Raw genomic sequence first — 576716 nt, 5'->3', positions numbered from 1 at the left:
CCCCAATCCCTCCCAGCATCAGAATCTTTTCCAATGAGTCAACTCTTTCCATGAGGTGGCCAAAGTACTGGAGTTTCAGCTTTAGCATCAGTCCTTCCAAAGAACACCCAGAACTGATCTCCTTTAGAATGGACTGGTTGGATCTCCTTGCAGTCCAAGGGACTCTCAAGAGTCTTCTCCAACACCACAGTTCAAAAGCATCAATTCTTCAGCGCTCAGCTTTCTTCACAGTCCAACTCTCACATCCATACATGACCACTGGAAAAACCATAGCCTTGACTAGATGGACCTTTGTTGGCAAAGTAATGTCTCTGCTTTTGAATATGCTATCTAGGTTGTAATTTCATGGCTGCAACCACCATCTGCAGTGATTTTTGGAGCCCCCGAAAATAAAGTCTGACACTGTTTCCACTGTTTCCCCATCTATTTCCCATGAAGTGATGGGACCAAATGCCATGATCTTAGTTTTCTGAATGTTGAGTTTTAAGCCAACTTTTTTTACTCTCCTCTTTCACTTTTTATCAAGAGGCTCTTTAGTTCCTCTTCACTTTCTGCCGTAAGGGTAGTGTCATCTGCATATCTGAGGTTATTGATATTTCTCCCAGCAATCTTGATTCCAGCATGTGCTTCATCCAGCCCAGCGTTTTTCATGATGCACTCTGCATATAAGTTAAATAAGCAAGGTGACAATATACAGCCTTGATGTACTCCTTTCCCAATTTGGAACCAGTCCATTGCTCCATGTCTGGTTCTAACTGTTGCTTCTTGACCTGCAAACAGATTTCTCAGGAGGCAAGTCAGGTGGTCTGGTATTCCCATCTCTTTCAAAATTTTTCACATTTTGTTGTGATCAACACAGTCAAAGGCTTTGGTGTAGTCAATAAAGCAGAAGTAGATGTTTTTCTGGAATTCTCTTGCTTTTTCAATGATTCAACAGATGTTGGCAATTTGATCTCTGGTTCCTGTGTCTTTTCTAAATCCAGCTTGAACATCTGGAAGTTCACCATTCATGTACTGTTGAAGCCTGGTTTGGAGAATTTTGAGCACTACTTTGCTAGAGTGTGCAATGACTGCAATTGTGCAGTAGTTTGAGCATTCTTTGGCATTGCCTTTCTTTGGGATTGGAATGAAAACTGACTTTTTCCAGTCCTGTGGCCACTGCTGAGTTTTCCAAATTTGCTGGCATATTGAGTGCAGCACTTTCACAGCATCATCTTTTAGGATTTGAAATAGCTCAACTGGAATTCCATTACCTCCACTAGCTTTGGTTGTAGTGATGCTTCCTAAGGCTCATTTGACTTCACATGCCAGGATGTCTGGCTCTAGGTGAGTGATCACACCATAGTGGTTGTCTGGGTCATGAAGATCTTTTTTATATAGTTCTTCTGTGTATTCTTGCCACGTCTTCTCAATATCTTCTGCTTCTGTTAGAGTCATACCATTTCTATCCTTTATTATGCCCATCTTTGCATGAAATATTCCCTTTGTATCTCTAATTATCTTGAAGAGATCTCTAGCCTTTCCCATTCTATTGTTTTCCTCTATTTCTTTACATTGATCACTGAGGAAGGCTTTCTTATCTCTCTGTGTTATTCTTTGGAATTCTGCATTGAAATGGGTTTATCTTTCCTTTTCTCCTTTGCCTTTTCTCTTCTTTTCTCAGCTACTTGTAAGGCCTCCTCAGACAACCATTTTGCCTTTTGTATTTCTTTTTCTTGGGGATGGTCTTGATCCCTGCCTCCTGTACAATGTCATGAACCTCTATCCATAGTCCTTCAGGCATTCTGTCTATCAGATCTAATCCCTTGAATCTATTTATCATTTCCACTGTATAATCATAAGTGATTTGATTTAGGTCATATCTGAATGGTCTAGTGGTTTTCCCTACTTTCTTCAAGTCTGAATTTGGCAATAAGGAGTTCATGATCTGAGCCACAGTCAGCTCCTGGTCTTGTTTTTGCTAACTGTATAGAGCATCTCCATTTTGGCTGCAAAGAATATAATCAATCTGATTTCAGTATTGACCATCTGGTGATGTCCATGTGTAGAGTCTTCTCGTGTGTTATTGGAAGAGGGTGTTTGCTATGACCAATATGTTCTTTTGCAAAACTGTTAGCCTTTGCACTGCTTCATTTTGGAGTCCAAGGCCAAGTTTGCCTGTTACTCCAGGTGTCTCTTGACTTCCTACTTTTGCATTCCAGTCCCCTATGATGAAAAGGTGTTTTCATCTTTTTTTTTTTTTTTTAATCTTTTTTGGGTGTTGGTTCTAGAAGGTCTTGTAGGTCTTCATAGAACCATTCAAATAATACTATTACTTAACTTGTATGACAACCTCACCCCTAAAATCAAGAGCTAGTGATCAGAAGGCTGATGACAACTGCCACAACAGAAAATAGTATTTCCTTATAAATTTCCCAGATTCAGACCAGTTCACAAGCTCAGAACCTACTGATCGAAAAGGATGCCAAGTCTCTTTAAGAAATAACTCTCCTAAAAAAAAAAAAGAAAAAGAAATAACTCTCCTATACTGCCAAAAGTATATATGATAATTATTTCCCTAATTTTTCCCCACAAGGGATTTGTGACTGTCTCAGGTTACTCAGGCTGCTATAACAAAATACCACAGATTGAGGGGCTTAAACAATAGAAATTTATTTCCTCACAATTCTGGAGACTGGAAAGTCCAAGATCAACTGCTAATCAATTCAGTTCCTTGTAAGTCTTCTTCCTGGCTTGTAGATACCTCTCTGATATCCTTTTTTTATAAGGGCACTAATCCCATCATTAAAATCCCACCCTCATGATCTAAACCTAATTATTTCCCAGAGGGCCCATCTCTAACCACACCTCTACACTGGAGGTTAGGGCTTTAACATATGAATTTTGAGAGGGCACAATCAGTCCATAGCTGTGGCCTTTTACCTAAATAACTCTGGCCTGAGGAGAAGGAAAGACCCAGCCTTTTTGGATACAGAGTATGAGCTGGCACTGATACCAAGGGACAGCAAGCAACATAAGTATCCCCTAGTTATGCTTGGGGCTCATGAGAGCCAGGTGGTAAATGGGGTTCTCCTGCAAGCAAGTGTGATGGATCCAAAGATCCACACTGGATCTTTAGTAGTTCCCTGGTCCCTAAGTGCGTAACTAGGATAGATACACTTAGCAGCTGGCAAGACCTTAACATTTACTCCCTATTAAATAAGAGCAATTATGGTGAGAAGGACCAACTAGAAGCCTCTAACACACCCACATTCTTGACCAATTTATTTCATCAGAAGTAAAACCACCTCCTGGGAAGAAATGTAGAGATCCACACCAATAGAAGGTTTTCTTCTTCATATCCTTCAGGGAGGATAAAAATCTCTTCGCTTTTATGTGGAATAAATAGCAGGACATATCACTGTCTTGCCCTGGGGTTATGTTAATTCTCCTGCTCTGTCACAATATAGTATTTAGTGACTTTGATTGTCTTGATATTCCATGGAACATCATGGTGGTCTATGGAATTGATGTATTGATGTATTAACGACATAATGCTAATATGTCATAACCTAGTGAGCAGATGTCCTAGAAGATGGGAGATAAAAAGTATGATTGAGGGCTTTTGATACTGATGAAGTTGTGTTTTTTTACTTTTTTTTGTTCCAGAATGAGTTAAATGTATAAAAAGTAAACAAACTAGTAAAAAATGAATCCCTCGGGCTACTATTATGGCCAAACTTATTTCTTCTATATCCTTGCCCACTTCTTTCATTCCATATGATTTTGAAGCTAACTGGTGAAGTTACTAGGGATCCAGTTGTCTGGAGCATGCCAGGCCATCTTCTGTAAGGTAAAGGCAAGTTGTTGTACCTTGTATCCTCTACCACTAATAAAAAGACATAATGCTTGGTGGGAATACTACTGTAACCCACTTAATGGGTATTTTGGGAGGCTCCCACTTTTGAGTGAAGCCCAGAGCAAGAGAGAGTGCTACAGAGTATCCAAGGTTCCCTGCCACTTGGACTATGTGACCCATCAGAATCAATGGTGCTAGACATGTTCATGGTGATAACGATGCTGGGCAGAGTCTCTGATAAGCCCTAATAAAATAATTTCAGTAAGATCTCTAGGATGCCAGAGCAAGGTCATGCCTTCTGCAGCAGAGAGCTATTTGCCTTTAGAAAAGCGGCTATTTGGCTATAGTAAAAACTGAGTACCTGGCAATGTGACATCAAGGGTCTATGCAACTAGAAATATCTAGTAAGAGCTGGGCATTATCAAATTCTATCAAGTCATAAGATTAAGCAGGCACATCAGCAATCCATCATATAATAGAAATGGTAGGGTCAGAATCAGGACTGAGCGGGTCCATACAGCTCATGTAATTTAATGAACAGTAGCTCTAACTCCATGACAGCTACACCTCAGCTCTACCAACATTTTTCCTCAACTCAAACCTATGGTTTTATGGGGGTTCTCTATAACCAACTGACAGAGGGAAGAAAATACTCAGCCCTGTCTCATAGATGCTATCAACCAAAAAACGGATTGTTTACTGCAACATAGCCCCACTTAGGAGTGGCCCTAAAGGACAATGGTGAAGGGAAATTTTCCAATGGTCCAGGTATAAGTAGGGTACTTGGGCATTCATTATGTATGACAGGCAAAGTGGTTTAAGGTATGGATTTACATATACTCATTGTCAAGTGGTACCTGTTGACTCTCACATACGTGTACAGCCTGGAAGTACAGGGGAGTTGACCAATGGAGCCAGAACTAGGTTTTTTTTTTTTTTTTTTAAGCCTCTTCATTCTCTATGGCTCTTTACTTCATTCTCTATGGCTCTTTAGAAGATCCCAGCAGGACTGAACTCCAATTATCCATAGAAATTAGGGTTGAGAAAAAGCTGAGGCAAGTGAAATGAATGAGGCACTTGCCTCCGGTGCAAAATTTAAGAGGGTGCCAGGAAATTCAATCATCAAATAACATTTTAACACAGCATTTTAAAAAATCAAAACCAGTATGAGACTCTAGGAGGAACAAAGCTCCAAATTTTAAGTAAAGATATGGTCAGTTATTATTGATGTTTTCTTTGCCCTCAGGCTCTAGAGTCTTAGCTCGGCACTGTCACTGATCCTGGTCACTACCAATGACCAGTTCAACTACACAGTCTTGTGTTGGCCTTACCTCCTTTCCTGTTCCCTCTCCCTGGTCCTTCATTCCTTTCCCTAGGATCACGACTATAAATAAATGATCTCCACATAAATTCTTATCTCAGGCTTTGATTTTTATTGGGGTTGAAGGGAGGATGAAATCTAAGCTAACTAAGACAATGACCGCAAGAAATACTGTTCAAAGAAGGATACTTTTGAAAGGAAAGGAAAACACTTAATAAAACAGTGCTGTCCTGGCACATCCAGACATAAGGTCTTATTACACATAAGGAAACAGGTTCCAAGTGGATAGAAAGCCAGCCAAGACTAGAGGTTATAAAAAATGGAGCAGAAATTCCTCCTACCTCTTAATCAGGGCCTGGATGCAAATGCATTTGTACAAAATCTCCAAGAGATGGGCCCTTCAGCCTGTCAATCCCTTCCACCTCAAGAACCCCAGGACTCCCATTGCAGTCCCAGACTCACTCACACAACAGCAGAGGGGCCTTAGGCCTGGACACTAGCAGACTGGTCCCTGCTCTGGCTACCCTGCCAAATCTGGGCAACAAACTAAACCTTTTCCTCCTCCCTTCCTGCATCCCTCTGTTCCCCGACTGGGAGCGGTCCCTTCTGCAAACCAGAGGCCTCTAGTCCAAGAAGCTTCTGCCAGCCATCCTCGAGGAAGAGCCCCGGGGAATCAAAATCAGAGCCCAGGAGAATCAAAATCAGAGCCCAGGAGTGGTGACAGCTGGGTCTCCATTACCGTGCTCTCACAAAGGGTCAAGCTCCGCGTAGAATCTTCTCCAGAGGCCCCAACAGGATCCTGGGACCACCCGGTAGTCCCTGCTCCCCACCTCCCCTCAGTCCAAGCGTGTCTCTGACGAACTGTGACCTCGATCATCTCTTCAGGGCGCTGAGCCTGTTTCCCCCTATTCAAGGTGAGGCTGCGGGCTGTCCGGAAGCCGCCAGCAGGTGACTGAATCTGGCAGCCTAGGATTGGGGGTTGGGAGCTCCGGGTCGGCGGGCGCGGGCGCGCTCCTGTCACCCCTGCGCCCGCAAAGGTTTCCCGGGAGCACGGGCTCCACGGACTCGCCCATCCGCGCCCGGCCCGAGGCTCCCTGAGCTCAGACCCCGAGTTGGAAGCGGCAGCGGAGAGATCCCAGCCCCGGACGAGGCCTGAGGCGACGGCGACAGGGAAATCCGACCTCTCAGAGCCCTTGCTCTGCGGCCTCGACTCTGCCCTTACACGCTGCCCAACCCGGCAGCCCGGGGCTGGGTGCTCAGCACTTAGGGGGCGCCGGGGCGAGCAGGGGCAAGGTAGGGGCGGCGCTGGAACTAGTCCTCTTTTTCCTAAAGCCCGCGGCCAGCTGACCTCCCAGCCGCCGCCGGGTGGCGGCGGGCGGGGGGCGGAGCACGGGCTGAGCCGCCCTGGAGCTCCACCCGACCCCGTCCCGCCCCGCCCCGGGCGGGTTGGCGGTGTGGTCCCGAGTTTCTGCTTCCAGAAATTGGCTTCCAGCTTTGCGTCCAGCGCCCAGCAACCTTCTAACGCCCGCAGCCCGTTTCCCAGGAAAGGCCCCGACCGCGTGCCCCGCCTTCCCTCAGCTTGCCGGGTCGGCGAGAACGTTTGGACGCCCACGCCCTGCACAGCGCGGCGCTGTTCTGGGAACGCGCTCTCATCACCCAACGTTGCCAACTGCAGAGCCGCGCTGAGCATGCGGGACTACGACGAAGTGACCGCCTTCCTGGGCAAGTGGGGGCCCTTCCAGCGCCTTATCTTCTTCCTGCTCAGCGCCAGCATCATCCCCAACGGCTTCAACGGTATGTCAGTCGTGTTTCTGGCAGGGACCCCAGAACATCACTGCCGGGTGCCGGACACCGCGAACCTGAGCAGCGCGTGGCGCAACCACAGTATCCCCGTGCGGCTGCAGGACGGCCGCGAGGTGCCCCAGAGCTGCCGGCGCTACCGACTCGCTACGATCGTCAACTTCTCGGCGCTCGGGCTGGAGCCGGGGCGCGATGTGAACCTGGAGCAGCTGGAGCAGGAGGGTTGCCTGGATGGCTGGGAATTTAGCCAGGACATCTACATGTCCACCATCGTCACCGAGGTGGGTGTGTGAGCGACCCTTAATCTGCATCAGTCCCCCTGGAGACATTCTAGCCGTCCCTGGCTCAGCGTCCCCAATTCCTCATCAGACCTGGCTAGCAGTCATCTGGGTTATACTTTTAACACAGGTGTGCAGCCCAAGAGGGCAGGACACGCTTAGGATCATTCCTGGTCAGTTTGTCTAGTAGGGAGGGCATGAAGAACTGAGTAGGGAGGCAGCCATCAACTGCCTTTTTCTCTGGCAGTTTCACAAGAGGAAGTTGTTTCCCAAGAGCCTAGATACTGTCAACCCCAGGCTCCCCAGATGTACAGACTGAGTCAAATTCCTGCAGGCATGAAGAGGGGTGTGGGGATGCTGCTGAGACCATGTGCAGACACAAAGAAGAGTCTTATTGCTGGGCAGGGCATGGTCAGGGCATGGGCAGATCTGGTCTGTTCCCTGATCACAGACTTCTGGAAGCATCAGGGGCTCTCCTGCTCTGCTATACAACTATGATAAGGCTTGGGTCCTTTCCTGAGGCTCTAATTTCTCCACAAAGGAGCAGGAGGCCTCCCGATACTGGTGGAGAACAGGGAACTGCTAAGTCATTGCAGTCGTGTCCGACTCTGTGCGACCCCATAGACAGCAGCCCACCAGGCTCCCCTGTCCCTGGGATTCTCCAGGCAAGAACACTGGAGTGGGTTGCCATTTCCTTCTCCAATGCATGAAAGTGAAAAGTGAAAGTGACGTTGCTCAGTCGTGTCTGACTCTTAGCAACCCCATGGACTGCAGCCCACCAGGCTCCTCCGTCCATGGGATTTTCCAGGCAAGAGTACTGGAGTGGGGTGCCATTGTCTTCTCTGAACAGGAAGCTAGAGGAGGTATAACCCTGGTCCCAAGGCACTCATGAAGGGACAGACTCACAGAAACAGTGTAAGCATAGAGCTCAGGGGCTTCTCTGGCTTTGATCCCCTAACTGGGGCTTGTAGTGCTTACCTGCCTTCTGCCCACAGTCCGATCCTGAGGCATCTAAAAGTAGGGGTCAGCTCATCCCAGTTCCTGGAAGTGCAGTCAGCATCTGGGCTAGAGCTGGCCCTACTAACTGCAGTCCTCCTCAACAGTTGGGTTGAGGAGGACTCTCTTTCTCTTTCCCCTTCCTTAATAGTCTGTTCACCTCAGGATGTGAGGGGTGGGTAGGTAGCTGCTGGTTTACAAGTCCATGGCTATCCCTGTTACACCTGGCCCAAGTGGGCCTCTGGGAAAATACATGGTTCTCCATCTGAGGATGCACATTACACACTCACAAACACACAACCGGATTTGCCTTTTTCAGCAGCTTTTCCCTTACTTGCTTTCTTTTGGGGTACTATAAAAAGTAGTATTTGAGTAAAATAAAAAGCAAAGGAGCACTAGTCATTGGGAGGAAGGAGGGAAGAAGCATGAAAGTGAGTAGGGTCGGTGATTCTCCCTAGAGAGGTGGTGGGACAGAGTTCTGGAGTCAGATGGGTGGACTGGTTCTGGCCCCACCCGTAAGCACTAGTCTTCAAATATTTGCATATTCATGGAAGTATTATTCACAAAAGGTAAAAGCAACTCAAATATCCAGCAACAGATGAATGGATAAATAAAATGTGGTATATGCACACAGTGGAATAGTATTCAGCCTTAAAAGAGGAAGGAAATTCTGACACATGCTACAACATGAATGAACCTTGAAGATATTATGCCAAATGAAATAAGCTAGTCACAAAAAAAGACAGAAACTGTTTGATTTCACTTATATACCATATGGAGAGTAGTCAAACTCATGGAAACAGAAAGTAGAATGGTAGTTGCCAGGGGCTGGGAGGGGAGGGAAATGGGGTGTTATTTAACAGATATAGAGTTTCATTTTGCAAGTTGAAAAGAGTTCTGGAGATTGATTGCACAATAATGTGAATATACGTAATACTACTGAACTGTACACTTAAAAATTGTTAAGGTGGTACATTTTATGTTGTGTGAATTTTATTACAGTTGTTAAAAATGAGGATCATAAGAACGCCCAGCTTATCTGAGTTGTTGAGAGGATTCAGTGAGATCATGTGCTATGCAACATCCCATAGCACCAGCAAATGGGCATCACGGGTGGGTGGATGAGGAGCGGTAAGGGCAGGACCTCGTCATCCCTGGCTGGGCATCATGGGCATTTGGGGAGCTGTTCTAAGGGCCAGGTTTCAGCCAGTACAATGGGTGATGAGACTTGCTGAGGGCAGAGCCCCTTTCCCAGGGTGGAATTCTAGGGCCAAAGAATAGGACACAGGTCTGAATCCACTGCTGGGGGAGAAACGCCCTCATCTCCCTGACAAGAGCAAGTTGGGGACCCTGAGCAAGTTCTCTGCACCTCTCTGGCCCCACACTGGCAGAGGGATCATCCTCAGATGGTCTCTGCTTTATACCTCTATATGAGATCTCCTGATGGGCATACCCTCTGGGACAGAGGAGCCCACCTGAACTGACCCCCTGACCCCTTCACAGGGAAGACAGGTTGGTCAGGGACCGAAGGAGGGCATGTCCATGCAAGTACTTTCCAGGGGATGCCAGGAGGCGGGAACCTGGTATCTGAGTTGGGACCTGTGTGAGTGCATCTGTCTGGGTATATAGGTGTATAAGGTAATTTCCTTCCTCAAGGACTGTTTGTGAAATGCAATCTATTTGTCCTGTTTAGAGCTAAGAATCACTTTAAAAAACAAAACTTTATTTTGAAATAATTTTCATTTAGAGAAAAGTTGTGAAAATAGTACAGAGAATGTGCTGATCTCCAGGGGGCCTAGATTCAGGAGCAGAGCCACTGGACAAACCTTAGGGGTGAGTCTGGCTCCTGGCCAGAGTCTAGGCATGGGCTGGCCTTTGCCTCAAACATGTCTTCTTCTCCCATGGAACATCATTAGGTAGACTTGACCCTCTTCAGTCCATGGGCTGAGAAAACTAGGCAGTCATCTCTGAACCAGGGCCCATACTCCAGAGGCCCTGGGCGGGGGTGGAGGGGGGGCTTGTTTGGTAAAGAGCAGCTTTCTGTGGCAGACCTCCAGTGACCTGAGGCAGGGCTGCTGCCCCACCATATCAATTGCTATCCTCTCCTTCAGCTGGAGGCATCCTCTAGGAACCCATGTGGGAGACCCAGGTTCGATCCCTGGGTTGGGAAGATCCCTTGGAGAAGGAAATGGCAACCCACTCCAGTACTCTTGCCTGGAAAATCCCATGGACGGAGGAGCCTGGTAGGCTACAGTCCATGGGGTTGCAAAGAGTCGGACATGACTGAGCGACTTCACTTTCACTTTTCCTGACCTTAACCATGATAGAATGTCCGACAAAGGGCCTGGGCCTCTGGAGGCACTAGCCTTGTGCTATCTTTCTTGGGACCTGGGATTAGGGTTTGAACAGAATAGGACACACTGATTCCCCACCCACAGCTCAAAGGTATAAAATAGGAACAAAGGAGCCTTATCCTTTGCTAACAGGGCACTAGGAGCAGTGAGAGAGGGAATGATGAGACCAGAATGAGCCCAGCATCTGACAATTACTTGGGACTCCATATGGCAGCTCAAAGGGATGTACCTCCTTTGGGGCCTCTGCCAAAGCTGAAGAGTTTGAGCATGAAGCAGGTTAGGCTGTTTTCTTCCCATCAGACTTACAGGCTGCCCTGGAATACCGCTGGCTAGTGTGAGACTGGCAACTTGGCTGTCAGGACAGCCTGAATATCAGACCTGCCCTCTGGCAGATTCCAAAGGGGATAAAGTGTGAACCTCAGCCTCCAGCCAACACCAACAGACTTTTATTTCCAGGCAGTGCTGCAGAAAGAGAACAAATACAGGAGACTGGGGGCTTTTTCCTAGCTGTGGCCTGAATTTGCTTCCCTGTTTATCAGCTGCCTCATGCCAAACAGTTTGTCTGTTGCCTGTAAGTTCTGTTCCTCTGACAAAGGCCACCAGGATCTCAGAATGTGCCTTCGTCCAGAGGCTGCTTCACCCAAGCCTCCTGCCAAGTTTCTGGATAAAGATTTTGTCCATCTCTCCTGGTGGGCAGCAGACCCCTCACACTCTGTCCAAGAGATAGGGTGGTATATTGACAAAAACAAGGCTTGGCAGAGCTGGTCAGAGGAGCTGTAGATGCCTTGGACCTGTGAAGGGACTGTAATTTCTTCTTTGTGACAGGCTGTATGTGTGTGCTAAGTTACTTCAGTCGTGTCTGACTCTTTGTGATCCTATGGACTGTAGCCTACCAGGCTCCTCTGTCCATGGGATTCTCCAGGCAAGAATACTGAAGTGGGTTGCCATGCCCTCCTTCAGGGGATCTTCCTGACCCAGGGATGGAACCCATGTCTCTTATGTCTCCTGCATTGGCAGGTGGGTTCTTCCAGGCTAATGCAGGCCTGCCTTGTTATCTGAAGCCTTGGTATAGTTTTAAGCATGTCTCTAGAGTCCAAAAAATAAATAAATAAATAAAATGGCAGAGCCATTTGAAGTAGAAAGAATAGAGCCTCTGGGGAAAGGCTCAGTTGACTCACATATCCCAACAATTGACACAGACAGTCCAAGGCTGGTGGCTCCTGCTCTGTGTTTACAGGACTGGAAACAGGACTGAGTGCCCCTTCTTCTTCCCTCAGGCCCCTCCATTCCCATCCCTACCATCCCACTTAAACTCCCTGGGTCTTTTGCTTTGGCTCTACCTCTGATAAACACAGAACTCTTCACCAATGCCTTTCCACCTGTGGGTGCTTCTTCTTTACATCTAATATAAGAGAAGAAAGATACTGAGATTTTTAAGAGTTAGCCTCCCATCTTCTGAGCTCCAAGTACAGAGGCTTAATTCCTGGTGAGTGTAGCCAGGAGATTGGGGGATCCCATCCTCCACTCAGTCCACACTCATGTAGTGGCACCTCTACTCTAGTGTCCACAGGCTGACAATATGGGGGCCCTGGGTGCCCTTATCCCAGTTTGTTGTAGAGTGGAGATTCCATGCCAAAAGAGGCAAGCCAAAAAGGATGCTACCACCTCCAACGAGTGTCTAACTCATAAGGCAGGGAGTGTCATTCAGAGGGTACTTTCCCTTATGCCAGCCTGGTGCAGGGGCTCAGATATTTTTCCCCAGGGGAGGAAGTAGTCCCCACAGGAAATAACTTCATTTCGCACAGGATGTACAGAAGTTGAAGCCTGAGAGTGTTCTTTAAAACAACAAAAATTGTGGTGGTAAACAATTATGAGGAGACTGGTAGCTCCATTAGAGCAACAAGCTAACCCATAGGGCGGCTAGGTTACCGGAGAGAACCAGAAAAAGAGACAGCTCAGAGCAACACTCCTGGAGTCGGAACAAACCTCACACACTTGCCTCAAAACTGCTCTTTCAAAGGGATTTGAATTTAATTGAACTAGTCTGTGGCATATTTTGTGCCCCAGTGCACAATAAAGGAATGATATAGCAATTGCTGGAGCCTGACAGCTAGGATGGATGGCATCACTGACTCAGTGGACATGAGTTTAAGCAAACTCAGGGAGATAGTGAAGGACAGGAGGCCTGGCATGCCGCAGTTCATGGGGTTGCAAAGAGTCGGACACGACTTAGTGACTGAACAACAGCTAGGTGTGATATCAGCAGAGGGAGACAGCTTAATAGAAAAAATGGGGAAAGAGACAGTCAAAAAGAGCCCTGCTAAATCCATTGTTCTCCCGGGGTGACTGCACACACGCCTAAAGCTGTGTCCTCTGAAGAGCAACACCAGAGGCTTCACACTGTAGGGGAAATAGTCTTTAATAAGAGTCCAGCCAAGTCATTAAACAAACAAAAAAGCAAACAAAAACAAGGACAGGTACCCCTGGTGTGTGTCGGGGTGAGAAGGGGTGCAGGGGAGAAAATTCAGTGCTCAGAGTTTCTACAATGTATTTTCTGAAATGTCCAGTTTTTAATCAAAAATTACAAGACATACAAAGAACCAGGAAAACATGACCCACACTCAGGAAAAAAGTAGGAAACAGAAATTGCCCAAAAGGGCCTAGATGTCAGATTTAACAAAAACCTCAAAGCAGCATTATAAGTATTTTCAAAGAACTAAAGGAATTCATGCTTAGAAAGTAAAAGAAAGTACAATGACAATGCCTCATCAAATATTGAATACCAATTAAGATTTAAAATGAAAGTTATATTAAAATAATCAAATGAAGTTTCTGTAATTGAAATAAACAGTAGCTGAAATTTTACAATTCACTAGAGAGCCTTACTCTAGTAACTTTGAACAGACAGAAGAAAGAATCAGCAAATTTGAAGATAGAGAAATAGAAATTATGTAATCCAAAAAACAGAAAAAAAGGAGTGAATAAAAATGAACACGTTCTTAGAGAAATGCAGAACATTGTTAACCAGACTAACGTGCATAAAGGGAACACTAGAAGGAGAAGAGAGAAATGAGCAGAAAAAAAGATAGTGACAGAAATAATGACTGAAAACTTGCCAAATATGATTAAAAACATTAATCTGCACAGTTCAGCAGCCTAATTCCAAGAAGAAACAAAAAGATTTTTGCACACAGACAAATCATGGTAAGATTACTTAAAATCAAACACCAAGGGAAATTTTTGAAAACAATAAGACAAATAGGACACATACAAGGGAACCCTAATAAGATTTGCATTTGACTTGTCATAAGAAAGAAAGGAGGGGACTTCCCAGGTAGTCCAGTGGTTAAGAATCTGCCTGCCAGTGCAGGGTCCATGGGCTTGATCCTTGGTCTGGGAAGATTCCACATGCTGAGGGGCAACTGAGGCCAAGCACCACAGCTACTGAAGCCCACACGCCCTAGAGCCTGCGCTCCACGAGAGAAGGACTACGAGAAGCCTGTGCAGCACAACTGGAGTAACCCCAGCTCGCGGCAACTACACAAAGCCCGTGCACAGCAAAAAAGACCCAGCGCTGCCGTAAGTAAATAAATTTTTAAAAAGAAACAAAGGAGGCCAAAAGCAGGGGGGTAACATATTTAAACTGCTAAAAGAAAAAGCACATCAACCAAAAATCTTATTAATGTAACGAGCAAAACTACCTTTTAAAACTAAAATAGATATTCTCTCTCTCACACACACACACACGTAAGAGAATTTTTGACTAGCAGTGCTACCTTACAAGAAATACTAAAGAAAGTTCTTCAGGAATAATTATTTTTCTAAAGCACAACTTATTCTCTGAAAACTACAAAGCATCTTTGAAAGAAATGAAGATCTAAATAAATGAAAAGATATCTCATGTTCTGTTCATGAAGCAGAAGGTAATATTGTCAAGATGGCAACTCCCCAAACTGATCTACAGATTCAACACAAAACATATTCAGTATCATTAGTCATTAGGAAAATCACAACCACAATCAAGTCAAAACCATAATGAAATACTTCTTAATACCTCCTGGGATGGTTAAAATTAAAAAGATATACAATACAAGTGTTGATAGGAATATGGAAAAATGGAAACATTTGTTCATTACTGTTGGGTTTATACAATGATGCAGCCACTTTAGAAATACCCAAGAGAAATGAGAACATGTATCCTTGCAATATCTTGTATAAAAAAGTTTATAACAGCTTTATTCATAATAGCCAAAAAGTAGAAACAACTCAAATGTCTACCAACTGGTAAATGGCTAAGTAAAAGGAGGTATATCCAAACAGTGGAATATTATTCAGCCATAAAAAGGAATAAAGTACTGATACTTAGTACTTGAATGAAGTATTGATACTTAGAACAACATGGATGAACCTTGAAAACATTATGCTGACTGAAAGAAGCCAGTCACAAAAGATTGCATATTGTATGATTCCACTTATATTAAATGCCCAGTGTAAACCCATCTAACATTGTTCAAAATAGAGTAGCACCTGTCAAGGGCCACTATCAAGTCTCTTTCAGACACCCAAGGACTGGAAAATTACTGAAAACAAGAAGTTACAGATTCTCAGAAAAAAACAAAACCAAAAAACAGCCTATTGAAGCACAGCTAGCCCAGATACAACTGTGGACCAGAAAAGAAAGAAACCCACCACCTCTTTCCTGCACCTTGTCCTTTGAACTCAATAAAAGACTCAGACCCCCACCATTAGGGGCCAGCAACCACTCTGTGCATCTGGCCCTTTCCTCCCTTGGAAAGGGAATAAAAACCCTCTTTTCTTCTCTTGTTAATATTTCTATGAATTCTTTCACAATCCGTGTTGGTTCACCCAACACCCAGAATAGGCAAATCCAAAGACACTGAGTGTATGTTAGTGATTGCCACAGGCTGGGAAAAGAGAATTGAAAGTGACTGCTAATGAGCATGGGTTTCTTTCAGGGGTGATGAAACTGTTCTGAAATTAGATAATACTGATGACTGCACAACTCTGTGAATATAGTAAATTATAAATGACTTATACACATATACACTGAATTTACACATAAGAAGAATGAATTTTATGGTATGTAAATTATATCTCAATAAAGCTCTTATCAATTCAGTTCAGTTGCTCAGTCGTGTCCGACTCTTTGCGACTCCATGAACCGCAGCACGCCAGGCCTCCCTGTCCATCACCAAATCCAGGAGTCCACCCAAACCCGTGTCCATCGAGTCGATGATGCCATCCAGCCATCTCATCCTCTGTTATCCCCTTCTCCTCCTGCCCTGTCTTTCCCAGCATCAGGGTCTTTTCCAATGAGTCAGCTCTTCGCATCAGGTGGCCAAAGTATTGGAGTTTCAGCCTTCACATCAGTCCTTCCAATGAACACCCAAGACTGATCTCCTTTAGGATGGACTGGTTGGGTCTCCTTGCAGTCCAAGGGACTCTCAAGAGTCTTCTACAACACCACAGTTCAAAAGCATCAATTCTTTGGCGCTCAGCTTTCTTCACAGTCCAACTCTCACATCCATACATGGCCACTGGAAAAACCATAGCCTTGACCAGACAGACCTTTGTTGGCAAAGTAATGTCTCTGCTTTTTAATATGCTGTCTAGGTTGGCCATGACTTTCCTTCCAAGGAGTAAGCATCTTTTAATTTCATTGCTGCAATTGCCATCTGCAGTGATTTTGAAGCCCAGAAAAATAAAGTCAGCCTCTGTTTCCACTCTTTCCCCATCTATCTGCCATGAAGTGATGGGCCCAGATGTCATGATCTTAGTTTTCTGAATGTTGAACTTTAAGCCAACTTTTTCATTCTCCTCTTTCACTTTCATCAAGAGGCTCTTTAGTTCTTCTTCACCTTCTGCCATAAGGGTGGTGTCATCTGCATATCTGAGGTTATTGATATTTCTCCCGGCAATCTTGACTCCAGCTTGTGCTTCCTCCAGCCCAGTATTTCTCATGATGTGCGCTGCATATAAGTTAAATAAGCAGGGTGACAATATACAGCCTTGACGTACTCTTTTTCCTATTTGGAACCAGTCTGTTGTTCCATGTCCAGTTCTAACTTGCTTCCTAACCTGCATATAGGTTTCTCAAGAGGCAGCTCAGGTGGTCTGGTATGCCAATCTCTTTCAGAATTTTCCACAGTTTATTGTGATCCACACAGTCAAAGGCTTTGGCATAGTCAATAAAGCAGAAATAGATGTTTTTCTGGAACTCTCTTGCTTTTTCATAAATGAAAATAATTAAATAGTAAGCTTTCCCCCACCACTCCATGGTCAGTAAATTTCTAGCTTTAAGTTTACAACTAAGTTATAAAGAAGACATTGTGGATGGAGGTATATACTATTATTAACTAACTACTACTTCCTCTTTTCCCCCACAGAATGAAAAATAAGAGAACACAGAAATCCTTTCTTAAATGAACTATTGCTAGTTTTTCATTCATAGTTGTCTCTGAGGTTGAAGTCCATTTATAAAGGGATTTTACACCTTGTGGTGAAAACTTTTCTGGTTTTTAGTCATTGAATAGAAAGTTCTCATTTCTACGAATCTCTTCTGCCTAGTCAGGTTTAAGTACAACCTGCTTTGCTTATTCATTAATGCTGTTTGTAAAAGGCATGAGATTAGTAGAAAGGGAACTACCCTTTAACGAGGTCTGTAATGTGTCCGACGCTGTCAGACACTGTACTTACGTTGCCCATCCAATGCTCACAACAGCTTTGGGAGGGAGTACCATTGTCACCTCTTTGAAGGTGAGAAAGCAGGCTAACAGGGGTGAATGAGTGGCCCAAAGTCACACAGTCAGAAATGGCAGAACCCAAGACAGCCTGTGCTCTTTGCTCAGCATCAAGCTGCCTTCCAGAGTTCTCAGTTCTATGTAGTCACAGGGATACTCTTATCTTTATGATCCTTTATGGCTTCGGTAAAGGCTAAAATTACTAGACTTTGGCTACTTGCAGAGTTCAAGGTTGAGGGTGATTTTCAAAGGACTGTGTGATACCACACATTTCCAAACTAGTTTTCCATTATTCCTAACTGTTCAACATTTGTTCACCGATGATTTGTTAAGCATCTGCCACATGCCTAGCCTTGTACACTTTAGTTAACTAAAATGATTATATGAATGTGTTCAGGTTTTAGAACTCTGTCTATCTGGAGGAGGTTGAACAGGTTGGGGGCGGGGTGCCTCTTTTCCTTTCCTGCTGGAGAACAAGGACATGGTGGCCGAGAACATCCCACCCCGGATGGCTGGGCTCATGCATGCACATGTGCACACCTGATCTGTCCTCTAAAGCAAGCTTGACCTTCAGGTTTGTGGAGGCAGTGACCATGTCTGCTTTGTGCCCCTTCAGAATCTGGCCCAGAGCAGGTGCTCAATGACTGTTGCATAAATGATTAAGCGGTTCCTTTTACCAGTCCACTAGAACCGGGGCTACTCACTTCATTGCTGTGTGCCTTCATTTGCTCATTTGTAAAATGGGGATAAAGGGAATACCTATTTTCAGGTGGGAACGTTGAGATCCCATGAACGATGCAAGGCACACAGTGAGCAATCGATACACTGTACTTGTCCTTTCTTCTATTACTGTTGAGGGCATGAGATGCATGTTCTTCTAGGTCAAGTGTCCTCATGTCACCTGTTACCTTGGGACCTGGTTTTTTGTTCTTTAAGGCTAAATGACCCAGTCAAATGGGGAATATTGGTCTAAGACCTGGAGGATGAGACAGACACAGTAATCCTAGGAGAGTATATCCTGTGCCTCAACCCTGCACAGTTTGGGACATTCCGCTCTTTGTCCAGAGTGCATGTGGGAGTGTGGATTATGTTTCAGAAATGGTAGCGTTTGACCTGAGGGCATAGCTCCAGGCCAGTGCCAGGCAGCCTCTCACCAGGCCGTCAGCCATTCGTCTCTAAGCAGACCCTGTGTATGTATGTTTGTGTGTGTACACACATGTGCAGAGACCCACAGGACACTTCTGTCTCATTAAGGAAAAGACCGTCTCCCACTGGTCCTGCCATGTCATTGTCAACAACAGGGAGTTCCCTGGAACCTGACAATTGAGGCCCCAAGATACACCCCTAGAACCCCAAGGGGCTGGGGCAGGCACGGCCTGGCCTTCTCAAGAATGGCCCCATGGAGAAAACGGTCCCCCTACAGGCTGGCAGCTGATTTATTGGAACACCAGTCCCGTGAGCTGAAGCCAATATTTTATCTGCCAATTTTGTATCCTGTTACCAGGCCTCTTGCAACTTTCAAAGAGACTCTTTGGGTACAGTGACTCCCCAAGAGGGAACCCAGCCTTGGAAACAACCATAAGTAGCATGAGGTCCAGCTGCCCTCCTCTACCAGACGTGAGCAGAGACAGCGCTCTCTACCAAAGACAGACAGCACCCCCACGGGCCTGGGGCGGTGCACGTGGCCAATTTCTGTGCTGCATGATGCTGACGGCTTCGGGGGCGCCTCTTCAGGCAGGGAAGGGGGACCTAAAACCTGGCCTCATGGCCTCCAGTAGGAGAGCAATGGGGAGCTGGCCTTCGCCTCACCTTTCCCAGAACCCAGTTCACAATTCCTTTCCTTGCTGCATTCCCCAAACAGACCAGGCTTGACCCACCATCAGGGCCAGCTTGATGGGCATCAATCCCTGCAGTCACCTAGGGCCCCACATTTATTTTTAATGCTCTGCTATTGACATCTTGAAATTCTTAATCATTTTGAACAAGGGGTCCTACATTTTCAGGTTACACTGAGCCTGAAAATTAGGGAGCCCGTTCTGTTTACTATTTTGCTCATGCAAGGCCTGACATCTGACAGCTGTCCTCTTTCCTTTCTGTCTCTTAAGTCCTATCTATGCTGCCCAAAGGCAACGTCCTGATAGGAAAATGTTTTTAAAACCACAAAGGAGAGCACATTATCTTGGGAAGAGCTTTTCTGCTTGGCTGCAGATGGAATGGTGATGGTTGATAATGGACACTTAATAGCCCCACCAAACCTGGGATTTTCTTAGTTCTGTTCAAGGTTAACGGCTGTGGTGGAGGTCTTCGGCCCCTAGTCTTGATGTCACATTCCTTGAAGAAGTGTAGGGGTGGTATGTAATAAACTCATTTTATCTGGCCTTTGGTGTTCTTGTCCAAAGCAGGACATGGGTACAAAATAAAGTTGTTATCTTGCTTGCCCATTTACTTGCTTTGACTTCAGGCAAACACTATTCTCAGAGACTAAGTTTAGTCTTCTGCAAAATGGGTTATGAACCACACCATGAGGCTTTCGGGCTTCAATCTGTGACTTTTAGAAGCTGGTGGCCATTAATTCAGGTACATGTCTCCCTTCTGACCCGTGGCCTGGCAGAGCACGTGAATCTGGCAGTACGGTTTTGGAGGGTTTGTGCCTTTTCCCCTGAAGCCCATTCAAGGTACCCCAGTTGAAGCAGCCTTCCTCTGGGTGTGGTTTCAGTCTTATCCTCAGCTGTGCCTGACGGTAGAGAGTTTCTGGTTCACGTTGTTTTTTCTTCTGCAGAGCTGTGCTCGGGCAGCCTGCCTGTGAGCAGCACTGTGAGCACAATGCGAGGCAGTCCCAGGAATCTTGCTGTTGTCTCCAGGATGGGGGTGTTCTCAAGGACATTATCCTTAGCATCACAGAGTGGCCCCTTCGTGGAAGGAAGTATAGAGGAGAGGCTTCTCCCCGGTCTCGGTACTCAGACAAACTGAGCTTTTGCAGAATGAGTTTATTACTCTGCACACTGTGATCCTGAGAGCCGAGCTGCTGGGATATTCAAAGCCAGATTTCAGGGCTTCCCTGGCAAGTTGACAGGCCTTTGGGCAGGACAGCCAGAGGTCAGTCTTACCCCTGGCTTGGTTATTTTTGTAACCCCTGCTCCTCTGAGATTTTCATTTGCCACGATTCCCTTAGCATTTTGTTGTACACATTTTTCTTGTATGTATCCTTATATCCACCTCTCTCTGCTGCAAATGGGGCATGATACAAATATGTGAATTCACTTTTAAATCTATGTCAGGGAAGTTGAAAGGATTAAGAAGCAAACTGCCTTAGGAATGTCATGGGTGCAGTACCACTGCTGAGTGGGGGGCTGGGATTGGGTGGGAGGCAGGGGTTTTTTCCTATAGACTTTATCATCTTACCACACACAGCAATCCCCTGATCTACTATCCCAAAATACTTATTGGTACCTGCTTCTTTTTTAATTCACAAAAGCTCACTGAACACATTTTGAAATTTTTGCAACCTCCCCTTGAGATTATGTTGAATTGACTTAAGTCAGGAGCTGGTAACAAACTCTAGCTGAAATGCTCATTTTGTGGGTCCACAAGCAGGGACTTGTTAGAGCTACAACAGCCCATGGGCCCTGGGGAGTGGGAGGGACCACACTTCTGGGAGGGCTGCATGGAAAGAAGGGTGGAGAAGTGTAGAGGGGAGATAAGAAGCACTGAAGAGGGGCGGGAACACCACCCCTAGCACAGTGGGGCTCCGGATCAAGCCCTACGCATGGCCTACGGTGTTATGCGGCCCAGGGAACACAGGGTTCTCTGGAGGATTCTGCTCAGAAAATATAATCACAGGTGTTTGGGGACCACTGGCATTTTTCAACAGGTAGAAGAAGCTTTTCTACCTGGATCAAGTGACCATGCCCACCACCCTGACCTGCAGGCACTTAGAACACTGTCCCTCCATGCCAGAGGGATGTGCTTCAGTAACTTCTGAAGCAGAAATGGCACCTCTGCTTCATACTGCTTCACAGTTGAGGGGTCGCCAGTCTAGCCATGCACAGCTCACTTCTCAGTACACAACGTAAGCAGGGCCAGAGGTATCACCCCTCCTTTCGGAAGGGGAGGGTGAGCCTCAGGCAGGACAGTGACTTGCCCCAGTGACTGACAGAGTCAGCAGTCAACCCCAGGGCTGTGAAGCCTATGCCCTTTGCACAATAGTGAGCCTGGCACCGGGACAGAGAGCCTGCCTGGCTGCCACGCTAATACGCCAGACACTGGAGCTGGGCAGGGGCCGGACCTGCTGGGGGGCTGGGCTCACACTTTGTGTTTTTCCCTGGCAGTGGAGTCTGGTGTGTGAGGAGGATTGGAAGACGCCCCTCACCACTTCCCTGTTCTTTGTAGGCGTGCTTCTCGGCTCCTTTGTGTCTGGGCAGCTGTCAGACAGGTAAGGACGATGGGAGGGAGGGAAGGTGATTGTCAGTACACTGCCTGTCCTGGGGTTGGACTGAATTTAGGGTATTTTCACCAGAGAAAGGGAGGCCCCATAGGCCACCAAGTTGAGTGACAGGAGCAACTATGACGTATCCTGTATCCTCTGTGCTCAGCCCCTTGTGGGGAACCACTGGAAAATGGGGCCCTTATATCACCAACTGTTAGTTGCTTAGTTGTGCCCAACTCTTTGCAACATCATGACTGTAGCCTGCCAGGCTCTTCTGTCCACAGAATTCTCCAGGCAAGCATACTAGGGTGGGTTGCCATTTCCTACTCCACTGGATCTTCCCGATCCAGGGATTGAACTAGGGTCTCCAACATTGTGGGCAGATTCTTCACCATCTGAGCTCCTCAAAAAAATACATTGCTACCTCACCAGGGCCTCCTCACCCCGCCCTCAGTTTTTTGTTGCCATGTGATCTATCCACAACCAGCCATTAGCCAGAGGCAAAGCCAGATGGTGAGTACCCCTCCTCAACTGTGCACCTGCCTCTGCTGTGGGTCATGCCCCTGGCTGGACACTGGGGCCGCAGAGCTGATCAAGGCTGCTTCGGGGCCTCCTGGAGTGCACTGTCAGGAGGAGACAGCATCGCAGCTTAGGTAGACGTGACCACACTGACCCCTGAATGTTCTGTAGGGACCAGAGCAGGAAGGTGGGAGTGCTGAATGGCAGTGTTGGGGAAGGCTTTCCAGAGGAATGGCTGTCCCTCCCTTAGTCGTGAAGCCCAATGGGACCCCCGACCCAAAAGCCTGAGATGACCTGAGTGTGGAAGATGAGATGGGAGGTGTTGTCCTGTGTTCCCTTTGAGCTACTGGACACTATCAGAAAATGACATTAAGACTTGAGCCAGCTATTGTGTCATTTATGGATGTTGCTGGAAGCTACTTTCCACAGGGCAGTGGTTCCCAATTTGGGATGCACAATAGAGTCACCTGGGAAATAATATCTTTAAGCCCTGATACCCATACTGCATCCAACTGTCTACATCCAGACAATAAGAATCTCAGAAGGCTGTCACAGTATTTTTTTTTAACTCTCTTGATTCCAAGCACATCCTAGGTTGGAGACCATTGACACAGAGGGACTCTTGGCTCTGGGTTGACAGAATTCTCATGTTACTGACATTCGATGTATCTTCAGTTTGTACTGTGCTCATGTTCCAGAAATGTGATGGCAGCTTCTACCTACGACTCATTCTAAAGAGCAAATTTCCACGTGGTCCTTACATAAGCTGCTCCATGATTTTGAGATATGCTGCCTCCACAGGAGGCTCAGAATCTCAGAAAGTTACCTCCTGGGCAGAAGGATGCCTGAGACCTCACCCAGGAAGAACCTGGGAGGATGTGATAGGAGAAAAGCCTGTCACGGTCCTGAGAAAAATAGTCTGCAGGGATGCCTGACTCGGGCCTTCTCCAAGCCCTGAGTACGGTGCTGCTCTGACCTGCACAGGCCACTTCTTGTGTTGTGCTGTGCTCTACAGATTTGGCAGAAAGACCATCCTCTTCGCAACCATGGCTGTGCAGACTGGCTTCAGCTTTCTGCAGGTTTTTTCCATCAACTGGGAGATGTTCACTGTGTTATTTGTCATCGTCGGCATGGGCCAGATCTCCAACTACGTGGTGGCCTTCATACTAGGTAGGAATGGCTTCTGACCTGCAGGGCCCTTGCTTCCAGTCCTCGGAGAGGCCTGGGAAGAGGGGGCTGCTGAAGAGGGCACAGGAAGCACTCTCACTCAGCGCAGAAGGAAGCACTGTAATTCATGGTCTGTGCTTCCAAAACACGATCAGCTTCGGGGACATATGTGCTGGGGAGGAGGCTGTGATCACAGGTTCTTTGACAGGTCACAGGCAAGGCAGGTACTCATAGGGAGCCAGCTCTTTGCTGGCCCTGAAATGTGACAGTGAGTAAGAGCCAACCGAGTGATAACTGAGACACATTTCAGGAGCACAGGGCTTGGGAGGGACACAGAGGAGGGATTCTTGAGGGAGAGACAGTCCGGGGATGTGTCTGATCTGGGCTATGAGGGCTCAAGACTTCTGCCTGGGCCACGGCTAAATGGTCTCCTGGCAGCTGGGCCTGGCCCATAGGGGGATTAAGGGTGGTCGGTGCGGCTGGTACACAGGTGGAGGAGGCACGTGCCAGACAGGAGTCCGGTGCCAGCTGTCCATCTTTGGGCAGATCTGGCTTCACCCCTAAGTCAAAGCCCACCCCCCAGAACATATCAGCTGCATACAGGACAAGCCTCACTGCTGGGAGCCGTCCTATCTCCTAGCAGCAGCCTTGCTTCTGGAGTATCAGGCCGCATGAGGGGGACTCACAAGCTAAAGGTCAGGAGGAGGCCCCCAGGGCCTTCAGCAGCTTTTCCCAGGAGGCAGCAGGGTAAGCTCCAGACGTGTTGATAAGGGTCATCTGCAGGAGTGAGAGTCCCCAGCAGGTTCTCTGAGGCCACCTCCTCAGGTGAGAGAAGCGGCAATGGGGCCACCTCTGGAACAATAGATACTCATTCCCATAACCTCTAGTATGATCATATTTCCTTGTTGGCGGTCCCAGTTTGTCCCTATTGCCACAGTGTAATTACCAACAGCATCCCTTTAATGTAAGTCTGATGATTCTTATCTCAGAAGTCTGAATCTAGTAAGATGATTCTGATAGGTTTTAAGATTCTGGATGACTCGTTGGCTTTCAAGATCCTGTGTTCTCTTTGTTGAGGATATGTACGCCCTGTCAGATTGCCAACTTGGAACTGTTCAAATTCTACTCCTTTAATCATTTGTGAAGCGCTCCTTGCCAAAGGCCTAGCCTTGGCATCTGAAGAAGGAGGTGGGGAGGGCATGCTGCAGTCACACGGCCCCAGCAGAACACCCTCTTCAGCAGGAGAGGACCTCTCTCCTTTCTGCAGGGGGAAGAGGGGAGGGGGAAGGATTCGTTCAGAGGACACAGACAGCTGCCAGCCAGTGGGGCTAGAAACTGGAGACTGGAAGAATTCAGGACAGAAGTTGCAACCTCCTAATGCCTGATGACCCCAAGGACACAGGGCTCCTGGACACAGCAGAGTTTGTTGTTCTCATGGTTTAAATCCCACAGACTCCATCTTCCTTTTGGTGAGCACCCCATACCTGGAAAGCCTGATGGGTAGCTTTGCTTGGGCCAGAACATACTAGAGACTAAACAGAGGAATCTGCCTGAAGTGAGCAGAGCACCTTTAAGCGAACCTAAAGAATCACCTGAAATGGAAGGGCACAAGGTTGTAGTGAAGCCAGAGAAGCCCTGTCCTTGGGATCAGAAGTCAGGCGGTGTCTGTGCCGTGCACGGCATTCCCCAGGGCCTGCTGAACGCCAGCCCTTAGACCTGCCTTTCCAGGGGCACAGGGTGCTTCTGAAGCCACAGAGCCTCCTCCCCCGTGTGAGTGGATGAGGCCGGGAGAGCCCATGCCAGGCTTCCTGCAGGGAAGTCTCTGCCCAGCTGACCCTGTCACTACAACCAACTTCTCTCCCTGCTCCTTATGCTGACACGAGTGGGAAGGCCAAGGGAAAAGTAAGAGCTGTAAGATCAGTCGGAGCTTAGATGTACAGCCAGCAGAGGGCGGGCACTGGGTGTAGCAGGCTCTCCATCAGCTGTGCAGGGTCTGGGAGCCTCCCTGGCTATAGTGTTACTCCACTGTGTTCTACAGGAAACTGCTGACATTTGTGTGCTGGTTTGAAACTCCTTGTCCTGGATTCTCAGGCCTGAACATTTCAGTGTCACTGAAAGTCAATCTGCCCCTTGGAGCAGCCAGAAAGAAGCCTTCGCGAGCGCCTGGAGTCGGGTGGGGATGCGAGACACAGAACCATCTCTGGCTTCTGGCAGCGCGGCAGCGCTCTCTGGTGTTCTAGAACTGAAATAGCCAAATTGTGCGTTTCATTTAACTAAAAGCAACCTAAGCTTTGGATCTGGTCTGAGTTCTGTCTGGCCTTCACCTTCACTTTTGCCCTCTGGCTCCAGGGAAGGGTTGGCAAGATGCTGTGGTGATAATCTGCCATTTTAGGAGTTCTCACATTAACTCAGGAAGCTGAATTACTCCCACTCTCCACACAGTACAAAAATGGATTCTCTCCTTGCTCTGCTTTTTAACAATTATAAAGCCTGCCAGAGTCACAGGAGACAAGAAAGGGGAAGAAAGGAACAGTGCTTCTTAAAGAAACAGAAAGTTCACCCGAAAGTGAAGAGGCTGCCAGAATGATGCTGGCTCAGCAGCAAGTGACCACTCAGGACCAAGGACACCGACCCCACCCACATTCCAGCTCTCCCCTCACAATCTCCCACTGTTTCCCAGAAGTAACACCCTTGAGCTGTCCAAAGCCTCTGGGTGAAACACGAGTGGCATCCTCCTTTATTTCTCGTAACTAGCTGCTTGAATTTATTTTGCCAAGTTAATTGTCTCCTGTCTTGAGTGATTCATTCATTCAGTATTTTCCCAGCACTCTTAACAATATTTGTTCCAACACGCTGAACTACTTAAAATGCTGCTTCCTCTGATATCTTCATGTTTTCTTCCTTTTGATGAGTACATAACTGATGGCCTCTTTCTTTGTAACTTTGGCTACCAGGAAGCTCAGGCTGTTATGCAGCCTTTATTAGCCACATAGTTTTTAAAAGTTTTAAAATTGAGTTTACATAGCATAATGTTAACTCTTTTCAGTTCCGTTCCGTTCAGTTCAGTCGCTCAGTCGTGTCTGACTCTTTGCGACCCCATGAATTGCAGCACGCCAGGCCTCCCTGTCCATCACCAACTCCAGGAGTTCACTCAGACTCACATCCATCAAGTCAGTGATGCCATCCAGCCATCTCATCCTCTGTCGTCCCCTTCTCCTCCTGCCCCCAATCCCTCCCAGCATCAGAGTCTTTTCCAATGAGTCAACTCTTCTCATGAGGTGGCCAAAGTACTGGAGTTTCAGCTTTGTGTATAAATTCAGTCGTTATTAGTATATTCACAAAGTCATACAATCATCGACGGTACCTAACTCCTCAACATTTCATCATTCACAAAAGAAACTTATCAGCAGTTAACCTCCCCATTCTCTTCTTTCCCCAGCTCCTGGCAACCACTAATCTACTTTCGGTCTGTATGGATCTGTCCATATTCTGAACGTTTCTGATAAACAAAATTTTACAACAGGTGGCCTTTGTGACTGACTCCTTCACTTAATGCTGCCAAGGTCGGTCTGTGCTGCAGAATGGCCCAGCACTCCACTGTGCGCAGATACCACGTTTTGGCCATCTCTTCATCAGGTGACAGACGTCTGGGTTGTTACCATTCTTTGACCAAGTTGAAGAACGTTGCTATCAGCATTTGAGTACAAGTCTTTTGTGGGTCCATGTTTTCAGGTCTCTTGGCTGTGTACCTAGGAGCGGACTTGCTAGATGACACGGGAATTTTAGGTCTTACCATTTAAGGAACTGTCAGACTATTTTCCAAAGCGATCTGTTGCACATTTTTGCTCTTTTCTCTAGGTCATGGCTTTTCACCTTTCTTTGTATTTTACTTTAATGTTACCCTTATTTTATTTTATTCAAATTAAAAGCTACTTCAAGGGAGAAATGGGATATAAATACATAAGATGCAGAGATTTGCTGGCAACCCTTGTTGCACTGCCCCAAGAGGGAAGAATTGGGGGACACAGGCAGGAGGTAGGACTCACTGCTGTCTGTCCTCCAAGGGCTCAAATCTGGTTGGCAGAGGCAGCTAAGACAGCTGTTACAGAGAATGTGGGCTGTGGGTCTAGGAGTGTGGGGGGAGCACAGATAAATTGTCTGCGTATATGCATAGACAAGAAAGGTCCCTTTTAACCAGAATGATCATGAACGTTTATAGAGAAGAAAGAGGACAAGGGAATATCTGCTATTTTGATGAGAATTCTGAGTATTTTCCAGGAGCAAAGAGAGGTTTTTGCTGTCTTCTGTTGGATCTCTTGGTCAAAGGCACTGTGTTTTCCAACATTCCCCTGACATCTGGTACATTTCAATTGTTTGACCAGGATAAAAGAGTTAACGATTCCTGAGTACCTGCCACATGCCAGACACCTGACAAGGCTCCTTACCTACATTAATCTCAGTCCTCATAATAATAACTCCATGAAGTAGGACTTATCAAAGTCACCCTAGTAGCCAATGAGCATCAAGGGGCCCAGCCCCTGCACATGGCTGGTAGAGGACCCTGGGTCCTACCCTATATCCTGGCAACTGCACCACAGTCATGTTTCTTGAGCTGGGGTCCGCAGACCTCTGCAGGTCATTCATGGAGGGGCAGATCCTGCCTCCAAGTGGAAGGGATCCAGTGGTTCCTGAGCCGACTACCATAGCAGGGCCCTGAGCAACATGACAGTAAGCCTGGCCCCCTCCGAGTCACTCACTCTCGGGGAGAGCGCTCAGATTCTGGAGGTGGTGACAGGCAGTGGGCAAACACTCCTGGCCAAGACATGCTTCTTTGGCTTAGAAGTCAGCGTCTCACTCACAAGTGATACTCAGAGGCCCAACCAGATCAAGACCAAGCAGGCTTTGTTCTAGGAGCAAACACCTAAGGGGTAAAGTCGGTCAGGACAAGGAGCCCCTAGTGAGCAGAGCCAGAAGTCACCAGTCACCTCTCTCACTGCCAGCAGAACACATGGAGTTTGTGACACCTGCTGGCAGTGAAAGGTCTGCAGGAAATAAGACTCCTCTTCCGGTGTCTCTGAGAGGACTGGTTGGCCTCTAGTTAGTTTGAAGACCAGTCCAAGTGGGTGCAATGCAAATCCTAACTTCTAAAATGCAGGTATGGCCCCACCCATCTCCCACACACGTCTCCACTAGAACTCAGTCGAAGGACAGCTTGACAGGGTGAAGGCTTTGCTCCCATGTAATTGTTTTTTTTGGACTGTATCCATAGATTAAACTGATCAGGCTTAACTCCTATCTGTCCCGCTTATTGCATATGTGTGAATTTAGGCAATTTGCTTCAACTCTTTAAGTCTCAGCTGATGATATGTAAAACAGAAGTAATATTAGTTGTTATATGATTGTTGTGAAGAGTCAAAGAGATAATATATGTAAACACTCAGTCTGGAACCTGGCTCAAAGTGCCTACTCAAAACAATACTAACTATGAAGATGATGATGATGATGCTCAAGGCAGGGTGATTTTCTAAAAGTCAGAGAGCAGGAAGTCGTGCTCCCAAGGAACTATTCAGATTTGTGCCCTCCCTGTAAGGGAGGTGATTTTCTAAAAGTCAGAGAGCAGGAAGTCGTGCTCCCAAGGAACTATTCAGATTTGTGCCCTCCCTGTAGCTCCACATAAGGGCAGAAGGGTAGATTAATGAAGCTTCTGTCCTCCATGGGTACTCTGCAAAGCTAGAGCAACTCTGTCCTGGCCTGAGACCCAAGCTTAAAGAGGAGCGTTATCCAGAAATTCAGTGGGGTAACTTCTTTCTCTTCTCTTATCAGGATCATGGAAGTGTGAGGGAGTTCCCTTGGCCTCTTGAGTCTACAAGATTCTCACTTGGTCCTGTGCACTCTCTCTCTTCCACAATCACATCCTCTGCTGCTTCACTTCTGAATCTCTGCTTAGGAATAAAGCACTATTCATTCCCATATCATGATAATTACAGCCAAAGTGTTTAGAAACCATGGCATGGTGAGTCTTCTTATGGAGTGACAGGAAGGTCATTAATGAGGTAAGAAAAGATCTGGGAACAACGCTCATGATCCTGAAAGAAGTCCAGCTCTATTCTTGGAAATGAGTTTAAAGGCTAAGAAATGCCTTGGGTGGTTAGAGCTATTGTCCGCAGTCCAAGATGTGAGAGATAAACAATCCTGGCCATTTCTATCAGTCTGGGTTTTAGAAGTGGCTGTTCAAAACAGAACCACTGAGACACATCTTCAGTTATGCTGAGTGAGGAAGAAGAGAGGTGAGGATAGGAGCACAAAGGAGGGGAGAAAGGGAAACCAGCAGAAATGGTCATTTTACTGCTTCTCTGGAATTAGTCCTTAATTCCTTAGCCTGTGCTCAGGGCATATAAACACATCTAAGAAACTCCTTCTTAAAACCCAAGCCTGAATAACCTTCAAATCATCTGTTTTGTATTTTCTGGGCTACTTTTCAGTAGTGGTGGGCAGATCTCAAACAAAAGATGGAGCTATTGCCATTGGCCACATCTCCACCCTGGGGCAGAGGACCAAGAGTGGACTCTGTGGAAAGGGCCTGAGTTTTGTGACAAAGAAGAAGCCTGTTCTCAGACTCCTTGTCTCAAATCAAGCACACTCCAAGAAGCAAGCAACATCTCTTGAAGAGCTGGGGCTGAGCCATCCACTGTGGCGCTGAGCAGAGCAGGAGCCTTTCCCAAAACAGGGCCAGATGCCAAGCATCTGGTGGTTTTGTGGTGTTCTGGGAAAGCTCTGTGAGTTCCCTCCATGTGCGGCTAGCTCCAGGGCTGCCGCCTGCCAGGCCAGAAGAGCAACTTCTTCTTGTCTTTCATTGGGCTATAAAGACTGTGTCTGCCTGGGGCTGATCCCTGGGCACAGTGTGGCCTCAGTGGAATTCAGCCCTGGGCACTGAGGCCCTGCTCTGTGGACCTCCAGAGCCAGCTGGATCCTCTTTATCATTTCTCAGGGCTCAAGGTTAGCTAAGGGTGTCCTAACACAGCTCAGTAACTGAACTCTCCGCTGTTTCCGAGAGACCCATATCTGCTTCTTTACAGTAGTGAATGGTGGGAGAGGCTGAATGCCGCATGAGCCACACACCCTCAGGAGAGTTCCCACGCCTCCTGGGACACCCTCACTGCTCCTCACCCTGGGGCTTTTATTTTGGAAATGTGGCATTCTCAGAAGAGGTTACCTCTTAGGGCTGAGCATGATATTCATGACATGAGGAGACATTTAAAAAAAAAATCTACAACTCCTTTAAAATCTCATGAAAACTCATCCTTCTATGAAGTGGTAAGTCTTGGGTCATGTCCCACCTTCCTCCACACTGACCACTCCTGCTCTGGGCCAGGAGGTAAATAACTCCTTCCTCTTCTAAGTGGTTATGTTTTAACTCTAACTGCCAGGTAATGATGCAAAAAAGCAAATATTAAAGTGAGTTAAAATGCTAATACTCCTCCCTTGTTTTGAACAGGAACAGAAATTCTTGGCAAGTCAGTTCGTATTATATTCTCTACGTTAGGAGTGTGCACATTTTTTGCAATTGGCTACATGCTGCTGCCACTGTTTGCTTACTTCATCAGAGACTGGCGGATGCTGCTGCTGGCGCTGACGGTGCCGGGGGTGCTGTGTGTCCCGCTGTGGTGGTGAGTGTGGCTCTGTCTCAGACAGCCCCCTACTGCGGGCCAGCAACCTGGAGCCCAGAGTATGGTGCTGACCTTGGCGTGGGCCTGCTGATCTCACTGGAGTAGGCTGAGGCCTCAAAGCCCAGAGACCGTTTCCCTTGTTGGGGGTAGGCATGTGTGCTGGGGTTTGATTCCCCACCATCCCACAAAGCACCATTCTCAGGAAACCCAGTCCCCCTTTGGCTCTCCCAACTCTTCTCTGTTAGTGGGTGGTTGCTGTTGTTTGTGGAGATGGTACTGTTGGGTTTTGTTATTTTTAGCTCTGCCCCTCTGCTCTTCTGGAGAAGGAAATGGCAACCCACTCCAGTGTTCTTGCCTGGAGAATCCCAGGGACGAGGGAGCCTGGTGGGCTGCCGTCTATGGGGTCGCACAGAGTCAGACACGACTGAAGCGACTTAGCAGCAGCAGCAGCAGCCCTGCTCTTCTGACACTTTTCTGTAGGAAATCTCTTTCTCCTTATGGCTTCAACTAATGTAACTTCCTCAAGCTTCCCTATCATGTAATGAGTAGCATCTAAGATGTGACTGTTTATCTGCTTTGTCTTGAAGAGCTAGAAAATCACATCTGTTTAATTAATTGTTAGAGAAAATATTCTCTTCACTCCTCCCACAACCCTTCAACCAAATTTTGACACGTTAATGTGGGAATAACAAAGTGTTGAGATGCTGACCCCAATTTTACTGAGTACAGCTATGGGGAAGACTTTATGTGAGAGAACAGAATGACAATAATGGAATAAGGTCCCAGCCATATGTTTTATTTAGGGGAGACTTCTCATTTCTTTGGTTTTTCCATATTTAAACAAGAGCAAAGGGGATTTTTCCCATTACTGAGTTCGGTACTCTCTCTCTCCCTCTCTCTCTCTCATTGATTAGTCTTGATTTAGTTTCATGATATCAAAATCAAATCTCCTAGCAGTGACTGGTTTTACTGAATTGCTTGACCTCTCTCTGCTTACAAACAATGAAAGTATTTTTGATCATGTGTGGGGGCTCACAGGTTAGACTAGCCCTCATGGTTGCCCTGTCCTATGGACATACTTAGGAAGTGTGCCTTAGGAAGTTTCCCAGAAGGACCTTCATCTTGCTGCAACTGTTAGGCAGCCATAGAGGCTGACAGTAGTACTTCTTGGCCTTGTTAGACCTGGTAGCTGTGGTTAGACCACTCCAAACTACTGTCCTTTTATGATCTCTAAGGCTGCTATGATTTACCAATGCAAATCCTTGGCATGAGTGTGCATGGGAAAAAGAAAGCACTTTTTTTTTCTTATTTCCCTAGAATTTGAGAAACAGCGTGTTAGATACTATTCTGATTTCCTGACCCAGTCTGAGAGTAGGGCAACTTTCTTGAATGAGAATCACCATCATCACCATCATCATCACATCACATCAGCATCACACCCTCTCTCCACAACACGCCCTGCTAACTGAATTTATTGTAAAAGGTGCTGGTGACCAGACAGTCTCTCAAGTCACAAGCCAAGATTATTCAGAGGTTACTTACTGCCTCTTCAGTTGAATGATTTTGGTAATCTGTGTTCATTGGTTCTAGTTGTCATTTCAGCATAAGAGACTAGTACTTTCAAAATATGTTATAGTCAACTGTAGTACTATATGATTCTATCAGAGAGAGAGAACAAAAATAGAAGGGCCCTGACTGTAAGAGATTAGTACGGATTTTAATTTGCGGGGCTTGGATCTTTGCCTCGGAACCAAATACCACAGCAAGGAACAACTCTGACAGGTCAGCCTCTTGGGTTTCTAGCACAGAAGGTCCATCCCACAAGGAGCTGCCTTACTCTTGCCCTGAGGAGAGTTGTTTCTATGTTGCCCATGGGCTGCTCCATGGGTGCTCCTGGCTGTGGGCACATTGTACCCAGGACAGGACTGCCCCAGACAGAGCACAGCCCGCGGCCAGGACAAATAAGCTGAGTGCTTGTCCTGAAAGTTTAACAGTCTTATCAGTTTTCTATAAAAATAAAAACAAAATAGCTCTCTTTTGAACATTTCGTCCTTGAGGGTGGGATTTCCTGAAGCAGTGCCCGTCCGTCGGGGTGGTCTGGGATGATGTGGCAACGGCTTCAGGCTACTGAGACCTCTGTTGCCTATTCAGTATGTGATATAGACTCTCCAGCAACACTCTTCCCCTGTTCAATTTCTACAGAGAGGCTGTAATGTAAACCTTATTTGGCCCTCCACTAACTTGAAATGATGAGCTAGACTTGATTATTTATGCACCAAAAAACCATGGCAATTCACAAGTTAAGATGGCAGCAACCCTAAGTACAGTGGGCTGAAAATTGGAGCAGGTGGTTTGGGGACTTTTTAATGTCCCCAGTTTCCTTTAAAAGGCTTGGCAGTAAGTGACCACAAGTATGAATGGAGTGTTGTAGGTGGGGGAGGAGCCCCTAGGTGCAACGTGGGGGAAGTTTTGCAATATCTAGCTGACTAAGCATTTGGAACTTGAGGCCAGTGATGGCCCTCAGAGCTGATAGTTAAGAAAGGTAGGGTATGTCTAAGAACAACTTGGTTGGGGAAAGATACCTCTCAGAAGTAGAAGTGCCCAAGCTGTAGAGTTCTTCATTAATACAGTTGCCTCTAGCCACCTGCAATGACATATTAAAATTAAGAAAGTGCAAGTGTTAGTCTCTCAGTCGTGTCCGACTCTTTGCCACTCCATGGACTATAGCCTGCCAGGCTCCTCTGTCCATGGAATTCTCCAGGCAAGAATACTGGAGTGGGTTGCCAGTCCCTTCTCCAGGGGATCAGACGTGGGTCTTCCACATTGCAGGAAGATTCTTTACCATATGAACCACCAGGGGCCACAAGTAAATATAAAATTGGATTCTTCAGTCACTCGAGTCACACCAACTCAATAACCACATTTGGTTAGTGGCTGCTGCATTGAACAGCACAGATACACAGCACCAGAGAAAGTTCCCTGGGACAGGACAGCTCTAATTACCAAGGGCCAGTGGCCTAACATCATCACAGTTGCTACAGGGACCAACCAAGTGTATATTCCAAAAAATGCCAAGTGGGTTCATTTTTCAACTCATGTGCTTGTGGTAGGCTGGGGACAGAAGGTGGGGGTTAGCTATTTGATATGTTGTGTTTTGCTCTGAGATAATTCCTGTTGAGGCTTTGCAGGGGCCTGTTAATTATAGGAAGACTATATCTGTACATGTAATTTCTTTTCTAGGACAGCTTAATACTGACAAATAGATAAGGAAAACAAGAGCCAGCAAAAGAATGGCTAAGCAATTCTGAGAAATAAAGATTAGGAAAGAATGATAAAAAATAAATAAAAATAGAAAAATTAGGAAAGAATAGAAGTCAGCCATGTCTGAGCATCAGTTAAAAATGTGGGTAGATTGTATAATAAAAAGTCAGTTTCTAACTAACACAACATTGTTAATCAACTATATTCCAATATAAAATAAAAAAATTTTTAATGTTTCTAGACAATAAAAAATAAAAACACCACATTGGCTATCTCCCTACAACTGATTTGGGTACTCAGTGAGCTGAGAATCTGTTGAAAGCCATGGGACATCCCACAGAGGTGTGTCAATGCACTCGCCTCCTCCTCTGACTGCCTAAGGAAAGGCCCGAGGAACACAGGTGCCTTCTTTTACCCAGGAAACTTGTGAGCATCACCAGCTGGGGCACCAGGAATTCCCCTAGGGATGGACACACTGAAAAGACACTAGACTCTGTTTCTGTAATGAGCCATGCTGGCTATGAAGTTTTGGGTGGTATTCTCCAGCTGCCCTGGTTTCAACATGCCCATAGTTAATGTTACTCCTTGTAGGCGGGCCCTGGCTTCAAGTACAACTAACGATTGGTCTTATGATTTGATCAGAACTTTCAAATGTGAAGGTACTTTTACTTATTCCTACAAATAACTGAGTTCTTATGAAGCCTCCCTCCTGATGTTCTTTAAAAAGACAAACTAGAATTTTACAAAATAAAAATCATTTGGGGGCAACTTAACAGTTGATAGCATCAAAACTTGCTACTGTGAAAAATTATGAAACATCCAAAATGAATTTTAGGTTTATTCCTGAATCTCCCCGATGGCTGATATCCCAGAGAAGATTTAAAGAAGCTGAAGATATTATCCAAAAAGCTGCAAAAATAAACAACGTAACTGCCCCAGTGGTAGTTTTTGATCCTGTGGAGGTAAGGATTTGCAAATGTTTTCTCTTGAGATCAGCTGTGCATTCTTGATTATGGAATTTAATTTGATTCAATAGATTTTTGAGTGCCTACTATGTACCAGGCACTGTTCAAGACCTTAGAGACAAAATGATGATGAAGTTCTGAGATAAAACCCATCTCAAAGGGCTGTGGACCAATTAAATATAATAATATATATAAATTGCTTAGCAAATAGCAGTGAAAGTGTTAGTTGCTCAGTCATGTCCGACTTTTTGCAACCCCACGGACTGCAGCCCACCAGGCTCCTCTGTCCATGGAATTCTCTAGGCAAGAATACTGGAGTGGGTAGCCATTCCTTTCTCCAGGGAGCATACAGCAAGTGTAGATTAAATATTAGTTCTTGCTCTGTACCACGGATGCAGCTACATACTGGTGATTTTTTAATATCTATATTAAGTGGGAAAAAAATGTGTTTGAGAGATATTCCACCCATGGGTTCCCCACTGTATTCTGAACCTTACCAAAGTCTGCTGGGGAAGCTGTACCTGTCTTTAGTCTTGCTATATCGTGTCTAGGACCCTAAGGCCTGAGAGCATAGGCTGGTGGATTCACACCTGCAGGAAGGAGGCCATGGGAAAAAGCAAATATTTAGTGGAGGCATACTCACTTCCTGACAGTCAGTAAGGACTCACCGTGTCCTTGGCCATACCTCGTGCCAACTCCCAGAGAAAACAAGAAAAATTAGACACATGAGGAGCATAGAATATAACCCAGAGTGTTAAGAGAATTAGATGGAAGATAAGTGATGAGGTGAGGAAGGAAGTCCCCAAGGAGCAAACAGTGTGAGCCAGCAAAGACAGCAAAGTGATTCAGGGCTGGTCCAAACCAGTGAGGACGCTTAAATGATAGGGCAAGGGCATTCATGGCCAGAAGGGTCAGGGACTGCTCAGGACACCCCAAGAAGACTATATACTTCTTAGTCTGTATGCTTGCCTCCACGCTCACATCTGTGCTTCTGGCCACCCCAGGACTTTGGATGGTGACGAGTGTGCCAGTACTCTATCCTTCTTGGCCTTTGGAACCTTTTACAGAAGCAGATACCTTGGTGATGGCTGGAGGTTTAATTACAGTGGCCATGAACCCAAGCTTTCAGAGAGCTGCCAAGAAAAATATGTCTTAATCCTTTGCTCTTCGGATCAAGAATTCCGTTCCCAGCCTTGGTCAATTTAACTGGATGCAAAAATAACATTGGGAGTGTCTAACACTTCTGGATCTCAGGGCTGTGCTGAATGTTTTTTGTTTTTGTTTTTTTTGATGTTTAATGGATAAATGGTCTGACTTCTGTTTTGAGGACCTTAGAGTCTAGTAGTAGAGATAAAGCTTATATGGATGAAAGCAATCATAAAACATTTCAGAGATACATAGTTATATAGACAAATGAGAACAAAGTCCAATGTCAAAACACATGCTTTCTTCCTGCCATGAGGCATACTGAACCTCAGCTGAACAAACCCGAGGAGGAAAAGGGAGCTTGTGCTTTCCTGAGGCCAAGTCATCTCTCCCTATTCACCTCCCAGGTAGGGTCCTCTGAAGGAGGATATATAGGGCCCTGTGCCAACAAATGCAAACTGCTCGGAATGGTAATAAAGAGCCCACCAGATGCCAGGCACATTGTTCAGCTCATCTGATGCTCATGCCAATCATTGCTAGTACATATTATTATAGGCCTTTTCACAGGAGGGCTAACAGGCACAGTTCTTCTTAGTTTAAAAGTTAAATTATTTGCCCAGGATTACACAGATAAACGTCTCACTCTGGTGCCTCATGTTAAGGGCAGTGGCATTAAGTTGGACAGGAAGAAAAACCATGTCATACCATCTTCAAACACAATCTTGGGCTTCTGTGGCTTCCTTTCTGAAGCACCTTCAGCCTTCTCATGGTGCCCGGTCCAAAGGCATTTCGGCGGCTCCATCCAAGCCAGAGATAAGCACTGGATACGGAAATGTTCTTGTCCTGAGGTTTCCGAATCTGGCTGCTTATCGCCACCACCCAAAGAGCTTTTAAAAATTACAGATTCCCAGGCCCTTGAGTCCTAGGAAAGATTCAGACTAAGCAAACCCAAGGTGGGACCTGGAAATCTGCATTTTCACAAGGACCCTGTGGAAGTGCCAATTGTCAGCATAGGCCTGATCCCCAGGTCCTGTCTGTGCTTGGTCCCATGCCCATAAAACTTTCAGAAGGACTGCTAGTCCCAGCAGTTTACGCAGGGACTTTCTTCCTTGTGATAATTGGGTAATACTGCCAGGGGCATGTTCTGGAGGTTTTCACTCCAGATAGTGCAGAAGCAGAAAGGTAACATGACTGTGAGTTGCATAAGGAGGTGCCTGATTGTTCTCGAAAAGAAAGATGCTAATATTTGGGAAGCAGCTACAAGGGCGGGTCTGGCACTCTTCCTTCCTTCATTGTGGAAATTCTTTCCTTGGCCTCTTACTGAATACACGCACAGAGTCACAGAGTTTAACTTTATCCTGAAGAGATTCTCCACCTCAGAGCCTTGTAGCTTTTTTAGTTTCAATTCCTTTTTTTTTAATTGAAGTATAGTTGATTTATAATATTGTATTAGTTTCAGGTGTACAAGACAGTGATTCAGTTATTCTTTCAGATTATTTTCCATTATAGGTTATGAAAAGATATTGAATATATTTCCCTATGCTGTATAGTAAATAATCCCTGTTGCTTATCTATTTTATGTATAGTGGTTTGTATCTGTTAATCCCATACATCTAGTTTATCCCTCCGACCCTCCTTCCTCTTGCCTTTGATAACCATGTTTGTTTTCTATGTCTGTGAATCTATTTCTGTTTTTTATATAGATTCATTTGCATTTGTATTACATACATAAATGACTTATAATATTTGTCTTTCTCCCTCTGACTTACTTCACTAAGTGAAATATTCTCCTGTTGCAAATGGCAATATTTCATTCTTTCTTACGACCAACATTCCATTGTGTATATACCATAGTATCTTGAGCCAATCATTTGTTGATGATTGTCACTTGGGTTGTTGTCTTGGCTAATGTCTTGGCTAATGTAAATAGTATAGTTTCAATTCTAATAAGCTTGATTATCTAGATTCCTAACACATGAAAAGTTAACTTCAGTAAATTAAAAGTAAAGGGAGGAAGCCCATTAACAGTAGTAAGAATACCACCAACCATTGACAGCTTACGTGTTTTCCTCAATGGTGCAATAATTAAAATAAGAGTTAAAATGTATGGGGTGTTAACAATGGTTCAAATACTATGTTAAGATTTATAGATATGACCTCACTTAAACTTCTCAATGCTTAATTATTAGACCCATTTTACAGAGAGATAAACTGAGGCTCACAGAGGATAAATAGTAACATTTTCAAGGTCCCCTGGTTAACCCAAGTGTGTTCTGACACTGAGACAAAAACAGGAAAAGTATAAAAAGCAGATATGAACCTCAAGGTAGTTTGGGGCTATATGGCCCTACCCACTCAAAAGGCCCTAAGGTTCAGTGTGATTAAGGTCACCCATGGTGATGCCCATGAGTCAAGGCAAATCTATGTTAGCAGTCAGGCTTTACATAAAGAGACAGTGAAGCCAATTTTTATATTTTAAAGGTTTCTGTCTAAAATGGGCCACAAACATTTTTAAATGTTAGAAGAAGCATCCTTTATTTAGATGCCCTTATTGTATGCAAGGGCTTCCCTGGTGGCTCAGAGGGTAAAGCGTCTGCCTGCAGTGAGGGAGACCTGGGTTCTATCCCTGCATTGGGAAGATGCCCTAGAGAAGGGAATGGCTACCCACTTCAGTATCCTGGCCTGGAGAATTCCATGGACTATATAGCAAATTCCAGACTTCTAAGCATATTCAAAGTGAAGTGAGTTACATGCATAAGAATATACTATCGTAGCCAAAGATACTTCCTCATCGTTTCTTAATCTCATAGTTGTGTACATTACTTTAGCAACAGGAGCAACTCCCCCTGAAGCAGCAGAAAGTTTTCATTTTGGACCTGTTTAGGACTCGGAACATTGCTACAATAACTATTATGTCTTTGCTGCTATGGTAAGTAATAACAGATCTGGAAATGTGACATATAGCATGTAAATATAGAGCTGATTTTCTTTTTTTTATTTTATTTTATTTTATTTAACTTTACAATATTGTATTCAAGGGACAGGGTCAAGGCCTGGGTCCTCCTGAGACAAAATTAAAATTTTAGAATCTAAGTTATTTGGAAAGCCCTTAACTTAATTTAAGGGCTTCCCTGATAGCTCAGTTGGTAAAACTGCATTGCTCTCGGCCTGCAATGGAGGAGACGCAGGTTCAAGTCCTGGATTGGGAAGATCCCCTGGAGAAGGGATAAGCTACCCACTCCAGTATTCTTGGACTTCCCTTGTGGCTCAGCTGGTAAAGAATCCACCTGCAATGCGGGAGACCTGGGTTTGATCCCTGGGTTGGGAAGATCCCCTGGAGAAGGGAAAGGCTACCCATTCAAGTATTCTGCCCTGGAGAATTCCATAAACTGTATAGTCCATGGGGTGGCAAAGAGTTGGACACAACTGAGCGACTTGCACTTTCAACTTAATTTATGGAACTAGATACTGAAAAAAATGTCAAAGAGAACTTTGACCCACATGGAAAGGGTCCCCTGCCCCTCCTAAAGTTACTGGAATTAAAACTAATGATATCCTGGATGCCCGAAGCTGAGATGCTAACTCACCTCCTGCTTCCAGAAGTTGTACAGGCAATTAATCAGTGAGCTTAGAATATGCTGAGTCCCCACTGCCTGACTTGGAGTTTTGACAAGCTTATTATTCTTGTGAATAGCAATTTACTGAGTGATTTTTAAGACACATAAATAATGAACTGACTTTGTAGGCAAGATTTAATAATATATCTGCCAAGAAATTAGGAAGAAGACAGAAAGGAAAGAACATGCCTACTCCATGATGGCAGCACAAAAAACGATGGTAATCAGAACTACCAGGCTCACGCTGCAGCTAGTCTAATTTTAGAGCCGCCTTGTATTAAATTAGAAGTCATCAATAACAGAGTTTATGCCCCTAAATTAAGCAAGTGTGTCCTGGACACGTGGCTTTCCGCACAATGGACCTACTTAGTTCTTAAATGTCAGCAGGTATCACTGATGCAAATGAATCTTGAGAAGGGGCACTCCTGGGCTAACAATAAAGTAGTCGTTAGTTTTATTCATGCTGCTCTTATTATCAAATGTGAAAATCACTAAGATCCTAGAGGAATAAAGTTTCATTTTTTGTTTTGTTTTGAATTAGCCCTTGTGCTATCCAACCTAGTAGCTGCTGCTAAGTCGTTTCAGTCTTGTCCGACTCTGTGCGACCCCATAGATGGCAGCCCACCAGGCTCCCCCGTCCCTGGGATTCTCCAGGCAAGAACACTGGAGTGGGTTGCCATTTCCTTCTCCAGTGCATGAAAGTGAAAAGTGAAAAGGAAGTCGCTCAGTCGTGTCCGACTCTTAGCGACCCCATGGACTACAGCCCACCAGGCTCCTCCATCCATGGGATTTTCCAGGCAAGAGTACTGGAGTGGGGTGCCATTGCCTTCTCCTCCAACCTAGTACAGTATGTGTAAAAAAGATCCAACAGTGTTCCTGAAAATATTTTTCAGATGTTCTCTGCTTTTCAGTCATGTTGATAATAAGCAAGTTTCTCCACAGAGGAGTCTGCATAGTGTTATATATAACTTAGTGTTTTTTCCACAGAAAAGCTTTTATGTGGAAGTTAACTATAATGGCGGGATATGCAATGTGCATTCTGTGATACCCTGAAGCATTATGAGACTCATTTTTTTCCCCTAAAGTGAGTTTTACTAAGTCAATTGGAATTTACTGTAAGTGGATCCCACAGTATTACCTATGTATCTTTTTCTTTTGGGGGGGAGGGGAAGAGAATGAAATATGGATTTTATGTTCACTGATGTGACAGTCTTTCTTCAAATAATATCTCTAAGGGGATGAGAATGTGTTGTACAAGCTATTCTACTGAAACCTGAAATTAGCTAGCTTAGGATAGGTAATTGTTGAATATTTGTATATTTAGACTTAGTGCTGTCCACTTTCGGCAACGATAAAAACATTTCACATCTCTGTTGTCCATTATAGTAGCCACTAGCTCCATGTGGCTACTAAGGAATTGAAGTGTGGCTAGTGCCAAAGTGAGGGGTGAAATTTTAAGTTTTACTTAACTTTACTTTTTACTTTTAAATAACCCTATGTGGCTAGTCACTACTTGTAAGGTACCAAGATATGGACAACTTCCTATCCATCGTGAAATTGTAAAGTGACTCAAGCCATCCTTTTGTCGTTTCTGTCTTTCGATTTCCAGGATGTTGACCTCAGTGGGTTACTTTGCTCTGTCTCTCAACACTCCTAATTTACATGGAGATCCCTACCTGAACTGTTTCTTCTCTGCTTTGATTGAAGTTCCAGCTTACATTGCAGCCTGGCTGCTACTTCGAACCCTACCCAGACGTTATGTCATAGCTGGAGTACTGTTCTTTGGAGGAAGTGTGCTTCTCTTAATTCAGTTGGTACCTGCAGGTAAGAAGCTATCCAGTATTAGCAACTTACCAGAAAAGATCCACACCTCGACCAGGCTAGTTATTAGTCGTGTGTGCTTAGTCGTTCAGTCGTGTCTGATTCTTTGCGACCCCATAGACTGTAGCCCACCAGGCTCCTCTGTCCATGGCAAGGATGGACAAGAATACTGGAGTGGGTGGCCATTCCCTTCTCCAGGGGGTCTTCCTGACCCAGGGATCAAACCTGGGTCTCCTGCATTGCAGGCATGTGCTTTACCATCAGAGTTACTGCTGCTGCTGCTGCTGCAAGTTGCTTCAGTCGTGTCTGACTCTGTGCGACCCCATAGACGGCAGCCCATCAGGCTCCCCCATCTCTGGGATTCTCCAGGCAAGAACACTGAGGGAAGCCCTAATTATTAGTCACTTCCCTATTTATGTAGCTTTTACATAATAAACCATTCATAAGTCAGTTACACAAGAGATAGCTAACTCTGTGATTTCCTTTGTTCAAAATTAGTCCCTTCAAACAGAAGGGTTAGTATCGGAGTCAGAAATCACCACCAGAAGAAGAGTAACGCTCCCAGTGCATCCCCTTCATAGAAGCTTTCACCTAATCCCTCAAACCTTTGAGGCATAAACCTGAGTGCTAATTTCTTGGTACTTTCAAACCTTCTCTCTGATTGATGTATATATACAAGTGTTAAGAGTTGGTAGTACATGCCAGTTCCAGTATAAATTCAGTGATTTTTATCGTCTGTAATCTTTAAGTAGTTAGAAAGCACATGAAAAGATACATGCTTCTCTTTTCCTCTTATGTCCAAGTTTCTCATATTGTTACAACATTAAGTCAACAGATTATTGATATATAGTATTATATATAGAAGTATATATCTCAAGAATAATAAGTAGGATAAAAGGATTGGTTCTTCTGTTCAAAGATTAAACTTAACTGCATTAACAAGCTAACAATTGACTATGAAACTGTTGTAATTAAAGTGTAGATAAGGTCACGGAATGCATAAATGATCTAGAATGACAGAAGAGTGAAGCTCAAAGCACCCTTCACTCTCCATCTTTTTCTACGTCCAATTAGTAAGCCTTTGAAGAAGAAGTGTAATTTGGGGAATATCTTTATATTAGAAAATATTTATATATGAAACATAAAACATTCGTATACAAGCAATAGGGACAAAACAAGCAACTGTTAAGAAAGTATTGTTTCTACAAGTACCTCTGTTTACACTGGGTGTCTTCTCCAGGTTACAACTTCTTGTCCATTGGTCTGGCCATGTTGGGAAAGTTTGGGGTCACGTCTGCCTTTGCCATGCTGTATGTCTTCACTGCAGAACTCTACCCAACCCTGGTCAGGAACATGGCAGTGGGGGTCGCCTCCATGGCCTCCAGAGTGGGCAGCATCATCGCTCCCTACTTTGTTTACCTAGGTGAGATGCATCTTATCAGTCTATCCTTTTTTTTTTAATATATCTGTAAGTAATAGACTTTCTGTTGTGAAAAATGCAAACAGCACAGCAAGTGCTAGACTCCTGTACAAGGTCACCTGTACTCTCTCAGTTCCTCAAATCACAGCTCTCAGAGAAACTAACACTAACCTTTGGTGAGTAGCCCTCCAGACATTTCGTTTTGTACAACACACACACACATTTTTAAATACACAAAATTATATCATAAATATTGTTTCATGACTTTTTTTAAACTTAACATTGTATCAGAATATCTTTCCTGATTGGTATATATATAGTTTTCATCTCTGCCTTTCATCTTCCCTATACTTTCATACCATGCTCATGTGGTCTAATTGTTATATATGTAGTTCTTTTATCTTCTATTTAGTTAGTACATAGACTTCTAATATATGTGTACACATAATTTATTTAACTAGGTTCATGGATGAATATTTAGACCATTTCCAAGTTTTTGTTATTGCAAATAACATTACAGTGAACATTCCCCCACACCCCCACAGCCTTTGTATATATGGATCAATGGATTGCTGGAGCAATTTAAAAATTTCATAGATATTGCCAAATTGACTTCTGAATACTATACCAGTTTACAATCCAACTATCAATATATGAGAGTGTCTGTTTCTCCACATCCTCACCAACAATGGGAATCATCCAATTTTTTAATTATTGATAATCTGTTGTGTGAAAAATGGATATCATTGTTGCTTTCATTTCTTTTTCAACTATGAATGAGGTTGAACATTTTTTCATGTATTTATTGACATTCTATTTATTTTTAAGATATCTGACTGTCCATGTCTTTTCCCATCTTTCTAATGGTTTATTCAACTTTACATTTTGAGGGGGGAGCTTTTTGTAATTGAAAAAATTAGCCCTCTATATATATATTATAAATATTTTTTCCTAGTTTATCATTTCCCTTTTGACTTCATGACTTTTTTTGCAGTGCAGGAACTTTAGCTTTTATGTGATCATATTTATTCATCAGAAGGGCTTTCATGAGATGTTCCATGTATGTAGGAGCTAGCACTTGAAGCCTAAACCTCGTAAGAACTTTACTGGTGAGAGATGGAGACACAGTTCCTTATTCTTCCTAGTTATTCATTGGTTACCTACTGGTTCAAACACACACAAATACATCCCCAAAGACATATGTGAATTCTCAGACAAGGTACACTCTAAAACCTTACAGAGAAAGAGAGACATTTTCCACACAGCTGCCCTGAATACTTGAGAAATACATTATTATGTAGAATGGTGTCTTTTCATCTTCCCTATACTTTCAAACCATGCTCATGTGGTCTAATGGGGGACCACTTACATAAGAAATGCAGGAGTCTGAGAAAGAGCTTTCTGTTCCACAGTAGCAGCTCCTGTTGGTGACAACAGAGGCCTTAGAGAAGCTTCAAGATTTATATTTTTTTTGTCAAATAAAATTCTTGGTTGTGTTATTCCTCTGTAATCTCTGTATGTAGAAGGGAAGCAAGATGAAGATCTATTATTCTCCTGTCCAAGTAACACCAGATAAAGAAGAGGTGGAGTGGTTCTTCCAATTACATATAAAACCAAGACATATAAATACTGCAGAAAGAAACCACAGTGCCTGACATTTATTGATTTAAATTGGATTGAATATATTACTTAGATTTTCTTTGAGAGTCTCACAGCTCTGTGGACCTAGCTTTCTACAGCAGCCTACTGGTCTGGGCAAGTGCAAAGGTCATATCAGTCATCACAGCCAGTACCTGTCCCTGCAACATCCTGGTCCACCTCTTTCCCTGTGGTGTCCTCCCATCCCCCATCTCCAGTGACTTTTACCTTAAGAGAACTTTGGTAGGCAAAGATTTCTATCAAAAGAACATCTATCACACCTGATTAAGTAGCAGCTTAGAGAATACCAGTTGACATGAAAGACTTTTTGATAATGCAAGATCAAGGGTGAATAATTATGGAAATTCAGAGGCAATGACATCTGCCAAACAGAAACTGTGTATTTTGCACACTTTTTTCTTCTGTAAGTATTCAGATTTAAAACTGTGTGCCACCATTACAAAGTGATTCTCAAGAGCATCTGGAGAGTCCCTCTATCTAACTGATGTCCTTACGTCCTGTGTCTTACAGGTGCTTACAACAGAGTTCTGCCCTACATCCTCATGGGTAGCCTGACGGTCCTGATCGGAATCATCACTCTTTTTTTCCCTGAAAGTTTTGGGAGAACTCTACCAGAGACCCTAGAGCAGATGCAGAAAGTGAAAGGGTAAGTGGAACTTTATTTTTTTTTATTATTATTATTTTTTTTTACTTTGCAATATTGTATTGGTTTTGCCATATATCAACATGCATCCGCCACGGGTGTACACATGTTCCCAATCCTAACCCCCTCCTCCCACCTGCCTCCCCATACCATCCCTCTGGGTCATCCCAAATTATATGTATAAAAAAAGAATAAACATGATAGAATAAATAGGAAGCTTCTGAAAAGGAAGAGTAACAGTGGAGAGTAGCACTATCAGATAATAAAGCATATTATTAAGCAACGGCAATTAAAACAGTATGATAACAGTATAGAAAAATAAATTACCGGGATGGGATAGGGTTCAAAATTAAACTGAATAAAATAAGAGAATTTGGTGTGAGATAATAAGTAGCACTTCAAAATCAGTGGGGAAAAGTTAGATTATTCAGTAAAAAGTGGTAGAATATTCAACTAGCCATTTTGGCTACATCAAAAGCTGAAATCCTACTTCAAAATATATCATGATAAATTCCAGGAAGATTAAAAATTGAGGCCTAAAAATATAAAGTCATAAATGCACCAGAAGAAAACATAAATATTTTATAACCTTAAAGAAGGCCTTTCTGAGCATGATATGAAAAACAAAAAGACATAAAGGAAAAGATCAACATATTTGATTAAGCAAGTTTAGATATTGTCAGTAGAGCAAAAGTGAAACCATAAATTAGAACAAAGGTCGACAAACCAGGGGGAAAATATTTGCAACACACCAGACAGAGTTAATAAACTTAAGATACAAGAAGCTCTTAGAGGTCAGTGGGAAAAAGACCAACAACTCAGTAAGAAAACTGGTAAAGGTCATGAACAAGCAGTTTATAGAAAAGAACATTTCAGGGGCAAATATATTTATGAAAAGGAAATACCTGTCCACATTAATAAAAAGAATTTTTAATGCAATATCATTTTTTGGCCTATGAGATTGTGTGAGAGTTTTCTTCTTGATATCAACCAATTCTGACACCAATGAAGTGTCCTGTAATGACATTCAATTATGACACTAATTACCCAGGACTAGTATCATCCTCTACAGGTTAAAGGCTCAGTCCCATAAGACAGCTTACTCTTCAGCTGCCAGTCACAAGTAAAGTAATGGGTCCCCAAGGTTATCCACATTTCTGGCTGTTGGGGAGGGGGAAATTTACTCCCTTACCCCTTTAAGTTCTTGTGGCTGAACTAATAATAAAATTGACACAAGTCAAGTCAAGAGCAGAAAAACACATTTGAATTCATGCATACAGAGATCTCTCAGAAAGAGGACTGCAGACATGGCCAAAGCAGGCAGCTTTTACACTTTTTAGACAAAGAAACAATAAAACTGAGAGGAATTGATAGGACAAAGAAACTTAGGTTTGAGTGCTTAATTGCTGTTGTTCAGTCGCCAAGTAGTGTCAGACTCTGCGACCCCATGGACTTCAGCAAGCCAGGCTTCCCTGTCCCTCACCATCTTCCAGAGTTTGCCGAAGACATGAACTTGGGTACTTAATTAGTAAGGAATTTAAATAAAGTGTGGGCCTGGGTGGTAATTTATAAAGAAGCAACAAGGTTTATTTATACAGATTTTTTGGTCCTGCCCTGAATTCTCCATCTCTGGTGATAAGGGTGTCCTTCTACCTCCGTATGTGGGGAGTGAGCATTTTCCAAGAGGGATTTATTTCCTGCTTTCGGGGGCACAGAGGAGGCCAGAGCTTCTTTCTGCATCAGCTCCTTCACAAGCAACTTGAATTCAAAATAATCAAAATGGGGACTTCCCTAGCAGTCCAGGGGTTAGGATTCAGTGCCTTCACTGCTGAGGGCCCAGGTTCAGTCCCTGGTTGGGGAACTAAGATCCCACATGCTGTGTGACCAAAAGCAAAAACAAAATCAAAAAGCAAAATAATCAACATGCTATTGTGGCATATTTGGGGGCAGCCTGCCCTGAGCTCCAACATGTCCAACGTGACTACAAAGTCTGGTGTTTCCACAACGCCCCTCCTCAAGTTCAGGAATTTGCTAGAATGATGCACAGAACTCAGGAAAACATTTTACTTACTATTACCCATTTGTTATAAGCAACACAAATGAACAGCCAGGGGAAAACGTGAGGTCCGGAAGGGCCCAGAGCACAGGAGTCTCTGTCCTGTGGAGTTGGGGAGCATCACCATCCTGGCACGTGGATATGTTTGCCAATTCAGACGCTCTCCAGACCCCAGTAAACGTTTAGGAGATTTTATGGAGGTTTTTCACCACATCGGCATCATCAATATTAATTTAACCTCAGCCCTTCTCCCTTCTCTGGGGGCTGGAGGGTGGGCTGAAAGTTCCAGGCTTCTAGTCAAGGCTTGATCTTTCTGGAAACCAGCCTCCATCGTGAAGCTATCTAGGGACTCACCAAGAGTCACCTCATTAGAATAAGAGGCAAGACATTCCTGTTACCCTTGTCACTCAGAAAATTACAAGGGATTTTAGGAGCTCTATTCAGAAACCAGGGACAAAAATCAAATATCTTTCTATGACAACACAGACTGGCAAACATTTAAAAGATCAGTGGTATGGTAGTAGAAGTTTAAGGTTCATTTATTTTTATTTATTTATTTTTGTCCGCACCGGGTCTCCGTGGCTGCAGGGTTTCTCTAGATGTGGCAAGCAAGGGCTCCTCTTCGCTGTGGCATGCAGGTTTCTCGTTGCAGTGGTTTCTCTTGTTGCGGAGCATGGCTCTAGGCACGCAGGCTTCAGGAGCTGGGGCTCGCAGGCTCTAGAGTGCTGGCTCAGCAGTGGTGGCTCTAGAACTTATTGGCGCTGCAGCACATGGGAGCTTCCCCAGCCAGGGGGTGAATCCATGTCCCCTGAATTGTTAGGGGGATTCTCAACCACCGGGCCACCAGGGAAGTCCAAGAGAAGTTTAGATTCTAGAGGGAAACTGCCTGGCTTCAAAACCCAAATCTACTGCAAACTTGGGCAATTCGCTTAGTTTTCACTAGACCTCAGTATTCCCATCTGTTATATGGGAATAGTTCATATGGCTTTTGTGATGTTATATAAGATAATGTGTTTTTTGTTGTTGTTGTTTACTTTTTTTTATTTTATTATTATTATTTTTTTTTTACTTTACAATATTGTATTGGTTTTGCAGTGCAGAGCCATGATAAAAATAAGTCCATATGTGAATGGGTGATCCAGACTGGATGTATATAGCAAAAGATGCCCAGTTTTGATAGGCTGTTTCTCCTAATGATGAAACTACTTCAATATCAACTTTACCTTACCAAGAACTTCATGCTTACCACTCTATTCTTTCCTCAGTGAAACTATAAAATTGTGAATACTAGTGCTAGCTATACTCATGAGGTTCTTTTTAAAGTAATTACTTGTTCATTGACTAGAGAAATGTTTTTCTGTGTCAATTTGGCATTTTTTTTTTCATTTAATTTTCTTTGGCATTTATCTTATTTTCAGGTTCAGATATGGGAAAAAAACAAAAGGTTCAATGGAGAAAGAAGAAAATTCCAAAGTTATAATAACTTCATTCTAATAAAATTCCCATCCTATTTGGTGAATTGAAAAACATCCATAAGCCTGTGAAGAAACTAAAGCTGTTCCTGATGAAAAGGACTGACTAGGAGAAAAAACACTAAAATGGACCTTGCTATTAAGAAATGCTTGCCGTATGGCAAACTCTGGACCAGACTTACAGATAACTCCTTATTTTTAAAAACAAACCATTTCTAGAGACTTTTCCTAATTAATTCGATGAATTGAGTTTGTCGGATTTTTAGAAAACGTGTTGGTCAAGGACTGGAAAACCCATATATAAAGATTAAACTCATTTCCAAATACAAAGACTATCCAAATTTTTTAAAAATTCATTGAATTAACTCAACTGTCAGGCTTGTGTGTGTGTGTGTGTGTGTGTGTGTGTGTATAAGTAAACCAGCTCATTCAAAATGACCAATTATATGCAGTATTCCTACCCAGCAAATTTTATACGCTCCTTTGAGAAGAATTGATGGCAGATACTAATAGCATTTACAAGTGAAATGTATCAAGAGATCAGACAGCCTGGCTCTATGGCCTGTCAGCATTCAAGAAGGAAACAAGGCAGCTCCTGGCTACAATTTCAGAGGCTATGGCTCACAGGCTATCGAGTGATTCACATTTGTTGTGCTGTTTGTGAGCACTTGACTAAGCTTTCTGTTCCCTAAGACTGGCTTAAGGGGCTTTTTTTTTTTTTTTAGGTTAAAAAAAAATCAGGAAAACCACAAACTAGTTAGATTGGTAGAGGTGGTTTGTGTGCCCCATAACGAAGAGAAATCAGCACCACAGAAAAAGACTATCCAAGCTAACTATCTGGAGATCCTTTTAAACCAGTTCTTTCCCTTAATACATACCTCCCTAAATACAATACGCAGTTGTAGCCTCTTTAACCACGGGTGCATTTGGTCAGCAATAGCGGAATCTCAGTTCCAGGAATGAGTAAGGTAAAAGCCACAAATGGGATAATGTATTGACATAAGCTCAGAAGATAAATGTCAGCTCTGTGTCTCACCACATTTGAGGCATGCTGAGATGATAACGTAGTGAACAGTTCCTCTCGAAGACCTGGGCCCCATACTCTCACCAGGAGCAGCTCCTTTCTGAGCAGCAAGAGACAAGCTGATGCTGCTGCTGCTGCTACTGCTAAGTCACTTCAGTCGTGTCCGACTCTGTGTGACCCCATAGACGGCAGCCACCAGGCTCCCCTGTCCCTGGGATTCTCCAGGCAAGAACACTGGACTGGGTTGCCATTTCCTTCTCCAATGCATGAAAGTGAAAAGTGAAAGTGAAGTCATTCAGTCGAGTCCGACTCTTAGCGACCCCGTGGACTGCAGCCTACCAGGCTCCTCTATCCATGGGATTTTCCAGGCAAAGTACTGGAGTGGGGTGCCATTGCCTTCTCCGAGAAACAAGCTACTAACCCTTTAACACTACCAGGGCAATGGTGTGCTTACAGTACAGGCAGCCTCTGGTTTTTAACATGCTGCTCGTTAGCATCATCTCCTAAAATTAATTATCCCCAAATATAAATATTCACTATCTAAATATTTTTCAAAGGAACCTCTGATGAAACATCTTGGTAAACAATCCTTATTGCTTCAAGACCCTTATCTTGAACTTTTCAGATTATCTCAGAAGTTTTTCTTTATATTGCCATATTTCTAACACATATTTATATCCCTACTGACACACTGATCCCACATGTGAGTGTTACCTTAAAACCCACTAGAATTCTTGAGATAGTTTACACTTTCTCACTGGGGACTCAGGTACACAGCTTCATCTACCCGGCACCTTTATCTCCCCCACTGGTGCGACCTGTCTGGATCGCCTTTCTACCTACCCTGCTGGATACTAGCTGTCTGTCATGCAAAGAGCAGGTCCTGCTGCCTTCCAGGAAATGCTCCTTCAACTTCCTTCCCACCAGCAATGGTGTTCACTCCTCTGTGCTCTTTTGGTACTTGTTTTTATACCTTGCCTCTGTTGGGTTCTTGTCTAGTTGCCCACACCCTTCCCCTACCCCACGTGTCTATAAGCCTCTGGGAGGCCAGGGACCTCACCTTGTTTATCTTTTTATCCCTACTGTAGTGCTTTCTAGCATGTAACAGGCATTTGATGATATTCCTTTCAATTAAAATACTTTGTAATGCTAGCTTGGTGAAAATGTTGTTTGAAACATAGACATTCAAATTTTTAAATGCTGAAGTATAAAACGCTCTTAAAGCTTTTTTTTTTTTTAATGTAAAAACGAAGGATATGATCATTGCCTTTTACTGCAATGATTATATGCAGATTATATGGGTGCTTTATAATTATGTTTTATAATTGTAAAAACATGACTTTTTAAAATCTATTTATAAAAAAGCAACAAGTACACAAATGCATTATCTCTTTGGTAGTTCAAAGCCCAAATAGATCAATACATGCCAAAATAGATGTATTCCTGATTTTTAAAAACAACTTTTAAAATTAGGCCTACAAGGCAATGACCTGAACTGGCTTATGAATATCAGTCTCAGACTGACAGCCAGTATTACACTGTATGTTAGAATGAAATATTGGAGACATCCCATTAACAGTAATTTTATGGATATGTGTTTTAGCACCTTTTCAACATTTTTGGGTTTTAGTAACTATAGTCATCGTATAAAATATAGGTAAAAAAAAACTATTAGAAAATAGGCAAAATTGTCAATATTACAAGGATTCTAAAGTCATATTCTATTTTATTTTTAAAATCCAAGAGAATTAACTAAAAATTCTAATATTTAGGAGTTTCAGCTTAAGTGGAGGCATATAAGAAGTGTTCCAAAATCAGTAACTATTTATGTACTAGAAATAATCAGCTAGAAAATATGCTAGAAAAAAACAAATTCCATTCTTAATAGTCATAAAAACATAAAATACCTACAAATAATCTCTAAACAAACATATAAAGTCTAAGTGAAAAAATTATTCCATTTTATTAAGAGTTGAGTAGAGACATGCTGTGTGTAAAATGAATGTTGTGGACCTACCATTCTTACCAAATTAACTCACTAAAATTAATATTTCAGTGACAGATTTTAGGAACTCAAAAAATAATTTTAAAGTGCATCTGAAAGAACAATAGGCAAGACTAAGAAATTTTAGGGAAAGAAGAGTTGTAAGGTAAAACATTCTTCAGATTTAAAAATACAAAGATAAATAGGAAGGCCAGAAACCGACCCAAATGTTTAAAAATTATAACATATGATAAAGTGCATTACAAATTATCAAGAAAAAGATAAACTATTCAAAACTAGTTCTGAGACAACAGACAAGCTGTGGGAAAAACAGCATCTTACCATAAAACACATACCAAATTAATTCTTGATGGATTAAAGATTCAAAAGTAATAAATAAGATGAAAGAAAATACAGGTGATTGTTTACTCTCAGGATGGATAAGGAATTAAAAATAAGGTAAAATAAACAGATTTTGCTATAAACTTTAAAAATTTTCTGTACACCAAAAATCTTAAAATTAACTCAAATTTGAAAAATGTTAACAAAAATATATTGGACAAAGTCCTTTCTGTTCATTCATCAATTTAAAAGCACCAGCTAATACTCTAGTTGAAGCAAATAGTAGGAAGGTTAAGTGCATCTTTGGAGACTGGTGTTCCTGGGCCTAGCGCAGGGTCTGTCATTTACTGGTTGGGTAGCCTTGAGCAAGTTATACAGGAACACCTCATTTTATTGTGCTTTGCTTTATTGTGCTTCACTGATACTGCATTTTTTTTTTACAAAGTTTTGTGCAACCTTACATTTTCAGATGATGGTTAGCATTTTTTAGCAATAAAGTATTTTTAAATTAAGGTTTGAACATTTTTTTAAGACACCATGCTATTACACACTTAACAGACTGTGGTATGGTGTAAACATAATTTTTATGTGCACTGGGAAACTAAAAGATTCATGTGGCTCACTTTATTGTGATATGATGGTGGTCTGGAACTGGACTTGCAGTATCTCTGAGATATGCTTGATATCTCTGATATTCTTGAGTTTTCCTAAATCTCAGCCTCTTCATCTCTGAAGGAAGCCAAGCAGTTCCATGGGGTGACTCTGAGGAGTACATGAGATAATGCACATATTTAGCCCCTTACCTAGCAAACTTAGATGTTTTCCTCTATCTCACATCTCACTGTACTCAACAGTTAATCATTATAATCAACTTCCTTGCCCCTTTCTTAATCCACCTTACTCTCCTGGGCAAACTGCAATCTGGTTAAATCCAGCCCCCCTCCTCCTTCCACCAGCACCTGCACAGCTAGACAGCGCTGGGGAAAAAAATATGCAAACATGCTGACTGGTTTCATTTAAAATTAATCATCAGTCATCAAGAGGAACTTTAATGCTGACTGACAGTCATGCTCCACTGCCCTGGTCCATTCTCTATCCTCAATGACCTTTGTCTTCGGAACTCTAATATCTCCTCCCCCATGCTCACCCTCAGCTGTGCCTTTTCTTCCTATTTCACTTAAGCTCTTATGTCTTAATCTACCAATCTAACTGCATTTGTATCCACACACTCCGTCTTTTCTATTGTTTGAGATAAATGGTCTCTGCTCCTAGCGGAGAATTCTCTCTCTCTCTCTCTCCCTCTGTACGCGTGTGTTTCTGTACCTGGTGCCCCCATCCCCTCCTTACCTACTCAAGGACATTGCTCCAGCAGTTAATTATCCTGTCTGCTCTATGATTGATCTATCAATCTTTTCTCTCCCTACTGGATCTTTATCATTCAGCATGCAAACGTTATTATTTCTACGATACTGAAAAAGCTCTCCCTTGACCCCACTTCTGCCTTCAACTACTGCCCCGTCTCTCCCTATCCCTTTACAGCATAACTTCTCAATAGATATAGATAGCTCTATATTTGCTACTTCCAGGTTTTTCCTTCCAGTTTTCTCTTGAGCCCACTACAATTAAGTTTTAGCCCCCACCTCTTCACCAGAGCAACCTTCAAGGTCCCCAATGGCCTATATGTTTCTGAACTGAATGGTCAATTCATAGTCCTTATCTTATCGCCCCTCTGAAGGGATCAGACAAACTGATTTCTCTCTCCGTGAAACGTTTTCTGGATATCACATTTGCTTGGTTTTCCTCTTGCTTTGTTGACTGTTCCTTCACCATTTCCTTCACTGGTCCTTTCTCATCTCCTCTACTGCTAAGCATTATTGCGCCCAGAACTTAGTCTTTGGTCTTCTTCCTTTTCTAAAAAACCAGTCTTACAGTTTTAAATACCACTTGTATATTAACAACCACCAAACACAGAGGGAACTTAACGTCAGGCTCACACACCAATTCTCTATCCTCACAGACGTCTAACGGGAATCTTAAACTCAACACGCCCGTTTATTTTGTACTCTTACTCTCCCCCACTTCCGTCCCAAATCTGCTTTTCCTGTTCTGTCTCATTGGTCTGTATATCTGTCTTTCTGCCAGTACCACAGTGTTTTCATTACTGTAGCTTCATTTTATTCTTCTCAATTTGGTTACTTTTTATTTCTTCTTCTTGCCTAATTACTATTATGGTCAAAACTCCCTACACAGTTCAGTTCAGTTTAGTCGCTCAGTCGTGTCTGACTCTCTGCAACCCCATGGACTGCAGCACACAAGGCCTCCCTGTCTTTTCTACCAACTCCCAGAGCTTGCTCGGGAGTCTCATGTCCATCCAGTCAGTGATGCCATCTGAACATCTCATCCTCTGTCGTCTGCTTCTTCTCCTGCCTTCAATCTTTCCCAGCATCAGGGTCTTTTCCGTGAGTCAGTTCTTCGCATCAGGTGTCCAAAGAATTGGAGCTTCAGTTTCAGCATCAAGTCATTCCAATAAATATTCAGGACTGATTTCCTTTAGGATTGATTGGTTTGATCTCCTTGCAGTCCAAGGGACTTTCAGGAGTCTTCTCCAACACCACAGTTCAAAAGCATCAATTCTTCGGGCACTCAGCTTTCTTTACGGTCCAACTCTCACATCCATACATGACCACTGGAAAAACCATAGCTTTAACGATTCAGACCGTTGTTGGCAAAGTAATGTCTCTACTTGTTACTATGCTGTCTAGGTTTCTCATAGCTTTTCTTCCAAAAAGCAAGCATCTTTTAATTTCATGGCTGCAGTCACCATCTGCCATGATTCTGGAACCCCAAGAAAATAAAGACTCTCACTGTTTTCATTGTTTCCCCATCTATTTGCCATGAAGTGATGGGACCGGATGCTGTGATCTTAGTTTTTTGAATGCTGAGTTTTAAGACCTAGAATCTAGCTTCTGTTAGCTTCCTAACTGGTCCCCCCTCCTTAATCCTGCTCCTGCTTTCCCTCAGTCTGTTCTTAGCATAGCAATATGAGTTATCTAAATCAGATCATATCTTGTTTCTGCTCAAAATCTTTCTGTAGATTTCCACCTCAGTCAGAGTTCTTAAAAGCTAAAGTCTTTACAGTAGTCTATAAGTAGGATGATCCCATGTCCCAGTTTTCCCAGGACACTTGCAGCTTCTATCTATAGAAGTGTAATACCTATTAATAGCCCTCCCCGGTGGCTCAGACAGTAAAGAATCTGCCTGCAATGCAAGAGACCCAGGCTTGATGCCTGGGTCAGGAAGATTCCCTGGAGAAGGAATGGCAACCCACTACAGTATTCTTACCTGGAAGATCCCATGGACAGAGGAGCCTGGTGGGCTACAGTCCATGGGGTTGCAAAGAGTCAAACACAACTGAGCGACTAACACTTTCACACACTTAGCAATACCTACTAATACCTCCCACCTTTCCCTCTAAAAATGTCCCAACTTGGATAATAAATTGTATATGGTCACGCAAATTGTAGGACCCTCCTCCATGTGTCCCCACTTCAGTTCCCCGACTTCATCTCCTATTACTCTCTCCTTTGCTGTCTTTATTCAGGTTACTCAGGCCTTGTTCTCCTTTGAACATGCTTCTTCATTTTACTGAAATATAGTTAATTTACAATGTTATGTTTAATCTCTGCTATACAGCAAAGTGACTCAGTTGTGTATATATACGCACCCTTTTTCATGTTCTTTTCCATTGTGGTTTCTCACAGGATACTGATTCTAGTTCCCTGTGCTGTACAGTAGGACCTTGTTGTTTATAACGTGTGCTTCTGCATATTCCCTCTTCTTGGGAATGCTCTTCCCAGGTATCTACGTGGCTGGGTCCCTATTTCCTTTATGTCTTTGCTCAAATGTCACCTGCCTAATCAATCCTTCCTTGAAGACCCTATTTAAAATTATAGCCTGTTCTCTCTTCACCTAAACTTATCTGTTCCTGCTTCATGTTTCTCCATATCACTCCCTGACATCCTAACTATTTACTTCTTCTTCACTTTGCATTCTTCTCTTTTCTCATGGAACTTACATCCCATGAGGAATACATTTGTCTCCTCAGCAGTTAAAATAGTGCTTAGCACATAGTTCAGTTCAGTTGCTCAGTCGTGTCCGACTCTGCAACCCCATGAATCCCAGCACGCCAGGCCTCCCTGTCCATCACCAACTCCCAGAGTTCACCCAGACTCATGTCCATCGAGTCGGTGATGCCATCCAGCCATCTCATCCTCTGTCATCCCCTTCTCCTCCTGCCCCCAATCCCTCCCAGCATCAGAGTCTTTTCCAATGAGTCAACTCTTTGCATGAGGTGGCCAAAGTACTGGAGTTTCAGCTTTAGCATCATTCCTTCCAAAGAGTAGTGCTCAATAAATGTTTGTGAATGCATGTGTTACTGTTATCATTATTATAGTTAAATGGATAAAAGAAATTATTAATTTTCAAAGAAGAAAACATTGGCTGGCCAATAAATATACCAAAAAAAAAAAAAAAAAGTGTGCTTGGGAATTCCCCACTGATCCAGTGGTCTTGTGGTTAGGATTCTGAGCTTTCACTGCCCAGGGGCCAGGTTCAATCCCTGATTGGGGAACTAAGATTTCATATGCCTTAAAGAAAAAAAAAAGGTGTTCCTGCTTCACAAGTGAAGTGACAATGTGATTCCATTTTCCATGTAACACTTTAACAAAGATTACAAAACGACTGTGTCAATATTGAGTATGATGAGATACACATTCATACTCTTCTGGTGGAAATGTAAACTGGTTTATTTTTTCTAGAAAGAAAATGGCAAAGTGTATCGAGTCTTAAAATGCCTGTTTTTTTTTATATAGTAACTCAACAACTAAGAAATAATCAGAGATACATGAAATATTTATGAACATAGATGTTTATCAAAGCATTATTTGCAATCTTAAAAAATTGAGTATGGCCTAATAAGGGACTTTCCTGGTGGCTCAGTGGTAAGGAATCGGCCTGCCAATGTGGGAGATATAGGTTCAGTCTCCGGGTTGGGAAGATCCCCTGAAGAAGGACATGGCAACCCATGCCAGTATTCTTGCCTGGGAAATCCCATGGATAGAGGAGCCTGGCAGGCTACAGTTCATGAGGTCGCAAGAGTGTCAGACACGATTTAGTGACTAAATAGCAACAACATGGCCTAGCAAAGGAGGTAAAAGACTTGTGCACTGAAAATATGAAGCACTGCTAAGAGAAGTTAGAAACAGACGGAAAGACATGCTGTGCATATGGACTGGAAGTCTCAGATACCAGTGAAATGTCCATACTAACCAAACTGATCTACAGATTCAATGTCATCATTATCATAATCTCAATGGCATTTTTGCAGAACTAGGAAAAAGAATCATCCTAAAATTCATGTGGAATCTTAAGGAACTCTGAAGAGCCAAAACAATTTTGAAACAGAAGAAAAGAATTATAGGCCTCTCACTTCCCATTTTCAAAAGTAATACTAAAGAGCAACAGCAATCAAGATAGTTTGATACTGGAATAAAGCAAGATACATGAACCAATGGAACAGAGTAGAGATACCAGAAACAAACTCTTGCACATACAGCCAAACGATTTTCACAAGCATGCCATGACCTCACAATGGTAAAAGGACAATCCCATCAACGTATTTTTTTAAAAAACTGTACATTCATGTGCAAAACAATGAAATTGGACCCATACCTTACATCATATATAAAAATGAGCTCAAAACAGACTTAACTGTAAGACCTAAAACTATAAACTCTGAGAAGAAAAGCTTCAGGACTTTGAATTTGTCAATGATTTCTTGGCTATGACATTGAAGCACTGGCAACAAAAGCAAAAACAGACAGACGGGATTGCATCATAATTTAAAACTTCCGAGTGTCAAAGGATACACCAGAACAAAAAGGCAACCTAGGAAATGAGGGCAAGTATTTGCAAATCATATATCTGCTAAAGGTTTAATACCTAGAATACAAAAAGAACTCATACAACTCAACAACAAAAAAGCAAATAACCTGATTTTAAAATGAGCAAAGGAACTAAACAGTTCCCCAAAGAAGATATGAAAATGGCAGGCGTTTGTAAGAAATGATGCTCAACATCACTCATCATTCAGTTCAGTTCAGTTCAGTCGCTCATTTGTGTCTGACTCTTCGCGACCCCATGGACAGCAGCCCGCCAGGCCTCCCTGTCCATCACCAATTCCCTGAGTTTACTCAAACTCATGTCCATCAAGTTGGTGATGCCTTCCAAACATCTCATCCACTGTCGTCCCCTTCGCCTCTTGCCTTCAATCTTTCCCAGCATCACGGTCTTTTCCAAATGAGTCAGTTCTTCGCATCAGGTGGCCAAAGTATTGGAGTTTCAGCTTCAAAATCAGTCCTTCCAATGGATATTCGGGACTAATTTCCTTTAGGATATCCTTGCAGTTCAAGGGACTCTAAAGAGTCTTCTCCAACACCACAGATCAAAAGCATCAATTTTTCAGTGCTCAGCTTTCTTTAATAGTCCAACTCTCACATCCATACATGACTACTGGAAAAACCATAGCCTTGACGAGACAGACCTTTGTTGGCAAAGTAATGTCTCTGCTTTTTAATATACTGTCTAGGTTAGTCATAACTTTGCTTCCAAGGAGTAAGCATCTTTTAATTTAACGGCTGCAGTCACCGTCTGCAGTGATTTTGGAGTCCCAAAAAATAAAGTCTGCCACTGTTTCCACTACTTCCCCATCTATTTGCCATGAAGTGATGGGACCAGATGACATGATCTTAGTTTTCTGAATGTTGAGTTTTAAGCCAACTTTTCACTCTCCTCTTTCACTTTTACCAAGAGGCTTTTTAGTTCCTCTTCACTTTCTGCCTTAAGAGTGGTGTCATCTGCATATATGAGGTTATTGATATTTCTCCTGGCAATCTTGATTCCAACTTGTGCTTTATCCAGCCCAGCATTTCTCATGATGTACTCTGCATATAAGTTAAATAAGCAGGGTGACAATATACAGCCTTGACATACTCCTTTTCCTATTTGGAACCAGTCTGTTGTTCCATGTCCAGTTCTAACTGTTGCTTCCCAACCTGCATACAGATTTCTCAAGAGGCAGGTCAGGTGGTCTGGTATTCCCATCTCTTTCAGAATTTTCCACAGTTTATTGCGATCTACACAGTCAAAGGCTTTGGCATAGTCAATAAAGCAGAAATAGATGTTTTTCTGGAACTCTCTTGCTTTTTCCATGATCCTACAGATGTTGGCAATTTTATCTCTGGTTCCTCTGCCTTTTCTAAAATCAGCTTGAACATCTGAAAGTTCACGGTTCATGTATTGCTGAAGCCTGGCTTGGAGAATTTTGAGCATTATTTTGCTAGCATGTGAGATGAGTGCAATTGTGCGGTAGTTTGAGCATTCTTTGCCATTGCCTTTCTTTGGGATTGGAATGGAAACTGACCTTTTCCAGTCCTGTGGCCACTGCTGAGTTTTCCAAACTTGCTGGCATATTGAGTGCAGCACTTTCACAGCATCATCTTTTAGGATTTGAAATAGCTCAACTGGAATTCCATCACCTCCACTAGCTTTGTTTGTAGTGATGCTTTCTAAGGCTCACTTGACTTCACATTCCAGGACGTCTGGTTCTAGGTGAGTGATCACACCATCGTGATCATCTGGGCTGTGAAAATCCCTTTGTATAGTTCCTCTGTATATTCTTGCCATCTCTTCTTAATATCTTCTGCTTCTGTTAGGTCCATACCATTTCTGTCCTTTATTGAGCCCATCTTTGCCTGAAATGTTGGTATCTCTAATTTTCTTGAAGAGATCTCTAGTCTTTCCCATTGTTTTCATCATTAAAGAAATGCAAATGGAAATTGAAACCATAATGAGATACTACCTCATATTCATTAGTATAGCCATTATCAACAGAACAGAAGAGACGTATGGGTAAGGATGTAGAGAAACTGGAATCCTTGTACACCACTGGTGAGAATGTATGATGGTACAGCCATTATGGAAAACAGAAATTTTCCATAACACACAGATTATAGAGTTTCCTCAAAAAATTAAAAAATAGAATTATCGTATCATCTATCAATCCCAATTCTGGGTATATATCTAAAATGATTCAAAGCAGGATCTCAAAGAGCTGTTTTGCACACCCATGTTCATCACAGCATTATTCACAATAGCAAAGAGCTGGAAGCAGCCCAAATGTCCATCTACAAATTAGTGGATAAAGATAATGTTGCTTATACATACAATGGAATATTATAAAGCCTTAAAAACAGATGAACCTCAAGATACTATGCTAAGTGAAATAAGCCAGTCACAAAAGGACAAATTCTGTATGATTCCACTCATAGGAAGTATCTAAAACAGTCAAAATCATAGAAATTAGAAAGACAGTTACCAAGTCAGGGGGAAAGAGAGAAAAATAGATGAAGAGGAATTAGTGCTTGGTACATTTTGGTTTTGCAAGATGAAAAAGTTCTAGAGATTTGTGCACAACAATGTAAATATATTTAGTACTACAGAGCTGTACTCATAAAAATAGGTAAGATGGTAAATTTAAATTTTTTTAATTACAATTTTTAAAACTCAGTATGGAAATAGTTAAATTAATAATGGTGTGTTTTTATGAAAAAATGCTATTCAGCCTTCAAAAATATTGTTTAAGAATTATTTTTAATAACATGATACAATACTTGTGATGTAGGGCAAGTATTTTTAAACATATACAGTAGTACTGACCAATTAATTAATTCATGAATGAATAAACTATGTTTAAAAAACATGAAAAAAATAACTTGAAGGAAATATCTCAAGGTATTAACAGTAGGTATCTTTGGATGGGGGATTATAGATGACTTCTATTTTAGTTTCTTTTCTGCAGTCTTCCATACTTTATAATTGCTTACAAATAACATATTTTTATAATCATATAGAAGTTAAAAAATTAAATTTTTATTTTTTACTTTCATTTTATTATTATCTTAATAAAGGTTTTTCTTTTTTAATTTCTATATGCTTATAAAGTACAAAGTCCTGGGGAGCAAAGATGAAAAACATAAAGAATATAAAACTGGAGCTCTCCATGGACACAGTCTAGCCAGATCATAAACTCCTTCCTTTTGGCCTCAGTAACTAGGCCAGTGCCCCAACCTGGACCTGAGCTCTGTGGAGTTGAAACCCAGGTCAAAGTCATTTTCTCCCATCCCAACTTGGCATTTTTATCTCTCCTCTCCCTCTGCTTAAGCAGCAGTCATCTCTACCCTGATTTAGATCAAGTCAAACTTGCTCTGCTGAGGTAAATTACCTTATCATGAGGTCATATTTAACAGACTGATGAATGGGTCATAAAAAATTATGAAGATCTGAACTATCACTCAGTGTCTCTGAGTTAGAACAAAAATGTCTGAAACCTGATTTTTAGAACCTTGAAACCAGCGCTGCAAATTTAATCCCTTTCATTGAATACTCTCATTCTGGCTCCCCTCTGGCTGCTCCCTGTCCCTACATAGCCCACCGTCTCCCGCTCCCACTGTCCCCTTCCCTGCCACTGTGTCCTCTGAAACCCTGCTCCACTGTGGATAGGCAGCTTTCCTCCATCAAGAAAATCCCTGGTTGCTCTCTCCACATCCTCGCCTTGACAGAGCTCCAGCTTCCCCTGAGCACTCCACTTCCTCATGCTCCTGTCTTTCATATGCAGGCTCTTTCTTTTCAACCTCCTGTGAACTTCAGAGCCTGGTAAGATCTCAGGACTCCCTTTGTTCTCCACCATAACTCCCTCACCTTCACATATATAAAGTGTTTCCTTCAAGGTTTATGCTCTGACCTTCTGTTTGCTGTTACCAACAACGTGCCAGTTGTTTATCCACATTCTGTGAGTTGTCTGGAATCCAACCTGAGGTACTGATGACTTTTGTGCTCAGGTAATGAGTAATCCTACACCACATCCTCATACTAACTTGATGTTTACAGTTCTTTACAGTTCTATAATCCCTCCCTGACAAGGACACACCCTGGGCCCCATCAGCAGTCACAACAACTCCACCTCATTCCAGGACCTTTTATTTTCTTCACAACTGTTCAGCTCTGACCTTGACATCCGTTCCTTTCCCTTCCAGTTTATACCTCATGATCCCTTCATTATACTCACACTGCTACCCAAGACATACTGTTTACCCATCTCGCAAAATCTAAGCCCAAGATAAATCAAAACCATTTTACTCTTCACTCTCAATCTGCTCCTGAATCAAGATGAAGAAGGGGAGGGGGGGTCACTGATGGACTGGAGGAACATGTGGGCTGGAAGAATAACAAGTGGGGCAAAAGTCCACCTGTGATTGAAACAGTAAATTTGTAGAGACACCAATTCACATAGTTGTGTGATCTTCTCTACTGTCCCAGGGTAGGAATGAAATACACAAAGGGCTGGATTGAGGGTTTTGCAGTACAGGAGAGGAGAATGACAAGACAGTGGAGGAACTGAGACTGAAGCAAAGTGAGCGAGTGAGAGTGAAAGTCGCTTGGTCATGTCCGACTCTTTGTGATCCCATGGACTATACAGTCCATGGAATTCTCTAGGCTAGAATACAGGAGTGGGTAGCCTTTCCCTTCTCCAGGGGATCCTCCCAACCCAGCGATCAAACCCAGGTCTCCCGCATTGCAGGCAGATTCTTTACCAACTAAGCTATCAGGGAAGCACTTTTGAAGCAAAGGACCATAATATCCAGGTAGAAGATGAAAGGGAGTAAAAATGTGACAACTTCTGTTGTTTCTAGTGTGCTGTGTCCATCAGGTTTTTTTCTTTTCTTTTTGGTGTATGAGAACCTGGCACAGTTTTAAGATCCAGAGTGTTCAAAAGAAGACCCTACAGATCAGCCTAACTAAGTTGTCAGGATTGGTTCCACCTTGCCTGGACCATTCACCACCAACAGAGATGTGACTATAGTGATATGAAACCTAAGGAGACTGAATGCAGTCAGTTGGTAAAGGGTGGGGGATAGATCTCATTTTTCAAAATAATATGATTAATAATTAATAGTGTAGACTTGAGGTAGACCAACCAGAGTTTTAATTTGGCCCTGCCACTTAACTAACTGTAATAACTAGGTGAACTACTCACTTTGATTTCTTTATCTGTAATGTGGGGACAATAAGAATATCTTAAGCAGTCACTGTAAGGACTAAATGATATCTTGGGCTATTGTTAGTATTATTATTGTAATAATACAATAGCAAAGAGGGTTGATACTTTTCCAGGAGTTTCTAATTTCTAACCAGGCATCTAGCTCAGAAGATTAAGATCTTCAATAAACTCATATTACTCAAATTTAACTCAGTCAAAACTTTCTGATATTTTCCTATGAAACCTGACTTCAGTATGACTGTATCCTATTAGGAGACCTATGTGTTCCTATGTATCTTCTCTTCTGGTTGGTCTCATATAGACCCATGGTTATGATCTTCAGACTCATATGTCCAACTATCTTCAAATTTTACACTTAAATATTAGTTTACTTTTATATTTAAAATAAAACTCTTTTGCACAGGCAACAAAATAAAATATAGATAAAATTGAACTCCATCAAAACTTAAAACTTCTTAACATAAAGGGATCTAATCAACAGAGTAAAAAGGTAACCCATAGAATGGGAGAAAATATTTGGGAACTCTACATCTTATAAGGGGTTAATACATAGAACATAAAAAGAACTCCTACATCACAATGACAAAAAAATCACCCAATTAAAACTGGCAAAGAATTTGTATAGACATTTCTTCAAAGAAAACACACAAATGACCAATAAGCATATGAAATGATGCTCAACATTACTAACCACCACAAATCACAATGAGATATCACTTTGTACCTTATTATTAATAGAATAGCTACTATTTTTAGAAAAGGGGAAAGTAACAAGTCAAGGAGGATCTTGTTGCACTGTTGATGGAAATGTAAAATGGCGCGGTCCCTATGGAAAACAGTATGGCAGTTCCTCCAAAAATTAAAAATAGAGTTACCATATAATCCAGAAACTCCATTCTGGATATACACTCAAAGAATTGAAAGCATGGACTTGAAGAGATATTTATACACCTATATTCACACAATACACGACAGCCAAAAGATGGAAGCAACCTAAATGTCCACTGACAGATGAATGGAAAAACAAACTATAGAATATCATACAAACAACGGAACATTATTCAGTCTTAAAAAGGAAGAAAATTCTGACACACGCTTTAGCACAGATGAACCTTGAGGACATTATGCTTACTGAAATGAGCAGTCACAAAGAACAAATACCATATGATTCCATGTAAATGAGGTATATAGAATGGCCAGATTCACAGAGACAGAAAGTAGAAAGGTGCTTACTAGGGGCTGAGAATCCCAGGGACGGGGGAGCCTGGTGGGAGGCCGTCTATGGGGTCACACAGAGTCGGACACGACTGAAGTGACTTAGCAGCAGCAGCAGCAGCAGGGGCTGAGGAAGGTGGGGAATGGGCAGTTATTGCTTAATGGACACAGAGTTTCAATTCTGCAAGATGGAAAGAGTTGGTGATGGTTGTAAAACATCATGAATATACTTAATGCCACTAAACTGCACACTTAGAGTCACGATGATAAATTTTACATTATGTGATAAAATTATCACAATAAAATTTTTAATTAAAGTAAATTCTTAATTTCACAAGTCTCCCACCCCACCCAATTTCCTCATTCCAAAAACTGGCACCAGGTTCAGTTCAGTTCAGTTCAGTCGCTCAGTCACGTCCAACTCTTTGCAACCCCATGAATCGCAGCACGCCAGGCCTCCCTGTCCATCACCAACTCCCGGAGTTCACTCAGACTCACGTCCATCGAGTCAGTGATGCCATCCAGCCATCTCATCCTCTGTCGACCCCTTCTCCTCTTGCCCCCAATCCCTCCCAGCATCAGAGTCTTTTCCAATGAGTCAACTCTTTGCATGAGGTGGCCAAAGTACTGGAGTTTCAGCTTTAGCATCATTCCTTCCAAAGAAATCCCAGGGCTGATCTCCTTCAGAATGGACTGGTTGGATCTCCTTGCAGTCCAAGGGACTCTCAAGAGTCTTCTCCAACACCACAGTTCAAAAGTATCAATTCCTTGGCACTCAGCCTTCTTCACAGTCCAACTCTCACATCCACACATGACCACAGGAAAAACCATAGCCTTGACTAGACGGACCTTTGTTGGCAAAGTAATGTCTCTGCTTTTGAATATGCTATCTAGGTTGGTCATAACTTTCCTTCCAAGGAGTAAGCGTCTTTTAATTTCATGGATGCAGTCACCATCTGCAGTGATTTGGGAGCCCAAAAAAACAGAGTCTGACACTGTTTCCACCGTTTCCCCATCTATTTCCCATGAAGTGATGGGACCGGATGCCATGATCTTTGTTTTCTAAATGTTGAGTTTTAAGCCAACTTTTTCACTCTCCACTTTCACTTTTATCAAGAGGCTTTTTAGTTCCTCTTCACTTTCTGATAAGGGTGGTGTCATCTGCATATCTGAGGTTATTGATATTTCTCCCGGCAAGCTTAATTCCAGCTTGTGTTTCTTCCAGTCCAGCGTTTCTCATGATGTACTCTGCGTATAAGTTAAGTAAGCAGGGTGACAATATACAGCCTTGATGTACTCCTTTTCCTATTTGGAACCAGTCTGTTGATCCATATCTAGTTCTAACTGTTGCTTCCTGACCTGCATACAGATTTCTCAAGAGGCAGGTCAGGTGGTCTGAGTCATTCTTAATTCCTCCTCTTGTGCCCATATCCAATAGTTAGTAAGTCACGTAACCTTTTGCTTCCAAATTGTATTCTGAATTCACCCACTTATCTCTTCCACAGATACCACTCCACTTCAGGCCATCCTCCACTCTTGCCTGTGATGCTCCAAAAGTTTCCTAACCAGTCGACCTGTTTTCATTCTTGTCTTCTATGGTCAGTTCTCCACATAGCAGCCAGAGTACTCTTTTTAGGATAGAAACCACACCTTATCCTTTCTCTGCTTAAAAATACTCTGATGGTTTCTCATTGCACCAAGTATAAAATTCAAACTCCTTGACACCGTCTACAAAGCACTAGATGGTCTGGCCTCTTGCCAATGTCTCTGACCATATGTCTCATCAGTACTCACTTTGATCACTATGTTCCAGTAACATAGGTTACTGGAACTTCCTATGCTGACCTTCCCTCTGTTGCTCAAACACCCTAAGTGCAGGTCCTTACCTCACAGCCTCTGCACTTGTTCCTCTGCTTGGAAAACTGTCTTCCAGTTCCTCACATGATAGACTCCTTCTCACCCCTGCGTCTCAGCTCAGATATCACCTTCTTAGAAAAATATTCACTCACCATTCAGTCTAAAGTAGCCACCCACTGACTGTCACTCTTTACACCCTTATGCTCTTTTATCTCTACTTGGCACTTAACCACTATTTGACATTCATACTTATTTTCACAAGTTTACAGTTGGTTTCACCATCCTCCAATTATCTCACTATCTGAGCTCCCTGAGAACAGTGTCTTTCTCAATTCCAGAACAAGGTTGGGCATATAACCTAATTTGCTGAATGAATGAAGAAGTAAATAACATTAACAATCCAATTTTCTTTCTATGTCCCAGATGCTCATAAAATCCTTTGGGGTAAATTTGTATTTCTAATATTAGCTGTCACCAAGGTCTCTTCCATCTAGTCTAGAATGTGCTAACCAGCCTTTAAAATGCAAGCAACCTATTTCACATCTCATTCTCTGTACGTGTACCTGAAGGGGAAAAGTTTATATTTCTACCCCCACTTTTGTGGCAGTGAAATTTTTAAACTCTCTTGTGTTTCTTGAAGCTAGATTGTGGGTTTTTGTATTGGAAACTACACTCATTAAAAAAAAAAGTCTGGATATCTGATACGTCCTTTGAAAACTGTTCAAAGTATTTGATTATATAATTTTTTTGTCTGCAGAATGTTTCAAGGTCCATTCTCTTCATGATTAGCTACCTATCTGTCCAGGACAAAATAGTCTAGCACAAATGTGATTTCTCTGGCCCTTCTATTTGTGAAACTCCAATATCCAACCACAGTTGGGCTCATGAACATAGACTTCTCTTTTTTTTTTCTTCCTGAGATGTGTCTGTAGTAGACACCTGGATAACACACAAAAGTGCTGATACCCACTGACAGCTGAAGTCCTGCATGCCAAGCTCAGCTGCAGCTGCTCTACTGTGCCCCAAATGCTGATATACATAGGTGATGACATGCCACTTGGGATGGTGTCTGATGATGTGGATAGAGTCCTGTTCCTTCACTCGAGTCACACTCTGGTGTTTTGAGGCCAAGGCAAACAATGTCTCACAGAGATCTTGGGCAAAAAATAGCTATTTAAAATTTTACTCATGGTCCCCTTTCTATAAAATCCATACACAGTCTAGGGGATCACCTGAAGAGGCTGGACAGACCTTCTGCATCCTCCTCTATTCTGATGCAGAAGCTCTAATATTCGTCTAAGCCTGGACCCTCTACTCTGTTTTTTCTCAAAGGAGTTCTTTAGAGCTTTCCTCTTCCTCAGGCAAGTAAGTACTGACTGCTTCATCCCACACAACCCACAGACACATCCAAAGGTGTTTCTTTAAAGTCAGTAATCAAAATAAAACCATTAGTTATGGCTAATATTTATCTCACACTTAATGGGTCCTAGGCGCTGAGTTAAGCACTGCCCGGAGTTAAGCACTATCATCTGGGAAATTGAGGCTTGGAAAGCTTTAAAAACTTGCTAAGCTAATACTTGAAGGAGTCAGCAGTTGAATACTGATCTTTATTCAGAGGTTATGCTTTTAACCAATACACTATGCTATCTCTTATCAGGGAAATAAATTATAAAGCTTATCTGTAAAATTCTATTCTGTCATTTAGAAGGTAAAACAAATCAAGGAGTTACAGATGTTTATTCTTCCGTATTTTAAGTCAACATATTGTTCAATAATCTATGTATTAGTTATATATTGCTGCATAACAAGTACCTCAAAATTTAGCAGCTTAAGACAATGAACTTTTATCTCTTACAATTGATGAGGCTCAGGAATCTGGGAGCTACCTTAGCTGGGTGGTGCTAGCTCACAGTTTCTCATGAGGTTGCAGTCAAGCTATTGGTTAGGGCTGCAGTCATCTAAAGATTCAACTGATGCTGAAGTTGCCCCTCACAAGCTCACTTATATCAGGTCAGAGTGCCTTGGTTCCTCATTGGCTGCTGGCAGGAGTCTTCATTCTTTGCCATCACTTGGGACAGTCAAAGGGCTGTTTACAACATGGCAGAAAGCTTGCTTCTCCCAAAGAAAAAGACAGACAGAGAAAAGGGTGGGAGGGGTATCTAGGAGGGAGATCACTTTAAAATGTAATCACTGAAGTGATGAAATATCACATGTGCTATATGCTGTTGGTCACAAAGACCAATCCTGGTACTAAGTGGGAGAAGCCTACACAAGAATATGAATACTGTCAACAACAACAACAAAAAATTAGAGGAGGCTATAAATAAGAATATAGTTTACCTGGGTCTTAAGAATTACAATTCAGGAGACACAGATTACGGTTACCCTGAAGGAGTGTTCCATGGAAGAGAAAGAGTCAGGGACTTATAAAGATAAAAAGGCATGGAAGTTGTTAAAAGTTGCCTGGCAAAAGGTGTAACTGACTCTGATGCAAGTCAGAAAGCAATTGCCTTTAAGGAACCATGAGCTGTTTTAGGGTAGGAGTCTGAAAAGTAGATAGCTTATTACAAGTTAAATCAGAGTAAGGGTCCCAAACCGATCACATGGACCACAGCCTTGCCTAATTCAATGAAACTATGAGCCATGCCATGTAGGGACACCCAAGATGGACGGGTCATGGTGGAGAGTTCTGACAAAGTGTGGTCCACTGGAGAAGGGAATGGCAAACTACTTCAGTATTCTTGCCTTGAGAACCCCATGAACAGTATGAAAAGGCAAAAAGATATGACACTGAAAGATGAACTTCCCAGGTCGGTAAGTGCCCAATATGCTACTGGAGAAGAGTGGAGACATAACTCCAGAAAGAATGAAGAGATGAAGCCAAAGCAAAAACAACACCTAGCTGTGGATGTGTCTGGTGATGAAAGTAAAGCCTGATGCTGCAAAGAACAATATTGCATAGGAACCTGGAGTGTTAGGTAAATTGCATGTGTCAAGGTATGTATCCATGAATCAAGGCAAATTGCAAGTGGTCAAACAGGAGACGGCAAGAGTGAACTTAGACATTTTAGGAATCAATGAACTAAAATGGACTGGAATGGGTGAATTTAACTCAGATGACCTTTATATCTACTACTGTGGGCGAGAATCCCTTAAAGAAATGGAGTAGCCCTCACAGTCAATAAGAGTCTGAATGCAGTACTTGGGCGCAATCTCAAAAACAAAAGAATGATCTCTGTCTGTTTCCAAGGCAAACCATTCAATATCACAGTAATCCAAATCTATGCTCCAACCAAGTAATGCTGAAGAAGCTGAGGTTGAACGGTTCTATGAAGACCTATGAGACCTTCTAGAACTAACACCCCAAAAAGATGTCCTTTTCATTATAGGGGACTGGAATGCAAAAGTAGGAAGCCAAGAGATACCTGGGGTAACAGGCAAATTTGGCCTTGGAATATGGAATGAAACAGGGCAAAGGCTAACGGAGTTTTGCCAAGAGAACACACTGGTCATAGCAAACACCCTCTTCCAACAACACAAGAAAAGACTGTACACATGGATATCACCAGATGGTCAATACCAAAATCAGATTGAGTATATTCTTTATAGCTGAAGATGGAAAAGCTCTACACAGTCAGCAAAAAAGAGACTGAAAGCTTACTGTGGCTCAGATCATGAACTCCTTATTGCCAAATTCAGACTTAAATTGGAAGAAAGTAGGGAAAACCACTAGACCATTCAGGTATGACCAAAATCAAATCCCTTATGATTATACACTGGAAGTGACAAATAGATTCAAAGGATTAGATCTGATAGAGTGCCTGAAGAACTATGGACAGAGGTTCGTGACATTGTACAGGAGGTAGTGATCAAGACCATCCTCAAGAAAAAGAAATGCAAAATAGCAAAATGGTTGTCTGAGTAGGCCTTAACAATAGTTGAGAAAATAAGAGAAGTTAAAGGCAAAGGAAAAAAGGAAAGATATACCCATCTGAATGCAGAGTTCCAAAGAATAGCACGGAGAGATAAGAAAGCCTTCCTGGGTGATCAATGCAAAGAAATAGAGGGAAACAAAAGAATGGGAAAGACTAGAGATCTCTTCAAGATAGTTAGAGATACCAAGGGAACATTTCATGCAAAGACGGGCACAATAAAGGACAGAAATGGCATGGCTCTAACAGAAGCAGAAGATATTAAGAAGAGGTGGCAAGAATACACAGAACTATACAAAAAAGATCTTCATGACCTAGATAACCATGATGGCGTGATCACTCACCTAGAGCCAGACACCCTGGAATGCAAAGTCAGGTGGGCCTTAGGAAGCATCACTACAAAGCTAGTGGAGGTGATGGAATTCCAGTTGAGCTATTTCAAATCCTAAAAGATGATGCTGTGAAAGTGCTGCACTCAATATGCCTGCAAATCTGGAAAACTCAGCAGTGGTCACAGGACTGGAAAAGGTCCATTTTCATTTCAATCCCAAAGAAAGGTAATGCAAAAGAATGTTCAAACTACTGCACAATTGCACTCATCTCACACACTAGCAAAGTAATGCTCAAAAACCTCCAAGCTAGGCTTCAACATACATGAACGGTGAACTTCCAGATGTTCAAGCTGGATTTAGAAAAGGCAGAGGAACCAGAGATCAAATTGCCAACATCTGCTGGATCATCGAAAAAGCAAGAGAATTCCAGAAAAACACCTACTTCTGTTTTATTGATTACACCAAAGCCATTGACTGTGTGGATCACAACAAACTGTGGAAAATTCTGAAAGAGATGGAAATACCAGACCACCTGACCTGCCTCCTGAGAAATCTGTATGCAGGTTACAAAGCAACAGTTAAAACAGGACACGGAACAGCAGACTGGTTCCACATTGGGAAAGGAGTACGTCAAGGCTGTATACTGTCACCATGCTTAATTAACTTACATGCACAGTACATCATGGGAAATGCCGGGCTGGATGAAGCACAAGCTGGAATCAAGATTGTGGGAGAAATATCAATAACCTCAGATATGTAGAAGAGACACCCTTAGGGCAGAAAGTGAAGGAGAACTAAAGAGCCTCTTGATGAAAGTGAAAGTGGAGAGTGAAAAAGTTGGCTTAAAACTCAACATTCAGAAAACAAAGATCATGGCATCCAGTCTCATCACTTCTTGGTAAATAGATGGGGAAACAATGGAAACAGTGAGAGACTTTATTTTGGGGGGGCTCCAAAATCACTGCAGATGGTGACTGCAGTCATGAAATTAAAAGATGCTTGCTCCTTGGAAGAAAAGTTATGAGCAACCTAGACAGCATATTAAAAAACAGAGACATTACTTTGCCAACAAAGGTCTGAATAGTCAAAGCTATGTTTTTTCCAGTAGTCATGTGTGGATGTGAGAGTTGGACCATAAAGAAAGCCGAGCACTGAAGAATTGATGCTTTTGAACTGTGGTGTTGGAGAAGACTCTTGAGAGTCCCTTGAACTGCAAGGAGATCCAAGCAGTCCATCCTGAAGGAGATCAGTCTTAAATATTCATTGGAAGGACTGATGCTGAAGCTGAAGCTGCAATACTTTGGCCACCTGATGTGAAGAACTGACACATTGGAAAGGACCTTGATGCTGGGAAAGATTGAAGGTAGGAGGAGAAGGGGATGACAGAGGATGAGATGGTTGGATGGCATCACTGACCCAACGGACACGAGTTTGAGCAAGTTGCAGGAGTTGGTGACGGACAGGGAAGCCTGGCATGCCACAGTCCATGGGGTCGCAAAGAGTCAGATACAACTGAGTGACTGAACTGAACTCAACTCAACTGAAGGGTCCCCAAATCAGCTTGAGTTTCTGGTAGGTGTTTTGGATGACTTCATCAGGTCAAACGGTCAGATTCCACTCAGATTAAGACGTTCATAAATCACACTTCTTTAATGGCCTCTGATTCAATTTATAAAGCTCTCTTAGCAATACTGACTCTGTTTTGATTTTTGTTTTGTAATAACACAGGACACAACAATCATTGTGTACTATCCTGGAGACCAACTACCACATCTGCTAACATTTTAATCCATTTAATATAGGGTTCTAATCCTGAATCTGCTATCTATCAGAAAAATCAGTTTTCTTTTCTTTTATTTATAAAGTAAGAACATCCTAATTCAGAATCTAAAGGAACTCAGGTAACTGATTCAGAGTTCAATCTCTTTTGAAAAGATGCAATTCAAATAATAATAACATTCAGAGAGTAATCCCTGCCCCACCAAGAACTGGAAGGCCCTGAGTTGCTCTTGGCTTTGTGCATTTGGATAAGCCATACACAAGAAATGGTTTTTCTTTTCAAGATCTGCAACGTCTTTGGTAGCCTATTGAATTGTTTCTAAACCCTTTCAGGTCTGTTTTCTGATGCCCAACTGATTATTTCTTAAATAAGACTTTTTCACCTCCTTTGGTCTGGACACAGGTCAGCATTTTTCTCACAGAAGCTTTCATTTATTTTGCAATATTAAAACAATTCTGAAAGTTGATTAAAAAAAGTTTATGTTCAAGAAGCATCGTTTTCCTTTCTGTTAGTTCCAGCAAAGGACTGTTACTTGAGATAAGATGCTGCTGCTAAGTCACTTCAGTCGAGTTCGACTCTGTGCGATCCCATAGACGGCAGCCCACCAGGCTCCCCTGTCCCTGGGGTTCTCCAGGCAAGAACACTGGAGTGGGTTGCCATTTCCTTCTCCAATGCAGGAAAGTGAAAAGTGAAAGTGAACTGACTCAGTCGTGTCCGACTCTTAGCGACCCCATGGACTACAGCCAACCAGGCTCCTCCATGAAAGGATTAAGTACATTTAATCCTAGCCAGGCATCTTCAGGAGGCAATAACAGTAGTAGGTTACCAGTCGGTGTAAACAAGCAAGACCTGTTTAGTAAGACTAAAACCTGTATTAAGAATTTGAGCCTAACTTTTAAAAAAATCCTTGCATTTTATGGAAATGTTTATTTCTTTGTGTAAAACATCCTGTCAAGGATAGCTTCTCCTCTATTTTTATTTTCAATGTAGAATCCATCACAATTGGTTTATCCAACAGGTTATATTTAAAAGTGCAAGTTTAGTTCTCTATCACTAAGCCACTATTATTACAAAAAGGAAAATGCCCCAATGTTAAATTTAACAACCCTAATTCTTAAAGGCCTTAGAACAGCTCTGTCCAATAAAATAGCCCACAAGCTACATGTGGCTACTGAGCTCTTAAAGTGTGGCTAATCCATACTGAAATGTGCTATAAAATTACACACTAGATTCTTATGATTTAGTATGAAAATTATAAAAATATAAGATCTTATGTAAAAATGTAAATTATTACAATAATTTCTATATTGATTACTGCCGGGAGCCGGCGAGAGACATTCCACTCGTGACAAAGGTCATGAGGAAGGAGGCTCGGCATACGCAAAGGCGGGATTGAGCCTCAGGAGTCCCCCCGGATATTCTCGAGCATCTACCCCCCAAAAAACCAGAGTCTGCCTACTTTATTGCTTTGTGCTCTCACCTCTGACTTTACTGGGGGCTGTCCCCTACCACCATCTCGCTCTCTCTGTCAAAGAGTTAACTTACAGCTCCAATTAATAAAGTTCCTGGGCAATTAGGAGTGTTTAAATCCAAACCCCTCAGATGGCTCTCTAACTCGCCTGACAAGTTTACCCGGACTCCTGCAGCCATGCATACGATTGTTTACAGTCTCCCAGCCTTGAGAGGCACGGGAAGCTTAAGATATTCAAATAGCTTAGAGCTTCTCAGAGAGTTAGAAACTGTCAGAATAAAACTAGTAAAAGATTTCATTGATGAGCCAATGCTTGCTGCCAAGTTTTCACATCCCCTGAACTGTATCCCTGAATATGTATTAATTAATAGTTGGTATGTACAAAAAATAAGTAGTGGCCTTGGTGTTAGTAACTTTAGACCCTTAAGGTAATAAATTCTTTCCTTTGTTGTAAACCCATTACACATCCGCCCTATAGGAATGCAATTTTATCTTCGGAAGATGGCGCCAAACCTTAAAATAATTACTCTTAGAGAAAATAAGTCTTTGTTGATAAGTCCTTGTCAAGAGTCATAAAATGTTAATAAGCCTTCTGGCCAGAAGATGATGTAAATCACCTAAACCATTTGTATATGATAAATTTGCAGGAAAGAAACCCTGGTTTTTGATAAGGATCAAAGACTGCTGACTTTGCATCCCCTATTATCCTCTATGTGTACCTTAGGGTATAAAAACCCCTGTTGAAAATAAAGCTACGGGCCTTGCTCACCAACGCTTGGTCTCCCCATGTCATTCTCCCCCTTAACTTCCGGCTGAGTCTCCATCTGGAGCGTGGATATCCTCTGCGACCATTTATTTGCCTGGGCTTCTAAGACCCACTCGAGAAGGTGTCTAAGGTGGGGCACCTTCCGCTATTCGAGAGGGCACCTGCGGCCTCCGTGGTCAGAGCTAACCTGGTGTCATGGGTTATATTGATTTTCCGCGTTAACCAAGCTACTCAGCTTCTTTTCTCCACTGAATTTTCCTACTGAGCTATCCTTATTCTATTACTCTTTATATCTTTGATAAATAAATAAATAAATAGGTCACCGAAGCCGTCTCTCCTTCGAATACCCTGGATCAGCCGGGGCTGGACCCCAGCAGATTACATGATGAAATATGGGTATATTGGATTAAATAAATGTTATTAAAGTTAATTTCACCCATTTCTTTTGACTTTATTATGGAGGTTTGCTCTACACAATACATTTGAATTTCATATGTCCCTGTGCACATTTTATTAGTTTAAAATTATTCATTGTTTGCGAGTTCTCTAGTGGTCCAAAGCTTAGGATTTCCAGCTTTCACTGCCGTAGCCAGAGGTTCAGTTCCCTGATCCGGAACTGAGATTCCACAGGCTTCACGGTTTGGTCAAAAAAAATTTCTTGTATATAAGAAATTCAAATTTTAACTGGGTGTCCTACACTTTTACCTGCTAGATCTGGTAACTTAATTAAAATGACTACTAGAAAACTTTAAATTACAAATGTAGCTACTTATTCTATCGGACAGCGAAGCTTTAGAATCACGTAGTTGCTTTTTTAAATTACCCTCCAACTCTTAACTCTGCAGAAATAACTGATCTGAGGAACATTTAATCCTAGACGGAGATCGTCAATAACACTGAAGTTAAAATTTTACATTTGCTTGAACAAGTTAAAGGACAACAAAAAGGGCTTGTTACAGACCACAGTGTGAAAAGCGCATGTGGATTAGAATTAGGTCCTTGTTCCCAGTCTCTCCATTGGGGTAGTTAACGGTTCCGGTTTCAAAATAATCACGGTCTCTTTTACAAAAATGGGCGGTGTCAAGGGCAGTATACTAACTACGAGACCCTGGGCTAGTCACCTACCCCTTTAGGCCTCTGTAAAGGGAGGGGTGGGGAGAAGGGACGTTGCAGTATTTTTAATACCTGAGCCTATCAGCCGGCTCGCCCACTCGGGCGCTCCCCGGGCTCTGCGCTGGGCCAGCGAGCTTGGCCTCAGACGCCGGCGAGGTCACAATTCTCGCGGCCTTCCTCCGCTCAGCCAGGGCTCCTTCGGCTGTAACCTCAGGGCTTGGCCTACAGAGGCCAGCGGAGACCGAGAGCGCCCGGGGGCAGGGACCAGCCGGAGCCCCAGGTGCGCCGGCGGCCCGAGCCCGCCCACCGCCGTCACGCGCGGTCCAGCTCCACCCCCGTCCGCGCCGCGCCACCGGCGGGCTGGGCGGGCTTGGCGGCTCAGGCTCAGAGCCCGCCCCGGCCTCGCGCACTATGTAAGGCCAGTCGCTTCGGCCGCGGCGGCGGCAGGAGCTTGCGAACCTGTTCAGTCAGCTGGCCGTCCCCAAGACCCTTGCTCGGTCGCATTGTGGGGATCCGCCGCGCAGGCGCGCAGGCTCGCCACGCTCCGCCCCCGCGCGCCGCCGCGTCCTCCGACCCCCGGCCGCGGGCCGCGCGCCGCGCGCCGGCAGCTGAAGGCAGCATGCAGGACTACGACGAAGTGACCGCCTTCCTAGGCGAGTGGGGGCCCTTTCAGCGCCTCATCTTCTTCCTGCTCAGCGCCAGCATCATCCCCAACGGCTTCAATGGCCTGTCGTCCGTGTTCTTTACGGCCACCCCGGAACACCACTGCCGGGTGCCGGACACCGCGAACCTGAGCAGCGCGTGGCGCAACCACAGTGTCCCCATGCGGCTGCAGGACGGCCGCGAGGTGCCTCAGAGCTGCCGCCGCTACCGACTCGCTATGATGGTCAACTTCTCGGAGCTCGGGCTGGAGCCGGGGCGCGATGTGGACCTAGAGCAGCTGGAGCAGGAGGGCTGCCTGGATGGCTGGGAGTTCAGCCAGGACATCTACCTGTCCACCATCGTCACCGAGGTGGGTACCAGCTCCGCGCCCAGGGCCTGAGACCTAGACGTAGGCAGGACCTTCACTGTCTTTAAAGTCGCGCACTCCACCCGCCAAGGTGCGTGCTGGCTACTGTCACTCCCTCGCCGCGGACTCACTACATACTGGTGATGGACATCCTCCAGCCAGGTGGCTCGGGAGCCCTTTTCGTGGTGACTTCCAGAGAGATCGTGGCCATCGCAGCACGGTTGTCAGTCTTGCCACCCCTCCTTGTTAGCTACCTTGGAGAGGAAGCCAAGAAGGACCTAGCAATTCCTTGTAAATACTCATTTACTTTCCCCATAAAAAGTCAAAGTCATTCCCCATAAAAAATTGTTTACTTTTTACTCATGGTCAGTTATCATTAGTCTTTTAGGATTCTGTGCATCTGAAGATCCATTTGGAGTGACTTCTTGACTTGGAATGTTTTAGGGTATTCTAAGGAAATGTCTTTAGCCAGATTTAGTTAAAGCATACAGCCTTAGTTCATCGGAAGCAGGGGGAAAACCTTTCTCATTCCCCAGCCCCTTGGATTTTCCTTTTGGGTGGCCTTTTCTATCCCCGGTGACCTTGTAATTATTAAAGCTGGATGTATGATGTGGTATTTATGGATGCATGCGGTTCTGCTTTGCATCTTACTCCAGCTCTGGCACTCTGACTCTGTGTAGTCTCAGCAAAACTGAGCAAGCAGGACATTAAAAAGAGCACTTCTGGAAAGACTCTCGGGTGCCCAGGTTCACTGTGTGTCAGGAACAGGGGTTTGAGGAGTAGGCAAGGCTTCTTGGAGAAGGAGGATTGTCGATGAGTCTGGGGTGTATAGCTCAACAGAGACAAAGTCTGGAACAGTAAGACACAGCCTGGCATAAGGTCAGGATTCACAGGGAAGAGGCTGAAGGGAATGGTCCATAGTTCCTGTTATGGCATCAAACCCTACTGGAGCCTCAAGGAGGCTTACATGGGTTCTGGAGACTGTGTGTGTATGTTGCTTCTGGGGGTTGTCACCCTTCAAGGTAGTCTGCGTGCTGCCGCAACAAACGTGTGTGTGTGTGTGTTGTTTTTTGTATATTTGGACATTTGATGTCCCCAGCATCTGTGCCTCCTTACTCCACATGTGTGTAGTAGGAGTGTGAGAAGAGCCCCACTGGGATCTCAGCGAGTGACAGCATTCCGGTGTCCTCAGGCACTGCTGCGTGAGAGGAGAGGCGCTGGTTGGAGGTAGTTGACTGTGATCTGTGGCCGAAGCGTGCACGGAGTATTAAAACTTACAGTCATCACAAATCCTCTATCCCAGCCTCCCGAGCGAGTCTGTCACCCTCCTGGAAGCCAGTGAGCATTGTGAAAGTAGAGGCTGTCCCTCAGATTGCAGGCAAAGACCACGGAGGGGAAGCCATACTCCATGACCTAGAAGTCCCTGCAAATTCTGCATCTGGCTGCCTGCGGAAGGAGAAGGCAGTGAAGTCAGGAGCAGCTCGTGGCATTTCTTAAGACTTTGCCCTAACCCCTATGTTTCTGGCTTACTCTAATCATTTGCTCTTTCTTTGCTGTCCCCATCCTGCCTTTGGATGAGAGCAGTGATGGCATTGATGAGCTCCCAAAGGCAGACTGTTCCAGAAGGGTCCTTGAGCTATGTTGCTACCAATATCAGCCTTTCCTTTTGTATATTTAGGCTGTTTCTTTAGCTGTCTGAACAGTTTCGAAAGAGCTCTGTGCCCTTTCACCTACTTCCAGGTTGTCAGTCTTTGCAGGGAGGCAAGATTAATACATTACTTAGCTCTTTGTTTGAGGATGCTGGTATGCCAGACTTTTAGGTTCAAGGCTGCTCATTCTCTTCTGGTGAACAGTCACTGTTGGAAGCTGTTACATTAACATTCTGATGGCTCCATTTTTCTAAGGCCCGTTTTCTTTCAATCGGACCTGCCCGGCTGACCACTGCAGCTAGTCCTGTGCCTGTTAAATGACTTCAAGCCCGCCCTCTGCCCCAAATCATGCCTAGAGGTATTTGTAAGTACACTGGTATGGAATTCCTATTCATGGTTTTCAGCAGAAGATGAAAACCCCCAGTTTCCTGTTTGATTTTTTTTTTCTTTGTGGAGTTGAGTGCACACAGAGTACTAAATTTTGTGGTGTACTTATATCTTGCAAGTCCTGACATTGATGCTGGTTGCAGATTGAGTACTCAGGAGCATTTTTGTTGAATGGATTAATGAATATTTTGAAATCTTCTCCACCGTGGGAGAACTGAAGAAGAAAAGGACAGGTTTAACTCATAGAAGAGAAACTCAGGGATGGTCAAAAAGCATTAAGTGGAATATTTCAAAGTAAATGTAACCCCCCACTCCAGAGACTGGGGCTTGTGCCCATGTGGATCTGCAACAAGGTGTTGGGATTGGCAGAAAGAAGGGGACACTGTTTATGAGGTGAAAGAGGTTGTTCTCCCATGTTTCTGGAATAGGTGGTTCATGAGCTTCTAGGCTGAACCCTTCTGTAGCCCTTCCGCCACCCCAGGGGTGTGGGGGCATCAGCCACTCCACTATGCAGTGGCGCTCCAATCCCTGAGTGTTTCTTGGCCCAGCGCTGCCTCCTTCTCTGGGAACATGGGTGATTTTCAGGCTGCCTGGGTCACCTGCTTTTTGGTGTTGCCATAACACAGCCTGTGGCTGTAGAGTTTTCCTTTGGAAATGTCTAGCTACTCCAGCACTCATGAGTTAGGGTCTCTTCAGCCAAAAATCCAGCAGTTCTCTGTGTCCCCTTTTCCTCTGCTTCCCAGAAGCCCCCTGCCCTGGCCCTTGGCAACACTCTTACTCACTCCCTGTTGTCCTGGAAAGCCTCTTTTTCTCGACCAGCTTTTCCATCAGCCTTATCTCGTAAGTGCATAGTCTTAGAAAATAGGAGAGCACCCACTGTTATCTCCGCATCCACCCAAAGAAAAAGCTGCATCAACTGGGGAGGCAGGCCCTGGGCTGACTAAAGGGGTGGGGAGACCAAAAAGACCTGGAGCCAGGGCCTCACTGCTCTGCCTTTCTGACTCCCCTCACTCTAGGGAAGTGCGGACCCTTTTCCCTGCCCCTGCAGCTCATGGCAAATCCCTGAGGGCCCCTGTGTACATACAGTCACAGCAGACCCATCTGACCATGAGCGGTCAGATTGAGACTCTAGCTAGCTGAGAACCAACACCCTGGGTCAAAGTTCTGACAGTGGACCCAGAGAAGGGATGAGGGAGAAAGGAAAATAATCTGTTCTTGAGAATGAAGTTCAGGGTTCATCTGGGCTTTGGGCAGCCAAGCCCAAGGACGAAACCCAAGGGATAGTATGGTTTGGAAGGTTAACAGTCCTTTATCCATCGAGTCACTCACTCACCTAGGTATCAAACAGGTACTGAGTCTCTCCGCTGCAGGGCTCTGCCAGGCTTTTAGAGGATGTGGTCGCAAATTGTTCTCCTTGCCCTGACAGCCTTGGGTCAAGGATTCACCATTAACTGCAACAGGAGGCAGGATGAAACGTGTGTAGGACTGCATGGCCTTCAGTAACAGATAGTGCTTACCAGTGTGTTTGACCACTGATTCGGTCAGGCTGGGTACATCTTAGGAAAGAGCTTCTGCCCTGTGGGCACAGGCTCTCTCACTTTTTTCTCCCAGTCAACTCACAGGTAAGAACATTTAGTCCCAGGGAACTACATCATCTCTGTACTTCCCATAACTGAGAAGTAGCACCAACTACATGCTGTGTTCAAGAGACACAGTTCTCTTTCTTTTTAAAAATTTAAACAGCTTTATTGAGGTATAAATTACATAAAACAAACTGTGCCTAACTAAAGTATGTAATTTAAAAAGCTTTATATATATAAGCTATCTCCAAGAAGCCATCACCGCTAGAAAGGCACATTTCTAACCAGGAAGGGTAGCAAGCCTAGGCCCTTTGCCAGGGTTACTCTCAGATTTTTTTTTTTTCCCCTAAGTTTGCTCCTGCTTTTATAGCTCACCCAGCTGAGGGGTAATGATGCTAGACTCATGACATAAATCTTAAACCTACACATTTAGTTCTAAGGTTAATACCTATTATCATCAGCTAATACAGTTCATCCTTCATACCAGGTGGCGTCTTCAGTGAGCTGATCTGTAGCTGCCTTAGTCATGGCTGCCAAGCCAGGAACTCAGTATAGAAATACTAGATTCCTTTTGCTGTAAAGACAGCAAACCTTGGGTCATAACCTGGACTCTATGGGCTTCTCATCCCACCCCTCCTTAGGGGGGTCAGGCCAAGTCCTAGAGCCCGCTGCAGTCCATCTGGTGGTTGCCAGGTGGGTGGGTTGGGCTGGCTGGGTGGAACCCAGTCCGTGCTTGCCCTTCTGTTCATTTGTTGAAACCTAGTCCCTTTCCTGACCCTATATACAGGCCCCTTGTGGCCAGTAGGAAGGAACTGCTAACCCTTGCTTGCTTTTGGAGGGCCCAGAGCCAGGCCATGAGGATTGTTAAGACATGTCGGTAGTAGATGGAGAGCCCAGTTACTTCAGGTAGTTACATGCTTGCCCAGAGTAAGGACACTGAACCAAGTGGAGGGGCTGAGGCTGCTGGAGCCGGAGAGATGCTCTGGGGATCCACTTGATGAGCACTTCAGTCACCTTATCTCCTACAGAGCATTGTTTGACCTAGTTTCAGGTAACATCTGGCCTTGCCAGTCGAGAAGCCCCTAGAAGCCTATACTGGGAGACCCGACATGAGGTGGGGGTTTAGAGGTGCCACTCCAGAACTCATTGAAAATGCCCCTCTGGACTTCTAGTCTGGCTCAGCTGTATCAGACCCCAGCTCTCATGAGAGACCTATTGAGAAGCAGCTAATGACTCTATTCAGTCTTTTTTAAAATCTCTGTCACTACAAAAGTAGTGCCTGCTAGCTGGGAATAGATCCCATCATATTCAGTTGTGACCATAACCATAATCTAACACCCAGAGGCTGGCACGCCCTCACCGAGTCCCTCAGCTCTAACTCCCTGCCACTCCTATTCTGACTTCAGCAGCTGTGTCTGGATGGCAGCTGCCCTAGGAGCACACACCCTCCTAGAAGGAAGATGGTATCTGGGTGCTGGCACCACTGAGACTGCAGAGATGAGAAGGCTGCCATTGCCTGAACCTTTGGGCCTTAGTGCTCCTTGCTTGTCCCCTGCTAGTCTGGGCTTCCTCTAGACTCAAGAGTTGGTGACCCCCAACTCTTCCCTGGAGTGGGGATCACCACCCATTCTCAGTCCATCCAAGGCACAGGCTTGCTCCAGAGTGGAGAGCTAGCTTGCGGCTGAGTGAGCCTTATCATCTTCTGCAGGGGTTCTTGATCCATCCTGCTGCTGCTGCTAAATCGCTTCAGTCGTGTCCAACTCTGTGCGACCCCATAGACGGCAGCCCACCAGGCTCCGCTGTCCCTGGGATTCTCCAGGCAAGAACACTGGAGTGGGTTGCCATTTCCTTCTTCAGTGCATGAAAGTGAAAAGTGAAAGTGAAGTCGCTCAGTCGTGTCCGATTCTTAGTGACCCCATGGACTGCAGCCTACCAGGCTCCTCCATCCATGGGATTTTCCAGGCAAGAGTACTGGAGTGGAGTGCCATTGCCTTCTCCGATCCATCCTGAGGGCTGCCCTTCTACCCATTCTGAGGTGCCTGGAGGCTTTCTGCATGCACTGCCCAGCAGGGCTGAGAAGCAGACTTGTTTTTCCCTCTGACCTTGACCTGGAAGAGATGCTTTCTTCTTGGAAGCCGTGTACTTCCCCAGGAGCCAACAGGATCCGTGGAGGGCAGGCATGCAGCCTGTCACCAGGCAAGCAAGGGGCTGAATTCCCTGGAAGGTGGCCTTCTTGGTTATTACAGAGTACCATCTCTCTGTTTTGGGAAACATTTTTCTGGGAACCAGCAAGCTTCCTATTTTGGTTTCTCATCCTTCTCTTGGCCCTTGTTAGGCTGGAGCAATCTCATGTGTGAGTGTTCAGTGCTTCCCTGGGCCCGCAGATCTCTTCCCATGCCAACTGTGGGTGAAACTCTACACCAGGTTCCGGGAACCAAGCACTGCAACCTGTTCCCACCCCCAGTCACTGTTTCATAAATGGGGAGATTAAGGCACGATGGGCTTGGGTAGCTAGTTAACAGAGTAGGAGCTACAACCCAGCTTCTTGGCTCCCAGCTCAGTGCTCTTGGCTGTACTCGGGCCTTATGTTGGCACAGCATCAGGGATACCAGCTCTAACTGTCAGCAGGAGCCAGGAGTCATTGGCCCAGAGTCAGGACCTGAGCAGAGCTGAAGGAACAGATCCAGAAGGTGCATACTAGGCCTTCTGGCTGCATCTCCTTGCTGGATACCCTGACCCTTGGAGCTGCAGAGCCCTGCTCCAGAACCACTCATATGCCATCCGTGCCAATGGCCTGGACCCCACTGAGAGGTTGCCTGCTCTACTCACAGTCCCAGCCTCAGCCCAGATCCTTAGAAGTGACCATGTGAAGCCTCGCCCTTCCTCTTTGGTTGGCATGTGGGCAGAGTACCTGCTCCCTGCCTGTCTCCCCTCCTGAAACTGATAACAAAACAATGAGGCTAAAAGCTATGAAAAACAAGATGGCCAGTCTCCCCATTGAGGGGAAACCTGTGCCATGCCTTGCTGCCCAGTGGGCTGTCACCTGCCTTAGTGAGCTCACACACCCTTGCGGTCATGTAAACAAAGCATGCAAGGATATGGGATGTTCTGATTTCATTTTCCAAGAAGCTGAACATTTAAAGCACTTTGAAAAAGAAGTAATACATCCTTCTCTCCTCTTTCAGTGGAACCTGGTGTGTGAGGACGACTGGAAGGCCCCGCTCACAATCTCCTTGTTTTTCGTGGGTGTGCTGATGGGCTCCTTCATTTCGGGGCAGCTCTCAGACAGGTAAGGTGGGTATCTGTCTCCTGCAGCTGCTGGGGCCCCCAGCATAGAGCCAGGTAGTATCCTCTCAGCCTGGGCTGTGTGTTTGAAAAGAGGGAAGGCACATCAATACTATAGACTCCATTCCAAGTAAGGAGAGTCAGAAGCCTCCTCTCACTGATGCTTGCTGAGCAAAGCAACCTCAGCTGAGTGTATCCATGATCCAGTTGACCAGGAAATATGCCTTGATTCACTTCTGTGGCTCCTGGCTGGCCTTCCCTAGGTAAGCATAACCCTTTGGTGTCTTCACACATTAGGAGAGGGAGACACCACACACAAGCACATGAGCTGTATTGTAGATCTTCAGTTCAGTTCAGTTCAGTCGCTCAGTCGTGTCTGACTCTTTGTGACCCCATGAACCACAGCACACCAGGCCTCCCTGTCCATCACCAACCCCTGGAGTCCACCCAAACCTATGTCCATTGAGTCGGTGATGCCACCCAACCATCTCATCCTCTGTCATCCCCTTCTCCTCCTGCCCTCAATCTTTCCCAGCATCAGGGTCTTTTCAAATGAGTCAGCTCTTCATATCAGGTGGCCAAAGTATGGGAGTTTCAGCTTCAACATCAGTCCTTCCAATGAACACCCAAGACTGATCTCCTTTAGGATGGACTGGTTGGATCTCCTTGCAGTCCAAGGGACTCTCAAGAGTCTTCTCCAACACCACAGTTCAAAAGCATCAATTCTTCAGCACTCAGCTTTCTTTATAGTCCAACTCTCACATCCATACATGACTACTGGAAAAACCATAGCCTTGGCTAGACTTAGGGCGTTCCATAGACAGTTGCCTCTGTGTTCCCAAAAACCATCACTCTTTCCTCAAGGTAAGAGGAGGTCTCACTAGCCGATGGCAGTGTGACGGGCAGAACTCTTATGCTCACAGGGCTGATTCCCTTTAGCTAACAGGCTTGTGGTTATCGTACTTCACAGCAATCAGGAAGTGTGCTGTTTCAACCCATAAGCAGGTGATTTGTATAATTCCAGGGCTCTTGACTCAAGGTCTGGGGCTTAGGGAGTTCATCTCCGCTGGAGATTACCTACAAAATTTTAGAGGTTGTATGCAAGCATTTTTCTGGAGAAAGTTCCAGAGTTACCACAATATTCACAGAGGGGTTTATGATACTGTGTCTTTTTATCTCAGGACTTCAGGGTCTGTGAGAGAAGCCTGTGGCAAGGAGAATAGCCTTCAGCAAGCTCCTTGGCCACACCGGATCACCCAGTGGAGAGGAGTCCCAGCATCCTCCCAGCAGGGGGAGTCTCTCATAGAGAGGTTCAAGCTGAGGATGTCGTCCTGCTTTGAGCACACAGCCATCGTACCCTGTAGCTTTCATGCAGAGGGATGTTCGGGCATATTGCATCTATGGATTAATATCTTTACCTGAGGAGTCTTTCCTCATAAGAAATATGTGCGTTTTTCACTAGATTTGTCTTTTCCAGTGTGTCATCTAGTGATTTTTGAAAGGGACAAATTCCCACAGTCACCTGTAAGTATTAAAGAGTTCAGTAGGCCGTGACCACTGACTGTTGATTCTAGATGAGCCTGAGAAACTTGCTCCTTTAGGGGAAAGGCCTTTGCTTCCCCAGACTCTTAACCTAGCAGCAAGTATCAGTTAGTTACTTACATTTATTTAACAAGCATAGAGGATCTGAGAATTCCTTGGTAGTCCAGTGGTTAGGACTCTGTGCTGTCATTCCCAAGCTCACAGGTTCAGTTCCTACTGAGGGCGGGGAACTAATATATCTCAACATTTACATACTTAAATACATATTTTAATGAAACTTTTTTTCCTGTTTATCCTTTATAAATACACTTAGAGCATAGCAGTATTTACTGAAGGTGAATATACACTTACTATATGACTCAGCTACCCCACCCAAGAGAACTCTTAACCTATAGCAAGCATCAGTTAGTTACTTACATTTACTTAATAAACACAGAGCATCTGAGAATTCCCCAGTGGTTAGGACTCTGCACTTTCATTGCCGAGGTCACAGGTTCAGTTCCTAGTTGGGGCAGGGAACTAAGATCCCATAAGCTGCACAGCACAAAGTAAATGAATAAATAGATAAATACATACATACATACGGAGCTTCTAATATGTGCCGTTCACTCTTACAAGTACTGTACAAATAAACAACAAATAATTTGATCTTTGTAACCCTATGATACAGGAAGTATTATTCTTTTCATTTTACAGATGGGAAAAATGAAGCCCAGAGGGATTAAATGACTTGCCCAGAGTCACACAGCTGGCAAGTGGCAGAGCTAGGATTAGGGCCCAGAGAGTCCTGATCCTGTTTCCTGTGAACTACCGTTCCAGGTGCCCACTCTTCTAGAACTTGCCTTCTAGCAAGGCAGAATGTATTAAACAACGAATTGAGGGAAGTACTTATTACCCTTTGTGATGGTAGGTGATACAGAGAAGTACAAGGTACTCAGAGAGGGTATGACAGAGGAGGCCTGAGATGATGAACCATGTGCTAGGGGTTGAAAAATGAGTAGGCATTAGCCAGCTAAAGGGCTAGAGAGAGGAAAGAGTGTTCTGTGCAGGAAAGCTGAGAGTGCTTAAGCCTAGACTCAAGAAAAGGCATGGTACACCGCAGGAGCTTGGAGACAGTGCTCTGGAGTGGTGTGGAGAGTGGAATAGAGACACCACAGTGAGGCAGGCTGAGTCCCAAGCAGAAGAGCAGCCGGGCTTAGCAGGTGACAGGAGTCTGGGCTTTCAGCACGTAGCAGGGTGGAGCTTTTGAGAGTGTGACATCATCAGCTTTGCATTTTTTAAAAAGTTTTTTGATAACTTGGTGGAGAAAGGATTGAAAGGAAGCAAGAGGGATGGCAGAAAGACCAAGTGAGAGGTTATCACAATAATTTATACAGGAAATGAAGGTGACTTGGACTAGGCTGAAGGCAGTAGACACGGAGAGGAGTGGAAGGAGGTAGAACCGACAGGGCTTAGCTCTGTGTGCACAGGAAGTGAGGGGAGGGAGACTCCTGGCCTGCACAACTGTGCAGGTGGTGATGCCCTTCCCAAAGACAAAGCCCTGTGGAAGAGGACAAAGTTTGTAGGAGAAGGTACTGAGTTCCATTTGAACATACTTAATTCAGGGTGACTATGAGACTTCGGGTCTCATAGGAGTAATTGAGTATGGAGTTGGATGTATGGATAGGGTGCTCCATGAGAGGTTTGGGCTAGAGAAACGCATTTGGGAATTGTCAGTTCACAGAACCCTCATCAAAGCCTGGAAAGTGGATGGGAACAGTGTAGAGTGAGAGGAGGGCATGCCGTGGACTGAGCTTAGAGGGCCTCCTGGAGCGGAAGTGGGAGTTCCTCCTCACAGGGTGGGGTGGCAGCTGAGACTCAGAGTAATTACCTTGATGTGAAAAACTAGGAGGAAGTACCCTAGTTTCAGAGTTGAAACCCAGTGCATTTCTCTAGTCAGCTGTGTCATAGAATAGATAGATCACTGTGGGTCAGCTTTGGAGCCTGATGACCACGTAACACCATGATGATCTGAGGAAAGTGTTCAAGTTTCAAAAGGTCTGCTCCCAAGGAAACAATAGAAACAAAGTTAGTGACTGTGTTGAAGACTACCTTATTCTTCAGAAGGGCTAGTACAGTGCTTCTCAAACCTTTAAAAAAATTTTTTTTTGCTAGCAGATGTCTTCTTTTAAGTAGGATCCTTTAAGTCCAGTAAATGAAATCGCCAAAAATGTGGCTGTTCTGGCTGTGGCACCTGCCTTCAGCTCCTTGTACCACCCAAGCTTGTCTGCACCCTGTTGGGCGGCCCCAGGGCTCTGCGGGGTGGACAGATTTCTCCTAAGTGAGCCAGGTCAAAAACCTTAGCCTAACAGATTGCCTTAGAGCAGTGCATTCATGCCCTCCAGTGTTGTCTGTGATATCAACAGTAACTTTTTATATAGGACTCCTTTCAGGAATATGAATAAGCCTAAAAGTCAAGAGCAATAACGTAATCCTGGGTTGCCAAAGCATTTTATCTGATGTCACTGAGTTACCTTTAAGTGCAGAATTATAAGGGAGGCACAACCCTAGGGAAGAAGTAGCTGATATTTTTATTTTTGTGGACATGTGTATGTTTAACCTTGTGTTGACAGATTTTAAAAGTGAGCCTTTCTTGCAAATCAAAACTACAGTGACAAGTATCACCTCATACCAGTCAGAAGGCCATCATTAAAAAGTCTACAAATAACAAATGCTGGGAAAGGGAAAAAAAAAAATGCTGGAGGGGGTGTGGAGAAAAGGGAACCCTCCTACGTTGTTGCTAGGAATGTAAGTTGATGCAGACACTGTGGAGAACAGTGTGGAGGTTTCTCAGAAAGCTAAAAATAGAACTACCACATGACCAACAATCCCACTCCTGGACAAAACCGTAATTCAAAAAGGTACGTACACCCCTGTATTCACAGTAGCACTGTTCACGATAGCAGAGACATGGAAACAACCTAAATGGTCATCGACAGGCGAAAGAATAAAGACGATGTGGCGCATCTGTACAATGGAATTCTACTCAGCCATAAAAAAAGAATGAGACAAATGCCATTTGCAGCATCGTGGATGAAACTAGATACTATCATATTAAATGACAAGTCAGAAAGGAAAGACAAATACCATACAATATCACTTATATGCGGAATCTAAAATATGACACAAGCGAGCCTGTCTACAAAACAGTAACAGACTCACAGAGAGAGCAAAGTCGTGGTCGCCAAGGGAGAGGGAGGTGGGAGTTTGCGGTTGGTAGATGCAAACTATTATGTTTTGAATGGATAAACAACAATATCCTATTGAATACCGTATAGCACAAGAAACTATATCCAATCTCCTGGGATAAACCGTAATGGAAAAGAAGAGGAAAAAAGAATGTCTGTATGTGTATAATTGAGTCACTTTGCTGTACAGCAGAAATTAGCCCAACATTGTAAACTGGCTATACTTCAATTTAGAAAAATAAAGAAAAAAAATGTTAGTGGCTGTCAGAGAATATAGCTGATTTTTATTTTCTTCTCTGTGCTTTTCTGTATTTTACAAATGTGCTGTGTACACATAAATATAATATCAAAGAATAAAAATAGACAAATGTTTCTTTTAAAAAGTGACTCTTTTGAGCCCCAAACCCAGATTGCCAAGGATTGTTGCAGTGGAAGGGCTCCCTGAGTTGTCCTCTTCACTACTCTCCAGGGAGCCCTTGGGAGGGGAGAGCAGGGTAGGGAGGCCCCACCCCTTGGTTGGCGTGCAGGGCGCTATTGTTCCGAACAATGCAGGGGAGTCTCCTTTTAGGCCAGGGTTGCTCGGCAGTGTTGACATTTTGCCCCAGAGACTGCTTTGTTGTGGGAGACTATCGTGGGTATTTTCAGATGTTCAAAACATCTCTGGCCTCTATTTACTAGATGCCAGTATCATCAAAAACAACAAACCCCTGTTGTAATGGGGAGAAGCACCAAACTCTACCATGGCTGAAGGCCTTGTGCACTGGCCCCCTGGCACCCTCAGCAGTCTCCTCCTGACCAGCTGCCCCTCGCGTGCATTCGTCTTGCCCCTCCAACCACAGTTGTACGTGCTCTTCTCATAGTCACAGCAAAACATTCCCGGACCCCCATCCCCATGCCACGGCCTTCCTTGACCACACAGGTGACCTCCTCAGGGTGTCTGGTTTACATTATTACACTGGTTCCTTGTGCCTTGCCTTCACATTGCCTATCAGAAGTAAATAAAAGATGTTATCATAGTATTAATGTTGACTTCCCCCACTGTACTGTATCATCAAAAGCTTGGTCACTCTCCCCTACCCCCTCTTGTCAACAACTACTTTACATTTGGGTCTGATCTTGGTGCCCCATCTTCAGGGAGACCTCCCCTGAATGCCCAAGTCCCCAGCCTCTACCTGTAGTCAGGATAGGTTCCTTCGTTGGGTCCCTTGTGGGTCAGGATGCTGATCCTTCAGCGCTCTTGTTTCACTGTGTGATCGTACATTGAGCAGAGTGATTAAAATATGATGACTGTCTGTCTCTACTACACACTATAAGCTCCTTGAGGGCAGAATCCATGTATTTTTTTCTTATTCAAATACATTTATAGTGACTAGTATATAATAGATGTTCAAATAAATATTCATTGAATGAAAATGGGTGTCTGCTAGCCCTGGCCAGACTCAAGCTGAATCTGCTAGGTTGAATGAACTAGGTTGACTTGTTCCTACTTGTTGTAGCACTGTCTTTGAAACCAAACAAATCCAAAAAACAACATTTAAAAAAATTTTAAATTGAACATAGATATAGAAAACCACACAGAACAAGTGAGGTTTAATGAATTATTCCAGGGAAATAACCATATAAATATCAAGTCAAGAAATAGAACTTTGCTGGCCACCAGGAAGCCCCACTCATCTGTCCCATCCCAAGGACAATAGCCTCCCTCACCTATCAGTAAACACTAGCCTGACTTATAATAATCACTTCCCTGTGGGTTTTTGGTAGTTTTATCATCCAAATGTGCATCCTTAAACACAAGTTTAGTCTTGCTCACTTAAAAATTTTTATATGTCTGTTAGTCTGCTTTAACCTAGGGGTTCTCCATCCTTTTCTTTGCCTGGGCTATTCTACTTGTAGAATTTCCCAGTCTGAATTTTGCTGAGGGTATACTTACAGTGCAATTGAACATATTGCTTTTTCCTCTGCATTTCTTGCAAATTGCAGCTAGATCCAGAGACTTCATCAGATTCAGCCCCTTTGGCAAGACTGTAGGAGTTATACAGTGTTCAAGTGTCTCTTTTTATGATGTTAGCAGTCATTGAAACATGATACTCCTATCTGTTCATTCACTGGAAGTCATAAAAGGATGATGTTCTAATGGTATCACTTTAGTTTCATTTAATAGTTGGAATACTTTTATGAAATGATACTTTCCCTCATCTGTTACTGGTTACTGTTCATATAGTTTACATAGAAAAGTCAGGACAAATGTCTTCCCCTTTATTTAAACAGTTTTCATCTATAATGAATTCTTTCTCCATTATCCTCCAAAGTAAACCAACTCTTGAAAAATATTAATTATGAATGTATAAACTTAAGTATAATGAGTGTGTTCAGTCCCTTGTGATCATTGTGTTAACTCTGGCACTACCTCTTGGGCAACGCCGGTGCCCAGGCTGTGCATTAGTAACAGCCTAGGGACCGAGAGACCAGGACGGCCCCCTCACCAAGTGCCCTGGCAACACTGTCTGCAGCCCCTCCCTGAATGACCCCGGGGAAAGCCCCCGCTTCGGGGGGCCCGTTCATGCTGCCTTCTCCCAGCTGGTTCTCTGTCACTCTCCTTTCCTTCCCAGGTTTGGTCGGAAGAACGTGCTGTTTGTGACGATGGGCATGCAGACAGGCTTCAGCTTCCTGCAGATCTTCTCGAAGAACTTTGAGATGTTTACCGTGCTGTTTTTCCTTGTAGGCATGGGCCAGATCTCCAACTATGTGGCAGCATTTGTCCTGGGTATGGCCATCAGTTTGGAGTTGAGTACTTGATTCTGTTTCACCATCATCCCACCACCCACTTTCTGGGGACAGCTGTGATGTCCCTTTGGGGAGGTGGTCTCTGGCAGTGCCAACCAGGGATCCTTGGTGGATCCAATTAGTAGGCATGGAAGCTGAGTCCTCCAAGTGCCCACCCAGCCTCTCGTCCCCAGCAGCAAGATAGCCTAACTGCTGATTTCCAGTTCTTCTCTGGCCCCCGACCTGTGGCACCTTGGTCTCATTAGTACTTGATGGCCATTTTGCTAGAATTCACCTAAACATCTTCTGTTAAAAATAGGGCCTGCCATTTCCCAGGGCTGGGGTAGCTAAGGAAAGAGGAAGGCATGACATGAGAAGCAAGGGCCATGATTGGCAGGCTCACCAGGGAAGAAAACTGCCTCTTCTGAAACGCATAGTGGCTAGTGAAATTGACTGGCAAGAATGAATTGAGGGACTTCTTGGAGGTCCAGTGGTTAAGACTTTGCCTTCCAATGCAGGGGGTCAGAGTTCAATTCCTGGTTGTGAAGCTAAGATGTCACATGCCTATGGGCAAAAAAAAAAAAAAACCCAAAACATAAAACAGAAGCAGTGTTGTAAAAAATTCAATAAAGACTTTAAAAATGGTCCACGTTTGTTTAAACATCTTTTTTAAAAAAGAATGAATTGATAGGGGTGGGCTTTAGTCACGAGACCTTCAGGGTTTTAATTCATAATCCACAGTGCAGGGCTTTGGCCTGCTCTCACTGAGAAGCTGCCAGTTTCACTGTTTGGAGGACTCTAACTCTAGCTTTTGGGTCATTAGGTTCCTTGGTTTGATCGTTGAAAGGATTGTTTGTTTCTCTTCACATTTAATAGAAAAAAAAATTTTTTAAGTGCAATAGCCCATGTGGCTATAATAGCAAAATTGCCTTCAATGAACCCTTCCTCAGTGAAGATTTAAATTTGAGGCCCCACATGGCATCTTTAGCATAGGGTTTCAGAAAGTGATGACAGTGTCAGGAGAGAACCCTGAGGTACCCGCAGCAAGTGGTCAGAATCCTGTCCCTCCCAAAGGCTTGGAAACTTTGAGATAATTCTTCCTGATCCCTTATCTGTATGTTGAAAATTACACAAAAGAAGATGAATAAGGAAATGACCAGAATTAAAATACTAACCTGACTCCTCCCTTGTTTTGAACAGGAACAGAAATTCTTGGCAAGTCAGTTCGTATTATATTCTCTACGTTAGGCGTGTGCATATTTTATGCGTTTGGCTACATGCTGCTGCCACTGTTTGCTTACTTCATCAGAGACTGGCGGATGCTGCTGCTGGCGCTGACGGTGCCGGGGGTGCTCTGTGCAGCGCTGTGGTGGTGAGTGTGCCCTGTGCCTGGTGGTACCCACTAGCAGGGTGTCTTCTGTCTGGCTTTCACTAGGGGGCAGCAGCAACCCACACATCCTAAGTTCTTTCAGAATGTTTTTCCATCCACAGAAAAGCCAAAAACAAAACAACTTCAGGAAATCAACAGACTTGTTCTCAGCCCTGTGCTGCGTTGATCGGAGTGTAGACAGAGGAAAAAGCAGTAACTGCGAGATGATAGTCTAGCATGACCTCCAGGAAGCTGTCAGACCGCAGGACAAGACAGCTGAGGCCCTGGCTCTGGTTGCGTGTTGCTACATCCTCGTGCCACAGAACTGAGAGAAGAAGGAGCACATTGTGAGTGAGAGTCCTCCAGGTAGCAGGATGGAGGAAGCCAGGCTCCATCTTAGCCTCCAAGATAGAGCTGGACAAGCAGAGAGGAGGCTATTCCATACTAAGAGAGAGAATGAAGCTGAGGCGGGAACCCCACTTTGCACGTAGGGATGGCGAGGTCCCTGGCCCATGTGGATGTGAGAACATTGCAGAGCACAGTGGGAGAAGAGACAGATGAGTCCTGGTTAGGACCCAAGGGCAGAGGCCAACTGGTGAGGTAGAAAATAAGGTCCACAAAGTCTCAGAACGCCCAAGTGCCTTATAGACAGTCAAGTGGAAAAATCAAGGAGGGAGGGATGACAATAAACTAGAGGCTGTCAGAGGTCAGTGCAAAAGCTTCTGGGGATGCCAGGAACAAGCAGGGGAGTACAGCAAGGTGAGGTGTGTTCCCCGGCCCCAGCTCAGCCCATGACAGAAGCCAGGCTGCAGGAACCCATGTTGTGCCTGTCTACTTAGTGTCCAGCAGGTGGCACCACCACTCCTCAGAAATGGGAAGTGGCCAGCCAGGGAGGAATCCCACCCATCAGGGTGTGTCGGCGCCTGTAAATTCTGTGTACTCCAGTGTAATCAGAGGCTCACACTTACTGGCTGCAGCACAGTGCATCTCTTGGCTTCTGGCTTGGAAGTATCAAACATTCCTCAAACCTCGCTCTGGTTCTGAAACCCCATTTCCCACCTCCACGTGTGCTCCACCTGGTCTGAGGGACAGAAGGCTCAGTGAGACTGCTTCTTGTACTTCCAGGTTCATCCCTGAGTCCCCCCGATGGCTCATCTCTCAGGGGCGATTTCAGGAGGCAGAGGTGATCATCCGTAGGGCTGCCAAAACCAATGGGATCATTGCACCTTCAACCATCTTTGACTCCAGTGAGGTGAGCGCTGTGCAGGGGCTGCTGGGAGGGTCCCGGTGACCACAATTTTAGGGCAGCATCACACAGCCCCGAAGCCCTCCCTTTACATAACAGCCCAGCCCTCTCCATGCCTAAGCCCCAGCTGATCCCAAGGCAGGTCCTGTTAAAATTCAGAAGTTGAGAAGGTGCCAGCTGCCTCAATTCCTTTACCTTCCCTGTGGATTTTAGATTTTCATACTTTGTATAAATCTTCTCTTTTAGGTGATCATACAGTTGAACCATTACTTTTCATAATAACTCTTTATGTGTAATAGGTCTTCCATGAAGTTGGCTTTCTGGAAAATCTTTGTTTCTTATACCTTGGCAGTTTCTAATTAAAAAAAAAAATGCACTGCCTAAAATATGAAACAAAAATAGATTTGGAGTTAAAACTGTCTTGTCTCCTTCCGCCTACCAATGGGGAGTGGTTGAGTATCGTCCTAGAGCCAGGTCCTTTTTGACATCCACCCTCCCCCAACCTCACACCTTTCTGCAAACCCTGTTCTCCCGTGCAGTGAGTAATTTCCTGGCTCTGCCTGATTCCTGGATCTTGTTTCTCTTTGCTGTTCTTTCTGTTTCCACCCTGTCTGTAACAAGCAGTTTTCCTCAGTCCCGTGGCTCCCAGAAGAGCTTAGACCTTGTCATTGTTGGCTGATGGGATTCTGGAGTGTGTCTCTTCTCTGACAAAGACGAGGGCCTGGCTGTGAGAAGAGCCAGCAGGCGCATATTGCTGTGTGCAAAGGCACGTTCAAGCCAGTCTGACTTCCGATGCAGAGTTCAGGGTTGGGAAAGAGAGACCAGTTACTAGAGGTGGCAAAGAAGCCACTGGCCACTGACAGCCCTGCCAGCCTCACAGTTAAGAAGTGGCCCAGCACTAGCTCCCACTCAGGATGTCCTAGAAAGGACTCGGTCAGAGTTCAGTAAGGGGTAGATGGCAGGGAAGGCTTCTGAGTGAGGTAGCCTTGGGAGCTTTGCAGAGGTCAGTCTGGTGAACCCATGAATCCACTGGCATTTTTATAGAAATGAGGCTATTTCAGGGGATCAGTTAGGTCAAAAGTTGACCTTTTGTTGAACTGCTAACTCAGGAAAAACAGACTCCAAAGCTGGGTTTGCTTAAGAAAGCAACATCAGTGTGTTTAGACGTGTGGTTTATTAATGTCCTTGGCCGTGCCAAATTTCATAGGAAGTTACACTGGGTGAAGCCAAGGTCAATTTTCCTGTTTTTCTATCTGAAATTTTTTTCCTTGGAAGTAGACCAGTAACTACATGGTAGGAGGACCAAAAAACATTAATTCTTTAAAAAATATCATATCAATAAACTACACAGCCAGTTTCTCTCTGACCCAGAGGGCTGGGAGCCAGGCTTGGGAAGGAATGCTCAGAGGCCTCCCTGGAATATGGCCATTGACAGGGTTCGGGGTGGTGCTCAGAGAGAGCAATCAGCTTAGGCCTCCTCCTTGGCTGCATTGTGTTACAGGCTGGTCACTTACTTTTATTCCTCTTTCTTGTTCACAAATTTGTTATCGACAAGGCCTGGTGAAGCCTTCTACAGCCCAAGACACAGCCTCTATACCTACTTTTCTTTTCAAGCAAGAAACACGAACCACTCCCCAAGTCAGAGACACAGAAAGCTAAGATGCCAGAGTTTCGATGTTCTGGGGTCTCTAAGTCTCCAACACTCTCTCCCTCCCATACCCTTGCCCTGTTGTCCGCAGCTACAAGACCTAAGCTCCAAGAAGCAGCAGTCCCACAGCATCCTGGATCTGATCCGAACCCGGAACATCCGGATGATCACCGTCATGTCCATAATTCTGTGGTGCGTAAGTGAGACCTACCTGGGGCCTCCAGACGCAGCTTCTGGCAGTAGCTCTCAGGCTTCACATTTGCAGACATGTCTCAGACCAGAATTGAAAGCCTATGTCATCAGAAAGTGGCACAGATGTGCCTTGCAATAAAGTGGGCGTGTCCTGGTTCTTAACGGAATCTCAGAACAGGACTACGAAAACTGTTGTGGGGGCTCTTGAGGAAGATACAGGGTCTTTGGGGATCCCTCCAGGCCGTAAGGTGAAGAGTTGCTCATGTTGGGGCCCTAGTTGAGTTGTTCCTGTCGACAGTGCATCAGTGCAGGAGGACTGGTGAGGGCTTTAAGAAGTTCTAAGTGAAGGCTCCACCGGTTACAGAGGCTGCTATGTACATTCCGGAAATGTGGAAGCAGGACGTCTTCCCTCTGGAATGTTTGGAGACTGTCCTGGAGGCAGAGCCATGGCCTGCATGTCCTCTTCAAGTTCCTTCTCACATGGCATCTCCCCAAGTGTGTCAGGCAGGGATTTGTGACTTATCAGAAAGAAGGAACACATCTGAGTGCCTAGAGAGTGTTTGCTCGGTGGCCAGACACTTGGGATTACAGGTGACTACCTGAGCCTGCAGTAGGGGAGGAAGGCAGGCTCCATCTCAGAATCCTTGTTGCTGGAGTCAACAAGCCTTGGCAGCCCGCTGGGTTGCTCCCTGGGGGGTACTGTGAGTCACTCATTTCCAAGGAATGGCCCGGGATCCCTCGGGGCAGCACACGCCCCTGAGTCGGCCTTGGACAAAGCCAACCTTCAGCCTGCGCCACAGACTTGCCAGCCTGCAGTGAGTCACCCGTCCTGAGGTTCACCCGGGCTCTCCGCCTGCTCTGGATTTCCCAGGGACTCCTGTATGAGCCCTCTTCCCTGATTATAGCGGCTGTGGCTTCAACCTGCAGATGAGTTAGAAAGAATCTGATTCATGTTGGTCTGGTTTGCCAAAAAGTGCTGACCGTCAACAGAAGGAATGTCTGCTGGAGACAGGCACTCAAATGGCCCACTGGGAGCTCCCTTTCCTCCTCACAAGTCTGGGGGGGTTAGGATCAACTGCTTCTGACCAGTCTCTTGGCTCATCGCCCCAAAGGGTCTGCCAGGGATCTTTCTCTAAATGTTTGACCAGTGAGTGTTCTTTATTTTATGTTATGTCACCAACCTTACCATACCCCACTTAATAGCTGCCTCTTTACTCATTCCTGAGCTCCTTCTGCAGTTGCTGGATCTGGGAGGTTCGGAGAGTAGGGAGGTAGGCTTTTGTGAGTGCTTCAGCTTAGGATTCCTGGGGGGCTCAGTGGTAAAGAATCTACCTGCCAGTGCAGAAGACGCAGGAGAAGAAGAAGACGCAGAAGACTGGTTCAATCCCTGGATCAGGAAGTTCCCCTGGAGGAGGGCATGGCAACCCATTCTAGTATTCTTGCCTGGAGAATCCCATGGACAGAGGAGCCTGGTGGGCTACAGTCCCTGGGGTCACAAAGAGTCAGACACTGCTGAGCACACACAGCTTAGGATTTGTAAAGTCAAAAGGCCTGTTGACAGGTTGTTGGGTCTTGGTTTTTTTTCCAACACAGGAAATCTGTCTGAATTATATGTCTTTGCTGGGACACTTTGGAATACTTTGAAAGTGCTCTGACTCAAAAGGTACCCTGGTCTGGGGGAAGTTATCTTTGTTTCTAAGAAGCAGGACTCAAGGTTAAATCTGCTACCCTCCTGGTGAGGATAGTTTTGAATTTCCTGCAGTAATGATATTTTAAAAGTCGCCCAGGTAGGGAGACACCTGGATGCTGCTTCTCCAGCTTTCCTCGGCACTCTGTTTCAGGCTGACCATATCAGTGGGCTACTTCGGGCTCTCCCTGGACACCCCTAACTTGCATGGGGACGTCTATTTGAACTGCTTCCTTTCGGCCGTGGTTGAAGTCCCAGCGTACGTGTTGGCCTGGCTGCTGCTGCGGCACCTGCCCCGTCGATACTCCATGGCCACCGCCCTCTTCCTAGGTGGCAGCGTTCTTCTCTTTGTGCAGCTCGTGCCCCCAGGTAGGTCCCATACGTGTCTGCGGTCTGAGATATCCACTGAGTCACTCAGTTTCTACGACTGTCTCACCCAATTAGTAAAGAGCATGAAGTGATGCCGTTAGAGCTTGCTTGCATATCTGTGTTCTCGTCCAACAAATCAGGAGAAAGTATCTCTTGGGACCAGACAGTCATCATGGCCTGGCTTTGGGGGCAGGAAGGACAGCAGCCATGTGGGGCTGGCAGTTGATGGTACTCTTCTACCCAAGTTAATGTGTGCGTGTTTGTTTTTGCAGAGTGAGGGGAAGAGAGCCATCCCTGTGTTTTTTCAACCTGGCCCTGTCTTTGTCATTTATTCATTCAATAAGCAGCTGCGCAGTGTTAACTGTGGGAGAGGCACTGTGCTTGGGGCTAACGAGCAGAAGTAAACTAGTTGGGCAGGGCCCCAGGTCTTCCTGGAGCTCACGTTCCAGTTGGGAAGACAGACAGTGAACAAGTAAATAAAATGCTTAGTATAGTACAGACAGTGTTACCTTTTATAATGACAATGAAGGACATTGGAGAGCTGGTTTATATAGAGTGGTCATAGACAGTGTCCCTGAAGAGGGGACAGTTGAGTAGCAACAGATGAAATGATGGAGAAACCCACGAAAAAGTCTAGAAGCAGAACATTTCAGGCCAAAAAAAAAAAAAAAGCAAAGGCCAAGACCCTGAGGAGGAATGAGCCTGGACTGTTTGGTAAGAGGTGAGGGGAGGGAAATGGGAGGGTCCGTCCACAGCACGGTTCTCACAGGCCAGCTGCAGGAGTTCATTTGTAAAACCTTCTTTGTATCCTCCAGAAGGGTGTGAGGTCTTTGAAAACTCACAAAACGGTTTACGGACCCTCATGTCCATGGTGGTACCCTGAGTTGTTATGGATCGGGGGACCTCTGGGTCCCTGGGGCTGGCAACACTGTGCATAGTGTGGCTGGGAGCCCAGGGGTGTATGTGGAGGCTCACACCGGAGCTCAGGGAGACCCGCAGGGTACTCGCAGCATCTCCTCATTGGCACAGCAAGCAGGGGAGATCAGAGGGTCATTCCTGAAGGTCTGCTGGTCTATGAAGTGTTGAGTAGAGTGAAAGTGTGAAGTGAGTTATGATTGAACTTCCCATTTATACACAAATCCTTAGCTAATTCCACAGTGCTGGCAGCATGAGGTTCCATGTCTTTAGTGACTTTGTGATTGGGGAGCAAGTTTCCTTTGGATTATCAAGGGGCTCACTCTGGTGGTCTCTAGGCTGAGGAGAAGAGTATGTCCTCACACAGCTGCCAGTCCCAGCGTCCTCTCAGTAAGCAACTTGGAGGGACATAAGTCCCTTATCCCACAATAGGAAGTTATAGAAACTTCCCTCCCCATCCCTTCCCAGAAAGAAAGGGAGAAAATATGTCTGTTTCAGGCAAAAAAAAAAAAAAACCACTCTCAGCAGCAGTGTACCTTGGGTTGTTGCCTCTTCCTACTGGCCTCCCTTTGCCTCTCCAGAGCTGTATTACTTGGCTACAGTCCTGGTGATGGTGGGTAAGTTTGGAGTCACAGCCGCCTTTTCCATGGTCTACGTGTACACGGCCGAGCTGTACCCCACAGTGGTCAGGAACATGGGCGTGGGAGTCAGCTCCACAGCGTCCCGCCTGGGCAGCATCCTGTCTCCCTACTTCGTTTACCTTGGTAAGTCCCTTGGGGCAGAGCACACACGGGAGGGTTGGGGTGGAAGCACTGATTGGCTGTAATGTGGGCTGGGACTGCTCAACAGGAAAACAAGTGTACACACAGCCAAGACTGGATCTATGCCTGGAGAAGGTTCCTATGGAGGTGCACTGTGGTGGAAGCACTCCTGTGGAAAACAACCTGTAGACAAGCTAGAAATTGACAAGAGCGGAGGGTTTTGTGCCTGTGTTAGCCTTCCTAGGCCTTCCGTCAGAGAACGTAATTCCCCAGTCCTAAGAACTTGCAGTGTGTTTGGGGAGCCAGTGTACTTAATTGGGGAAATCCCTTCTTGGAATTTAAAAGGAATAGGAATAGGGAGTTTAAAAGGAATAGGAAGGGAAAGATGTCCACTGAAGAGATCTGATGAACAGAGAACCTCTGTAACGTGAAGCACTCAACGCAGCAGTTCTACACTGTGCAAAGATCTGCGTTATGGCATTTTACGTGACAGGGCCCCAGTTTTATCTTTCTCAGAATTATTTCTTCACAGCAGCTTCAGTCCCCCTGCATATTCCTAGCTGACACATCTCTGGGGAGGGGTGGCCCCACCTTGGGAGCACTTTGTGAATATGCTGCAAAGATCTGACAAGCAGAAACACCTCCTGACCTGGCCTGAAGACAAATTGAGTGGGTTGTGACACATCTGGAGAGGTGGAGTTATTCCTGTCCCTAGATAAGTACCTCAAGTTCCTTGGAAACCCAGCATTAAGAAATAGGAATGGAGGGACTTCCCTGGTGGCCCAGTAGTTAAGACTCTGCAATTCCACTGCAGAGGGCGTGGGTTTGATCCCTGGTCAGGGAACTGAGATCCCGCGTGCCACAGGGTGTAGCCAAAAAAGAAAGGAAATACAAATAGAAATGGCCCAGCCCCATCTTTCCAGTCTACACCCTTCCCCACACCAAGGTACTGCTGGTTTGTGCCAACTCTGGGTTCTGTGACCTGCCTAGGTGGCACATTCCAATATGGCAGCTCAGACTGGGAGATGCCGAGGCTGAGAAGCCAGGTGATACCCATTAGAGTCCCAGGGACATGAAAGGAGGGGGAGAGACCACGTCTAAGCACCCCCAGCTTGGGACTCTGTCTGCTTCGCCACAGGTGCCTACGACCGCTTCCTGCCCTACATTCTCATGGGGAGTCTGACCATCCTGACAGCCATCCTCACCTTGTTCCTCCCAGAGACCTTCGGCACTCCACTCCCAGACACCATTGACCAGATGCTAAGGGTCAAAGGGTAAGGAGGCCTCCTTCTTCACAAAGTTAATGCGCCTGGCAGAGAGTTCCCCACGAACTCAGAAATGCCATGGACTAGTTTAGCCGTAAGAGGATCAGACGTGGCCAGGTGCTTACTGCCTGTTCTTTCTGGCTGGACCCAGACCACCAGGTCATCACTCACCTCTCCACAGCAACAGCAACTCTGGGATAGTACAGAGACAAGGAGAAACCTTTCAGAATCTGCTGTATGATTTTTTCCCCCCTTTAGTGAGATAACTTCAGCTATGGCAGTGGCGGGGGTGAGGTTTGTTTTGAGACTGGTAGATAATCTTTCTAAGATTTGTTACTAACTTTTGTTTGACTTGTCTTTATAGAATAAAATACAGGCAAACTCCAAGCCACACAAGGATGTTAAAGGATGGTGAAGAAAGCCCCACAGTCCTTAAAAGCACATCCTTCTAACACAGCCTCCAGTGAGAAAGTGAAGAGGAAAGACTGTCTTGTCAGAAGTGGCTTGTGCAGACACTGGTCCTTCAGTGGCAAAGGTCTTTGCTATTGATTCTATGGATTCCGTGTCTGCCTTGCTCGTGGATGGACATCCAAACTCAGCTGCTTATGGTCCTAGACACTACCTTTCTCCAGGGACTCTGGCTACTGACAGACAACTTTGGATAAATCCTAACCATTACAATGATGGACTTGGCACTTCCTAAGAAGTTAACCACTAACTGGAACCAGTAGGATTTGGAAAAAATAGGAGAGGCATTTGCTAAATTTACATTTTAATTTCAGACTACCTAAAAAGGCCTCTGATAGACCTGAAGGTCTAAGTCCTCCCCTCCCCAACCCCCACCCCACAAAACATGTTTTCCCCATTTCCCTCTAATGGTGCCCTTTAGAGGAAGAGAAGTAATTTCACAGGAAGTTTGATTTCTCATACTTTCTCAGATACAAAGGATATTGTTGCTTCCCCAGGGCAGGAGAACACAGGTCTGGGGAAATCTAGAAGAATTTAATATGGAGGAAACTGAGCAAATACAGAACACAGACAAGTGCGTTGACTTACGAGCACTTGGACCACTCCGAGTGGCTACTGGGTAGACTTGTTTACATCTGATCAAAGCACTGGGCTTGTCTGGGCCCACAAGAGATGCGTCACTGAAGCTACTATACTTGTTTTCCACTGCTGTGTGAGTCAGGTCTCCTAGCTACTATGGTCTCTGACGTATGGTTTGAAGGAAGTAAATCAGTGAGAGAGACAAGCAAACTTGTCTCTTCTCCCAAAACTATAATGTGGATTTTGATTGATTGTGTTTTGTTCGTTGTTTGTTTGTTGTTATGTCTTTTTTCTCCTTAAGTTATTTGCCCTTCAGAATAGACGTAGGAAAGGCTGGTTCCTCAGCCTCCTGGTTTTGTCTTTTGTTTCGTGGTTTGTTCTTTTCAACCCAGAATCACTCTGGCAATGTTTTGCAGTTGCCACCTCTGCAAGGCCTCACCAGCCTTAGCTATACTAGCACTTCTCTGAGTGCCAAAAATGATGTCATTGTGTGTGTTCCTTTTGTGATACTTAATCATGGGAAAAAATTACAAAGAAGAAAGTTAAGTTGTGCTCACGGTCTTTCAGAGTTGCTCACTTCAGTGGTTTAACACTGGGAGATACTCTGTGTTCAATGTAAAATTGTCTTCTCTTTTCTGAATATGTTACCATGGTACTCCTAGAGCATATGCTTCACCTGGTTTTAAAAAAAAAAAAAGTATTTTTGTGAAAGCTACTGAAGTGCCTTGGGAAATGAAGATGTTTTAATAAATGATTTTTTAAAATAATAACTGCCCACAAATTTTATTTTCAGTCTGGTAAGTCATACCACACCTTCACGTGACTTTTCTCTGTGTCAGCTTGAACTAATACTAACAGAAGTTTATAATTAGTCTCTAAAGCTAAGATTTAATCCCCATGTACTAGAGACCCTCGCTCTGTTGACTATGGACTCAGCCAGAATTCTTGCACAAATGTCTTAACTTGGGTTCCCCTGCAAGTGGAGCGTAAGACCAGCGCCTCTGTGCAGTTGTGTGTGTGTGTGTGTGCTCAGTTGCTCAGTCATGTCCAGCTCTTTGAAATTCTCCGGGCAAGAATACTGTAGTGGGTTGCCATTCCCTTCTGGGTATCTTCTGGACTCAGGGATTGAACCCAGGTCTCCTGCATTGTAGGCAGATTCTTTACCACAGGGAAGCCCATAGAAATACGAAAGACAGAGCAAAGGAAGTGGAGGAATAATTCAGATATTAAAAATAATAAGTTTTCTACCACAGATCAAAGTGAAAACAGGAGTGTACCCTGTAATATTTTCCTATTCTTGGCAAACAGTTCCTGCCTCCAGACTTCCCTAAACACTCTCCTAAATTCCAGAAGCCTAGTATTTGCCAAAGAGAATTAGTCTGCTTAACACCTAGAATAATGATGGTGAACATGTTGGGCAGAGGATCTTCTCTGTCAGGTGGTAAGTAGCACAAGAAATCTTTCTCCTGGGTGTTTGTCACTTAACTTATTTTCCTAAAGGACTTGTAAAATATTTATTTTAATTGGAGGCTAATTACTTTACAATATTGTAGTAGCTTTTGCCATACATTGACATGAATCAGCCATGAGTGTTCATGTGTTCCCCACCTAAAGGACTTTTTAAGGTGACAGAAAGAGGCATGATGCAATTCAGAACTAACAATACCTTATGTTGTGTGCCATTGCTATAAAAGCACTTTGGAAAAATACATCTATGTTTTCATTTGATTCTCATAAAAGTCTTATGAGATTGAAAAAAGATGCCCAGGATGACACATCAGAGGTTTCTCAGCAGAAATCATAGCTACCTGGAGTCTCAGGCAGACCCACCCCAGAAGGTCTCACTTTGGGAAGAAGGGGCCTCATTTTAAGCACTTCTCTAGTGGCTCAGAGGATAAAGCATCTGCCTGCAATGCGGGAGACCTGGGTTCGATTCCTGGGTCTGGAAGATCCCCTCGAGGAGGAAATGGCAACCCACTCCAGTATCCTTGCCTGGAGAATCCCATGGACGGAGGAGCTTGGTGGGCTACAGTCCACAGGGTCGCAAAGAGTCTGACAGGACTGAGCAACTTCACTTTCACTTTCTTTTCATTTCAAGCACAGGTGTGCAAGAGGCTGCCAGAGACATTGGGACATCATCTCTCTGCTGGACCAGCAAGAAAGCAACAGCCAAGAACCAAGAACCGGACTGATTCTTCACCCCAGGAGTCTCATATGAGAAACTCTTTTCATGGATGCGTAGAGAAGGTGTGGAAATACACCTTATACATCAAGGAGAGTTTGCTGAATGCATGCAGCGGTATCAGTATTTCCCAGGCTGATCTACTGAGCCTTCAGAACTATTTTATTCATAATCATGTAACCTTTGATTATGAGCAAAATAGTTCTGAAAAAAAAGAAAGAAATGTCATCTTAAAATTGCCTTCCCCTAGATGAAACAAAAACAGCATTAAAATGTAAAAACCTATGAGGTTTTTTTTTTTTCACCAAAATGAACCAAACAAGAAAGCAGCATAACTTAATACACTTTAGAAACTGGTGGAAGGAAATAAATAGAAGATTCTAATATTGCCCCTCAACTCTTCAGCCATACTATGAATAAAAAGTCATCAACATCTGAAATAGTCTCTACTTACTCCCACATCTGACAAATAGCAAACTGGGTGAAGGTCTCTACTTCTCTATTCAAAGATTTGTGGCAACTACCATAGAAAACAAATGGATGAAATGGAGAAGATGGACAACAAGGCTAATCACTGAAAAAAGTGAGACCTGCTTGGGACTTCCCTTGTGGTTCCAGGGCAGGGGACGTGGGTTTGACCCCTGGTTAGGAACTAAGATCCTGCATGTTGCCAGGCATGGTCAAAAAAAAAAAGAAGTGAGACCCGTTCTATGAGAAATGCTAAAGGGAGTCCTTCGGGCTGAAATGAAAGAACAACACTAACACAAAAACATGTGAAAGAATAAAGAATACAGATAAACTGGAACTAGCTAATAAGTATAAAAGACCGTGTTAATGAGAGTGAGGAAATCACTACCAATAAGAGAATACTATAAACAATCATATGCAAACAAATTAGATAAGCTAGATGAACTGGACAAATTCCTGCAAACACACAGATTATGAAAATTGTCTCAAGAAGAAATCGGAGCAGACTGAATTAATAAACAGCCTCCCAACAAAGAAAAGCCCAGGATCAGATGGTTTCACTGGTGAATCTACCAAGCATTTAAAGAATTAACACCAATCCTTCTCAACTTCTTCCCTAAAGCAGAAGACACTTCCTAATTCATTCTATGAGGCCAGCATTATTCTGAGACCAAATCCTGACAAAGGCATCAGAAGAAATCTATAGATCAATATCCCTTATGAAAATAGATGTAAAATATTCTACACAACACCAGCAAACCAAATTCTGCAGTATAATAAGAGGATTACATATTTGACCAAGTGGGATTTATCCCAGGAATACAGGGGTAGTTTAATGTACAAACATCAGTCAACGTAATACAGCACATTAATAGAATGAAGGTTTTCAAAAATGATGATATAAATTGATGCAGAAAATCATTTAACAGGGAATTCCCAGACTATCCAGTGGTTAGGGCTCCATGCTTCCACTGCAGGGGGCATAGGTTCAATCCCTGGTCAGGGAACTAAGATCCCACAAACTACACAGCTGAAAAAACCCCAAATCATTTGATAATATGCAACACCTTTTCTTGACACACAGACAAAAAAAGGACAAAACACTCAACAAACTAGAAATAAAACTCCCTCATAATGATAAATGACCTCTATAAAAACCCCATAGCTAATCCCATACTCACTGGTGAAACTGAAAGTTCATCCCCTAAGATCAGTAACACGACAAGGATGTTCATCTGGCCATTTCTGTTCAACACTGTGCAGGGAGTTCTGACCATAATAATAATTAGGCAAGAAGAAGAAATAAAACGTAGCCTAAGTGAGAAGAATAAAATGAAGCTACAGTATGGTTTTTCCAGTGGTCATGTATGGATGTGAGAATTGGACTGTGAAGAAATCTGAGCGCCGAAGAATTGATGCTTTTGAACTGTGGTGTTGGAGAAGACTCTTGAGAGTCCCTTGGACTGCAAGGAGATCCAACCAGTCCATTCTAAAGGAGATCAGTCCTGGATGTTCTTTGGAAGGAATGATGCTAAAGCTGAAACTCCAGTACTTTGGCTACCTCATTCGAAGAGTTGACTCATTGGAAAAGACTCTGATGCTGGAAGGGATTGGGGGCAGGAGGAGAAGGGGACGACAGAGGATGAGATGGCTGGATGGCATCACTGACTCGATGGACGTGAGTCTGGGTGAACTCCAGGAGTTGGTGATGGACAGGGAGGCCTGGAGTGCTGAGATTCATGGGGTCGCAAAGAGTCGGACATGACTGGGCGACTGAACTGACAGTAATGAAAACACTGTGGTACGGGCAGAAAGACAGATATATAGACCAATGAAACAGAATAGAGAGCCCCGAAACAAAGGTTCACATACATAGTCAAAGGATTTTTTTAAAAGATGGCAAGACCATTGAAAGGGGGAAGGACAGTCTTTTCAACAATGGTGCTTCCAAAACTGGATGTGTGTGTGTGTGTGTGTGTGTGTGTGTGTGGTGTGTGCTCAGTTGTGTCCAATTCTCTGCGACCTCATGGACTGTGTAGTCCACCAGGCCCCTCTGTCCATGGAATTTTCCAGGCAGGGATACTGGAGTGGGTTGTCATTTCCTACTTAGGGGATCTTCCCAACCCAGTGATTAAGCATGTGTCTCTTGCATCTCCTGCATTGGCCAGTAGGGTTAACTTAGTGAAGTGAAGTCGTTCAGTCATGTCAAACTCTTTGCTACCCCATGGACTGTAGCCTACCAGGCTTTTCCGCCCATGATATTTTCCAGGCAAGAGTACCAGAGTGGGTTACCATTTCCTTCTCCAGGGGATCTTCCCGACCCAGGGATTGAACCCAGGTCTCCTGCATTGACAGGTGGATTCTTTATCACTGAGTCAGCAGGGAAGCTTGACATTTGATGGTATGGGCAACAAAAGAATAGATAAGTTGGACTTCATCAAAATGAAAAACTTTTGTTGTATGTTGATTATATTTCAATCAAGTTGGGGAGGGTAAGTTTTGTGTATCGCCCAATATTTTGTCCTTGGTATATGAGATTACCAAGAGATAAAAAGGCAACCTACAGAATGGGAAAAAATGTTTGCAAATCATATATCTAATAAGGGGTTAATATCCAAAATATATAAGGAACTCCAACAACTCAACAACTAAAAAAAATTTTTAATGGGCAAAGGATTTGAGGAGACATTTCTTCAAACAAGATATACAAATGGCCAATAAGCACAAGAAAAGATCTGTTAGGCATGAAACATGTGTTAGCACATGAAAAGATTTGCATTAGGGAAATGCAAATCAAAACCACAATAAGATACCACTTCACACCCAATAGGATGCTGCTGCTGCTGCTAAGTCGCTTCAGTCGTGTCCAACTCTGTGCGACCCCATAAACAGCAGCCCACCAGGCTCCCCCATCCCTGGGATTCTCCAGGCAAGAACACTGGAGTGGGTTGCCATTTCCTTCTCCAATGCATGAAAGTGAAAAATGAAAGTGAAGTCGCTCAGTCGTGTCCGACTCTTAGCGACCCCATGGACTGCAGCCTACCAGGCTCCTCCGTCCATGGGATTTTCCAGGCAAGAGTCCTGGAGTGGGGTGCCATTGCCTTCTCCACACCCAATAGGATGGCTGTTATTAAAAACAAAACAGAAAATATTAAGCATTGGTGAGCAAGTGGGGAAACTGGAACCCTTGTGCATTGCTAGTGGGAATATAAAATAGTACAGCTACTATGGAAAACAACATGGCCATTGTTCAAAAAAAAAAAAACCCCAAACAGAATTACCATATGATCCAGAAACTCTACTTCTAGGTATGAAAGTGACAGTGAGAGTCGCTCAGTCACGTCCGACTCTTTGCAACCCTGTGGACTATACAGTCCACGGAATTTTCCAGGCCAGAATACTGGAGTAGGTAGGTGTTCCCTTCTCCAGAGGATCCTCCCAACCCAGGGATCGAACCCAGGTCTCCCATATTGCAGGTGGATTCTTTACCAGCTGAGCCACAAGGGAAGCCCACTTCTAGGTATAAGCCCAAACAAAATTGAGAGCACACAGTTAAACATATTTGTACAACTATGTTTATAGCAGCTTTATTTACAATAGACAAAAGGTGGAAACAACCCAAGTTTCCATTACCAGATGGGTGGATAAGCAAACTGTGGTATGTATACACAACATAATACTATTCAGCCTTAAGAAGGACTGGAATTATGAGACATGCTATAGCCTGGCTGAGCCATAGAAACACTGTTAAGTGAAATAGAGCAGGTACAAAAGGACAAATACTATATGAATTCATTATATTAGGCACCTAGAATAGTCAAATTAATAGAGACAAAACACAGAATAATGGTGACCATGGGCTGAGGAGGAAGAGGTAATGGAAAATACTGTTTAATGGGTAAATAGTTTCAGCTTGAGATGATAAAAACACCATCACCATTCTGGAGATGAATGGTGGTGTTGACTGCACAACAATTTGAAAGTACTTAATGCCACCGATTGTACACTCAAAAATGGTTAACATGGTAAATTTTATGTTACATATATTTTACCACAATAATTAATTTTAAAAGAATTGTTCAAGTATAATGGAAATAAACATTCTCAAATACAAAATTCAAGCAATAAAGTATCCATAAATCCTTTTTGAAGGAAATTATTTAAAAGTTAAATCCAGCCCATTGCTAAAGGAATCCACTTACAACTCATATTTTGTTGTTGTTCAGTCACTAAGTCATATCTGACTCTTTGCAACCCCATAGACTGCAGCACGCCGGTCCTTCCTTCCCTGTCCTTCCCTGTCCTTCCCTGTCTCCTGGAGTTTGTTCAAACTAATGTCGACTGAGGTGGTGATGCCATCCAACCATCTCATTCTCTGTCATCTCCTTCTCCTGCCCTCAATCTTCCCAGCATCAGGGACTTTTCCAATGAGTCGGCTCTCCACATCAGGTGGCCAAAATACTGGAGCTTCAGCTTCAGCATCAGCCCTTCCAATGAATCAGTTCGGTTCAGTTGCTCAGTCGTGTCTAAATCTTTGCAACCCCATGGACTGCAGCACACCGGGCTTCCCTGTCCATCACCAACTCCTGGAGCTTGCTCATTCATGTCCATTGAGTCGGTGATGCCATCCAACCATCTTGTCCTCTGTTGCCCCCTCTCCTCCCGCCTTCAATCTTTCCTAGCATCAGGGTCTTTTCCAATGAGTCAGTTCTTTGCAATAGGTGTCCAAAGCTGTTGGAGCTATTGGAGCTTAAGCTTCAGCATCAGTCCTTCCAGTGAATATTCAGGGTTGATTTCCTTTCGGATTGACTGGTGTGATCTCCTTACAGTCCAGGAGACTCTCAAGAGTCTTCTGCAGCACCACAATTTGAAAACATCAATTCTTCAGCACTCAGCCTTCTTTATGGTCCAACTCTCACATCTGTACATGACTACTAGAAAAACCATAGCTTTGACTATATGGACCTTTGTCAGCAAAATGATGTCTCTGCTTTTTAATACACTGTTTAGGTTTGTCATAGCTTTTCTTCCAAGCAGCAAGCGTATTTTAATTTCATGGCTGCAGTCACCACCCACAGTGATTTTGGAGCCCAAGAAAATAAAATCTGTGACGGTTTCCACTTTTTCCCCATCTCTTTGCCATGAAGTGATGGGAAGGGATGCTCTGATCATAGTTTTTTGAATGCTGAGTTTTAAGCCAGCTTTTTCACTCTCCTCTTTCACCTTCACCAACAGGCTCTTTAGTTCCTCTTCACTTTTTGTCATTAGAGTGGTATCATCTGCATATCTGAGGTTGTTGATATTGATTCTAGCCTGTGATTCATCCAGCCTGGCATTTCACATGATGTACTCTGCATATAATTTAGATAAGCAGGGTGACAATATACAGCCTTGACATATTCCCTTCCCAATTTTGAACCAGTCTGTTGTTTCATGTCCGGTTCAAACTTCTTGTTGCTTCTTGTCCTGCATACTGGTTTCTCAGGAGACAGGTAAAGTGGTTTGGCATTCTCATCTCTTTAGGAATTTCCCCCAGTTTACTATGATCCACATAGTCAAGGCTTTAGCGTATCAATGAAGCAGATGCTTTTCTGGAATTCCCTTGCTATCTCTACGATCCCACAGATGTTGGCAGTTTGATCTCTGGTTCCTTTGCCTTTTCTAATCCAGCTTGTAAATCTGGAATTTCTTGGTTCACATACTGCTGAAGCCTAGCTTGAAGGATTTTGAGCATTACCTTGCTAGTATGTGAAATGAGCTCAAGTAGACAGTAGTTTGAACCTTCTTTAACATTGCCTTTCTTTGGGATTGGAATGATAACTGACCTTTTCCAGTCCTGTGGTCACTGCTGAGTTTTCCAATTTGCTGGCATATTGAGTGCAGCACTTTCACAGCATCATCTTTTAGGATTTGAAATAGCTCAGCTGGAATTTCATCCCCTCCACTAGCTTTGTTCATAGAAATGCTTCCTAAGACTCACTTGACTTCACTCTCCAGGATGTCTGCACCTCATATAACAAAGAGCTAATTTACCTAGTAGAGAAAGATCTACTACAATAATAGAATAAAAAATAAGAAATCAACAACCCCAATGGAAAATTGCTCAAGAAATAAAAACAATCTGTATTGACATACAGATGACATTTACTTTTATTTTTTGGCTGTACTGGGTCTTCAATGCTGTCAGGCTTTTCTCTAGTTGCAGTGTCCATTGTGGTGGCCTCTCTTGTAGCAGAGCACTGGCTTGAGGGCACTGAGGCTTTGGTAATTGCAGCTCCCGGGCTCTAGAGCACAGGCTCAGTAGTTGTGGTTCATGGACTTCATTGCTCCGTGGCATGTGGGATCTTCCCGGATCTGCATTGGCAGGCAGATTCTTTACCACTGTGGCAGATGCTGAGTTACTCCAGTGTGTGCTAAGTTACTCCAGCTGCATCTGACTCTTTGCAACACTGTGGGCTATAGCCTGCCAGACTTTTCTGTCCATGAGATTCTCCAGGCAAGAATACTGGAGTGGGTTGCCATTTCTAGAGGGAATCTTCCCAACCCAGGAATCAAACTTAAGTCTCTCATGTCTTCCGCACTGGCAGACAGGTTCCTTACCTCTAGTGCCATTGGGAAGCCCCTAGAGATAACTTTACACCTATGAGAAGATTCTGTACCTCTCTCCTAGTAACAGAAGTACAAATGAAAACTATTCTGTCCATTCATCCTTCTGTCTGAATAAGTGCAAAACTAATAATATTTTCCTAATATTAGAAGCAATCTTTTTAGAGAGAAGGATTTGTGGAGCTTTTAACACATTTATTGTTGTATTTGCTACAGCATTTATATTTCTTATAACGAGCATGTACAAATTTTCAAGTAGTTTTAGTTAAAAAACAAAACTGGAAGTAAATGTGCAAGATGAAAATGAGGATGGATTATTTTCTTCTGTGTACTTTTCAGTATTTTTTGAATTCCTCCCACCCACTCCCAAGCTTCCACAAATTTTAATGTATTTCAACTACTGATAGGACACACTTTCAGTTTTACATTTCTTTTTGTCACTCCTGCCTTCATATATACATTGTCCTCCTTCCTCTCTGATTATCCTAATTCCACCCATGTTCAAGGTTTACTTTAAAGCACATCCTCTCCTGGGAGGCACTACAGCTACAGCTAAGTGTCCACACCAGAGCAGATATGTGGTCCCTGAGATCCAAAAGTAGGCCTCTCCACTTACTAGTTCTGTAAGTTTGAGCAACTCACTTAACCATTCTGAGACTCAGTTTCCCCAGTTTTTGAATAGGTGGTCAATTTATCCTATCTCATTAGGTTTTTATAAGGATTCAACTGGATCATGCATGTAAAGTAAGTAGCAGAACTAAATTTGTGCTGATAACAATATTGCTATTTCTCCTCCCTCCAGTGTAATTTTTGAGTCTACAAATAATCTTTATTTTCTGTTTGGTTTCATGAAGGGAATTATAACTACCTTTGGGAGAAAAAGACAAATCTTCTAACCCTAAAGTACTTAAGTAGTACATTCACTTTACATTTGGTTGTTTTTCAACAAATGCTTTTACTCATTCATTCCTTAATGAGGGACAGACCTCTCAGGAAAATATATTTCAAGAAATACATATACTTCACACAGACTTTTTTCTTTTTAGTCCAAGCAGACTAATGGTATCTGGGCTTCTCAAAAGCTAGGTAACAAAACATGTAAACTTATTTGTTGTCAGCCTCCACATTTCACAGTGAGATGGGTATGGCTTTTCTGGGGTCTGGGATTAGTGAAGGAATTGTTTTTCCTTTGAGAAAGTGCAGTAGTAGTCATGATTTGTGTTCAAGCCTGCTTCAGTAGGATAAGCCAGTGCTGGACCTAAAGAGCTCTGCCCTCTGACAGGTGATTCACTCCAACAGGCATTCTCAATGGCCAGGTCATCCTATGCCACCAAGCTCTCCAAGGGAAACTTGCTCAGGGAGAAAGATATCAGAGCAAGAGTGACTTTTGGTGTGCTAACTTATTTTTCGCACAGAATGAGAGAGATTTCCATCTGTACTGCCAAATATATGTCTTTCCCTTTGGGAACACTTATTAAAAAGACTTCTTTTTCCCAGAAAACCAGGGTCACCTATAGAAAAACAATTTACCTTAGATTGTTCAAGACTAATTGCTCACTTCTTTCTATTTTTTGATTCTTGCCTCCTCCTCAAGAAGTTTGAAAGATATTTTTGCTGTTGGTTGGTCAGATTTCTGTAGAGACCAATAGTTACAGGACTGAGTTCTAAATTGAGGTTTGGAGATTGTCCATGGAATAAACATTTTATAAAGAAGATACCAGCTCACACAGAGGACACAGCTGATAGTTTAATAGTAGAGTAAAATATATCTTATGAATGGAAAAGTGGAGAGAGAGGTCCCCTGCCCACTTGACACCTCACCGGACATGGGCAGAACCAAAGTCCTCCAAAATAGGGTCCTTTTCCAGACTCTCCAGCTCAGTGAAGGGCACTGTTGTATCAGTTTGAGTCCTCCTAGAGCAGATGGCAAGATGGAATTAAACGTGTGAGCTTAACGGGGAAAGTGCTCATGACGGGTTAAGAGGAGAGGGAGCGAGAAAAGGCAGAGAGACTCAGATGACGTGCAGGTATGTCACCTTATGAAAGAGGAGAACAAAGGAAGGAGGACTAGGTAGAAAGAGCCTCAGACTGCAAAGCAGTTCTGGGAAAGTGTTGGCTACACTTACGGGAAGTCCCAGAATACAGATTTGTTGTTGAAGTCCCACCTTGGGCAGAAATGGCCTGGCTCTGGAACCCGCCCTGTGATGGTTCACTGACTGCAATGAACCATCTGCATAGCAACCAGAGTGTGAGGCCTTGTGTGAACACTTCAGTGGATCTGAAGGTGCAGTGGTTGCAGGCTCACAGCTATGTTTATCGTAGAAGGGGGCTTTTTTTTTTTTTTAATTTATTTTTAATTGTGCTGGGTCTTTGTTGTTGAGAGGGCTTTTCTTTAGTTACAGAGGGCGGGGGCTACTCTCATTGCAGTGGCTTCTCTTTATGCGAAGCACAGGCTCTAGGGCACCCAGCTTCAGTAGCTGAGGCATGTGGGCTCAGTATATTTGTGGGTCCTGGATTCTAGAGCACAGGCTTAGTTGCTCTGCAGAATGTGGGATCTTCCTGGATCAGGGATCAAACCCATGTCTCTTGCACTGGCAAGCAGATTCCTTACCACTGAGCCACCAGGGAAGCCCTAGAAGGGGCTCTTGAAGAGAGAGCTGAATACTTACATGGCTGCCAGAATCATTTATTCAATTATGCAACCTGAGAATCATGCCTGGTGTCTCCTTCTCTCTTATCTCTGTGACCCAATCCATTGGTATATTCCTAGACCATTTTATCTACTAAACAGGTCTCACATCTGTCTATTGCTCTCCATCTCCTCTACCACTACCACCATCATCTTGCTCCCAACTGGTGACCATCTTTCAACCCATTCACCACACAGCAGACAATCTTTCCAAAACACAAGTCTGATGATATAACTCCTTGCTTAAACAACATCAGTGCTCATGGGATAAAGACCTAAGTCCTTAGCATGACCTTCAATGCTCTACTTGATATGGCTTCTGCCTTGCTCTCCAGCCTCCTGGGACTTGGGTTCTCCTAACTGCTCAGTTGACTCTTTGGGGTATCAGATAGATAATGGTTCAAATGCTCCAGGTTGGTTCTTTCCTGCCTTGGGACCTTTGCACATGCTTTCTTTCACTGATTATCTCTTCTCCAACCCCATCCCCCTTTACAGTTAACTAATCCTCATTCTTCCTCCCAGTTCAAACAACCCTTCATCTAAGCAAACTTCTCTGACTCTCTCCCTCCCCCTAGGGAAGTTCAAATCCTACTCATAGAATCAAATTCCCTTTGTAACATTTAGGACAGTGTTCTATAATTGACTGACCATTTGATTGTCTGACTACCTCACTAAACTGTGTTTCCTGAGGGCAGAGACTGTCTATTTTCACTCATTATTGAATCCCCAGGATTAGCAGAGTGGCTGCATTTTGTAGTTGCCACAAAACACTTTTTGAATGACTGAAGTATCTATAAGATTAAAAAAATTTTTTTTCACTTTTTATTTGAATCACACACCAGGTATTTTCTTTTCTAACCATCTATTTCCATTTATATTGTTCTCTAGCTACATATGGAGAAGGCAATGGCACCCCACTCCAGTACTCTTGCCTGGAAAATCCCATGGACGGAGGAGCCTGGTAGGCTTCAGTCCATGGAGTCGCAAAGAGTTGGACATGACTGAGCGACTTCACTTTCATGCATTGGAGAAGGAAATGGCAACCCACTCCAGTGTTCTTGCCTGGAGAATCCCAGGGACAGGGGAGCCTGGTGGGCTGCCGTCTATGGGGTTGCACAGAGTCGGACACGACTGAAGCGACTTAGCAGTAGCAGCTAGCTACACTGCATTATCTCCATCCCCACTTCCATTCATACTCTCTGACCATGATAAAATTTCTGAGCTCTCACCTTGGACTTAGATTTTTGGGTCTTCATTGATGAGCACTGCAGGCTTGGATAAAGTGCTTATTACAGAACTTGCTATTGCATAATATTTTATTCTAGATTTAGAAGGTCAGGGAGGGTAAGAAAATAAAGTGAGTTACCCCCAAAGAGTTGGAACACACAATTAGATTATAAGTCAAGTCAATCAGAGCAAAGATACGCTTCCATAAAAAGAAAGGAGGACTCCAGGACCTAAAAGGCCTACCAATACTGTTATTCAGTAGGGCCTTATTTTATCTAAAAAAGGAACATGTGCATCTGCGAAGGAGCAGCCCATGAAGCATAAATAAAATTTGAGGGTCAATCGGGCACCATCCCAAGGAGAAGGGCCAGCCAGGCCAGCAGGAATGAGTGCCCAGTCCTCCCAGCAGGTCATATGATCTTTCATGTGGAAGAAGACATAGGAGACTACCCAAGGCTGTTATCATCAAACATTTAAGGCAGATAATTCACTCTTCTGATTCTCTGTCAAGCTCTTGAACCCACTTTCTAATGATTAGGCTCCAAATTGCACACTTAGGAGAAGATAATGCATTCATTAGGAAAACTCCAGAGTCCAGTTCTCTGGACAGTTTTGCTTCTTACAGGAACAGTTAGGCTCCAGATTTTGGAATCAGATGACCTTTATTTGAACCCTGACTCTACCACTTATATACACCCTAACTATGGGATCTTGGGGATTTCCTTCATCTTTTTTCACCAAATGAAAAAAGATCACAAGGTACCACATGACTGTAGAGAGAATTAAATTAAATCATTTAATTATACATTATATTATATATAAGTATACATTATATTAATGTATAATGTAATGTATACATTACATCTATAGATGTAATGTACTTAACATAAGTGTCTAGCAAGTAGTTAATGAAATCAGTAAGTTTGCATTCTGATTTTATACTTTGCTGATTTTTAATCAAAGCTGGAACACTGAAAAGATGAAAGTTTTGATCCCACAAGGCCAAGGACCAAATCTAGACCTTGGGAAATCACCAAGACTCCAGGCTAGCCCTCACCTCCTGGCACCTCCCAGTTTCCATGGGTAACATCTATAAAAGGTAACCAGGATCTCTGAGTGTCTTTTCTTCTCTTTTCCCTGCCCCCTATCTCCCAGACATATTTCTTATGCAGAATAAGATTTAGGTCTACTTTGCTGTTACAGAGTCAAGAATCATTGCCCTTTAACAAGGGAGAGGCTCCGAGGCTGTTTTTGTTTTTTTTTTTTTTTTCTTTTTGCTTCATACTTCACACCAAAGGCAATGGCACCCCACTCCAGTACTCTTGCCTGGAAAATCCCATGGACGGAGGAGCCTGGTAGGCTCCAGTCCATGGGGTAACTAAGAGTCGGACATGACTGAACGACTTCACTTTCACTTTTCACTTTCATGCATTGGAGAGGGAAATGGCAACCCACTCCAGTGTTCTTGCCTGGAGAATCCCAGGGACAGGGGAGCCTGATGGGCTGCCGTCCATGGAGTCGCACAGAGTCGGACATGACTGAAGTGACTTAGCAGCAGCACACACCAAAAGCATCATCTTCTGGAGGCAGATGTATGTTTTTCTAAGGTCATCATTTGGCCTGCCCCACTTCCCCACATGCTGTTGAGGGAAACACTGCCAGGACACATAAAAAGCCACAACATCAGTCACAGATGAAGGCCTCCGTGCAGGGAACTGCCTAAATTACACACAGGCAAACCAAAGTGACTCTGGCAGATTAAGCAGTTTGTTTTGTTTTTCTGTTCCAGTTATCAGACCACTCTGTGACAAAAACACCAAAGAAACCCATGGTAAATTGTGTCTAGCGTATGGAGTCTTGACAGTGTTTTTTGGTTTCTATGGAAGTGCCTGCTGCTGCTGCTAAGTCGCTTCAGTCGTGTCCAATTCTGTGTGACCCCAAGACAGCAGCCCACCAGGCTCTGCCATCCCTGGGATTCTCCAGGCAAGAACACTGGACTGGGTTGCCATTTCCTTCTCCAATGCATGAAAGTGAAAAGTGAAAGTGAAGTCGCTCAGTCGTGTCCGACTCTTAGCGACCCCATGGACTGCAGCCCACCAGGTTCCTCCGACCATGGGATTTTCCAGGCAAGAGTGCTGGAGTGGGGTGCCATTGCCTTCTCCGTCATGGAAGTGCCTACAGAATTATTTTTCAGATGTTAGTGGCTGATGCTGGACAAAGCTGTAGAGACTTCTGTCAAACTTTGTAGCAGTGGCATAACTACAGGGGCTAATTGGCAGGCTCAGTGTGAGGTGCCCTCCAAAAAGACTGCAGTGTTCCCCCTCCCCCTCAGTTCTTCTAAGTCAAGATAACACGGTTCAAACTTTGAAAACGATCGCTTTTCAGCTGACCATTAGAGAATGTCTATCAAGCATCCAGAAAAACAACTTGATCGCTGCCCTCACAGAACCCACCTAGAGCCTAATAGAAAATACCAAGTATTTTCTCCCTTATATCATTTAATTCCCACAACCCTGAGGTAGGTATGGTTTTTATCCCCATCCTACAGGAGAATAAACTAAGGCTAAAAGGAGTACATATTTTGCTTCAAATCACACAGCCAAAAAGTGCCAGAATCTGTGCTTGACAGAACCTGGAATCTCTAAATCCTCGGGTATTGATGGGCACCACTTAGGCCAGGGGGTCCAAACCTTAAACTTGCGGTTTCAGTTTTCCTTATCAAACGAAGCGTCCCTCATTTCACAGACATCACTGACTTTTCGTTCTCCGCTGACCCAGGATGAAGAGCCTAGTCCCTCACGGTCAGGACCCGGCTGTCAGCCTTGCTGGAGCCCCCAGCTCGGCCGAGGGACCAGTGCGCATGTCTGGGCTGGGGAGCGCCGGACCCCTGGGGTCTGCGAGCGAAACCCGCCCCAGTTCCCTGAGCGCCTCCCACGGGGACCCCTCAGGGACGTGCTCCCGGCCACACAGGCCGGCACCCGCCTGCTCAGGGCAGAAACCCACGAAGCGCCGCGGGCAGTCAGGTTTCGGGCCCGCCTGCAGCCGCGAGGCCCCGGCGGGTGCTGAAACGAAAGGCAGATGAGGCAAGCAGCGCCAGGGGACCGAGGCGCCGCGGGCCGCGTAGCCGGGCGAGGGCACGCTGCGCCGCCGCGACGAGCGCCATGGGCTGGCTTATCGGCGTCTCAGGTGGACGCGGCTCCAGCCGGAACGCCGCCGGGACCGCCGTACGCAGACCCGAGGCCTGGGGCCCCCGCTCCTGGCTGCCGGCCCGCGCTCCGCGTTCTCCGCGCACTCGGGCCCGCCTCTCGGCCGTTTTCGCTTTCGCTTTCTTGCCGAGAGCGTTGAGGAAAATGAAAGTGGCAGTGTCCAGAGCCTGCGCGGCAGCCGTCGGGGCGAGGGGCGCACCGTGCGGGGCGGCCAGCCTGGAGCGGGCGAGCCGGAGCCTCAGCCCGCACCCGGCGAGGTAAGCGCAGCCCCTTTCGCGGTCGCCTCGCGGGCTCCTCCTTGCGGACCGCGCGGGCGGGACGCCAGGAGGCAGTTGGACGTGGCGGGCCCGGCTGGGGGTTCCTGCCGCGGGGTTGGGAGGGCTTGAGATGCGGCACCACTGGGGCTTTCGGGGCTCTGGTCCTCCAGGCCGGGCTGGAAGACCTGGGCGAGCCTCGGACTAACGTGCCAAGGATCCGGCAGCCTGAGGTCGAGGTGGGGCGGGTGCAAGCCAGGCCACCCCTCCCAGCACACATTTTCTTTTTTGTAAAATGCCGCCCCGACCCTCCCCCGTCCCGCCCCACCCCCACCCCCACAGAGTTTCGATGAAAATCAAAGTGGGAGGATGTATATAAAATGCTGAGAAGAGTGTCTCACCTGAGCCCAGCAGGGAGGAATTCATAGTTTACCCCTTATTACCTATCAAACTCCTCTGTTTCCGCACGCGGCCCCAAACCTCGCTTGTCTGGCCAAGTTTTTCATATCTGGTGCACTTGCACGCACTTGGCAAGCGTGCCCTGAACCGGGAAGCTTGCGACTAGTCTCTTTTCGTCGTAGGTATGGAGAGAAGCTAGGCCAGGATGCCACCCACTTCCCAAGGCTCTGTCCAGGTGAAAACAGGGGCTGACTCTAGAGGAGCCCCAATCCATGGCTGGCAGAAACGGTCAGGGATGCGTGCACGGAGGAAGTCAGTGCATCCCAGACAGGGACGCTTTCTGTGCAGAGTCCGCCAGCAGAAGGGTGAAAGATGAACGCCCAGATCTTGTATGCCCGCTCAGAATTGGACTCCTCCTCAAGGCTGTTGGGACAGTCTCTGCTTTTGGGTGCCCCCCATTCCCTGGCAAGACAAAATATATATGCAAAACCAGTTGTGTAGATGAGGGAAGACACTAAATGTTAGGAGTAAAGTGACTAAATCTGTAGGCACTTGATTTAACATTTGAGTGAAGATGGTTTCTGTAGGCAATACCAAGAACACCACCCCCATTTTAGTCAACTTTTGTCTAGTCTAATCACATGTATCTGATCATAACACCCATTACTGAAAGAAAACTTGAATAACCTTAATTTTGAAAACAGATATAGGTCCTTCCTAATTTTTAAAACATGGAGTTCCTCTTTTGTACTCTGCTTCAGGATGGTGGTGAGAATTCACCACCTTTTAGAAAATACCACCTTTATCATGAGCCAGAAAATCAGATTCTTTGATTTGTGCGATGTACTTTCAACAAGCTGTTCCTTTTCTTCGGAATTCCATAATGTCTCTCTCTCCTCTCTCTCTCCTGTTAACTAAATTTAAGCTGTAATGCATGGTTCTCTCCCTTTCCTCTTCTGTCTGTGGCTGGAGAGGGAGGGGGTTGTAGTAGACACCATCCACAGCATTTTCACCATGCCAGGTTCTTGCTTCCATGATGGTGAAAACTGAATGACTCCACTAAAGATCAGGCAAGCCTCTGTCTTCCCCACTGCCTTCTTTCCTCCTGGCTTTATTACTCATTGGTTTAGTATGCGATGAACTTCATTACATTTTTCAGAAGAAAATAAAGCGTGGGATTTTATTTTCCATAGGATGTCAGGACTTCAGAACTAAATTGCTCATATTCTTCAGTTAATGGTGCACACTATAATCCTTGGTCTGTTTAGAGTCATTTTGTTTTATTTTCTTTCCTCCTTTTATCTTCCATTTCTCAACACCCTCCCTCCCATGCTTGCATACTTGGGCAGGCATGGTGACACATTTGTTCTTACATCTTTCCTTATATCTTCTCAGAAAATGTGTGTCTTTGAAAGGTATGTCATGTTTTGCTCTTGTTGTACTTATCTGAACAAAAGCCATCATGCTATAAATCTCATACTGTTTCTCTCTTTTCTTTGGCCACACGTGTGGCTTGTGGGATTTTACTTCCCAAGAATCGAACCCAGACCCTTGGCAGTGAGAACGAGAAGTCCTAACCACTGGACTGCTATAATTCCCTCATACTGTTGATTTTTTTCCATGTTTTTAATTCAAACCATCTTGATATATGTGAGTCTAATTCATTAGTCCTGGCTGTTGTGTACTTTTCTATCAAGAGTGTACACCACAAGTTCTTAACCAGTCTCCTGGGAATAGACGTTAGGTGATCTTCATCTCCTTGCTTCCACAAACAGTGCGGCACCAGAAAGCCATGTGTTCTCCAGCAAGAACTTCTCTGAGACAGATAGATGGAGAGATAGATGCTAATTTTGGAATACGTGTATGATGTCATTTACTAAAAACTGCTGCTTTGTGCTGCAGAATGGCTTCATCAGTTTTCTCCCATCAGGAGTGCCTGTAGGCTCCCTTTTCCATCATCTGCCAGCACTTGCTGCTGCTGCTGCTGCTAAGTCGCTTCAGTCGTGTCCAACTCTGTGCGACCCCATGGACTGCAGCGCACCTGGCTCCCCATCCCTGGGATTCTCCAGGCAAGAACACTGGAGTGGGTTGCCATTTCCTTCTCCAATGCATGAAAGTGAAAAGTGAAAGTGAAGTCACTCAGTCGTGCCCGATTCTTCTCGACCCCTGGTCTGCAGCCTACCAGGCTCCTCCGTCCGTGGGATTTTCCAGGCAAGAGTACTGGAGTGGAATGCCATTGCCTTCTCCACTGCCAGCACTTACTATTATCTAATTTACTAACTTTTTTGTCAAACTAGTAGGTTGAAGCAGAACTCCATTTCTGTTTTAGTTGAGCATCACATCATAGTGTTCTGCCATTTGTGAATTGCCTGTTTGTCTCATTTACTCTTCCTTTAGGTTTCTGATATTTTTCTGTCTGGTTGTCATTTTGATCCTTAAATATAGGTATGCTCACTAAATTGTTAATCCTTCATGGAATGGCAATGTTATAAATCATCCCCTAGTCTGGTCACCCATCTGTTAACTTCATTTATGGTCTTCATTTATTATTAGCACCTTTATTAAGATATAATTTACATACTATAAAATCCACCCATTAAAAGGATACAGTTCAGTGGTTTATAATATATTTGCAGAGGGTGTAACTATCTCCATAATCTAATTTTAGAACATTTGTATTACTTCATTAGCAATCACTCTCCAGCAGCCCTTAATATTCCCCTCTCCAGCCCTAGACAAGCACTAATCTACTTTCTGCCTCTATATACTTGCCTTTTTCAGGCATTTTGTATAAATGAGATTGTACAATATGTGGTTTGTTGTGACTGGCTTTGTACACTTAGAGTAATCTTTTGGAGGTTTATCCACATTATAGCATGTGTCAGTAGTTTGTTCCTTTTTACTGCCCAGTACATTCCATCCTGTGGCTATACTGCATTTTGTTTATCCATTCATCAGTTGGTGGACATTTAGATTGTTTTTCCTTTCTGGCTATTATGAATAATGTTTCCGTGAACACCCACATACAAATTTTTGTGTAAGCATATATTTTCATTTCTCTTGGGTGTGCTGCTAAGTCGCTTCAGTCGTGTCCGACTCCGTGCAACCCCATAGACGGCAGCCCACCAGGCTCCCCGTCCCTGGGATTCTCCAGGCAAGAACACTGGAGCAGGTTGCCATTTCCTTCTCCAATGCATGAAAGTGAAAAGTGAAAGTGAAGTCGCTCAGCTGTGTCCGACTCTTAGCGACCCCATGGACTGCATGCATCCAATCAGGTTCCTCCATCCATGGGATTTTCCAGGCAAGAGTACTGGAGTGGGGTGCCATTGCCTTCTCCATCTCTTGGGTATATACCTATTAATAAAAGTGGAATTGCTGGATCATATGGTATGTCTGTGTTTAAACTTCCGGTTCATGCATGCAAAGTCACTTCAGTCGTGTCTGACTCTCTGTGACCCTATGGACTGTATAGCCTGCCAGGCTCTTCTGTCCATGGGATTCTCCAGGCAAGAATACTGGAGGGGGCTGCCATGCTGCCATACTTTTCCAAAGTAGCTGCAACATTTTACATTCTTACCAGCAGTGCATGAGTGTTTCAATTTGTTTGCATTCTCACCAACACTTGTGTATATTTTTTATTATAGCCATCCTAGCAGGTGTAAATTTCTAGCTTATTGTGGTTTTAATTTGCACTTCCTGGATGACTAATGATATTGAGCATCTTTTAATGTACTTATTAACCATTTGTATATCTTCTTTGGAATAATGTCTGTTCATGTCTGTTTGGAAAATTTGATTGTATTTTGTTACTGAGTTGTGTTATTTATATATCATTTCTTTTTTCTTATGACATCTGAAATCATCAAGGTGTCTTTGGCTCCATTCTTTCCTTCCTTCATTTCATTCAGTGACTTGGAATTCTGTATCCTATTAGGAGCCCTAAGCGTAGGTAAACATTTTCCTACAAATGCTAAAAATTAATTAAAATCTCCAATTTCATCCCAAGCATAAGCAACATTTTAGCATGTTTTTAATTCTCTTCTTCTCCCACAGGCACATGTGTGTGTCTGCCTGAGAATTATTGAAATAATCTGGAAGCCTCTGATTGTTATTAACTCTTCATGCTTCAAAATATATTTTTATTTTTCTATTTTAGAAGTCTTTTCTTAAGAATTGCATTAATTTGTAACATATTTGCAATTACCTATCACACCAAGATAGGAAGGCTTGACCATATATTTATTTTAGAGTTTTGATTGACAAACTGAAAATTTTTAGTGATTTGTGTCTCAACAGTAGTGCCTCTCTGGGTCTCTCTATTTCTCAGAAGTATTATGTGAATCCATGTTATTCTGATCCTTATTTGACCTTTGCCAGAACAAAAGCATTCTAAAATATTTGCAAATGCTAAAGTCACTTCCTCATATTTTACTGAGTTTACTTTAGCTTGGTTAAACCAAGTGCAATATCAGTTTTGCAATATCACTAGCTGAAGGTTTATATAATTGCCTTCCCCGAAGCGTCAGAAACTGGCCAGAGGAATATGAAAATAGCTTTGAAAATTCAGCTGCTGAATATCTTACACTACAAAGCTTAACATTTTTGTTTATGATAGTATTTGAGGGTGAAGTAAATCAGGCACTCTAATAGTAAAACTATGGTAAAACTAACTTGGATGGAGTTTATCAAAACCTTCTTAAAGCATCCATATGTTTTTATCCCAGTAATTCTACTTTCAGCATGTATCCTAAAACATGTTTGCCTTTGGGCTTTTTTCAGGTGGTACAGGGTAATTCTAGGTAGGGTGTATTTGCAGCATCACATAACACTGACTCCCATGGCGAGAAAGTTATTCCTCTGGTCGATTCCTTTCCAATCTTCTGATCAAGGGAAGGAGAAAAATCTCAGCTTGGGACTAGTATGTCTTTAACACCGTGTTAAGCCTTCCTAATCCCACTTGATATGAAAGGATGAGCAAAGGGATAGCAATATCAACTATATTTTCATGACACCATTGTGTTTTCCATTGTATTTATTCTTATGACTGTCTTCATTTATGACATTTAATGCTGGCTTTCCATTCACAGTAGTAAATAAGGTTTGCTTTTAAAACATTTATTTAAGGGTAGAAATGAATTGATTTAAAGAGGAATGTTAAGTACAGTATATATGACATTTAATTATGGGAAAATAATAGTGATGTATGGATGGCTGAAAGGTGTGAAACATGACCCTAAGAAATAATCTGAGCTTCAGACACAGATTTTAAGTGAGGAGGTTTTCTTATAGATGGGGCTGTTCCTCCCAGTCTGACTTCTGTTATCATGAAGTTAGAAACCAGTTAGTTGTCCAGCAATTAGGGATTAATTAAGAGATTTTGATACCATGGAAAAATAGTGATAGAATACTGCCAACTGTTAAAAGTATATTTAATGACATGGAAAAATTATATACTATTAGATAAAACAAAGCTGGTTGCAAAAGAAAACTGTGCACAGTATCCTAATATTGTTAGAAAGTGTATGTTTGTATATATGTCTGTGTGTGAGAATCTCAAAAATTATTGGAAGAAATATTTACAAATAAGTTACCTCTGAACCATTGGGACTACAGGAAATGTTTGTTTTTTTCCACTAATAAACATGTCACTTTTGTCAATAGAAAAAGTTTATACAAATAACTGTTTTAAAATGAACCCATTGGAACGTTCCCGGGACTGCCTGGAGTTCTGCCGTCTGCAGGCGCTCCTGCGTCCTTGTGTGAATGCTCCAAGCCTCCAGCCAGGTCTCTGGCCTGCAGAGCCACAGCAGGTTGGCAAGACTTCCTTGTCACCACTCAGTGTCCTCCTAGGTCCTTCTTCTTAGTGTGTCTGTATTTATACTTTTGGCGTAAAATAGAATATATCTAAAATTCCCTCTTCTCAATAGCCCTGTTAAGTTGGGCCAAATTAGAATCCCACTTTCTTAGCGGGTCTGAATCATTAGATAGGAATGGAGGAGATGGTGAGAGAGGGTCTCTTAGTTTCTCCTTTATTCTTTTTCTGTAACTTCTGCATTATTCTACTGACCATGAAATTTCTACACGTTGGGTAAAACCATGTTTGTGTTTCACCTGGGTTTAAGATATGTGTATTTAAATTTTAGATGCCTCCTTTCCAGGATTACAAAATCTCTCTTAGGAAGAAAAAACGGTTCACAGCAAGGCCTCATGTTTGGCCGGAACACTTGCTACTTTTTTCCTGGTAGAAATTCCTAGGTTGTTACTTCTTAGAGCATGTTCCTGGAAGTCCCTGGACTTCTTTGTGGGAAAGGGGTTGACAGGTCCCTGTCAAGTGAGCAAATGGTGTCTGTGTCTGGAGGTGGTCTTACCCCCCTGTGCAAACTTCCTCCTTCTGCAGAGGGTGGTGGGCTCTGCCTAGGGTGAGCTGGGCAGGTCCTGAGCCTAAAGAAAGCCTGCTTCAGCATTCCAGTAATGTCTGGAACTTGACTGGCCAATACCTCCCCTCCCGAGGTCCTTCTGTTCCCCTTCACCTCTCTGCCACTGCTGTGGTTCAGGCTCTCACATCTCTTGTCTGGGGGACACAGTGACCTCCAGCTGGTCCCTGCCTCCACTTCCCCTTACTTATAATCTGGATTTTACAGAAGCCAGTGTGTAGTAGTGTATTGTTGCTATAACAAATGAACACAAAATTAGTAGCTTTTAACAATCCAGATTTATTATATTACCATTGCAAAGTTTTCAGAAGTGCTCTTTTCCTTCTGGAGCTCCTGGAGGAGAACCATTCTGTTGACTTTTCCAGCTTCTGGAGGCTTCCTGCATTCCTTGGCTCATAGACCCTTCCTCCACCTCTAAAACTAACAAGTGTTTCTCACGCTGCAACACTCTGACACTCATCTTCTGAATCTCACTTTGCCTCCCTCTTACAGGGACACTTGTGATTACATTGGGTCCACCTGGATAATCTCCCCATCTCGAGATCCTTAATCACATCTCCAGTGCTCTTTTTGTCATTGTAAGGCAATATAGTCATAACTTCCGGGAATTTAGATATTGACTTCTTTGGCAGGACCATTATTCAGTCTACCACACAATGTAATCGTTTAAAAACACACACAGCCAACCATGTTACTCCTCTGCCTAAGGCCCTGGTGTGGTGCTCTCCTCAGAGGATAAGGACCTCCTGTGGCTGGAAGTGCCGTGCAAGGGCCACTCCCCTCCTCCCCTCCTTCTGCTTCCCATCTCCCCACTCTGCCTCTGGCCTGCTGTCTGTGATCCAGCCTTTGCACATGGTCTACTTTTTACCAAGGATGCTTCTCCTTCTCCCACTCCATCCCAGGTTCCTGAGCTCCCTAAGATGCTCTCACTGGGACCCGTGCCATTCTGCTATCACACCTACTACAGGTCAACATCTTCGCTTTTACTTAGGTGATCAGATGCTTCTCCCATGTGAGTAAGTAACCCCTACAGTCAGGGGTCATGTCTATTTTCGTTCCATCAGTGCATCTCAGTACGGAGTCTGCTTGTGGCAAATGGTTAGTAAGCACTTGGAAATGAATGAATAAACGAATGAATATTAGCAGCTTGGTCATCACCCTCTATCCCCTTTACCCTGCTTTTTTCTTCTGTACAACATTTATCACCTCCTCTATTGTGGCTTCCCTCCACCAGAATGGAAGCTCTTTGAGAGCAGGGACTTTCTCTTTTGCATTCATGCTGTTATTCCCAGGTCCTAGAGCAGCGTCTGCTCCATAACAGGCATTTGATAAATATTCAGGGGATGGATGATCTGGGGATGTTCAGAATTGGTCCCAGAGTTTTCTTATCTGACCCTTCTTTGAAATCAGGTATTACCAAGTTTTTCATTTTAGTTATTCAGCCTAACTCAATAATCAGGCAAATTGGCAGAGACCTCCTAAAACATTCACCCAATTTTTATGAGGATTAAATGAGCTAATAAATATAAGGCATTCAGAGCAGTGTCTGGCACATGGTGAGCCCCGTATAAGGGTTTGCTGATGTTGTTAAGATGTACTTGAGCCCTTGATTGTTTAGAATTTTTGCCATGTCTCAACTCTGTTGTGGGATCCCAGATGCAGAACTGAGTGAGCTCTTCTGTTTCTTGCACCTGGACAGGACCCAGGTGTTTCAGCCCAGGCAGGAGGGCTTCAGGTGGGTGATTTGAACCATAACTTGTGTTTTTTTCTGTTTTGCCTGCAGATGGCGGTAGGCCCTGGACTTCCCTGCACTGCAGGCAGTGATGAGGCTGGGCAGCAGAGAAACAAGAAAATGGACTCCCTCCTCCTGAAGACAAGAATGGCAGCTACCAGTCATGGGTGAGCTTCCAGCTTGACCAGAATTTTTCTCTTATCTGTTCCACATTATTTGCTGTTGTTGTTATACAGGATTGGTGTAGACCATACTTGTTTGATTTTGGGGTAGTTTGTTGATTTTCACAATTTGTTTATAAAAACAGAAAAGCAATAGCAGTGAAACCAGAAATATTACTGGAACGTTACTGAGGGAATCGAGGGCCAGGTGCTCATGCTCTGCACTGGGAGTGTGGCATCCCCTCACTTATGCTCCTTGGGCCTGTCCCTTTTGTCGTCCTAGGGGATGGTACCCACCCAGGCAGTCCCTTTAATTCAACAAGTGTGTGGTAAGCTGGAAATACGAGGTGTTCTTTGCATGGACATTGTGGTCCTTCTTGCAGTTGCTCACTGGGCAGACTGTTCCTGTGCTGCTGGAGAGACACCCCTGGCCAGCAAGGCCCAGGGCTTCTTTCTACTCACCCTGACCTTGTTGCCCCCAAGAGGGCTTCTTCCCCTGATCTCCCCACTGATCCCACATTGGGTAATTTCACAGCTCTAGTTTATTTGTCCTAAAACCACCATTAGTGTTGTAATCTGAGCAGTTTGAGTAGAGATTGTTTCTGTTCTATTTTAACCCCATTTGTGAGATTTGTCCTCAGCAGGCAGTAATTCTAAGTTTTCTATTTGGTAATAAGAATACTTTCTGTCCTTAATGCTAAGGACAACTACACCGCTTCTTGGCATTCTGATGGGGTCTAACAAAGGCCTTCCTTGATTTTCAGCATCTGCCTGGTATGCTGGTGTCCTTCCCTTAGCTACAATCCCTTTAGGGCCCTGCCCGACAAGAATTCTGGGACATCTTCCCTCTCAGTGTCACAAGTCCTTGGGAGGAACTTGACGTTCCCTCGACCCTCACCCCAATCTGTGCCAGCTTTGCCTCAAGCCTCTATGTGTTGGGCACTATGCCCCATGGTTTACATCTTATTCAGTCTCCTTGCAAACAAACAAAAAAAATAAGTGATACAATTCATTTGTTTCAAATATGGAAGCCAAGACTCAGAGATTAGGTTACTTTCAGAGCTAAAATGTAGCAAGCCATAGTGGCAGCCCAAGGTCTCCGAAGCTCTTGCCTGTTAGCAGAAACTTAGGCTGCGCCTTCCCTGATAGCTCAGTGATAAAGAATCTGCCTGCCAATGAAGGAGATGTGGGTTCCTTCCCTGATCTGGGACGATCCCATATGCAGCAGAGCAACTAAGGCCGTGCACCACAGCTACTGAGCTATGTGCCACAGCTACTGAAGCCCACGTGCCCTAGAGAGTAGCCCCTGCTCGCTGCAACTAGAGAAAAGCCCACACAGTGACGAAGACCCAGTACAGACCCCCAAAACATAAATAAAATTATTATTTTTCTAAAGTTAGACTGGCCACTTACAGGTAGAAGATGAATTCTATTTGCATACATGTATCTGTAATACACTTCTTTTTTCATATTTTATTTAACCTGAACTGTTGGCACACACTGGTAAAATTTGCCCTTATTACTGTTTGCCTTATGTGCATCATTATGTGTGCCAGTTGATGCAGGGTAGTCCAGTAGTTTATCTGAAGAACCTGTAACCTCCGTAAATTGGCAAGGTTTGATTTCAAAAATCTGAAGTCTTCCTCTGCCTCTGGGAGGTTTAGTGACCTGTTTGAGGAGGAACAAACTGGCAAACTCCAAGCGTAAATCTGTTTCAGCCTAGTTCTAGTAAAACTGACACAACCTCAGTTTAAATTGTTGTCAGGATCAGCTGTTTTATAAACCAGGTCACTAATAAGTACCTGCTGATATCTGAATGTTTTAAAATATTACAGTTAAAACTGTGGTCAGTGAAAGAAAAGCTGTCCTTTGTCCCCTGGGACTGCTTTAGGGCACTTATTCTCAGGCCACTCAGGACAAGGCACTAACTTGAGATTGTGGAGTAGTCCACAATCTCAAGTGGAGTGGAGTACTTTTTCTGTGTCCTCTTTTTAAAAAATTTTATCAAAGTATAGTTGATTTAAAATGTTGTGTTAGTTTCTTCTGTACAGCAAAATGGGTTATACATAGATATATCCAGTTATACGCATCTATATTATTTTCATCTTCTTTTCCATTATGGTTTATCATGGGATATTGAATATAGTTTCCTGTGCTATACAGCAGGCCCTTGTTATTTGTATATTCTGTATATATTAGTAATCGTTTGCATCTGCTAATCCCAACTCCCAGTCCTTCCCTCACTCATGCCCTCCCCCCTCGGCAGCCACAGTCTGTTCTCTGTATCTGTGAGTCTTTCTGTTGCGTAGATATGTTTATTTGTGTTGTATTTTAGATTCCACATACTGTATGTGGATATATCACATATCCACATATCCATATATTATTTGTCCTTCTCTTTCTGACTTATTTCACTTAGTACCATAATCTCTAGGTTTATCCATGTTGTTGCAAACAGCATTACTTTATTCTTTATGACTAATACTCCATTGTATAAACATGGTACATCTTCTTTGTCCATCCAAATGTCAATGGACAGCTAGGTCGTTTTCATGTCTTGGCTATTGTGAATGGTGCTGCTGTGAACATAGGGGTGCGTGTATTGTTTTGAATTACACTTTTATCTGTATATGTGCCAAGGAAAGGAACTGCTGGATCATGTGACAACTCTATTTTTAGTTTTTAGAGGAACCCGCATGCTATTTTCCTTAGTGTTTGCACTAATTTACATTCCCACCAACAGTGTCAGAAGGTTCCCTTTTCTCTATACCCTCTCCAGCATTTTATTTGTAGATATTTTTAATGATGGCCATTCTGACCAGTGTGAGATGGTACTTCATTGTAGTTTTGATTTATATTTGTCTAATAATTAGCAACGATGAGCATGCTTTTTTTGGAGAAATATCTATTTAGGACTTTTGCCCACTTTTCAGTTGGGTTGTTTGGGTTTTCTTTGTTATTGAGTTGTATGAGTTGTTTGTATATTTTGGAAATTAGGCTTTTGTTGGTCATGTCATTTGCAAATATTTTCTTCCAGTCCGTAGGTCATCTTTTTGTTTTGTCTGTTATTTCCTTTGCTGTGCAAAAACTTATGTTTGATTAGGATCCATTTGTTTATTTTTGCTTATTTCCATTGCCTTGGGAGACCGACCCAAGAAAACATTGGTAAGATTTATGTCAGACAGTGTTTTGCCTGTGTTCTTTTCGAGGAGTTTTATGGTGTGATGTCTTCTTTATGGTGTTGTGTCTTCTTTTTAAGAAACAGCTTTATTGAAATATATTTCTCATACTGTGCAATTCACCCATTTAAAATGTACAGTTTAGTGGTTTTTAGGATGTTCATGGAATTGTGCATTCATCACCAAAGTCAACTTAAAACATTTTTCATTACCCCTAAAAAAAACTCTGTACCCCTAATTATTGCCTCCCCAATCTCCCCATTTCCCCCAGCCCTGAAAACTATGAATCTACTTTCTGTCCCTATAGATTTGCCTATCCTGGATCATATGAATAAAACCATACAATATGGGGTCTTTTGCGTCTGGCTTCTTGCACTTCAGCTTTATGTTTTCAAGGTTCATCCACATTGTAGCATATGTCAGTATTCCATTCCTGTTCATTGCCGAATAATATTCCATTGTATAGGGATACCACATTTTATTTATTTGTTCATCATTTGATGGATGTTAGGGTTATTTCTATTTTGGGGCTATTACAAATAACGCTGCAGTGAGCATTTTTGTGTACAGGTTTTGTGTGGACTGTTTTGTGACTCTGTAAGTGTACTGACCAAGTTCTGTTTTTAAAAATATGATAAAGGAAAAGAACTAAGTTGACATTGTTTGAAATTTAAAGGGACAGTTTCTTCGTGTCGATGTAGATTTGCATTCAAAAAGATTATCTAATACCAGGTTAAAATCAAAAGATATCTTGATACTCTAATATATCTCTTGAGTTTTCTAAGTGGTATCTTTTAATATTCTTTAAAAAAACACAAGAAAGAAATATACATTGGTCCTTAGGTCTTACTTGAAACAATGTAGAATTAGTTTACCTGGGGAGTTATGCAAGTACTTTTTTCCAGATGTATTTAGTAGATGAGTGGGGGAAGCGGAGGCATGGGCCAGAGAGAGGAACAAGGCAGGAGGGAAATCTCAGGCGGTGTTGCTCAGCTTCCCCAGGGCCCACCCCTGTGGCCACAGGCGCTGGCCAAGTCATTCTTAGTGTGCCTATTGCTTGCTCTCTGGGTGTTATGCTTCACAGCTGAGTGCTTCTGTGTCCAGTTTCACTCTGCTTCTGACTCACAGCTTTGGTGTTGAGCTGTTGGTTTTTAGTAAAAGCAGATGTTAGAAAGAATATGCTGAAGGGTGAATCAGCCCCTAAGGGTCTTTGATAGACATGGTCCTAAAACACACTTCCTGTCTGTTTGTTGTGTGTTGTTTTTTTTTTTTTTTTTGAACACCAGTTAACAGTTTTCAGTTTAACTGTGTTTTCCTTCCTGAAATCTTGAAGTGAGACTAGTCCTTGTGATTTATTCAACACATTGTTTTTAGGGAGTTCTTTTACTTGTCAAGTCTGGGTTGAAGGTAGAGGTGGTTTTTTTTTTTCCCCCTTCCCTTGGGTAATAGAGGTAGTATTGGGGAGCATTTTAACTGAATTCTAACTTCAGATGAGTCAGCAAGAATTTTTATGTATTATTTAATGCCTGGTAAGGAGGAGGCATCATAAGAGAAGAGACAGTTGCCCTCAAGGATCCCACATTCTGGTTGGAGAGTCAAAACTTTGTTCCTATCTGTTAACATGCAATACTTACACCAGTGAGTGCCCAGAAAAGCCCATGTTGGGGAGACTTCGTGCTGCCTGCCCCTGGGCTTAGGTTGACTCTGGTAGGAGAGAAGAAAGTGGGTGGTGGCCCTAAGTGCGCAGGTATGAGAAGGAGCAGGAGTGTCGGAGGGAGTCAGAGGGACCATACCTGGTACACTGGGTTGACCGGATTTTGGTGATGGTGGGATTTGATGATCAAGCCAGGGAGTTTGACTTAATATCACGAAGAGTAGGAAGTAAAGACTTTTGAACAGGAAGACAAGCTTACTAAAGGGGGGACATTTATTTCCATTTTGCACCTGAGAAAAGCAGTGTTTTTCAAATGTTGTCTTTTCAAATGACTCTCCAAAATCACACGGCTGATGGAGGCTGGATCTGTCAGACCCCAGAGTTCACACACACACACTTGCGTTCACACTGGCCTGCGTTATCTGCGGAGCACAGACTGGTCTCCAGTTCATGAAGGCTTCCCCCAACTCTGACCTCATGTGACCCTCTGAATCTATACATGGCTGCATTTGTTTGTGTCACTCCCTGGGCTGACCTAGTCTAGGGGGGAAAGGAGACTTTGGGCAACTCACTTGCCAGCCTGTCTGAGGCCCTGGGAAAGCAGGGACAGGAACCTAGCCAGGCCTTCATGGTCTGCACAGCAACAGCCCAGACAAGTTCCAAGAGCTGCGAGACTGACAGGGGAATTTTGGAGGTACAGGCCCCCAGGCATGCCTTCCCTCCACAGTGGGAGCCACAAGGCTGATCAAGATCTGGGCAGGGCGACAGCACAGCTGCAACCACAACACAAGTTGACTCTTGCTGCTACCTTAATCCTCCAACGCAGGCCAGAGGATGTGAGGACGCGTGTTGACATTTTCCATTCATTCCTTTGTTTATTCCTTCATAAAGTATTCAGCAAATAGCTAAGGACCTTAAAGGTGTCAGTCTGTGAGCTTACAGCAGTGAACAAAACAACCTGCCTTCCTGGAGCTTGCAGTCTGATTCTGGAGACAGGCAATGCCTTTTTGTTGTTGTTGTTGGCTGTGCTGGGTGTTCATTGCTGTGCGGGCTTTGCTCTAGTTGCCGCAAGCGGAAGCTACACTCTAGTTGCAAGGGTTTCTCATTGCGGTGGCTTCTCTTGTTGTGGAGCACCACTCTGTGGTCGTGGGGGCTCAGTAGTTGCGGTTCGTGGGCTCTAGAGCACAGGCTCAGTAGTTGTGGCGCACAGGCTTAGTTGCTCCATGGCGTGTTGAGTCTTCCCAGACTAGGGATCAAACCCATGTCTCCTGCACTGGCTGGTGAATCCTTTACCACTGAGCCACCAGGGACGCTCAGACAGGCAATGGTTTATACAATGTTTGGGAGCAGTAGATGCTGTGAGGAAGAGTCAAGCAGGGAAAGGACTTAGAGTGAAAAGGTAGTCCAGGAACACTTCTTTAACGGGGGGGTCTTTGAGCAGAAGTCTAGGTGAAGTCAGGGAGCAAGCGAAGTGAATGTCTGTGTTCCAGGCAGAGGGAACAGTAAATTCATAGCCCTGAGTCGGGATTGTTTGCACAACAGGAAGGAGGCCAGTGCACAGAGAGCCCTCTCCTCCTGCCAGGGAGGAGAGGCAGCAGCAGGAGGAGGGGCTCGCCTCACAGGGCACTGAGGGAAGGTAGGATCTTGCTCTCCTCCCAGCTCTAAGGTGTGGTTGAAGCATTGTTCCTGGTTGGTTGGCCTCCGATCTCAGAATTCTGTTTAGACCCTTCCCTGGCAGTATTAGCCACTATTATTAGTTCTGTTGTCTGCAACTATGAGCCCTGATACAGAGCTTTGCCAGGAGAGGGAAGACCAACCACTGTCAGAACTCAATATTGACCAGCTTTGTCGTGAAATAAAATTTGCTTTTAAGGTTAGAAAGGGTGTACTTGAATATTATATTAAAATGTTTAAGTTTTGGTTGGAGGGGCTCTACCTTAACACAAATGGAAATCCTAGTTCTGTCTTCCTCTTAATCTCCCGGCGGAGGGCCTAAGTTGGTCAACTTTGCTTAACCTTTCTGTGTCATCCATAGAATTTGGCTCGTCGTGGCATTCTTGCCCACAGGGAAGGAAGAAGGAGAAAAAAATGACTTATTGAGGGTCTTTCCCGTCTTGGAGGTCTCTGATTCTGTGGACACATTCTGCAAAATGTGCTGCAGGGGACTAGGGTTATACCTTAAGTGATGTCCAGGGGGTTGTGATTTTTATTTATATTTTAAAGCCCCTCTTCCCTTTTTTTTTTTTTTGCTTTGAAACAATTTTACAGGTGTCCTTTATAAAGTAACTCTGTATGTCACAGTGGGGAACAGCTTAGAAAACACATGATCCTGAGAGCCAGAGCCACCCTTTCTAACTGTGTGGCTCTGGGCATGTCTCCTAACTTTCCTGTTCCTCCACAGTTTGCTGCAAATGGCAGGGAAAATAATAGCTACCTCAAAGGAGTCTCTGAAGATGAATGTGATGATGCATCCAGCATAGGGCCTGGCTCAGAGTAAAACCTCAGTGAACGTCAGCTGTGATGACAGTTAGACCAGGGAGGTTGAGTGACTTGCTTAAGGTCATGTGGAGAGTTAGGAGCAAAGCTGGAAATAGGAGCCATGGCTCATGGAGTCCCAGGCTAGTGCTTTCTCCCCAGGATTCACTTTGGTGTCCCAGAGAAAATGGTAATGTACAGGAACAGCTCTGAGTCTAATGCTCTGGCAGCTGGTACTGGCTGTTGTAGGGGATTGAAGCACAAGGCCTTCTCAACACACGGGGCCCTCAGCCTTGGGCCTTAGGAGCCCCTCATAGAAGGGCATCCATGGTAACAGATGCTGGGAGCCTCCTTTGTTTTCTGAGAGGCAGAACAGGGCTGGGGGCAGTGTGCTTCCAGTTCTCTTCCCCATCCCCCACCAGACCAAACCAGACCTGCACCACCCTTGCCCTCTCCCCAGGGCGACACAGACTAAACCTGGAGTGTGGGGGTCCTGCGCAAACACGCAGGGGGCAGGTGGGCACTCTAGAACTCTCTGTCCTGAGCAAAGCTGGGCCCTTACTCCTACAGCAGGACCCTGTACCTCAGGCCTGCAAAGTGGCTGTGGGAGGAGTCTCCTAAGACCCTCTGGGAAAAGCAGCCTGACTTGCCCTATGGGGGAGGGATGGCAGATGCCCTTTCCAGCTGCCCTGGTCACCCTGCGGCCCGAGGACTGCTCCCACTGGTCTGAGGTACACAGTTGTGGCCCTTGCTCCTAGAAAGGAATTTTAAGGTCTACCCAAGTGGGTTTTCCCAGGATATGCACAGCTCTTAAAATGTTGCTTCAGCTAGTGTAGCACAGTGGAGAAGCCCACAGTCAGTCAGGCCTGGGCTTGAATCCCAGGTGTGCTTCTTTGAGTGTGTGCACAGGTGAGTGGAGGTGTACTTGGGAAATTGTTCAGCTTCTTCACCTCTCACTGTCTACATCTGTAAAATGGGAACAAAGAGTGCCTACCTCACAGAGTTGCAGCTTGAATTAAATGAAATAACCTGCGTAAACTGCTTAGCGTGTACATGGCCCATGCTAGCTATTTTTATCATCATTGTCAAGCGCATGGGTAGGCTCCACTAGTCTGTGGGTGGAAACAGCTTTCTTGTGTGGTTCAGTCTGTTGTAGGCTGTACATGAGGAGCCTAGAATGACTGAGCCAAAGAGCTCAAACCTGTCTTTGCTGTACTGTTATTTGTAGTCATTTCTGTTATCCAAGGCGGGTAATTAAGTTTCTGCTAGTGTGTAATGCCATGCCATTTAATTCCCTGTTTCTCTTCTGTTTAGTTCATTGTTCTTGAAAGAAAAAATAGTTACACAGCTAAAATGTATTGAGTGTTTTATAACTAAAAGTTTTATGCATTATCTCTTTAATTCCCGTAATAACCAAATGAAGAACCAGAGGTTAAATGATGCCTAAGGCTACTCTGCTGTCATGCAGCAGGGCCAGGCCTCGAAGGTCCAGTTAGAGTCCAAGCTCAGCCCTGCACCGCCTCCCTAAACAGGGCAGTGGTTGACCTTGGTGGCGTTGAGGAGTCAGGAGTCTGGTCTGTCCCCCAGCCCCCTCCCTGTGTGTCACAGAGGGGAGAGTGAGAGTCTGTCCCTGAGAACACTGTGACTCTTCCTTTGGTAGCCATTTCAGGGTCTGCAGGGGCAGTGGCTTCTCTCTTAGTCCCCTTGTAGCGTCCCCTTGAGGCCAGTTGTCCATCCTTAAGGGTCATTCTGTCGAGGGTGTGCTCTGTCGTCAGGTGGACACGCTGACAGTGAGGGTGACCTTCCCCTGGCATGCTGAGGGTGGGACCTTCTGCCCCTCTGACCGCGGTGCTTGGCATCCAATGCAAATGTGGCCACTCTTCATGCCTGTCTGCCCTCCAGCCAAGTTGCTTGACCACAGCTGACTCCTTCCTCAGAGGTCTGTAGGACTCCTGGCTCTGTGAGCAGAGAAAGTGGCCTGTGGGCCCGCTGGATCTCTTGAGGAGATGAGAGGCCGTGTTTAGCGTGGCCTGCAGTCCCTGGGTTGACCCAGGTAGTGGTGGATCTGCTCCAGCCACAGCAGCCCTTCCAGGGCTACCCAAGGCGCCCTGAGGCCTGAGAGCCAGCGTCCACCCTGGGGGATTCTTCGTTCAGCAAGCACTTATTGAGCACCTATTTTGTGCCTCCAGAGCCCACGTGAAAGAGACATCAGGTGTCAGTTGGTGTAGGGCTGTGTCCAGCCCAGCGGGCAGGGCCACCGGTGGCCACCAGGGAGCACCACCGCTCTCAGAAGGACCTGAGGCTGGCAGAGGAGCCAGGTTGGCTGTGTTGCTGTTTATATGAGCAGCTTCCATGACAACCGGAAGATAATTACCTGAGGTCAAGCAAATCCTGGAGCAAGACTAGGGTGTCTGGATAGGGTGGGGACTGCACTGTGATTTGGAGACCCTTAAGTGACCAGAATCTTTTGGATGGTCTATTCAATATGTTTAACTAGTTTGTTAATTAATTAATGCCCCACTGTATTCCAGAAAGGATTCAGAGTGACTTTTCATTCAGCAGGTTTCTTAGAGGGAAGAAGGTATCCTCAGCTTGCTCTGAGCTAAATGTTAGGGTTTAGACCTCACAGGGGTCATTTACCAGCTCAGCTCCATGCTCCCAGGGCTGGCTCCCTGGAAAGCACAGCCTTTGCTGCCAAAACTGGTTTGCAGCATTTCTGTGCTCACCTCCTGGTTCCTTTGCAACAAGTGGCCCCGACGTCTTCCTGCCTTGAAGCAAACCACGTGACTTAAGAGAAGCAAATCTGACCTCAATTACCAGGTGCAAATATCAGTCACTGGGAGTAACCAGGAGGCCAGTGTCCCTGGTCGTTTCGGCCTCTGGCGTTAAACATTAAGAGTGCACTGTTCAGGATGTGATAAAGCCTGTCTCTCACAGTTTATGGTTTCCAGTAAACCAAAGGACTTCAAGGAAGGGCCAGGGGCAAGGGAGAGACTCAAGGTCTGGCCCGCCGCTGAGCTGGCAGAGCAATTTCTGCAGGAGCAGAGGGGCAGGAGGGAGGCTGCAGCTTCTCAAGGCTGTTTCTGTGGCAAAGCCAGAGAGACCTGCTGCCAAGCCACGTGAGGCAGGGCCAGCTGCTACACCCAGCCAGGCAGCTCCGTGCAGTCTCAGGGTGGTGATATGGGAAAGGAAGATTTCTGTTCTCAGTGTTCTGGACACTGTGCTTCCTTCCTGCTGGGTGCCAGCCCAGCTGGGAGCCCTGAGCATGTTCCTCTGTCAGTCTGAGCAGTGAGCATCTGGAGCCACTCTCACAGAAAGCTGGAGGAACATTCTCAGCATCTGGAGCCTGCAGATACATGGGCCAAGATTCCTCAGCCTCTGGTCACAAGGATGCTGTAAGCAGGCAGCATGTCCCACCTTAGCCTAGGAAGGAACCGAGGTCCCCCTCCCGGCCTCCAGGGCCATGAGGGAGACTCGTCTCAGTTTCTCTGGACCACCTACTCCAACAGCTAAGAGAGAAGATATACATCAAATTAAATCAAAATACAGCAATAGTTGCATGCATCATTCATTTGACAGATGTTTCATGAACACCCCACTAAATATCACATACTTTACCAGGTGCCAGGCATACAGTTATGAACAAGGTTCCTGCTCATGTGAACCTCAGAGTCTAGTGGTAGAGATAGAAAATAATTAAAATAAACACATAAATAAAGTGTCAACACAGTAAATGCTATATAGCAAATTCAAATAACTGATGTGGAATCAGGTGACTGAGTGACTGCTTTGGATCAGGGGTCAGAGGCAGCCTCTGAGGACGTGGCATTTAAGAGATTCCTGAAAAAGAAGACTGAGGAAAGAGCAGGCAAACAGTCATAAGGTTACCTGTCCTGACTGCTGTTGGTGCAGGAGAGGCAGGGTGACAGGAGGAGAGGAGGAATGCTCTAGAACATGTAATTAGGTTAATTTGTGACACGTGTATTTCTTAAACATTCTTTCATTCAATATCCTTTGTGTGCCAGGCATTCTGCTGAGTGATGATAAAACCAACATGAGTATAAGGTCCCTCAAGAGGTTTTCAGTCTGTTGGGAGAGTTAGGCCAGGAAACAGGACAGTGTAGTATGTACTGTGAGACGATCAAAGAGGGTTAGTGAGAGCATACGGAGGGCTTGCCAGCCCCTTTGGGTGTTGAGAGAAGCAGACAAGTTCAATAAGGCTTCCTTGAGGCAGTGACATCTGGGAGGGTCTTGGAGGATGAGGTGAGATTAGTCAGGTGAAGAAGACAGAGTGTATGTTCCAGGCAGAGAGGATGGTCTGTGCAAAGGCCTGGAGAGTCAGCACATGTGAGGAGGAGCAGATAGACAAGAATGTTCTGCTCTGTAGCCTATACCAGACACTCAAGAGTAGCTTGTAGAGTTAAGACAGATTCCTCAGGGGTCACGTCAGCAGCAGGCCAAGGCTTAAGGAAAGGATTCTGGGGTTCAAGAGCTCAGACCACTCTCTGGACCTCCCTGCCTACTGGGAGTCATCTCATGAGAGGACCAACTCACTCCAAGCAGACACTTCCCAAATCAAAATATAAGATTCCCTTGAACCAGGCACATAGATGCGAGCATGCATGAACATCCATGTGAACAAATTTGACTACTTCATTTTTGGAGGAAAGAGGGTACTGAGATAAAACCTATTAATCTATGGGTAAGAACAAGATTTGAATTTAGGGTAGGAATACTTCTTTGCATCCTTAGAAGTCTCACTAGGCTTTCTGGCAAGTCTCACCAGGCTGTAAAATTGCAAAGGCGCTGTTGTTACATCCCAGTAAGTGCTTAATTTGATCACAAACTAGGATAATCCCATGTCCACTTCAGCCTGATAGGGAACATACAGCTTTCTCCCATCCTTTCCTCCTACCTTCTCCCCTTATTTTGTTTCTCTCTCTCTTCCCCAGCCCCCAGAGCCCCTGGTTATCTTTTTTATGTACTCATTGTACCCTCAAAACCCTGTAATAGTGATAACAGCAGTTTATTACTTGTAAGACAGCTCAGTCATTCGTGACCTATTAAAATCCAGAAAGCAAGCAGTAAATTAAAAAGGCAGCCAGAAAGAGAGCAAGTGAGAGAGAGAGAGAGAGAACCAAAGTTCAGAATGAATTAACATTTATTAAGGACTTGTGGACTTACTATGTCCAAGGCCTTCTGCTAAGCTCATCACATTTTCTGTTTTGTTTAATCTTTCCAAAAGCTCTTCCCTTGTGCCTCCATATCTGTTCTCCACCATCTCCACCTGCTCTGTGGCGTGGAAGACTGACTTGTATGCACTGCATCACCATCTGCCTTGCCTCTGACTTCTGGATAGGTTTGGCTAATAGGGAGTACTGGCCAGAGATCGGTGGACACAGGAAAACTAGATCAAGAATTTATTCTCCTGGTTTGCCATCGATTCACTGCAGGCCAGTTGCATCCTCCACTGAATCCCACAACTCTAGTCAGACACCTGTTCAGACAGCAGCCTTCTCTGGGTTCATTTACCTCCTCCCTTCCTTCACATCTTCAGGCTAGAAGTAGTAACAGCTCCCCATTGTCGCCAGCCCTAAAGTGCTTCACTAACCGTTGTTGATTTCCTTAAACCCTTCCAGTGTGAGTGTGCCATCTGTTTCCTCCAGGACTCTGACGGTACGATAAACTTTTTGAGGGAAGCACAGTTCAGTTCAGTTGCTCAGTCATGTCCGATTCTTTGCGACCTCATGGACTGTAGCAGCCAGGCTTCCCAGTTCATCATCAACTCCCACAGCTTACTCAAACTCATGTCCGTTGAGTCGGTGATGTCATCCAACCATCAAGTCAGTGATGTCATCCAGCCAAGAGGGAAGCACAGTATTATCCCGTTGTAAGATAAGGAACCTGAGGTTAAGAGAAATTTAATAACTTGTTCAAGTGTTAACACACAGCGGGCAAATGGTAGAATTAGCACTCAATCCAGGTGTTCCTGATACATGTGACTAAACATACATATGTTCAGTCATATGTCACATTGCTTCCCAGGACTAAATACCACCTCCCCCAAACTCCACTAAATATCAGTTTGCTCTTGTATTTTGTTTCCCAATCCATAGCCATTTAAAAAGAGTAGAAATTATAAGTCAGTGCTAAAAGCAGGCTTTCAGTTAAATAGTGAGAAGTGATGGTGACAGTTTGAGATGGAGAAAAGGCATAATTGCTGTTAAAAATAGGCCTAAAAGCATAAGAAGCTTTCAGAGTCCACAGTTGGCTGTGTCTTCTCCACGTTTTGAGGGATGGTAGTGCTGACACTATAGTCCACTGGAGCCCAAAGTAAAACTTCTCAGTTGGCCAGAAGAGTTAAGCTGGGGTTGCCCAGTTCTCTCTCACGCTATTCCTTATTATAGTGGCCACTTTTCATGCTTGGTTTGTGACACTCCAAGCAAAGGGGCAGAGGTTCTTTTTAGTTCTGAAACTTCTGATTCAGTTTGCATGAGGATATTACTTTTTAAGGAACTTTCAAAAACACCTAAAATTTAATTGTAGCCATAGTTGAGTTAGAGAACCCCTGGGTATACAATTTTCTCCACCTCTGGTGTTTATAGAATCTGACATCATTTGGGTTTGGAGGGAGACTCTGGGGAGAAAGGCCAGGAGACACTCAGCAGGTGGAAGGGCCTTTACCTTGGGATTCTTATTGATGGGCAGCTGTATGGAAGTTGTTATAAAGACTGTCAGCTCCTGAGTGTCCTCTTGATGGCTTGTCTGGCCAACCCTTCAAGATCTTAGCATGAGAAGACTATAAGAAGGCTTCTTTACATTTATTTATTAGTAAAGTTGACCTTTTAAAAACACTTTACATTTGTATTTCTTTTGAGAATTCTTTTTCTTCTTTTCAGCCATATCATGAGGCATGTGGGATTTTAGTTCTCTTCACGTGTATGTTAGAAATTGCTAGTTGTTTTCCAATTTCCATCCCCACCCCCTTTCTTAGTAACCAATCCAATTTTTTAGCTGAGCCCTTTGCCACATGATTTAAAGTCTGTGTTTCCTTGAAGCTTGGTATGACCATGTGACCGAGCTCTGGCCAATGAGATGTAATCATTATGTGGGATTTCTAATAAGTTCCCTTAAAAGGAGAAGAGTGTACTGTTCTACCCACCCTCCCTTTCTCCATCCTACCTCCTTAATTGAGGGCGTGTTGACTAGAGCCCTAGCAACCGGCATGGGCTGAGAGCTGCACCCTAAGGATGGGGCAGAATGAGCAAGATGCCTGTCTCTCATGACTCCTGGAGTTACTATCCTAACCCTGAACTGACTGTGAACTTTTTTTTTAATGTAAGAGTGAAATAAACTTACATCTTGTTTAAGCCCCTATTGTTTTCTGTTATGTGTAATTGGACAAAATTCTAATCAATACAAAATGCTTGTTTTTGTCTGAGCCATTTTTTTTATTAGTGGGTTTTTTTTAACATATGAATGATATTTCTTCTCTGTAAATGTTGTGAATATTCACCCTGGTTTTGCTTGCCTTTTGATTTTGTGTTTTGTTTTTAAAGAATAGGTGTTTATTTTTAATATTGTAAAAAGTTAACAGACTTTTAAAATGCTGTTTGCATTTGTGTTTAAAGTCCTTCTCCATTCAGATCAGATAACATTCACCAATATTTTTTCTAGTTTGTTTTTTTTTTTTTTTTAACAGTTTCACTGTTTATATTTAGCATTTTAGTCCATTGGTAAGTGCTGCTGGTGAGTTGTGACTCTTCCATAGGTCATAAGTTTCTATCCCCAGCTACCCTCCTAGCTGTGGGGCAGAAGCCAGCATCACTTCTCATTTACACCACCTGGCTTGGCCCAAGCCTCTGCACTCAGGCCAGCACACTCAGCACACATCCCCTCTCCATCTCCTTCCTCCACCCGCTCCTCCTCTGCGGGTCATGTCCGTACTACCCAGGACAGCACTCTGGGCTTCTTCTGGACCTTCTGTCTTTGCCACCCTGCATTCAGCTCTATTCCCGATCATCTCTAATTCCTGTTTACCTAGACCAGGCTATTGACATTGACAGACCTCCCCAATATCCCAGAAGCTTTTTGTTATATTTTCCTCTGGATAAGAGATATGAAGAATGTTTATATATTTTTTCCCAGGAGGACATGGAGCTTTTTAAATTGCGATTTTGTTTTAAGAGAGATTATCTGTGTTTATCATCTTAAAAATTGGAAAATACAGAAAAGCACCAAAATCAGTAAAAATAAAAGCCTGATTCTCTCTCTCTTAATAGTACTTTGTAAAAACATAAAGTAAAAAAGTGAAAGCCCTCCACCCTGAGAAATAACCTTTATCAACAGTTGATGTATCTCCTTCCAGACTTACATATATAAGCACCTTAGAAGATATGTATATGCACACTTTTGTTCTTGAAAACTGGATCATGCAGTACATTTGTTCAGCAACAGGCTTTTTACAAATGGCAGTATAATGTAAACCTCTTTCTAAGACAGTACAGAGAGGCCTGCTACATTCTTTTTAAAGACTGCATAGTATATTATTTTATTGTGTGGATGTACCATTTTTTTTTTTTTTTTTTTTATTCTTCCAATTTTATTTTATTTTTAAACTTTACATAACTGCACTAGTTTTGCCAAATATCAAAATGAATCCACCACAGGTATACATGTGTTCCCCATCCCGAACCCTCCTCCCTCCTCCCTCCCCATACCATCCCTCTGGGCCGTCCCAGTGCACCAGCCCCAAGCATCCAGCATCGTGCATCGAACCTGGACTGGCAACTCGTTTCCTACATGATATTTTACATGTTTCATTGCCATTCTCCCAAATCTTCCCACCCTCTCCCTCTCCCACAGAGTCCATAAGACTGTTCTATACATCAGTGTCTCTTTTGCTGTCTCGTACACCGGGTTATTGTTACCATCTTTCTAAATTCCATATATATGCGTTAGTATACTGTATTTATGTTTTTCCTTCTGGCTTACTTCACTCTGTATAATAGGCTCCAGTTTCATCCACCTCATTAGAACTGATTCAAATGTATTCTTTTTAATGGCTGAGTAATACTCCATTGTGTATATGTACCACAGCTTTCTTATCCATTCATCTGCTGATGGACATCTAGGTTGCTTCCATGTCTTGGCTATTATAAACAGTGCTGCGATGAACATTGGGGTACACGTGTCTCTTTCCCTTCTGGTTTCCTCAGTGTGTATGCCCAGCAGTGGGGTTGCTGGATCATAAGGCAGTTCTATTTCCAGTTTTTTAAGGAATCTCCACACTGTTCTCCATAGTGGCTGTACTAGTTTGCATTCCCACCAACAGTGTAAGAGGGTTCCCTTTTCTCCACACCCTCTCCAGCATTTATTGCTTGTAGACTTTTGGATCGCAGCCATTCTGACTGGTGTGAAATGGTACCTCATAGTGGTTTTGATTTGCATTTCTCTGATAATGAGCGATGTTGAGCATCTTTTCATGTGTTTGTTGGCCATCTGTATGTCTTTTTTGGAGAAATGTCTATTTAGTTCTTTGGCCCATTTTTTGATTGGGTCGTTTATTTTTCTGGAGTTGAGCTGTAGGAGTTGCTTGTATATTTTTGAGATTAGTTGTTTGTCGGTTGCTTCATTTGCTATTATTTTCTCCCATTCTGAAGGCTGTCTTTTCACCTTGCTAATAGTTTCCTTTGATGTGCAGAAGCTTTTAAGGTTAATTAGGTCCCATTTGTTTATTTTTGCTTTTATTTCCAATATTCTGGGAGGTGGGTCATAGAGGATCCTGCTGTGATGTATGTCGGAGAGTGTTTTGCCTATGTTCTCCTCTAGGAGTTTTATAGTTTCTGGTCTTACGTTTAGATCTTTAATCCATTTTGAGTTTATTTTTGTGTATGGTGTTAGAAAGTGGTCCAGTTTCATTCTTTTACAAGTGGTTGACCAGATTTCCCAGCACCACTTGTTAAAGAGATTGTCTTTAATCCATTGTATATTCTTGCCTCCTTTGTCGAAGATAAGGTGTCCATATGTGCGTGGATTTATCTCTGGGCTTTCTATTTTATTCCATTGATCAATATTTCTGTCTTTGTGCCAGTACCATACTGTCTTGATAACTGTGGCTTTGTAGTAGAGCCTGAAGTCAGGTAGGTTGATTCCTCCAGTTGGATGTACCATTTTTATCTTCCTTCTTACAGATGAACATGGAGCTTTCTAATGTCATGCTAATGTATATAAGGCTACTATAAACATCCTCATCATTATATTTTCATGCATTTGTCCTAGCATTTCTGTCAGATTTCTAAAATTGGGATTGTTGAGTTAGAGTATATACATAGTAAATTATACACGCTGCCAGTTTCTTCATGTCAAAGTCTTGTACCCGTAAATGCACTGTCCTTTTAAATGGCCCTTTCACCACCACGTTCCCTCCCTACTGGTTCATTCCTCACTCTGTTGCTAGATAACATTTATAAAATTCATATTTGATCATGCTTCCCATATTTAAAAGACGTCAGTGGCTCCTCCTTGCCAACAAGTCAGAGTCCGGACACTGAAGATTCATCCAGGATCCTTCTCAGTTTGGATCCTCTGGGTAGCAGACACCAAGATGGAATTCAAAGTGCAGGAGATGACACGGGGGCTGGGGGATAATGCCTATGAAAGATAAGAGGAGGACTTCCCTGGTGGTCCAGTGGTTAAGAATCTGCCTGTCAACACAGGGTACATGGTTCCACCTCTGGTCTTGGAAGATTCCACATGCAGCTAAGCCCATGTGCCGCAACTACTGAGCTGGTGCCCTAGAGCCTGTGCTCTGCAGCAAGAGAAGCCACTGCAATGAGAAGCCCGCAGAGTGCAACTAGCGAATAGCCCCTGCTGACCACAACTAGAGAAAACCCACAGCAGCACTGAAGACCCAGTGTGGCCAAAATAAATAAATCAATTGAATTCTTTTAAATAAATAAAGGGCAGGCAGCAGGAGTCGGTCAGGAGAAGGCAGCCTCCAGAGGGGAGCCCAGCAGCCGAGGCCGACCTCCTGGGGAGGGAGAGGGGGAGGCAGCAGGGTTGAGCAGGAAGACCCTCTGGCCCTGACGCAGCTTTGAGAACCTCTCAGTCGGCTCACTGGGAAGCTCCAGCACAAAGATTGCCCGTTAGAGGAGTACCACTAGGAGCAGAAATGGACAGGCCCTAACACCCCTGCCACAATCTGCTCCTGGCTGGGAACTTCTAGGAGGCAGTGGGGCCTTGACTTGAATGGTTGGTATGGCAGATGCTGAAGCTGCAGGTGGTCACTCCACACAGCAGGTCCTCTGAATGGCACTTATCCACGGCTATCATAAACTGCAGCCTGCCTTTTATTTTCTCATTCCCTGCCCCCAGACCTCAGGCTCTGGTGCTGCTGGCCTAACTACATGATGTTCCCCATGCAACCAACTGTCCACTCTCTCCCCAAACCCTAAGCTTTGTTCTCTCAGTTCTTTCTGCTTGGAATGCCACTCCTTCCCAGCTTTACCCATCAAAGTCCTAGTATGTTTTCAAAGCCTAACTTAAATGTCACCTCTCTAGGTCACCTTCCCTGATCCCACCATGCAGAACTAGTTGCTCCTTGCGCCTGAGGTGCCATTTGTAGATTAGTGCTTCCCAGGTTGGATTATTCCTAACTACTCTTTTCTCAGATTCTTGTCCCCTCAAACTTTAAAACCTAGCTCAGTGTAGGTATACAATAAATGTTGACTGAACTGTTTTCCTGCTCCTCCCAAAATGCCCAGAGATTGCGTAACTCCAGCTCCTAGAATGGTAGGATGCAAAGTCAGTGGTCAATAAATGTTTGCAGAATTATCCGGGACCTCATGTGGGTGAGGCAAAGTGGGCTGAAGGATGCCGGGGAGAGGTTGTTTACTGTTGTTAGGGAACACTTGCTTTGGTACCAAGTCAGAGTTTTAAGACTAGAGCATGTCTTTGTCTGTTTATATTTTCCTCTGTGATTTGGAAAGACCCCAAAGGTTTTGTGTGTGTGTGTTTTTAAGTCATTATTTTATTGCCTCTGGTCAACAGATGGGAACTTTTGGGGGGCTTCCCTTTTTCAAACACATTTTTATGTGTTGGGATTTTGCATTTCTTCATCAGTCATTCTCTTTATGGATGTAAGAAGAGCCATTAGGGTACCTGGCGTGAGATCTCCAGTTATTTTCTAACTGAGTATATTTAGAGAGTGGAGGGAATTGGGAGGCCATAGAAATATTTTTCCTCTTCCTCTTTCCCACACCCACCAGTTAAAGAACTTCCCTGGGAAGGGACCTGTGGGAAGTGGCAGAGGGTTTTCAGGGTGGATATAGTAGGGCTGACATTAGGGCTTGGTGTGGGGGTAAGGGTGAGTGGAGAGAGCAGAGAGGAAGAGCTGCTGACCCCGACTCTTCAGCCTACTTTACGTGTCCCTTGGCCACTGTCCCTCAGCTGAAGGAGGTTAGGGCTGGGGTGGCCACACTCTCCCTCCTCTCTTCAACCTCTCCAAGCTGTGGGGCCTGAGGAGAAACACGAGGGTTTTCTGTCAAGGTGGGATGGTCCTGTGCCTCTGCATTCTGTCCAGGGTGTTCAGTGCAAGTGGAGGTAGGGTCCTGGACTGAGGCCTCAGCTGCTGGTGCTTGCTTGGCGGAGGTTAGGAATGCTTAGAGGCTTTATGTTATCAGAAAGCCCCTCCGAGGCTGAGGTTCATATCTCTAGGTTCACAGGCTCATCTTCATGGGCTGTGAACCCATTCTCTCCCCCTCAAGTGGTATTTAACTGTGTATTTGGTGGAGACATAGCTCTCATCAGATTCTTTTTTACTGAAAAAGTCTGTGATCCAAACAATACTCTAGCTCAAAGAAGAATAGCCTTTCTAATTTAAAACAACAACCAAAAAAAAGGAGATGTTTTTCTGTAAAGGCTGGATTCTAGTTGGATTGCCAACTAGGCAATCCCAGGGTGATTCTAGAAAGAAGCCCAGACTGTCACCTTCACACTGTGAATGTCCCTCAGGAACTTTGCATTTCCCCTGTAATCAAGGTTTGTGGTTTAGGGACCAGGACCTTATGGGTTCTGTTGGTAGAGATCCAGAGAGCTGAACCCCTGAGAGTTGTGCCAAGTAGTCTGATGTCCACCTCCAAGGAGACCAACCCAGAAACACAGCAGCCCCTGCAGGTGTGTGGAGGGGGACAAGGGAGCCATGTTGACTCTGGTGGGCACAGAATGTTTATGAGAATAGAGTGTTCCCAGACTTTTAAATGAATTCCAGCATAACCATGCTAAAATCCCCTAAAAACCTGAATTCTGGACAGATTCTGGTCTCCATATTAGGGAAACAGTTCTGATGCTGCAAAAGCACAGAACTTTAATATGACAGCGTCTGCAATTTTGACAACCCCCCCTACTTTTATTTTTTAAGTCTTGGCCACAATTATAAATAGGGAACCATATCTGTTGAGACTTCCCAGGAATTACATAAACAGTTTTGGGATGGTTATATTTTTACACGACAGTTTCTGAAAACACTGGGAAAAAATCCCACTTATTTAACAGCGTGATGCCTGAGCCAGCCCTGGGAGTCCCTGGGAGGCCTTGCTGCAGAATCACTTCCTCCTGGCCACAGCGGGGGCAGGGCCCTGGTGTGATCACGAAGCTCACTGACCAGGCAGAGAAGGACGAGCAGGGCATGGTGGGAGGGGCGAGGAGGCCTCAGATTGCTCCTCCTCAGGACAGCTGCTGTGTCTTATCACCAGCAGAGAGTAGGGAACCAGGATGCAGCAGCCATAACTTTTCTGAAGGTTTGCCCCTTTTGCGAAGGAGCATAAGCTTCAGGTGTGTTCCTCCCACTTGAGGACTGCTGTGATCATAGAAACAGGGTTCCTGGGCCCCTAAGTCACAGTGAGAACCTTCCCTTCTTTCAAAGGCCTTGGCAGCCTCAGTGGCCTTGGAGGTGTCTTGAACCTGAAGGACTGAGCTTCATCTGAGAAATTCCTATGTCTCTTTTGACAACGCCTGTCTTTCCTGTAGTAGCCTTCAAGAAGCCATCTAGACAGAAAAACCGATCTTCTGCATGGGTGGGAGTAGCTGAAAGGATAGCAGGAAGGCCTCTTGCCTCAGTGTCATCCTCTCCACCTCAGGTTTCAACTGTACTTCAATTTTGCCCTTTAGAAATACGCCTTCAGTTAAGCATTCTGCTTCCCGAGGTGTTGTTTTGAAAATCCAATTAGCTAAAGATGCATATAAGTCATTAGTGTAATTTCACTTTATACTGTAAACTAACTTCATCTTTAAATAGAGGGCTTGGTCCAGTCGTTCTCAGCATTTTTTAAGTCACACACCTCTTTCAGAACCTAAGGAAATAGATGGACCATTCCCTCAGGAAAACTCATGAACGTGCAGGATTTTGTATACCACTTGTGGATTTCAAGGAGCCCTTTAACCTTACCCTGGAGTTGCGAGTTCTTATGAGAGGTTGGTAAATGGGAGAAGGTAGTGGTGAGGGGTAGGAACTGGGACAAACAAGGAAGCTGGGTGCTGCTGCTGTGATCGCTTTGTGGTTTTCCCCAAGACCCATCATGTGAATACGTCAGAAATGAAGTCTGTCACCTGGCTAGTGCTTCTGTGGGTGGTGATGCTGGGGACTTGTGCACCACATCTCTGAGCTCCCAAGACCATGTATGTGTGTCTCTATGAAGCTGCATAAGGAGAAAACTACCCTGGGGATGCTGGACTGGCTTTCTGCTGGAGGAGCCTTGTGTCTCCTCCAGTGGGCCAAGGTCCTGTTGGCAAAGGTGATAGGGGCCACCAGCCTGCTACCACCACCCCCCAGCACAAGAGCTGGTGGCTTGGTCATTCTGGACTACGTGCTCATAACCTTGAGTCTGAGATCTCTTTTATTTTCTTTGGGGAAGTCAGCTTTACGAGGCAGCTTGTGATTCTCTGGGTATTGTTCAAACTGGGGGAAACATGGGGGAAGTTTTTGGATCTAGACTTCATCTGAAAGCCTCGCAGGGGATTTTGGAAGTGATGCAGCATAGTGAAACAAGCATGCAATCATTTGTAGTCCCATGCTTGTGATGTGAAGCTCTTTCTGTTTGTGGTGACTCGAGGAAGGGAGAATTCCCCCATTGCGAGCCAGCTGGACAAGTGTCAACACTGCTCTCTCTGCAGGTTCCAGCATGGAGGAGGAGGAGCAGGGCATGGACTAGGGGAAGCCGCCAGGGTTTGCAGAGCTGGACCTGGTTTAACACACATGAAAGGGGGTGGTCCTTCTCTTAAGCCAGTCAGCCAGGGTCCCCCTGCCCCCACAGAGCCATGCTCAGACCTAGCACAGCACCCTATCCAAACTGGACACCAACACCTGCTTGCTGAACTGATCAGAGGCTCACCTCTCACCTACATCACATCCTAGAGTGAAGCACAGGCTTTGCACGTCACACTCAAGTGGGCACACCCTCATGGACAAATGCAGTCTTTCTCCTACTCAGTCAGACTTTGTCCTTTCAATTCTTTGTATTTTTAAACATTAGCTTTTTGTGATTATTTCTGTGTTTACTGGATTTATTGACATTAAAATAAATATTTCTTTTTTATAAGAATTTATTTTTATTTTTATGTTTATTTATTTATTTTTGACTGTGCTGGACGTTTGTTGCTCCGTGGGCTTCACTGTAGTTCTGGTGAGTAGGGGCTACTTTCTCGTTGCAGTGCCTGGATTTCTCATTGCACTGGCTTCTCTTGTTATGGCTCCCAGGCTCTAGAGCACAGGCTTGGTGGTTGTGGCGCTTGACCTTACTTGCTCCTGGCATGTGGGATCCTCCCGGATCAGGGATCGAATCCATGTCTCCTGCATTGACAGGTGGATTCTTTACTACTGAGCCACTAGGAAAGCCCCTAAAATAAAGATTTCTTAAACTGTACAAAAAGCAATAGTCATCGATGAGAAAATAGATAAATTGAACTTTCATGGTCTTTGGTTCGTCAAAAGATACCATTAAACGAATGAAAAGGCAAACCACAGGCTGGTACTTTCAGTAACATACCTGACGGAGAACTTGTAGTCAGAATATACGAAGAATGCCTGTAGGTCAATAAGAAAAAGACAGGCAAGATCAGCAAAAGCCTTGAGCAAGAACATGTTTAAAGTGGATAGCTAAATAGTCACTTTGCAAGTTAGAACTTATAACACTGTATATCCAGCCTAAAGGACCAAAACCTTAAAGATTGATAACACCAAATATTGGCAAATCCTCATGTGTTGGTGGGCTTCCCTGGCGGCTCAGCTGGTAAAGAATCCGCCTGCAATGGGGGATACCTGGGTTTGATCCCTGAGTTGGGAAGATCCCCTGGAGAAGGGAAAGGCTACCACTCCAGTTCTGGCCTGGAGGATTCATGGACTATGCAGTCCACGGGGTCCCAGAGAGTCAGACACGACTGAGCGACTTTCACTTTCACGTGTTGGCGATAGGAGTATAAATTTGAGCGTTTGGAAATTTGGAAAACTATTTAGCAGGATCTACTAAAGCTGAGATTACACTCATTCCATAAACTCTCAGTTCCACTCCTAAGTATGTACTCAGTAGGAACGAGTGTGTATATCCTCCAGTGTTTATAGTGCTCTTATTCATCAACTGGAAACAGCCCAAGTGGCCGTCAGCAACAGAACGGATAAGTAAATTGTGTCATATGCATACAGTGGAATACACCACAGCAATTTGAAGAAGAACAAACTACATTGGCACATAGCAATACAGATGAATCTCAGGCGTGTTGAGTAAAAGAAGCCAGACACCAAAAAAGTACATATTGTATGATCCTGTGTTCCTGGAGAATAGGACCACACCTTTTATCTCTAAAAGTAAATATTTGTTGACAGAGTGAGTAAAGGAAGACGTGGCCTTTACTCTCGTTTTCAGAGTAACGTTTGGGTGTGTGTGTTAAGGTGAAATTAGTTCGGGATGCAGTTAACAAATGCTCAGTTTGCTGTAAAATGAAGCAGAAAATACATGCTAAAAAAAAAAGAAAAAGCAGAAATGAATCCATTTTACCTTAATGGGGAAGGGAATAACAAAGGGGCCGTGGGATTCAGGAAGAGGCATTCACCGATGCTCAGGGGACGAGGAGGGCTTCCTGAAAGGAACAGTATTGAGCAGAACTTTGGCAGGGGTTGAGATGACAACAAGCAGAGAAGGCCTGAGAAGGACACCCCAGGCTTAAGGAATGGCACATCCAGGCGGTTCTCAGGCTTTAGCACGTGTCAAAATCATCTGGAGGACTTTTGAAAACACAGGCAGCTGGGCCCCACCCAGAGATCTTGGTTCAGTAGCTCTGGAGTAGGACCTGAGAATTTGCATTTCCAACAATTTCCAGCTGATGCTGATGCTGCTGGTCGGGGAACCACACTTTGGGACCCACTGGCTGGTCCAGGTAATTGCATCTCACATGAGTCACATTCACTTGCTTAGGTAAGTGAAGTGCAAGATGGGAGGGTGTTTTTAGGCAGGTAAAGTGGGCCATAGCCTGGAGGCCTTTGGCAGTGTCTGAGCTTAGACCTAATCCTATAGACTTAATTTAGAGCCACGTGGATAGATGTGTGTCACATCTGATTTCCAGGGTGTCCCCCTACAGGATCTAGATACCTTCAGCCTTAAAGCTTAAGTCTTTAGCTTAAGGCTGTACAGTTGTGCCAGTGATAAAATGCATCCCGAGTTTGGCCTTGTAGAGACGAGCCCTGCACAAAGCACACCTTCAGAGGGCAGCACAGTTTACACTGATGGGCTGACAAGGATTGAAGAAAGGCATTAGTTTAAGTATGCAACATCAGGATTATTTGTAGCCATGTAACACATGCATGCAGGGGCTTCCCAAGTGGCTCAGTGGTAAAAAAAATCCACCTGCCAGTGCAGGAGCTGCAAGAGACATGGGTTCAATCCCCGGGTCGGGACAATCCCCTGAAGGAGAAAATGGCACCCTGCACCAGTATTCTTGCCTGGAGAATCCCATGGACAGAGAAGCCTGGTTGGCTACCGTCCATGGAGTTGCAAAGAGTTGGACACGGCTGAGCACGCAAAAACAACAACACATACCATGGGAATGGCAGGTGGAAAAAGAACCTACTGATCTGACCATTCAGGCCAAAGCAGCAGTTTTACTTTAAAGAAGAGATAATTGCTCTGAATGTTTCTTTCTCATGGCCCACAGCCCTCCCACATTCCTCAGGACAAGGATGTTACACCATACACCCCATACACCCATAAACCCCCAGAGGCCTGTGGTTTAGCTGGCCTGGGACAGGTTTCCGTCACCAGAGAGACACACAGAGTCAGGAGATTCCCCCCAGATGGTCTTTCTTTGGCTCGGGAAAGGAGTTAGTCACCTGGGTGGGATTTGGGGAGGGAGGCACACACCCTGAATAGCCCAGCTGAAGAGTCCCTGCCCCTCTCTGGGGCCATCCTGGTCAGGACACTGGACTAGCAGGACTGCCCTTTCCAGGATGACCCCGGCACAAAGAGCCAATGCCATCTGTCCTCCTCTATACTGGCTTCCAGTTATACCTCAGTAAGCTACAATTCAGTTGCTATTACCGAATTCCAAAGTATTCTACTGGGTGTGGTAGAGACACAGATGAATCAGCCACAGACCTGCCCTCCAGAAACTACAGTTTAATAAAGGGGAGAGGAGACAGAGGTTGTTCTTGGTCATTCAAAGCCCTCCTGCCTGGTCCCTTGTTTCCTCCCTCCACATCCCTGGTTTAGGTCTAACGGCTCCCTCTCCCTTAGTCACCACTGTTGGAGGCTGGGGGCTCTCACTCATTCAGTAGGATCCTGAGGTCACAGAGATGAGTAAATCAAGATGCTTGTGGTCTGATAGGGAGCTCATCCTGCACCACAGTTGAAGCCAGGCCATCCCTGAGCAGATACCCTGAAGCTGCCACCCCTGTTGCTGGGGCCAAGACCTTCAGCTCTGGGCTGGAGAAACCTGTCCCCTTACCAGCTGGGTTCCACACTGATAGATGTTGCCTGGAGTCCCCACCTTTGCATCAGCCTGTCCCAGGCCAGCTAAACCACAGGCCTCTGGGGGTTGCAGCTGTTGCATGCATGGTGATCCACAGGAGGATAAGAGGGGGCTCCGGTGACTGCTGGTGCCCTGACAACTCTCCAGCTCCCTGAAGACCCCACTCCTCTTGGAGTTCTGCTGGCCTTTTCCCTCAGGGGCCCTGGGAACCAGCTTGCTTCCTCCTTACCCCCACATTATTTGTAAGAGAGTCACCTAAAAGTGAGCAGGGGCCCAGAAACCAGAACTGGGTCTAGATCTTGCTCTGCCATTCCCTGTCTGTGCACCTAGGGCAAGGCACCTAACCTTTCTCAGCCTCAGTTTCCTCATCTGTAGAATGGGAACAACAGCCTTGCTTATTACTTGATACTGTTGTTCAGAGACACACAGGATACAGACAGAATTCTTGTCCTTAAACTGCCCTAAGCCTAACGGGGTAGTTGGACAAGCACACACAGTGTAATGTGTACCACACCAGAGGCATGTTTGGGATGCAGTAGTGAGCAGAGTAAAGGTAAACTAATTCTAGCAAGGGTGAACTGCAGAGCCTCACGGCAGCGCCGTGTGCAGAGCATGGTGGAAGCACCTCTCCAGGGCTTTGGCCGCTAGTGTTTCTTGAATACCTGACACTGTGTTAAGTATTTACCCGTGTTTTATTTTTTAATTCACAACAAACCAGTGAGGTGTTATCACCCCATTTTACAGATGAACAAACTGAGGCTCCAAAAGGAGCATATATTGACCTGGCATAGGATTTATTGAGCACCTACTACATGCTAAATTTTACAGATATAACAGTAAACAAGAGAGATCCAAGTCCCTCCCTCCTAGAGCTTACATTCTGCAGGTGAAGTCACTTGCTCAAGATGAGCATTCTGCAGGTGAAGTCACTTGCTCAAGATGAGGCTGAAATGTGCCAGAGTACAGATTCAAACCCAGGTCTGAGGACCTCCTGGGTTTGTGCTTTTCCCACTCACTCCAGAACTCACTGTGTCTGAGGACACTCCTCTCATGGGAGGCACAAACTGTCCCTGCCAGCTCCTCTGAGGAATTCAGGGATTCGGGACCAAGGCTGGATCAGGAGTAAAAGAGGAGCTATTTCTGTAGAACCCTGTCTTTCACAAGCACTCCCCAGCAGCCCTGCCCCAAAGAAAGACGGCCGGCCTGACCCCTCAGATATTTTCCCCAGGGAGAGGTGGACGGAGGAGCTTCCCCAAGGGGATTTCAAGGGAGGGGTGGTGCTGTCTATGCTCAGGTCAGAGAGAGACACCCCCTTCCTGGCTCCCGTGGGGAATCCCTTTGGATTTCACTTGGCCTGTGGGAGGGGCCTGTTATTTTCCTACTCCTCAGGTCCTCTAGGGAGGAAGTCGGGCCTGGGCTATGTCAGAGGATTAAATCAGGCTCTGGGGCTCTTGGGTGCAGGCCCCAGCCCCGCCCTCCCTCTGCCCTTGGCCTCAGGCTGCCTCTTGATGCCTGAGATCTGTGGCACTCCCACTGGGCAGTGACATTTTCTCTTAATCCAAGGAAACAATGAGAAATTTGCAAGCCTCTTCCACTGAAGAAAAAAGACACATATAGGATTACTCATTATAATATTTACTCATAGTAGCAGTCACCTGGAAATAATCTAAATGGCCAGTGTTTTGGAATTAAATAAAATATGATAAAAGTATGCCTTCAGTGAAATACTATGCAGCCATTAAGAATCAAATGGAGAATAAAATTATATGAGTGCTTATAATTTAGTCACAACTTATGACTAAAACAGTGTACACAAAACAGAATATACAACATGATCCCATTTTTTAAAAATGTGTATATATGTGCATAGAAAAATGTCTAGAAAGATGCACACCAAATGTGAACAGTAAAAATAAAAAGTGTGAGCAATAACGATCTCTGGGTAGTAGAATTGAAACTTCTGTTTTCAGTATTTCCAAATCTTTCAGTGAAAGAAATATGTGTGTTTTCTAATTATGGAGAGAAGAATCCCCACCATATGTATTAGAGAGAGAAGAGACTATCTCTTTTTGGACCTGTACTTAGCTGGTTCCAGTCCCTACCTAGCCTTGGGAGATTTGAAAGCTCAAGAGTAGTGTAGGATTGGTGACAGCTCAAGGAGAATGAGCTGCCCTCTATTCAGTTCAGTCGCTCAGTCATGTCTGACTTTTTGCATCCCCATGGACTGCAGCACGCCAGGCTTCCCTGGGTCTCATCTGAAATGTCGTCTGCCAGAAAGTCCTCCTAACCGCACACCCGGGCTGAAGGAGGCCCCTCCCACATTCTCTCTCCCTCCCTCACCCCATTTTATTGTCTTCATTGCACTTAACTATGTCTGCAGTGACCTGCTGCTCATCTGTTCTGGGCGGTTATTTGTCCTCTCCACCAGAAGGCAGGCTTTGTGAGAGCAGGACCCCTGCCATCTTGCTCCTCTGACTTCCCATCAGGAGAAGAGACCTGAGCAAAATCTTGGTTTATAAGAAGCAGACCAGGCTGTTCAGCAGCCCTCTAAAGTTGTGGGCATTGATCCTAAGGCTCCAGGTGACCTGGAGAAAATGGGATTAACATCTTGGGAGTCTAGAGACAAGCTGATTACTCTCTCTGGGGACCAGAACTGGTTGAAGCTCAGCAACATGGAGAACCTGGTCCAGCTTGGTAACAGCAGCTGCCAAATTGTTACCTGTGTTGTGGAAGTGCCAGCTTTATGCTTTACAGCTTATAAATGAGTGAAATAAAGCTAGAAGCAGTTTATCTGATCATCCCTTACCCCTTTGCTTCCAGAGCTCCTGAGGCTGCCAGCCCCATCTGTCCCCTAGCTCACAACTTGGGCTCCTCTCTTTCGAACCTGTTCCAGTCAGGTTCTCATCCCAACCATTTCGCTGACTCTGCCCTTGACTGAGATCGCCTGTGCTTCCAAGACACTAAATCCAGTTATTAATTCTCTGTCCTCATATGACTTGACCTATCACAGTGAATTGCTCCATCTCCTCAAAACCCTTTTTCCTGGTTTCCTTCCTATTGTACTTGCTACTCCTTCTCAGTCTCCTTTGCTGAGCAATTGAATGGAGCTTAGCCTTCATGAGGGCTTCCCTGGTGGCTCAGATGGTAAAGAATCCGCCTGCAATGAGGGAGACCTGGGTTCAATTCCTGGGTTGAGAAGATCCCCTGGAGGAGGGCATGGCAATCCACACCAGTATTCTTGTCTGGAGAATCCCCATGGACAGAGGAGCCTGGCGGGCTACAGTCCATGGGGTCACAAAGAGCTGGACACAACTGAGCAACTACATATACACACAGTCTTCATGAACTGAAGGCAGCTTGTATATTGACAGTTACCGCCTTGGTGACCTCCTCCTACTCCATGGCTTCATAAGAACTACAAGCTGAGCACTTGCAAATCTTCACTTCCAGTCCGGATCTCTCTCCCCTGAACTCCAGACACATATATCCACCTGCTTACTCACCTTTCCACTTGAGTGTCTAAAAGTCATCTCATGCTTAATAAAAACTGAGTTCCTTATCTCCCTGCCAGACATGCTCCATCATCAGGCTTCTGCATGCAAATAATGACTATTCCTTCTTCTCATTTGCTCAAGCCAAAATCTCAGCGTCCTCTTTGACTCCTTTATTTCATATTTCTCTTCTAAGTCCATCAACATATCCTGTTAGCTCTGCTTTCTAGTATCTGACTAGATCTCAATACCGGTCCCCCGCCCCATGCTACCTCTCCAGTCCAAGCCACCATTGTCTCTTCCAGGATTTCTGCAGTATCCTCCCAATTGGTTTGACCTGTGCTCCCCAGGTTACTCTCAACACAACATCCAGAGTGACCTTGTTAAAGTGTGAGACACATCGTGTCCCTTCTCTGTGTAAAACTTTCCAGCGGCCCCCATCTTGAGTCAAAGCTCAAGGTCAGTGCTTGATGAACTTCAGTGCTCTGCACACTCTGGAGCCTCTCACTGCCTCTCTGCTCCCCTCCCTTACTGCCTCGTCACTCACTCTTCCCGGGCCACACTCCCCTCCTCTCTGATCTTTACCATCTCAGACAGGCTCTTCCCTCCAGGCCTTTTCACGTGCTGTTGCCCCACCTGGGAAGCATATTCCCCTCTTATTCTCAGGGTGCATGTCCTCATTTTCTCAGGTCTTTGTTCACAAGTCATCTTCTCAGATGTCTGGGCTTCCCTGGGTGCGATATTTACAGGTTTAGCACTCCTTTCCACCTTCTGCTCCAACATTTGCTTCTACCATCTTTTACTTTGTTTTTCCTCCAGAGCAGTTAACTTTTCTGATTACTATTCAATTAATTAATTTGGTTGGTTGGTCTTCAAGTTCCACAGGAGCAGAGTTTTCATCTGTTTTGTCTCGTGCTATATTTCTAGAGCCCAAGGAGAGTACCTGGCATATGGTAGGTGCTCAGTAAATATTTGATGAATGGATATATGAATAAAAATGTATGGTGGGGACTTCCCCACCATACATGGTCCAGTGGTTAAGACTCCACACTTCCACTGCAGGGAACATGGGTTTAATCCCAGGTCAGGGAACTAAGATTCCATATAGCACATGACATGCCCACCCCCACCCACCCCCCACCCCCTGCAAAAAAAAAGTATGACAAAACCACTTACTGTTTATATAAGGCCTTGAGACGAAGGGGAAGAGGTTTCTGCCAGCAAAAGAGTGTTAATGAGCTGAAGGAGAAAGAACTGCCCTGGGCAGGAGAATACCCCTGTGTGGACGTCAGGGGCCTGTTTCTGCCTTGGGCCAGCATGCAGGCAACTCACAGCTGAGTTGCTGCAGATGAGCACTCATCACTTCCATTCAGGTTTACTTTGCCCCAAGGCTCCCCCTTAGTGCTCTCCCTTAATCACTTACTTTCCTTTTTACCTACAGGTGCCAGTTTGCAGCCTGTTGAAGGAAAACAACATCAAGGTAAAAGAACAATAAGACTGTGTCTAGTTTAAAACTTCTCAACTTAAAAGGCCTTGAAATGTATTCAATGAAGACCCAGAGGGCTGAAAGTGTTGGCAGCCAAATAAAACGAAGGTGCGGGAACTCGTGTTGACTTCTTGGTTAGAGTGAGAGCTGGGGACAGTGAGGAACAGCTAAGTGTTGAGGAATGGGTCAGCAGAGGTGGCTATCCAGTCTTCAGACCCAGGAAGACAGTGCTTCCCTTGGAAAAACCTGGCAGCCTCCCCCACGACAGACAGTCATGGGCCCACAGCCTGGTCCTCCTCCCCTGCTTCCCTCCCTCCAGGCCGCTCCTCTTCTTTGGTCTCTCTGGAGGTTCTACCCTGTCTGCTGAAGTCAGAGCAGGCCTTGGCAGAGTGTTTGGGCTTTTTGTATTTTTTTAAAGCAAGAATGATTTGGTTCTAAATCTAGAGGAATATATAGGATGCTTCCAGCATAGAGGGGTCTCTGTTTCTGTGTTAAATCACAGTCCAAATTTTAAAAAGTGAAAATATTCAGTAAATAACGAATGTGGGGGGAATGTGCAACGATGTGTACTGCTGACGTGATTGGAAAAGGGGCCACTTTTAAAAACATATCTAGCTTTTGTCCAAGCAGTTCTACCATCTGGAATTTATCCTCTGGAAATAAACACATTTTTGCAAAGGTGGATGAATAAAGATATTTATAACTGCATTGTTTATAATAGAAAAAAAGGAAACATTGGAAAGCCCAACAAAAAGGAGTTGGTTGTTTAAAATCTGGCATATCTACACAAAGACATCTCATGCATGCGGCGGCATCACCTAGGGGTGTATATAAATTAATAAGAACAATGTTTGCATATATTGCTAGGTTTAAAAAAAAAAAGTGTATGGTCAGGCCACTCAGAAGAGCTCTTCTCTTTTTTGTTTTGTTTTTTAAATATAATTTTATTTATTTATTTTTGGCTTTGCTGGCTCTTCATTGCTGCTCAGGCTTTTCTCTAGTTGCAGAGAGTGGGGTCTATTCTCCATTTGTGATGCAAGGGCTTCTCACTGTGGTGACTTCTCTTGTGGGACACGAGTTCCAGGGCACACAGGCTTCAGTAGCCGCGGCACATGGGCTCAGTAGTTGCGGCTCCCCAGCTCTAGAGCACAGGCTCAGTGGTTGTGGCACACAGGCTTAGTAGCTCATCGGCATGTGGGATCTTCCCGGATCAGACATTGAACCTATGTCTCCTGCATTGGCAGGTGGATTCTTTACCACTGAGCCACCAGGGAAGCCCTGAATGGCTGTTCTCTTGCTCTCAGTACATGCCCTGCTGGATCAGTGCCTGCTTCACCTACACCCTATTCACATGACTGACCTTCCTATTTACTTGCTTGCCACAGGCCCCAACTAGAGATTGTTCTTGTCCAAGAGGCAGTGAAGGGCGTGCCCCTCTGCTAGTTTCCCTGGTAACCGATGAGCCAACCTGCCATCTATTCCCCCTGTAACAGGCAGTCTCCCCTCCCCAGGAGCGAAGGCTGCCTCCTTGTCCTGCTCACCATCACATGGTGAGGTGTTGCTCCAGGACTTTGCTTTACACTTGTAAGATGAATCCTCCTATCCATTATGTCACTGATGTCTCTGTCACTAACTCCAGGCTCTTTTTTCAGTCTTGAAACTGGGTAAGTACAGGCCTTATAGGCCTGTGAAATGCAGCCCAACAGAGAGAAAAAGAAAAATCTTAACAAAACATGTAAGGAAAGTAGCTTTGTACTCAGCCTAGTGGGTTTAAATCGAGATCAGTCTCTTAACCCACATGAGAACTCAGGCAAGTGATGTGATCTCCCTAAGCCTCTGTCTCCTACCTATAACATGGGCATAGTAAGGCCTGCCTCACAGAGTTGTGAGGATTTAGTGGGATTAAAGCCTCTAAAGCCCCAGCTCAGAGTCCAACATGTACTGAGTGCCGGTGGTATTCAGATGAGACATGAACTCTTCCTGGGTACCTGTGAGGAAGCCTGGAAACATTCTGCAAGTTCATAGACAAATATTGATTTTATTTGGCCGGTTAGAATTATAGATGATTTTCAACATTTTAAAATTTTTCTGCAAGGAATACATGTTACTTATGTTGACTGAAAAAAAAAAAATATGCAGCCTAAATGAGAATTGTGTTTTATTCCATGAATTTTATGAGGACTTCAAGCCTAGGAGTCAGCCTTTCAGATAGCTCTGAGGGACTGTACTCAAAGAGGTAAGGTAAGGGAGGAGCCAGGATACAAAGGAGTTTTGCCAAAAAGAGCAAGTAATAAGAACATCCAAAAATTACTGTTAATTAAAGAAAACCAGACACCTCAAGTTAATGAATTTAGCGCTTTTCTGTGTATGGGAAGATGTAAGAGTTTGGGCTCATTGAAATCCTTCCTTTGATATGTACCTTAGCTGTCTAAGGTCAGTATTCTGGCCAGTATCTCAGGCTCACTGTTGGGAGTGGTGGTTAATGACTGATGGCTTGATGATCGTAGCATCCCTTGTTTGCTGATATGGCAGGCAATATTTTTCATCCACACTTATGTAATGATGATGTAATTTTTAAAAAGGAAGTAACAGTTGAAAAGGCTTAAAAGAGAAAACAAACTTCAGGCAGGCCAACTGAGCAGTCTCCAAGGCAAAGCTCCTGAGGATTGAGGTAGAAGGTAGTGGACAAGGGTAACAGGCAGTGGGTGAAGGAAAAGGATGGTTAGGCTTGAGGGCTGTTGCCCACTTAGATGTACCTCAGAGGTAAGGCTCCGGACTTCACAAGCACATTCCCCACTTTGCCACCCCGGCCACCACCACCAGCCAGGGAGCCTCTGGTAAGAGATATGGTGACCCATCAGATGATAATGGGTGTATATAGTCACCGTTGGCTGCTGAGACAACCTGACTCGTGCACCTGCAGGGAGGGATCTGTGGCTCCAGCCATGGGCTCAGCTCTTGCCCACCCTCAGAATCCACACTCAAGGGCAGGGTCTCCCAAGCAAATACAACCTGCTGGGAAAGGGATCTGGTGATGACTGCCCAAGGGCTGCTCTGCCGTCCCCTGTCCCCACCCCTACTCCCACCCACCAGCTGCTGGCCAGTGATATCAGGAGACTTCTTCCACATGAATGAGCTACGTGCTGCCCATGCCAGTTTATTGAGCATTCTTAGGGCATGGCTTGCCCACCTGGGTGAATTTTCCAAATAATTAAATTTAATCCCATCATACTGCAATTTGTTTATTGGATTCGTTTTTAATACATTTTTATTTTATCAAATTTATCAAAATAATGCACATACATGGTTTAAACAAAATAGAGGCTTATAATATTAATAAAAATCCTATCTCAATGTTTTTCTGCCCCACTCTATTCAGAGAATAGAGTTAACCTTTTATTATTTTCTGTTTCTATTTATGATGTTATTTCTTGATTTACCAGTTTTAGACCTCTGTGGACTTCTTGTGGTAGCTGAGAATTGAGCTCACCTACAAAACCACCTCCAGTTCTTCTTCCATTCTTCCAGTAAGACTAACAAGATTTTTGGTTAACTCGATACATAGTGAATGTAGACATTCTTTACTGCTGTGCTAAGTCATGTGTGATGTATCTGTCCTTGAGTTCTGGGGGGAAAAATTAATTCTTTGATAATTTTATCCCCTCTCTTTTACCTGTTGAACCTAATGGATTAATCATCTAATTTTCTTATGTTTTCTTTTTTATTTCCCCTCCATTTGCCTTTTGGAAATACTTTCTTGATTTTAAAATTTTTTGGCTTTTATATTTTTAATATACAAGTACTCATTCTTGTTTCGGATTGCTTCTTTTTCATAATATTACAGTCTTGTTTTATGAATACACTGTCTCCCATTTATTTCTCTGAAGGTATTACTTATTTTTCATTTGTCTGTTGGTTTTATTTTAATATTTTTCTATTCTCTAAATTGTCTTTGTTTCCCCCGGCTTCTTTTTATTTTCTCTCTCTTCCACATTGAAAGTTTTCCTCAAATACTAGAAATATCTATTGATATTTATGAGTAAAGCAATAAAAAGCTGAATTAAACTGTATTTGGGGAAAACTTGACTGGGGCATCACTCTAGGCAGCAAGCCAGTCTTTTCATTAACAAGCCTCTAAATGTAAGACTTGTCTCTCTAGAGCTGGCTTTCTCCACCTTGGCATGTTGACACTCGAGGCCAAATAATTTTTTATTGTAGGATGTTTAGTAGTATCACTGAGCTCTGCTCACCAGGTGCCACTAGTAACCCCCCTCCCAGAATTGTGATAACCAAAAATATCAATAAACCTCACCAAATGTTCTCTGGGGAGCAAAATTACCTCCTTAAGAACCATTGCTCTAGAGCTACACAGCCTCTCAAGAGAAGTATTCTAACTCCTGTTCCAATTACTGTTACTGCCTAACAACCCTCACCAATACTTAGCAGCATAAACAACAACCACTTTGCTGTGCTGCAAGTCAGGAATTGGGAAAAGGCATGGCTCTTCTCTGCTCGACAGCGTCTGAGATGGCTGAAAGTTGGAGCCAGCTGCAGCTGAAGGATCCACTTCCAAGATGGGTCTTCACTTGGCAGGGAAAGCTGGAAGACTGGGCGCAACAGGACTAGAGACCAGGCAGACGACACATGGCCTCCCCAGAGCGACAGCCTGGTAGTTGGACCTCTTGTGTTGTAGCTCAGGATTCTAGTGTAAATGTTCCTGACAGCAATATGGAAGCTGCAGGGCCTTTTATGGCCTGGCTTTGGAAGTCACATAACATCACTTCCCCTGTAATACAAGCCCACCCAGATTAAGGAAAGGAGAAGAGTCCTCCCTCTCAAAAATTTTTGTAGCCATGTTTTAAATTCACTATACTTTGTTACAGGACAATACACGCCTGGGCAAGGTGGGGTATGCAGACTTGCCATCATTCCTCCATTTACATCCTTGTGTTCATCTGCCTTCTCTTCTGCCAGGGTCTCTCCCATTTAGTGTCTTCAGTCTCCTGCTGTGTTGGACAGAGTATGACGTGTGATCTGGGAGGATTCCAAACAATTGCCCTGGTTTCTTTCCATATGCTCTTTGTACTTGACCCCCACCATCATAATACTTGGGCTCCCCAAGGTCTGAGCTCCCCCACGGTTCTGAGACAGGAGTGGCTTGCTTCATGTCAGTCTCCCACTCTGGGAGCCCTTAAGAGACTAACTTTTTCCATATCAGCCCTCCTTCATTCTTCCATCTGCTTCCCAGTTTCCCAGAGTTTGCTGAGATTTCTCATCCACTAATGTCTCTTTACCATTCTGTTTGCTCTTGAGCATATAAACCATTTTACTTCTTGTCTGGCATTTTTAGTGACACTTCAGGAGAGAAAGGAGGTAGAGACATGTGAATAACCTGATATGTTTAATGGTTATACTTCTTTTGAATGGATGTGTGTGTGTGTGTGTATGTGTGTGTGTGTGTGTGTGCGCTCAGTTGTGTCCAGCTCTCTGCAACCCTCTGCGAGGTTCCTCAGTCCATGGGATTTTCCAGGCAAGAATACTGGAGTGGGTTGCCATTTCCTTCTCCAGGGGATCTTCCCAACCCAGGGATCAAACCTGGGTCTGTTACATCTCCTGCATTGGCAGGTGGGTTCTTTACCACTATGCCACCTGGGAATCCCCTTGAGTGGATATATGGTATCTCTAAATTATGTTATAATCTTCCCTTCCCTGTTGGAGCTCTGTTAAGTAGTACAGTGACCACATTTAATGTGTTATTGATAATTTAGGATCTTCTTTATGAACATACATGTTTACTTCGGAATTATTAAACTAAGTAAAGCTATCTGTCCCCCTTCATGTTGAGGATGACCAAAATTCCTTAAACCTATTTCATGGACATCTCTATCTCTGACTGCCTCTTTTCCCATTTATATGTGGTGAGGGGGCCACATTACAGCACATCAACTTCTAATTTACTCCTTTTAAATGGCTACTAAACTAGATGACTATGCAGGATATGGACTTCCCTGGTGGATCAACAGAAAAGAATCTGCCTGCCAAGGCAGGAGATGCAAATTCAATCCTTGGGTCGGGAATATTCCCTGGAGGAAGGCATGGTAACCCACTCCAGTATTCTTGCCTGAAAAATCCCATGGACAGAGGAGCCTGGTGGGCTACAGTCCATGGGGTCACAAAGAATCAGACACAACTGAAGTAACTGAGGACGCACACATGCAGGGTGTCCCCCATGAGCCTGCCCCTACACATTTTCTACCCTTTCCCATACCTCCCAGTATTTGACCTTTGTGGATTGTACCAACCAGGCTTCGTGCCCTTGTGCTTCCAGTTGGGTTTGGCCAGATGAAGGCCCCTGCAGGAGATAAAGAGAGTAATGTTGGGGTATATTAGGGTACTTTATCCACCCCTCCCCTCTGCCAGCTCCCTCCCTTGCCAGGCCTCAGATCAAGTCTGTGTTCTTCTCCTTAAAGCCACTGCAACTCTCCACAGCCCTTCCCTGCAGCTCTCTCAGGATCCTAGAACAGTCCCACCTCCTCCTCCCTCCAAGCCATGGTCACAGCTCCCCATTGTCACTGGCTCCAAGGTGTTTCTCCTTCCCTCGATGCTGCTCAGCCCCTTGGAAACAGTCCCTCCTTAAGCTCTGCTCAGTTACCTGTGCAGTGTGTGTGTGTTTCCTACCGGGACCCTGCCCAGACAGAAACTTCTGATTTGCTTCTAAGACAAGAATGGTCCCTGCCTGAGCCCTGAAGCATCCGCTTTGAAATGTTCTGTGTCAGCTCCCTGACATCTCTGGGTTACTCAGGGGCTTTTGAAAATTCACTTCCTAGTTGTTAAGCAGAATAGATAGTAGAGGGTACGGGATTAGTGACGTCTTCATATGGGGAAATGTTACTGGAGTGTTTTGAAAAGGAAAATAAGCATGTAAATGGAAGGAAACCAGGAGAGAGAGTTTATGATGACTTTTAGAAATTATCATGACAGGCTGGAAAATATCAGGGGTTTTAGAAAAGGATTAAATCCCTTCCTGCTTAACAGATCCTTGCTGGGTCTTAAGGTAAAGTGGGTATTTGGGGGACATCCAGAGCAATTCTGAGTGGGATTCCCCCAGTGTGACATTAGAAGTCCCTCAGTTCAGACCTGCCAGGCCTCTGTGCTTCCCGGTCAGTAGCTTCTCTGATGCTTTTGCTCTGAGAAGTGTCATGTGCTTGGCTGTCCACTAGAGCCCAGTGAGGCTCATGGCCCTGTAGCAGCATCAGGGCTCACACCATACAGCAGCCTAGCTCTCCTGTGGCACCTCTGAGCTCAGCCCTCACAACTCACCTTCTGGAATGCTCTCTGGATTCTCTTACCTCCTCACCTGCTGTCCAGTCAACCCTTGGTGAGTTTATGCACCCCTTTCAAGCAAGAACTCTTCCTGGCCATCCATTTCTGAAAGCAGAAAAAGGAAATGTATCATAAATACTTCTCAAATATGATGACAGGAAGGGGTAGTGTCACTCTGGCTGGCCAAGGTTGCCACCGTGGCAGTTCACAGGCGGTGAGGTGGCACATGGGGGCTGATGTCCCAGCCAGGGGCAGCACAGGCACAGCCCTCAAGGTCCAACCTCCCCGACCTACACCAGCTGACTCCTGGACCCCTCAGCCCTCCTGGGCAGGAGGGAGAGCCTGGAGGCATTACCCTGTTTCACAGGAAGGAGCCCAAAGCCAGGAAAGTCGAGAGTTGCAGCTTCAGTAGAGATACATGCTTATACCCTGGCTTCCTTATTCATGATTCTCTTACTTCTAAAGACTTTTTTTTATTAATAAATAAAATTATTTTATTAATAATTTGAGGAGTGGGGACTGGACAGTTGGAGAAGGGTTTGTTATTTTCAGTGTGGCTACCCTCAAGTGATGTAGCCTTTTTCAGTTTACCTTAGTCTCTTTCAACCCACACGACTCTGTGTCCTTCAGCCAAGTGAGCCCAACCAAGGCCCCCAGCGTCCCACCCAACAGAGTTGCAAGAGGCCCCAGGCCCCATCCTGTTCATTCTTGTTCTGTAAACGTACCACTGGGAGACAGATATGTAGGAATGTGGCCAGAAGAGCCAGCCCCTGCCTGGAAAGTGGAGGACCCTGGAGAGCTGGGGGAGGTTTCTGGGGCCTCCCTGCACTCCTCCTATAGCCGAAGGTTCAAGGTCCATGCACTTCTGGGAGGGTGGATGGGCCCCAAGCAGGCATAACACTTGTGTAGTCTGTAAGCCCATGTCCTGTCTTGTCTTTTCCAAACTGCCCATAGTTTGCTTCCGTTCAGTTCAGTTGTTCAGTCATGTCCAACTCTTTTCGACCCCTTGGACTGCAGCACACCAGACTTCCCTGTCCATCACCAACTCCTGGAGCTTAGTCAAACTCATATCCATTGAGTCAGTGATATCATCCAGCCACCTCATCCTCTAGTCGCCTTCTCCTCCCACCTGCAATCTTTCCCAGCATCAGGGTCTTTTCCAATGAGTCAGCTCTTCTCATCAGGTGGAAAAGTATTGGAGTTTCAGCTTCAGCATCAGTCCTTCCAATGAATATTCAGGATTGATTTCCTTTAGGATAGACTGGTTGGATCTCCTTGCAGGCCAAGGGACTCTCAAGAGTCTCCTCCAACACTACAGTTCAAAAGCATCAATTCTTCGGCTCTCAGCTTTCTTTATAGTACAACTCTCACATCCATACATGACTACTGGAAAAACCATAGTTTGATTAGACGGCCCTTTGTTGGCCAAGTAATGTCTCTGCTTTTTAATATGCTGTCTAGGTTGGTCATAGCATATCTTCCAAGGAGCGACCATCTTTTTATTTCAAGGCTGCAGTCACCATCTGCAGTGATTTTGGAGCCCCCCAAAAATAAAGTCTATGTTTCCATTGTTTCCCCATCTATTTGCCATGATGTGATGGGACCAGATGCCATGATCTTTTAGTTTTCTGAATGTTGAGCTTTAAGCCAACTTTTTCACTCTCCTCTTTCACTTTCATCAAGAGGCTCTTTAGTTCTTCGCTTTCTGCCATCAGAGTGGTGTCATCTGCATATCTGAGGTTATTGATATTTTTCCCGGCAGTCTTGATTCCAGCTTGTGCTTCATCCAGCCCAGCTTAGGGTGTGCCAGAATTCAGCCATTGCTTGGGCGGCTGCCACTAACCACATGGAATAGAAGGAAAATTCTGAACCCAGGCACATGCACCAAGCCTGACGTGGTCCTCAGCAAGATGTCGCAAGTTGCTAATCTGGACGCAGAGGCCAGAGAGTTTGCTCGTCATCTAGAGCCCAGAGTGGGCTGTTACCCACAAACACAGACACCTTGAATGGAACGTACACACCCCGCCTTGCCTGAGGAGGGGCCAGGGCCCACTTGATTCCCATCATGCACCACTACAAACTGATGCAACCAGCTTTCAGCAGACCCTGCCAGGGAAGAAACACATTACGTAAGCATACTGCAATACTTCCTCTGCCCAGGCAGGAGGCTTCATCGCATCAACAAAGTTGGACTTCTCACCCCAGCATCTCACTCCACCAAGCTGGAAGTGCCTTTTATCAAGACCATTTACAGCCTCTTAGTAGATCTGCTTCTCCTAAGAAATTAAACCAATGGCTTTCAATCCTGGCTGCACATTACAGTTATCTAGAATATTGAAAGTACTGATGCCTCAGTACTTGAAAGTACTCATCCTCACCCCAAAGATACTGACTGAATTGATCTGGGCTTTTATAAAAAAAAAAAAAATTAAGTCTTTATTGACAGATAATATATATGCAAAAAAATAAGAAAACAAAAAAACATGAGTGTAAAGCTTGGTGAATTTTGACAAAGTGAATTTATCCTAAGCTGCTTCCAGATCAAGAAATATCATTTGCATCCCCTGGTGCCCCAAAGCATAAACACCATTCTCATTTCTAATGGTAGAAATATAGTTTTACCTGTTTCATGCTTTATATTATGTAAGTAGAATCAAATAGAATATATTCTTTTATATCTGCCTTTTTCTGCTCAACATTGTATTTGTGAGGTTCATCAAAGCTATTTTACAATTGTTTGTAGTTGTTGTAGCTAGTTCATTCTCATTGCTATAGGTTGTTCCACCATGTGGATATTCCTCTGCTTCTCTATATTTGACTATCTGGGTTGTAGTTGGCCATTTGGGGGTATTATGACTACTGCTGCTATGAGCCTTCATTGGTGTCTTCGAGCACATTTGCTTGCGTTTCTGTTGGGTCCATACTTGGACATGGAGTTGCTGGGCAAGTATGAAAATCAGTCTGTACAGCTTTATTACGTTATGCCAAATAATTTCCAAAGTGACTGCACCAATTTATACTTTCTCAGTGATGTGTGAGAGTTCTGGTTGCTCTACATCTTTGCCAGTGATTGGTGTTTTCTAACTTTTTCATGTTAGCCATTCTGGTGGGTGTGTGATGATATCAGAGTGTGGTTTTAATTTGCATTTCCTAAATCACGGCAGATGGTGATTGCAGCCATGAAATTAAAAGATGCTTCCTCCTTGGAAGGAAAGTTATGACCAACCTAGATAGCATATTGAAAAGCAGAGACGTTACTTTGCCAACAAAGGTCTGTCTAGTCAAGGCTATGGTTTTCCAGTGGTCATGTATGGATGTGAGAGTTGGACTGTGAAGAAAGCTGAGCACCAAAGAATTGATGCTTTTGAACTGTGGTGTTGGAGAAGACTTTTGAGAGTCCCTTGGACTGCAAGGAGATCCAACCAGTCCATTCTAAAGGAGATCAGTCCTGGGTGTTCTTTGGAAGGACTGATGCTAAAGCTGAAACTCCAATACTTTGGCCACCTCATGGGAAGAGTTGACTCATTGGAAAAGACTCTGATGCTGGGAGGGATTGGGGGCAGGAGGAGAAGGGGACGACAGAGGATGAGATGGCTGGATGGCATCACCGACTTGATGGACATGAGTTTGGGTGAACTCCAGGAGTTGGTGATGGACAGAGAGGCCTGGCGTGCTGCAATTCATGGGGTTGCAAAGAGTCAGACACGACTGAGCGACTGACCTGAACTGAATGACTCATGCAGTTGAGCACCTTTTCACACGTTAGCCATTAGATCCTCTCTTTGCAAAGTGCCTGTTGAAGTCTTTGGACATGAGTACTTTTAAGAAGTTCCTTAGGTGGCTCTAGTGTGCAGCCAAGGTTAAAAACCATTGAGCTAAACCACAGCTTCAAATCTGTTGTTCTGCTTCTCAGTGTTCTGCCTTTGAGCTTAGAGTATTTTAGATCTGAGGGACCTAATGGACATAGAGAAAGATGCCTGTTACCTGCCATGCCACAGTGAACCTCCCAGGAAAAAGCAAGAGATTGGAGCTAGAGTTCAGGCAGTTGAAAGTCTTTGGGAATGTGGTCTCCACTTCAGACGGGTTCAGGGAGGGCCTGTGGTGTCCACAGCTGCCACAGGCATTTCCTGACCACAAAAATCACCCCTTTCTGTCCCCGTGGAGCTCTAGGCAGTCATGTGGAGGAAGTGGAGGGGCCCTGTGCCAGGTACTTCCCAGTTTCCAGGCCAGCATGAATGGGACACAGCTGGTGTGGCATTGTGGTCAGGCTGAGGGCAATGGAGCATGCGCTTCATGTGAAGCTGAGGGAGGCCTGCTCCCAATTACACCTTGCCTTTTATTAAGTCCTCATTGCATCATCTGTGCTCTTCTCCTCCCCTGCTGCAGCCTCATCCAGGACTGCTGGACACTTCTCTGTGCTCCCCAACAGTGGATTAAGTGGCAATTGGTAACTCAGTGATAATGTCCTCCAAATTGGAAAGGAAGATGCAAAAAAATACAGATTATACACAGTCCTTCCCTCAGCCTGGAGCTCCGCAGGTGTCATCCCGTGAGGGCTCCGTGTTGGCACACGTGCCACTCATCTGGTAGAGGGCTCAGATGCTGGTGCCTGACTGGGTGTGCATACCCTGGTGGAGTTTACCACAGTGCCCAGAGCTGGCACCATGTGCCCTTGAAAAGAGCAGAGTCCACCTTCTGCTGACTGAAGTCCTGCCAGCTCTCTGATGTGAGATGAGGTCCATGGAGGCATATGGGCAAAGTTGACAGTTTGGAGCCTGGTGAGCACAGAGCCAACTATGGGCTCTTGGTTGTTCCATGTCCCCTGGATTCAGGCCCATCTTGGAAATTGCTCTGGACATAAAGCATTTCATGTCTCATAGTCCAAGTGCAGATGCTATGGTTCCCTTGATTGGCCCAAATGGTAGCCTGAACCAACCAGCAACCAGAGTGCTGTCTGAAGCTTGGAAGAGCACTTTCCCGGCAGTGTGTGAGAGCTCCAGTTGCTTCACATCCTTGTCAGCAACTTGCATTTCCTGTTTTCTTCATATTAACCATCCACGTATCATAAAGTGAGAGACCCCTCTCCTCCCATTGACCCTGCAGCCCTGTCTCTCCCATTTCACCCAGACTCCTATCCAGCAGTCAGGGCCTTCAGCTCTCTCAAACCTGGGTCTTCAAACTCTCCTTCTCCCCTGGCTCCTGGGGTGCAGTACTTGGCATGCTCCCATCTCTATCATCCCTGTGATGTTTCCCTCCACCCCCCTCCCCACGGAGTACAGCCGTGCTGTCTGCCTCTCATGGCCAAGATTCTGGAAGGAGACATCTCCTCTCCCCTCTTCCTTCTCCTCACCTGCTCATTTACTCAGCAAGTATTCATTTTATCCCTGTCTGCGCTGGGCAGAGCAGGTTCTGCCTGCTAGTCTTGTTCAACAGTGAACAAGACTACGTGGCCTTGCTCTCATGAAGCTTATAATCAAGTAGGGAAGAGAGGCATAAATCATTACCAAGTGCTAATGGAGGGGCTGCCACAGCACAACAGCACAGACCAGTTCCTTTCTGCCCTCACACACCTGCAAACGTCTGCTCTTCTTTTGGGGCACAGCTCACAAGCCACCTCATCTGTGCTGCCTTCTCCACACTGTACCTGAAGACAGTGTGGCCCACTGGGCCCACAGAAGCCTTGGGTATAACTACTTCCCACAGGGGTTGAAATCTGAGGGCAGAGACCAGACTACACTCACTTTAGTGCCTCCTCCTATCTGGCACAGAGCCCAGCACATCAGCAGTGCTCTAGATGAACGCACGTCTTGGCCAAGGCTGAGCCAAAGTGTGTGAACATCTTCAAGGCCTGAGGATCCACGTATTCCTTCTTCCTTTTTTTTTTAATAGCCTTTTGGTTCTTCGAATCATTGTAAAATTTGGTCACAACAGTGAATTTACTTAGCAATATTGAACTGTACATTTACAAATGGTTATGAATGTAAATTTTGTGTTATGTGTATTTTACCACAATTTAAAAAACCGTAGTGCAAAGATTAAGTATTGCAAAAAATGAGGAAAGGTCCATATTATTAAGAAATAAAGGACAAATGATTTGATTCAGGCAAAATTGGATTAAAAATAAATAGTTTGGGACTTCTCTGGTGGTCTAGTAGCCAAGACTCTGTGCTCCCAATGCAGGGGGCCCACGTTTGATCCCTGGTCAAGGAACTAGATCCCTCCTGCCACAACTAAAAATCTTGATCTCCATGCTGAAACTAAGCACAGCCAAATAAATAAATATTTTTTAAACTAATAATTAGTTTGGATTAGGGAAATGCAAATCAAAACCACAATGAGATACCACTTCACACCCTTTAGAATGACAATTATTAAAAAAAAAGAAAGAAAATAACAAGTGTCAGTGAAGGTGTAGAGAAATTAGAACCCCTATGGAAGGACTGATGGTGAAGCTGAAGCCCCAATACTTTGGCCACGATGCAAAGAACTGACTCATTGGAAAAGACCCTGACGCTGGGAAAGACTAAAGGTAGGAGGAGACAGGGACGACAGAGGATGAGACGGTTGGATGGCATCACCAACTCGATGGACATGAGTTTGAGCAAGCTCTGGGAGTTGGAGTTGGTGATGGACAGGGAAGCCTGGCATGCTGCAGTCCATGGGGTCGCAAAGTTGGACATAACTGAGTGACTGAACTGAACTGATGCCTTGCCACTGTGGAAATGGTACAGCCATTGTGAAAAATAGGATGGCAGTTCCTCAAAAAATGAAAAATAAACTTACCATATAATCCAGCAATTCTACCTCTGGTAGAATTAAAAAGAACTAAAACCAGAGTCTGAAAGAGACATTTGTATACCCATGTTCATGTTAGCCTGAAGGCGCAAACAGTTGACAAGCGTCCACTGACAGATGAATAGATAAAATGTGGTATATACACACATGGAATATTATTCAGTCTTAAAAAGGAATGAAATTCTGTCACACGCATGAGTGAAATTCCTGAAATTCATGCCGCATGGATAAACCTTGAAAACTAAAGCTATTTCACTTTCTAAAGTAGGAAGTGAAATAAACCAGACACAAAAGGGCAAATGTTGTATGATTCAACTTATATGAGGCACCTAAAATAGTCAAATTCATAGAGACAGGAAGGAGAATGGGGGTTACCAACCACCGGCAGTAGGAGAGAATGAGGAGTTAGTTTCCTGGGTTTGGAGTCTATGTTGAGGACGATGAAAAACTTCTGGAGTTGGATGGTAGTGATGGCTGCACCAGAATGTAAATGTACTTAATGTTATTGAATTGCACACTGAAAAATGGTTAAAACGGTAAATGTTATGTCATATGTATATTTGCCATTATAACGTAATTTGGGTACACTGTAGACATTTTAGAGACTATTGATAAGCTCAAACGGAAAAAATTCAAGTCATTCATAATCTTACCAGCTAGAGAAAGCCTGCTGTTAAAATTTCAGTGTGTATCTTCCCATTCCTTTCTCGTTCTCTCTCTCTAAAAAAAAAAAGTGAGTGTGTGTGTGTGTATCTTTGGAGACCACACTGGACCTATAGAAAGCCTCATCACGTGTCCCTCAATTGTCTTAATTGTTCCTGTTGATGCTGCTTGCTCCTTTCCAGACATTCAAAACGATGCTATCCCTGTTTTGTACAGCAATCGTTTGAACAATTTCTCACACTTCTTATAATTTCACCGCTTCTAGGGTTACTCTTCACTGAAAATGCCCATTTCTTCCATGGGTGTGAAATGTGGTTCAGAGCGGGCCTGGTAATATGTCTGAAGGGGTTGGAGAGAACGGCGAGTGCCTCTCCCACTTTCTCAGATACTGCAGGTCTTAGATGCGTGCTTCTGAGCACGTCAGCTTTCTTGGATGATGCAGTTGCTGTGGCTCCTGCAAAAGTCGCTGACAACTAAACGCTAAGCCTGTTGGGCCAGGCTGCACTTAGCCCAGATACACAGGCACTGCCTTGGGCGGGAAGGTCCTTGCTTCTTGGACCTGGTGCTGAGCCTCACATTATCGCTGCTGATTCTAGCTCCTAGATCCAGGTTCTGCAGCCAAGAGCCTGTAGCCCCAGGCCCCAGTGAGCAGATCCACCCTCTCTACTGTGAGGGAGTGCAGAGAGGAGTAGGGTCCCATAGACTCTACGCCTGCTGGGTCCTGGGAGAAGCAGCCACTTCCTCTCTTCCTCCCTTGAGAAGTGGGCCTTCTTCTTCACACCAGACACCACTCTGCCCTGCACAGCCCTGAGTCGGCAGGAATGAGCCCAGCTAAGAGATAAGGGTGCCTTCCACCACATGGGCTCCGTGGGCTTTGGGGGCTGCCTTCAGGCCTGGCCTCCAGAGCTGTGCCACAGCTGTAGCACCAGACCCTCGCATCTGGGCCCAGCTGCACCCTCCCCTCCCAGCTTTGCCACCTGGTCCAGGAGCCAGGACACAGCCAGCTTCACCAGCAGTGAGAGGTCAATCAAGAGGCCACCGTCACTCAGGTGACTAAAGTTCATGTCTGTGCCCAGCCTTCATTTGTTTCTAAATCCAGCCACAGACACGAGACTCTTCTCTCTTGGCTTTGAGGCCTCCACAAAAGGGTTTATTTAAGGTTTCAACCAAAACCTTTATAGCCCAGTCCTGAGAAGATTATCTTTTTATTGCAACTTTGATTAATGATTGATCAAAAAGTGATACTAGAAACACTGGAGAACAAATTTGCCCTAGAGATTAGCAAAGGCCTACATCTGCCGGGCTTGGGGACCTAACCACCTGCTTCCTCCATGGTCATACCAGGGCAAGGTACTTTGGAAGACCCACCCCACACACAGGTTTTCTCTCTCTCTCTCTGTTTCTGTCTGTCTCTCTCTCACACACACATAGGGGAAAATACAGATGTGTAAATGTTCTTAAATCCTTTCTGGAATTAGCAGGGACAGAACAAAAGGGCGTGAGGGCTTTTAATAGAATTTTTCTTTCTTTTGTTTCTATTAATGCCTATTTTAATGTCTACTACAAATTAGCATCTTAAAGGGAGATCTGGAGTGTGAGGAAGAAAGGAAGTTGTGTGAGGACCCACAACCTGGGCTTCCTCATATCTCCCCCTGAAAAGAACTGACATCTGAAACATGTCCAGTTCCAAGCAAGGAAGAGGCAGGGCATGTGGAACAAAGCTTCACACGCAGATGTGGGAAGAGCCTTGGGGAGTGATTGGGCTCTGCTCAGCTGAGGTCTGGCTGTTTTGATGGTCTCTGAGGCCGTGAGTCCTTGTAGGGTCCAGAGGCCACGTCAGAATCAGAAGGACCCAAATCTAGCACCTCAGAGACAGGGGAGCAGGGATCTGCATTTTAACAATCTCCCCTACCCAGGGTCTGCCCAGTCCCCACCTCTGTGAGCTCCGTGGAGCAGGGTACTGACAGGAACATATTTTTTTTTCCTTCTGCCTCTTGGCCCCTCTGGTGCCCTGGGGCATGAGGAGTGGAGAGCTGGCAGAATAGCTTCTACATGAAAACTGAAAAATGAAACTGGAAATCACACCCTCACAGCCCAAGGAAGTGGGTTTTCTTTTCCACAGGGAGAATCCCTGAGGGTAAAAGAAGCAGATGAGCGGGGAGAAGCATGTCTAGTGAAGGCCATAAAGTGTTTCTTAAGGAGCCTGCCAGTGGGCACACTGAGGCAGGGTTGCAATGGTGCCCTGCAGGCTGGGCGGTGCCAGCAAGGATGGCTCTGGGGGCTAGCTGGCCGGTTGCTGTCAGCCCTAGAGGGCTTCATCTCCTGCAGAAGCTAATTTCAGGCTTTATGTTGAACAGCTAATTTCAGAGGTACTTTAGGAAGAGCCCTGGCTCTCAGTTAATCTGAAAATGTTTCTCAGAATTGAAAGTTTCATACCAGCATTTCATCCCAGCAACTTCTTGCCCCACCAGGCTCTCCCACACGCACACACAGGCCTTTGATGAGGATTGAAGAGGTCTGAGTTTAGCTGAGGATCAAAGATCAAGCACCCTCATCTGCCCGCCCCTCTGGTCTCCCACACCACACACACCTGAGTTTGTGCTCACCCAGGCACAAAAGCTAAAAGAGCTTTCACAAAGACACCGCTTGAGGCAGCCTTGAAGATACTTCGCAGAGCAGCCTTCCTGGAAACAGATTTCCTGAAGGGCCTGGAATGCGGGGGAGAGGAGGCCAGTGGGATAGGGGCCAAGAACTGTCCCTACCCACTAACTCCACACCATCCTGGCTGCCCAGCCCCCCATCCCACAGACTCCTTCTTTGATTAGGACCTTGAGGGTGAATCCTCTCACAAGACACTGTGTTTTCCAGATATTTGTGTAATTACTTGCCTCATGTCTGTGTCCCTCACTGGAACTAAAGGCTCCTCAAGGCCTGGAACATGGCCTGTGTTATTTTCCGCTGAATCCTTGATCTTTTGCATAGTGTTTGACACTTGGCAGGGACACACAAAAATATACGTTCCATGAGTGAGGGCAGCCTGAAATGCCCAGCAGAAGGACGGTGCTCTAGCACACTGGCGTATCAGTGTCCACACCCACCCTGGCCCCTCAGAGCACCTTCAGCTGAGGAGGCGGTGGACAGATAGACGCCCCAGCTTGGCTGTCCACAGTCTCCAGGCCCGTGGATTGCTTTTACTGTCCCGGTGTGTACAGGAGAGGGCTTAGTGTTGGGTTCTTCTGTGTCTCATCCTCCATAGTCCCGGCTTTGCCTCCTTCACCTGACAGATAGGCGCATATACTCTTCCCAGCAAACCAGGACTTTGGCTCTCTGGGCTACCCCAAAAACAAAGGCCACTTTATGATTATTTTTATTTTTGGCTGCGAGGCATGTGAGATCTTTCCTCAACCAGGAATTGAACCCACATTCCCAGCAGTGGAAGAGTGGAATCTTAACCACTCTACCTCCAGGGAAGTCCCAAGAAAGGCCATGTTAGCATATAGGTCAGGAGGAGACAAGCTGGCGTTGGGTGTGGGGAGAGGGGGAAGTGTGACAGTGATTAAAAAAAATAAAAAAGAAGATGCCAGTGAATGGTCCTCCGGGAGAAGACGTGGACATGGAAGCAACTCTGATTTCAGGCCCCTTGTCTTTTATTCTTCTCAGCCTCCCTTTCTCATCCAGAAATAGGATGTGTTCTTTTGAATATGCCTCGAAGCCAACATAACAGAAGATAATAGGGATTACTTTGGAATTGGGCCATCTGGGATAAAATGTCAGCTGTGCATTTACAGACTACGGGACCTTGAGCCGGTCACTGAATCTATCTTTACCTCATTTTTCTGTCAAATGGGAACAATCATAGTGGATTCTGTGCACTAATTCATGTTCCTGACACTGATTGAGGGTTCAGTCATTGTTAGCTATTATTACCTTACCAAGGCTTGTGAGGATCCAACAAGATGACAAATGTGAGCACAGTTTCCAGACCCAAAGGTGCTGGGCAAATATGAGAAAAGAGGGGAATATGTTGGAAATACTGAAGGCACAGCTTCTCTCCCACATTTTTCTGGGGTGGGGCAACAGTTAGCTTATTTAATGTTAAGTTAGAAGATGCACCAAAGGAAGGTGACGAACTGAAACCGCCAACCGTTTGAGCTGTAGGCTGCACTGAAACGTGTGGCCGGTGCAGATGGTGAGGGCCTGGGCAGGCCCACTTCCTCCCTGCGTGCCACGGGTCTTCCTCATACCAGCCGCTTCCCAAGGCTACAGGAAGTGAGGCCAGGAACACTTCAGGGTGTGTGTGGGGAGGCTTGGGCCGGAGGTCGGCAGCTGCCAGGGTGAGAACAGAAGCCTTCCGGGTCCTTGGTGGGTCCCAGGGCCACCTGTGCAGTAGACCCTGCCCTTTCCCTGCCCGGGCCTGTCCAGAGTGGGTTTGTAGCAGACTCTCCACCCAGGCTCTTCTCTCTTGAGGTTGCAAGCCACTGTACACGAGACGTCCAGCCCAAGAGAGGCAGGCCAGAGAAGAGAGCTGAATCTTTTCACAAAGGAAATGCAGTTGTGGTTTTAAGATGTTCACTTCACATCTGTGGTTGGCGTTTCCCAGGGTTCTCAGAGGTGAATGCAGGGTCAGCCCGATGTTGTCAAATAAGGTTCACCAGTGACCCTAGCAACAGGCTTCGCTGCCCATTGGCTGCCACTGCTGCTGCTACCCAATGAGACTTCCTGCAGGCCAGCGCTGACGCTTCCTCTTGAGCAGGGATCCAGCTGCTACCTGTCAAATCACTGCCCTTTGAAGCAGCACAGATAGGTAGAGAGCTCGGGGCAAAGGTGCCAAGACAGTAGGACTTGCCTGGGTGCCCACATTTCAGAGTCCACTGGGCCAGCGTGCCACTGAGTCTCTGCACAGCATTGGTCTGCATCCTCAGCTTAATGGCCTGCTCCCAGCTTGCCAGGATGAGTTGTTTCCTCCCACTCCCGCCATCTCCTAGCTTGGAACTCCGTAGTTCCTATTTCATAGCTCTGTCCATTCCTCATTTGCACTAGGCACTCTGCTAAGCTCCTTCTACTCATTATCTCTTTCAGCTCTCTCAATAACCCGGTGAGTGAATTAGCCCCATTTTACAGATGAGGAAACTGAGGCTAGTAGAGGTAACTGGCCTGGTGTTGCACCAGTAAGTAGGACAGCCACAATTTAAACCCAATTTAAACAAATCCAGACCCCATGCTATTAACTGTCGTACTGTATTGCCAGTTGCTCAATGTCTCTGACTCAGTCCCTCCTTCTGTGGCATGAGATGCTAACACCTACCTCAAAGGTTTGGGGTGAGGATTACGTGGCATAACTTATGTGCAGGAACCTAGTGCAAAGTGGTGGCTTGTCCAGTGGCGCACCTTGGCACCTGTGAGCTTGGAGCCTGAGAGGTGTGCAGCCTGCACGTTCCTCTCCCACGAGTGTGCTGCTGAAACGCTGAGGTTTGTGGGCTGGACTTCTCTGTGGCCCTCATATTTGGTTTCCACTTCCTCATTCTCAGCCTCCTCCCACCCTCACCCAACTGTATCACTGAAGTAGGGAGGCGGGAGAGGAGTCTGCTGTGAGAGGCCCTGACCTATGGGTGCCAGAGAGGATAGGATGGCTGGGCTGAACAAGACAAGTTTGGAGGACAGGAGGTGGGCTGGTCAGATGCAAGGGCAGGAATCCTTCATTTCCTCTATGCCAGATAGAAACATTTTCAGAATTGAAAATACGTAAATGATCTGGTAACAATGAAAATACATGAACCCTATAACCCAGCAACCCCACTTCTCAGAATCTGCTCTAACCAGAGTCTCACCCGTGTGCAGCACAATAGTCACACAGCACCAGCAAGAGTCCAAATGCCCATCAGCACTAGAGAGTGCAAATAAACTGTGGAATATTCCTGCAGTGAAAATGAATGAACCACAGTGACCCATGATACTGTGATATTGGATGATAATACCACAATAATACTGTGGCTCTCATCAGCAATGTTTAAGTGAAACCGCAAAAGAATACACACAGTGTAATTCCTGTCATGGAAAGTTTAACAGCTGGCAAAACTAAATTGTATTGTTTGTTTAAGGATATGTGCAGGGAAGGTAAAACTATAAAAAGCACAGAAATTACCACAAAAGTCAGTGTAGTCATGACCACAGGGGAGGGTTGAGGTTGTGATTTGAGGGTGCTGGCATTATTTTATTTCTTGACCTGGCAGTGATACAGGTATTTGCTTTATATTTTGTACTTATTAAACTGAACATGCGCTTTGTGCATTTTTTTCTGCATAATTATTGTTTTGCAATTAAAAAAAAAAGTGTGTGTATGTCAGTTCTAGCACTAAACCATGCAGTGAATGGACAGGGCAGCAGAATGAGCTCTGCCCGACGTGAGCCTTTTTTTTTTTTTGAAACAGCATGCAGGAGTTCCACACTGTTTGCTGAAGCACAGCTGTTAACTGCAGATGAGGAGCCTTGGCAGGAATTGAAAATAAAGGCCATTGTGGAGTTTAGGATTGACAATGATATATTCAATGGATTGGACGATGATATGTCCTTTGACGAATCATGGCAGCCAGTGGTTGTGGAAACAGGGGCTGGATCACACCATGGTGAAGACCTGGCTGCACTTGAGGGGATCTGAATGGGCAGAAGGACACACTCAAAGACCATAGCCAGGACCCAGACTGCTTGGCCCCCATAGAGGGTTGATTCAGCCAGAGCTCCCATCCCAGGCTCCCCTCTTTAGGGACGTGTGTATTTGTTGATTATCCGCTGTATGCCTAACCCCTTCAGGATCCAGGAAGACAGCAAAGAGTCGAAGGCTACAGGATGCAGCTTTCCCGACTCGACCTCTGGGGGTGCTGGCATTTCCAAGGTGGCAAGCTTGTTTTATTTATCCTCATTTCCCTACCGTGAAGTAGGCAATGAATGACTGTTAATAAACCTTTATATAGAATATATGCTGTAGAGAGTAAAGTCTCATCAGGCTCCAGAGGTGCAGCCTGCCAAGCAGCCTGCTTCTCTGGCCCATCTCTAGCCATCCCAGCCAGCTACAGCAGACTTCCTCAGGAGGCCCCAGGGCTCTGGCCCAACAGCAGCCCATTGGGTATCAAAGATAGCCCTCCGTTGTTTTTTTTTTTATCTTTCCAACCTAAATATCACCAGTTTCCACAATCATTTGTCTTATAGCCCTCAGTATTCTGGTTATCCAGTCTGGAGAGGTAATAAAAATATCCAGACATGGTCTGAACAGGCAGAAACATGCCTGCAGATGGAAGATTTAAGTTTGTGTGCTTTGACAGTCAGTGTATCGAATCTGTGATGGTGACAGCAGCTGGCGTGGCCTCGGACATGGTCGGAAGGTTCATGGTTACTGCTGAGTGTCTTTCTTTCTTTGGTATTCTCATGGCCTTTGCATGACAACTTTTTGATGTAAAGCCCCAAGCTGTAACCCTTGTCACAGTGTCATATTTCTCCTCAAATCTTGTGGAGGTGATTGTTGGCTAAAGGTAGGCACTCCATAGATATTAGCTCCTATTATTTACTTTACTATTTTCTTTATTTGAATGGACAGACATAACTTCAGTGTCATTTACTGAGCATGCACTATACGCCAGGCTCTGCTAGGTGCTGGAATATAACAGTAAACAGAATAGACCTGTCCGTGGCTCCCTGAGAGCTCCCAGACACTTTGGGAAGACTTGTTGATTGAATGGTTGAATGTGCTGTGATCCACACCACCATCAGTGACATTCAGACATTCCTTGGGCGCTCTCTGCGGGTTCAGTTCAGAATGCATCCTCCTTGCCCTCCAGTGATAGACTGTGAGAGTTATTGAGGAAGATACCACTGTGGGAGTAAAAAAACTCTGAAGCTGAACTGTCTAGAGATCAAGTCCTAGCTCTGCCACAGACCCACTGTGGGACCATGGATGAGTTGACTTGACCTCTCTGAGCATCATTTATCTCCTCAGTGAAATGGAAATAACAATCCATCCCTCAGAGACAAAGATGATCAAATAGGGTCCCTGCATGCACAACTCCAGGGGGTGCCATTCACATTTTAGTCTCTGCAGCTGCTGGTGGCCTAGGATTAAATGAGACCACTTTTGCTGTGTGACCTGAAGTTAATGGTCAATAAATGGTAGCTATTGTTATGTACAAGTTAGGAGGGGAGTAGGGTTCACTGCAGGCTGGCAGGCTGCTTGGGATTTGACCAGGCTTTGTTCTTCAAGGAAGGGCAGGGCTCTGAGAAGCACAGACTGTGATGCAGACAATTGCCAGGAGGCAGCGACCCTCAGGCAGATCTGGTGGAAAGGAAGCTGGTGAGGGAGGTGGTAAGGAATTCTCTAGAAGAAGCCCACTGGAAGCTGGGTATGGAGCAGAGATGGATGTGACTAAGATGAATGCTTTAATTATTGAGCTGCAGAGAATCCTAGAGCATCTTGTCCAACATCCAGTCTCACTGGGCCAGCAGAGACCAGGGAAGGAAAGCAGTTGAATCTCTGAGGTTCTGCAGCGAGGACCAGAGTCAGGACTCCTGCCTTTGCAGCACCCAGCTCAGATGACTTCCAGTCCAGCATGTGGTTACACAAAAGGAAGTACCTGGCATTTTTCATACGTACATATATATATATATAATTTTTTTTCTAACTGTAAAAGTACTTATAGGTCATTGTTGAGCATTTTTAAGTTATAGCAATATAAAGAAGAACTTATAACTGCCTACAGTCCTACTAACCAAAGATATCACCATTAGTATTCTGATGCATTTCTTCTAGTAGGTGTCCCATGTATAAAATTATACATTATATGTTCATTAGATTGGAACTGTATTGTGTAGAGTTTCATGTTCCACCTTTTCTCTGTAAAATTGTGTTTCATGAGAAAGAAGGACCATTTTTTATGCAAAAGAAATTCTAGAAAACTACTTTGCTTAGGAGAAAAAAAAAAATGTGCAAAGCCCCAGTCTGCAGTGGTGGGAGGACATCCGGAGGTACAGGGTGGCTCCGTCTCACGTCCGGTCTGAGCTCTGAGGCAGCAGCACCAAGAAAGACGAGTCCTTCTCTCCTCTCCTGCCCAGGCTGCAGCCTCCTGCCTGCGGGCAGGCAGAGGTGATGAGTCTGCACTCAGCCTCCCTTCCCTGACACAGGATGTGTCACCTACTCCATACAGAAGCCTGTGGGGCTGCGATCGTTACTGCAGTTACTGCTCGTGAATGACAACAGCATCTCAGTCTGCGCAGCACAGCGTTTCCTCATGCATTGTCTTTCCCGAGACTCACACACACGGTCAGGCAGATGAGACAAAGGCTGTCTCACCCATTGTACAGATGAAGAGGCAGTCTCCTGAGAGGTTTAGCACCTTATTTGGGGCCACACAGCCACTAAGTAGCAAAGCAGGGATTTTATGAAGATCTGGCTGACTTTAAATCACTTTGGTGATTTTTTTTTTCTCTCTAGTCCTAGCTTGTCCTAAGCTAAACTGAAAGAAAATCCCTTTAGTGAGGCCAAAGACCGACAGAGCTGTGCGCGATATGGGTGGAAAGGACACAGAATACCGCCCTGGGAGTGTTAAGCCAAGTGCTGTCGGCTCTGGCTGGATCCGCTGGGTGGCCTGACCTCAGGGCAGCTCTTCAGGACAACTCAGAGCCAGCACTGTTGGAGGTTTGGGGAGTGGATTTAGGCAGGCAGCTGCTTCCTGTAGGCTAGTCCCACAAAGGCACCACTCTTCAGGCATCCTTCTTGACCCACCCAGTCATGGGGCGCATGCCCTGCCCTGGACTCCAGAATCACAGTGTCTCCCAGGACAGTCAGCTCCTTCCCAGAGAGGCTGTGGAACTCTGTGAGGGTAACTCTAACCGAGGGATTCTGAGCAGTTACATCCCTCAGGTGGTGTCCCAGTACTACTTCTTTAACAAATTACCATAAACTAAGTGGCTTAAAACAACATAAGTTTATTGTATTTCTGTAGGTCAGAAGTCCAAAATGGGTCTCGCTGAATTAAACTCGAGGTGTCAGCAGGGCTGCGTTCCTTTCTGGGGAGCTCTAGTAGAGAGTCGGCTTCCTTGCCCATTCTGGCTTTTAGAGACCACTTGCATTCCTTGCCTTGTAGCCCCTTCTTCCATCTTCAAAGCCAGCAATGGTTGGTCAAGTCTTTCACATAATGCTGTCTCCCTGATGCTGACTCTTCTGCCTCCTTCTTCATTTAAAGACGCTAGGACACTTGCAATTACATTAGACCCATCCAGATAATCCAGAATAATCTCTTTATTTCAAAGTGAGCTAATTAGCAACCATAATTCCCCATTGCCGTGTAACAGAACATATTCACAGGTTGCATGCATTAAGATGTGGACGTCTTGATTCCACCATGGACCATTATTCTGCCCACTCCTCTGGGTTCTCCAAAGGCCCTGTTCTGAGGCACAGAAAGCAGGCCAGACCAGACCACAGTCAGGATGTGCCCACCCTTATGAGGAGAGGTCCTTTATGCTTAGGTCCTCTCCCTCAGCTCAACCTGTCCTTGATTCCTCTTTTCCCATCCTCTGCTCCCAGTCTTAGGTAGAGAGGAGTTAGGTAGGAAGCGCCAGGGAGGGTGGACATGGAGGAGGGGAGGTGCAAGGCTGGATGCAGCAGGGCTGGAAGAAGCCCTGGGAGCTGAGCACCTCCCATGCAAAGACCCTTGGGCTTCTAAGGACTGGGGCCTGAGCCTTGTCGCAGAGCACTCAGGCGCTGAGGTCTAAGGGTAGGTCCAGGCCTGGAGGGGCAGGCAGCCAAGTATTGAAGCCCCTCTGCCTCAGCATCTCTGACTGCCCTTGACAGCCAGAGCTTACCCAGCCTCTTTCTTTCCTACTTGTCTGCCTTTACTCATTCCCTTTTACCACTCCTTCTCTGGGCCTCAGGCTGGAACTTTGTGGGGGCCTGAGGGAGCCATGGGCCCTGTGGAGCCTCTGTCCCTGGGCTGCCTGCTGAGGTCCCCAGGGATCTAAGACCCAGGAGGAGGGCTGCCCTCCAAGTAAGGTGACCAGTTTACCCCAGTTGACAGGACTTTCTCAGTTTTAGCACTGAAAATTCCCATATCCCGTGAAACTCATCTGTCCTGAGCACACTAGAATACTTAGTCATTCTGCCTCCAAGGCCCTTTGCCCCTACTAATCTACTCTAGATTACCTCAGCAGCCTGGATGGCTGGCCCTTTGGACTCTTTGATGCCAGCCTCTGCTTGGTGTCTGGGAGCAGAGATCTGGGGGCTGGTGAAGGCTCCAGTCCAGTGCTGGGGAAGCACAGATCCTGGCTTGCAGTGTTCCCAGCAGAGGCAGCAGTCCTGGACCCATGCCACGTACCTCCATGGGACAGAGCTCCTAAATATATGGACAGGGGACTGAAAAACTGGGCTTGCACCCGGTCTCCAGACATTTAACAGCCCGATTACTTTGGGGTGGTGGATTGCAGGTGGCTTTAATTAATGTTTCTGTTTACTCATCCGTATTTCTTAACTCTGTGCAATTAAACCATGTTCTTTTTTACTTGTGTACATTTTTAATAAAAGAAAGTAATTAATGACTCAGCCTTCCATCTCCAGCAGTCCCGCTGAGGGACACAGATGGGTTGTGCCGCATGTCGTGGGACACAGTGGCCCTTGTTCTGGGGCCTCTGGCCTCTGGCTGGTCATGGCCCATTCTGCCCAAGGCTGCCCTGCAGGGTCCGAGCTAGTCACCGCTCTGTGCCCTCCCTGTCTCTCCACCTGCTCCCTGCTCCCAGCCATGATTGTCCCCCAAGGAAGGACTCAGACAAGCCAGGTGCACTGTGGGTAGAGAACGGGAGCAGACGCTAACTGCAGGGCTTTGCTGGCCCAGCATTTTGCAGAAACGTTCTCAAGCGCCAGTCCTGCCTGAACAGAATCTCCTCCTGTGACAATATGGAGATGAGTTGCTTGCCTTGGTGGAGCTTCCAGTCTGCTCAGAGAGGTTGGGCACGTGGGGAAGTAACAGACAGAAAGGGAAGAGGCACTGGCTGGTGAGGTTTTGCCTGTGTGAACAGTCAGATCTGCGAGGGCCCCAAGACTGCATTGCATGTGTCTCAGTCTGGCCAGAGACCAAAACTGGGGTCCTCCTGAGTGTCCTGAGGAAGGCCCCTCAAGTGGGTGGCAGATGGTCTCCTAGGAGGAGAACTCAAGTGGCTTGCCAGTTCATGAAAGAAGTGTGGCGATGAACTGTTTTCAGATGCTGTTCTGAGTCCTAGAAGTTTGAACACCCTTCAGGCTCTCTCTGCCACACCCCTCCGCCTGGCAAGCTCAGCAGCAGCACTGGGAGGGGAGTTCCAAGTCCCCATCAGAGGCAACCACATTCCACCTCCCACAGGCAAGGGCAGCAGCCCCACCCCAGTTCACCATCGCCGTGGTATGGGCGACATGAAAGGACTTCTTGACTTCTCTCAGTTTTAAGGAAAGCAATTGCTCTTCTGGCATAATGACTCTCTCCCTCCCTATTCACTCTAGATCCCTGAAGACCAGCTCCACACAACCACACAACTTCCTCGTTCCATGAAGTCAGCTTTCTCAGAGAAGCCTGACACACAATTCCCTCCCCCCGATCCCCACCTGAGGACTCAGATGGCCTGGCCCACTTACTTTGCTCCTGAACTCTGATCCCAAGCATAGCCCTTCACCAGTCTGAGCAAAGGTGTGGCTGGAAATTTTTAACTGCTGTGCACCTGCCCTATAGCTCCAGGCTGATTTGGGATTGACAGTGTGAGGGAGAAGTTGCTAGTAGAACCACATACCCCACATCCCCTTGGCTGGTAAGGGAAAGGGGAGAGCAGAGACAGAGAAAGCCCCGGGCCAGTCAAAGGTAGACGGCTGGAAATGGAGATGAGCAGCGCCCAGGCTGTCTCTCAGCGGGGTCCGAAGGGCGGGGGAGGCCTTCCCTGAAGGAAGCTCTCCAGTGCATCTGAGAGCCCAGCTGATGTAGGGCTGCCAGAGGTGCTGGGTTTTCTCAGGGGTCACAAAGCCAGGATTAGACTCAAAACAGCCAGAGGGTGGCCCCAGCCTTATGTCTGAGAGTTAAGATGCACCATTGACAGGCTTGGCTCATACCCAGAGCCGGAGTCCAGATCTCTGAGGGCCCCCAAGGACTTAGCAAAGGCTCTGATTTACAACAGAACAAGAGAGACCTGGTTGCTTTGCTCAGACAGAAACGCAGCTGAAAAAGTCCTCTTGGATCCCTAGGGCTGAGCCAAGGCCTAGCAGGCTGGAGTTCCCTGGAGCTGGGAGATGGTTCACAGAGACTTGCAGGGTTGAGCCCTGCTCTGAGGCCAAGTTACAGGCCAGTCTGTGTTCCACCCTTGGGGGCCCCACCCACTGAACTGCAGGTGGCCTCCAGGGCATTTGCATCACTTCCCTTTAGAACCAAGTCAAGCCTCACCTCACTGGGCAAACCCCTCCCCCCCAACCCCGGGGCTGGTGGCCCACAGCCTCATTGCCTGGGGTGAGGGCAGAGAGCTGAAGAACGGGGTCCCACGCGGTGTCGGGGCAGCTGCAGCTTCTGCTGCCTTCCCTATGTCTACAAATGATTTTTGTGCATGAGATACTAGCTGCCCCAGGCAAGCTATCCCAGACACCTTCCCGAGGTCTCAGTTTCCTCCTCTGTGGGCAGCCTGACACTGTGGAACCAGTCTGGGCTCTGGGCAGACAGATGTAGGTTGGAGTCCAGGCCCCATGCTGATTAGCTGAATCATCCCGGACAAGCGCCTTGTGCCAGTTGAGCTTTGGTTTCCGTGTCTGTGAACAGGGGCTGCAGTGGGGTGCCAGAGCCATGATGCGTACAGGGAGCTTGGCAAGTACCGGGTACAAAGTGAGCACTCAGGGCATGTTGTCATTACCTAGCCAGACTCTGAGGTCCTTTATCAGTTCTGCTCCTCTCTGAGCTTGTGGAGCTGGATGAGGGATGTTGCAGTGGGCAAATGTCTGTCTCTCCGCTTGTACTCAGTCACCATGTCCTGGCCTCCTTGCCTCCAGTATCTTCCCAATTTAAATTAAACTCAGCATAGACTCCCTCAGCCTGCCTCACCGTTGACCTTACAGAAGTAGGGGGTTCTTCTACAACTCCCCACCCCTAGGAAATGGGCAGAAATGGGTCTCTTGGGAGCTGCCTAGAGCTGGAAAGACCATGTGGCCATGTGTACCCTCGTGCTGCCTTAGACTTGGCCTCCCAGGCGAGCCCTGGCTGACAAAGGCAAGCCTCACTCTGCCCTGTACTTTGACTCCTGGAAAAAGAAATCCATGAGCTCCTCATTCTCCCTGCAAGCCTCTGCCCCTTTGACTGGCACAAGTGGGAAAGGTGAGTGCAGAGTTCTGATGAATTTCAAATGTCATTGTCATGGGAGGGTTAGTTGTGCCCAGATTAAGACAGGGCACGACGTCTGACAGACAGAAGCTTCCTGGGTGCTCCAGCAGGGCTGCTGAGGAATCCCGTACCATGCTAACACAGGGATTTTTGGATGTGTGCAGACTATGTAGAAAAAGACCAAATGTTCCCAGAGAATGACAGACAGCCTGGGTGTGACTCAGCCCCACCAGCCTGGGGGCATCACTTCCAGGGGAAGGGACTCCACCTCCAACCAGGCACAGGACTTTTTCCAAGACTTCAGTTCTGTCTTTGGCAGTCCCCACCCAAGACTTCCAGAAAGATCTGAGAAAGCGCTTATCTTGCACACAGCGCACTGAGATACTGCACACTGGTATGTCAAGAAGGGATGATTGGCAGGTCTTCCCTAAAGGTCTTCTAGGAAGCTAGCATATTAGCCTCTAGCTTTCTTTCTGTTGCCAAGTGAGCAGAATGAGTAACAGCCCAATTAAAGTGACACCTTCAGAGTAAGGTGAGGAAATTCCTTTTACTAACCAGAAATGCCCTGGAACATCTGTAGACTTGGCAGTTCTGCCTGGTGTGCCTGAATCCTACTTTGCTGGTTTATCCCATTGGAAGGTGGTCCTTCATGACAACGATGTTATCACAACCCCAGCAAAGCAGATCTTTCTATAAAATCCTAGCCCCTCAGCCAAGAGCCTCTACCATCAGTGCTTCAACTGAAGTTCTTGGGAGTAAGCCACAAAAGCACTGGCAGGGTCTTCGAATGAATTTAAATTATTATTCCCAAATCTGACACAGATTATACTGATGTTGCTCCATTTCAGATACTATTTGGCTAATGAGTTAGTATCAGCTGCCATCTCAGGCGTGGTGGGGTGTGGTAAGATAGCTCACCATCCTGGAAAATCTGGCTCCATCTCACACTACCCCTCCAGGTCTGGCCCCTGGGACCCAGCTCCCTTGTGATGGGGAGGGGGATATTTTTGGGGTCCCTCCTGGACATTCCAAGGAGCTGGTTCCAGTTGTCTCAGATGCCTAGGGTATGAAGAGTTGGAGACCAGGACTCTAGAAACTCCATCTTGGCTCTAGAGATTGGGAGCTCATTGCATTGATGGAATTCCTTTCCCATTTTGGAAACTTATAAGTGATGAACTTTGTGTACTAAAACTTGAGAGATTTCCATACCTACCTGGACTTCAGCATATCCACTGCCTACTTAACTGTCAGGGATTAAGTCTGAGGTCCCTGCTGTTTGCTCTGGGTTGCATGCCTTCCCCGACATCCCTCCTAGGTCTGATCTACCTGGCTTCACACTACTTCCAGCCATCATTAGTTGGAAAAGCCACCCACTAGGCCTTGCCAAGCCCCCAGTTAGAAGCCACAGTAGGCTGGCCTCCCCAAATACTATTTTTCACAGTAAGGGCTGGGCCCTGGAAGAGCTGGGAAAGGCCTTATTCCTCTCCTTCTGTCGCCAGATGATGTTACTCTTGGAAAATCCAGGTGGATCTTCTGATGGGCAGGGCTTGAGACAAGTCTGTCTAGGCCTCCACAAGTAGAAGGCCCACCCAGCAGGAGGCCACCTGCCATTCAAGGAACAATACTTCCTAAGCTTTGCAGAGAACAGCTGACTGAACTTTTACCCATTTTCCAGTTTTTTCTTTATTTTCCCACTCAGCCTTCCCCCTCTCACACTCTTTCCACACAGCTCGGCCCAACAAGGGGTTTCTTGGACCAAGAATATGGAAGATGTGTCCACAGGGCTTGATTTTCCTGAGCAACCCCTTCACTGCCATGGCCTCATTCCCTGGAGGATACTAGTGATGCCTGCTGGCTTTCCTGGGCCAGCTTGCCTACTACTGGGTGCTCTTTAGCCCCAGAGCCAGCCTGCAGAGAGAAATGAGAAAAGCCCATTTCCAGACCTCTGACTCTTCACTCTGACTTGGTCCTTCATTGCCTTGTATCAGTGATTTCCAACCTGCAGATTTCAGAAACACTGTCCTGATTCTTCAGATTCTGTGTGTGTTAGCCTAGCCAGAACCCTGAAAAGATGTGGAATAAGGATGTCTGCTTCATGTAAGTTTATCCAAGGTTTTCCTAACACATTTGTGCATGGAGCTGTTTCATAGTACACTGCAGGGCTGATTTTCAGCACCAGTTTTTATTGGCTGTCAAAACAGTAAAATACTTTTGAACAGTCAGGTGAATAGTCCCAAGCCCCAGTCCCCAGTGTCCTCCAGCCACCCCAGCCCCTCCCCCTCAAATCTGCTCCCAATCCAGTATCTACCTGTACTATTCAATATGGTAGCCACTGGCCACGTGTGGCTTTTTGAATTTTAATTAATTAAATGAAACTTTAAAAACCCAGGGAAATCCCTGGTGTCCAGTGATTAGGACTCCAGACTTCCACTGCAGGGGGCATCCGTTCTATCCTGGGTCCAGGAACCAAGATCTTGCATGTGAGCAGCACAGCCAAAAAAAAAATTTTTAAATCCAGTTCCTCCATTGTACTGGTCACATTTCAAGTGTTTGATTTAGCACACGTGACTACACCACTACCTATTGTAGTGGACAGCGCAGACAGAGAACATTCCCATCACTGCAGAAAACAGACAGCAAGTTACGCTCAGCATGGAAGGCCTCAGGGATCTTTATGGGGCTGGGGTCTGTTCTGATGGTGACCATGCTGTGCCAACTGATACCTTTGTGAAGTAGCACCTGAGTACACTTGCATTTGAGTTTATAGCAAAACATTGGAGTTTATGGCACATTCGTCAGAAGAACTCAAAACCTAACACTCCTTGGGCCCCAGGCCCCAAGTCAACTCATAGCTCTACCTATACAGCCAAGGGCAATGACTGTATTTACATGAACATGTCCCTGTGGCACAACTGTCCTTTCTCCTGCCCTCTTCTCCATGACCACAGCTGAAAGGATTTCACAAAAGGTGTGTTACCACTCATCCCAAAGGTAAGCTCAGGCAGGATGCCAACAATGAATCCATCAGAATGTATCTATAAAAAGTAAAATCACCTATGATTTATCTCTAAATAAAAGGCCACAACCCTTATAAACAATACAATTTTTATAAAAAGACAAATGTACATATTTACATACATGTACATGTGTGGTCACACATGACTTAGTGGTCAGATGATACTTCCAATTTTAAATCACACCAAGGCGCTCACGCCTGCCTCCCTGGGCCTGCTGGGGGCTGCCGGGGCCTGCCTGAGGGGGCATGTGGTTGCAGGGCAAGGCACAGTATAAATAAATGCAAATGCCAAGAGCTTGGGAAAACGTTAGTGTACACCTCTGATCAGAAATGTGGCAAGGTCCACAAGAAAAAGTGCCAGGTTTTTTCACAAGCCCCTCAGCCTAGGCAGGGAGCAGGGCAGAGCTCCTCTGAGGCAGAGGGGGCACTGTCCCACAGGGACCCCATTCTTCCTTCACATTTCACTGGCGTTGGAACAGTCCCCAGGGCTCATCTAGGAAGGGAGGCGGTTACTTTGGGAACAGGATTCACTTAGTGCAATTGTCTCTTAGTGCAGAGCCAGCCCTGGAGGTGGTGCCGTTTTCTGAGGTCACTGGTCCGTTCTCTTGGGCCAGCTCAGGAATAGCAAAACCCTCTCCAGGCAGTGGGGCTCCAAGGGGAAAGCTGGAGGCTGACTCCTGTCTGAGACTGCCACCTGACACACCAGTCTCAGAACTCCATCTTCCCCAGAGGCAGGGCCAGCTTCACCCCACAAGATGAGTCCAGACCCTGCCCTGCCGGACTGCAAGAGGCCGCTGTCCCGAGTCGGAAAGACCCATCCTTGGTCAGCAGTGGGGTCACACTTCATCATATCAAGGGGCCGCAGCATTCCTGCTTCTTTGCACCACAGCCACCATGATGCCAGGCCCTGTCGCCTAAAGGAGTCAAAGGGGGTCAGGGGGCCCATCTATGGTGCGCAAGGAATGGCCTGGATGGAGGGCAGCCTGACTGGGGTGAGCAGGCTGTCCAACCAGCTGGGATCCATGTTCTTCATATCTGAAGATATCAGGCCAATATAACCTAGAAGATATAAAGAAGGTTGTGTGAGGACTGGGGGGTGAGGAGGCAGGTGTGTTCCCCAACCCCACCAACCCTCCAGCCCATTCCTGGAAGGCACAGACACAGCAGCTCCTGCTGTCGACCCCTCGGCAGCCTCATCTTAGGCAAACCTGAGGGCCTGGGAGCCACAGCCAGTCTGCAAGCTGTCTGTACCCAGATGGATTTAAGAAGGACGCTTCACCTCTGCTGCTATCTCGTCCTGCCCCCAAGTCTCCCCCACCACCTCCATGGGTTTCCCATCTTTGAGAAACCATATGGATCCAGGGTCTTCTTACCCCCAGGGCTGTCAACTTCTGGCTCCTCCTTGCAACTGAACTCTCCATAGACAGAGGTGGGCTGGGCCCCAGGTTCATTAAGCAGATACCCCTTCCCATCCACGCTTGTCTGCTGCCACCCTGTTTGCTCCAAGAGCTGGGGACAGATAAATAAGAAGCCATCAGGTCACTTCCAGTACAGACTCACCCTCTGGCCCTGCCCCCAGTGAGCCAAAGCTTCTCAGCCAGGATCAGGTCCTTGGCTATTTTTATATTCTCAGACGGATACATATGTGGAGTGCAGTTAGGATAAAGGCCTGGAGGTGAGGGTCTGCCCTGGGACCCTGGGCTAACATCCCCACATCTACCTTCTGGCATAGAATCTCCAAGATCTCCCTCTCTAAAGGGTAAGGACATATCAACTGGGAGGGTGGCTTACAGCAATGGTTAACATGCTAAGAAAAGATGCCTTGAAATTTCAGCTAGAGATAGGGAATTATGCCCATATCTCCATTTTCTGTGCTGAAGGAACACAGCCTGGGTACAGCTACTACAAAAACTTTTTTGTATTTATTTTAAAAACTGAAGCAGAAAAAAACCTGGAGAATAATTTGCTTAAAAAAAAAAAAAGCCATCATGTTATAGATCCCAAAGGGTGATTATTGAAACCTGATGTGCATTTCCCAAACTAACAGGACTGGGGCGTGTTGGGGCGGAGGACGCGGGCCAGGGACCCAGCACTGATGGGAGCTGAGTCAGAGCTATCTGAAGCCTGCTTTAGGACAGCATGTCAGAAACCCAGCCTCCCTCCTCCCCTCATTCCCACAGTGTTTCTTTCCCATCAGCCAAAAAGGTCAGTGGTCCCCAACCATATGGACGTGACACCTGTTGGACTATGCAAGCCAGCAGGTCACAACAGCAGCAGCAGCTGCCTACCCTCCAGTTTGGAAGCCCTCACTGAGAAGGAGCCACCTCTAAAGGGCACCAAAGGAGGAAGGAAGGGGCTTTTACCTTCATGATGTCCTCAGTTAATTTCCCTTCCTCGTCCTCATCTGTTGCAGCTGTGGATGGGGAACAGCAGCAAGGTTAGCTGAGGTCAGCCAGGCTCACCCTGAAGTGCTAGCCCACCCGGTCCCCCTGCCCCTTCCCACACGCGCACACACACACTGGCCTCCCAGCAGATGTCTGCCTGCCATGAAGATCACAGAGGAAAACGCTGTCCCGGTGACTCAGCCTCTTGAACCCTGAAGCCACACCTCTTCCCACCTCTTCCCTCTCCTCTCCAGCCCACCAGTCAGCTCAGTGCCAAGTGGAGTTCCAACCCCTCCTTGGACCCCAACAGGAAGGCCAGGCCCCAGAAGCACGAACCTTCAGAGGTGGAGGGCATGGGCGACACCTGAAAGTTGTACAGGTCGCTGGTGCTGTCTGGCACAATTTCCACCGGAATGGACCAGTTAGGGAGAGTGCTACTGACGCCACACGGTGACAGCGCTTCAGGACAACAGAAACCGAGGGTCAGAGCTGTGTGCTGTCTTAGTTTGCCAGGATACCCAGCACCCCCCGCCCCCACTCATAGCCTGCTCCAACAGGCCACCACCCACAAGCTCAGTGCCTGCTAGATCCAAGAGCAAGAGCCTTCCCACCAGTCTACACGGTCCCCTGACAGACCCAGCCCTCCTCACCTGGAGTGAGAGTCCGTTCGATGTCCAGGTCCTGCCCCATGTAGCTGCGAACTGTGTAGTTGCTGTGGTCATCAGGCAGGGTGGAGCTACTGAGTCCATCAGAGAAGGTATCGGGGCTGTATTCCCCATATGGCTGTAGAAGGAGAAAGACGCTTAGGCCCAGGCTTGCGGTGGCACTCTTTTCACTACCCACCCTGACCCTCAGGAGACCAAAGGCTAAGTGCTTAGGATCACACTCACCTTCTTCTTGGCCTTGCTCCTAGCGTCTCGGCTGGACTTGGACTTTCTCTCTGTGGGGCAGACAGGCTGTCAGCCCAGCCCTGGTAGAGGCAAGCATGCCGGCCCCAGCTGCCCTTCCTCCTCCTTCCCTCTCTCCCTGAGGGCTTCCCCAGGACCCAGAGCCCTTTGGGTACCTTTCCTCTGGCTCTTGGTGAGGGGTGGGAGCATCCGGTACACCCGCACAGCTGAACTGCCCTTGTTCCTGCTCTGGTCCTTCACCTCCTCAATATCTGGCAGCGAGTTCATGGCGCAGCGAAAGTTGGCCTTCCAGGTCTTGGGATCCGGCTCCTTTTCCCCTGCTTTGTATCGGCCTAGTGGGCAGGAAAGGTGGAGAGGATCATCAGGGCTCTAGGTGGGAATCCTCATTTGTGCCCTGGCTCGGAAGGACAAAGACAAGAGTACCCCTAAAGCTTGCATGCTGCCAGAGATCCACAATGATCAAACCAGCAGGTATTCCTGGATGACACTGGTGCAGGCCCTGGGCTTCTCAAATGCCCAGACTTGGGCATTTGATACACCCAGCAAGCCTCTGGGAAAGGCCTACCCAGAAGCACTAGAGAGCCCAAGCCCAAAGTGCTATCTTTGTCCCAGATCAAGGCAGTCTCTCTTTGGCTGTCAGCAGCCAGAATGAAGGGACTGGTGCTTGTCTGATAGTTCCAAACATGGGAGAGGACACAGAGTAGGCAACAAAGAATATTTGCTGATAGGTGGACTGAGTGGTCCAAGATGGGCCAAGAGCCCCTTCCTGGAAGGATAAAAGGAGGCTGCCAACCAGATGGGCCCATGACCATTAGTCAACATCAAGAAAAAGGAAGGCCTGGATCTTTTTCAGTGTCCATGCTTGCCACTGCTTTTGCCAGGAAGAACTTTAATTCAGCCACAAACTCCATGAAGCCATACTTTTAAAGATTTTGGCTTTATAAATTCCTTTGTGAACTTGCTGAAATGATGAACCTCTCCCCCAAAACAAAGACCTGCTCCCTGCCCACCCTGAATTATATACATCTCAGGGAACTCAGAGACCCCAGTGAAGATCCTCTGTGTTAACAGAAGTGCCTCCCTTTCTCTCTTTCCAGCTCCTCTTAAGCTAGAGTCCAGCACACTCACCTGTGTGAATGGCCCAGCTCCGAAACAGACAGGCATCCTTGTTGATGTCCCAGCCATGCTTCGCAGCGTGCTTCCATGGGATCTGGAAGATCATCTCCTCCTATACAGCACACAAGCACATGTACACACAAAGCTGTGTCAGCTCAGAGACCGCAGGTTTTTGGCCTTAATCTGCCCAGCCCCCCAGGTCTGGGAAAAGACTGACTTCCCTTTTTCACCCTGACATCTGGCTGGGGTTGACCCATCCCGACAATGGCCTAAACAGACTGGTCCATCCCTCTGGATCTCTGAGAAGAGGCTCTGGGTTCTGATGAGCTATGGCATCATCAGGTCAGCAAAGACCTCCTTCTGCTCATTACAGATGTGCTAGGACCCATACAGAGGACCCCTGGATGCTTCTCTCTGGCTTGTCGGCACCAACATGGAAGTGAGAACTCAGTCCATTATATGGGGCTTCTCAGAACAACTGTGAGCACTGGCTCCTACAAAGGGGGTTCTGGTCATATACCTGCAGGAGCCCAGGACCAGACTTGGATGATGACTACCTGTGTGACCCTGGCATTGACACTGTACTTCTTTATCCCTCACTAGTTTCCATGAAATGGGGGGAAAAAAAACCAACAACAACCCAGTAACAAATATAAAAGCTAAGGTCCCACTGTTCTCATTACTGGTGGTTCACAGTATGGATTTTTGAGTCAGGTTGCTCAGGTTCAAATGTGTGCTCTCATAATCTACCTCTCAGTGCCTGTTTCCTCATCTGAAAATGGAGATACTGGTAAAATCTTCCTCGCATGGCTACTTTGAGGATTAAATGACACAGTGTAAGTAACATACTTAACATGGTGCCATGCTCACTCCTAGTAAGTGAGCATAGTAAGCATTAGCTATTATTAGTAGTACTACTAAGCCTTCAGGGTCTGTTCTTTTTTGCAACAGCAAGAGACCTCTTGGGTCTAGACAACTGGTGCAAGGTTAATTCTTGGGTCACCTGCTGGGTCAGCCACCTCTTCCTGCCAGCAGTGCCCACTTCTCTGTCTCCTATCTGCCCAAGTGGAGCCCTCTAGAAGGCTGTGTGTGCCTGTAGAGGTCTCCCTCAGTACAGGCCAGAACTCTGGCTCTGCAGATGCTGGGAGAATCTTGCTGCTGGAAAACTGTCAGGTGGATGCCCCATGTATACCTCAAGAAGGGAGGTGGGCAGAAGGCAGCCAGTGGGGCCCTGCCTGGGCTGGGTCTTATACACTCCCTGCAGGATCCACTGGGAAATACATCTACCTACTCCCTATCACTTCCCTTTTTGAACTGCATCTGAAGCTTTGGACCCCTGAAGAACATAGGTTAAAACAGTGGCAGAAAAATCCAAAGAGTAACACTCACTTTATTAATCCAGATCAGCCCTGGGATTTGGTTGGAATTAATCTGCATCTCTAGCCAAGGTCTCATGCGCATCCGAGTGATGGGCATGTTGGCTGTGAAAAGAAGACAGAAGGCTCCTGTTTGGAGTCTGTTGAGCACTCCCTGGCCACTACCCAGCCCCACCCCAGGTCATTCAGTTACCCTCCCCTGCCCTCCTCTAGATACCAAGTACTACAATCATGCAGAAGGGGACTTTCTAATAAAACCTCCCTCCAAATCTTTTCAGCATCTTGAGCAACACACTCCTTCCCTCAGCCCCTCCTAGACAGTCTTGGGAGGAGACAGACATGCCAAGTGATACTTTCAAGATTTATGTTAAGGAAAAGAGAGAAAACACACAGATATCTAAATACTAGAACTTTTCTCCCCAAATTCAAATTATTTGGGAAGAGAGGGGCTTCTTTTGCTTGATGCCAAGAAATTTCCCTGTTTGAGTTGGTTGTCACTAGCCGTGCACCTTCCCTAATGGACAGTCACCCTGCATCCTCGTCACCACTACCCCCCAATCTATCTATGCCTCCCTGACAGCCACAGTGCCAAGGCCCGTACGCTAACAATTTCGCCCTGGTTGCCCTCCGTGGGCAAAGTGGCCCAAAGAACACCTGTGGCGCCTCTTCCCGCGGTCCCGGGAGGTCCTCCAACCACCCAGCGCAGCCGGCCCCAGCCCCGCCACCTGCAGAGATAGCCTGAAACCTGGGGGCTGGGCCTGAGCTGGAACCGCCGAAAAGCCGGCGCAGGGAGCAAAGGGCGCCCACGCGCTGATATACAGTCGAATCCCCCGCACAGCCCTTGGATGCGTGCAACCAACACAGAGGGCCACCCAGAGGCCGCCAGCGGCTTCGCGCACAGGTCTGCGACAGCGGCCAGGCACGGGCAACCTCGGCGGGGTGGGCGGTCCACGCCGCTACTCGCCCTCCCCGCGGAGCTGCTTGCGGCTCCTCCAGCGCCCTCCCGAGACCGCGCGGGGGCCCAGGCAACGCCGCGCGCCCGTCACTCTCCCGGCAAGGGTTTTCGTCCCCCACTTCCTGGTGCCCCGAGCGCGCCTTTGTCCGATGCCACCGTTGCCCCCTGCGGCGAAGGCGAGCTCACCTCGACAGCAAGCGCTACCCGACGGCAGCAACCGAGGATCCCGGCGAGGACTGCTTTTGCGGGCGCTAGGAGCGCGATTCAAGTGGGAACAGGGAGAAGGCAGAGGATGCCCAGGTCGCGGAGCCGCTGGTCACGGCTGGCCTTGACTTGGCACGGCTCTCGCTGGCCTCTACTAGCCCGACTTGGGCGCACGTCCTGCCTCGACGAAGGAGTGGCGCGCTCTGCCTGAACCGCGGCGCCGCGGAGAATCTAAACACTTAGCGGGATTCCCCCAGCCCGGGCCGGGCCCCGCCTCCTAAAGGGCCGAGAGGACGCCCATTGGCCAGCGCCGCCTCATCATTTCGGGGAAATCAGGCTGTTGTAGAGCTAGCGGCTAAGGGGAAGTACAGGGCGGCTGCCCCTCCCCACCCCCTCCGGCCTGGCGCCGCCGCCCCGGGGCGACCGCGGGCCCGCCCCGCCGGCCCCCACTCCACCCCCATACCAGTGCACCCGGGAGAAAGCGCTCCTGGAAAGTCGAACGCCCCCGGCCCGCAGTTGCTCCCCTCTCTCGGCGCTCACCCAGCCTGCTAGCTCCTGAGGCCATCTCCTTGCCCTTCTTTCCTGGGGATGCCCCGGGATCTCTGTCTTCCCAGCCCCGGTGAGGGGGTCAGCCCGGCACCTGCCGTCCTCTTCAGAGTGGACGCGAGGATTGAGTCCTTGAAAACCAACCTGCTTCCTCAAGCCCGTTAATGAGTGTCAAGCAGGGAGGGTTTCAGCCTTCAAACCTTCGAGGGGTGGCCCACCTCCGGGGGGTTCACCTTCCCCGGGGAAGTGAAGGAAAGCCTACCCTGCGTGGGGCTGCCAAGACGAGAAGAAATCCCAGTTTGGCAGCTGTAGTTTCCTCAACTCCAAAACAGTAGCCCTACTTTGCTGCTTTACCGTGACAGAGAGAGGATGTCTGTGAAACATCATGCCCTACTTGGGCAGCAGATGATGCGTGGTTTTCGAGGCCCCTGCCAGAGTCTGTGACCAGGGAGAGACCTCTTCCGCTTCTCCATCTACATCCTTGGGACTGCCCCACTGCTGGCCTTAGGGAAGGAGAGAACGGTTTCAGAGAAGCCAGGACTGCTGAGTTGGGGTGGGGGTGGGGTAGCCTTGGTTCCTCCTAGCACTCCTGCCTTAGGCCACCTCCACAGACTCCCTTGGCCCTCTCATGACAGTCTTCCCTGGCAGCACTGGTTTAGTTTCTGGGGCCTCAGGGCTTGGTCCAGAGAGATTCTGGGCAAATGGGGGTAGTTGCTTACGTTGATCAAGGCCATGGGTCTAGCTAAAGGGTTGGGGAGCCCAGGTCCCAGGTGCTTTGGGAATGATAGCTATCGAACTCCTGTGCTTACAACTAGACCTTGCCCTACTTGTACACCTACAGGCCGGGTTGAATGTTCATTTTTCTCTCCAGAGCTCTGGCCAGCAGGCTTCTTTCTTCATCTCCCCAAAGCTGCTGACTCAGAAGTAAATCTCTCTTCCAGGTCAGGTTGGTGTGTCTTTCCTGTCATCCCAGCTCTCCCTCCATAGCAGCACCCAGCTGCAGTGTTGCAGGCTATAAACAGACACGTGGATGCACCATTCACCTGTCAGTCACACTACAGCTTTCCTCCCACAGAGGAAATGGATGGGTTAATCCAATTCTGGTACACCAGAATCTGATGCTGTGACTAAGGCCACACTTGGTTCCCAGGAAACCAATAGGAATGGGTCAGAGCTGTCTCCCAGATACTGATGGGCGAGGGAGCTGAGAGGCAGAGAGACAGGAGAAACTGTGAGGAATGAGACTACCTGGGTGTTAAGCAGATGGAAGGTGCTGAGGCCCTGGAAGGGGGAGAAGGGTTGGGGTGCTTTAAATGACAGAAGGGAGTGGGAATGCACTATCAGAAACCAAGACCTTTCGAGCAAGAAGAGAAGAAAACAAGTGGCTCCTGAGTTGCTAAATCTGTTTTCTGTGCAGCAAATGAGTGCTTGTCCTACCCCTAGGAAACTGACATAGCTGCTGGAAAATGCAGAGTGACATTGACCTTGGGAAGGCAACAGGAGAGAGTAAAGTGTGCTTTAAAATAAAAATTTTAATTCATAGATAATCATCTGTATGTATACATCTATAATGAGCGTCTTTCTGTGTCATGAAACGTACTTCTGCAATATCATTTGTAATGGGTATATATTATTCTACCATAAGGATAAATAAAAATTTACCCAATTAATCCCCTATTGTAGGACATTTAGGTTATTTCCATTTTTTCATAATACAGACAGCACTGTGTAGCTAAATCTTTGCACACACCAATCATTTTTTTGTTAAGGAGAAATTCCCCAGTGTTAGTATTTACCAGTGAAATTGTCATTTTACATTTTTGAAGTGATCTTTGCCTTTTTTTTTTTTTAACTTTTAACTGTAGGGATTCTTTCATATTCTTGATGCTTATTATGATTGGGGGTGCTATACTCCAAATCAGTGAAATAAAAGCTAACCCCTGTTTAAGCATCTCACATTTTTATTGTAACTGTTCTTGATGAATCCAATTCTAAGATGCATCACACATTCCTTGGGAAGCTGGACAGATGCGTTTTGTCCTTTTTAGGTTTCTGTTAGTAATTCAGGGCTGGCCTTTCCACATTTCTGACTCCAAATACTCTTCTGTACTTCCAGCCATCCCCTTTGGGCAGGTGACCTCCAAAACCACACTGTGGCTGCCTTCTGGCTGCTCCCCTACAAACCTATCCACAGATTCCACACACAGCAAACAGAACTCTTGGCCTCCCCTTTCCACACTGCCCAGAGCAGATTTCTTCCTAGTTCCAGCTCCCTCTCTGATGAAGTCTTTCCCATCCTCCTCCCCTCTTGGCCTCACCTAGTCCTCTGGGTCTTTCTTCCGTACATCAAGTCCTGCTTTCACATTTGAGGATCAGACTCTTGTTGCCACAGCCTCCCCTTGGGACTGCCTCCCTTTCTGGCCTGCCCTCCAGGCACCTCTGCTCTAGGATTATTTCTGTAACTTTGATGATCTCCCTAACATTCAGGGTACACATGGGAGCTTTGTGAGTTCCCTTAGACTCCTCAGCCCCACATTCAATTCACTGCTGACTGTGGTCCCAAGCGTCGCATTCCAACCTTCTGTCCCACAACTCCCCTACCCTTGGACTATAGGGCCATGGAAAGAGAACACAGAATTTGAGTTGTGACGTTCCATTCTTGTGCTTTTTGCCACTTTGCTGTGTGACCTCAGGCAAGTTACTGTCCTCTGGATCTCAGTTTTCTCATCTGTAAAATAGAAGCACTCTCTGCACATCTGTCCTAATTGTTACAAAGATGAAAGAAATTATATAGACTATCAAACTCCTTTCTCAAGTGTAAGACATTAGTCAAATGACATGTATTCACAGTAATGCATGAACCTTTCACTGTATTTCCATTCTCTGAACACACTTTGTATTTTTCCCCTGTCTTTGCTCTTTCCATTCGCTCCTCATCCCTGACTTCCTAGGATACTTAGCATCACTCACCTTACCTGCTGCTCCCTCACTCCCCCCACTTCAATTTCAGTCTCTGTTTTAAGGCCCAGAGCAAATGCCTGGTCTTCTATGAAGCACCTCCAAAGCAGCCAACCAGAAATCCTTCCCCTCCTCAAAACCCCCTAGCCCTCAACTTTCGTGTTGTCTTTTCTCTTCTACTTATCACCTTCTGGGTGGTGACTTTCTGTAGAACAAAGTCTGCATTTGTTGTTTTGTTTTTTTTTTTAACCACCCGAACATTATGCAAGATCTTAGTTCCCAGGGATCAAACCCTTGCCCCCTGCAGTGGAAGTGCAGAGTCTTAACCACTGGACCACCAGGGAAGTCCCAAAGTCTGTGGTTTTTCTGCAAGAGACCTGAGGGTTTTCTGCAGGGTTCCTCACATTGCAGCTGGAGTTAGATCCGGAGCAGGGTCTCATTCAAGGATAGCTTCCATCTATACCGTCACTCGATAAGGGTACATTTATTGCAGTTGTTCTGTATTAGGGTCTGGAGTTTTCTGGGCTGCCAGATGAGGCTGACTGGCTGGCAGAACCAGCTTTGAGATGGCCTCTGCAATCAGGCTGCTGAAGGCAAGATCACTTCTCTGGAAACCTTTTCCTTGATGGACCAAATCATGCCCCCAGTCCCCTCCCTCAGGCTCTCCGAGGCTCTCAGTGTTCACCACCCCCGGTGGGTTCTAGTTAGTCCTAAAGTACAGGACCCAGCAAGGCTTTAAGTAGGTTTTTGAGAGTAATGCAGTCCTGAGCCCCTGTAGGGCCTGCTACCCAGAGAAGAGGGCACAGTCCCCAAAGCAGATGAAACCCAGCAGGTGTTTCACCCCCCAGGTCCAGAGGGAGGGCTATCTTAGATGCTAAAAGTCCATCCCAGCCATCATCTATTTTCACAGCAACTTGGAAGCAGGGCAGTCCTAAACTATGAAGTGCAGAACACAAAGTCAGGCATAAAATAATCTAAAAGCAACCCAAAGCTTTAAGATAGAATCTAGGCATCATCACCCTAGCTGAAATGAGCCTAATTGGAGATGAAGAAAGTCGTTTCTTAATTCATTCAACAAATATGAATGGCACTCCTGCTCTGGGTCAATTACAGGTTTGGCCCTGGGGATGTGCTCAGGCACGAGACTAGCCCCTCCCCTCTCACAACTCAGGCAAAAATGGTGTATGACACAGCAGAATAAACGTTGTGCTGTTATAAAAATCCTAAACGCAGAGTGGGAGGCTGCAGCTGACTGGGAAAGCACTAGGGGTCTGGCGATGTAAGAGTGGGCCGAGGATTGCTCCAGCACTCCGGGACCGGAACCCCGGAGGGGGAGCGGGTGTCAGTGTGGGCTGCCACTGATGCCCTCTGCAGTTTCATTTCTTATAAACACCGCGTTGGGAGGAAAGGCAGCCTCGGCACTCCAACCACCCCAAGGGGCCCCGAGGCGGGGCTGAAGCTCTGTGGCCACCCGGAGTGGGGCTGGATGGGACCAGCACCCTCCTCCACCCTTCCTACTCCCACTCCACCCCCGCCAATGGGTCTTGCACCACGGCCAGCGCCCCTGGCAGGCTTCTTGGCCTTGCTGGGGGCAACAGCACCCCTACTTCGTCCTGGGTAATCGAGTCCCGGTGTAGAGCCCCTCGCCCTAGGTGACCCAAGTTCGCCCTTCCCGGGGTCTGAGATGGGTGTGTTTTTGGAGGGGAGGGGGCGCAAGCTCTTCCGGCCAACTTCCACATTCCTGCTCAGCCCAGGCTGGGGGTGAGTTGGGGTGAGCGGCCGGCTCTGGGCTGGCCGGCTTCCTGGAAAGGGAGGGAGAGAAGGAGAAAAGCAAAGCCTCCAGTCCTCGCGGCCCGGGTGGCGGCCTGGGACCGCCCCTCCCCCTCCGCAGCTGGCTGCCCCGCCCGTGCCAGGCAGCTCACCTGCCGGCAGCCGGCCGGGGCACTTCCTCCTTCGCCCAGCCTCCCGCTGCGCGCCACAGGTTTGCAGCCAGCTTCTCAGCTACAGGCTGTGTGATCTCGGGCAAGTTGCCAAACTGCTCTGTGCCCGCCGCCCCCCCCCCCCAAACGATGAAGGGGTGCAGAGTCTTGGCACAGAGCTCTTTGAAAACGCCCCTGGCCTTCCTTCTTACCCCCCCTGCGCCCCTCCCCTGGTTTGGCAGACGCACAGTAGGCGCACACAAATGGCGCCCACCTCTACATTGTTGTAGGGGTGGCTGTGCTGCTTGCCACCCCTCGCTGGGCACTCCGCCATCGGATGTAACCTAAACGATCGGGTTAGAATTGCAGCTTTCCCGCGGGCGGTGCTGAGCCGCTGGGGACGATACCCTCAGGGGGTGGGCGCCGAGCGCAGCCCTGGCACTCAGAAGGGGCCCCCACCTCCGCCTCCGCCCCGTCGATCCGGGAGGGGCTGCTCCGGCCGCCCAGTTCTGACCCAGCCCCGGGCGCAGGCCCCAGTTGCCAGCTCCCGGCTGGCGCGGGGGGGCGGGGCCTGGGTTTCGGTTTCTTGCAAACTCGGCGGCGACAGGGAAATCGAGGAGTTTCCGGGAACCTCGCCGGGAGCGCAGAGGCTCGCGAGCTGCGGATGCGGGAGAAGGAGGGGGACGGGCGGGTGTCCAGTGTCGGGGGCCGGTGGCCCTCTGGAAGTTCCAGCGGGAGCCGGGGAAAACCAGCCTTGGAAAAGCCCCACCTGCATGCACCTGCCCCCAGCCTCCTCCCGGGTGGCGTTCGTTCCTAAGGGAGCGTGGTGCTGTGTGGATGCTGGCTATATTTGCATGTGAGGAGCGTATGCAGGCTGGAGGAGTCAGGAATGTGGAGGCCCCCCTCAAAGGGCCGAGGTCCCCAATTTTAACACTGGCTTGTTGTATTGTCTTCATAACTCTTATCATTGTCTTCATAGCACTTATCACTGCTGAAATTATCCTTTGTGTGCATGTGTTGGAGGATTCCTCCTACCTATCTTGAAGCCCCTTGAGGGTGTGGCCCTGCCTGCCTAGTCCAGCCTGCTAGGTCCTGAGAGCCTCCAATGGGCCTAACACAAGCAGGATGTCCGGTGAGTGCTTATTGAATGCATGAAGAAATGGAATGAATTAGAGGCATTTAGGGTGGCCCCTGTGGCCTTCTGAGCTGCTCCCAGGGGACCTCTGGGCCCCCAGCTGTTCTTGTGCCCTAACCTGGTCAGGTCAAGCTGATGCCCCCAGCTGAAGGAAGCCCCACTCTGTACGAGAGGCCTCAGCCTCCTTGGGAGGGAGTCCCCTGTGACTTCCAGAGAACTGCCTTCCAGATGGGGTGGCTGGGCAGTGAGCATACTGTCGTCATCACAGAGGAATGCTGGCTGTGGGGGTTGGCCACTTCCTTCCCTCCCCAGGGCTTGCAGCTCAGGCCAGGGATAATTGGGGGTTGGGCCTGTATCTGAGCCAAGGAGGCTGGGAGTTTGGGATGGTGCGGCAGAGTCTAACACCCTACCTTGACCTCTTCAGACCAAAGTCATGCCTGTGGTTAAGGTAGGCTATGCACACATATTTCTTAAATCCTTGCTTTGGAGCTCCTGCATAAAGATCTCCTTGCTTGTAGCCTTGAGAACATGGCTCTTGGAAAGACAAATCAAACAGGTAGAGCTCCCTGAGTCCAGAGAAGCTGAGGGTGGAGCAGTGAGCAGCAGTGGCCACTCTGAGGCACCCAGCTAGCTGGTGGAGGGGCAGACAGACCCTCAAGCATTCCTTGTCCAGTCCAGCATTGGTTTCCTCTGGCCCAGGCTCGGGAGCAGGGTGGCTGGCCTGGGAGAGGGCCAGGGAAACTCCAAATGCTGCAAGAGTGGCTCTTGTGCTATGAGCACAGTCCCTGGTGACCCTGGTGACTCAGTCTGGGAATCCCAACTCCAGGGCCTGCCATGAAAATAAGGGTTAAGACATTGAGGGGGTGCCCCTAAGGGGTCCAGAGACCATGGCAGCAATTGAGTGAGGCTCCAGACCAAATAAGGTCTTGTCTCCTCCTTCTCTCGTGGCCCAAGTCTGGACCCACTGTTGCTGGTCCTCTGCCTAGTCCAAACAGTCTCTTTGAGGCAGAGAACTCAACCCCAATCCCTGATCCTCTCCCATAAAGTGGACTTGGTGAAGGACCAGGTCTTCGAGTGTCTACGTCCGACTTCATTTGCTGTCTCATTTTGAAAACAGTAGATGTAGCTTAAGCTAGAAAATATCAACAAGAATATGTCTTTGTAGCTTGGATTCAGCAACTGCTGAGTTATAGGAATGTTCACAGAAGGAAAACAGGGCAAGAGACAGGAGAAAAGGGGGTTGGCCCAGCAGGTGCTCTGTCCTGTTCACTGCTGTAACCCCAGGATCCAGCCTTGCCTGAGCACAGCAGATACGCTATGAGCGAGGTGTGGCATGGATGGGGATAGATGGATGGATGATGGATTCGGATTGTCTTAGCAGTGTGCCCCCAGTGGGAAGGAAGAAGGGAGGGACATGGCTTTCCTGAGCATCACTGTGGTCATTTCTGTGCGGTTCTGTCATTCCAAGAGGATCTTTGCTCCCTCTCCAGTTGTCTTCACACGTGTGTCCTCTCCCAATCATGCAGAGAGACTGGGTATCCGGTGACATCGGCCAGCCAGCCACATAACGAGGGGAAGGGGATGTTAACATCAGGTAGGGTTTTTCTTCCTCTCCTAGAAGGTAGGTCCACAAAGGCCTCAATTTAGATAGAACCTCAGCTAAGTATGAGAGGTTCCAGTCCTTTCTCTGCATAAGTGAGTATCAAGAAAGTCTCTCTTGACTGACTGACTGGCAGGAGGGATGAAGGGTCAGCAGAGACCCACCTGCCTGGATAGTCCGGAGAAAGCATGACTGACTGCCCTCCAGCTTGGCAAGTGAGAGACTACAATGATCATGTCACCAGGTCAGATAGCCACTGTGATAGCTAACTCCTAGATTGCTGCTCTGAGAGTATTTCAGAGGACTCGGTCCACATTGGGGGTAAAATAGACCAGGGTTTGCTGAGAGAAGGAGCTCTTAGCCAGGAGGCCCCTGGTGACTCACCACTGCCAGGAAACAAAAGTTAGTGTCCTTTCCTCAAGAATTCTCAAGAATGTTGGAGAAGACATCCCACAGCCTCATGGGCTGGAGCACACGTGTATTCTTTGTTGCTAGTTGAGTGGTGACTCTAGAAGCCTGAAGACAGAGGGGCATCTGATGGGCACGCAATGTTTCTCAGGCCCATGCCCGTACCAGCCATACAGAGGCACTTGGAAGTGAGTCAGCACGGTCCCCACCGCTACCCTGGATATGAACTCTCTGGGGACAAAAGATGATGGGGTTATTACCCTCAGAGCCCCCTCCCTGGCACCCAGCTCATTCCTTACAAACAGCAGACAATTAGTAAGTGCACTTGATTGCAGAATGACAGATGTGTATCCTACCTGGAGTATGAGGCGAAGGAGCAGAGATGCTGGGATGTGGAGACAGAAGCGATTTATCTCAGCCAGAGTTCACAGCCACTCTGAGGAACTGGTATTCAAGGGCCTTGAAGGGTGATGAGTTAGCCATGGGAGAGCATGTTTAGATTGTAGGCATAGCCCAAGCAAAAGCCTGGAGGCTCCCAAGTGCAGGACAGATCCTGCTTGTGGTGTGGCCTTGTGGCCTTGTATGGCTGCTCCAGGAACTAAGGCTGGACCAGCCCACAGGACCCATACCACGAAGAGGCTTGAGTGCTCCTCAGAAGTATGGACTTGATCCTGGCTGTGCAGGGTGAAACTGAGAGTCTGATCTGTGCTTCAGAAATCTGTCTGTGGAGGAGACGCTCACGCAACCCTGTTCTTACATGACCATGAGAGTGAGTGCCTCCCCTTGAATGTCATACCGCAGGACCCTACTTGCATTGCCCTTGTCTGGGACCCTGCTGCAAACCGAGGCAGGGCAATGGATAGGAGGCAGCTCGGGTCGTTCCACGTGGATTGGGGCTCTGGCCACAAGGGATGGAGAGAAGCCAGCTTAGTTGACCGCAGTATCCGTGGATGGCCCGGATGTGAGATGGGTTGGAGTAGAACCCCTCCCAGGCCTTCCCAAGGTTCCCCATTCTGAGAGAAAAGTAGGGAGATTCCCCACTTTGCCTAAGGGGCTACTGCTTTGATCTCAGGTTGTGAGTCTGGGGAGCTGAGGGCATTGAGCTAAAGTGTAGGACAGGTGATTAAAATTCACACATTGTCCCAGGAATACCCAGGTCACTGGTGATCACAGCCAGAACCTTAAACAACATACCAGCACTGTTTGGCCCTGCCCTTTGGACACTGGGTGTGTGGGTACAACAGGCCAGGAAAGCTGAATAAGGGTGCCCCACTGCCGGATGCGGTGTTCTATAAATTCATCATCCCTCTGCTCTCTAGCAGGACCAGAGTCCACCCCCAAGTCCACCTGTGTTCCCAGGGCATCTGAGTTCTACTCACGAGCCCCAGCCCTCTGAAAGCGCTGACCCTGTGACCGCAGCGCCCCCTGCTGGATAGCACCCTTCTTGGAGTCTGCTGCTGCTGCTAAGTCACTTTCAGATCAGATCAGTCGCTCAGTCGTGTCCAACTCTTTGCGACCCCATGAATCGCAGCACTCCAGGCCTCCCTGTCCATCACCAACTCCCGGAGTTCACTCAGACTCACGTCCATCGAGTCAGTGATGCCATCCAGCCATCTCATCCTCTGTCGACCCCTTCTCCTCCTGCCCCCAATCCCTCCCAGCATCAGAGTCTTTTCCAACGAGTCAACTGTTTGCATGAGGTGGCCAGAGTACTGGAGTTTCAGCTTTAGCATCATTCCTTCCAAAGAAATCCTGGGGCTGATCTCCTTCAGAATTGACTGGTTGGATCTCCTTGCAGTCCAAGGGACTCTCAAGAGTCTTCTCCAACACCACAGTTCAAAAGCATCAATTCTTCAGCGCTCAGCCTTCTTCACAGTCCAACTCTCACATCCATACATGACCACAGGAAAAACCATAGCCTTGACTAGACGAACCTTTGTTGGCAAAGTAATGTCTCTGCTTTTGAATATGCTATCTAGGTTGGTCATAACTTTCCTTCCAGGGAGTAAGCGCCTTTTAATTTCATGGCTGCAGTCACCATCTGTAGTGATTTTGGAGCCCAGAAAAATAAAGTCTGACACTGTTTCCACTGTTTCTCCATCTATTTCCCAAAGTCACTTTCAGTTCAGTTCAGTCGATCAGTTGTTGTCCAACTCTGTGCGACCCCATAGATGGTAGCCCACCAGGCTCCCCCGTCCCTGGGATTCTCCAGGCAAGAACACTGGAGTGGGTTGCCATTTCCTTTTCCAATGCATGAAAGTAAAAAGTGAAAGTGAAGTCGATCACTGCTGCTGCTAAGTCGCTTTAGTCCTGTCCAACTCTGTGCAACCCCATGGACTACAGCCCACGAGGCTCCTCTGTCCATGGGATTCTCCAGGCAAAAGTACTGGAGTGGGGTGCTATTGCCTTCTCCATTCTTGGAGTCTAGGGAAGAAAAAAGGGTGCAGAGACAATGCTGGCTCAAAGGGTATGAGCAGGAATTATGGGTGGACTTTGGCTAAGGGAGATAAGCAGTTTCCACCTGGTAAACAGAGCACCTGTTTCCTGGTCAGTAGCCTTTAGCCGACTGCAAGAAAAGGAAGAGATGGGGTTTTCTATTTCTGCTTTATTGACTATGCCAAAGCCTTTGACTGTGTGGATCAAAATAAACTGTGGAAAATTCTGAAAGAGATGGGAGCACCAGACCACCTGACCTGCCTCTTGAGAAACCTATATGCAGATCAGGAAGCAACAGTTAGAACTGGACATGGAACAACAGACTGGTTCCAAATAGGAAAAGGAGTACGTCAAGGCTGTATATTGTCACCCTGCTTATTTAACTTATATGCAGAGTACATCATGAGAAACGCTGGCCTGGAAGAAGCACAAGCTGGAATCAAGATTGCCAGGAGAAATATCAGTAACCTCAGATGTGCAGATGACATCACTCTTATGGCAGAAAGCGAAGAGGAACTAAAAAGCCTCTTGATGAAACTGAAAAAAGAGAGTGAAAAGGTTGGCTTAAAGCTCAGCATTCAGAAAACTAAGATCATGGCATCTGGTCCCATTACTTCATGGGAAGTAGATGGGGAAATAGTGGAAACAGTGTCAGACTTTATTTTTCTGGGCTCCAAAATCACTGCAGATGGTGACTGCAGCCTTGAAATTAAAAGAAGTTTACTCTTTGGAAGGAAAGTTATGACCAACCTAGATAACATATTAAAAAGCAGAGACATTACTTTGCCAACAAAGGTCCATCTAGTCAAGGCTATGGTTTTTCCTGTGGTCATGTATGGATGTGAGAGTTGGACTGTGAAGAAAGCTGAGCACTGAAGAATTGATGCTTTTGAACTGTGGTGCTGGAGAAGACTCTTGAGAGTCCCTTGGACTGCAAGGAGATCTAACCAGTCCATTCTAAAGGAGATCGGTCCTGGGTGTTCATTGGAAGGACTGATGCTGAAGCTGAAACTCTAATACTTTGGCTACCTCATGCGAAGAGTTGACTCATTGGAAAAGACTCTGATGCCGGGAGGGATTGGGGACAAGAGGAGAAGGGGACGACAGAGGATGAGATGGCTGGATAGCATCACTGACTCAATGGACATGAGTTTGAGTGAACTCCGGGAGTTGGTGATGGACAAGGATGCCTGGCGTGCTGTGATTCATGGGGTCGCAAGAAGTCAGACACGACTGAGCGACTGAACTGAACTGAACTGAAGGTAACTTCTAGGGGAGGCAAGAGAACGAGGATCCTGTCTTCTCCCCAGGGTCATGGCCCAAGAAGGCCCGCAACCTAGGCTGAGCACACATCTCTTCAGGTGGGCTCAGGAACCCCATCAGGTTCTCCCAGAGCAACCCCTCTGATCCCTAGAGTGATTTGTCTTGGGACTGAGGGCCAAGGGTTAGGCCTGGGAGGGAACAGACAGTGCCGTAGGCACTCTAAAAAGAGGAAGAGTCATCCCCAGACAGAATTCCTGCCCAACCATCCAATCCTGGCTGAGAATGGAGACAAGGGCCTGTCACAGAGTCCATGAGCAGCTGCCTGGCTTCTCAGTTTCAAACCTTATCTGGACTCACTTCCCTCCTGAGCCCCAGGCCAGTGCCTGGGACTGGAGTCCCAGTCCAATTTGGAGTGCAGTGAGATGCCTAGTGGACAGAGGGGTGGGAGGACCCCACAGGCGCCACCTCCGCCCCCCATCTCTGAGCCAGGAAGTCCACAATTAGGGCTATACCTTGGGCAGCCACTTCCCAGAAGGTGACTTTCCCCAGTGAGTCGTGCCCTCCCGTGACCCTGGCATCTGGAGCCCCCACCTCTGGTAAGGAGCTGCTGGGAGTTTGTCTACATTGTGACTCTCATTAGAGTGAAGGCCGAGGCCTCACCTGGCTCCTTGGAGCCCAGGCAGCAGTCTTGACCCCCCAGGAAACTTGTTTCCCAGGCCGAGCCAGGGTGTCTGCTGCCCTCTCTGGGACTGGGCCCTGGAGGGGGCCTAGTGCTCAGGAGAGCAGCTGCTCTCCATGGCCCAGGCGTGGCCTTGGCAGCCATCCTGATTCAGTGGCTCGAGGTAAGCTCCTCACAGAGACTCCTCAGAGCATTCACCTACCAGGTTCTTGGGGAGAGATGAGCCCTAGAGGAGGGTCCTTGCAGAGAAGAGAATGATGCTGTGTGCTAAAGCTGCCTAGCACACCAGGTGCCATCTCACCCAGCAGTTGTTCATTGCTGTTGTTCAGTCACTAAGTTGTGTCAGACTCCTTGTGACCCCATGGACTGCAGCACGCCAGGCTTCCCTGTCCATCACTATCTTCCAGAATTTGCTCAGACTCATGTCCACTGAGTCGGTGATGCCATCCAACCATCTCATCTTCTGTCGTCCCCTTCTTCTCCTGCTCTTAGTCTTTCCCAGCATCGGGGTCTTTTCCAGTGAGTTAGCTCTTCACATCAGATGGCCAAAGTATCGGAGCTACAGCTTCAGCATCGGTCCTTCCAATGAATATTCAGGGATGATTTTCTTTAGGATTGACTGGTGAATCTCCTTGCAGTCCAAGGGACTGTCAAGAGTCTTCTCCAGCCTCACAATTCGAAAGCATCAGTTCTTCAATGCTTAGCCCTCTTTATGGTCCAACTGTCACATTTGTACATGACTACTGGAAAAACCATAGCTTTGACTAGATGGACCTTTATCAGCAAAGTAATGTCTCTGCTTTTTAATATGCTGTCTAGGTTTGTCATAGCCTTTCTTCCAAGGAGCAAGCATTTTTTAATTCCATGGCTCAGCCAGTAGGACTGGTGCCAAATGGCCTGAGAGAGAGTGGGGACCGTGGGAGCAGTGAGCTATCACCCATTCATGGGGGAGCTCACCCACCATGCTGAGGGTTGTGGAGTGGGAAAACTACCGTGCAGACTCCAGGAAGTGGAGGAGCAGAGTGAACAGTGGATTAGGTCAAAGGGTCTAATTTCCTTTGACAAGCACGCCTTGTGCAGGCCTTTGGGCTGTGCCTGCAAACTGCACCATTACCTTGTGTGCATTATGGGTGGGCCTAATAGCACCAGCAACCAAGGTAGAGGCCTCCCTTGGGTGGAAGCCCATACCAAAGCCAGTGATATGACAACTCTGTCATGAAACTCCCCACACATTTCTAGAGGGACTAATTTTCTCTCAAGCTTCTCTGCAATTTTTCTCTTGTCATTTTCCTAAATATGTGTCTTTTCTCTCCCTCCTCTAGCCCAGGGATGCTTTTTGATCACTGGTACCATGGGGGTGGATTACTTGACAAATTCAGACAGCAAACACTTGCTTTCTAGCCAAGTGACAGGCACAGAGGTAGGTGCTATGGGCACAGACATTCAACAAGAATTTATTGAGCCTGTACTATGTGCCAAGCATGGCTCTAGACACTAGGGATATCGAAATGAATGAGATCAAGTCCCTGCTCCCATGAAACATATTCTAGTGAAGACAGGCAACAACAAGGAAAGTGTCACACTGTGGTAACTATTCTGCAGAGAAATAAAATAGCTTGAGGTCAAGACAGTGTGGAGGTAGCAACTTTAGGTTTTGTGTTCAAAGAATATCTCTCTAAGGGGTTAATATTTTAACTTTCTAAATGACAGAGAGGGCAGCAATGTGCAAAACAGGGTGAAGAGCACCCCAGGCAGAAGGAATAGCTGGTGCAAAGGTCTTGGGAAGAGAACAAACTCAGTGTGTTTAAGGAAAAAGATTCTTGTGACTCCAGCATGGCGGCCAAGGGGAGAATGACAGAAAAAGCATCCTGTAAAATAGGCGAGGGTCAGATAGCGTGGGGCATTTGGGGCTTTAGCATTATGCCAAGGGAAGAGAGAGCCTTTTTATGATGTTATACATAGAGGAGAAATGATTCAGTGTGCATTTTTAAATGCTCAGTGACTGCTCAGTCCATTTGCAGATTGGACTGTGGTCCAATCCAAGTCTTTCTGCAAGTGTGAAGCAAGAAGACCATGGGGGGAGGCCAGAGGAGGAGGACGATCCAGGAGAGACGAGCAAGGGCGGTGGTGGGATCCATGGAAAGAACAAGGAGTGGGTCCAGGCAGAGTATGGAGGGAAAGCCAAACAGAGCTAAACAAAACACAGTGGCTGCAGAATGGGAGAAAATATTTGCAAATCATGTCTGATAAAGGACTTACATGTAGAATATAAGTCTAAGCAAAGAATGTTTAAAACTCAATAATAAGAAGACAATACATTTTCTAATGGTCAGATTTGAATGGCTGTTTTACATCTTCTTTGGTAAAATAAACATGCAAACTAAAACCACAATGAAATACCACCACACATCTACTGCTGCTAAATCACTTCAGTCGTGTCTGACTCTGTGCAACCCCATAGATGGCAGCCCACCAGGCTCCCCATCCCTGGGATTCTCCAGGCAAGAACACTGGAGTGGGTTGCCATTTCCTTCTCCAATGCATGAAAGTGAAAAGTGAAAGTGAAGTCGCTCAGTCATGTCCGACTCTTCGTGACCCCATGGACTGCATGCAGCCCACTAGGCTCCTCCATCCATGGGATTTTCCAGGCAAGAGGACTGGAGTGGGGTGCCATCACCTTCTCCAGACGTCTACTAGGAAGGCTAAATGGAAAAAGACTGTACCAAGTGTGAGCAGTGATATGGAACAAATGGAATGCTCTTAAGCTACTGACGGGAATGTAAAATGATACAACTACTTTGGAAAATGTTTTGGCGTTTTCCTAAAAAGTTAACATATACCTACCATATAACCTAAGCTTTCCATTCCTCGGTATGTTTGCAAAATAAATGAAAGTATGCGTCCACGCAGACTTGTACATGAATGCTTACGGCTGCTTACTTTGTAAAAGCCAGAAACTGGAAACAACAAAAATGGCCATTAATAAGAGAATTGATAAAAAGATAGTAAGATATCTATCCAGTGAAATACCACTTGGCAGAAAGAAGGAACGAACTAGGTAACATGGAGAGAACATTCTCCTCCCTGTCTCTCCCTGTAAACACAACATTAAAACCTGGACTGAAGGTGTGAAAGACTTTCAGGAGTAAATATCAGGGAGTCCCTGGCAGGCCAGAGGTTAAGACCTCACCTTCCAGTGCCGCGGTTGTGGTTTGAGCCCTGGGCCGGGAGCTTAGGTCCCACATGCCTTGGGGCCAAAAAGCGAAAACACGAAAAACAAGCAGTATTGTAACAAAGTCAATAAAGACTTTAAAAATGGTCCACATTAAAAAAAAAAAAAGTTTTTTAAAAAGTTGTAAGAAAAAAGAGTAAATATCAATAGCGGGTGAACTGGGGCAGAAAAACAGAATTTGGAGTACCATTGACATGGGGATGAGTTTCCTGTTTTCCCTCCAGTATTTCCTGGCTGGGCTCTCCAGGTGGTTCAGTGCTAAAGAATCTGCCAGCCAATGCAGGAGATGGCAGGTTGGATTCCTGGGTCAGGAAGATCCCCTGGAGAAGGAAATGGCAACTTACTCCAGTATTCTTGCCTGGAAGATACCATGGACAGAGGAGCCTGGTGGGCTACAGTCCATGGGGTTGCAAAGAGTTGGACACGACGTAGTAACTAAACAACAACATTCCCTGGCCAGACTCAATGCAGCCTGGAACTTTCAGGTGAAAGTGGGCAACTGGGCCATAGACAGTGAAAACTCTAGGAGAACCCTTCTAGTTTGGGTTTGAAGAATGGGAAAGGAACTCCTAATGTTCAGAGTGAGTGAAGAAACACCCCTTTAAAATTTTTTCTCTGGTCTTCATGCCCCAACCACCTAATATTCCTGCTACAGTGACATCTGAGGCATTAAGGCACCTAAAATTCCTAAGGAAGAGACACTTTCATTCTGATTGCAGGTGTATCAAGAGACTGGGACAAATCTAACTGCTCTCCTCTTTCACTCGCTCTGTTTCCCTTTTCTCCATCCTTTTGCCACTTAGCCCTGGGTGAGGGCACCATTGTAGGAAGTACACAAGAAAGCAAAGCAACTGAAGAACCAAAAGGAGAATCAAAAAGAGGAGCCCCAGAGAGCCCCAAAGTACCAAGGAAATTGTGGAGAAGGCCCTTGGGCAATTAATTCCATAAAATTGTTTATGAACTGTGCTCTCACCTGCAAGAAAAGCATGCATGGATTCAATGCTCAGCAGCACACCCAAGACTGGAGGACTAAAACTGAACCACCACCGCCTGTTCTCAGAATTACCACTAGAGGGTGCACGTACAGGACAAATCTAAACAGCACCGGAAAGGTTTTGAAAATGGATCTTGCCTTGAAACCACAATCCACAGAAGGCTAATCAAGATTGGTGGCTCAAGCCCAGCAGTCAATTGCCTGCTAAAATATACATCTCAACGTTCTCCATAGTATTCAAATAGGACCCGGACTCTCATAAAATTCAAATGTCCAGGACTTAAAATTATTTGGCATACAAAGATCCAGGAAAACCTGGACTTGCGTGGTAAAATATGACCAAAAGAGGCCAACAGTGAGATATTAAAATTAAGTGACAAAGACTTTAAACTGCTATAATGAAAATGCTCCAAAAGGTAAAGGCTAACACTCCTGAAATGAATGCAAGTCTTAACAGATAAATAAAAGATAAATAGAGAAACTAAAATTTTAGAACTTAAAAATATGAGCCAAAATCAGGTACTCGCTAGATAAGCTCAAGAGCAGAATAGCAATGACAGAGAAGTCAGTAAGTAAACTTGAAGGTAGACCAGTACAAATTATCCAATTTGGGTAACAGTGAGAAAAAGATTTTTTTAAAAAATGAAAACAGCCTCAAAGTCCCAGAAAGTCTATCATTGTAGTTCCATAAAGAGAGGAGAAAGAGTGCAATGAAGGCAAAAATAATGACTGAAAACTTCCAAAGTATGACAAATGACATAAACCTCTGGATTCAAACATCTCAGCAAGTCCCAAATAGGGTAAACCAAAGAAATTCATGCCTGTATGTATCATAATGAAACTGTTGAAAACTTAAGAATACATAACATTCCATATATGTGTATGTGTGTATTTCACTGTTCTTATTGTTCAGTTGTTCAGTTGTGTCCAATTCTTTATGACCCCATGAACTGCAGCACGCCAGGCTTCCCTGTTCTTCACCATCTCCCAGTGCTTACTCAAACTCATGTCCATTGAGTCAGTGATGCCATCCAAGGATCTCATCCTCTGTCATCCCCTTCTCCTCCTTCCCTGAATCTTTCCCAGCATCAGGGTCTAAGTCGGCTCTTCACATCAGGTGGCCAAAGTGTTGGAGTTTCAGCTTCAGCATCAGTCCTTCCAATGAATATTTAGGATTGACTGGTTTGATCTCCTTGCTGTCCAAGGGACTCTCAAGAGTCTTCTCCAACACCACAGGTCAAAAGCATCAATTCTTTAGTGCTCAGCCTTCTGCTTTTTAATATACTGTCTAGGTTTGTCATAACTTTTCTTCCAAGGAGTAAGCATCTTTTAATTTCATGGCTGCAGTCACTATCCGCAGTGTTATATGTTATGTATTTGTGTGTAAATACTTTAAAATATGTATATATTTTTATATATGTATATGCATACACACAGAGACATGTATCTGCCAGAAGAAAATATCTCATTGCGGAAACCCAAATGAAGAGGATCACATCTTTAAAGTATAAGAGCAAAAGAACCATCAACCAGAATTAGATACAATTCTGTATCCAATAAAAAAGAGTGAAGGTGAAATTTTCATATGAAGGAAATCTGAGAGACTTTCTTGACAGCAGACCTATTCTAAAATAATTTCCAGAATTTTTTCAGATAGAATGGAAATAGTACCAAAAGCGTACTTGGAGTATCAGGAATGAAGGAAGACCAACAGAATGGTAAAATATGGGTTAATTTAACATTCTACTCTTTTGCTCTTGAGTTCTTTAAAAAAAATGTATATTTAAAACAAAAATTGTGACATTTTCTGATGGTATGTTCAATGTAGGTATATGTAATATGTAAGAAAACTACAACAGAAAGAAGGGAGAATAAAGGAAGCTATATGATGGCTAGTTTTTCATTCTAAAATGGTAAAAAATATCTATCCTAAGCAAGCCTAAAAAAGGAAATATGTATCTTGTAATCCCTAGAGTAACTACTAAAAAAAGAGAGCGGTAGTTAAAAACACAACAGATGCATTTAACTGGAATGCTTAAAGAGATGTTCAAACAATCCAGACATACTCAGGACAAAGGGAACAGAGGGAGGGAAAACAGAAAATAAATAATAAAATCTCTAGGCATAAACCCAACCATATCAATAATTACAAAAAGTGTAAAGAGACTAGGACAGATGGCACAAAAGTGGCCTGTCCGTCACCTGGACATCTCCCTGTCCCTCACCAAACTGGCAAACCTGTCAGAACTGGCTTTATTGGAACTCTGGATACTTACCAAGATTTTACAGCAACTAGAAAAACGCCTGGGCTTCCCGATGGCTCAGTGGTAAAGAATCCACCTGCCATGCAGGAGCCTCAGGAGACTTGGGTTAGATCCCTGGGTCAGGAAGATCCCCTGGAGAAGGAAATGGCAACCCACTTCAGTATTTTTGCCTGGAAAATTCCAGACAGAGAGCCTGGTGGGCCACAGCCCATGGAGTTGCAGAGCTGGACACAACTGAATGACTAAGCAAGCAAGCAAGAGAAATACTTCATCAAGAAAAACAGAACAAAAACAAAATGCTGAATCCTGATAGGAGAATTTTGTGGTGTTTTAACTTACCAAGGCCCAGTCCTCTCTCCTCAGCCTGGTGAAGGCCTTGAAGACAGCAGCCTGAATTCTCAGTTCAGTTCTTAGTACCAGAGGGAGCAGAATGGGCTGGGTTCTGAAGGAATCGAGGTTGTTTGTTTTGATCTGTATTTTCAGCTACACAGGGAACATTCTCAAGGGTAAATCATATGGTAAGACATAAAACAAGTCTTAGTGAATTTAGGATTAAAATTATACCACGTATCTTTTTTCTTCCCCCACTGTGCCACGTGGCATGTGGAATCTTAGTTTTCTGACCCAACTGGAAATGGAATCTGTGTCCCCTGCAGTGGAATCGAGGAGTCTTAGCCACTAGACCACCAGGGAAGTCCCATACCAAGTATCTTTTGGATCACTCGGTTTAGTTAAGTCACTCAGTCGTGTCTGACTCTTTGCAACCCCATGAACCGTAGCACGCCAGGCCTCCCTGTCCATCACCAACTCCTGGAGTTTACCCAAACTCATGTCCATTGAGTCGGTGATGCCATCCAGCCATCTCATTCTCTGTAGTCACCTTCTCCTCCTGCCCTCAATCTTTCCCAGCATCAGGGTCTTTTCAAATGAGTCAGCTCTTCGCATCAGGTGGCCAAAGTATTGGAGTTTCAGCTTCAATGTCAGTCCTTCCAATGAACACCCAGGACTGATCTCCTTTAGGATGGACTAGTTGGATCTTCTTGCAGTCCAAGGGACTTTCAAGAGTCTTCTCCAACACCACAGTTCAAAAGCATCAATTATTCTGTGCTCAACTTTCTTTATAGTCCAACTCTTACATCCATACATGACTACCGGAAAAACCATAGCCTTGACTAGATGGACCTTTGTTGGCAAAGTAATGTCTCTGCTTTTTAATATGTTGTCTAGGTTGGTCATAACTTTCCTTCCAAGGAGTAAGCGTCTTTTAATTTCATGGCTGCAGTCACCATCTGCAGTGATTTTGGAGCCCCAAAATTAAAGTCTGACACTGTTTCCACTGTTTCCCCAACTATTTGCCATGAAGTGATGGGACCAGATGCCATGGTCTTAGTTTTCTAAATGTTGAGCTTTAAGCCAGCTTTTTCACTCTCCTCCTTCACTTTCATCAAGAGGCTTTTTAGTTCCTCTTTGCTTTCTGCCATAAGGGTGGTGTCATCTGCATATCTGAGGTTATTGATATTTCTCCCGGCAATCTTGATTCCAGCTTGTGCTTCTTCCAGGCCAGCGTTTCTCATGATCTACTCTGCATAAAAGTTAAATAAGCAGGATGACAATATACAGCCTTGACGCACTCCTTTTCCTGTTTGGAACCAGTCTGTTGTTCCATGTCCAGTTCTAACTGTTGCTTCCTGACCTGCATACAGGTTTCTCAAGAGACAGGTAAGATGGTTTGGTATTCCCATCCCTTTAAGAATTGTCCACAGTTTATTGTGATCCACACAGTCAAAGGCTTTGGCATAGTCAATAAAACAGAAATAGATGTTTTTCTGGAACTCTCTTATTTTCTCTATGATCCAGAGGATGTTGGCAATTTGATTTCTGCTTCCTCTGCCTTTTCTAAAAGCAGCTTGAACATCTGGAAGTTCAACGTTCACATATTGCTGAAGCCTGGCTTGGATAATTTTGAGCATTACTTTACTAGCGTGTGAGATGAGTGCAATTGTGCGGTAGTTTGAGCATTCTTTGGCATTGCCTTTCTTTGGGACTGGAATGAAAACTGACCTTTTCCAGTCCTGTGGCCACTGCTGAGTTTTCCAAATTTGCTGGCATATTGAGTGCAGCACTTTCACAGCATTATCTTTCAGGATTTGGAATAGCTCAACTGGAATTCCATCACCTCCACTAGCTTTGTTCGTAGTGATGCTTTCTAAGGCCCACTTGACTTCACATTCCAGGATGTCTGGCTCTAGGTGAGTGATCACACCATCGTGATTACCTGGGTCGTGAAGATTTTTTTTGTACAGTTCTTCTGTGTATTCTTGCCACCTCTTCTTAATATCTTCTGCTTCTGTTAGGTCCATACCATTTCTGTCCTTTATTGGGCCCATCTTTGCATGAAATGTTCCCTTTGTATCTCTAATTTTCTTGAAGAGATCTCTAGTCTTTCCCATTCTGTTGCTTTCCTCTATTTCTTTGCATTGATCGCTGAGGAAGGCTTTCTTATCTCTCCTTGCTATTTTTTGGAACTCTGCATTCAGATGGGTATATCTTTCCTTTTCTCCTTTGCTTTTCACTTCTCTTCTTTTTGCAGCTATTTGTAAGGCCTCCTCAGATAGACATTTTGCTTTTTTGCATTTCTTTTCCATGGGGATGGTCTTGATCCCTGTCTCCTGTACAATGTCACAAACCTCCGTCCATAGCTCATCAGGCACTCTGTCTATCAGATCTAGTCCCTAAAATCTATTTCTCACTTCCACTGTATAATCATAAGGGATTTGATTTAGGTCATACCTGAATGGTCTAGTGGTTTTCCCTACTTTCTTCAATTCAAGTCTGAATTTGCCAATAAGGAGTTCATGATCTGAGCCACGGTCAGCTCCCGGTTGTTTTTGCTGACTGTATAGAGTGTCTCCATCTTTGGCTGCAAAGGATATAATCAATCTGATTTTGGTGTTGACCATCTGGTGATGTCCATGCGTAGAGTCTCCTCTTGTGTTGTTGGAAGAGGGTGTTTGCTATGACCATTGTGTTCTCTTGGCAAAACTCTATTAGCCTTTGCCCTGCTTCATTCTGTATTCCAAGGCCAAATTTGCCTGTTACTGTAGGTGTTTCCTGACTTCCTACTTTTGCATTCCAGTCCCTGATAATCAAAAGGACATCTTTTTTGGGTGTTAGGTCTAAAAGGTCTTGTAGGTCTTCATAGAACCATTCAACTTCAGCTTCTTCTTTTTTTTTTTTTTTTTTTTACTTTTTACAATTCATTTATTTCTTTTTTTTTTCTTTTTTTAAATTTTATTTTATTTTTAAACTTTACATAATTCTATTCGTTTTGCCAAATATCAAAATGAATCCACCACAGGCATACATGTGTTCCCCATCCTGAACCCTCCTCCCTCCTCCCTCCACACACCATCCCTCTGGGTCGTCCCAGTGCACCAGCCCCAAGCATCCAGTATCGCGCATCGAACCTGGACTGGCAACTCGTTTCTTACATGATATTCTACATGTTTCAATGTCACTCTCCCAAATCTTCCCACCCTCTCCCTCTCCCACAGAGTCCATAAGACTGTTCTATACATCAGTGTCTCTTTTGCTGTCTCGTACACCAGGTTATTGTTACCATCTTTCTAAATTCCATATATATGCGTTAGTATACTGTATTTATGTTTTTCCTTCTGGCTTACTTCACTCTGTATAATAGGCTCCAGTTTCATCCACCTCATTAGAACTGATTCAAATGTATTCTTTTTAATGGCTGAGTAATACTCCATTGTGTATATGTACCATAGCTTTCTTATCCATTCATCTGCTGATGGACATCTAGGTTGCTTCCATGTCCTGGCTATTATAAACAGTGCTGCGATGAACATTGGGGTACACGTGTCTCTTTCCCTTCTGGTTTCCTCAGTGTGTATGCCCAGCAGTGGGATTGCTGGATCATAAGGCAGTTCTATTTCCAGTTTTTTAAGGAATCTCCACACTGTTCTCCATAGTGGCTGTACTGGTTTGCATTCCCACCAACAGTGTAAGAGGGTTCCCTTTTCTCCACACCCTCTCCAGCATTTATTATTTGTAGACTTTTGGATCACAGCCATTCTGACTGGTGTGAAATGGTACCTCATAGTGGTTTTGATTTGCATTTCTCTGATAATGAGTGATGTTGAGCATCTTTTCATGTGTTTGTTAGCCATCTGTATGTCTTCTTTGGAGAAATGTCTAGTTCTTTGGCCCATTTTTTGATTGGGTCATTTATTTTTCTGGAGTTGAGCTGTAGGAGTTGCTTGTATATTTTTGAGATTAGTTGTTTGTCAGTTGTTTCATTTGCTATTATTTTCTCCCATTCTGAAGGCTGTCTTTTCACCTTGCTAATAGTTTCCTTTGATGTGCAGAAGCTTTTAAGGTTAATTAGGTCCCATTTATTTATTTTTGCTTTTATTTCCAATATTCTGGGAGGTGGGTCATAGAGGATCCTGCTGTGATGTATGTCGGAGAGTGTTTTGCCTATGTTCTCCTCTAGGAGTTTTATAGTTTCTGGTCTTACGTTTAGATCTTTAATCCATTTTGAATTTATTTTTGTGTATGGTGTTAGAAAGTGGTCTAGTTTCATTCTTTTACAAGTGGTTGACCAGATTTCCCAGCAACACTTGTTAAAGAGACAACTTCAGCTTCTTCAGCATTACTGGTTGGGGCATAGGCTTGGATTACTGTGATATTGAATGGTTTGCCTTGGAAACAAACAGAGATCATTCTGTCATTTTTGAGATTGCATCCAAGTACTGCATTTCGGACTCTTGTTGGCCACGATGGCTACTTCATTTCTTCTAAGGGATTCCTGCCCACAGTAGTAGATATAATGGTCATCTGAGTTAAATTCACCCATTCCAGTCCATCTTAGTTCGCTGATTCCTAGAATGTCGATGTTCACTCTTGCCACCTCCTGTTTGTCCACTTCCAATTTGCCTTGATTCATGGACCTAACATTCCCAGTTCCTGTGCAATGTTGCTCTTTACTGCGTCGGACCTTGCTTCTATCACCAGTCCCATCCACAACGGGGTCTTGTTTTTGCTCTGGCTCCATCCCTTCATTCTTTCTGGAGTTGTTTCTCCACTGATCTCCAGTAGCATATTGGGCACCTCCGACCCGGGAGTTCCCCTTTCAATATCCTATCTTTTTTGCCTTTTCATACTGTTCATGGGGTTCTCAAGGCAGGAATACTGAAGTGGTTTGCCGTTGGACCACAGTGGTACAAAACTAGAAATCAACAACACAAGGAAAGCTGGAGACTACACGTGGTGGAAACCAAACAGCACACCCCTGAACAACCAAGAGAAATCAAAGAGAAATCAAAGAACACCTCAGAACAAATGAAAATAGAAACACAATTTACCCAAACCTATGGGATTCTGCAAAAGCTGTTCTAAGAGAGAATTTTATAGTGATAAATGCTTGTATGAAGAAATTAGAGGGACTTTGCTGGTAGTCAAGTCTTCCTTGGTGGCTCAGACAGTAAAGAATCTGCCTGCAATGCGGGAGACCCAGATTCAATCCTTGGGTCGAGAAGATTCCCTGGAGAAAGGAATGGCAACTCACTCTAGTGTTCCTGCCTGGAGAATCCCATGGACAGAGGAGCCATGGGGTCGCTGAGAGTCAGACACAACTGAGCGCCAAACTGTTAAGGATGCATCCCTGGTGGCCCAGTGGCTAAGACTCCATACTCCCGGTGCAGGAAGCCTGGGTTTGATCCCTGGTCAGGGAACTATTAATAGACCACACTTGCTGCAACTAAGGGTTCAAATGTTACAACTAAAGATCCTGCAGGCTGCAACTAAGACCTGGCACAGCCGAGTAAGTAAATAAATAAAAAAGAAAGAGAGAAAGTGCTCATTCAAAAAAGAAAGAAAGAAAAGAAATTAGAAACATTGTAAATGAAAGCTTAGCTTTTACCTCAAAAAACTGGGAAAAGAAGAGCAAATTAAAGCCTAAAGTTAGCAGAAGGAAAAAAATAATAGATCATAGTAGAAAATAAATGAAAATAATAGAAATAAATGAAATAGAGATCAGAAAAACAATAGTAAAGATCAGTGAAACTAAGAACTGCTTTTTAAAAAGATAAGCAAAATTGACAAATCTTTAGTGAGACTAGTAGGAAAAAAAAAAGAGGACTCAAATAAAATAAAAAATGAAAGACGAGAAACAATAGCTCACACTACAGAAACACATACAATCGTAAGAGACTATTATGAATAGCTGTATTACATCAATAAATTAGATAGCCTAGAAGAAAGGAATAATTTCCTAGAATCATACAACCTAGCAAGACTGAACCAGGGAGAACTAGCAAGTCTGAACAGGCCAATAAAGAGTAAGGAAGTTTAACCAGTAATCAAAAACCTCCCAATATAGAAATCTCGAGGGCAAGATGGCTTCACAGGATTATTCTACCAAACAACTAAAGAGGAACCCCAAGCCATCTCCAACTCTTCTCAAAAACTGAAGGAGAGGGAACACTCCCAAATTCATTTTACGAGGCCAGCATTACCCTGACACCAAAGCCACATAAGCACACCACAAGAAAAGAAAATTATAGACGAAAATCCCTGGTGAACATAGATGCAAACATTCTCAACAAAAATTAGCAAACTTAGTTGAAGAACTCACTATAAAGGCTATATACCATGGCCAAGTGAGATTTATCCCCAGGATACAAGGATGGTTCAACAAATGCAAGTCAATACATGTGATATCTCACATTCATAGAATGAAAGAAAGCATATGATCATCTCAATAGATGCAGAAAAGGCATCTGACAAACTTCAGCATCCCTTCATGATAAAAACCCTCAATTGGTTGGATGTAGAAGGGACATACCTAAATGTAATAAAGGCCATATACCACAAACCCACAACTAACATTATAATTGATAGAGAAAAATGGAAGGCTTTTCTGGTAAGATAAGGAACAAGATAAGGGTGCCCACTCTCACCACTCTTATTCAACATAGTATGCTAAGTTCTACCTAGAGCACTCAGGCAAAACAAAGAAATAAAAGGCATACAAATTAGAAAGGAAGAGGTAAAGTTATTGCTATTTACTGGTTATATGATCTTTTATATTGAAAACCTCAAAGACTCAACTTAAAAATATCCTTGATTTAATCAATGAATTTTGTAAAGTTGCAGGATATGAAATCAATGCACAGAAATAAGCTGCTTTTCTATACACTAAAACGTCTGCAAAAGAAAGTGTCTCATTCACAATAGCATCAAAACAATAAAATAACTGCTATTATGGCAATTATGTTGTAATATAACTGTACCAAATCAATACATCGTACACCTTAAATTTATACAGTATTGTGTTTCAAATATAACTCAATGAAAATAAAAAATTTAAAACTTACTATAATGCTACTGTAATCAAAAGATAACACATATCTTATTCAAACTTATACACATATATATTTGGAACAGAATTGACAGTACTAAAACAAATTCTTACATTTATAGTCAATTCATTTTTAGTAAAGTTGTCAGGACAATTCAATTGTATTTACAACAAATGGTGCTAGAACAGTTGATTATCTACATTCATGAAGAAGTTATATAATTACCTCACATAACTATTCAAAATGGGTCATAGACATAATTGTAAGAATTAAAGCTATAAAATGTTTAGAAGCAAACACAGGAGAATATCTTTAAGCAAAGAGCTCTGAGTTACACTACTAAAACCACAATCCACAAACGAAAAATTGACAAATTAGACCTCAAAATACAAAACTTTTGCTTTTCAAAGGACATCATCAAGAAAATGATAAGTTAAGCTTAAGATTTGAAAATATTTGAAATCCTATATTGGATAAGTGAAAGTGAAGTCTCTCAGTCGTGTCCGACTCTTTGCTACCCTGTGGACTGTAGCCCACCAGGCTCCTCTGTCCATGGGATTTTCCAGGCAAGACTACTGGACTGGGTTGCCATTTCCTCTCCAGGGGATCTTCCCAACCCAGGGATTGAACCCAGGTCTCCAGCATTGCAGGCAGATGCTTTAACCTCTGAGCCACCAGGGAAGGCAAAAGACATACCTAATGTATAAAGAACTCAGAAAGAGAAAACAAAGAAATGAGAGAACAGAAAATGAACAAAAAAAAAAAAGGAAGATTTAAGCCACAATATATCAGTAATTAGATGCAAATATTTCAGCATCATTAACTACTAGATAAATGCAAATTATAACTATGATGAGGTACCACTACACATCTATTAGAATAAAATAAAAATATTGGCAAGACCAAGTACTGGTGAGGAAATGGAGCAACTGGAATTCTCATACATTTCAGATGGAAATACAAAATGATACAGCCACTTTGGAAAAGAATTTGACAGTTTCTTATAAAGTTAAACAACATTTATTCTATGATCCAGCGATCCTCCTTCTAGGTACTTATCCTAGATAGATGAAGATGTATTACATGTCCACACAAACACCTGTGCACAAATGTTTATAGCCGTTTTATTTATAGCTGTCAAATACTGGAAGCAACTCAAATATGCACCGAGTGAATGGATAAACACACTCAGACACCCATGCAATGAAATACTACTCTTCAAAAAAAGAAAGGGAGGGAGGGAAGAAAGAAAAAGAAAGAAAAGAAAAAGAAGGAAGGAAAGAGAGAAATGAACCCACGATTTGGGTGAATTTCTTAGTCATCGTGCTGAGTAAAGGAAACTGATCTCAGAAGGCTACTGATTCCACTAAAATGATATTCTTGAAAAGATGAAACTATGTTGATGGAGATCAGATCATTAGTTCCCAGACATTCGGGGTGGAGATAGCATCAAGGAGTTTTCTGTTCTGTATTCTGATTCTGTGGTGTTGGTTACTCAAATCCATACCCATGTTAAAATTCATAGAGCTGTTCACCAAAAGGTTGGTTTTTTTTTTTTTTCCCGTGGGGGACTTTTTTGGTGGTCCAGTGGTTAGGAATCCGCCTTGCAAAGCAGGAGACACGGGTTCGATCCCTGGTCAGGGAACTAAGATCCCACATGTGGCGGAGGAACTAAGCTCTTACTGCTGCAGCCAGAGAGTCTACACACCACAAAAAAGATCCCACATGACACAGTAAGAATCCTGTGCACCGCAGCTGAGACCTGATGCAGCAGCAGCATTTTAAAAGTTTTTTGTTTTACTGTAAGTTAATTTAAATATAAATCTAAATAAATAAAAATAAACAAAGAATAAACTAGTTGACCCTGAACCACGCTGGGTTAGGGATCCGATTCCGCCATATAGCCAAAACATGAATATAGCTTGTCACTGCCCCCACACTTGACTACTAATATCCTACTGTTGCCTGGAAGCCTCACAGTTAACAGTTGATTAACACACACAACAGACACACACACACATATTTTTGTTTTTGTTTGGCTGCACCTGGAAGCTTGTGAGATCTTAGTTCCCCAATCAGGAATCAAACTCTTCCCCCTGCGGTAGAAACACAGAGTCCTAACTACTAGACCTCCAGGGAATTTCCTAACACATATTCTCTATATGTATTATGTAGTATATTCTTAGAATAAAGTAAGTTAGAGAAAAGTAATGTTACTAAGAAAATAGTAAGAAAGACAGAATACGTTTACAGCGAATATGCGTATTTATTTTTTAAAATCTTCATTAAGCGGATTTATTGCCAAGTTCAAACCCAGGCTGTTCAAAAGCCAGCCCTACTGATGTATACAGTCAGTCAGTTCAGTCACTCAGTCATGTCAATTCTTTGCGACACCATGGACTGCAGCACGCCAGGCTTCCCTGTCCCTCATCAACTCCCAGAGCTTACTCAAACTCATGTCTGTCAAGTCAGTGATGCCATCCAACCGTCTCATCCTCTGTCATCCCCTTTTCCCGCCTTCAATCTTTCCCAGTATCACGGTCTTTTCCAATGAGTCAGTTTTTCACATCAGGTGGCCAAAGTTGATGTATACAACAATATGATAAATCGCACAGTAATTCTGCCAAGTCAAAGAAGCCAGTCTGAGAATGATCCCATTTTTATAAAATTCTAGAAAATGCAAACTAATCTATAGTGACAGAAAGCAGATTCATGACTGCCTGGGGGAGGGAAGGCCAAAAAGAAAAAGTGGAGGAAAGGATTGCTAACTGGCACAATGAAACTTTTAGGGGTGATTGATCTGTTCAGTCTCTTGATTATGGTGATGGTTTCACAGATGCAAACATATTCCAAATTTATTAAATTGCCCAATTTAACTAAGTTCAGTTTCTCCTTTGTTAATGATACCTCAGTAAAGCCGTAGAATAAAATACATGGTTGCCCTCAAGGAGCACAGGTTCCGGTGTCCAGGAAATTGACAGTTCTGTGACCCAGAGTTACAGGAATAGAAACTGTGGGAGCCCAAAGCTGAAACACCCCCACCCACCCCAATCCCCACCCAACTCAGACATCCTCCTGCAGCTGGTTACCGCTAACACTTTAACTTTGCATCCACAGCCTGAGTGACAGAAAACACAGGCCAGCTCATGGTAAAGCTGAACACATGAGAAAACTTTTCCTCTTTTCAGATTGCTCTCCCAGCATGTATCTTTTGTCCTCATTCCATATCCCAAACATTCACAAGCTGTGTGACTTTGAGCTAGTTACTTGGACTCTCTAACCCTCACTTTCCTCACCTATGAAAGATGGGTAATTAAAGTGCCCACCTGGCAAAGTGAAAAAGACCAAGGCTATAAAGTAGAAACATATCCCTAACTGACTGGAGGATACATTTGGGAAAATCTTGCTTTATACATCATGAATACACACACATACACACACACACACACACATACATATATATAGTTACACCATGCATATAACTCTTTTGATGCAGAAAAAAAGAGAACTGCAACTCTGGGTTAGGACGGCACAGTCCTAAGGAAGGTTGGGTACCTTCTCATCCCACTTACTTCCTAGGGCTGGGAGTGCCCCATTTTGGTTATGGTTGGGGCCATGAGAGCCTCCGAGAGGTCACTGACAGCAGAGCTGGGAGTCCAGACACCTAGCTCAGTGTTCTGACAACAAGGGCAGATCTTGGGGACCGAGGCCAGGAGACGAACCAGAAAAATTGTCACTTGGGGGCTGGAGATGGGAAAGCAGGGGAGATGGTGAAGTGGGAAGCTATTGAGAAGGCAGGAGGGAACGAATGAGCCAGGCTCATCATACACATTCATTCCCTGCATCTGATCACTCTGCCATCAACACCTGTGGATTGCCAGCACTGTGCTGGGATCTGAGGGAGTAGGGCAGGCCCTTCCCCGCCACTGACACAAGCCTGAGGGGTGAGGAGAGAAAAAGGGATGCTTGGACACAATTTTAGTTCTGTCAGTGCATTTGCTGCTAGGCCATTGGCCATACTCACCCTTGTCCCCCGGATTTGTTCTCGCTGCCCACCGAGCCAATGTTTAGGGTGGAAATCAAGAAGCTGTGAGATAGGGAGTGGTCAAGAGAAGGACTTGAGATGGAAGATGGATCACCTCTACTTCCCCTTGGCCTTTCAGGTTCAAGGTCCACCTGACCTCTTCCCTTGACTGAACTCAGATAACTGCTGAGACTCAACTGGGTAGGCCCCCAGAAATATAATGGCCCCTTCGCAGAAGACAGAACTTGGTCCAAGGACTTGTCTCTGTCTCCATCTAGGGAGTGAGCCGATCCGCGTAAGGTTAGGGAAGGCTTTGCGGTAAGAGGTGGAACAGTGGGTTTTAGAATTAACATCTGTCAGCCACCAGAGGGCAGTGTTGGGTCATGTGAATACGCCAGGAAACTGTCCCTCAGCCAGGGAACAGTAAAGAGAGCTTGGTTTCCTTTAGCCCAGATTTCCGTGTCAGAATCAGACAGTTTAAATTTGTTTCCTGATGTCTAAAGCACCTTAAACTCTTAGGACCACTATATGTGCAGGGGCTTCAATGGCAGCCTTGCAGCCAGTCACCGTATCCGGTTTCAGTAGGAATTATTAGGGAAATACCCAAATCAGCCAGTAGAGGGAGCCAGGAGGCTGAGGTGGTGGGTCCCTGGGTGAAAAGAGCTGAAGTCCCCAAACCTCTAGGAAATCGCTCTGTATAACAAACGAACTGGAATTGGGTGAGTAGGGAAGGGGAGTTGGCAAGACGGCACGAGGTTGGAGACGAGGATCGTGAAAAAGGAGATGGAGAAGCGGAAAATCCACCACACGACTTCAAAGACCAAGAACACTAGTGCTCAGTTTGAGACTGCTTCTGTCATAGAGGTCTGGGTGGCTGATCAGCTTTGCTGTGTGAACAGGATTCAGTGGAAAGGGCTGCATGCTCGGAGCAGCACTCAGAGAGTATCTGGATAGACCACAAATTGCAGGAGCAGGGAGCCAATGATGATCATGCGAACACAAGCCCCTGGAACCTGCGGCTACCTTGGCAAAGACTGTGGGTGGGCAGATGGGAGCTGAAGCCTGCTCATCCAGGTCTCAGGAGCCAGACCAGACTAGCATTCACTCATCTCTGAGTTACAGGAGAGGGCTCCCGGGCCATGAAGCAGCTGGTGGGGAGATAGGGGGCAGGGACCTTAGGTCCACGGAAGAAGCCGCAGGGGTAGAAGAAGACAGAGATCAGGCTCCCACATGATGGGATTCTGCTCCCACCAGTCCATCCCACACCATTCCCCTGTATCACAGACCCAAATTCAAGCCACCGACAGTGGAGCAATAGACTCCTAACTGATTTCCTTGATTAAACAGTACCCTCATCTGTTTCTACACAGAAGCAAGAATTTCTTTTTTTTAAGAACATGTCAGATAATGTCCCTCTTCTGCTTGAAACATTCAGTGAGTTCCCACAGTAGAAGAAATGCTAAGTCTTCTCCATGGCCTGTACAGGCCCTCCCTCTCTCCCTAGCCTTGTCTTCAGACCCCCAACTAACATGCTCTGGTGTCTCTGCCTTCCTGCTGTTCCTCAGCCTCACCAAGTTCACGCCGCTTCAGGACTCTCCTGCTTGCTGCTCCTGCTGTTTGGCTGTGCCGTCCACAGAGCTGGCTCCTTTTCACCATTAGCACAGAGGCCTTCCCTGATACGTACGGTGGCCCTCACTCCCCACAACCTCCTCAGTCTTCCTCCGTCACATCAAGTACCCGGCCCTTACCACTCTCTGAAATGTCCTTTCCTTAACCACTGGCTTCCTCCACTATGATGTAAGCATGTTGAGGGCCAGGCCTTGCCTGTCATCTTCACAACTGATGCTTTGTGCCTGGCACAGGGAAGTGTTAGCCGTTCAGTTGTGTCCAACTCTTTGCAACCCCATGGACTCTAGCCATCCTGGCTTCTCTGTCCATGGAATTCTCCAGGCAAGAACACTGGAGTGGGTAGCCAGTCCCTTCTACAGGGAATCTTCCCAATCCAGGAATCGAACCCAGGTCTCCCAAATTGCAGGCAGATTCTTTACCATCTGAGCCACCAAGGAAGCCTGGCACATAGAGGTGCTCAGTAAATAGTTTTTGAACAAATCACTGTTCAGCCAACTCTATACAGTAAGTTTGATTATCACTGCCAATTTATAGAAAAGGAAACTGAGGCCTAGAAAGGTTGGTTAACTTGCCCAAAGAATGGGCAGTAGAATTTGAACTCAGGTAGCCTGACTTTCGGGCCTTCCAAGGTGGCACTAGTGGTAAAGAATCTGCGTGCCAGCGCAGGAAGACACGGGTTCAATCCCTGGGTCGGGAAGATTCCCTGGAGGATGGCATGGCAACCCACTCCAATATTCTTGCCTGGAGAATCCCATGGATAGAAGAACCTGGCGGGCTACAGTCTGTAGGGTCGCAAAGAATCAGACATGACTGAAGCGACTTAGCACATAGCCTGACTTTCACACTTACACCTTGACCTGGTGGATGTTTTCCTCCACCTTTGTCTAGCACTCACCACAGTTTAGTTGTTCGGTCTGCCTGTTGTCTGGCCCCTCTGCTGGTGTAATGGTGCTCGAGCAGGCCAGGGTCCTGCTCCCTGCCACGTCGCCAGTACTGAGAACAGTGTGGTGCATCATGCGTGCTCGGTGAGTGTTTTCTCACCAAGATGGATAGTCAACCATGTGACCAGACAAGGGAGGGATGGATGTGGAGGAATTGAGGGCACGGGTGGTGGCAGACGTCTTAGGCCCCAGCGGGAGGCCATGCCCAGAGCCCAGTGCCATCACTGTGGCACAAGTCTTCTCTGAGGGTAGGTGACGGACGTGACCTTGCTGGCTCTTACAACAAAGGTCATCAATCTTCAAACTGGGGGTCATTCCCCAATGAGGGGCCTCCACTTGGCCTTTGTTCCTGACCACAGCTGGGAGTCCAGCCTGTCCAACCCTGTCCAGCCTGATACCCAGGGTTCCGAATGGATTTGTATAAACAGCAGCCTGGCTTCCACTCATTACATCATGTCAGCACCTTTCTTAACTTCTGAGAAACAGGAAGCATCATGATGTGTGGTGGGGTTTGAAAGGACGATAAGAGACGTAATCACATTTCTCTGGTTTGGGCATGGAGGGCTGGGGTTCCTGTTTCCTCTGACTCTAACGCATCACCTTTTCCCTTAAACCAGAATTCTGGAGGATGAGGACTGTGTGGAAAATATGCTTTGGGAGGGGGGGAAGAGCAGAAGGGTAAAGAGCTTTAAAGTGATTATTATGAATGTGTCATACATATAAAATATAGTGCACATGGACAATTTAAAGTTTAACAAAATAAAAACCCGTGTGCCCACCACCCCATCCCCGTCGAATGTGTTTCTTCCACAGCGTCCCTCTCAGTCCCCACCAGAAGTAACCACTATCTTGATTTTCTGGTAATTATTTCTTTGCTGTTCTTTATAGTTTTATCACATATGTAAATAGCCTCAAATTATATATGATTATGTTTTGCTGGGTTTTGAACTTCTCATAATGGAATCGGTATTTAAAACTGGCTTTTACTGCTCAACAAAATGTTTTCAAATTCATCCATGCTGACCCATATAACTGTACATTTATTTACTGTATTTACTATAATCGGTGAGTGGATAAACCACAATTTATTTACATTTCCCCTCAACTTTTATATTAAAAAATGTTTTTTGTTCATTTTTTGCTTATTTTTGGGTGTGCTGGGTCTTTATTGGTCCCCGACGGCTTTCCCTAGTTGCGGCGAGTCGGAGGGCGGCATTCTCTCTATTGCAGTGCACAGGCTGCTTATGTCGAGGTGGCTCCTCTCGTTTCAGAGCACAGGCTCTTGGCATGTGGACTTCAGTATTTGTGATACACAGGCTTAGTTGCCCCCACAACTAAGATGTGGAATCTTCCCACATCAGGGGTCAAACCCATGTCCCTTGTATTAGCAGGCAGATTTTTTACCACTGGGCCACCAGGGAAGTCCCAAGTGTTCACTATTAAAAACAATGATGCAAAAAGGATTAGATAAATAATAAGGAAATCTGAATAAGGTATAGACTTTAATTAATAATAACATATCAGTATTGGTTCATCAATGTGACAAATGTACATTACTCACACGCGGGCTAAGTCGCTTCAGTTGTGTCCGACTCTTGGCAACCCTACGGACTGTAGCCTGCTAGGCTCCTCCTCCCGTGGGATTCTCCAGGCAAGAATACAGGAGTGGGTTGCCATGCCCTCCTCCAGGGGATCTTCCCAACCGAGGGATCGAACTCAGGTCTGTCACGTCTCCTGCATTGGCAGGCAGATTCTTTACCACTAGTGCCACCTGGGAAGCACTGCATTACTTATATACAATGTTAATAATAGGAGAAATTCAGTGTGGGGTACTCTGTACTCTCCTCACAAAATTTACAATTTTTTTTGTAAATCTAAAACTAAAATAAAAATTTATTTTTTAAAAAGCCAGTGCTGTTATGCACAAACTTATAGTTTCTGGTGTATACATGCAAGAATTTTTGTAGAATACACAGTAAATTGAATTTCTGGGTCCAAGAGTGCACCCATCTTCCATTTTACTAGGCACTACATTTCAAAAGTACCAGTTTACACTCTTGCTTACCCTTATACTTTACAACGTGTAAGAATTCCTTCTACTTCACACCCTGGGCAAGACTTGTAATATTTGACTTTTTCATTTTTGCCAGTCTGGTGGGTGTGAAATGTTATCTCATTGCGGTGTAATTTTGCATTTCCCTGACTACTAACAAGGTTGAACATCTCCTGATATGTTTATTGGCCATCTGAGTTTCCTGTTCTGAGAAGTGCTTATTCATGTCATTTACCTTCTTTTTGTAGTGGGTTATTTATCTTTTTCTTATTGATTATGAGGGCTTTGTTACATGGTCTAGAAATGAATCCTTTGTCTTTTATACATGATGCAAATATTTGTCCTAGATTGTGGCTTGTGTTTTCCCCCTCCTTATGGTACATTTGAGAAATGTCGACTGTATCCATCTTTCCTTTAATAATCTCTACTTTAGGGATTTATTTGCAAAATCTTTGTCTTGGTGCTGGAGAGCACCTGTGTGCCCCTTCAGATGCCCTCGCCACCCTTCTTTAGCCTGTGTCCTGGGAGGCATACCAGTGTGGACTCCGGAAATGATTCTTTGCTCAAAGGCCCCCCATTGGGTTTGGCTGGGAGTTCAGTCAAGGTAGGATACGTGTCCTCCCAGCTCCCATCTTGCAAGGTTGCTAAGCACTGTGCAACGCAATGGCTGTGTCCCTTGGCTGAGGGTCCTGGCTCCTACCAGTGACCCTCTCCACACAGCCCTCTGGAGCTCAAAGTTGTAGATACTATTCTCTCTCTCGTTGCAGCTCCTGTGATTAGTCTCAGGGGCTGCATTTTCCTTCACGGTTTTCCCACACCCTGTTCTCACTTTTGGCTTCCCAGGTGGCTCAGTGGTACAGAATCCACCTGCCAATACAGGAGACACAGGAGATGCAGGTTAGATCCCTGGGTCAGGAAGATCCCCTGGCAGAGGAAATGGCAACCCACTCCAATATTCTTGCCTGGGAAATCCCCTGGAAAGAGGAGCCTGGCGAGCTCCAGTCCACAGGGTCGAAAAGAGTCAGACACGACTTAAGCGACTAAACAACATTAGTTCCATTTTTAGTTTTCTAAGAACCTTCCATACTGTTCTCCACAGTGGCTCCACCAATCTACATTCTCACCAACAGTGTCACAGGTGTCCCTTTCCTCCAGACCCTCTCCAACATTTATTGTTTGCAGACTTTTTGAGGGTTTCCCTGATAGCTCCCCTGTAAAGCATCTGCCTGTAATGCAGGAGACCCCGGTTTGATTCCTGAGTCAGGAAGATCTGCTAGAGAAGGGATAGGCTACCCAGTCCAGTATCCTTGGGCTTCCCTTGTGGCTCAGCTGGTAAAGAATCTGCCCACCATGTGGGAGACCATGGGATTGATCCCTGGATCATGAAGATCCCCTGGAGAAGGGAAAGGCTACCCACTCCAGTATTCTGACCTGGAGAATTCCATGGACTGTATAGTTCATGCGGTTTTTGATGATGGTCATTCTGACTGGTGTGAGGTGATACCGCATTGTAGTTTTGGTTTGCATTTCTCTAGTAATTAGTGATGTTGAGCATCTTTTCATGGGCTTCTGCCATATGTATGTCTTCTTTGGAGAAATGTCTATTTAGATCTGCCCATTTCTTGGTTGTGGGTTTTGGTTTTTAAAAGACTGGTTTATTTTAAGTTAGTTCTTATTCTGAGAGTATAAATCTTCAAGGGTCCCAGCTGAAAACGGCAGTACTTACAGGAACAGTTCCTACCTGGTGGGCACGGAACTCCCATTTTCGTTCCCCTTACCCATGAGACTTCATAAAACTCTGCTTTATCCACAGCCCCTCAGCCATAGCTCTTCTGTTAGCATCTCTGTGGCTCAGATCCTCAATCTCTAGACCGATGGTTTGCTGTTCAGTTTCTGAGTCATGTCCGATCCTTTGCCACCTCATGAACTGCAGCACACTAGGCGCCTCTGTCCTTCACTCTCTCCATAGTTTGCTCAGATTCATGTCCATTGAGTCGACGATGCTATCTAACCATTTCATTCTCTGCTGCTTCCCTCTCCTTTGCCTTCAATCTTTTCCAGCATCAGGATCTTTTCTAATGAGTCAGCTCTTTCCATCAGGTGGCCAAAGTATTGGAGCTTCAGCTTTACTATCAGTCCTTCCAATAAATATTCAGGGTTGATTTCCTTTAGGATTGACTGGTTGGATCTCCTTGCAGTCCAAGGGACTTTCAGAGTCTTCTCTTGCACCACAATTTGAAAGCATCAATTCTTCAGCACTCAGCCTTCTTTATGGTCCAGTTCTCTCATCCATACGTGACTACTGGAAAAACCATAGCTTTGACTGTATGAAACTTTGTGGACAAAGTTATGTCTCTGCTTTTTAACATATTTTTTGGACACTTTCCTTTCAAGGAGCAAGTGTCTTTTTTTTTTTTTTTTTTTGCAGGTGTCTTTTAATTTCATGGCTGCAGGCACTGTCTACAGTGATTTTGGAGCCCAAGAAAATAAAATCTGTCTCTGTTTCCACTTTTTCCTCTTTTATTTGCCACGAAGTGATGGAACCAGATGCCTTGATCTTAGTTTTTTGACTGTTGAATTTCAAGCCAGCTTTTTCACTTTCCTCTTTCACCTTTGTCAAGAGGATCTTTAGTTCCTCTTCACTTTTTGCCATTAGAGTGGTATCACCTGCGTGTTTGAGTTGTTGATATTTCTCCTGGCAATCCTGATTCCAGCTTGTAAGTCATCCAACCCAGCAATTCGTATAATGTACTCTGCACATAAGTTAAATAAGCAGGGTGACAGTATACAGCCTTGATGTACTCCTTTCCCAATTTGAAACCAGTCCATTGTTCCATGTCTGGTTCTAACTGTTGCTTCTTGGCCTGCAAATAGGTTTCTCAGGAGACAGGTAAGGTGGTCTGGTACTCCCATCTCTTTAAGAATTTTCCACAGTTTGTTGTGATCCATACTGTCAAAGGCTTTAGCAGAGTCAATGAAGCAGATGTTTTTCTGGAACTCCTTTGCTTTCTCCATGATCCAACAAACGTAGGCCATTTGATCTCTTGTTCCGCTCCCTCCCAGGAGGCACTGGCAGTAAAGAATCTGCCTGCCAATGCAGGAGACATAAGAGACAGAGTTTCAATCCCTGGGTTGGGAAGATCCTTAGAGTAGGAAATGACAACCCACTCCAGGATTCTTGCCTGGAGAACCTGTGGTCAGAGGAGCCTGGTGGGCTATACTCCATAGAGTTGCAAAGAGTCAGACACAACTGAAGCGACTTAGCACACACATATTCTCTGCCTCTTTGAAACACAGCTTGTATATCTGGAAGCTCTCAGTTCACACACTGCTGAAGCCTAGCTGAAAGGATTTTGAGCATTACCTTGCTAGCATGTGAGATGAGCACAATTGTATGGTAGTTTGAACATTCTTTGGCATTGTCCTTTTTTGGGATTGGAATGAAAACTGACCTTTGCCAGTCCTGTGACCACTGCTGAATTTTCCAAATTTGCTGACATATTGAGTGCAGCACTTGAACAGCATCATCATTTAGGATTTTAAGTAATTCAGCTGGAATTTCATCACCTCTGCTAGCTTTGTTCATAGTAATGCTTCCTAAGGCCCTCTTGACTTCACACTCCAGGATATCTGGCTCTAGGTGAGTAACCACACTATCATGGTTATCCAGGTCATTAAGACCCCCTTTTTTGTATAGTTTTCCTGTGTATTCTTGTGACTTTCTCTTAATCTCTTCTGCTTCTGTTAGTTCTTTACTGTTTCTGTCCTTTATTGTGCCCATCTTTGCATGAAATGTTCCCTTGATATTTCCAATTTTCTTGAAAATATCTCTAATCTTTCCCATTCTGTTATTTTCCTCTATTTACTTCCATTGTTCATTTAAGAAGGCCTTCTTATCTCTCCTTGCTATTCTCTGGACCTCTGCATTCAGCTGAGTATGACCAATGCTTATTAGTCAGTAAATGCCTCAAGTTAAAAGCTATGCCATGACTGGCTCACTTCTAAGTTTCCCTCTCTCTGGGCTTTGCTATTTTAAGTCTTTATTGCCTTGTTGTGCTCTGATTTTTAAAAGAGATTTTAAAAACTATTTAACCAACTTTCCTAATTGTTTTTAGGGCTTCCTGGGTAGTTCAAACAGTAAAGAATCTGCCTGCAAAGCAGGAGATCTGGGTTCCATCCTTGGATTGGGAAGATTCCGCTGGAGAAGGGAATGGCTACCCACTCCAGTATTCTTGCCTGAGAATCCCGTGGACAGAGGAGCCTGGTGGGCTACAGCCAAAGGGCTAGTTTGTGAAAGCTGGTCTGCTTAAGCCTGAGGGATGACTGTACATTGAATGGCATTTGATAATCCATCTTTCTTGCTCTAAGAGCAACTGAATGTAATAGCCATCACAATAAATCCCTGAGAGTCAAAGATCAAGGGACCCTGACTGCCACTATGGCCTGGCTGCCAGTTGTAGAATGATGTCCACCTTGCCTCTGATGACCATGTACTCCCAAACTGACCACTGCCACTCCAGGGATCCCATCACGCCCATTGATATTAGGAAGCTCGTGTCAATGGCGGCATCCCCCACCTTCCACCCAGCTTACAGAGAACATCCACTACCAAGCTGTGTCATGATGCCTGTTTTCCTCACTAGTGTTAGTGAAGTTACTATTGCTGTGTTAGTGAAAGAGCATCCCCTGTGTTCCCTAGGCCCTAGAGTCTAGGGAACATAGAGCTTCAACACTACAGAAAGGAAGTTCTGGCTTCACTATTTCGTAGGCCATCATCGAGGTCAGGTTTCAGAGCGCCATTCCAGCAAACTGTCAGGATCGGCTCCAAGAGTTCTTGCCAAAACATTAAATCCTGAGTCACAGTGAGTAGCCCGCATTGTCAGTGAACTCAGCCCTGCTCAACTCTGTATTCTTCTAGACTGAGAGCCTTAGGTCCGCTGTGCTCTGAATTTGGACAGCGCATATTAGTGAGCTTCTGCGGGCCTGTTGCTTCCCTGCCAAGACTGAATGTCAGTTTTGAAGCCCTTGCCTTTCAGCTTCACACCTGCCTTCTATGCTCGGCTAGGACTGGGTTCCGCAGACCAACTTCTTCTTTGCCAGCTGTTTTTCTGTTAGAATCTGTTGATAGCGGGTGCTAGACAAGGAAGCTGGAGGAAGAAGGGACTTGCCTCTTCCTGTTTGTTTCCTAGTCCTTATTTTTGCTTCCTACTCGCATCTTTGATATTCGTATTCCTAACCCTGAGGTTAACCCTGGCTGTAGCAGTTTGTTCCGGTAGCAGCAAGTGATTACACTTTGCAGGTTTTCCAACATTCATAGAACCAACCTCGGCACAAACTCATCTCCCTTTGAGATCCCAGCACCAGCCACCTGGCACCCTCTCAGAGGTCTGGATCCCATCCCCAGAGACCCCTTTTCTCCCCTGGCTCAGAAATACTACCGTCAGTAGGGCAGTGCCCCTCCTCCAGGGGCCTGAGTTTCAGGCCCTCCAAGGTTCTAGGTTTTAATATTTCTACTCCTTCCATTCGACTCCCAGCCATAGGGGTGAGACCTGCTTCCAACAGCCGCTAGCTTCATGAAATACCTTCTTGTTCCCTTTTTGCGCTCCCTGTATTCAAATACCTGCTTAACAGTTATTAATATTCAATTCTATTAAAGTAACCAGTACACTTTCTGTCTTCTAATTGGGCCTTAAATTATACAGGCTATCTGAGATCTGACTCTGATTATTGGCCCTGAGACTGTAGGAGATAAGGGCCTCCTTTAAAGTTGCTATAGAATATTCTAGCAATTGGAGCATATCTTAGAGTGAAATTGGATTGTCCTGAACCCATCATTCATTCTCTTTTGGTAAGGTCAGGAGAGTACTCTGCAATCCTTGTAATTATTAACAACATGGTTCCCATAAGTTCCCGGCCACTTTAACTGCCATTGCCTTGTTCTCCATTTTCCCTTCACCCAAATTAGCCAGAGTTTAAAGCTTAAGACATTCCCAAGCCTCTACACATCAGAAGTTATTGCCAGTCCACGTATTCTCAGCAAAAAAAGCTCTTATTATTCTACAGAGGTGAGTGATCCAACTCCAAAATTCCATTCCAAGGATTCATCACACCTGATACCGATTGTCATGGCCCAGTTCTCCTCAGAAAGCAGAACGTGAGGCAAGGATTGGAGAGCTGACACTTTATTTGGCAGTTATAAGCCTAGGTTGGTGATGCTGAGGAGAACGGGGAAGTGAGGTAAGAAAGACGTGAAGGAAGATGATGTAATATACTGGCCACACCGTCTTTCCTAGAGACTAGGAAACCCTCATGATTCATATTCAAATCTACAATCTGCAATGTCTGTGATATAAACGGTGCTTCCTGCTGACTGTGCAGTTCACACCTACCTTCAGTGGTCCTACAGGTTTTCTTGCATGGTCCACACTTTCTAAGAAATACATTTAGTCATCACCATTGAGTGTGGTATTTGCTGTAAGCTTATCAGTTGAAAGACATTTCTTTCTATTTCAACCCTGCTGAAAGTAGTTACAATAAATGGATTTTAAATTTCAGTAATTGTTTTATTTCATCAATATAATGCAGTTTATCTCTTTGGTTAATGTGGTAAATTATATTAATGGATTTGTAATCTAGTTAATCTTGAATTCTTGAAATAAATTCAACTTAGTTTATTACACAATATATTTTTATACGTACTGGACATGAATTGATAACATTTGTTTACAGTTTTTGCATCCATGTTCATGAGTTTAGGATCATAATTTTCTATTCTTATACAATCCCCCTCAGATTTTACTACAGTATGTATTAGTTTCATAAAATGAGCTGTAAAGTATTCCATTTTATTTTCTGTAAAAGTTTATGTATGTTTGGAATTACATGTTGACTTGGAAATTTGTGGAGACTTACCAAGAGAACTCTCTGGCCTTTGTGTATTCTTTGTGGGAAGATTTTAGATGATTGATCAGATTTCTTTATTGGTTGTAGAACCCTTCTGGGTTCCTTTGCCTTCTGGCATCAGTTTTGGGAATTCCTGTCTGGAATAGGACACATGTTTGTATGCCCTCTCTTGCAGATGTAGATGGAATGTCACACTGTGAAATGAGGTCTGGCCTCTCGTGTGGCTGCTGATGACCAGGTGATGTGACTTGAAAGTACAGGGAGGGAAGCTCCGGTAGAGTAAACCTTGACTAATGGGGTATGGGAGAGAAAAGGGAGCCCAGCATATCAGCTCCCCTCTCCTTTGCCCTTTCTCTGGACTGTTCTAAGGTATTCTTTCTCCTTTCAATGCTTCTGCAGGATGTGATGGGCAGACATACTTGCTGAGACTTGATGTGTGTCTTCCTGCCTCCATGTGATGGTATGATTTCTAGAACTGAGGTGTGATTCTCCAAAGATAATGGAAAAAAGCAATTGTTTTGTTTTTTTGTTTTTTGGTGAAACCACGCAACATGCAGGATCTTAGTTCCCTGAACAAGGATCAGACCCATGCCCCTTGCAGTGGTTAACCATTGGACAGCCGGCAGCTATTGGTATGGCAGCACCCTGGGATGGAAGCGTCCTGAACACTGAGCCAACCCATGGAGGACAGCTGCTGTGCAGGGCTGTCCAGTTGACACCCACAGTGCAATTAAGAAAGAAACTCCCCTTGTCTCCCTCCGCTGGGATCCAGAGGTAATTTATTACTTTAGCATCCTCTAGATGATTCTGACTGATGCATATTCAGAGTTGTATAAGATGGATCTGAAAGACTGCAATATAAAAACAAGAGCTCTAAAATGGGAATTCTCTGGCTAGTCCAGGGGTTAAGACTGCACTTTCATTGCTGAGGGCCCAGGTCCCATTGCTGGTCAGGGAGCCAAAATCTGACAAGCTGTTCTGTAGAGATGCAGCCAAAAAAAATAAAATAAAAACAAGGTCTCTGATAGAGGAATGCCGAAAGTAATGCAGGGCATCTAATACTGCTGGGCTAGGCAGAGAGAGAATCAAAGATATTAGTGTAACTAATTAGTGTAATTAGCTAGTATTGGAGCCTGGCTGTGAGAGTGGAGATAGAGGGATGAATGAAAACATCCAAAGGATAATTGCAGGTTCCCTGCGTAGGAAAAGACAGACGTACTGAGACAGGGTGAGTAAAGGCACAGAGGTGAAAAAAGTCCCAGGTATGCTGGGAAGAGCTTGCGTTCCCTACAGAACTTCTTCCCAGTTTTCCACATAGAACATTTATTCATAGAACACATATGCCTTTCAAAATACAATACTATGTATATGTCCCCCAACCCTGATGCATTTTTAAACAGAGTGATGAGGCAGGGAGCTCAACAGAGAAAACCTTTAGGTTTATTCCCAATATAATTGGTAGCATATCGAAGTTCACAGAAAACAACTGGAAAGGCTCAGAATGTCAACTAAGGGGACATGTAGCACATTATTAGGATAAAGAAGCCATAGTAATGGTTTCATGATCAGGAAGTACAGTTTTAAATATTTTACAGTCTTATTTCACTACAATTTATTAAACAAACAAATACAGAAATATAAACCTTAAAATATTTTACAGCCTAATATGTCAGCTTGTTGGTTATACACAGGCATTTTACTGTGTTTTATGTTTTGGAAAATTGGTTGAGGATTTTGGATTAAGATGTAATGCATGAAAAGTTTTCCCATTTAAAATGATGGTAATGAGGCCTCTGTTCAGCATTTTCTTTCAAGCAATGTTTAATGAGAGATGCCTGTGTTTCTGAATGGTAGCGCTTGGAAGGGACAATGGTATGACCTGTAAAGAAAATGGACTTGAGAGCCAGAGGGTTTTGTTTGCAGCAGTGACATGTGGACATGAGTCTATTTTATCAACAGCCCTGACTTGGCAGGTGTGGGAAGAGCCTGAAGTAGGGAGCTGGTGATGGCTTAGTCTAGGTGACAGGTGAGGGCCTCAACTGAGGCACCGATGGAGACGGGGAATCAGAGAGACATTCCAGAAGCTGAATGGTTGATGGAAGGGCACAGAGGTTTAAAGTCAGGGAGTCTTCCAGAAGGATGATAGGAAGGTTCAGTTCAGTTCAGTCACTCAGTCGTATCCAACTCTTTGAGACCCCATGGACTGCAGCACGCCAGGCCTCCCTGTCCATTACCAGCTCCCGGAGTTTACCCAAACTCATGTCCATCGAGTCGGTGATGCCATCCAGCCATCTCATCCTCTGTCGTCCCCTTCTCCTCCTGCCCTCAATCCTTCCCAGCATCAGGGTCTTTACAAATGAGTCAGCTCTTCACATCAGGTGGCCAAAGTATTGGAGTTTCAGTTTCAATATCAGTCCTCCAATGAACACTCAGGACTGATCTCCTTTAGGATGGACTGGTTGGACCTCCTTGCAGTCCAAGGGACTCTCAAGAGTCTTCTCCAACACCACAGATCAAAAGCATCAATTCTTTGGCACTCAGCTTTCTTTAGAGTCCAACTCTCACATCCATACATGACTACTGGAAAAACCATAGCCTTCACTAGACAGACCTTTGTCGGCAAAGTAATGTCTCTGATTTTTAATATGCTGTCTAGGTTGGTCATAACTTTCCTTCCATGGAGTAAGTGTCTTTTAATTTCATGGCTGCAGTCACCATCTGCAGTGATTTTGGAGGCCCCCCCCCAAAATAAAGTCAGCCACTGTTTCCACCGTTTCCCCATCTATTTGCCATGAAGTGATGGGACCGGATGCCATAATCTTAGTTTTCTGAATGTTGAGCTTTAAGCCAACTTTTTCACTCTCTTCTTTCACTTTCATCAGGAGGCTCTTTAGCTCCTCTTCACTTTCTGCCATAAGGGTGGTGTCATCTGCATATCTGAAGTTATTGATATTTCTCCCAGCAATCTTGATTCCAGCTTGTGTTTCTTCCAGTGTTTCTCGTGATGTACTCTAAATATAAGTTAAATACGAAGGTAGTCATGATTGTATTAGCCAAGTAGGGAACCTCGAAGGAAAAGGACAAAGAAGGACAAGCAAGAGCAGCAGCAGTAGCTTTGAGGAGATGGGGATGGATGACAGAGAGGGGGCTTTGGTTTTAAACGCATTGTGTTAAGGTGTTCTCTGGGAAGGTTCCTCTGTGTCCCTCCAAAACTTAGCCTGATATCTCAATCTGGTGCCTCCCACTGGCCATTAACAGCAGCGTCACTAAGGCAGAGAGCAAATAGATGCTCTTTTATTGGAATAAGCTTTTGAGAGGGCAAACAAGACTCATGCAAGTCCTTCTGTAACCTGGAGCCTGCCAGGCCCTCTCCTCTGCTGTCCTAGGTTCTGGAGCTCCACAGTAGTCAGGCCTAGGTGAGGAAGTGGTTCATATAACTCGTAGGAGTCCCCCTATCCCTGACCAGGGCCCACCTGATTGGAATTGTTTTACAGACTTAGCTGGGGAATCATTGTTTCCACCTTAAAAATCCTTGGTAGGTGTAAGAAGTTCCATTTCTGTGAGTGCCATGCAACCCTTACAGCTTTTGGCTTCTCTGAGACTGGTAGATTGGTAAGAGTTGATGAGTAGGACTTTAGATAGGATATTCCAGCCTTAAATCCACAATAACTATATTGGACCTTGATAAAGAAGTGGGAAAATGACCGTTTTTTCTTGCCAAATTAATTTTATTTTTATTTTAAAAATTGAGGTACAGTTGATTTACAATATTATTTGTTTCAGGTCTACAATATACTGATTCAAAATTTGTATAGATTATACTCCACTTATATGATTATACAATATTTACTGTATTCCCTGTACTGTATAACATATCCTTGTAGCTTATTTATTTTATACATAGTACTTTGTGCCTCTTAATCATTACCTCAATATTGCCTCCCCTGCCGGCTCCTCTCCACTGGTAACCAGTTTGTTCTCTATATCCACGAGTCTGTTTCTTTTTTGTTACATTCACCTGTTTACTTTTTTAGATTCTGCATATAAGTGATAACACACAGTATTTGTCTTTCTTTGTCTGATTTAATTCACTAAGCATAATACCCTCCAGGTCCATCCATGTTACAAATGGCAAATTTTCATTCTTTTTATGGCTAAGTAGTATTCCATTAGATATATATAGAGAGAGAGTTATATACATATATCAGAGAAGGCAATGGCACCCCACTCCAGTACTCTTGCCTGGAAGGTCCCGTGGACGGAGGACCTGGTAGGCTGCAGTCCATGCTAAGGGTCGGACACGACTGAGCGACTTCACTTTCACTTTTCACTTTCATGCATTGGAGAAGGAAATGGCAACCCATTCCAGTGTTCTTGCCTGGAGAGTCCCAGTGGAGTCTGGTGGGCTGCTGTCTATGGGGTCGCACAGAGTTGGACACGACTGAAGTGACTTAGCAGCAGCAGCAGCAGCATATACATATATATGTATATATAAACTAATGTATATATATATATGTATAGTTTCCCTGTTTGACTCAGCAGTAAAGAATCTGTGATGTAGGAGACACAGGAGATACAGACTTGATCCCTGGGTCAGGAAGATCCCCTAGAGGAGGAAATGGCAGCCCACTCCAGTGTTCTTGCCTGGAGAATTCCATAGACAGAGAAGCCTAATGGGTTACAGTCCACGGGACCGCAAAGAACAGGACATGACTGAAGCAACTTAACACAGACACATACGTTTACAAGGGCAGGGAATTTTGTCCTGTTTATTCACTGATGAATCCTAGTTCCTAGAACAATCCTGGAACATATGGGAGCTCAATAAATATTTGCTGACTTGAGTTAAACTGACATTCAGTCTCTTCTCAAATTGAGTTTCCTGTTTCCTGTCAGTTTCGAGAGTACTCAGCGTGGTGCTGTGCTGACATCTCTTAATCAGCTCAGCCCCAGCTCTTGGAGCTTAGTGGGTGCACAGATTGGGAACCTAAGACACAGCAGAGTGCTGACCACCTTGCCTGAGTTTGCACTGGAAGGCAAATGCGTCTTCTTGCACAAAAGGACTTGCATTCTCCCACTGGGAGTCTGTGTGTGATGGCCCTGGCCCCTCTCCCACTCCCAGAAACAGCAGGAGTAGTTCTGTCACACAAGCAGTGGAGCACAACATGTGCAATCCACGCAGCTAATGCCAGGTTAAGGGCACCATCTGTAAGCCCCTCTAGAACATGTGTGCAGCACTCTCCCAGCTCACTGTACTGGACCTGTGATCAGTAAACGAAGGAAGGAATTAGTGGCATAATAAATGTTGTTACTGGGCCTCTCCTTCAGGTCTCAGGTTTTTGTTTTGTTTTGTTTTTAATTTATTTCTGGCTGTTCAGGCTTTTCTCTAGTTGCGGTGAGCGGGGGCTGTGCTCTTGTTATGGTTGGAGGGCTTCTCATTCCTGTGACTTGTTGCAGAGCATGGGCTGCAGGGCATGTGGGCTTCAGTAGTTGCGGCTCCCAGGCTCTAGATTACAGGTTCAGTAGCTGTGGCACATGGGCTTAGTTGTTCCGTGGCCTGTGGGATCTTCCCAGATCAGAGATCGAACCCCAGATTTCAGTTTTAAAGTACATCTTTAAAACACGTATTTTCTGAATCCTTCAGAAATTTCCTCAAGCAGAGGAACTTTCAAATATGGTACCGATAGTGGTAAACAGGCTGATTGGGTTGTTGTTCTGCCTAATGCTGTTCTTCCCTGGGAATATAGACGGTGGGCACCTCTAGAACAGTCTCCCCGTTATAACTGCCTACCAGTGCTTCTCTGCCCGTTGTTAGGCCACAATGTCAGGTGTGGTGAAAAACTCCCCAAGGTCCACAGTGCTCCGGGCTCCACAAAGAGCATTTCCAGCCCCTTCCCCACACTGGCAGTGCGACTGGTCTGCAACGTGCTTCTCATAGACTGGAAAGAGACCTAAATACAGATTCCTACAGTGCCCTCCTCTCCTAGCAAAGTGGTGAAACTCATTTGAATTCTCTGGCCAGCCCTCATAATCATTCATTCGTTCATTCACTCATTCATGCCTCACCTGCCATTTAGCCTGCACCATCCTAGTCTCTGGGCAGAGTGGAGCAGAAGCCAGGCTTCAGCCTCTGCCCGTGTCCCTGCTGCCTCCTTCCCCATTCAGTCCCACTGGGTCACATCCACCCACAGTACACCTAGCAACCTGCCACGTCTGCCACCCAGGAAATGGGAAAGACCTTCAAACTCAGCATGGTCTCACCCAGATTGTGCTCACTTCAGGAGTAAGACAAAGGCCAGCAACAAACTGAACTAGGGTTGTCTATTTTTGTTTTATTGAAACATAGCTTAAGGTGAAATAAATATTAATTTTCTAAGTTCTCAATTATTTCATAAATAATATTAAATTAACAGACATTTTACAAAATGTTATGTTAAATAAGATAGAAAGTATATATATATATATATATATGTATCTATTTTGCCTGGAGCAAACTGGTGGAAAATACTTCAGTGATTCTGACATCTGAAATACAACTTAAATTTTTTGTTTTTATGCACTTTCTGCCTGTGTGAGGTAAAACTGTTGTATGCCTAAAATATTTACTTTGCTTCTGAAGTTTAATTACACTGAATATTAAGGCTCCACCATTGGTTGGCCCTCATCCTTGTTGCATTAAAACCTCCTTCTCCTCCTCCAGAAACTTTCACTACAGTGAAAGAGGTAGATCTCAACTTTCCATTGTCCACTCTGTGTTAATCACACCAAGAAAAACTTGCAGGTAGTCTAGGAATTGTTTCACTCTCCATCTTTCTCCTCCACACTTCCTCTGTGAAAAGAACAGACAATAAGCATTGTAGGAAACTGTCAATCCCCATAAATGTAGGCAAAGCCAGACAAGTATACTTCAGTTTCCACTAAATGTTTTTAGCTTACTTTTTGGAGGTCTATGTATTCTTTTATTAAAGACAAGTTTTGGAATATTTTTTTCACAGCATCCCCTTGTGCAGTTTGATTCTTCAATGTGTCTATTCCCTGAAAGACTTCTTCAATGCACAGTTGGTGCTAAATGAGGAAGATTTAAAAACAATAAATGATCAAGACAAGGTATAAAAATTTGGTCCCAGAAGTTAGTTGTGTTGTTTACATGAGTTCCGTTCTCCAAAGAATGTTTTACTTGTTCCTTTTCCAGACCACTTCACAGTGAGATATAATTTCCAAAAGTAGATAAAATTTTTGTAATTAACTGAGGAGTTTTACAAATGATATAAATTAACTCCTTAACCAACTCTCACAGAGTCAGAGACGACTGAAGCGACTTAGCAGCAGCAATAAAATCATATATTTTACATTTTAATACAACCATGACTTACTTTAAATGTATGCTGCTGCTGCTGCTGCTAAGTCACTTCAGTCATGTCCGACTCTGTGCAACCCCAGAGACGGCAGCCCACCAGGCTCCGCTGTCCCTGGGATTCTCCAGGCAAGAACACTGGAGTGGGTTGCCATTTCCTTCTCCAATGCATGAAGTGAAAAGTGAAAGTGAAGTTGCTCAGTCGTGTCCGACTCTTCGCAACCCCATGGTCTGCAGCCTACCAGGCTCCTCCGTCCATGGGATTTTCCAGGCAAGAGTACTGGAGTGGGGTGCCATCACCTTCTCCGTTAAATGTATGCAATTCCTTTATATAATTATAATAATTTAAATATGTAGAAATGGCACACATATTAATATAGGGCATTCATTGTATGTTTTAATGTCTACTGATCATGATTCTAAAAGTATAACCCTAACTTGCTCACGTTTCAGAAGGACATAAAAGTGAGGAAAGTCATGGGTGGTCAGAGTGGAATGGAGACTAGGAGGCTCCTCTCACTGAATATGGGATTTTTGTAGAAAGAAGTGCTATTTACAATAGCCAATGTCCATTGACAGATGAATGAATAAAGAAGATGTGGTGTATATATACACACAATGGACTATTATTCAACTATCAAAGGAATGAAATAATGTCATTTTCAGCAACAGGGATGGACCTAGAAACTATCATACTAAGTGAAGTAAGTCAGACAGAGAAAGACAAATATCATATATCACTTATATGTCGAACCTAAAAAAGTGATACAAAGGAACTTATTTACAAAACAGAGTCACAGATATAGAAAACAAACTTATGGTTAGCAAAGGAGAAAGGTAGAAGGAAGGGATAGATTAGGAATTTGGGAGTAACATATACACACTACTCTATATAAAATAGATAAACAACGAGGACCTATTGAGTATCACCTATCACTCTATTTTATAATAACATATGGAAAGGAGGGAAAAGAATCTGAAAAACAATATATATAAAATAATGTATATGTAAACACACAGACATGTAACTGAATCACTTTGTATACCTGAAATTAACACAACATTGTAAATCATCTATACTTCAATTTTAAAAATAAATTAATTTTTAAAGTATAGCAAAAAAGACATTAAATACCAAAAAAAAAAAAGAATGCCTGACTCGAGGCTCTTTGAAATGTAGAACTGACATCACCAGAGGGCCTGATCCACTTATTTAATGGATTTTACTTGTTATAAAGACATTCCTATTATTTTTAAGTACATACTTTTGTATTTACACATATAAAAACAAAATGGAGAAAAGTAAATCATTCCAGTGATAACTTTGCTTTATAGCTTAAAATATGAAATTCACTTGTTCACTCAATCATTTATCAAATCATGATTTAACTTACATTTGTATGCTGAGGAGTAGGAATCATCAAGTTCTGAAAAGGAAAGGAAATACATTCATTTTAAAAGCACTCTAACACTCGTAACTTTTAGTAAAAATGCTTGCTAGTCGTATGGTTATCAATTATATTTGTATTAACTCTCTCATAATTTCATGACTAATGACAGATCTTTAAAAATTAGCCACCACAAATGATTACCTATATATTTTAAAGGCTGTAGGAATCAAAAAGAAAATTACCCCATCACCTATCAGCAGAGTTCGATGAGAGGAGAGCAGTGTCAAGGTCTCTGCCACCAGTCTATTCATGGTACTTTCTACAGCATTGGCACAAACATAAGCAGCTCCAAGAGCTACTAAAGTCAAATGCAGATGCATTCTCATGACTGAAACGTTCAGCGTTTGCCTTGGCAAAGAAAGTGCATAGTACAAGATTGCATACCCAACCAATTTATTCTCTCCCTTTGAGGAAATGAATAATTTCTAACAATCAGATAGAGAATGCTTAATAGTGGCATATCATGAAACTAAATATTTCCAATGCCTGTATCTTATAGTTTTACGTTTATCTTTTAATAATAATCAAAATCCCTATTTTTCCCCTTTAAAAACATTTCTTGTTACCAAAGAAAATCCTTAGACTGATATATCATTGCCCCACATTTGCATGTCTTGAAGTCAGAAGATTGAATTTCCTTTTAAAAGATGAGTATAAAAAGAAGTATAATGTAACCACTACATAGAATTTTATGCTGAAATATGTAAATACTGAGAAGTTATTTTCAAATCAAGTAAACTCTAATGCAGTTGTAAGAAAGAAATTGAAAATACTGGTGATTGAAGATGGTGATTAGAGACCATCAAAACTTAGCAGTCAGGTTGTGTTCACTGCACTCTTGATTAGGATCCTTTCTAGTGGCTCAGAGGTTGAAGCATCTACCTGCAATGTGGGAGACCTGGGTTCGATCCCTGGGTTGGGAAGATCCCCTGGAGAAGGAAATGGCAACCCACCCTAGTATTCTTGCCTGGAGAATCCCATGGATGGAGGAGCCTGGTGGGATACCGTCCACAGGGTCACAAAGAGTTGGACACAACTGAGCAACTTAACTTTCACTTTCTTTCTATTGCCAGTAATCAAAATCTAACTCAAACTGGTTGAAGCCAAATGAGGGACTTGTTATCTCATACAGTCAAATGATCCAGGGTGGAAGCTCCTTTACGTTGCTTGCCTCAGGGACTTTTGTCTCCATTCTCAGCCAGTGACCCATTCCTTGGGTCACTGTAGACCCAATATGATGTCCAAACTTTTAAATCTATATGTACCCTGTTCGTGAGCCACAGAGGAAAGCAAATTGTGTTTTTCTGATTGCTCAATTATAAGTTCTAGAATTCAGCCTTATTCACCCTTGATCCCATGTTCCCCCCTAAACTGTGGCCAGGGCTATGTGATATACTGATTAGCTCTCCATGTAGCTGGAGGTGGGCTTCATCCCACTTGAATTGCATAGCTGAGAAATCTAGGGTCCTAGGTAGTAGTAAGAGGGACCTAGATCCTAGGAAGGAAACCAAAAATACCCATCACATTCATATCCCACAAAGTGAGGGGAAATCCTTTCACACCCTGGGTAGGCCACATAATTCCGGGAGGGAGTAAAATGGGGCCCTCTTCTAGACTACATTCCTCCTTCTTCCCTGGCCTGAGCACACATAATGGAGGTGTAAGCCATGGCTTGTGATGGAGAATTTCAGTGAGCCTCCCAAAGTGGTTCCGTGTCGATGCCCTGTGTGTGTAGTCACACCTCTGAACAGATAGGGTAAAAGTAGTGTGGGAGTTCAGTGGCAGCCTTCACATCTGGTTTTGTTTGTGCTAAACTTTTGGACTCTGTTTGAACATTCGAAAAACCTTTTTTTTTTTTTGAGACTTCAGGAGTGAGGTAGTGAGGTAGGAATCACAATGGACTAGGTCATGGTGCCCTTAAAATGGTGCTCTCAAAACCAAAGCTGATTATAGCAGAGCCTTCTCTCCCCAGAAGATTTCACAGAGAGTTTGCTGTTTTTCCTTGACTTCTACGGGCTATGCCGAGAAAGTGTGGGCTTAGATGAAGGTTTCAGAGCACCTGCCATGTTACTTGTTATTTTAGTACCTTAAATACACAAAGTTCTGAGTTTTAAACTTCTCCCTGTTATAGAGTTGCACAGGGAATCTAGGTGGTGGAGGACTAAGATACCACTGTACTAGTATTCACTAAAGCAGGAGAAAAGCTCACCAACCACCATTTTTGGGGAGTCATGCTGGCTGGTTACAAAAATGAGTGAAATGGGCCAGGTGTGACCCAACACAGATGGTGGGGCTGCAGAAAACTGCAGCAGAGTGGTCTGTCTCCAGGTGGCAAGCGCTGCTCAGCTCCAGCTGACTGTTGCCATATGACATCCTTGGGCTTATGTTGCCAAATCATCCAATTTCTCAAAGAAGTCAGAAATCCTGAGTATCATGTACAATCTCCTGATTTTTAAATTTTGGCAATTCATAGTTTTCAAAACCATACAGGGTGCTGTTTCTCAGCCTCTGATCTATAGTATAACCATGGGTCCCTATTGGAGGGCAAGTTATTTAAAAATCCTCTTATTCAAAATTAGATACCTGAAAGCTTTTAAAAACTGTGGTAAAATGCATGTGACATAAAATGTGGCATCAACCATTTTAAAGTATATAGTTCATTAGTGTTAAGTACATTCATAATGTTGTACAACCCATTTCCAGAACACTTTTTTATCTTGCAAAGCTGAAACTCTGTACACATTAAACAACTCTCTTTTTCGCCGCTCCCTCCCAGCCCCTGGCAACCACGCTTCTACTTTCTGTCTCTGCAGATTTGACTGTTCTAGGTAACTCACATAAGTGGAATCATACAGTATTTGTCATTTACTGACTGGCTTATTTCACCTAGAATAGAGTCCTCAAGGTTCATCCATCTCATAGCATGTGGCAGAATTTCCTTCCTCTTTTTTTTTTTTTGATCATGCCACACCACCTGTGGGATTAGTTCCACAATCAGGGATTAAACTCAGGCCATGGCAGTATATATCACATTTTGTTTATCCATTCATTTATCAATGGACATTTATGGTTGCTTCCATCTTTTAGCTATTGTGAATAATGCCATTATGAACATGAATGTACAGTATTACATTTCTTATAATATTGTCATAAGTCATTAACTATTCCCCTGTTAGTCTGATCTCCCCAACCTGATTGCAAACTCTCTCTGAGCAGGGACGATAAAATAATGTATTTGAAAGAGGTTTATTAATGTAAAACTTCAAACAAAAGTTAATCATTTTAATCTCTTGTGCAGAATTCCAGGTAATTAAAATTTTTTATTTTATATTGAAGTATAGTCGATTAACAATGTTGGGATAGTTTCAGATGGATGGCAAAGGGACTCAGCCAAACATATACACATATCCACTCTCCCTCAAACCTCCCTGGCATTTGGCTGCCCCACAACATTGAGCAGAGTTCCTTGTGCTGTACAGTAGGACTTTGTTGGTTATCCATTTCAAAAAGAAATGATACAAATGAACTTATTTATGAAACAGAAACAGACTCACAGACTTAGCTAATGAATTTATGGTTGCCGGGGTTCAGTATTGGGGGGGCGGTGGGCAGAATGGAGGAAGAGAAGACAGGGAGTTTGGGACCAACGTGTACACTCTGCTCTATTTGAAATGGATAACCAAGTAATTTTTGTAGATATTCTAGCCTCAAGGAAATGGAGTATAATTCCCTTTCAGTGTGGGATACACTTAAGATAAGTGTAGGATACAATTCAAAGAGTGCAGTCTGGAAAGGGGATTACGAGAGGAGTAACTTTGCAATGGAGAAACCTGGCAAACTTCAGCTGGGTGATCAAGGTCAACATCAGCAGTCAAAGGTCATGTTGCTTGTGTGTTCCCTTAACATGATGTAATGAGAAGGGCATTTTATTTTTGTGGTCTTACTCCCCCCAAACTCAAAACCTCTATCTAACCATGAGAAAAATACTACACATACCCAAACTGAAGGAATAAATACCTGACCAGTACTCTTAAACTGTCAAGGTGATCAAAAACAAGTAAAGTCTGAAAACTGTCACAGCTCAGAGTAATTTAAAACAACATGATGACTAAATGCAATGTAGCATGCTGGATGAGGTCCCAGACAGACAAAGGATAAGGAAAAACTAAGAAAACCCTCTCAAAACGGTGGAGTCTGGTAATGTGCCGGTGTTGGTTACCCAGCTGTGACATAGCTACAATGATAACATGAACAAAAGAGGGAACTGGGTACAGAGTACCTCAGAACTCTCTTTATAATCGTGCAACTTTCCTGCAAATCTAAGGCTACATAAAATAAAAAGGTTATTAAAAATAACCTTGCAAGTTGAAAAGAAGTTAAGGATTGTTTATATTATTATTATTAGGTAAAAAGACTTTGTATCCTGTAAGTGTCATGCACTTGGGAACTCTTTACTTCACTAGATTGTAAACACCTTGAGAATAAGAGTTTTATTTAATTGATCTCTTTATCCTCATTGAGCAGCTTATTGTATACACTCAGTGTTTATTGAATAAACAATCAGACCCTTAGTTGTGTTTATTGCTACAGTCAATGGAGTTGCAAAGAGTCGGACACACTAAGCAACTAACACAACAAACATGGTTGTGTTAGATGAACACATTAATGTGAATACTGTAGAAACTGAAGGAGTCTGTTCCCTGGGGCTAAGAGCCTGATGACAGAAACTTTGGTAGGACTCCTGGAAAAAAGATAGAGCAAAATTGTAAGCTCATCGATAGAGAACAAGTCAATGTCAACTACCATGTCATTTACAAAAAACCCACGTTATTTTAGGAGACTAGAAAGAAATTAGCAATCAGTACACAGAATTTTAAAGAATTACTAATAATTTTATAGTCTAGAAGAAGGACTTTGTTGTTGAAAAGTTGTACTAGTAGGCAGCACCCATCCTGTTTTCCTAAAATCTTTATTAGTAAGAAAGGAAGTAAGTAAGTGTTAGTCACTCAGTGATGCCAGACTCTTTGCAACCCCATGTACTGCAGCCCACCAGGCTCCTCTGTCCATGAGATTTTCCAGGCAAGGATACTGGAGTGGGTTGCCATTTGCTTCTCCAGGGGACCTTCCCAACCCAGGGATTGAACCCAGGTCTCCTGCACTGCAGGCAGATTCTTTACCGACTGAGCTACAAGGGAAGCCCTTTGTCTCTATTAGTGGCTTCCAAATTGGCAACATGGTTTTTAAAAACTGATAAGGATAAGTGTTTTTTTTTTTTTTTTTAACTAACTGTATAGTCATTAAGGTCAAATGACTTTTCTATGAACTGATTCTAATCAATCAACAGAGCATGCTGCCACATTTTTTTTTTTGCAGTGACTAAATGTAAAATGATAGCATCTCTTTTTCTTGATTTTACTCTAACTCTCATCCTTTCAATCTCCAAGTATATCTTTTGAATAATTTTTAAATTAATGAATAACATCATAGAAAAATAAACACAGAACAACTTCCCCTTGGCATAGCAACTATCAGATTTTTGTTGACCACTTCCAGTCTTTACTAAGACAGCTTTACAGAGTTATAATCAATGACGTGGAATTTTATCTTTTTTTGCTTATTAATACTTCTCCTCCATGTAGTATTTTAAAGGTTACATGCCTATGTGCTCACTTGTGCTCAACTCTTTGTGACCCCATGGACTGCAGCCCACAAGGCTCTTCTGTCCATGAGATTTTCCAGGCAAGAATACTGGAGTGTGTTGCCATTTCCTTTCCAGGGGATCATCCCAAGCCAGGGATCAAACCCATATCTCCTGTGTCTCCTGCACTGGCAGGCAGATTATTTACCACTGAGCCACGGGAGAAGCCATTTTTAAAGTTAGATGGAATTGGTGTACCACAGTTTACCTCACCATTTGGGTTGTTGCTAGTATTCCACGATTACAAATAATGCTACTAAAAAGCTCTATGTATAATTTTTAAAAATATTTCCTTATGCTGAGAAACTTACATGCTCATTTTAATAGCTTTGTTACATTTTACCAGATAAACCCTGTAAAAATATTCAATGCACAAAAAATAAATCATATTTTTACAGTGTTGTACCATTAAAAAACAACTTTATTTATTTTTGGCTATGCTGGGTCTTCATGGCTGTGCAGCCTTTTTTGTCTAGTTACAGCGAGCAAGGGCTACTATAGTTGCAGTGCACGGGCTTCTCCTGCTGTGGAGCATGGGATCTAGGGTGCGCAGTCTTCAGAAGTTGTGGCTCCCCAGCTCTGGAGCACAGGTTCAATAGTTGTGGTGCATGGGCTTAGCTGTGTGTCATCTTTCTGGATGAGGGATTGAACCCATGTCTCCTGCATTGGCAGGTGGATTCTTTACCACTAAGCCACCAGGGAAGCCTATGTTTTACCATTTATAAAGCACTTTCACAAAATAACTTTGTTTAATCTTGATATCAGCTCTGTGGGATGGATTTCTTTCCCTCAAGGTTCTTTAGCACTAGAATATAATGAGAGAAATGAACCAAAAAGGAATGCTATGAAATGAACCAAAGAAGAAGTTCTAATAAAAAAGGTTGATAAATATGTTGGTAAACATAAATAATCCTGGTTTAGAAAATAGATTGGGTCTTTCAAGACAATATGGAAAAATATTCTAAACACTGATAATGTGGAAACTTAAGATGGAATTAAATTCAGTGGTTCTTATACTGTTTGAAAGGATACTTAAGATATTAACTTCAGATTTCAAAATAGGCAGGTGAAAAATTCAAGGATAGCTATTAAAAGAATCAAAATAGAATGTGCAACTTCAAAACCAGTAAAATAAAACAAGAGAATAATGAAAACTCCATCAATCCAGAAACCTAGAAAGGAGAAATAGAAGGAAAAAGCACAAAATATGAGAAATACAATCAAATTTATCAGGAATAACAGTTCACTTCATGCAAAATGACACTGCTCCATCAATTCAGTAGTGTCTGACTCTTTGCAACCCCATGGACTATAGCCCACCAGGGTCCTCTGTCCATGGGGTTCTCCAGGCAAGAATACTGGAGTGGGTTGCCTTCTCCAAAGGATATCCATCTCCAGGGGGTCTTCCCAGCCCAGAGATGGAACCTGCGTCTCTTGTGTTTCCTGCATATTCTTTACCCATTGAGCCACCTGAAGCCTAAAATGACATGAAAAGGGTTTAAAAATCAAAGGATAGAAAGACACATTGCGTGCGTGCATTTGTGCCCAGTTGTATCTCACTCTTTGCAACCCTATGGACTATAGCCTGCCAGACTCCTCTGTCCATGGAGTTTTCCAGGCAAGAATACTAGAGCAGGTTGCCATTTCCTCCTCCATGGGATCTTCCTGACCCAGGGGCCCAACCTGTTTCTCCTGCATTGGCAGGAGATTCTTTACCATTGAGCCACCTGGCAAGCCTCAGAAAGACACACTAGACAAATACTAATCAAAGGCAAGTTGATAGACCTTCCCTGGTAGTCAACTGGTTAAGAATCTGCCTGCCAACACAAGGGACACAGGTTTGGTAACTGGTCCAGGACGATTCCACATGTCTAAGGGTAACTAAGCCAGCATGCCCTAGAGCCGGTGCTCTGCAACAAGAGAAACCACCATAATGAGAAGCCCACACACCACAACTAGAGCAAACTCATCAGAACTCAAGAAACCCAGCGCAATGCACCAAAGACCCAGCACAGCCATAAATAAATAAATAGAATAAATACACAAATAAAAGCAAGCTGGTACACTGATATCAATATCAGAAAAAGACAAGGTTTTGTCAGAAAGTACTATAAAGAGATTTACTAATAGGTACACTAACAGGTATTTCACAGTATTTTATTTATAATGAAAATTTCCCTTTCATTGATTATAAGTGAAGCAACATTTTTAAGTAGTAGCTTACTGAGAACTGGGAACTTGACTGATCTGACTTTTTAGTCTTTTTAAAAATTAATCATTTTTATTGCACATCTTTCCACCCCTCCTCCTACAGTTGTTATCTTAGTTTTATAGATTCTATAGGTTCCTACCATTAGCAAAAGTGGGGTCTGGCTGCTCACTGCTCAAAAGCCAATAAAGAGGCCAGGTTGGTGGAAAAGGCGGCTTGCTTTATTTTGGATGCCAGCAACAGGAGCAGCAGAGGTGGAGGAAAGATGGATTTCTGTCCAAAAGCTGCCCCCTCCCCCTTCCCTCAATCAGGGGGCAAGCACTGTTATAGGCAGAGGGAGGGGCAACATGCAGAAACAGCACAGTCAGCTCTGGCATTCATGTTGAAATCGGTCACTGGTAGCCTGACGAGCATCATCTTGATTGTTTTGGATACAGTTAATCTTCAGTTCCATGGTCAGTTTTTCCCATTTCCTTGAGACTAATTCTTGGAATTGAGGCACCTTACGTCATGGCTATGGTCTGATCATCATGTAGTTAGCGTCTTCCACCTGGTGGAGGTTTCCATATTTGTGTAAGACAGCTCACAGGATATGGCTCAGAGTATTATCTACGGCCCTTGAGAAGAAATTGAAGGTCCTCAACTATGTTTAATGACCACATTATTATTTGGTCTCCTTTGTTGTTTTTCTTTGTTTCTGCCTGTTTTTACTTCTCTGATTATTTTTTTTGGCTAAAGTTTTCCACAGTCTTATAGAATCTACAAAACTCCTTATTTTAATGACACTAATCTGAGAGTCTGGGGCAATGTCTTGTAACACATTCTGCCTTCCAGATTTGCCTTTTTCATCCTCATGTTATTATTAATACTTCTTATAAACAGGAAGCTTAATCTAAAGGTGCTAAAGATTCAAGTTAAATTTTTTCTTAATCTAACTTCATAAAAGGTAATGTGGGCTACTTTATATTAAGACCACAGCAGGAGACATATAATGTCTGGTTGTCCAAATGTTCAATGCTATTGATATATCCATCGCCTCCAAAAGTTTCTTCTCATCTTATTTTCTATTATATATTTTTTTGTGATAAGAACAGTTAACACAAGATCTACCATCTAGGCAAATTTTTAAGTATACAATATAGTGTTGTTAAAAATACCCATGATGATGTACAGTATTCATCTTGCATAACAAAACCTCTTATTTTAAAGGTGTCTATTGCTTTCTTGTGGTGGTACTTACGATAGGGACAGAGTGAAGGGACAAAGTAGGTAATTAAATATCTAATCCCATTGCTGCTGCTAAGTCACTCCAGTCATGTCCGACTCTGTGTGACCCCACAGACGGCAGCCCAACAGGCTCCCCCGTCCCTGGGACCCTCCAGGCAAGAACACTGGAGTGGGTTGCCATTTCCTTCTCCAATGCATGAGAGCTAAAAGTGAAAGTGAAGTCGCTTAGTCGTGTCTGACTCCCAGCGACCCCATGGACTGCAGCCCACCAGGCTCCCCCATCCATGGGATTCTCCAGGCAAGAGCACTGGAGTGGGGTGCCATTGCTAATCCCACTAGGGGATGGTAAGTAGAAAAAAATATGTATGCTAATGATAGGTACGTAAGTTAATGATTACTCAAGAAAACAGGTTTGCTTAACCACAAAACCAAGCACATTTGCTTAGCAACAAAACCATGCAGCAGAAGCACGCGACGTGCCCCAAAACAATGAAATAATTGTGGCATGAGACCCACAAACTGCCCAGTGAGCTCAGAAAATTAAAGATTCCCTACAACATGCTCTCTGCACACACAGACAACAATAATTTGTGGAACTAGCTTGACCCAGTAGGGACAAGAAAACTCCCCTCCTCAATCTGGAGAAGGAACTGATGATGGAAGCATGACATCTGCTCAAGAGAGACAAAGAAGCCCTTCTTCCCTTCCGCATTTTTCCTTTGATTATAAAACTGTAGTCCAGTAAATTCTCAGGGTGCAGCATCACTCACTCGCCAGCATGTAAGCCTCACAAGTGTCCTATTCTAATAAATCACTTCTTATCACTTAGCTCTGGATGAATTCTTCTTTGTGCTGAGACATAAAGGACTATGGTACCAGAGCTCTTTAGAGCCCCCGCCCAAACAACACCAATTAGTTTTGCTTATAAAAGTGGATTTTCTTTACACATATTTGTGTAATTTTATAGTCTTATAACATGGGCTTCCCAGGTGGCTCAATAGTAAAGAATTTGCCTGCCAGTGCAGGAGTTTCAGGAGACATAGGTTTTGATCCATGGGTCTGGAAGATCCCCTGGAGAAGGAAATGGCAACCCACTCCAGTATTCTTGCCTGGAAAATTCCATGGAAACTGGAGCTTGGCAGGATACAGTTCATGGGATCACAAAGAGTGGGATACAACTGAGCAACTGAGTGGAAACACACAGAGTCTTATAACAGCTTTTGGTCTACAATAGTAGTTTACAATTTTTTGGTATTAAATTCCTGTCTGCACTTGTAGAAACTACTGAGGATCCAAAAGAGCTTTTATATGAGTTATAATTATTAATATTTACTCAATTAGGAGCTAAATCTGAGTTTTAAAAAAGTCACAAGAACATACATGCATACAGTCCATCAACCATCATTTCGATGGTGTCTCTGACATCACGTGATTACTAAAACACAGTACATTAATAGCCACTGAGAGTGCACTGCTGCTGCTGCTGCTAAGTTGCTTCAGTCGTGTCTGACTCTGTGCGACCCCATAGACGGCAGCCAACCAGGCTTCCCCGTCTCTGGGATTCTCCAGGCAAGAACACTGGAGTGGGTTGCCATTTCCTTCTCCAATGCATGAAAGTGAAAAGTGAAAGTGAAGTCGCTCAGTCGTGTCTGACTCTAGCGACCCCATGGACTGCAGCCTACCAGGCTCCTCCATCCATGGGACTCTCCAGACAAAAGTACGCAAATAACATCTTAGTTTTGTTAGAAAAACAGCTTTGACCAGAATGGACACCATACCCCCCATTCCACTCCAGGTGTCCCGAGACCACACGATCACACTTTGGGAATCCCTGGCCATCTCAAGTCTTCGCATCCCTTAGTGTTAGTGTCTCTCAGTGCTGCCTCTGAATAATTGTAAGGGATCTGATTTAGGTCATACCTGAATGGTCTAGTGGTTTTCCCTACTTTCTTCAATTTAAGTCCGAATTTGCCAATAAGGAGTTCATGATCTGAGCCACAGTCAGCTCCCGGTCTTGTTTCTGCTGACTGTATAGAGCTTCTCCAATGGCTGCAAATACAATCAATCTGATTTCAGTATTGACCATCTGTTGATGTATATGTGTCATGTCTTCTCCTGTGTTGTTGGAAGAGGGTGTTTGCTATGACCAGTGCAGTCTCTTAGCAGAACTCTGTTAGCCTTTGCCCTGCTTCATTTTGTAGTCCAAGGGTAAATTTGCCTTTTACTCCAGGTATCTCTCAACTTCCTACTTTTGCATTCCACTCCCCTATGATGAAAAGGACATCTTTTTTGGGGTGTTAGTTCTAGAAGGTCTTGTAGTTCTTCATAGAACTGTTCAACTACAGCTTCTTCAGCATTACTGGTTAGGGCTTAGCCTTGGATTACTATGATATTGAATGGTTTGTCTTGGAAATGGACAGAGACCATTCTGTCATTTTTGAGACTGCACCCAAGTACTGTACCTGTGACCCTTTTGTTGACTATGAGGGCTACTCCATTTCCTCTAAGGGATTCTTGCCCACAGTAGTAGATATAATGGTCATCCATTCCATTCACCCATTCTAGTCCATTTTAGTTCACTGATTCCTAAAATGTCGGGGTTTACTCTTGCCATCTCCTGTTTGACCACTTCCAATTTGCCTTGATTCATGGACCTAACATTTCAGGTTCCTCAGCAATATTGTTCTTCACAGCATCGGACTTTACTTCCATCACCAGTCACATCCACAACTGGGCACTGTTTTCACTTTGCTTCCATCTCTTCATTCTTTCTGGAATTATTGCTCCACTCTTCTCAGTAGCATATTGGGCTCTTACAAACCTGGGGAGTTCATCTTTCAGTGTCCTATCTTTTTACCTTTTCATACTGTTTATGGGGTTCTCAAGGCAAAAATATTGAAGTGGTTTGACATTCCCTTCTCCAGGGGACCACATTTTGTCAGAACTCTCCACCATGACCCGTCTGTCTTGGGTGGCCCTACATGGCATAGCTCATAGTTTCATTGAGTTACACAAGGCTGTAGTCCATGTGATCAGTTTGATTAGTTTTCTGTGATTGTGGTTTTCATTCTGTCTGCCCTCATGGATAAGGACAAGAGGCTTATGGAAGTGACAAATAGATTCAAGGGATTAGATCTGATAGAGTGCCTGAAGAACTATGGACAGAGGTTCGTGACATTGTACAGGACGCAGTGATCAAGACCATCCCCAAGAAAAAGAAATGCAAAAGGGCAAAATGGTTGTTTGAAGAGGCCTTACAAATAGCTGAGAAAAGAAGAGAAGCTAAAGGCAAAGGAGAAAAGGAAAGATATACCCATTTGAATGCAGACTTCCAAAGAATAGCAAGGAGAGATAAGAAAGTCTTCCTTAATGATCAATGCAAATAAATAGAGGAAACCAATATAATGGGAAAGACCAGAGATAGCAAGAAAATTAGACGTACCAAGGGAACATTTCATGCAAAGATGAGCACAATAATGAACAGAAATGGTATGGACCTAACAGAAGCAGAAGATATTAAGAAGAGGTAGCAAGAATACACAGAAGAACTATACAGAAAAGATCTTCATGACCCAGATAACTACAGTGGTGTGATCACTCACCTAGAGCCAGATATCCTGGAATGCAAAGTTAAGTGGGCCTTAGGAAGCAGCACGACAAACAAAGCCAGTGGAGGTGATGAAATTCCAGCTGAGCTATTTCAAATCCTAAAAGATGATGCTGTTAAAGCACTATACTCAATATGCCAGAAAATTTGGAAAACCCAGCAGTGGGCAGGACTGGCAAAGGTCAGTTTTCATTTCAATCCCAAAGAAAGGCAATGTCAAAGAATGTTCAAACTGCCACACAATTGCACTCATCTCACACTAGCTAGCAAAGTAATGCTAAAAATTCTCCAAGCCAGGCATCAACAGTACACAAACTGAATTTCTAGATGTTCAAGCTGGATTTAGAAAAGGCAGAGGAACCAGAGATCTAAGGGCTAACATCTATACGATCATCGAAAAAGCAAGAGAATTCCAGAAAAACATCTACTTCTGCTTTATTAACTATCCCAAAGCCTTTGACTATGTGGATCACAACAAAATGTGGAAAATTCTTCAAGAGATGGGAATACCAGACCACCTGACCTGCCTCCTGAGAAATCTGTGTGCAGGTCAAGAAGCAACAGTTAGAGCCAGACATGAAAAAACAGACTAGTTCCAAATCTGGAAAGAAGTATGTCAAGGCTGTATATTGTCACTCTGCTTATTTAACTTATATGCAGAGTACAGCATATGAAATGTCAGGCTGGATGAAGCTGAAGCTGGAATCAAGATTGCTGGGAGAAACATCAATAATTTCAGATACACAGATAACACCACCCTTATGGCAGAAAGCAAAGAAGAACTAAAGAGCCTCTTGATGAAAGTCAAAGAGGAGAGTGAAAAAGTTGTCTTAAAACTCAACATTAAAAAAACTAAGATCATGGCATCCGGTCGCATCACTTCATGGCAGATAGACGGGGAAACAATAGAAACAGTGAGAGACTATTTTGGGGGGCTCCAAAATCACTGCAGATGGTGACTGCAGGCTTGAAATTAAAGGACGCTTGCTCCTTGGAATCAAAACTATGATAAACACAGCATATTAAAAAGCAAAGATATTACTTGTCAACAAAGGTCCATCTAGTCAAAGTTACGGTTTCCCCAGTAGTCATGTATGGACGTGATAGTTGGACTATAAAGAAAGCTGAGCCCAAAGAATTGATGCTTTTGAACTGTGGTGTTGGAGAAGACTCTTGAGAGTCCCTTGGACTGCAAGATCAAACCAGTCAATCCTAAAGGAAATCAGTCCCGACTATTCATTGGAAGGACTGATGCTGAAGCTGAAACTCCAATAGTTCGGCCACCTAAGGCGAAGAACTGACTCATTAGAAACGACCTTGACGCTGGGAAAGATTGAGTGCAGGAGGAGAAGGGGACGACAGAGGATGAGATGGCTGGATGGCATCACCCACTCGGCGGACATGAGTTTGAGCAAGCTCCGGGAGTTGGTGATGGACAGGGAAGCCTGGCCTGCTGCAGTCCATGGGGTCGCAAAGAGTTAAACACGACTGAGCGACTGAACTGAACTGAGAGGCGCCTCACCCCTGCCCCTCCCCTCCCCGCCCTCTCGCCCCTCCTCCCTCGGTCCGCAGCTAGGAGACACAAGCCGCTTTCAAGACCTGGCACGCAAAGGCCTCAGATTGTAAACCTGCGCGCGCACCTAGCTTCCGGCTTCCCGGCGTGCCCCGCGCCTGCGGCGTAAACGCGCGCCGGCGCAGCAACCCACCTGACCCGCGGCGTAGCCAAGGCGGGAGTCTGTGAGTGCCTCGGTCTCGGGCTCTCTGGGCCTGGGGTGCTGCCCGCGTGTGTCGTGAGCAGCCCCGGGCTGGCCCCCACCCCCGCTCTCGTCCTGCAGCAGGGAAGAAAGCCACTGTGGGAGGGACGGTCCCACCTCGAGCCTTCCAAGACGCTGGAGCCCTTACGACCCGTTCTTGCTGTGCTCCGGCCTCGCTGCTAAACTTTGGTGGGCCCCGGGATCTAGACCCCAGCTGTTGAGAAACGAAACGTTTGCAAACATGTCCCGGATCGAAAAGATGAGCATTCAGGGCGTGCGGAGTTTTGGAATAGAGGATAAAGATAAACAAATTATCACTTTCTTCAGTCCCCTTACAATTTTGGTTGGACCCAATGGGGCGGGGAAAACGGTAAGTCCTCTAAGGAGCCGCCTTCAGTTTATGGGTCGCCACGTGTTACAAATCTGGAGTAGAATATCTGCAGAGTTCGGAACTCTAGGGTGAGAGGAGTCAATATGACTCAGCTCCTGGGGCCCCAGGGTACACCTGGGTCGTCAGCTGACTTCCGTGCCCGGGAGCATGGCTTGGTGTGGCCTTCAGGTGTCTGTCACCTGAGGCGCCGACCAGACTTTTGTCCACTGCTGTCCAGTGGACAAGGTTTTCTTGAGAATCCCGAGAGGCCGGGAGCTAACTGCGTGAGCTTACGGAGCTCACAGCCCCACAGGAACTTTTTTTTTTGTCTATATTCATGTTTTCTTAATTCTCTTTATTCTCATGGCATAGCATTCATTTCCTGGTAGTTGTCCCCGTTGGGGATTTTGTTGTTGTTGTTGTTATAAAATATAAATATAAATGTATGACTTTAAGAAAACCGACTATCCCTACTAAGCATAATGACTAGGTAAATAACAGTTTTAAAATGAAACATCCATTGGGGCTTGGTTAAATTGGGAAACCATTTTATTGTTGGGATGCTCTTACCTAGTTCAAATAAAGGTTAGAGCACAGCACATATACTGTGACTTTTTAAAACCCTGGAAATACTTAGAAATTTGAGTTGAGCCCTGGAATGGTATGCAATTATGAAAGAAGTGTAGCCAAGAAGCTCTCTGGTCTGAAAGGGTGGTTTGAGAAAAGCAAGGTGGTATCATTGTAACAGGGAGAAGAGGAAGTGGAAAGCATAGAGAAAGACAAGGTTTGGTGTTGAGTTAAATGCCAGACTTGTTTATTTATGTAGAAAGATTATTTACTGATGCTTTTTTATGTACCTAAGCACTATATTAAGTGGTACTGATGGAGAGGTTAGTATGTTTAGTGTTTATGAGCCCTAGCTGCTTGAATACAGGATTTTTTTTTTTTTTTTTTTTGCTTCTCCATTAATTGTGTGACTGGGCAAAAGTGACCTAAATGTTCTTTGCCTTAGTTTTCTCATTTATAAAATGGATGTTAAAAATAGTTTCTATGGCCTAGGGTTAATGTGAGAATTAAATGCTTAATGTATGTAAAAGTGGTTAGTACAGTACCTGTCACATAAGGTTGATACTAGCCACTTGTTTTGTTTCAACTTTAAAAAAAAATTCAGCTTTATTGGAGTATAATAGCATATACATTGTAGGCTATTTAAAGTATACATCATGGTGATTTGACAAACATGTGTTCCCCAAAAGGTTTCTCTTCTTCTAGTTAGTTAAAATATCTATCACCTTGAACCAGAAAGCTCAGCTTCTCTGTACAACGTTGCCAAATTAAATCCCGGAGACAGTTTTGGGTGAAGTAGAAAAGGGTAGCTTTATTGCTTTGCCACGGAAAGGGGGACACAGCGGGCTCATGCCCTCCAAACCATGTGTCCCCAACTGGGGAATATAGTGACAAGTTTTCTAGTAACAGCATGATTAGCTCCTGGCCGTTCTTCTGATGGTGAGGGAAGTAGGAGTCAACATCATCAACCCTCAGGTGTAATTACTCTGGGGTCTGCATGTCCTGGGCAGCATCCCACCTGGAGGGGTTTCGGTATTGCTGCTGCTGCTGCTTCTGCTAAGTCGCTTCAGTTGTGTCCGACTCTGTGCGACCCCATAGACGGTAGCCCACCAGGCTCCCCCATCCCTGGGATTCTCCAGGCAAGAACACTGGAGTGGGTTGCCATTTCTTTCTCCAATGCATGAAAGAAGTGAAAGTGAAGTCGCTCAGTCGTGTCCGACTCTTAGCGACCCCATGGACTGCAGCCCACCAGGCTCCTCCGTCCATGGGATTTTCCAGGCAAGAGTACTGGAGTGGGTTGCCAGGGCCTTCTCCGTCCGTATCTGCAGAGTAGCTCAAAGATATTGTGATAGTGTGTGTATCTGTTGGTAGGGAAACAGGACCTTACCCCAAGGCTGCTCTTGACTGTCTCTCTCTGGTCTCATCCCCTCCCTCCCCTAAATAACTTTATTGCATGAATCTGCCCTTTGGAACTCAGGGAACGTCATGGAGGGTGAATGAAGGCTGCTTCCTATAATCAAAGAAATGGGGAACACAGAAAGTCCTTGTGCCCAGGAGCCCCACAGGGCCCTGCAGGGTATCAGCCTCACTTTTTATCCTTTTATGTGTGTGTGTGAGAATATTTAAGTTTCACTCTCAATAAATCTCATTTATACAATATAGTATAATCAGCTATGGTGAGCTGTTTAAGCCAATGTTATTAAAAACAGTTTAATAAGAAATAGAAAATTTTCCTCCCAAAATAATAATTATTTTTTATTTCAGTATACCTTCTTAATTATATAGCTTTTCTATATTTATATGTCAGGTTTTATAACATCAAAATTTACCTAATCATGTATTTTATAGTCTTTTTTATAAACATTTATAATGAATTAACATTTTATGGTTAAATTCTGCAGTTTTCTAATAAGTAAATAATATAATTTTCTATTTCTTTAGACCATCATTGAATGTCTAAAATATATTTGTACTGGAGATTTTCCTCCTGGAACCAAAGGAAATACATTTGTTCATGATCCCAAGGTAATGATGCCAGTGAAATTTTTTTTTTTCTTTTGTTTTTTAATTTTATTGAAGTATAGTTGATTTGATTGTGTTAATATGTGTTAATTTCTGCATAGCAAAATGATTCAGTTATATACTTTTTCATATTCTTTTCCATCATGGTTTATTACAGGATATTGAATATAGCTTCCTGTGCTATAGAGTTGGACCCTGTTGTGTATCCATGCTAAATATAATAGTTTGCATCTGCTGACTCCAAACTCCCAGTCCACCCCTCCTCCTCCCCTCGTCTCCTTGACAACCACAAGTCTGTTCTCTGTGAGTCTGTTTCTGTTTTGTATGTGCGTGCTCAGTTATGTCCAACTCTGCAACCCCATGGACTGCAGCTTACCAGGCTCCTCTGTCCATGGGATTTTCCAGGCAAAAATACTGGGGTGGGTTGCTATTTCCTACTCCAGAAACATTTTTTTAATACAATTTTTATAATGATAAAAGTGATAGCTCATTGTAGAAAACTTGGCAGTGGAACAATATGAGATATGAAAGTCACTCATGTACAGTCAGTGAGTGATAGCCATTGTTGACATTTTCATGTGTTTCTTCTCCTTTACGTACTGTCTTAAGTAGCTGAAGTCATACTCTTAATTTTGTATTCTTAGCTTTTTTTCCATCTAACATTATCATCTAGTCCTGTGTTATTAAAAACTATATTAAATTCTTAGTCTGGGTGTTTGGTACATGGGTACTTTTTATTTTATTAATTTACTTACTTTAATTGGAGGCTAATTGCTTTACAATATTATAGTGGTTTTTGCCATACATTGACATGAGTCAGCCACGGCTGCACATGTGTTCCCCATCCAGAACCCCTCGCCCACCTCCCTCCCGATTCCATCCCCCAGAGTCATCCTAGTGAACCAGCCCTGAGCACCCTGTCTTATGCATTGAACCTGCACTGGCGATCTGCTTCACGTTTCAACACTACTCCCTCAAATCATCCCACCCTCGCCTTCTCCCTCAGAGTCCAAAAGATTGTTCTTCACATCTGTGTCTCTCATCTTGTGTTTCTCTTGCATATAGGGTCATCGTTACCATCTTTCTAAATTCCATGTGTATGGGTTAGTATACTATATTGGTGTTTTTCTTTCTGACTTACTTCACTCTGTATAATAGGTTCCAGTTTCATCCACCTCATTAGAACTGATTCAAATGCATTCTTTTTAATGGCTGAGTAATACTCTATTGTATATATGTACATAGGTGCTTTTTAAATCTTTGTACTTCTTTGTCTGAAATATTTTCTACTTAAAACACCTTTTATGAACATTTTTAATGATTGCATCATTTTCTTATATTTAGCCTTGCTTTTAGTTTTTCATTAAAATGTACCATGATGAAAGTCTGTGTATGAATCTTTGAATTATGGTGTTTTAACTATTAGTGTGTGTTTAGGACATAGACTTTTCTATATACATTTTGGTTTATAGTTTTTCCTTTTTTTTATTGCAGTATAGTTGATTCACAATATTGCATTAGTTTCAGGTATACAGAAAAGTGATTCAGTGATATGCGTGTATTTTTTGATTATTTTCCATTATAGCTTGTTACAAGATATACAATATTGTTGCCTGTGTTAAATCACTCTTGCTTATCTTATATATATTACTATGTATCTACTAATCCCAAACTCCTGATTTATCTCTCTTCCCGAAGTAGGTTTTACTTTGGCGTATGTGTAGTGAGGTCCTGTGCCTCTCATTACCCCTGCTTCCCAAGAGTTTGTTGTGTATTTCTTCCAGGCTTTTTTGTATGTTTATGGAAAAAAAACCTCTGTATACAAATACACTCACATAAATATTTTAGTACATTAATAGAATTTTATTTTGACTATTGTACAAATCAAGTATTTATTTTGTGATATTTTTGTTGCTGTTTTTTTAGTTGCTAAGTCATGTCCAACTCTTGTGGCCCCATGAACTGTAGTCCTCCAGGCTCCTCTGTCCATGGTATTTCCCAGAAGAATACTGGCGTGGGTTGCCTTCTCCCAGGGATCTTCCCAACCCAGGAAACAAACCAGTGTCTCCTGCGTTGGCAGATGGATTCTTTACCACTTCGCCACCTGCAGATACGTTAAGAGATATATGCTTTTGTTTCATTATTTTTCGGAGAAGGCAATGGCACCCCACTCCAGTACTCTTGCCTGGAAAATGCAATGGACGGAGGAGCCTGATGGGCTGCAGTCCATGGGGTCGTGAAGAGTTGGACACGACTGGGCGACTTCACTTTCACTTTCATTATTTTTAATTACTTAATAGTATTCAATTGAGTTTATATTCTCTAGCTTATTTAACTGATGCACTGTTGATAGTCTTTTAAATTGTTTCCACTTTTATATGGCTAAAGATAACTGATTATGAAAGTGATCTCGGGCAATCTTGGCCTGCAGTGGCTTGAAGCAGGATTTTGGCTCCCTGGCCAGAGACTGAAGTCAGGCTGCAATAGAGCACCGAATCCTAGACTCTAGACCATCAGGGCCAGTGGTCACTGACAAGGCCCTAGCCCATTGTTTTGTAGAAATTAATTTCCACAGAGACAGAAAGTCATGAAACATGTGAAGTGTTTATTTGAAAGAAAAAGAATATGTATGAATAGACTCACATGAGCAGCCTCAGAGAATCATGCCCTGGAGGTAGTTTGAATCACTTATATGGGACATTCCTTCCAGGTTTTCTCTGGCCAGTCATATTACTTTGCCTGGTTCTGAGCCTGTATTTGATTTAACTCAAGGTCCTCCCCTGTGTGAGCGCACATTTTTCAGCCAAGGTGGATTCTAGTGAAGAGGCCTATGGGCAGGTTGACATCATCTACCATGGGGTGGTTCCCCCATTTTTTTGGCCCCTTAGGAGCCTTTCTGTGCATGTGTTGTTGGGAATGTCTCCTTGACCTCAAGAATGAGAAATATGTGGTCTCTATCTGGGCAGGGCTCAGGTCCTCCTCACTTCTGCTGTTATTTTCGTCTTGGAGTATCTGTCCACAGGGGCAAACTCCAGCTGCTCAGGCCAGGGCACATCTATCTCCTGTCTCAAATCCCCCCTGAGAGATGTGAACCCCAAGAAATCTTTATTGGGAGGATAAAGGGTGAAGGTCTGTCTTTTGGGCTGGCATGGGGCTTGTAAGCCTAACAAGTTGGGGTCACAGAGCTCTCACCCTGTCTCAATAAAGGGCCCAGGATGACCTCTGTTGTTACACCAGCAGGATCTGTTCTGAGGAGTGGCTGGCATCTCCGCATCGCCATTGTCTTGATATGAAACAACTGTAATCTGGAAGAGACAAACTTAACAAGTAGATTAAAAAGGCAGGGGCCAAAAACCAATAAATGAACTATTATAACCAGGGCCCAAGCAGGAGTAAGAACCAGGTTATATATGGTAGCAATTTTGATCCTGGTCCATATAGAGTCATTACTGGGGTTACCCTGTCAGAAGGGATGGAGCCATTTGGCATGATCTTACATATTTTTGATGTCTGCTTCTATTAGCCCAGTGTGATTTGATGTGGGTGTTATAGACTCGGTTGGACAACCTGACATTAATAGACAAAACAGATCTCATTTCTTCTCAGGAAAATAAGCCTAAACCCAGTTTGGACCTAGTGCTTTGGGGAGACTTGTAACCAGGTAGCCAGTTGTCTAGTTTAATCTAACTAGGTTTTAACCTTTGATGTGGTATTAACACATAAATAATATAAGCTGTTGATCATCATACATGTCTCTTCTTTTTGTTATCTTGTAAAGCAATTTTAATATCTAAAAATGTAATAGTTATAAGAGGAGACTTTTAAAAAGTAAGGTTGTAGTTGCCAGCTGTTAGCAGACACTGTTTTGAGAATGGCTGGTGGCATCTCAAGACTGATACCGCTCAGAAAACTTAAGTTCTCAACAATATAAGGACTTGTCTGAAATCACACCCAGTACTAAGTGTCACTTAGTATTGCCTTGGATGTCTAAAGCATAGTTACTCCATTTTGACTTTTAATTGTGGTTTTCTCCGTAATAGTCAAAGCACATGGTGCCATTAATGATGTTAGTACCTCTCTAGGTATGAGAAGATGCAAGAATTTGGGCTCATAAAATCTCCTGAAAATATCTATCTGAAGGCCTGTTTTGTCAGTTTTTCCCAGAGCACAGAGTGAGTGCCTCATTACTGATCTCCACCCTGAACCTCTTTTAGGGAGTGTTAAAGGTCAGCAGCTGCAGCGGCTCATGATTTAATCCTTGCCACCAACCTACAGCGGTAGGTGGCAAGTGCCAGTCTCCAGTTGTCAGGGCCCCTTTATGGTCATAAATTTTATGGTCATAAAAAGGGCCCTTTCATAACCATTTCATCCCATGGTGCTTGGAATGCTCATTCCTGGGTCTGGTGAAATTTTGTTGCTAGGCTGCTCAGTGAGCTATTATTGGACTAGGCCTTACTAACAGTAGCCATAAATTTCTATACCACCTGTATTAATTACTAGGTTCTTACGGTCTAGGAAAAAATTCCCTCTTGTAGCTTCTTCTCATAAGAGTACCACTGTTATAGTCATTGACCTCATATAGAACTATATATTTTTGTTGGAGACTCAGTCACACAATGGTAAATGCAAGAAATGACAATCTTATAAAACAGGCAATGTAAAAAAATAATATAGCTAACAATATTATTACAGTCATAAGTAAGAACTTAAGAATTTGTATTAGGTACAACCCAGTATATCCCAGATTGTCTGACTTTGTTTTGTGCCAATCCTTATCTTTAAGGGAAATTATCCACAAGGCACTCAGCTTGGTTTCCTAGTGGTGGTGTTCAGTTGCTCAGTCGTGTCCGACTCTTTGCGACCCCATGAACTGCAGCATGCCAGGCTTCCCTGTCCTTCACCATCTCCCAGAGCTTGCTCAAACTCATGTCCATTGAGTCGGTGATGCCATCCAACCATCTTATCCTCTGTCGTCCCCTTCTCCTGCCTTCAGTCTTTCCCAGCATCAGGGTCTTTTCCAGTGAGTCAGTTCTTCGCATCAGGTGGCCAAAGTATTGGAGCTTCAGCATCAGTCCTTCCAATGAATATTCAGGACTAATTTCCTTTAGGATTGACTGGTTTGATCTCCTTGCAGTCCAAGGGACTCTCAAGAGTCTTCTCTAACACCACAGTTCAGAAGCATCAGTTCAGCACTTAGCTTTCTTTATGGTCCAACTCTCACATCCATACATGACTACTGGAAAAACCATAACTTTGACTATACAGACCTTTGTTGGCAAAGTAATGTCTCTGCTTTTTAATATGCTGAGTTTGTCATAGCTTTTCTTCCAAGGAGTAAGCATATTTCACGGCTGCAGTCACCATCTGCAGTGATTTTGGAGCCCAGGAAAATGAAGTCTGTCACTGTTTCCGTTGTTTCCCCATCTGTTTGCCATGAAGTGATGGGGCCAGATGCCATGATCTTAGTTTTTTGAATGCTGAGTTTTAAACCAGCTTTTTCACTCTCCTCTTCCGCTTTCATCAAGAGGTTCTTTAGTTCCTCTTTGCTTTCTGCCATAAGGGTAGTATCATCTGCATATCTGAGGTTATTGATATTTCTCCTGGCAATCTTGATACCAGCTTGTGTTTCATCCAGGCCTGCATTTCACATGATATACTCTGCATATAAGTTAAATAAGCAGGGTGACAATATACAGCCTTGAACTACTCTTTTCCAAGTTTTGAACCAGTTCATTGTTCCATGTCTGGTTCTAACTGTTGTTTCTTGACCTGCATACAGGTCTCTCAGGAGAGGTGATCTGGTATTCCCATTTCTTTAAGGAATTTTCCAGTTTGTTGTGATCCACACAAAGGCTTTAGTGTAGTCAGTGAAGCAGGAGTAGATGTTTTTCTGGAATTCTCTTGCTTTTTCTATGATCCAGCTGATTTGGCAGTTTGTCTCTGGTTCTTCTGCATTTTCTAAATCCAGCTTGAACATCTGGAAGTTCTTGGTTCATATACTGTTGGAAGCCTATCTTGGAGAATCTTGAGCATTACTTTGCTAGCGTGTGAAATGAGTGCAGTTGTGCCGCGTGTTGAACATTCTTTGGCATTGCCCTTCTTTGGGATTGGAATGAAAACTGACCTTTTCCAGTCCTGTGGCCACTGCTGAGTTTTCCAAATTTGCTGGCATATTGAATGCAACACTTTAACAGCATCATCTTTTAGAATCTGAAGTAGCTCAGCTGGAGTTCCATCACCTCCACTAGCTTTGTTTGTAGTGATGCTTCCTACAGCCCACTTGACTTTGCACTCCAGGATGTCTGGCTCTAGGTGAATGAGCACACCATCGTGGTTATCCAGGTCATTAAGATCTTTTCTGTATACTACTTTTGTGTACTCCTAGTGTTACTAATTATCCTTAGTATGATTTAATTGTTCCCAACAAAGGAATTAATTTTTCTTTAGAAATAGTAAATCATTTACTACATTTACTGAGCCTTTTCTACAATGACTATTTCACACCTTCTCTTAAACTTAAAATGTACTCTGTTCAATTGATGGATGATCTTGCCTTGTGTTTTCTTGAGAAAGTAGAAGGAATCAGATGGAAAGTCCTCATTTCCAATAATTAAATCTACCAAACTACCCTGCATATATATCTGTAGTGTTTTCACCTTTGTGATAGGGGTACATTGTTTATCATTTGTTTTAAGGTCAATTAAGTCCTCTTGGAACCTAGATCCAATATCAGTCACTTTTGTCAAGTCAGGCATTTTGCCTTTCAGCTGTCTTTGCTCCTGCATTCAGTTTCTCCCTCTTTAGGGTATCATTTACGTCAGCAGATAAACATGGTCAGGTTGCACCAGTCTACAAACAAACTCTCCCTTTACTCCAGTTCAGCCTCTGGCTACTACTCTTTGTTCTGTTTATACCAAAATTCTTAAGAGTTATGTGTACTCATTGTTTTCACTTTATTGCTTCCCCTTTTCTCCCCAGCCTACTCTGTTTAGATTTTCTTTTTTTCCCCCTCACTAAAACTGCTCTTGTAAGGTCACCAGTAATCTCCATATTGCCAGATAACTTTAAAAAAAAATTTTGTTTAGCTGTGCCAAATCTTTGTGGTGGCACGTGGGGGTCTTTGATCTTGTGGCATGTGGGATCTTCTCTTTTTTCAGTTGTGACATGCAGAATCTTTGTCTTTGTATCTTGTGGCATGTGGGTTCTAGTTTCCCGGCCAGGGTCTCCTGTGTTGGGAGCACAGAGTCTTAGTCACCGGACCACCAGGAAAGTTTCAAAACGGTTATTTTCTAGTTCTCAATACTTTCTCTGCAGATTTGATGTATTAATAATTGGTTTTCCTCTTTTTTTTTTAAAACATTGCTCTCTTGGCTTTCATGACACCATAATCTCATACCTCTTTTTTGATGGGCCATCCTTTAATCTCCTTTAATGAGTCTACTTTTGCCTGACTCTTCTTGGATGATATTCATTCTCACAGCTTTAAGTATTGGTTATGTTGCAGGAAGAGGGACCTCTTTCAGGGCCCAAGAGTGGGCTCTTGTCTAACACTCAGAAACGAATTGTCTGAGGAGACATGTGCTGAAAAAGCAAGTAACTTCATTGGGAAGGGGTACTCGGGCAAAGAGCAGCAGAGTAAGGGAACTCAGGAGAACTGCTCTGTCGTGTGACTCGTGGTCTCGGTTTTATGCTAATAGGGTTACTTTCCAGGTTATCTCTGGCCAATCATTCTGACTCAGGGTCCTTCCTGGTGCTGTTCTCATTGCTCGTCCAGGATAGATTCCAGTGAGAAGGATTCTGGGAGATTGGTAGGACACATGGATTAATGTCTCCTGTCTCCTTTTGATGTTTCGCAAATTCTTCCGGTTGGTGGTAGCTTGTTAGTTCCACATTCTTTACCAAGAACTCCTGTTGTAAGATAACCCGTGCAGATGGTTACTATAGGGCCTGGCCTTGACAGGCAGTTTGGGTCAGTGGTTCCCTGTACAGTTACATGCTGATGAATTCCCAAATATTGTATTTAGTCCTAACTTCTTTCCTAAACTATAGACATATATGTCCAGCTGTTTAAGTATTTAATGGGGATCTCCAATATAACATACTGAAAATAGAACTCTTGGTTCCCTGTTCCCCCATTCCTCTCACATTCTCAAGCCTGTTACTACCTCAGCATCAGCACCCTGCAGTTTAATAAATGATGTCATCTGCACCTTTGCTCATGCAGAAACCTGTTTGTCATTCTTTTAGTGATTCCTTTATCTCATCTTGTTTCTAATTCATAAGCAGTTCTTATGTACTCTTCTACAGTATGTCCAGAATATGTCCCTTCATTTCATCCCTACTGTTTTCCTGGTCCAAGCCACCACCTTCTTCCCTTTGAACTATTCTGATAGTCTGTAAACTTGTTTTCCTGACTCATTCTTTTCTTTTTCTGGCTGTGTCATGTGGGATCTTGGTTCCCCAACCAGGGATTGAACCTGTTCCTCCTGCAGTGGACATGTGAAGTCTTAACCACTGGACCACCAGGGAAGGCCCTCCTGCTTCATTATTGAAATTCTTTTCTATAGAAAAGAAGAATCTCTTTTCTAATAGCAACAAATTATCTCTAAATATTTATTCATTCATTTAACAGGGAGTGGGTCTTTTAAAGTCTGAGGAAAGAACACTCCCGTCAGTGTTAATACTAACTGCAGAGTCCGTGAGGTAGGATCATATTTGGTGTGTTCAAGGAATCACAAGGGGAGGAGCAAAATAATCAGGGGAAGACTAGTAGAAAATTAAGTTAGAATAGTTGAAGGGTCTAGATTCTGTAGGATTTGGGGTTCTAATTTAAATAGGAATCCATTAGAAGATTTAAGCAGGAAAAGGGCATAGTTTGTATTTTAAAGTGATCAGTCTAGCTGTGAGAGGACTGTCTATAAACGGCAAGGGTAGAAGGGTGAAGACTGATGAAGGGCATTTTGTGGTAATCCAGGTGAGGAATATTGGTGGCTTAATTAAGTGGTAATGGTAGGAAATATGACAAATGCTTGGATTTGGGATGTTTTAAAGGTAGAACCAGCCAATTAGCTATTGATTTGGGTAGTGGTGTATGAGAAAAATAGAAGCATCAAACAGAACTTAAAGTTTTTTGACTTTAGCAAGTAGATAAAATAGTAGTACTTAAAGTTTTTTGACTTTAGCAAATAGATAAAATAGTAGTAATGAGGAAAACTCTGGAAAAGGACGTTTGAGGGCCTCTGGTTTAAATGTATAAATTGGGATGGGAATTCCCAGGCAGTCCAGTGGTTAGGGCTTGGTGCTTTCATTGCCAGGGCCCACCACCCTGCTCCCTCCGCCCCGGGTTCAGTCCTTGGTCAGGGAATTAAGGTCCTGCAAACTGAGTGGTGCAGTTAAAAAAGAGGAAAAAAACAACCCACATGTAAATTGGGGTGTTTGTTATGTTTGTTAGATATCGAAAGGAGATGTCCGGTAGGTAAACAGAAGTATGTCTGAGGGGAGGTTTGAGTTAAAATTAGGAATCATTGATGCGTACACTTACATATGTATATAGGCTTCCCTGGTGGCTCAGAGGTTAAAGTGTCTGCCTCCAATGCGGGAGACCTGGGTTTGATCCCTGGGTCGGAAGACCCCCTGGAGGAGGAAATGGCAACATATGTATATAGTCAGTCTTAAAGCCTGATGGGATCTCCTAGGAAGTGAATATAGAGAAAACCCTAGCCTAAAGCATATTAGCATTTAGAAATAAGAAAGAGGAGGAGCCAGTGAAAGATGCTAAAAAAAAACCAAAACAACTAGTTAAGTAAGGAAAATAGAGAATGGTGTCTTAGAAGACAAAAGAATAGTGTCACAAGAAAGAGGAGTCATCAGCTGTGTCAGGTATGTGGATAGCTCAATCAAGAAGCAGATTTGACTATGTGAAGGTCATTGGTGGTCTTGATAAAACCAATTTTAGTAATCTGAGAAAACAGGAGGTAAGGAAGTAAAACGGGTAGAATTGTTTTATGAGTTTTGCTATAAGTGGAAAGAGATGGGGCAATAACTGAAAAGGTTTGCAGGATCAAGAAGAGTTTTTTTGGCTTTTGTTCCTGTTTTTTCTACATATGTGTGTATTTTCTGGATGTTTCCATGTTGATTGATGCTCTGGTATCTCTGCCAGTCTCATCTATCACCCACCCCCTTTCCAATTGCTTTCATCTTTTTAGAGCTGTTTTTCTCAGGTATCTGCTTATGTCCTGTCTGTGGTTCTTCTGGCTATGGTGGTTTAGCTCTCTTCACTTATTACCCGCTTTTCGGCTGCTCTCATTTTCCAGTTCTGAGCTCCCACCCACACTTGTTCATCAACTCTTCTCTCCTGAGTCACTCACACCTCCTACTGTGGGTGGAGCCATTCCCCTCACCTGAATTGCCCACATCCCCTCGGTTTTCCCAATATGCTATGTTCTTCTCAACATTTCAGTTTCTCTCCCCCTCTTATATCTTCAACTTCTCTTGTCTTTCTATTTCCCTGTTTTAATTTGACCCTGCACCTAATATTGTTTATCTTAAACAAATGCCTGGGTTCTTCTGGTTTTTCTCAGTAATTTTTCTTACCTGTGTTCAGTTGTTTCTATCTTTTTAGGTACTTTGATTTCCATGCTGCTCTATTTGCCTAACTTCACACCTTTCTCCTCTACTTCTTTCAAACTTTCAGCTACGTAAGTACATCTATTCTTCTTCTACCTAATTTGCATTTCTTCAGTTGACCTGGACCCTCAGAAGCTCATTTCTCTGTTGTCTGCATCTCATCAAGTTTGTTTTGCTTCTGGCTGATACTGTAAATTTTCTGGATGCTTGTTTCCTCAGCAGTTTCTTTATCCCATTTTGCGGTCATATATTGCGTTCCTAAAAGTGGGAGATACTAGAACATTTATAAATTGATAGGAATGACACTGGATAGAGGGGGAAATTGATCTAAGGGAGGGGACAATTATAGAGCAAAATCCTTGCGTAGGCAAGAAGAGATAAGATCCATTGCTCAACTGAAGGAGTTAACGAGAGTACACAATGTTTATCCATTGTAAAAGGATGGCAGGCAGAGTACATATGGTAAATTTAGTAGTGAGAGAATGAACCAATTCTCTTTTGATTGTTTCTATAGTCTCAGTGGAAAAAAGAAGTGAAATCATTAGCTGAGAGTGGGAGAAGGGGATGATTGAAGCTAGTAAAATTAAAAGGTAGTCTTTATTTCAGAGTAATTTGATTAGGGAAGTGTTAAAGCGTTATGTGACGGTGTCAAGGGGTCACTTGAGGTTTGTGGGTGAAAATTTATAGGGAGAGCAACCATTATGTTTGTGTGTTTTCAGTTTTCTTCAGCTGCTCAGTGGCAGACACTGAGTGAGTTGGAAAGTTGGATTTAATCAAGGTTGAGGGTTTGCCTGGTAAATAAAATGAAGGGATTAAGAGGCAAGGAATTTACTATATTCTTTTTTTTTCCAACTATGTCCTCAATAGATTTACTTATTTGATCAATCCCCTTATATGTAATGAATCTCCTATTGGTGCACCAGAACTCAAACACTCCATACTGGACCAACTCTACCCGCCATGTCCAAACCCTCTTCATCCTGCTTGGGCTGTAACTCCTCACGCTGGACCCTCATGTGGATGTTTTCCCATTCCGCCTGGGCTCTGACTTTCCATGCTAGGCTACCTCCCATTTTCCACCCATGAACACCTTGCTTACCTTTCTCAGCCACAAATACTCTTTACCTCGAGGCCTCTTGTAGGGTGGCTGTCTCTAATCTAGCATCTGAATTGTCCCCCCAGGCTCCCCCCTGCCCATGTGGATTCCCTCCTCAGTGTTGTCAGGCTCTGCATCCCCACAGTATGCCTTCCCCTAGAACAGACATCGTCCTTCTCCTGAGCTTGGTCATCCCTACTCACAGATGCCCTTTGAGCCTGCTTGAATTGACACCCTTGGACTTTGGAAACCCTGGGCCAAGCTGTCTGTCCATGTGTGTACCCTTGACAGCCTACTCAAGCTCATTCAGCCTGCTCCGTGCTGAGCTACCATGTCCCCCCACCCCAGCTAGCATGCACGTGTACCTTCTTCTGCCCCATCTAATGGTTTTACAACTAGATTGTTTGGAAAGAAAAGGGCTTATTATATTTTTTTGTTTTGGATAGAAATTCTTCTAAAGTGTAATATATGTTTCTCCGCCTTAATAAATTACTTAGTTTTACTGAGGAAGAGCCACCAGGGAAGCCCCTACTTTTTGAAGAGCATCAACAACAGCATTGTGCTTGAAATGCTACAAAGTACGCCTTCTTGACAGGTAGATGCCAGGAGAAAAAATATGTATTTGGCTAACCAGGCTATTTGTAACTAACCAGGCATATTGTAAACAATTTAACTCATTTTCTGGTACGTAGATGTGAAAAATCCTTTAACTGCCATGGATTAAAATCTCAGTAGTTACTTTCCTTGGCTTCCCTCCTAACTCAGTCAAGAATCCGCCTGCAATGCAGGAGACCCAGGTTCGATCCCTGGGTCGGGAAGATCCCTGGTGAAGGAAATGGCAACCCACTCCCGTATTCTTGCCTAGAGAATCCCAGGGATAAAGAAGCCTGGCAGGTTATGGTCCGTGGGGTTGCAGAGTCGGACACAAGTCAGCGACTAAAATAGCTACTTTCCTTGGGATGAAATGATAGGATCAAGTCCCTGGGCAAAGCTGAATATTAATCTTTTGCCACCTCCTCACTAAGATGTCTGTATCTAAATTTCTCCTGGATTACTCTCAGCTCCTTATCTTGCCTCAGTCCAGTCTGTTTACCCTGAAGACAAAATGATTCTTCTAAAATGCATTATCTACTGCATGGTTTTCCTTTAAAAATCATAAAACTCTTTAATGATTTTCCATTGCTTTAAGTCCAAAACTCTTTTAACATGTTTCAGAAAGCTTTTAATTGGTGAAACTATCTTCTGTCTCTACGTTCCTTTTCCCTTCTTTCTGCAGAAAACTTTCTGAAATTACTTTAGCCATTCAGTGTCTCAGATCTTTTCATCTGCTTACTTCTGCTTATCTTTGTCAGGTTTCTATTTAAATATTCATTTCTTTTGGGAAACCTTCCCAGTACTCTCCTAGGTAAGTTAGATGCCTCTCCTCTGTGCTCCCAGAGCATCTTGTACTTCTCTCATGATGCTTAACATTCCTTTTTCTACCCTTTTGTTTAACCCCTCTGTCTTCCATGCACCAAAGGAAAAAGTGTCATTTTTGAACCAAGACAACACATGAAAGCTGCTGCTGCTGCTGCTAAGTCGCTTCAGTTGTGTCTGACTCTGTGCAACCACAAAGACAGCAGCCCACCAGGCTCCCCCGTCCCTGGGAGTCTCCAAGGAAGAACACCGGAGTGGGTTGCCATTTCCTTCTCCAATGCATGAAAGCTAATGAATGCCTAATAAATATTTGTTAAACAGTTGATGAATATGAAAGTTAAATTTATGCTAAAAAGTCATTAAAAGATCAACAAAAGTTACTTACAGTTTTTTTAAAAAGGCAAAACCTGGAGTTTGTGATTTTGGTTGCAACAGAATAATGAGTATCATACTTGTGCTCCCAAGATGAACAACTATAAAACTGGAAAAAATATTTGAATCAACTCTTTCAGGCATTGGACAATAGATGCTGGGTTGTGATATCTAAGAAAAGAAAAATATATGTGGTGACTACACATTTATTCTAGCTTTCTACCTAGGGACACTTTGCAAACTTCAGTGCATAGAATTAGAATCCAACAGAGAGCAGTAGTCACTCGGCAGATGGAACAAAGAAGTTTGGGTTTGCTGAGGTGGTTGTAAATTGTGAGGCAAGGTTCAGGGGTGGGATTGCTGTGTAGAGATGGGACCCCAGAAATCTTCATAAGGAACCCATGAGTCTTTTGCCAGATACTAAGCTGCATGTGCTTTAGAATGAGATTCAGTGAGGACTAGCAGAGAACAGCTACTGGGGTTGAGAAGTGGGATTGTAAACTGAATAGAGATTCTAGCTTTCCTTCCAAGGAGCAAGTATCTCAATTTTGTGGCTGCAGGCACCTTCCATAGTGATGTTGGAGCTCAAGAAAATAATAAAATCTGTCACTACTTGAAGTTTTCCCCGCTTCTGTTTGCCATGAAGTGATGGGACCAGAAGCCATGATCTTAGTTTTCTGGATGTTAAGTTTTAGGCCAGCTTTTTCACTCTCCTCTTTGACTTTCATCAAGAGGCTCTTTAGTTCTTCTTTGCTTTCTGCCATTAGAGTGTTATCCTGTGTGTATCTGAGATTATTGATATTTCTCCTGGCAATCTTGATTCCAGCTTGTAATTCATCCAGCCTGGCATTTTGCATGATGTGCTCTGCATATAAGTTAAATAAGCAGGGTGACAATATACAGCCTTGACAAAATGTTTTCCCAATTTTGAACCAGTCTGTTGTTCCATGTCTAGTTCTGACTGTTGCTTCCTGACCCACATAGGTTTCTAAGGAGGCAGGTAAGGTGGTCTGGTATTCCCATCTCTTTAAGGAATTTTCCACAGTTTGTTGTGATCCACACAAATACTTCAGCATAGTCAATGAAGCAGAAGTAAATGTTTTTCTGCATTCCCTTACAAAAAGACCCCAATAAAAAAAAAGGAATACCAGTAGGTTGTTTTTTTCCTAAAGTATAGTTGATTGACATTTTTGTGTTACTTTCAGGTGTACAATGTAGCGATTCAGTATTTTTGCAGATTATACTGCATTATTGGTTTTTACAAGAAAATGGGTATAATTCCTTGTGCATTCTTGTTGCTGTTTTGTATGTAGTATCTTGTATCTGTTAATCCTTTATCCAAATTTATTCCTTTCCCCTCCTCTTTGGTATCCACAAGTTTGTTTTCTATATATCTATTTATGTTTTGCAAATACATTCATTTGTATTATTTTTTAGAGGGAATAACTATTTTTAAATATAATAATACAGATAAATTAAACATAAAAGGATGGAAAATGTACTAAAATATGCCAGCTAATAAAGAGAAAACTGAATTGGCTATATTAACATCAGACAGTATACTTTAGAACTAGTAATGCTATTGGGGTAAGAAGTGATGTTTCATGATGATAGAAGAATCAGATCATCAAGAGGATGCAACAGCTCTAGATTTGATCATATTTACTATCATTATTCTGAATTCTTTTTCAGGTAGTTTGCCTGTTTCCTCTTCATTTATTTGGACTTCTGTGTTTCTAGTTTCTTCCTTCATTTGTGTAGTATTTCTCTGCCTTTTCATTATTATTATTATTTTTTTTAACTTATTGTGTTTGAGGTCTCCTTTTCCCAGGCTTCAAGGTTGAATTCTTTCTTTTGGTTTCTGCCTTCCTAAAGGTTGGACCAGTGGTTTGTGTAAGCTTCTTATGGAGTGAGATTTGTGCTGAGTTTTTGTTTGTTTGTTTGTTTTTCCTCTGATGGGCAAGGCTGAGTGAGGTGGTAATCCTGTCTGCTAATGATTGGATTTGTATTTTTGTTTTGTTTGCTGTTTAGATGAGGCATCCTGCACAGGGTGCTATTGGTGGTTGGATGATGCTGGGTCTTGTATTCTAGTGGTTTCCTTTATGTGAATTCTCACTATTTGGGCTTCCCTATAGCTCAGATGGTCGGAGAAGGCAATGGCACCCCACTCCAGTACTCTTGCCTGGAAAATCCCATGGATGGAGGAGCCTGGTGGGCTGCAGTCCATGGGGTTGCAAAGAGTCAGACACGACTGAGCAGCTTCACTTTCACTTTTCACTTTTCACTTTTATACATTGGAGAAGGAAATGGCAACCCACTCCAGTGTTCTTGCCTGGAGAATCCCAGGGACGGGGGAGCCTGGTGGGCTGCTGTCTATGGGGTCGCACAGAGTCAGACACGACTGAAGTGACTTAGCATAGCTCAGATGGTAAAGGATCTGCCTGTAGTGCAGGAGACCCAGGTTTGATTCCTGGGCCAGGAAGATCCCCTGGAGAAGGGAATGGCAACCCACTCTAGTACTCTTGCCTGGAGAATCCCATGGACAAAGGAGCCTGGCAGGCTACAGTCCATGGGGTCACAAAGGGTTGGACAGGACTGAGTGACTAACACTAACACTACTAGGATTAGTTCTCTGGTAGTCTAGGGTCTTGGAGGCAGTGCTCCCACTCCAAAGGCTCAGGGCTTGATCTCTGCCAATGTACAGCAGCACCATCCTCACCCACAGCTCGTGCTCACAACATCCACTCCTGCTCCTGGTGAGTCTGCAGTGAGTCTACAGGGCTCGGCTAGGGCACACATTATTTTTAGTCACTCTAAAACATTCACAAATATGCTGAACTGTAAAACAAGTGTAAATAAATTGCAAAGGATTGAAGTCATACAGAATATATTTTCTGACCATGCTAGAATTAGACTAGAAGTCAATAAGAAAAAATCTCCAGATACTTGAAAATTAGACAGTACATTTCTCAATAACCCATGGGTCAAAAAAGGAATCATGAAAGTAATTTGAAAAATACTTTAAATAAAATGAAAGCATACCATATAAATATTTGTGGACTGCAGGTAAGTAATGGTTAAAGATTTATAGGATAACATGTTTATATTAGAAAAGAAAAAATGCCTAGAATTAATGACTTGAGCTTTTATCTTAAGAAACTTGAAAGACAAGAGCTAATTAAACTCTAAGTAAAAGAGAGAAATTAAATAAAGATAAGAGCAAAAGAATACAGAGACAATAGAATCAGTGAAAGCAGAATGTGGTTCTTTTCTTTTTTTAATCAATAAAATGAATAAACCTCTAAGCAAAGTGATAAATAAGCCACAAATTACCAATATTAGGAATGAAAGAGACAACATCACTGTGAATCCTACAGACATTATATAGGTAATAAGGGAATATTGCTAGGAGGTTTATGCCAGTAAATTCAGCAACTTAGATGAAATGAACAAATTCTCTTAAGAACATAAACTACCAAAGTTTACTCAAAAAATATACCTACTGAAGAAACTGAAAATCCTTACACCAAGAGTTTCAGGTTCTGATAATTTTACTGGTGAATTGTAAAAAAACATTTTAGGAAGAAATAGTGTCAATTCCACACGAACTGTTTTCAGAAAAGAGGCAAAGGAAATATGTCCCAACTCATTTTATGAAGGTGATATTACTGTGTTACCAAAAACTAGACAAAGGCATTACAAGAAAACTACAGATGAGTAACTCTCACAAATGCAGAGATCCATAACAAAATAATAGCAAGTCAAATTTAGCATTGTATACATAAAGATCATACACTATGACAGAGGTCCAGAATTTAGTAGTAGGAGGAGAACATCCACAAAATCCTGATTGGGAGTCAGAGCCCAAGAGAACAATGTGTTAGTCCATAGTGATATTTTAAAAATGAAAATCAAGGTGGCATTTGCAGGGAGGGTGGGTGCGGGGCAGGGTGTGAAGGATAAATCCCTTCCTTATAGTAGAATCTTAATAAATACAGGAGGAATAATGGAATTAGAAAACTATTCTTTAAAAAAAAAAAAAAGAAAACTATTCTTTGATAGCTATCACAGTAATAATTCATACAAGAAACATTAATAGAGGTGCTAAAACTGATGAAGGAAAAGCTTGATGAGATATGAGACATTTACACAGTTTCAATGTATCTGTTTCCCAAATATTGACAGCAAAGCAAAAAATAATATGATGGAGAAGCCTGGCAGATACCACCTTTACCAGGAGATAGAAGGTAACATTCTCAGTAATGATACAAATTGAAATAGTGCCCATCTGATAAGATGCAATGTAAAGAATATATCATCACTTCTGTGATACTGCTGTAGAAAAGTGAAGTTGCTCAGTCGTGTCCGACTCTTTGTGACCCCAAGGATAGTAGCCCGCCAGGCTCCTCAGTCCATGGAATTTTCCAGGCAAGAGTACTGGAGTGGGTTGCCATTTCCTTCTTCAGGGGAACCCAGGTCTCCCACATTGTGGGCAGATGCTTTACCATCTGAGCCACCAGGGAAGCCCAGTATTGCTGTAAAGAGGCATAATCTGATTCTAGTCCTGAAGACATATTAGAAAAATATAAATTTGGGGACACATTCTATAAAATAATGTTCTGTAATTTTTAAAATTATCAGTCATGAAAGTCAGGGAAAATCTGAGGAACTGTTCCAGATTGAAAGAAACATGACAACAATGTGTAATTCTGAATAATGCATAATGTGTAATTCTGAACTGGATCCTGTTATTGTAAAGGACATATTGGGACAGTTGACAAAATTGAATGGGAACTGAGGACCATATGGTAGTAATATATCATTCTCAATTTCCTGATTTTTACAGTAAAAAATGCCCTTGTTTCGTAGAAAATACTGGTGTTTGGATGTCAGATCAGCAATTCATTCTCAGGTGGTTTGAGTGGAAAAGTCATGATGTATATTGTATTTCCATTTTTCTCTAAGCTTGTGATTGTTTTTTAAAATATTAAAAACAAACACTTGGTTCTTAAAAAGATAAAATTCATTTATTTTAAAAATAATGTCAGTAGATAATATAGTTCTGGTAAATTGAACTGTACTTTTCCTCATGCATGTATTTTTTTAATTCACTTAAAATTTATTTAAATTTATGTATGTGGTTCCACTGGGTCTTAGTTGTGGCATGTGGGATTTTTTGTTGTTGTTGTTGCAACACTCATATTCTTAGTTGTGGCGTGTGATCTAGTTCCCTGACCAGGGATCAAACCTGAGCTCTCCACATTGGGAGTACAGAGTTTTAGCCAGTGGACCACTAGAGAAGTCCCTTAATTTACTTTTAAAACATTTTAATTTCATATTGAGGTATAGTCGATTTCCAATGTTGTGTTAGTTTCAGGTGTACAGCAAAATCATTCTCTTATACAATACATACGCCTTTTTTTCCCCCCAGATTCTTTTTCCCCCACATTCTTTTTTTCCCCCAGATTATTTTCCCTGATTATTCCTAATCAGTATTACAGAATGTTGACTAGAGGCTCTTATGATATTACAGCAGGTCCTTGCTGATTGTGTATTTCGTATATGTGTGTGTGTTAGTTGTTCAGTCGTGTCCAACTCTTTGCAACCCCACGAACTGTAGCCTGCCAGGCTTCTCTGTCCATGGAATTCTCCAGGCAAGAATACTGGAGTGCATTGCCATTCCCTTCTCCAGGGATCCCGACCCAGAGATCAAACCCTGGTCTCCTGCGTTGCAGGCAGATTCTTTACCATTTGACCTACAGGGAAGTCCTGTATTTTATATATAGTGAGAGTGATAATGAAGTCACTCAGTCGTGTCCGACTCTTTGCAACCCCACGGACAGTAGCCAACCAAGGTCCTCCGTCCATGGGATTGTCCAGGCAGGAATACTGGAGTGGGTTGCCATTTCCTTCTCCAGGGGATCTTCCCGTCCCAGGGATTGAACCCGGGTCTCCTGCATTGTAGGCAGAGGCTTTACCATCTGAGCCACCAGGGAAGGCCTAATTTTATATATAGTAGTATGTTAATCTCAACCTCATAATTATCCTCCACCCCTAGCCTTTCCCTGTTGGTAACTATAAGTTTGTTTTCGAAGTCTGTGAATCTTTCTGTTTTATAAATAAGATTTTTTTAGATTTCATATATAAGTGATATCATATTCCTCTTTGTCTCAGTATGATAATCTCTGGGTCCATCCATGTTGCTCCAAATGGCATTATTTCATTCTTTTTTTTTAATGGCTGATTAATACTCCATTGTATATATTACCACATCTTCCTTATTAGTTCTTCTGTTGATGGACATTTAGGTTTCTTCCATGTCATGGCTATTATAAATAGTGCTACAGTGAACATTGGGGTGTATGTATCCTTTTGAATCATGGTTTTCTCTGGGTATATGTCCAGGAATGGGATTGCTGTATAATATGGTAGTTCTATTTTTAGTTTTTTAAGGAACTTCAGTACTGTTCTCCATAGTGGCTGTACTAATTTAAATTCCCACCAACAGTGTAGGAGTTTTCCCTTTCCTCTTCACCTTCTCCAGCATTTATTGGTTGTAGACTTTTTGATGATGTCCATTCTGACCAGTGTGAGGTGATACATCCTTGTAGTTTTGATTTGCATTCTCTAATAATTAGCAATGTTGAGCATCTTTCATGGGCCTATTGGCCATCTGTATGTCTTTTTTGGAGAAATGTCTGTTTAGGTCTTCTGCCCATTTTTTGATGGGGTTGTTTTTTCTGTTGTTGAGTTGTATGAGTTGTTTGTATATTTTGGAAATTAGCCCTTGATCACATTGTTTGCAGATATTTTCTCCTATAGGTTGTCTTTTCATTTTGTTTATGGTTTCTTTTGCTATGCAAAAGCTTGTAAGTTTGACTAGGTCCCATTTGTTTATTTTTGCTTTTATTTCTATTGCCTTGGGAAACTGACCTAAGAAAACATTGGTATGATTTATGTCAGAGAATGTTTCTGCTAATGCTCTCTTCTAGAAGTCTTATGGTGTCATGTTTTATACTTAAGTCTTTAAGCCATTTTGAGTTTATTTTTGTGTATAGTGAGAATGTGTGTTCTAAGTTCATTGCTTTACATGTGGCTCTCCAATTTTGCCCACACCACTTGCTGAAGAGATAGTTTTTTTCTTGTTGTAAATTCTTGTCTTGTCAATTAATTGACCATAGTTGTGTGGATTTTTCTGTGCTGTCTTATTCCATTCCATTGATCCATGTCTGGTTTTGTGCCAATACCACACTGTTTTGATTATTGTAGTTTTGTTAGTGTTGTCTGATATCTAGGAGGGTTATGCCTCCTGGTTTGTTCTTCAGGATTGCTTTGGTGATACTAGTCTTTAATGGTTCCATATGAATTTTAGAATAACTTACTCTAGTTCTATGAAAAATGTCATGGGTAATTTGATAGGGATTGCCTTAAATCTGTAGATTGCTTTGGGTAGTATGAACACTTTAATAATAATAGTTCTTCCAAGCCAAGAGCTTGGGATAGCTTTCCATTTCTCTGCATCATCTTAAGTTTTCTTTTTTTTTTCTTAATATATATATTTTATTGAAGTATAGTTGACTTAATGTTTCAGATGCACAGTAAGGTGATTCAGTTATACATATACACAAATACTAGTTTTGAAATTATTTTCCATTATAGGTTATTAAAAGATCTTGACTATAGTTCCCTGTGCTGTCTAGTAAACCTTTGTTGCTTGTTGCATATCTGTTTTTTTAAATTGGAAATCTAGCATTCTAATTTGTAAGTCAAACAAGTGGAATAAAAATATCATAAAAGTTTTAGGTAGAGAAACATTCATAAGTTTTCTAAAATATATCTAATATATATTATTTATACATATATATACAAAAGCTTTTCTACTATGCTTGATAAAGTTTTGAGAAAGAACATCCAAAAAAAAAAAAGATGGAGAAATTGGAAAACATAAACTAAATGAGATAGGAGCACTGACTATGTAATAGAAAAAGTGAAACTAGATAAAAGTAAAAGATCATCGTATAGTCCGGTTGTGTTTAAATATGGTTGCATATTAGAAATATATCTGGAGCTCTGGCCAAAAAACCCCCAATATCTGGGCATTTGTATTTTTCAAAAAATTCAAAGATAATTCTGATATGCATCTGGATTTTAAAAAGTGATTACAGATTTTTCTGTTAAATGGTAGTTTTGGTGATACTGAATTCTATTATTTTCCTGTTGACCAATCATGATGCAGTGGTATTAAGGGAGTAATAGTTACATGATCACAATAGTAAAAGATATTTATCAGTTTTCACAGTCAATAGCCAGACCAAAAAAAAAAGATAATTACAGTGGCAAGCCATAATGGAAACATGATTAACCTAGCAATATAAACTAGTCACGTACAATTTGAGGGGTCACGCAGAGTGGTGTGGTAAGTGGACGTGCACACATGCACGTGTTTCCACCTGCCCAGCCAGTCTGTGTCTTTTGGTTGGTGCATTTAATCCATTTACATTTAAGGTAATTATCAATATTATGATCCTTTTACCGTGTTCTTGGGCTTTTCTGGTGGCTCAGAGATTAAAGTGTCTGCCTGCAATGTGGAAGACCCAGGTTTGATCCCTGGGTCGGAAAGATCCCCTGGAGAAGGAAATGGCAGCCCACTCCAATACTCTTGCCTGGAGAATCCCATGGACGGAGGAGCCTGGTGGGCTGCAGTCCATGGGGTCGCAAAGAGTCGGACACGACTGCGTGACTTCACTTCACCATGTTCTTAATTGTTTTAGGTTTATTTTCTGTAGGTCTTTTCCTGCTCTTGTTTTCCTGCCTAGAGAAGCTCCTTTTAACTTTTGCTTGTCTGGAAAGATTCTGATTTCTCCATCAAATCTGAATGAGAATCTTGCTGGGTGGAGTATTCTTGGTTGTAGGTTCTTTTCTTTCATGCCATTCCCTTCTAGCTTGTAGAGTTTCAGTTGAGAGTTCCCTGATAGGAGTTCCCTTGTATGTTTTTTGCAGTTTTTTCCTTGTTGCTTTTAATATTTTATTTTTGTCTTTAATTTTTGTCAGTTTGATTACTATGTACCTTGGTGTGTTCCTCCTTGGGTCTATCCTGCCTGAGGCTTTGCTTCTGGGACTTGGATGACTATTTCCTTGAAGTTTTCAGCTGTTATCTCTTCAAATATTTTCTCAGGTCCTTTCTGTCTCTCTTCTTCTGGAACCTCTATAATGCAAATGTTGAGGCACTTAATGTTGTCCCATAGGTCTCTTAGGCTGACTTCATTTCTTTTCATTCTTTTTTCTATATTCTTTTCTGTGGCAGTGATTTCCACCATTCTGTCCTGTAGGTCATTTATCTGTTCTTCTGCCTCAGTTATTCTGCTATTGATTCCTTCTAGTATATTATTCATCTGTGTTTGTTCTTTAGTTCTTGTAAGTCATTGGTAAACATTTCTTGCATCTTCTCCATTGTTTTCCCAAGATCCTAGGTCATCTTTACTATCATTCTGAATTCTTTTTCTGGAGGGTTGCCTGTCTCCACTTCATTCAGGTGTTTATCTGGGATTTTATCTTGTCCCTTCATCTGGGACATAACTTTCTGCTTTTTCATCCTGATATAATTTTCTGTAATGTGGTTTTTGCTTTAGCTGCTGTGGGGTCTGTGCTTTTTCCTGCTTCTTCTGTCAGTTTTCCGATGGAGGAGGCTGAGAGGCTTGTTTAAGCTTGCTATGGGAGGGACTGGTGGTAGAAAAAACTGGGTCTTGCCCTGGTGGGCAGGGCCTTGCTCAGTAAAGCTTTAATCCAGTTATCTGCTGATTGGTGGGGTTGCAGTCAAAGGTCCCTCATAGTTGTTTGGCCTGAGGCTACTCAGCCCTGGGGTCTGTGGGCTCTATGGTAGGGTTAATGGTGGCCTCTAAGAGGGCTTACGCCCAAGGGGTACCTTCTCGGACTGCTGCTGCCAGTGCCCCCTTCCCTGTGTGAGCCCTTGCCGACCCATGCCTCCACAGGAGACCCTCCAACACTAGTAGGTAGTTTCGGTTCAGTCTCTTGTGGGGAGACTGTGCTCCTTTCCTCTGGGTCTTGGTGGGCACAAGAGTTCGTGCTCTCTAAGACTGGAGTCTCTGTTTACCCTAGTCCTGTTGGAGTCTAGTAATCAAATCCCACTGGCTTTCAAAGTTAGATTCTCAGGGGATTCCCAGTCCCTTTGTCAGATCCCCAGGCTGTGAAGCCTGATGTGGAGTTCAGAACCTTCACAACAGTGGGAGAGCTTTGGTATTATTGTTCTTCAGTTTGTGGGTCACCCGCCCAGTAGGTATAGAATTTGATTTTATTGTGATTGCGGCCCTCCTGCCGTCTTACTGCAGCATCTTTGTCTTTGGCCGTGGGGTATCTTCTTTTGGTGGGCTCCGGCGACCTCCTGTCAGCGGTCATTCAGCAGATAGTTACAGTTTTGCTCTCTCTCGCAGGAGATGAGCACGCGTCCTTCTATTCCACCATCTTGACCGGAACCTCAGTTTTCTTTACTAATGTTTTATAGTCTTCAGTGTAGAAGTTTTTCACTTCTTTGATGAAGCTTATATCTAAGTATTTTATTTTTGAGATTGCAATTTTAAAAAGTATTTTCTTTTCCAGTTTTCTTTCTGAGATTTCATTGTTGGTGTAAAGAAATGCAGCTGATTTCTGTCTGTTAATCTTGTATCTTGCTACCTTGCTGGATTCTTTTTTTAGTTCTAGAAGCTTTTGTGTGAGTCTTTAGGGTTTTCTATGTTACTGTTATTGTTCAGTCATGTCCAACTCTTTGCAGCCTCATGGAGTGCAGCATGCCCGGCTCCCCTGTCCATCACTCTCTCTTGGAGTTTGTTCAGATTCATGGTCATTGAGTTGGTGATGCTATCTAACCATCTCATCCTCTGCCACCCCCTTCTCCTTTGGTTGTCAATCTCTCCCAGCATCAGGGTCTTTTCCAATGAGTCAGCTCTTTGCATCAGGGGACCAAAATATTGGAACCTCAAGCATCGGTCCTTCCAGTGACTATTCAGGGTTGATTTCCTTCAGGGTTTGATCTCCTTGCATTCCAAGAGAGTCTCAAGAGTCTTCTCCAGCCCCACAATTTGAAAGCATTAATTCTTAAGCACTTAGCCTTCTTTATGGTCCAACTCTCACATCCATACATGATTACTGGAAAAACCATAGCGTTGACTATATGGATCTTTGTCAGCAAAGTTACATCTCTGCTTTTAATACACTGTTTAGGTTTGTCATAGCTTTCCTTCCAAGGATCAAGCATCTTTTAATTTCATGGGTGCAGTCAACATCCACAATAATTTTGGAGCCTAGGAATAATAAAATCTGTCATTACTTCTGCTTTTTCCCCTTCTGTTTGTCATGAAGTGATGGAACCAGATGCCATGATCTTAGTTTTTTGGATGTTGAGTTTTAAGTCAGCTTTTTCACTCTCCTGTTTTACCCTTATCAAGAGGCTTTTTAGTTCTTCTTCACTTTCTGCCCTTAGAGTGGTATCATGTGTGTATCTGAGATTGTTGATATATCTCCTGGCAGTCTTGATTCCAGCTTGTGATTCATCCAGCCCTGTATTTGCCATGATGTACTACTCTGCATATAAGTTAAATAAGCAAGGTGACAATATACAGCCTTGTACTCCTTTCCCAATTTTGAACCAGTTCATTGTTCCATGTCTAGTTCTAACTGTTGCTTCTTGACCTGTGTACAGGTTTCTCAGACAGGTAAGGTGGTCTGGTATTCCTATCTCTTTAGGAATTTTCCATAGTTTGTTGTGATCCACACAGTCAAAAGCTTTAGTGTAGTCAATGAAGTAGGTGTTTTTCTGGAATTCCCTTGCTTTCTCTGTGACCCAGTATGACCCATGTTGGTGATCTGATCTCTGTGAGAGAGTCACTTCCTAGGCAGGTTGATAAGGAGTCTAGGGGTCCCCAAGGAGAGAGGGGTCTGGAATTCTCAAGGAGGAAGAAAGGACAAACTTTTTTTCTTTCTCCACATTCCTTAGGATTATATAACAATAATGTATCCTGCCTGAGGACAGTCTCTGGATTAAACCTTCTGGCTAATTCTGTTATCTTAAAATGTAAATTATGGGAGTAGGTCTGATGAGGTCTTTACAACCTCCAGACATTCTTTGGATTATATAACTTCATTGTTAACACTAGCAAGCAGGTGCTCTTTCTGCTCCCTTCTGATGCCTATGTCAGAAGCTTTCTCTGTCTCCTTTATACTTTAATAAAACTTTATTACACAAAAGCTCTGAGCGATCAAGCCTCGTGTCTGGCCCCGGATTGAATTCTTCTCCTCCGGGGGCCAAGAATCCTGGTGTCTTTGCGTGATTCAACAACAACCTTTCATCTGGTTTCTCTGCCTTTTCTAAATCCAGTTTGTATATCTGGAAGTTTTCAGTTGATGTACTGAGGAGTCCTAGCTTGAAGGATTTTGAGCATAACCTTTCCAGGATGGGAAAAGGTCAGTTTTTCATTCCAATCCCAAACAAGGGCAATGCCAAAGTGTTTTCTATATATAATATCATATCATCTGCATACAATGGCAGTTTTACCTCTTTCCTTCCAATTTGGATACTCCCCCCCCCCTTTATTTTTGTCTTACTGATAAGCCATGGCTAGGTTTTCCTCTACTGTATTGAATGAAAGAGATGAGAGTGAGCATCCTTGTTTCATTCCAGATGTTAGCAGGAAGACTTTCAACTTTTCACCACTGAGTATTATATTAACTGTGGATTTGTCACAAATAGCTTTTATTGTCTTGAGATGTGTTCCCTCTGTATCCAGTTTGGTAAGACTTTTTATCATGAATGGATGTTGCTTTTTGTCAGATGTTTTTCTCTGCATCTGTTGAGATGATCATGTGGTTTTTGTCTTTTCTTTTGTTTGTGTCTTCTATCACATTGATTGATTTGCTTTTGTTGAACCAATCTTATAAACTTAAGATGAATCCCACTTGATTGTGGTGTGTGATATTTTTTATGGGTTGTCGGATTCAGTTTGCTAATATTTTGTTGAGAATTTTTGCATCCATATAGAGGCAGCCCATCCCTGGGATTTTCCAGGCAAGAGTACTGGAGTAGGGTGCCATTGCCTTCTCCGAAACCAAAGACATTGGCCTGTAATTTTCTTTTTGATGGTGTCTTTGTCTGGTTTCTGTATCAGGGTTGAAAGTGTTTCCTGCTCTTCCATTTGTTGGAAGAGGATCAGTGTAAGTTCTTTATATGTTTGATAGAATTCTCCTGTGAAGCTGTCTGGTCCTGGACTTTTGTAGAATGCTTTTTCGTTTTAAAATAATTTTATTTGTTTTTGGTTGTGCTGGGTCTTTGTTGCTGCTTGGGCTTCTCTCTGGTTGCAGTGAGTGGAGGCTACTCTGGTTGCTGTGTGCAGGCTTCAGTAGCTGTGGCTCACTAGTTGTGGTGCTCAGCCGTAGTTGCTCCTCAGCGTGTGGCATCTTCCTGGGCCAAGGATCAAACCCGTCTCCTTTATTGGCAGGCAGATTCTTTACCTCTGAGCCACCAAGGAAGCTGTATAGAGTACTTTTTAATTACAGATTCTGTTTTGCTTCTAGTGATTGATCTATTTCTTCTTGATTCAATTTTAGTGGAGTATATGTTTCTAGAAACTTGTCCATTTCTTTTAGGTTGTCGAATTTGCTGCCATGTAATTGTTCATAGTATTCCCTTAGGTTTTTTTTGTATTTCTGCAATATCAGTTGTTACATCTCCTTTGACATTTCTTATTTTGTTGATTTGGATTCTCTATTCTTCCTGGTCAGGCTGGTCAGGCTGGCCAGAGGTTGTTAGTCTTGTCTATCCTTTCAAAGAACCAGGTCTTGGTTTTATTGAATTTTTTTTTTCTCATATTTAAAAAAAAAATTTGTATTTTACTCTTTTTCTTTCAGATTTTTATCATTTCCTTCTTTTGGCTGATTTTAGGTTTTCTTTTCCTTTTTTTTCCCCTGATTTCTTAAAGTGGTAGTTTAGGTTGTTTGTTTGAGATTTTTCTTGTTTTTGAGGAAGGAATGTATCACTATGGACTTCCCTCTAAGAACTACTTTTGCTGCATTCCAGAGATTTTGCATGGTTGTGTTTTCATTGTCATTTGTCTCAAGGTATTGTAAAATTCCCTTTATAATTTCGTCATTGACCCATTGGTTTTTTAGTAGCATGTTGTTTAATCTCCAGTAATTTTTTTTTTCTCATTTTTTTTTCTGTGGTTAATTTCTAGTCTCATGCTGTTGTGGTCAGAAAAGATGCTTGAGATAATTTCTGTACTCTTAAATTTGCTGAGGCTTGTTTTTTGTCGTAGTATGTGATCAATCCTAGAGAATGTTCAGTGTGCGCTTGAAAAGAATGTGTATTCTGGGATTTTTTTGGCTGTAATGTCCTGAAAATATCAATTATGTCTGTTTTATTGTATCACTTAGGATTTTTGTTTCCTTACTGAGTCTGTCTAGAAGATCCGTCCATTGATGTGAGTGTGGTGTTACAGTCTCTTATTATTGTATTCCTGTCAGTTTTTTCCCGTATGGGTGTTAGTATTTATTTTATGTATTTGGATGCTTGTATCTTAGGTGCATATATGTTGTGTAAAATCCTTTTCTTGTATTGATCCTTTTGTCATTGTATAGTATCTTTCTTTATCTTCTTTATGGCCCTTTTTTAAAAGGAATTGAATCACATGCATTTATTTCTTTTTGGATATGCTGGGTCTTCATTGCTGTGTGGGGGCTTTCTCTGTCTAAGGTGGGCAGCGGTTCCTCTCCAGTTGCGGTGTGTTGGCTTCTCATTCAGTGGTTCTCTTGTTGAAGAGCCTGGGCTCTAGAGCTACAGACTCAGTATGTGCAGTGCACATAGGCCTAATGGCCTTGCAGCCCGTGTGGTCTTCCCATTCCAGGGATCAAGCCCTTGTCCTCTGCATTGACATATGAGTGTTTAACCCATGGACTACAAGGGAAGTCCTGTGGCCTTTGTTTTAAATTCTGTCTTGTCTGATACAAGTATTGTAATCCCTGCTTTTTTGTCATTTCTGTTAGCATGAAATATCTTTTTCCATCCTCTCACTTTGAATCTGTGTGTGTTCTTTGCCCTGAAGTGGTTATCTTTAGGTATATTGTAGGCTCTTGTTTTTTTTAATCCAATCTGCCACTGTCTTTTGATTAGAGCATTTAGTCCATTGACACTTAAGGTAATTATTGATGCTGCTGCGTTGCTTCTGTCGTGTCCGACTCTGTGCGACCCCATAGACGGCAGCCCACCAGACTTCCCGTCCCTGGGATCCTCCAGGCAAGAACACTGGAGTGGGTTGCCATTTCCTTCTCCAGTGCGTGAAAGTGAAGTAGCTCAGTCATATCCGACTGTAGTGACCCCATGGACTGCAGCCTACCAGGCTCCTCCATCCATGGGATTTTCTAGGCAAAAGTACTGGAGTGGGGTGCCATTGCCCCCACTTATTGATAGATATGTATTTATTGCCATTTTAAACTGCATTTTCCTCTTGATTTTATATTTCTTTGTTCCTTTTTGTTTTTCCTGTTGTGCTTTGATTTTTTTTTTTTTTTTGTATTATACATATGTTCTTTTTGGTTTTTGTGAATCTATTTTATGTTTTTGATTGTGGATACTCTGTTTTTCAAGTATGTCAACCCCTTCCTTATGTATTTCTCTTAGACTGGTAGTCATATAGGCTGAAAGATATCCTAGGAGGAAAACTACATTTTCTTACTTTCCTCGTCCACATGTTATGATTTTGATGTCCCGTTCTACATCTTCATGTTCATCCTTTTGTTCTTCATTGTGTTATCATCACTTTAATAGAAGTTTAAAAAAATTTTTTATATGTGTAATGGTTTAAGTGATTTACTTTCCAGTTTTGATTTTCTCTTATAGATTCTTATTTTCTTTAAAGATTTGGAGAACATCTTCCAATATTTCCTTTAAGATAGGTTTAGTAGTGCTGTGTTCTTTTAGCTTATGCCTGTCTGAGAAATTCTTTATCTCTTCTTCTTTTCTAAATTATAATCTTGCTGGGTAGAGTATTCTAGGTTGTGAATTTTTCCCTTTCAAGACTTGGACTGTATCTTGCCACTCCCTTCTGGCCTGTTGTGTTTCTGTACAGGTGATAAACCTGCTGCTGCTGCTGCTAAGTCACTTCAGTCGTGTCCGACTCTGTGTGACCCCATAGACGGCAGCCTTATGAGGGCTGCTTATAATTAAATCTTTTTTTCTTTCTGCCTTAAGAATTTTCTCTTTAACTTTTGCCATTTTTATATATATATAGTCTTAGTGCAGATCTGTTTGGGTTTATCTTATTTGGGATCTCCTGTGCTTCTTGTTAGGGCTTCCCAGATGGCTCAGTGGGTAAGGAATCCACCTGCAATGCAAGAGTCAGAGGAGATGTGAGTTCATTCTCTGGGTTGGGAAGATCCCCTGGAGGAGAGCATGACCACCCACTCTGGTATTCTTGCCTTGAGAATCCCATGGACAGAGCAGGATATCTGTTTCCTTTTATAGGTTTGGGAAGTTTTCAGCCATGATTACTTCAGATAATTTTAGACCCCCTTCTGGTAGCCATCTTATTGGTGGACTTGCATGCCTTATACTATCCCATAGGTCTCTTATATTGCTTTAATTTTTTTCATTTGGCTTTCTATCTGCTGTCCTGATTGAGTGATTTCCGTTATTTTATCTTCCAGGGCACTTATTCATTATTCTGCATTGTTTATTCTGCTGTTCATTGGTTTTAGCTCAGCCTTCATCTCTGCAAATAAATTTTCTAATTGCTCTTGGTTCTCTGTAGTCCTTTATTTCTTTTTACAGTAGTCTGCATTTCTGTTGATAGCCTTTCTTAATTCCTTCAGTATTTTCATTACCTCCTTTTTGAAGTTGATGTTTATTAAAAGAGGTCTGTTTCATTGTTCTTTTGGGGGATTTCTCTTGGTCTTTTAATTGAGAATGGTTCTTCTGCGTATTCATTTTACTTATACTTTTCTCACTCAAGTTTAGGAAAACTAGTTATATACTGTGGCCTTGTAGGGCTGTTTATATGTGAGGTTGTCCCTTTGTAGCTTGTCTAGGATTAATACATTTGATATGAGGGCACTTGCTAGTATGGATGCCTAGAGCCTCTTTCTTCAGTGTGTACTGGTTTTTATCCCCTTGATGGGAGTGTACATATGCAGGAGCTTACTGCCCAATCCTGAGGTTTGCCGTGGTGGCCCAGGGGCACCCCTGGGGCAGGCGATGGGAACGGATGTGGCTCGTGACTATTCTGGAGTCTGTTCAGGCAGCAGTAGGAGCTTGTGACTGCTCTTGGGTTCTGGGAGGGAGGTGGTGGGGGCTTGCAACCATTCTTGATGTCTGGAATGGAAGTGGTGGGGGCTGAAGAGCACTAGAAGCCCACGCTGCAGGCAGTGTCCTGTCCGCTGCTAGTACGCACACTGGGGAAAGGGCTGTAATCCGGGTCCTACCCCTCTTCTCGTTGCACCCCCTAAACAATGGCAGCTAGCCTCTGAGGTTGCCCAGGCTTCCTTTGAGTTGAGCTCAGACTGGATTCCAGCCCCACGCTCCGGGATGTTTCTACAGGGCCAACCGCAGTTCTCTTTGGTTCTGATCTCTGAAGCCCGCCTGTCAGCACTCAGTCCCTGTCCGCACCAACAGAAGAGCATCTGAGGCTAGGGAGTGCAGGTTGGCAGCACCGACCATCTGCGGTTTTCCCTCTGGCCTGACTATACAAATGAGCTGCACATTCTTCTCTGAGACTCAGAAACTCCCCTTATGTCCTGGCCAATCTCCTGCCAGTGAGGGAGGTTCACAGGGTGCAGGAACCTTTCCTCTTTCATGGCTCCCTTCCACAGGTGCAGGTCCCATCCTGATTCCTTTCTCTTCTTTCTTTTTGTTCTGTTTTCCTACCTGGTTATGTGGAGATTTTCTTAACCTTTCAGAAGTCTGAGGTCTTTTGCCAGCTTTACAATAGATACTCTGTGAGAATCATTCTACATGTAGATTTATTTTTGATGTTTGTGGGAGAAGGTAAACTTCAAGTCCTACTATTCTTCCATCCTGATGGCTCCCCTGTATGTCTTTTTTGGAGAAATGTCTAGTTAGATTTTCTGTCCATTTTCTGATTGGGTTGTTTGTTGATAGTGAGCTGCATGAGCTGTTTGTATATTTTGGAAGTTAATCCCTTGTCAGTCACATTATTTGCAGATATTTTCTCCCATTCTGTGGGATGAATTTTCCTTTTGTTTATGGTTTCCTTTGCTCTGCAAAAGCTTTGAAGTTTAATTAGGTTCCATTTGTTTTTGTTTTGATTAGTCTAAGAGGTCGGAGAAGGTAATGGTACCCCACTCCAGTACTCTTGCCTGGAAAATCCTATGGACGGAGGACCCTGGTGGGCTGCAGTCCATGGGGTCACTAAGAGTTGGGCATGACTGAGCGACTTTACTTTCACTTTTCACTTTCATGCACTGGAGAAGGAAATGGCAACCCACTCCAGTATTCTTGCCTGGAGAAGCCCAGGGACAGAGGAGCCTAGTGGGCTGCTGTCTAGGGGGTCGCACAGAGTCGGACACGACTGAAGTGACTTAGCAGTCTAAGAGGTAGCCCTAAAAAGATACTGCTGCGATTTATGTCAAAGATTGTTCTGCAACAGTTTTCCTCAAAGAGTATTGTAGTATCCGATCATACAGTTAGGTCTTTGATCCATTTTGAGTTCATTTTTGTGTACGGTATTAGAGAATCTTCTAATCTCATTCTTTCACATGTCACACACTAATTTTCCCAGTACCACTTATTGAAGAGACTGCCTTTTCTCCATCATATATTCTTGCCTCCATTGTTGTAGGTCAGTTGACCATTGGTATGTGGGTTTATTTCTGATCTTTCTAGCCTGTTCACTTGATGTGTAAGTTTGTGTTTGTGTCATTATGTACTGTTTTGATTACTGTAGCTTTATAGTATAGTCTGAAGTCAGGGAGCTCTGTTTTTCTTTCTCAGTATTCTTTGGTTATTTGTGGTCTTGCTATATTTTGAATAGCATATAATAATCTCATTCATTTTTTAAAATTTTTGATAAGTAAAATTGCTTGAATATTTTCTTTTCAGAAGTAATATTCTGATACTTATTAACGTAGCATGATTTTCCTCTTTTTACCTTCAAAGGTTGCTCAAGAAACAGATGTTAGAGCCCAGATTCGTCTACAGTTTCGTGATGTCAATGGAGAAGTTGTGGCTGTGCAGAGATCTATGCTTTGTACTCAAAAAAGCAAAAAGACAGAATTTAAAACCTTGGAAGGAGTCATTACTAGAACAAAGTAGGTGTTTATTTTATATTTGAATGTCTGATCCTTTTTGTCTTTCGGTCTACAAACCTGTATGTTTTTATTCTACATTTTAAGTTTAAGGGAACTTATTATTTTTTTGCTTTTTAAAAGTATTTCAACATAACTGTGCTTACAGAAATACACTCATATGGGTTAATAGAATACACAATTTGGACCAAAGTCCTGGTACAAGGTTTGCTTGGAAAAGAAAAAAAAAAAGCACCAAAGGATTTGCAGTCTGGTTTTTTAATCTATTCAAAATGGAACTTATTAATTTTTTAACAGACTGTATCTTTAAACCTGTTTTAGTTTCTTAGCACAACTGAGCAGAAAGTAGAGTTTCATCCTGTCTCTACACCTGCACAGCCCTATCCACTATCATCATTTAATTTTTTATTTTATACTATTTATCAGTTAAACAGAGTGATCCCATTAAAGATTTAGTAATAATGGTCCATTCCTTTGAGTAAATTTATGGACAGTTGCTGAATTGAAGGTGCATAATCACTCAAATATAGATTGAATGAGTGAAAAGTGGTAGTAATCATGTCTATAGGGAAAGATGAGGTAAGCAGACAGGTAGGAAAGCATATTGTCCCTTTCAGCTGTTGTCATTCTGTTAAGGGCAGGTATCATCTTGTAATGGGTTTGGATGTTGGAATTAGGCTGCCCTGAGTTCAAAGCTTTATCCTTATTGAGCAAATTATTTATCATCTTATCCCTTTCATTTATTAATTTGTTAAACTAATTAAATAATCTGTTAACCAATAATGTGTAGCACCTATTATGTGCTAGAGAAGGTGGCTTTTAAACACACTCAGGTCTCTCCTACAAGCTCAGGTTTCGTTTTACTTCAATTATAGTCTGTCTTCATCTTCCCCTTTATGGTCAGGTTTTTTTTTCAGAAGTTATTGATACTCACTATCTCCATTTCTTCACTTCCTCCTGACTCCTTCTCTTCCCCCATTCTTGTATTGAAACAGCTACAACTGTCACAACCTCTGTATTAATTAGAATAATGCTATTGGGCTTCCCTGGTGGCTCAGAGGGTAGAGTCTGCCTGCAATGCAGGAGACCTGAGTTTGATCCCTGGGTCAGGAAGATCCCCTGGAGAAGGAAATGGCAGCCCACTCCAGTATTCTTGCCTGGAGAATCCCATGGACAGAGAGGCCTGGTGGACTACAGTCCATGGGATCACAAAGAGTCGGACATGACTGAGCGACTTCACTTCACTTCACTTTACCAGATAGACCTTGCAGTGAGTCTCTATTTTTTAATATGTAGAATATGGCTTCGTTATCACTGTAGATATCTTAGAAAGACGTTAGGGGTTGAAGTAAAGGACATAAAATGCTTAATGTGTCATTGGGACTTGTGTATTAGTTTTCTGTGATTGCTGCAACAAATCACAAACTTAATGGCTTAAAACAGTGCAAACTTATAGTTCTGTAGTTTAGCCAAATCGGATCTCACTGGCTTAAAATCAAAGTCTTATATGCATATGTCAAAAGTAAAAGCCATTGTACAGTTTTAATATGTGAAGTTTATTATGAGTAATTTGAAAATATTTTAAAATATTTAAAATTGTAATAAAATACACTTAACATCAGTTTCCAAAAATAAAGTCAGATGAGGAACAGTCCACTTAGCCATGTAAACTAACGCATTTAAAAATTCCAGGAATTAGAATATAACTATCCTGGAGGGTCTGTGTATAACTCAGTAAATGGTAGCTGTTAATCACTTCTTGAAAATTTTTTTCTAAACACAATATTTTTGCCTCTTTCTCTCCCTCACTCACATCCTACCCAGTCAGTTGTTTGGAGTTCCATAGGCTCTGTCTTAGATCCTCTCCTGTTTTTGCTCTACATTCTCATTCTTCTTCATTTTATTTGTACATATTTGTCAGGTGAGTGTGTATGCTCGGTTCTGTCTCATCACAACAAAGATTTGGAGTGACGGACATTAAAACCCCCGGCGCATCACAGCTCTCGGGTCTTGGACAGACTGTGTTATAGCTCTTAGACAAATCATTGTTACAGCTCTATTTTATTTAGAAAATAGCAAGAGAATCCTCAAGGTGTGAGGGCATGCCAACCCAAAGACATGAAGAGAAGAGAGTGGGGAAGCATGCCAGTGCGCAGGAGAGGGAGAGAGAGAGAGCGCCCTTTGGCCCCTCTTTTTATGTGTTTTTCCCTCCCCCTGGGTCTGCCCTATGCAAATTGGGCTAGCCAGGAGTGCTATTTGTTCTACCTGAAGTCCTCACTCTGGTCCTCTGACCTTTCTTTGACTTTCCTTTGTTCTATTTTCACGGGCTTTTCCCTTCCTTGTCTTTTAGCCACCGCCATTTTGGACTCCTGTTTCCTATTCTAACTACCTAACATATTCATATATATTTGTAGGTGACTCATACGTGAATGTCTCTAGAGTAGACCCCTGATTCCAGACCCATGTACCGAGCTGTCTCTTTCATTTTCTACCAGTTCTTCCAAAGAAACCTCAGTTTCAACGTATTCAAAACCAAGCTCATGATCCTTTCCCCCTTGGCTCCCTGTTAGAAAGCCGCCTACAACGTCCTGATCTGTCTTTGTCCATTCTGTCCCCCTACAAAACATTTTCAGTACATTCAGTGCAACATTTTCAGAATACATACAGAAATGACAGTAAAGACAGACATTACCTCTACTGACTGTATACAAGACAGAAGGTTTGAAGGAAAATGGTCAGTTTACCCTTCTGAAGAAAGGTACTGAGAAACCACTTGGAATCCAAGGCTAGGGATGCTCCTGGCCCCAGGTGTAATGAAATAGGGAACTTACTTAAAAGGCCCTGAGGCAATCCTGTTTTGACTGTTCTGTCCTTGTGACCCTAGAACTTAGATCTGTTGATTAGGAATCTTCCTAGGATTTATTTGGATGGGCATCACTAAGGTTTGCCTTTATACTCTTTTTATTGTGTCTTTTACTAAACAGTCCCTTATCTAACCGGCACAGTATCAATATTTTTTTAAGTACCTCTGCCTGTCTGCTGTGCATTAGCATGCTTTATTCTTTTGAGTCTCTTATTTTCCGTATTTAAAAATTTTGAGGATGGAAGATAGTTTATTTTCGTGTATGTATTGCCTATAAATGTTTTCCAACTACATAAAAAAAAATTCCAGCACCTGTTCCCTACCACCCTGTTTTACATACTTTTTCATTTCACTTTTACATACTGAAACATTTGAGAGTTGTACTTTTTAGTATTAGAAGGCCATCCACTGGGGATGGATGAGGGGGATTTTTTTGGCTTTTTTGTAAGTACAGGCACGAAGATTTAATTAAGTAACAGACTAGATACAGTTGAACGCCATTTTACATAAATTCTTGATTTTCCTTTTCTGCAGGCATGGTGAAAAGGTCAGTCTCAGCTCCAAATGTGCAGAAATTGACCGAGAGATGATAAGTTCTCTTGGGGTTTCCAAATCTGTGCTAAATAATGTCATTTTCTGTCACCAAGAAGAATCCAATTGGCCTTTAAGTGAAGGAAAGGCTTTGAAGCAAAAGTTTGATGAGATTTTTTCAGCAACAAGGTTTGTAACCTGTAATTAGATTTTGTAGTCCATTAAGTTATTGAGCCAGAATTGCAATTTGGATGCTTCTTTTTCTAAACAGAAAGTCAAGCAATCATACCACTTATCCAGTGGAAACCAGCGGGCATATTTCCTTTCAGTTTTCTTTCTTTTCATCGTTATTCACTTGGTTGACAGAATATATGTAACATTTGTACTTACTATTATGTCATAAGCATTTTCTGAGTTATTAAAAACTCTTTGTGAATGTTATCTTAATGACTGCATAATTTCCATTGTTTGAATATACTATAGTATGCTTACCAAGAAATTTGATTTTTATTTAATATCTTCAAAGGTACATAAAAGCCTTGGAAACACTTCGGCAGGTACGGCAGACACAAGGTCAGAAAGTAAAAGAATGTCAAACAGAACTAAAATATCTGAAGCAAAACAAAGAAAAAGCTTGTGAGATTCGTGATCAGATTACTAGTAAAGAAGCCCAGTTAACATCCTCGAGGGAAATTGTCAAATCCTATGAGAATGAACTTGATCCATTGAAGGTAATTTGATCTCTCGTATGCTGAGGAGAAGGTCACCATTTATCTATCTCTTACCCTAAAAGTACTTATTTTTCTGTGAATGGTGTGTGTATTTCTTGAAAAAATGATCAGAGACTGTATGTTATGGTTATGTCTTAGGTCTGTGTTAAGATAGTCCTAAAGTTGCCTGAAGATCTTGCATTTGAAGGTAAACAAATTTGTAGTATTGTATTAATGAGTCATGTCACTAGTTTTTAACAGTGTAATGACTCAACCTTACAGTTCTGTATTCTTCAGAAGATTATTTTTTTAATCATTTATTTACAGTTGCACTGAGGCTTTGTTGCTGCATGCAGGCTCGCTCTAGTTGCTGTGAGCAAGGGCTGCTTTTTGTTGCAGCGCACAGGCTTCTCACTGCGGTCACTTCTCTCGTTGTGAAGCACAGGCTGGAGGTGCATGGGCTTCAGTAGTTCAGCATGCAGGTTCAGTAGCTGGTGGCTGTGGGCTCCGGGGCGGGTAGGCTTCAGTGGTTCAGCGTGCAGGTTCAGTAGTTGGTGGCTGTGGGCTCTGGGGCGGGTAGGCTTCAGTAGCTGTGGCCGTGGGCTCGGTAGTTGCGCCTCTCAGGCCCTGGACCACAGGCTCTGTAGTGGTGGTGTGTGGGCTTAGTTGCTCTGTGGCATGTGGGATCTTCCCGGACCAGAGATTGAACATGTCCCCTGCATTGGCAGGTGAATTCCCAATCACTCTACCACCAAGGAAGTCCAAAAGAGATTATTTTTTAATTAACAGGTCTTTCTTTGCAGTTTTTATAATTTGTAGGATGTTCTCGACATTGTGCAAAATTTGAAATTGATGTGTAGCGTGTTGATATATTTACAAATGAGTTAGATTTCTAAATTCTGTGATTGGTAAGCAAGACTTTAACGGAATCCCATTCACTCGTTTCACAAGCATTCATTAAGTGTTTCCAGTGTGTCAGGGTATACTATGTTTGGAGCTACAGGTGCAGAGAGAACAACAGTAGTGTCCTTCCCATTTAAGGTATTACTGGTCTAAAAAAAAACAGTTTTTTTAATGGCTTTTTAAAGTAGCAGATAGAGGAAAGTTAAAAAAAATTTTTTTAATTATTTGGTTTTTTAAAACTCTTATAAATACTGGTATAGATATTTGAATTGTAATCTGAAAATAGCTTGGTTTTCTGTCCCAGTGCCTATTGACATGAATGCATCCTTTAGTGAGTATTTATTCTTTTGAGCATAACACTGTGCTAGGTACTCTTGAGGATTGTTGTTGTTGATCAGTCGCTAAGTCATGTCCAACTCTTTTGACCCCATAAACTGCAGCATGCCAGGCTTCTCTGTCCATCACTATCTCCCTGAGTTTGCTCAAGCTCATGTCCGTTGAGTCAGTGATACCATCTAGTCATCTCATCCTCTGTCACCCCCTTGTTCTCTTGTCCTCAATTTTCCCCAGCATCAGGGTTTTTTCCCATGAGTCAGATCTTTGCATCAGGTGGCCAAAGTATTGGAGCTTCAGTTTCAGCATCAGTCCTTCCAATGAATATTCAGGGTTGATTTCCTTTAGGATTGACTGATTTAATCTTCTTGCTGTTCAAAGGACTCTCAAGAGTCTTCTCCAGCACCACAGTTCGAAAGCATCCATTTTTCAGTGCTCAGCCTTCTTTATAGACCAACTCTCACAGACATACGTGACTACTGAAAAAAACGATAGCTTTGACTATACAGACCTTTGTTGGCAAAGTGATGTCTCTGCTTTAAAACACTGTCTAGGTTTGACATAGCTATTCTTCCAGGGAGCAAGTGTCTTTTAATTTTGTGGCTGCAGTCACCGTCCGTATTGATTTTGGAGCCCTGTTCTCTTGAGGATAGGGAAGCCAAAGACTTAGACTTTGTTTTTAATGATCTAGTAGTCTAGTTAGAGAAATAAAGAATATATTTTGAAAGATAGTTAGGATTACAAAGAAGTAAAATGAAGAGCTGTAGCAATGTGAATGATATAGTTTAAACATAGGTTAAGAGCTTGAAGATGGTGATTGTGGCACAATTGAGAAACGAAAAGAAAATAGATAAATTGGACTTCATCAAAACAAAAAACTTTTGTTCAGCAAACTATACCATCAACAATGCAAAAAGACCACACACAGAATGGGAGAAAATATTTACAAGTTACATATGTAACAAGGAACTTTTATCTGGAATATATAAAGAATCCTTCTTGTTGTTGTCTAGTCGTTAGGTTGTGTCTAACTCTTTTGCAGCCCTTTGGACTGTAGCCCACCAAGCTCCTCTGTCCATGATATTTCCTAGGCAAGAATACATTGGCAGGCAGACTTCACTGAGCCATTAGGGAAGCCCCAGCCAAGATAATGTTAATGCTGCCACAGCACAGTGAAAACGCTGATGGAAGCCGACAAGTTTCTGAGAAGTAGAAACTCCTCTTTTACAGTAACAGGGGTATTCCTGTTTATTGCCATTAAGAATTAATCCAGTTCTTCTTGTTAGACTGCTCAATATATTTTCTGAATAGTTTTTTCCCCACAATTGATATGAATGATCACATTCATGAAGGACTTTCTGTATGCCCAGTCACTGATCAGAATGCTTTAAAACATATTATACAAGCCCCGTGGTAACCCTGTGAAGTTTTTCAGACAAGAAAAACAGGTATTCATACTGGAAGTAAGGATTTAATTCCAGACCTCTCTGATTCCCAGACCCATACTTTTCTCCTTTGGTCAGATTTATCAAAATATAATTTACTTTTAATAAAATCCACACTTTTGAAATTACTATTTGATGAGTTTGGACAAATGCATACAGTAGCAGTATTACTGTATGCTACAGTAATACATACTAGTAGCAGTATTACTACTAGTACAGTCAATATATGGAAACTTTCCATCACCCCCAGAGGTTCTTTCAAGTCTGTTTGTAGTCAGTCTGCTACCTCCACTCCCAGCCTTTGGTAGTCACTAATTTGTTTTGTGTTTTGGCCTTTTCCAGAACGCCACATTCTGGAATGTGGCATAATGCACAGTGGAATCGTGCATTATGTAGCCTTTGTGTCTGACTATTAGCGTAATGCTTTAAAATCTATGTTGTTGCATGTTTGAGTAGTTCATTCCTTTTTATTGCTGAGGATATTCCATCTTAAGGATATATTGCAGTTTGTTCATCTGTTCTCTTGTTGGTGGACGTTACATTGTTAACAGCTTTTAGCTATTACAAATAAAACTACTGTAAACTTCTGTGTAGAGGTCTTTATTTGGAGATACGTTTTCATTTCTCTTGGGTAACTCCCTCAGAGTGGGTTGTTAGGTTATATATTAAGTGTGTGTTTTACCTTAGTTGCCAAACCATTTTTCAGAGTGTCACTTTGGTAGTCCCACAACAATGTTTAAGAGTGTAGTTGTGCTTCATCCTTATCAGCACTTAGTGTTACTGTTTTTTATTTTAGCCATTAAAATAAATGTCTGATTGCTGCTGTTGTTGTTCAGTCACTTAGTCCTGTCTGACTTTTTGCAACCCCACGGACTGCAGGATGACAGGCTTCCCTGTCCTTCACTATCTCCCATAGTTTGTTCACATGAATGTCCATTGAGTTGGTGATGCCATCCAACCATCTCATCCTCTGTTGCCCTCATCTCCTTTTGCCCTCAGCCTTTCCCAGCATCAGGGTCTTTTCCAGTGAGTCGGCTCTTCTCCAGTGAGTGGGCTCTTCTCAGGTGACCAAAGTATTGGAGCTTCAACTTCAGCATCAATCCTTCCAGTGAATATTCAGGGTTGATTTCCTTTAGAAGTGACTGATTTGATCTTGCTGTCCAAAGGACTTCAAGAGTCTTCTCTAGCACCACAGTTGAAAAGCATCAGTTCTTTGGTGCTCATCCTTCTGTATGGTCCAGCTCTCACATCCATACATGACTGCTGGAAAAACCATAGCTTTGACTATATGGACTTTATCAGCAGTGTCTCTGCTTTTTAATGTGCTGTGTTGATCATAGCTTTTCTTCCAAGGAGATTTTTACTTCATCAAAATTAACATTTTCTTATAGTTTTTGCTTTATGTTTCCTATCTAAGAAATCTTTGCCTGACCCAAGGTCACAAAAATTTTCTTCTTGAAGTTTTATAGTCTGAGTTCTTATATTTAAGTATATTTCAGGTTAATTTTTTAATACGGTATGAGGTGAGGTTGAGATTTTCTTCTTTACATAAATGTCCAGTCATTCCAGCTCCCAGAGGCTACAGTCTTAATTGTTATACCACCTTGCCTCCCAGTGTCATCTCCCATTTTTAAGTATGGGACTCTATACAAGTCCTCTGAGTCTCCTACTGTACTTGACATGTACAGGCACACTTTGCCTTATTGTGCTTTGTAGATAACTGCTTTTTTTTTTAATTGATTTTTTTGTAGTAACTCTATGTCAAGCAAGTGTGTTAGTGTCATTTTTCCAACAGCATTTGCTCATTTTGGAAGACAGCTGTGCTCACCACTGTATCACCAATGCCATTTGCTCACTTTGTGTCACATTTTGGTAATTCTTGCAATATTTCAAGCTTTTTCATTGTTGTATTATTATGGTATTTTGTAATCAATGATCTTTGGTGTTACTACTGTAATTGTTTTGGGGTGCCACAAACCACACCCATATAAGACAGCAAATTTTATTGTTGTACTTCATTAAATTTTTTTTTTTTTAAGACAGCACATTTAATCAATAAATGTTGTAGGTGTTGTTACTGCTCTACCAACTGTCGATTCCCCTTTCTCCCTCTTCTTCTGAGACACCCATTATTGAAATTAGACCAGTTATTAACCCTGTAAGGGCCTCTCACATCTTTTAAGAGACAGGAATAGTCATACATCCTCTCACTTTAAATCAAAAGCTAGAAATGATTAAGGTTGGTGAGGAAGGCATATCAAAAGCCATCATAGGCCAAAAGCTGGGTCTCATATGTCAAGTGGTTAGCCAGCTTGTGAATGCAAAGGCAGAAGTTCTTGAAGGAAATAAAAGTGTTACTCCAGTGAACTCATAAGATAAAAAAGTGAAACAGCATTATTGCTGATGTGGAGAGTTTAGTGGTCTGGATAGAAGATCAAACCAGCCACAACATTCCCTTAAGTGAAAGCCTCATCCAGAGCCAGGTCCTAACTCTCTCCAATTCTGTGAAGGCTGAGAGAGGTAAGGACGCTGCAGAAGAAAGGTTTGACAGTAGCCAGAGATTCTTAAGGTTTAAGGAAAGATGCTGTCTCCCAAGACTTCAGAGTGCAAGGTAAAGCAGCAAATGCTCATAGAGAAGCTACAAGTTATATAGAAGACATAGCTCAGACCATGAGTGAAGTTGGCTTCATTGTACAGTAGATTTTCACTGTGGATGAAACAGCCTTATACTGAAAGAAGATACCATCTAGGACTTTCATGGCTAGAGAGGAGAAGTCAATGCCTGGCCTCAAAGCTTCAAAGGTCAGGCTGACTGTTGTTAGGGACTAACATAGCATGTGAGTTTTAAGTGGAAGCCAGTACTCATTGACTATTCTGAAAATCTTAAGAGCCCTTAAAAATTATGCCAAATCTACTATGCCTGTGTTCTATAAATGGAGCAACCTGGATGACAGTGTATCTGTTCACAATGTGGTTCAGTGAATATTTTAAACCCATTGTTGAGATCTACTGCTCAGAAAAAAATGTATTTTTCAAAATTTCCATAATTTTGCTCATCAACCTTGTATCTGGTCAGCCAAGAGTGCTGATGGAGATGTACAATGAGATTTATGTTTTCATGTCTGCTAACATAGCACCCATTCTGTAGCTCATGGATCAAGGAGTCATTTTTCATTTTCATGTCTTTTTAAGAAATACATTTCATAAGGCTGTAGTTGCCCATAGACAGTAATTCCAGTGATGGCTCTGGGTAAATTGAAAACCTTCTGGAAAGGATTTACCATTCTAGATGCCATTAAGAATATTCATGATTCATGGGAACAGATCAAAATATGAACATTGTTTTCTTTTAAGACGTAATACTATTGCACACTTCTACATGGTAGTGTAAACAACTTCTATATGCACTGTGAAGCCAAAAGATTTGTGTGACTTAACTTTATTTCAATAATCACTTTATTGCAGTGGTCTGGAACTGAACCCACTTTGCCTGAGGTGTCATAATGATTAGAGGGGATATATAGCAGCACTTAGTAAAGGGTCTGCAATATAGCAAGTCTTCAATTGCTGATAGCTTTGACTGTTACTGATAATTGTTTTTAATCTCTCATTCAGCTAACATACTAAACACTTGTTACATGTGCTGGGGAAGCGTTGGTGAACAAAGTGAATGATGTTTCTATGATGATAACATTACCTACTAATACATAAATCATAAGATATGGTATTAGTGAAGTGAAAGTTGCTGAGTCATGTCCAATTCTTTTCGACCCCATGGACTACACAGTCCATGTCCTTCTCCAGGCCAGAATACTAGAATACTGGAGTTGGTAGCCGTTCCCTTCTCCAGGGGATCTTCCCAACCCAGGGATTGAACCTGGTCTCCTGCATTGCAGGCAAATGAAGTTGAGGATGTATTTTGGTACAGGTATGGAAGCTTACAGTTGATACCCATAATATGTTAGTTTAAAAGGTGTCTTAGAAGAGAAATGGGTCAGCCTTAGAATTGTAGAGGAAAACACCAGGAGAATATCCCCAGCATCATCCAAGGAGGGAATTTTCTGAGCCAGGTCACCCATATTCCTAGGAGTTGAGGCAGCCAGCTGTTGCTAGAAGCAGGCCCCTGAGATCATTTGTCACATTTCACTTGTGATGCAGCATGAGTTTCTAGTCCACTCAATAGTTCTAATTTCTTTTTTAATAAATAGCCTTTTAAGGATTAAGTTCTTAAAATGTGGTACTTTACATAATGTGACTCCAGTTACCCAGTGAGTGAATGACTTTTGTGAGAGGTGTTGAAGGTAGAGCATGGGCTTTGGAGTTAGAAGGGAGTTTATTTTCTTCTTTTCTTTATGAGCTATAAGGAGTTGCATGAGTTACTTAATGTCTAAAATCCTCAGTTTCTCTGTGCTCTCTTTATAGCAATGTGACTAAGTGACTGGCCCTGGGACATATTATTTATCTTCAGTTATTTGCAGTGTAAACTACAGTGAATTTTACTTATGTAGGGTGTTTATTTTCAGAATCGTCTAAAAGAAATTGAACAAAATCTCTCTAAAATAATGAGACTCGACAATGAAATTAAAGCTTTGGAAAGCCGAAAGAAGCAAATGGAAAAAGATAATAGTGAACTGGAACAGAAAATGGAAAAGGTTTGTGGTGGTGGAATTTTGTTCTACTTCAGAATTTTGAGACTATTGTAATGAACCTCATTTGATCCCATTTTGTCACTCATTTCCAAACTTAGAAATCTTGATGTTTGTGGTACTTCCATGTTTATGTTAAAAGGAAGGATATTGAATAAGCTCTGGTTCATATTTTGTACCTCAGTGTGATACCTTGTTATACTTTATTTTGGTTCTACACAGGTGTTTCAAGGGTCTGATGAGCAACTAAATGATTTATATCACAATCACCAGAGAACAGTAAGGGAGAAAGAAAGGAGATTGGTAGACTGTCAGCGTGAACTGGAAAAATTAAATAAAGAATCTAGGCTTCTCAATCAAGAAAAATCAGAACTACTTGTGGAACAGGGTAGGACAGTGTTTACTTGTTTTTTTCTGTATTATAATATTATGCATTTTCTGTATGAATGATGAATCTCTAGGGAAGTATGCCATGTGAAAAAAGTCAGTCTCAAAAGATTATATATCATATGTTTCCATTTTATGTGATTAGATTAATGATTGCCAGGGTTACCCAGTAGGAGGAAGAATGGGAGGAGGGTTAGCATGATGATGGTTTTATAATTGTATTTATCTATTTATTCATTTTTGGCTGTGCTGGGTCCTCATTGCTGCACAGGCTTTTCTGTGGTTGCAGAGAGTGGGGACTACTCTCTAGTCGTGGTGCCTGGGCTTCTCATTGAGGTGGCTTCTCTTATTGTAGAGCACAGGCTCCAGGACATGTGGGCTCAATCGTTGCAGTTCCCGGGCTCTAGAGAACCGGCCCAGTAGTTGTGGCACACAGGCTTAGTTGCTCCACAGCATATGGGGGTCTTCCCAGGTCAGGGATCAAACCCATGTCTCCTGCATTGGCAGGCTGATTCTCTACCACTGAGTCACTAGGGAAGCCCTGGTTATGGTTTTAAAACAAAGAAGAGGGTTCTTGTGGTATTTGAACTGTTCAATATCTTGACTGTCATGGTGAATGTAAGAACCAACACAGCTGATAAAATCATATAAACTTATACACAGAGATAAAATTTAAACTGGGGAAATAAAAGATTGATGGATTGTATTAGTCTCATTATCCTTATTGTGATATACTATAGTTTTTCAGAATTACTAAAATAGAACATTGTTTTTCAACTCAGCAACAGTTCTGACATCCGATGTGTAGGTTTTTCCACACCGAGCAATTTTCCAGTTATCAGTGGATACCAGGTGTCCTGTAATTTCATTCATTTCTGACATTCCTGGTCCGAAATTAGCACAGACCCCACAGATTAAGGGCTCAGTCCCATGAAACTGTCCCTCAATTTACTTCAGATGCCACTCCCCAAGTCCCAGGTTGTCTAGCATCTGTACTTCTGACCAACCAGCTGTATAAATCAGAGGTTTCCACAACTCCTTTCTCAGGTTCAGTAATTTTCTATAACTCTTCCTAGAACTCAGGGAAACACTATTACCAGGTTATTAAGAATAGAGCTCAGGAACAAACAGATGGAAGAGATGCATAGGGCAAGATACGTGAGAGGGACATTGAGCTTCCATGCCTTCTCCACATGTGCAACTTGCCTAGCACCTCAATGGAAGCTCTTAGGGTGTCATTGCTTAGGGTTTTTATAAGTTGCATTACGTAGGCCTGATGGATTAAGTCACTGGCCATTGGTGATTGAACTCAGACTTCAGCCCCTCCCCAGAAATGGGAGGGGTGGATATTGAAACTTTGGATTCCCTAATCACATAGTTGGTTCCTCTGATGACCACGTCCCATCCTCCAAGGGTCACCTCATTAGAATAAACTCAGGTAAAGTTGAAAAGGGCTTACAATGAATAACCAAAGATACTCTTCTCACCCCTCTCACTGGGAAATTCTAAGAGTTTTTGGAGCTGGCTCAGATGGGAAAGCGTCTGCCTGCAATGCGGGAGACCTGGGTTCAATCCCTGGGTTGGGAAGATCTCCTGGAGAAGAAAATGGCAACCCACTCCAGTACTCTTGCCTGGAGAATCCCACAGACGGAGGAGCCTCGTAGGCTACAGTCCATGGGGTCGCAAAGAGTCAGACACGACTGAGCGACTTCACTTCACTTCACTATCAGTAACCAAGGACAAAACCAAATATGGATTTCTTACTGTATCTCAATAATATAGTTACCATTGGGAAAACTGAGCAAAGGATATGAGATCTTGTTCTATTATTTTTTTTACAATTGCATGTAATGTACAATTATTTCAATTTTTTAAAAAGAATCAACTGATAAAAGAATTACTATGATTATGTTTTTTAAAGGCCGTCTACAACTACAAGCAGATCGTCATCAGGAACATATGCAAGCTAGAGATTCATTAATTCAGTCTCTGGCAACACAGCTAGAATTGGATGGCTTTGAGCTTGGACCATTCAGTGAAAGACAGATAAAAAATTTTCACAGGCTTGTGAGAGAGAGGCAGGAAAAGGAAGCAGAAACTGCCAGCCAACTGTTGGTAAATACTGTTATTTTCTTTTGTTTGTATCACATTGTCTAGTTGAATTGTTTTAATTTTTGAGCGGATCTTATTTTGTCATATTTTTGGATTAATGTTACCCATTAAAATTAGCTATGAGGTAAAATTAAAACCTTTATGGAAACAAATTTTGTAAACTTTATAATTGTAAAAGTACAAAGGAAATACAGACCTACGTTTCTTATTTGATTTTAGGTAAAAATTCTCTTTAATTTTGAAAAAGTTTGCTCATAGTTAATAATAATCATCTCTGAATGATCATCATTACATTTTTTATGTTTTTCTGTATTTTCCTCAAATTATATTGCTTTTTCATCAAAGAAGCTTTTCCTTAGTGGTGTTTTTTGTGAAAAATTAATGCTTATGCTTCTTGCTATGTATTTAGAATGACTTCGTACGAAAAGAGGCTCTGAAACAAAAACAAATAGATGAGATAAGGGATAAGAAAACTGGACTGGGAAGAATAATTGAGCTAAAGTCAGAAATCCTAACTAAGAAGCAGAATGAGCTGAAAAATGTGAAGTACGAACTACAGCAGTTGGAAGGCTCTTCAGACAGGATTCTTGAACTGGACCAGGAGCTCACAAAAGCTGTAAGATACTCTGTGTAATCCAATAATTTTAAGGTGTAAGATATTTGGAAGTACTTTATCTTTTGCTGGTCCTAAGATTATGGCATTTTAATAAAAATGTCAACCTTGTCTATCAGTCTCCTATAAAATGAATTTATTTGACTGTCTTAATCACCCATCTCTAATCCTGAAACCTGGTGTGCTGAAAATTAGAATCATCTAAGGAAAGTTTAAAAAAAATACTTAAGCTTACATCTTAAACCTTCCAAATAAAAGTCTCTTAAGAGTGGGATGTGGAAATGTGTGTTCAAAACAGAACTGGGTGATTCTTACGAGTACCTTAGTTGAGAACTACTTGTCTCAGTTTACAAAAAGTAGTATTTTCCCGCTAGGTTCCACACACTGTAGATATTATGATTAAATATTGATTAGATATATGATTATTGCCATGCTACCACTTTTTCTGTGGTAGAAACTTTCTTAGCCCACTTCTTCCTTCCGTGAATTTCCAAAATTTCTTCTCCATTCCTAATCTGTTCCCTTCCCCCGCGTCTCTGTTAGCAAAATAAGCATCCTAAAACTTGGTAAATCCCCCCTTTAGGTCCCATCTGGATAATTTAAATGTTTCTTTTTGCTCCCAAACTTAACAGTGGCGTATATTTTTGTCAGTTTAACCCTTGATCACAATATTGCTCTGTTGTGATGGAGAGATACTGGTCAGGGACCACATCACACTCTCTGTATGCTAGGCAATGTGCAGTGAGTTACATACTTCCTTGATAAATGCTTAATTATTGACTGAAGAGTCACTGAACTGTATACTTAGGCATATTTTTCTTGATTTTGCACTAATGTTCATTTTCACTCCTGTTGGACTCTTGTAGATTTATTTACTAAGTCTCTATTCTTATAGTAAGGTAACTTTGTAAGATATTTCTTAAAAAGTTTATTCCTTCTGTTTTTCTGTTGTTGAATAAAATCAAACTAATATCTTGACCATTCTGAGGAGTAGCTGATTTCTAATTTCTGCCATCATTTTAACCCAAAACGTATAAACCTGTTCATTTGTTTGAATTATCAATAAGGAACGTGAGCTAAGCAAGGCTGAGAAAAACAGCAATGTAGAAACTCTAAAAACAGAAGTAATAAGCCTTCAAAATGAGAAAGCAGACCTAGACAGGACCCTGCGTAAACTGGACCAGGAGATGGAGCAATTAAACCATCATACAGCAACACGTACCCAGATGGAGATGCTCACCAAAGACAAAGTATGACCTTTCTTTTTATTCTAATTATACTCTCTGGTGTTTAAAACAGTTTATCTTACATTCATAATTGTTATACTATGAAGTATTTAGTTGGTATTGGCTTTATATTTTAAGGGTTAAGTGAGCTTTATGCTCTATAAAATAAACTTTCAGGCTTAAAAACTGTACTCTAATTACAAAAAGTGTACAAAAGTGTTTACACAAACACACGTGTACATTTCTATTAATTTTTATCATATATCATACAGAAATTTTGATCTTCCCAAGTGACTCAGTGGTAAAAAATCTGCCTTCCAGTGCAGGAGGCCCAAGAGACTCAGGTTCGATCCCTGGGTCAGGAAGATCCCCTGGAGAAGGGAATGGCAGTCTATTCCAGTGTTCTTCCATGGAGACTTCCATGGACAGAGGAGCCTGGCGGGCTAAAGTCCATGGGGTTGCAAAGAGTCAGACGTGCCTGAGAGACTGAGCATACACGTACAGAAGTTTTAATTTTTGTGTCATCAGACCTGTTATTCTTTCCTCGAATACTGTAAGAAATTTTCAAGAGTTCCCTGGTGGCCAAGTATTACTGGTAGTTTCACTGCCATGGTCCAGGTTCAGTCCTTGGTGAGGCAACTGAGATATCCCACAAGCTGCATAGCACAGCCAGAATTAGAAATGATTTTTTTTTTCTTTTTCTCCTTGCATTTTCAGTTTTATTTTTAAGCCTAGAGCTGTAATCAATCTAAAATTTGGTTTTATTCTTTATGTAACGTGGAGATACTGAGTTTTATTTTTAAAAGATTTTTTTTTTCCCTTTAGGCTGACAAAGATGAACAAATCAGAAAAATAAAATATAGGCATAGTGATGAATTAACTTCGTTGTTAGGATATTTTCCCAACAAAAAACAGCTTGAAGACTGGCTTCATAGTAAATCAAAAGAAATTAATCAGACCAGGGACAGACTTGCCAAGTTGAAGTAAGTAGTTATAACATTTGAAGTTGTAGTAGAAGTCTCATGTCATGCTTTCATTTTTAACTGTTTTGAAATCATTTATTGTCATGAAATGGTATGTCTTATTGACTGAATTTGATTCTCCTCTATTTTACAAATTAAGTAAAATGGCAACAGTGATTTGAGCTTCTTGTTCCTTAAAAGTTTGCAGAACTAAGAGAAAGAATTAAAATATTCCTCTGTAAAAAGTGAGACTTGAAAATACAAAACTCCTAAAAGGTAATGTGGGGACAAGTTTCATTATGTTGAAATTGGCAATGATTTCTTGGTTATGACCCCAAAAGTACAGGCAGCAAAAGCAAAGCTAGACAGATGGGACTACATCATACTTAAAAACTGCTACACAACAGAGGGCAAAGGCAATCCACGTAATGGGAGAAAACATTTGCAAATGATATATCTGTTTAGGGTTGTTGTTCAGTCACTAAGTCATGTTCAACTCTTTGTAGTCTCATGAACTGCAGCATGCCAGGGTTCCCTGTCTTTCACTATCTCCCGAACTTTGCTAAAACTCATGTCCATGGAGTTGGTGATGCCATCCAACCATCTCATCCTCTGTTGCCCCCTCTTCCTGCCCTCAGTCTTTCCCTGCGTCAGGGTCTCTTCCAGTGAGTTGCTCTTTGCATCAGGTGGCCAGAGTATTGGAGCTTCAGTTTCAGCATCAGTCCTTCCAATGAATATTCAAGGTTGATTTCCTTTAGGACTGACTGGTTTGATCTCCTTGCTCTCCAAGGGACTCTCAAGAGTTTTCTCTAGCGCCACATTTCGAACGCATCAATTCTTCAGCACTCATCCTTCTTTATGGTCCAACTCTCACACCCATACATGACTGTTGGAAAAACTATGAAATGAAATGATGAAAGTCAGTCAGTTGTGTCCGAATCTTTGCGACCCCATGGACTAGCCTGCCAGGCTCCTCTGTCCTTGGAATTCTCCAGGCAGGAATACTGGAGTGGGTAGTCATTCCCTTCTCCAGGGGATCTTCTCAACCCATGAATTAAACTTGGGTCGCCTGTGTTGCAGGAAGACTGTTTACTATCTGAGCCACCAGGGAAAAACCAGTTTTGACTGTATGGACCTTTGTTGGCAAAGTCATGTCTCTGCTTTTTAATACGTTGTCTAGGTGACCATGCCATCGTGATTATCTGGATCATTAAGACCTGTTTTTGTAGTTCTTCTGTGTATTCTAGACACCTCTTCTGCTTCTGTTAGGACCTTGCTGTTTCTGTCCTTTATTATACCCACCTTTGCCTGAAATGTTCACTTGGTATCTCTGGTTTCCTTAAAGAGATCTGTAGTTTTTCCCATTCTGTTGTTTCCTTTTATATATTGCATTGTTCACCTAAGAAGGCTTTCTTATCTCTCCTTGATACTCTCTAGAACTCTGCATTCAATTGGAAATATCTTTCCCTTTCTCCTTTGCCTTTCTTTTCTCTTTTCTCAGCTATATGTAAGGCCTCTTCAGACAACCATTTTGCTTCCTTGCATTTCTTGTTTGCATTTCTTGTTCTTTGGGATAGTTTTGGTCACCACTAGTGTTAAAATCCCATGGACGGGGGAGCCTGGTAGGCTGCAGTCCATGGGGTCACAAAGAGTCGGACACGACTGAGTGACTTCACTTTCACTTTTCACTTTCATGAATTGGAGAAGGAGATGGCAACCCACTCCAGTGTTCTTGCTTGGAGAGTCCCAGGGACGGGGGAGCCTGGTGGACTGCCTGCCGTCTACGGGGTCGCACAGAGTCGGACACGACTGAAGTGACTTAGCAGTGTTACAAACCTCCATCCATAGTTCTTCAGGGACTCTGTCCACCAGATCTAATCTCTTGAATCTATTTATCATCTCCACTGTATAATCATAAGGGATTTGATTTAGGTCATACCTGAATTGTCTAGTGGTTTCCCTGCTTTCTGAATTTTGCAGTAAGGAGTTCATGATCTGAGTCACAGTCAGCTCCAGGTCTTGTTTTTGCTGACTGTATAGAGCTTCTCCATCTTCGGCTGCAAAGGATGTAATCAATCTGATTTCGGTATTGACCATCTGGTGATGTCCATGTGTATAGTCATCTCTTATGTTGTTGGAAGATGGTGTTTGCTATCACCAGTGCATTCTCTAGGCAAAACTCCATTATTTTTTGCCCTGCTTCATTTTGTACTCCAAGGCCAAACTTGCTTGTTACTCCAGGTGTCTCCTGACTTCCTAGTTTTGCATTCCAATCCCCTATGAAGAAAAGGACATCTTTTTTTTGGTTTTAGTTCTAGAAGGTCTTGTAGGTCTTCACAGAACTGTACGACTTCACCTTCTTCGGCATTAGAGGTTGGGCACAGACTTGGATTACAGTGATCTTGAATGGTTTGCCTTGAAAACAAACCGAGATCATTCTGTTGTTTTTGAGATTGCACCCGTGTACTGCACTGATGCAAAGAGCTGACTCATTGGAAAAGACCCTGATGCTGGGAAAGATTGAGGGCATGAGGAGAAGGGGGCGACAGAGGATAAGATGGTCGGATGGCATCACCAACTCAACAGACATGAGTGTGAGCAAACTCCAGGAGATGGTGAAGGACAGGGAAGCCTGGCATGCTGCAGTCCATGGAGTTGCAAAGAGTCAGATACGACTGAGCAACTGAACACCAACATCAACTGCATTTTGGACTCTCTTGTTGACTCTGAGGGCTGCTCCATCTCTTCTGAGGGATTCTTGCCCACAGTGGTAGATATAACAGTCATCTGAGTTAAATTTGCTCATTCCTGTCCATTTTAGTTCACTGTTTCCTAAAGTGTCGATGTTCACTCTTGCCATCTCCTGCTTGACCACGTCCAATTTACCTTGATTCATGGACCTAACATTCCAGGTTCTTATGCAATATTGTTCTTTACTGCATCAGACTTTACTTTTACCACCAGATACATCCACAACTGAGCGTCATTTCCACTTTGACCCAGCCTCTTCATTCTTTCTAGAGCTATTTCTTCACTATTTCCCAGTAGCGTATTGGACCCCTACCAACCTGATGGGCTCATCTTCCAGTGTCATATCTTTTTGCCTTTTCCATGAACAATATGAACAGTATGATTAGGGGTTAATATCCAGAATATATAAAGAACTCCTACAATTTGGTAATGAAAAAACAAATACTCAGATTAAAAAATGTCAAAGGACTTGAAGAGCAATTTCTCCAATAGATATACAACTAGCTAACAAGCATATAAAAAAATACTCAGAATCACTAATCATTAAGGAAATGCAAATCAAAACCATGGTGATATAGCACTCCACACCGGTTAGGATGACAGTTATCAAAACAATAGGAAATACAGTAGTGTGTTATAATTTATAATAGAAAATGAAAGAGCAATATGTATATAACAGAATCACTTTGCTGTGCAGCTAACACTAACATATTGTAAATCAACTATACTTCAATTAAATAAAATAAGTTTTTAAAAAACCCAGAAAACAAGTGTTGAGGATGTTGAGAAATTGGAACTCTGTGCACTATTAATGGGAATGTAAAATGGTGCAATTACTATAGAAAACCTTGGAGGTTCTTCAGAAATTAGGAAAAGAATAACCAGATGATTGAGCCGTTCCACTTGTGGATATATATTCAAATGAAAACATGATCTCAAGGAAGTATTTGTAGTCCATGTTCACTGCAGCATTATTCGCAATAGCCAACAGGTGGAAAACCTGAATGCTTATTGATGGATGAATAGATAAATAAAATTTGGTGTATGTATGATGGAATATTTATCTTTGTAAAAGAAGGAAATCCTCTGTGTGTTGATGAACTTTGAGGATATTAAGTGAAGTTAAGTGAAGTATACTAGTCACAAAAAAGTACTACATGGTTCCACTTAAATGAAGTATTCAAAGCTGTCAAACTCTTAGATACAGAAAGTATATATATTGGAGGTTCAAGTAGCCAGAGGATGAGGGCGGGGTGGGGTGGGGTGTGGTGTTGTTCATTGGGTGTAGAGTTTAGTTTTATAAGATGAAAAAGCTTTAGAGATCTGTTACACAAAAATGTGCATACAGTTAACACCACCATGCCATACAATTTAAAATGCGTAAGGTGTTAAATTTTGTTTTTTCCACAGTTTAAAAAAAGTGATCAATTTTTTTGAAATATCACCTTGAGTGGTGTTTAGATAGGAGGGTCAAAAATCCCACACATTTTTGAGGAAGATGGTGAATTTGGCCATGTTAAATTTGTATTTCTTGTGGAAATGTCTGTTAGGGAATAAGATATTAGAGTTTGAGGTTTAGTAGATTGGAAGTTGTTGCTTTGCAAATGATATTGGCGTCAGTAGTACATGTCAACTTGGAGTTATTCAAAGAGAAGAGAAAGAATTGTAGTCAAATCCTGGAAAACATCAACATTTAAACTGTAGGCAAGCAGAGGAAGAGGAGCAAGAGAACCAAATGCCCAGGGAGCGAGGGTGAGAGCAAGAGAGGAGTGTTGTCTGGTTTGCCTTGAGAAAATATTCTTCCAAGGAGGAGCCCACATGTATGTGGTGCTGTTAAAATAGTGATCTTAATGAGCAGTGCTCGATGGCTAGAATGGTGAAAGCATCATCTGCATGTTATTTTTTTTCCAAATTTTTACTGCAACTCACAATGGAAAGTATCAAGATGAGGCATGTGTGCACTCATGCATATTTATCTGAAACAGATTTCTTAAAATAGTACCAATACTAACTACGCTCAGTCCACTCCAATATATTCTACATAGTATGTTCAGTTTTTTAAAATATGCTGAATATGATACATTAAATTGATTACATGACTTACCTAATGTATCAAAACCTGGAAATCGAAAACCCCTGATTTGTATGGGCATGGAGGCTGGCTAGGATGATATTTAAGAGTTGGAGTGAAAATTAATTTTACTAGTGAGCAAAGTCTTTGATAAATGAGAGGGAATGAGTGATCAGGTTGTAAAAATTGGTTTGGCCAAGGTGTGTGTTCGGTTTTTCCTCTAAGGTGACTCTGGCAGCACTAGTTGTCTTTAACTTCATTCAGAGCAGTTTTGTTCGATTGTATTATGACAGCTGTCCCGTCAGCATGCTTTTTTTAAAATAAAGAAATAAAACGTCCCCAACTTGGTGAATTTTGTGTAGCCATTTTAGAATTGAAGATGAAAGAGAAAAGCAACATTTTCACATATTATGCTTTGTTACTTCAAGAAAAGTAAAAATGCGCCTGAAACACAAAGATTTGTGCCAAATATAGAGAAGGCACTCTGGTTGAAAGCAGTCCGTGTTATGCCATACGGCATGTAGCTGACATACTCAAAATATCCACATCGAGCTCTGAAAATCATTTGCACCAGCTTGGTTGTGTTAATCGATTTGATGTTTGGCTTCCACATAAATTGAGTGAAAAAAACCTTCTTGACCATATTTCCACATGCAGTTCTCTACTTAAACATAACAAAAAGTTCCATTTTTAAAAGAAATTGTGACAGGCAATGAAGAGTGGATACTGTACAATAATGTGGAATGGAAGAGATCGTGGGTCAAGGAAAGTGAACACCCACCAACCATACACCAAAGACCAGTCTTCATCCAAAGAAGTTGATATTGTGTATATGGTGGGATTGGAAGTGAGTCCTCTACTATTAACTCTTTCCAAAAAACCAAACAGTTCCAACAAGTACAGCTGCAAATTAGACCAACTGAAATTCTCTTAATGGAAAAAATTTCAGTTCTTTGGAAGACCATAAAAGGCACCTGGAACAACTAGTTCTTTGCTCAAAAAGATAAAGTTTTTGGAAGATGGAATTAAGAGTTGCCTAGAAAATGGCAGAAAGTAGTGGAACAAAACAGTGAATACATTGTTCAGTAAAGTTCTTGGTGAAAATGAAAAATGTCTTTTATTTTTACTTTAAAACCAAATGAACCTTTTGGTCAACTCACTGGATGACAGCAACAAAGAGGGAACAAAGGGAACATTTTTTGCTGGAGGAATGGAAGTACAGTTTTGAAAGGATTCACACAGAGTTAAGTGAATGCTCTCCTTTTTTCTAATCTCCCTCCAGTAGATCTGTGAAGCATGTTCTCCTTGCTAAGGTTCTTAATGCAAGATCTAAGACCATGATCCCCCTCAAACCAAGCAGAATTCGGTCTGTACACATTTTTCTGGGAGCCAGCGTCTGACCAGAGTGCGTCAGTGTACTGTAGGGCTAGAGTGCAGGCAGTAGTGGGCTGTTGCCATGACTTGTAAAAAAAAAAAAAAAGCACCTGGTCACAGCAGACTTTTGTAGTATTTTCTGGCAGAGTTTATCTTGTATCTGCCTTCACACTTTGAATTCATTTCTCATATTTTAAAATTGTAATCTATTTTCTTATTTTAGCAAGGAACTAGCTTCAGCTGAGCAAAATAAAAATCATATAAATACTGAGCTAAAAAGGAAGGAAGAGCAGTTGTCCAGCTATGAAGACAAATTGTTTGATGTCTGCGGCAGCCAGGATTTTGAAAGTGACTTGGACAGACTTAAAGAAGAAATTGAAAAATCGTCAAAACAACGAGGTAAGTTACGATCTTTACGTTATCAGGGCATTTTCATGTTTTTGAATTTTTGTTCACAGGTAGCTATTAAGGATGGGAGATTTAAAAACTTGCTGCTGGAGCCAGGTGGCTCAAGTTTCAGTTCTGGTTCTACAACCTACTTGCTTTATGACTTTGGACAGATTATTAAAACTTTTTATACTCCAGATTCATTACCTGAGGACATAATTGCCTCAGGATGTTGGGGAGGAGTAAATGAGATTATAGTGTCTGGCACGTAACACTCTCTATAAGTTTTGTTATACTTTTTGTGTTACCAGAAAATATATAAATCTGAATGTATTGCGCCCTTGAGAAGATTTAAATGTCAGAATTTTTATTTCTTTCATAGTGTGTTTATAAAGCAAGAAGACTATCATGTATTTACAGAAAAGGATAGAAATATATTAAAACCATATTTTATGTGCATCTCACTGAGAATATATATATATATATGTTTTTTAAATAGCCATGTTGGCCGGAGCTACAGCAGTTTATTCCCAATTCATTACTCAGCTGACGGATGAAAACCAGTCGTGTTGCCCTGTCTGTCAGAGAGGTTTTCAGACAGAAGCTGAATTACAAGAAGTCATCAGTGATTTGCAGTCCAAGCTGAGGCTTGCTCCAGATAAGCTCAAGTCGACAGAATCAGAGTTAAAGAAAAAAGAAAAGCGGCGTGATGAAATGCTGGGACTGGTGCCCATGAGGTGAGAATAGCAATTTCCCGTTACCGTGCCTGTATAGCAGCACTGTAACAGATAACCTGTCTACCTCCTAGCATAGGGTGGTATTCAGTAAGCAAGAGTTGAATGAATAGAGGTTAAAGTCGGGAATCTAAGCCGGAATGTTATTCTCGTGTTAATTTATGTGATAAGAAAGAATTGTTTTGTTTCAAAATAAGTTTGTTTCTTAAACTACTCACAGGATGGTGATACATTCTTTACTCTGTGTGAGTGTGTGTATGAGTTTCATTCCTGAGACTTGGGTTGAGGGCAGAAATTTTTAAATCTAAATTTTCAGACTATTTGCTGACGTGTCACTTTCTAAAACCAGCAGAAGAATTAAAGTACTGGAAAGCCCCCCCTTAAGAGACGAATTTTAAACTATACTTATGTTTTTCTCATTTCCAGAAAGAATGAATTATAGATGATTTCTATTGTTTATTTTTCCCTCTCTTCTATAAGAAATCCAGATGATGGTCTATTTATAAATAAAATCAAGTCAGAAAGTATGTGAAGATTGCCTTGGTATTTCCCAGAACATAGAGCACAAAAATGGTCACAGAGACCAATAAGACATGACCTTCATGGAGCTGATGATCTTTGTAAGGAAAAAAGCTCTCAGAATTAGATGTAGAAAGTTAGACTTGATAAAGAACTTAATTGGTTCAAACAAATGCATTAGTTAGGAAGAAAGAAGCCAGTGGACTACAGAATTTTGAGGGAAGGAAGACTGTAAAGCATAGAAAAATAGATTTGATTCATTTAAGAGAAGGAAAGGGGAGACGGAAATTAGACCAGTGTGTATAAAGGACAGGGAAGAGTGAGACATGTGCTGTAGTAGAAACATTATCTGGAGTTTGAGAACCTGTTTGTAGTGACTGATTCCCATAAGTAGGGAAGACAGAGCTGCATTATGTTCATTCCTAGTTACACCTCTGTCTTTTAGGTGATGGGGAGCCATCCTCAGGGATTTATTGAAAAATGTGTTTTAGGAAAATTAATCTAATGTTCAGTTCAAGTCAGTCGCCCAGTCATGTCCTACTCTTTGCATCCCCATAAATTGCAGCACGCCAGGCCTCCCTGTCCATCACCAACTCCTGGAGTTCACTCAAACTCACGTCCATTGAGTCGGTGATGCCATCCAACCATCTCATCCTGTCGTCCCCTTCTCCTCCTGCCCCCAATCCCTCCCAGCATCAGAGTCTTTTCCAATGAGTCAACTCTTTGCATGAGGTGGCCAAAGTATTGGAGTTTTCAGCTTTAGCATCAGTCCTTCCAAAAAGAACACCCAGGGCTGATCTCCTTTAGAATGGACTGGTTGGATCTCCTTGTAGTCCAAGGGATTCTCAAGAGTCTTCTCCAACACCACAGTTCAAAAGCATCAATTCTTAAGTGCTCAGCTTTCTTCACAGACCAACTCTCACATCCGTACATGACCACTGGAAAAACCATAGCCTTGACTAGATGGACCTTTGTTGGCAAAGTAATGTCTCTGCTTTTGAATATGCTATCTAGGTTGGCTATAACTTTCCTTCCAAGAAGTAAGTGTCTTTTCATTTCATGGCTGCAATCACCATCTACAATGATTTTGGAGCCCTCAAAAATAAAGTCTGCCACTGTTTCCACTGTTTCCCCATCTATTTCCTGTGACGTGATGGGACCAGATGCCATGATCTTCGTTTTCTGAATGTTGAGCTTTAAGCCAACTTTTTTACTCTCCTCTTTCACTTTCATCAAGAGGCTTTTTAGTTCCTTCACTTTCTGCCATAAGGGTGGTGTCATCTGCATATCTGAGGTTATTGATATTTCTCCCGGCAATCTTGATTCCAGCTTGTGCTTCTTCCAGCCCAGTGTTTCTCATGATCTACTCTGCATATAAGTTAAATAAGCAGGGTGACAATATACAGCCTTGACGTACTCCTTTTCCTATTTGGAACCAGTCTGTTGTTCCATGTCCAGTTCTAACTGTTACTTCCTGACCTGCATGTAGGCTTCTCAAGCGGCAGGTCAGGTGGTCTGGTATTCCCATCACTTTGAGAATTTTCCACAGTTTATTGTGATCCATGTAGTCAAAGGCTTTGGCATAGTCAGTAAAGCAGAAATAGATGTTTTTCTGGAACTCTCTTGCTTTTTCGATGATCCAGCAAATGTTGGCAATTTGATCTCTGGTTCCTCTGCCTTTTCTAAAACCAGCTTGAACATCTGGAAGTTCACGGTTCACATAATGCTGAAGCCTGGCTTTGAGAATTTTGAGCCTTACTTTACTAGCATGTGAGATGAGTGCAATTGTGCGGTAGTTTGAGCATTCTTTGGCATTGCCTTTCTTTGGGATTGGAATGAAAACTGACCTTTCCAGTCCTGTGGCCACCGCAGAGTTTTCCAAATTTGCTGGCATATTGAGTACAGCACTTTCACAGCATCATCTTTCAGGATTTGAAATAGCTCAACTGGAATTCCATCACCTCCACTAGCTTTGTTCTAGTGATGCTTTCTAAAGCATCTGGCTCTAGGTGAGTGAACACACTACTGTGATTATCTGGGTCATGAAGATCTTTTTTGTACAGTTCTTCTGTGTAGTCTTTACACCTCCTCTTAATATCTTCTGCTTCTGTTAGGTCCATACCATTTCTGTCCTTTATCGAGCCCATCTTTGCATGAAATGTTCTCTTGGTATCTCTGATTTTCTTGAAGAGATCCCTAGTCTTTCCCATTCTGTTGTTTTCCTCTATTTCTTTGCATTGATTGCTGAGGAAGGCTTTCTTATCTCTCCTTGCTATTCTTTGGAACTCTGCATTCAGATGCTTATATCTTTCCTTTTCTCCTTTGCTTTTCACTTCTCTTTTCACAGCTATTTGTAAAGCCTACATTGAATATATTAAAGTGAGAAAAACTCTAAAAGCAAAAAATAAGGACGATATGTTGACTTGGAAAACTGAAGAGGAGTGCGAGGAAAAGGAGAAGGAAAGATGCAAGAAGATGTGCTTTGTGGTAGCCAGCCTGTAAGATGGTCCCCAGCGATCCTTGCCTCCTGGCATTCACATTCTTGCATGGTTGTCCCTCATGTTCCAGGATGGGTTCCAGGATGTGTAACCAGTAAAATACAACAGAAGTGATCACATGTTCCTTCGAGGATCAGATTATAGAAGACACTGTAGCTTCCTGCTCTCCTTTTCTTTCTCTTGGATCTGGGGGAAGCCAGCTGCTGTGTTGTGAGCAGCCCTTTGGAGGGACCCACTTGGTGAGGACCTGAGGCTTTTGAACAACCACATGAGTGAATGTACCATTTGGAAGCAGATTCTCCAGCAGTAATACCTTCAGATGACTGCAACTCACAGCTTGACTGCACCTTCAGTAACGCACCCTGAGTCAAAAATACCCAGATAGTAGCTAATCCTCCTATCTGTGGGAAATAAGTGCTATTGTGTTTTAAGCTGCTAAGTTTTGGGGTGTTGCGTTATGTAGCGATAGATAACTAATATAATCATCAAGAATAAAAACCAGATCATTAGGGGCTACAGAGAGCATGTCGTATTGAGACAAAAGCAATAATTTGAGAATGAAATGGAATAAGGCAGGATCTTAAAAAGAAAGACATCAAGTGAAAGATAAAATTAGTAGTTGGTAGAAAGTACATGTAGTTCTGTGTTAAACTGATAAATTATGAAGAGCAGAAATCAACACTCAACACAGCTCCCCTTGTCAGAGTAAGGTATATATCTTAATCATTGTTGTGCCTCCATAATTCTTTGTGTTTTGTAAGTTTGGTAACTATTTGCTGAATGAATGAGAACTGTAGTAACTGTGTTTATAGCTGCATAACAAACCCCCCTCAGAACTTGGTACCTCACAACAATGATTTATTATGATCTTCCATGGTTCTGTGGGATAATTGGGCTTAACTAAGTAGTTCTTATTTGGAGTATTTTCATGCAATTGCAGTCAGATATTGGCTGCAGTCATTTCAAGGCTCTACTGGCCTGGACATTCAGTATAGTTCACTCATATGGCTGGTGATGATGCTGACTGTTGGCTGGGAGCTCATCTGAGGCTCTGCTGGCCTGGGCATTCAGATGGTTCACTCATACGGTTGGCAGTGATGCTGACTGTTGGCCACAGGCTTACCTGGGCTGTCACGCAGAATGCCTTCATGAGGCTTCCACCTGTGTCTTGGGCTTTTGGAAGCATAGTGGCTAGATTACCACAGAAAGTATTCTAAGAGCAAATGTGTTAAGGCCTGGGCCCAGAAACTGTCATAGTGTTACTTCTGCTGTTTTTTATTGGTCATGCTGCTGCTGCTGCTAAGTCGCTTCAGTCATATTCGACTCTGTGCGACCCCATAGACGGCAGCCCACCAGGCTCCCCCGTCCCTGGGATTCTCCAGGCAAGAACACTGGAGTGGGTTGCCATTTCCTTCTCCAATGCATGAAAGTGAAAAGTGAAAGTGAAGTCGCTCAGTCACGTCCGACTCTAGTGACCCCATGGACTGCAGCCTACCAGGCTCCTCCATCCAGGGGATTTTCTAAGCAAGAGTACTGGAGTGGGGTGCCACTGCCTTCTCCTTTATTGGTCATAGTGTTACTGCTATTTTTTTACAGAGACCACATCTATGTGTGTGTATGCAGATGTAAAAATGGGGTTAAAATTTAATGGATGCCTATAGTTCTCCACAAAGATGACCCAGTCAAGTGAATGCTTGATTGTCATTAGGCTTTTGTAACTTTGTCACTTTTTAGGTAGTGGGCACATAACTTAAGACAAACTTCTGGTCCATAACATCAAGAAATAATGTGAGCATGACTTATTCATAATCTGAATACGTTCATATTTATTCAGGAAAGTTTTTCATTGCTCTGATATAAAAGATTACAGGGCTTTTGTCACCACAGATTGGTTGATTGGCTTTTCTTGGTCATAGTGTGGACTTAAAAAATCATTAAGTAATAACAGTGTAATAGCTAATGCTTGAGTTTCTAGTTTATTACAAGATTCTCATTAGAAATCAGTTTAATTTATCATACTAATTTGATTTTGATTAAGAATTTAAAACTTTTCTGAAATAAGCTTAATAGCTTTTTATTTTTCAGATTAAATACAAGTGTTGTTGTTTCCGAGGTATTAACAAAAACAGGTTTGGGGCCAGTACCTGCCACGGGGGTGATAACTCATCAGCTAGAGTAGCAGTAGTAAAGTGGGTTCAACAGCTTTTGTACCATAAACCCATGTAGCATTTGACTGAGTGGTTTCCTTCCTTCCTTCCTCTTTTCTTCCATCCTTCATTTTTTTAATGTTTAAAGTTTTTTTTTTTTAAGTTTTAAACTTTTAAAACTTTTTATTCTGTAATTTTACACTTAAAGAAAATTTACAAAGATAGTACAGAGAGTTCACATATATCCTTCACTCTGTTTCTCCTGATGTTCACAATTTATGTTACCATAATATGGCTATCAAAATCAAGAAATTAACTTTGGTATAATTCTATTAAACTACAAACCACATTTGAGATTTAGCAGTCTTTCTGTTAATATCCCTTTTCTATTTCAGGATCCAACTTAGGATCTCCACATTGCATGTATTATGCTTGTTATTAATATTTGTCCTTAGGCTCTTGTGTGTCCTACCATAGTTCTTTGTCTTTCATGATCTTGACACTTCTGATGAGTATGGTCTGGTAATTTGTAAAATATCTTTCTATTTGTCAGACAGCATGGTAAAATTGTTGCTATGAAGATCTCTCAATAGGTAATAAAATCAGTGGACAAAGGTTTGAGGAAAAACAGAATGTTTACATTGTCTTCAGTGTACTTCTCCTAGATATTTATTGATTACATAGAGAAAAATAGTAACTTTACAGTGGATAAATCTGGCTGACACTGTCTTTTCTAAGTAAGAGTAACATACTGACATCATGTGCCCACTAAAGATGCCCTGAGAAGGATACAACATCACTTCTATGGTATTCTTGCCAAAAAATATGTAACCTCCATTTCCTTATGAAGAAACGTTACATTGCTTATTTTTAATTGTGTTTTCTGTGAAGGCAAAGCATAATTGATTTGAAGGAGAAGGAAATACCAGAATTAAGAAACAAACTGCAGAATGTGAACAGAGACATACAGCGCCTCAAGAATGACATAGAAGAACAGGAAACACTCTTGGGTGCAATTATACCAGAGGAAGAAAGTGCTAAAGTGTGTCTGACAGATGTTACAATTATGGAGAGGCTCCAGGTACAGTTACTGCAGTTTAACGCAGAATAAAACTTGTTTCATGGTGGTTTGAAAATGACGTGTGAGTGTTTCAGTAGCTAGTTTTCAGGTACAGATTGTGTTTAGAGTTCCGTATTCTGAATTTCAGGTAGTTTTAGGGAGTAACTGCTTAACTTACATTTCTGAGTTTAGTTCTTTTTATCTATAAGTTAGGAGAATTATGTTTATTTTTCTTTTTTAGTCTGCTTCCTTTAATTTGCATCCTCAGTTGGGTCTGACTCATTGTGGCCTCATGGACTGTAGCACACCAGGTTCCTCTCTCCATGGGAATTTTTTCAGGCAAGAATACTGGAGTGGATTGCCATTTCCTTCTCCACAGATCTTCCCGACCCAGGGATCAGACCCGCGTCTCTTGTTTCCTGCATTGGCAGGCAGATTCTTTACCACTGAGCCACCTGGGAAGGTGCCTTTATTTTCATCATTTAAATTAACTTAAGCATAAAATTAAGAGACTAGAGAGCTCTTCAAGAAAATTAGAGATACCAAGGGAACATTTCATGCAAAGATGGGCACAATAATGGACAGAAATGGTGTGGACCTAACAGAAGCAGAAGATATTAAGAAGAGGTGTCAAGAACACACAGAAGAAGTATACAAAAAACATCTTCATGACCCAGATAATGAAAATGGTATGATCACTCACCTAGAGCCAGACATCCTGGAATGTGAAGTCAAGTGGGCCTTAAAAAGCTTCACTAGGGACAAAGCTAGTGGAGGTGATGGAATTCCAGTTGAGCTATTTCGAATCCTAAAAGATGATTCTGTGAAAGTGCTGCATTTAATATGCCAACAAATTGGGAAAACTCAGCAGTGGCCACAGGACTGGGAAAGATCAGTTTTCATTCCAATCCCAAGGAAAGGCAATGCCAAAGAATGCTCAAACTACTGCACAATTGCACTCATCTCACCTGCTAGCAAAGTCATGCTCAAGATTCTCCAAGCCAGGCTTCAACAGTACCTGAACCCTGTACTTCAAGATGTTCAAGCTGGATTTAGAAAAGGCAAAGGAACCAGAGATCAAATTGCCAGCATCCGTTGGATCATCGAAAAAGCAAGAGAATTCCAGAAAAACATCTATTTCTGCTTTATTGATTACACCAAAGCCTTTGACTGTGTGGATCACAACAAACTGTGGAAAATTGTGAAAGAGATGGGAATACCAGACCATCTTACCTGCCTTCTGAGAAATCTGTATGCAGGTCAAGAAGCAACAGTTAGAATTGGCCATTGAACAATGGACTGGTTCCAAATTGGGAAAGGAGTACGTCAAGGTTGTATACTGTCACCCTGTTATTTAACTTATATGCAGATTACATCATGAGGAATTCCGGGCTCTGTGAAGCACAAGCTGGAATCAAGATTGCCAGGAGAAATATCAATAACCTCAGATAAGCATATGACACCACGCTTATGGCAGAAAGTGAAGAAGAACTAAAGAGCCTCTTGATGAAAGTGAAAGAGGAGAGGGAAAAAGCTGGCTTAAAACTCAACATACAAAAAACTAAGATCATGGCATCTGGTCCCATCACTTCATGGCTAATAGATGGAGAAGCAGTGAGAGACCTTATTTTCTTGGGCTCCAAAATCACTGCAGATGGTGACTGCAGCCTGAAATTAAAAGACGCTTGCTGCTTGGAAGAAAGGCTATGGCCGACCTAGACAGCATATTCAAAAGCAGAGATGTTACGTTGCTGACAAAGGTCTGTATAGTCAAAGCTGTAGTTTTTCCAGTAATCATGTATGAATGCAAGAGTTGAACTATAAAGAAAGCTGAGTGCCGAGGAACTGATGCTTTTGAACTGTGGTGTTGGAGAAGACTCTTGAGAGTCCCTTGGACTGCAAGGAGATCAAACCAGTCAATCTTAAAGGAAATCAGTCCTGAATATTTATTGGAAGGACTGATGCTGAAGCCAAAACTCCAGTACTTTGGCCACCTGATGTGAATAACTGACTCACTGGAAAAGACCCTGATGCTGGGGAAGATTGAAGGCAGGAGAAGAAGGGGACGACAGAGGATGAGATGATTGGATGGCATCACCGACTCAATGGACATGAGTTTGAGCAAGCTCCAGGTATTAGCGGTGGACAGGGAAGCCTGGCGTGCTGCAGTCCATGGAGTCGCAGAGTTGGATACGACTGAGCAACTGAACTGACTGACTGAAGCATAAAAATAATTTCATTTTTATTGTATTAAAATTTGTTAAAATTACGTCTGAGAACAGTTACAAATTAGATTTTTAAAATAATTAAAAGCAGTTAATTTTTAAAGATTTTGAATACTGATAATGTCATAAATTTCCTAAAGGAAATAACTTTTATTTATTCTTAAGATGGAACTAAAAGATGTTGAAAGAAAAATTGCACAGCAAGCAGCTAAACTCCAAGGACTAGATTTGGATCGAAGTGTTCAGCAAGTAAACCAGGAAAAACAAGAAAAACAACACAAATTAGATACAGGTAATAGAGTGTGTTTCTTTATAAAGACTTCAACATTCCAAGCATATGGTTTTTACCACTAATTTTATAACTATTATGTGGACAAGGAACAGTCTTCCAGTCAATGGTATAGTCACTTTCTTTTCTCAAAAGCATCACTTCTTTGTTTCCTTTCTGTCCAGAACAGACTTTGAATAATAGGAACTTTTAAATAATTAGTAATAGATGGAAAGTAAAAGTTGCTCAGTCATGTCCAGCTCTTTGTGACCACATGGACTATAGAGTCCATGGATTTCTCCAGGCCAGAATACTGGAGTGGGTAGCCTTTCCTTTCTCCAGGGGATCTTCCCAACCCAGCGATTGAACCCAGGTCTCCTGCATTGCAGGCGGATTCTTTACCAGCTGAGCCACAAGGAAACCCCAAATAATAGATAAGCTGTTCTCTTTCTCAGTCATACCTGTCCTGTGAGCTCACGCATGGCTGTTGGGGCAGCAGGCGGGTTTGGGAGCTGGATAAATTGTTCTGGCATTTTTCTTGCAGTGGGTGGAACCCACAGAAACTCAGCCTTTGTGAATGCCACAGACCTATAAACGGGAAAGATGTTACTTGTAGTATTTTCTGTGCCCTTCCACTAATCACTGTATGGATGTGTTCTCATGCAGTTTCTAGTAAGATAGAATTGAACCGTAAGCTTATACAGGACCAGCAGGAACAGATTCAACACCTAAAAAGCACAACAAATGAACTTAAATCAGAGAAACTTCAGATATCCACTAATTTACAACGTCGTCAGCAGCTAGAGGAACAGACTGTGGAATTATCCACTGAAGTTCAGTCCTTACACAGAGAAATAAAGGTAAAAGCATTCATATATATTTGTTTTTAAAATTAGTTCAGATATATGAAATGCTCTTTTTGGGACAATGGCCAAAATATGGTTATTGTGAGAATCAAATCAAAATGGTATACAGAACTTGTACTAATAGGAAAAGACTTCTGGGAGAAGATTTACTGGCCATAATAAGAAAGAACTGGCTGCCTGGTTAAGTAGTAAACTTCCTATTACTGGGGGTGGTCTGGTGGTGGCTGCTAACTCCATATAAGGATTCCTACTTGTACTGGAGATTTGTCTTATCTAAAAATCCCACATGGATGGCAGCTACTGCCTCTCAGACATAGCACTCTTTTTTGATTCCAGATGTAATTTCAGCGTACTTCCCACTACAATCAGCAGGCACTGAGTTGACACGTGGAATGGAACCTAATTGGCATCCCTCATCTAGTTTAATCAAACCTAAGTAAAAAGTGAAAGTGAGAGTCGCTTGGTCATGTCCGACTCTTGGCGATCCCACGGACTCTACAGTCCGTGGAATTCTCCAGGCCAGAATACTGGAGTAGGTAGCTCTTCCCTTCTCCAGGGTATCTTCCCAACCCAGGGATCGAAGCCAGATCTCCTGTGTTGCAGGTGGATTCTTTACCAGCTGAACCACCAGGGAAGCCCCCAATCAAACCTAAGACTCAGCCAATTAAATTTTTGAACAGTTTTATAAAAAATAGTCTTATCTAGGTTTATAACCATGCACATTCAGTAAGAACTAAGTATATTACTGAATCTGTTGTTACTATAAATGTTTCTTAAGTAGTTTTAGATTACAGAATATCAGAGGCTTAGAGGATCGTATAAATAGTAGTACTACCTTTTTTATTTTTTATAAAAAATAAACATTGTGACATGTAAACTATTGTATCTCATTTTGCATTCAGTGTATCATTTTGGTAAATGTGACAAAATTTCCTTCTTATAGAAAAAGAAGTTGAGACTTCCAGATATCCCATGATTTGTCCAAGTTCATACAGTTAGAAGGAGACAGAGTTAATTTACTGGTATATATCTTATGATATGTAAGACATTTGACTTCCTACCATACCTAACCACTTCCTAATATAAAATATACCACAACTGAACTAATTCTGAACAATTGTTTCTACCTTTATGAATTCACTTAGGTACTTCAGGATCTTTTGAGGATCAGGGTTTTGAACAATGGTTATATTATGCTATAGAGATGTTGCAAGGCCAAATGATGTGGTCTTCTGTTTAAAAGTTTTTTGAAAACCCCTTTCTTTCCAAAATAAGTCAGGACACATCTACATCAATGTACTAGTATGGTTTAAAATTACCATAAAATATCTACTTAGCTTCAGCAAGCTAAGCTTAATGTCAAAAGTTCCTTTATGATCATATTTCCATCTGTGAAAGAAAGAACTGAACTGAAAGAGCTTTCCTGTTCTTCAGTTACACAGAGCTGATATGGACCCCTACAAACTCAGGAAAATGTGTACCTGAAGCCACATGCTCATAACTGGAAGCACATAGCATAGATTAAGAATCAAGTCAGTGATCTAAAAAGAAATGATACAAATGAACTTACAAAACAGAAGGAGACTCACAGACTTAGAGAAAGAACGTATGGTTGCCGGGCTGGGGAGGGATGAGGGAAAGGGATAATTAGAGAGTTTGGGGTATACATGTACACACCACTGTATTTAAAATGGATTACCAGCAAGGACCTACTGTGTAGCACACAGAACTCTGCTCAGTGTTATATGGCAGCCTGGATAGGAGAGGAGTTTGGGGGAGAATGGATACATGTACATGTATGGCTCAGTCCCTTCCCTGTTCATCTGAAACTGTCACAGCATTGTTAATTGGCTATACCCCAAGACAAAATTAAAATTTTGAAAAGAAAAAAAGAAGTCAGTATAGCATATATACTTGCTGGACACAGTATAGCATAGTGGCTAAAAGAGTGACTCTGGAGTTGAATGAGATTTGAATCCTGGCTCCTTCGTTTACTGGTTTAGGGGACCCTGGACAAATCATTTCTGTGCTCATCTGAAATTTAGCATGAAAATAATGGTACTTTTCTCATAGGGTTGTTGAAAGGAGCAAATGAATGATTTAATCTTTTAAATGATTTTTAAAGCCTGGTACATAGAAAGTGGTTTTATTATAACTATGAAGTGTGAAATATGATAATGTAATGCTATTATATAAGGTCTTATATTTTTTATATCTTTAGGATGCTAAAGAGCAGCTAAGCCCTTTGGAAACAACACTGGAAAAATTTCAGCAGGAGAAAGAAGAATTAATCAACAAAAAGAATACAAGCCACAGAACAGCACAAGATAAAGTAAGATTTTGTTTATTATATATTTATCAAAAACATTTTTTTAATTATTATATTAAAAGCACCAAGTTGGACACTGGTATTTCACATGAAATTAAAAGCATGATAAAATGATATTTGTGACATAATCTTTTTTAAATAAGGATTAATTGTAAATTATTTTACTTTTTTGGTATTATTTTGCTTCTTGATGTAAACTATTAATAGAAGTTTGAGAATTGAGAGCTTTTAATCTAATCCCATAGGTAATAAAGGGAGGTCATAAAATTTGATTTGAGATAAAATGTGTCAGTGATGGAAACTGGAACCCAGCGTTTCTAACTTCCAAGCCCATGTTTCACTGTATGCTCCTGTTAAGTTTTTGTTACCTTAATATAAGATATTCCTTGGAAATAAATCTTCCTAAATGCCTACGCCCAATATTTAATAAACATTTTTCTACAGATAAATGAAATCAAAGAGAAGGTTAAAAATATTCACAGTTACATGAAAGACATTGAGAATTATATTCAAGATGGAAAAGATGACTATAAGAAGGTAATTAAAACTACTTAATTGAATATAATTTAAAATGATTTGTTTATATTTTTATTTCTTATACTTAAATTTTCTTTTTTGTAGCAAAAAGAAACTGAACTTAATAAAGTAATAGCTCAACTAAGTGAATGCGATAAACACAAAGAAAAGATTAATAAGGAAATGGGAATCATGAGACAAGATATTGATACACAGAAGGTAGGTCCTTTTTTTGCTGATGATTTATGGTGGTTTTTATACCAGTAACATTCTTATCTTTTTTATTTTTTACTCTTCAATACTTGCATTGAGTAGATATGAAAACAGTAGGGAAAAGCAATTCTTATGTATATATTTATATAAAAAATATGTTTCTCTTTTACGTTATTAAGAGACAAAGCAAATTTTCCTGTGGCATGATAAAAAGAGACATTTTCATTTGTAAAAGGAAATTTAAAAAAAGTATACTTGGTGTAACTTAAGTTATTGTGATTTTTTTGAGCATAACATTTTTTTTCTGATTGTATTCTTTTTTTTATTGAACTATATTTGGATTACAATGTTGTGTCAGTTACTGCTGTACAGTGACGTGACTCAGTTATGTATTACATACACACTCTTTTTCATATTCTTGTCCATTATGGTTTATCACAGGATATCGATGTAGTTCCCTGTGCTGTACAGTAGGCCTTTGTTGTTTATCCATTCTCTGTATACCAGTTTGCATCTGCTAATCCCAACTCCCAGTCCCCAGCCTCTCTCACATCCCTCCCCCTTGGCAACCACTAGTCTTTCTGTGTCCATGATTCTGTTTCATGTGTGTGCATGCATGCTCAATCATGTCTGATTCTTTGTGACCCCATGGAATGTAGCCCACCAGGCTCCTCTGTCCATGGGATTTCTCAGGCAAGAATACTGGAGTGGGTTACCATTTCCTTCTCCAGGGGATTTTCCTGACTCAGGGATTGAACCCGCGTCTCTTGCATCTCCTGTAGTGGCAGGCGGATTCTTTACCACTGTGCCACCATAGGTTCATTTGTATCATATTTTAGATTCTCTATATAAACGATATCATATGGTATTTGTCTTTGTTTTTCTGACTTCAGGTAGTGTAATCTTTAGTGGCATCCATGTTGCTGCAGATAGTTATTTTCATTCTTTTTAATGGCTGAGCAATACTCCATATGTATGTACACATCTTTATTCATCTGTCAGTGGACGTTTAGGTTACTTCCATGGCTTGGCTATTGTGAATAGTGCTGCTGTGAAGGTGGGGCTGCATGTATCTTTTTGAATTATAATTTCATCGGGATGTATGCCCACGAGTGGGATTGCTGGTTCATATGGTAATTGTTTTCAATTTTCTGAGGAACCTCCATACCATTTTTCCACAGTGGCTGCACCAATTTATAGTCCCACCAACAGTGTAGGAGGGTTCCCTGAGAAAAGCAATTCTAATAACATCGTGATTTCTTCTTTCCTTTTTTGTTTTCAGTAAGAGACTTCCTTGGTAAAAATTTAAACATAAAAACATAAAAGTCTCCCTCCCCTGCTGACAATTGTCAGTCTCACTTCTCTATGTTATTCTTAAATGTTGTAAGTAGACTATATTGTTTTTCATTTGATTCCTTTATTTGCTTTCTCTATTAAAGAAGTTGATTTCTACTGTATAATTAAAATCACATTGAGAAGAAAATTTTCAACATGTCTTATATGAACATAATGGTTAATATCCTTAAAAACTATACCATTTCTCTGTTCTTGCTGTTTTGAACAAAATTTGATGTTTGAATGCTTTAAACACTTGGTTATAAATAATGGTTAAAATCTCTTTAAAGATTAGCCATATCTACAGATTCTCTGGCCATAGTGCCAGGAATGTTAAATATGAGTATCAGTTCAGTTCAGTCGCTCAGTCGTGTCCGACTCTTTGTGACCCAATGAACCACAGCATGCCAGGCCTCCCTGTCCATTACCAACTCCCAGAGTTTACCCAAACTCATGTTCATTGAGTCGGTGATGCCATCCAACCATCTCATCCTCTGTCGTCCCCTTCTCCTCCTGCTCTCAATCTTTCCCAGCATCAGGGTCTTTTCAAATGAGTCAGACCTTCGCATCAGGTGGCCAAAGTATTGGAGTTTCAGCTTCAGCATCAGTCCTTCCCATATGAGTATCAGTCAGAGGTAAATCGAATCTCTGCTATCTAATAAATGCTATATAAATTCATGTTGCATATATAATAGTTACCATTAGCTTATTATGTGTGTTTTCTATTTAAGATCACAATCTATAAATAAAGTCCATACAACTATATAGAGATAATTAAGATAATACCAGTCCGTGACCCTTTTCAAGTTGATGGTCTAAATTTAGTAGATCTGACTACATTAGTTTACTTTTATAACCTACCTTGTTTTAGAAGTTGTTTACTAATTATTTACATAAAGCAATGCTAAGTAATAATGAGAAAATGAAACAGTGTAGAAATAAGGATAAGAAGAAGGCAGTGAAGCAGGAGAGTACTAAGTATATAAAATGTAGGCCATGAAATCTGATATGCTTGCTGAAGATCTCAGTAGTCACATGAAAAGAGAAAGTCATAATTAAGATTCACATTGTCTCAAAACTAAAAACAAACCAGTTTCTTGGACTGAGACCAGAGAAAAATGTCTCTGTAGGCATTCATGGAAAGAAAGGAAGACACTGTATAGATTAATGGAAACCAGGTCTTCAACAAACTTCATGAGGCCTTTTTTTTTTTTTACAGTGTGTTTCAGTACCTTTATTATCCCCTGAGGAAGGTTCTATAGAAGGTGGTATGCTTGGAGCCTAAAATAAACGTTAGAGTGTTTGGAGAGCAAAAGTTAGCTATCAGTTCATTTCAGTTCAGTCACCCACTCTTTGCAACCCCATGAATCGCAGCACGCCAGGCCTCCCTGTCCATCACCAACTCCCGGAGTTCACCCAAACCCACGTCCATCGAGTCGGTGATGCCATCCAGCCATCTCATCCTCTGTCGTCCCCTTCTCCTCCTGCCCCCAATCCCTCCCAGCATCAGAGTCTTTTCCAATGAGTCAACTCTTCACATGAGGTGGCCAAAGTATTGGAGTTAGCTATAGGCACCTATCAAAATCACATGGGTTTTCCCCACTCCTAAGTATATAACCAAGAACTTAAAATATATATTTGCAAGCTGCTGCCACTGCTGCTAAGTCACTTCAGTCATGTCTGACTCTATGCAACCCCATAGACAACAGCCCACCAGGCTCCCCCGTCCCTGGGATTCTCCAGGCAAGAACACTGGAGTGGGTTGCCTTCCCTCTCCAATGCATGAACGGAAAAGTGAAAGTGAAGTCGCTCAGTCGTGTCTGACTCTTAGCGACCCCATGGACTGCAGCCTACCAGGCTTCTCATCCATGGGATTTTCTAGGCGAGAGTACTAGAGTGGGTTGCCATTGCCCGCTCCAATATATTTGCATAAAATATGGAAAACAGCCCAAAGTGGTTATCACCTGATGAATGGATGAACAGAATGTGGTATATTCATATATATTTGCCAGGAATCTCCAGAGAAACAGAACCAATAAGAGACTGATAAATACAGATAAAGATATAGACAAAGATAGTTATCGTAAGGAATTAACTCAAGTGATTGTGGAGGCTGAGAATTCCCAAGATTTGTGGTTGGCAAGCTGGAGACCTAGGAGAGTTGATGGTGTAGTTCTGGCCTGAGAACTAGGAGAGCTAAAATATTCTCGATCCAAGAAGAGCCAAGGTTTCACCTTAAATATGAAGACAGGGAAAAAAAAAAACACCATCCCAGCTCATACAGTCAGGCAGGATGATTGTTCAGGTCTTTAGTTGACTGGATATGGCCCATCCACATTAGGAAGGGCAGTCTGCTTTATTCCGTCTACCAATTTAAATTTTAATCTCACCCAGAATCATAGACAGAATAATGTTTGACCAGTGTCTAGGCACCCTGTGGTGTCAAGTTAACATATAAAATTAACCGTCACGGAATATTAGTGAAGTCACTTAGTTGTGTCCAACTCTTTGTGACCCCATGGACTGTAGCCTACCAGGCTCCTTTGTCCATGGGATTTTCCAGGCAATAGTACTGGAGTGGATTGCCATTTCCTTCTCCAGGTTATCTTCCCGACCCAGGGATCGAACCCAGGTCTTCCGCATTGTAGACAGACGCTTTACCGTCTGAGCTACCAGGGAAGTCCTCATGGAATATTACTCAACCATTAAAAGTAAGGAAATAATAGATGCTCTAATCTGGACAAACCTTGAAAGCATTATGCTTGAATGAAAGAAGTCAGTCACAAAAGACCATATTGTATGATTCTATTAACATGAAATGTATAGAATAGGCAAATCATAGAGGCAGAAAACAGATTAGTGTTGCTTGGGAAGGAGAGAAAAGGGAATAGAGAGTGACTACTAATGGGTGTGGAGTTTGGGGGGGGCAATAAAATGTGCTGGAATTAGCACTTTATGAATACACCAAAACCACTGAATTGTACACTTTAAAGTGGCAAATTTTATGGTATATGAATTACACCTCAATTAAAAAAAATAAATCACCTGGGTTATTGAAAATACACATCTGTCTCCATTCCACATCAATAAATCAGAACCTCTGGGGCATGGGCAGAGGCATGTATTGTTAAAGGTCCTCAGGGGTTCCGATGTATCCCATTAACTATATATCAGTTCCTGAGTCAGAGCACTGTATAGCTTTCAGGAAATTGCTCTATAAGTGACATTTTCCCCAACTAGACTTTTGGTGAATTTTGGAATGTAGTTTATTCAGCATATGACTCTATCACAGGTACCTGTAATGCAGCTAATTTTCATGTTTCCTTTAGGTGGCAAACCGCATGCGTTAACTACTCTCTGAACTGAGTGATTGGGATTACTATCAAACAGTTGAAGAACCTAACAGCATATTTATGTACTTAAGCCCTGTTAATTTACTCCACAGAATTTAAAAATTTGGAAGTTTAATAATCTTCCTCATTTTTCAGATGAAGGAAACTGGAGGTGACCTGACTTGCCAAAGGTCATAAAAGTAACAGAGTCGAAGTTGACCCTACATCGTCAAATTGCTAGTATAATGGAAAAACAGTTTTATGACTGCATCTAGTTTTCTCTGATACTTTATCTCCTTCCTCTGATATTTTATATTTTGAAGACTGTAACTGGAATTTTTACTGCTTAAAGTACAGCACAGATTGGACCCAAAAAATATTTCACTAGCTTATTGAGCTAAGCACTGTATTTAGTACTTTTTATATACGATAACTATTTTAATATTCAAAGTAATTCTCTTGACAGGTGGTATTATTATCCCTATGTTACAAGTAAACTGAGGCTCAGAGAATTTAAACTAGTTTGCCCGAGTCATCCTGTTTGAAAGTTGCAATGCTGAGATCTGAGCCTAGGTATACCTGACTTCAAAGCCTATATACTCTTTAACTACTGTGCTGTATACTGTCTTCCTGAATGAAAAAGCAATCAGAAGCTGACCTGAAAGAAAGAAATCTCTAGCTTTCTGGTGACCATGCAGGCTAACAGACCAGGAACATTATTTCACGCAAAAAATCAGTCTCACCTAAGAATGTGATAGCCCTTCAGAGAATCCTTTCAGGTATTCATGAAAGCAAATTCCATTGTTCTGTTAGATAAAAGCAAGCAATGCCACATTCTTTTGTTCCTAATAAGGAAGAAGTATAAGCATAGTCCCCCATGGAAGAATCTTAGGGAGTCATAGCAGCTGTGGTGGTACATTAGGTTGCCTTGGCAACAAAAGGTAGTTTACAACTATATCATTTTCGTCGTCTCTAGCTTATAATGATGCCTTTAATAGATATGTATAATTTACATTATTAGTTCTAGGAAGACTGAAAGGAGCCTTAATGAAGTTAAAAAAAAAAAAAAAAAACACCAGCAAAACTCGGAATAGTGATTTATAGATGGGCAGGATTGGATGTGAACATTAAGCATGTGAGAGAAGTGGCTTCCCTTCTGATCTCCCACTTCCCAAAACCGTGGTGACTCTGGTGTCATTACTTTGGCAACAAAATGTTATCAAAGATCTGCCTCCTCCCCTCACCCCCACTTCCCTCCACACTGAGTTTTTTTCAGGTTGCTGTAGAAGGGTCTTCTTTGAAAAGGCCTGACTCCAAACTTAAGGTAAATTTTTTATATTCAGGCTCTTTTGGGCCAAGCCACCATTTTTTTGCAGGAAGACTTTTTCTCCCTAAGCTGCAAAGAGTCAACTTATAAATTGTATTCTGTTCATCTCTTGACAACATAGTCCATTATAATCACCAGGGAAACTACTGAAATAATTGTGGTGCTGCCACCAGATGATTTAATGGTTGCTTTTTAAGGACAAAACTACTCAACAAGAACAGCTAAATTTAAAGTTTTTCAGTTCCATTCAGTGGCCAGAAAAAAATGTCTTCAAGTATATAGACATACTATTTTTGTGAAATTTCTTACTGCCTTGTCAGCTTGAAGGTAAAGATCTTATCGGACATACAGTATATAATGGTCTTGGCACATGTTAGTAGACAAATACAACTAGGGAAAAAAAGTGGGGGAGTCTTCGATAGTAGTCTTGCTCTCTTGTATCTCTTAGATCAGTGGGCTCCATTTTGAGGTTCTTAGGAAAGATGATCCTATGGGGCCTAGGTATGAAATACTGAAGATCTAGTTGTAGCGTTTTCTCTCATCATTTAAATGTCTGTTTTGTGTGTATATGGGCCTTCCAGATTTGTCTAGGCCTGGAGGTCCCTTTACACTGGCTTCTCCCTCTACCGAGTTACACGTGAGTCTAAGGCAGAATTAGACTCATTAGACTCAGAATTCATAGCAGGTAACTGCCTGTTGCCAGTTACCTGCTATGAATCACATGTTGGTAACTTGATTGTTTTTGTTAATGAATTTAATATTTACATTTAGATACAAGAAAGGTGGCTACAGGATAACCTTACTTTAAGAAAAAGAAATGAAGAACTAAAAGAAGTTGAAGAAGAAAGAAAACAACATTTGAAGGAAATGGGTCAAATGCAGGTTTTACAAATGAAAAAGTACGTTTTTAAAAATATTTAGTTTAAATAAAGGTCCTTATTATTGACATGTGAAATATATTCAATGCATTTTTTTTTTTTTTTAAAGAATTTAAACCTGTGGCCGAAGTGTCCTTTCAAACTTGAAAGAAGGTGGGCACTTGCATACAAATATGTTTAATGGCTTTATAAACCAAATTACTGAAGAAGTAGTAACACAGAATTTATAGTCACATTGTAACTATGCAGTGATAGCCAGTATTAAAAATACCTAATTCACAGACTTTAGCAAGCCTGCTTCACAAGTTAATGATAGAAAGACTGTCTGGCCTCTGAACCCTGCCTGGGTCAGTGCTTACACATTCTGTAATTGCTAGTGGAGCTACAGCCAGTTCTTTGTCCTTGGTGACCCATTGTACATGGTCCCGGGTATAATTATGTGCCAGCCAGAGCCTTTGATTAATTAGATTCTTCTTTCATCTGGTTTTGTTGGTACTTACTATAGTTGCTATCTTCCTGCTACAGCAGAAAAGATTTTATTCTTGGTTTCTTTGCCTTAGGAATTCTGTAGGAAGCTGGTTGATGCTGAGGCATTAGTCTGGTGTTAAAGGTTGTACTAGCCAGAGTTTTTGGTCCCACCTCAGCTGGTTAGATATACTCATTCATTCAGCCATTCCTTATGGAATTTTCATTTTTCTTCTTGACTTCACAAAGAAATCTGGATCAAAGAATGCTTATGTTTTTCTGAAAGATATAATAAATTGAAATTTAATTTAGTTATTAAAACCTAACAAATATTTACTCCTGTGTTATTGTAAGTTCTCTTAGTTTGGCCATTTTCAATCTCATATATCAAGGAAATAAGACTTAACTAGAAGAGCTCTTTATCTTTCAGCCTGTTTGTTTTTTATGCATTAGGACACTGAGACCCAGAAAAAAAAGATAATAGGAAATTAGAATGAAAGCCAGGAACATGACCCAGATATCCTAGCTTCCAGGCTGCACTATTTAACATTGTAATGTTGGTGCTCTTGGTGCCAAGTTGGGCGGGGGGAAAGCTTATAGAAAAAGCCTTTAAATGAAACCGTATATTCCTTGCTACTAAAGACCAAAATCAGATATTTTTATAATTCCTTCTGTAATTGGCACATAAAAGTGCTTTTCACATTCATTCAGACTGCTAAGCACAACTGCTCTTTTTCAAACCTGTCTTCAACCAGGACACAACAGCAGTGTCAACAAAACAGAAATCAGGCCAGTTCTTTAAGTATATTCATAAACTTGAGAGGCGTGCTTGGCAAATAAGAGGACATTTAATAAGTAATTGTTGAATGAAAATTTTTAAAGCATATGTTAAAATCTGCATTACCTACCAAGTTATGATAAAAGTTTAAGTATTTTACTTTTTGATCAGTGTGATGCTTTTTATACTTATGTAAGAGAAATTTTGTTTTCATAGAGGAAAATAAACTATTAGTAGTATTACTGCATAAATTAATAGTTTGAGATAAAATTTTATTTTGTCTAACATACTGTGAACAAACTGATGAAACCTGTTAGTAACTGCTCAGAGTTGTGCACTTAGTTCACAATGAGAAGTTCGTAAACTTGCAATATTAATCGCCAGAAGTACTTTACTTAGGTTAATGTGTAAACATCAGGAACTTTTTCAGTGTTCACGTGTTATGAGAGTACTTTATTCAGCACACACAAATCAGCTATTTAGAAACCTGGATGCTTCAGAGACGTGAAAAGAAGAAAGTTTTCTGTGGTACTGAAGCCGTAAAGAAAAAGCAAGGGAAGACTGTATTCTGGCTGCAAAGAGGATGGTTTATTGATCTAGCTGAAGAAATCGGGCTTTTCTACTGTAGGCTGCTAAAATCTAAAAATGGTCCTCATTTGTTATTTTCCCTCCTAGTGAACATCAGAAGTTGGAAGAAAAAATAGACAATATAAAAAGAAATCACAGTTTGGCAATAGGACGACAGAAAGGTTATGAGGAAGAAATTATTCATTTTAAGAAAGAACTTCGAGAACCTCAATTTCGGGATGCTGAGGAAAAGTACAGGGAAATGATGATTATTATGAGAACAACAGAGCTTGTGAACAAGGATCTGGACATCTATTATAAGACCCTTGACCAGTAAGTACTGGGGATTTGGTTCCTACTGCAATCAGTATCAACTAGCATAATTTAGTCTTACCACTCCCTTTTAACTTTTTTAATGTATTTCATACCTAGCAGAGAATAGAAAAATATATGTATGTATGTTAAGTAAAGCATGCTTACTTAAATTACGAAATTAAGTTATAAGGCATATTAATATTAACGAGCATCATGATCCCACCCCCATACCCAATCTGAGAACTCTACCATTATCACTAACTACTGTCCACTGAGATGCTCCTCCTCATCTCAATCACTTGTCATCCCCACTCCCCGTAACTGCTGACACAGATTTTTCCTATCTCTGCCTTTAAAAAAATAATTTTGGAAAGTGTATCACTTTTTTAGCTTTTTTTAAAAAATGATTTTGTTTTGTTTTGCTTTTATTAAGTTGCTTATAGCTATGGTTTATGCATTTTCAGTGCTGTACAGAATTCTGTTGTGGAAATATACCGTAGTGTATCCATTTTCTGGTAGATGGAGTTTGGGTTGTTGCCAGGCCTTTGCTAATCTAACCCTTATTGCCAGGAGCATTTGTCGTGTTGTGGAGTAAAAATGAAGAGATTCTCTGGAGTACACGTGGGAGTAAAATTGCTGGGTTGCAGGGTATGCTCAGTTTCACAAAATAATGTTAAATTATTTTCCAAAGTAGTTTTAATGATTTATACCACTAACAGGATATAATAGTTACCTTTGATGTATATTGTGACATTGATTTTGCCGATTTTGTTTTTGCAGTTTAATGGGTTTTAAATGATAAATCATTATAGTCTTCATTTGTAAGTTCCTTGATTTAAAAAAAAAAATTTATTTCGGTTTTGCTGGGTCTTCATTACTGTGGGGCGTTTTTTTCTAGTTGTGGGGAGTGGAGGGCTACTCTCCAGTTGTGTTGTGCGGCTTCTCTCATTGCGTAGGCTTCTCTTGTTGTAGAGCACAGGCTTTAGGGTGTGTGGGCTTCAGGAGTTGCCATCCCTGTGCTCCAGAGCATAGGCTCAGTAATTGTGGCACACAGGCTCTCTAGTTGTGGCAGATGGGTTTTAGTTGCTCTACTGCTCTGGGATCTTCCTGGACCAGGGGTTGAACCTGTGTCTCCTGCACTGGCAGGCGGATTCTTTACCACTGAACCACGAGGAAAGCCTTGCTGTCCCTTGATTTCTAATGATGCTGAACATCTCTGATCATGTTTTTTCTTTGAAATATTTGTATTTTGTACCCATTTTTAATGTATTATTGATGGTCTTACAGATTTGCATGTGTTCTTTTATCTTTTCTGAATTTTAATTTTTTGTTATAGGTGTTATAATTATCAGGTTTTTTATATTTATCATTTTACTTTCTTATAGTGTCTTTTAATAAACAGATTTAATTCTTAGGTAGTTACATTTACTCATCTTTTTAGGTTAGCTCTTTTGTGTCTTTTTTAAAAAATCCTTCCCTATTCCTATATTTTCTTCTAAAAGTTTTAAAGTTTTGCTTTCACACTCAAATACATCTAAGTATCTAATTCTAAATTGAATTTTGTGTACAGTATAAGGTAGGAATCCAATTTCATTTTTTTCCTATGGATACCAGTTTCCTGGCTACTATACCATGTGTTGCATGGGTCATTTCTGGGTTTCATAATTCATTGGTCAATTTGTGCCGTTACCAAGATTGTCTTAATTACTATAACTTTACAGTATATTTTAGTGCATGGGAAAATTTTATTTTTTATTCAGTCTGTCCATCTTTGTCTTTTTTGGAATATAGTTGCTTTACAGTGTTGTGTTTGCTGTACAACAAAGTGAATCAACTCATTTTTGTCTTTTAACTAGTGAATTTAGTCCATTCATTTCATTGTGATTGATTACTTAGTTGTATTTATTTGGTTTTTTTCCTACTTCCCTGACTTCTATGGGATTGGTTTATTTTTCTTTATTCATCTTTTCCCCCTTCTTTGGGTTGTAAATAATATGCTTTAGTTATTATGTTTCCCTTTACTTTTTTTTAATATTCATATTCGACCTAAAAATCAAGTGTTTTTGATTCCCAAAGGGGTCCTAGAGCAACATTACCAGCATCACCTTGGAACTTACTAGAAATGAAAATTCTCAGTCTCCACTCCAGATCTGTTACATTAGAAATATTAGGGACAAGGCTTAGCACGCCGTGCTTTAACAAGCCTTCCAGGTGATTACAATGCACATCGAAGTTTAAGAACCATGGCTCTGATATGACTTGCTTTACGTTCTTCCAAAATGTTCATTTCTCCTATCTGCTGTGTTTCTATTGCCTGGTATTTTCATTTAACCTCATTTTTATATGTCAGATTAGAAAATAATTAATGTGGTTCATAGTCAGTGCTTATTCATAAATCCACATGTTTACCAATTTCTTACAAATCTCATTCCCTCCTTCTTTAGGTTCAGTTTCTTTCTTTTTTTGAAGTATATCCTTTAATAGTTTTTTCAGTGAAGAATTGTGAGTAGTAAATTCTTTTTCAGTCTGAAAATCTTTGCTCTCAATCTTGATACTTTAGGTGAGCACAGAGTTCTAGATTGAAAGGATGTTTTTTTCTTTCAGTACTTTGAAAATATTCCATTTCTTCTTGATCTCCATGATTGCTGTTGAGAAATCATTCTAATTATTCCTTTGGAAGTAACCTGCCTTTTTCTTCTGGTCCTTTTAAGAGTTTTCCCTTATCTCTTGTATTCTGCATTTTTTTGGAGTGTGTCTAGATGTAGGTTTACTAGTTCTATTTAAGAATTATGCCTATTGATCTGAGGATTGATACCTTTCATTAATTTTGGAAAATTCTCATGTATTCTCTCTTCAGATATTATCCTTTCCCCATTTCTTAACTATTTCTTACCTCCTTCATTTGTCATTGGACATAAATAAACCTTATTCTTTCCTCCACATTGCTTAATGCCTCTTGCATATACTGGTAATTCCCTGGGTAACACCCTGATGAAGACCTTCCAGTGCACAGATTCTTTAGCTGCTGCTTATACTGCCTGTTGAGGTGTCCAATTTTAATCTGCTTTTCATTTCAATATTTCAAGACATTTTTCAATTCTGTAAGTTTTATTTTACTCATTTTCAGAAATTTTTATTTTTCTTAATGTATTTTCTCCTTAGTGTTTTGATTCCTTCTCGTATGTCTTTTGGGCCTTCCCTGCTGGTGCAGAGGGTAAAGCGTCTGCCTGCAATGCGGGAGACCTGGGTTCAGTCCCTGGGTCAGGAAGATCCTCTGGAGAAGGAAATGGCAACCCACTCCAGTACTCTTGCCTGGAAAATCCCGTGCACGGAGGAGCGTAGGAGGCTACAGTCCATGGGGTCGCAAAGAGTCGGACTCATTTTAAATATAGATTATATTCTTTTTCACAGTCATTTTTTTATTTCACACTTTTAGGAGTCTATTTCTGCTGTATTCTGTGCTGACTCTAGCTCTAGGGAATTATTTCTTATGTTTCATGTAGTATTTAATTGTAAAGTCATCTTTAATGGTGACTTTTTTTCCTCTATGAAGCGCCCCTGTGACTTTTTTATGTGGATGTCCTTCCACTTGGTTGTTTTGTTATCTATTAGGCACTCTAGGGCTAACACTGGTCTGAATCTAGTTTTTATGTTAATGTTTCAATTTGGAAGTTCCTGAACTACACTGGTGGTATAATAAAGGACCTTAAACTCTTGGAAGGGATTTGCCAGGACTTTGAACTCTCAGATTACTAATTTTCCACTTTTTCACTGAAGTTACTATTCAAGAGTCTCAGCCTTTATGTTGGGAGTCACCTGTCTTTGCCTCACTTGGGCCCTATACCTCATCTTCTGTCCTAGGTGAGAATACCTAAACCCTGGGTTATGAAAATAATAACTAAATTCAGCTGCAGTTATCATATCACACACTGACCATTCTGGTTTTTAGTTCTCTGTTTCCACCACATAGAGAGTTGCCTTTCTTGTAAACTGAGCTATACTGTAAAATAATTTTTGTTCTAAATTTGTCTAGGATTTCTAAGTATTTTATCAAGAGAATGATCAGTTACCTTAGATTTTGTTTGTTACTGTTTTCTAAAAAGGAATATATCCTCCTCGATAGAATCTTCTATGTTTTAAGGCTTCTTCTGGAAAGAGCCTAGTGAACAGACCAGCCTCAGCGTTGGGAATCAGACCACAAGGCTCAGGAGGACAGGAACACCCCACTTTTCAGTATGAGGATTCTTCTAGTTCATGATGATAGCAAGGGTGGCCCCAGAATCACTTAGCTGTAACTCTGGCATGTACAGGTTTTGGAGAGTACTTAGTCTTTTAAGATAAGCGAAAACTGGAACTGAGCCAATTATGTTAGTCATTTTTAAAAATAAATACTAGTAAGGTTTTTGTTGGATTAAGTTCGGCTTCTGTAATGAAGGAACACATCTTTTGTCCTCGTTCTCAGTGAGCGAATAGGTTAACATTACAGTGCTCCTTGGGTTCAGAAAGGCTCATGGATATGTATGTCTGTACCAACTAGGAACTTTTGGTTTTAACATCTTCAAATATTGAAATCTCCCCTAGATTTTTAGGTCCAGCAGTTTAAGTTGTTGAGATTTCATGTTCTGAAATAAGAGCAAATGCAGGACATTATTAAAGAGTCCTTGCCTGGTAGACTATTACATATACAACATTTGTCTTTTTTTAAAAAAACTTCCATAATTCTTTTTAGTATATCCAGCTATAGGCACATATGCCTGTAGAAGGCTTATTACTTTTTGAATTCTTTAACAGCTGATGCTGTGTGTGTGGTAAACGTTCCAAACATTTGTTGAGTGCTAAGGAATAGGAAACCCAATCCTTACTGGCAAGTTTATTTGAAGAGACAAAAATCGAAACAGGTTTTTATCAGTAAAAATCTGTACAGAATAGGATAACTTAACTTGGTTTTGATGAAAAAATTAAGCTGAGTCTTAAACAGCAAGAACTGTTTGTATAAAAGTTGATAAATTGTACCTTTTCGAGGCCTGAAAAAAAATCCATAATTTGTTAAAAGTATTGTCTCTAGTCTCTAGAGATTATCTGAATGTGACTTGACATTTAGCAAATTATTTAAATACCCTGAGCTTCCGTTTTCTTATCTATAAAACAGGAATTTTTTTAAGTCCATTATAGCAGTCATTGTAGAGTCAAAATTAAAAGGGAAACTCACAGGCCATTTAGTCCGGCTCTCCTTGTCATGTTACAGTCTTTAATGTATATTGTTAAATTCTCTATTTCTTAAGGGCACTAAGGAACTTGACCAAGAAAGCGTAGGTTTTATCTAAAGCGTATGTTTCTATCTAAACGTGCTTTAAGACTAAATTTCTCAGGCAGGGGCTGTGCAGAGGAGATACTAATAGTAATTAAATATTTAATATGTGTTGCTCATTTGTTTCCAACTTTTTGCGACTGCAGCATGCCAGGCTTCCCTGTCCATCACCAGCTCCCAGAGCCTACTCAAACTCATGTCCATGGAGTTGGTGATGCCACCCAACCATCTCATCCTCTGTCGTTCCCTTCTCCTCCTGTCTTCAATCTTTCCCAGCATCAGGGTCTTTTCCAGCTAGTCAGTTCTTCGCATCAGGTGGCCAAAGTATTGGAGTTTCAGCTTCAACATCAGTCCTTCCAATGAATATTCAGGACTGATTTCCTTTAGGATAGACTGGTTGGATCTCCTTGCAGTCCAAGGGACTCTCAAGAGTCTTCTCCAGCACCACAATTCAAAAGCATCAATTCTTCGGCACTGAGCTTTCTTTATAGTCCATCTCTCACATCGATACCTGACTACTGGAAAAATCATAGCTTTGACTCTACAGATCTTTGTTGGCAAAGTAATGTCTCTGTTTTTTAATATGTCTGTTACAGCTTTTCTTCCAAGGAGCAAGCATCTTTTAATTTCATGGCTTCAGTCACCATCTGCAGTGATTTTGGAGCCCAAGAAAATAGTCTATCACTGTTGCCATTGTTTCCCCATCTATTTGCCATGGAGTGGTGGGACCAGATGCCATGATCTTTGTTTTTGGAATGTTGAGTTTTAAGCCAGCTTTTTCACTCTTCTCTTTCACCTTCATCAAGAGGCTCTTTAGTTCCTCTTCACTTTCTACCATATGGGTGGTGTCATCTGTGTTAGCCATAATTTAATTGAATTCTATCTCGACAAACTATGGAAAATTCTGAAAGAGATGGGAGTACCAGAACACCTTACCTCCTGAGAAATCTGTATGCAGGTCAAGAAGCAACAGTTAGAACCGGCCATGGAACAATGGACTGGTTCCAAATTGGGCAAGGAGTATGTCAAGGCTGTATATTATCACCCTGCTTATTTAACTTATATGCAGGTTATATCATGAGAAATTCTGGCTGGATGAAGCACAAGCTGGAATCAAGATTGTTGGGAGAAATATCAATAACCTCAGATATGCAGACGATACCACCCTTATGTCAGAAAGCCATCACTTCATGGCAAGTAGATGGGGAAACAGTGGAAACCATGACAGCCTTTATTTTCTTGGGTTCCAAAATCTCTGCAGATGGTGACTGCAGCCATGAACTTAAAAGACGCTTGCTCCTTGGAAGAAAAGCTCTTACCAACCTAGCCAGCATATTATAAAGCAGAGACAATACTTTGCTGACAAAGGTCCATATGGTCAAAGCTACAGTTTTTCCAGTAGTCAGTTTTGGATGGGAGAGTTGGACCATAAAGAAAGCTGAGCGCCAAAGAATTGATGGTTTTGAACAGTGGTATTAGAGGAGACTCTTCAGAGTCCCTTGAACTGCAAGGAGATCAAACCAGTCAATCCTAAAGGAAATCAGTCCTGACTATTCATTGGAAGGACTGATGCTGAAGCTGAATGAAGCTCCAATACTTTGGCCACCTGATGCAAAGAAATGACTCGTTGGAAAAGACCCTGATGCTGGGAAAGACTGAAGGCAAGAGAAGGGGATGACAGAGGATGCGATGGTTGGATGGCATCACCAACTTCTTGGACTTGAGTTTGAGCAAGCTCTGGGAGTTAGTGGTGGTGGACAGGGAAGCCTGGCATGCTACAGTCCATGGGGTTGCAAACATCAGTCACAACTGAGCGACTGAACTACTGGTATAGACCTGTAAAGAGCAAGTATTCATCAGAGAGATCAAGCAGACTGTCCAAAATTACCAAAATATTGGTAGCGATAAAATTAGATCTCAGAACTAAGGCCTTTCTATTCCCACTGTGCTGTGCTACCACCATCCATCCCCCCCTTTTTAACCTTTAAAAAACAAATATTTATATTAAAAATTTTCCTTTTACTTAACTCACACTTCTTGGTTAAGAGCCACAATAGTCAATTTATATATTTTATACCTCCTCAGCAAACTGTATATATGTATGTGCAAAATATATCTTGTCGTGTGCATTAGGACTTTGTTCAATTAAGATTTGAGTGCTTGTACATTTGGTAAGGTTTAGATGTTGTATACTAAGTATGTAGAGATGAAGAAACAGAAAGTTCAGAAATAAATCCGTAAATGGTGAAAATTAACCATGATGATGGGAATAACTGAGGGTCTACTTTAGGCCTTTTCTAAGGCAGGATCTATTTTGAGAATGTGACATTTAAGCTGGAATGTGATTCATGCAAGATATGCAGAAAGCGGAGACACAGGCATTCCAGATGGAGAGATAACTGATGCAGAGGCCCTAAGACCAATACAAACATGAGGTGTTCGAGGAATAGGAAGCAGGCAAGCGTGCCTGGCTACAGTGAGCAGGGGAATCAGGTCAGAGGGGAATGGTTCCCAGAGCATGCCATGCCTTGCAGCCTTGGTTAATAGTTCAGTTTTATTCTAAGTGTGATGAGAAGTCACTGGAGTGTTTGAAGCAGGGAGGTAGTATAACCTGATTCATAATTGGAAGAAATCACACTTGCTGTGTGGAGAATGGATTGTGGAGGCACCCAGGAGAGAGTGGTGGACTGGACTAGGATGGTAGCAGTGGAAATGGAGAGAAGTAGATGGGCTCAATTTTTGTTTTGGAAATAGAATTGACAGGTCTTGCTTCTGAACTGAATGTAGGGGAGGAAAGCGGGGGGGAAAGGAAGACTGATCCTACATATTTTTTCACAAGCAATAGGATGACCGACTCGATGGACGTGAGTTTGAGTGAACTCCGGGAGATGGTGATGGACAGGGAGGCCTGGCGTGCTGCGATTCATGGGGTCACAGAGTTGGACGTGACTGAACGACTGAACTGAACTGAGGATGTTGGGGGAGCAAATTCCCACTCCCTGAAATGGGCAGGATTGGGGAGGAGAAAGTGTTTTGGACACTTGAAGTTTGAGATGCACTTTAAGTAGAAATGTCAGGCAGGCAGTTGGATCTATAATTTAAAGTCTAGAGTTCAAGGGGAAGCTATACATTTAGGAATTATCAGGACTGATGCTGAAGCTCAAACTCCAATACTTTGGCCACCTCATGCAAAGAGTTGACTCATTGGAAAAGACCCTGATGCTGGGAGGGATTGGGGGCAGGAGGAGAAGGGGACGACAGAGGATGAGGTGGCTGGATGGCATCACCGACTCGATGGACATGAGTCTGAGTGAACTCCGGGAGATGGTGATGGACAGGGAGGCCTGGCGTGCTGCAATTCATGGGGTTGCAAAGAGTCGGACACGATTGAGCGACTGAACTGAACTGATGTAGTATTTAAAGCCATGGAATGAGATTACTAAGTGTGGAATAATTGTGGTTAGAGATGGGAAGGGTCCCAAAACTCATGTTTACTAACGGAGTGAAGAAGTAGCTGATGAAGAAAGAAAGAAAAAAAAAAGCATAGTAGCTTGAAAACCAAGGAAAGAAACTATTTCAGGAATCTAATGTTATTGAGAGATCAAATGAGATAAGGACCAAGAAGTAACCCTTGATTTGGATAAAATGGAGAATGTTCATGACTTTGAGGAACAAACTTAGTGGCATGGTTGGAACTGAAGCCTTAGAGTTGAGTGAGGAGACAGCAGATGGCAAGAGATGAAGACAGTGAGTACAGTAAACTCTTTATTAAAAAAAAAAAAAAACAACTTCGTTGTGAAGAGTAGCAGGAAAACGGGGTTAGGTATGTAGACTGCTTTTATCCTAAATCTTTTTTTTTTTTTTTAATCCTAAATCTTAAGTTTAGGTAATTCTGCTACAAAGTAGCTCTTCCTCTTAGTACACTGGCTTGCAGACCTGGGGTTTCATAGATGTTAACTGAATGGAAAACTGTACCTAGAAGCCCTCCAGCTAACCCTGCAAGACCCTGAGAGCACTGACAGCAGGAACAAAAATTCCCTCAGTGAGGCACCTGTTGATTGAAAAAAAAAAAATCCCTGTTCTGTTCTCTCTGGGGAGATAGAAATATGCCCTGTTTTTCCTGTAAAGTTGTAACTGCTCAGTAGGAGACCATGGTAGGTGGTCCACAGGCTGTATTGACCTGGGCCATGAATAATGAAGGAAGGGCATTTCAGTAGAGAAAAGAGCCTCAATCATGGAGGCATCACCCTGAGCAGAGGGCGGGCATATGTGGGAGCTGGTGGGGTTGGGGAGGTACAGGGGTGCTTCCCAGCAATTTAGGCTTGCCTCAGAAACAAAGGCAGGCTGTTTACTGAGTCCTGTTGTCTGGCAATTAGATGGATTCTTCTAAATGAGCAGAAAAGAAGTGGTACAGATTTCCCCAAAATTGAGTGTTTGTGGGCTTATGCTTGCAACTCTTCTTAAGGTTTATATTAGGAGCCTTAAATTTGCCTTCTCACCTAGAAGAAGAAAGCAAGGTCCAAAATTTCCCTCATTGTCTCACCTCTTAGAAGAAGCATGCAGTCGTCGTAATTGTGCATTCATCTATCTATTTAAGATAACACAGGAAATTAACAGTGCATTTTCAAGAAAAGCTGATTACCATCTGTTATTAGTAATCATCTAAAACCATCACTGATTGTCAGCATTACCAGTGGTCAGAGACACACTCGACAAGGGGAAAACATCCATTATTCAGAATTTACTGTCCCTTATCCACTCCCTTAAAAGAGCCATCAATTAAAATTAAGTGATTTTGGAATATATCATTCAAAGTACACTGTTCTGCCCTATCCCCAAAATGTTACACTATTTTCCCCCAAATGTGGAGTGTTGAATATTAAGTCATACTTCTTCTGAGACTCAGTGGAGACATGTAAGTTTTATATCCAGGGCAGCCAACTCTCGCTGAGTCTCTTCAGAACCCGGCTTCTTACACTCAATGAGGGCTTGATGCAGGACTCACCTCATGGCTATCATTCTCATTCTTATCTTAAATACAGCACGGTTTCACATCAGCCCCCATAGCATCAAACAAGTAGATTATAAAACCCAATGATAGCTAGTGGCATTTCACAATGACTTGCAGGTTTTTTAACCAAATATTTATCAACCACTGTAGCAATAGTGGTTGACCCATTACCTGAATTTTAAAAGCTGATATTTGGGAGTCTGGTCAAAGGAAATTACAGCAGTTCAATAATTTCAAGGGTTTTAGGAAATTAGTTTAATAGTCTTAAAGGTTTTATCTAGAAAAAGAAGACATTTTTCTTATAAATGTGCAGCTTAGGATTGGCAAGTTAGGGATTTTAAAGTGTGCTAAGTAATAAAACTCACTGCTAGTTTGGAACACAATACTCAGTAGAATGTGATACTCATCATATCATTTCCCTTATACTAGAGGGCTTCCGCTGGCCTATATGTAGGAAGACAGGAAGTTCTCATGGTGGTAACTACAGTAGGGAAGAGTATTCAATATAATAATGAACAACAAAATTGATCTTAGCCAGTTTTCTGGCAACCTGTATATCTCAGGAAGTGAAGCGAAGCAAAGTAAAAGGTGCTCAGTCGTGTCCAACTCTTTGCAACTCTGTGAACTGTAGCCACCAGGCTCTTTTGTCCATGGAATTCTCCGGGCAGAAATACCAGAGTGTGGAACTAATGAGTGAAGAAGCATATGAGAAATACATAAAATCTATTGAGAGAAAATGGAACCCCTAAATAAACTAGTTTGAAACAACTTAATCTAGCATAGTTGTCTTAAAATTAGGGGTGGATATGTATTTAAAAGCAACTTTTAGGAAAAGAAACCACTTGTAACAATGTTTCCTGAAGAAAATACCCCTTAACTTCCTAATAACTTCAGGTAAACACTGCATCTTTTTGACAGCACCCTATGATTTTTAGGCTAGGTGCCAGTTACAATATTCAAAATTCCTGAAATTATCTGTGGTAAAACTAGTTATAAAAATTATGTAATTCAAGGATAACACAGTTATCTTAAGCCTTATATAATTTTGTAACTTGCTTACAGCCATCCCTGGATTTGGGTCAGAATTATCTTCCCACTAGAAATAACTGGCAGGAGAGAAAAGTTTGTTTGTTGTATAGCATCCAGTAAAGAATATTACTATCTTAATTTTGCAATACACTGTGTTTGCTGGTGCTATTTTTACACAGTGAAGCAACAGCCTTGCAGGAGAATAAGAAACAATTTAATAATAAAATATTTCAACTTCTTAATTTAAAAAAAATACTGGAGTAGGTTGCCATTTCCTCCTCCATTTGGTACAATTTTATGTGCGAGGATGAGAATAGTATTGTTGGAAAAAGTCTTTGTAAGTATTATCTTTTCTCTGCTTTTATTAGGAAGGCTCGTCTTTGACCCCTTCAATATTTACTGAAATAGCTTGAGTTATGGGGAAATCCAGTTCAAAATTTGCCATTGTACATGCATTTCTGACTTTGAATAGCAAAATGGTAACTAACCTTCCTCGGTAGTTGGAGCCCTGGAGATGGCTTAAATATGAAAGGTGTAACATTTGAAAAGGTGTTTGTCTGGCAGGTTAGGTTTTAGTCTACCTGTTTTCTGACCACTCCATTTCAGGCATTCAGTTCTCTGCTAATGACCAAGTCCTGTGATGATTTTAAAAGTGGCCAGAGAGCAGCAGCAAAAACTCTGAACTACTGTCCTGGGGATGCCTAACATGCTTCACTTGTGACATTGAGAACCCATGTGTGCTTAGAAAGTAGACAGCTCCAAGGCTTGCAGAAGCTTTTTATTAAAGGCCCAAGAGTGGACACAGTTTGACAGCTTAGAACAAAAAGGAAAATCATCTAGAAACTGCTGGGGCAGAAGCCATAGTGCAAAGAGGTGCTGACGGACAGGACGGTCAGCTTGGCATTCAGAGTTGTGTGTGTGAAGAAGGAAGAGGGACATGTATGAAAACAGCTCTACAGAGTACATTAGTTCATACTCCTTTTTCTGTCTTTCTCAATAGATTATTTTTTGAGCAGTTTTAGGTTCACAGTAAAATTGAGCAGAAAATACAGAGATTTCCCATATACCTCTGTCTCCAGCCTTCCCTGACCATAGCCTATCCCACAGTCATCCCTGACCAGAGTGGTACATTTGATGAACATCATACTCACCAAAATCTGTAGTTCACATTTGGGTTCACTCATGGTGTTCTGCATTCTCTGCAATTAGACAAATGTTTAATGACATGTAACTAGCCATGTAGCCTGGCGTGCTGCAGTCCATGGGATCCCAAAGAGCTGGACGCGACTGAAGAACAACTGCCCGTACAGTATCATATGGAATAGTTTCACCTGTACGAGTCCTTTTGTCTTTTGGCCTCATTGTGCCCCCTTTCAAACAGTAAATATGCTAGGCCTTTGTCATCTCTGAGGGTCACATTGTAAGACTTTCATGGATCACTAGAATTTAAATACCACTAAAACCATCCTTTGTCCTCATAAAATGCAATAGATTGTTACTGAGATTTTCAAGACAATCTTTCAGATTACCAAGAATATTTCAATATAAGATTGATTTATAAATCACTGTTTTCTTAGAACTTTTCATTTTGGGAAATCATTTTTCACAAAACATACACATAACATGCGTCAGTATTATATGCATTTAACTGAGTGACAGGCACACTCCAGGCACAGGTGGGGCTGATGCAGCTAGCCCAATGACATCTACTTACAGTAGTTTCCAGCCCATGAAATTTATATCTTTGCCTAAGCAGAATCAGAGTTTACCAGATGTCATGGACCTTCAAGGTGATTCTTAAGTGTTAACTCCCTGTAACATACAAATGCTGTAATTTCTTCCTTTGTATATCATAATATTTGTACCACTTAACCCATTCAGCCTTGTATCATAGATATCTTTATTTCCTCTGTATCATTATTCTGCAAATTACAGAACATGGTTCAGATTGGGACTTGAAATTCCCTTGACAGGCTCTGATATTTATTCAGCAGTTCAGTAGAATTACACTGATGAGACCTTTTCATTGTCTTCACAGTGCTTTTGCATTATGTACACATTTGCTTTGTGTGAATAGTATCACATTGTAGATACTTTTTTTTCTCACTTTACCATGTGATGAAATTCATGTTTGTATAAGTAAATACACATTATTTTTAATGTCTGCATAATATTCTATAAGGTGGATGTTACCTACTTTATTTGACCACTGATAGACATATTGGAAGCCTTTAAATGTTTGCTACTGCAGATAGTGCTACAGTGTATGTCTTCTCACACTTGTGCAGATATATCAGAAAGATGGCTACTTAGAAATAAAGCTGCTGGGTCAGAGGGTATGTGCCTTCCAGAAGCACAAGGTCTGTTTCTACCAGTAGTGTATGAAAGTACCTACTTAAATGTATGACATTTCTTTATGTCTGCTTTACACATTATCAACTTTTAAAATTTTTGAGTCTTACACACAAAATGTTCTCACTTTACATTCCCCTGTTTAATAGTGAGGTTAAATGTCTTTTCATATGTTGGCTGTTTGTATTTCTTCTTCAGGAATTGTCCAGTCATATCTCTTTGCCAAGTTTTCTATTAGGTTGTCTTTTTCTAAGTGATTTGTGTTATTATTTTAAAATAGATTCTGGATATTAATCCCTTTCACATACAGCGCAAGGAGTTTTTCCTAGTTTGTCACTTGTCCATTAGCTTTCTTGATGGTATTATTTATTTGTAGCTTAGTGTTTAGGTCAATAAATTTTTGGAATTTTAATGTATGACTTCTCAATTACAAGGGCCTTCCCAATCCTAAGATTACAAAAATTTTTCTTTTAATAGTCTTACTTATTTTTAATCTTTTATTTGGACTTCATTTGAAATTTGATAAAAGATAGTGATATAATTTTAATTTTTCCCTCTTCTAAGCACTATTAAAACCTTTCCCATTGACTTGAAATGTCAGTTATAAAGTTCTGTATATAGTTGGTTTAATTTTTATTCTTGTCCTCCATGATTTTATTCAATCACATTATCTCTCATATATGAATTTTAGAGTCATCTTGTGGGTTTTATTTAAAAAATTATTTAATCTTGTTGGGAGTTTTGTTTGGATTGCATTTAATTTACAGATTACTTGAGGGAAAATGTTTTTAATATTGAATCTCCCATTGGAGTCCTGTAATGTATTTATTCAGGATGGTTTTGTTCTCTTGTAAAGTATTATAACTTTTTCATTTAGATTCTGTACCTTTTTTCTCCTGGTATTTCTTAGTTTTTATTGCCATCATGAATAGGACCCATTTGTCTATTATATTTCATATTGAATTCTGCCACAGTAATGTATGTTTATTTCTGACTACTTATCAGTCTTTAATAGTTTGTCAGTTGATTTGTTAGGTTTTCTGAGTGTATAGTTATATCATCTGCAGAAACGATAGCAAGTTCTTATTTTTGTTCCCCTCATTTAGTCTTCATTTCTCTTTATTGTCTTGCTCAGTTATTAGGGATCTCCAGGACATTATTTTAGAGTAGCAATAATAAAAGTTCTCTTTCTCTTGTTCTTAGCTTTAAGAGGAACACTTTTGTATATTTTAACAGTAAGTTTGATGCTTGCTGTGGGTATCTGATAGTCATCTTGTCTAATTAAGAAATTTTTCTATTTCTCTGTATTTAGTTTTTATCAAAACTCAGTATTATACTTTTTGACATCTGTTTAAATAATATTTTCTTGCAATCTTTTAATGAAGTGAATTATCTTAATTTTCTGTTGTACCATTCTTGGGTTCTTGAGATAAACACTATTTGGTTGTAATACACTGGTTTTAATATGCTCAGCCCTAAATTTGGTTTTATTTAGAATGTTTACATCTGTATTTGTAAGCAAAATAAGCCTATCCTTTTTTTTTTTTCTTATGTTTCTCCTTGCTATGTAGTATTTACATACTTCGGAACTAGGTGTACCTTGAAGATATGAAAACATTCACTTGTAAAACTGTCTGAGCCTGATGGCTTGAAAGATGGCATTTTGACTGCCTGTTCAAATAATTTTGATTATATTCAAGGGCTGTTAATATCCCATTTTTCTGATCTTGAGCACATTACTAATTTGATTAAATCTCAGTTTTCTCCCCAGCTTCTGTTTTATTTTATTGAGAAATAGTTAACATACATCACTGTATATGTTTAAGGTGTATGGCATGATGGTTTGATATACACATATTATGAAGATTACTAAAGTAGGTTTAGTTAATATCCATCATCTCGTGTAGATAAAAAGGAAAAAACATGTTGTGATGAGAACTCTTAGGCTTTACTCTCCTAGCTGTCTTATGTCATACAGCAGTATAGTTAACATATTGTATATTACAGACCTAGTACATATTTATAAGCGGAAATTAAATTCCACATGTAAGTGAGATCTTACAGTATTTGTCTTTTTCTGTCTGACTTCTTTTAACCTGCCTTCAGAGTCCATCCAACGTCGTTCCAAATGGTAGGACTTCTTTGTTTTTTTATGGCTGAATAATGTTCCATTATATGTGTAAATGTGTATGTGTATAGATATGATATGTATATGTGTATAAAGATATATATCTCACATCTTCTCTATCCGTTCATTCCATGATGGACATAGGTTGTTTCTGTCTTAGCTGTTGTGAACAGTGCTGCTGTGAATGGGGGAGGAGGGTGCAGATAACTTTTCAAGTTAGTGTTTTCCTTTCCTTTGGATACATTCCCCAAAGTGGAATTACTAGGCTATATGTTACTTGTAGTTTTAGTTTTTTAGGACTCTATACTGTTACCCACAGTGGCTGTACCAGTTTACAGTGTATGCTGGCAACAGTACACAAGGGTTTTCTTTTCTCCACGTCCATGCCATCATTTGTTAGGTTTTGTTGGTGATGGATATTCTAAGAGGTATGAGGTGCTCTTTCATTGTGGTGTTAATCTGCAGTTCCCTAATGACTGTCAGCATCTTTTTCATGGACCTTTTAGCTGCTAAAAGGTCATGGACCTTTCGTGTATGTTCTTTGGGAAAATGTCTATTAAGGTCCTTTGTCCAATTTTAAATTGAGGTTTTTTTTCCCCAGGTTGTATGAGTTCTTTATATATTTTGGATATTAACTCCTTATCAGATTCATGGCTTTCAAATATTCTTTCCCATCCCATAGGTTGTCTTTTTACTTTGTTTCTTTAGCTGTGCAGAAACTTTTTAGTTTAATGCAGACCCCCACTTTGTTGTTATTGTTTGTGCTTTAGCTATGATTTCCAAAAATCAATACCAAGACCTATGTCAAGGAACTTTCTTCTGGGAGTTTCATACTTTCAGGTTTTACATTTAAGCCTTTGATTCATTTAGAGTTCATTTTACGAGTGATTAAAATAGGGATCTGGTTTCATTCTTTTACATGTGAGTATCCCGTTTTCCCAACACCATACTGAAGAGACTGTCTTGTCTCCATTGAGTGTTTTTGGTTCCCTTGTCAAATATTAGTTTACTGTATGTGTCTGGGTTAATTTCTGGGCTGTCGATTATGTTCTGTTGGTCTATTTGTCTTTTTATGCCACTGCCATACTAGGTTTTTTTAAGTCTCTTTTTATATTGAAGTATCATGTGAAGAGTTGACTCATTGGAAAAGACTCTGATGCTGGGAGGGATTGGGGGCAAGAGGAGAAGGGGATGACAGAGGATGAGATGGCTGGATGGCATCACCGACTCGATGGACAGGGAGGCCTGACGTGCTGCAATTCATGGGGTTGCAAAGAGTCGGACACGACTGAGCGACTGATCTGATCTGATCTGATCTGATCAATATAGTTGATTTACACTGTCATGTTAGTTTCAGATGTACAGCACAGTGATTCAGTTATATATGTGTATATATTATTTTACAGATTTTTTCCTTATGGGTTATTACAAAATATTGAGTATAATTCCCTGTGCCAATACAGTACGTCCTTATTGGTTATCTGTTTTATGTATAGCAGTGTGTATATGTTAATCCCAACCTCCTAATTTATCCCCCTCCTCCCTTCTTCCCCTTTGCTAACTATAAGTGTTTTCTGTGTCTGTGGGTCTATTTCTGTTTTTTAAACGTTTATTTTAATCTTTTTTTTTTTTTTCAGATTCCACATATAAACAATATCATATGATCTTTGTCTTTCTTTGTCTGACTTATTTCACCTTAGCATGAAAATCTCTAGGTCATCCAGGTTGCTGCAAATGGATGGCATCATTTCATCCTTTTCATGACTGACTAATACTCCGTTATATACATGCACCACATCTTCTTTATCTGTTGATGGACATTTAGGTTGTTTCTGTGTCTTGGCTGTTGAAACAGTGCTGCAGTGAACATCAGGGTGCGTGTATCTTTTCAAGTTTTGTTTTCCCTGGATATATGCCCAGGAGTGGGATTGCTGGATCATATGATAATTCTATTTTTAGTTCTTAAAGGAAATTTCATACTGTCCTCCATAATGGTCATACCACTTTACATTCCCACCAACAATATAGGAGAGTTTGCTTTTCTCTGCACTCTCTCCTGCATTTATTGTTTGTAGACTTTTTGATGATGGCCATTCTGACTGGTTTGAGGTGATACCTTATTGTAGTTTTGATTTGCATTTCTTTGAGATGTTGAGGATCTTTTCATGTGTGTTTTGGTCATCTGTATATCTTGAGAAATGTCTAGATCTTCTGCCCATTTTTTGATGGGTTGTCTTTTTTGGGTTTTTTTGAGCTGTGTAAGCTGTTGGTATATTTTGGAGATTAATTCCTTGTTGGTTGCTTCTTTTGCAAAGATTTTCTCCCATTCTGTGGGTTGTCTTTTCAATTTATCATTTCCTTTGCTCTGCAAAAGCTTTTTAATTAGGTCCCTTTTGTTTGTTTTTAATTTTCATTACTCTAGGAGATAGATCCAAAAGGATACTGCTGCAATTTATTTTAAAGTGTGTTTTGCCTGTTTTTCCTCTAGGAATTACACAGTGTACAGTCTTATCTTTAGGTCTTCAACCAATTTCGAGTTTACTTTTGTGTGTGGTGTTAGAGAATGTCCTGATTTCATTCTTTTACATGTAGCTGTCCATCTTTCCCAGCACCACTTATTGCAGAGACTCTTCTCCATTGTATATTCTTGCCTCCTTTGTCATAGATTAATTGTCTATGGGAGTACAATACTGTTTTAATTACTATAGCTTTAGTATAACTTGGAATCAGGAAATACAGTACCATTGCTTTGTTGTTTTCTCAGGTTTGTTTGGCTATTTGGGTCTTTTGTAGTTCCATGTAAGTTTCAAGAGTGTTTTTTCTATTTCTATAAAAACTACCATTGGAATTTTGATAAGAATTGCATTGTATTACATACATGGCTTTGAGAAGTATTAACATAATTAATCCTTCCAATCATGAACATAGAGATTACCTTTCCATTTCTTTTTTTCATTTTGGCCATGTTGCCTGGCTTGTAGGATCTTAATTCCCTGACCAGGGATCAAACCCATGTAGTTACTGTAATCATTGCATAGTGGGGCTATAAACTCCATATTAACAGAGAGAGAAGATACAAAGTGGGATTCCCATGTGGCTCAGTGGTAGAAGAATCCGCCTGTCAATGCAGGAGACGCTGGTTTGATCCCTGAGTTGGGAAGAGCCCCTGGAGTAGGAAATGGCAACCCACTCCAGTATCCATGCCTGGTGAATCCCACGGACAAAGGAGCCTAGCAAGCTACATACAGTCCATGGAGCCACAGAGTCAGACATGAGTGAGCAACTGAGCGTGCATGCAAGATACAAAGTGAATGGTCCAACTACTGTTGACATCAGCTCTGTCTGCCACACTCATTGGTCAGTGTGAGGACTGGAGTTTTTTCTCTCAGCAGACCTACACATGGGTGAGGATGCGCCACCTCTGATGTCTCAGGGAGCCATGGTGTAGACCATACGTATGCATCTTGGACATGTGTGCCCCACCTGGAGCTTGTTCTCCATGTTGAGAGTGCTTATTTATGTTAATTATGGACGATTTTTAACTTGAATGGAAAGATGACGTTTTTTAAAAGTCATTTGAAGAATCAAGATCATAACGTATAAAGCTAAGGATCACATGATTCATCTCAAGAACATTCTCTGAGGTTTTTTGGTTTTAAACAAATACTTAGAAGTTGTGTCTCTGTCCTTTTGAAAGAAGTATAAAATCTGAGATAAATATATAAAAGTAGAAAATAGAGACTTGTTGCATTCTCATCAACGGGCAGAATATGGTTTTTTTCCGGGCTTTATACTTAAAAATCCTTCATCTGATATTTAAAATGTATTTATGTTGAGTCATTTCTTTCTCTTTTGCTGGTAAACCAGAAGATCATGAAATGATTCTGCAGAGGCAGTAGCATTACGTTCAGTTTCTTTTTTTGTATATATCAGATAAGAGACTTGCAAATGGAAGTATGTCCGCCTCACATCCTTTGTATGGTGATGGCAGTGATGTTTGCCTTTTTGTGACTGTTGCAACATTTATTAATTCATAAACCCACTTCCAAAGAACCTAAGGGCTTTTTGGCGAAAGGTGACTATAGTAAAAACGATGTTAGATTTTGACAGGCTACTTTTGTTTTTACACATTTCTTTTCTTTTTCGTATTTCAAAACTACTAGTATTTCAAGAGTGTTGTGGGGGGTAGAGGGATGCACAAAAGTTAATGCACATATTTGGAGTTAGGATTTTTGAATCTTTAGGAAGGGAAAATAAAATTTTGAAGTTCAGGTCAGCTTAAGTCTCTATATCCTCCTCTCTGAACCAGCACTTCTGGTTGGTAAAAAGCTCACAGATCTGAGACAAAAGCAGCTTCAGAGGTTGACTTCGGTAAACTGTAATAAAATAGAAGAGGGAAAAAAAGGCAGCAGTTCCAGAGATTCACCTGTTTTCCCGTGGATTAAGGGACCCTGTACACCTTCTATCCCCTCTTTAACTCACTGTCATCCGTTCAGCAGAGCTTCGTATATAACCAGTTGGTATCAGTAGAAAGAGCGCTTCCGTTAAACCTAAGGAGAAGTCTCATAAAAAACTCTTTTCAGAAGTTTTCACAGTACTTAAGCATTTAAGGGAATGTTTGTCTTATCATGGAGCTTCCCTGGTGACTCAGATGGTAAAATTTGCCTGCAATGCAGGAGACCAGGGTTTGATCTAGAGAGTGAAAGTGGAGAAGGATAAGGACCCTGGAGTGCTGGAATTATATATGCCTGACAGTTTGCAATACTAGCCAATAGCAAGGTTTTGGTTGTATTTATTTTTTTCTAGCTCTTACTATATTCTGCTGATGCTAAGTTGCTTCAGTCGTGTCCGACTCTGTGTGACCCCATAGACGGCAGCCCACCAGGCTTCCCCGTTCTTGGGATTCTCCAGGCAAGAACACTGGAGTGGGTTGCCATTTCCTTCTCCAGTGCATGAAAGTGAAAAGTGAAAGTGAAGTCGCTCAGTCATGTTCGACTCTTCGCGACCCCATGGACTGCAGCCCACCAGGCTCCTCCATCCATGGGATTTTCTAGGCAAAAGTACTGGAGTGGGGTGCCATTGCCTTCTCCATACTGTATTCTACTTTTATTATTAATATGGGGGAAGTTATCTCATTGTTATGATGTTACTTACTATATATATTATTAAACATTTTGTATATTTTTAATATATACTGTTAAATATATTGGTCTTCCCTGGTGGCTCAGATGGTAAAGAATGTGCCCGCCATGCAGAAGACCCAGGTTCGATCCCTGGGTTGGAAAGATCCCCTGGAGGAGGAAATGGGCAACCCACTCCAGTTAAATATTATGTTACCTTTACCAGTGGATTCTTTTTCCAGAGCAATAATGAAATTTCACAGTATGAAAATGGAAGAAATCAACAAAATTATTCGTGACCTTTGGCGAAGTACCTATCGTGGACAAGGTAATTAACATGGTGTAACATGAATGCTCTTTCTAAAGCCCTGTGTCAAGCTCTTGCTTCATATGACCTCTCATCATGCCAGTATTGCCTCTAGATTTTCTAAGAATTCTTATCTTGACAATATCTTTTAGAAAGAAAAAAATGCAAAGTTTTCTATTCCAAAGCCTGACAGGACTTACAAATTTGGCTATGGTACACATTATATTTAGCTGATGACATAATAGGTTCTGTTGAAGTGCAGATAGGGATAAGCTGAAATGAGATAAGAAGAAGAAGAACACCATTAGGAGGAAATTCTTAATAGGGGAACTAAGAAAAGGGCACAGCTGAGAGCAACGGTTGGTTGGGTATCTGGCTGCTTCTGACCAGGGATTCTCATAACCAGGGAAAAGTTTCCAAACCACCCAGTGTTTCCCCTGGGAATGTCAGCCTCGCATGTTGCTTATAACGTTCTTTGATAAGGTTTGCAAATGACAAAAGGCTGCAGAGTATAGGTTCCTAAAATCTTCTTCTTTCTGTATCAGATATTGAGTACATAGAAATTCGATCAGATGCCGATGAAAATGTATCAGCTTCTGATAAAAGGAGGAATTACAACTACCGAGTGGTGATGCTAAAGGGAGACACAGCCTTGGATATGAGAGGGCGTTGCAGCGCCGGACAAAAGGCAGGTATTTTCACGAACGTAAAACCACTTGTACACAGAAAATTGACGGAGAAATGATTGTCAGTGCAGAGGAAGCACCCAAGGTGCCCTTGAATGGTGGGAAGCTCCTTATAGCATCATTGCTGCCACATGAAGTGAACCAGGCTCAGTTACTCTCATTATACTCTCAATTCTAACCAGCATTTCCTGCAACATTATGTAAAGTAGGCTTTTAGAAGGGCCTGAAACAGTCTCACAGGATAGCCTAAATGTAGAGCAAAAAGCTGAAGGCCATTCATTGTTTCATGGCATTCCTTATGAGAATAAGGTTGTTTGATCATCACTTATAGACCCACACTAATTTATGTGCCACCAAGAGAGAAAAAATTCAACAGTAATTCTAAGCTGCATCTTGATTTCAGAGAAGTCAAAGGATAAGGAACGGTATGTTTTACAGTCAGTGACATACAGTATTAGCAAACCAGACCCTAGATTGAGCCACATGAGGCATTACAGTAACTAAGAGTCTCTCGCCATAGGACTGAGTCCCCACCACCACTCCCCAGCCTAGCCTTGGGGCCTGGGGACCGTGTGAAAGCGGGCCTGCCAGAGTCAAAGGCTGTGAAAGCCACAGGTGGGGGCAGAGGCCCCCACCACCACAGGGACTCAGTGCTGGGCCAGGCCACCTGGCTCTGCAGGGAGCTCTGAGGAAGCCGAGGTTGGATGCATAGAGGACTCGTATCAACAAGTTGGGAAGTAGGACCTGCATCCTTGGGAACGGCGCTGGGTTCTTTCACTGTGCACTGGTTTGTCCCCAAAATGTTATCGATTTTTGATCTTCCTCCTTTGCAGATTAGAAGAATATTATCAATATTACCTCTGGACCCCTGATTCTTAACAAAATTTTATAATTCTGTAAATGGATGCTCATATCATCTGAGTCATTCACATAAAAAAGTTTGCAGTTTTTTAAAGACACTCTATACATGTATTTTTGTCATCAACCCAGATAGCTGATACCAATTTATAAGGCATCTGCAGATTATTATCTTAATCAGATTGCAAAAATGACAAATTTGTGATCTATAATCAATATCCCTTGAGTTTGAAACATGTCTATTTGGATTAAAAATATTTTCTGAACAAAAGCGGATTTCCTGTAGCTACTATAAATTACAAAAATTAGTGCTAGCATTTCCTTGATGTTGAGTGACAGGACAGACAGATGCTGTGTAAAAGTGGGCCAGGAGCTCCATTCCGACTCCACTCTGAATGGGTGATGGTGGCAGCAGGAGAGCAGGGCTGGCCTGTGGCCCTGGCATCTTCAATCTGCCAGCCTGCCCTGTGCATCAGAGAAAAGTTCTGAAGTGCTCTGAGATCACTCACTCACTCACTGACGCACCTCTGTTCACAAGTCTGGGGGTGGAGGGGACATCACAGCCCCCACAGAAGTCGTGCGTCTTCCTGGACTCGTCCCTCCCTCTTGGTTCTGTGGCCCTTGTGCCCGCAGAGGGCTTCAGTGGCGGTCTCAGCGTTAGGTTTGTTATCCACAAAAGTTCCTCATAGTTTTGGTTGCTTGGATTTCCCACAGTCAAGCTTAAATAGAACCATACTTGTGTACTCATAGCTTTCCTCTCCCTCCCTCTCAGAATCATACACACAGACATTTAAGTTCGGGTTAGAGCAATGGTGCCACTTCGGTTCCACAGAACAGAGAGAGTGAAAGAGTCTCCAAGGGAAAAGGTGTCTGTGAGGCTCTGGAAAACGTGTTATATCCAAGTTTTCTAACATCATCAGGACAATAGCCAGATTATGAATTTTTAAGGTTGTTCATCTTGTACCACTATTAAAATTGTCAGTAACATTAGATAAGTGCTAACTGCATTTCTGATGCAGGTCTCTAATTGGAAGCTTTGTTATAGCTGATGTGAGGTGTGGCCTGGCATTTTAATGATGTACACCTGAGGTCAGTGATCCTGTGAGATTGCCCCACCTTTCCCTTCAAAAGCCAGTGTGCCAGTCTGCCTGTTTTCCTCAGGTGAATGAGAAACGTGTGCAGTGCAGCTGAGTTCTGGCACCCTTTTTCCAGGTATTAGCCTCACTCATCATTCGCCTAGCCCTGGCTGAAACATTCTGCTTAAACTGTGGCATCCTTGCTTTGGACGAGCCAACGACAAATCTTGACCGAGAAAACATTGAATCTCTTGCACATGCTCTGGTTGAGTAAGTATCTCAAATTTGGGGCCAAGTTATGATTGTTTTTAAAGGAAGATTAAGAGAATTCTATGGTGAAAATAGAATCCTCTGTAGGTGTGTCCTCCTTGGGGAAACTGGTTTTACCAGACCTTAGGCTTTACCTTGATAGTAATTTTTCAGATGCTTAAAAAAAGAACTACCTGGTGAACACATGCCCCAGACACATCCTACATCTCCCCTAGAGTGTTCACAGTGAGGGTTTCCTGGCTTGGTTTGGTTTTCCTGTAAACCCACCAGAGGGGCCCATGTGTCTCAGACAGGAGTTAGCGTGCTCCACTAAAGCATTCTAGGTGGTGACAGTGGGTTTTAAACTCTCTTCCCCAGCTGCTCACATGTGTCAGCGTCTATGAGGAATGACGGCTCTTACTCAAAAAGTGTATTAGTGGTGTGGTGAGGTAGGCTCCAGACTGCAGACACGCTTATCACAGCTCACCGCTGGGGTGGTGCAGGTCTGGGGGTAGAGAGCCCTTGCTTCTGCACGGTCCAGCAGAAGACGGGCAGTCTGCATGAGATAGAGAAGCTCTTCTGGGGGCTCTTCACTCCAGACAGACTCTTCCTAGCAGAGAGAACGTCTCCTGTGATAGGAGACTTGAGTGGCCCCAGAGCCAGCTGTCTCCAGCCATCTCTCTCAGTAGTCCCGTGTGACCCACAAGTAAGGGTTGGTGCTTGTGAAACCTAAGTGCATCCAGCTCCAGGCAAGGGATAAATAAGCGGTTAGTTAAAAGAAAAAGTCTTAAGTCTCAGACTCATAACTAGTTACCTCAGCATATAGATAACAAGCAGAAACGTTCTCAGTACGCCCACTCAGGCCCCCTGTGTCATACCAGTGATGCATCTAGTGACTGGTGGTGGCAGAGTTCTAAGTAGACCCAGCTCCTGAGAAGGCAGTGGGGCTCACAGTGTTATTCCCCTTGCCTGTAGGCTTTTTTAATAGTTTTCTTCCAGAGAAAACTAATATCAGGTCAAGAAAACCCCAGGAATAAGTCAGACTCCTAAAGTTGAGTGGCACAGATTATTAAAGAAAGTGCAATAAAACATTTCTACCTGCTTTAAGAATAAAACTAGTTCATCATGTATTCTCACCAGTCTTTAAGCCAGACCTCAGCGAAGAGTCAGGCCACGCATCCCCACTGTCTAGCGAGGAGATGAGACTGCAACCTGGCTGACCTGAAGGCCTGGATCCACCCACCCCTCCCCCCTGCCACTTCCTGCAGGGCTGTCAGGGGCCCTGATACTCACACGACACAGGAAAAGCCTGGTCATCACACACAGCACACACTTTGTGTCTGACAGGGTTCTCAGTGGCTTTTGCAAATAAAGAAGAGAGTTATGTATGTTCTTTAGTAATAAAATGTTATATTGTTTCAGGATAATAAAAAGTCGCTCACAACAGCGGAACTTCCAGCTTCTGGTAATCACTCATGATGAAGATTTTGTGGAGCTCCTAGGGCGTTCTGAATATGTGGAGAAATTCTACAGGATTAAGAAGAACATTGAGCAGTGCTCACAGATTGTGACATGCAGTGTTAGTTCCCTAGGATCTTATGTTCATTAAAAACATTCAAGACTTACATACTTTAGAAACACTGATCCTCTGGCAACTGCTTATTTGTGGTATTGAGACAATATGAAAATGTTCTTTCAAATGAGCCTTGTGTCTAGCGTTTTTAATGTCTAAGAGGTTCAAAAATCATTAAAAGTGTTTCACATGAAATTTGGGCTGATTCTCTGAACTTCATTCCTCTCCAGGCAGCATCTGACAAGCCTCAAGAGCAGCGAAGATATGCTCAGCTTCCCTGCTCCCCTCCCTAGCACTAATGAAGGAGTCTATAGGGCCTGAAGCTTCTTACTAAATGTTCACTTCCCAAAGCATTAGTGAGAAGTAGTTTCTCTGCCTGGAAACTACAGTTTGGGCATTAAAAAAAAAAAAAGTCAGTGTTAAGATTTACCTCTAAATTTAGTTTGTTGGATGTGGTTTTAAAAACTGAGTTATCAATATTAATATCTGAAGATGAAAGATGATTATTAATAGCTGGCTCTGCTCTTTATAAATCGAGGTAAGTGACCTCTTCCTCTTGGGACCTCAGTTTCTCCAACTAAAATTTGCAGTAGTCAAATGGGGGCTTCAAAGTTTGAAAGGAATCTTAATTTAATTTCCGTGCCCACTCTATTCCCTCCCCACATATCCCTACCAGGTAGTCCCCAAACCTGGGCTGTCTGAAGACAGGACATTCCCCACTGTGCACCATCCATTTCTGGAAAGCTCTGCCCAAGAGCAAGGCCGCCTCCTCACTGGGGACCTGACCTGCCTTCTTGCAGGAGCTCTAACTTTCTCATATGTCTGTGCTGTTTCATCAGCTTAGCCTTACCGTGTGTCCCGACTGCTCTCCCAGTGTGCAGCTCTGGTGGGGACAGGAAGCAGGGCTTGCTCTGAGTTCACACTTGCTCCTGACGGGATCCGAGCAACCCTGGAAAAGCCGTCCCCGTTTTCATTCCAGATGTTCTTTCTAATACAAGCCCAGTCATACCCTTTCCCTGGAACTACGAGCTGACAACTTGAAGCCTGTCACAAGCAGGCCACGAAAGTGCTACCGAATCACGCACTCTGAAGTAGACTTTCAGAGTCTGTCAGTCACATGGCACAGTCACTTCTGTGCCATCTGCAGCTCTAATGAGCATATGGTACAGACAGCCTTTTTCAACACAAGTCTAGAAAAGAAGCCCTAAGGTTTTCAGCATCTGTGATAGGCTGGATAATGGCCTCTGAAGATACTGAGGTTCTAATCTCAGGGACCTGTGAATGTTACCTAGTAATATGGCAAAGGGACTTTGCAAATATGATTAAAATTAAGGATCTTGAGATGGGGAAATGATCCTGGTGGGCTGAATGTAATTACAAGTATCCTAGTAAGGAGCGGGCAGAGAGTGGGTGGCAGAAGAGAAGGTCCTGACTGTATTGAGACATGCAGAGACTGGAGTGATGCACTTTGAAGGTGGAGGACCAGCTATAAACCAAGAAATATGGGCAACCACAGAAGCTGAAAAAAGGCAAACACATTCTCTCAGAACCTCCAAAAGGAACCATCCCTGCTGACACCTCACTTTCAGTCCAGTAAACTGATTTTTGGACTTATGGCCTTCAGAGTTATGTAAGAGAATAATACTTGTTTTAAGCTGCTAATTTTGTGCTAATTTGGTACAGCAGCAACAGGAACTAATACAGTATCCACTGTATAGAACCAATTTCTGTGCATCTGATGGTGATTATATACTACCTTGAGAAAACTGAAAAAGGTTTCAGTTTTCAGATGAAAAACTCATTTTCTGTTCTGTGGTTCACAGAAAGAACCTTGTCTGAGGAAGTCTGGTCTGGATCCTCGCTTAATCCCTGGAGGAAAGGGCCGAGCAGAACCTCCACTCCAGCCACCTGCTGCTTGTCCACTATGTGCAGTCATCCCAGTTAGCTTTGAAAAACTAGAATCGAGAGAAATGCAAATCAGAACCACAATGAGGTACCATCTCACGCCAGTCAGAATGGCTGCGATCCAAAAGTCTACAAGCAATAAATGCTGGAGAGGGTGTGGAGAAAAGGGAAGCCTCTTACACTGTTGGTGGGAATGCAAACTAGTACAGCCACTATAGAGAACAGTGTGGAGATTCCTTAAAAAACTGGAAATAGAACTGCCTTATGACCCAGCAATCCCACTGCTGGGCATACACACTGAGGAAACCAGAAGGGAAAGAGACACATGTACCCCAGTGTTCATCGCAGCACTGTTTATAATAGCCAGGACATGGAAGCAACCTAGATGTCCATCAGCAGATGAATGGATAAGAAAGCTGTGGTACATATACACAATGGAGTATTACTCGCCCATTAAAAAAAATACATTTGAATCAGTTCTAATGAGGTGGATGAAACTGGAGCCTGTTATACAGAGTGAAGTAACCCAGAAAAACACCAATACAGTATACTAACACATATACATGGAATTTAGAAAGATGCTAACAATAACCCTGTATACGAGACAGCAAGAGAGACACTGATGTAAAGAACAGTCTTTTGGACTCTGTGAGAGAATGCGAGGGTGGGATGATTTGGGAGAATAGCACTGAAACATGTATTTTACCATATGTGAAACAGCTCGCCAGTCCGGGTTTGATGCATGAGATGGTACTCAGGGCTGGTGCACTGGGATGACCCTGAGTGATGGGAGCGGGGAGGGGGGTTCAGGATGGGGACACATGTACACCCTGGCTGATTCATGTCATCGTATGACAAAAACCACTACAATATTGTAAAGTAATTAGCCTCTAATTAAATAGATTAAAAAAAAGCTAAAATTACTATATTAGCCAGGCTAGCATGATATCAAGAGTGGTACCATGAGGAAAGAACAGCAGACCAATCCTCACTCAGAGGACACATCCAAGAATTCATAAATTAAGAAAGAACAAAGCAATTCCAGTCATCTTTTAAAATAAACATATGTAATAACCAAGGTATCTTTATCCCAAGAATGTAAGGATATTTCAGAGGATAACTCTGTCACAAATCATTACCACAATAAAGCCAAAGGGGAAAAATTGTGATAAGATACCCAACATTGACCATTATTTGATAAAATTCAATACCTCCTAGCTTTAGTAAACTCAGTTTTGCAAAGAATAAAAGAATATTTTCTTAGTGTAATTTGAGTTAGTCATCTTAATAGTAAAAGATGAAATATTTTCCATTAAATGAAAATACCAGGTAACTTCCATCAACATATTTTTGAAAGCTCTAGTCACTGAAACAAATAAAAAGGCAACACAAGATAAATACAGCCAATGAAACAAAGTTACTTACAAATTAAAACAGGACTCCCAGTTTCGAGTCTGGTTTTTTCTGAGGATGTGACTTCCCTCACAGCCCTTTTGAGTGACTTTCTCTCCTATTTCCCTCATGTCACTGGGCTTGGAGGTCGCGTAGGTGCCCTTTTTAAGCTTTTCACCGCTGCTTCTACATTATTCTCCACCCCTTACCCCCTAAACAAACACACACACTTGAAGATGAATGGACATCACAATATGGAAGTGAAGAATATGAGCCAGACTAGCTTTAGGACCTTGGGCAAGTCATTTGTCCTCTTTTGCTCCTGTTTCCTAATATGTAAAAGTAGCTGAAATGGTGCCTATCTTGTGGTGGTGGTATGAGTTTTAAGCGACTTAAAACTGCTTAGAACTCCCTGGCACATAAGTAAGTGTGTATGTATTTGAAAGAACCATCACCTCATTGGTTTACTCTTTCTTGTTGCAGTTATCTTTAGGCCCCAGCCCCACTTAGCAACAATTTTAGCTCTCAGTTGAGAATTATTCTCCAAACTTAATTTCATGACCATTGGTGATTTCAGAATCCAAATGATGGTCTAACACATTTAGACTTCTCAGCTCCTTGCTGTTTCCTCCGTGAGGGATACTCCACAGTTTTAGCCAGAGTCCAGCCCTTTAACAACAATAACCACAACTCTCCATATTTCCATTTTAAGCATCTACAGTAACCTCTGGTATCTTTTCAGTTCACTCCTGGGATCTCCAACTCCAGCAATTCTTTAAGCCCACCAAGATTTCTTTTTCTGCTATCCATAAAACATTTATTAGCAAGCATGCACAAACAAGAGAGGTCACACGAAACCGGTTGTTCATGAAGCTCAATGAAGTCCCAGCTGTGTCCTTGCCAGCATTCTTAACAAGGACCGTGCTGGAAAGGTGCACCAGAAGCCCACCAGGATTTCAGTCCATTGATTCTACCACTTTTTCGGTTCTTCACTTCCCTCATGCCCGTAATTTCATGGTCTTTAAATTCCATGGTCCATCCTAGTATCACTGTCTTGCATAAAAACTCAACTTTCTTTTCCCTCTTCCGTCCACAAGTTTTTCTCACGGTACCTAACCCTGGCAAAACAGGGCTCTCCCTTACCCTGCACGTGCAGTTTCTTCTGCTGGCTCTGTATTTCCCTGACCTTTTGGTGCTGCCCTGCTTTAGAGCTCACTCTTCATCTGCATCTCTTTTCTTATACTGACTTATTTGGTGACATCATCCAGTTGCACAGCTTTAAAATTATCTTAGTTTGAGCTCTCCCAGAAGTAAAACCTGAAACAGTGATTCAAGCAAAGTTAACAGTAGGAGATCAGTTCAGTCGCTCAGTCATGTTCAACTCTGCAACCCCATGGACTGCCGCACTCCAGGCTTCCCTGTCCATCACCAACTCCCAGAGCTTGCTCAAACTCAAGTCCATCTAGTCAGTGATGCCATCCAACCATCTCATCTTCTGTCATCCCCTTCTCCTCCTGCCTTCAATCTTTCCCAGCATCAGGGTCATTTCCAATGAGTCAGTTCTTTGCATCAGGTAGCCAAAGTACTGGAGCTTCAGCTTCAACATCAGTCCTTCCAGTGAATATTCAGGACTGATTTCCTTTAAGACTAACTGGTTTGATGATCTTGCAGTCCAAGGACTCAAAAGTCTTCAACACCACAGTTCAAAAGCATCAGTTCTTCGGCACTCAGCTTTATAGTCCAACAGAAGGAGATGGGGAATCACAATATATAGTGAGGAGAAAGCATCCAACGAATAGTGTGTTCTTAAACCAGCTACCATAGTAGGCAATTTGGGGTTTAATCCCACAGACAGAGTGGGAAATTTGGCAAAGTGTGCACCTCAGAATTATCCCAACCCAGGAGCAAGACAGCTAGGGTATTTATATACCAACTCCCAAGAATCACTAGCTGAGGGCTATTTCAGGGCCTGTTAAGCTACTGGCTTTCCATATGCATCTTCCACAGAGCTGCCTTCCACAGTTTAAAAAAAAGGGGGGTGAGAAAAAAGCTTTCTGACAGAGATACAGAGAACAGCAGCATCTGGAAGCGGGCCAGAGCACACTGGGTGCTGCTGGCACAGAGGGCGGGCGCTGGCTGCCCCTCTGATAGTCTTGTGGAGCTGAATCCTGAGATCTGCCTCCAGTCCAAAGTGGTCTAAACTCCTGACTCAGACATGACTACACAGCTGAACAACAACTGGATATCTGGTTGCACCTGGATGGACATCTAATAGACATCTGAAACTTAACATGGCCCAGTCCTTCCCTGAGAACCTGCAGCTCCCATAGCTTTGGAGGAATGACCACTCCAGTCTTGCAACTACTTAGGAAAAAATCTTGACATCTTCCCTTTTCTGTTTATCTCATCTCACATTCAACCCATCAGAGCTTAATACTATGGACTCAACTTTAATATTATATCCAGAATCTGACCATGCCTCACCATCTAAACCACCACTGCTCTGGTCCAAGCCATCATCACCGTCTAAGCCAAATAATCAGGAGTCACCTAGCTGTTCTTGCTGATTTGGGCCCTCTTCTCACAGTTTGTTAACACAGCAGTCAGTCAGTCATCTTTTTAAAAGTAAATGCATTTCTCACTGGAGTATGGGTTAGCAATTCTGAAACCACTTTACATACGAAAATAAATACATACACATTTGTAGATAATTGAGTTTCTCACTATTAGAGAAAGATGTTTGCATATCAAGAAAGGGGAAGGTTATAAAAAGAACCCTATAGTGCTGCATTGAATCCGAAGTATTGAAAGGTTGTTGTTGAATCACGCGAATACACCGGGATTCTTGGCCCCCGGAGGAGAAGAATTCAATCCGGGGCCAGAGACGAGGCTTGATCGCTCGGAGCTTTTGTGTAGTACAGTTTTATTAAAGTATAAAGGAGATAGAGAAAGCTTCTGACACAGGCATCAGAAGGGGGCAGAAAGAGTACCCGCTTGCTAGTGTTAATAATGAGGTTATATAATCCAAAGAATGTCTGGAGGTTGTAAAGACCTCCTCCGACCTACTCCCATAATTTACATCTTAAGATAACACTGTCCTCAGGCAAGATACATCCTTGTAAAGACCAGGTATACTCCCATAATTAACATTTTAAAATAACAGAAGGTTGAATCCAAAGACTGTCCTTAGGCAGGATACATTATTGGTATATAATCCTAAGGAATGTGGAGAAAGAAAAAAAGTTTGTCCTTTTTTCCTCCTTGAGAATTCCAGACCCCTCTCTCTTTGGGGACCCTTAGACACCCTATCAACCTGCCTAGGAACTGACTCTCTCAGTATCAGTATAAATGTATGGTTTTAGTAAAAGAGTTCTGTTTTCTTCAGGGATGGAAGGGGAAACTGGGAAGAAAGTAGGGAGAATAATGGAAAGTAAGGTCTGCCAAAACTCTGCTCCTCCATAAAACCAATGAAAACCCTATCAAAAACTGTCAAACTTTTTCAGAATTTTGGAAATTAAGGCTTGCAACAAGCCAAGGATTGTTTGTTCAAGGAAAACAGCTGAATTTCAGGCAGAAAAGCCAGTGGCATTTTAACTTGCCCTAAACCCACTCCCCTCGCCCTGTCTTTGTGGTAGCTTTGAAGATCAAAAGCCCCATAACTTCAGTACCTGTGAAAGCAGCAACAACCGGAAACAGCAGAATAGATACGGAGTTCCCCAAAATCTTCAGCTGAACAGAAGTGCCAGTGTTTGACCTGTCTGGCAGCTTACTGAAAATCTCCACTCTTTATTCAGTCTGACTCCAGCTCATTCTGCAAACATCCCTGCCTGCTGTAGTCACCAGTGATGATTGGCTGACATTGCAGCTGCCAAGGCAGCATTACTAATTGGGACCAACAAGAGAGTAACCAAAAAACGTAAAGGACACGTCTGTGGGGCTTCAACAAGCTTGAACATAATTCCTAGGAGTCTAGAAGTTCATGTGTATGTCAGAACTTTGTGCATATTCAGGAAAGACCTAAGAAGACCCTAAGCTCTGACCTCTGATTGACCTTGAGACTACTTATACAAGAAGCGAAGGCAGTGGGACTTCCTTCATGGTCCAGTAGCCAAGGCTTCACACTCCCAATGCAAAGAGGCCTGGGTTCGATCCCTGGTCAGGGAACTAGATCCCACATGCTGCAGGGAAGACTGAAGATTCCATGTGCTGAAGCTAAGACTTGAAGCAGCCAACCAAATTTTTAACAATTTTGTAAGATACATGTATTTTACAAAAAAGAAGTGAAGGTGAGGTTGTTGTTGTTTAGTTGCTCAGTCATGTCCCACTCTTTTGTGACCCCATGGACTATAGCCCGCTAGGCTCCTCCATCCATGGGATTTCCCAAGCAAGAATACTGACCCAGTTGTAATTTACCTTCTGCAGCACTGAAGACATGACTGAACAAACCGTCTCATACAGACAAAGCCCTCCAACAAAAGCTTGGAAATTTATTAGTTCAAGGCATTAAAAGAAATCTCTGTCAAAGCATCAATATACCACTAAGCTAAGACTTCTGTGACCACACATGAGAAAGAATACAGCTTTAAAGAAAAGTAAAGTCACTAATGTACTAATTAAAGTCAGTGATTAAAAGTCACTATTTAAAGTCCAGAATTCCAGAAAAACATCTACTTCTGCTTTATTGATTACACCAAAGCTTTTGGCTGTGTAGATCACAACAAACTGGAAAATTCTTCAAGAGATGAGAATACCAGACCATCTTACCTGCCTCCTGAGAAATCTGTATGCAGGTCAAGAAGCAACAGTTAGAACCGGCCATGGAACAATGGACTGGTTCCACACTGGGAAAGGAGTACGTCAAGGCTGTACACTGTCACCCTGCTTGTTTAACTTATATGCAGATTACTTCATGAGAAATTCCAGGCTGGATGAAGAACAAGCTGGAATCAAGACTGCCAGAAGAAATATCAATAACATCAGATAAGCATATGACACCACCCTTAAGGCAGAAGGTGAAGAAGAACTAAAGAGCCTCTGATGAAAGTGAAAGAGGAATGTGAAAAAGTTGGCTTAAAACTCAACATTCAAAAAACTAAGATCATGGCATCTGGTCCCATCACTTCATGGCAAATAGATGGGGAAACAATGGAAATAGTAACAGACTTTATTTTGGGGGCTCCAAAATCACTGCAGATGGGGACTGCAGCCATGAAATTAAAAGATGCTTGCTCCTTGGAAGGAAAGTTATGACCAACCTAGACAGCATATTAAAAGGTAGAGACATTACTTTGCCAACAAAGGTCCATCTAATCAAAGCTATGGTTTTTCCAGTGGTCATGTATGGATGTGAGAGTTGGACTCTAAAGAAAGCTGAGTGCTGAAGAACTGATGCTTTTGAACTATGGTGTTGGAGCAGACTCTTGAGAGTCCTCTGGACTGCAAGGAGATCCAACCAGTTCATCCTAAAGGAAATCAGTCCTGAATATTCATTGAAGGACTGATGCCAAAGCTGAAACTTCAATACTTTGGCCGCCTGATGCAAAGAACTGACTATTGGAAAAGACTCTGATGCTGGGAAAGATTGAAGGTGGGAGGATGAGACAGACAGAGGATGAGATGGTTGGATGGCATCCCCGACTCGATGGACATGAGTTTGAGCAGGCTCCAGGTGACGGACAGGGAGGCCTGGTGTGCTGTGCAGTCCATGGGGTCACAAAGAGTCGGACATGCCTGGGCGGCTGAACTGAACTGATAGTCACTAAACTTTACTTTTTGTGGAAAGTCACTAAACAAACAGTAACAATTACAAACCCTGGGGATTAAGGTAAACTGATTTTCAGAATCAATACATTATATTTGTTTAAATATCCAATAGGAAATTATAAGACATGGTAAGAAACAGGAATATAGGGGCCCATACACAAGAAAAAAAACAATCAATAGAAACTGTGCCTCAGGAAGCCCAGATAAAGACTTTAAATCAGCGTTATAAATATGTTCAAGGAACTAAAGAAAACCATGTCTAAAGAACTGAAGGAGGGACTTCGCTGGTGGTCCAGTGGCTAAGACTCCACACTCCCAAGGCAGGTGGCTCACATTTAATCCCTGGTCGGGAAACTAGATCCTGTATATGCTGGAACTAAGACCCAGCACAGCCAAATAAATAACTCTTTTTTAAAGAATTAAAGTAAAGTATGAGAATGAGATTTTCAGAGGGCACGCTGGGCAAGTGTGGCGAGTCTTGCTTGCCACTAGTCTACTTGGCTAGTGGGCCCTGTGCTTTCCCACGCTTTGGTCCTCTTAAGAACTAAAGACTTTCTTTTTTTTACTAGGAGGGAAAGACTGCTGACTTCAGAATCAGCCGGAACTTCAGCAGCTCGAACTCTGTACCAGACGGCGTGGCCCATCGGCTGGAGCAGCACTGCTACTGGAGCGTTTTCTTGAGAGCGTCCACTCGCACGTCCCAGACACGGGCGGGCAGGGCCCACAGGAGTGGCTGCGCAACGCCGGGGCAGCGAGGGCCGGGAGGAGCTACCCCACGCCCAAGGGCAGGCGCGGAGGCCGTGAAGAGATACCCCATGTCCAAGGTCAGGAGCAGAGGCCGGGAGGAGCTACCCCACGTCCAAGGGCAGGCGCGGAGGCCGGGAGGAGATACCCCTTGCCCAAGGTCAGGAGCGGCGCCCGAGAGGAGCTACCCCACGTCCAAGGTAAGAAGCAGCAGCTGTGCTTTGCTGGAGCAGCCATGAAGAGATACCCCAAGTCCAAGGTAAGAGAAACCCCAGTAGGCACTGAAAGGGCATCAGATGGCAGACAGACTGAAACCACAGTCACAGAAAACTAGCCAATCTGATCACATGGACGATAGCCTTGTCTAACTCAATGAAACTAAGCTATGCCGTGTAGGGCCACCCAAGATGGACGAGTGGAGAGTTCTGACAAAATGTGGTCCACTGGACAAGGGAATGGCAAACCACTTCAGTATTCCTGGCTTGAGAACCCCATGAACAGTATTAAAAGGCAAAAAGATAGGATACTGAAAGAGGAACTCCCCAGGTCAGTAGGTGCCCAATATGTTACTGGAGATCAGTGGAGAAATAACTCCAGAAAGAATGAAGGGATGGAGCCAAAGCAAAAACACCACCCAGTTGTGGATGTGACTGGTGACAGAGGCAAGGTCCGATGCTGTAAAGAGCAATATTGCATAGGAACCTGGAATGTTAGGTCCATAAATCAAGGCAAATTGGAAGTGGTCAAACAGGAGATGGCAAGAGTGAATGTCAACATTCTAGGAATCAGTGAACTAACATGGACTGGAATGGGTGAATTTAACTCAGATGACCATTATATCTACTACAGTGGGCGAGAATCCCTTAGAAGAAATGGAGTAGCCATCATGGTCAACAAAAGAGTCCAAAATGCAGTACTTGGGTGCAATCTCAAAAACGACAGAATGATCTCTGTTTCCAAGGCAAACCATTCAATACCACGGTAATCCAAGTCTATGCCCCAACCAATAACGCTGAAGAAGCTGAAGTTGAACGGTTCTATGAAAACCTACAAGACCTTTTATAACACCCAAAAAAGATGGCCTTTTCATTATAGGGGACTGGAATGCAAAAGTAGGAAGTCAAGAAACACCTGGAGTAACAGGCAAATTTGGCCTTGGAGTACAGAATGAAGCAGGGCAAAGGCTAATAGAATTTTGCCAAGAGAACACACTGGTCATAGTAAACACCCTATTCCAACAACACAAGAGAAGACTCTACACATGGACATCACCAGATGGCCAACACCAAAATCAGATTGATTATATTCTTTGCAGCCAAAGATGGAGACACTCTATACAGTCAGCAAAAATAAGACTGGGAGCTGACTGTGGCTCAGATCATGAACTCCTTATTGCCAAATTCAGACTTGAATTGAAGAAAGTAGGGAAACCACTAGACCATTCAGGTATGACCTAAATCAAATCCCTTATGATTATACAGTGGAAGTGAGAAATAGATTTAAGGGACTAGATCTGATAGACAGAGTGCCTGATAAGCTATGGACAGAGGTTCGTGACATTGTACAGGAGACAGGAAGCAAGACCATCCCTAAGAAAAAGAAATGCAAAAAAGCAAAATGGCTGTCTGAAGAGGCTTTACAAATAGCTATGAAAAGAAGAGAAGTGAAAAGCAAAGGAGAAAAGGAAAGATATACCCATTTGAATGCAGACTTCCAAAGAATAGCACGGAGAGATAAGAAAGCCTTCCTCAGTGATCAGAGCAAAGAAATAGAAGAAAACAACAGAATGGGAAAGACTAGAGATCTCTTCAAGAAAATTAGAGATACCAAGAGAACATTTCATGCAAAGATGGGCCTGATAAAGGACAGAAATGGTATGGACCTAACAAGCAGAAGATATTAAGAAGAGGTGGCAAGCATACAAAGAAGAACTGTACAAAAAAGATCTTTACGACCCAGATAATCACGATGGTGTGATCACTGACCTAGAGCCAGACATCCTGGAATGTGAAGTCAAGTGGGTCTTAAGAAGCATCACTACAAACAAAGCTAGTGGAGGTGACGGAATTCCAGTTGAGCTATTTCAAATCCTGAAAGATGATGCTGTGAAAGTGCTGTACTCAATATGTCAGCAAATTTGGAAAACTCAGCAGTGGCCACAGGACTGGAAAAGGTCAGTTTTCATTGCAATCCCAAAGAAAGGCAATGCCAAAGAATGCTCAAACTACCGCACAATTGCAGGTCAAGAAGCAACAGTTAGAACTGGACATGGAACAACAGACTGGTTCCAAATAGGAAAAGGAGTACGTCAAGGCTGTATATTGTCACCTTTCTTATTTAACTTATATACAGAGTACATCATGAGAAACGCTGGGTTGGATGAGGCACAAGCTGGAATCAAGATTGCCAGGAGAAATATCAATAACCTCAGATATGAAGATGACATCACCCTTATGGCAGAAAGTGAAGAAGAACTAAAGAGCCTCTTGATAAAGTGAAAGAGGAGAGTGAAAAAATTGGCTTAAAGCTCAACATTCAGAAAACTAAGATTATGGCATCTGGCCCCATCATTTCATGGCAAATAGATGGGGAAACAGTGGAAACAGCAGCTGACTTTATTTTTGGGGGGCTCCAAAATCACTGCAGATGGTGGCTACAGCCATGAAATTAAAAGATACTTGCTCCTTGGAAGGTAAGTTATGACCAACCTAGACAGCATATTAAAAAGCAGAGACATTACTTTGCCAACAAAGGTCCGTCTAGTCAAGGCTATGGTTTTTCCAGTAGTCATGTATGGATGTGAGAGTTGGACTCTAAAGAAAGCTGAGCACCAAAGAATTGATGCTTTTGAACTGATGCTGGAGAATTGGTGCTGGAGAACACTCTTGAGAGTCCCCTGGACTACAAGGAGATCCAACCAGTCCATCCTAAAGGAAATCAGTCCTGGATATTCATTGGAAGGACTGATGTTGAAGCTGAAACTCCAATACTTTGGCCACCTGATGCGAAGAGCTGACTCACTGGAAAAGACCCTGATGCTGGGAAAGATTGAGGGTATGAGGAGAAGGGGATGACAGAGGATGAGATGGTTGGATGGCATCACCAACTCAATGGACATGAGTTTGGGTAAACTCCGGGAGTTGGTGATGGACAGGGAGGCCTGGCGTGCTGCAGTCCATGGGGTCGCAAAGAATCGGACACAACTGAGCGACTGATAAACTAATGAGAATGATGTCTCACCAAATGGAGACTGCTACTAAGGAAGTAAAATTCGTTTTAAAAGAACCAAATAGAAATTATGGAATTCAAAAATATAATAACTGAAATAAAAATACACTACAGGAGCTAAATGGCAGATTTAAACTGACAGAACAATAGTGAACTGGAAAACAGCTCAACTGAGATTATCTAGTTTGAGCAACAGAAAACAAATGAAGAAAAATGAACAGAAAATTCGAGACCTATGAGACACTGTCAAGCATACTAACATAGCAAGCCCACCAAGCTTAACAGGAATCCCAGAAGGAGCACAGAGAAAGGAGCAGAAAGATCACTGGAAGAACTGGTGGCCAGAAAGTTCTGAACTTTTATGATAATCATTAATCATCATGTCCAGGAAACTGAACAAACTCCAAGAAGAATAAACTCAAAGACCCAACAGCTAACATCATAATAGTGAAAAGCTAAAAGCTTTTCCTCTAAGATGAGGCACAAAACAAGGGTAACCACTCTTGCTGATTTTTTTCAACATAATATTGGAAGTCCAAATCTAATAGGAAAAAGTGAAACTGTCACTATCTGCAGATCGTATAATAATAGAAAACACTAAACACCACTTAAAAAACTTAGAACTAATCAATCAGTTAACTGCAGGATACAAAAGCAGTAAACAAAAATCTGTGCCGTTCTTATATACTAATAAGGAACCAGGGCTTCCCTGATGGCTCAGTTGGTAAAGAATCCGCCTGCAATGCAGGAGACCCCAGTTCAATTCCTAGGTCAGGAAGATTTGCTGGAGAAGGGACAGGCTACTCACTCCAGTATTCTTGGATTTCCTTTGTGGCTCAGACGGTAAAGAATCCACTTGCAATGTGCGAGACCTGGGTTCGATCCCTGGGTTGGGAAGATACCCTGGAGAAGAGAAAGGCTACCCACTCCAGTACTCTAGCCTGGAGAATTCCATGGACTGTATAGGAACTATCAGAGAAACTAAAACAATCCAATTTACAATTGCAGTAAAAAGGAATAAAATGACCAGGAATAAATTTAACCAAGGAGATGTAAGATCTTTACAGTGAAAACTATAAGACACTGGCAAAACAAAAGTGAAGCTGATACAAGTAAATGCAGCAGTATTCCATGTTCACGAACTGGAAGAATTAATACTGTTAAAATACTACCCAAAGCAACCTGCAGATTCAATGTATTCCCTATCAAGATTCCAAAGGCATTTTTCATAGCAAAAGAACTAACAATCCGAAAATTTGTATGGAACCATGAAAAACTCTTAATTGTCAGAGCAGTCTTTAGAAAGAATAAGGCTGGAAGCATCATGTACCCCCTAATCTCAAAATGTATTACAAAGCTATAGTAATCAAAACAGCAGTATGGTATTGACAGAAACAGACGTATCAAGGGACTTCACCAGTGGTCCAGTGGCTAAGACTACACACTTCCGACACAGGAGACGTGGGTTTGATCCCTGGCGGGGGAACTGGGATCCCACATGCCACGTGGCATGGCCAAAAACAAAAAAGATGCATCAATCAATGGGACAGAATAGACATCCCAGAAACAAATCCACACATATATGGTCAGTTAATTTATGACAGAAGCGCCAAGCATATAAAATGGGGAAAGGACGGTCTCTTCAGTAAATGGTACTGGGAAAACAGTACAGCAACATTCAGAAAAGTGAAGCTGGACTCTATTACATCATACAAAAAATGACCCCAAAATGGATTAAAGACTTGAACGTAAGACCTGAAACCAAAAACTCCTAGAAGAAAACATGGGCAGTAAGTTCTTTGATGTCAGTCTTGGGAATTTGGATTTTTTGGATTTGACACCAAAAGTGAAAGCAACAAAAGTAAAAATCAGTAAGTGGGGCTACATCAAACTAAAAAGCTTCCGCACAGCAAAGGAAACCATCAACACAACGAGAAGGCAGCCTAGTAAATGTGAGAAAGTATTTGCAAATCATGTATCTGACCAGGGGTTAATATCCAAAATATACAAAGAACACATAAGACTTAATAGCAGTGAAACAATCTAATTTTAAAAATGGACAGATAATCTAAAAAGATATTTTTCCAAAGAACAGATGCCCAAAAGGATCATGAAAAGGTCCCTAATAGCCATCAGGGAAGCCCTTCATTAACCAACAGGGAAATGCAAATCAAAAGCACAATGAGATATCACTGATACCTGTTAGAATGACTGTTATTAAAAAGACAAGAAGAAACAAGTGTTGGCAAGGATATAGAGAAAGGGGAGCCCTTGAGTACTGTTGGTGGGAATGTGAACTGGTGCAGCCACTGGGAAACAGTATGGCAGTTCCTTTAAAAATTAAAAATAGGACTACTGTGTGATCCAGCAATTCCACTCCTAGGTATTTTATCTGAAGAAAACAAAAACACTAACTTGAAAAGATATATGTACCCCCACTGTTCACTGTTCATTGTATTTATAATAAAGACATTTATTTATTTAGGGAAACCTAAATCTCCATCAACAGATAAACAGATAAAGAAAATGTGGGGTGTGTTTGTGTGTAATTCAGCCATAAAAAAGATGGAAATCTTGCTACTGCAACAACATGGATGGATCTTGAGGGCATTATGCTAAGTGAAATAAGTCAGAGACAAATACCGATCTGACTTACATATGAAATCTTAAAATATGAAAACAGGCACTTCACTGGTTGCCCAGTGGTTAAGAATCTGCCTTCCAGTGCAGGGGATATGGGTTCAGTCCTGGTCAGGAACTAAGATCCCACATGCTGTGGGGCAACCAAGCCCACATACCACAACAGGAGAGCACCCTTCAACTACTGAGCCACACACTGGAGACGGAGTGCCACAACCAGAGAAGCCCACATGTCACAAGAGCCAGCACAGCCAAAAAATGTTTAATAGAATATAAGAGTTTATTTAAAAAAAAAACAACAAAAATTAATTCATAGATAAAAAGACCTGATTTCAGCTTGACAAAGGTAGAGGATGGAGGTGTGTGTGAAATGGGTGAAGGAGAGTCTAAGATAAAAAGTTCCAGTTGTAAAATAAGTCATGAGGATGTAAGATACAGCATAGCCACTATACTTAATAATACTGTATTGCATATTTGAAAGTTATTAAAAGACTAGATCTTAAAGGTTCTTGTCATAAGAAAAAAAAAACTGTAACTATATATGGTGACAGATTTTAACTAGACTTACTGTGGTGATCATTTTGCAAAATACACAACTTTTGAATCATTATGTTGTACACCTGAAACAATGTTATATGTCAATTATACCTCAAAAAAAAAAAACCCCTCAAGAGATCTAAGCTTAGATGCATTATAGCCAGTGTCAAAAAACAAAAGACAGAATCTTGGAAAGAGAAGAGAAAGCAGTGAAGAAGCCTCAGTAAAATTAACAGTTGACTTCTCCTTGGAACAGTGGGAACCAAAAGTCATACTGGGATGACATACTAAAATGGCTGAATGAAAAAGACTGTAACCAAGCATTCTATATCCAGTAAAACTATCCTTCAAAAACACAAGGAAATAAGGCATTTTTAGATAAACAAAAACTAAGATCATTTGTCTCCATCAGACTTGGCCCTGCAATACTAAGAGAATCCTTCAGACTGAAATGAACTAAAACTAGACTTAAATCCACATGGAAAAATAGCTTCAGTAAAGGTAAATACACAGGTAATATACAAGTATAAATGTACTTTGGTTTATAATTCAGTTTTCCTATTTGATTTTAAAAAACTAAAAGAATAAATTTAGATACTGTGCTGATGGACTTATACTGTATAAAGATGTAATTTATATGACAATAATCGTACAGGGGAAAGGGGAAGGACTGAGCTATACAGAAGCTACTGAAATAGAAATTAAGTTGGTATTCATCTAAACTAAAATGCTAATTTACAACCCCCAGGCAGCCACTAAGAAAATAATTCAAAAAACCTATAGCAGAAGAAAAAAAGGAACTTCAGTGTACTTGAATTTATCTACCTAACACAAAAGAAAACAGTTAAGGAAGACTAAGAAAAACAATAAAAGCATGAGACAAAAAACAAATATCAAAATGAAAGACATAAATCATATATTAGCAGTCATTACACTAAATGGACTAATGACTCCAATCGGAAAGCAAAGGTTAGCAGAATGAGTTTTTAAAAAATAACTATATGCTGTCTATAAGAGACATGCTTTGCTAATGCTAAGTCACTTCAGTCATGTCTGACTCTGTGCGAACCCATAGACGGCAGCCCACCAGGCTCCCCCGTCCCTGGGATTCTCCAGGCAAGAACACTGGAGTGGGTTGCCATTTCCTTCTCCAATGCATGAAAGTGAAAAGTGAAAGTGAAGTTGCTCAGTGGTGTCCGACTCTTAGCGACCCCATGGACTGCAGCCCACGAGGCTCCTCCATCCATGGGATTTTCCAGGCAAGAGTACTGGAGTGGGGCGCCATTGCCTTATCCGTAAGAGACATGCTTTAGATGTTTTATATAAATAGGTTGAAAATAAAAGATGGAAAAAGAAATTCCACACAAACAGTACTCAAAAGAAAAAAATAGATTTTTAAAAAATATTTTTTATGTAAACCATTTTTTAAGTCTTCACTGAACTTGCCACAACATTGCTTCTGTCCCATATTTTGGTTTCTTGGCTGTGAAGCATATGAGATCCTAGCTCCCCAACCAAGGATCAAACCCACATGAAAACAAAGTTGTAACCACTGGACTGCCAGGGAAGTTTCAGGAAAAATAGATTTTAACATAAAAATTACTACTAAATACAGAGAGGGGCATTCTATAATGATGAAAAGTAAATCCATCAGGAAAAGGCAAAGTGTTAGTCACTCAGTCATGTCTGACTCTTGGCAACCCCATGGACTACAGCCCTCCAGACTCCTCTGGTCCATGGAATTCACCGAGCAATAATACTGGAGTGGGTAGCCATTCCCTTCTCCAGGGGATCTTCCTGACCCAGGGATCAAACCTGCATCTCCTGCATTGCAGGCAGATTCTTCACCATCTGAGCCACCAGGGAAGCCCTAATCCATCAGGAAGACACAGCAATTACAAACATATATGCAGGTAACAATAGATACATGAATGGAAAATGTATGAATAAAAACTGACAGAATTAAAGTAAAAAGTAGACCATTTCAACAGTAAGAGTTAGAGCCTTCATTAACCCACTTTCAGTAATGGATAGAAATAGAAGATCAACAAGGAAACAGAAGACTTGAACACCACGATAAACAAACTAAACAGACCCCTATAGAATACTCCATCCTACAAAAGCAAGATACACATTCTTCTCAAGTGATGCAGAACATTCCCCAGAATACATCATATTTTATGCCATAAAACAGGTCTCAATAAGTTTGAAAAGATTGGGATTGTAAAAAATATGTTCTCCTACCACAGTGGAGATTAGAAATCATAAAGACATTTGGGAAAGTCAAAATATGTGGAAATTAAAAGACACGCTATTAAATAATTAATAGATCAAAGAAGAAATTGCAAGGGAAAAGACAAAAGATTTTGAGATGAATGAAAATGAAAACACAACACCCAAATTTATGGGAGACAGTGAAAACAGTGCTTAGAGGTAAATTTATAGCTGTAAATGCTTACATTTCAAAAGAAAAAACTGATCTCAAATCAGTGACCTAACCTTCCTACTACACACTGAATGTTTGTATCCCTCAAAACTCGTATGTTAAAACTTAATTACCAGTATGATGGTATTTGGAGGTGGTGCGTTTGGAAGATTATTAGATCATGAGGGTGGAGCCCTAGTGAATCGGATTAGTGCCCTTATATAAAAGATCCTAGAGTGCTTCCCTTGCTCCTTCCACCATGTGAGGATACGGCAAGAGGATGGCCATGTATGAACCAGAAAGCTGGCCCTCACCACGTACCAAATCTGCCAATTCCCTGTCCTTGGACATCCCAGCCTCCACAATTTTGAGAAATAAGCTATTCTTGTTTAAGTCACTCACTAATGTTAAAAATACCAGTCTATGGTATTTTTTTTTTAATTTTATTTTATTTTTAAACTTTACATAATTGTATTAGTTTTGCCAAATATCAAAATGAATCCACCACAGGTATACATGTGTTCCCCATCCTGAACCCTCCTCCCTCCTCCCTCCCCATACCATCCCTCTGGGTCGTCCCAGTGCACTAGCCCCAAGCATCCAGTATCGTGCATCGAACCTGGACTGGCAACTCGTTTCTTACATGATATTTTACATGTTACAATGTCATTCTCCCAAATCTTCCCACCCTCTCCCTCTCCCACAGAGTCCATAAGACTATTCTATACATCAGTGTCTCTTTTGCTGTCTCGTACACGGGGTTATTGTTACCATCTTTCTAAATTCCATATATATGCGTTAGAATACTGTATTTATGTTTTTCCTTCTGGCTTACTTCACTCTGTATAATAGGCTCCAGTTTCATCCACCTCATTAGAACTGATTCAAATGTATTCTTTTTAATGGCTGAGTAATACTCCATTGTGTATATGTACCACAGCTTTCTTATCCATTCATCTGCTGATGGACATCTAGGTTGCTTCCATGTCTTGGCTATTATAAACAGTGCTGCGATGAACATTGGGGTACACGTGTCTCTTTCCCTTCTGGTTTCCTCAGTGTGTATGCCCAGCAGTGGGGTTGCTGGATCATAAGGCAGTTCTATTTCCAGTTTTTTAAGGAATCTCCACACTGTTCTCCATAGTGGCTGTACTAGTTTGCATTCCCACCAACAGTGTAAGAGGGTTCCCTTTTCTCCACACCCTCTCCAGCATTTATTATTTGTAGACTTTTGGATCGCAGCCATTCTGACTGGTGTGAAATGGTACCTCATAGTGGTTTTGATTTGCATTTCTCTGATAATGAGTGATGTTGAGCATCTTTTCATGTGTTTGTTAGCCATCTGTATGTCTTTTTTGGAGAAATGTCTATTTAGTTCTTTGGCCCATTTTTTGATTGGGTCGTTTATTTTTCTGGAGTTGAGCTGTAGGAGTTGCTTGTATATTTTTGAGATTAGTTGTTTGTCGGTTGCTTCATTTGCTATTATTTTCTCCCATTCTGAAGGCTGTCTTTTCACCTTGCTAATAGTTTCCTTTGATGTGCAGAAGCTTTTAAGGTTAATTAGGTCCCATTTGTTTATTTTTGTTTTTATTTCCAATATTCTGGGAGGTGGGTCATAGAGGATCCTGCTGTGATGTATGTCGGAGAGTGTTTTGCCTATGTTCTCCTCTAGGAGTTTTATAGTTTCTGGTCTTACGTTTAGATCTTTAATCCATTTTGAGTTTATTTTTGTGTATGGTGTTAGAAAGTGGTCCAGTTTCATTCTTTTACAAGTGGTTGACCAGATTTCCCAGCACCACTTGTTAAAGAGATTGTCTTTAATCCATTGTATATTCTTGCCTCCTTTGTCGAAGATAAGGTGTCCATATGTGCGTGGATTTATCTCTGGGCTTTCTATTTTATTCCATTGATCAATATTTCTGTCTTTGTGCCAGTACCATACTGTCTTGATAACTGTGGCTTTGTAGTAGAGCCTGAAGTCAGGTAGGTTGATTCCTCCAGTTCCATTCTTCTTTCTCAAGATCGCTTTGGCTATTCGAGGTTTTTTGTATTTCCATACAAATTGTGAAATTATTTGTTCTAGCTCTGTGAAGAATACTGTTGGTAGCTTGATAGGGATTGCGTTGAATCTATAAATTGCTTTGGGTAGTATACTCATTTTCACTATATTGATTCTTCCAATCCATGAACATGGTATATTTCTCCATCTATTAGAGCTCAAACTCTTCCAGAAAATTGCAGAGGAAGGTAAACTTCCAAACTCATTCTATGAGGCCACCAGCACCCTAATACCAAAACCTGACAAAGATCCCACAAAAAAAGAAAACTACAGGCCAATATCACTGATGAACATAGATGCAAAAATCCTTAACAAAATTCTAGCAATCAGAATCCAACAACACATTAAAAAGATCATACACCATGATCAAGTGGGCTTTATCCCAGGGATGCAAGGATTCTTCAATATCCGCAAATCAATCAATGTAATACACCACATTAACAAATTGAAAAATAAAAACCATATGATTATCTCAATAGATGCAGAGAAAGCCTTTGACAAAATTCAACATCCATTTATGATAAAAACCCTCCAGAAAGCAGGAATAGAAGGAACATACCTCAACATAATAAAAGCTATATATGACAAACCCACTGCAAACATTATCCTCAATGGTGAAAAATTGAAAGCATTTCCTCTAAAGTCAGGAACAAGACAAGGGTGCCCACTTTCACCATTACTATTCAACATAGTTTTGGAAGTTTTGGCCACAGCAATCAGAGCAGAAAAAGAAATAAAAGGAATCCAAATTGGAAAAGAAGAAGTAAAACTCTCACTATTTGCAGATGACATGATCCTCTACATAGAAAACCCTAAAGAGTCCACCAGAAAATTACTAGAAATAATCAATGACTACAGTAAAGTTGCAGGATATAAAATCAACACACAGAAATCCCTTGCATTCCTATACACTAATAATGAGAAAACAGAAAGAGAAATTAAGGAAACAATTCCATTCACCATTGCAACAGAAAGAATAAAATACTTAGGAATATATCTATATAAAGAAACTAAACACCTATATATAGAAAACTATGGTATTTTTTTTAACAGCAGCCCAAATCAGTTAAGATAGAAATAAGTACCAAGAGTAGGATGCTTATATAACAACCCATAGAATATAAAAATGGCCAATAAGCACATAAAAAGATATTCAACATCACTAATCTTTAGAGAAATGCAAAGCTACAATGAGGTATCACTTCACATCCATTAGGATGGCTATCAAAAAAGTAGAAAATGTATTAATGAAGATGTGGAGAAACAAACACTTGGGCAGTATTTATACAAATGTAAAATGATGTAGCCACTACAACAGTTCCCCAAAATTAAAAGCAGAATTATCATATGATCCAGCAATTTCACTTCAGGATCCATATCCAAATGAACTGAAGTCATGAGGTCATACTGATAGAAAGTACTTAACTAGATAAATGAAAAGAGGAACAAGGGACAGCTCTTCTTTATAGCAGAATTACAAATGACAATTGCAGAAGGAAAGAGGGAAATAGAAAAACCACCATTAGGCAAATACCACAGGAAAAATTATTTCAAACAAGATCCTGACTCACTAGAAAAGACCCTGATGCTGGGAAAGACTGAAGGCAGGAGGAGAAGGGGATGAAGTGGCTGGATGACATCCCTGGTTGAATGGATATGAGTTTGAGCAAACTCTGGGAAGTAGTCAAGGACAAGGAAGCCCGGCATGCTGCAGTCCATGGGGGTCGTAAAGAGCCAGACACAACTGAGCAACTGAACGACAACAACCCAATGACTGATGGGTGCTAATATTAGTGGACACAAATTTGAAGAAAAATAATTTATACAGTCTCAAACTATCTCAATATATTTATTAACTAAGAAGAGAAAGTAACTTTATAGTGGAAAAACCTGGTAGAAACCAGTTTAACCAAGTGATCAAGGTCAACACCACCATAATAAGACATACTGGCATTATGAACTCCATGACATGTACTTAAGAAGGACACACTTTCATTTCTGTGATATTCTTGCTAGAAATGTATAACTTATTTCAGTTTTGAGAAAACATCAAGAGTGGTATTGAGGAACATTTGACAGAATAACTGATCAATACTGAAGTGTCAAGATTATGAAAGACAAGAAAAACTAAAGACCTGTTACAGACACAGAAGACTAAGAACTAATACTAAATGCAATATGGGCTCCTGGGTTACATCTTGGAACAGGAAAAGAACATTAGAGAACACTGTTGAAATTAGAATAAGGTCTGTAGTTTCTTGATAATAGTAAACCAATGTTAATTTTTGTTACAGCTGCACTATGATTATTCTGTACAGTATGACACACACATACATTGTTGTGTGACTTATATGCTTAAAACATGCCTTCCACACTAGGCTGAATATTTACAAAGGCAAAGATTTCATTTTTAGTTTAGGAGTGAGGTACTCCTCATATACACATACACCCATAGAATGACTACAGTGATGCTGGATGCTGAGATTATGGGGAACTTTTCTTTCTTTGCAACCTGCATTTTACACAGTATTTTGTGTATTTTCTAAAATACAGAATATTGATATTGGAGAATGCTCTTCATATATTTTGGCTGAAAAAAAGAATGCAAAAATTATATAATCCCATTTTTGTAACAAAATATAAATGTGCACAGAAAAAGGACTGCTAATAGATACTGAGGTGTTATCACTGCCAGGTCAAAAAGGTGCAGGGTTAGTGTCTCCTACTCATTGCTTGTGTCCTTGCTAAATTCTCTATTTTAAAAACATATATTCCAAATAAAAACTGTGGAACGAACACCTAAAACTCCCACCTGATAATCCAGTAAGCTGACAGTAACTGAATTTTTAAAAGGTTTAAACCCACGAAAATGGGAGAAAGTAACAACAACAGCATTTTGAAGGTATAAACCAAACTGAAGCAGACACACTACTTGGCTGACCCCAAAATACTGAATCCTAAACCAACCACAGAGAAGATGAGACCTACTCTGATGTATGGATTCCTCAGATGCTCAGAAACAGACAGAATACCAAGTACCTCTGGACAGGGAGTGGTGAAAATAAGTCAGAACTTGGTTAAAGAAACAGTTAAATTCCCATTTCCACTCCTCAAAGTTGAGTGATGCCACACCAACATTTTTCTGTGGAGAGGGTATCTAAACCAAGAAACACTAGGCACAGCTGAGTGTGCCCTAGCTCTGCTGAAATCAGGGCATTAAGTGAAAAATTAACAGATGCTGGGACCTCCTTAACAGATGCTGGAACCTTAAATCTTTAAACAAAGTTTTAAGTTTGGCTTAAAACTCAACATCCAGAAAACTAAGATCATGCCATCCAGTTCCATCACTTCTTGGCAAATAGATGGGAAAACAATGGAAACAGTGACAGACTATTAACTTGGGCTTCAAAGTCACTGCAGATGGTGACTGCGGTCATGAAATTAAAAGACGCTTACTCCTTGGAAGAAAAGCTATGGCCAACCTAGACAGCATATTAAAAAGCAGAGACATTACTTTGCTAACAAAGGTCCATCTAGTCAAAGCTATGGTTTTTCCGGTAGTCATGTATGCACGTGAGAGTTGGACTCTAAAGAAAGCTGAGCACCAAAGAATTGATGCTTTTGAACTGTGGTGTTGGAGAAGACTCTTGAGAGTCCCTTGGACTGCAAGGAGATCAAACCAATCAATCCTAAAGGAAATCAGTCCTGAATATTCATTGGAAGGACTAATGCTGAAGCTGAAACTTCAATACTTTGGCCACCTAATGCGAAGAACTGACTCACTGGAAAAGACCCTGATGCTGGGAAAGATTGAAGGCAAGAGGAAAAGGGGATGACAGAGGATGAAATGGTTGGATGGCATCACTGACTCAATGGACATGAGTTTGAGCAAGCTCCATGAGTTGGTAATGGACAGGGAAGCCTGGCGTGCTGCAGTCCATGGGGTCGCAAAGAGTTGGACTCAATTGAGTGACTGAACTGGGACCCCCCAGGTGCAGCCCTCTACCCACCCTTGGCTGCCAAAATGCTGTCAGCCAAGCTGGAGACATGGTGAATTTTCCTGGGGAAGCTGCCCCACCTCCCACAAAATGACCTTAAGAAGCTGGTATGGGAGGGCCCCCAATGAAACAAGCCAACAGCCCTCTAGTGAACACTGCCACCACCAGCACACATACATACACACACACACACACACTGAAGGCTTTAAATCTGCTCTTAGACCTCCACTCTTATTAAATATGATCAGGGAATTCCATAACATGAAAGGAAAAAATCAAAACACACTTAAAAAACATGGAGGAAATAGAGACTATGTATGGAGAAAGAAACTTTAAAAAAAATACAATTATCAGTAAACATTTCAGACTGCTAAGAAAAGACAGTCATCAATGAAAATAAGAACTTAGTGCTATTAGACATATACATATTCAGAGAAGAGTATAACACCCTTGGCATGGAAGATAATGTTATGGAAATACCCTAGAGAAGAGAAAATTTTGAATAAAAAAATAAGAGAAAGATAAAATTAGAGTACCAGTCCAAGAGGTATATCATCAAAACTTGTAGATTCAATAAGAAAGAAGAGAGATAATAGAATTATAAAGCATTTTAAAATATCCTAATCTAAGTTTGAATATAGAAATATATTCTTATAAAAAGTGAGAAAAAGCAAGGTGCAAAGGTTTTGTAGGATGCTACCTCTTGTGTACAAACAAGAGAAAAATAAAACCATATATTAATAGTTGCTTATATTTATGTAAATGCAGGATACACCAAAAAACTAATAAAAACTAGTTATTTGTGGGGCCTTAGGAAGTACTGGTGCCATAAAGCTAGTGAAGGTGATAGAATTCCAGCAGAGCTATTTAAAATCCTAAAAGATGATGCTATTAAAGTACTCCACTCAATATGTCAGCAAATTCGGAAAATCCAGCAGTGGCCACAGGACTGGCAAAGGTCAAAGTGAAAGTTGCTCAGTCATGTCCATGTGACCGCATGGACTATACGGTCCATGGAATTCTCCAGGCCAGAATACTGGAATGGGTAGCTATTCCCTTCTCCAGGGGATCTTCCTGACCCAGGAATCAAACCGGGGTCTACTGCATTGCAGGCAGAGTCTTTACCAGCTGGGACACCAGGGAAGCCCCAGAGAAGGTCAATCCTTACCCCAATTTCCAAGAAGGGCAGTACTAAAGAATGTCCAAACCACTGGACTGTTGCACTCCTCTCCTATGATAGTAAGGTTATGCTTAAAATCCTTAAGCTAGGCTTCAGCATTACATGAACCAAGAACATCCAGGTGTTCGAGCTGGATTTAGAAAAGGCAGAGGAACCAGAGATCAAATTGCCAGCATTCAATGGATCATGGAGAAAGCAAGGGAATTCCAGAAAAACATCTACCTCTGTCCCATTGACTATGCTAAAGCCTTTGTCTTTGTGGATCATAACAAACTATGGAAAACTCTTACAGAGATGGTAATACCAGACCATCCTGTCTGTCTCCTGAGAAACCTGTATGTGGGTCAAGAACATGGACCCGCATTGTCAGTATGGAACAACCGACTGGTTCAAGATTGAGAAAGGAGTATGATAAGTCTGTTTACTGTCACCCTATTTATTTAACTTGTACACAGACCACATCATGTGAAATGCTGGGCTGGATGAGTTACAAGCTGGAATCAAGATTGCTGGGAGAAATATCAACAACCTTAGATATGTGGATGATACCACTCTAATGGCAGAAAGCAAAGAGGAACTAAATAACCTCTTGATGAGGGTGATGGAGGAGAATGAAAAAGCCGGCTTAAAACTCAATATTAAAAAAACTAAGACCATGGCATCTGGTTCCATCACTTCATGGCAAATAGAAGGGGAAAAGGTGGAAGCAGTGACGGATTTCCTCTTCTTGGGCTCTAAAATCACAGCAGATGGTGACTGCAGCCATGAAATTAGAAGGTGACTGGTTCTTGGCAGGAAAACGTTGACAAACCTAGACAGTGTGTTAAAAAGCAGACATCAATTTGTCTGCTAGTCAAGGCTATAGTCTTTCCAGCGGTCATATATGGATGTGAGAGCTGGACCATAAAGAAGGCAGAGTGTTAAGGAATTGATGCTTTGAACTGTGGTGGTGGTGAAGACTCCTGAGAGTCCCTTGGACAACAAAGAGATCAAACCAGTCAATCTTAAAGGAAATCAACCCTGAATATTCATTGGAAGGACTGATATTGAAGCTGAAGCTCCAATCTTTTGGCTACCTGATGCAAAGAGCCAACTCACTGGAAAAGACCCTGATCCTGGGTAAGACTGAAGGCAGAAGGAGAAGAGGGCAACAGAGGATGAGATGGTTGGATGGCATCACCAATTCAATGGACATGAATTTGGGCAAACTCTGGGAGATGGTGAGGGACAGGGAAGCCTGGCGTGCTGCAGTCCATGGGGTTGCAAAACGTTGAACACAACTAAGCGACTGAACAACAACAACAAAATTTGTGGGGGAGTTTGAGGCAGTTCATTTAATTTTTTCATATATTTCATTTTGACTTTGAGCCATGTGAATGGAATACCTATTCAAAGTTACTGGGTTAATCAAAACTCATTTGGGTTTTTCTATAACATTAAAGTCTAATCTGCTGGAGTTTTATCAGAGCCTAACTGGTTTAACAGAAGAGAAATTCCCATCTCCAGCTGGCTCTAGGCATTCTGTCCCACTGAAGGGTGAGAGGACTGACAGGCACATGTGAAGTTCCAGAGGGACAGGCTCACTAAAAGACTAAGAGGCACTACTCTCAGGACTACAGAAAACCACCCAGCCCCGTACATACACAACTGAGCATCACATCACTAAAGGCATATTCACAGCAGTTCTTTTTATCTTTTTTATCTTATAAAAAAATTATAAGACATACTAAAGGCAAAAAAACACAGAAGAGACAGCAAGCAAGAGAACTGGACTCAGATATGGCAGGGATGTTGTGATTATCAGATCAGGAATTTAAAACAATTATGATTAAGATGCTAAAGCCTTTAATGGATAAAATAGACAAGATGCAAGAATGGATGGGCAATGTAAGCAAAGAAATGGAAATTCCATGAATGAACCCAAAAAATGCTAGAGATAAAAAAACAATACGAAAAATGCCTTTGTTTTGCTTATTAGTAGACTGGACACAGCTGAGGAAAAAATCTCTGAACTTGAGGATAGCTCAGTGGCAACCACCAAAAACTGAAAAAAGCAAAGAGAATAAAAGAGAGAAAAAAGAACAAAATATCCAAGAACTGTGAGACAAATACTAAAGGTGAAGCATATGTATAATCAGAATTTCAGAAGAAGAAAAGAAGGAACAGGAAAAATATTTGAAACAATAATGAAGGAAAAATTCTCCTAAATTAATGTCAGACACCAAACCATAATTTCAGAAAGCTCCGAGTACACAGAGCAGGATAAATGCCCCATCCCAAACTCCTCTCTCCAAATACCCTAGGCATATCATTTTCAAAATACAGAAAGTCAAAGATTAAAACCACTATTCACAGTAAGCAAGATAGGAAAACAATATAAATGTCCATTGACAGATGAATGGATAAAGTTGTGGTACATATATACAATGGAATACAACTCAGCCATAAAAGAAAGAATGAAATAATGTCATTTGCAGCAACATGGATGCAACTAGAGATGATCATACTATGTGAACTCAGAAAGACAAACACCATATGATCTCACTTATATATGGGATATAAAATATAACTGATGAGTTGCTGGAAGCTCACTATGGTCAAATCTGAGAGACTAAAAACTCTAGGGGGCCCAGTCATGGGGAGCACACACAAAGGAACCTATCTATGAACAGAAACAGAATCACAGACCTAGAGAACACACTGGTGGTTGCCAAGGTTGGGGGTGGGAGAGGGATGGAGTGGGAGTTAGGGATTAGCAGATACAAACTGGTATATATAGAATGGATGAACAGCAAGGTCCTACTGTGTACAGCACAGGGAACTATATTCAATATACATGATAAACCATAATGGAAAAGAATATGAAAATATATATATACACATATATGTTTAACTAAGTCACTTTGCTGAATACAAGTAATTAATACAACACCGTAAATTAACTATTGTTATTTAGTCACTAAGTTGTGTCCAACTCTTTCACAACCCCATGGACTGTAGCCTGCCAGGCTCCTCTGTCCATGGGATTTCCCAGGCAAGAATACTAGAGTGGGTTGCTATTTCCTCCTCCAGGGAATCTTCCTGACCCAAGGGTGAAGCCCACATCTCCTGCATTGGCAAGTGGATTCTTTACCACTGAGCCATCTGGGAAGCCCCAAATCAACTATACTTCAATAAAAAAAAGAGAAAAAACTCTAAAAGAAGCTGGGGGTGGGGGAAGGATGCCTTACCTATAAAAGAATAAAGATAAGAATTACACCTCTTTCTCTTCAGAAATCAGGCAAGCAAGCAAAGAGTAAAGTGAAATATTTTAAATGCTACAAGAAAAAAAATCCCACCAACCTAAATTCTGTACCTTGCAAAATTATCCTTCAGAATTGAAGGATAAATTAAAACTTTCTCAAGTGAAAACTAAGGTAATCTACTGCTAGTAGACTAAACTTGTATGAAATGATAAAAGAAATCTTTAGTGAGAAGGAAAATGATAAAACTCAGATCTACATAAAGAAAGAGAGCATCAGAGAAGGAATAAGTGAAGATAAAATAAAAACACTTATTTTTCTTACTCATAATTGATCTGATAACAATTTCTTCAAATTAATAGCAACAATGTATTTGATTATATACGGTTATAGATAAACACACACACATACACACTCCATATCCATGAGTTCTGCATCCATGAATACAGAGGGCTGACTGTAAGGGACTTCAGCATCTGTAAATTTTGGTATCTAGAGAAGGTCCTAGAACCAATCCCCTGTATTGATGGATACTGATGGATAACGGTATACATACATAAGCATACAGGCTTATATATATGTGAAATGAATGACAACAGTGAAACGAGATGGAAGAGAGGAATCAGGATTATTTTGTTATTTGCTATCACACTCCCCAGGAAGTGGTATAGTGTTATTTGAAGTGAACTTGGAGTAATTGTAAATATATACTGCCAACTCTAGGGCAACCACTAAAAAAGTTTAAAAGTATAACTAATTTACTAATAAAGGAGAGAAAATTGAACCATCTGAAATGCTTAATTAATTAAAAACCACAAAAGGCAGGAAAAAAGTGAAAGGCAAAAATAGCAACAAAAAGCAAGGGCAAAACCTAGAAAACAGTAACAATTATGATAGATTAATTCAACTATAATTCAACGACAATTAATTCAACTCTATCAATAATCATGCTTCCCTTGTAGCTCAGCTGGTAAAGAATCTGCCTGCTATGCCAGAGACCTGGGTTTGATCCCTGGGTTGGGAAGATCCCCTGGAGAAGGGAAAGGCTACCCACTCCAGTATTCTGGCCTGGAGAATTCCATGGACTGTATAGTCCATGGGGTTGCAAAGAGTCAGACACAACTGAGTGACTTTCACTTCACACGCATATCAATAATCACTTTGAACATCAATGCCGTAAATGCACCAAATATTTCAGAGTAGGTCAAGAAACAGGGCCTAACTATAAATCCATTTTAAATATAAAGATACATATAGAATAAAAGTATACTGATGGAGAAAAATGTATTATGACAACACTAACCAAAAGAAAGGAATGGCTTTATTAATAATATATTAATTTCAGAGCAGACTTCAGAAAAAGGAAAGTTACCATGGATAAAAAGAGGCATTACATAATGATGAAGGAGTCAATTGTCTAAGAAGACATATCAATCCTTAATGTGTATGCCTCTAACAACAGAGTATCGAAGTGCATGGGGTGAAAACTGTTAGCACTACAAAAAGAAATAGATGAATCCAGTATTATAACTAGGAGTCGTCAATACCCATCTATCAGAAATAGAAACATTCAACAAGTAACACTTCAATAAGGACATTCAACAGCACCATCATATATAAAAACATCTATATACTACTTCATCCAACAACAGCAGAATGCATGTTCTTCTCAAACTCACAGAGGAAGTTCACCAAGACAGACCACCATTTCAGGCCATAAAATCCCTTAACAAATTTAGAATAGAAAGCATACAATGCCTACTCTTCTTAAACTACAATCAAATTAAAAGTCAGTAACAGAAAGAAAGCTGGAAAACTCCCCAAAAATATGGAGACTAAACAAAATACATCTTAATAATATATGGGGTTAAAGAAGAAATCTCAAGAGAATGTTTTGAAATAAAAATTAAAACATAACATCAAATTTTGTAGGATGTAGTGAAAGCAATGCTTAGTGTATTTATAGCATTGAAAATATACATTAGAAAAGAAGGGAAAGATCTAAAATCAATCATCTAAGCTTTTACCTTAGGAAACTAGAAAAAGAGCAGATTAAATCCAGAGTAAGCAGAAGAAAAGAAATATTAAGAATTAGAACAGAAATCTATGAAATTGAAAACAGGAAATCAATAGAGAAAAATCAATAAAATCAAAAGTTGTTTCTCTGAAAAGATCAATAAAACTAATAAGCCTCTAGTCAGGCAAACCAAGGAAAAAGAGACAACTCAAATTACTAATAACAGAAAAAGACAGACATCACTATAGATTCTATGGACATTAAAAGGATAATAAAGGAACAATAGGAACAATTCTATGGCCACAAATTTGATAACCTAGATGAAATAAACCAATTCCTTAAAAGACATAATTTGCCTAAATTCATACAAGAAACAGGCAATCTGAATAGGCCTATATCTATCAAAGAAATTGAATAATATTAATAACCTTCCAAAACAGATAACACCAGACCCACATGGGTTCACCAGTGAATTTGACCAAACATTAAGGAGGAAATGTAGAAATTCTCTTCAATAACTTTCAGAATATGGAAGCAGAATACTTCCTAACTCATCCTCTGAGGCCAGCATTACCATAACAAAAAAAAAAAACAGACAAAAATATTAGACGAAAAGAAAAGTACAGGTCAATATCTGTCATAAACATAGATGCAAAAATTCTCAACAAAATATTAGCAAACTAAATTTAAAATGTATACAAAGAATTATACAGTACCACCAAGTGGGATTTATCCCAGATATGGCAGGCTGGTTCAATATTTTAAAAAATCAATTAATATAATCCATCACATCAACAGACTAAAGAAGAAAAATCACATGATCATAGTAATATATACAGAAAAAGCATTTTACAAAATCCATCACCAATTCATGATAAAAAAACTCTCAGTAAACTAAGAATAGAAAGGAGCTTCCCTTGATAACGAATGTCTACAAAAACCTATACTTAACATCATACATCATGGTGAGAAATGCAGCTTTCTCACAAAGATCAGAAACAAGGCAAGGATACCTCCACTGCTTTCAACATCATACTAGAAGTCCTTGCTAAAGTAATAAGACCAAAAAAAGGAAATAAAAAAGAAAATAGATTAGGAATAAAGAAAGAAAACTTTGTCAATGACATGATCATCTAAGTATAAAATTCAAAAAAATCAATAGGAACTTCTGAAACAAATAAGTGATTATAGCAGGCTTGCATGACACAAGTTTAATACACGAAAGTCGATCACCAACAATGAACTAGTAGAATTTGAAATACTTTCACATTAGTTCCCCCAAAATGAACTACTTAAGTATAAATTTAACAAAATATGTATGAGATCTATAAGAGGGAAACTACGAAATTCTGATGAGAGAGATGAAAGAACTAAATAAATGGAGAGAGAGCACTCTAATGACAGAAAGCAAAGAGGAACTAAAAAGCTTCCTGATGAGGGTAAAGGAGGAGAGTGAAAAAGATGGCTTAAAACTCAGTATTAAAAAAATTACGACCATGGCATTCAATCCCATCACTTCATGGCAAATAGAAGAGGAAAAGGTGGAAGCAGTGACAGATTTCCTCTTCTTGGGCTCTAAAAATCACTGTGTATGGTGACTGCAGCCATGAAATTAGAAGACAATTGCTTCTTGGCAGGAAAGCTTTGACAAACCTAGACAGTGTGTTAAAAAGCAAAGATATCACTTTGCCAACTAAGATCTGTACAGTCAAGGTTATGGTCTTTCCAGTAGTCATATACAGGTGTGACAGCTAGACCATAAAGAAGGCCGAGTGCCAAAGAAATGATGCTTTCAAGACTCTTGAGAGTCCCTTGCACAGCAAGAAGATCAAACCAGTCAATCTTAAAGGAAATCAACCCTGAATACTCATTGGAAGGACTGATGCTGAAGTGCCAATACTTTGGCCACCTGATTCGAAGAGCTGACTCATTGGAAAAGACTCTCATGCTGGGCAAGACAGAAGGCAGGAGAAGAAGGCAACAGAGGATGAGATGGTTGGATGGCATCACTGATTCAATGAACATGAACTTGAGCAAACTGGGAGATGGTGAAGGACAGGGAAACCTGGGGTGCTGCCGTCTATACAGTCACAGAGTCAGACAGGACTTGGCAACTGAACAACAACAAAAAGTCCATGTTTATGGATAGGAAGACTCAATATTGTCAAAATGTCAGTTCTTCCCAACTTGATCTATAGATTCAAGCAATCCCAATCAAAATCCAACAGGTTATTTTGCAGATATCAACAAACTGATTATAAAGTTTATATGGAGAGGCAAAAGCTCCAGAATATTGAAGGAGAAGAACAAAGTTGGAAGACTGACACTACCCAACATCAGAACTTACTGTAAGGCTATAATAATTAAGACAATGTGGTACTAGCAAAAGAATAAAATAGATCAATGGAACAAAACAGAAAGCCCATAAACAGACATGTAAATACAGTTAACTGATCTTTGGTAGAGGAGCAAGGGAATTCAGTGGAGCAAAGAAAATCTTTTCAATGAACAATGCTGGTACTGGACATCTGCAAGTGAAATATATATAGATATAGATACACACACACACACACACACACACACACACATATGGATCACAGACCTGAATGTAAAATACAAATTTATAAAACTTCTAGAAGAGGAGAAAACATATGACTTTGGGTTTGGTGATGACTTTCTACATGCAACACCAGAGTCATGCAGAGGCAGAAGCCATAAAAAAAATGAACTGAACTTCATTAAAATTAAAAATTTCTTCTGTGCAAAAGATGACTGTCAAGAGAATGAAGACAAGCCACAGACTAGGAAAATATATCTGCAAAAGATGTCAGATACAACAACCCACGCACCTACTGACACCTTATTTTTGACAAAGAAGGCAAGAGGCAAGAATATACGATGGGGCAAAGATAGTTTCTTCAATAAGTGATGCTAGGAAAACTGGACAGCTGTGTGTAAAAGAATGAAATTAGAACACTTCCTAACACCATACACAGAGATAAACTCAAAATGGATTAAAGACCTAAATGTAAGACCAGAAACTATAAAACTCTTAGAGGAAAACATAGACAGACTACTTTATGACATGTATCACAGGAAGATCCTCTATGGCCCACATCCTAGAGTGGAAATAAAAACAAAAATAAGCAAGCAGGACCTAATTAAACTTACAGGCTTTTGCACAGCAAAGGAAACTATAAACAAAGTGAAAAGACAACCCTCACAATGGGAGAAAATAATAGCAAATGAAACAACTGACAAAGGATTAATTTCCAAAGTATACAAGTAGTTCATGCAACTCAATACCAGAAAAACAAACAACCCAATCAAAAAGTGGGCAAAAGACCTAAACAGACATTTCTCCAAAGAAGACATGCAGATGGCTAATAAATATATGAAAAGATGCTCAACATCACTCATTATTCAGTTCAGCCGCTCAGTCGTGTCCGACTCTTTGCGACCCCATGAATCGCAGCACGCCAGGCCTCCCTGTCCATCACCAACTCCCGGAGTTCACTCAGACTCACGTCCATCGAGTCAGTGATGCCATCCAGCCATCTCAGCCTCTATCGTCCCCTTCTCCTCCTGCCCCCAATCCCTCCCAGCATCAGTCTTTTCCAATGAGTCAACTCTTCGCATGAGGTGGCCAAAACAGTATAGAGATTCCTTAAACAACGAGGAATAAAACTACTATATGACTCAACAATCCCACTACTGGGCATACCCTTGGAAAACCATAACTGAAAGACATATGTACCCCAGTATTCACTGCAGCACTATTTATAATAGCTAGGAGATGGAAGCAAGCTAGATGTCCATTGACAGAATGGATAAAGAAGCCATGGCACATATATACAATGAAATATTACTCAGCCATAAGAAGGAATGCATTTGAGTCAGTGCTAATGAGATGAATGGACCTAGAGCCTATTATACAAAGTGAAGTAAGTCAGAAAGAGAAAAATGAGCACTGTATATTAACACACATAAATGGAATCTAGAAAGATAGTACTGAGGAACCTATTTGCAGAGCAAAAATGGAGACACGGACATAGAGAACAGACTTACGGACATGGGAAGGCAGGGAGAAGAGGATGGGACGAATGGCGAGAGTAGCAGGGAAACACACTCAATACCATATGTAAAATAGACAGCCAGTGGGAATTTGCTGTATGACTCATGGAACTCAAACTAGGGGTCTGAGACAACCTGGAAGGGTGGGATGAGGGGAAGAGGGGCGGGAGGTTCAAGAGGGAGGGGATATATATACACCTATAACTGATTCATGCTGATGTATGGCAGAAACCAACACAATATTATAAAGCAATTAACCTTCAATTAAAAAAAAAAAGACATCAGACACAAAAAACTCTTGAAAGTCAACACAGGAAAATGAACAACCCAATTTTAAAAAGAGGTCAATGCTTTAATAGGCACTTCACCCATATAGCAAGCAAGCCTGTGAAAAGGGTTCCACATCATATGCCATCAGGAAAATGCAAATTAAAACAGGGAGATACCACTACATTTTAATTCGCTGATTCCTAAAATGGTGATGTTCACTCTTGCCATCTCCTGTTTGACCACTTCCAATTTGCCTTCATTCATGGACCTAACATTCCAGGTTCCTATGCAATATTGCTCTTTACAGCATCAGACCATGCTTCCATTACCAGTCACATCCACAACTGGGTATTGTTTTTGCTTTGGCTCCGTCTCTTCATTCTTTCTGGAGTTATTTCCCCACTGTCTCCAGTAGTATATTGGGCACCTACTGACCTGGGGAGTTCCTCTTTCAGTATCCTATCTTTTTGCCTTTTCATACTGTTCATGGGGTTCTCAAGGCAAGAATACTGAAGTGTTTGCCATTCCCTTCTCCAGTGGACTATATTTTGACTCTCCACCATGACCTGACCATCTTGGGTGGCCCTACACGGCATGGCTCATAGTTTCATTGTGTTGGAATAACTTCAGATATGCAGATGACCCTTATGGCAGAAAGTGAAGAACAACTAAAGAGCCTCTTGATGAAAGTGAAAGAGGAGAGTGAAAAAGTTGGCTTAAAGCTCAACATTCAGAAAACTAAGATCATGGCATCCGGTCCCATCACTTCATGGCAAATAGATGGGGAAACAGTGTAAACAGTAACAGATTTTATTTTCTTGGGCTCAAAAATCACTGCAGATGGTGACTGCAGCCATGAAATTAAAAGATGCTTGCTTCTTGGAAGAAAAGTTATGACCAACCTAGACACATATTAAAAAGCAGAGACATTACTTTGCCAACAAAGGTCCATCTAATCAAGGCTATAGTTTTTCCAGTAGTCATGTGTGGATGTGAGAGTTGGATTCTAAAGAAAGCTGAGTGCTGAAGAACTGATGCTTTTGAACTGTGGTGTTGGAGAAGACTCTTGAGAGTCCCTTGGACTGCAAGGAGATCCAACCAGTTCATCCTAAAGGAGATCAGTCTTGAGTGTTCGTTGGAAGGACTGCTGTTGAGTATTCATTGGAAGGAGTGATGTTGAAGCTGAAACTCCAATACTTTGGCCACCAGATGCGAAGAGCTGACTCATTGGAAAAGACCTTGATGCTGGGAAAGATTGAAGGCAGGAGGAGAAGGGGACAACAGAGAATGAGATTGTTGGATGGCATCACCAACTCAATGGACATGATTTTGGGTAAACTCTAGGAGTTGGTGATGGACAGGGAGGCCTGGCGTGCTGCAGTCCATGGGGTCATGAAGAGTCGGACACGACTGAGCAACTGAACTGAACTGAACCATTACATACCCATAAGAATGGTCAGTATCCAAAACACTGATACCACCAAATTTTCATGAGGATGTGAAGCAATGGGAATTCTCATTTACTGCTGGTGGCAATGTAAAATGGTACAGCCACTTTGGAAGACACTCTGACAGTTTCCTACAAAATTAAACATACTCTTACCATATGATCCAGTAACTTCATTCCTTTGTACTTACGCAAATAAATTGAAAACTTGTGTCCACACAAAAGTCTGCAGGTGGATGTTTATAGCAGTTTTATTCATATTTAGCCAAACTTGATGCAACCAAGATATCCTTCTGTAGATAAATGGATAAATAAACTTGGTACATCCAGACACAGAATATTACTCCATGCTAAAAGGAAATGAGCTGTCAAGCCATGAAAAGACTTGGAGGATATTACTAGGTGAAGGAAGACAATCTGAAAAGGCTATATATTGTATGATTCCAACTATATGATTCTGGAAAAGGCAAAACTATAGAAACAGTAGAGAGATCAGTGGTAGCCAGGGGTTAGAGTGAAGATAGGGTGACTAGTGCAATTAAACTACTATCTGTGTGTGTGGCAGTGAGTATACATTATACATTTGTTTAAACCCATAGAATGTACAACACAAAGAGTGAACCCTAAAGTAAACTACGGACTCTGTGTGATAATGATGTGTTCCTGTAGGTTCATCAATTGTAATGAACGTACTCTGATGGAGGATGTTGGTGACATACGTGTGAGATTAAGGAGTATACAGAAACTTTCTATACTTTCTACTCAATTTTGCCAAGAATCTAAAACTGTTCTAAAAAATAAAATTATTTTTTAAAACAGCAATGGCTTTACAATAATTTTAAAAAGTAAAATAATAAAAGGTTTAAAATTTCTTATCAGAATGGCCATCATCAAGAAGTCTACAAATAATAAATGCTGGAGAGGGTGTGGAGAAAAGGGAGCCCTTCTACACTGTTGGTGGGAATGTAAATTGGTGCAGCCACTATGGAAAACTAAAAATAGAGTCATCAGATGGTCCAGCAATCCCACTCCTGGGCATACATCCAGAAAAGACAAAAGCTAATTTGAAAAGACACATGCACCCCAATGTGCATAGCAGCACTATTTACAATAGCCAGGACATGAAAGCAACCTAAGTGTCCATGGACAGGGAATGGATAAAGAAGATGTGGTACATATATACAATGGAATACTACTGGGCCATTAAAAAGAATGAAATAATGCCATTTGTCGAAACATAGACAGACCTAGAGATTATCACACTAAGTGAAGTAAGTCAGAGAAATACAAATATTATGACATCACTTAAATGTGGAATCTAAAAAACAGTACAAATGAGTTATTTACAAAACAGAAACAGACCCACAGACACAGAAAACAAACTTATGGTTACCTAAGTGGAAGGATAGGGAAGGATAAATTAGGAGTATGGAATTAGCAGATACACATTGCTATACATAAATTAGATAACCAACAAGGATTTACTGTATAGCACAGAGAACTATATTCAATATCTTTAAATATAGAATAATGGAAAAGATTTTAAGCAGGTTATATGTACAACCAAATCACATCTGAAACTAACCAAATATGGTAAATCAACTATATCAATTTTTAAAAAAAATTTTAAAGAAAGAAAATTTCCTAAAACTTAGTGACATGTTTGTTTGAAAGAGCCCACTATATCTGGCATCACAGATGAAAACAGAGCCACATCAAGAAACATCATTGTAAAATTTGGAGCATGGGAACCAAGAAATTTTCCTACAAATTTCCAGAAGGAGAGTTAGAAAAGATCTGGATTCAAAATGTTATTGGACTTCTGAACAGCAATATTGGAAGCTAAGAGACAATAGCACAGGTATTCAAAATTCTAAAGGAAAATTACTTTTCTGAAATTCTGTGGTTTTTTTGGATGTGTTCCTCCCAAGAAAGAGGAAGACCAGGGAAACAAGGAATAGGAGAGCCACAAAGGAAACAGGAGAAGGGAATTCCCATTGCAAATGGCAGTGTCCACGTCAGGGCAGGTCAGCAGGCTCTAGAGGAGACTTTCTTGGGAAGATGAAATTGTGAGAATAACTGATTTACCCAAATCTTTTGCAAGGAGATTTATTTAAGTGGCTGAGAATTTAAGATTAAATCACTGAGAGGGACATTATGCAAACTAAGCAAATGGACAAAGACTATTATTATTAGAAAAAAAAGTTTTGAGAGAAAATTAATCTTAATGATATGCTTTAGCAGAGAATATATTAGCATAATTATGTAAACGAGAAAACTTCTGACCAACCCAAATTATGATCTATGTATCCTGGTATAATGAGAAAAAAAAAAGGAATGATGCAATGGAAGAAGGATGGCAAGGAGGAGAAAGAATTAAATATTCACTGTAAACCACAGATAATACCTGCATCTAAAAACCAAGAAATCTAGAAACATGGAGGAGGGAAACACCAAAAGAAATAGTTAAGGTCACGATTCCTCTGGAGGCCAACGATGCGGCGGGGAATTGCTTGTCAGAACTGGCGGCTCTGAGACTTTTATCCCACTTGCATGCTAACCAGTCAGCCTGCCATGGTTTCATGGAGGCTGGCAGAAGACAAGACTCCCAGATCAGAGACAAAGAACAGTTTATTAGACGAAGCGCAAGTATTAGAGTATTATCTTTTTTTTTTTTAATGTGTACTATGTTTAAGATCTTTATTGAATTTGTTACAACATTGCTTCTGGTTTATGTTCTGGTTTTTTGGCCACAAGGCATGTGCACCCCCTGCATTGGAAGGCAGAGTGTTACCCACTGGACCACCAGGGAAGTTCCTAGAGTATTATCTTTTTTAGGTTACCTGAACCCCAGTTCTCACAGAGTAATGTCAAGAGAGCCATATGGTACCTGTACACACAGTGAGTTGCATTACAAGATAAGAAGCCTGAGCTTAGACAACCTGAATTGCTAATAATGGATATTTAAGCCTGCCTGCTTTTTGCTTCAGAAGATGCTATCTCTTCCAAGCTTGTTAGCTATGCAAACACTTCTAAAAAGATTGCAGGGAACAAAGTAGGGCACTCAGTGCCTCACTCACCAGATGTGCAGACCAATGGGGAAATTCTCCAAAGTGCCATTTTTCGCAATAAACCTCCTCAAATTGTTTGATTAAAAAAATTACATGTACATATAACTTTCATAAAAAAGAAAATCTATTAAGTTAGGAGTTTTACATTATTAAAACAACTTGCCTAACCCTTATTCCTACTAACGCAGAACCAAAATTGGGGGGTGGGAGTGGAGATTGTTAAAGGAAGTTTTTCAAAACTTCGCGCAGGGTAGGCAACCCCATCAGTCCCATCTGTGGCGAGAGCAGGGCAGTGAGGCTCGTGAGCCTGCCCTTTCCTGGCCACGGATCTGGGCTGGCTCCTACACACCCTGAGCGCGGGGTTCTGCTCCTGTAAGAGCCGACCTGGCGGCCCAACGCAGTGGCTGGTGGAGAGTTGCAAGCCGCCTGTGTCAAGTGCCCGGAGCAGCACTTCTGTAGTTGTGTTTATTGCAACGATTTGGGATGTGAACCGAGCGCTGCTGAAAACAAAACAGCATCACGGTCCGACTGACTGACCAGCAGGGGCTCGCCGGGGGCTGAGGGCCAGCCAGCTCAGGAGGGGCGGGCAGCTCGATTGTGTCCCCACAAGATCCCCTGCCCCGGGGACACAGGCGCCATCCCCTAGCTGGTGCGCACAGGCACCCTGACCCAGCCTGGCGCTCAGTCCGCTTGCTCCCACCCTTGCCACTCTCTCGTCGGGCCTCCAACACGCGTGGACCAGGGCCGGGGTCAGGAGTGGGTGCTTCGCGGCTCCGCGGAGAAGCAAGTCTGCACTCCTACCCCTCCCTCCTTCACCGGCCGACATCTGCAGCCAGAGGGGACCCAAGCTACGCGGATCCCGTTTATCAGCCCCATCTCCCATTACATAAGGCGGCGCCTATCTCCGGGGCATCGCTGCGACCGCGGGCCTTCTCCCACGCGCGGGGGCGCCCCTGCCCACCGCTCCCCGCTTGGTTGTGCTGTTCGTAGGGGGGAGGGGGCATTCCACTCATCCTGGAGCAGGCCATGGTGGTTCCCCACTCCTTCCCCCAACACAGAGACCCCCCCCCCCCCCTCCGCCAAGAGATGCTATTGACCCTGTTCTGCAGAGGAAGAAACTGAGGTCTCACAAGCAGGTGGCAGCACTCCAGGCATGCGCGAGCCACAAAATGCAGGGCCTGGCTTCCAGGCCTTAGGGTCTGCAGTTATGCCGGGAAGCCTGGGGCTGGGAGAGAAGAGAGGGTGAGAACCATGTTACCAGTGAGAGGAGAGGGTGGGTGAGGCTGGGCTTTCTCTTCTGAGCAGGAGCGGTAGCCCCAGTGTCCCTTAGAAGACACTTGTGAGGAGGTTAAGCCCCACTGGCATAGGACAGAGAGGCAGCCAGAGCAGACAGAGAGGGGGCCTAGTGGGGGAGGCACAGGCTTAGGGGAGGAAATGGGTGAAGCAGCAAGCTTGACATCAGCACCCGATAGGCAAATACTGGGGCCTCGGTTGGCCAAGTTTCTGAAGGACTTCTAGAGAAATGAGGGGAGAACAGGGAAGTGGCTCCCTTCCAGTGTCCCTTCAGGGGGTGGGCTGCCCACAGGGGACCCCGGAGTGGGGGCAGGCCCAGGAGTCACCCTCCACAGCCTTCAGTCTGCAAGGGAAACTTGATGACTCAGAGAGCACAGGATGGTCTCACAGATAATGATGCAGAGAGGGGGTCGCCCCAGGTCTCAGTGGCAGTGGGGACAGCTACTCTCCAGGGCGAAGGCTGGGTCCACCTCTTGCCAGCGCTGCCCTCTGAAGGTTTCCCAGCAAGATGAACCCACAGTGAAGGCTGGGTGTGGCACTCAGTGTTCAGGCTGCACATACTGAGAGTTATCAGCAAAACAACCTTCCAAAGGAAAGCTCCTGCAAGGATCCCTGAATCTGACTGGATCTTTCAATGGAGACCTGGGAATCTGAAATTCCACAGTCCTTCCCACACTGGGGCAACAGGGAACCAGATGGGTTAAAAGACATGAACATCACTCTTCTTTTATCCTGTTTGAATTTTGTATCCAGAGCAAGCATTGTTTTGGTAATGTAACAGAACTGTTCAATGAAAAAATAATCCCTCCAGATTCCCACATCTGATAGACTGTGATCAGAGCACTGTCTCTCCAGCATTTCTGGTGACCCAAAGGGATCTGCGGACAGGAGCTGGGTGAGCACTCGCTAAAAGTGCTGGAGTTCCAGCTGGCATAGTTGACATCGGGCTGCCCTCGGGGTCCTCTCATTCACCCCTGCAGTAAGTTCATCCAGATCTCGAAACTGCCCTAGACCCTTCTCAGTAATAAGTCCACAAGAAATCAAATTCTTTCCTTTATGCGACACTGGATTTTCCACAAAGTAAAATTAAGATGAGTAAAGATGTGGTTTGTAGATAGTGCCCGACAAAGCAGAGACCAGGGTGTGAGGCGTCACCACTTGGGCCTATAAAAGCTGCCACAAGTGCCTAAGGCCACAAGACACGCAGCTTAGGCCAGCCTATGCGTCTGCTCCTCAATTTCTTCCTGTGCTGTTCTAGGCTCCATGGCGCTCTTATTGACCGCGGTCATTGTTCTTATCTGCTTTGGTGGCCTCACCTCCCCAAGCCCTGTGCCTTCTGCTACAGCCCTCAAGGAGCTCATTGAAGAGCTGGTTAATATCACCCAGAACCAGAAGGTGAGTGCCTGTGGGCCAGGGTCCCAGCTCTGAGGGTGCAGGGGTGAGGGGGTCTCAAGGAAGAAGCCCTGAGGACTGCAAGGTGAGTCTGGCTTTGAGGGAGAGGAGCCAGGGGTGAAGTGCAGCAGTATGGATGGACCCATGAAGGAATATGGCAGAGCCCCCAGCGACCACCTGCTCCCCTGGCCTGGCCCTGCCTGCCATGGTCAGCTCCTGCTCAGTGGTTTTGGAACAGAGGAAAGAAGAGAAGAGCTGGCACCCTCCTAGAACTATTTTGGCATTTGCCAACTAGATCTGAACACCATAATGGAGCCATTATTCACAGCATCTTAGTTAAGCCCATTCTTATGGAAGCATCCATGAGTGGGGTCAGCTCCTCTCCCCAGTGGTGACGGCCCACACTTTCTGAGCACTATAATGTGCCAGGCCCATTTCTGGGGCTTTACATCTTATAACATCGCTGCCAACCACCTCAAGAGACAGGTACGATACCCCATTTTATTGACATCAGTGAGGTTAAATGACAAAAGTCAGATTCAAGCCAGTACTGGGTGACACCAGAGTGCCCATGCTCTGAACTGCAGCATCCCCAATTCAGAAGGCAAGCTGTTTCTAGACTAGACTCCCATCACCTCCCATCAGACTGGCCTGGCCACCCTGCCCTGGGCCTTCCCTGCAGGCCCCCTGTCAGCCAGTGTCACCTGCCCTCCCACTATGGCTCTGGCAAGCTTCACACAAGGCTGTCCCTTACTGGTTGTGGCACTCAGTATTTCTCTCTCAGTTCTAAGCCCCTGGACAGTGGGTCTCCGCTACTGTGCAGAGTGGAAAATGAAGCTCGGGAACACTGAAGGTCCCAGGTCTGCAGTCCTGGGAATGCCTGTGGGGCCTGATCCCTGTGGAGGCCTGGCCTGAGACCCTGCCAGCACTCAGCTCGCTGTCCTTTGCTCCCTCAGGTGCCGCTGTGCAATGGCAGCATGGTGTGGAGCCTCAACCTGACGAGCAGCATGGTGAGGACCCCCCAACACTGCGGGGACACGTCCAGGGCTGCAGCCCTCTGAGGTCGTGTCTGAGCCTCACTCACACAACTGGGGGGTTCCAAGCAAGCTTTAAGAGCCACTCTCTGCCCCCTCATAATCTGGTCTCCCCCACCACCCAGACCTGTCTCCGCCGGGCCGCTCAGTTCCCCTCCTCCTACAGACTCACTGAACGTGCTGCCTGACTCCCTGGTGTTTCCCCCCACCCCCCACAGTACTGTGCAGCCCTGGACTCCCTGATCAGCATCTCCAACTGCAGTGTCATCCAAAGGACCAAGAGGATGCTGAATGCACTCTGTCCTCACAAGCCCTCAGCTAAGGTAAGGCCCCCCTGTCCTTTGACCTGGCACCCACTTCTGCCAGCCCTGGGCTCACCCTGGGAGCCCCAGAGCATCTGAGACATGTGTCCACAAAGGGGTGGGCCCACTGTGGAAGCAGAGACATGGCTTTGGGATTTCCAAAACATGGGCTTGGGGGCTCCCAACTCCTACCTGAGCTTCATTCAGTCCCACATCTGTAAAATGTGGGTGAGAGCAGTACCCACCTCATGGGGGCTTTTGTGAAGAATGAACCAGCTGGTGAGTGGAAAGCCCCTGATGGATGCTGATCGTCCTCACTCTGGCGTCCCACCAACATGCTGGCCTCTTTGCCTTGCAGCAGGTTTCCAGTGAGTACGTCCGAGACACCAAAATTGAAGTGGCCCAGTTCTTAAAAGACCTGCTCAGACATTCAAGGATCGTTTTTCGCAATGAAAGATTCAACTGAAACATGAAAAGCTAGCATTATTATCTGCAGAGGCAGATCCTGACCATCTAAGTTGCAGATTTATTTTTCTTTCAGATGTCAGAAATTTCTTGGGGAGACTAAAGGAGGGTTAGGGAGGGGGGATAAGATGTCCTTAGCTTAGACTTGAGCCTGCGCTGCCTTCCTTGAGCCTAGCCAACTTCAGCTGCCCTGTGTCTTGATATCTGGGACTCAGCCCAGCAGGTCTCCTCCATCCAGGAATCCGAGCTCGGTGGACAAGGGTGGACCTTGCCCCACATGACCTCCCCTCCTCAGAACAAAGTGTAGTGTTTATTAGACACCTGGTGGAGGAGACACCTGCTTTACACAGGGGCAACTGAGGCAGAGAGCAGCCCAGGCACATTCCTTCTTGGCCTTATTTATTATTGTGTGTTATTTAAACAAGTGTTTTTGTCTGTACTGGGGTTAGGAGGGACTGTTACTGCCAGAACTTGGAGCCAAGGGCTTGGAGACTTGGGGCTCCAGCACTAAAGCAGTGGGCATTAGGAATCCCTGGCAGTAAGTACTGTATGCAAACTTCTGCTACCTCACTAGGGTCCTGGGGCCAAGGCAAGGGACAGGAGAGAGAGCCAGAGTAGCCACTCTTGTCTGATAGCCAGCAGTGGGCCCTCAGCCAAATAATTTATTATTTTTCCTAGTATTTAAAGTTAAGTATTAAAATATGTTATCAAAGAGTTAATAATATATAGAAGTCTAGAACACTGCATATGGTGTGTGTGGACTGAGGGGGGGTCACTGAAGAAACTGTTTCATTGACTTTGTCAAGCTGAAAGCTAAAATAAAAATGATGACAAGAGACCTGATGGTGTTTGCATTTTATTTTGGCCTTTTGGGGATACTGGCCTGTGTTCTTAAAACTCTGAGCAGCTCTCCGGGAAGCAGGCCAGCTGGAGGAGGGGGCCTAGGATAGAGTGGAGGGGGAGTAAGGGACGAGACCTAGGCTGAAAGAAAAGAAGCAGACCCCTTGGGGAGAGGAGACCTGGCCAGGAGGAAGTTCCCCGCCACCACCACCCACAGGGAGGCGGAGGAAACATGGGCCAGGGTGTCGGGGTTCAAAGAGGATGTCTGGAGCAGGCAGAGACCTCGGAAGTGGTCTTATGACCACAGCTCTTGATGGGTGGCCAGCCTGTGTCTGGCACCACCCACTCGCCTTCTGGTATCACCCTATGATGTTCAGGGAAGAGCAGGTGGCTTACCAAAGGTCCCACAGCTGGCAGGAGCAATGCCAGGGTGTGAACCCCAAACTTACTCCAACTCCATAGCTCACACATTTAACTACCCTGCCTTCCTCTGTCTAAATGCCATCTGGCCTGAATCCACGACCTTTATGATATTGTCACCAGCTTGTGCGGGCCCTTCCCCTGATGGGTAATTCAGTAATTAAGAGTAAGTAATGAATTACCCGTCAGGGGAGGGGCCCACACAAGCTGGTGACAATATCATAAAGGTCGTGGATTCAGGCCACTTACTCTCTGGGGGCAGCCCACTCAACGTCTGGACACCTCTTGGCGTGAGACAGTGCACACTCACTACCTCTGTGAACAAAGCACCACTGACTTGTGGCCCCTGGACTGTGGAGTGACCGGGGTGGAGAGCCAAGGTCAGACTGCTCCCCTAAGCAGGTCTGTTTGCTTCTCCTTCAGTCAAGGCCAGCACATGGAAGGCAGGAAGCAGCCGGCCACAGCAAGCCACAGCTAATGGGCATACCCATCAGCCATGGTTTCCACTGTGTATCTTTGGAAGCACAGGATGCTTCTTGCAATAGGTGGTGGGTCATCAGAGACCAGTCTCAGATGCTGAGTGGAAGGCAGGCACACTTCCTGCGGAGCCCAGAACCCTGTGGGAACATCTACAGTGATGCTCACAAGTCAGTGGAGACAGTCACTCAGGAGCAGTGAGAGTTTATGCCGTGCGTGATTCAGGCAACAGAGACCATGGCAGGACCTGTCCAGGGTGCAGATGACCACAGTGCACTGCTTCGGGGACCACTCTCAAATAGAGTGAACCCCTCATCTGCACCCAGACAGAGGTGAGGGAGGAAGCCACAGTCAACTGTGCAGGGACCTGGGGATGCTCAGCCCAGAGAGGGAAGACCTGGGAGTGGCACAGGAGCTGAGTATCTCATGGGCTGTCCAAGGTGGGAACTGACAGTCTCTGCGCCCAGGAGGTCTCAGTACCTGTCAAGAGCCACCACATTTGCGGAGGACTGCCTGAGGCCTGCACCTCCCCAGCCTGGGACAGTGATGACCAAGACACCACACATACTCAAAGCTTAGCAGCAGAAATAAGTCTTTAAAGAACGGGGTGCAAACCATGGAGTTGCAAAGAGTCGGACACAACTGAGCAATGGAACAACAAAACAACGGCGTCTGGAGGAGGGTGCTCTACCCTGGGGCGGGGGTGGGGGGCGGGTAGTGCAAACGTCAGAGTGGGAGTAGGCGTGAGATCTCTGCCACCCTCCTTCATCCAGAAATTTGAAGATTTTAAAGTCAAAAGAGTATTATTTATGGAAGATTGACCTTTTTAATGCTACACATTTATTTAAAAGTTGAAAGTTTAAAAAAGACTAAACATATTGGCAAGGATATGGAAGAACTGGAAGCCCCAAACTCTTCTGGTAGGAATACAAATACATCACAGTATGTGCTGATAGCAGCCTACTCTTGGCAACCCCATGGACTTTAACCCACCAGGCTCTTCTGTCCATAGAATTTTCCAGGCAAGAACACTGGAGCAGGTTGCCATTTCCTTCTCCAGTGTAATTTTTTTTCTTTTTCTTTTTTAACACAATACTTAGTGATCCATTCTCTGGTGGCATCACCTTTGACCCACATCATCCCTGCTCAAGCAGGGCATTGTACTGTCTGTCCAAGATAAAAAGACTTCCAGTGAAAATTCCACGTGAATTTTTCGAGAGCAAAGGCTGGAACAGAGGCTGACATAGGGGAGGACCCCTTAGGGTTTCCCACACCACATAACTCAGGAGGGCCCGGCTGTGGGATGCACAGTCCCGACAGGCCTGCCTGGACCCCACCACTAGGGGTCCACAGTGCGCCACATCCTCAACCGCCGCAGCTCCCTGCCTGCACCTCCTAGAAGGGCCTGTGGTCTCCAGGGGTGCGTGGTGAGCCGGAGGGGGCTGGGGGCTTCCAGGGATGACAGACTTCACAGAGCCACAGAATCAAGTCTCTGCTGCGGGCAACAGGAAGGTGGGCCAGTCAGGAATGAGATAAGGAAGAAAGAGGAAATAAAAGGTATGTGTCAGCTCTTGTGGCTGGGAGCATTACCACCTGGGGACTGACCCGCTGGGTACTTGCTGGAAGTTTTCTCTAACCATGTGGTCTCACATCTTTCATGCACAAGGTAAACCCCAAGCAGGGCCCAGAGACAAGGGGCATCGGAAGAGATAGAATGCTTGGTGAGTGGGAGGGAGATGCAGTGGTGGGGCCCAGGGTGGGGAGCCCCTTGGCACCCCAGGAACCCCAGGCCTGGGAGGTTTCACTAGAAGAGGGGCTGGGACTCAAGTGAGAAGTGAGACACACACTCGGGTTTCCAGTGAACTTGGTGCCAAACACCTCTGTTTGCTGCTCAGATGAGGTGTCAGGAAACATTCCGAGTCACCTGGGGGTTTCTCTGAGGCTGGCCGTCTGAGCTGCTCAGGACCCAGGGGGACAAGGGCCTGCATCTTGTCTCCTTGTGACCAAGAAGCTTGAAGGCTGGGGTTTATCGAATCCATCAGCTTATCACTTTTTCATTATGATCAATGGGGAAGTGCCCTCTGCTCTTGATCTGAATTTGCTGGTCAGTTTGAACAAACTCAAAACCCACTCCTCCCCTGAGCTGACTCCCTTCTAAGAAGACCTGGACAAGTCCAGGCTGACTGTGTCCAGCCAGGGCGGCCTGGCCTGGCATACACAGGCCAGGGAGCCAGCCTTTCCAGAGGTCCAAGCTGGTGTCAGAACTGTTGGCTGTATCACCCCTCCCACACACGCTGCCCACTCCTACTCTGAAAAATAAAAGTCAAAAAGCCTCATTATCTTCACTCATTTCTCGGCTCCACCCAAAAGCAACAGAGCACAGGGTTTGCAACAAACTTTCCCAGATCAAGTGATTTCTCAGCAGCAAGGGAAGGCCCCATGACGAAGCCATTTGAAATCCCAGAAGCAATTTTCTACTTACGACCTCACTTTCTGTTGCGTTCTCTCCCTTCCCCTCCTGAGTGTCTTCTCTTGTGGAAAGTGATTCTCTCAAAGCATCGTTCAGAAACGCCCCCAGCCCGCGCTGCCTGGGCAGATGCTGCTGTGTGGTCACCAGTGACGCAGACGCCAAAATTAAATATAGCAACTCTCATCAGCTCCGCTCTCTGCATCACTTAGACCAGCGTGGGGGCCCTAGGGCTTCTTCCTGAAACCTACGAGGGTGGAAAGGCCTGAGCTGGCTGTAGCGACCCCTGTAGAGCTGAGCTGATGGCCTCTGGTGGGCCAGAGGGCCCTGGGCCAGAAGGGGTTATGGTACTAGAAAAGCAGTTTCTCATTCATTGCCTTTTCTTTCTTCTAATCTGTCTTCCCACATTTTCTATGAATAATGAGCATACGTTCATTTCCCACTGGGGGACAAAGACAAATATAATTAGAAAAATAAAGCAACAGAACATGGAATTGATGCCACGTCCATGAAGGAGCTGATCAAAACTGGGGCTGGGAAGGGCCAGCAGTGCACATGAAAGGCAGAGCCCAGGACCCCTCCACTCAGGTCCAACTGCTCCCTAGGGTCAGCTGACTCGAGAGAGGAGGGGGCCTTCTGTAGGGGCCGAGACGCAGGAGGTCCTACACTATTCCCCACATAGGCTGGATCTTCTTGAATCAATCAGATCCTATACTGCCAAACAGAGAGGAAGATGTCCTATTCTTGGGAATCTTCACCTAGCCCAACCTGCCTGGAGGTGGGGCCAAGGGGATCAGAGCAGGAAGAGAGAGGAAAGGGTGGGTTGCCAGTCCAGCTCTGAGACTGAGGTGCCCTGGGGGCAGAGGGACAGCTCCTGCAGGACAGCTCTCTAGTTGCAGAGAGTGGGGGCAACTCTTGGTTGAGATGCGTGGGCTACTCACTGTGGTGGCTTCTCTTGTTGCTGAGCGCAGGCTCTCGGCACACGGGCTTCAGTAATTGAGCCGTGTGCCTAGAGCTGGCTTCAGTAATTCAGCCGGCTTCCCTCTCTTTCAGAAGGGACTGCTTTAGCACCTGCTTGGCAAAGACCAAGTCCACAGCCTGCCTCCCTCCTTTCCTTGTCCCCTTGTCAGGGGTCCTCCTGGGTCTATACCCAGAACCCCATCCCCCTTACCTTCTTCAAGGGTTCAGGGCAATGACTTCAGCATCCAAACAGCCCTGGTTTCAAGTCCCAGCTGTGCCCTTGACTTCCCCTATTGTGACTTAGGCAGTGTTTCAGCTGCCCCTCTGTGAAATGGAGCTCCATTCATTCAAAGATCTCCTGAGGCCTTTATTAGGTGCTAGACACTTTTCTAGGAGCTGGGGACTCATGGTGAAAAAAACAAGGTTACTTCTACTGGGGGGACAGGATGCACAAACAAGAGAACACAGGACATGCAGGGGGCAGTGAGTGTTGTAGGGGACAAAAGAGTAGTTAGGGGGCAAGCAGGGGCTACCATGTTGTGAGGGGAGGTCAGAGTCAGATACACACTGATACATACTTATTTGTATATATCATTTACATATTATATTACATATGATATAGTCAGTATAAATACATGTATATTATATAGTACATAATTGTATATGTTAAATATATATTTAATTTTTCTATCCATAAAAAGTTTAAAAATCTTTTACTATAGAAAATTTTCAAATATATACAAAAGTAACTCTCAGATATCCATTGCCCAACTTCAACACTTAGCAACTCATGGGCTTCTCTGGTGGTCCGGTGGTTAAGCATCCCCCTTGCAACACAGGGGACACCAGTTCGATCCCTGGTCTGGGAGGACCCCACATGCAGTGGAGCAACTAAGCCTGTGCACCAGAACTACTGAGCCTGCTCTCTAGAGCCCACAAGCCACAACTACTGAGTCCACACACTCAATTACTGAAGCCCGTGTGCCTAGAGCCTGCGCTCAGCAACAAGAGAAGCCACCACAGTGAGTAGCCCACGCGTCTCAACCAAGAGTTGACCCCACTCTCTGCAACTAGAGAAGGCAGCATGCAGCAACGAAGACCCACGAAGGTAATTAAATAAATAAACCTTAGGGAAAAAAAGTTATCAACTCATCTATCTCTGCCCTGCCTGTCCCACTTCTGAGCCAGCACATCATTCAATGCTGACTGCAGTCTGAAGGCTTTGGTGGCAAACTGGGTGTAGGGCACAGCAGGTGTGCACCAGGGTATGAGCACCCTGGGGGCGGTAAGAGTCTGCCTGCAATGTGGGAGACCTGGCTTCCATCCCTAGGTGGGCAAGATCCCCTGGAGAAGGGAATGGCCTGGAGAATCCCATGGACTGAGGAGCATGGCAGGCTACAGTCCATGGGGTCACACAGACTCGGAGATGGCTGAGCAACTCACACACATGCATAACCACACATGCGCACACACACAACCACCCTGAAGAATGGAATTGCCGTTTACAAAGGAGGCCTGTGCTCAAGTGGCCCCATTAAAAAAATAACTACTGATCATGTGTTGTCCCCCATCCCTTGCAGCTAATACCCCAACATAGCTCACCTTCCAGAATGTACCCACGCTGCTGTTTCCATTTCATGAGCCCACACACTCCAGAAGCCACCTCCATGATGTCACTGATTATCTCCCATCACTAAATCTAGCAGAAGCCCTTCTGCCCTGTCTCACCTGGCCCTGAGGAACACGCGACACCGCTGACCTCTCACTTGTCCTCCGAGGCCCTCATGCCTGGGTTCCCTTTAGGGTGCTTGGTTGCCTAACTTCTCTTCTTCCTTCCCTCCCTCCAGAGTCACTGAAGTGCCACAGTCATTTCTAGTTCCCTCTCTTCCGTTTCTGCCCCACCCTGGCAGGACTGTTCCCTTGGCATCCCCTCACTCTCTGTCTACCATGCAGCCCCTCCTCAGGTCAGAGCTGCAGACCCAGCGGCAGGGGCCTCAGTCCACGGCCACCTCCCACCCACCCTCCCTCCCTCAATGGCCATCTCTGCAAACAGTGGTTCCCCAAGCTAGAATCCTGGGGTCCTCTTCCTCTTCCCCATATTCAGCCAATTCTAAGTGCTATTAATAGTAATGATGATGATGATAACAATGATAAAGGTTACAATGCTAGCTGGCATCTATGGGTTTCCCACATAGAAGGCACACCAAACACTTTATTACCTCAGATAATCTTCCCGGTTTGACAGAGAAGCCTGGACAGGGTCACCCTTTCCCAAGGTCACCCAGAGAATAAGTGACAGAGCTGAGACTTGGGTCCCGCTGAGTCCAGAATATTCTATTGCTGCTGAGTAACCCCAGACCCACAGCACTCACTGTCTCACCCTCCACGCTGGCTCCCTCCCTCACGATGACTGCAGTGTTCTAACTGGCTCCCCCGCCCGCCCCGCCCGCTGCCGCTGCCTTGGTAGGCCTCTCACTGCTACCCCTGCCCTAGCACCCTCCCCCACTCCAGTCCCCTATGTATTCCAGTCTCTACTAAGCATCACCCCCTTGGAAGAGTATCACCTGTCTCCAGGAAGAAGCCCATGGGGAGCTGGAAGGGCTTTTGTGGGTGTTGTCCGGCACAGCTGACAGAAGAGGAGCAGGGCTTGGGGTGGGATGAGCCATGAGGATGGTGGGAGAGGCAGGAATCACCAGCCAGGGTCCAGAGAGAGACAGGGCTACTCTGCTCACCCTCCATGCCTTTCCCCTGAATGTTCACAACTACAGATCTCAGACACCCCTGAAGTTAGTGAGAGTCTGGGTGTAACTGCTCTCCTAGAGAGAGGTGGGGGGTGGGTATGTGCAGACACCATTTTCCATTCCCTTGGACTAGGGGTGGGGAGGTAAGGGTCCCCCTGGAGGATTTTGTGGGTGCTAGGAGGCAGTGGAGGCTGCAGCCCTAGGATCCCTGGATGGCAGCCCGAGGATGTTCTTGGGCTCCCAGCCTGTAATGGCAGCCTCACGGGTAGTGGTCCTCCCTGCGGGCCATCTCTTTAGAGTTCTGAACTCAGCCTGGAGCCCTCCCTCTAACCTCCCAACATTTTTATAATACCTACCTTCCTGCATTCAAGCTTTCTGCATAAGGTGCCACTGCAGTATTCGTTTCCTGTAATGCATCCAGATAAATAATCCTAAGGGCCACAGTGGAGCAGCTAGGAGTGACTCTCCAAACAGGAATGGAGCCTCAAAGGAGGAGACGCATCCAAGAGGGACATGGGTAGGGAAGTGACCACTGGCGAAACCTCCACTGGTGCTGTTCGGACTCAAGTTTGCCTAACAGGTAAAAGTACCACAGTTGTCCAGATGACCAAAGATATGGTTAACGTTAACTAACGGCACTCACTAGGCGCTGGGTACTAATCTGACTACTTCAAAAACATTAACTTAGTTATTCCTCAGAAGAACCTCAGAGACAAGTTCCACTATGATCCCCACCAGACAGAGGAGGCTGAGGGGCATGCCTAAGCCCACACAGCAAGAAAGCAGAGCAGCCAGGACCAACAGGACCAGAGTTGACCCACTATGTGTTCTGGGGGCCTCCAGAACAGCCACCCTTCATGGAGTTGATTTCGGGTGGCCTCGGCCTGCAGCGGCTTGAAGCAGGGCTTCGGCTCCCCACCAGAGACTGAGGCCAGGTCGCAGGGTAAGAGCACAGAGTCCTAGGCACTAAACCAGGTTACTGACAAGGCCCTGGCATTCGACTTTGCAGAAAAAGAACTCCCACAAAGACACAAAGTAGTGAAACAAGTAAAGTACTTATTAGGAGGAAAACAGAGTACAGCACACACAGGTGGGCTCAGAGAGAGAGTCGCCGAGCTGTGCCCTTGTGGCAGTTTGAATTATTTTTATGGGGCATTTCTTCCAGGTTTTCTTTGGCCAATTATTTTGATTTGCCTGGGTCACAGTCCATATTTGGCATATCTCAGGGCCCTCCCATGAGTGTGTACGCATCTCTTAGCCAAGATGGATTTGACCAAAGAGGCCTATGGGTAGCCTGAGCATCACTCCCCTTTTGACCTCCAAGGAGCCTTTCTGCCCATGTGTAGTTTGGGAGCTCTCCTGACTCCGAGAGTAATAAATATGTGGCCTGGGCAGGACCCAGCCTCCTCTTTCAATTGCCCTGCTATTCTCATTGAGGAATTTCCGTCCATAGGAGATGAATGTCCTATCATTCTTCCACGGAAGCAGGGCCCATCTACCTCCTGCCGCAGGGTTGCAGTACTGCCTGCTGCCAACAGCTCTCTTAAGGGTCAGGGCAGCTCCTAAAATAACCACTAAATTAACCCCTTTCAAAATGACATACAGATGACCATTCCTTACTCTAGATATGCTGACCCAGAAACCAAGGCTCATCTTAAATACATTATAAACTTAGGCCAGGTCCAGAAGGCTATATAAGAATATGGCAGAAGAGTAATAAAGCCCTTTTCAGATGACAGTCCCAGTTACCCTGCTGTAAAACCTGGAGATTGGGCACTTTTAAAGACCTGGAAAAATGAGTTCCCAGGTGACCAGCGACTCCCAAAATGGAAGGGTCTTTACCAAGTCCTGCTGAGCACCTCTACGGTAGTCAAACTCCAGGGGGTCACCAACCGGGTTCATCCATCCAGGATCAAACCTGTCTCCACTGATACATTACAGGAACCTCAAGGCCCACATTCCAGCCATCCCTGTGAATCCACCCCGCCCTCCAAGTCTCTACAGGATCCAGAGGACCCCGAAGAGCCTGAAAGTTCCAGGCAGATGAGTGAGCCACTACAAGACTTGAAGCTACTATTCAAAAAGGATAAAAAATACTTCTGAGACCCTAGGCTAAGTGCCCATAGCTACTATCTGACTGACTGACCCTGACTGGTGCTACTATGAAACTACTAACTGCCTTAGCATCTCTACGCCTATTTCCCTTAACCTATAGGACGGACATACAACTCTCTACTTCACATTGCACAAACTCACGCTTCCTCCACTTGGTTGACTGCTGGATTTGTTTACGCCGAGTTAAGTTCATCATGGGCCATGGCAACCTGTCTATCCCATGAGGAATTTTAGCCAAGTTCCTGATGGAAATTGGTTCTACCAGAGACCCAAGGCTTGAAGCAGTAATGTACAGGATTAGAACTGTTCATTTTCCTACTAAAGAAAATTCTAATGCCTCTTCCCTAATCCTCCCCTTATCAACAGAAGAACATGAAATCAAACTGGGAGGATGAAGAACTGGCATTAAAGCACCCCAGCACTTTATAAAGGATCCTCCTAAGTCAGAATTCCAGCAACCTATTTGTCTCAAATTCTAACTCGCAACCTGAACAAAGGAAGAAGGATCCACCTTACAGGAACAGGTATTGGGATGGACGTGGATGGAACACATTGAGTATATGATTGGAAAACATTTCCATAACAATAGAAATGGATGTTGCTCCGTCGCTAAGTTGTGTCCAACTGCTTGTGACCCCATGGACTGCAGCGTGCCTTGCTTCCCTGTTCTTCATTATCTCTCAGAGTCTGCTTGAACTCATGTCCATTGATTCAGTGATGCCATCCAACCATCTCATTCTCTGTTGCCCCCTTCTCTTGCCCTCAATCTTTCCCAGCTTCAGGGTCTTTTCCAATGAGTTGGCTAGGTCCAGTTAGATGGCTAGGTCTTAAATTCTTAAGCCCATTAGTTAGTCTGCTGAGCCCTGCCAGCAAACATATGCCAAATAGATAAGAAACCATGGGCCACTAATTGCCTACACAATAACTCCATGTCCACACAGTGTATGCTAGGAGCCTTGATTACTCCTTTCTCAATCCACTCCTTAAATGAATCCAAGCAATGGGCAAGTTCATTAAACTGTTTACTCAACTAACTCGAGATTTACCTGTTGGTATCCCAGATGGACATGCCTATCTCTTTGGGTACACCTCATTACCATGGTGGGGAGTACACCCCCACCAACATGTTCTTCAAAACTTTTCTCTTACTGCTACAGCTAATTCTCTTACTAGTTTACAGAAGTCTCTAGATTCGCTGGTCAAGGTGGTACCTGACAACTGTCTGGCCCTGGATTATCTGTTGACCGTTTGTGCAGCTGTTGACACTTCTTGTTGTACATACGTTAACACTCCTTCCCAGGTAGAGATTGACATGGAAAAAATTTGACAGCAAGCTACCTGGCTTCAACAGACAATTCACCACCAATCCACCCAATCAATATGGGTGGGGAAATTGAAAATGGTTTCTCTAACTTGTTTTCCTGGATCCCACAAGGTATTAAAAACTTTCTGAGAGGAGGTTTCCATTCTCTTATAACCCTCTCTTTTCTCAGACATCTGCACTAAGACCTTTCAGTCCAAGAATGAGGTCTGGGACCAATAGGTTCAGATCTTCTATTATAGAAATAGAAATAGATACTAAATTTTAAAGCCTGAAAATAACAAAGATATGCTGACCTTGTACAACCAGATTCCCACCTGTGCTTGAGCCTCTGATTATAACAGTCTTTTACTGACCTTAAGCCCTTGCTTCTCTAATCTATTTAGAGGCAGGAAGATGGGCACCAGCCCCTCACTTGGGTACACTGACGTGAGATTCATCCCCCATGGGCCAAAACTCCAAGATGAGAATAGCAGGACAACTGAGAGAGGAGGCTAGGCCCTTCCAAAAACACTTTTCTCACTCGAAGTCAGGAGACCTCCCCAACTACACATCAGCAGAAAGCCTCCTTGGAGGTCAGAAGAGGAGTGATGCTAACTGATGCCAGACTACCCACAGGCCTCTTTGGATAACTGGTGTGTGTGCACAGGTGGGAAGATCCTGAGATATGCCAAATATGGACTCTGAACCAGACAAATCAAAATGATTGGCCAAAGAAAACCTGAAAGAAATGCCCCATAAAAGGAATTCAAACCATCTCTGACAGGGATAGGTCAATTATGCAAGTAGCTGTAGAAGTCCCAGTAGGGGACTGTAGATAGAGGGAAACCTAAGAAACTTTGGGAGACTACTGTAAGTTAATGATCTATTGGAATGTCATTGAATGAAGCAGGCTTGCTTAACTGTAAAGCCTGCTTATAAAAAGTATGAGATATGCCTCAGGCCATTAAGTGAAAGAAAAATGTTACCCTCTCTTTACTGATTCAAATAAACGCTATGGAAATCCTAGTTTGACCTCACAGGGTCAGATATTTTCCTGCCTGATATGAAGGAGAAGCTAGCAATTTAAGCCTCACATCTACTCAAAGAAGACTATCTTTTCCCTTCCCCCACTTTCCTTTGACTATAAAATTTATTCCTGGGTTGGGAAGATTCCCTGGAGGAAAAAAACGCCAACTCATTCCAGTATTCTTTCCTGAAAAATCCCATGAACAGAAGAGCCTGGCAGGCTACAGTCCAAAGGGCTGCACAGAGTTGGACTGGACTGAGCATTAAGCACACACATAAAATTGTAGCTCACTTAATCCTCAGGGCATAGCTCCCTCGCCTGCCCTCTTGCATCTCTTACAAGCATCCTATATTAATAAATCTACTTCTTGCCTATCACTTTGCCTCTAGTTAAATTCTTTATGCACTAAGACACAAAGAACCTGAGCTTTATTAAGTCCAGAAACCAGGTGTGTGATCTTCATTGGAAGATTGTGGGTTGTGGCCAGGTTCGAGTCCCAGTCATGTGGATTCAAGTCCCAAACTGGATTTGGCTGGGCTAGAGTTCCAGCACATAGGTTCAAGTACCAATCTGAGGTAAATGATTTTACCACAAGGGCAAGACTCAGCGACTCTCTCTTGAGACCGCCTGTGTGTCTATCTGCACATACTATACTTCTTTTCCTCCTAATAAGTACTTGACTTGTTTCACTACTTTCCATCTCTGTGGGAATTCTTTTTCTGAAAAGCCAAATGGCCAGGGCCTTGTCACTGACCACTGGGTCTAGCGGCTAGGATTTGATGCTTTCACTGCCAAGACTGGACCTCAGTCTGGTGGGAAACCGAAGCTTGGCTCCAAGCTGCTGCAAGCTGATGCCATCTGAGATCATATTTGGTGCCGAAACCTAGGAATTCAGGAAGTCAAGGTAACCTGCAAGCTTCGCCCAGTTTTGGCTTGAGGCAACTAACTTTCACTCTTGCTTTCTTTCTCTCGCTCTCGACTTTGTTTTCTTTTTGAGACCTGCAAGGCATAACCTCTGTCCACTCACAGCATTAATGGCTCCCCCAACACTGGGGGAGGCAGACAGATTCCCCAGCCTGTGCAGATTCAAATGCTGCCCTTTGGAACATGGCACTCCAGTGCTGCCCCACCTGCCTCACCATCCTGCCCCATAGCTCCCGCAGGCTGGGAAAGCTTCCCTTGTCTCACATGGCTAGGTGCTGGCTGCTGTCTCTGACATGCAGGTCCCCACCTTCCCAGCTTCTGAACACCCAGCCACATGCATAGCTGCCATGGTTCCACCCTGCAGGCAGGGTGACCATTTTTAACTGCCACTGTTTGAGGGGACTTTCTGGTCACTCCTGATAGTCTAGAGAGTTTATCCTTTTTTCTCTGGCCTCATCCAACCACTGAAACAGCAAAGAAGAAACTGTATTCTGCTTCTGAGCTATGGATACTAAATTATATTCCTTTTCTGACTCACATCTTTAATCCCAGAACCCCAAGCCCAAAGTTTGGCCCTCAGCAAAGGTTAAAAAAACAAACAACTGTTCAATATGTAGACAGCTTTTCTATTGCCTCCCACACATGCTGGGATTCTGGTGAACTCTCCTCCTCTCCAGCTCTGCCTCAAACCTCAAGGCTTTAGAGGTGTGCTCTACACCCCTCGAACCTTTTCTTAAAAAAGGACTACCATTTTACTCCAAATGATAGCTAATCTGGATTTGAAGTCTCTATCTATTCTAGAAGGAAGTCTGCCCTTCTCATTAACTCCCCCTATTTGTGTAGCAAAAAATAAACATACCCTAGAAAAAAAACACAAATAATCAAACTTTATAATGTCTAAAACTCATATACACACTTTTCCAAAGAAGATATATGAATGGCCAACAAGTTTAGGAAAAGGTATTCAACAACACTGGTCATCAGGGAAATCAAATCAAAACCACAAATACCTCACACCTATTAGAACAGCATCAAGACAAGAACATTGCCAAGGATGTGGAGAAAAGGGAACCCTCATGCTCTGTTGGTGGGAACGCAAACTGGCAAAGCCATTATGAAAAACAGTTATATAGGTTCCTCAAGAAACTAAAAGATAAGAACTACCACATAATCTAGCAATTTCACTTCTGGGAATGTATCCAAAGGAAACAAAATCATTAACTCAAAAAGATACCTGCCTTCCCATATTCAAAGCAGCATTATTACAACAGCTAAGGCATAGAAACATCCTGTGTTCATCACGGACAAATGACTTTTAAAAGTTGCAGTACATATACAATGGAATATTATTCACCCAAAGAAAGGAAATCCTGCCATGTATGATAACAGAGATAGATGCTGAAGTGAAAACTCAAATGCTATATAATCTCACTATGAATCTAAAAACAAAAAACTCAAAGAAAAAGGGATCAGATTTTTAGTTACCATAGGTGGGGGGAGGAGGGGTGGGGAATTGGATGAAGGGAATCAAAAAGTAAAAACTAGGGACTTCCCTGGTGGTCCAGTGGCTAAGACTCCAAGTTCCCACGCAAGGGGCATGGCTTCTATTCCTGGTCAGGGAACTAGATCCCACATGCCAAAACTAACACCCAGAGAAGCCCAAAGAAAGAAAGAAAGAAAAAAAAAAATTTTTTTTAAAGGTACAAACTTTCAGCTGTAAATAAGAACTAGGGATATAGCATAAAACATGATGACTATAGTTAATACTCTAGTATGGAATATTTGAAAGTTGTTGAGAGTATAAATCCTAAGAGTTCTCATCATGAGGGAAAATATTTTTTCTTTTTTTATATCTATATGAGAGAACTGATGTTAACTAAACTTACTGTAATCATTTCACAATATATTGATATATATAATTTAAATCATTATGTTATACAGTGACATGTCAATTGTATCTCAATAAAACTGGGAGAAAAAAGATGTATTATAAAAAAAAAAAAAAAAAAAAACTTACCCAGAGAAGTTTGACCTTTGTCCTGGCTCTTGGGAGGTGACCTCTAAAACCTTTGAATAAAGAATTTGACAGGTCTTTGTCACCAGTTCCTGGAGGTAGGCTGTAAATCCTTGGGATCTTCCAAGTTACAGGAGTGTCTTTGCTATTTGTGGCAGAACCTGACAGTTCATGCTAATAAGGCCACTCAAGATGGAGACCAGTAACACTATTAACCTGTTGAGTCATCAGCCCATCCTCCAGGGAGGAGGCTGGAGGATGAGGTCAACCAAGTGGCCATGGATTCAATCAGTCACGTCTACTGAATGACACCCCAGTAAAGCTGGACACCAAAGCTCTGATTAGCTGCCTTGGTTGGCACGATCTGTGTGGAGTCACACATCAAAGTGCTGCGGAAGCGATGCGTTCTGACTCCAGGGAGAGAACAGAGGAGGCTTCGTATCTGCAACACTCCTAGACCTCAATCTCCAGGTCTCTTCTTTTGGCTGAGTCTGACTGGTATCCTTTTGCTGTAATAAAACTATAACCTTACATATAGTGCTTCTCTGATTTCTGTGAGTCATTCTAGCAAATTATGAATCCGAGAGGATAGTGGGGACTCAACTTTGCAGCCAGTTGGACAAAGTGAAGGTGGAATGGGGACCCCTGAATGATCAGCCAGTGATGAAGTGAGGACAGCACTGTGGAGGCGGTGCCCTTAACCTGGAAGCCTGGCCCGACTTCATGCAGTTGCTGTCAGACGTCACTGCGCTGAGCCCGGCAAATTCACTGCACAGTCCCAATGGAAGGATCCTAAATATGGTCCAAGGACCTTCCTGTTACAATTGTCCAGATTCTTTCATGGACTACAAGTCACCACAAATAAAAGCCAAAGTTCAGGAATGACCTTAGCAGTCATCATTTCTGTATGACCTTCCAGAGGAAATCATTGGAGAGGAAGGTGAGAAACCAACAGAAAGGAAGCAGAGAGGAAAGAGAAGGGCTCAGGGAGGAATAACCAGTGGTGTGCTGGGACGCAGGCATCTGAGTCAGTGGTAGGGGTGTGCAGCACCCACAGGAATTACAGTGAGGTGCCAGGGCAAGTGGTAGCACCTCGATATCACTCTTTTCCCCTAATTAGCTGAGGTTGTATTTCAAATCCATTTTCAAAGTGATCATTCCTTTTTTAAAAATTATTTATTTTTTTGCCGCACAGTAGACTGAGTGACTTCACTTTCACTTTTCACTTTCATGCATTGGAGAAGGAAATGGCAACTCCAGTGTTCTTGCCTGGAGAATCCTAGGGACAGAGGAGCCTGGTGGGAGGCCGCCTATGGGGTCGCACAGAGTCGGACACGACTGAAACGACTTAGCAGTAGCAGTAGCAGCATGTGGGATCTTAGTTCCCCAATCAGGGATTGAACCCACGTTCTCTGCAGTGGAAGTGCAGAGCCTTAACCACTGGACTGCCAGGAAAGTCCCTCAAAGGAGTCATTCCTGAAACCTCGGGATAGGCATACTTTGCCTAGAGCCTCCTTATTGTTAAAGACCTATGGACCTGACATGGTCCTAATGAAGCTCCACCATGTATTACATGTCCTTGGCCAAAATCCTAAATGTGGAAGAAAGGCATGTTTAAGTGCTACAACAGGAGAGAATCTGTGCCCGTTACTTTCCTTCTACCCAGAGAAAAGAACCACAGATCAGCTTTTCCACAAAAGGAGAGTTTCCCAGATGCCACCCATACTTGGAAGAAGCCAAGGTGAAATACTAATCAAGTCAAACTTTCTTGATATTACTCTATCTTTCCCCAGGAGGGCTGCACTAAAACAAACTCGGACACCTGTGGCCTCTTCCTTCTATGCAAAGTAAAAAGCCAGCAGCAACCCCAAGCTGATAAGATTAATCTAAAGAGAAAATTATGGTGTAATTTCCTATGCTGATACTTTGTAGTTAATTTTAAAAAAAGGTTTCATTTTCCTACTGGTCTGATTTCACAGGAACATTTTACCTGTTTTTGTGAGGCATTTTTTCTCCTGGAAGAGAGGTGCTGATTGGCCCCAAATGACTGACAACCTGGTGTAATGAAAATTTCCAATGTAAACTTATTTTCCCTCAGTTTCAGCAATTTTAAAATCTATATATAGAGATATCTTTATCAGAATTGCATTGTTAGCGTCTCCTGGTAAACTAATTGTCTCACATTGTCAGTGCAAATAGAGATACTATTAATGGGTCTCACCTCCCAGCTGATCCCAGTGCTGGTCTGCTTACTGGTATGTACCAGTCACTTCGTCCATGGACACAAGTGTGATATTACCTTAGCAGAGATCATCAAAACGCTGAACATCCTCACAACGAGAAAGGTGAGTAAGCTATCTGGCACCATCTCTCCAGATGTTCTGGTGATGCTGTGCCTATTTCTTAGACTGTGAAAAGAACACAACAGCTCCTAGAGACTTGGTGGTTGGTGGTAGGATGGTGAGCACTGTGGAGATTTTCCTCCTGGTGTTTTTGTTTTTTGTTTTTTCCCCCTGAGGGACTGTAGGAAGTTTTCTTAGTTTGAGAGGGTCAGAGCTGTTCAGCATGGCTTACCCTGTGCAGTTGAACGTAACTCACTCTCGTGTTCTCTTGTTCCTGCCTGGGCCAAGAATTCATGCATGGAGCTGCCTGTAGCAGACGTCTTTGCTGCCCCAAAGGTAAGAGCCGTCTTGGGTCTACTTTGGCAGATGGGTGACTTGGTGAAGAGAGCCAATCACAAGTGTTTAAACAAATTTAACAGAAAGCAAACAGGCTCAACCTAACTATAATGTATGAAATATTTTCAAAGACTGAGAATTCTGATCTTTATTCTCAAATGCATTTTAGTGTTTCTAGTTTCACTTGACTTAGAAGATATATAGTAGAAAGCTTGGGTTTTATAGTCATAATTTAGACCTCAATCAAGGAAAAGCTCTTTAAGATTTTACCCAACCCAGGTCTAGTACCTGGAATATAGGAGGCACTCAATTAATGCTGCTGAAGGAGAGAATTTTTCTGGCCCATACATTTCTGAAAAACCAAATACTCTCACAAAAACAGATATTGAGATTACAGGTTGAGAGAGCTTTCATTTTGTCTAAGAGACTTCCTATGGCAACAGAAAATGTATTGCCAGAGCCCCTCCTCTTCCGCAGCCTGGTCACCTAACAGCCCACTAGCTCCGGGCACGGCTGTCTGGAGACCCTCAGCTTTCTCTGTCCTGCAAACTCCCCTCTGGCCAGTCCAGAACCATCCTGTCAGACAGGGGCCAACATATCCCTGCCTCCGGCTGCTCCTGCCAGGGCATCTCACCTTTCCTCCTCCTGCGCCTCACCCCCGCCCCCCGATCTTCAGTGGGAGGAGATAGATTTGACAGCTGATAGTGCATTTTCTCTGACAAACACATGACTACAGCCATATCAATAGCTTTCAGCACATCAGTTCCTGTTTTCATGGAAACACACAACTGAGAATGAAAAACCCAAAGCTTCAATTTACCAGTGGTCTCCTAACCACCTGCTTTCCATGTATACCAGAGGGTAACTTGGCCAGGGCCAGAGCGTAGGCCTGTCCTGCTCGTGAGCAAAACTATTCTTTGGGCCTTTATCCAGACTATCTCATTTTTCATTAAAGATTATTCCAGGAGTCGGAAATATAATAATTATATAATAGCATATAATATAAACATATGTACTGTATAATACATATTGTATAATTTTATCCTTCAGAATCTCATCCTGTATCAGACATCCTGTAACAGCAGGTTGGAAGGATTTCATATATATGTATATATAAAATTTCATATCTAGTGTATAATACTTTATATATTTCATTTATTAATATTTTATGTATATATCTTATATATAATGCTTTATCTATCTTAATATTTTATATATAGAGAAATAAAATAGCCAAGAGTCACTGAGTCATGCTCTGGGTTCTCCAGTGGGTGGCTCACTGCTGAGAGGGTGCTATCAAAGCCAAGGGCAAGGCCCAGCAGAAGCACCGTGAGGCTGGAAGGGAGACAGCTGGTGGCTTTAGCCCCAGCTCTGCTATTAACTGTGTGGCCTTTGACAAGCCTCTACACCTCTCTGTGCCTCAGTTTCTACATCTGAAGATATGAAAGCAATTTTGAAAGTTGGTTGGAATCCAACTCTTGAGTTAGTGGAAAATGTTACTATGTAACTCTTGATTAAAGGCAAAAACTGGTTGTAGAGAAGCAATCATTCTAAGAGAGAGGGGCCAGGGGTTTGAAATCATCAACTCTCCATGACTGTGAGCCCAGGGCAACCCCACTCTGGGCTGCTCTAGAAGACAGCCAATCCTCTCCCCAGCCAAGGTGCAGGTCAGTTCCCACTACCTTCCTTCACTCTTACCTATCTCATGCCTTCCTGAACTGCTTTCTATTCCTCCTGGATTAACAATCTCGTTTTTCCATTCTCTTTTCCTCAAAGACTCAGCACTGCTTACTTACCTTTCAAGATACTTCAGAACAAAGAAAGGTTGTTATTTTCAAAACCCACAAGGGTGCTATATGGGAGGAAAAGTTACTTTCTTGTGTTCTCAAGAATATCTTTCCAAAATCGAGCATATTAATTTTAGTGCTTTTAGAGATCCAGAGGTCCATTATGCTCAAGTTAGGTGACATCCTGCTCTTGGCAGATGCTGGAACAACGTGCTTATCTAAATGCTGGGTTCCGCAGGCAGTGTTTCCAGTGTCTCTGAAGTAAGGTGAGCGAGGTAGAAAGCAAGCAAGCTGGCAGGTCTAGGAAGGACTTCTTTGGTGGACTATTAGTTGGAGGCATTTTCTACTACCAAAAGGTGCAAAAGTTTATAATTTTTCAGAGAGCTCTATGCCAAACATCAAGTCTTTTTTCAAAAGTGAAAGCAGAGGACTTTTTCCACATATAGCACTGGCTGATTAAATTTGTGCATAAGTGGAGATAATGGATACAATACATATAGGACAGATCTGTCTGTCCCAAAGAGAAGCTAGTCAAGACCCTAGTTAGAACTCTGGCCGAAACCCTGCACAGACATCTCCCGAATGGTGTGCCACCACTGTCACACTCCCAGGAGGGGCAGGCTTCTTTCTGGCAGGAAACCAGGTCTCCCTTTGAGCCTCTTTCCTGAGCAGTTCTAAACTGCAGAGTCCACATGGCTCCTCAAAGTGTGGCCCCTGAACTACCAAAGATATACTCAAGGCCGTGAAAGCTGGATACACAGATGAAAAAGCAGGCAGTCCAGAGTGTCATCCTATTGCTACAATCCCAATGGAACTAAAACATTAAGGCCTTTAACTAAAACTGCCTTTAGAATTTCTTCTCTTAAAGGTTTTCCATTTGATTCAAACTCTTTTCTATACTTATCCTAATCATCTTTAGAAATCGTTTGAAAGTTCTTTAGAAGATGTTTTCTCAAAACCGAGGCAGTGTTAAGTTCTAAGTCCCTAGTCAAAGTAGCCAAAGTTTTAGAAAAGTCTCATTAGATTCTGATGGAAAAATAAGCAAAGGATCTCTTCTCCTTTTGACATTCTTGAACCTCACTGTTCTGTCCCCAACAACACAGGCATCTGCCTCCAACTGCATACACAGCTGGTGTCTGTCTTCTCGGCCTCATCACCTCTGTTCACCCACAACGCTCCACAGAGATATGGTGATTTATGGGAGGTTTCTTGACTCCCAGAGCCCAGAGACACTGGTGCTACTCTTAAACTTTCAATTAGAGTCGGGACCCAGGAGAGTTCACGGCTCTTCATTATATACACGTCCTTCTAAAGGCCCTGACCACGGGCCATCAAGCTCCACAGTGCAAAGAGGAAGCTTTTGTAGTCTGGGATTCTGGTGCCTCGGTCTGGGTCAAGGTTTTCCTAGAAAAACCCTAAAAAAATCAACAGCACTCCTGGAACTCAGCCTGAAAAAATGAGAGATAAATTCAAAGATCTATACAGATGACTTGCTGCTCCTGTACTGCTATAAGTAAAAACAATGCAAAGGTAGGGGATTGATCAGCTGTGGCACAAATATGCCCTACGTTCCTCCACAGCTCTCAATCTCATGTTCTAAAATACTACTGAATGATTTAAGGAATTGCTAGTACTATATGTTAAGCGTAAAGAGGTTAGAAAAGAATATCACTAGTCGGTCCCTATTGAAGAAAAAAAAAGTATTAAAAAGAATCTGGACATATAGTTACCAAAATTGTAATAGTAGTTCTCTCTGGCTGATGGTTAATGAAAAAAAATCCATTTTTGTTGACTGCATATAACCTTTATAGTAAACAGCCTTGATAATCAGAAAAAATATGGGAGAACTAAAAAAGCTGTTTGGACAGAGCTCCTCATATAAATCCCCTGGAGATCCTGTGAACGCAGATTGATTTAGTGGGTCCAGAGGGAGGCCTGAGATTCTGCATCTCAACAGGTTCCCAGGTGATGTCCTTGCTGCTGCTTCACGAACCTCACTTTGAGTGGCAAGGGATGAGAACAGGTCCTGGCAGAGGCTGAAGACAGGTTTATCTGAGTTGGATTGGGCTCAAGCTTAAGACACACCATCCAGGCTCCATGACTCTGTCCTACAGGAGAATGAGAGGACACATCAGGCCTGACCCGGCCGAGACATATTCCCTCTTCCAGGTTCATAAAAAAAGAAGAACCATGTGGCCAGACCCACATCAGAGCTGCCAGCATTCCAAAGAGGTTCTGACCCTGCACATTCAAGGCCAAAGGCCCCTTAGAGAAACTCTGTCCAAGGCCCAGCACTCTTCTCAGAAGCTGCCCCTCATCTTCCCAGGCCCACCTCCTGGGGCACCTGGCCCTGATCCAGGAACTCACCTCCAGCTGTGTGGGGACGTGTCTGTCTCCTCACACTGCTACCTTTCAGGAGGAGGGCTAAATGGGAGAGTGCTGAGGCTAAAGCAGCACTGTCCAGGCTAAAGGATGGACACTCATTTTCTTAGTAAGCATGTGGGATTTCCAGAGAAACCTAGATTCAAAAACTATAAATTACAGAAGTTAAGAGCAGACTCTGATTATGAGCTCATGTACCTAAGATTCCCTCCACAGACAGAACAGCTTGCGTGGGGTAAAGAAATAGACATGGGCTATAGACAGGTAACCCTGCATTCAAACCCCACTCTCTCATTAACTTAGTTGAGTGACTTGCTTCAGGTACCCTTTCGATAAAACCCTCCAATGGAAAAGACATTGGGAGGTTTCGGTAAAAGCCTACTGCATTTGCAAGTAACTGGGAGAGGCTGTTTACTGTGCAGCCTCCATTCACACGGCAGGAATACCTGAATAGCTGGACCACAGGTGAGCAAACTCACCTTCTCCACTTGTCCCCCTGGAAAGAAGAAATCAAAAGGAAATCTCTCTCTCCAGTGTTCAAAATCGAGCTGGCCAATGGCTATCTGTAGCATTTCTCTTTCTAGAACACAACTGAGAAGGAAACCTTCTGCAGGGTTGGAATTGAGCTTAGGCGTATCTACAGGAGCCACACGTGCTTGAACAAATTCCTGGGCGGACTTGACAGGAATCTCAACAGCTTGGCAAGCAAGGTAAGCTGTGCTATGGCAACAGCCTGCCTTCCAATGGATGGCAGTACTACTTCTTAAAATATTCCTCCTTATGACTAGCAGTACACTTTTAATCAGCTTGTTCATTCATTTGACAAATTCTATTTGTTGAGACTCTGTGCGTGTTGCTTATAGGTACTGTTCTAGGCACTGGGGATACATTTCCTGCTCTCACAGAATGTTGTAATGGGTCAGTGAGAAAAGCAAACAAGCATACAGCATGATGTCTAGTAGTGATAAGTGCTATGAAGAAAAATAAAGGGGTAAAGAGCATAGGGGTCAAGAGGGAGAGGGCTGATATAGTAGCTGGCGACATCATCTAAGCAGCTATTTGAATTAAGCAAGAGAGTTGGCCACATCACTAACTTGGAAGGAACATTCCAGGCAGAGGGAACAGCTGTACAAAGGCCCTAAGGTAGAAATGAACTTCATGTGTTCAAAGATCAACAGGAGGGCCAGTGTGGCTGGATCTGAGTAAGTGAGGGGCTTTTAGGAGGAGACCACACAGGGCCTATGGATTCTGCCCCACGCATGGTGGGAAACTCCCACAGGGTTCTGAGCAGGGCAGAGACTACCACCTGATTTATGTGATTTTAAATGATCATTCTGGCTTCTGTGTGGTAAACAGACTGAGTAGGGGTAAGCACAGAAGTAAGATGGCTTGTTGGGAAGCTACCACAGTACTCCAGCTGCAGATGATGGTGGGTGTTGCAGAGTAAGAGTGGCAGACATTGTTGGATTTTGGCTATGATCAAAAATCGAGCCAGAAGGACTTGCTGACAGATCTATGGTGCGGGGTAATGGAAAGAGTAGAAGATGGCCTCCTGGTTCCTAACCTGGGCCCCTTGGTGGATGGTTGGTGCTGTTTACAGATATGGAAGACTAGGGGTGATCAAGGCTAGAGGCTGTGAAGATACTGACAGGACTGTTGAAAAAGTCTGAAGCTTAAGGGAGATGTCAGAACTTATGGTATTAAGTGAAGAGTTCTCAGAAAGATCTTTAAGTCACAGACCTGAATGACACAGAGAAAGGACAAGATCCAAGGACTGAGCCAGAGGCACTCATATAGGAGTCAGGAAGAGGAGGGGCCAGCAAAAGAGACCGAGTAGTAGCCAGTGAAGTAGAAGGAAATCAAAGAGTGTGCGGTATCCCAGAAGGCAAGTGAGGAAACTCTTTTAAGGAGGAGGGAGTGTGTCAAATGTACCGAAAGGTCAAGTAAGATGAACACTAAGAATGGTCATTGAACTCGGCGTGATGGAGGTTACTGATGGTGCTGACACAGATCGAGATGTGGGAATGAAAGTCTGAGGAGAGTGGGTTCCATAGAGACCAGGTGTGGGGAGGAGTGAAAAGAAAGGGGTACTGAGTATGAAAAACTGCTTTAGGGTATTTTTCTATTGGATTGCAGAGAAACGGAACAATAGCTGAAGGCAGGTATGAAGTGAAGGAAGTTCTTTTAGATGAGGTCTATACGGAGCATGTCAATACACCTAGTGGGAATGACCTAGTAAGAGGGGAGAACTGATGATGTAGGAAAAGTGGCAGAGCCAAGAGCGGATGTTACCTAATGCCAAGTAGAGGAACTGGGGACGTTCATCCTCTCTCTGGGCACGCTGCTTTATTTATAAGGTCACAGAACAGGGAGCAGATATTACACTCATTGTCTCTTTTGACCCTCCTAATGATCTTTAGTAGGCACTATTGTTGCCATTTTATACAAGGAGGAAACTGAAACTTTTATAAACTAAGTAGTTTGTCTTAAGCAATGCAATTAATAAATTGGTAGAGCTGAGATTCAAACTGAAGCAGTGGCCAGGTGGTAGGCAGCAGGAATCCTTCCCAACTGAAGTGCGGCCAACCTGTTATGTTGCTGTTTAATGGGCAGGATGGCAAATGGACTGAACCTGTCTCTCAGTAGTCCAGGTGGCCACACAAAAGGCCCAAGACGGCAGTGGGCAGGTCTGAGCCTCCACATCCCTGTTATGCCCCTGCGCAGCACCTAGCTGTGACACATCTGTCCAGGGATGGCCACACCCTGAAGGTAGACAGTTACGGATTTACAGTGGCCATTTCTGGAATGTAAGTAGCATGCACGAAAAACAGCTAAACCCTGTTAGCCTAGCAGCAGAGTCAAGCCAGACTGGCAGCCTTGGTTTGATCACCGTTCAAGTGGCAAGTGCAAGCGCAGGCTGACCTGGGTAGACTGGCACAAGCAAGATTCAAATACTTAGCAATGCAAACTAATGAAATATTTTTTTTGTAGACCTGTTCTGTGAATGAAGCCAAGACGAGCACAAGTACGCTGAAAGACCTCTTGGAAAGGCTAAAGACGATTATGAAGGAGAAATACTCCAAGTGTTGAAGCTGAATATTTTAATTTATGAGTTTTTTATAGCCTTATTTTAAACATATTTATATATTTATAACTCATCATAAAATAAAATATATGTAGAGTCTGATGCATTATGTCACTTTAATGGCATGGGCTATATTTCCTTGCCAACTGTTGGGAAAACCAATTTACTGAAGAGACCAAACTTGAGAGGAAAGTAGTGTTTCCTTTTTGACTTGATGTGAGAGTCAAAAAGGAAACACTACTTTCCTCTCAAGTTTTCTCACTGGGGACATAACGCATGGTATGATTAAAGAATACAAGGCCACACAAGATGTAAATGATAATTAAAAGAGCTTGCAGGTTAAGTCCACAAGTCACACTGATTATTGAAAAATTCTGAATTGAAAAGGTGTCAACTGGATGCTTAGAACGTTCTTCTCCTATTGGCACAAGGGTTGTTATATTTAGTCCACGAGCATGGGGGTGGCGGGAATAATTCTAGCACACTACACGGCACTACAGTAAACAAGAGTTAAAGTCCTAATCATGTAAATTCTTTTGATTCTCAAGTCTTAGAACCAACCAATAGACAAAACATGGAAGACTTAATTATGCTTACAGAACAGACTGTAAATGCTATCAAACTGACAACATAAAAATAAGCTGAAAATGATTAAGAGGTAAAGAGCAAAAGAAGAGAAAGAGAGGTGGAGGCACAAATACCCCCCACTCAGGGAGAGGTTAGCAATATTGTCAAAGGTTGATGGAACATGAACAAGTCAAATATTTATTCAAAATTGCAAAAGTAACAGAAGAGGTAAAAATAGCTTACTATAAAAATTTGAAAAGGGTAGTATAAATAAGGCAGACTCTCATTTTTCAATGGAGGAACCAACACAAAATATCATGAGTTGATGAACATTATAGGTGGAGAAGGGTACGTGAAGTTTGGTTGCATTACTCTGCTTTTACATGTTTGAAAGTTTTTACATGAAAAGTCTGTGTGTGGGGGGGACAATAGTGAGTAAATCAAGAAATCCTTGGAATTATAATGGTAACCACCAGAGAAACTAAAAAAAGGTGGGGAAGGTGGATTGTTGAGGATGGGACTTGGAATAAGGAACAGTGAAAGGGCAGGAGATTCTTGGCTTTCTACTTGAAGTCTGTGTGTCTGACCATGTGCACAAGTAAGAAAATGCTTTTAAAAGTTTACAAGTTAGAGGACTTCCCTGGCAGTCCAATGGTTAAGATCCTGCACTGCCAACGCACGGAGTTTGAGTTTGGTCAGGGTACTAAGATCCCACATGCCGTGAGGTGCAGCCAGAAGATTAAAACAAATTAAATAAAAGTTTAAAAGTTAAAGCACTAAAATTAAAAAGACAGTAACAAACATTGGTGCAGATGTGAAAAAACTGAACTACCACACATTGCTGGTATGATCGGAAAATGGTACAGCCATTCTGGAAAACAGTACGGCAATTCTTCAAAAGATTAAACATAGCTACCATATACTCCAGTAATTCTAATCCTAGGCATCTACACCAAGAGAATTGAAAACATGCCCACACACAAATCTCTACACAAATGTTCACAGCAGCATTATTCATTTATAGCAAAAAAGTAGAAACACCACAACTGTCAATCAACTGATGAATGGATAAACGAAATATGGTATAGCCATACAAATATTACTTGGCAGTAAAAAGAAAAGTATTGGCATATGCTACGATATGGATGAAGCCTGGAAACACTATGCTAATTCAAAGGAGCCAGACACAAATGCCACATATGGTATGATTTCATTTATAAGAAATGCCCAGAAGAGGCAAGTCCACAGAGGCAAAAAGTAAGAATACTGGTTGCTAGAGGCTGAGGGGATGAAGGAAGATGGAATGACTGCTAACAGACACAGGCTTTCTTCTGAGAGTAATGAAAATGCTTTGGTATTAGATAGTCATAATGGCTGTACAACTCTGTGAAACTACTAAAACCCACTAAATTATATACTTAAAAGGATGAATTTTACAGTATGTGACACATCTCAATAAAGTTGCTATTTTAAGCAATTAAAGGGCAAAAACCAAATGTCAAGTCATTGAAATTTGCCTTTAAAGACATGTCTGCAAGAATATGGATCTAGTAACAGTGAATGAGCATTCTCTTTTCATTCTTGCTCACACACATATGACAAAAATTAATACTAGTACTAAAATTATACCAAAACATGTAACATCTTTTTAACCCTTTCAAAATAAGGGAACAAATCAAAAGCTTAAAGTCTCACCCTGACCACAGCCAGTTTCACCCTGCCCACATAAAATACCAGCATGCCAAGGGCAACAAGTAACTAACAGAGTCATGGAGCCTTCTAAGGCCACAATGAAAACTTTTAATTCATTTGCATTCAATGGCTAATGTGAGTTGTAGTCTGCCACAGGATATGACTTGTGGGTTATAGTTTGTGTATGAGGCCAGGATGGTAAAAAGAAAGGCAGTCGGAACAAAGAGTTAGAACAGGCCACGGAAGGGTCGCACGTAGGCTCCAGGCACATCTGTCTGTCATGGATGGAAATATCCAACAGTAAGCGCTGGGGTTTACCAAGGGAGTGAGAGAACATGAACCGGAGAGGACACACGTAAGAAGGGCAAGCAGAGAAACGTCAGGATTAAGTGAAAGTTGAGATGTAATCGCTTCAGCACGCTCACTTAGGAAACTTAGCTACAGCCCACACCTACTCCATGGGACGTGCGTCTTGTCCACACATGGAATGTGTGACACTGACGGCACAGGCTGATCCTATCTCCGCCTTCTAACTATGAGCACAGTCTCTCTCCAACTGGCATCTGTAGATAGTAAATACTTACTAAATAAGCAAGTCAAAGAAACAGCAGGTTGCTCAATCTATAGCTGAATGATCTTCACTGAAATGCAAGTTAGAAATGCCAGCCACTGATAAAAGTGCACCAAGGGCTCTCGCTAGTCGCCAGTGCCCTGACTTTCTCCCACCCTTCTCGGCAGGTCCTCTTGGTCAGCTTCTTAGGGTGCCCAAATCACCTGAGAATGCAGAATTTCAGGGCAAAGCGCAGGGCACAGTTTTCTCATGGCCTGGCCTCTCAGCATACAAGGTTAGCCTTGCAATTCCTACTACCTTCCATTGAGGGCAAAGCAAGTACTTTGCCTAGTCTTGGAGCTGATTTCCTGGTTCAAGTGATTAGTGCAACTGGAGCTCCATTCCCAGGTGGAGTTTTCAAACCTCCTAGTTAGCTGCCTTTGCCCTTGAACACTCAAGAAATTTTCTCCTCAGCTCTAGTGTTTCTTTTGATCCATCCTTCATGTCAACTTCTTCCTTGTTCAATGTTCAGTCTCTAGGCTGTCTCTTCCTTGCTTGCTTCCTATTAGCCAGCATTAAACCAAACACAAACATGTTCAGATGTTTTAGGTGGTGACTGCATACCTGGGTACCTGTTAGCAACATCAGTAAAGAAAAGTAAAGATACATAGGTTCCCTCAGCCTAGGGGCCGGTCTTGAGGGCAAGACAGCCAGCAAGGAGAGGAGGAGGTTGGTTCCTCTGGCCCATGACTGTCCCAGCCTCCAAGGCACAGGTGAGTACATCATCTGCTCTCCCAGCTCCTCCGAATCTAATCCTTCACAATCTTTTCAGCAGTTGTTTTTCTAAAACACAAATAATGTGAGTCACCCCCTTAAGATCCTTCTGTGGCTTCTCATTGCTTAAAGAAAACTCTTCGACAACTGGATCCTGGCTTGTCTCTTTCCTCTTCAGGATCATCAGTCCCTACCTCTTTTGCCTTACTTCAAGCAGGCCACCAATGCACATGATACTCACATTACTCCTTCTGCCTGGAATGCCTTGCCACACCCATTCCACTGCTTTAACACCTTGAACAGCACTTCTCCTGGGATGAACCTTTTCTGACTCTCCAGTCAGATAGACATGTGCTAGGCACTGGGTCAGCTGCTAGGGAGGAATGCTGTGCCTGGTAGCTCACCATTCACCCTCCTTCAGTATAGCCCTTGACATGTCATTCTCCACTCATATGGCCATGAGCCATGCATGGGTCCACAGTAAATGCAGAAGACACCTGGTGATTGAGCGGCATAACCCATGATGGAATAGAAATCAAGGTCAACATAATATTTCTGTAACGACTCTAGCAGTTTAGGTTGGGTTAGGCAATATCCTCTTGTTAAGATTGGTATCAACTCTGAGAAATATTTTATTCAGTTGTAAAGTCCCAGTTAAATTCCTTTGTAAAGCTGGAGAAATAAAGTCTTTGATTAAAAACTAAAATTTCCCCAGGCCTCTAAAGAGGGGTGGGGGAGGGGAGCAGGTGTAGAAGAATGTCTGATCTGTCATATTCTTTAGTCAGAGCCATAAACGTGTTTGGGTAAGACAAAGTGATGTTCTGATAACATTGATAAAAGTAACTTTAAGATTGGGTCACAGGAAGCCCAAGATAAATGCAGAGAGGAAACAGGTTCTTTTTGAAGTAGCCTCTTCATAATCATTTTCCCACACATGTGTTCAACTTCCGAAGGAGGACTGAATACTTGATTTGCTTTGCAAATGAAACAGCTTAAGAATGAGACATTCAGATAATCTTATAGCTTGTTTAGAAGGCTCACTTTAAGTTTAGGCTGCAGCTTCAGAACTGTGTTAACAGTTCCTGTAGCCACATGCGAACTGAGGTACCTTAGGCTGGTACTTGGGATTTTTATTTTGCTCTGTTTTTAGTATTTGAATTTAAAACAGACTCTCAAGGGTCTTCATAGGAAGGTGGGATGAACAATGACCTCAGCAGCATCCTGACAACACAAGCAGCAACAGGCTCCCTGAGGGTGTGCCTCAGTGGTGTTGCTCGGTCAAAGTGAGTATCATAGCTCCAGAATTCAACTGGGGAGGAGGGGCAGCGAGTGCGACGGTGCACTACTGATTCTCTTGCTTACACTATGGCAGGCCTCTAATCTTACTTTCATATTCTACACATGTGTAGCAGTTTTACACCAACAAGCAGTTGGGAAGAGCGAGAGAGCAAGATCTAAAATGGCCAGAGGAGTCCCCTTCTCTATACAAAAAGCACATTTTTGTATAGAGAAATCCTTTGAAACTTGCCGACAAATCAAAACTTCGTAATGTCCACTGTGAACTTCTTGTGGCTGCCTAATAATCAATAAGTGTTTGTGAAAAGAATGCATCATTAACAATAATTCAAGCAATATTATGGCTTGAGATATTTTGAGCAAATTAAGTTTTTGAAAGAGATGATGATACTGTCACCACTAAGATATGTCTTTTATCTCTTAGTGAGATACATTTTCCATATAGACTTGTTTCTGTTCTCAAATACCTAATGACAAGAATAATAAAACTTAGATTAAATTTTTTTTGGTGAAAATAAATTTTTATCAATGAGAAGCATTTTTAAAAACATCTCTCCCAGGTTTCTGTATCAGGATGACTTCTGTTTAAAGGCCCACAACATTAAGAGTTTCTGGTGCAAAACTACACAGGCTTCTCTTAACCTCATGAAATTGAGATGTCAAGCACAAAGAACCTGCTTATTAATTACTAAGATCAAGGTGGATGCAAACACAAAAACAGTTGAGTAAAGCAGCAGACCACAATTACAGGCATTAGGCTAAAGATTTTTATTTCTTACTTAAGCGTGCTGTATGTATACATACAATATTAATATATACAACTTGAACAAATACAATTTATACATAAAATACAGTTAAAGTGTGGCTTTTGAAATTAATGCAACAAACTCATCATACAATTTGTAATTCTGGCCAGTATACAGTATTGTAGTAATGCTATTGAAGTTACTGATGATTTCAATTAGACTACAGTAGAAGTTCAAAGGCACTAGGAAGATCTATGTTTTAGTCTAGCATTTATATCAAAGAGTAACTAAAAAGGAACACAGATGCATACATTAATAAACTGGGCAGACACTGACGTACTTAAATGTAAACTCTACCCATCCTTTAATTTACAGCCCTGCAGGAAAGGGAGGGACTTCCCTTATGATAACAGTTAAGGGAAAAATGTTATTAAAAGATGAAAAAGAAACACAACAAACTAAAGCTACAATCGTAATTTAAAAAAAAATGTTAGTTGAAGTAGCACCACCCTCTCCCCCAAAGTAACCTTAAATTTCGTGCAGCAAAAAAAGGTCCTTTTTTTCTCAAAAAATAGATGACACAGCATGTGAAACTGATTCTACTTGTGGGACGAACACATGGAGGTAAACCTCCCACCTTAATTACCCTACACCTCACAAGAATCTAAACAGAAATGGGGAATACTATCATATTTTAATATCTCAGTTATTACTACATATATTTGCAAGGTTTACTAAAGAACATACCACAAACAACATTCTACCAAGGCTCCTCTTAATAAATATTACTTTTTTAAATTAAAGAGAAAAAATCGCCATTCACATTCAATAACCTACTTATATGTGACACTCATTTTAAATGTTTCTTATTTCAAATAATGAGCAAATTTATCTATCTTTTCATGAAACTAACACTGAAGTTACAAATATTTCATTTGTGGACAATGACACAAAGTAAATGTGAAGGAACCACAGGACTGCTATGATTGGAGCTAAGTGAACAGCTTTAACGCTAGGTTCCCATGCTTTCACATGGGGACTCAGGCCTGGCTCCAATATCTAATCTTGATATCAGTTCTAATGTAATGCTAAAGCAGCCTATTTTTAAAATTTATCAAAGTTTTGACTTTTTATAGCTTTCTTTTTGTTACTGCAGTGACATGGAAAAGAAAAATATCTAAGATGCTGACTTAAATTTTCCTTAATGTTTTAAAGCTTAATGCAAAAGTTATCCCTCTTCTATTAAATGGATGGTTAAAGGCTAGACCTGTGGACTTTAAAAAAAAAAAAAGACATAGTCATTTTTTTTTCTACTGGTAAAATTAAGATTTCTCTAATTACTAATAGACTTAAATGTGCATCTATAACTCCCAAGATATTCTGGTTACACAAAGCTTTTACAAGACATAAGTTCACCTCAAGTCTTCACAGTATCTAAACAATGCCCCACAAAGTTATAAATGTCTAACTATCTTGCATATCACAAAGAGAATGCTGTTAGTTAAATCCAATTCTTCTTACCTAGAAAAAATTCACCATACATAAGATATTTAGTACATCACCTTTGAAATGTACTTTAAGTTTATGGACACATTTTTACACAATTCACAAGTATGCTACCTTCACTCCCATTCTATACATAGCTTTGTAATTGTAAAACAATATTTAACCAAACTTACTAATTTATGCAGTCTTAAAATGTGTAGCCAATGTATTTCAAGGGTGATTACATAATTTTAAAACTCATAAAAGATAAATATATATATATATATATATATAGTGGTTTTAGAGTAGCATAACTTAAAAAAATAAAAATTTTACAAGCAGCCAACAAAAAAACAATAATTCTATCTATGACAACTTTTCTTTTTTACTATAAAATAAAAATAATTTTTATTTTAGAGGTATGGTCTAATTGGAATTGTCAATGGAAGAAATTCAGGCAAGACTATTTTCTTTATAAAATAAGAAGAAAGACAAAACAAAGTGTTTTAAAGGCAAAGAATTAAAAGGTATTTTTCCTGCTTTGGTTGTATTTTCCAGAAAACGGAGATCTTTCTCAATTGGGAGAGACAGAGCAATTGCCATCAAAATTTAGAAGTCAGACACAGGAAAGTATCCATTAATCAAGCTTCAAAGTGAATTTAAAAAATAACACCTACAGAGGCAAATATTAGTGACCAATATTTAGCTTCTTAATTTTCTGTAACTGGGTGACTCCTTTATATTTAGGTACAAATTCAATGTTTCAAGAAACATGAAATCAAACAAAATTTTTGACCTGAAGTTAAAGTGGCAGAAAAGGTCAAGAGAGGTCCAGATGAAACATATTTTCAGCTTTTGTGTCTTAAACATCTATACTTCTAGACTATCAAATCGTAAAAGTGTTCTATAGGTCAATAAGATCACCCATCTCATACACTAAATGCAATGAATGTGAGTATAAAAATTAGAATATATTTTAGAAGGCCAGGTGGGTGTTAGGATTCCATTATTTCTTAGATATGCAGCCCATATATTCATATGTAACAGGAAACCACAGGACAACTAGACCTGCAACTTTCTATGTGCAAAACAGGACTTATTCTTTTTTTTTTTTTCTATTTTGAATACCTGTCCAGTTATCTAAATAGACAGTAGTTGAGTAAATCACTAGTAGACTTATGTATACATTTAAACTGCAACTCTCTATAGTATGAACTGCTCCTTCAACTTCCCTGCACAGTATAAGTTGAAAAAGTAATTATGACAATTTGAACAATTACCAGTGGTACAATTTTAATGTTATATTAACTTAATATATATGGACTAAAAGATATTAAGCAAATTGTTAGTTCCAGTCTTACTCCATGATTTACAAGTTGCATTACAGGAAATTACACAAAAGTCTTCAATGTTTTAATTAAATATTTTATCCAGGCATGAGAATATCACTAATTTTTATTTTGACTTTAAGTCTGTAACGTTTACTGAAGTAAAGAGTCAATTACAGTTTCAGGCTTTGCAGAACGCTTTCTGTTTGGAGAAGAGAAAAAGAAAACATGAATGCTTCCCTAAAAGACAAAAGTACAAACACTTTACATTATGTAATAGATAATATCAAGCAGCCAGAGAATCTAGAAACCAGTCAAGGTTTGACATGCTATGTTAAGAGATCAATTAATGCCTGCCTTTTCAGGCTAGGGCAAGTCACTTAGAGTGAGCCCAAGAGCATGGCACTGCACTCCACCACCCACAGTGATGAGGGAATGAGTGAATGATAAATCAGACTAGACAATGTGGATAGGCCAAGTGGTCTGCATGCCTGCCAGATTTGAACTCCTTGATTATCTTTTCTGGAGTGTGCTAAAGGTTCCAGCTTATTCAGTGAAAATCAGAGCCACAAATCACCTGAAGCAACACCTCATAGATGACTGTGTAGGAACTGATGGAAATGCTCCATTAATGTATCATGTTTATTGCAGTTTTGTTTAGTACACTGAACTGTGTGTTTCTAATGAGGAACATCACATCGAACATTATCAAGTAATGTAACCTAATATCAAAAAACCATTTAATGTGCATATTTGTCTGTATTTATGGCCATGTACTGTTTTCACAATACAGCAGGCTAATTCTGGTACACAGAAGTGCTGGGTTTGGCTCATCTAATGTTCACTCACATTTTTTTTTTTAGACTAACAAAAAAGTACATTATTTTAAAATGAGCATTCTGAAATCTATATCCAAATATCTTATTATTTGCTTGGCTGTTTTAAGTCCACATAGTTTCTTAAAAGTGACTAAAAACAGAGACTTCATATAAATAATTCTTATTTCTGGTTTCTCCTTTGACATAGGAAGATCCAGAAACAATGGGCCCTGTTCCCCCAAATTCACTAGAAACAGGGTAGCAGCTACTCAGACCACACCCTGTTCCATTTTATCCCAGCATACCAATGCCTATTTTTCTCCTACATTGAGGCCAACTGTCTTACCATTTATCATCACACTTGCCTGTTACTTTTTTTTTAATAACTGTAAAGTTAGGAGGAAAACACCTCCATTAAAAGTGAAAAACTTAATGATTAGAGGAATTTATATTTCTTTGAACCAATTTGCTTCATTTATTAATAATACATGCATAGCTTCCTTTGGCATATGAAAAGCTTTTCATGTCTGACATCTAAATGCTGGAGAACGTAAAAATTTGTATACTTTTAATATGCTGATTTCTCCTTCCAAAATTTATAAAAGTTAGGTTATGCCTATAAGATTATGTAACACAAAAACATTAAAACTTAAGACTTTTGAGTTACATGTAGGGTGAAAGCTATGTACTCAAAGTAGGGAAAAATAAAAGCTTATTATTTCCTATCATTTTACACCCAAAGTCTTACAGTCAGTTTGATTAAGCTCAACAGTATTTGATGTAAGGAAGGGAGAGAATAAACAAGCTCCAGCCCAGCAATTTCATATCCTGGTTTCCCTGGGCTACATTACAATACATTTAAACTACTCAACAGTCAAAACTAGACCACAAAGGAGAGGGAATGGTAGTCAGAGAAGTTTTCTTTAACTGGTAACTGAGGAAATCAAGGTTCCTGAGACAATGTTCATGACAGAAAAATGAATCAGTTGAATACAATACCTTGAGAGTCTAACCAGGCAAATTAATTTGCATCTCACTAGAAAAATTAATACAAAGATCGAGGAATTTGCCTTATTACACATTTGTAAAGAAGAAAGTAAATTAGAAATAAATTCTACTAGTCAGGAGGGCTAAAGAAGTTAGAAGACCTTATTTCTTTAGCCAGGTCTTTATTCACTCAAATCCGAACTACATAAGGACTTGAATTATTTAGTTAAATAGTTATCATGTTAATTGGGCTTCCCTTGTGACTCAGCTGGTAAAGAATCCACCTGCAGTGAGGGAGACCTGGGTTCGATCCCTGGGTTGGGAAGATCACCCACTCCAGTACTCTGGCCTAGAGAGTACTATACCCCCTGTACAGTCCATGGGGTAGCAAAGACTTGGACATGACTGAGTGACTTTCACTATCATGTTAATTAAATTTCCCTTCAGTTCAGTTCACTTCAGTTGCTGTTGTGTCTGACTCTTTGCGACCCCATGAATCGCAGCACGCCAGGCCTCCCTCTCTATCACCAACTCCCGGAGTTCACTCAGACTCACGTCCATCGAGTCGGTGATGCCATCCAGCCATCTCATCCTCTGCCGTCCCCTTCTCCTCCTGCCCCCAGTCCCTCCCAGCATCAGAGTCTTTTCCAATGAGTCAACTCTTCGCATAAGGTGGCCAAAGTATTGGAGTTTCAGCTTTAGCATCAATGTACCTAATTTGAAAATCTCATTGCCTTGGCTCGTGGAACCCAAAGACAGTTCTTACCTTCTCCCAGTCTTTGGCCTTGCTTTTCCCTTTGAAGTCCGTGGCCTCTCTAATTTCATCAAGGACTGCCGAAGGCTTTCCTCAGTATAGGCGAGATACACATGAGAAAGGTCCACTTCAAAGGGCTATATAAAGGAAAGGAATAAGACATTCTAACACACAGATTTGAGGGAAGATTTAAAATGCTGAATAAACTCCTAGAAAAAAGCCAGAGACAAAACCAAATAAATATCTACAGATATATTTTTCTAATGCCATATATCTCAAATGTATTCACCAATCATTGGTGAAGAAGCCCTGACCCACTATAAATTCCTCAGTAGTAAATAAAAACTGTTGGTTTTTCCCTAAAGCTGCTGCTTTCTCTTGTTAACCTAAGATTAGGACCAGCTTTGAGAGGGACAGACACATTCTAGTCTCTAAACAAATTCCCAAGACCCAGAGAGGTGGTGAAAGTGTTTCTGAAGAGGACTCCATGCCCCTCTTGTGATACAGAAATGATAAGCTGCCCCCATGACTGCAGGTAAGCAGAACTGTCCTAATAATCACCCGATTCTAGAGCCTCTACTCTCAAAATATAAGCCTATTTTTCAGCAAAGCTGATTAACAGATATCATGATAACACAATTTAGTAACCACATTCCTATAAAGAATCAACTGTAATTTGTTTTCTTTTTTTTTTTTTTTAAAAAAAAAAAGCACTCTTACATCTTTCTCCTTTTTATCTGGAACTGGAGTCTGCTTTCTCATGTTATTTCCTGTGTAGGCAACACATTTCTCAAAAAAGGAAAAAAAGAGGGGGAGGAGAATTATCTTAATTAGCAATTAATACTATGAATGAGGTAAATTACTATGAGATATTCTGATGGTACACTCATAAAACATTATTTGAGGGATTTCCCTGGTGGTCCAGTGGTTAAGAATCTACCTGCCAACGCAGGGGATGTGGATTCAACCCCTGGTCAGGAAACTAAGACCCCACATGCCATGGGGCAACTAAGACCCAACACAGTCAAAAAGTAAATAAATAATGTTTTTTTTAAAAAAGAACAAAACATGACTTGAATGCTGGGACAGAAAGGTAGACCCAGAGGTCATTCGGTCCTACACACCAACCAATACCACCATCTCTCCTGAATATTCTGTGTTGTAACCTTTAATCATCTTATCCACCCTAGTGGATGATCATCTGATTCATGCTCTGGACCAACCTCCCCACTGTGGCCAGCACAACTCCCATCTATAGGAAGTATTCCATTAACTGTTTCATAAAAGGATGAAGGTTAGTACTCACTAGCTGCCATTCTCCTATGTCTTCATTCCAATGGACATAGTTTTCAATCATTTCCTTTTAAAAGAGTCAAAGATGATCTACTTTTAATATTTAGTAACATTTAAAATACTGACTTAAACATGGAACTAAAATCTTAATATATTAAGTGAAAAAAGTTAAGTTTCAAAACATTATGTATTGCATGATGCCCTTTTTGGGCTTCTCAGATGGCTCTGTGGTAAAGAATCTGCCTGCCAATGCAGGAGACACAGGAGAATGAGGGTTCAATCCCTGAGTTGGGAAGATCCCTTAGAGAAGGAAATGGCAGCCCACTCCAATATTCTTGCCTGGAAAATCCCATGAAAAGAGGAGACTGCCAGGCTACAGTCCATGGGTTTGCAAGGAGCTGGACATGACTGAACAACTGAGCAAGCACATGTGATGCCCCTTTTATAAATTTAAAAATATATACCTTCAAGGAATATAAGTAGATGCAATTAAACTATATAAAAATATAAAGCAAGGAAATAAAGAATTTAGGATTCAGGATGGTAGATACCTTGAGTGTGAAGAGGTAAAGGGACGGAAGAGGGGAGAGAGAAACCATTTGGTTAAAAATAGGTCACTATAATGGTCCTAGATTTTGTTCTGGGTGACAAGTTAACTACAAAATAAGTAAATAAAAGGAGGCCATCCAAGGACCATCAAGGACAGTGTACTGTGAACCAAATATTAATTCTGAAAGAAAGAAAGGAAAGAAAATTAAAGAGAAAAAGAAAATAATATTAAGCTTAAATTGACAAATTTCTTAAAACTGTACACAGATTTAAAAGAAAGAAAAGGAAAAGAAAGAAAAAAAATTAAAGCTTATATTTAGACAATTCTTAAAACTGTACATAGATTTAAAATAAAATTTAAAAATCAATGTTAAAGTCTACTAAAATGTACTGGAAAGAGATATTTGGTGAAAAGAATAATAGAGGCTCTGATTTTAAAATTATAGTAGTATTCAGAGTTAGCATCTATCTGGAGATGGATGGTAGTGATCATTGTACAATATTGTGAAGTACTTAATGAAATGTACTCTTAAAAAGTTAAGATGGTAAATTTCATATGTCTATTTTACCACTTCACCTCAAACGCACAGAATTAGCATCCATAAACAGGGAAAAAAAATTAGCACAGGAGTTCTGTTTATTCTATTCATAGGATAAAGAATGTTGAAAAAACAAATAGGACCTATGCCTTTACATGAATTACATGAATCTGGCCTTCCTCCTAAGGAATGAGGAATTCTTGTTCAGATACTTAGTTACTCAAACGGAGAATAATATATATATTAAGAAAAGTTAACAGCTGGAGTGAAATGTGATGGAATTAAAGAAAATTTTATCAGCAACAACTGAAATGTAAATATTTACTGCTAATTAAATTAGAAATTCCATTTCTTTAGTCCTTAACCCCAGCCAAGTGACCTAATATTTAAGTCAGAGAACTTCCCACTTACTTGATAATCCTGAGGTATAAAGTTATCAATAATAAGCATCTGAAGTCTCAGTTCCCGGCTAAGTTGTCGAATGTTCTCCAAGAGGCCTTCAATTTCCCTCTGATGTTCTTGTTGGAGATCAGCCATCTACCAGAATCAATGAAAATACTAAGGACAAGTAAGATTTTAAATACAAAACAATTTCATCTGACAGGGCAGTAGTCAAGGAAACTTTGTAAAAGCTTACCCAGTTCTTTCACAAAAATAATGGACAGAATATTCTAACACTATCACTGTCCACTCCACCACATTAGTAGTTAAGGCTGAAATAAACTATTTTTACTAGCTTAACAGATGAAATTTAAAATTGCACATAAAGGTGAAAATTTTATTTCTGTAAAATTGTAAGCACACTTTATGACTCCTTTAGGATTCTTAATCATACTTAATCAAAGCTAAAAAATTCAAACAACAACAACAGGTAATTTCTAAGAGATCAACCTCTGACTTTGCAGCCATCAGCATAGTCCAAACTTTCTTTAATTTCTTGGTCTTTCCTTGTGCTTCTTCTTGCAAACTGGTATACTTTTCTTCAATATCCAAGCGTTCTTGCTATGACAAAAAGTGGTGAACTTCAGAATAATTTTCTTCATTAAAGCTTAATTAACAAATGATATAAATGTTTAGCAAGTATTATCTTTCAAAGCAATCCATAGATATGCTTTAAAATTTTATTAAGACTATAGACGCTCAGCTTTTCACTATAAAAGTAAATACCTCAGATGAAACATCAACCAACAATAAAAATTCACATCACCTCTTTTTCCTCAAGTTCTCTACGAAGTTGCTCTGCTCTTCTTCTCCTTTCTTCCAGTTCCATGTTGGATTCTTCAAGAAGTTTCTCTTGTTCCTCAGCTTTTGCCAACAAATCAACACCACCAACAATTACCTTCTTCTCCAGTGCAGATAATTTCTCTAGCAAAGACTGATGCTCCTGTCTGTTAATTAAAATGAGAATACACAATATCCATCAATTATGTACTATTCTACTAAATTTACCCAAATGTAACAAAAATTTAGATATATAATTTCATAATAGGAATATAATTACATCTCTCTCAAATTATACAACTGGGTAGTAGTATTGCTTTTAATTGCAATTCAATTTTCTTGCTTATGCATACTGTAAGAAAAAACCCAGAAATTTAAATCACAAATTCATCTCAATTCAGTAATACTCACTGGGCCTTAAGAAGATCTTTTTCCCGTTTCTCCAACTCAGCTCTAGCCTTGTTTCTTTCTTCTTCTTCCATGTCAAGCTTTGTTTCAAGTGCTTTTCTCTCTTCATCAATTTTTGCTTGCATTTCAACCATCTTATCTGGGGAAACTTTCTTTTTACCTGTTTGAGTCATTTAATTGCAACAATCACTTCAGAGTCAGTATTTCAGACATACACATTACCTTCAAAGATACACTCCTCAAGAATACAAAATCAAATCTCAACATTTTAAGGAAATCAACTGAACAGTATTTTTTATTTCTACTTATTATGTTCCTAAAAGATTTTTTAACTGCTAAATGCAAACTGTTGTCCAACTGTGCAATGATAACTAAGAACAAAAGTACGTAAAAGAGAAAATGAGACGAGTAGGAAAAGAGAGAGATTAACAGGAAAACCAAATAAATAAAAAAGCAAAGATCTCTGTATCCCCAAATGACATATTTCACCAAAAAAGCAGTATCATTATTTAGTTACTTTTTTCTGATAACCAGGTACAAAATCAAGTCACTTCTCAAAACACCTTCCCACAAAATTTATTAAAATGAACGAATAAGTAAAAGTCACACACAAATCAGACAGAATTTATATCAAGTCGTTTTTAAGACTGACTATATCTCCAGAGGTTTTTAAAAATTTTACTTGATAAAATTACTTGAAAGTATTTTATTTCATAGCATACTTTTAAAGGAAGTAATGCTATACTGATTATGTAACAGTTACATAGTAATTAACCAGTCATTTTTTAGTTGCTGAGCTGTTATGACATATCATCAAATCTTAAATGAACAACTAAAGTAACTTATTATGTCAAATTCAGGATCCTAAATCTCCCTAAATCAGATTAAACATTTCAAGTGTGAAATATAAGTAGAAATATTATCAAATAATACAGCTAGAAATATAATTTCCAAATGACTATTTTGATTATAATGCCTAATACAATGTTTTATATATATATATGTGTATAGTAAATGTTCACTAAAGATTTAATGAATTTCAAAATCATGAAATTAAAATGAAAAAGAAAAAAAGAAAAACCAGCTTATTAAACTCGTTATGAAACCGAATTAAAGATAATTCATTTCTGGTAATACAATTTCTTTGAAATGTACTTTCCTTCAGAAAAAACAATCAAATTTTTCGTAGAACTGGTCTGAGGCTCTCCTGAAAGCTTTCTGTCATTCTTAACTTCCTTCCCAAAGGACCACAGAAGAGTGTAGAAGAATTTATAAACTGTTAATGTCTCCACCCAAAAACTAACCCCACATGCTGACAAGGAAAGAGAACTGAAAAATAAAGATGATGGAGATATATATATCTGAATAAACTCTTTCAGGAACCACAAGATGATGAATCATTCACAAGCTTTAATTCTTTGGGTTAAAATCATATAAAACCCCCAAAGGTTTAAAATACATTACCCTTCACTTCTTCAGAAATGTAAGTCCAGAGCAAACTAAAGCCACAAGATGAATAAGTTAAATAAAAGAGTAAACAAAAGCACTGATCCAAATTCATGCTTTGGTGTGGTGTGATTCATTGCATCCCAAAGTCAGGTTACAGACCTGACTCTATTGGCTTTTTTAGCACAATCACCTGTATTGAACACTCTGAACTATACTGCTAAAAAGTAATATTAAAAAGTAATTTAACTCTTATTCCCAATGAATTCCTAGAAAGGATTTCCCATCAGTAGTAACTATTTCTTAGAAATTTGAGGGGGGAAAGTGTAAGTTCAGGTATAAAGTAAGTGTATGCGCTAAAATAATTATGATTTCCTTTAGACTCTAAAATTATGGTAAAGAAAAAATGGAAAATATGTTAAAAATTGTATGTGTGAAAACTGTATGTGTATAGAGGAAATGGTCCCCTCAACACACGTACATTCATTTTTTAGGCTTCTAGGGTTGCAACTGTGTTGTTAGTTAAAAATACATAGTTTCCAAATGCATTAAAAAGCAGCTAAATAAGAAAATATATATATGTGTAGAGATACAAAAGTACATGCCTATTGATGAATTACTACTATGCCTGAACTGCTTCACTTATTCAAAATTATTCAGGTAATATTTTCAAACTGATGTTTTAGCAGCAAAAATCTTACTGTGTCCTCACAGCACTTTCATAAAAATGACCATATATACATAGTTTCAGTTTCAAAAGTCTGATATTTAAGTAATATATTATTTTAGCCAGAATTAGTCTGATGAATTGCATTTACTGTAAGCTAAATGTGGATATGTAGCAACTTTAACAAGGCACTTAAAAACATGATATTATGAAAAGTCACTTTTGGATTTTTTTTTAAGATTTTAAAAATATATTAATGAATCAAACCAACCAACCAACCAATTAAAAAAAAAAAAAAAAAAACCTTCTAAAATTGTAAAAATTTAGCACAAAGTTTCAGGTAAAAAAAATCTAAAAAGAATGTTAATGCCACAGAATATTTAACTGAGCCAAAGAGGAGTGATAAATATTTTAATTCCCATCTACCACATCCTCTAACCAAAACTGAGGTGAACTTCGGCAAGGCAAAATTAAAGGGAAGAATTTTAGGAAGTGTTATTGAATTAACTTCATTTTCATTACATGAGTATCCATGGCCATACATAACCAGGCATTTGAGTCCTTGGTTTAAAAAAAGGAGGAAAATGCTTGTATATGAAATCATTTATATTTCTAAAATTTGGCTTACTAGGTCTTTAAGAATTTAGAGAAATGATTATGCCATGTGGTTCTGGTGATATATTTATTTTTATTGCTCATTTTGTTAATTAGGTCTAGAATATACAATGTGTCACTGTCAAGCTAGTAGTTCAGAATTGTTTCCTTAAGAAGATAATTTGGAAACTAAAATGTTCCTAATACCTTTGTTAATAAAAACTGAAATAAGCTTTTTAAAAAAGAATTGAATAAAAAAGGAATTTTAAAAATGCTAAAGCTGAAATATACTTTAAAATACAAGACACATACTTACCTTGTAAAAAAATGAATTAAAAAATTGTAATGTGGTTAAATAAAAGTTCTCTATAGTTTAAATAATTGTACCATGTGGAGTGCAAATCAATCACACCAACCTGCTTGATCTTTCAACAAGAAGTAGTAAGCAAATCGGAGACAGGAAGCATATGCACAGAGATGAAGAGGAAAAAAAGAAAAAAACATTATTTCTTTTGTAAAACAAAGAAAAATGTATTATAGCATTTATTTATAGTATAAGTATAGGAGTACAATCATTATACAAACTGAAATAGATCAGTTTTACGCAAAAAGAAAAGTATATGCAACATAATCAGAGATGATAATTTAAGCAAGGACAGTAAGATTAATTTAGTCATATTTCTAATCAACCTTGACTCCCAAACTTGCAAATATAACAGTTGAGCAACAAATAGAGGACATGGAATTGGGAACCTGCTAAGACCTGGCAAGTAATATAAAGAGCAAAACAGGAAATAAAGCCAATTTTAAAAATTAGTAAGTTAAAAGTAGCAGAAGTCACACTGTCCATTTTCAAAATTTCCCAATTCAATGACCTCTAATAAGGATACATTACAGGTGTGCCCCCCTTTAAGAAAATCGAACGCAAAACCTTCAACCAACTAAACAAATAAACTAGAGAAATTTGCAGTGATCATGTAACTAACAGAAGCACTTAATAAAGAATTTTTAAAGACAGCAATTCTCCCAATACAACTGATTTCCCAACTTGATTTATAAGCATTTTCAAGAAATGCTTATTGCATAAAGTGAAGTACACCTGTACAGTAACAAACTTGCATTCAATCTATTAGTAGACTGTTAAGGGTAATTATAATGATTCTATAGAAGTAAATGATCAATTGATGATTCAAGCAAACAACACCTAAAAAAAAAAAGGGCCATTCATATTTTTAAAAAGGAAGGTACATACAAGTTACACACAGCAACCACATGCTGGGGCAACCATCTTTCCACGTCATCAACATACCCACAGTGCAACAAAAGAACTGAACATTATACACTAGGTACACAAAGAGTAACTAAAACTGCTTGAACTACAATTCATTTCATAACAAATTTTCATGTAAATACCTTTTAAGAATTAAAGTAAAATTTTAAAACAGAAAATTAAATTATAATACCTCCCACTCAGATATTTTCTTACATTTAGCGATTTATAATACAAAATGAGACTTCTATATGGTTTCTAAAGCAATGTCATGTCTTTTGAGTTAGCTTATGAAATTAACTGTCTTGAAAAAATATAAGGACAATAGAGAAAATAATTCCTAATATTCTGAGAATTCTTCCTCTAGAAAGCTAAAAGCATGAGAACAACCAAATGTTTTTGTTATTAGTTTTGGAAAGGTAAGAATATATAGATAATGTTTTAAAAAGCAGTAAGCTGCAAGCTAGTACAAGAAAGCATCAATTCTCTTTTCTTCTGAAACTAAAATATAAATAAAATTAATACTTGTCAAAATTATGGTTTAAGAAAAAGCTTTAGATTTGAAATAAGACAGATCCTGCACAATTTCTTGTGGATCTGAATTCTCTAATCATAACATAGAAAGTTTCTTAAAATCAATCAGGTCATTTAGAAATAGAGATAAATGGTAATTTGATATAAAATACCATTCAATTTATCTTTACTTGCTTCAAACTTTACATTTTTCTTTATTTGGGAGCTTTTGGTCTTAAGTTACCCCTAAGAATAGGACGCCAAAGCATAAAATCTTTTAAACTACAAGATATGTTATAATTGGCACCACTGTACTTCCAAACATAATGTGTACCTTATGAAATTCAGAATTTTGTTATTATAGATAGGTCCCTTACACTGACTAGGAGTATGACGAAACATGAAAAGGAACCTTAAGAGTTATTCTCCTATACAGCTTACTAGCTCTCTTTACATTATCTCAACTGCAAAAGCATGAATCTCTCTTCCATTGTCTCAAACATAAGCTTAAGCATATGTTTTAACAATTATGGTTAACTGGAAGCAATGAAGAGGGGAGGAAATATCACCACATGCTTTGTTTTACTGAGAAGTCCAACATGTATTCTTTAAGTCATGACAGGGAGCGGTGCAGCATTTCTCAAATGAAGCCCATGAGTTATGGAAAAGCCAAAGCTCTGTTAGAGAATTTAAGAGCTACCACTCACTAGGCAAGAACTTATCCAGAGGTTTCTCTATGACAGAACATGTGGAGTCTGAACTACTGCTGCTGCTACTGCCTGGAAGACAAAGAAATGAGCCCAACGGGAACCAAAGAAAGAGGAACAAGAAAATGAACACATACACAGAGAAAGAATTTTAAAGGACAATCAAGTTTTGTATTAAAGAACCAAAACTTACTTTCCCTTAAAATCAGTCTTGGCAGTCTATGTAGTATTCTCTAATTACAAAGCCATACAGGGGAATTAGAAACTGTATTCCTTTAAGTATCCACTGTAGGCAAACCTCACTATTCACTTAAAGTATAGTAATTCAGAGGTTTGGAATGACAAGAATGAAAAATAAGTCACTTGGTGACAAATAAGTCTATTTAAACCATTTACGTTGATAAACTAATAGAACTGAGCTTAAAAGTCATGCACAATTAAAGTTATAGGAATGATAAATTACCCTTTAATACAAACAGTTTGGGTATGTCTCCAATTTCACTCTTTCATCTCCAAAACATCAAACTATCAGATATACATATTTAAAGTTTCACAGAAAAACTTCAGAAGGCTTACTGAAATTTTGAAAATTTCTAAGCCTTGAAGGAAGATGTTACTATTAAATATTTTAATATAGTAAGTAAGCAATGGCATTTTTCTAAATTCAAATTTTCATTTTTAAACAAATCTATTATCTGTTTCAGCTTTGAATAGCTTACTCTGAAAAAATATGTATGGACACAAAACCGTTTCTCTAAATCAAGGGTCAGTAATCACTTGCTGTAAAGGGACAGAAGATAAGTGCTTTAGGCTTCACAGGCCATACAGACACATGTGAAGACAGCTGTAGACTGTATGTAAACAAATGAACATGGCTGCTTAATAAACTACATTTACAAAAACAGGTGGTGGGCTGATTTTGGTCAGCAGACTACTTGCCAACTCTTGCTCTAAATTATATTTTTCCTGCCTTTTGAAGGACTCTCTATGGCTTTTAAATTTGGGACACCTGATCAAACAGTGATGAGTTATTTTCAGCAAGAACATCTTACTCAGACAAGCAAAATATGCACCAGCTCGAAAACAATGATCCACATTAATGGAAGAGAGTTCTGAAATAAATACTCAGATAGAAAGATCTGAAATGTAGCCCATTATAATGTTTGTCTTTCTTTTGCACTGTCATCTATATCTTTATCACAATATACAGTTTTAATTGATACTTGGAAACGAACACTCTGTTAACAGATCAGTACATTTTATAAAGAAAATACATTTTACATGCTATTATATAATAGAATCCTTCTACAAATTTATTAAAAACTCAATGACTTTTAAAGCTTAATCATATTTGAAAAAAATTCACATTATCTTAACTTTCTAAAATATTCAGATCCCTAACACAGATAAAAGTCCCCACATTAAAATCCCACATGAAATTTAAAAATGGAATATCCACTATCACAGATTTTTATAATTCTAAGTAGTATAAAAAACTAGAACATACTGTATGCTGATTGATCTAGAAATAACAGATCAGTATAGGAAGAAAAAATAATGCCAAGTTAACCAGGTATATAGCAAATCCTCTGTTCAAACTGCTACCACAATAAAAAAAAATAGCAAAATAAAAAGCATGTACTCAACAGCCTTAGGAATGTTAAACCGTCATTAGGCAGCAATTTCATTTAATTTCTAAAACACTGAAATGAACTTACTCCTTCTTTTTTTCCTTTTCTCTCCATCTTCTCCAACCTCACCCTCTTCATCATCCTCTTCCTCTGAACCGCTGATATCAGAGCCTGATATTTCTTCCCCTTGAACAGAAATTTAATACAATGATATTTATTCTGTACCAGGTCACTGCCTATTCAGGAAACGCCTGTATCAACTTTCTTCATTAAGTTTTTGTGCCCGGAACAAACCTTATTTTAATATTCCTAGAGAGTATATCAGATATGTTAGCCTCAGAAACAGATATGATATACACAGAGGTTTTATTTTTAAAGTTCCTAAAGAGAACTTATATGCAGAGTACACCATGAGAAACGCTGGCCTGGAAGAAGCACAAGCTGGAATCAAGATTGCCGGGAGAAATATCAATAACCTCAGATATGCAGATGACACCACCCTTATGGCAGAAAGTGAAGAGAAACTAAAAAGCCTCTTGATGAAAGTGAAAGTGGAGAGTGAAAAAGTCGGCTTAAAGCTCAACATTCAGAAAACGAAGATCATGGCATCCAGTCCCATCACTTCATGGGAAATAGATGGGTAAACAGTGGAAATAGTGGCAGACTTTATTTTTTTGGGCTCCGAAATCACTGCAGATGGTGACTGCAGCCATGAAATTAAAACACGCTTACTCCTTGAAGAAAAGTTATGACCAACCTAGATAGCATATTGAAAAGCAGAGACATTACATTGCCTACAAAGGTCCGTCTAGTCAAGACTATGGTTTTTCCCGTGGTCATGTATGGCTGTGAGAGTTGGACTGTGAAGAAAGCTGAGCACCAAAGAATTGATGCTTTTGAACTGTGATGTTGGAGAAGACTCTTGAGAGTCCCCTGTACTGCAAAGAGATCCAGCCAGTCCATTCTAAAGGAGATCAGCCCTGGGTGTTCTTTGGAAGGAATGATGCTAAAGCTGAAACTCCAGTACTTTGGCCACCTCATGTGAAGAGCTGACTCATTGGAAAAAGTGAGTTAACCCTAACCCTAACCCCAACCCTAACCCCAACCCCAAGCCTAACCCTAACTTTGACCTATTCAAACTTTAAAAAGACTCTGATGGTGGGAAGGATTGGGGGCAGGAGGAAAAGGGGACGACAGATGGCTGGATGGCATCCCTGACTTGATGGACGTGAGTCTGAGTGAACTCCGGGAGTTGGTGATGGACAGGGAGGCCTGGTGTACTGCAATTCATGGGGTCGCAAAGAGTCGGACACGACTGAGTGACTGGACTGAACTGAACTGAACTGAAAGAGAATTTAAGACTTTGACCTATTTAAACTTTAAAGTGATTAGTTTACAGTTTTAAATGTTACATGTTAGAGGTATTATTTCAATGTTTGAAAAATATGATCACTTTTGGAATGCATTTTTTCCTCAGTTTTCTGTTTAAGATTTCATTTACTTATTTTTATAAATGCCACATCTCATTGGCTCATTTCTTTTGCTGCTTTATTTTTTGGCTGCACTGGGTCTTCATTACCATGTGCAGGCTTCTCCAGTTGCAGCTGGCAGGCTCTAGAGCACGTGGGCTCTGTAGTTATGGCGCACAGGCTTAGTTGCGGTACGTGGGATCTTAGTTCCCTGATCAGATATCGAACTTGGGTCCCTTGAATTGAGAGCATGGAGTCTTATCCACTGGACCACCAGGAAAATCTCTAAGATTTTAAATAATTTATCCAACCTTTTTATAGTTTAAGAGCCATACAATGGTCATCTAACACACGATCCCACTTTTAGGACTATATCGCATCAAGTAATAGAAGAAGGGCTTATTTGTACAACAAGTATGTTAATCTAAAAAAAATTTTTTAAAAGGAAATTACAAAGCTAATATTAATGCAAATCAGTGCTATGGCACCTTCAAAGTAGTTATTTAAAATTACCACTGTCCACATATGAAATGTCTAGGAAAATAAAGACAACTGGGTGGGAGGGAGTAAAATATATACTAATCATAATCAGATCAGATCAGATCAGTCGCTGAGTCGTGTCTGACTCTTTGCGACCCCATGAATCGCAGCACGTCAGGCCTCCCTGTCCATCACCAACTCCCGGCGTTCACTCAGACTCACGTCCATCGAGTCAGTGATGTCATCCAGCCATCTCATCCTCTGTCGTCCCCTTCTCCTCCTGCCCCCAATCCCTCCCAGCATCAGAGTCTTTTCCAATGAGTCAACTCTTCACATGAGGTGGCCAAAGTACTGGAATTTCAGCTTTAGCATCATTCCTTCCAAAGAAATCCCAGGGCTGATCTCCTTCAGAATAGTTGAACCTAAAAAACAAAAGTAGAAAGAATTCAGAGTCTTGGGAGAAGAAATTCACTAAACATATATTTCTTCAGGTCCACAAACAATGACACCCTGGTAGCAATGAGTACACCTAATGCCTAAATCTTGGTTTCTAAATACCATTCTCCAATGAAAGGAACCAGGGAGAAACAGATGATTTTAAGAACAAGGTAAGAAAAATATAAAAATGAGCCCCAAACATCTGTGGTGCCAGATAATGAGGAAGTGATAAGCAAACAAACTGGTGAGAGCATGCTGAAAGGATACAGGAACTACCCTGAAACTTAATGGCCAAAGCTGGAACAATTTGAACAATAAAATAAATAATATTATTGTATTATAAACCCACAGACTAAAATAAATATCCATGAGTCCATACTGACATTAAAAAATAATAGGGGAGAGGAGACTGATCTTCCTTACACTAAAATTCAGAACACTAAACATTAGAAAGAAAAATGGGAAGAAAACGTTATCACTGAGCAAATCCACAGAACTACTGTTGGATGCTAAAATCACGGGAAGAAAAGTATGATGAGAAACAGAAGTTTTGTATAGTGTCAAAGTATATCTCCACAAGATATAAATTACAAAGGAAATAATAAAATAAATTTACAGTGGAGAAAATGTGCAGAATAATTATGAGAAGTGAAAGTGAAAGTCACTCAGTTGTGTCTCACTCTTTGCAACCCCATGGACTATACAGTCCATGGAATTCTCCAGGCCAGAATACTGGAGTGCGTAGCCTTTCCCTTCTCCAAGGAATCTTTCAGTGGTGAACATTTGCAGAATAATTATGAGAAAACTACAGATAAATTCAAATTGAGGAACATTCTACAAATATATGACCAATACTCTTCAAAATGTCATGATTACAAAGACCGAGGAATTAGAGACTGAAGGAAATTAAACAGACATGACAACTACCAGTAAATGCAATGCATGATCTATAACTGGATCCTGAACTACAAAAAAAAGGGCATTGAAGAGAAAACTGTCAAAATTCTAGTAAGAATCTATGGATTAGTTAAAAAGTTTCTATCACTATAAATTTCCTGGTGTGATAATGTAAGATGTTAACATCAGGAGAAGCTGGGTAATAGGTACATAGGAACTCTCCTTGCTATACTGTGAGTTTTCTATAAACCTAAAATTATTTTGAAATAAAAGTTAAAAAGTTATTCTTTTAATAGTTTCGCCTATTTTTAGATTACTCCTATGATCAACTCTATTAACTGGATTATAAGAAATGTCCTAAGAGTGTAAATAAAATGAAGTTAATTAAAAATAAAGTTAGCATTACCATATATCTAGCAACTTCACCTCTGGATATATATCCAAAAGAACTGAAAGCAAGGACTCGAACAGATTTGTACATCCACATACATAACAACATTATTCCCAATAGTCAGAAGGTAGAAGCAACGCAAGTATACATTAACAGATGAAAGGATAAAAAGAAACATGGAAGAAAATTCTGACTCATGCCACAATATGGATGACTACTGAGGACCTTATGCTTAGTAAAATAAGCCAGACACAATAGGAGACATATTGTATGATTCTACTTATATGGGGTACTTAGAACAGTCAAATTCATAGAGACAGAAAGTAGAATAATGATTACCAGGGATTGAGGGAGAGAGAGGGATAGGGATTTAGCATTTAATGGGTACAGAGAGAGGTTCATTTTGGGATTATTAAAAAGTCCTGGAGATGGATGGTGGTGACAGCTGAAGAACAATGCCAATGTACTTAATGCCACAGAACTTAACATAAAAATAGTTAAAATGGTAAATTTTATGTTATGTATTATATATTTTACCACAATTTTTAAAATGTAAAAACTGGGTCAGAAATATAAAGGTATGAACTCAATACTAACAAATCTAAGAAATTTTACATCTTTGAAACATACTGACTATAAATACCACCTAGTGGTCACAGTTAAAATACCAAATTTCATTATCTAAGAGGCAGCTAAATTATAGCTCTTCCTCAAAAATCTTACTCAAATTTACTGAATCAGCACCTTCTTCAAATGTTTATGATGTCTGGATCTGGATTTTACATCTGATTTAACCAGTTTCCCCGCAGACTGGAGAAAGGCAATTTCAAAGCCCTTTATTCACCAGGTATGCAAAGGAGCCCTGTGCCAGCTAGTTCATAGCATTACGATTCAGGGAGTTACTGACCACCTAACAACGGTTGGTAAATTTCTCACCCTCATGACAAGGTCTTCAAATTTTCTAAACATCTAACATTATATCTTGTTAGAAAAGGATTTCCAAAATAGAATCTCATGTTCAAATATGAAAGCATATTTTCAAGGCCATGCAATCAATTTTCACTTATAGTAAACTAGGTTTCCATGAGCAGTCAATGCACCAATTATGTTAGAGCCTTTGTTTGTGTGAATCACAACTGTGGAAAATTCTTAAAGAGATGGGAATACCAGACCACCTTACCTGCCTCCTGAGAAACTTGGATGCAGGTCAAGAAGAAACAGAACCAGAACAAATGACTGGTTCAAAACTGGGAAGGAAGTACAACAAGGCTGTATATTGTCACTCTGTTTATTTAACTTCTATGCAGAGTATATCATGAGAAATGCTGGGCTAGATGAATCACAAGCTCGAATCAAGATTGCTGGGAGAAGTATCAACAACCTCAGATATGCAGATGATACCACTCTAATGGCAGAAAGTGAAGACGAACTAAAGAGCCTGTTGATGATGGTGAAAGAGGAGAGTGAAAAAGCTGGCTTAAAACTCAACATTAAAAGAACTAAGATCATGGCATCTGGTCCCATCACTTTAAGACAAATAGAAGGGAAAAGTGGAAACAGTGACAAATTTTATTTTCTTGGATTCCAAAATCACTGTAGATGGTGACTATAGCCATGAAATTAAAAGACACTTGCTCCTTGGAAGGAAAGCTATGACAAATCTAGACAGCATATGAAAAAGCAGAGATACAAAAGCAGAGGTATCACTTTGCCAACCAAGTTCCACATAGTCAAAGCTATGGTTTTTCCAGTAGTCCTGTATGGATGTGACAGTTGGACCATAAAGAAGGCTGAGTGCCGAAGAATTGATGCTTTTGAATTGTGGTGCTGGAGAAGACTCTTGAGAGGACCGTGGACTGCAAGGAGATCAAACCGGTCAATCTTAAAGGAAACAAACCCTTAATACTCATTGGAAGGTCTGACGCTCAAGCTCCAATAATTTGGCCACCTGATGTAAAGAGCCAACTCATTGGAAAAGACCCTGATGCTGGGAAAGACTGAAGGGGGCAGCAGAGGATGAGATGGTTAGATAGCATCACTGACTCAGTGGCCATGAATTTGAGGAAACTCCAGGAGATAGTGGACAGAGAAGCCTGGTGTGCTGCAGTTCATGGGGTTGCAAGGAGTGGAATGCAACTTGGCAACTGAACAGCAACAACAAACAACAAACTGTGTTTACCCATAACTCTGTAATTGCTTTATTGACTTCAAGTAATAGTGCCTGGGATCTATTACAAAGAACTCTGGTCATAACTAATACATGTATGGTAGAACTCACTCAGAGAGAGAATCAAAAATTCCTTGTTTAATAAGTGATCATATGAAATCTTTATGAAAGATCATGAGGACTGAGATAGAGGTTGTAAATCAAATGAATTTTTAAATCACTACACAAACATTACATAATTTTACTTGAGCTTGATGTGAAAATGCTTAATAATGTAAGTAGCAAGTTACTGTGCAAAAATATTCCCTTAAACATCAATATCAGAGGTTCAGAGAATTTTTAATGGGTGGTTTTATTAGAACACTTATTGCTTAAAAACACATTTTTAACCAACATTAAGATTAATATTTTCAGGAAAACGTTACCTTCTTCAAGCTTTTTTTTCAGTTCTTCTATTTCCTTCTGAAACTGACGAAGCAAAGCATCCTTTGGATCTTCATTAATTCTAGCTTTATTTTTAATATTCTTAGCACGATTAGCATACCGCAATGTACTGATGGTTTCATCATAATTGTAATCTGCTGGCCCAATATTTGCACACTGTTGAATTAGGAACACAAAACATTTTGCTGTACATGTGATACAGTTTTAAAACTTTAATTTATTTTTATAAATAAATAATATTTATAATATTATTTTTATTATTATATTTTAATTTTTTAAATTTATTTATATTTTGCCCACGCTGCATGGCATGCATGACCTTAGTTCCCTGACCTGGGATGGAAACTGCAGCATCCCCTACAGTGGAAGCTTAATCACTTACTGGACTATCAGGGAAGTTCCAACACACTTAAAATTACTACCATTATGAATATATCAAAGAATTCTGGAACATATTTCCACTCTGGCTGTGAAAAAGAGGGCATCACCCCATGGGTTTCCAAACAATCCAATTATAGGCTAGCACACATGGTGTGCTAGAAAGTTGAGTTCAGTTCAGTCGCTCAGTCGTGTCCGACTCTTCGCGACCCCATGAATCGCAGCACTTCAGGCCTCCCTGTCCATCACCAACTCCCGGAGTTCACTCAGACTCACGTCCATCGAGTCAGTGATGCCATCCAGCCATCTCATCCTCTGTCGTCCCCTTCTCCTCCTGCCCCCAATCCCTCCCAGCATCAGAGTCTTTTCCAATGAGTCAAAATAACCACAAATTTTAAAAAGTGAAATAATCGATAGTTTTTAAAATGTTATGAATATCAATTGCTGGCATAAATCAGAATCTTAAAATTTTCCTGATGGTAACTAAACAACCAATTAAGTCTTACCATCATGGTTTTTGAATTTCCTCCTAAGGAATCCTGAAGAAGACGAGTCAATTTAGAGTTACGATAAGGCACATGAGTGCTTTTTCCATCAACCAAGGCAGAAATAACATTACCAAGGGTGGAAAGCGAAAGATTGATTTTTGTAGCTTCTTTTAGGCGCTGTCCAGTAGCTCCAGTTTTTGCTTGTCTTTCTGAACCCTAGCAATAAACAGAGACAGAAGTAAAGCTAAAACAAAAAAAGACAGAATATTCTTCCCAAAGTTAAAAAAAGTATTTTAACAGTAAAAACTCTAATATGATATCTGGAATTCACTTCAAAATAATACTGGAAGGGAAGAAGTGGCTGAGGGTAGAGAAGAAATAGAACTGGACATGAACTGATAACTATTAAAATTAGGTGATGAGTACATGGAAAATTATACTATTTTTTGTTTATATAGGTTAGAAACAGTCCATAATTAATAGTAAGTTAAACACACATATAAAACTTTTATATATATATATAAAATCACTCCTTTTCACTTGAGTTATTACTCATTTATAAAATAAAAAGAAACTACAAGAGTTATTCTTAACTAGCATCCCCTTACTTACAGCAAGATCTACAAGATGAAGCTTCCCCATCCTGACATGCATGTTACCATCAACACCTTTCTCACTGCATTCTATCGTGATTGTAAAGATGGCATGGGAACGGGAACTATGTTCATTCATATTAGTTGCACCAACAGAACCTTGAATAAAAGAAGGAAAGTCTTTAAAACTATTAACAACAGGGAGTGCCTCTAAAAATAATATCCAAAATACTAAATTTCATCACAGCCAAAAGCCAGAGAACATGGTTAAGACACAAAAGCTTAGGTGTATTTAGCTATGAAATTTCTGACATTTATGTTGGTAACAAAAAACTAATTTTTTCACATTAAAGAGGTATTTTTAGGACAAAATACTTAATTTCAAGTATTATTGACTCAAAAAATTAACTGACTTTAAAATATATGTTAAATAGTTCAAAAAATAAACTTCTGTTTCAGCTGTCTCTAAAAGGTATTATATTCTGGGAAACAATCACAGGAATACTTTCATATATACATTAGATGGTAACAAAAATCGTCAGAGTAAAACCGTTTGCAACAGCAAGACATCAAAAACAATCAATAGGGAAGCAGTTAATCAATTATGTTAATAGAATAGTCATACTATGCATTATGAAGCAGTCTCTTAAAAAAATAAGGTAGATCTTAATGACATGAAAAGATACCCAAAACATATGAACTAGAGAGAAAAAAGTTAGGAGTATAGAGTATAATCCCATTTCTGTAAAACAAAAGCATCCATTCAAAGTATGCTAAGAATCTGAGTGTGTATAAATGTTTTACATGAATATATTGTGCAAACAAAAAGATGCTTTCCATATGACCCAGCAATCCCACTGCTGGGCATATACACTGAGGAAACCAGAATTGAAAGAGACAGGCGAACCCCAATGTTCATCGCAGCACTGTTTATGATAGCCAGGACACGGAAGCAACCTAGATGTCCATCAGCAGACAAATGGATAAGAAAGCTGTGATAAATATACACAATGGGGTATTGCTAAGTCACTTCAGCCCATGTCCGACTCTGTGCGACCCCATAGACGGCAGCCCACCAGGCTCCCCCGTCCCTGGGATTCTCCAGGCAAGAACACTGGAGTGGGTTGCCATTTCCTTCTCCAATGCATGAAAGTAAAAAGTGAAAGTGAAGTCGCTCAGTCATGTCCGACTCTTAGCGACCCCATGGACTGCAGCCTACCAGGCTACTCCGTCCATGGGATTTTCCAGGCAAGAGTACTGGAGTGGGGTGCCATTGCCTTCTCCAATGGGGTATTACTCAGCCATTAAAAAGAATACATTTGAATCAGTTGTAATGAGGTGGATGAATCTGGAGCCTATTATACAGAGTGAAGTAAGCCAGAAAGAAAAACACCAATACAGTATACTTATACACATATATAGAATTTAGAAAGATGGTAACAATAACCCTGTATGCAAGACAGCAAAAGAGACACAGATGTATCGAACAGTCTTTTGGACTCTGTGGGAGAGGGCGAGGGCAGGATGATACGGGAGAATGGCATTGAAACATGTAAATTATCATATGTGAATCGAATCGCCACTCCAGGTTCGATGCATGATACAGGATGCTCAGGGCTGGTGCACTGGGATGACCCAGAGGGATGGGATGGGGAGGGAGGTGGGAAGGGGGTTCAGGATGGGGAACACATGTACACCCATGGTGGATTCATGTCAATGTATGGCAAAACAAATACAATATTGTAAAGTAAAATAAATAAATAAATAAATGCTTTGTTTTTCACAATGGGCATGTATGGGTTTTTTCCTTAAATTCCAAAATATTTTAAAAGCAATATGTTAATTTCACCCAACACCAAAATTATTTTCCTACTATATATTCATGTACAGGCCAGCTGTGATTTTAGAATTTAAACACTGAAAGGGTACTGTTTATCAGCAAATAGCTATATTAGAAGTCAGAGAACTAGAATGTAAACTGCATAGATAAAGAAAAGTAAAGCTCAATGAAAGAAGGTAAATGGAAATCAGTGAGGGAAATGCAATGATTTGTGACTCCTCGTACATAATCTTTTCCCATTTTCTTTCAAATCATGAATTTTTAAAAATCAAATTTATGAATTTTTCCACAAGATATAAATAAAACAAATCAATCTGACATCACTTCAACTCATCTAATCAGAAGAAACACACTATACATACTTCCACAGCGTCAATTCAGTTCAGTCACTCAGTCATGTTCGACTCTTTGTGACCCTATGGAATGCAGCACGCCAGGTTTCCCTGTCCATCACCAACTCCCAGAGCTTGCTCAAACTCATGTCCATCAAGCTGGTGATGCCATCCAACCACCTCATCCTTTGTCGTCCCCTTCTCTTCCTGCCTTCAATCTTTCCGAGCATCAGGGTCTTTTCCAATGAGTCAGTTCTTCACATCAGGTAGCCAAAGTATTGGAGTTTCAGCTTCATCATCAGTCCTTCCAATGAATACCCAGGACTAATCTCCTTTAGGATGGACTGGTTGGATCTCCTTGCAGTCCAAGGGACTCTCAAGAGTCTTCTCCAACACCACAGTTCAAAAGCATCAATTCTTCAGTGCTCAGCTTTTTTTATGGTCCAACTCCCACATCCATACGTAACTACTGGAAAAAACACAGCTTTGACTAAACGGACCTTTCTCGGCCAGGTAACGCCTTGCTTTGTCTAGGCTGATCATAACTTTTCTTCCAATGAGTAAGCGTCTTTTAATTTCATGGCTGCAGTCACCATCTGCAGTGATTCTGGAGCCCAAGAAATAAAGTCTGCCACTGTTTTCATTGTTTCCCCATTTATTTGCCATCAAGTGATGGGACCGGATGCCATGATTTTCATTTTTTTGAATGTTGAGTTTTAAGCCAACTTTTTCACTCTCCTTTTTCACTTTCATCAAGAGGCTTTTTAGTTCCTCTTCGCTTTCTGCCATAAGGGTGGTGTCATCTGCATATCTGAGGTTATTGATATTTCTCCTGGCAATCTTGATTCCAGCTTGTGCTTCTTCCAGTCCAGCATTTCTCATGATGTACTCTGCATATAAGTTAAATAAGCAGGGTGACAATATACAGCCTTGACATACTCCTTTTCCTATTTGGAACCAGTCTGTTGTTCCATGTCCAGTTCTAACTGTTGCTTCCTGACCTGCATACAGATTTCTCAAGAGGCAGATCAGGTGGTCTGGTATTCCCAGCTCTGCCCTATAAATAAATTCCTCAGTACCATTTTTCTAGATTCCATATATGTGCATTAGAATACGATTTTTATCTCTTTCTGACTCACTTCACTCTGTATAATTGGTTCTAGGTTCATCCACCTCATCAGAACTAACTCAAACGTGTTCCTTTTTATGGCTGAGTAATATTCCATTGGGTATATATACCACAACTTCTTTATCCATTCATCTGTCAATGGGCATCTTGCTTGCTTCCATGTTCTAGCTATTGTAAATAGTGCTGCAGTGAACAATGGGATACATGTGTCTTTTTCAACCCTGGTTTCCTCAGGGTATATGCCTAGGAGTGGGACTGCTGGGTCATATGGTGGTTTTATTCCCAGGTTTTTAAGGAATCTCCATGCCATCTTCCATAGAGGCTGTATCAATTTACATTCCCACCAACAGTGCAAGAGCGATCCCTTTTCTGCACACCCTCTCCAGCATTTATTGTTTGTAGATTTTTTGATGATGACCATTCTGACTGGTGAGAGGTGATATCTCATTGTGGTTTTGATCTGCATTTCTCTAATAATGAGCGATGTTGAGCATCTTTTCATGTGTTTGTTAGCCTTCTGTATGTCTTCTTTGGAGAAATGGCTGTTTAGGTGTTTTGCCCACTTTTTGATTGGGTTGTTTGAGTTTCTAGCATTGATTTGTATGAGCTGCTTGTATATTTTGGAAATTAATCCTTTGTCCGTTGTTTCATGTCCTATTATTTTCTCCAATTCTGAGGGTTGTCTTTTCACCTTGCTTATACTTTCCCTTGCTGTGCAAAAGCTTTTAAGTTTAATCAGGCCCCACTTATTTACTTTAGTTTTTGTTTTTTTATTTTTATTTTATTTTTAAACTTTACAATATTGTATTAGTTTTGCCAAATATCGAAATGAATCCGCCACAGGTATACATGTGTTCCCCATCCTGAACCCTCCTCCCTCCTCCCTCCCCATACCATCCCTCTGGGTCGTCACAGTGCACCAGCCCCAAGCATCCAGTATCGTGCATCAAACCTGGACTGGCAACTCGTTTCATACATGATATACATGTTTCAATGCCATTCTCCCAAATCTTCCCACCCTCTCCCTCTCCAACAGAGTCCATAAGACTGTTCTATACATCAGTGTCTCTTTTGCTGTCTTGTACACAGGGTTATTGTTACCATCTTTCTAAATTCCATATATATGCGTTAGTATACTGTATTGGTGTTTTTCTTTCTGGCTTACTTCACTCTGTATAATAGGCTCCAGTTCCATCCACCTCATTAGAACTGATTCAAACGTATTCTTTTTAAAGGCTGAGTAATACTCCATTGTGTATATGTACCACAGCTTTCTTATCCATTCATCTGCTTTTATTTCCCTTACTCAAGGAGGTGGGTCATAGAGGATCTTGCTTTATGTCATCGAGTGTTCTGCCTATGTTTTCCTCTAAGAGTTTTACAGTTTCTGGTCTTACATTTAGGTCTTTAATCCATTTTGAGTTTATCTTTGTGTATGGTGTTAGGAAGTGTTCTAATTTCATTCTTTGACATGCAGCTGTCCAGTTTTCCCAGCACCATTTATCAAAGAGGCTGTCTTTGCCCCATTGTATATTCTTGACTCCTTTGTCAAAAATAAGGTACCCAGAGGTGCATGGGTTTATTTCTGGGCTTTCTATCTTGTTCCATTAGTCTGTATTTCTGTTTTTGTTCCAGTACTGTCTTGATGACTGTAGCTTTGTAGCATAATCTGAAGTCAGGAAGGTTGACTCCTCCAGCTCCATTCTTCTTTCTCAAGACTGCTTTGGCTATTTGGGGTCTTTTGTGTTTCCATATGAACTGTGAAATTTTTTGTTCTAGTTCTCTGAAAAATGCCATTGGTAATTTGAGAGGGATTGCACTGAATCTGTAGACTGCATTTGGCAGTATAGTCATTATCACAATATTGATTCTTCCTACCCAGGAACATGGAATATCTCTCCATCTGTTTATGTTGTCTTTGATTTTTTTCATCAGCGTCACCAACCAGTCCATTCTGAAGGAGATCAGCCCTGGGATTTCTTTGGAAGGAATGATGCTAAAGCTGAAACTCCAGTACTTTGGCCACCTCAGGCGAAGAGTTGACTCATTGGAAAAGATTCTGATGCTGGGAGGGATTGCGGGCAAGAGGAGAAGGGGACAACAGAGGATGAGATGGCTGGATGGCATCACTGACTCAATGGATGTGAGTCTGAGTGAACTCCGGGAGTTGGTGATGGACAGGGAGGCCTGGCGTGCTGCGATTCATGGGGTTGCAGAGAGTCGGACACGACTAAGCGACTGATATGATCTGATCTGATCAGCATCTTATAATTTTCTGTATACAGTTCTTTTATCTCCTTAGGTAAGTTTATTCCTACATATTTAGTACTTTTTGTTGCAATGGTCAATGGGATTGATTCCTTAATTCCTCTGGTTTTTCACTGGTAGTATACAGAAACGTAAGTGATTTCTGTGTATTGATGTTGTATCTTGCAACTTTGCTAAATTCACCAATGAGCTCTAGTAATTTTCAGATACTATCTTTAGGGTTTTATATGTACAGTATCATGTCATCTGCACACAGTGAGAGCTTTACTTCTTTTCCAATCTGGATTCCTTTTATTTTTTTTTTCTCCTCTGATTGCTGTAGTTAGGACTTCCAGAACTATGTTGAATAATAGTGGTGAAAGTGGACACCTTCGTCTTGTTCCTGATCTTCGGGGGAATGCTTTCAGTTTGTCACCATTGAGAATAATGTTTGCTGTAGGCTTTTCATATATGCCTTTTACTACGTTAAGGTAGGTTCCTTCTATGCCCATTTCTGGAAAAGATTTAATCATAAATGGGTGGCGAATTTTGTCAAAGGCTTTTTCTGCATCTATTCAGATTATAATATGGTTTTTATCTTTCAAATTGTTAATATGGTATATCACATTGATTGATTTGCATATAATGAAGAATCCTTGGATTCCTGGAATAAACCCAACTTGATCATACTGTATAAGCTTTCTGATGTGTTGCTGAATTCTGTTTGCTAAAATTCTGTTGAGGATTTTTGCATCTATGTTCATCAGTGATATTGGCCTATAGCTTTCTTTTTTTGGTGTTGTCTTTGTCTGGTTTTGGTATCAGGGTGATAGTGGCCTTGTAGAATGAGTTTGGAAGTGTACCTTCCTCTGCCATTTCTTGAAAGAGTTTTAGAAGGATAGGCAATAGCTCTTCTCTAAATGTTTGACAGAATTCTCCTGTGAAGCCATCTGGTCCTGGGCTTTTGTTTTGGGGGAGGTTTTTTATCACAGCTTTAATTTCAGTGCTTATAATTGGGTTGTTCATAATTTCGATTTCTTCCTGGTTCAATCTTGGAAGACTGAACTTTTCTAAGAACCTGTCCCTTTCTTCCAGGTTATCCATTTTATTGCCATATAGTTGTTCATAATAGTCTCTTATAATCCTTTGTATTTCTGCACTGTCTGTTGTAACCTCTCCTTTTTCATTTCTAATTTTATTGATTTGATTCTCCTCTTTTTCTTGATGAGTCTGGCTAAAGGTTTATCAATTTTATCTTCTCAAAGAACCAGCTTCTAGTTTTATTAATCTTTACTATTGTGTCTTTCATTTCTTTTTTATTTCTGCTCAGATCTTTATGACTTCTTTCCTTCTACTAATTTTGGGGGAGTTTTTTGTTCTTTTTCCAGTTGTTTTAGGGGTAAAGTTAGGTTGTCTAGTCTATGTTCTTGTTTCTTGAGGTAGGATTGTATTGCTATAAACTTCCCTCTTAGGACTGCTTTTGCTGCATCCCACAGGTTTTGAGTTGTCAGGTTTTCATTGTCATCTGTTTCTAGAAATTTTTTGATTTCCCTTTTGATTTCTTCAGAAACTTGCTGGTTATTTAGAAATGTGTTATTTAATCTCCATGTGTTTGTGTTTCTTACAGTTTTTTTTCTTGTAATTGATATCTAGTCTCATAGCGTTGTGGTCAGAGAAGATGTTTGATATGATTTCAATTTTCTTAAATTTACTGAGGTTTGATTTGTGACCCAAGATGTGGACTATCCTGGAGAATATTCTATGTGCACTTGAGAAGGTTTATTCTTCTGCATTTGGATGGAATGTCCTGAAGATAACTATGAGATCCATCTCATCTAATGCATTATTTAAGACTCTTGTTTCCTTATTAATTTTCTGTTTTGATGATCGGTCCATTGGTGTGAGTAGGGTGTTCAAGTCTCCTACTATTATTGCGTTTATAGTCAATTACTCTTTTTAGGTCTGTTAGTATGTCTTATGTATTGAGGTGCTCCTATGTTGGGTGCATAGATATTTACAATTGCTATGTCTTCCTCTTGGATTGATTCCTTTATCATTACATAGTGTCCTTCCTTATCTCTTGTAATCTTCATTATTTTAAGGTGTATTTTGTCTGATAAAAGGACTGCTACTCCAGCTTTCTTTTGCTTCCCATTTGCATGGAATATATTTTTCCATCCTCTCACTTTCAGTCTGTGTGTGTCTTTAGGTCTGAAGTGGGTTTCTTGTAGACAGCATATACATGGGTCTTAATTTTTTATCCATTCAGCCAGTCTGTGTCTTTTGGTTGGAGCACTTAATCCATTTACATTTAAAGTAATTATTGATATATATGTCCCTATTGCCATTTTCTTAATTGTTTAGGATTGATTTTGTAGATCTTTTTTCTTCTGTATTTCTTGACTATATAAGTCCATTTAACATTTGTGGTAAAGCTGGTTTGGTGGTATTGAATTCTCTTAACTATTGCTTGTCTGAAAAGCTTTTGATTTCTCCATCAATTTTGAATGAGATCCTTGCTGGGTACAGTAATCTTGGTTGTAGATTTTTCCCTTTCAGTACTTTAAATATATCCTACCATTCTCTTCTGGCCTGCAGAGTTTCTGCTGAAAGATCAGCTGTGAAGCGTATGAGGTTTCCCTTGTATGTCACATGCTGCTTCTCCCTTGCTGCTTATAATATTCTTTGTGTTTAGTCTGTTAGTTTGATTGGTATGTGTCTTGGGGTGTTTCTCCTTGGGTTTACCCTGTACAGGACTCTTTGTGCCTCTTGTACTTGATTGGCTATTTCCTTTTCCATGTTGGGGAAATTTTCAGCTATAATCTCTTCAAAAATTTTTTCATATCCTTTCTTTTGCTCTTCTTCTGGGACCCCTAAAATTCAAATGTTGGTGCGTTTGATATTGTCCCAGATGTCTCTGAGACTATCCGCAGTTCTTTTCATTCTTTTTACTTTATTCTGCTCTTCAGAAGTTATTTCCACCATTTTATCTTCCAGGTCACTGATTTGTTCTTCTGTTTCAGATATTCTGCTATTGATTCCTGCTAGAGTATTTTTAATTTCAGTAATTGTGTTGTTTGTCTCTTCATGTTTATTCTTTAATTCTTCTAGGTCTTTGTTAATTGCTTCTTGCATTTTCTCCATTTTCTTTCAAGGTTTTTGATCATCTTTACTATCATTATTCTGAATTCTTTTTCTGATAGTTTGCCTATTTCCTCTCCATTTATTTGGACTTCGGTGTTTCTAGTTTGTTCCTTCATTTGTGTAGTATTTCTCTGCCTTTTATTTTTTTTTAACTTATTGTGTTTGAGGTCTCCTTTTCTCAGGCTTCAAGGTTGAATTCTTTCTTCCTTTTGGTTTCTGCCCTCATAAGGTTGGTCCAGTGGTTTGTGTAAGTTTTGTATAGGGTGAAATTTGTTATGAGTTTTTGTTTGTTTTTCCTCTGATTGGCAAGGCTGAAGTGAAGTCGCTCAGTTGTGTCCGACTCTTTGCGACCCCATGGACTGTAGCCTATCAGGCTCCTCCGTCCATGGGATTTTCCAGGCAGGAGTGCTGGAGTGGACTGCCATTTCCTTCTCCAGGGGATCTTTCTGACCCAGGAATCGAACCCAGGTCTCCCGCATTGCAGGCTGAGTGAGGTGGTAACCCTGTCTGCTGATGATTGGGTTTGTATTTTTGTTTGGTTTGTTGTTTAAATGAGGGTTCCTGCACAGGTTGCTATTGATGGTTGGGTGATGCCGGGTCTTGTATTCCAGTGGTTTCCTCTGTGTGAGTTATCACTATTTGATACCGGGTTAGTTCTCTGATAGTCTAGGGTCTTGGTCTCCCACTCCAAAGGCTCAGGGCTTGATTTCTGGTCAGGAACAAAGATTCCACAAGTGGTTTGTTATGGCATTAAGTGAGATTAAAACAAATATCTAAAAATGAGAAACCAAAGATGAGCCCCAAATGGCAGTTATAAAATCAGGCAAATAATAATTACAATAATGGAACATACACATATACATATATACCCACAAGCAAAGTCAAAACAGTCCAACAAAAATCAAGTACAATAGACTGACCCAGCAAACAAAGGAAATCAAAAATTATATTTACCAGTTAGGAACAAACTAACTAAAGCACAAACTGGAAAACAAAACTAAGGCAAGGTGGCAAGTGGGGAATAAAGCAATGAAAAGAAAACTAACAAATATGTTGAGAAAGAAAGACTAGATATGCAAAGTTAAACAGAGGCAGATGAAGAAGATTTATATACATTAAAGATTAACTGCAAGGGGAAAAGAACAGTGGGAAAGGCAAACAAAGGAATAAATGTAGAAAAAATGTAACAGGTTTTAAAAAATTAAAAATTAAAATTATAAAAAAGAGAAAATAAAAACAAAAGAAGAAAGAAAAAAGGAAAACTCCACAGAACTGCAAAAGCCCAACACAGATGCAGAGGTTTATAACAACAACAAAAAGTGTGACTGAATATACACATCTACATATATACCTATAAGCAAAATCAAAACAGTACAACAAAAATAAAGTACAATAGATTGATCCAGGGAACAAAGGGAACCAAAAATTATGTCTCAGTTCAGCTTAGTTACTCAGTCGTGTCCGACTCTTTGGAACCCCATGAACCACAGCACGCCAGGCCTCCCTATCCATCACCAACTCCCAGAGTCCACCCAAACCCATGTCCATCGAGTCAGTGATGCCATCCAACCATCTCATCCTCTTTCGTCCCCTTCTCCTCCTGCCCTCAATCTTTCCCAGCGTCAGGGTCTTTTCCAATGAGTCAGCTCTTCACATCAGGTGGCCAAAGTACTGGAGTTTCAGCTTCATCATCAGTCCTTCCAATGAACACCCAAGACTGATCTCCTTGCAGTCCAAGGGACTCTCAAGAGTCTTCTCCAACATCACAGAACAAAACTAACTAAAGCACAAACTGAAAAACAAAACTAAGGCAAGATGTCAATTGGGGTATAAAGCAATGAAAATAAAACTAACAAATATGTTGAGAGGGAAGGAAAGAAAGAAAAGAAAGAAAGAATAGATATGCAAAGTTAAATAGAAGTAGATAAAGATTTATATATATTAAAGATTAGCAAGGGGAAAAGAACAGTGGGAAAAGCAAACATGGGAATAAATGTAGAAAAATAATAATAGATTTTTAAAATTAAAGAGAAAAGAAAAAAAAAAAAAAGGAAAACTCCCCAGAACTGCAAAAGCCCAACACAGAGGCAGAGATTTACAACAATTAAAAAAATGTGACTGAGAAAAAAGAGAAAAGAAAAAAAGCTCAAAAGCTTAATTAGATTTCATAGTGCCAATAAAATTGACAACTACAATAGGGCGGGGAGAGAAAAAAAGGGGAAAAAAATTCAAAAGAATATACAGAACAAGTCAAAACATAAGAATAATAGATGTTTTTCTTGAATAACTGCTGTCAGTCTTTCCCTCGCTGGGAGTCACAGTCCACCTCACCTCCCTAGGATGCCCTCCAACACTGTGCTGATCTCTGGACCTGCTGTGGGGTCAGCCCAGATCCTAATCTGGTCCTACTTCTCTGTGTTCTTGCCTCCAATGTCCACAGCTATCAGAACTAGTGCGTTTTCTTTTGTGGGAGCTCTCAATGACCCTTTATATATTCCAGAGACAGAGTCTGCCTAGTTGATCATGTGGATTTAATCTGCAGCTTATACAGCTGGTGGGAGGGTTCTGGGTCTTCTTCCTTAGTTACACTGCCCCTGGGTTTCAACTGTGGTTTTATTTCCACCTCTGCATGTGGGTCGTCCACTGGGGTTTGCTCCTGAGGCTACCCTGGATGACTTGGGTCTGCCCCAGTGAGGACCAGGTGAGGAGGTGGTGCAGCTGCTTGGGTCACAGGGGTTCTGGAAGCACCTGGTACTCAGGGGAGTCAGCGGCTAGGGCAGCAGGAGATATAGTGCTCTAGAAAGGTATGACAATACCCTTTGGCCATAGCGTATTGGCCAATATGCTCCAGTATTCTTGCCTGGAAAAGCCCCCTCCCTGACAGAGAAGCCTAGTAGGCCACAGTCTACAGGGTCGCAAAGAGTCAGACACTACGGAAGCGACCCTGCATGCATAGGCCCAAGATTTTTTTGCCTGTGGCAGCTTTGCCCCAGTGAGAGTTGAACATGAAAATGGCGCAGCTGCTTGGCTTGCGGGGACCCTTGCGGTGCCAAGTGTGCAGGGACAGGGACTGCCTCTGCCGCAGGAGTTATGGCCCTATCAGAGTCTTTTTTCTAGCCTCTTATAGCTGGCAATCAGAAGACTTCTTTGGCCAGTCTCTCTCCGCACAATCAGGCGCTGAGAGGCTTGCCTGCAGTCCTTCTCTGTTATTCAGAGCATCAGGCACATAGAAGGGCCCCCCTGACTGGGGTCCTACTCTGTAGTTTGGCGCATCAGGCGTTTGATGGGCCAGCCTCTCTATTGTTCAGCTGCACATGCTGGCATGTGGGGGGAGAGAGGCTATGGTAATGGCTCCACCCGCTACGTGTGACTCAGCAGTATGACCTTGCTTCCATAGCTGCCCCGCTTTCCTCCACAGGCATTTCCCACCATAATCTCCTCCCTCACATCCCCTCCGTCTCTCCACAGCCCTCGCCACGGGGGATTGCTCCACAATCCCTAAACTCCAGCCCCCAGCCGCTACGCCATCTGGGGTACGTATGGCTGCAGCAAGGACTGATTCTCATTCCATTTAGGCTGCCACAGATCAGCTGTTTCACTCTCAGCCTTAAATGTTTCTCCTCTGTCTAGACAATTGCCCCGAGGTAAGGACCGGACCTCTGCTTCAGCTCCCCCACCTGCCAAAGGTCCGGTCCTACTAACACTACTGTTCTTCCCCCTAGTTCCTTCCTCCTACTGAGTTTTGCATGAGTCAATACATCCTTTTCTGCCCGTCAGTTACTCCTGTCCACTCTCAGCTGGTGTTCTGCACACACTTCTGTGTCTGAAGGTATATTCCTGGAGAGAGATGTACTCCACACATACCTGCTCCTCCACCATCTTGTTCTCTGCATGTATCTTTTCAAATTATACTTTTGTCTGGATATATTCCCAGGAGTGGGGCTGCTCACCTATATGGCCAACTCTAGTTTTCTAAGGAACCTCCATACTATTTTCCATAGTGGCTGCACCAAATTTACAGTCACCAATAGTGTAGGATTCCCTTCCCCCCTCCCACTCCACCCTGAATATTTAATTTTTGAACTCAATGTATTTATTAAGATTATTTTCCTTTCTGCTATCTTAAGTCTTCAAATCTCTTTACCTTCCTTTCATTTTATTTCTCCCATTAGAATTTTTTCATTTTCCTTGGACAAATCTCACATATCAAGTTAAATTAATTTTTAAGTAGTTAATGGAAGGTTTTGGTCACTATTACAAATATATTATGTTAAATTTTTTAATTAAATAAACAATACATGAACATATTCCTAATACAAAAATTTAAAAATACAAACATACATAAAGCAAAGAGAATGCTCCCTTACAGCCCTTTCTTTCAATCTTATTTCCCTTTCACTAAAGTTAACAACTATTAAATGTCTTTTCATTCGTACTTCACATACACACATGTAAACACACACACACAATACCTAAATATATAATAGTTTAATAACTTGGCTTTCTTAACACATATATAAATAGGATAATGCAGTACATACTTTGCTAGTTAGCTTTCTTTTTCACTTGCATCTATAAAGTCTTTTGAGTCTCTACATGTAGATTTAACCCAGGGTTGTTTTTTATAGCTTCATTATAGTCCATAGTATTTTTGCACCATAATTTATATAACCAATATTTTACTGATAATTAGATTGCATCAAACTTCTTGCTCTTAAAAATAATGCTGCAATAAGGTATTTTTTGTTCACATCAAAAAATATCTTTCTAGAATATATTTAATATATCTAGAAATAGAAACAGTGGGTCAAAGGACTGCATTCTTAAAATTTCAACAGATACACTTATATTACCCTTCAAAAATGCTGTATATTTCCATCACCACTGACCATTTCTTCAGAGTATCACCAACCTGGATATCCTTTCATCCAAACTGATGAGTAAAATATCTCCCTTTGTTGTTTTAATATACATTTCCTGATTACTTGTGAAATTAAACATCCTTTCATATACTTACTGCTGTGGATAGTTCTTCTGTGAACAACATATTCACATATAGCTTTTGCTCATTTTCCTGTAAAAAATTTTGGTCTTCTATTTTTCTATTATTTGGCTTCTAAGAAGACAATTGATTTTTTTTTAAATTTTTGCTTCATTTCCCTGAGTTTGCTAGATTTTAGTCTAATCATAAATTTTTTTAAAAAAATGTTTACCTGTGATTGGTTCAAGATGGCAGAGTAGAAGGACATGCACTCATCTTTTCCTGCGAGAGCACCAAAATTGCAACTAGCTGTTGAACAAACAACATCAGGAAGACACTGGAACTCACCAAAAAAAAAAGACACCCTCACATCCAAAGACAAAGGAGAAGACTCAACGAGACGGTAGGAGGGGTGCAATCACAATAAAATCAAATCTTAAACCCACTGGGTGGGTAAACCACAAACGAGAACAGTAATACCTAGGCCCCACATCAGGCTTTCCAACCTGGGGATCCAACAATGGGACAGGGAATCCCCAGGGAATCTGTCTTTGAAGGCCAGCAGGATTTGATTACAGGACTCCCACAGGACTGTGGGGAAACAGAGACTCCACTCTTGGAGGGCACAAATAAAACCTTGTGTGCACCAGGACCCAGGGGAAAGAAACAGTGAGCCCACAGGAGACTGATGTGAGTGTTTGAGGGTCTCCTGCAGAAGTGTCGGTTGGCGGTGGCCCGTCACAGAAATGGAGAGCAGCAGTCTTGGGAGATGCGTCTCGGCCTAAGTCCTCTTGGAGGTAGCCAAGAGCCCTATCATAGAACCTACAGACTCCAGGACTGGGTTGCCTCAAGCCAAACTAACAGGGAGGGAGTGCAGCCCCTTCATCAGCAGACAACTGGATTAGTTTTACTGAGTATGGCCCTGCCAACCAGAGCAAGACCCACTGTTCCCCAAAACCAATCCCTACCATCCAGAAGCTTGCACAAGCCCCTTATCCTCATCTACCAGAAGGCAGACAGAAAAAGCAGTAACTATAATCCTGTGTTCTCCAGAACTAATATCATAATCACAGAAAGCTAACCAGAATGAAAAGAAATAGGATTATGTCCCAGATAAAGGAACAAGATAAATCCCCAGAAAAACAATGAAATGGAGATAGATAACCCTCTAGAAAAAGAACTCAGAATAATGACAGCGACAACAATCCAGGATCTCAGAAAAAGAATGGAGAAGATGCGAGAAATGTTTACCAAAGACCTAGAAGAACTAAAGAACAAACAAACAGAGATGAACAATACACTATAAGGAATCAACAGCAGAATAACTAAGGCAGAAGAATGGATAAGTGACTCAAGACAAAATGGTGGAAATCACTGCTGCAAAACAGAATATAGAAAAAAGAATGAAAAGAAATGAGACCTAAGAGACCCCAGGACAACATTAAATGCACCAATTTTCACACTGTAGGGATGCTAGAAGAAGAGAGAGAGAAAGGACCTGAGAAAATATCTGAAGAGATACCAACTGTAAACTTCCCTAACATGGGAAAGGAAATAGTCAACCAAGTCCAGGATACAAAGGGAATCTGGACAAACCCAAGGAGGAACACACCAAGGCACATAGTAATCAAACAGACAAAAATTAAAGACAAAACCAATAAGGGAAAAAAGACAACATACAAAGGAAATCCCATAATGTTATCAGCTAATTTCTCAACAGAAACTCTACAAGCCAGAAAGGAATGGCACAATATATTCCAAGTAATAAAAGAGAAGAACCTTCAATGAAGAATACTGTACCCAGCAAGACTCTCATTCAGATTAGATGGAGAAATCAAAAGCTTACCAGACAAGCAAAACCTAAGAGAATTCAGCACCATGAGACCAGCTGTGCAGCAAATGTTAAGGGAACTTCTCTAGGCAGGAACACAAGAGAAGGAAAAGATCTACAAAATAAACCTAAAACAATTAACAAAATGGTAATAGGATCACACATATCGATAATTACCTTAAATGTAAATGGATTAAATGCACCAACATAGACTGGCTGGCTTGGTGGATACAAAAATAAGACCTATACATATGTTGTCTATATGTTGTCTCCTATGTCACCTATGGATACTTACAGATTGAAAGTAAGAGGATGGGAGAAAGTATTTCATGCAAACGTCAATCATAAGAAATCTGAGCAGCAACACTCATATCAGAGAAAATAAACTTTAAAACAAAGATGGTTATAAGAGACAAAGGACACTACATAATGATCAAGGGTTCAATCCAAGAAGATATAACAATGATAAATATATATGGACCCAACACAGGAGCACTTCTATGTAAGGCAAATACTAACAAACATAAAGGAAGAAATAGACAGTACCATAACAACAGTGGGGTACTTTAATCTCCACTTCTATCAATGGACAGATCATCCAGACAGAAAATCAGTAAGGAAACACAGGCCTTAAATGACACTATAGACAAGTTGGATTTAATCGATATTTATAGAATATTCCATCCAAAAGCAGCAGACTATGCATTCTTCTCAAGCACACACAGAACATTCTCCAGGACTGACCACATGCGGGGCCACAAGGCGAGCTTCAGTAAATTTAAGAAAACCAAAATCATATCAAGCATCTTTTCTGATCACAATGCTGCAAGATTAGAAATAAACTACAAGGAAAAGACTCTAAGAAACACAAACATGTGTGTTTAGCTAAATAATATTCTACTAAACAACCACTGGATCACTGAAAAAAATCAAAGAAGAAAAAAAAATACTTAGAGACAAACGAAAATGAAAGCACAATGGTCCAAAAAATAATGGGATGCAGCAAAAGCGGTTCTAAGAGGGAAGTTGACAGCAATACAATCCTACCTCAAGAAACAAGAAAATCTCAAATAAACAACCAAACTTTACACCTAAAACAACTAGAGAAAGAAGAATGAACAAAACCTAAAGTTAGTAGAAGGAAGGAAATCATAAAGATCAGAGAAGAAATAGAGACAAAGAAAACAATCATAAAGATCAATGAAACTAAAAGCTGATTCTTTGAAAAGATAAACAAAATGGATAAACTTTTAGCCAGATTCATCAAGAAAAAAAAGGGAGAGGACTCAAATCAGTAAAATTAGAAATGGAAAAGAAGTTATAACTGACTCCACAGAAATACCAAGGATTTTAAGAGACTACTATGAACAACTGTATGCCAAAAAAATGGACAACCTGGAAGAAATGGACAAATTCCTAGAAAGGTACAGTCTTCCTGAACCAGGAAGAAACAGAAAATATGAACAGATCAATCCCAAGCACTGAAACTGTGATTAAAAATCTCCCAATAAACAAAAGCCCAAGACCCGATGGCTTCACAAACAAATTTTATCAAACATTTAGAGAAGAGTTAATACCTATCCTTCTTAAACTGTTCCAAAAAGTTGCATAGGAAGGAAAACTTCCAAACTCATTTTATGAGGCCACCATCACCCTGATATCAAAACCAGAAAAAGATACTACAAAAAAAGAAAATCATAGGCCAATACCACTGATGAACACAGGTCTAAAAATCCTCAACAAAATACTAGCAATTTATATCCAACAATACATTAAAAAGATCATACACCATGATCAAGTGGGATTCATCACAGGGATGCAAGGATTTTTCAACATCCACAAACCCATCACTGTAATATACCACCTCAACAAACTGAAGAATAAAAACCACATGACCATCTCAACAGATGCAGAAAAAGCTTTTGACAAAATTCAGCACATTTTTATGATAAAAACTCTCCAGAAAGTGGGCACAGAGGATATATACCTCAACATTAAAAAAGACCATATACGACAAGCCTACAGCTTGCATCATACTCAATGGTGAAAAGCTGAAAGCATTCCCTCTAATATTAGGAACAAAACAAGGATGTCCACTCCCACCACTTTTATTCAACATAGTTTTGGAAGTCCTAGCTACAGCAATCAGAGAAGAAAAAGAAATAAAGGGAATCCAAATTGGAAAAGAATAAGTTAAACCGTCACTGTTTGCAGATGATATGATACTGTAAGTAGAAGATCCTAACGATGCTGCCAGAAAACTACTAGAACTCATCAATGAATGTGGTAAAGTTGCAGGTTACAAAATTAATACACAGAAATCTGTTGCATTTCTATACACTAACAACGAAAGATCAGAAAGAGAAATTCAAAAAGCAATTCCATTTACCTCTGTATCAAAAAGAATAAAATACCTAGGAATAAACCTAAGGAATAAAATACCTAAGGAGACAAAAGATGTGTACTCTGAAAACTATAATATGTTGATGAAAGAAATCAAAGAAGACATAAACAGATGGAAAGATAAACCACGTTCAAGGACTGGAAGAATCAATATTGTCAAAATGACTATGCAATCCCTATCAAATTACCAATGACATTTTTCACAGAACTAGAATAACAACAACAACAAAATCTCAAAATTTGTATGGAGATACGAAAGACCCCAAATAGCCAAGCAATCTTGAAATAGGAAAACAGAGCTGGAAGAATCAGGCTCCCTGACTTCAGACTATACTACAAAGCCACAATCATTATAACAGTATGGTACTGGCACAAAAACAGAAATATAGATCAATGGAACAGGACAGAAAACCCAGAAATAAGCCCATGAACCTATGGTCAATTAATCTATGACAAAGGAGGCAAGACCACACAATGTTTGAAGTCGGTCTCTTCAACAAATGGTGCTGAGAAAACTGGACAGCCACATGTCAAAAAATGAAATTACATCATTCCTTAATTCCATACGCAAAAATAAGCTCAAAATGGATTAAAGATCTAAATGTGAGAAGGGATACCATAAAACTCCTAGAAGAAAACATAGGCAGAACACCCTCAGACATAAATCACAGCAACATTTTCTTTGATCCATCTCCCAGAATAATGGAAATAAAAGCAAAAATAAACAAATGGGATCTACTTAAACTCAAAAGCTTTTGCACAGCAAAGGAAACAATAAACGAAATGAAAAGACAACCCACAGATTGGGAGAAAATATTTGCAAATGATGTGACCTATAAGGGATTAGTCTCTAAAATTTACAAACAGTTTATGATGCTTAATAGCATCAAAACAAACAACCCACTCAAAAAATGGGCAGAAGACCTGAATAGAGATTTCTCCAAAGAGGACATACAGATGGCCAATAGGCACATGAAAAAATGTTCAGTGTAGCTAGTTATTAGAGAAATACAAGTCAAAACTACAATGAGATATCACCTCACACCAGTCAGAATGGTTATCATCAAAAAATTCACCAACAAATGCTAAAGAGGGTGTGGAGAGAAGGGAACCCTCCTGCACTGTTGGTGGGAATGTAAATTGATATAGCCACTATGGAGAACAGTATGAAGGTTCCCTAAAAGACTAAAAATGGTTACTATGTGATCCTGTAATCCCACTCCTGGGCATATACCCAGAGAAAAATATAATCCAAAAGGATACACACACCACAATGTTCACTGCAGCACTGTATGCAAATAGCCAAGACACGGAAGCAACCTAAATGTCCATCAACAGAGAAACGAATAAAGGTGCGGTACATACATACAATGGAGTATTATTCAGCCATTAAAAAGAATGAAATAATGATATTTGCAGCAACATGGGTAGACCTTGAGAGTGTCATACTGAGTGAAGTAAGTCAGAGGAGAAATATCATATGACATCCCTTATATGTGGAATCTAAAAAGAAATGATACAAATGAACTTACTTACAAAACAGACTTAGAAAAGGAACTTATGGTTGCGGGGGAGGAGGTGAGGGACTTAGGGACTTTAGGAAGGTAATGTACATACTGCTATATTTAAAATGGATAACCAACAAGGGCCTATTGTACAGCACATGGGACTCTGCTCAATGTTATGTGCCAGTCTAGATGGGAGGAGGGTTTGAGGAAGAATGGATACATGTGTATCTACGGCGGAGTACCTTTGCTGTTCACCTGAAACTACCTCAACACTGTTAACGGGCTACACCCCAATACAAAATACAAAGTTTCATGTTAAAAAAAAAAGTTTACTTTCTATGTTCTTATCTTTTACCTCAAACTTCTAACTGCTGTTAGCAACATCATTAGTACTGGGACAGGGAGGCAAGGGAGAGGGAGATCAGCAATATTGCAGAAGTTTTTCATTCTTTATAAAAAACCTGAAAATTACTAAAAAGAATGCCACTTTGTTTGCCTTCTTAGCAATAAAAGGAAGACATTATAGTGCTGGAGTTTTCTTTAAGCTGAATATATATTTTTAATTTTTTAATTGGAAGATACTTACTTTACAGTGTTGTGTTGGTTTTTGCCTTACAACAACATGAATCAGTCATGACTATGTGTGTGTGTGTGTGTGTGTGTGTGTGTGTGTGTGTGTGTGTGTGTGAATTGAAGTGAAGCGTGAAGTGCAAGTTGCTCAGTCATGTCTGACTCTTTGCAACCCCATGGACTACACAGTCCACAGAATGCTCCAGGCCAGAATACTTGAGTGAGTATCCGTACCCTTCTCCAGGGGATCTTTCCAAGCCATGAATCAAACCCAGGTCTCCCACACTGCAGGCAGATTCTTTACCAGCCACAAGGGAAGCCCATATATATATCACCTCCCTCTTGAGCCTCCCTCCCAACCTCCCCCAGCCAATCCACCCCTCTTGGGTGTCACAGGGCGCCAGGCTGGGCTCCCTGTGTTATGCAGCAGCTTCCCACTAGCTAGCTATTTGACACATGGTACTATACATATGGCACCCCACTCCAGTACTCTTGCCTGGAGAATCCCATGGACAGAGGAGCCTGGTGGGCTGCAGTCCATTGGGTCGATAGAGTCGGACACGACTGAGTGACTTCACTTTCACTTTTCACTTGCATGCATTGGAGAAGGAAATGGCAACCCACTCCACTGTTCTTGCCTGGAGAATCCCAGGGACGGGGAAGCCTGGTGGGCTGCCGTCTATGGGGTTGGCACAGAGTCGGACATGACTGAAGCGACTTAGCAGCAGCAGCAGGATACATATGTCAATGCTGCTTTCACAATACATCCCACCCTCTCCTTCCCCTGTTGTGGCCTACAAGACTGTTCTCTACATCTGTGTCTCTACTGCTGCCCTGCAAATAGGTTCATCAGTACCATTTTTCTAGATTCTATATGTGTGTGTTAATATACAATATTTGTTTTTCTCTTTCTGACTTACTTTACTCTGTGTAACAGGCTCTAGGTTCATCCACCTCAGTTCAACTAATTCACATTGGTTCCTTTTTGTGGCTGAGTGGTTACTGCTAACTAACAGTGTAGATTCACATACTCATTCTGACACTTATTAAACAGTATATGACCTTAGATAATTTACTTTAAATGTCAGTTTTCTCAGCCATAATATAGGAATTTAATACCTTAATAAAGTCCATCCTGAGGATTAAAAGAGACCATTCTTACAAAGCATTTGCACAAGTACTTGCCACATGGTAAGAACTCAATAAATGTTACCAATATTATTACAGCTAACAAGAGACAGTGATATGAGTGTCTCAGATACAGCATTATCAATAAGCAACAAAATTTTGGACAACATAGAAAGCAATCTGTGATATCTTTCATTCGTGTATCCTTTCCACACAGTAAATAATCAAAGAGAAATGATTAACAAGAAACTGAAAAATCCACTCTTTATGGTGCAAAGTGTCATAGCAACTTTGCTTCTAAACCAGACTACACGACATGTAACTGTTTAATCACAATTAAGCACTACACTTACGATTCTTGTGGCCCAGTGTCATAATTCTATCCATATCATCAGCATTATTGACCACATAAGCTGATAAATCCTTGATATAAACTCCCACATCGGGTCTTTCTTTCACCTAAAAAAAAATAAAAATACAGATTTTTACACATATATCCATAGTTCTTCCTCAGGTATTTACCGAATATCTACTACATGTCAGACACTGCTAGATAGTGAGGACAGGGTGATGAACGAGGCAGAGTTTCTACACGGTGGAAGCAAAAATCTGCAGGGAGAACATACAAATAAATAATTACACACAAAAATTATTTTAACTGTGATAATGCCATGAAAAAAAAAATACAGGAAACTACAGGAGAATACATTATGGAGAGACTTAAGCTAGTGAAACAGGGACAGGATAAGTTTCCCCAAGATGATGTTTAAGCTAAGATCTGAAGAAACAGCAGGTTCAATCTGTGTGTTAGAATAGGAGAAAAGCGTATGTGCAAGAAGCCTGAAATAAGAAAAACTAGGTAATTTAAAAAATGAAAACCAACTAAACAAACAAAAGCCAAGTAAAGAGTGGGCAGCACAGGGGCAACAGGTGGGATATCTGGCTAAAGAGGTAAGCAAAAATAAGACTAAGCATAGTTATTGGACAAATCTGATTTTATTGAACTAACTATAGTTGATTTACACTGTTGTGCTAGCTTCTGGTATACAGCAGGGTGACTCAGATTACATACATATACACACATACACATTCTTGTTCATATTCTTTTCCATTATGATTATTACAGGATATTGTACCATATGGTAGGACCTTGTTGCTTTTTATTCTATATATAATAGTTTGCACCTGCTAATCCCAAACCCCTAATCCATCCCTCCTGCACTCCCCCCACCTTGGCAGCCACAAGTCTGTTTTTTATGTCTGTGAGTCTGTTTCTGTTTCACAAATAAGTTAATTTTTAGCTATATTTTAGATTTCACAAAAAAACCAACATTGTAGTATTTGTCTGACTTGCTTCACTTAAAGTATGATAGTCTCTAGGTTCATCCATGCTGCTGCAAATGGCATTATTTCATTCCTTTTCACGACTGAGTAGTATTCCATTGCAAATATATATACCACATTTTCTTTGTCCATTTATCTGTCGATGAACATTTAGGTTGTTTCCATGTGTTGGCTACTATAAATAGTGCTGCTGTTTATATTCTGACTTGGACCCTCTATCCACATCCTTTCTGCTTCACCAAGAAATGAGTGTCCACTTAAAAATATGCACAACCTAAAGTTAAGAACTGTGTCTTTATTCAGTAGACATACTAAATATTTAAGCCCAAGAGACAGTCTCTCAGATGGCTCTGAGGGACTGTTCAGAAGAGGTAAGGGAGCATGTATATTTTCAAATTAAGAGTTCTGACTGAATGTATACACAGGAATGGAATTGCTGGGTCACTTGGCAACTCTAGTTTTCTGAGGAATCTACACACTGTTTTTCATAGTGGCTGCACCAATTTACATGCCCACCAACAGTGCAGGAGGACTCCCTTTTCTGCCCACCATCTCCAGCATTTACAAACTTTTTAATGATGGCCAGTCTGACTGCTGTGAGGTGATACCTCACTGTAGTTTTGATTTGCACTTCTCTAATTATTGGTCTTTATCTTAAGAGCAATTTGAAACCACTAGAGTATTTCACACAGGTGAGTGAAATAATCAGATCTATGGAATCAGCGAACTCAAATGGACTGGAATGGGTGAAATTAACTCAGATGATCATTATATCTACTACTGCGGGCAGGAATTCCTCAGAAGAAAGGGAGTGGCCATCATGGTCAACAAGAGTCCGAAATGCAGTACTTGGATGCAGTCTCAAAAACGACAGAATGATCTCTGTTCGTTTCCAAGGCAAACCACTCAATATCACAGTAATCCAAGTCTATGCCCCAACCAGTAATGCTGAAGAAGCTGAAGTTGAACGGTTCTATGAAGACCTACAAGACCTTTTAGAACTAACACCCCAAAAAGATGTCCTTTTCATTATAGGGGACTGGAATGGAAAAGCAGAAGTCAAGAAACACCTGACTGCTGCTGCTGCTAAGTCGCTTCAGTCGTGTCCGACTCTGTGCGACCCCATAGACGGCAGCCCACTAGGCTCCTCTGTCCCCGGGATTCTCCAGGCAAGAACACTGAAGTCGGTTGCCATTTCCTTCTCCAAGGCATGAAAGTGAAAAGTGAAAGTGAAGTCACTCAGTTGTGCCCAACTCCTAGCAATCCCATGGACTGCAGCCCACCAGGCTCTTCCGACCATGGGATTTTCCAGGCAAGAATACTGGAGTGGGGTGCCATTGCCTTCTCCTAGAAACACCTGGAGTAACAGGCAAATTTGGCCTTGGAATACGAAATGAAGCAGGGCAAAGACTAATAGAGTTTTGCCAAGAAAATGCACTGGTCATAACAAACACCCTCTTCCAACAACACAAGAGAAGACTCTCTACATGGACATCACCAGATGGTCAACATGGAAATCAGACTGATTGTATTCTTTGCAGCCAAAGATGGAGAAGCTCTATACAGTCAGCAAAAACAAGACCAGGAGCTGACTGTGGCTCAGACCATGAACTCCTTATTGCCAAATTCAGACTTAAATTGAAGAAAGTAGGGAAAACCACTAGACCATTCAGGTATGACCTAAATCAAATCCCTTATGATTATACAGTGGAAGTGAGAAATAGATTTAAGGGCCTAGATCTGATAGAGTGCCTGATGAACTATGGAATGAGGTTCGTGACATTGTACAGGAGACAGGGATCAAGACCATCCCCATGGAAAAGAAATGCAAAAAAGCAAAATGGCTGTCTGGGGAGGCCTTACAAATAGCTGTGAAAAGAAGAGAAGCAAAAAGCAAAGGAAAAAAGGAAAGATATAAGCATCTGAATGCAGAGTTCCAAAGAATAGCAAGAAGAGATAAGAAAGCCTTCCTCAGTGATCAATGCAAAGAAATAGAGGAAAACAACAGAATGGGAAAGACAAGGGATCTCTTCATGAAAATCCAAGATACCAAAGGAACATATCATGCAAAGATGGGCTCAATAAAGGACAGAAATGGTATGGACCTAACAGAAGCAGAAGATATTAAGAAGAGATGGCAAGAATACACAGAAGAACTGTACAAAAAAAGAGCTTCACGACCCGGATAATCACGATGGTGTGATCACTGACCTAGAGCCAGACATCCTGGAATGTGAAGTCAAGTGGGCCTTAGAAAGCATCACTACGAACAAAGCTAGTGGAGGTGATGGAATTCCAGTTGAGCTATTCCAAATCCTGAAAGATGATGCTGTGAAAGTGCTGCACTCAATATGCCAGCAAATTTGGAAAACTCACCAGTGGCCACAGGACTAGAAAAGGTCAGTTTTCATTCCAATCCCAAAGAAAGGCAATGCCAAAGAATGCTCAAACTACCACACAGTTGCACTCATCTCACACGCTAGTAAAGTAATGCTCAAAATTCTCCAAGCCAGGCTTCAGCAATACATGAACCGTGAACTTCCTGATCTTCAAGCTGCTTTTAGAAAAGGCAGAGGAACCAGAGATCAAATTGCCAACATCCGCTGGATCATGGAAAAAGCAAGAGAGTTCCAGAAAAACATCTACTTCTGCTTTATTGACTATGCCACAGCCTTTGACTGTGTGGATCACAATAAACTGTGGAAAATTCTGAAAGAGATGGGAATACCAGACCACCTGACCTGCCTCTTGAGAAATCTGTATGCAGGTCAGGAAGCAACAGTTAGAACTGGACATGGAACAACAGACTGGTTCCAAATAGGAAAAGGAGTATGTCAAGGCTGTATATTGTCACCCTGCTTATTTAACTTATATGCAGAGTACATCATGAGAAATGCTGGACTGGAAGAAGCACAAGCTGGAATCAAGATTGCCGGGAGAAATATCAATAACCTCAGATATGCAGATGACACCACCCTTATGGCAGAAAGTGAAGAGGAATTAAAAAGCCTCTTGATGAAAGTGAAAGTGGAGAGTGAAAAAGTTGGCTTAAAGTTCAACATTCAGAAAACGAAGATCATGGCATCCGGTCCCATCACTTCATGGGAAATAGATGGGGAAACAGTGGAAACAGTGTCAGACTTTATTTTTCTGGGCTCCAAAATCACTGCAGATGGTGATTGCAGCCATGAAATTAAAAGACGCTTACTCTTTGGAAGGAAAGTTATGACCAACCTAGATAGCATATTCAAAAGCAGAGACATTACCTTGCCAACAAAGGTTCATCTAGTCAAGGCTATGGTTTTTCCTGTGGTCATGTATGGATGTGAGAGTTGGGCTGTGAAGAAGGCTGAGCACTGAAGAATTGATGCTTTTGAAGTGTGGTGTTGGAGAAGACTCTTGAGAGTCCCTTGGACTGCAAGGAGATCCAACCGGTCCATTCTGAAGGAGATCAGCCCTGGGATTTCTTTGGAAGGAATGATGCTAAAGCTGAAACTCCAGTACTTTGGCCACCTCATGCAAAGAGCTGACTCATTGGAAAGGACTCTGATGCTGGGGGGGATTGGGGGCAGGAGGAGAAGGGGACGACAGAGGATGAGATGGCTGGATGGCATCACTGACTCAATGGACGTGAGTCTCAGTGAGCTCTGGGAGTTGGTGATAGACAGGGAGGCCTGGCGTGCTGCGATTCATGGGGTCGCAAAGAGTCGGACACGACTGAGCGACTGATCTGATCTGATGGTATCTATGTAAAAATATTATCTTTCTGTGAGTACCTTTATGAGAACTTTGACCCAACTTGAAGGTTGTATTTAGGATATGTGTATCTAAAATACACAAAGTATTTTAATACTACCTGTAAAATATACATAGAAATATAAAACTCTTTTTGCATGGACTAGAAGTCACCTCCAAAAATCAACAGAATAAAGTGAAACTGAGGTAGAGGGGCTGCCAGTGGGGCAAGCCATTTCCACAGGTAGTAAGACTTCACAGACAAAGACGACAAAAGTTTAAAAAACAATATCAGAGACAAAGTCACAAAAGCAAATACTCTGAATTCTAGGTGTTGATTTTAAATCTAATTAGAGTTTGGGGGCTGTATTATAAGATATATTTATACATTACAAAAACTGCCTTTTCTCTGTCATGGCATATATGTTATTCCTAATTTTAGTTGCAGTAAATAAATGTGTTGGTCTCCATAAAGCAGTGGGTTTCAGACTGTGCTCTGACAAGCACTAGATGGCCTAGTGCTGGCAATGAGGGGCCACAGTGTGAGTCTGGGGTTTTTCAGGTCCAGACAAATTCTAAAGAGAACTTTACTTTCATGTATTTTATAGACTGGGCTTCCACATAAGGTCTGGTTTGATTCAAGTGTTAAAATGCTTTAAACCTTCATTTGAACATTATTGGTCTATATCAACGCTTAGAAAATCTATGTTAAAAAATAATGTGTATATGTCTAATGTGGAAAAGTGGTATCTCTGGAAAAAAAATCATGCCCTTGGATGTCATGAAAACGTCTAACTGCAGTGAAAGTTTTTAATCATGTACTTTCACTTTCTATGCTTATGTTACTGCAGATGGGAAACATTCTTCAAACTGGCATCAGTCTGCAAAGTCTAAGGTCATTTCCAATAACAAGTTATTAATTCTATATACAATTATTAAGCATAGATAAATTATATATGAAAAATGAAAAAACTGAATATGATTCTGAAATAAAGCAGGACCCTGAAACGAGATGGTGGAGCAGAAGGATGTGAGCTCACATCGTATCAAGAAAACACCAAAGTCACAACTAACTGGTGAATTACCACCACCACCAACAAAAAAACATTGAAACTTACCCAAACAGATATCCTGTATTCAAAGACAAAGGAGAAGCCACAAGACACAGAAGGGGTGCAATCACAATAAAATCAAATCCCATATGCAGCAGGTGGGCAACACACAAACTGGGAAATAATTACATCATAGAGGTCCTCCCACAAGAGTGAAAGTTTTGAGCCCCATATCAGGCTTCCCATCCCATCCTGGGGGTCTGGCATTGGGAGAAGAAGCCCACAGAGCACAGGACTAAGGGAAACCAACTCTACTCTTGGAGGGCACACACAAGGTCTCATGCAGAACAGTATCCAGGGGGAAAAGCAGTGACCTTATAGAAGCCTAGGCCAGACCTACCTGCTGGTCTTGGAGAGCCTCCTAGGGAGTCAGGGGCAGCTATGGATTACTGTGTGGAAAAGACACTATCAGCAATAGTTCTGGGAAGTACTTATTGATGTGAGCCCTCCTGGAGGCCATCATTTTCTCACAAAACCCCCCACCCCACCCAACAGCCAGTAGGTTCCTGTACTGGAACACCTCAGGCCAAATGACCAACAGGGCAGTAACACAGCCTCACCCATCAGCAGACAGGCTGCATAAAATCTTACCAAGCCTACAGCTGCATGTTAAACACACCCTTTGACACAGCACTGTCCACCAGAGATACATGGTCCAGCTCTACCCTCCAGTGGGCAAGAAACAGTCCCTCCCACCAAGAAGTCTGCACAAGCCTCTTAGATCAGCCTCACCCACCAGTGGGCAGATAGCAGAAGCAATAATAACTATAACCCTGCAGATGGTGGAATGGAAACAGCAATGACATAAAGGCAGACAAAATGAGATGGCAGGAGAGTATGTCCCAGACAAAGGAACAAGATAAAACTAGAGAAAAACAACTAAGTGAAATGGAGTATAGGCACTCTAACTGAAAAAGAATTCAGAGTAATGAGAGTAAAGATGATCCAACATCTCAAAAAATAATAGAGGCACAGACCAAAAAGATACAGGAAATGTTTAAAAAAGCTAGAAGATCTAAAAAACAGAGATGAACAACACAACACCTGAAATAAAAAACACAAGAGAAGGAATCAGTAGCATAGTAAATGAGGCAGAAAAACAGGTAAATAAGCTGGAAAATAGAATACTGGAAATCACTGCCGTGGAACAGAAAACAGAAAAAAAAAGAAATGATAACAGTATCAGGCACCTCTGGGACAACATTAAACACACTGCCATTTGCATCAGGGGTCTTAGAAGGACCTGAAAAAATATTTGAAGAGAGAACAGCTGAAAATTCCCCTAACAGGGGAAAGGAAACAGTCACCCAAGTCCAAGAAGTACAGAAAGCCCCATGCAGGGTAAACTGAAGAAGGAACATGCCAAAACAAAATAGTAATCAAATTGACAAGTAATGAAGACAAAGAGAAAATATTAAAAGCAACAAGAAACAAGCAACAATTAACATACAAGGGACTCTGTAAGATCATCAGCTGATTTTTCATCAGAGACTCTGCAGGCCAGAAGGGAGTGGCAAAACATATTTAAAGAGATGAAAGGGAAGAACCTACAACCAAGAATACTCTACCCAGCAAGACTCTCATTCAGATTTGATGGAGAAATCAAAAGCTTACTAGACAAGCAAAACCTAAGAGAATTCAGCACTGGGAGACTAGCTGTGCAACAAAAGCTGAAGGAAAATCCCCAGGTGGAAAAGGACACAAACAGAAAAAAGAAAATTACAAATGGAAGCACTCATCAGTAAAGGCAAACACACAGTAAAGGTAGGAAATACCCACACACAAATATGATATCATAATCCTAAGAAGAGGACAGCACAAAAGCAGGGTACTGGAAAGGATCAGCAACTTAAATCAATCTTCTTTACATACAAACTACTATATCAAAACCTCACGGTAACAGCAAATCAAAAATCTACAATAGATACACACACGAAAATGAAAAAGGATTCCAAACACAACACTAAAATTAACCATCAAATCACAAAAAAAAGAGAATAAAAGAAGAGGAGCAAAAAGACCTAAAAAAAAAAAATCCAACACAGTGAACATACATACCAATAATTACCTTAAATGTAAATGGATTAAATGCTCCAACCAAAACACACAGACTGGCTGAATGTACACAAAAACAAGACCTATATATATGCTGTCTACAACAGATCCATTTGAGATCTAGAGACACATACAGACTAAAAGTGATGAGGTGGAAAAAGGTATTCCATGCAAATGGATATCAAAAGAAAGCTGGAGTAGCAATACTCATATCAGACAAAACAGAATTAAAGACTATTACAAGAAACAAAGGACACTAACATGATGATTAAGGGATCAATCCAAGAAGAATATATAATAATTGTAAATATATATGCACCCAACACAGAAGTACCTCAATATATAAGGCAGATGCTAAGACCAGGAGACACTAACAGTAACACAGTAATTGTGGAAGACTTAAACACCCCACTTTCAACAATGGACAGATCATCCAGACAGAAAATCAATAAGGAAAAACAGGCCTTAAATGACATTGGAACAGATAGACAACTGATTTTTATAGAGTATTTCATCCAAAAGCAGCAGAATATACATTCTTCTCAAGTATACATGCAACATTTTCTAGATTGATCACATACATCAGTTCAGTTCAGTCGCTCAGTCATGTCCGACTCTTTGCGGCCCCATGAATCGCAGCACTCCAGGCGTCCCTGTCCATCACCAACTCCCGGAGTTCACTCAGACTCACGTCCATCGAGTCAGTGATGCCATCCAGCCATCTCATCCTCTGTCGTCCCCTTCTCCTCCTGCCCCCAATCCCCCCCAGCATCAGAGTCCTTTCCAATGAGTCAGCTCTTTGCATGAGGTGGCCAAAGTACTGGAGTTTCAGCTTTAGCATCATTCCTTCCAAAGAAATCCCAGGGCTGATCTCCTTCAGAATGGACCAGTTGGATCTCCTTGCAGTCCAAGGGACTCTCAAGAGTCTTCTCCAACACCACACTTCAAAAGCATCAATTCTTCGGTGCTCAGCCTTCTTCACAGCCCAACTCTCACATCCATACATGACCACAGGAAAAACCATAGCCTTGACTAGATGAACCTTTGTTGGCAAGGTAATGTCTCTGCTTTTGAATATGCTATCTAGGTTGGTCATAACTTTCCTTCCAAAGAGTAAGCGTCTTTTAATTTCATGGCTGCAATCACCATCTGCAGTGATTTTGGAGCCCAGAAAAATAAAGTCTGACACTGTTTCCACTGTTTCCCCATCTATTTCCCATGAAGTGATAGGACCGGATGCCATGATCTTCGTTTTCTGAATGTTGAACTTTAAGCCAACTTTTTCACTCTCCACTTTCACTTTCATCAAGAGGCTTTTTAATTCCTCTTCACTTTCTGCCATAAGGGTGGTGTCATCTGCATATCTGAGGTTATTGATATTTCTCCCGGCAATCTTGATTCCAGCTTGTGCTTCTTCCAGTCCAGCATTTCTCATGATGTACTCTGCATATAAGTTAAATAAGCAGGGTGACAATATACAGCCTTGACGTACTCCTTTTCCTATTTGGAACCAGTCTGTTGTTCCATGTCCAGTTCTAACTGTTGCTTCCTGACCTGCATACAGATTTCTCAAGAGGCAGGTCAGGTGGTCTGGTATTCCCATCTCTTTCAGAATTTTCCACAGTTTATTGTGATCCACACAGTCAAAGGCTGTGGCATAGTCAATAAAGCAGAAGTAGATGTTTTTCTGGAACTCTCTTGCTTTTTCCATGATCCAGCGGATGTTGGCAATTTGATCTCTGGTTCCTCTGCCTTTTCTAAAAGCAGCTTGAAGATCAGGAAGTTCACGGTTCATGTATTGCTGAAGCCTGGCTTGGAGAATTTTGAGCATTACTTTACTAGCGTGTGAGATGAGTGCAACTGTGTGGTAGTTTGAGCATTCTTTGGCATTGCCTTTCTTTGGGATTGGAATGAAAACTGACCTTTTCTAGTCCTGTGGCCACTGGTGAGTTTTCCAAATTTGCTGGCATATTGAGTGCAGCACTTTCACAGCATCATCTTTCAGGATTTGGAATAGCTCAACTGGAATTCCATCACCTCCACTAGCTTTGTTCGTAGTGATGCTTTCTAAGGCCCACTTGACTTCACATTCCAGGATGTCTGGCTCTAGGTCAGTGATCACACCATCGTGATTATCTGGGTCGTGAAGCTCTTTTTTGTGCAGTTCTTCTGTGTATTCTTGCCACCTCTTCTTAATATTTTCTGCTTCTGTTAGGTCCATACCATTTCTGTCCTTTATCGAGCCCATCTTTGCATGAAATGTTCCCTTGGTATCTCTAATTTTCTTGAAGAGATCTCTAGTCTTTCCCATTCTGTTGTTTTCCTCTATTTCTTTGCACTGATCACTGAGGAAGGCTTTCTTATCTCTTCTTGCTATTCTTTGGAACTCTGCATTCAGATGCTTATATCTTTCCTTTTTTCCTTTGCTTTTTGCTTCTCTTCTTTTCACAGCTATTTGTAAGGCCTCCCCAGACAGCCATTTTGCTTTTTTGCATTTCTTTTCCATGGGGATGGTCTTGATCCCTGTCTCCTGTACAATGTCATGAATCTCAGTCCATAGTTCATCAGGCTCTCTATATCAGAGCTAGTCCCTTAAATCTATTTCTCACTTCCACTGTATAATCATAAGGGATTTGATTTAGGTCATACCTGAATGGTCTAGTGGTTTTCCCTACTTTCTTCAATTTAAGTCTGAATTTGGCAATAAGGAGTTCATGATCTGAGCCACAGTCTGCTCCCAGTCTTGTTTTTGTTGACTGTATAAAGCTTCTCCATCTTTGGCTGCAAAGAATATAATCAATCTGATTTCGGTGTTGACCATCTGGTGATGTCCATGTGTAGAGTCTTCTCTTGTGTTGTTGGAAGAGGGTGTTTGTTATAACCAGTGCATTTTCTTGGCAAAACTCTGTCACATACATACTGGGTCACAAAGCAAGCCTCGGTAAATTTAACAAAATTGAAATCATATTAAGCATTTTTCTGACCACAATGCTATGAGATTAGAAATCAATACAAGAAAAAAAAAAACTGTAAAAAATACAAATACTTGGAGGCTAAACAATATGCTACTAAACAACCAATGGATCACTGAAGAAACCAAACAGGAAATCAAAAAATACCTAGAGACAAATGAACACGAAAGCAAGAATATCCAAAAGCTATGGCATGAAATGAAAGCAGCTCTAATAGGGAAATCTACAGCAATACAATCTTACCTCAGGAAACAAGAAAAGTCTCAAATAAACAACCTAACCTTGTACCTAAAGCAATTAGAAAAAAAAGAAAAAACAAAACCCCAAGTCAGCAGAAGGAAAGAAATCATAAAGATCAGAGCAGAAGTAAGTGAAATGGAGACAACGATAACAACAGGTCAATAAAACTAAAAGGTGGTTCTTTGAGAAGGTAAACAAAATTAACAAACCTTTACCTGGACTCAGCAAGAAAAAGAGAGCTCAAATCAGTAAAATTAGAAGTGAAAGGATTAATTACAATGGACACCACAGAAATACAAAGGATCATAAGAGACTACTATAAGCAACCATATGCCAATAAAATGGGACAACCTGGAAGAAGTGGACAAATTCTTAGATAGGCACAACCTTCCAAGACTGAACCAGGAAGAATGAGAAAACAGGAACAGACCAAACCCACGTACCTATGGTCACGCAATTTACGACAAAAGAGGCAGAAATATCCAACGGGGGAAAGACCGTCTCTTCAATAAGTGATGTTGGGAAAACTGGACAACTACATTAAATAAATGAAACTAGAACACTCCCTATCACTATACATAAAAATATAAACCCCAAATGGATTAAAGACCTAAATGTTAAGGCTAAATATTTTAAAACTCTTAGAGGAAAACATAGGCAGAACACTCTGACAAAAATCACAGAGATCTTTTTCAATCTACCTCCCAGAGTAATGAAAATGAAAACAAAAACAAACAAATGGAACCTAATTAAATGTAAAAGCTTTTGCATAGCAAAGGAAACCATAAACGAAACAAATAGACTATCCACAGAAAGGGAGAAGATATTTACAAAGTATGCCACCAACAAGGCATTAACCTCCAAAATATACAAACAGCTCATGCAGCTCAATAACAAAAAAATTAGCAATCCAATAAAAAAATGGGCAAAGGCCTAAATAGATATTTTTCCAAAGAAGACTCACAGATGGCCAAGAGGTACATGAAAAGATATCCAACATTAAAGAAATGCAAATCAAAACTACAATGAAATATCACCTCACATCCTCAGAATGGCCATCATCAAAAAGTTGACAAATAACAAATGCTGGTGAGGGCATGGAGAAAAGGCAACCCCCTTGTACACTGTTCGTGGAGAAGTAAATTGGTACAGCCACTATGGAGAACAGTATGGAGATTCCTTAAAGAACTAATACAGAACTACCATATGGGACTTCTTGGTGGTGCAGTGGTTGAGAATCCACCTCCCAGAGCGGACACAGGTTTGATCCCTGGTCTGGGAAGAATCCATATGCTGTGGGGCAACTAGGCCTGAGCGCCACAACTAATGAAGTCCATGTACCCTAGAGCCCATACTCCACAACAAGAGAAAGCACTGCAATGAGAAGCCTGCCCACTGCAACTAGAGAAAGCCCGCACACAGCAATAAAGACCCAGCACAGCCAAATAAGTAAACGGAAAAAGAAAAAAACTACCATATGATCCAGCAGTCCCACTCCTGGGCACTTGAGAAGATATATGCACTCCATTGTTCACTGCAGCACTTTTACAACTGCCAAGACATGGAAGCAACCTGAATGTCCATCAACAGAGGAATGGATTAAAAAAGATGTGGTACACTTGTACAATGGAAAATTATTCAGCCGTTAAAAAAAATGAAATGCCATTTGCAGCAACATGGATGAAACCAGAGATTATCACACTAAGTTGAGTAAGTCAGAGAAAGACAAATACATTTGCTTACATGCAGAATATTAAAAAAAAAAAAAAAGGAAAAAAAGGTACAGATGAATGTATTTACAAAACAGAAAGAGACTCAGACTTCAAAAACAAACTTATGGTTACCAAAATGGAAAAGCTGGGGGGCAGGGTGGAAAGGATAAATTAAATGTTTCAGACTGACACATACCCACTAATATATTTAAAACAGATAACCAACAAGGACCCAGGGAGCTCTACTCAACATTCTGTAATAAGCTAAATGGAAAGATAACTTGAAAAAGAATAGATACATGTACAACTAATTACTTTGCTGTTTGGAGAAGGAAATGGCAACCCATTCTAGCATTCTTGCCTGGAGAATCCCATGGACAGAGAAGCCTAGGAGGCTACAGTCCACAGGGTCGCAAAGAGTCGGACATGACTGGGCGACTTCACTACTACTACACTACTACACCTGGAACTAACACAACACTGTAAATCAACCACACTCCAATATAAAAGAAAAAAGTTGAAAAAGACAGAACCCTGTGGGACCCTCCCATGTACAAAAGCCACTCCATGTTCCTTTCTTGTTTGTACAGAAAGGATGTAGTCTGCTAAGCCTTTTCTGAATTCCAAAGAGCAGAGTCAAGCAGTCACTAATTAAGGAAGGGAAGGAATACAAAATCAAAGAAAAAGCCAAGAAATTGCTCTTTGTAGTTGAAACAATAGTTCATCTATAATCAGAGTCCTAGTTCCTCCTCGAGGAATATATTCAACAATCTCATGCATATCTTACAACTGTTCTGCAGAAACTAAGACCCCTATCCAGCTTGACGATGACGACTACATGCTGACCACAAGCACTAGACCCCAGACTGGACTAAACTAGGGTTAATGATTAAGATTCCTAAAACATCATCCTGTTAACTTACCACCAACCAATCAGAAGAAAGTGAAGCACCCTGCAACCCTCAACCCAAATGTTGCCTTTAAAAACCGTTTCCTGAAGGACTTCCCTAGTGGTCCAGTGGTTATGAATATGCGCTGCAATGCAGGTGACACGAGTTTGATCCCTGGTAAAGGAACTAAGATCCCACATGCCACGGGGCAGCTAAGCCCAAGCTCAGCAACCAGAGAGTCTGTGCGCTGCAAAGAAGATCCCACATGCCACAACTAGGACCCCAGGCAGCCAAATTAAAAAAACCTTCCCCAAAAAACAGTCATTAGGGAGTTTGTGCCTTTTGAGCATGAGTTGCTCGTTCTCCTTGCTTGGCACCATGCAATAAAACACTGTACTTTCCCTCAACACAAACCCCTGTCAATAGATTGGCCTTGCTGTGTGACAGGCAAGCAGATCTAAGTTTGATTCAGTAACAATTTTGGTGACCATGAAGGCACAGCCATCTTGAGAGGCATCTCATCCACTGTACATCAACCCCCGACTGACAGTGGCACTCAGATCTTGTCCACCTGGTGCCTGAGCACTTCTGTCTCAGGTACACCCCAAGTGTTTACCACTAATGGCATCAATGGCCCGCAGTGTTTTCAATGCCCTGGTAAAGGAAACAAGGTTCTGGTCCTGGTCTGTAAGAGATGTCTAGTAAGTGGTGCAACCACTCATGTCCAGGGCATTCTTCCCTAGTGGGCTGCCTTGACTGGAATTTTACTTTGGGGAGTGGGGGAGGTGTAGGACTCTGTCACCTGGTTTTGAGCACACTACCACTTTAATTGGACTTTCCTTTCCAGATCAAAGAGTCCCTTCGTTGTCCAGCACCGCCTGAGCAGTAATCGAGAAACTCCCTGTTACAGCAAGGCTCATCTGCACCCCTATTCTCATGCCAGGTAACTGACCCTGAGAAGACTCCAGACACGGATCTGCTAGTCTGTTTCTGGTAACATCAGTCATGTGAAAGAACAATGGGTAATGAAAGCTATGTTCCATCTTGTAGTTCCCTAAGGTATATTTTGCAAACCTGGAAGATCTTAAGTTGTACTCCCATGAAAAGAAAGACAATGATATTTAACTGTAACACCACATGGCCCCAGTATTCTTTAGGCTCTGATGAACAATGACCCCTCGATTGTCTGTAGACTATAACACCTACATTCAACTAGAACTGTTTTTTAAAAGGGAAAGAAAATGGGATAAAATTCCTTATGTAAAGGTTTCTATGGCATTGCATCAAAATGAACTTGACTTTTATCTTGGGAGTCTCAGTACATGAGTGTGAATTCTGTTTCCTCTCTGGTTTCCACCCTCATTAGGGGATCCTGGACCTGATTTGGGAGGAGACCCCACCATAAGGAGAGAAAGGAAATCAAAGGATTAATCATTCTCAGAGACACCCCTGACACTGATCCTCATTAGAGGACCCTGGTCTTTACCTTTGTTAGAGTCCTGGTAACTTAAATGTAGTCTAGACACTCATAGAAACTAACAGTTTAAATTCAGTCATGAGGCTGAGTCAGAGCTGGCAAGTTCATCTAGAAGTGAGGCATGTGAATGTGAGTGTTATATATTACTGTCTATGACTACTATTTGTTTATGAAAGCTCTTAAAAATTGGATGGTAATTCTAGCAAAGAATTTTCATCATAAAAACAAAGAAATTTAATTTGTATAAGAAATAGCTTGTGACACCAAAACAATAGATCTCAATGAAGGCAGCTACTCCCCTGACCAAACTGTTTTAGAAACTTGAGGGGGAGTTTCTGGTTCAGTTAAGGACACTATTAGTATTTGCAGGCAGGAGACTGGGATATTGAACACCGTGAAGTAGGTAGGATGGTCACAATCATGAATGGTCCCATGCAACTTTGAATGTCCTACCAGATAGTCAGATGGGTGAAAAAAACAACTTATTAATTTAATTACCTAAATTTAGATCCTAACTCTACTCTACATATAAAGACAAAGTGCTTTCCCTTGGTAATAATAATATAGGAATGCAGGAAAACTGAGGAAAGAACTACTTTATTTTCCTCAGAACTCTGCCAAGAGCTAGATACTACTGTAAAGGACCGTGTCATTGAGTAACACCAAACAAGGTGTTTAGATTACCAATTCAACATACTTGTAACAGTCTGCATTTGTGGGTATTGCAGTCATAATGATTTAAATATGCCTCTATTTATATATGTCATTGAGTATGATCACATGTAAGCATTTATATTATATATTGAAATACCAGTACTTTTTAAAAGTAAATTATAATTGGACAGTACATTGATATCTTTAAAATTATGTGTGTAGATAGATTTTATCATCTTTGAATTTTATTTCAGGATAATCAAAGGGGCATTATAAAATATATGTTATAAAAAAGGAACACTGGTTCTACTGTACTTGAGAAACACTGACAAGACTGTTTCTGAGAATAAATGTGATCTATAATTACTATTATAAAAATGGAAATGTTCTTTCCAAATGGTTTTTATTCTAATAATCTGTACAAATAACAAACATTTAAAAGGTAAAAAGCATAGAATTAAGGGATCCATCAAAACCAAAGATGACCAGAAAAAAGAAACTTATCTGTATATTTGTTGTCTATACATCATTATGGATTAAGTCTTCAACAAGGTCCAACAAATTCAAATAATATTAACACCTAAGCCTGTAACATATTGCTCCAAAAGTTCAGTTCATATAGTAAATTTTTTTTTAAAAAGCTGAAATTTATTAAATATTTTATTATGTGTCAAGCAATAATCTTTGTTATCTTTGGCAATAATCCTATAAAGTAGATACTATTATTATTTCCATGTTCATGTGGCAAACCTAAGGCTCATAGAGGGTAAGTAACCTGCTTAAGAGATCAGAGCCAATATTCAAGCTAAGGTGTTAAAACCTCAGAAATCACCCTTTAATCCTTAATCCATTTACCTTACCCAAGCAAGTCAGGAAATTCCTCTAGGTTTCATTTTTTTACATTAACAAAATTGAACTGCTGAAAGGTTAAATGAAATAAAATATGTACTGCTACCATCATTTACTACACTAAATGCCTATTGCTGCATTATAAGAGCTTCTTAATAATAGTTATTCTATTATTCTACTGTTATTCTCAGTATACTCCACACTGTTCTAGAGGCTGCCACGATTCTATATTCTATTCTATTGTTATTCTAAACACATTATTCTCTAATTATTGACAATACAATTCCAATCAAAATTCCAATATTTTAAAGGCTAACCTTTTGTCTTATACACCACAATTTTAATATATTTGGCAATAATTACTAGTCATCTACCACTCGATTCAGCAATCCTGTTTCAGGAATCTATCCTCAGACAAGCCTGCACATATATGAAATGGTATAATTACAAGGTTATTTGGTACAGAACTGTTTGTAAGAGCAAAAGATTTTAAACAACCCAACTGTTTATCAATAGCGGGGTGGCTAAGCAAACTAAAAGTTATGTCCATACTAAAGATACTATGAGGCAGAAAGGGAAAAAAAAGACAAAAAAATGAAGAAGCATTTCTCTTTACTTACATGGAAAGACTGTCACAATTTATTGCTCAATTTGAAAAAAAAAAAAAAAAGCAAAGTACAATGAGGGGGGAAAAGTCTTTTCAATAAATGGTGCTGAAGGACTTTCCTGGGGGTCTAGTGGTTAAGATTCTGCACTTCCAAAAAAAAAAAAAGATTCTGCACTTCCACCTCAGGGGGCGTGGGATGGATCCCCGGTTGGGGAGCTAAGACCCCACACATCGCGCAGTTAGAAAAAAAATTAAAATGGTGCTGAGACAACCGGATATCTGTATGCAAGAGTGAAGCTGATCCTCTAACTCACAAGGCATATAAAAAATTAACTCAAAATGAACCAAAGACCTAAATAACTATAAAACTCTTAGGAAGATAACAAAGGCATAAATCTTTGTGACCTTGGATGAAGCAATGATTTCTTAGATACTACACCAAAAAACACAAGAAACAAAACTAAATGTAGATAAAGCAAATATGATCAAAATTTTAAACTTTTATGCTCCAAAAGGACACCACCTAAAACGTAAAAAGACAATCCATAAGAGAATATTTTTGTAAATTCCTATTATCTGTTAACAAGCTTGCACTTAGAACATATAAAGAATTGTTTAGTCACTAAGTCATGTCCAACTCTTTTGCGACCCACACAAACCATCGCCCTCCAGGCTCCTCTATCCATGGGAATTCCCAAGCAACAATACTGGGGTGGGCTGCCATTTCCTGCTCCAAGGGATCTTCCTGACCCAAGAATCTAACCCACACCTCCTGCATTGGCAGGTGGATTCTTTGTCACTGAGTCACCAGGGAAGCTCCATATAAAAAATTATTAATATTTAATAAAAAAATTAAGAGCCAATTAAAAATGAACAATGGATCTGAACTGAAATTTCTCCAAAGAAGACACACAGATGGTGTAAAAAGATGTTCAATGTCATTAGCCATCAGGGAAATGGAAATCAAGCCCACAAATGAGATACCACTTTATACTAAAATCGCTATAAAAAATGACAATAACAAGTCTTGATGAGGATATGGAAAAACTGGACTCCACAAATGAGATAACACTTCATACCCACTAAAATGGCTGTAATAAATGACAATAACAAGTGTCAATAAGGATATGGAAAAACTGGACTCCTCATACATTACTGATAGGAACGTAAAATGGTACAGCCACTGTGGGAAACAGTCTGGCAGGATCTAAAAGTAGAATTACCACATTATCTAATGACTGCATTCGTTGATACATAACCAAGAAAACTTTAAAAATATACAGTTCAAAGATACTGCAGGTTCAGTTCCAGACTACCACAATAAAGAGTACCATGAATTTTTGTTTCCTCAGTGGATATAAAAGTTATATTTACATTATACCATCCATAGACTATAAATGTACAATAGCATTATGTTTAAAACATGTTTGTACCTTAATTTAAAAATATTTTATTGCTAAAAGAAATGTTAACCATCATCTGAGCCTTCAGTCAGTCATAATCTTTTTGCTGGTGGAAAGTTTAAAATACTGCAAGAATTACCAAAATGTGACACAGACACATGAATTAATTAAGCAAATACTGTTGGAAATATAGAGCAGCACAGACTTGTTCCATGCAGGGTTGCCACAAACCTTCATTTGTTAAAAAAAAAAAAAAAAAACAGTATCAACAAATATAATAAAGTGAAGCACTATAACGTGAGGTATACTTGTATTCATACAAAAACTTTTACAAGATGTTAAAAGGAAAAATGAAATACTGATTCATGCTACAACATGAATGGATCTTGAAAACATCATAAAAAGTGAAAGAAGCCAGACACAAAAGACCACAATTGTGTGACTTCATTTAAATGAAATGTCCAGAATAGGCAAATTCATAGAGACAGAAAGTTACTGGTTACCAGGAGGGAGAAGAGGAATGCAGAGTGACACCTAATGGGCATGGAGTTTCCTCAGGAATAATGAAAATGTTCTAGAATTAGATAGTAGTGATGCTTGCATAACTTTCTGAATATACAAAGAGTCACTAAATTGTACACTTTAAAAGGACGAATATTACGGATGTAAATTACATCTCAATTTAAAAAATAATGATTTGAGGAAGAATGGAGCCTGAGTCCCTTCGCTGTTCACCTGAAGCTACCACAACATTGTTAATTGGCTATACCCCAACACAAAATAAAAGTTTAAAGTTTGAGGGAAAAAAAGAAAAAATACTGAATGTGAATCAGCTATTAATGAACCAATCCACAATTTCTGTGATTATCTGATAGTTATGTATATAATCTCACATTCCCTTTCTCTAAGATGTAGGATTACAGTAGTGCCAATATATTACCCAAAAGTATACAAACCAGAGTTTCTCAATCACAAAGTCTGGTTTTTCCTTCAGATGAAAGAAAGATTAAAAGCACAAATATCTGTGACAACATTCATAATTTGTATTAATACCTACATTTCTGACACTGTAAAAACTTAGTAAAGAGTCCGCGTGCCAATGCAGGGGACGTGGGCTTGATCCCTGGTCCAGGCAGACTCCACATGCCACAGAGCAACTAAGCCCATGTGCCGCAACTACGGAGCCCAGGCACTACAGCCCACAAGCTGCAACCACCAAGCCCCTAAGCTGCAGCTACTGAGCCCAGGCACCCCAGAACCCGTCCTCTGCAACGAGAGAAGCCACCACAGTGAGAACCCCACACACAGCAACAGAGAGTAGCTCCCACCTGCCACAGTTAGAGAAAGTCCATGCACAGCAACGAAGACCTAGCGTAGCCAAAAATTAATTCATTCATTAAATTAAAAAAAAAAGCCCACAACTTCTGACTTTAAATTCTGGAGTTATCTTGGGCATTCACACCAGAGAATGAAAACTTATGTTTGCATAAAAATCTATGCATGGATGTTCATAGCAGCTTTACTCCTAACAGCCCCAAACTGTACGTAGCAGGTGAATGGCTGTCCTTCAGCAGGTGAATGGTTAAACACACCAGGCAATATTACTCAGACATAAAAAGGAATGAGTAACTGATACATGCAACAAGTTGGATGAATCTCTAGGGAGTTATACAAAGTCACAAAAGCCAATTCCAAAAAGTTACAACGTAACACTTTTGAAATGACAAAACCATAACCCTGGAAAACAGATTAGGGTTGTCGGGGTTAGGGATGGGGACAGAAGGGAGTAGTCACCAGAGAGGTGGATATGGTTATAAAAGGGCATCTTTGATGTGGAACAATTTAGTACCTTGTTGCAGTAGTGGATATAATCATCTACACATGTGATAAAACAGTATACAATACAAATGACTACAAGAAAAACTGGGGCATTTGAACAATGGATTCAAACAGATTATATCTGTGGATTATATCAAGATCAATATCACGATTATGATATTGCATTATAGCTTTGTAAAATGTTATCTCTGGGGAAAACTGTGTAAAGGGTAATCCTCTGTATTATTTCTTACAATTGCATGTGAATTTATCTCAATAAAAATTTTAGTTTAAAAAAAGGTGCAGATCAATGTATATAGGGTGCTACATTTAAAGTAAAACTAAAATTATATTTGTATTTACATAAATAACACTGAAAGGATACCGAAAGTGGTTATCTTAGGGTGGGGAGAAATAGGGTAGGAACCAACACTTTTCAATGCATAAGTGTTTAAAATAGTTGTATTTTTGAAGCATGTTACCAAGTTTCCTGGTCAAAAATAATAAAATATTAAGAGTACCTTTTGTTCAAAAAAGAACTTAATTCAGTACACATTCTCTTGCTCTGGAAAGTACTCCAATTTCAATTATCCTTACCTCTAACCTCTGTGTCTGATCCTTGCCCAAAAGGTCACGAACTTCTTCATTATATATTTCCAAATAAGACACTCGAACCAAAAATCTGTAAAGAAAACAGTGAAATATTTATTAGAACAGTTTTAAAAATGTGTTTATAAAGGTTGTACATCTTATGTTTGTACTTCTCGATATTAGAAAATAATTATTTTACCTCGTATCACCCTCTGCTTTTGCAATATGACCAAATATGTGAGCAAAGGAATTTGGAATGATTCCTCTAAGTTCAGGAACAGCTCGAACACCTTCCATGGTAAACGTTTTCCCAGTTCCAGTTTGTCCATATGCAAAAATAGTCCCTGAAAACAATGAAGAGAATCAATCACTTTGTAGAGTCTGATGCTACAGAACAATAGCTCTTAAAATTAATTCTTTTGACACTGCGATGCAATTTCTAGCCTGGATTTAAAGTTTATTCTAATATAAATTTCTCCTTTATTATCAGCAATTACAGCATGAACTGTGTAGCACACGAGCACAGTACTGTTGAAATTCTAGAGCCAATGAGATAAATGTAAAATCGAACATTTTAGCTAATCCTAAGAAATTTATGTTTGTTAATTACTTAATGCGGACATTAAATTGGAGAAGGCAGTATAGTTACAGCAAAAGAACAAAGGTCCCAGAGTAGAAAGACCTCAACGTGAATCTACACATTTGCCACTTTTCGACATATGACCTTAGAAACTATCTACCCAAAGATTAACTCAATAGTAAAATGAGGATAAGAATAACTATTCTGCATTGATCACATGAAACAAGCAAGAATCACATGAAACAATTTACTTCAAGCAACCAACATGACACCTAGCAAATAGCTTAATCCTAAAATAAGTATGTTATTTCAAAATAAAAGTTTTAAGTAACAGCTGTAAGGAATAGGGGGAATTAACAAAAAGAAGTGACAATATATTAAAAGTAATTACAGATACAACTTAAATTTTCTAAATATCCAAATTAATTCATTTAACAAATACTACACACCTGAGTCTGGCATGGTGCTATGATTCAGGGACACAATGATAAAGACAAACACAATCTTTAATCTCATGCTATGTGTCATCTTGGGGAGGACATATTAGCCAAATAATTATAACCAAGATGAGTGCTGGGAATGAGAAACACAGAGTTCTACGTGAGAGTCAGGGACATAATCAAGGCAAGAAAACTAAGGAAGAAGGAAAGGGGAAGAGGTCAAAGAAGGCTTTCCAGAAGAGTCCATCTAATATATGAGCATGAGTTAGAAACAGATGGGCAGCAAAAGGCAAAAAAGAAAATGGAGATTTTGCAAAAATGCAAGGAGACCAGAATGGAAGAAACAGAGATGGAAAAGGACAGTGGATGCGGTTAGAGCTGAAAAAACTGATTAATTACACAGGGTGATGAAGAAAACGTTAAGGTTCTAGAGCTTATCTTAAAAACAAAATGAAGACACAATGATTTTTCAGTCAGAAGAGTGTCACCATCACTGGCTATACTGTATACAAAGAACTGGAAACAAGCATGGGAGAAGTGAAGAAACAGTTAGAGGGCTGACACGGTTAACCAGGTAAGAGATGGTGCTGACAACAGCAGGGGCTGAGAAAGATGGAAAGTGTTTCACAGGTATTTAGCAGTTAGAATCAAGACGCCTGGGAAAGAACTAGTCAAAAGGGGACCAGGGAAAAGGAAGAACTGAGGGTGACTTTCAAATTTCTGGCCTGACCAAGGGAATGTAATGCTAAGCTATGTTCTGAGATGGTGAACACCACTGGAAGAAATAACAGTTTGAATGGGAAGATCATGCCCTGAGTTTGGAGGTACTGAGCTTTAAGTCTACGATACACTCAAATGGATGTGCCAAGCAAGCAGGCGGATGGGTGAGACTAATTTGCCAACTGAAGCTACGGCACTGGGTGAGATTTCCTCAGGAGAGACTACAGTAGGTAGCCTAGGAAGTGACAGCATAAACGAAAAAGGTTCCTTAACTACTACCACTCTATTCAGTTAATACAAATGTCATCATCGTCAAACTTCTAATGAAAATAATCATAACATAAACCATTTCTATAGTGGGAATAAAGAAGTAAATTTTGTCCAACTCCCTAAATATTTCAAATTCTTTCATTAAGAATATAATTTACTACATTAAAAGGAGCTAAAAATACCATGAACTCATATACTGCACCTTAGAAAAGACAAAACAGCCATCATTTACTGATCATCTGATGTGCTATGTCATATACTTTATATGCATTCCTATTTAATTTTCACCCCAATCCTAAGAGCTAGGCAATATTTATATCCCCACAGCTTAGCTGAGGAAACAAAGGCTTAGAGAGGTTGAATTACTTGCTCTATGTCATTTTACACAAAATCTGAACACACTCCAGTTGGCTGCACAGCCCATGTATTTTTACCAGTATATAATGACCAAAAAAAAATTTTTAACTCAGAATTAATACCTACTTAATGCAGAACTTCCTTAGTGGTGCAGTGGATAGGAATCTGCCTGCCACCACAGGGGACACAGGTTGGATCCCTGGTCTGGGAAGATCCCACATGCTGTGCAGCAACTACGCCTGTGTGCCTCTGAGCCAACACTCTAGAGCCCACAAGCCACAACTGCTGAGGCTGTGTGGCACAACTATGTAAGTCTGCACACACTAGGGGCCACAAGTTCCAACTACTGAGCCTCTGGGCCACAACTAATGAAGTCCGTGTGCCTAGAGCCTATACTCTGCAACAAGAGAAGTCACTGTAATAATAAGAGGCTCAAGCACCACAACAAAAAGTAGCCCCCGCTTGCCACAACTAGAGAAAGCCTATGCAAAGCAACGAAGATCTAGCACAGCCAAAAAAATACATAAATAAAATGAATGCAATGTCTATGAATGTATTAAATACATGAACATTACTAATTTTAAAAGTATATTAAGTAACTAGAGAAAGAAGAACAAACAAAACCCAAAATTAGTAGAAGGAAAGAAATCAAACAATCAGAGGAGAAGCAGAAATAAATGAAATAGAGACAAAGAAAACAACAGAAAAGAACAATAAAACTAAAAGTTGCTTCTCTGAAAAGATAAAATGATAAATCTTTAGCCAGACTCATTAAGAAAAAAGACGATTCACATCAATAAAGTTAGAAATGAAAAGGAAGTTATAATGGACACCGCAGAAATACAAAGCATCATAAGAGACTACTACAAGCAACTATATGTCAATGAAATGGACAGCCTAGAAGAAATGGACAAATTCTTAGAAATATACAACCTTCAAAGACTGAACCAAGAAGAAATACAAAATACAAACAGACCAATTACAAGTTACAACAGGGATGGTCTTGATCACTGCCTCTAGTAACGTTAAAGAAGCTGAAGTTGAACGGTTCTATGAACACCTACAAGACCTTCTAGAACTAAAACCCAAAACATTCCTGAAATGGTCACTGATTCCTAAAACGCTCAATTCTCCTGCTCAAAATTCTCCAAGCCAGGCTCCAATAGTACGTAAACCAGGAACTTCCAGATGTTCAAATTGGGTTTAGAAAAGGCAGAGGAACCAGAGATCAAATTGCCAACATCTTTTGGATCATAGAAAAAGCAAGGGAGTTATAGAAAAACATCTACTTCTGCTTTATTGATTACACCAAAGCCTTTGACTGTGTGGATCACAACAAACTGTGGAAAATTCTTCAAGAGATAGGAATACCAGACCACCTGACCTGCCTCCTGAGAAATCTCTATGCAGGTCAAGAAGCAACAGTTAGAACCAGACATGGAACAACAGACTGGTTCCAAATTGGGAAAGGAGTACATCGAGGCTGTATATTGTCACCCTGCTTATTTAACTTCTATGCAGAGTGTATGAGAAACGTTGGGCTGGAAGAAGCAGAAGCTGGAATCAAGATTGCCAGGAGAAATATCAATAACCTCAGATACGCAAATGACACCATCCTTACGGCAGAAAGTAAAGAGGAACTAAAGAACCTCTTGATGAAAGTGAAAGAGGAGAGTGAAAAAGCTGGCTTAAAACTCAACATTCAAAAAACTAAGCTCATGGCATCCAGTCCCATCACTTCATGGCAAACAGATGGGGACAATGGAAACGGTGACAGTCTTTATTTTCTTGGGCTCCAAAATCACTGCAGATGGTGACTGCAGCCATGGAATTAAAAGACGCTTGCTCTTTGGAAGAAATGTTATGACCAACCTAGACAGCATATTAAAAAGCAGAGACACTGCTTTGCCAACAAAGGTCCTTCTAGTCAGAGCTATGGTTTTCCCAGTGAGAGATGGACTATAAAGAAAGCTGAGTGCCAAAGAATTGATGCCTTTGTATTATGGTATTGGAGAAGACTCTTGAGAGTTCCTTGGGCTGCAAGGAGATCAAACCAGTCCATCCTAAAGGAAATCAGTCCTGAATATTCATTGGAAGGAATGATGCTGAAGCTGAAACTCCAATACTTTGGCCACCTGATGGGAAGAACTGACTCACTGGAAAAGACCCTGATGCTGGGAAAGACTGAAGGCAGGAGGAGAAGGGGACAACAGAGGATGAGATGGTTGGACGGCATCACCAACTCGATGGACATGAGTTTGAGCAAACTTCAGGCGTTGGTGATGGACAGGGAAGCCTGGCATATTGCAGTCCATGGGTCGCAAAGAGTTGACATGACTGAGCGACCGAACTGAAAATTAAAACTGATTTTAAAACTCCCAACAAACAAAAGTCCAGGACCAGAAGGCTTCACAGGCAAATTCTATCAAACATTTAGAGAAGAGTTAACACCTCTGAAACTTTACAAAAATTGCTGAGGAAGGAACACTCCCAAACTCATGCTATGACGCCACTATCGTCCTGACACCTAAACCAGACAAAGACGCCACACACACAAAAAAGGAAATTGCAGGCTCCAATATCACTGATGAGCATAGATGCAAAAATTCTCAACAAAATTCTCAGCAAACCAAATCCAACAATACATTAAAAGAATAATACACCATGATCAAGAGGGATTTATCCTGGGGTTAATATAAGGATTCTTCAATAACCACAAATCAATCAGTGTGATAAACCATATTAACAAACTGAAAGATAAAAACCATATGATCATCTCAATAGACGGAGAAAGTTTTTGACAAAATTCAACACCCATTTATGATCAAGTCTCCAAAAAGCGGGCACAGAAGGACCCTACCTCAACATAATCAAAGGCCGTATATGACAAACCCACAGCTAACATCATTCTCAACAGGGAAAAACTAAAAGAATTTCCTCCAAAATCAGGAACAAGACAAGATGTCCATTCTTGCCACTTTTATTCAACACAGTTTTGGAAGTCTTAGATACAGCAATCAGAGAAGAAAAAGAAATAAAAGGAATCCATACTGGAAAAGAAGTAAAACTGTCAGCATTGCAGATGACATGATACTATACATACAAAATCCTAAAGATGCCATCAGAATGCTACTAGCACTCAATGAATTTGGTAAAGTTACAGAATACAAAGTCAAAACACAAAAATCTGTTGCAATTCTATATACACTAACAACAAAAGATCAGACAGAGAAATTAAACAATCCTTTACCACCGCATCAAAAAGCATATAGTACCTAAAATAAACCTAAAGAGGCAAAAGACCTGTACTCTGAAAGACACTGACAAAAGAAACCAAAGGTGATACAAACGGATGGAAAGCTATACCATGTTCTTGGATTGGAACAATCAATACTGTCAAAATGACTATACTACCCAAGGCAATTTACAGATTCAATGCAATCTCTATTAAATGACCAATGGCGTTTTTCACAGAACAAAAAAAATTTTAATGTATATGGTAACAAAAAAGACCCAGAATAGCCAAAGCAATCCTGAGAAAGAAAAAGGAGCTAGAGGAATCAGGCTCCCTGATTTGAGACTATCCAACAAATCTACAGTCACAAAATAGCATGGTACTGCCACAAAAACAGAAATATAAATCCATGTAATACGATAGAAAAGTCCAGAGATAAACCCAAACCCTTATTGTCAATTAACCTATGACAAAGGAGGCAAAACTATACAATGGGGAAAAGACAATCTCTTCAATAAATGGTGCTGGGAAAACTGGACAGCTACATGTGAAAAAAAAAAAAGAAAAGAAAAATGAAATAAAACACTCCCTAACATCATACATGAAAATTAACTCAAAATGGATTAAAGATCTAAATGTAAGACCAGACACTAGAGAACTCCTGGAGGAAAACATAGGCAGAATTCTTTGACATAAATCACAAGACTGTTTTCTATCCACCTTCTAGGGTAATAAAAATAATAATAATAATAATCAGATCTAATTAAGCTTAAAAGCTTTTTCACAACAATGGAAACCATAAACAAAATTAAATGGAATGGGAAAAAAATATTTGCAAAGTATGCCACTGACAAGAGATTAATCTGCAAAATATACAAACAGCTCATGCAGTTCCATATGAAAGAACCAAATAACCCAACCAAAAAATGGGCAGAAGACCTAAACAGACATTTCTCCAAAGAAGACATACAGATGGCCAATAGGCCCATGAAAGATGCTCAACATCACTCATTATCAGAGAAATGCAAATCAAAACCATAATGACATATCACCTCGCACCAGTAAGAATGACCATTGTTAAAATGTCTACAAATAATAAATGCTAGACAGGGTGTGGAAAAAAGAGAACTCTCCTACACTGTTGGTGGGAATGTAAATTGGTATAACTACTATGGAGAACACTATGGAGGGTCCTTAAAAAACTAAAAATAGAACCACCATATGATCCAGTAATCCCACAGAAAACCATAATTCAAAAAGATATAGGCACCGCAATGCTCATTAGAGCATTATTTACAATACTCAAGGCATGGAAGCAACCTAAATGTCCATCAACAACAGAACAGATAAAGAAGATGTGGTACCTATATACAATGGAACACTAATCGGCCATAAAAAAGAATAAAACAATGCCATTTGAAGCAGCATGGATGGATCTAGAGATTATCACACCAAGTGAAGTCAGAGAAAGACAACTATCATATGATATCACTTACATGTGGAATCTGGAAAAAAATTATACAAGTGAACTTGTTTACAAAACAGAAACAGACTTACAGTTACCAAAGGGGAAACCTGGCAGGCAGGGCTACGTGAGGAGTTTGGGGTTAATAAATACACATACTCTATATAAAACAGATAATCAACAAGGACATACTGTCCAGCACAGGGAACTCAATTACTTGTAATAATCTATATGGGAAAAGAATCCGAAATAGGTGGATATCCATATAACCTAATCACTTTGCTGTATATCTGAAACACACAATTGTAAATCAACTATGCTGCTGCTAAGTCACTTCAGTCGTGTCCGACTCTGTGCGACCCCACAGACAGCAGCCCACCAGTCTCCCCCGTCCCTGGGATTCTCCAGGCAAGAACACTGGAGTGGGTTGCCAGTTCCTTCTCCAATGCATGAAAGTGAAAAGTGAAAGTGAAGTCACTCAGTCGTGTCTGACTCTTAGCGACCCCATGGATTGCGGCCTACCAGGCTCCTCCATCCATGGGATTTTCCAGACAAGAGTACTGGAGTGGGTTGTCACTGCCTTCTCCGACTATACTCCAATATAAAATAAAAATTAAATTTTAAAAAATTTTAAAATAAAAGGGTACTAATTTACAATATTAAAACTGAGAAAGAAGGACCACAAATCTCCTAAAATTAAAGAATCTCATCTTATTCTCAGCAATGAGAATCCAAATTTATACTTTTTAAATGTCACTCTTAAAAAATCTAATGCTATCATTTCCTTCATATGGACTTTTTAAATGTTAGTTTTTATTTATTTTTTTTTTAAATGTTAGTTTTTAAAAACTAAAAACATCCTGAGATTTTACCCAATCTCCTTGTTTCTAACTATCGCTAATACTTAAAATGACAGAAGGTTCATCAAAAAACTGCACAAGGATATTTACAGCAGCTACATATAACTGCCAAAACTTGGAAGCAACAAAGATTTCCTTTGTAGGCAGATAAAATCGCTGTACATCAGGACAATGGAATATTATTGCTGATTAAAAAAAGAGAGATGAGTTAATAAGTCATGAAAAGGCATGGAGGGAATTTAAGTGAATGTTACTATCAACCTGAAAAGGCAACATACTATATATATAGATATAAAACTCCAACTATGTGACACTCTGGGAAAGGCAGAACTGTGGAGACAGTGAAAAGATCAGTGACTGCCAGGGTTTAAGGGGGAGGGAGGGATGAACAGGTAGAGAACGGAGCAAAACAACTGCGTATGATATTACAGTGGTGAATAACTGTCAGTATATATTTGTCTAAACTCACAGAATGTACCATATCTAGAGTGAACCCTAATGCAATATGGGGCTTGGAGGATAACGATATGTTAATACAGGCTCATCCATTTTAACAAATGTAACCACTGTGGTGCAGGATGTTGACAGCGGGGAAGGTTGTGCATTTTGGGACACAGGGGAACTCTCAGTACTTTGTTCAATGTTACTGCAAACATAAAATGTTCTAAAAATAGCTTATTCATTTTAAAAATCTTTTTTAAATGGTAGAAGGATTATGTACTTGCTACTGAGAATCCAAAAAGTTACAATTAAACTACATGTGAATAATGCACAGTAAACTGCATTATATATACATGCCTAATTTTTGTCCTTTTGCAAAATATTTTTCTATTTTTACTATCAACAATCTTCAGTCAGCATAATACACTAGAAAACAGGCAGAAAGTCCTTGACATTCACATATTACCCTCTATAATGTTTATTTTATATATATATACATAACTGTTAATTCAAAATTCAACTTGTGGCATTTCTGATTCCAACAAAGATGGAATAAGAACCAAATTTACTCTCCTGATGGAACAAAAAGCAGACCAAATATATAAAATGATAGTTTTCAAGAGAATGAACATCAGTCAACAAAGGGCTGCGGTTCCTGAAAGGTAAGGTAGGTCATATGATTGCCCAGCTTCCTGTCGTGAGACAGAATCCAAGTCATGGAGGAGGAGGAAGAACCGAAGTAGCTGTCAGCAGATTCCCTGAGTTGAGAAGAAGCTGAGAGTCCAGAGAGGCCAACATAGCTAGAATTTGGAGGACACATTCCCAGAGAAGAGAAAGCTGCACAGAAAGAGCTCCAGAGATCCACAGAAGTTCCTCCTCAAGTATTCAGCCGGATACTCACTAGCACAAAAGTATAAGGAAACTATCTAAATATGGCCGGTAGGGGAGGGAATCATATGGAAAGATGGGAAGGAAAAGCCCCCAGCACTCACAAAGGCATAATTCACAGGACATTAGGAACACACAGTACACAGCAGGGCCTTGCCTCTGTAGTGGGGAGTAATAACCTCACACTGAGCACTGCTCTAGTCCTAACCAAAAAATCTTCCAAAAAAGATCTGAAAGGATGAAACTGCTTTCAAGTAAGCGCATCCCAGAACAAAGCCATGAATATTTATAGAATGAAAAAAAAATCCAAGACCCAAAGTTAAATTCAGAACACTCAACCAAAAACTGCCAAGCTTGCAAAAAAAAGGCAAAATGATGACTCATAATGAAGAAATCAATTAATCGATCAATCAAAATTAGTTCATAACTAACACAATGTTAGAACTAGCAGATGACTTTAAAACAGTTATAAAAACTGTACTCTATATACAATAAAGTTCAGTGGAAACTCTGGATGGAAATTTGGAAGAACTTGCATGGGAGATATAATATAACAAAGACCCATATCGAACTTCTGGAGATGAAAACTACAATGTATGAGATGAAAAATACAACACACAGGGATAATAGATTAGGCACTGCAGAAGAAAAGATCTGTAAACTTGAAAACATACCAACAATCAAAAACGAAACACAGAAAAAAATTAAAAGTAAAAAACCAGCATCAGTGAGCTGTGGGACAATTTCAAGCAGCCAAGTATATATGTCATTACAGGATCCACCCCCCCCCCTCCCTGCTCCAAAGCGGAAAGGACAGAAAAAATATTTGAAGAAAAATAACTGAAAATTTTCCAAATTTGATTAAACCCACGGATCCATGCAGATTCATGAACTTTGGCACAGAAACATGAAGAAAAAATACGTTACAGCATATCATAAACAAACTGACAAAGCCAGTGACAAAGGAGAAAAGCCTAAAAGCAACCAGAGAAAGACATGTTACATGAAGAGGAACTAAGATAAGGATGAAAGTAGATTTCTGGTCAGAAACTAATTCAAATGGGAAGAAAGAAGAGCATTGCCTTTCAAGTACTAAAGGAAAAAACCATCAATCTAGAATCCTATATCCAGTGAAAATATCCTTCAAAAACAAAGGCAAAAAAACCCACTTTTTTAGACTACAAAAGCTGAAAGAATTTATCACCCATAGACACGCACTCTAAGGAATGTTTAAACAAAAATTTTCAATGCAGAAGAAAAATGATACTAGGTGGAAATATGGATCTACATAAAGGAATGAAGAATACTAGAAATGTTAATTACATGGGTAAATAAATACAATTTTTCTCCTTAAATATATATCTCTTTAAAATATAACTGATGGTTTAAACAAAAATAATAACAATATGGTTTGCAGTTTATAACATGTACAAGTAAAATGTATGACAACAAGAGCACAAAGCTTAGGAGGAGAGAAATGGAAGTATAGTGTTAGTTTTTATATTATCCATTAAGTGGTACAATATCACTTGAAAAACCATAATATATTTAATATTTATATTATAAACCCTAAAGCAACCACTAAAATGCAACAAAGATACACTGCTATAAACCAACAAAGAACATAGAATGGAATAATAAAAACACTTGATTAACCTTAAAGAGCATAAAAAGAGAAAAAGGGAACAAAGAACAAATGGGACAAAGAGAAAACAAACAGCAAGGTGACAGATTTACACCTAAGCAAGTAATTACAATAAACAGAAATTGTCTCAATACCCTAATTAAGAAGCAGAGATAAGATTGGACTAAAACCCAAGACCAGTCACATGCTGCTGCACAGAAAATCGCTAACTTAGCAGACCTGAGAAAGCTATACTTTCAAAGTCCAGCTTTCAAAATTGGCCTTTGGCTGATATCCGGGAATTCAGATTTAGGAAGGGTTCCCACCAATCACTGACTATTGAGAATGACTCACTATGCCCAAACTGTTTGTATAAACATGGTGGTTTATACTAAACATTTGCTTTTCTTATGAGAGTCTGGGATCTTTGCATGTGCCAGGCTGAGGCTGCCTCCATGAGCAGCCTCCAATAAAAACCTTGGGCACTGTGTCTCTGCAGAGCTTTCTCACAGACAACATTCACAAGTACTCTCACAAAGAGAATTAAGTGTATCCTGAGGGTCCCCCAGGAGACAACTCTTAGACGTCTGTAATTGATTTCCTCCAGACTTCACAACATGCACTTTTTCTCTTTGCTGATTGTTTTTTCCAGTATCCTTTTTGTTCTAGTAACCAAAGCCAAAAAAAAACCATATGCTGAGTTCCATGAATCCTCCTAGCTATCATCAAACCTGGGGTGATCTCAGTGATCGCCAGGACAACTACCTACTAGAAATGAACTTTCAATATAAAAACACATATAGGTTAAAAGGATGGAAAAGATATATCATGTTAATTCCATTCAAAAGAAAACTAGAATGTGTATAATAATATCAGACAAAGTAGATTTTGGAGCAAAGAATATTACCAAGGATGAAGAGAATCATTTAATACTGAAAAAGAGGTTCATCAAGAGAACATAACACCCCTAAGCATTTATGCAGCTACTCAAAGAGTTTCAAAATATATGAAGTAAAAACTGACAGATTTAATGACATAGGAAAATACAAGATTAATAGAGAATTCAATACCCCCTTCTCAATAACAGACCAAGTACAAAATAATTAAGTACACAGAAGATTTGAACACTACCAAACAAACTGACCTAATGGACATTTACAAAAACTCCAACATTAGCAAAAATATACATCCTTCTCAGATATACACAAAACACTGAATAATAATAAACCACATTCTGGGCCATAAAACAAAAGATGCAAGTTACATAGAGTATGTTCTCTGACGAATGGAATTACAGTAGAAATCAGTAACAGAAAAGATGTCAAACCATGTGGAAACTAAGACATGTCTAAATAACCCAGAAATCAAGCAGGAAAATAGAAAGTATTTTGCAATGCATAAAAATGAAACACCCTATGTCAAAATCTGTATGATGTCACTAAAGCAGTACTTAGGGGGTAATTTAGAGCATTAAACTCCTATATTATAAAGGAAGGTTTCAAAATGATGGCCTTGGCTTTTACTTTAAGAAAGCAGAAAAAGAAGCAAGTAAGAGGAAAAAAAAGAAGAAATCAATGAAATTGAAAATCATAAAAATAATGAAGAAAAATTAGTAAAACCAAAAGTCGCTTCTTTGAGAAAATTAGAAAAGATCAATAAAACTGATAAACCTCTTGCCAGATTAATCAGGAGAAAAAGAGAACACACATTACCAATACCAGGAATGAAAAAGGTTACATCACTACATTCTAACATAAGAACAGAGGATTAACACACACATCTGTCCTCCAATAAAGCCCATAACTTAGATGAAACAAATTCCATTAAAGACAAACTGCCAAAGCTCACTAAAAAAATAAATAAATAAAAAACATAACCTGAATATTCCTGTATCCATTAAAGAAATTCAATCTGTAGCTAAAAACCTTTCCATGAAAAAATTTCCCGGCCTAGTAGGCTTCACTGGTGAATCCTACCAAACACTTAGAGAAGATATACTACTAATCCTAGGCAAATTTTTCCAGATAATTAAAAAGGAGGGAATACTTCTCAACTCATTCTATGACACTAGCATTATTCTGATACCAAAACCAGATAAAGATACTATAAGAAAACTACATTACTTACATCCCTCATGGCCACAGTTGCAAAAATATTAAACATTTTAGCTAATCAAATCTAACATTATATGAGAGGATAATATACCATGACCAAGGGCATGCCGATTTCACATTTTAAAATGAATCAATGTAATGGACAAACTTTTAAAAATAATTTAAGTGCAACAAAATTGCATTTGGCAAAATCTGATATACATTTCTGAAAAAAACTCAGCAACCTAAGAACAGACAGGAACTCACTCAATCTGGTAAAGGGTCTATGAAAAATCTACAGAGAACGTCACATTGGTAAAAGTATGAATGCTTTCTCCCTAAGATTAGGAACAATACAAAAATGTCCCCCTTACCATTTCTATTCTACACTGTACTGGAGGTTCTATTCCAGTCAGGGCAATTCAAATAACAGAAAGACTGGAAAGAAAGAAGCCATTTTCAGGTGAGCTCTCGTGTGTAGAAAATCCTAGGGAGTTTATCCCCCCAAAAAAAAGCCTACTAGAAATAATAAATTTACCAAGGTTGCAGTATACAAAATTAACATACAAAAATCAGCTGAAAAACATGAGCTCCCACATGAGAGATCACACCCACCACATTGTCTATAATCAAAAAGACAAATAACAAGCTTTGGCAAAGATATGCGGACATTGGAAATCTCACATATTGCTGGTGAGAATGTAAAAATGGTATAGCCATTGTGGAAGACAGACTGGCAGTTACCTTTTTTTTGGTTTGTTTTTGTTTTAATTTATTTTTTAATTGAAGGATAATTGCTTTACAGAATTTTGTTGGTTTCTGCCAAACATGAACATGAAGGCAGTTAGCCTTTTGACTCAGCAGTTATATTACTAGGTACCTAGGAAAACTGAAAATATATGTCCACATAAAAACTTGTACAATGTTTTTGTACAATGTTCCTGTACAATGTTCCTGTACAATGTTCATAGCAACATTATTCATAAAAGCTAAGAAATGGAAACAACCCAAATGTTCATCAACTGATGAATAAACTATATAGCGTATCCAGACAATGGAACATCATTTGGCCATAAAAAAAGAATGAAGTATGGATACTTACAACATGGATGAACGTCAAAAATATCATGCTAGGATTTCCCTGATGGTCCAGCTGTTAAGAATTTGCCTGCCAATCAATACCAGAGACACAGGCTCAGTCCTGGGACTGGGAAGATTCCACATGCCATGGGGCAACTAAACACACATGCCCTAGAGCCTAGGCTCTGCAACCACAGAAGTCACTGCAACTAGAGACAGACCAAGCGCAGCAAGACCCAGTGCAGCCAAAAAATAAATAAATAAATAAATAAAAATTTTAAATCACGTTAACAAGAAGCCAGACACACCAGAATAAATGGTGTATGATTCTATATATTAGAAATGCCCAGAAGAGGCAAACTCATACACACAAAGTAAGTGATTGCCAGGGTAGGAAAGAGAGAATTGGGAGTAACTGCTAATGGGTACAGAGTCTCTTTGAGGGGTGATGGAAATGTTCTGGGAACAGATACATAGTTGCATGTATGAAGGTACTAAAACCCCCTAATTTGTGCAGTGTAAAATGGTTAAAATAGTGAACTTATTAGGTTTCCCTGGTGGCCAGGTTCAATCCCTAGGTTGTGAAGATCCTCTGGAGGAGGGAACAGCAACTCACTCCAGTATTCTTCGAGAATTCCATGGACAGAGGAACCTGGCGGGATACAGTCCATGGGGTCGCAAAGAGTCAAACATGACTGAAATGATGAACGCTTTACCACTTACTCATGTTATTTAAAATTTATCTCAATTTAAAAAGTCTAAAATAATCTATTGCATTTCTATACATGAACAATGTGCAATTCCCAAAAGAAAATTATGAGAACAATTCTGTTCACAATAAGCATCAAAAAATACTTAAGAAAGCTTACCAAAAGTAGTACAAGATCTGCAATTAAAAACTACAAAATACTGATGAAAGAAATTAAGACATAAATAGATACATCATGTTCATGTATTGGAAGATTCAATAGTGTCAGAATAGTAATTCAACACAATCCCTACCAAAATCCTAGGTGGTATTGAGTGTGTGTGTGTGTTTGTGTGTGTAAACTGACAAAGTGTCCCTAAAACTTTTATATAAAAATGCAAAGGACCTAGAAAAGTAAAAACAATTTTGACAGAGTAACAAAATTAGAAAACATACACTACCTAATTTCAAAACATTTTACAAAGCTACAGTAAATAAAACAGGACAGACATGGAATAGAACTGACAATCCAGAAATAAGCCCACCTATTTGTGGTCAAGACCACAAGGGGTCAAGACCATCCCCATGGAAAAGAAATGCAAAAAAGCAAAATGGCTGTCTGGGGAGGCCTTACAAATAGCTGTGAAAAGAAGAGAAGCAAAAAGCAAAGGAAAAAAGGAAAGATATAAACATCTGAATGCAGAGTTCCAAAGAATAGCAAGAAGAGATAAGAAAGCCTTCTTCAGCGATCAGTGCAAGGAAATAGAGGAAAACAACAGAATGGGAAAGACTAGAGATCTCTTCAAGAAAATCAGAGATATCAAAGGAACATTTTATGCAAAGATTGGCTCGATAAAGGACAGAAATGGTATGGACCTAACAGAAGCAGACGATATTAAGAAGAGATGGCAAGAATACACAGAAGAACTGCACAAAAAAGAGCTTCACGACCCAGATAATCACGATGGTGTGATCACTGACCTAGAGCCAGACATCCTGGAATGTGAAGTCAAGTGGGCCTTAGAAAGCATCACTATGAACAAAGCTAGTGGAGGTGATGGAATTCCAGTTGAGCTATTCCAAATCCTGAAAGATGATGCTGTGAAAGTGCTGCACTCAATATGCCAGCAAATTTGGAAAACTCACCAGTGGCCACAGGACTGGAAAAGGTCAGTTTCCATTCCAATCCCAAAGAAAGGCAATGCCAAAGAATGCTCAAACTACTGCACAATTGCACTCATCTCACACGCTAGTAAAGTAATGCTCAAAATTCTCCAAGCCAGGCTTCAGCAATATGTGAACCGTGAACTTCCAGATGTTCAAGCTCCTTTTAGAAAAGGTAGAGGAACCAGAGATCAAATTGCCAACATCCGCTGGATCATGGAAAAAGCAAGAGAGTACCAGAAAAAACATCTATTTCTGCTTTATTGACTATGCCTAAGCCTTTGACTGTGTGGATTACAATCAACTGTGGAAAATTCTGAAAGAGATGGGAATACCAGACCACCTGACCTGCCTCTTGAGAAATCTGTATGCAGGTCAGGAAGCAACAGTTAGAACTGGACATGGAACAACAGACTGGTTCCAAATAGAAAAGGAGTACGTCAAGGCTGTATATTGTCACCCTGCTTATTTAACTTAAATGCAGAGTACATCATGAGAAACGCTGGACTGGAAGAAGCACAAGCTGGAATCAAGATTGCCGGGAGAAATATCAATAACCTCAGATATGCAGATGACACCACCCTTATGGCAGAAAGTGAAGAGGAACCAAAAAGCCTCTTGATGAAAGTGAAAGTGGAGAGTGAAAAAGTTGGCTTAAAGCTCAACATTCAGAAAACAAAGATCATGGCATCCAGTCCCATCACTTCATGGGAAATAGATGGGGAAACAGTGGAAACAGTGTCAGACTTTATTTTTCTGGGCTCCAAAATCACTGCAGATGGTGACTGCAGCCATGAAATTAAAAGACACTTCCTCCTTGGAAGCAAAGTTATAACCAACCTAGATAGCATATTCAAAAGCAGAGACATTACTTTGCCAACAAAGGTCCGTCTAGTCAAGGCTATGGTTTTTCCTGTGGTCATGTATGGATGTGAGAGCTGGACTGTGAAGAAGGCTGAGCGCCGAAGAATTGATGCTTTTGAAGTGTGGTATTGGAGAAGACTCTTGAGAGTCCCTTGGACTGCAAGGAGATCCAACCAGTCCATTCTGAAGGAGATCAGCCCTGGGATTTCTTTGGAAGGAAGGATGCTAAAGCTGAAACTCCAATACTTTGGCCACCTCATACGAAGAGTTGACTCATTGGAAAAGACTCTGATGCTGGGAGGGACTGGGGGCAAGAGGAGAAGGGGACATCAGAGGATGAGACGGCTGGATGGCATCACTGACTCGATGGACGTGAGTCTGAGTGAACACCGGGAGTTGGTGTTGGACAGGGAGGCCTGGCGTACTGGGATTCATGGGGTCGCGAAGAGTCGGACATGACTGAGCAACTGATGTCATATGATCTGTGGTCAGTTGAATTTTGATAAAAACACCAAGTTAATTCAATAGAGATAGAGTAGTCTTCTTGGAGAAGGCAATGGCACCCTACTCCAGTACTCTTGCCTGGAAAATCCCATGGATAGAGGAGCCTAGTGGGCTGCAGTCCATGGGGTCGCACAGAGTCGGACACGACTGAGCGACTTCACTTTCACTTTCATGCATTGGAGAAGGAAATGGCAACCCACTCCAGTGTTCCTGCCTGGAGAATCCCAGGGACGGGGGAGCCTGGTGGGCTGCCATCTATGGGGTCGCACAGAGTCGGACACGACTGAAGTGACTTAGCAGCAGCAGTCTTCTCAATAAATGATGCTGGAACAATTAGACATCCACAAGCAAGATAGGGAAAAAAGGGAGTGAGACAGAGAAAGCAAAAAAAAAAACCTCAGACCCCAACTTCACATCATATATAAAAATTAAAATTGGCCAGAGGGCTTTCCCAGTGGCTCAGTGGTAAAGAATCTGCCTGCCAATGCAGGAGACACAGGTTCAATCCCTGGTCAGGAATCCCACATGCTATGGAGCAACTAAGCCCATGTGCCACATATACTGGGCCTTGTGCTCTGCATAAGGAGACGCCACTGCAACAAGAAGCCTGCACACTGCAACTAGAGAGTAGCCCTGGCTCACCACAACTAGAGAAAAGCCCATGGAGCAATGAAGACCCAGCACAGCCAAAAAATAAATCAAATTATTTTTAAGAAATGTAAGATCTTAAATGCAGTGATGGTGATTGCAGCCATGAAATTAAAAGACGCTTACTCCCTGGAAGGAAAGTTATGACTAACCTAGATAGCATATTCAAAAGCAGAGACATTACTTTGCCAACAAAGGTCCATCTAGTCAAGGCTATGGTTTTTCCAGTGGTCATGTATGGATGTGAGAGCTGGACTATAAAGAAAGCTGATGGGGAACACATGTACACCCGTGGCGGATTCATGTTGATGTATGGCAAAACCAATACAATAATGTAAAGTAATTAGCCTCCAATTAAAATAAATAAATATTAAAAAACCAAATTGAATAGTAAAAATCATATAGCCATCTCAATAGATGCAGAAAAGCTTTTGACACATTCAACAGATATTTACGATAAAGCTCTCAATAAAGTGCAATTAAAGGGGACAAACCTCAACATAATAATAGTTTTGTGTGACAAACCCACAGCCAATATATCATGCTCAATGGTGAAAAGAAAAAAGTATTTCCTCTAAATCAGGAATAAAATAAGGCTGCCCACTTTTGCTAATTTTATTCAATATAGAATTGGAAGTCTAAGTCAGAGCAATCAGGAAAGATAAAAAAAAAAAAGAAAGCTGAGCGGAGAAGAATTGATGCTTTTGAACTGTGGTGTTGGAGAAGACTCTGGAGAGTCCCTTGGACTGCAAGGAGATCCAACCAGTCCATCCTAAAGGAGATCAGTCCTGGGTGTTCATTGGAAGGACTGATGTTGAAGCTGAAACTCCAATACCATGGCCACCTCATGCAAAGAGCTGACTCACTAGAAAAGACTCTGATGCTGGGAGGGATTGGGGGCAGGAGGAGAAGGGGACGACAGAAGACGAGATGGCTGGATGGCATCACTGACTTGATGGACGTGAGTCTCAGTGAATTCTGGGAGTTGGTGATGGACAGGGAGGCCTGGCGTGCTGGGATTCATGGGGTCCCAAAGAGTCGGACACGACTGAGCGACTGAACTGAATGAAGATCTACATGTTTACAACTTCTAGATAAAAACACAGGAGAAAATCTTTGTGGTCCTGGGTTTGGAAAAAATTTCTGAGCTATGTCACCAAAAAAGCATGTGATAAAAGAAAAACTGATAGTGAGACTTCAACGAAATATAAAACTTTTCAAAAAACATCACTAAGAAAATGAAAAGACAAGCCACAGACTGGGAGAAATATTTTCAAATCACATATCTGATCATGTATATGAGTCCAATATATAAAGAGCATGACTAAATAATAAGAACACAGGCAACCGAATTTTAAAATGGGTAAAATATTTTAAGAGATATTTTACCAAGAAGATATATAAATGACCAATAAGTACACAGATGTTTCATGCTGTTAATCATTAGGGAAATACAATGAGATACCACTACATATCCTCTAGAATAGCTATAATTAAGAAGAATGATAGTTTAAGAGTTGGTGAGAATGTAAAGAAATTAGAACTCTCATACCATGCTGTCGGGAAAAAAGAAGTACAGTCACCACTACGGAAACCTGTTTTGCAGTTTCTTCAAAAGATAAACATACATAAACCACAAGACACAAGCAATTTCACTCCTAGGTATCTATCCAAGACCAATTTTGAAACTTATCTGCACAAAGACTTAACGTTTTTAAAAGACAAAAGAATGTTCCTAACAGCATCATTTTTAATAGCAAAAAAACTGGCATCATTCAAATCCCCAAAGATCACAAAAGGTGGTGTTTTCATATAAAGAGTCACGTCTAACTCTTTCAGACCCAGGTACTGCAGCCCACCGGGCTCCTCAGTCCATGAAATTCTCCAGGTAAGAATACTGGAGAATTCTTCTCCAAAGAATCTTCCCAACCCAGGAATCAAACCCCGGTCTCCTGCACTGCAGGCAGATTCTTTACTGTCTGAGTCACAATGCTTGGATGACATCACCAACTCAGTGGACATGAGTTTGAGCATACTCGATGAGACAGTGAAACCTGGCATGCTGCAGTCCACGAGGTGGCACAGAGTCGAATACAACTGATCAAGTCAAAGAAAACAGATAAAGACAAAATAGTGTACAATCTGATTTATATGAAATTCTAAAGAAAGGCAAAACTAGACAGAAACCAGGTCCATGGTTGCTGGGGGTAGGACTGCAAAGGGACACGGAACTTACGGGGATGATAAAACTGATGGTTTCACAACTGTATGTATTTACTACAACTCAAACTGTACAATTCAATTATACAATTACAGTGGGTGAAATCACCGGGTATTATTAATAACTTGATAAAAAGTTGTTTAGAAGTAAACTAAAGTACTTACCATTGTAGCCTTCGAGAACAGAATCAATAATAGGTCTGGCAGTTAAGTTATAAACATCTAGTTGTTTACTCTCTGGTCCAAAAACAGTATCAAAAGTAAATGTCTTTGGAGGTTCATTGGAAGAATCAGTCTTATGTACAGTGATAGTTCCCCTCATCTCATCCACACTGACAGCCTGTTTGTAGCACATTGATTTCTCTCTCTCATTGAGGGGCCGGCACCTAACAACCACCTTCACATTATCGCAGCTTTCCGGCTTCTCTGATTTATTGATCTGGTGGAGAAAATATTTACAAATAACGAAAAGAACATTTACTTTTACCTTCAACAGATTAAATTTAAAACCTGAAAAGGCTACTTTGCCACCTCAGTGCCTTGCACACATTAAACACTCCATAATTATTTGTTAAATTTAATTAAAGATCTTACAGATATATAGAAAAACTTATTAAAAAGGTATAAAAATAGTTTCTTTTATAATACAAATAAGGAAAGAAGTAATTTAATTTACATTTATAGTTAATGCTATTCAGGCAGAAAATCAGAATCTGTAGGAGACTTGTCTTTCTGCACAAAGTCCCTGACTTCCTCTGAGTTTCCTGCCTATAGAAAAACAAACATGAATGTGGTTAATAACTTTAATCAAGAATCCAGTAGTAGGTCCTCTGTGCCCTCTCAGACTTTCAATTTTCTTTTCTACAATGCATTAGTTTAAAAAAAGATATTAATCAAATAATACATCCACATACGGTCTACTTTTCCTATATTAGTGAAAGACAGAAAAAAAAAGCCTAATGGCAGAGAAAAAATATTTTGGAAAAAATTTTTAAATGACTCTACCCTTATGAACATTTGTATACGTCAAGTTTCAAACTTTGAAATTCTATGATTAAGCATCTATATTAAAATTCAATCCAATTATTAAATATAATCCAATTATTATCCAGTTTAACAGTTAAGTTGAACAGATACTAAATTCCTACTCTTTCAGATACTCTAAGCAGCAGAGAAACAAACATGAGCCACTGTCATTCACAAGGAATAGATGATATCAATTCAACACACTTCTTTCCATCTCTACTTTCACCACCTTATTCCAGGTTATTATCTTGTCCCGAATTATAAGAGATTCCTAACTGTACTGCTGGGCTTCCCTGGTGGCTCAGCGATAATCTGCCTGGCAATTCAGGAGTCTCAGGTTCAATCCCTGGGTTGGGAAGATCCCCTGGAGAAGAAAATGACAACCCACTGCAGTATTCCTGCCTGGGAAAATCCCAAGGTCAGAGGAGCCTGGGAGGCTCCAGTCCATTGGGTGGCAAAGAGTTGGACATGACTTAGCAACTAAACACCACCACCAACTGTACTGTTGCATCTAATTAGGTTCCCCTATGGTCTGTTCTCTACCTGGCGGTTGGTTTCAACAAATCTAATTATGTCACTCCCCTACTCAGAACTCTTTAGTTTCCCACAGATTTCAGGATAAAAGTCAAAATCCTTACAGTGGTCTGTGAGGTCTGGTTCTGGCCCATGTCCACTTCTCCAGCTTTATTTCACAAGTTACTCTGCTTGGCTTTCTTAGTCACAGCCACACTGGCTTTCTTTTAGGCCTTTTCTTGTCTTCATGCTTCCTCTCACCACACTCCTTTCCAGGTGCTGTTTCTTATGCCTAAAACATACTCCACCCTCTTCAATTACTTTGCAGAGCTCAGCTCAATAGCTCCTTCACCTGGGAAGACTTCCCTGACTGCTAAGTCCCCGACTAGAGTTGACCTAATATAGGTCCTGATAGCACCATTCTTTCTTCTGCATTGGTTACAATTTTATTTATTTATTTATTTATTTTTTGGCTTCTTATTCTATTAAAGTCCCTGTCTGTATCTAAATGAGAAGTTCCAAACAGGTACTCAGTCAAGGGACTAAATTTAGCCCACAAATGTCTTTTGTTTGGCTCCTATTATCTAAAAATCTTTTAAGTTAGTTGCTAAATTTAAAAATTAGAAATCTCATTAAAATAACAATCTCTAGATTCTCTGAAAAAAATAAGATATCTGACATTTGTAAGCCAGCATTCCTACATGGCAACATTCAGACAATTCACCAGAGTCTACTTCTATCTACTGTATGCCACCTATCCACTTCACTTAGTTAAGCGTCCTATCACTGTAAACATGTGTGGTTTTCACCTCTGCCCTACAGGGCAAGCTTTTCCCTTCCCAAGTTCAAGAACCTGGCTGGTTTTGCTCAATAGTGTATCTCCAGTGCCTAGTATGTAGTTGTTGTTGTTGTTTAGTAGCTAAGTCGTGACCCTATGGACTGTAGCCCGCCAGACTCCTCTGTCCATGGGATTTTCCAGGCAAGAATACTGGAGTGGGTTGTCGTTTCCTTCTGCAGGGGAACCTCCCCAACCAGGGACCAAACCAGCTTCTCCTGTATTCAGTTCAGTCGCTCAGTCCTGTATTACCGGGGGGATTCTTTACCACTGAGCCACCAGTGTGGCTGGTGCCCAGTAATAAATTGTTGAATAAATTGATAATTAAATAGAAAGCAACAAGGAACAAATATTAAGCGTCTAATGCTAAAAGTCAAGCACTGTCCTTCAAGCCTCCTGCGCATTATCTTATTTCATCCTGATACCCCCATGAGGAAAAGTTTAATTATGCAGAAAAGAAGAACCCAGAAAGATAAATTACCCAGGGCCTCGCAACCGGCCACTTCTCAGGTGTTCTCCATGACCCTATAATGGACTTACGACGCCTGCTTAAGAGAACGATAATAATCTGTGAAATCCTACAAGACGAACATACGACCACCCACCACTCACCCCCTCACGTAAATAACCGGCCACAGTTGAAGTGTTCCCCATGACTGGACTTACGACGCCCCCTTATTAAGTCACACGATAATAATCTGTGAAATCCTACAAGACAAGCATACCATCACCCACCACTCACCCGCCTCACACACAAAGACACCTACGGATTACATTCTGCACTGTAAGCTAGAGCGCCACGAGAGGGATGACAGCTCGAGTCAGAGGCCTGGAGTAGGGACAGACAACCCGTGCTCTGCTGCCTTCCGGAGCTTGGCTCCGCGACGCAGAGATCCACCGGGCATCCAAGAGCCAACCCTCCGCGGCCGCTCCTAGACCGCCTACCCAGAGAACAGGGCTGGGAGCGAGAGCGCATCCTCTGGCACAGCGCCTTTATGTCAAGCACCCCAGGCCTTTCGGGATGCACCAGCGACCAAGGTCGCAAGGCCTGCTCCGGGCCCCTCCCAGGGTCGGGTGGACCCCCACATGCCCGGGCCCAACCGCCTGGCTCCCACACCGCTTGGCCCGCCCGGCCCGGCCCGGCCCGGCCCCGCCCCACCCCACCCCACCCGAGCCGCCCGCCTGCTCCTCGCCTCCATGGTAACGGCCGCGCCACCCGGCCAGGCCGCAGAGATGAGGAGGAACCCCAGCGGCTGAATGACTCTCCTTACCGGCATTGCGGCTTCCTCCCGTGCCCCGCGGACGTCCCCGCCCGGGGTGCAGTCCAACGACAACGGGCTCGCGGGAGAGGCGGATCAGAGACTACTGAAACACTACCTTGGCGCACCCAAGACTGCGGCTCCTCTGGTGAAAGCTCGCTGTGCGCAGGCGCACTCCGAGCTCGCCCCGCCCCGTCCCCGGGCACGAGGCTTCCTCCGCCTCTTGTATTACGCCTGCGCCAGAACTTTCCGAGTCCGTCTCCTAGGAAGCCACTGCGCTTGCGCAATGCTGCCATTCCGCTGCCGCTGGAAATCTGGCCGGATTTAGAGGTGGGGTATCTGACTACTACCGATGGAGAAGAAGAGGCAGTCGTAGACCGGCAACGCCGCCCATCTTCTAGCGCTTGCTGTGTTCTAAATATTATAAACAACGATAGCAATTGTACATTGTGTTTCCTCAGAAGAGCCACCTTACATATGTTATTGTGCTTGATTGCCAACTTGATTATGACCTGTCTCGCCATTAGCTGAGGAACTTTGTTAGTATTCTCACAATTACCTCCAGAGCCTAGAATAGAAGCTGGCACAAGGTGGGTTTTCAATAAATATTTGTGAAAGATATTTGGCAAAACATACAATTATGTAAAGTTTAAAAATAAAATAAAATTTTAAAAATAAATAAATAAATATTTGTGAAAGAAAGAATGATCTATCTTAACCTCTCCCCTGAACACCGCTCTGCTTGGACGTACAATAGACATTTCAAGTTTATCATGTCCAAAATTGAAACGTTGATTCCCACTTCCTATCACCTACTAGTACCTACGCCACATCTGTTAAACATAAACAATTTTAAAAGTCCATCACAATAATGTAAGCTGGATTCTGACAATTGATAAAGTTAAAACCAGTCTTTTTCTCTCATACTTAATATCCAATCTTTCTATAGAACTAGACTAGTAGTCTCTATCTCAGAAGTAGAACCAGAATCTGACCACTTTGAGCACCACCATCTCTCGCCTGTATTACTAAACAGCTCAGAACTGGTTTCCTTGCAGTGCATCCTTGCCCATCCTAGTCTACTTTCAACACAAGAGACGGAGTGCTGGTGTTAAAATGAGTCAGATACTGTTGGTGGCTCAACGGTAAAGAATCCGCCTTCCAATACAGGAGATGGAGGTTCTATCCCTGGGTGAGGAAGATCCCCTGGAGAAGGAAATGGCAACCTACTCCAGTAGTCTTGCCTGGGAAATTCCATGGATAGAATGGCCTGGCAGCTACAGTGGGTAGGGTTGCAAAAACTCTGACATGGCTTAGCAACTAAAACAACACTGCCTTCATTCATAACCTGCCAGTGATTTCTCATCTCCCAGCATAAAAGTCACAGGCTTGGATCACAATCCCTGTTTCCTGCAATCTTCCCTCTTACTCATTATTGAAAACTGTACTTTGGCCACCTCATGCAAAGCGTTGACTCATTGGAAAAGAGTCTGATGCTGGGAGGGATTGGGGGCAAGAGGAGAAGGGGACAACAGAGGATGAGATGGCTGGATGGCATCACTGACTCGATGGACGTGAGTCTCAGTGAACTCCGGGAGTTGGTGATGGACAGGGAGGCCTGGCGTGCTGTGATTCATGGGGTCGCAAAGAGTCGGACATGACTGAGCGACTGATCTGATCTGATCTGATCTGATCCCTCTCGAACCAGCTCCAGTTGGCCTCCTTGATTCATCTGACCTTGCAGGCATGGTTTCATGATAGAATACAAGGCCTTCTATGCTTGCAGTAGGAGCTAATAAAAATACTTAGTGTCAGCATACTGTTCTAAGTGCTTTAATTCCTTTTTAATTATTAATTTAATTCACATAAAAACTTTTTAAAATAGGTACTATTAGTCATTTTTATAGAAAATAGGAGGAACTATTTCAGATTTAAAAAACTGAAGCATAGAGCCATTAAGTAAGTAACTTGTCCAAGGTCATACATATGGGCAGCAACAAAGCCCAGATCCAAAGCCAGGCCCTGCCTAGAAAGCTCCTCGATAAATATTGCCCTGACTCCCTCATTGCCTTCAGAATATCTTTGTTCACATATCACCTCCTTGGTGAACCCCACCAATGATCTCTCTACTTAAATGCCAACCTTCAGATATTTTCCCAGTCATCCAGTGGTTAGGACTCTGCTCTCCAATGCAGGGGATGCAGGTTCCATCCCTGGTCAGGGAACTAAGATCCCACATGGCACATGGTACAGCCAAAATCTAAGGAAGAAAACAAAATTCCTATCTTCAGTCCCAGCTTTGTTATCTTCCCTCCCTAGTTTATATTTCTCCATAGTACTTACCACTCTCTGATATATGATAGATACAATATATATCTGCTTTATTGAGATTCACCAGTTTATACAATTCAATGATTCTTACTGTATACAGAGCTGTGTGACCATAACCACAATTGATTTTAAACATTTTCATCACACCCAAAAGAAACACTTATAGCTATCACTCCCCCTTCCCCCTTGCAACATCCCAGCCCTAGGCAACCACTAATCTACTTTCTGTATCTATAGATTTGCCTATTTTGGACTTATCATATAGATAGAATTATATAATATGTAACCTTTTGTGAAATGATGTCTATCACTTAGAATAATATTTTCAAGCATCACCCCTATTGTAACATAACAATAATCCTTTTTATGGCTGAATAATGTTCTACTGTATGAATATACCACATTTTTATCTATTTATCAATTGATGAACATTTGGGTTGTCTCTACTTTTTGGTACTATGGACAATAAGTTTTTGTAAACATGTTTCATTTCTCTTGGGTATATACTACAAGTGAAATTGATGGATCATTTAGTAACTCTAATGTTTAACATTTTGAGGAACTCTCAAGTTGTTTTCCAAAGTGGCTGTACCACCAGCAGTGTAAGAGGATTTCCATTCCCACCAGCAGCTATGAGGTTTACAATTTTCTCTACCTCCTCGCCACCACCTGCTGTTGTCTTGAATTGCTTATTATGACCATCCTGCTGATGTAAAATAGCATCTCATTGTAGTTTCTATTTGTACTTCCTTGATGATTAGTAATGTTGGACATGATTTCACACACTCTTTGACCATCTGAATATCTTCTTCAGAGAAATGTCTAATCAATTCTTTGCCCTTTTCATTATTAAGTTGTAAGAATTCTTTGTATATTCTAAATACAAGTCTCTTTTCAGATACATGATATACATGTGCTTTCTCCTGTTATGTGTGTTGTCTTTTGAATCACTAGATGCTGCTCTTTGAAGCACGAAAGTTTTAAATTTTGATCAAGTCCAAAATTTTCTTTTCTTGTTTATTTTCTTGTACATTTGGTGCAAATCTAAGAAACCACTGCCTAACTCAAGACATGAAGATTTTCTTTTTTAACAGTTTTCTAGTTTTAGCTCTTACATTTAGATCTATGATTTATTTTGAGTTATTTTTGTATATGATATGTTATTGGGATCCAGTTTCATTCTTCTGCACATGAATATTCATCTGTCCTATCACATTTGCTGAAAAGAATGTTCTTTCCCCCACTGAATTATTGTAGCAACCTGGGCAAATGACAATTGGTCATAAATATGAGGGTTGATTTCCAGATTCTCAATTCAATTCCATGGATCTATATGTCCATCCAGTACTATATTGTCTTGATTATCATAGGCTTGTAGTAAGTTTTGAAATTAGATACTGCGAAGCCTATATATCTGCTTTTTCAAGGTAGTTTTGGTCATTCTGAATTCCTTGGTTGTTCATAGGAATTTTTAAAACACCTTGTTAGTTTAGATCTATGATCTATTTTCAGTAATTTTTGTATATGATATGATATAGGTATCAAAAAGACAGCTAGAAACTTAACAGGGATTATGTTGAATTGATAGTTCTGGAACTATTGCTATTTTAATAATTTAAATCTCCCTGTTCATAAACATGGAATGTCTCTCCATTTATTTAGATCTTCTTTAATTTTTTTCAGTAATGTTCTGTAGTTTTCTGTAGCATACACACATATTCCCCAAGGGTAACCACTATCTTCCGAGAAGGCAATGGCACCCCACTCCAGTACTCTTGCCTGGAAAACCCCATGGACAGAGGAGCCTGGTAGGCTGCAGTCCATGGGGGTCGCTAAGAGTCGGACACGACTGAGAGACTTCACTTTCACTTTTCACTTTCCTGCATTGGAGAAGGACATGGCAACCCACTCCAGTGTTCTTGCCTGGAGAATCCCAGGAACGGGGGAGCCTGGTGAGCTGCCGTCTATAGGGTCACGCAGAGTCGGACACAACTGAAGCGACTTAGCAGCAGCAGCAGCAACCACTATCTTGACTCTAAAATTATAGATCCATTCTTCATGCTTTTTATAAATGAAATCATACAGCATGAATTCTTTTTTATCTGTCTTCCAACATTCAATATTATGTTTGTAAGAGTCTTCCTTACAATGTGGTATAGTATCCCCTATATCGTGTGACTATACCACAATTTGTTTATCCCATTCAATTATAGATGGACATTTAAGTTGTATCCAGTTTAGGGCTATTACAAATAGTGCTTCTATGAACATGTAGGCTCACATATGCATTTCTGTTGGACATACATCTAGGAGTGGAATTGCTGGGATTTTCATATATTCTATGCAAGCTTTCCTCTTTCCTGACTAGAATATAAGTTCCACCTCTCTTCTATTCATATAGGTCTTCCCTAGTGGCTCAGACGCTAAAGCGTCTGCCTACAATGCGGGAGACCCGGGTTCGATCCCTAGGTCGGGAAGATCCCCTGGAGATAGGAGACGGCAACCCACTCCTCTTGCCTGGAAAATCCCATGGACGGAGGCGCCTGGTAGGCTACAGTCCATGGGGTCGCAGAGTCGAACACGACTGAGCGATTTCACTTCACTTCACTTCTCTTCTATTCACTGTTATTTTCCAGCGCCTAACACATTGCAGCCTTCAATAGATAACCTTCTCCCCAGCCGCCCCACCCCGGCTGGGGACTCTGCACCTGGGGCTAGGGCTTTAGGTGTGGAAGAGGGGCTCGGTAGGTGGGCATGGGGTGGAGTAAGAGTAGAGAGAATCTTTCACCCACCTGCGCGTTCTCCCTCCCGCCGCGTCCCAGGGCCGGGAGGAGTGGGCCCCAGCGCGCCAGGACAGTCCCAGGGCCAGGAGTGGGGGGTGGGCCAGCTGGGCCCGCTCCGCCCCGCCCCGCCTCGTGGCCTCCCCAGCTGCAAGTCACTGACGCTGGGTAGAAAACGCCGAGCTAAGCCGGGACCCAGACCTAGGATCTGACGCAGCCATGGCTTCCGGAGGGCGGCATGCGCCGCAGAACTCGGCCTCGGAGGTGAGACCCTCCCGGTGTCCAGGTAAGAGTTCGGACGAAAGTCTAGGCGAAATGGCCCTTCGCTGTCCGCTCCCCCCGCGGCCGTGGAACGTCTCTCTCTCCGCGGCGATCCAGAGAAGTTTCTCGGAGGCGTGCCTGCGCGATGCGCTCCGGTTCCCCGCGCCTCCTTCGTGGACCAGATCCGTGCGGGGGGGAATGCGCGCTCGGCCACCTGCAGGCCCCGATCCCGCCGCAGCTCGGGGGCCGTCGCCCGCACCATCTACGCAGCCCCCTGTCCCCAGCGCCCCCAGGCTCATGCAGAAAACCTGGGGAGGCTTCCCGGACCAGCGCCGGCTGCTCGCCTACCTGACGCAGGCCCAGGGCCGCGAGGCGCGTCTGTGGCGGGGTGGCCAACTCCAGGTACCGGTACCCTCGCGGGGCCCACCCGGAATCGCGGTCATCCCCCTCCCTCACGCGCGCACGGGACGAGGCCGGGTTCCACGTGCACCCGCGACCAGGTGAGCCGCACCCTGGAGCCTGCACCCTCCCCAGGTGCGTCCCTCTCACGAGGCGAAAGACGAGATTCCCCAGCTTATCTCACTGAAACGGTGCTTCATTAGAGGGCTTTGGAAGAGGGCTTGAGTTGGGGAATTCGGCTGAAGACCCAAAAAACGGGCGCAGGAAGGAGAGGGCCTGAATGGGGGAACAACTGCACGAGAGAGACACTTTTACGTGACCGCTATTTATGGTGAAGGGGCTTCTTACAACCCCTCTGGTCCAGCCACTGATGGACTGAGACCGACGACCTTCTCTGCTCTCTCCCACCTCCTCCTTTCAGCAGGCTGAGATTTGCGAAGCCTTCAGAGAAGTTGTGTTGTGGCTCCTGAGAGTTGAGAACATCTTTGACTTCTCTCAGACCACGTTTAACCTGGCTCTCTCCATCTTCAGCCGCCTCATAGTTTCAGTAAAGGTAGGGGAGTTATGAGGGATGGTGACAGATGGTTGGGTGTGGAAACTGACCTTTGTTTCCTGTTGCTACCTGACAGGGGAGCCATCCCAGGTGCTCAAACCCAACATTATAAATAAGTCAATGGCTCCAAGAATAGGACTGGAATTGGAAAATCCTACCACCTTACCTGTCTGGTTCCGTGTTGTATGGCCATCAGTGGTCAGCCTGAGGCCAGGAGGGGGCTGTGTGTTACCTGAGATGATGCTGTATTTCCCATCTCCAGTCAGTCTTCTAACAAAGAGCTATTGACTAGTCATCTGTGGTTCTGAAACCAGGAGGTTTTCACTGGTCACATCGAAAAATGGGGCTAAATTCCTTGCAAATAAATACAATGTCTTTTTTAAAAATTAAAAAAAAAACAAAACTCGATTTCTTAAAAACAACAAAAAACCCACAGATGCTTTATGGTTAGTCTCTGACACTCATATTCTCAAATGTGTCTCTTCCATACTGCAGATAAAAAAGCATTTACTCCATTGTGTCACAATTACTTCCTTGAGACTTGCTACAAAAGTTAATGAAGAAGAGGAGGTATGCATCCCTGGAAGCTGATTAAGGGCTGCTTTTGAGGTTTAGGGGTGTTTAACATTGGAAACACGAGTTTCCTGAAAGGTCTGCGATCTTGGGAATGGACATTTTGGAAAAGTCACACCTCCCAGGATCTCTGCTGTCCCTTCCTTAAGCTTGTCAGACGCTGGTGGTGGTGGTTTAGTCGCTAAGTCCTGTCCGACTCTTGCGACCCCATGGACTATAGCCTGCCACACTCCTCTGTGGAATTTCCTAGGCAAGGATACTGGAGTGGATTGCCATTTCCTTCTCCAGGAAAACTTTCCAACTCAGGGATCAAACCTAGGCCTCCTGAAGGATTCTTTACCCATCTGAGCCATGGGAATTCTGGTACCCCACAAAAGGGAAAATAGAACAGCTGAATTGTCCTGGCCCAGCAAACCCGGAAGCCTGACCTCCTGGCAGATATATCTTGCTGCATTGGTTGATGGAAGATGTCACTTCCCACTAAGCAGAGGAAAGTGGCCTCCCAGACCATATGGCCTAATAGCCATCCCCCAGAAACTACATCCAAGAAAGCTGCTTGAGACTTAAGGACTTGCCTGTGTCAAAGAAACTGGTCTTCAGGGAGTCTGGGACCCTCATCTGGGACGGGCAGGAGGGCCACGAGCAGTGGGTGGAAGAGAAGCCCCTGTAAGTGCTTCAGGCTTGCTTGAATTTCTCCGTTTCACTATGGCTCCTGTTCAGAAGATCCTCTCCCAGTATCCTTCCCAAACCTCTCTCCCTACTTCCCTCCCTCCAACCTCTCCCCCTTTGTGGAACCACTGCCATTTATACAAGGTCCCCTTAGCTGATCTCAAGGTCCAAGGGGCCAGAAAAAGGCATGGTGTGTCCAGTTCCAAGCTTGCAATAAAAACTATTTTAACCCTGTTTGTTAGAATGTAATGTGTGCCCCGCAAAGATGCTTTTGTCCAACTAAGAACCAAGTAAATAACCCTTAAAAGAACAATTTCTAGAGGTTATATAATACTTTGTTTATCTAAAAGAGTAGGACCAAGTCTTCAATGCACTTGGTACTTGAATGTTTACTCATAGACAAGCCTTATAATTTCTCTGGGGAAAAGTCATAGCCTTCAATAGAGGCTGAAAGGAATGTGTTTGCAGCTATGGTGTTACCTGGTTCTGGGAGGTTTTATCAGTGAGTCTGTCTGACGCAGACCAGGAAGCTCAAAGGCCTACTTCTCTCTATGACTAACAATCATGGCAGTGATCAGGACCAGGAATGGGTAGAGTCCACAGCTGGAAAGCTTTGAGTGAGTTCCTACAGGTGAATGTGGGAGACGGCACAGTCCCAGCCTCCAAAGCACCTTTGGGTAGGCGTTGCAGTGCAGTTGGGGATCAAGACTTGCTGGCAGCAGATGACCATGTGACATTTACTACGCACTGTCACGACTACCTGGGGACTTGACAGATAGCCAAGATCTGGTTTGGTTTTTCTTTCAGAAGCGTTTTCTGTGGTGGGTCACTGGAAGACAGCTCTACTAGGGTCACGGATGCCCAGTCCCCAGCGATAAGAAAACAAAAGCTACTGTGACAGAGTGTAGGGCTTTGGCCTCTTTTATTTTCTTTTTACAGTTAATTCCACGCATAAAAGACTTCATAAAGCATTATGGCTCTGGCTATTCCCCGAATGAGCTCCTCAGGATGGAGCTGGCTATTTTGGACAAACTGCACTGGGACCTCTACATCGGGACACCGCTGGACTTTCTGTCCATAGTAAGTACGAGGAACTTCCAGAGCCTACCCTGGACTCATTGTGCCTTTGGAACAGCTGTTCACAATATAGGACGGCAAAGCACACGTCCTTACACATGCAGCACAGTGACGTGACCCACAAGGCTCACGACATAACGGCAAAGTGAAATATTATCTTACATCCAACACGGTTCCGCCAGACTCCCGCTTCTAAAGGACATTAACTTTACAAAGATATTTAGACGGCACTATTATGGTGAGCTTCTCTTTTAAATACACACTGCAAAAATATTTAACTTTCCATTCTATGAATACTGTACATAAAAATCTGTCTGCTTTTGCTGCACTTTACACACATTCACTTAGCTGTCTTTTATTCACCTACACACAGTCCTTACTGAGGCTTTAGACCATATTGATCTGGCACTTAAAAATGTCATGTTAGTTTGTATTTGTTTTAGTTAGAGAATGATGGTCATCCTTAAAGATAGGATTCTGTTAGTAAGGCAAAATTATGTAATATGGAAATGTCATGGGGTTTTGGTCTGTTATGAAGTGTGACGATTAAATCACGAAGGGCTGTACCATTATAAAACCTGACCACTGTGGCCAAGCGGCAGCATTTCTTCTCATGTCGAGCACATACAAGTAACTTCTCTGCTACCTTAATCTTGAACTGTATGCTTCTGTTTTTCAGAACTGAAACACTGTCAAGTGGGTACTTTAGGCTCTTAATGACCATGTCACAAAGCAGACTGTCTTTTTCTCACCAGGGTTGAAGCTTAGCTTGGCCGCACAGTGGGTATTAAGCCTCAATCCCCTTCTGGGGCCATGGATGGGAACGAAAAGGGTTGGGCAATATTTAATGTTCCCTGATGAAAATTTAAATTGTTTTTTGCACTTTTGGTCTTTGATCTATGAAAAGTATGGGGTTTTCTGTTCTAACATAAAAACCACGGTCTCCAGTTCCACGCCCTGGTGGTCCTGGGCTGGCCCCACGTGAAGGAGCTGATGCCTCAGAGGAATCCTTCCCTCCACGTCGCGTCCCTGACCAGGCAGCTGCAGCACTGTATGGCGGGCCACCAGCTGCTGCAGTTCAAGGGCTCCACACTGGCCTTGGTCATCATCACCTTAGAGCTGGAGAGGCTCATGCCCGACTGCTGTACTCCTATATCTGATCTGCTAAAGAAAGCACAGGTAGACATCAACTTTGCCCCACACCAGGCTCTCAGTTTTGCCCCTTCAGCTGATGCACTCTGCCCCCAAAAGAGTACCTGTGGCCCCTTCTCGGCCCTTGTGGGCTCCAGGAGATACTCTGGCTGTGATGACTCTGAAGAGCCTTCCTAAGGGCTAGGCTTTCCACACATGGCAAATCCTCTGGACTTGAGTATTAGGTTCCCTTCACCACAATGGGCTTCTCTGACACTGAGTGAAGCTGTATCTCAGTGGCAGCCCTGGTAGTCAAGAGGATGTGGGGACATGTTGAGCTCAGGAGAAAACAACGCTGAGCTTAACACTGGGGAGTGTAAATTTCAGACCCTTTACCCTTTATATGGCACCAGGCACCAGGGTACTATGAGGTAGGTATGGGGAGGTCAGAATCACTCAGGATGGACAGCATAAGATGGAATGCAGTTAGAAAAATGACAGTTTTTACTGAGGTTGAAGATGGGTGTCCCTGAGACGGTGGGGTTAATGTTCTCAAGTTGGGTGATTGGAACTTCCTGGAATTGCTCCATGCTGACATTCTGGCACTCAGTTACTCATTGTTTAGAATGTAAAATGGTTCTGCCTCAAGGATGACCGCTCCGTTTTAATTACAGGTTGGTATTAGGCAGTGGAACCGCTGCAAAGAACTTGTAAAGGAGCAACTGGCAAGCCTTTAGTCATCCTCCTGAACAGCCACTTTCTGGCTCACCTGCCAGCGTCTGTGCCCTACCCCAGAACCCTTTACAGCATAATGCCAAATCTGGACTTGGACTCCTCTATATTCTAGGCTTTATGGGTCCTGTAACAAGAAAGCAAGAAGGCCTTGAAACAGCAACTGAGAAAACACTCCTGATTCTTCAGGAAAAAACAAGGGGGCAAAAAGACAGGTCAGGGTCCCTAAAGGGAAAGGTAGTCTGATAAATCAAACTCAGACTCCTGCCTCTCTCACAACCCTGGGCCCGAAACCAGGGGGAGGGAATAAATGCTCATAGTGCAGCTTGCTTTTTCTTCCTCATCAAGGGCTGTAGCAGCCTATAAGACAGCTGGACGATGAGGTCAGAGGCAGGCCTTGCTCAGGGCAGAAGGGCCAGGCTGGTGCTGACAGACAAGTTTCTGCTGCTCCACCTGCCAGAACTGGCCGCATCTTTCCAGCTTCCCAGGCCTGTACCAAGAGCATGTGCAGGCTTCAAGTCCCAAGTACTCTGCCCGCCTTTGCAGAAACGGGATTTACCCTGACTCGCCCAGCATCTAAGTCTTTTCTTTGTAAGAACTCGATTCATAAAGTGCTTTATTTCATATACAGTAACCAAATCAAGCTTTAGGCATATTTCTGCTTGGTTACTCTTAGTTTACAGGCTTAACTAGAGGAATTTTTGTGTTTAGAAAATGACACTTGGAGGTGATCCTTGTGTTGGGAAGCCGCACTCCCCAAGTTTTGGTTGAGATGAGCGGGTCCTGAGGCTGAGCTCCCACTACTGCAGGGAGGAGGGAGGGACCACTAGCATGGCCGTGAGGGAGAAGCCAGCTGCCCCTGGGAAGCAGTGACACTATGGAGCCATTCTCTAGGCAGTGGAGTCCAGCTGACAGTGATGCCAGCTGGGACTGTGGAGGTAGTGCTGGGGATGCAAATGACTGAGCCACACATTTAGAGGTCATCTGTGAAGTCCTTCCGCGGTGAACAGTTTTCTGTAAATGTGCGAAGCCGCGGGGAAGGTGATCTGCTGCTAGGTGCAATACTAGCTATACCGTATTAGTGTCTGTCCTGTAGTCAGCACAAATCTCTGCCTTTTGTTAAGACAAATTTGCTTGTTGGAGCTTTTGTTGAAATACACTTCCTTTCAATCCTTTCTGTGTCTTATTTTACATGTATTAGATACCGTGCATTGAGATTTGATAGAGTCAAACACATGTGAAATGCAGTCTCTCAAACCCTATCAGTAACTGTCCCCTAGCCCAGCACATGGAGAAGGCAATGGCACCCCACTCCAGCACTCTTGCCTGGAAAATCCCATGGATGGAGGAGCCTGGTGGGCCGCAGTCCATGGGGTCGCTAAGAGTCGGACACGACTGAGCGACTTCACTTTCACTTTCATGCATTGGAGAAAGAAATGGCAACCCACTCCAGTGTTCTTGCCTGGAGAATCCCAGGGACAGGGCAGCCTCATGGGCTGCCGTCGATGGGGTCGCACAGAGTGGGACACGACTGAAGCGACTTAGCAGTAGCAGCAGCAGCCCAGCACAAATGAACGTGCTGGGGGGCAGCCTGCTGCTCGTGGCCTCAGCTTCCTCTGCCTCCTTCCTTCCACTGTGAGCAGCACTGTCATTGGTGGAACAGAGGCTAAGCCTGAGGGCCCATGCCAACTCAGGCTATTTTTGACTTCAGAAAACAGGTAGGAATTACCTGGACCCCACCCCCCGAACCTAGCTCTAGATGTAAGTTTCATTCCCCAGAGCTAAACCAACTCTCCATCTCTTGGGAAAAGAAGAAGGTAGACCTGTGAGCCACAATATGGGAGTAAGGGACAGCCTTGTTGCTTCATCTTTCTGTAAATAGTATTCCCTTTTCTGGGGAAGCAAACTTTCATATTGCCAAAGTACCACTTGTGAGCGGTTTTTAAGTTTTTATGTTGTTCAAGCTTGCCTTGGAGCCCTAAGTTCTATCTTACTCTCCTCTAACATTTTTTCCCTGCAGTTAGGAATTTCTCTCCCACTTCAGATTAGAGACTGGGGTTCACTGTGGTGGGAGAAATAAGGACGTGATCCACCTTCCATTTGTCACCATTTACATAGGGCAGAGATTGGGCTGTGACTGCTGAAAACAGAGATGGGACAGGGCTCAGAGGCAGATGGGCTAAGAGAAGAACACAGTAGATGAGTAGCACAGACACATCTTAAACTTGTCCAAATATTACCTCATTTGGGTGAGCCAAGTTCCTTCCACCAAGGTGGCCCTATTTCCCCTGGCTTCCTGGAAAGTCTTGGTCCTTCAGAGCTTGGTGAAGACTGCCTCCCTGCACCTGCCTGCCCAGGGGCAGGGTTGTGCTGTACCTTCCCTGGGGAGGCCAGCATGCCAGTCTCCCTGCTGGGCCTAGTCCTCCATCTCCTCATTTTGGTCTCCCCAGAGATTAGCCTAGTGTCCAACAGAGAAAGCTCCTCCACAAATGGGCCCTGGAGATTGCCATCCCTTCCTCAACAAATATTTGCCTACTTCCTACAACATCCCACCTCAGCAAAACCTTCTTAGGTCCACCAACCTACACTGTCAAACTGAACAGGAATAAGGGTACAGGATAGCAATATTTAAACCTCAATTCCTCCAGTTATGAGCTGTGTGACCTTGGGTACCTCTCGTGCCTTGCCTATAAAAAGGAGAGAATGGTACCTAATCATAGGATTATTGTGAAGATTAGCGGAATTAATACATGTAATGCACTTTAGAACAATGACTAGCACACAGTAAGAACTCAAATGTTAGTTGTCCTATGTCAAGCCTCCTCCACAAGGATGTAAACTTTTCAAGGGCAGGGTCTGCCTTCTCTCGTGTCTTGCCTGATAAAGATCCTTTGACCACAGGCTGCAACTTCTCTTTCCTATCTTGCCTCCATCCCACACTCATTCAAGAGCCGTTCACAGATGCCCGTGGCAGGATTCACTATTAAAACGTAACTCCTATAGAAGCTGATCAACCCCACAAAGTTCATGGAAAAAACAAGCTGTATTTTACCACAGCTGTAGCAGATTAATAGAGGAAACATTAAATCAGAAAAGCCACTGCCCAAAAAAGACACCACAAAAACTCAAAATAAATGCAAAATTTAATGAAAAAAATGAGTACAAAGTGAATGGAAAGGAACAAAAACAGTCAATGAATGAAGGAATAAATGAATTAACAAGTGAAGCAGTTTTAGAGAAGCATGTTAACGTAACAGACTAGCAAGCCACACTTCCCTCGGGCCTCTTATCCAGTAACAGGAGCCCCACTTAACAGGGAACCCACACAAAGACATACACAACATATATGGAGTTGGTCTGCACAAGCAAAGACCACCTAGACTCAGGTTCCCCATAATTGGGGTGACCATACTTCCCAGTTTGCCTGAGACAATCATGGCTTATGCTTGTCGACTTGGCGTCATTATTAACAAAATCTCCTTTCACTCTCAAAAGTCTCAGCTTGGGCAATAAATTATATGGTGATTCTACCCCAAAATCAACTTGGTTCATGAAAGACATGATAGTAAATGCCAGCGATCCCACTGACAGCCCTAACAATGCCAACAGATGATACGGAGACAGAAAATGAGGGGGAAGTCAGATCCTGCAAACAGGGGTCACATTCCATGAGGCGGGTAGCTTGTTAAACAATGAATGGTAAGCTTTTAAGCTCACCTTGTGCACCAAAGATTAATTTGGTCTCAGCTAAAAATGACAAAATTCTAAACACAAACAGCATGAGAGAAAAGTGCAGTGAGGCTCACTAAAGTCAAAGGGTGCTGCCGAGGCAGCCCAGACCCCAGAAAATGTAACAAGGACAGGTCTCCCCCGAGATTCTTGGAAGCCTGGGGCCTGCAGGCAGGTAGCCAGCCACAATTCTGGCCACCCAAGTATGCCCTGGGTGCAGCCCACACTCAGATGGGGGTGGATGGGCAGCAGGATCTGCCCGCTATAAGAGTCCCGATTGGCCAGGAGTCCTCATTTCTTACATAACTGAGCCTGCTGGGTCATTGAGCCTCATCTTCAGAAATACACTAGCTGACCCAGGCTAGTGTAAAGGTCTTACTTCCATCCAACTGAATACACTTTCAGACATATAATGACCCTAGAGTTAAGCCACTTGCAGTCCACATCTGCCTTAGATATGCTGATTTACCTTTTTAGATACCCACAGTGAAGCATCAGTTACCAGTTTCAACCACAAGTGGGTTTACTCTAAAGCTAATGAAACTTAATTCTCAGGGCCTCTTCCAAGGCCCTGTACCTGATTTTATACTCATGTTCTCTTAAGAAGGCTTCTCAAGTAGTTTGAGCCCTTCAAAAATCTGTATTCACCCGTGGTCATGGCATAACTTTGGAGAATTTTCACTTTGAGTCTCAACAAAACCTGCTCTGCTCCAGGTGAAGCGAAAAAGACCACCTTTTCCTGGTCATACCTCAGTGGATACATACAGCTCACCCTCCACCCCTCTCTGAATGGAACATGATCTGAGAAGGTCAAGAGGGAACCAGAACCTAGCCTTGGAAATCAGTAAAGCAAGCCAAGGCAGGAAGAGGGAAACGATGATGGGAAAGAAAATGAAGGACATAAAAACACAAACCGCCAGTCCAACAATGTATTAGCACAGCTTCCTAAGGCTTCCAACTAGGGAGTGCACTAGACTGTGAGCTCCTTGAGGGCAGAGCTGTGCAGGACTCTGGGTAGCCTGTGCCCAGCACAGTGCTTCATCAACATTAAGTGGAATCCTTCCTTTCATCTATTTATTTTTTATGTCCCATGTTATCAGGCCATGCTTTCGACCCTGATGGTCTCAGTGGCTTGCCAACCAACAGGAACACAGAAGAATGCTGTACTTTCTTAGAAGGTTCTCTTTAAGAATGCAGCTGAAGGGGAAAAAGCTCCTCTGCTGGTAGTTTTTTTCTTAATTGTTCACATACAACAGGCACCTTCATCCCTTTCCCTACAACTCAGCCAGGAAAAAGGAAAGGACGACCCAGAGAGAAACCTGTTCCCGCTGAGCACTCTTTGCATTTGGAATATGCAGGGGTGGGCATGGGGTGGGGTGCTGGCGGTCTTAGTTAAGAGTCAAACACTTAACACGCACTCATGGGGCTGGTCCCTGTTCACAGGTAGCACCTGGGGTGTGGAGCACAGAGATAACGGCTTCGGGCTGCTGTTCCATTTACATTCACAGTAACAACGCTGAACGTGGCCTTTTTCATGATCCACTTTCATTCGTAAAGAAATCCCAAACACTGTCATTACAGGACGTTTATTACCCGCCTCTCCCTATACTTTATGGGGAGACTTTATACAGAAGAAAGGTTTAGAGATATTTTTAGTCTTTAAAAACCAGGGCATCTGTGTTACTTATGAAAATAACGGGAGGGGGTATTATTTGTCTTTACGCTCGTGCCAAAATAAAAATTTAGAAGTGCTTTAAAAGTTATTATTGAAATTAAGCTCTAGGTTAGAAAAATTAAAATGAAGGGGAGTGGGCGGAGTTCTGCAGCACGTATACCACACCACGTGGCCACACCTAGGGCGCTGCATGAGTTGCCATCTTGACGCTGAACAATTAGGCCGAGCATCGCCGGCTGGGGCCTCTGCTAGAGCGGCACAAAACTGCTCCGTCAAGGAATAGTGACACTGTAAATGGAAGACCAGCCACTGGCTCTGAAAAAAATAAACCTCATCAGTTTTGGATTCCAGCATTCATGGCTTTAACAAGTTTGCATAGAGAGGGTGGCCCGCCAGGCCTGGGCAGCCTGGGGCATAGGGGTAGGGGACAAAGCAGGGCTGTAAACACTGGAGTCTGTACCGGCTCCCAGTCCGTCCTCACACCATGATATGGGAGAAGGGTCACAAGGTGTAACTCAAGCAACTTAACACATGAAAGTCTAAAGTCCGCTCTTGACATGTAAGTCTGTGCGTGCGTTAACTGAAAAATAAAAATAAAACAAACAGAACAAAAACAGACACATTAAAAGATACACAGACGACCAAATCAAACAGAAGCAAAAGACAGCAAGATGAACACTGGGAAAGGACAGTCAGTTTGGCACTTGTGACGAGCAAAGCAGAGAATTCACTTCAGCTTATGGCATCCCAGGCTGAGGGGTCAAGATCTGATTGGGAAATAATTTTGTAAAAATGAATTAAAATTTGAAGAATAAGTACAATCAATCAAAGCCATTCAACTAAATGATCGCAAAACAACATCCCCCCTCCAAATGTACTCCTGACCCGTCCCGACCAGGGCAAAGGGAAGGGGTGCTCCCAGCCAGCCCACCCACCCCACTCCTGGCCTCTGCAAGGCCAGCATGGGAGGAGAGGGCTCTCTCCCAGAGGCCAAACTGACTGAAGCTTTCTGGAATGTCCAGCAAACAGAAAAGACCTGTTCTCCAGGCCCACATCACACGAAAAAAAGCAGGGAGATCTGACATCAGTGATGAGCCCCACCCTGAGTTGGCCTGGTGCCCCTGCAGCCAGCCTGCACCCCACCCCCACTGGCCCTCAACACCTTGACCTGGCCACAGGTCCTTGAGCTGCTTTTGAGTGGCTTCTTCATAGCTTACTTCCTAGGGGACTCTGCCTGCCTTTATTTTTTTTAAGAAAAAGAAAAAAAATAATAAGAAAACAAGATGGCCTGGGCTAAGCTGGTAGGGAGCAAGGCAAAGTCTCTTTGGGAGCCAGCACTGGGTCATGGATAGCATACCGCTTCCCAGGAGAAACCAGATTTCTGAGCTACCAGCTCAAAATCCACATGGGTTGCAATTCACAGAGCCTGCGTGCTCACCAAGCTCACCAACATCTAGACAGGGCCGGAAGTAAATGCAAAGCAGAAGGGAAATGTGCACAGTTGAGAGGAGTGTGGGGCTGGGGACCAGCAGGGGCTTATCTGCTGCAGCAGGACCAACGGCTGGTGTGGGTGGGGGTGAGGGAAGGGGGGCCAGTCAGCAGGGTGGGAGAGACTACAGGGTCTGTCCCAAAGCAGGAGACAGGCCTCAGGAATGAGAACTGGCATCCAGTTCCTAAATGCCTGGTTCTGTCCCCTGGTCTTCCCCAGGGAGAAGCTTTTTAAACTTTGATGTGTCTGTGCCTCTGTGCCTGTGTGTCTCGGAGACTGTAGGTGTTAGTGGAGATGTGTCTGGATCTGTGTATGTGATGGGGCAAGAGTGAGACAGTGTACATGTGTCATGCATGTGTGCAGCATTAGGGAACGCAATCCTGGGGGCAGGGGGAGGGCCAGTGCCACAGGCAGCACCCCAGGGCCACAGCTATGCACTGCATGGCCCTAACCACAAGGCTCCACTGCCACCAAGGAAGGAACAGCCTGAACACACACGTTCCCAAACATTCAAGAAGGAACTGGAATTCCAAGAGAATAAGAATGAGGGCCAAGGTGAGTATACCTGCTTAGTTTCCAGGCTGGCAAGAGAAAGAAGGTACCAGACACAGACCAGGGGCAGGGAGAAGCCGGGGCAGACGGATCCCCATGGAGAGATGCTCTGGGGGACACTGAATGAAGTGGGGCAGGGAAGGGAGGCACTCCCCACCCCTACCCAGAGCATCTGGGATCCAGCTGTGCGCATGGAATCAGGCTATGCCAAGGAGAAGAGGCTTAGAGCGGCCCGCACCTTGCCAAAGTTGACTGCACTCCTGGAGGCTGGGAAAAGCCTCCTGCTCTCCCCCATCACTCCATCTCCTCCCCTCTCCCATCACTCTCTCTCCTCTAAAGCTACGCTCAGAGGACAGCTCCAGCCTCTGCTTGAGGAGCAGCTCCTCTCTTCGGTAGAACTCACACAGCCCCTCCAGGGAGCTGCTGTCCTTCCTTCAGCAGGTCGTAACCACGGTGTCCGGGGATCAGTGCTGGCTGGGCTGAGGTCTCCACTGCCCTCAGTTACCACCCACCTGCCAAAACGGGCCCCACGTCCACAGTCTCAGGACTGAGGGGGAGGCACCACAGCTGTCCAAGCAGAAACCACAGGAGCATTTGGAATCTGTCTGAAAAGGCTGACATTCCCAAGCCCTGACCATCTCCTGGCCTGAAGGACCTTCCCTGAGACCCTAGGACCCTCTTAGGGGCCACTCCCTGCCTGTGTGGCCCAGCCTTCTCCACCCAGCTCTTGAGGGGTCTGCAGGAGAAAGAGAAAAAGAGATAGAGAAAAAAACAGGGTGTGGGGTAGAAGAGTGGGGAGAGGAGCCACTCGTGCACAAACACAAGAGTGGGCATGAATGCTTGATGCCTGAGGATGTGAAGATCACCACTGAAAGAAGAAAGGTGAGCAAGAATGAGGTGGAGAGCGAGTGAAAGGAGACAGCAAAATGGCGAGCCAGCGAGAATGAGTAAGAGCGAGAGCGAGCCAGCCAGCGCGGGGCAGGGAGCCCACCACCTACTTCTTCTTGTCCTTGTCCTTCCTCAGAGGCTGCTGCGAGGTGGCGTGCAGGGCCTGAGACTGCAGGGCCTCCACTGCTGCCTTCCTGCGATTGAAGGCGTTGGTCTCCTCCTCCAGTTCCCGGCGCTTCTCCTCCACCTTGCGCTTCTCCTCCTGGTGCAGCCGCTTGAGGTGCTCGAACTTCTCGTGGAGCTGGGAGCAGAAGGTGGGGAGGCCGGCTCTGTGTGGGCCCCGGAGGAGCCTGGGCCCTCTCTGGCCTGGCCTTGCCACACACACACACCCCGAGCCCAGCACACACCTCTCTCTCCTTCTCCTTCAACTCCAGCTCTGTCTCCTTCACTTTGTTGACAAACATCTGCCTCATCTCTTCTTCCTTCCTCTGGAGCTCACTCAGGAACTCCTTCCTCTTGGCCTCGTATGTTTCCTGGAGGCTGTGGAGACCCAGAGAGAAGAGGCCAAAGAGGGGATCACGGTGGGATGGGGCTGGCCAGAGCCAGAGGGCTGGAATCACGTGGACACATGGGGTCAGGGGAGGATGCTACTGTCCCAGCAGCCTCTCTCCCCACCTGGCTCACAAGTCAAGTCTGGTTGTGGCTGGGGAGACAGGCTGTCACCTGAAAGGCTGGCTGTCACCATCACTGTCCTGGAAGCCCATCTCCTCCAGTTTGCAGCGCCGGTAGAGCTCATAGTGCCGACTGTGTGTCTGCTCGCGGAGGTCCTCCATGTTCACCCGGATCAACATCTCCCGGAGCTTCACGAAGTCGCAGTGATTCTCGTTCTCCACTGGAAGTGGAGAGCACGTGGGCATCAGACAGGGACCCGGCCACCAGCACGGAGGGGACAGGGTGCAGGACAGCGGTGGGGTGTGAGAGGCCGACCCCAGAGGGAAGACAGGCAGCAGATGGTCATGGGGAGGACACAGGACAGGGGACTGAGTCCAGGCTCCCAACCAGGGCTGTGCTCTCACCGCCACACTCACCCTGCACCACGCCCCAAGGGTACTGCCGCGCTCGCACCAGTTTGTTCCCCACCTTCACCTCCTCGGTGCTGCCCACCACGGCAAAGGGCAGGTGAGCCTGGAAAGGGGCCCAGGTGTATGTGAGCACTGTGCAGACACGGGCTAGTGGACAGACCCACCCTCGCTGCCCCTGGGCCCCAGGGAGGGGTTGCCCAGACCCGAACAAGGTGGGCCAGATGCTCACTTTGGGGCTCTCCTTTAGAGAATTATCCTGGGACCTCCAAACAAGGGAGTGGGCTGAACCCACAACCCTGTTCCTCTTGTTATAGGGTATTCTTTCAGTCCATGGGCTCCCCAGGGGTAGAAGCTCCCTGAAAAGACCTTTGGGCCTCTCTTCTAGGTTCCCAAGTCCGGGCATCCTGCCTGCTCAATCCTGCAGGTTTCAGGTCCCTGCCTTGAGTTCATACCTTGGGGTACTTAAACCTGGGGAAGTTCCAGGACCAGCCCAATACCCGATTCTTCCCATCCCCTGTCCGGAGGATTCAGGACTGGCCAGCTCCTGGTTCCCAGCCATCTTTCCTGGAGAGCTAAGGCTAGAACCCAGGGAAAAGACAGTGGCCGGGGGCTAGCTCCAAACCCTCCAACCCCAGAGCCCTCAGGCCCTTGCCCAGTGCTCACATTCATGACTGCATTAATCTCGGCAACAGCCTCATCATCCGTGGGAAACTGGTAGATCTGGACCCCATTGCTGACCAGCTCACCCATGATCTTGATCTTGAACTTGTGGAGCTCACTCTTGGAGATGGTGTCAGCTTTGGCAATGATGGGAATAATGTTCACCTGCCAGGACCGTGGAGAGGGGTCAGGGGTGAGTTGCTCCCTGACTGTGGATAGCCCTTCTCAGGTCACACCCCTGGGCAGAGGGGCAGGAAGCCAAAGAGATGGAGCTGCTCCCAAAGCTCCCCAGTGGAGTCCCAGCCTGAACCCAGACAGGTGGGACCATTCTGACAGGTTGTGACAATTGGTTGCAGTGCTTCTTACAGCCCCTCCCTGCTCTGCTAAACCTCCATCCAGCCCCAAATTTGTCCTGTGGGCATATCCAGCTTTGACCCAGAGTGCTCTGAAGGTCTTAGCCAGTGTGGGGCCTGACAGGGGTGGCAGCCAGGGGGCTGTGCCCCTACACAAGTTAGATGACCCATTAGCAGTAGCCACAGGAAGACCTCAGTATCTCCCAGGCCAAAGTTATCTCATTGTTCACAGTGAAAATTAACTCCTGAAATGGGGAACAGAGTCACATGAGAGCTGACAGGTGACCCTGGGGTTGCACACCCTCCACAACCCCTCATCGCTCCTGTCATTCACATGAAGTTGCCTTTTAAATACACACTCCTCATGCCTACTCCAATTCTGGGGCTTAACTCTCCTCTCTCTGCGGGCCTCAGGAGGACCCCAAGGGAAAGTCACAGAAGGAAGAGCAAGGGAAGTGAAGGGAGCAGAGGAACTAGGAATTGAGAGAGAGAAAAAGAGCAAAGAATCAGCATGCTCTGGGGAGCAGAGGTCAGAGGGGCAGAGGGGCAGGGGCGAGGTGGGGAAGTAACTCTAGGGGGACGGGGAGGATGCAAGGAGCCACCAGGCTGAGAATAAGAATCATCTCAGCTGGAGGGAAGGTGCCCAGGGCCAGAGGCAAGGACAGAGCTCTGAAGAGGTCAGATCAACGGGGGCCGGCTGGAGGCACAGGGACAGACACAAGAGAAGATACAGCAAGAGAACCAAGCCAATTCTGCAAGCCCCCAGCCCCAGTCCCCGGGGAATGCAGCGGACAGTCACAGGCAGCGACCACACCCCGCCTCCGTGGACAGGGCGCCCACAGGATCCACCGGAAGGGGGCCACACCTTGCTGTCCAGTTTCTTCATGGTCACCAGATCCAGGGACTTGAGGGAGTGCCCCGTGGGCGTGATGAAGTAGAGGCAGACATGGATCCTCGTGTCGTGGTAGTCGAAGAGCGAACGGCGGATCTTCAGCTCCTCCTGCAGATAGTTTTCAAACTGCGCGTCGATATAGTCGACGATGGGCCTGTAACTACAGACAGCTCCGTCACAGGGAGGCAGACAGCGGAGCCACGGCCCCGGGCCCGGAGCCCAGCCCAGCCAAGCGGCCAGCCTTCTCTCTGTGAGAACAAACAGCTTCTGCCTGGGGATTCCTGCCTGGGTACAGGTGGCTGACCCCGTCTCCTGGTCCCCCATGGGGTCCTCAGGACCTTAGACATTCTCCAGGCAGCCCTCCCATGGACCTCATGGAGTGTGGGCTTGGTCACTTGTCTGGGGGCAGCAAGGAGTGCGGAGCGCTAGGGCAGAGTGTTAGAACCACGGCCAACATGGAGGGACGGGGAAGACACCGCCCATCCTGCCTCTTGCCTCTCATCCTTATTGATCTGATCTCCAAAGCCCACGGCATCCACGATGGTCAGCTTGAGCTGCACGTTGCTCTCCTGGAGATCGTAAGTCTGGGGCCGCAGGCGCACACACTCCTCATGGTGACTGGCTTCCTCGGTCTCAAAGGTCGTGTTGAAGAGCGTGTTCATCAGTGTGGACTTGCCAATGCCAGTCTCCCCTAGGGGAGCGGGGAGTGGGCAGAGGGGTGTCACAGACTGGAACTGGGGCTGTCCTGGCTCCTAGCTGAGCCAGGAGGGGCTCAGGCACCCTTGGTCTCCATACAAGAGAGGGGCAGGCCTCCCACTCCATCCCTTACTGTCCGTAACCCCAAGAACCATCCCTTCTTAGTGGCCTCAGAAATAACATGTGGAAGGAAGAGCCAAAAGGCTGGCCTGGACATAAGACATAGCTATGTGGGTTGTGTAAGGTGTTTCTGCTGGGAGTGAGAAGAGGCAGAGCCAGGCAGCTGGGAGACACCAATGGACCCTGGCCTCTTCTGGCCTCAATGGGACCTGGTCACCTGCTCTGCATGCCATTCCTCCTGGGCCCAGGAAGGCCATGGGGCCAGCAGGGCCGAGGTCTACAAGAACCAGTGGCTCAGCCCACGTCATGGGTGGCCTCGACTCCACGAAGCTTTAACTGGGGCGGGGAGGTTCAGGAGAGGCTGCTTTCCAAGGGGTTCCCAGAGCACCTGTGGAGGGTCTGGCAGAACTTTTTGTGGCCTGAGACACATGGAACCTTCCAGCGCCTCCCTGTTGGGGGGTGTATTTGTTTAGATGAGTACTGGAGCTCTCACTACATGACAACGTAATGGATAGACAGTCTGGTTTACCACAGTGTCCTTGACACATGGTATGAACAACAATACACGTTCTTAAAGCAAACACATGGATCCCGACCACTGTGACAGATACTCTCAGTGTACAAAGCACTCTCAGGTACCTAGTCCTGTCCATTCTTCATGGAAGCTGAGTCAGGCCCTGGCTCCAACTCTGTCCTTGACCCTGGCAGAGACACACCCCAAAGCCTCATCCTGACCCCTCAAAGTGTCACTCTGCCTGGGAGGTCCCCTTGCAGCTCATCAGGCAGTCAGGACAGCGGCATCTCATCTCCCAGGAGGGCTTCGTCCATCCTCAGTGGAGGCTGTCCCCTGGCCAGGCATGACACTCACCCACACAGAGGATGTTGAAGCTGAAGCCCTGAGTGACCGACTTGCTGACCAACTGGTCGGGGAGGCTATCGAAACCCACATGACCACCCAGGGAGAGGCTCCTGGGCTCCGGCTCTGCATTCTGCAAAGAGAAAAGAAGAGACGCAGTGAGCCCACTGGGGAAGAGGGGTTGAGAAGAGGGGAGGCTAAACCTGAGTCAATACGCCCCTCAAACTTGTCTCAGTTCTCAGCAAATCTCCAGACACATCGTTGAGGGCACTGGAACTCCAACTCCAGGCCAAGTTTCCACACAGGGAGTCCCATGGGCCTCAGGACCCATGACTCTGCCTGGGAAAGGCCCTTTCACCTGGGGCTCTGCATCTGCTGAGCTGGCAAGGGATGCCTGAGCCCGAGGTGTCACCTGGCAGAAGGCCCCAGATCCATGGCTGCTACCCCAAGGGCTCACCTGCCTGCCTGCTTGGAAGGAGGCCCCAGATGTTCCCTAGATCTTAAAGATTTCAAAAGGCCAAGATTTGAGGGTGTGCACGTTCCTGTGGCCCTCTCCTGCTAAAGTAGGATGCAGACAAGGGCAGGTCTGGCTTGACCCCCTCACACTCACACTGCTGGAGGGCTCTCCCTCAGGTGGGCTCACAGTCCTCCATGGGCACCCCTTGCTCCTCATGCACCCAAGCAGGGAATGCACACTGAGCCCTGCTAAAGGGGCCAGTACTCACTCAGACCCACCACTGGGTCTCAGGACTGGTCTTGGGGGCCTCAGTGGTACTCTCTAGGGACTCCCAGGCTCTGGCTCATGACCCCCTCCCAGCCCCGCCCCAGTCCTGGTTGCTTAGACAGAGGATTCTGGGTGAGAATGTGGAGGCCTGCCCAGAGAGGCAGGCAGCAGGTCCTGAGCAAGCAAGGGTCACTGAGCTGGCCCACAGCACTATAAAAAGACCCAGCAGGACCCTAAGCAGAGGGTCAAGGTCAGGCTCCAAGTTGTGTGGATTCTCTGCTTCCCTGGGAATGGGGGTGGAATGTTGTCCTGAGGGAAGGTTCCCAGGCTCAGCCTTCCTGGGACTGGCCCCGTCGAGGGCAGACCCCAGGCAGCTCTGTATAGGGCAGAAACACACCTCCTCTGTCCCCTAGCCCTTCTGCCCTGATTGCCAGCCACACAGAGCAAGGACAGGACGATGGGTCTGAGTCTTATCCTGCCATCCAGCCCACAGCTCCAGAGGGGAGGAAACAGGCCCAGCTGAAGACAGTCCCAGGGGCACAGATTAGGACAGTGGCAGCCCTTATGTGGGTGCAGGCCCAGGGGGCAGAGGAGGCTGAGGACCAGCCAGTAGGGCCCCGGCTGCCTGCCCTCCAGCGCAGGGGTCTCCGGAGCATCTGTGGCCCCTCAGTCTCTCTGCAGCCACAGCCTGTTGTCTCAGCCTGAACCCTCCAACCATTCTTTCCTCCCAACCAGAGCCCCTCGACACTTAAACCCAACCCTCTCTTCTTCATTAACTAAGTCCCCCTGGCCCTTCCCCAAGCCCTTTCCCCAGCTCAGTCATAGTACCCCTGCATCACAGACTCCCAAGTGTGCACACGGGCAGCCTAGACCTCCATGGCCCCTTGGGGAAGCCCACAAGTCAGTTACCCCTAAGCTCTTCTCTCCAATGACCCTCTTTCCACAGAGTCTCTGCTCTCAAAGCTGGAGTCCCCTATCCCCAGGGAACTGAGTCACAACCTTCCCAATCAAGTCAGGTCCCCCCAGGGCTGCAAACATAACAACAAAGAGGCCCCAAAGGCAGCTTCCTCTCACTGGAGGCCGCAGCAAAACCAGTAAATGGAGCATAGGATGTGCTGGGTCAGGTCCAAACTCCCTAGCAGGGCATTCCAGGCCCTTTATCATCTGAGGCCTTTTTCCCAGGCTCGGTTCCTGCACAGCTGGTTATCTCTGGATATACTTTTCAAACTCGGCCCCCTCCCTGGGCTCTGGAGCTCACTGCCTTTTCCCTGGCACCTGCCCTGCCCTGGCCCCTAAGTACTCCTACTGCAGACCCTTCACTTGGCTGTGACCCCATTTCTTCACACTATTAGCTGTCCTGATATGCATCGTGACTTTCACCTCTTCCATGAGCTCCTCAAAGTGGGCCGCAGGCTGGGGGAGGTCAGTGTTCCCATTCTTCCCACCCTCCCACCACCATGGCCGACGTGCTAGACAACACTACCATTTATAAATCGCTGGGCACGGCTTCACTGCCACAGCATCGGGCACATCTGCCCACCTTACACAGAGCTTCATTATTCCGTCTCTGTCCCACCTGCTCATGGCAGCTTGAGGATCAAATGGAGGACAGAGCTGTTAGTCTAGAGCTTTTTTCTTTTTGGGCGAGACTGAGAATCTCCAAAATTTAAGGCGTGCTGTGCTTGCAGAGAAGGCTATGTGTTTATTCATCCTCTTCTTCCAAGGGTGACACAATCAGGATGCAATCCAACATCCTGTAGTCTACCGCCAAAACCCACCAAGTCGGCTGTGTCTGGAAGCCACACGCACGCGCACTCCCCCAGTTAGAGTCCTTGCAAAGATTCAGACGCTATCCTACTCCTGAGTCTCCCTGACTCTAACAGCAGCACTCGGGGGTCTCACACAAGCCTGCCTACCCGTGTTCAGTGAGCCCTGCCTGCCTTCCTCATGCAGCTGGGCTCTCCGGAGAAGTGTGTGGAGCACAAGGCAGTCTCCATCCCCAAGCTGTAGCCGAAGCTGTGCTGTCAATCCAGGGGCCACAGACCTGGGGCAATTGATGCTGCTCAGGAGCCTCAGGGACCCCTGGAGCACCAATCTCCAGAGCTCACGCACACACGCACACAGAGAATGGCCTCATGGGGACAGAGTGTTTTTCTCTGGTCTTGAGAGACTGGTGTAACCTCCCAGCTCTACTGAGGCGTGACTCCCACTAATGCCAGCTTCCCTGATCCTACATTTGGCATCAACAACATGTGACCCAAGGTGCACCGCTCTCTCCAAGGTGCCTGCCCAGGTGTGTCTGCTGACTTGCATGGGGTCTCAGCCCAGGAGGAGCCAGGAGCCTACAAAGCCCCTCTGACACAGCTACCACAGCTCAGGAAGGAACATCAGATCTCCCACTGGTTACCTGCAATTTGTCAGGGAAGCCCCTAGTTCCAGCTCCAGGGCTGGGTCCTACTAGTCCTGAGCCAATCAGCATGATCCCACGATGGGTACAGGCAGGGGCAAGCGACCCTGACTGAACCTTCGTGACCATCCTGTAACCATCAGGGGAGTTAGCCTAAGACTGAAGCCCACTCACCGAGGACTACAGAGCCAAGCACATCACAGAGGAGAGACAGCCAGCATCCCCCACCCTAGTTTTTCCCTCTACCCCAGCCACATCTCCCCTCTACTGCTTAAGCTAGCTGAATGCGGCTATCTATTACATGCAACTGAAAATATCCTGACTGCTACAGTCCCCAAAGTGAAACTCTGAACACAGAGGAACAGAGAGAAAGCAAGGAGAGTAAAGACAGGGAAGAAAAGTGGTGTTACAACCACAGGAAAGAATGAACATCAAATGATGACACCAACACCCCACCAAGGACACCTGTGTGGGCTAAGCCAAGTGACCTACAGTCTCCTATATAGCCCTTAACCACCCTGTGTGGCAGACACTATTATTATGCCCATTGTACAGGTAAGGACACTGAGGTGCACCTAAGCTAAAGAACTAATCAGGGTAGAGTAGGGATCTGAGAGCAGCCAAGCCCATGCTCCAGAACACTGAGCTATACTGCCCCCTACTCTTACTATGCTCCCAACTCATTCATTCAGCCACAAAACACAGGCTCACTGGTCACATCCACTGGGTGTCAGTGGATGGCAGCCAATGAAAAGACGAAGACACCAGATCCTTGACCTCAGGGGCCCAGTCTTAGTCTAGACTCAAATGGCTGTGGCGGCCTGGCAGGTGGTGTAAATGGGTGAAGGATAGTAACAAAAATGGCAACCACCACACGGAACAGTTATCAACTGCTGATCCGCTATGACTCTAATCTCACTTCGTCCACACATCAGCCCTGTGAGGTAGGCTGTATATTATGCCCACTGTATAGAAAGAGACAACTGAAGCACCAAGAGATGAAGTAATTTTCCCAAGATCACACTGCTCAGGAGGGCGAAGGCAGAATCTCTGGGTGATGGTGTGACGGCACAAGCCACACTTCCAGCCACAACTCCGCTCTCTGCTGGATGAAAGACCCGGTGACTTGGAGGAGCATGGGGGCCCTCGGGGAAAGGCAGGAGCAGCGGGGAACTGCAGAGGCTGGGCTCAGTCCATGGTGGCTAGGGTCCCGCGACTCCAGCCAACGGTGGGAATGTAGACCTAGTGCTGCCAGATCTTCCAATTTTTAAAGAGAATCCAGAAATCCAGATTTTCATGTGAAACGCACTAGTTTTTAAAAGTTGGCAACAACTGCCAAAGGAGAAAACCATTAGGGCCCAGGTCAACATGTCTGAGGGCTGAACCTGATCCGTGGCCTGATAGTCTGCAACCCCAGGACTGGCAAGATGCTGACCTGGAAGGACAAAACCCCCAGGGTGCACCCTTGGGGCAAGGACACCTACAGGAGGCTGCTCTGTGGGAGGAGCCTTTGGGCTGGCCAACTTAACCTGGACTCTGATGAGAGGCAGACCTAGCTGCTCCTGACTCTTTCCACACACCCAGCTCCCAGGGGGCCAGTTCAGGGGGCTCCAACTGTACTCAAAGCTCCAGGATAGAGAGTTGGCAGCTCTGAGCTCTACACACACAATGGGAAACTCCACAGGGCCTTTATCCCCCTTCTAATCACTAACAAGCTTCTGGCTCCTGAGCCAGGCTCCAGGCTTCTATGTCATCATTTCTTTGGCACATCAAAGACAACAACCAAAATAATAACTGCTCAGGCTGACTGCGTTCCTCCATGCCTGGTCACCCAGAACAAAGTGGAGGATGGCATTTTGTTACGCAGCCCAGTGGATAAATAGGACGTCCTTTTCCTGACCAGGCAATGCTGTCTGAGCCTTCTGAGCAGCCCCAATCGCCAGCCGAAAGAAGCCGCCCCTTTTACCAAGAAGAGAGGCGGGATTTGGGGGGAAACCATGTCTTGCACTTGCCCACACAGAAACAGGCTTTTATCCAGAAGGAAATGGAAATCTGCTGGATGTCTGAACCAACATAGTCAGAGAATCTATGGGTGAAAAGAGCCGCTTGAGAACAAACCTCCCAAGTGAAGTTAGTTGTTGGGGTAGCAGTAGAGGTGACACTCCGCCGTTCAAGCATTTGGCTCCTAAATCCTAGGCAAAGAGCAGCCCCTCAGGCCTTCCACAGAGTTCTCTCCAAGAGCATCAGACTTCGGACTCTTCTTTCCCCTCAGGTTCCTGCCACCCTGAGCACCCCACAGGCAGGCAGGAAGCCTTCTCCCCAGGAGAAGGCTTGGGCACTTGGGCCCCAGGAGGCCACCAGTCAGCTCTAGGAGGCCCTATAGAGTCCTCATGCAGTGGACCCAGGAGTCACTGTGCCATTGGGAACCTCCTCCACCCACGTTCCTGGCACAAACCACCCTCCCCTTGGATCTCACCACTCTCAGCAGCCTGGGCCTTAAATAGCCAGAGCAGAGGCCTCTGGCCAGAACGCATGGTCACGGCGCAACTGTCCTTGAGTCTGAGAGGAATCCTAAGAATTTTCCCAGGAAAGGCTTAGGCTCTAGTCCCAGGATTCCACAGCGAGCCTCTAAACCCAGGTCAAAGGTTACGGGAAATAACCACAGGGATGTGCGTGGGGTAAGGGTGGTGGGAACGGGGCGGGGGGAATGCTGCCACCCTGGACCAGGAGGGAAGAACAGAGGCAGGATATACCTGTCCCCACTCAAGAGGACACCAGAGAACCAAAATGTCTCTCTCCTATGGCGGCTACAAACCTGAGAAAAAGACACAAGCCAGGATCAGCCTTCTTGGTGCCAGCACAGTAGCAGAAGAGGTAAGAATGGCAAGGTGGCAGCTGGGACCCAGGAGAAGGCTGCCAGTCACTCTCTCAAGGCCAGTCATCCTCTCCCCTATCCTGAGAAGTGAAGGGACTTTGGAAACAAAACTATCCCTAGGAGTCCAAAGCCACGCAGTGCCCTGACCCCAAAACTTCAGTCTCCCTGCTCCCTGTTTCACTGAGGGCACTTTCCTCCCTCTTGCTGCACAAAGACAGCCAGGACTGCCACTCAGGAATTTGGGATGGTTTGTTTCACACTTCCCATGTCAAAATCAGATTTCCAGAAGCCAAGAGCCCAGTTATCAGCCTCTGGGCCCACCCAGCCCTCCCCAGACCCAGGACACAAAAATGCTCCTAGGCTTTGTGGTGCTGTGCGGGATACATTCCCATGGGAGGGAATGGTCCATCCTACCACAGAGCAGATGGGGAAGGCACTCTGGGCCACAGAAGGTACTGGAAGCCCAGGTGTTCGTACTTTCCCACTTGGGACTTGGGGACTTCCCCGAAGCAGGGATGACCACAGGGGTCTAGACATCGTGGTACGGAGGTGGCCTTTGTTCCACGCAACTTCGGAAAGAAGAATGTGGGCGGCAAAGGTGACCACGCCCCCCTCCTACCCCAGGATGCCGGTGCTGGGAAGCAGCAGAGAGCTACATGAGCACCAACGTGAGCCAGCAGGGGCTCAGGGCAGCACGGCGATACTTCTCTGTTGCTTGCACCACTCACCCCAGCACCAGGCAGTGTCACACTCGCACCCAGGCCCCACAGCCAGATCTGGTGAGTGGACCTGGATCCATGGCCCACAGCCCCTCTCGAACCACAGCCCTCAGGTGGCCCAAGCCCAGGAGAGCCTTCAGAAAGAAGCCAGCACCTGTGATCTGAAATAGGCTCGTACTACTTCCTCCCCTGGTTCTGTCCTTCTAATGCAGCTTCCAAGAGAAGGACCAAGAACCATCTGCAAGCCATGTGTTCTGAGGAGGAGAATGTCTGATTTGCCCCAGTGCCATCAGGGGCAATGGATGTTACAGCCCACACGCCCCGTGCTTTGTCGTCCACCACCTCTTCCCAGCCACAGTTCCTCACGTGAGCCCTGAGGATGCCAACAGCTCCAGTAAAGAACACCCCAGCTCTGTCATAAGGGCATGTCGACCTTGGGAGGCATCCTTTCCCCAGGCACATGTGTCTCCCTCCTGCCTGCAGAGCTCCATACCTAGTTGTCTGGCAAAGCCTGTGCCTTGGGGGCCGGGACTTGGGATCCTGAGAGAGAATCAACCTGGCAGCGGAGAGGCAGGAAGACCGGAGAGGCTGCAGGGGACACACAGAAGCCAGCCGGTCCTCAGGCCCTTTGCTCCGTCATCCTGCAGCAGCTTCCTTCTGGGAGCTGGACCAGAGCCACAGAAACCTTCGTGGTGATTATTGCCCCAAATACATACCTCCACCTAGCTCTTCTTTGGGCTCCAAACTCAGAGGGCTCCACCCTCTCTGTCATCACAAGGGGTCCATGGGGGCAGAGGGTAGGTCTCAGGCGAGCTGCTGGCATCAAGATGATGGGCACAAAGCACCCAGCACCCTCCGTGCCATCCAAAGCTTTTGATAAATATCTGGCCCTGGGTTCCCAGCCTCCATTTGTTCTCCTGCACTGTGGCCAGTCTCCCTCTTACCAGACTCTCTGCTCCTACTCTGGTCAACCCCTTGTCAGGTGCCCCCTTGGATCACCAGTGCCTTCTCATCAGTGTCCCTGCTCTGGTCCATGCCAATCCGGATCCTGGGCAGACCTTCCTAAAGTGAACACCCATAGCATGGTACAATGCCCATGGCGGGGCGGGGGGCAGAGCTGGGTGGACCAGCCTCCCGGGGAAGGGCGTGGAGCTTCAGCTCTGCAGGTGGTGCTCGTGTATGGCCCCTCCCCGCCACCAGGCACTGAGAGCTGCACCGATGTCCCTTGCTCGGTTCTCACTTCTCCTTCCAAGCAGCTCAGCAAAGAGGTCTCTGGCCATTTTTATAGGACAGGGAGACACCCTCTGTGACACCCCTACTTGAGTAAGGGGTTGCTGTCTACATTCCTTCCCACCAGCTCTTGCCTTGAGGACAGAATAGGCATTCCCTGGATAGCCTGCTTCTTGGGAAAGTGTCAAGATTACAGGGGTGACAGCGGAAGTGACAGATGGTGCTGGGGATAAAGTGGAGATGGGGGTGAGGGGGAGTAACTGGCTGGGAGGAGTGCCAGGCTCCAGGCTGCCATGCCACACGTTTCTTCCCTCTCTCCCTCAGATCTTCATTTTCTCCAGCCCCTCCTCAGGCCACCCCCACCATGGAGTTTGAACCCTGTCCCATGAGATTCTGACAGGAGAGGCACAGGAGATGGCCCCTGGGGCAGAAAGAGAGTCTGGGATCCAGTAAGGAGGACGGGCAGAGGAAGAGTGGATAGGAATCTGGCTGCCCAAGGAGGACAAGAGGCAACAGACTCCCCAGAGGGCTGTCCCAGACATGCACATCCTAGGAGATTTTGATCATAACCACAGGGCTGATCTAGGATTGAGCAAGGCCCAGTCAAAATGTAAAGGTCGCTCAGCCTGTGGACAATAGGAACCCAGCACATACTGATTGCAAAGTACCATTCCAGGGACCTCCTTAGCAGTCCAGTGGTTAGGACTTTATGCTTCCAATGCAGAGGGTGTGGGTTCGATCTCTGGTCAGGGAGCTAAAATCACACATTTCATGCAATGTGACTCCCCCGCCCCCAAGAAAAAGTATCATTCCATACGCTCATCTAAGCTCCAGGTTGGGTCAATTCCCATGCCCTCCTGAGCTGGTCTGACCACCAAGCTAGCCTGAGGAACAGTGTCAACCTGCCACAGTTCAATCAAATTATAACTTCATGGCTACTGCTTAACACCCAGTTCAACCCTGCAGCTGGTAAGACAGCTAAACATATCTCCAAACATGTCACAGACTGCAATTATCTTCATAAATGCTTTGAAGAGTATCAGTAGGGTTGTTCCACTTTACAGCTGGAGAAAGAAAGAAATCATTTTCCCAGGATGACAAGATAGGAAAGGAGAATGGAGTCCAGACTCCGAGATTCAGGCCAAACCCAACCCAAGGTCTCCACCCAAATTCAACCATGTCCAAGTCCTCCCAGGAGGCTGATGGCTCAGAGTGTGAAGGGTGTGGAAGGTATCCATCCTGAACTCAGGCTGCACATCCTTACTTGAGTCGGTTCCCTCTCTGTGCCTCAGTCATTATTACCAAGGTGATAATACCAGAAATCCTTACAAACACAGGAATCTAAGGGAAAGAGCCTTTCCAGCCCATTGCCTGGCACTGCAGCTAGACCCCTCAGCTCAGCCTCTGAGGATAATCTCTGGGTGGGTAGTGGTGGGAGCCCCTAGGGAGGGTGCCCTGGAACAGAGCAAATTCATTCTCTGCTACCTTCTTACACAGAGGGCCAGTCTTCACATCCACATGGGTACTAAGTCTCATGTATCATTTACTGTGTCTTCATCATGTGCCAGACACTGTTCTAAGTACCTCATCTGGACCCTCTCATTAAATCCTTCCTATAATCTTATGAGGGAGGTAGTATTTTTATCCCATTATACAGATGAAAACACTGAGGGGTTAAACAATTTGCCCAGAATCACACAGCCAACAAGTAGTAATCTAGGATTCATGTCAGGCAGCCTGATTCCAGTTACTCTACATACCACTCCCACCTGCAAGACCAACTGTTAAAACAACCTCTAGCCACAGAAAGACAAGACCCAGACATAACTTTCTGGTCAGCTGGGCACAGAAAATGCACACAGGCATGCAGGCAGAGATGTGCAAACACACAGGTATGCTGGTCTCCAGCTAACCAGCAGGTCTGCTGGGATTCAGGCCCAGCCCTCCTGGGGTACATAAATTCTCGTTTAGAGTGCAGGGCTGGGGTGAATCTCTGATTTGCCCAACCTCTGAATCTGCTCCTCCTGTATTTAAACTTACTGAACTGACTTGCAGCCCCCTCATAAAACATTCAAGTCTAAAATTATGACACCAAGAGTTCCTGCTTTAGTTACGCATGTTTCCAAAATAGACCAACAAATGTATTTTCAGATTAAAGAGAAAATTTACATATACAAATTCAGATGACAATATTTATAGCATTAATTACATAAGTCCTGAATCCCTTATTTAGCCCCAGAACCAATACCTTATCAGTCACATATTTAGCATTTACCCCCTACCCACAACATCCCTGGGCCCTCCTCCCTCCCCCTTAGCACCGACCAGGGCCTCACATGCTGGCAAGAGGACACAGTTTCCTTCACTGTCACAGCTCAACCTCCCAGACACACCCAAACCCAGCCTTAGACACTGGGGGACACGCAGATACAATCCCCAAAAGGCCTCTCTTCCCGGGGGGAGTGGGGTAGGGGGACAGATTATAATAGCCTTTAGGAAGTTGGTTATTGGCTGGCTCAAGCCCAGAGAGACCTCTGCAGGGACCACCAGAGACGATACCCCTGCAGAAGGCATACCCGGACTGGGGCCCAAACACACATCCACTGGGTTGAATGTGGAATCGCTCCAGTTCCTGGGGAACGGCTGCCTCAGACCCGACCACTGAGGCACCCACTGGAATCGCCCCTGGATCCTGGCGTTTGGGTGGGGGGCAGGGGTTGCAGCAGGAAGGAGCAGCAGGCCAAGGTCTTCAGGACCCAACTCTGCAACTGCCCTGAGCTCATCCGAGGGACTTCCTAGGATCCCTAGGGCTTCATCGTCACCGACTGTGCCCATCCAGCAGCACCTGCGCGGCCAGGAATCTCCCCAGCCGTGCAAAGAACACTCAGGGAGAGGGGGCTCCGGAGTGTCCTAGATCTTCCCTCTGATCCCTGGGGCCCCAGTCTATCGTCACACCGGGCCACAACCAGGCGGGTATTTATCTGCTCCTTTTCGCGAAAAGGGTCTGCTTTTCTTCGCCCACGGAGAGCGACCCCGCCAGCCTTCCGGCAAGGCGCTCGCCCCCGACGCCCCAGGACCCGGGACTAGCGCCGCGAAGAGCCCGCTCCAGGGTCCCCCGGCCCGCCCGGCGTCAAGGCCCGGCCGCGCGGCGCTGACAGCCCGGCTCGCGCCCCCGGCCAGCAGCAGGGCGGCCCCCTCCCCGCGCCCCGCGCCTCCCGCGCGCGCCGCGGCCCAGCAGGGCCCTCACCGAGAAGCGCTCCAGGTCAGTGGCCGCCATGGCGAGCTCCGCACCGGGCGGGCGAGCCGGGGCGAACACCCGGGCCGCGACGGGGACAAGCCGGTTGCGGGACGCGCTCCGCCCGGACGGCTGCGGCTGAATGGATCCAATATGGCCACTTCCTGGAAACTCCCCTTGGCGGCGGCGGCGGGAGAAGCCGCGGAGCCGCCCCCGCCCCCGCTCGCGGGACCGGCCTCCCCGCTTGGCCCGGTCCGGCCACGAGCGCAGCCCAAGCCCCTCAGCTGGGATGGCCGGGGGTCTCCGCTGCGAGGCGGGAGGTGCCAGCTACGGGGATTGCTGGGACTTGTAGTCTCCAAGTTGGGGGGCCGGGAGGGCAGTGCCTGGTGGCCGGGACCGGTGTCTGCTGGCCTGCCGCGTGTCCCCGAGAGGCTGGGGCCGAGCCCCGGAGGGAGTGTCCGGCTTCCGCGCGCTGGGAAGTCCGTTCTGTGCGGAGAAGATTGGGGTGCCGCGTGCGCCCTAAGGGTCTCCCCCACCAAGCCGCCTCCAACCGGTCAGCCGGAGCCTGCAGTGCACTGGGACCACCGGCCAGAATGTCGACGGACTGCCTGTGGCCCGTGGGGTGCAGGAGAGGAGCCTCAGCCTCGAATGACGGGTCCCTGGGCCCCACCTGATGCTCCGGTCCGAGCCAGGGCGGCATACAGGGCGGGACCCGCGCGTCCGGCCAGGCGGCCTTCCCGGGCCAGGGACCAGCCTTCAGCTTCTTGCGCAACGAATGCTCAGGATGCGCACTTCAGTCTCGGGATTCATGCAGTAGAAAAGCCGAGCTCGACAGTCAGGACATCAGATTGCGAATGAGTGTCACCCTTCCTGCCCCCAAGGGTTTGGGAAAATGTCTTTATGGAATCTAGGCACTGTGCAGAAAGGACTACGGCTCCCTATGCATGCACATTCTTTCTGATAATCTCACTGCTGAAAACCTGTACAAAACGTAGAAAAACGAATACCTTTGCCCAAGCCAGAGGCCTCAGGGGGTTCTGGACCTTTTCACTGACTATATCACATCCATCTCTAAATCCTGTGATATTCTTTCTTTCCCTTCTCTCTGCCTTTCTCTCTGCTCTCTCTTTTGGAAATATATATAGCAAGCCTTGCCTCCTGCTCCTCCAGTGGCCTCATCCCGAGTGTATCCACTCTCCACACCCCTCCCACCCACCAAGTTTCCTGAGAAACAACCCAGCCTGTCCCTCTGACTCAGGAAATTGTTCTGGTTGAAGGTGCCCAAAGACCATATGGGGACTTGGCACACCTGGCTTTAAGAGGAGCCCCTCCCTGTCCCATCTGCTGACTTTCGGGTAGTTGATCCTGTCACCCTGAAGTGGCATTCCCCTCCCTTCTCTCCAGGGCAAACACTCACTAAGGTGAACCGACATCCTGCTGGTCCTTCTGACTCAGTGTGTTCACTTTGTTCCTCCCTATCTCGGTGTTTCACAAGCTATGTTGTAGTTATCTACAAGAACTGGGCAAAGCTGTGGTTAAAGGAGCTGGACTTAGAGCAAACTGCCGGGGTTAGAACCCTGACTCTATCCCTTGCTATCTTTTTAACTTTAGGCGATTTACTTACCTATGCCTCTCTTCCCTCATCCTAAAATTGAGAATGATTAGGGCTTCCCTCAATTTTAGGAGGAAAGAGAGGCATAGGTAAGTAAATCGCCTAAAGTTAAAAAGATAGCAAGGGATAGAGTCAGGGTTCTAACCCCGGCAGTTTGCTCTAAGTCCAGCTTCCTTAACCACAGCTTTGCCCAGTTCTTGTAGATAACTACAACATTGAAATTATTAAAACTGAGAATAATTAGGGCTTCCCTGGGCTTCCCTGGTGGCTCAGAGGTTAAAGCGTCTGCCTGCAATGCGGAAGACCTGGATTCGATCCCTGGGTTGGAAAGATCCCCTGGAGAAGGAAGTGGCAAACCACTCCAGTATTCTTGCCTGGAGAATCCCATGGACTCTGTAGTCCATGGGGTCCCTAAGGGTCAGACACGACTAAACTACTTTCATGTATAGTACCTCTGCCACATTAAACACAATAAAATAAGTAAAGGGCTTTAAACTATATTTGAAATAAAATGCATAATAAAATCTTCCTGTCAAGATGACAGATGCCCTAATGTCAGAATCCAGAGAGGGTGTGTGTGGGGGGGGCGGTCACTCAGTGTTGAGTTGATCATCCTAGACCAGATCTGTTATTTCCTTTTTCTCCACTGTAACTGTCAAGAAATCTGTCCCAACTACCATTTTCTGCATCACAACTCTCTGAGACCTGCCCTAAATTATTTCTAAAATGATTCCTCCCCACCAGCCCCCAGTGGGGCATATTTCAAAATGATCTACTTCTAGCAGCGCTAGTTGCTGGCTGTAAGAAGGAAGAGCCCAGATTACAGCTGACTTCCTTCTCTTGGGATATGTTTGCTCGGCTTTACTAGGAAAATTTACATCTACTCCCCAAACCTCAAATTTGTTTTTCTTTCTTCCTCTTGTCCATCTCCTTGTTGTTCCTCTTCTTCTCCTTCCTTCCCCTCTGCTTCATTCTCTGCTCCTTCTCCTCCCCTCCCCTCCTCCTCTCCTTCACTCCCTCCATCACATTCTCCTCCTCCTCCTTCTTTACCCCATCCTCCTTCAGTGTTGCTGCTGGTCAGAACTACTGAAGGAGGGAGAGTTATCTGTGAAGATGCAAAGCTGAATACAGCAATCATTTCTCACATGAGGCGAAATGTTATTTCTCAAGGCAGCATTTCCCGATAGTGATAGTGAAAGTCGCTTGGTTGTGTCCAACTCTTTTCCATCCCATCAACTATACAGTCCATGGAATTCTCCAGGCCAGAATACTGGAGTGGGTTGCTATTGCCTTCTCTGGGGGATCTTCCCAACCAGGGATCCAACCCACGTTTCCTGCATTTCAGGCGAATTGTTTACCAGCAGGGCAGCGTTTCCTAGTGTTTCTTAGAAACCCTGGAGAACTTCATAGCTGTTACACACACATATACACACAGAGGTCCCATAGTTAAACAACTGTATGTATGGAAGGCTTAGTTCCATACAGGAAAATGTTTCTGTACAAGTCCTCAGAGCTTTTGATAAGGTAATATGCATTGTCACTGTCGGAGTGGTAAAGGGAATATGCAGCCCTCCTCAAACTTAATTGACCATCTCTATGCCCCTACCCTGTGAGAAGGCAATGGCACCCCACTCCAGTACTCTTGCCTGGAAAATCCCATAGATGGAGGAGCCTGGTAGGCTGCAGTCCATGGGGTCGCTAAGAGTCAGACACAACTGATCGACTTCACTTTCACTTTCCACTTTCATGCATTGGAGAAGGAAATGACAACCCACTCCAGTGTTCTTGCCTGGAGAATCCCATGGACGGAGAAGCCTGGCGGGCTGCAGTCCATGGGGTCGCACAGAGTCGGACACGACTGAAGCGACTTAGCAGCAGCAGCAGTAGCATGCCCCTACCCCACATACACACTGAAGTTGAACTTGACAGTCCTCATTGTTGCTTGTCTTTTACTTTTGTTTATAATTTTTTTGTCATACAAAAGTTTAAAATGTTGATGTTGTAAAATTTACCTGTTATTTCCTTTATGGTTTTCACCATAAAATCTCCTTTAAGGTGGATTCTTTACCAGCTGAGCCACAAGGGAAGCCCCCTTTAAAAAAAAGTCCTTCCCTATCTCAAATGCATAAAGATATTCTCTTTGTATCTTCTAATGAAACATTAATTTCTTTCACATTTAGATCCTCAGTGGTTTGTTTATGTGTGTGCCAAACCCACTGTTTCATCATCACTTGATGTACAATGCAAATAGTATCAAAGACTAAATTTCTATTTGTGTGTGTAGGTCTGTGGCTCAGTGAGGATAAGGTTTACTTGTTCTAATAAGGTAGATATTTCTTTCTCACGTCATCCAGCTAGGCAGTCTCGGTGTTGCGACATTCTGTCCACACCTCCCATGTCGCTTTGCTTTGAAAAGCCTGGACCTCATGGTCCCACGTGGTGAAGTCAGCATTCCAGACAGCGGGAGGGAATGAAGGTAATAAAGAACAATGAGCAAACACTCCCAGACGGTTCCAGAAACTGCCATGTGGCACGTCTGTTTATATCCTATTGGCCACTGCTGGGAAATGGGGTCTTTATTTTGGCCATCATGTGAGAAGCTAAAAATTCCACAAAATGTTAGGAGAGTAGACTTTGGGAGATGGTAGCAATCTCTGCTAAATCTGTTTCTGAATGTGTTGAGTAAGATGCCTGAAATTTTTTTCTAATTCTTTAATTTTTAATTTGTTTATTTATTGAGAAATTAAAAATTTAAAAAATGACAAGAAAATAATCAGCTATATACACCTTTCAGAATCAACCACAGAAATGACCTGAATATTACGTCATTCCAGAAAACCCACCATGCCTAGTTACAGACAGGAGAAAATATCATAGAGATATTTTGTAAGAATTGAACAGTAATAGAGATACCATTTCAATAATTTAATTTTACTCGAATTTAAAAGAAGTTTAATTTAAAGAGGTGAAACTGAAGGGAAAGTTGAGATTTAAATAATGCTTCTTCACCACAAGAGAAATTACTTCCTAAAAGATACCTCTGAGGTTAAAGTAAAAACTGTGAAAAACATTAAGAGGCTGGAGTCAGGTTTTGGGGGGTTTTTTTGCATTTTAATTGCACGTTTCTGTATGTGTGTGTGGATTAGCTCTCATGATTCTTTCCGTCTTTCCACAGCTCTTGACCCTGCATCCTGACTTTTGTTACATATTAATGTTACATTGTCCAAGTTTATGATAATCATATTCTGTTCTAGTTACTTAGTATACATTCTAGATTTAAATAAATTTAGTGTTCAGTGACTGGTCCTTTAACTAATATCAAAGATTCTCCATTTATGAGGTCTTTATTTCAACTCATCTCTTAATGGACTGAATCTCATTGTTAAGTTGTTCTTTCAAGAAGGGTTTTGGATGTTTAAGCATGTCTGTCTGTTGCTTTTACACTGGAACCATATCCTGGCTGGATAAAATATTCTTAGGTCTCACTTTTTTTTCCCCATAGAATGTGGTAGGTTTTGTTCCTTTTTTTCTGGGAAGAAGTCTGAGGCCAGCCTGAATTTTCCCCCTTGTGGGTGACTTATTTTTTTCCTGCTTGTGTGTCTAAAGCAGTCCCTCTTCATCCTTTATTTTTTCCAGTTCAGTAATGTAACTAAAACATGCTTTCGTATTGACCATTCTGAATAAAGCTTTTCTGGAATATAATGTCTTTCAACCAGCAGTTTTAGTTTTGCTTTTTCTGCATTAAACATTCTTTTTTTAAGCTCTATTTTTGGTTTCTCTTCTTCGGGGATATCAATTAATCCTTATATTGGATCATCTTTATCCGTATTCCGTTTCTATTCTTTCTAATTTCTTAAATCTGTTTACCTTATTTAGTTATCCCAATTCAGTAATTTGAACCTCTGTGGGGTCAGTTCTCTTTCTTGTTAGTTTTTATGTATCTATTTGTTCTATAATGATGCTGTTTTGTCTTTATTTTGTTGCCTTTCCACCAATGCTCTTATTTTATCATCCCATCTTTGAGCCTCTAATTTATTAAGTTCACATTCTTATTAAGTTGCTTTATATATG

The 576716-nt window shown here is 42.8% G+C and overlaps 10 protein-coding genes, 1 long non-coding RNA gene and 1 other non-coding gene across 29 annotated transcripts; 7 read left to right on the top strand and 5 right to left on the bottom strand.

Annotated features, from left to right (window-relative positions):
- The first annotated feature begins 6681 nt into the window (after positions 1-6681).
- On the top strand, positions 6682-49512 carry SLC22A4 (solute carrier family 22 member 4). Its single transcript, NM_001206989.2, has 10 exons — positions 6682-7240; positions 21677-21780; positions 23309-23463; positions 30956-31127; positions 35224-35350; positions 39328-39428; positions 41726-41940; positions 43178-43360; positions 45527-45662; positions 49134-49512. Exons 1-10 carry the CDS (start codon positions 6848-6850, stop codon positions 49207-49209), a joined length of 1662 nt encoding a protein of 553 aa, NP_001193918.1. The 5' UTR covers positions 6682-6847; the 3' UTR covers positions 49210-49512.
- MIR2457 (microRNA mir-2457) lies at positions 6777-6847 on the top strand. The gene has a single exon (NR_030814.1). It is a non-coding gene; the product is annotated as a microRNA mir-2457 (primary transcript).
- A 27106-nt stretch (positions 49513-76618) lies between the features above and the next one.
- SLC22A5 (solute carrier family 22 member 5) lies at positions 76619-102887 on the top strand. Its single transcript, NM_001046502.2, is given in 10 exon segments — positions 76619-77191; positions 83990-84093; positions 91471-91625; positions 92825-92996; positions 94119-94245; positions 95979-96079; positions 97921-98135; positions 99632-99814; positions 100950-101085; positions 101441-102887. Coding segments are annotated over 10 exon segments (1674 nt in total). The 5' UTR covers positions 76619-76798; the 3' UTR covers positions 101529-102887.
- Positions 102888-118663: 15776 nt separating this feature from the next.
- Positions 118664-370916, top strand: RAD50 (RAD50 double strand break repair protein). Of its 4 annotated transcripts, none has more exons than XM_059888479.1 (27): positions 118664-118758; positions 127372-127487; positions 158736-158774; positions 266425-266508; positions 299190-299341; positions 302736-302921; positions 303259-303463; positions 310647-310775; positions 310992-311157; positions 313078-313271; positions 313678-313884; positions 314949-315131; positions 315933-316090; positions 322489-322664; positions 323152-323389; positions 329442-329631; positions 332001-332127; positions 332770-332963; positions 335191-335301; positions 335743-335835; positions 335920-336033; positions 342793-342920; positions 344818-345042; positions 366215-366300; positions 366825-366967; positions 369036-369169; positions 370571-370916. In XM_059888479.1, the coding sequence occupies exons 5-27, from the start codon at positions 299274-299276 to the stop codon at positions 370755-370757; spliced, it is 3642 nt and encodes a 1213-aa protein (XP_059744462.1). In that variant the 5' UTR covers positions 118664-118758; positions 127372-127487; positions 158736-158774; positions 266425-266508; positions 299190-299273; the 3' UTR covers positions 370758-370916.
- Positions 150460-158731, bottom strand: LOC132345719 (uncharacterized). The gene is made up of 3 exons (XR_009495211.1): positions 158471-158731; positions 150833-150870; positions 150460-150636 (listed from the first exon to the last, which is right to left on the bottom strand). It is a non-coding gene; the product is annotated as an uncharacterized lncRNA (long non-coding RNA).
- IRF1 (interferon regulatory factor 1) lies at positions 190089-198108 on the bottom strand. 2 transcript variants are annotated; one of them, NM_001191261.2, is given in 10 exon segments: positions 190089-191993; positions 192308-192443; positions 193298-193347; positions 193655-193777; positions 193969-194101; positions 194209-194258; positions 194382-194558; positions 195355-195454; positions 196732-196823; positions 197860-198108. In NM_001191261.2, coding segments are annotated over 9 exon segments (969 nt in total). In that variant the 5' UTR covers positions 196819-196823; positions 197860-198108; the 3' UTR covers positions 190089-191880.
- Positions 246977-249377, bottom strand: IL5 (interleukin 5). The gene is made up of 4 exons (NM_173922.1): positions 249234-249377; positions 248995-249027; positions 247183-247311; positions 246977-247075 (listed from the first exon to the last, which is right to left on the bottom strand). The coding sequence occupies exons 1-4, from the start codon at positions 249375-249377 to the stop codon at positions 246977-246979; spliced, it is 405 nt and encodes a 134-aa protein (NP_776347.1).
- Positions 370917-413199: 42283 nt separating the features above from the next.
- On the top strand, positions 413200-415200 carry IL13 (interleukin 13). Its single transcript, NM_174089.1, is given in 4 exon segments — positions 413200-413401; positions 414355-414408; positions 414651-414755; positions 415093-415200. Coding segments are annotated over 4 exon segments (399 nt in total). The 5' UTR covers positions 413200-413269.
- A 17431-nt stretch (positions 415201-432631) lies between these two features.
- On the top strand, positions 432632-440521 carry IL4 (interleukin 4). Its single transcript, NM_173921.2, is given in 4 exon segments — positions 432632-432832; positions 433118-433165; positions 437919-438044; positions 440326-440521. Coding segments are annotated over 4 exon segments (408 nt in total). The 5' UTR covers positions 432632-432697; the 3' UTR covers positions 440425-440521.
- Positions 440522-446042: 5521 nt separating this feature from the next.
- Positions 446043-536656, bottom strand: KIF3A (kinesin family member 3A). 6 transcript variants are annotated; one of them, XM_024994553.2, is made up of 20 exons: positions 536358-536656; positions 535568-535631; positions 532878-533151; positions 512771-512915; positions 512578-512662; positions 491466-491571; positions 470019-470158; positions 469425-469622; positions 468522-468696; positions 462342-462440; positions 460624-460695; positions 458550-458558; positions 455430-455586; positions 455005-455185; positions 454689-454799; positions 454209-454334; positions 452723-452776; positions 452137-452205; positions 451429-451553; positions 446043-449059 (listed from the first exon to the last, which is right to left on the bottom strand). In XM_024994553.2, exons 1-20 carry the CDS (start codon positions 536639-536641, stop codon positions 449011-449013), a joined length of 2523 nt encoding a protein of 840 aa, XP_024850321.1. In that variant the 5' UTR covers positions 536642-536656; the 3' UTR covers positions 446043-449010. The 6 variants fall into 6 exon arrangements, with proteins under 6 accessions (XP_024850321.1, XP_024850322.1, XP_024850324.1 ...); XM_024994554.2 differs by lacking the exon at positions 458550-458558; XM_024994556.2 differs by lacking the exon at positions 460624-460695.
- Positions 536657-541476: 4820 nt separating this feature from the next.
- Positions 541477-547962, top strand: CCNI2 (cyclin I family member 2). Of its 2 annotated transcripts, NM_001427936.1 has the most exons (6): positions 541477-542119; positions 542538-542669; positions 543165-543239; positions 544851-544991; positions 545937-546167; positions 546794-547962. In NM_001427936.1, exons 1-6 carry the CDS (start codon positions 541676-541678, stop codon positions 546854-546856), a joined length of 1086 nt encoding a protein of 361 aa, NP_001414865.1. In that variant the 5' UTR covers positions 541477-541675; the 3' UTR covers positions 546857-547962. The 2 variants fall into 2 exon arrangements, with proteins under 2 accessions (NP_001414865.1, XP_059744896.1); XM_059888913.1 differs by lacking the exons at positions 543165-543239; positions 545937-546167; positions 546794-547962 and adding an exon at positions 545668-545673 and having other exon boundaries at positions 541676-542119.
- Positions 544817-571727, bottom strand: SEPTIN8 (septin 8). Of its 8 annotated transcripts, none has more exons than XM_024994532.2 (10): positions 571704-571727; positions 559856-559976; positions 558667-558862; positions 558145-558331; positions 556930-557091; positions 556273-556369; positions 555908-556076; positions 555592-555724; positions 555295-555485; positions 544817-546152 (listed from the first exon to the last, which is right to left on the bottom strand). In XM_024994532.2, exons 3-10 carry the CDS (start codon positions 558831-558833, stop codon positions 545987-545989), a joined length of 1272 nt encoding a protein of 423 aa, XP_024850300.2. In that variant the 5' UTR covers positions 558834-558862; positions 559856-559976; positions 571704-571727; the 3' UTR covers positions 544817-545986. The 8 variants fall into 8 exon arrangements, with proteins under 8 accessions (XP_024850300.2, XP_015327593.1, XP_015327594.1 ...); XM_015472107.3 differs by lacking the exon at positions 571704-571727 and adding an exon at positions 571046-571177 and having other exon boundaries at positions 544817-546149; XM_015472108.3 differs by lacking the exon at positions 571704-571727 and adding an exon at positions 571046-571177 and having other exon boundaries at positions 558145-558325.
- Positions 571728-576716: the final 4989 nt, after the last annotated feature.

Source organism: Bos taurus, chromosome 7 (genome assembly GCF_002263795.3).
Source record: "Bos taurus isolate L1 Dominette 01449 registration number 42190680 breed Hereford chromosome 7, ARS-UCD2.0, whole genome shotgun sequence".
Classification (NCBI taxonomy): domain Eukaryota; kingdom Metazoa; phylum Chordata; class Mammalia; order Artiodactyla; family Bovidae; genus Bos; species Bos taurus.
Note: the sequence above shows the minus strand (reverse complement) of the source record. Positions and strands in the feature narration are given on the sequence as shown.

Coding starts and splice junctions, on each gene's coding strand:
- SLC22A4 (NM_001206989.2), top strand. CDS start 6,848: ATGCGGGACTACGACGAAGTGACCGCCTTCCTGGGCAAGTGGGGGCCC. Junction 35,351..39,327: donor TAGTTTTTGATCCTGTGGAG/GTAAGGATTTGC, acceptor ACATTACTTTAG/CAACAGGAGCAACTCCCCCT. Junction 41,941..43,177: donor AATTCAGTTGGTACCTGCAG/GTAAGAAGCTAT, acceptor TGTCTTCTCCAG/GTTACAACTTCTTGTCCATT.
- IRF1 (XM_015472116.3), bottom strand. CDS start 196,818: ATGCCCATCACTCGGATGCGCATGAGACCTTGGCTAGAGATGCAGATT. Junction 194,102..194,208: donor GGAGCAAGGCCAAGAAGAAG/GTGAGTGTGATC, acceptor CTCCTTCTACAG/CCATATGGGGAATACAGCCC. Junction 193,348..193,654: donor CATGCCCTCCACCTCTGAAG/GTTCGTGCTTCT, acceptor CCCCATCCACAG/CTGCAACAGATGAGGACGAG.
- IL5 (NM_173922.1), bottom strand. CDS start 249,377: ATGAGAATGCATCTGCATTTGACTTTAGTAGCTCTTGGAGCTGCTTAT. Junction 249,028..249,233: donor CTCTGCTGATAGGTGATGGG/GTAATTTTCTTT, acceptor TTTCCTTTTCAG/AACTTGATGATTCCTACTCC. Junction 247,076..247,182: donor AATACATAGACCTCCAAAAA/GTAAGCTAAAAA, acceptor TTCTTTTCACAG/AGGAAGTGTGGAGGAGAAAG.
- RAD50 (XM_059888479.1), top strand. CDS start 299,274: ATGCTTTGTACTCAAAAAAGCAAAAAGACAGAATTTAAAACCTTGGAA. Junction 323,390..329,441: donor CTGGGACTGGTGCCCATGAG/GTGAGAATAGCA, acceptor TTTTCTGTGAAG/GCAAAGCATAATTGATTTGA. Junction 369,170..370,570: donor CTTGCACATGCTCTGGTTGA/GTAAGTATCTCA, acceptor ATATTGTTTCAG/GATAATAAAAAGTCGCTCAC.
- KIF3A (XM_024994553.2), bottom strand. CDS start 536,641: ATGGCAGCATTGCGCAAGCGCAGTGGCTTCCTAGGAGACGGACTCGGA. Junction 454,335..454,688: donor TGATGGCTGCAAAGTCAGAG/GTTGATCTCTTA, acceptor TGATTCTGGTAG/ATGGCTGATCTCCAACAAGA. Junction 452,206..452,722: donor ACATAGGAGAATGGCAGCTA/GTGAGTACTAAC, acceptor TCCTTTTTTGAG/AAATGTGTTGCCTACACAGG.
- CCNI2 (NM_001427936.1), top strand. CDS start 541,676: ATGGCTTCCGGAGGGCGGCATGCGCCGCAGAACTCGGCCTCGGAGGTG. Junction 542,120..542,537: donor GGCGGGGTGGCCAACTCCAG/GTACCGGTACCC, acceptor TCCTCCTTTCAG/CAGGCTGAGATTTGCGAAGC. Junction 544,992..545,936: donor CGCTGGACTTTCTGTCCATA/GTAAGTACGAGG, acceptor CACGGTCTCCAG/TTCCACGCCCTGGTGGTCCT.
- SEPTIN8 (XM_015472107.3), bottom strand. CDS start 571,075: ATGGCGGCCACTGACCTGGAGCGCTTCTCG. Junction 557,092..558,144: donor TGAAGAAACTGGACAGCAAG/GTGTGGCCCCCT, acceptor CGGTCCTGGCAG/GTGAACATTATTCCCATCAT. Junction 556,077..556,272: donor CCCTTGGGGCGTGGTGCAGG/GTGAGTGTGGCG, acceptor CTCCACTTCCAG/TGGAGAACGAGAATCACTGC.